We start from the raw sequence: 477,050 nt of genomic DNA, 5'->3' as shown, positions 1-477,050 counted from the left end.
TTCAAGGCTGCAGGTGGCTTGGCTGTTTATATAACTCTGCTACCTCTTCTGTGAGAGAGAAGTCTCTCATGGACTTAGAAAATAGCAAGAAAATCCTTGCTAGCAGCATTTTTGTATCCACAATTCCCCCTTTTTGTTTGATAACAACTCTACTATTAATCCTAAATAGAAATTTACACCCATTATTAATTCTAAATATGTCCTTAAGGCTTTAACTGACTCCATAACAAGAAATTTAAAGTTCAGTCTCTGCTTGTAGAAGGACCATCCCAGTCTCTGCTTGTAGAAAGACCGTGTTCCTGATGGTCGATATCTTGGTCATCATCAGAAGAGTCATTAGGCTGATGATCTACATTCTGGTCGCCATTTGGATGGTTGGCATTCTGGCCATCATTTGGAGGTTGCCTGTTCTGCCTCTGGTGCCGTAGGTCAGGGCAAACACATTTTGAAGGTAGCCATCGTACCCCAGTATCTGTGGAAATGCAAGCATACCCACGACCCCAAACGATAAGGTCATGCGGGCCTTCCCATTGGTTAGTGAGTAAATTCCGTACTCAGAATTTTGTCCGGGGCAGTTGTGTCTCGCCTGCAGACTGCAATGAGAGAAAATGATTCAGAATAACAGGATTATTTGATTTTTGTGGCATTGTAAGGTGATTAATTGTATACAAAGCTTTCTCTAGTCGGCTCTGTGAGGTTTCTCTATGCATTCCCCTTTTCTGTTTGTCCAAAACACGCTTCAGAGTACAATGAGCGCGTTCGACAATGGCTTGGCCAGTAGGAGAATGTGGGATACCAAAGGTATGGTCTACACCCCATAGGTGCAAGAGCTGCCGCATCTTCTCCGAGGCGTAGGCAGGACCATTATCGGTTTTCACAGAAGCTGGCACGCCCAGGACTGAGAAAGCCAATTTCCAATGGGCAATGGCATCACGGCCCTTCTCTCCAGTGTGAGCAGTAGCACACATAGCTGAGGAGAAAGTGTCAATAGACATGTGCACATATTTCAGCCGACCAAATTCTGGGATGTGAGTTACATTCGTTTGCCAAATCTGCAAGGCTTTTAGCCCTCTGGAGTTTAACCCCGCTGGCAAAGGCACCGCGAGTCCGTGACAATCAGCACAAGCGCTGACAATGTTGCGCGCTTCGATTGGCGTTAAATGAAACTGCTTCTGCAGGGTATGTGCACTTTGATGGAAGAAACCGTGCGATGCCTTTGCTTGTGCAATTCTGTCAGGCTGAGGCCCTACCCACGCAGGGTTGGCCAGCGTGTCAGCCCTGGCATTGCCTTCTGTTAGAAAACCTGGTAAATTGGTGTGGCTTCGAATGTGCAGAATGTAATATGGATGCACTCGAGCCTGAATTGCAGACCACAAGGTTTGCAACAGTGAAAACAGAGCTGCATTGTTCATCTCCTTCAGAAGTGAACAATCTAAGCGTTGGGTGATATCTGCTACATAAGCAGAGTCAGTAACCAAATTCAGAGGTTCCTGTGAGAATCGTTGAAAAGCCATGGTAACAGCCTTTAATTCAACTAACTGAGCAGAGCCTGATTTGGATTGGTGTGTTAGTCAACCACTGCAAAGGCAGTGTAGGATACTGTGCGCCCTTATGCACAGTGACCCCTGCTAAAACTTCATCCCAATCCGTACGCCCCAAGGTGCCAACACGTCCCGTCCCCAAAGGTTAAGGGAAGTGGTAGTAACATAAGGCCTAATTGTAGCTGTGTGCCCCTCTGAGTCCTTCACCACCACAGGCCGTTCGCTTAAATAGCTCTGTGTGGTTCCTCCTAATCCTGCAATGGCTGATCCCACAGGGGCTAAAGGCCATGAGGGAGGCCATGCAGAGAAGGAGATGACAGTTACATCAGCACCCGTATCAATCAAACCTCGAAGCTGAGTCTGGGGCAGACGGGCGTTCAGCAGGATCGGGGTACATGTCATCTGTGGCCTTTGGTCAGAGATGTCTGCAGTCCAGAAGGCCTGCGGAAGTCCCGTAGATCCACTGCCACTATCTTTGTGAGTTTGTTGTTCTATCCTGGGGACACAAGACTTAAAAGGCAGTAATTTAGCAAGGCAGGTCTTTTCAGGAATAGTTACAGGGGGTTTTTGCGTGGAGACCATAGCGCAAATCTGGCCTTTAAAGTCAGCGTCAATAACTCCTGAGTGCACTACGATTCCTTGATGGGTAACGTCAGGTTTTCCCACCAGCATTGCACTGGATCCCTGGGCTAAGGGTCCATATGCATCCAAGGGAGCCTTATAAATACCACTAGAGTCTAAGACGACTGCAGCTGTGGTGTGGACGTCAAAACCGTCTGATCCCTGGGTGCTGTCTCTAGGGTGGCTGGGTAGGCCTGTGCCTGTACCTGTGCCACTCTCTGGGGGAGAGACTGCATCGGAGAGCAATTCCCCCTCCTTGCATCCTGGCGGAAGTTTCCCGAGAAAGGCCGACCATCGTCATGAGTCAGAGATCTACAATAGTCCGAGCAATGCCCTGGCCTGCCACACCTCTTGCACTGGGGGATCAGTGTGTTCTCTTTTTGGCTCGGCTTAGGCTGCTTCCGTTTTTTCATCTGTTTCGGTTGCTTTGGTTCACTATCAGAAGATGTGTGAACAGGCTGCAGGATCACAGCCAAAGCAGACCTTTTCTGGTTTCCAGATCCCACCTTAGCGCAGGCTTCAACCATGTCTGTTACCTCAGCGTCCCCTGGTAAGGCATCTATGATTTTTCTGTACTCTTCATTTGCGTTGTCTCTCACTAACTGCCTTAACAACATCTGCCTTAACCCATCATCCTCAACCTGCTTCTCGAGAGAAGCAGCGACTTTCTGTACAAAAGAGATGAACGACTGATTTCCCTTGAACTATTTCAGTATATCACTTTCTAGGTGCAGACAACTCTATGGCTTTCAACAGGGCAGCCGTGCCGACCTGTTGAGCTTGCTGCAGGATGCTAGAGGACAAAGTAACCTGTAGGCTGGGATCAGAGAAGGGACCAGTCCCCATAAGAGCATCTGTTCCCACTGCACATCTAGGATCAGCAGCAGGGAGCTGCATATTCCCTAATGCAGCCTTGTCGGCTAGCCTTCTCCAGGTTTTCTCAAAAAGTGTAAATTGTATAGGTTGAAAGAGGATTTGACCTAAGTATCTGATATCAAATGGAGCAAGCAAATCTGTATTTATCACCCTTATTATCTGCATAACCTCAGCAGAACCTAGCCCATGTTGTGCCATCTTGGATTGCAAGTCCTGTGCAACCTTCCAAGCAGTTACCTCATGCTTGTCGTGCTTGCCTGAATTTGGGAGAGCCTTATACACTGGGAAAGCTTGGATCTCCCCTTTTGGGGAGTCACTACCATCCTGAACTTCTGGCACAGCCTGTGGATGGAGTGTAACAGCTTCCCGATTACCCCCAGAATCCTGAAATCTGTTTGGCATTCCAAGTGTTTCCAGTAACCTCCGGTCACCCTCCTCCAATGCTCGCATTTTAACTGACTCTAAGAAGCGATTGTAGTCAGTTGGATGCACTGTTACTGTGCAGTCCTGAAAGGTCCAGGGGCGAGACTGGAGCAGCCTTTTCCTTCACCGCGTGGCTACGGCAGCTTTACGCCCCGGGGCTGGAACCTCATCTGCCTCACTGCCTGACGATGAATCATCAGGCAAAGGCAACTCTGAGATGCTGGGAGCGAACAGAGGTGGGCGGGGAGGGGCACATTGGCTAGGTTGGCTAGAGGCAGAACAGACAGCACAGACTACAGCCGGCTGCGCTGCAGTTTGAAGCAGCCTCTTTACGGGATGCCATCTTGGCCATTTCCGACCGAACCGGTACTGGAGCTGCTGCAGCCTTCTCTGGGGCTGCGGCCACACCCGGCGCTGCGCTCGTCCCTTCCACAGCGCCGGCGCCTGGTGACGCCGCTGGCCCTTGTTCTGCGGCCGCGTTCGGCGCTGTTGCTGGCCAGGGCGCGGCTGCTGCCGCCACCGCTTCCGGGTTTTTCCGCAGCAGCGCTACTTCCGGGTTCGCCGCTGGCCGCACCACTTCCTGGTTCGGAGCCGTGTCTCCTGCAGGCGGCATGGGCCCGAGGCATCCCGCATGGCAGGGTGCCTCTGGCGTCTGCTGTAGCTGCTTTTGCAAGCTGAGCAGTTCCTCCAGCTGCCATGATATGTTTGGTAGCTCTGTCAGCAAAGGCAGATGCTGTATTAAAAGGTCAGTGGCTCAGTTCTGCAGTGGTACAGAACAGTCCAGCACCACAGAGGGCAATGGACCACACCCAGGCAGTCTCGGTGCAGTCATGCCTGGCACTACGCCGGCCAAGAAGGTAGATCCGGACGTTCCTGGTGCAGCCAATGCATGCGCAGATGGTCCAATTCGCTAAGCTGCTAATTCGTGGCCCTGGATAAGCCGTGGCTGCCGTCCAGCCAAACGGCAAGGCAGGCTGTGTGCCCTGCCTCTGCTCTGACCCCCCGGCCTCTGGCGGCGCGGGGTTCCTGGGGGCTGCGGAGTCCTGCGACTGTGCAGGGTGAGGCGGCGCAGGCTCTGCCCGTGGAGCGGGGGTTTTTTTTCGGATCCAGCACCACACGTCCCTGAAGCGCAGTCAGTGGAGTCCTGTTCGGACATTCCTCCGTCACTCATCATCGAAATAGGTGAGCCAGCTCTGCTGCCACAGTCAAGGTCGGTCAGCAGAATAAATAATGAACGCCAGGTTTGGTATAATTCTAACGCTGCTGGGTCCCCAGACAGGAGCTCATGCTGGACAGCACAGCCAAGTTCCTGCCATAAGGCAAAGTCCAGGGCAGTGTCTCTGTCCATAGGAATCCCTTGCAAGGCAGCCCAAGTTAATAATTCCCGAACTGAGTTCTCAGAAATGGAGGTATGCATTATACTAAACACACCTTTCCAGAACGTTACCGCAGTGTCGGTTTGTGAGCCGCTGTTCGCCATTTTCTCAGTTCCGTTTGACCTCCCAGTCCCGGGGGGGGGGAAGGGGAACAGCGTACCTCTAGAGAAATTTGGCTTGGCTCGCAGTAGCAGGACACTTCGCAGCGTGCAGATCACATCGGGTGCACCAAATATTGAAAAAAAAATAATGCCCTAAGGTGTATTACCATGTCCCGTAGCTGTAGGGAGGAGGAGAGAAGATCCAGCAGGCAGGAACTGTGCAGCAAGATTGATTCATTTAATTATTTTACAAACTCTTTTATAGACTTTTTTCTTCATAGTCTAATTGGACAAAGGATCAGCCACCCCTTGAGGGTGATTGGCTAAAATCCTAAAACATCCATTGTCAAAATATTTTTCTACTGTACTATAAACAAGGCTTTTCAAGGCTGCAGGTGGCTTGGCTGTTTATATAACTCTGCTACCTCTTCTGTGAGAGAGAAAAGTCTCTCATGGACTTAGAAAATAGCAAGAAAATCCTTGCTAGCAGCATTTTTGTATCCACAGGACATGACATTTTAATGACAGTTTCACTCACACTATACACAGTGTTGCCTTCTGTTCCTGGTTCCTAGATAGCCTGACCATTTTTTCAAGTAACAAATCTGTTTCTCTGTCACTGAAGCTCATGAGCAGCTGTTTGTCCATTTTGGTCCTAAAGCCTTTTTCACAGTAACTGATTTTGTATCTGCACTTTCCTTCTAGATGTTCCAGCTGAATATTTATGTGGCTGTACCAGAACACACTCTGCATGTTTGTGTGATGTTTACCAAGTCTCCTGTGCTTTGTCATTCACAAGAATTCAGATGACCTATGAAAAAGCCAAGATAAAGCCATATTGACCAATAGATACAGTCCTGTTTTCCTCTGGTTTTAGGCTATAACCTCTTTGACTGAACCAGTTTTCTGTTTGATGAGGGCCAGCATAACCTACTGGGAGATGCTTATCAGCAGTCCCTCTGCATGTTCCTGTCAGAACCTGTTACAGCCTCCTGGCTGCCAGCTCCAGCTCAGCAGAAGCACTTGCTTTTGATTACAGAGATCTTCAGTGTCAGCCAAGGAGGTGGATACCAAACCTGAGTACGCTGGGTGCTGCCAGCAACGCTTCATAAGTAATAGTAATGGAGTGTAATTGCTCATTAAGCCAAATCGTAGCCTGGAGCCCTCCATCTGGCCAAACTCCCTCCAACATCAGCAGGAGCTTTGCCAGGAGGTGTGCAATAGGGCTGGGGTCCCAAGCAGTGGTATCGCCTATGACGTACTGTAGCGCCACTATTGGGGGCTGATTCAGATCCCCTTGAAACAGTTGTGTGTCTTTGGATTGATTTAGAAGACTTTAGCCAACCCCCCTTGCTTTACACTGCTCAGCCAGTATGGCTACATCTGCGCAGCAGTTATCCCAGATGGAATATGGAGGAGGAGAATTCCTGACACTGAGCTGTGGGATTTTAATTTTAGAGAGGCGATGGAAACTCTTTCCTGTTGGGTCTCAAGCGGTGGTTTGTATGGGCGTGATTTGAGGCTTGAAAATGTCTCAGAAGCCTGCAACTAAAAAACCCCAACATGTAATTGATATTGAAAAGTGTTTTGTCCATGGTGTAAGTGTTATAAAAACCAAACAAGCTGGTGTGCCTGCCTATCAATCACCTATTGCTATCTGACACTGGTGCAACCCTTTGCAAGTGAAAATAATTTACTGTCTCCCCCCATGAAAATTGTTTACCATCCCCATTTCAGTTTGAACATTTACTGTTGTGGTTCAAAGCTGTGATTAATTGGTTAGCTATAAATTGTCTTTCCTCTCCCCTTCTCCTCCCACCTCTTCTTAATGTAATACTGGGATGAAGGTTAAGGCACAGGGTGTTATCTGAAGCAACTGCTCCATTCTCAGTACCCCATACATCCTCGTTAATGCTTATAGCTCCCCTGTGGCATTGGGAAGTGTAATCGCTATTGTACTGAGGTAGAACAGGAGCTGGAGAGAGATAAATGGCCTAGTTATCAAAACTTCCTAGCCTCCCACAGCCCTCCTTGGGAATACAGCTATAAATGACATTCAAATGATGCTGATAGATGTTAGCTGAGCAGGCAGCAGAACGCGTGCGGTCCCGGTGCTGCGCCTGGGCTAGCCCCTTCTTGCTGATAATGTCAGGAGACCTCAGGATCCTGACACTGGCTGCTGACACTGGAGGCATGTACATGAGATACCACTCTGTCTGCTCTCATCTGCTTGTAGACAAATCCCTGGGGGTTGGAAAGGTTCAAAATTGGATGATGACTGAGACACATTAATGCTGGAGCTTGCAGAGCTGAAGGAAGAAGTGTTTTTTCTCCTCTGGCACAGATTGTGCTCAGTTTAGACCCTCAGAGGGTGAAATATGGGAAGGAAAACAGCCTTTCTTCCACCCAGCTCTGCAATGACAGAAATGTCATTTTTGAGTGACCTGGGATAGTCTGGTCCAAAGTAGTATGGCCTGTGGTGGGTCCAGAAATCACCTCCAGCAGCTCCCTTTGCATCTGTTGTCCTTCCTGGTGTGCGAAACAGGGAAAGGACTGCTCAGATCATAAATCCCTCAGGAATGGAACAGGAGCAGATAGAGTAGGTGGTAAATCTGCTTCTCTTATGAGTCTGGAAGGGCTCTTGGGTGTTTTGGCGTCTCTTCAGGAGATACCAGGAAAACTCCCCCATCTGGAGGAGGAGAACCTCCCATGAAAACAACCAGCAATCTGTAAGGCTTTGTATTTTGTTTTATTTTATTTTATTTTGCATTTTATTTTATCATTTATTCAATTTTACTGCGTTTTATTTTATTTTTAGACCCTTCCATCCTCCCAAGGTGTAGCTATGCAAACGCTCAGCCCTGAAGGCAGGTTTTTACTCAAGAGCAGCGCTCAGAGGTGATGTTTCTAGTGCGTTGTGGCAGAAATCCGAGGACACCAAAAGTGTAGGGCACACAAAATCTTCTCTCTTCCCTTCTTCCTTACAGCCTAGAAACTGAAAGGAAAAGGGTCCAGGGCTGCTGACCACATCCCGTCAGGTTTTAGGTCCGAAGACTGGACCGGGGTGCGGGTTCAAATGGCAAAGCGGAGCGGGGAGTTCGTGGGTCCCACGGGTCGGGGCGGGGCTCGGGACCGGCGCCGCTCCCTGCAGGAGCCCCCCGGGAGGGGACAGAAGCCTCGTCTCCTGCGAGAGACCCGCGCAAAAAGGCGCTCCCCGGCGGGGCTGGGGCTGCCCGGCCGTGCTGCTCCCAGCCGCGGTCCGCGGGCGGAGGCTCCGGCTCGGCTCGGAGCGATCCGCAGCGGCAGCCAGCGCCTCCAGCCGCCCACCCGCCGCCTCTCCCGGCATCCTTCATCCCCATCCTCCGCTCCTTCCTGCTTCGGCGGTGGAAGCAGCCCCCCGCCGGGGGCCGGGGATGCCCTCCCCTCCTCTCCCTCCCTCCAGCCGCAACGGGGGAGGGGGGCTGTGATGCTGCAGGGGGATCCCCGGGAGTCGAGCGGGGTCTCCCCTTCCGCCGGCTGCCGGGATCTCCCCGCTCGGCGCCGGCGGCCCCAGCGGCGGCTGCTGGGGGCTGGCAGCCGGGGGGTGGAGGGCCAAGGGGGGACAGTGCCGTGGCGGGGGGGGCCGGTGCCGGTGTCCCCCACACCGTGGATGACTCGACAGCCGGGGCTGGGGGAGCGGGGGGCGGGCGCCCGGCTATTTGCTGGCTGCATACAATGGGCCACTCCCTAACGTGAGGGCTGGGGGGAGGCAGGAGCCGGGAGGAGGAGGAGGAAGAGGAGGCGGGGGGGGGGGGGGGTTGGGGGGAGGAAGGGGCTCGGGCATCCGGCTGGTAAATAAACTCCGCGATGATTCCCCTCCCTCGCGCCGGCCCAGGTGCGCGCCGCTCTCCTACCCGCCCGCTGCCCGCCGGCGGGGGTGACCTGACGGGGATGTGACCGCCTCCCCCTGCCCACGGCTTCTTACCCCCTCCCTCCATATATATATATATATATATATATACATACATACACACACCGATGAATATATATATATAAATATATAGAGAAGTCATTTTGGGGGGAGGGGCGGGGAGCTCGGATCATGGCCCTGGGGCTCCCGGGGCTGCCGCCGCCGATCTGCAGCTCGCCTCCGGGGCCCGCCGGCGACCATGGGGCTGAAGGCGCGGCGCGGCGCGGCGGGCGGTAGCGCGGCCGGCGGGGCGGCGGCGGCAGCGGGGCGGCGAGCGGCGGCCGGCGGCGACCCCGAGCAGGGCTCGCTGGCCCTCGGCACCGGCGGCGACCGCGACGGGACGCTGCTGCTGGAGGGCGGCGGGAAGGAGGAGGGCGGCAAGCGGAGCCCGCCGGGACTGGGGCTGCTGGCGAAGACCCCCCTGAGCCGCCCGGTGAAGCGGAACCACGCCAGGTACCGCCGCATCCAAACTTTGATCTACGACGCCCTGGAACGACCCCGCGGCTGGGCGCTGCTCTATCACGCCTTCGTGTGAGTACGCGGAGCGCGGAGCGGGGCTCCCGAGGGCGCGTCCGGGGCTGCCCCGGGGGGCTGCGCCCGGGGCCACCGTTTTGCTTTATCATTCTCGGTGTAAGGTTCTCGGGGGCTCGCTCCGGCGCCGGCTGTGTGTGGAGCGAGGGTCTGATACGGGGTGTGCTGCTGAGCGGCTTTATTTCTCTTATGTCGTCGGGTTTTCCAAGAGGAGCAGCTGCTTTAAACTCTGTGTTTCTGTCTTGCCCGTACCTGCACGTTGCCTTGGAGTGGCATTCCCGAGCCTGTGTGTCTGAGGCATTGGAAAAAGGATGCCAGAAAGACCAGTCTCTGAGGGTTTTAAGGCTCGAAGTGCTTCAGGGGAACGCGGCCAGTTCAGCTCAGCCTGGAGCGTGAGGTTTAACTCGCTGTTATAGACCGCGAGTGAACCGATTCCTTCCGTAGTTGAAAGTGTCAAATGCAAACCATCGGATTTCGATCCGATAAGCATCACCCCGCAGTGCATGAAACCCGAGCATTGCAGCGCTGTCAACCAGAAAGTTACACTGACCACAAGTGAACTGAGAGGAGATAAACTCGTTTTATGGCCCAAAGGTGACAAGTCAAGAGAATGACAACTGGTTTGCATTCCTAAAAATTCTGTTGCCTTAAGTTTACATAAGGAGTATCGAAAAGATCATTCTGCAAACAGTATAGAATGGAGCTGACAGAGTCCTATTAAAATAAATGTGTGTTTTAGTGTTGTGAATGTGTTTGAAAACCCGGGGGTTTATCAGTGATCACGGTGGTACTGTTTTTCTTTGGCACTACAAGGTGTGCAGAGCTCTATGTGACAGAGGATTTAAGCAGTGATTTCTGAAATTGGTCTATTCGCCAAAGACAAACAAAGCTCTCTAGGCTGCATGGGTTGTGAGCCTGAAGCTGGATCTCAGGAAATCCTGGTCATTGGCATAGTCCTTGCACCTGCAAATAAGTAACTTGAATGTAGGGCTGTGATTTTACATTCAGGCACATTTTTATTGATGTTTGCAGTGATTTAGCCCTGAGCAAGAATTAAAAGGCAATGTTCACTACTGGAGTGCTGCTTGTGTACCACTCATTCATTGCTGCTCCCCTCTTTTCAGTGTTTATTCATAGAATAAAGTACATCTTGGGACAAAGGTCTTGCTTTCCAGCTTAATTTCTGTGAAAATGTGGAAACTCAATGCCATGCCACTTTTTCAGTTCTTTCACCTCTTTTTGCCACAGGAAAACTCGTGCTAGCAGGCAGGGAGTGACAGCACTTGAAGTGTGTTGTGCTGGGAAGACTCTTTGGTCTGGAGCTTGCTGTTCAGTTGTGTTCAGTATTGCATAATGCTGCTTCTGGCTGGGGAGAGTCACATCTGGACAGAGGGGCACCCCTTTCATCCTGCCTTGGCCAACCCACACCCATTAGTGAGGCTTTAGCACACAGCAGAGCATCGCGAGCAGTTTGCACCCCTCTGTGGCAGCTGGGTCAAATCTGTGCTCAAGCTTGTGTCTGGATATAAGCAATAGAACAGTGGATGTGTCTGGAGAGGCTCAGGTGAGCTGATTGATTCACAATTATTTGCAGTGGTATAAGAATTTCCAAGTTAGAGCATTCATTTTAGCTCTCTAGATGTGTGGTTGACCTTAAGATACTTATGCAATATTGATCACAGAATGGAAAAAAATAATGATGTTTGTAAGGTTTGATCCTTCTTAGGAGTGGACCTGACATTGTGTGGTCAGAGTCTCTTTGATGACTACTCAGTCCCTCAAAACTGAAATGTCAGTCTGACTCACAAAAGTCAGTAGCAGTCTTGTGAAAACCATCAATGCCAAATTCAATATTAATGAAAATGAAACAAAACACTTCTAGAAGTCCTTATCCTTAAAGGAAGTAAAATGCCCAAGTCTGTCAGCCCAGCACAGGCACTCCATCCCCTCCCAGGACATCCAGGGGATCTTTCTGTCCAAGCTGGCCCCACTGTCTTTCTGTTTAGTCTCAGCTCCCTCTGAATTCAGATGAAGCTATAGGGGTCTTACCTCACTGTGGGATCCAACCCTACAAAAGGAATTTGCTGAGCGATGGAAGAGTGTGCTGAGATCTTGCTGACAGGCTTCAGAGCTTGTTCCTGCCGCTGGAGAAGGAAGACCTGCTCAAGAGCAGAAGCTGTGGGGAAGCAGCATCTAAGTTGATACCCAAAGTCTTTATTCTTGCTTTCAAATGAATTATCTTTTAACCTTTTTTCCTTCTTTAAAGGAGTCTCTGTCATTTCGAGGTGCTGCTGTGACATGGTGTAGTTCCATCCCAGCTTCTCCCAGTGCTTCTTTTCACACTAGAATGGGTTACACTTTTCCTTGGGAAAGTGAGAGATTGCCAGTCTTCCCATAAAATCTACAAATTTGATCCTGTTTTAATTTTCAAGGAAAGTCCCATTTATCTTATCTTAATGGCATGTTACACTTTGTCTCATCTTCTGAGTAACTTTGCTGTAAGTGCCATGTACCCAAAATTAACCAGTAAAATTTTTTCTCTCATATACAGATAACCAGAGGATAAACAGCTGAGGGCCAAAAGGGATTGCAGCATGGCTGGATGTGATGAATCCAGGCATTCAGATTGTTTAATGAAGAGATGATGCAAAGCACTCCGATATTGTGTATATCCCAGGGTTTGGGAGGCAGGAAGCTGCTGATGGAAGAGGGTTGCAACTTTTCAAGACATGCTGAGGGTGTTGTATGAGGGGCAGGAAGGGACTTTGACAAGGTCTTTGCAAAAGCTTTGGATGCCACAACTTTTGAAAGGGCGGTGCAGATGGGATCTTGTTAAATCCTACAGCGATGCACATATGGCTGCAAAGGGGTCGTGATCCTGTGCGTGTCTCACTGCTGTAATGTGCACATAAATACGGCTCGAGCACTGCCTCTCGTAAACGCTCGCTTCAGTTGGCGTTGGGTGTTCTGAAATGATTCAGTCTATTGAAGTAATTCAAGGAGAACTCATAAACAGGATCAGGCCCTGCCAAGCCCTAGGCTCAGAGATGCAGAGGAGAAAGGGTAGTTCCTTTAATTCTTGATGGCAATTTTAGCGTTCAGCTTTCACTGGCAGTGATTAGCAGAAAGTGGCGTGAGATACATTCCTTGTGATTCTTCCTTCTTCTTTGTTCTGCACAAGTGAGTTTGTCCAAGCCTATCCTTGGGGATTTGGTCCCTAAAGAAGCTGACTCTCTTTCCTTCACCATCTGAAAGCATTTATTCTCTGGTATCTCTACTAGACAAAAGATTTATCTATCACCCATGATATTCCCCTCTGATGGGTCACCAGGGTTTGTGGACTTCTTGGCAATATGTCAGTGTCTTAGTGACATAGTCGGTGAAAGAAATTTGTTTTTCCCATGAAAAATTTCACCTCTGTAAAGCTAAACTCTAGCTGAACACTTTCAGAATAAAATAAAATAAAATAAAATAAAATAAAATAAAATAAAATAAAATAAATCTGATTTAACCTTTGAGATATTTCATTGGGAAATATCTCTTGGGGGTTGCAGGTCAGGCTACAGTCTATCCCTTTTCTTTTCTGAGCTCATGTTGCTGTAGGTACAACTGATGTTCCCATGATGTTCTATATTTCCCTTTATGTTAGCCAGTGCAATATATTGTAGGAAATCCCTGCAGCTGTGCCTCGTAGGATGTGTGTTGTGGCCAGGGAGACAGACTCGAGACCTGTCCACCTCCACAAACCATCCAAATGCTTTAGTTATGCACAGAAGCAATAATGAGGAGAATGAAAAATTGAAATAAGTAAGATCTTTATTTTTCCAGTGTATTTTTAGTTGCAAGCACAAAATATTTGGTGGATAAAGGACAGAGTCCAGAAAGGTAACATAGTACAGATCGTTTGGAATTTCAATTTGTGGAAAATTTTCAACCTGACTTAAAGAAAAGGGAGGATAAAGGAGAGGTAACTAGGAGATATTCTCATTGTCATACCATCTTCTGAGACAACTGCAGCATTTACTCTCATGGAAAAATAAGACTAGGAAAAGGTTTTGGATTAGATATCTCTTTTTGGAGAAGTGTGCAATATCACCTGCACTCTGCTGGTGTAGTCACCTCGATGTACCTGCTGGTGAGAGGGGGAAGCCATGGGGAACCCTTCTCCATTTGCCATACAATCTTTCAGTACTGCTTAATACCTGGAATAAAAAGAGGAGGCAGAGTCATGCGATCCATCAAATCAGCAGCGTTTCTGGTAAGCACCGGCAAGCACCTCTTGCATGACTGATTGTAGGTGGGTTGTTTGCAGAAAAGAGTGTCATGGGATTTGGAGAACAGGTTGAAGGTTTGGAGACTTTCCATTATTTTCCTCTTTGCCCTTCAGGAGATGCTCCATAGGATGTGCTCACGCCCCAGCCTCTGTGAGCCATCTGGAGGGAGATGGGAGGTTTGGGGCAAAAAGAAGGGCTAAAATGAATCCTTTCTTGGCTTGTTTGGCATGGACTTGTATCTAAGTGAGTCCCTAGAGCAGCAGAGTGAGCCTGGTCCATTAGCAAGTGCCCTTTGCTTATGTGCGTGCCAATATGAGTTCTGCTTTAATTATTTATGCTAATTCATCATAATGCATGGATAAATATTCTGCAGTATACTTTGTAAAAAATAATGAAGTCTTAGTCATTGGAGACCTTACCACACACCTCTGCTCTTGCAGCTCCATCGAGGCTTGCGGAGCCGCCCTGGGATTGCATGTGGTTCAGGGGGGATGTGACTGTAGCTCAGCTGCTGGGATCAGCAGATGTGACAGAAGAAAGCTGGGATTTGCTGGGGGGAATGAGAAGGGGCAGCACATCCTGGGAAAGCCACTGGCTGGGTAATGAGTGGCTTGTGATCCCCAGCTCTGTCGGTCTGGAGTCCCTTCAGCAGCTCACAGGTGCCCAGTGCTTGCTTAAGCATCCAAACAGCCTCTGAAATTATGGACCAGGTCCTTTGGTGGGAGCAGGTATTCACCTATAGCCTCAAATCTCTGTGCTTGGGCTTGGGTGCTGAGAGCAAGACCCACTCCACAGTGGGTACCCCAGGTTGGGTTGGTTTGCCCCGCATCCCACGTTGCCATGACTACGCTGCCTACTTACCAAGTTTTGGTGCTGCTCATGCCTGCTCAATGGCTCATGGGAGCTGCAGGCACACCACATGGCTGCATGGTACACAAGGTGTGCCTCAGTGTCCCCCAGCCTCCTGGGACTGCAGGTCCCTGAGCATCCTTCCGCAAGTTCAGTCCCCAGCTCAGGCCAGCCTCATCTGGATGGGCATCGGGATCCACAGTGCCCAGCGATGCCCCAGGGAGAGCACGGCATGAGGGCGGGCAGCAGCACTGCCAGTGCCAGCAAACACTCAGCAGTTGGTCTTTTAGTGCTGTCAGCCCAGCCGAGGAACAGCCCCTCAAATAGAAGTCATAGTCCCTGGTGTAAGGTCTATAAAACTGAACAGTCCCCAAATTTAATCAGTTTGACGAGCAGTGATATAGCAGAGCCACCACGGCAGCCAGAAAATCAGGTTTTTCTTCTATTTGAGAGACTTGGTGAGAGGAGCAGCAGCATCTCAGTGCCACCCCAGCAGTTCTGGAGACACTGTCAGTGGTAAAGCCCAGGACTAGACTTATCTCGGTATTCCAGCCTGGAGTCTGGGCAGAGGTGTCACTCTTCATAAAAGCATTCTCAGCCTCTTCACATGCCTCTGTTTGCTCCTCGCAGCAAACAGTGGATCATGATGGGGCACAGCAGGGTCTGGGCACTTCTGGGACAGCTGCTGGGTGAAGAGGATACCTGAGTTTTACTTCTTGTTTTAATCTGAGAGGGAGATTAGGGAAATGGTACAAAAATGAGCAGGGAGAGACTTTCTATGCCCGTTTTGCTCATTTTGCTGTAAAATGTAGGAACACACAAATTTAATGGAAAAAATAGTAACTAAAGACTGTGTCTTAAAAGCTGGATTAAAACAAAAATACATACATATAACACCAATCATAAATCACTATGTGCTTGAGTGTGTGCAGGTGAACATGAAGGTACCCCAGCTGTTCCTACTTCTCCCAAAGACCACCCCAGAATCTACTCACCCAGCATATTTCTGTATTTTTTTGGTGCTCCCTGTCTTCAAATATCACTCAATTCAATCATTTTTATTTCTAGGTTACCCAACATACAAACCTGTGCATGTATGTAGAACATAATTCCGTATCCCTTGACTGTCAAAAAGTCCTTTGTGGCTTTGAGATGCATGTGGAAGGTCAGACAATGGCATGCATTTTCAAGGACAAGGTCTGAACTTGAGGAATTTGATTTAATAGCTGGAAGAAGCTTTCTGATCAAAATGGATCAAGTGAGAATTAAGATAATTTATATGTTATTTTCAAACATAAAAGGCTGGTGACCTTAGACATAGCCAGGTGGCTGGGTACTACCATGATCAGCCTTGCATAGTATAAATAAATGATAATGTTTATTCTTGTATTTAATAACATTATATTCCCTTTTTGTATTTAAGAATGCCATACTCTCTTGTGCATGGAACTTTACAGAAGGAATGGAGCCCTGCATCTGCTATTGCTTTTGGCAGATACTGTATTAAATGGGATAACTTAAATATTAATAGCTTTGCAGGGAATATGGTCCACTAGAGCTGTTAAGTGTATGCTGCCTTCTGTCTTAGGATGGTGGCTGGGAAACTTAGCATTTTCTGTGGAGAGAGTGACACACCCCGGGATATTTAGGTTTTGGTAACCTACTTGGAAAAAGGCAATTTGGGAGAACTTCCAGGCTCCATAAATTGCCTTCCCCAGTCTTAAGTGAGCAAATTGCATAAAAGTGTATTTCACTTGGAGCAAATGAAAGGTCCCACTGAAGTCAGGAGGAACCTATCCAAGGTGACACTGAGGTAATCCAAAGCAGAAGAGTGACTGGGATTTGGTGGAAAGCAGCACGAGGTATCATCACCTTCCTCTGCACAACCAACTCCTTGTTCTACTCATGCCTGGTGAGATCCTTCTAAGCTCAAGTTCTCCACAGCATCTACCACACATCTTCAGGCTCTCCATAGCTTAACAACCACCTCTGGCTGTAGTCACCAGGATACCACCTTAGTGGTGCAAACCATGCTGAAATGAAGATTTAATATCTCTAACTCTGTTAAATCTCAGTCTGGAGAGATGCTGAGACCCTGACATGAGAAGCATCTGGTGTCTCTTGAGATGGCATTTGCTCTCACTCCCCTCTCCCACATGATTAATCTTGCCAAAGTGTTCCCCACTTTAATTTTTCTGAGTTGCTGGTACATGGTGGTGGAACTGTACAGGTCCATTGTATGGCAGCTGCAGAGGAGGAATCCTCGTGCTCTCTCAGTTGCTGTTGTCTTTTACTTCCTTTGACTTTACATGCTTTATTTCATTTTATGGATACTTGGATCTTGCTTGTCCCCCTGTTTTCAGAGCTGTGGCTGAGAGCTGTATGAACGTGCTTTGCATTCCTTTGGCAACACATGTTAGTTTGTGATTGTCATGTTGACTCTCCAGTGATATTTTTTTTAATCTCAAGTGCTTTTTATATTTACTTTCTTCTGTCCTCACTAGTGTTCTGATGACCTTCTAGATTAGTACCTCATAATTTTGCTAATATTCAATTTAGTTCTTTTTCTAGATCATTAAGGAAACACTTAGGCCAGAACTAACGAACACCATTCAGCATTTCACTAAATAACAATTTCCCAGCTTCCTGGTTAATACAATATCATTTTTTAGGGCTTTATTTATAGCTCTGAATCCAGTTTTTAATGTCATACCATTTCTCCCAGTCATCTGAATTAATACTAAACAAAAGATTTTATGAAATATTGCACCTCTGTCAAAACTGCAAATATTTCCTCATTTCTTTTTGTTCAAACCTGAGCTTCAGGCTGTTTATCTATTTAGTTCTGTGATGTGCATTTAATTGTTACCTTCCCATCTCAGATTTTTTCATGCTTTTGACATGGTGCATATCTCATACAACAAAAAAATTAATTGTTCCTGGTGCCATCCACCACTAGAGTAGAGATAAAGCAATGCTGAAAGATTAAATGTCCCAATCCATCCAGGTCCCAGTTCTTCTATGTTTTAGAGGAGCCATTAGATTTGGACTATACCTAACTTTAGGTCAAGGACAGAGACATTAATCCTAAACCAGAAGACTCTTTACAGGACATTCCCCACTGACTGTAAATTCAGAGTGTAAAATTTTCTGCTTTCAGTGGGGATGGAGGAGAAGCAAGTGCAGCTGTTGAGGGACTGATAGTGAAATCACCAAAGCACCCGGTGGGGAGCTGCCCACCAGTTCTCAGCAGTGCAGCATCAGCTTTGCTTATCTTTGCTCCCCTCACGCCTCTCCATGCAGGCTCAGAGTGTTTATGAGGAGGGATTACACCCTGAGGAGGGAATGTCAAGAGCAGCTGATTGAAATTGCAGGGGAATTAGTTTAGGAAGGTAATTACACGAACTGGAATTTGCTCTTCTACCTTTGCTAACACTGCTGCTCCTGTGAGATGTGCTGGGAGAATTTCAGTGCACACAGCTGAGGCTCCCTGATCACACCTCAGACACTGTCTGTGCCCTGGCACCTGATGCACAGGGCCATGGCCCAGGACCAGCCTTGCTCTGCAGCTATGACAGCAACTTTGCTTGTGCCCAGAGCAGTCATTAACCATGTCTTTGCTAATTGTCAAAGGTGTGCCAGGGATGTTCCCAAGCAGTGACACACGCTGCCTGACAGCACAACACTGCTGAATGGTGGTTTTGTTCTGAGGTGACAGAGTGACTGAGCACAGATCAAGTGCTGCCACAGACCTGGGATCACTCCCAGTAGGAGTCTGAGTGGGGCTCCCTGCTCAGGAGGCAAGTGAGGTCAGTGATGTGGACACTGGTCATGTCAGCTGGCCTCAGGCACAGAAAGACAGGATGAGCATCTTTGGGCTTCTAGAACGGACATAATTCTTGTATGTGAGATCTTACCACTTTGAGGATATCCTCCTGGGTCTATGCAAAAAGCCACTTTTTGGGATGGAATCTTAGAATAATTTGAGTTGGAGGTGAGCTTTAAAGGTCTGGTCCAACCCTGCTGCTGTGGGCAGGTACACCGTCAGTTTCAGCAGGTTGCTCAGAGCCCCATCCAACATGGCCTTGAACATTTCTGGGGATGGGACATCCACTACCTCTCTGGGCAGTCTGTGCCAGTGTTTTGTCACCCTTATTGTAAAAATATTCTTCCTTATATTTAATCTAAATTGACTCTCTTAGTTTAAAAACATTAGCCCTGGGATAAGACATTTTACTTAGACAAAAGCCCATGAAATCCTACCCCACTGAAATAATACAGGTTTCACCCTAGGTGTGTGTTCAATAACACATTTTACATTCTACCTCTTTTCTCCTTCCTGTTTATGGGACTTTGCCATGGCTTTTGCCTTTTATGTTTCAACACTGCTTGTGCTGATCAAACTCCCATGGAGGTTTCAACGCTTCACCCCCACATCTTGGCATATTAACAAAAAAATACATTTTTGTGATACTAATCCAGGAGGAAGAGCCCACTGATCATTCATTACTGAACTTCTGGTGTAAAATGTGAAGATATTCCTAGTTGTGTTGCTGCTGATATTTGGCTATTTCTTCTGATTGTGTCTCACTCATTGTTGTAGATGTTGCTCCATTACCTTGTAATGTCCTGGGTGCAGAGGTGGGATTTGGCAGAGGAAGGCTCATGACAGTTCCTGCTCTCAGAATATGGTGCTATCACATAGTACAGTGTCAAATACACTACTCTCTTCAGTCTTAAATTACTTCCACAAACTGCATTTCCTTGCTCTTCCTCAGGGCTTGAGTGTCAGTCTTTCCACAATGGGTTCCATCCATCTAGCACATTAGGTAGCTGTCTGGAATTCTTTTACAGCTGCTGAAGAAACACAGGAAATGGAACTTTCTGGAGGGCAATTAATCTCATTCTAAAGACAATTTTAAGAAAGACCTCTTGCAGCGCCTGAAACATTTCACTGACTACAAAGGAGACTTCATGGAACTAATTTAAATGTAGGTATTTGCACTGAAAACACCTGAGGAATGGGAAACTTTCTACCTGACCTGAGGGGCAAAGATCAAAGCCACATTAGGACAGCTAAATGTAAATATGTTCATGTACGGTTTGTTGTGTGCAGTAGGTATTTAGCTTTTCTTTATAGTCAGTGGAGATTTAGTCAATGCAATCAATAGACTGTAGGGTGGAATTCATCCAACCAGATGTGAGGATCTGCTTTACATGGAGATAAATCACAGCTGCAGCTCCACTGAGCAACTCTCCCTTCACGATAGCAGGAGCTGATCTCTGGTAAATGTCTGCAGTAAAAGCCACATTCAGACAGATGAGTTATACCTCTAAAGGCAACAGGAAAATTATTCTTATTATCACATAGGCTTTTATTAATATGAGGCTCAATTCTAATTCTCTTTCCTCAAGAGCTTTATATATGTGACTGCTTAGTATCCCAGGCCATGACAAGCCTACAGTCATCCCTGATACTATGCCAAAGAAAATAACATTTCACTAGCTTTAAGATCTTTCTCTAGGTGGGATTATTGAGTTTAGCTTTCCATCGTCCTTTTGTTCTCTGTTTTGCCTTGGGCTTTATCTCCCTGAGCCCTCCCATAAATTTGCTTTTGATTTGTGATTATAATTGCAATTGATTTTGAGGTCACATTCAAACCAGACATAACTACCTGTTGTACTGAGCTTCAAATCTAAGGCTGTGATTGACTCTGTTTTCCCTTTGTCTTTTGTATTTACACTGGCACAGGAGCTACTGTGCTGGGAGTTTGCCAGCATCAGTCCTGCTTCTTCCTGTTCCTGAATTTCTGTCCATTTGCATTGCTCCTCTTGACTCCATCACTCCAAATTACCTCCCAAAATCAATAAACATCAAGACTGTTTTCTAGGCGCCTTTTAGGGATCAGAAAACACTTTGAGGGTGGCTTGAACATTGTCCTTTTAAAGCCTGTAACAAGTGTAGAAGGTCAATTTGAATGACCTGGTGTGAATGAGGGTGATCATGAGGGTCATTCATGGGCCCAGTTAGTTTTTTGAGTGTTACAGTTTTCTGTATAAAACCGGGGACTTTGCAGAGATGTAAGCATCACTCAGTATTTTCAAGGGTGTGCTCACTTTCATACACCAGCTGGAGCATGAAACCAGCATAATTGTACCTAATGCTGAAAATCATCGGAAAACTGTACGAAATCTGGATGCATGCAAATGCCCTGACATAAAGAAGTGTATTTGGGTGGTGGTGTATTCCTTTAACAGCTGCTAGTTTGTGTTTTGCTTGTTTTTGCAGAAATACTGAGCCAGAAACCTCTTTTAGTCATGTCAGTGCAAATGTAGAGTAAATCTATTACAGTCAGAAGAACAATTGGATTTGGCTGACGCACCACAAACTTGTTCTGGACCCAATACAATTTTTTTTTTTACTTTTATGGATATTCTGCTAGTACCAGAAGCCAGGATCAAGGCCCTGCACCTCTGGTGAGGTACTTGCTGTGACAACACACTTGTCCTCTCAGGAGGGTAAGACAGCTTGAGGAGTGGGGTAAATAGGAGAGATGGAGATCCCCAGGCAAAATAACAAGTGAGCACCAACTTATCCCAGAACTGCGAGTGTTCAAACCAGTGGTCATGGCCTGTTTCCTTCATGTTAGGAGCTGATTTATACAATTGTGGAGGCTTTCCTTCCCTCCCTGCTCCTCAAAGACCAGAGAGGATTTTTTTTCCTCCCTCACGAATCCAGTTAATTGGGTAACAAACCCAGTGCAGATAAGCTGGGGAAGTTATGAAAGTGAAGGGCTGTATTTCTGCACATTTCTTGGTGTAGGTCATGTCTGATATTGGGGCTGTAGAAGGGAGTTGACAATTGCAAACATAAACACATTTAATTTGGAAGGTTTTAGAGGTCTTCAGTCCAGTTGACAGAGCAAGGTTAACTTCAAGCTCAAATCAGGTTGCTTGGGACTGTTGAGTTGAGCCAGTTGAGTTTTGTGCATCTCCAAGATTTGAACCCCATTATATTGTGGGGAGCAATACGTTTGGTTGCTCTTCACAGAATGTGTTATTTACTGTGTTACACATAATGTAGAGACTTCTAGGCCCAGAGTCATGGAGAGTTTTCTTCTTCTCCACTCCAATCAATCCTAAGTGTGCATGGACAGAAGTGAGGTGTAGCATCTAGCGAGAGCTGCTGGGCAGGTCAGCCCAGTGTAGAGGAAACAATGTTCATATTTAGCTACAAAGGAAGTTGTGTGTCTCTAGGCTAACTCAAACCAGTGTTGTCTGTGTTTGGAGTACTGACTCTAGGAAATGCTAGGTATAGTTTTCATTAGAGTTCACTGAAGATAGGAAACCTTTCCCAATGACTTTTTTTTTTTTAACAGGTGTTGTAATTTGCTATTTCCACCAATTCTTCATCATTCAGAAGAATCATTCAGTCTCAACTCCACAACTACTTCTAACTTTCCCATCTCTTTCTCCCTGTCCCTCACTCAATCCCATCTTCCCTCTTTCCCTTGATGGCATCCATCACCTCACTACTGAAGAAAAGTACTAATCATTGGATCGTCCAGCTCTGCTTCATGTGTGATCCCTCAGCCTTTCCTACTTGATGTGACTAGGACAGCAGAGATCAGTCTGAGTTAAAATCCCTTGACCTAAGTTCTGATAGCAGGTTGATGGAGATGGCATGACAAGTTGTCTCTTACTCATACACAGCTGTATTTACTTTTTGGTCTTTTTTTACCCTTTTTTTTTAACTTACTGGATTTTGACACTGAGTTCACCTATGTCAGGATTAAAACTGTGCCTCTAATTCCCTCAGAGCAAGGACTCATCAAGAATTACTTTATCCATATGGAACAAGGTAGTTTAGGTGCAAGAATTATGTCTGAATCACCTACTGCTCCAACAACATTAGTATTTCCTTTTTGGTTGCACAGCTTCCTGGTGCCAGGCAATATGGCATCCAGGGCTAAGGTCCTCCACTGGGCCACCTGTGACTTTTGGGCAAGGCTTTTTGAGTCCCTACACAAACAAATCCTTGTAGGAGAAGCTTGTAGATCTGTTGAGATTCAGGCCCACACACTTGTGAGTCACAGTTCCTGATCACTCTTTACCCAGGGGTGGTGATGGTATTGGGAAAGAGTGATTTATTGATGACCTGGGGAGGTAGCAGCTTCCTTGTGGTGACTCAGCTGTTCTCTCAAGAAAGAGGGAATAAGAAGTGGAGGTGGACACCCATTTCTCTTTTCAGAAAGGATACAAATGGAACTAATACCTGTCCCTGGTCTCAGTGGAAGGAAGAAGTTGTTTAGGAGTACAGCATAGCCCATGACCTGCATGTTACTTCATGCACAGCCTGAATCACATCTGCAGCTGTTGGTCCCAGAGTCAAGATGATAATACCGTATCCTGGTTTGCAGCTCCATTTGCTGCCAGTATTGATAACCAAGAAATTAGAAATGGGAGCTCTTGGTGTGACAATAACTGGACAGCAGCTTTCTGTAGCAGTTGAGCACATAGCCAGGGCGGAATTCCTGAGTCGCCACATTCTCCAGCAAATGGGAAGAGAAAGAACATTGCTCCCAGAGATCAAAGAAGGACACAATCACCTCCAAAGCAACATTTTGTTGGACACTGTAGGGAAAATCTGCTGTTATAGAGTAATACCTTATAGTTTTCTGGAAACAGTAACTCTAAAGAAAACACCATTAGGATGAGTGAAGAAAAGAGATTTCAAGCAGATGGAAATCTGTCTTTGTTGGCAATGCTTGTTTTCACTTACTCTACTGCAAGTTAATTTCCCAGCAACTTAAAGTAGATAATGTGTTTATTAGCATTAATCTGAGATCTCCATCACTGTTTGTTCCAGGCTATGAAGATGGAGTTTCTGTTTTACTAGAGGGCTTCTCAATTGCAAAAATGATGATATAGCACGATTGGAAGATGATGCAAGATAACTTCAGGCTATACATAAGGTCTAATAGCAGATCAGGTATCTGCTGGAAGAATTAGCGCAAGAAATTATCAATTTTCCACTTGTCATTTTTAAACCAAACTTGGAGAATTTTCTAGAAGACAGCTGTGGGCTGTAACTTAGCTGCATAATATGGGCTAAATCAATAATTTTGTATATTCTTGGCTGTTGATTAAGCAGGACTTCAAGTTATAGCCAGGAATATGTTGGGTTTGGGAGTTGTGGTTTTCTTGGTTTTTTGGTTTTTGTCTTTAAATTTAGCAACAGATAAGCAAATGAGCAATGAAATAACTCAGGAAAAAGAGATTTACTTGTATCTTAACTGTATTGTTAACATCATAATGTAACATAACAGAAGTAGTCGCAGTTACAGTAATTGTTCTGGGATGCTTAAAACTAAATGTAGATGTCTGCTCTATGTCTAAATGTGTAATTTCAATCTCCTCAGATGCTGGTATAAACCACTGCTACAGGACTATTGTTGATCTTGAGCTCATCCTGAAGTAAATGAGGCAGTGATTTCTCATACCTGGATTACCAGCGATTGTGCCAAATGAAGAGATATTCCTTGACTGTAACAGGAGCTAAGCAATACATGACTTAGATGTAGAAATATACATTACAAACACTGGGGGGAATTTTATCCTAATCACATTGTTGAAGGCCTTGTGGGGATAATAACTTTGTGAAGTACTCTGGGCATGAGGATAGAGCAGAGCCATCCTTTTTTGGCCTTGAGATGACTATGCCAAATGCTAAAATCTCGTACAGTCTAAAGCCTGAAATACCCTTCTCAAAGCGTGTAAATTCATGAACCAAGATCACCAAATTTCTGCAGTGCTGAGTTCTGATTCAGTCTTGTACCTAAATCTTCTTGTGATGCCTTTTAGGCTCATCTTGTGGTGACCTCTGCTGATGTACCCTGGGCTCCACATGCATTCAGAACGTTAATCTCATTTAACAGGTTTGCAGGACTGGGCTCAGAAATTGTTGCTGGTCTTTCTGGTCAATGTAGTCCCTACACTGATGGCCGAATAATGATTGCCAGAATGTGGTGTTTTGGTTTTGTTTTTTTTCTTCTTGGAAATGCCTCCAAGTCAATGTTATCCTATTCGGAACACAAACACCTAGCTGTATCTCTTCAGTTATTTAGAAAAGCAATTGCAATATGGTCATTTCTTCAGCTGTCAGCTCCGTTGAAGAGTGGGATGTAATTTTTAGGTGTCCATGCAGTCTCTTTGCCACTGATCCTGTAAGGAGAACAGATGGACCTGTCTGATGTCTGCCGTGTCCAGAGGGAAAAAAGAATGATTTTCAGCCCACTTGGTTATAAAAAAAAAGAGAAGGGAGAGGAAAAATAAGCAATAAAGCCCATGTTTTTTAGAGTGAGGTAAGACAGCAATAGCTCATGGAAGAAGCCAGCAGCTTTGAAAGCAGTTCCAGTGATGGTGACAAAACAGCAGCTGAGCTGGAGAAGGAAGAAAGGGAGATGTTGGAAACAGAGTTGCAAAAAGGAGAGGAAAGAGGAATAATCTCATTGTGAGACATAGAAGAGAAGGAGGAGGGGAATTAAGATTACTCTTGTAGGTGAATGTTTTAGAAGCGCTTAGTGGCGGTGCTGCTTGTATGGAGAAAACAACTTAATTGCCCTCCTGGTGCTTTGGTGGCTGTTTCAGGCAAGTTGCCTATCTTCCTCTGATTGCAAAGTGTCTACAGTGTGAAACCTGATGTTGTTGGTGGTCTACAGGGAGACCCAGTGTGCTCTGGGTGGGCTGAGAACAGCCCAAGACCTGGTCAGTAGTGAGGAGTCTTGCCTAGGGAGTGGTGGAAAGCAGCTGTTTGTTGCTTGAACTATTCCTGCACTGCAGAGAGCCAGGGGACTGTGATTTCTGAGGTATATCCATTGTCTTTGTAGATGTCATGGTTGTCACCTCTTGGCAGCACAGAACTGTGAGTTACATCCTGACACCTAAAGAGCAGGAGATTGAAGCTTCTTTTGTTATTCCAGTACAGAGCAGAGCCCTCAGAGCTGAAATCCTAGAATAGTGTGCTTTGTGGCAATCTGGGGCTTTCCTGGCACAGTGAACCTCTTTCTCTCCCCTACATGCTCATAGATCAGCTGCAAAACCTGAAGAAAATCTAAAGAGTAAAGAGAGAGACCAAAGAAGCAGCATTTTCCAGGCATGTTAAATGTAAGAGAATAGAGGAATAGCTTAGAATCAGAGCCATTAAGGTTGGAAAAGACCATCAAGATCATCAAGTCCAGCCTTTGACTGAATACCAGCAGGCCCAATAAACCATATCATGAAGTGCCACGTCTGTGTGTTTTTTGAACATTTTCAGGGATGGTGACTCCACTACTTCATTCTCAAACCTAAACTGTATTCTCAAACCTCACAGTTCATAGGACTGGGAGAAGCACAAAATCAGGCGATGATTTTAGCTGTTCTCTCTGTTCTCCTGACCTGACAGCACTTCTCTTCAATAAGTTTCAATTTCTTATCTCATAAAATGCTGTACCCTGTGACATGGTATCAAAGTGCAAGACCTTTTGTAATTCTCTGTTATTGGTTTTGTATAATTTACAGGATGTTCCCTGCAAGTTGGTGTTTTTTTGTTTTTTTGGGTTTTTTTTTAAGATGAGGCAGAGGAAAGTCACTGGCCTTTCTCTGAGTCAGCAAATCTAGCATAAAATCAGGGTTTTAGTTGGAGATAAATCTTCATGTCACGGCACCCTTTTTAAGCCCCCAAATAATTTTTAGTGGCGATAATGTCATTATTACCAGTGCGCAGTCATGTGATAAAATGAATAGGAGGTGAGTATGATGGCAAAGGTTACATCTGACATACCTATGAATGTGTGCATGAAATAGTGTAGTACCACACAGTCACTGCAGCCCCTATCCCTGTTTGGATGTAGCAAATGCTTTTTTTACTAACCCAGAAATTATTTGTAGTGTATTTATATGTACTACAGAAGCACCTTCCGGGACAGGCAGAGATGAAAGCCCTTTGGGCTGTGCATCCTTGTACTCCCAGAGTATCCCAGACTTCCTCCAGTGCTTCTAGGTCCCACCACAGTGCTTCCATAAAACCTCCAGCCTTCTTTTGAGAAGCTGATGAGGCATGGACACACTCCCCTCCTCAGAGAGATGCATCCTGCCCAGCCATCCCTTGGGCTCTGCACAGCCCAGACAGAACAAAGAGGATCCTTGCCCCAAGCTGGGGCCAAATTCGTACATAACGAGACACAGAAAAATCCATGATTTCCAGCTGGGGAAAGTATAATTTAACAAGGAAGCAGTTGTGCTTACTGTAATAATCAGTAGTCTCAGTGCTCCAGTATTATTATTATTTGTGTTTTGCATGTATGGCACAGAGACAAACCTCCCGCAAGAGAAGATGGGAAGGAGCATAGTGCTGGATTTTCCAGTTCCCACAGACTGCTCCTTCCTTGCTCAAGGGGCAGAGAGTGAAAAGGAGAGTGTGAAAAAAGTGGGTCAGTAAATAGGAGAAGATGGTATCACTGGTGGAAAAGACAATAGTGCCACTCCAGAACCACCAATGGTTCAATATTGATTAATGTTCTTTGATGACTGGGGATTAAGCCCTTCATGGTTGTTTAGGGAAGACATTGGGAATTAAAGGTCAGGTTCAACTTGAGAGACCGTCCCCTCTAACTGGCCTTAATGATGTTCAAAAGCCATCTTCAAGGCTGACATCTTAACTGAAAGTGTCTTCACTTATGCCACAGATTAAATGACATCCTTCATTAAATGACAAATCCTCTGCTTTGTCACTGTTCCTGAGAGGGTGAACTCCAAGCCCAGGTAGGGCTCAGGGGGAGTGCAAGTTGTGGACACACAAACTGTTGTCAATTGTGCTATTTTCACTCCCAGGGAGAGAAGACAAACCAACTAAAGGCTGTTGTGTTTCAGGGCTAATTCAGCTTCTTTTATATCAACTCAGCTCACCAGGTATGAAGGAGTTACTGATTTTGGGGCCTGGGGACTGTTCTGCTCATAGTGCTGGAGAGTGGAGTAAAAATTTGATGGCATTAATTCAAGAACATATATTGGTCTATGGCTGGTGTGTCACACATGGTCAGTCCACCAGCTATACTTGTATACAACTGGCTGCTCGTACACAGCCTGTGATGGGGTGGGATATCTGTGTCCAGTACTCCTCTTTGCTGGGGCTGGTTTGGTTTGTGTTTCTGGAGGTCCCATCCATTTTATTCTCAAACCATGTTTTTCAGCCACATCTCACTCAGATCCTTATGCAAGCTCCTGGTAGATTAGACGGATTTGTTTGATTCACTTCAGCTGAACTCTGTGGTTCCTTCTCATCTTCCCTGGCCTGCTGACACTGGAGGACTAGAGAGCTTAAAGATGCAGCCTATGTGCATCCTCTGCCCCCACCTGTGGTCTGTCTCGTTTCTGCCTTCCTGCAGTGGCCCATCTCTGATGGAAATGCAGAGGATTTAGGGAGGCAATCAAAAATAGAGAATCATGTAACACTGAGGTTTTCTTCCTTTTCTGGGCCACCATGAGCTGTTGAGCAGTAGCATTTCATGGCAGCTGCTGCTGGATTTTGGAGATATATGGGCTAAATCTGACGCACAAACCTCGAGGTAGGTTGTGATCCTTTAGCTGGCAAGTGCTCATATATGTTGTTTTTGTTGTTGATTTATGCAGATGGGCTGAGGTTGGCTTTGTTTCTGGCAACTCTGGAAAGCAAAGCCTGTTCTCATGTCTCTGGATCCTGTATGTGGTGCTGCTGCAAGCAGGGAATGAGGGCAGAATTGGCACAGGCACTGCATGCTACTGGCCTGTCCAGCTCTCCCAGTCTGCATCGTCTCAACAAGTGGTTTTTGTTGTAAGGTGCCTGGTTTAACTGGGGAGAAAAGCAGCTGTGAGGAGAGATGGGATGGAAAGGCTGGAAAGGGAAATGAGGTTTTGTCATTCAATGTTCAAAACTTGTTACAGTGAGATGAAACTCATAACTGCAGCTGGGAGAGTCAATGGCTGAACTTTGCTAATTTTTCATTTATTAGGGAAGGAGGAGAAAGCAAGGAAAATGGAAGGCCTGTTCATGGGAAGTAGGACTTTAAATAAAATGTTTGTGTGGCAGCAGCAGCAAGAACCTAGTTAGAGTCTGTGATCTCATGAAAATGCAAATAACAAACTGGTCTTTGTTCAAAGACCTTACAATTTTAGTGTAATAGGGGCATTTACAAGTGGACCCAGAAGAAGAGAGGCGAAACAAGAAGCATTGACAATACTCACAGTTTGCCCTCAGTATTAACTCTTAATAATGTTATATATACTACAGGAACAGCTTATATGAAGAAAAGCTACTAGAAAAGTCAGTGAGGCAGCTTCATGCATCTTTGCCTCTTCCAGCTTATGCCAGAACAACCAATAGATTTGGGGTGAGTGCAATGAAGACCTGGCACACAATCAATAAGGGCTGGCACAGATCTGTGAGAAACTGCTATCCCCAGCAGGAGGCAAGGGAAAGCACAGGAGGAACCATGACTCATGGCTACGTTGCTCTGTCAAGGTGGTCTTGTAGTGCTCAGGCTGTGCTCTGGCACCAGGTCCAAAGCCCAGCCCTCAGCGATAAAGCTTTCCTAAGGACAATGTGCTGTGATATGAAAAACATGGTGGGTGCTCCTAGTGGAGCTCCTCTGCTCCATGTCAGCTCTTCAGATTCTGGATGAAACTTGCAGAGTCCAAAGAGCTTCCTTCAGTAGCGAACAAATGGGCACTTTCTGCAGGAAGGTGTTTGTTGTGTCTCAGGAAAACAGCTATAAGCCCCAGTAGCTCTCTCAATTCAGCTGCTGAAGAATTTTCCAGAAGGATCCTTGTCTCATCTGAAAATACATTGGAGGTTATCCCTGACAACAGGAACGGAAAGAAAAATGGGTGAGCAGCTCTGAATAGTGTGCTGGAGGCTCTCAGAGAAACAGTGTGATTTCCATGTAGCATAAACTGAGCTGGAACTTGGCTGAATATCCTGGTGAAGATGAAGTGAACTAAAAGATAAACTGGCTGCAGAGAGGCCTGTAGTACATAAATGCCAAAAATATGTTTCTGGCAAAGCTGTAAGACATTCTGCCTATCTTTATCATTCAGTTTTGTGTCCTTTGGCTCTGTAGCCTGAATTCTCCAGGGAAGAGCAGAGGTGGGAAATCAGAATTATAAGTGTGCAACTAATTTTAGAAATGCCTCTATGGCACACCACTGCTCACTGATTTATTTAAATCTCTGGCTAGAAAATTGCTGGTTGTGGAGGAATGAGCTTATTCTGGAGACAATTGAAAAACATTAAAAATGAGATGGATAAAATATCTTTCAGATTTCCATCATTTCTCATAGTAATCAGCAATTAAAAACCCAAACAGCTTCCTTCAAGAAACCCCAAAAGATTTCCAAGGTACAGACAGCTTTTATGCTACAATTCTGAGTTGGAGAACTGAAGAGGTACCAGAAGAAGCTGCTCACTGTGTCTACATAGGGCTTTAACTTGGAAGTGTAACCATTTTAAATGTCACCATTGATTTTACAAATGACTTTATTGATGTTGAACAATGTGGCTGGATAACACACATATTATAAACAAGAAAAGTCTGGGGTTTTTTTCTCCATTTTTGTGTTTTAAGTCAATGTCATTAAAGCAGCCATTATCTTCCACTACTCTAAATATGCTGCAGGTAGAAGTTTCTGGGATTATAGAACAATGCTGGTATCTCTCAAAGAACAGTAACTATCAAACTTACCTCCAGGTGTGTAATGCACTTGTACAGGCACTGTCACTGAAAAAGGAACACTCCTGTAAACTCACAGACCTGAAAGGCACAGACTCAGCCCTTCACAGATCAAATGGAGAAGTGTTTCCAGGTTGTAGCAGTTCATATTTTTTCATTACAGTCACCTCCCAGATGCCTCTCTGGCTGTGCAGGGGAGGGAGATGCGATGGCTGAGCCAAAGCAGGGAGCTGGTCCCCCTCAGATGTGCCACATCCTTGGAGTCTGTCACTGTGGCTCCTGTGCCTGCAGCCCCAGGCCTCCAATGGACCCAGGGAAGAGCTTCCTTTTGAGCCTCTGCTGTGTGTCAGGACAGTGAATTTAATGGAGTTGTTGCCATGGCAGGAGGAGCTGAGTGGGTGGTTATGGGAGTGGTTAGGGCTTGTTACCTCTTTCCACCTTAGGTAATCCAAGTCTCTAGTGCAAAGAATGTTCTACCCCGAATTTTTATTTTCTGTTTTAAGTTGTCAGTGCTTTTCCAAAGAGAACATTTTCTATAAATTGATTTTTTTTTTCTGTATACAATGTGGTTTTGGACATGAAGGTTTTGTTTGGGAGGGAGCTTTCCTTGTTGTTTTAGACAGCACTAATCCTTTGATATATGAGCACCTAAATTCATTGTAAGGTAGTATACTGTTAGTAAAAGAGATTGATATTCCAGCTTTTCTGGACTACCTGGGGAACGGTAGTGAGTAAAAATGTGCTTCCAGAGAAGGAGAGGAGAGCCTGTAATGGAGGACACATCTTTCTCTGTTGTGAGCTGAGTGATAACCAAGGCAGGTAGATGCTGGAAACAATCAAGTGTAATTGGTCTGTTGGCATTTGAATAAAACCTTTAAAGCAATAAAAATATTTTCATGAAAACAGGTTTGGGCATCTTTTCTAAGGAGGTCTAAACTCTAGCTGCTGGTTTAAATGTTAATTATGGTTTTGTGAAGCATCTCTTCACAGCAGGTGATAAGCAGCAGAGAGGAGGCCTGCTGTAGTCAGCCCTGTCCCCGTGAGATCACAGCCCTTTGGAGCACATGGTTCCACTCTGGGTTCTCCTAGTTCGTGTCCATGTCCTTCATGAAATTTGGCCAGCTCAGGGAAGATTTCTAGACCCCTCCTGCAGACTTCTTGGGGTACCTGCAATGTGTAGAGGTGCAAGGAATCTGTGGGTTTGCTGTGTCATGCGAGTGAGGGCTATTTATAGCCAGGGAAGCTGGAAAGGTAGGTATTGAAAATAAGCAGATTATGTAAAGATCAGTCAAATATTCATTTTCTGTCAGGTTATAAAACAGCCTTTGTTAAAATAGAAAAGCACAATCTTTAAGATATATCTATATTTTTTTCTGGTATTTCCTGTATCTTAGTGTTTGAAGAAAGCACAGGGATCCTTCTACAAAAATAAGTCTCATAGCTGTTGTTGCTAGCACCTGTTTAGGAGTTAAGAGTTGTAAAGCCATTTACAATTAAAGCTTTCTTTTTGTATCTGCTCCTAATTAAGAAGAAAAAACAAAAACAAAACCAACCAACAAAAACCCCTTTAGACCTATATTGTCTCTATTTTATCACCATTAAGCAAAAAACACTATAAAAGAAACTCAGACATATTTGTTTATTGAATTTTGAATTTCAGGTGACCTGGCTATCTCTTAAAAAAGGTCTCTTAGTGGTGCTGACTCCCAGTTTGAGTACAGATACCAAGATACTTGCAGAGTTTCTTGCAATCTTAACCACAAGAGGCCTTTTGTGATAATTATAGCAGCTTTTTACATATATGTTAATCTTCTTTATTTAGTCCTTTTGCCTTTGGAAGATTTATGTTACCAGGCAGTCACAGAGATGTATGTGTTTGTATAAGCTTTCAAAAAACCTGGGAAATGAATACTTCCAGCTCTCTCAAATTTGTTTTTTTAAGAAGAAAACTTTGATAATATAGAAATCATAATCTTCTCATTTCTCCTGGGGGCTCAGTTCTGATTCTACCTGTGCAGTCTGCTGCTATTGTATCTTTCCAGAAGAGCAGAAATGCAGTTTTTTGAAACATAACAGATTCGTAGCCTAAAAAAAATATAATGGTGTGGGTGAGATTAAGAGGGCAAAAGAAGAAATAGCTGATACAGTGAAGTGGAAAAAGTGACAAGTCTGTTCAGTAGGTATTGTGTGAGACAATATCCTAATTACTTGTGTGGTAATACAAGTGCACTTGGTCAATGGGGACTGCAGTGGGTTGCTCATTTCACAGCCATGAGGTAAAATAGGTCCTTCCCTCCTGTGCGCAGGGATCTCTGCCTGGACATCAGGAGACACTTCGTAGCTCTCAGACTCCCTTGGCAAGCTAATAACAGAAGTATTTGGAGGAAGGAGGTTTTAATCTGTTTCTCTGAAAAGAAGCAAGCACCTACAGAAGAATCCAGGACAGGAAGGAAATCTTTGCAGAGACTGAATTCTGTTCTCTTCTATCTGAGGCAGGATCATAATGTGGTCTTTTCCTTAAGTGAATAAAGTCTTTGTGAAGGCTAATTAGAGTCTGTCCACACTGGGCGCAGAACAGGACTGCAGTGCACTACTGGACTGGCACTAGTTTTGAATGATGAGCTCAGGTGTCAGTAGCAGCTGAGAATGGAGCTCCACAGGGGCCACCAAGGATGCTGAGAAGGAAGCAAAAAAGGCTGGAATACTCAGCGAATTAACCCAAACTGAGGCCCATGTTTCTGTAGCCAGGCAGTTCCCAAGAGTGAACAGTGCTCAGAGAGCCTGGGCACATCTGCACATCACTGCCGGGTACATAGATCCTGCTGCTTTGCTCCCACGGCTGCTATTTGAAGACTGTTCAAGGCTTTTGCTATTTTAGTGGCTCAAAACCTTTCAAATCCATATCTATATTTATGCACAGCCTGTGTATATTCATTTCTTTTGCCAATGCTGGTTTTCAGTTCAAACAGCTCTTCTGCTTCCCCCATTCCTCACTTTCCCAGCATAATTGAAGGGCATAGTCATCTTCTATCTTAACAGCTTACTGAAAAGATAACATTTGCGGATCTAAGAGGAAAAATATCCTAAAAACAACCTTGTGATCTTTTTTGGGATTTCTTCACAAATTTTGCCACCTTGTTTTATAACATTTTGTAATATTTATAGACAGGAGAGACCTTGATATTGGATGTACCTCTTTTAAAGATTTCTTAAAAATATTTAAATTTAAACTTGGGTTCTTTTTGTACCATTATTATTTATTATAGGAAAAATAATATAGAAAAGAAGAGTGCCTAAAAATATACATATTGCTTTTTTTCTTACTTTGTATTTTAGAATATTGGAAATGTCAAAGCCAATCTTTGTTATTATGGAGGAGGCTCTGGCATGTGTTGGAGCCCAGCTGCTGGAAGCTCCTGAAATCTCAGTCTAGCTCTGTTCCCTGAGTACTGGGAAGCAGAGCCAGCGGCACTCACTGACACCTCACCTGCATCTGCAGCAAAGCCCACAGGTCTTGGCTCAGCAGCTCTACAGAGGCTGCAACACTGATCCCCTGAGGCGGTGTCAGCGACTTTGCCTTTCTGATTAGCAGTTCCCTTTGAGCTCCTTATGAATTCCCATAATTTGCCTTATGAATTTCTCCAAACTGTTCAAAGATGCTCCAGGTATAATTCTGGTGATGTTTTGCTCTTCGCTTAATCAATTTCTTTTAACATCTCCTCTTAGGTATGTCTATCCTTGATTTCCACTTTTCCATGTTCCTTAGAACAGATCAGTATTTCGTCTAAGTGATAACCTTAATGGGACAAATTAACTTTTTTATTTTGATTTAACTTCACATCTGAAGGATTCGATGCATGAGATTGTTCAGTGAAGCTAAGCCTCAGCATTAGGAAGGGATCAGTCAAACAGATTATCTTTGCACAGATGCCACATTTGTAGTCTTCCTTTACCATAAACTGCTAAATTAACTTCAGACACGGGCTCAGGTGTGACTGAGCTTCACTTGTGATTCATGGTCAGAGCAATCCAGGTTGCAGCTGAGCTGCTCTGTCAGGAGAGACAAAGTCACTGGATGTTTGTGACAAGGCTGGGCACTGGTTTTACAGCATTGGTTTCAGACGGTGGAAATACATTAATTGAAGCCTCCTCTGTGATTTCTGGTTCTTGTCACAAGGTAGTTGCAGAGGTGGGGAAAATGCATAAATTATTTTGCAGGGATGCTGAAGGCTTCCATCAAAGATTTAACAAGAGCAGTGCGACAGGTGATGGGAGCGGTGCACAAAGGGGAAGCATCTGACACTGTCTCGTACAGCTTTTGTTTTTAAAGCTGTGCAGATAAATGGTGACAGAGAGAGCAGATAAAAATGGTTGTGATTGACTGGCCCCTTTGTGTTAAGTTTGGGGCCAATGATTTAATGGAGAAGGAGGAGCAAAAAACCCCAAGCAACTAATAGGCATCGAGGATATTTTAATTTTTTTTTTTAATAGCTCCTAAAATTTCATTAGAATCCAATGGATGATTATCCTGTGTTATTAATGAGCTTCACTAGATGTCATGTAGAGTTTGGGAACATTAAAAAGCCACTGTAGTGACATAGGGCTGAGAGAAACATATAAAAAGTAACATTTTCTCTCCTCTGGAGTCCAGTTTTATTAAACTAGCTTGGAGGGTGATTTTTCTACTTTGTAAGGGAGGAGAGAGGACTTTGTGAGGAAGAATTTTTGAAACCTCTTAGTGTTTTACATTTTTAAAGTGCTTTCTTTAACTCCTCCCATTCCTTTCATGTTCTTCTGAATACCAGGAGTAGATATATGCATATATACTGCCAAATTCAGTATAACCTCAAAATGTAAGATGGGGTGGGACCTTAGCTGGTCATCTTGTCTATTACTAAAATAGAAACCAAAGCACATCAGCACATCTGAGTCTTTCGTGAAAGGTATTTGTCCAATCTCTTCCTAAAAGTCAGAAATCATGTTGAATGAACAATGCTTTAGACCATCTACCACCATTCCATTACCTGTTCTGCTGGACAATGTTCCTCCAAGTCTATTTGGAACCCATTTCTTCTCACATTTGTCTCTCTACTCACTTTTATTTGATATGCCTCTTGTAAATCACACATCCCCATTTTACTGCTGCAGCTAGAATTCATGTCGTGACCATAATGCATGAAAAATTTCCACCTGAATCACCTTTTTTTGGGTTCATGGTTGATTTTTTAGCTATGAGAGATGATGCATTTTGTAGTAGTGACTCATTCTCCTTACTTTCTACCTCCTGCCCTATCACTTCAGGCTTCCCTGGTAAAAGCAATCTGTCAGTGACCAAAGTGCTAAACCAAGGAGCAGTTCTTGGGAACACCTTCTAAAAGATATCTCTCATTGACATCTGCCTGTTGAGTTCTGTCAGTAAGGCCCTGGTAACCCGTCCACTGTATGTTACAGAAAGATTTTAAAGGCAAAATGCTGTGGGGTACCAATTCACATATTTTAAAATACAAACAAAATAATTAATAGATCAATTGTTCTTTAATCCAAAAAAGGGATGGTTTTAAAAACCCACTTTTTCAAGTGAGATCATGCTGGAGGTTTTAATTACATTTTCCCTCAAATTTTTGGTAATATAGTCTAGAATTCAGTTTTATATTATTTACCCAGGATCAGCAACAGCTTGTTTGGTTTGTAATCCTCTGGTTCATCCCTTGTATACTTTTGAGTACTCAAATGATGTTGATAATCCTGCAGTCATATGAAATTTTGTTTCCCAAGTTTTGTTGAAATTAACTTTACCAGGGTTCCTCATCCCTTAAAGGCTCTTGGTGCACAATATGTGTCTGTTGTTTTTAAAAAATGTTTAATTTTAGCAAATGCTACCTCACATCCCCTTTTCATCACAGATGGCAATCTTTCTGTTCCACCCTCGGTATAAAATTCCTGCTCAGTTTGATATACAGACAAAAATATCTATCCTCTGAAAATTTTTACTTTTTCCACTTGCCTAAGAACAGTTTTTCTGTGTGCCTGTAGCAATAGCTCATGCTGAAAAAAATTGCTGTAATTATTTCTATCTGTATTGGTCATTTATTTCTATCTGTATTGGTCATTTCATTGTTCCCTTCATTTCCTTATTGTCAGTCAAATGTTTTGTAAATTATAATTCCCATTTCCTTTCCATTTTCTTCCTGACTCTACAAATATATAAAAATTAGTGCCTTACTGTCATTTCCATATCCTTTTTCAATATTTAAGAAGATTTTATTTTTTCCCCAACAGAGCACTGCCGTGACTGGGGATTTCTGGCTTTTGGAGCCTCCGATAGGAAATTTGAGAACAGTTCCCACTACAGTCTTCTTTTTCTGTCCCTGTCAGTGATGCTGACAATCTCACTAGTTTGGTCAAAATTAGCCCTTTCAAAAATTCTCATGCTGTTGGTCACTGATGTTTTCTGTTTGCACACAATAAATGTAAACAGATCATCACCATAATCTTCAGTACCTAAGCAACCACTCATTTTTAGGCCATAATTGATTTTTCTTTGTCCATCAAAATGAGGTCTCGTATTAAGTTACACTATGCTAGGTAGAAAATTTGCTTTTCCAAGAAATTACCTGTTATTTTTAGAATGTCTGGGGAAGTTTAATTGTTGCTTGCACTTGTTCAAAAAGGGGATCTCGAGTGAGGTCACCTATAATGAATATGAAGCCCATGGTTCAAGTTCCTAAATTCTCCAGTGAGATATAGAAACTGAAAACAGGTAAACTGAAAACAGTTCTCCTGAGTCAGTGAAATTATGATCCAAAGTGTCTTGTTTGTTGTCACTTAGAAAGCTGATAGCATATTTAGGAGAGTTTACTCCTACCCTATTACCATGTTACACCTGGGAAATATCAGAGCAGTGAAGTCAGAGGCTGCGGCTGCTTCTGGATTCAGTGGGGTAACAACCTTGGCCCATGCTACCAGGTGAGGCTCAGCAGGCTGAAAGACTTTACTCCAGGTTTCAAAAGACTTGAGGTGCCTCTTTTTCATGGCAGCACATGGCTCTTTAGCTCTTTTCAGTGCCTGGGAAATCCTGAGAAGAGGAACTCCATAAACTTCCAATCTGAAAGCCTTTTTTTCAGCTTTCTGAACATCAAACACCTCTTTCAGGCATCACAGCAGCATTGTGGTGGTGCCTGTTTTCTTTGCTGAGTGTTCCTGCAACAAATTGGAGCTACTGCAGGCACTGGAGGGCCTGCTGAGCCATTTCACTCTTGGTAGCCTGTTACTCTTCACATTTGATGTAATTTCGCACATGTTAGGTGAATATTCATTCATTTGAAGATGACTGCACTTCCTTGTGAGGCGACAGCAAACCACTAAAGGATTGAATACCATGAGCTTTTGAGACCTGAGGTCCAAAGATAAAAGCTGGCACATATCATAAGATTAAGCTTCAGACCCATTTTCTGAAACATCTTGAGACTTTGGGGAAAACAGGAGAGATGGAGCTCCAGACTTGCTTTCTAGTTGACAGCTTCAGGAGCACGTGTCAGGAGAGAGACTGACACCTTAGAGCAGCAACTCATCACATGCAGAGGATGCTGGACTGGGTGACGCTGTTGAAGCATCAGCTCTCTGCTGACAGCGCAGGCACCCCAGCTGCTGTTCCCCTCTGCTTTTGGGGCTGCAACTTAAGGAGTTTTCTGATGAAACCCAGCCTGCAGGTCCTGAGACTTTTCCAGGGTCACACAGAAATTCACCCCAGGGTTTCCAGTCATCTTCGGTTCTCCTGTTCCACATTGGCACAGTTTAACCCTGGAGTCTCTGCTCTTGTGCAATGCTTGCTTTGCCCTGTCTGTGCCCTGTCAGCTCATACAACTGCATTTGAGTGTGTACCTGGACATGCCACTCTGTCTTATCCTTGGCACACCAAGGGGGTGGAAAAGCAGTTCTGCTCCTGAAACTCCAAATGAATATTTAAACACACATATTTATTTGTAAATGCTAATTAATATTATGGATAAGGGATTCTAGGGGATTTGGGGAGGAAAATAATCTCAAATAAGTAAATTATTTAATTTAGAAGTACATTTACTATACATAATAATGGACAGCTTTCTTATAGTGCTTTGCAACTTCAAAGTACTTTGCAACTATTAAGTAATTAACATGTGTACTCTTTTGGAGGTAGGAAACTAATTATTAACACCCCAGTCTTTCACACAGGGAACTAAATGATAAACATTCATGTTATTTAAACAATTTAGCCATTGTATTGCATGCTCAATTTGTCTCTGCAAGTACCACTTCTCCATACATAATGTGGATTAATGCATATGCAAAATGAGTAACTTAAACAGTTGCATTCATACAACACATGATAATCATAATGAATAATGTGCCCAGTGCTTTATATCTTAGGACTCCCTTAAAATGACAATTAGTCACCCTTGTTTGTGTTCCCTGAAGGTCATTTGAGATTGATATTTGTCCCTAAATGGGAGCTGAAAGATGACATGGGCCAAAAGTTGTCTGGGAAGATGGTCCCTGATGTAGCAGGTTCTGCAGCGAATCCTGTTACATGGTGGGAAAACAAGCTTGGAGTGAAGCTGGTGCTGCATGTAGCTACACACACTCATGTGCCAAAAACAACCCAACTCAGTCCCAGTTAAGACAAAGGGGAAAAGATCAGGAAAAAATCCAGGCTCATTTTGATGTTGGCAGAGCAGGGACACAGTGGCTCGGTCAATGTGCTGTACCCAAGCTCTCATTGCCTGTGCCTTGTGCTGCTGTTTCTATAGGCAGCCTAAGCTAACACTCATTTTAGCCTGTGCCCAAATCCTAGCAACCCTATGGCAGAGAAATCTCTCACTAATTTAGGGAGCCTTTGTCTCTGCCAAAAATCAGTCAAGGGACGCTTCTGTAAAGATGGATGGGACAGATGCTTCTGCTGGAATAGGAGCTGAGCTCCAGGCTTGTGCCTCAGTGAGGAAACTGTGCTCCTGTGGATCATTTGAGAAGGGTTGTCTTGGTTTGAAAGACAGGTGTCTGCTAAGGAAGGCAGAAGCCTCCCTTGGAACGGCAGATGCGACCCCCTTCCCTCCGAGTTATTATAATTTTGAAATCAAGGGGCTTTTAGGCAAAGATGTGGGAAATAGGAATAACAGTTCTTTACTATTATATATCTATATGTGTATAACCAGTCAAACAAACAACAATAACTATGGCAGTAACAGCAAACAATCACAAACCCAGTGCCAGCCTTCTCGGCTGTCGGGCCCTTTCCCCTCGGGTGCAGTTCCGCTCGCAGCCGGCAGGGGCGCTGGCGGCTCCCGGTGAGCAGGGCAGGTGCGATGGTTCCCCCGCGGCTGCAGGGGGCGCTCCGGAGCGAGCTCGGGGAGCACGCGGCACCGGTGCCCTGGGATCCCGGGAAGGGATGGGACAAAGGCTTCACAAACCCCTGGGCAGCCGATCCCGGTGTCCGGCCGGACCCTCGGGAACAGCAGGCTGGAACGGTAGGGACGAGCACAAATGCCAGGTGGCAGACGAGATATATCTAAACTGCGGAGCTGCGGTGGGAACCCCCCGGAGGTCTGGGCAGGCAGGGCGAGCAGGGCTACAACATAGTGAAGGCTCGAAGCAACGGCGGGGGCAGGGCAGCCACAGCCCAGCTCCCATCGGGGCAGGGAAGACGGGCTTGAGATCCTGGGGTTTCTCTGGCAGAAAGAAAAAGCAGCCAAAGAAGCAGCCTCCCTCTCTGTCTGAACACCGGGGACCGACTGTCCACACACCCAGATGAAACAAAAGAGTAGCCAGATGCACCCCATGGCAGTGGGTAGCTCTTTTGTTTTTCTTAAGCACCCAGCAATTTGTCCCCCTAGCAACACGTATGGGGAAAATTCCTTTAACAGAAAAAAAACCTAGGAAAACTCCTAAAACCCCAACAAGGGTGAACTTACATTTCATCCTCCAGGAGCACCAGGTGATCACCCAGCAGTATGTGGACAGGCAGCAAATCTAGATTGGGGTTGCTGCTGCAGAGCAGCACTGGCAAAGCTGAAGAAACAAAGCGACCTCCTCAGGGTCCAGCACTTACATGCTTTATCAAATTATTTAAGGCAGGTTGATAATTTTTCTTCCCCAGTGTCCATTTGGGGTTTGAGATGATGGTGATGAGAGGCGATTTGCACCACACGCACAAGCAGACACACAGCTTATTCTTCAGTTCTGCCAGGAGCAGAAGGCAACATGTAACTTGTGATGAACTTCCCACCTCTCCGTGATGAGAAGCTGCACCAGAGAAATTTAAGACTCCCTGAAGAAAACAGAAAGGACATAAGGAAAGCTGAGGAAAGCACCCTTGGGAAGTCACAAAAGGAGTGTGACAGCTGAGGGAGGAAAAGCAACTGCTAAGTAAGCACAAGTGTTACCAGGCTCAGACACTTGGAGAGCTTAGAAAAGGCAACAGGAATGAAGCACCTGGGAGTGTGTGAGAGCCTGGGGGATCTGAGCAGAAGTGAATCTGTGCAGACCCTCCGCAGGCTCCCAGGACACCCAGTCTGTGGGCTGGTGGGAAATTGCCAACATGGTCTTCTGATCTCTGCATGGCTGTGTGTGTTCCACAAAGCTCTCAGTGCTGGATCGTGGACTGTCCTTATCGCAGCTCCTGATTCTTCCACTAACAGTTTGATTCAATTTTTCTATTTGCCAGTAATCCTATTTCCTTTCTCCTCATCTTTTCTAACTCGGGATTGCCTGTCTATGCTTTGGGCTCCCCTTTGCCTTCCCAGGAACTTCCACACCCTGTTTAATCCATCCCATAGAGAAACCCAGACACAGACAATTCATGACCCTTGGATGACGCTTGGATCTCTCCTTGCAGCTCTCCTGCTACCTGCTGTTCCTTCCTGTATTTTTATGCCTCTTCTGATATTCTCAGCTTGTGCTGTACACTGCCCTGTCCTCTTTATACAGCTCCTGCCATACTTGTTTCTGTTCCTAGCTGATGTCTCTAGGCACTTCCCTCATGCTATTAACAATAATGACTACGTGGCTTTTTAATTTCTTGATGCATTTTTAAGAAAACCAATGTAAGCTCTTAATCCTGGCATAGACAACATGTTCTTACCAATAATTGGCCTATTAGGTTATGAGTACAGCTGAGTAAATTCCATGCTTATAAAACTGCTTGAGCAGGCAATGCATTTAGCTGACTGCAGACTGGTATTTATGTAGTTCCAGGAGAGTAAATAAAGCCTATTGGGTGGCCATCATTATAGCATTATTTTACCTCCCTCCTTCCTTTGCTCTCAATTTCATGCAAAAACCCAATCTCATGCACAGTCTTGTGCCTCCAAGAGGGTATTAAATTTCTTGAGCTGCTGCTGAAGTGAATGGCACTGGGAACGTTCCCTGCCCTCCAAGACCAGGCTCCAATTCGCAAAGTATAAACAGTAAGGAGACTGTTTCTAAAGTCCATTCCCACCACGACTGATGATGTGCAGTGCAAGGCTGGTACTACCTTTGCCTGTCAATCTCCTGTTGTGGACTGTACTGATCACAGCCATTATGTGATAACTAAATTAACATATACGCTAGTTGGGGAGTGTTTTTTTGAATGCTGGGCAAAGTGGAGATTCCACATTTTTTTGTTCTGATATTTATGCTTGGAATAACTTTTCTGATTCGACTTTCATTATATGGTAGGTCATTTGCAAAACAAACTTCTACAGGAAATTTGTATTTTGAATTAGTTAAAAAGACAGCTACAGCCCTGTGTATCCCCAGAAGTCTATGTGCTTGTTGCTATTAGTGTTTAAATGCCAGCTCTGTAAACACTCCACATGTGCATTGCTGTCTTTCACTTTTAACAGTTTAAGAGCATCAAATCATGAAATCACAGAATGGTTTGTGTTGGAAGGGACCTTAAAGATCCCCTGGTTCCAGGCTTCCTACTATGGGCAGGGACACCTTCCACTAGACCAGGTTTCTTCAAGCCCCATCCAACCTGGCCTTGCACACTTCCAAGGAGGGGACAGCCACAGCCTCTCTGGGAAAGCTGTGCCAGTGCCTCACCACCCTCACAGTAAAGAATTCCTTCCTGATATCGATAATCTAAACCTACTTTCTTTCAGTTTGAAGCTGTTCCCCCTTGTCCTGCCACTACCTGCCCTTTTAAACAGTTCCTCTCCAGATAATGTTCCTTTCCAGATGATCTCTCTTAAGATGCAGGAATGGACCTCTTCAAACTTATATGTAGGTTTAGAATTAAGCAGAGCCTTGTAATCAGTATGTTCTAGGTCTGGGTCTCCAAAATGTTGTCTTAGGCAAAAATTGATCAAGACATGGTTCCCAAAATAATTAAATCTTTCCATCCGTTTAATAGAAACCCATCTCTTTCATTATTTAGGACTTATTACAGTGGGGATTCTTGCAACACGTGTATCAGACAACAAGGCCCGTGGAAAAGAATAGAAGGATTGATTCTTGGTAGATATTTTCAGAGATGTTTATTTTCCAGTCGCATGGCCGGAGCTCTGCCCAGGAACTGCTCAATCACGGGACCCGAGGGTCCTTCCCGGGCAGGGGAACACAAAACAACCAATGGGGAAGGAGGTTGACCAGGGAGTAGGGAAACCCCATAGGCCCTGCCTCTACCCCAGGGCCCCTCTCCTAGGACCACATGGCAGGGGGGAGGAACCCCAACAAGGACTTACCTGTCTTGATGCTCAAAATAAGCTGATATAGGCAGAAATTAAAGCCCATATAGGTACTAAAATTCTTTAAAAGCAGATTAGTAATGGCAGTCAATAGCTCAATTATAAGAGACTGACTTGGAGATGTGGAGTGTTTCTGAAGGTAACGAGACCCTGGCAGCTGCCAGCACTTTGGAACAAGCCTTTGCATGTTCCTAGTGGACACCAATAACTTACTAGCTGATACCGAAACAATTGCCCAGTTTAGAGCTGCCAAGTACCAAACTGCAGACATACCATTTGCTTGGACAAATAAACTGAAATTAGGTTGTGTTGTCACATAAGACGCTTGTAAATGAGTGTGTGAAGCCTGAGGAAAAATGAGAGTCAATCAGTCCCTCTGGAAAGAGAAGCACAGCTGGAAAGAGTGTGAGCCTACAGAAATAACCAAGAAACCAGATAAATACATAACAGCATGAACAGCATCTTTGCTGTAGATTACAGACACTTGATTTTATGGCCCCAGTGTTTCCCAGCCCAGCACATCCTTTTATGAGGATTTCCTCTGTCTTTTACCATGTTGCACTAAAAGTGGAGGGTTTTTGGTTTTTTGTTTGTTTTTTGTTTTGTTTGGTTTTTTGTTTTGCTTGATTTGGTTTGTCTTTGGTTTTTGGCTTGATTTTTTTGTTTGTTTGTTTGTTTGTTTGTTGGGTTGGTTTGGTTTTTTTTTTTGATTGAAGATTTTTCTTCTGCCTTTCAACAGCAGGTGCCATCTCCCCCAGTCAGGGGAGAAGAGCTGTGCTTCAGTAAAACTGGGATGGATGTGAGGAATGAGGCCTTTGAACACAGGGACAGGCAAAGTAATTTCAACAGAGTTTGGACTGAAGGAAAAGTCTGTGTATGCAAAGTGTGAGTGATTAGCTATTAGGACAGATGAACCAAGGAGGTGTGCCCAAGTGCTGCCTGCCAGCAAGTCCTTTCACTGAAAATATCTCTTTCACTTAACCAAAAATAACTGACTGGATTCCAGAAAATTTGTGTGTTAATTTCTGTATTACACCACAAAATCAGGGCAGATAATCCTAATAGTCCCCCACAGATTTTCTTGTATTCCTCCCACTGTGATCAGTCAGCCTGGCCTCTCATATCATGTGGATCGGGGATTTCACTGTGGAGATTTTCCAGCACCAACCCTGTCCCTTCTGATCTCCAAATTGATGCTTCTCACTCTCCCAGGCTGACACATGGAGGCAGTTGGTGCTTGGAACAGAGTAATCCAGATCTCCTCACTCCCACACCCCTGCTGTGGTGCCGCCTTTGCCGTCCCTCAGATAGAGCAGAGCCACAGGCAGCAGAGCAAACACACGGATCAGCTCTGCTGGCTCCAGAGAGCTGGTAGTTCCTCTTGGCTGCACAGGCTTAGAAAAGACAGGGAGAATTTTTCACAATGAATTATTTAAAATGAGCCTTTTTGACCTCATTTTCTATATGCATCTCCTAGCAGAAAGTTGAAGCTGAAGTAATTTGTCACGGCTGAGTGTAAATCCAAGGGGAGCAGATGGGGGTTTCCCTGCCACGTAGCCATGCAGACAATGTGTGCATGAAAATGGACTGCCTGGGATGAGGCAGGAAAAACCTCCACAAAGGAAAATGGAGCTGCAACTAGATGTTTCAAAATCAACCCCCTGAGTTTACTGGTGGGATTTTTGTTCTCCTGTGAAACTCGTCCAGGTTTCAGTCAGCTTGGAGGCAATGTCTTCATCAATTAATTCAACATCTTCACTTATTTTTTTAGCTTTGAAAAAACTTGCTGTCCAATAAACTATTTCTCTTTCCGTGATCTGCTGGTAATGGCTTTGTGGCATACCATGGAAAGGGCTGAGGAATTTTCTGGGGCTTATTAAGAGTGTGGAAGTTTCTCTGTCATTTGAAATCTTCACACGCAGTTTAGTGCCTTCTAGTGTTTTCATGCATTTACGGACTTGGTGAAGAAATTATTATCGTATAATCCGTGGGTTCCTAATGGTGATAGAATAGCTTTCCATCTTCCAGGGAAGCCCCTTTTAGTTTTCATTACTGTGCATAACTGCAGAGCCTGCCAAAGAGCAGTATCGATTCCTGCGCATTGAGCAGATCAGGGCTGGGTTTGTTGTGCAAATAACAACCCAGCAGCAGCACTGCAGGCAGCAGGAGCAAAATGAGACAATGGTCTGTGTCAGGCATTTGAATTTATTCATTCTGCCTGGTGTTTGTGGTGTAGCATGACGAGCTGCCTTAGTTTCCATGCACGTTTTCCATACGAGCTTGATGCACTGTGGGGACTTCTGGCTGTCAGCTCTCAGTGGAGCATGCCCTTGGAAAGGTTGGCATGAGCTCTTAAAGATGAATTATTTAGACAGCTTCACAAACATCTTTGAGCCAAAGCTAAAGATACATCTGCTTGTCATGGGCAGCCATGAACCTGTGAGGAGAGCAGAGGGGTTTCCCCGTGACACAGCCCAGCCTGTTGCTCACTGCTGCAATGCTGCGCAGCAGAGAGGGCAGCAACAGTAGGAAAGGGAATTCTCTCCCCATAGGAGGGTTTGCTTTTATCACAGGCTGTATCACAACACGAGCTTCAGCTGAATCAAAATGTTGCACACTCACACCTGGGTTTTGCTGAGCTTCTGGCTGATCCAAGTGCAGGACTGGTCTGGTGCGGTTGGTACTGGGAGCTGTCACTTGTGCCATCCCTGAGGCAGTTTGCATATACAGATGATGTCTTTTAATCTGAAAATAGACTCTAGAGGGGTTTGCAGCAGTTTAAGCCCTGCCTCGAGCCAATGCAGATGACTGCATTATGGATTTTTCACTGATGTGGTCACATTGTAGGGAGTTTCCTCAATGCAAACATGGCCCTAATGCCTTAGGCAAATAATTTAGCATCCCATTCTCCTTTGGCTGCCAGAATGACAAGGTGCTGCCTGTCTGCCTTGGGTGATGAATGTTGCCTTATCATTCTAGTTTTAGCTTCCAAATAACATGAGGTTAGAACAAGAATTTCCTTTAGGTTGGATTCCTGTTCTGGGTAGCTGTGAGATTTCTGATACCTTCCTCTGAACTCTCCTGTGGGAGATGAGATGCTGTAACTGCGGAGACCTAAGGCTGAGCTGAACTGGCAGTTCCTCCCCTCCTGCTGGTGTGGGAATTAATTAATATTTTTATGCTACGTGCAATCATGCAATGGTAAAGCAAAATGTGACGGTTAAGTGATCCATCACTAAGCTTGTTTTAAAGGTATTTATTGGTGCAAAATCTCTTTTTGACTGCTCAGTGCTGTATTGTGCACTGCTATGAAGCTTGTCTGGAGGAATTGTAGTAGTACTAGTAATAATAATGATGATAATAATTTCTAGCTCTTGTGTAACCCCCCCTTTGCAAGGTTTCTGGAAGTGCTTTTCCAAGGAGAATAATGTGTTAACAGAAAGAGAAAATTATTTTACTTGGGTCCTTTGAAACTCACGTGATGCAGGTAGGAGTGGAGGTGGATTTGTTAGGCTTTGTATCCTGGCAGGCACCACCTCTGAGGACACCAGCTGTTGTAGGTTACTCCTAGAAACTGAAATGAGGAGTCTGAATTGCCGGTACAGTGGGTTTGGGCTGTTTGTGCAGGCTGCAGTTGGAAACTGAGGAAAAGGATTATAGATGCCTCACCTGAAGGTTTTGGGAAAAGAGTAACAGCCTCATTTGCACACCTCAGTCTCTCTGCCCCAGTTTTCTTCTCTTTTGCATGGGTTCTTCCATAGCTTGAGTAATTAACATCCTGGGTGGGAGGCATTAAGTAGAGCAATGATGACTCTGATGCCTGACTCAGTTTGACATTGAGTGTCAGGAAATGGTGTATTTTCATTGGGAAACAATGAAATCTAAGTCAAAATTAGTCTTAGGTAGGAAAATTAGGAGCACGTCTCCACCAGTGCAAGGACTCAGGGTTTAGCTCTGCCAGTGCTCCTGGACTGAAAAAGGCAGTAGATTTCAGGAATATTTCCAGACTAGCAAAACATCAGAGGAAGAATAAGGCCTAATCCTCATTCCAGGGATAAAAGCTTTATCCCAGAGACAAGTACCTTCAAAGCAGAAAATAGCTCGGGGCTGAAAAAGGGGCTTTCCCCAAAGCCGTTGGGAGCCTTGAAACTACAATTTTGAGTGAGGTGGAAAAATTCTCTATATCATGTCTAGAAATGCTCAACTGTGACCTTCCAAAAACCAGCCCATTTTATTTTACTTTTAAAAGAGAAATCATCTGACTTACTTGGGGACATGATAGTTCTTCATTCATCATGGCCCAACAGAGATATATTACTGGTGTGGGTTACAGGAAAAGAGGGTTCCTTGTAGGTGGGAAGATGAGCATCAGGCAAGGGAAAAGGGGACAAGCACAAGACGAGTTGTGGACAACCACAAGACGAGTGCTTGGACCCAGACTAGTGGCCCACACCTCACTGGGACTGTTGCAATGGCTCAGTGTCTGGCCCAAAGGAGGGTTGCCTGAGCTGATGGCTCCCTGAAGGAGAATCAGGACCTTCTGGACATGAATCAAAGTTAATTCAGACGTTAATCTCCTGGAGAAATGTAATTATGGAAAGAAAGAAGACTGAATTCCCTGAGCTGGGACTAAGACAGAGAAATTCTTCTGGGGGATATTATTCTGGGTACAATTTGAGAAGAATGTCTGAATTCAACTTTCAGCCAGATTTTGCATTTTTCACTTTTATTCAGTGCTCACTTTGGTACTTTGAATGTTGCATATTAAGTGCTATGTACAGGCTGGGAAATGCATCATGAGTCAGCATTACCAACAGGTATGTTGCAGAATTCATGTGGAGTTCTCATGGTTTTTTTCAAGAGCTGTTGCTCCTTGCATGAGTAGCACATTCTGGCTAGATACATTTCCTGGATGTTCACAGAGGAAAAGAGGAGTAGATTTGAGGATTCTAATTTCTTGGGAAGATAAACAGTTTGTGGCTAGTATCTTAGAGCTGCTTTCCTATTCAATAGCAAAACACATAAGCCAACTCTTGCTCTTAAGAAAAAAAAGATTAAATAGTTGCTGGGAAGATTGAATATGTTATTTTCAAAACCATTTGGTTTTGATATTTTGAGGAACAAGAAGTGTACATTTGAGAACAGTTTAATTTTGTTAGAGAATATTTTTGTTTGTTTGATCTTGCTTTTTATATTAGGTTATTACCAATCTTTTGTTATGCATTATTAAAACAGATAAGGAGATAGAATTCTTGCTCTAGGGTATTTTCTGTCCTCGCGACTAAAGGCTTTACAGCCAAAGAAACTACAACTAACAACACAGACAAATGGTGGAAGGAAAACATTATTGTCTCCAGTCCTGAGGTGGGTAGAAAATTACAAGGAGATTAAAGCTTTAGGTTAGCAAAACTCTTAAATGCATAAAACATGCCTAGATAAACCCCGTGAAGGAAATGAGGATGTCTTTAAAAGAGCCATGGAATCCAAATAACACAAACAGTCAGGCATGAATTTGTTAGATAAAGATATGCTTTTGGACATTTGAACTTCAATGTGCAGCCTGGGATTAAAAACATACTTCAGATGGGACTGGATTGGGTTGAAGACATTTGGCCAGGGATTAGATGAAAGCTGATGGAAGATTTTAAGTTCTGATGCTGTTTTAGAAAATGACAGTGTGAGTACTTCTTCTAGGACCTCTTATTTTCCTGGCTCATCTGCCAATAAAGCTGACAATTGTCCATCTCAGTAATGTTTTTATCCTGATCTAACACTTCCTGTTCTCTGTTGTAGATGGAAGGATGTAGTTTCATACTTTTGAGATTTGATTCAATGTGACTTTAAAATCACTATTGATACAGATAGTTCCCTTTTTCAGAATAAAATAATCTTGTCCAAGCAGCCAAAAGTGTAGGTCAGGCTTACAGATCTTTTTAGTTTGTCAATCCTAGATATGAGTTCTATCTACTCTCCTCTTCCAAAGCCTTTAAATCTCTCTGAACATGGTTTAAAAAAGGGTGCATTGTTATTCTTTTGCATCCATCAAATGACAAAATTTCCTCTGGATGCTATCTGCTCTTGCAGTCAGAGTCTGCATTGAATTTTGCCTTTGTCATTAGGTCTGTTGACTTATTTTCTAAGCTTTTATCTTCTGTGCAAAAGATATATCAGCTGCACAGTCTCTGTTGTGGCACTGGCTGAGTCATTCCTGCATTCACAAATAGTCTCAGTCCTGCTGTGCATTGATAATATCGGTCAGTGCTCATTGATGACCGCTGCTGGGGCCCCTGGATCTATCTCCTACTGGTGTTCTCCCACTTCCCTTTCAGGCCCTGCACAATATGTTGGAATTTGCCTCTCCCTGTGCACTTTGGGGGTCTGACCTCTGATCGATTTTCTTCTTCAGGGGATGGTACTGCTGTGGTCCCTGGGTGACACCTGTGTCTAGACAGATGATGGGGGCAGGTGTCAACAGCACTCAGATGTCATGAGGTGGTGATGCTGAATGGGGGAAATGGTGCACCTAGGAGGCATCTCCTGGACGTCTTGTCATGTGCCATGCTTCTTTCCTGCCTCCAGTACTGCTTCTTGTGGGGCCCTTTCCCTTGGGTACTGGGGACAGCTGGCAGATTGGCAAAGCACTTCTGCTTATTCTGTGGTACCTGGGGACACAGGAGAGGTCATACCCAGGCACTGCAAGGGTGTGAGGCGCAGGCATCCTTTGGAGAGGAGGAAGCAGTTGTGTGAGCCCTGTGCTCTGTGTTTGACCTGTAAAGGTCTAAGAGGGCTGTGCGATGGAAGTGTTTCATTTTCTGCTCGACCCCTCAGACCTGAGGCCAAATGAGACCTGTCTCAGCATGGCAATGCCCTGCTGGTGCACATACCCCTCACAGGCCCTTCTGGGCTCAGGTTGAGTGATGCAGCTCCTGCTTGAGTTCCACACTGTTGCACGCCTTGCTGTTGCTACCTCTGCTACTCTTGGTTAAGCTCCTGCTGCCAGTGACACTTCCCAAATTGTCCTGTTATCACAGAGAAATATGGTCCTGGGCATATCCCCTACAATATTGCCTCAGGAGACACAGTCCAGCAATCTTCTTAGCTTTGCCTTTTGAATATCTACCCATCATCTTGTTTTTTTACCCTATCATGTGACTTGAGAGCTCCCGTCATAATATGTGGCTTGGGCTTGTGGCAACTCTTTTAAGATCATTTATAAGTTTTCACAGCTTTTATCTCCTTTCCAGAACTATAATCAATTCCTGAAGATGGAGTAAGTAAGTGAAGAGAGTTAATTTCAGTGTGTCCTTCCCAATAACCTCATTTGCAAGAAAATAGCTCAAATATTGCCATTAATCATTCTTTTATGCAATCACTTAGCCAGCTGACTTTATTCTGTTTTCCTGGTCAACAATTTTATTACAGGACTGCTCAGCTGAGCAAAGGGTTGTTTTATGGCAGGCTGCAGTCTAGGGCAGGATGAGGAGGGGAAAGGTGGGGAGGGGGGTTAACTTATTGCTGAATCACAGCTAATTTGTCTTGCTGTTTGAAGGGCAGGATGGTGAAGGGGGTGGTTAAAACTTCTCCATCCTTTAGAGCTCCAGTGAATGATCTTTGCTTGATAATGAGCATTTCCTACCTGCAGATCAGACACCTGAGCAAATATTTAACAACTTTGAAGGGTTTAATAGAATCACAGAATAGTTTGGGTTGGAAGTGGCCTTAAAGATCAACTGGTTCCAACCCCTTTGCCACAGACAGGGACACCTTCCACTGTGGAAACTGTGGGTGGGAAGAGACTCAGAAAGGTCATCAAAACCAACTCCTAACTCCACACAGGTGAACATAAAAGTTAAACCAAATATCTAAGAGTGTTTTCCAAACACTTTTTGAACACTGACAGGCTTGGGGTCATGACCACCTTCAAAGGGAGCTTGTTCAGTGTTTGACTATCTTCTCAGTCCAGCTCATGCTTCAGAAGAACTGTATGAGAATCTAAGCAGATGTTGTTTTGAGTTGTAGATTGCTAGCCACAGTGGTTGAAAGATTTCGTAGGTCTGGGTTGGGAGAAAACACACAGAGAAACACACAAGCAGGGCTGCTTTGTTCTTCATGTGATCTTTAAATGCCATCCAAGAACTAACTAAGATTGCTAGATGCTGTCTGCTTTTTCATAGTGAAACTTTTTGGTAGTAGGATGTTTCTTCCAGAAATAAAGACCTTTGGTTTGTTAAGGTATCCCAGTTTAGGTAAGTACAGTTGCTGATGTCGTCCACAATTAATACAATTAAATTGTATTTCAACATCTTACAGTTGCTTTGCAAAGAAGGACAAGACTTTCTATCTAAATTTGTCCTATTCCTTGTCCTACATCAAGATTTCACTACTTTGCTATTTGAGGTGCCTTTACCTGATCGGCCACTTCCTTCCCTGGCCGTGTTTCAACAATGGCCAGCCCAAATTCAGATCAGGTTGCTCAAAACCCTGTCCATCCTGGCCTTGAACGCTTCCAGGGATGGGATTTGCCTCTCCAGCTGGAGGGACATCGTTGCAGTTAGGGATAAAGCTTGGGTAAACTGGGTGTAAAGTGTGAAGAGAGCTGTGCCAGCAGCAGCCCTTGCACAGAGCATCTGAGGCTAGGGGAGCTGGCTGTAAATAGGTAGCTTTTTGTTTTTTCCCTGGGTGCAAACACAGAGGTTTATTTTCTCTCATCTATTTGCATAATTCCAGCACATATTTTGACAAATGTCTTTCCCTCTTCTCATTTTAATTAGATTATTTGTGGGAAATGCACAAGATTTCCCAGGCTGTTGCCATATGACGTATGAACGGGATAACCTCTGCATCTCAGTTCTCCTGCTGGCATTTGAAGCTCCTTCCTGGTTTCCATTCAGCCACAGATGCAATTAATTTTTAGCATCTGGCTGTAAATAGCATTTTGTCTGGCTGTGACAGGGAGACAGGGAGCCCAATTAACACAGCCTTGAATATCTGTTAGTTTACTTTTTTGGACCCATATTTATTTTGTGTTAGAAGGCTTAAAGCTTTGAGCAAAAAGAGAAAAATAAATTCTAGATGCAGTATTGTCTTATTTAATATTAATGTGGTGAATACAATATGATAAATACTGTTGAATGCATTAAACAACTCTTTCCCTCCCAGTCATATGATGGTGGTAATTACATGTGCAGAATGCAGTGAAATACTTCCTCCAGTGAATTGCTTTCAGAGTCATTTGGTCGGAATTCTTAGTCAATCAACAGATAACAAGGAGAATAGGATCCTGACTGTAGGAGTAGGAGAATATTCAGGAGGTAGCTTAATTTGGTAGACATTGTACTGTATCTAAATTTAAAAGAGGTTTTTGAAAAAATTAGAAAGGTTTTGGTAAAGTATTGCAAGACATATCTGAGGTTTTCAGAATGTCTTTTTGAGAAACACACCTCAGAAAATGGAAATATTTAATTTATCCGGGCAAAGATTTTTGTTAGGCTCCTAACTTTATTAAGAGTACTTTGTGGAAAGCTACATGGGAAAGACATTGCTGAGAGTTGGTTGCTGTGGCAGAAAAAGCAAAAATGAGACAGTGGTTAGAAACTGAGGGAACTGCTACAAAAAAAAAGACACAGAGAAGATATCTTGTACTGAAAAAACTTAGTGGATGTGATACTGGTGGCTTGTCCACTAGTTTTAAAGTCGGTTTGAAAGTTTGTTTCTTCCACAACAGCATGCACAATGTCAGATAGAAGTTGATGTTTTAAGCAAGCTCTGTGGGGAGGAGCCTGCACAACCTTGAGGTTCCCTCAAGGCTTAAAAACTCCATGTGTCTAAAATATTGTTTCTCCCAGAATCTGTTTTAGCAGACCAATACAAAATTTTGGTTGTGATGCTCTGAAAAGAACGTCTGTGGAAAGAGAAACTTCCCTTTTCCTTCTTTGTATGTTTTCCTGAATGAATCAAATGAGTTTTGGACTATAGTGTGTCCACTTCAACACTTAAAGCTGTGGGTCATCATCAAAAAGCCTGGCGTTGGAAAAGGCGTTTCAGTACTCTGACTTTTCTTCTTCAGCCCCAAAATTTTTCAGGATCCATGGCAGGAGAACACAGGTTATCTACTTTTCAGCCTTTCTCAAATATTATGCAAAAATTCCAATAGGTTCAATTATTATAAACAAGATTGTTATTTCTATAGGCCCACTGACTCTTCTGAGGATGCTTTTCAGGATCTGAATCCAAAGAGCTCCAAGAAAATTTCTGCCACTTGAAATGGAATCCCAGTAAATTGTGTCAAGACCATCATAAGGGCTCAGAAGGAACCTCTCAGGCTTTGAGGAGTCAGGTTCCAAGTGCAAAAGCATCGCAAGATTTCCAAAAGTCAGGAGATAACAAAATGTGTGGCTGTTCCTCACCAGTGTTTGAGCCATCAGGCTGCTTGGGCTTTTCAAGAAGCTGTGACAAAAGCAGCACAGTGCAGTTTAATCTCAGAACAAGGTTCATGCCCATATGTTTGCATTGCCATCAGAAATTTTAAAGCGTAATGGAAGGTGCTGAAGTCACCTCTTTGGCATGGGTAAGAAACTGCCTGTGCTTCAGGATCTGACTCTTTAATTGCATTTTCAAGTCACAGAGACATTTTTCCATTTTGGACATATATTTGGACACTTGCAGCATGACCCTGGATACTCTTAAATTTTGTGACACTGATAGACCTAGTGCGATATTTCTGAAATGAGCAACTTTCATGCAGCAGAAGGAATGTTTTATGGAGTATTTAAAATTGAAGATCATTCTAGGAATAAAATCTTGTTTGAACCTTTCTCAGCTGTGGGTGAAAACAGCAGCTTGCTGAAAGTTGGTTGCAGAGAGGTGGTTTGTGCAGGAATGTAATAGAGTTACTGCAACATCTGCCCCACTTCCCACTCACTGCTTGAAAGCTTCTAATCAGAGACTGAAAGCTGAGTCTTTTCTAGGTGACATTTGCTGGGAGAGGAGATAGATGGATGCATTCTTAAACACAACTGAGTGTCAACAGTAGTGTTATGAGAAAAATAAAAGAATTCAAAAATAACAAATTGTATGTTCTGAGATTGTTAAATTCTCTATCACCTACTTGTCTGCCAATTGCTAATTCTTTTTCTGGGCTCGTTAACTATTCCTTGGTCAATTAATGTAGTTAATTTACCTGACACAAAAGAACCTGTATTATGCTCGTTGGTTTTATACCAACGGTTATCAGTAGCTGAGCTGAGACAAAAAACAACCCAAAACTTGTTGACTATGACAAGTTTCAGTGTATTGATCTATAACTGAAACTCAGAGTTAAAATTATGTTCTCGGGGGTTTTTTGGTTGTGGTTTTGGGGGTTTTTTTTTGTTTGGTTTTTTTTGGTTTTATTTTAATTATTGAAACTGCTCAGGAATATTTTGAATGGGAATCATCAAAACAAGAATTTTCAAGTTCTTGGACCAAACAAAAAAATATTATTGATTCTTCACCGAGCATTTCAGATACTGATTTGCTAATGACTTTTAGTTGAAACTGATGTTTTTGAATTTAAATTTCTTTGGATAACTTGAGGAAAGCACATTTGAGGGAAACATAAAATGCTACCATATCACTTTTATTTTGCTTGTGTCAATGTTCCCAAAGCAAAGGGTTGTGTCTTAAATTTCCTCTTAAGACCTTAAAAGCAAATCATGCAGAATCCCACCAGTCCCGAGCTGAGGTGTCCCAAAGATAGCCAGACCACAGCTGAAGGTAAAGTTGCCAGCTGATACATCACCATTGTTATTGGGTTTCAAGCTGTGGTCAAAAACTCTAAAATCTGATCTTTGGCTGAAAAAGCAATTCACAGAAAATAACTGAAACACCTTGTCGCGAGTTGGGTTTGTAAGCGGGCAGAAACACCAATTTAGTGTAGTGGTTTGGTCTAAAATACTCATTACTGTTTATCTTCTGTGAGATAAGAATTAGGAGAAATGCAAAGCAGGCACCAAACTTGAAAGAATATAAAGAAGTTTATTAACAGACCTAAAAGAAGGGAAAAAAAAATTATACCACCTTCAGAACTCTCCTCCTCCCCCCCACCTTCCTCCCTTCTCCCACTGACAATGTAAAAAGACAACCCTTAAGATGTTCAGTCTGTTTACCACTTCCATAATAACCTTGTTCAGTCCGTTTAGAAAGAGAAGTCTCTTCTTGCTCATGCTGTGAAAACATTATCACAACGAGACAGCCACCCACTTCCAAATATTGTTCAGTCCATTTAGGAAGAGGTCTCTCTGCTCGCATGTGAGTCCCTTCCCCCGACTTGCAGTTTGTTCAAGGTCACACACAGATAGCAATTGGTTTTCCCGCGTTCGAGGGTCCACTCTTGAAGTTTTTTGGGGTACAATTTTAAGGTTGAGCCGTTCAGAAACAAAAACAGAGGCCCTTCTCCCTCCCTGGGAGCAAAGGGTCTTCATCATCTTCATCATTAGGACTGTCTCTGGGAGCATCTCTAGGGACTGAGGTTTTCTCCTTTCCCATTTGGAGCAAAAGTCCTCATCTGGTCCATCTCTCCCTGTCCAAACTTCTCATGAAATTACAGCTGCGTCAGCATCTGCCTATCTCAGCGCCGGTGCTTTTGCTTACGAGAACGCTCCACCTCCCATATCTTCATGGAATTACAACGGGATACTCTGATATATCATAGCTTCACAACAGAATTTCAGCTTTAAGCATCTCCTCTCTCTCTTCTCTCAGGTTTTCAGCTCTTCATAGCAATAAAAAGGGTTAATCTCACCTCGGCCTTGCAGCTTTGCAGCTGGAATGTTGAATTTTTCTTATCGCAGTGGAGAGGGGGGAGAGCCGAGCCGCTCCGGCTGCCCACGGCAAGGCAGTGGGGGGGGTTCCACGGCTGGAACAGGTCCATGGCTTCAGGATGGCCGTGGCCCGGCCCGGCCTGGCCCAAGCAGGGCCTGGCCGGGCCCGCTGGCCCCCACTCGGGGCCCGCAGCCACCTGTGCCAGCGCCGGAAACGAGAGAGAGCTTGGAGGGGGAGTTTGCCTATTCTTAAGTGTGGATCACAGAGGCGGTCACAACTTTAAGTGGCTTAAAGAATTGTCCATATTCAAACTGGCCAGCTGATAGGTTCTATCAGTTCCCAGAGGAAACTGTAAGCACCCCTCAGCAAGGACATCCCTTCCGGGACTATGCTTGCTAACCTATGACACACCTTGACTCTACTTTTTTTTGCTGGTAGGAGGGAAACTTTCCCAGTGTGAGCCACTTCTGATGCTTTATTAAGTCCATGTGGCTTGAGAGAACCTGGCAGAGATGTGTAGGGTAGAATGATTGCTTTTATGTCTGAGTTTTTGCTCATATACACTGTCATATTGATTACCTATGTCAATCTATAAAATACAGCATCTAATATTTTATTTTGGCATCCCCAACTTACTGCAGCTGAGACAACTGTATTAAATACTGTTTTTTGTGAGAAGAAGGAGCCCACAGACAGGATGTGGAAGATCTGCCCTGGAGAGGCAAATTCCTAACAGCTCCTCAGAAATCAAATTTGAGCCAAACTTAAGGGCTACATCTACACTGGAGTTCCAGGTAGTGGTCACCAGGTCACAAAGTGTGATACTAAGCTGTCTGACAATATAAATGTACTGAAAGTGGTCAGCTGAACAAGAACATTGAATTTTTTGGCAGTATAAGCTTTTTGTATGTCAGTTGGGTGAAAGTAATACCCACCCTCCCCTTCCAGTGCCTACCTTCCTGCTCCATTCAGTCACAAATAAAGCATTGAGCAGATGCAAACAACTACCTACATACACATCCTGTTCAAGATTTACACTGTAAAGCATTAACATATTTTAATAAATCAGCAGATTAGATTTTCTTCCCTCCTCTTCCCAATAACTGACTCTGAGATGTAACTATTAGCTCTGAGATGGTGGAGATAAAAACCTCACTTTAAAAAATGCAGGACTAAGTCTGGGATGTGTTTCTGTTTGGGTACCCTACCCTCTTTACTGCCTGTGAAATCGTCCAAATCTAAGTACAAATAGGGATGATAAGAGTAAACAGAAGGTTCTTGCTGATATCAACTAGAATACAGTGGAGGCACATTGATATCAAATAAACCTCAACACACTATTTTAAAGGAGTCTCTTTCCACTGTATTATTTCTCCCTTAATATCTAGGGAATGTTGTTTCCCTGAATATTCTCCCATCCTTTGCTAGAGCATGCCATCTGCCTCCCCATGTGAAAAATGGATGCACAAGTGGAGAAGCATTGAAACAGTAACATTCAGAAAGTTATAGTGCAAAGGAATGCACATGAGAATGACTTTTAATTCATGAAAGGCGAGAAGGATGTTCTTTGAAGAGTAGGCACTGCGCAAATTTGACACAGGTTCATTCTTACTGAGATAATCTGTGCAATTGAATGTTGATGTTTAAGCACTCATATAGAGTAGCCCTTAATGCAAACCCAGAGGTCCTCAGGCTCATTAATGAAAAAAACATAGTAAAAAATATTGCCAGCCAAGCGCTGCAGCTTTACATCACAGTGCTCTTGACTGCAGCCTGGAAGAGCAGCTTCCAGTGTTCAGCTCTGCCAGTTCCCTGCCAGCTTGCCCAGAGTGTGTCTTGGTTCCCCCAGTGTTGGTGGGAGACTGAGCTTTTGTTTCATGAATGCTTCAGATGTGCTGATGGAAAGAGCTCTGTGAGAGCCCACAGAGGAAGCCTTGGCCTGCTGCAGGAAGGTGGAAGTTGTTTGCTCAGCCTTAGTTGGCTGTGCAGCAGCCCTTGCTCATGCTCCTATCTCAGCAGCTGCTCAGCTCACGTTTGGTGCAGTGCTGCTGTTACTCAGCTCCTGTTTGGCTCAGGATGGGCAGAACAATGTCATACTTAGCTGGGAAAGTACTGACAAACCCACACTGCTTTGGGCCATAGTCCTCTGCATGTTGGCTTTGCCTAGTGTGTTATGAATGTACAGCAACCTGCAAACAACCACACACGTTTATCTAAAGTTTTCACTGAAAAGGTGGTCAAGCATGGGAAGAGGATGCCCAGGAAAAGAGTGGAATCACCATGCCTGGAAGGGTTCCAAAGACATGTAGAGGTGGCACTCTAGGAACTTGGTTTGATTGTGGATTTGGCAGTGCTGGGTTAATGGTTGGACTTGATCTTACATGTCTTTTTCAATGCTAATGATTCTATGATTCTCAGAACAGGTAACTTCCCTGGGTTACCCGACACTTCTAAACCCACAAACAGATAACATTTTTTTCATGTATGTTACTGCTAAGTCTTTTTCAGTTCCCTTTTCTGGTGGTTTTAAGGTGGTTGAGAATTTGTCCTTCCTCATCCCTCTTCCCTTTCCCTACTAGACTTAGGAGAGACTCGCCTTTGACTGAAGTGGCAGCTGGAAGGGATGCTACTGCTGTTAATTACTGAGTCCTGACTGCCTGAAGAGGAAGTCACAAGCTGTGTTTTAGGGTGATTGCATCATCAGGAGCAGCATCAGCCAGCAGTGTCTGTGCACAGGAGCCAGGATGCTGTGAGGCAGGAGCCGGCAGTGGGAACACAGAGCTCACACAGCCCTCTCAGTCCTGGCGCAAAATCCTCCTTAGATTTTCTATTCATTGAGTCTCTTGTTTCTCCTACTACCTGCCAAGATGCAGGAAAACAGCTGAGATCTGAAGTTTCAAGGCACCAGAAACTTGTTTTTTTGAAAAGAAAAGAAGAAATTGCTGCACTCCTGTATTCCATAATGACAGTAAGTAGGCAGGTCCTTCTGCATCAGATATAGGCAGCGCTGGTACCGATGTCTGTCATTAACAATAATTAGGCAGTACTGGCAAAATTTTGACCATTGTCCCCATCTGAAAATCTGATACTAGAACTTTTAAATTTTCAACAAAAAAACCAAGCTGTTTCAGAAAATGAAATCAGGAAATATTTTTTGTGTGTGCTAAAAAGGGATGCTACAGTGAAACTTATCACATCTTTATGACTGTGGGTTTAGCACTGGTAAGAAGTATTGCCTTTATGTTTGGGATATTTTATTTGATGTTCCTCTAGAAGTTTCCATATGTGAAGAAACTGTGAACTTTGGTAAATTCTGGTCTCTTACAAGAAACTCATTGAAATTTGGCAGCTGACTTCTTCCCAGATTCTCCCAGCTCTGATTCTGCTTGAGGTGAAGGGTCTTAGCTGGACTTCCATAGAGAAAATTTCTTCCCAAGGAATGTCAGGAGGCTGGAAGAGGAGAGTTGCCTTACTTTCCTCCTTGATGCCCCAAGGAGGAGGAGGAGGAGTGGGTGTGTATGTGGGAGGAAATAGGACAGCACTTCTGCAAGTCAGATGTGCTCATCACGTCTAGCTGTAGACAAAGCCGGTGAGAGCTGTGCTGTGGACTGAAAAAAACCTCGAGAATAGAAAAATGGAATATGGTGTCCTTATTCTGAGATGTCAAAAATTAAATTGTTCTTTTGATCCAGTCCTCCCGGCCTCCTCCCTCAATAAAATAAATCCAGGACCGCTCTGATGTCACAGCAGATTTATGAAAAGGAATTTGTGTGTGTCTGTGAAGTGTGCAGGGGTTTGTCATGTTGGGAGTGAGGAAACCAATGGCCTTATTTTCCCAGCAGGGTTTTGAAGTGTGCAGCAAGGTTATACACAGTGCAGATACAGGGTGCAGCTAGGAGGAAATATATTCAGAGGTTTGCCCAGTGTGCCTCATTCTCTCTGTGCATTGAGTTGTGAAACCTGTAAAAATAATAATATATGTTCACCTATAATTAAAGACTTCATCATAATGCATGAGCACAGGGGAGGCAAATGAAGGTTTGTGCATGTGCAGTTATTGAATAACTTTCTAAATTACAGCATCTTGCTAAAGCAGCAGAGGTTCAGGCTAATTTAGGGAGTCATGGAAGAGAGCTGTAATACTCTTCTGTGCAGAAGTTACCCCCTGTAACAAGATTTTATTTTCTTTACCAAGACTTGGTGTATTTACTTCAATTTTTATTTTCTGGGTTCAGGAAAGGGAAGGGGGAAAATAATTCTTAGGGGTTTTTGCAGGGCAGAGACCACCTGCTGCTTTGCAATTGTACATTACATGGCACCTGGGCCACCATTCTTGGCGTCTGTTTGGTCCTACCCTATGAAACATAAGGAATAATGTTTTGAGCTCCAGATTGCAGTGGGATTTTATGTTTATGCATATATATAAAATCATGTGCTTTAAAGAGCATTGTTATGTTTTCATTTAAGGGCCACATTAATAGAGAATTCTAATTTTTTTCTATGGAATTTTCTAACAAACTTTTTCTCAGGATATGTGTATAAAATTTGATAGTGAGGCCATTCCAGAATCTCAAAAGCTGAGATGCCTTTACCTCAAATAAGGAGTATTTGGATTTGATTTCTATTTTTGTGTGAAGTCATTGGAGCAAAGAAATAGGGTTGAAATCTTGACTACACATAAAATTAATTTCTCCACAGCTTTCTATGACGCTGGAATTCTGCCTTATGTGTAGGAAAGAGCATTTAGCTGTAAACATTAGGCCTTCATTTGCTGCATTTCATTCTCTTGAGAAGGTTCATAGAGATATTTCTTAGTCTCATCTGCACATTTTTATCTATGGCTTCTGAAGTTGATGCTCTTATGCAGAAGCAGTACCTGCCTCCTATTTTTCATGCACAGAAACCTCTACAAGGCTGAGATATGCCTGAAAGGATAAACTAAGAAAGTGCATTCACAGTGGAGGGAGCTGGCCACTTGACTCCCTCTAACTCTTTATAATCCCCATCTATACAGAGCACACCATAAAATCAGTTACTACATTCCTGGACTTGGAGTGGACATTGGAGAAGTCAGACTCTGCTTCCAGTAAGAGTATGGAACACTACTTGTTTTCTGGACCATTTAAGAGCCCCAGGTAAGGTTGTGGCAGCATAAAAGAGCTTTGTTTACCTGCAGTGACCTTTCTTGAACTCTAAGAGGAAATCACTGTGCTGAAATCTCCATTTTAGTGCAGGTGAATTGGGTGCAAATTCTGTAACAACACAAAAACGTTTATTTGCTGCTGCAGCAACCCAAGTGCCCCATCCCTGGAAGTGTTAAGGCCAGGCTGGATGGGCATTTGAGCAACATGGTTTAGTGGAAGGCAGGGACTTGGAACTAGATGGTCTTAAAAGTCCTTTCCAACACAAACCATTCTGTGATTCTATGAAATCTATCGTGGGTAACTTTCCACAATGCTTTCAATCTCTGGCATCCGCCTGTAGAGTTCTTTTCCAAATCAGTTGAGAGAGAAACCTCAGAAAATCCTTCTGGGAAAAGGCAGTCATGTGGGCAAACTCTGGTGTACCACAAAGATAGTTTTCCATCTCCAATATGGGAACAAGGCCAACATGAAAAAATAATGAAATATGGAATCCACTTACTTCAGTCCTTGTAAGGCACGTTAGATGTTTCATACAGGCAGTTTAGTTACATTACCCTCTGTTCCTATTTTCAAATTACGGACAGGATGAGCAGCCTATGGCCGAGAGGAAAATGACATTAGGATGCTTGGGAGTGCTGCTTGGATTCATTGCAGTAGTGCCCAGTGACCTTTCTCAAGGATAAAGGCCTTATCCACTGGTCAGTGTGAGAACAGTGTAAAATACATAACACAGCCTCTGTCCCAAGGAATCTCACAAGCCAAAGATGACCAAGTCAAAGCAGGGAGGTGAAGAGAAAATGAGAATTTAAGTTAAGCAGAACCTTTCCCTGACAGCTGTCCTAGATTATGTAGGTAGGCAGTTCCATTGAGGTAATTTTAAGAGTCTTTATATTATATTGCTGGATGCTTTGTTTTCCTTTGTTGCAGGACATGTCTAAACATCAAGAGACATTTGTTCCAAAGTATTCCTTTGCTTTGCTTAATAAACCATTAGAAAGATAAGAAATGTAATAATAACATAATTTTATTTTTTGAGTTCCAGAGGCCCAAAATCTAATAAGAGAGGAACACTGAATTTCATGTTATTTATGCTGGACCTTTGCTCCAAAGTAACTTCAACAAATGAAACCAGACCAGCATAAAAGCAGAAGAAACATCCTACAGAAAAATAAATTGATGATCTGGGCACAAATCATATTTATTAGAATGATTAGGGTTATGGACTTTGAGAAAATACAATATCAAAAGCAAGTTTTCAGCCTGTGCAACTGTGGATGGTGGTCTCATTAGAGAGACCCTGACCTTAAATGGTGCAGATGGGCTTGCTACAGATAAGAGTTACTTTTTAGAAGCTAATTAAGAGTATTAGAGTTTCAATCATGGGATTATATTGTAATGTCAGTTTAGACAGCAGGATCTTCAAATGCCCACACATTCATAGCACTGCTATGCTTATTAGGGAATCATCTGGAAGATTGGGACATAAATGATCTGGAAAGGAACTGGAATCAAAAAACCTGGCTCCATCATTAAGTCTTTCATTGATTTGTTGGGTAAACTTTATTTTTTACCTCTTTGGGCTCCCGTCAGGATGTGGGGACTCGTGAGTGTAGTTGTGGTACAAAGAAGATGACGCTGTCCCCAGAATCTCCTGAGTGGCTCAGAGCTCTCTCTATTGCATGGACACCAGCAGGATAATGACTTCTACCAACCAAATGAAACTCTTTTTCTCCAAACCTGAAAATTTTTCAGTCCAAAATGACAGAAACTGGGAACAAATGGGAACAAATGGTTCTTTGGTAGATTGAAATCCAGTTAGACATCAAAATGAGATGTTGGCAGAAAACTTCCTACCAGCTGCACCTCAGTCTCTTTGGAAGAAGCAGGTCGTTCTCGTGAGCAGATGTAGGTGGCAGAAAACAGTAAGTAGGAGACAATCATCTGTTGACTTCTTCTGCTGTGCTGTCTCAAGGAATTCCTGCCAACTCTGTGCTCTTCTCCTCCTGGCTAGCACAAATATCCTGAGGCATGTATATGTACACTGAGACCAGAGAGAAATATTACTTCTGAGGTAGCAGACTTTCGCAGGTTCTGTTGAGCTCAATCTCTGTAGTTTAAAAAAAAAGATCTGATGAAATTGAAGCATTATTTGTATTATGATATTATACTTTTTTCATTAGTAAACTCAATGAGTTCTTAAGTTGTATGCATGGCTGAGAATGTTCTATTGCTTGTTTTATTTCCATGAATAAGATCCACTTTAACAGCTGCACAATATTTATTTTCTCACAGAGGGATTAATATGGCACAAAATAGTGAAGGTTTTGTCACATTGCTGTATTCACTGCCAACTATAACCTGATTTGGGATAACATACAGAAGTACATCAGGGAACATCTGATTTTATAGCTTTTAAATTCAGTATAATACAAACTCAGCTCTCTTACCGAGAATTAAAGTCATTGCTGGACAGAGGATTTTTGAACAAAGAACAAATCCATTATTCATTATACAAAGTTCCAGACCCAGTGTTTTTCCTTTAGATTCATTGCCTTTGTGTAATAGTGCCTTTATTTGAGAAAGTTTGGGGTTTTCTCATCATATGAAAGTAACTTCTCTGAGTAGTGGTTTTTATCTTGGGTTTTTTTGGTTTTTGGTGGGTTTTTTTTAACCAAAATGTTTCAAAGAGGTTTATTGACCATGTAATGTGATACTGAGAAATCAGAAGGAGGAACATGAGATCTGAGTCCCAAACTCTTTGCATGTTTGAGACAAATCAGAAATTATGGATGTGATTTCCAGTGTCAAAGTCAGTGCCACCATTTTCTATAGAAGCCCTGTATGTTTTAACCAGGGACTGTCCATTAAGTAGATTGCTCCCAAATAATGAGCAGTAAATACTAATAACCTGTGAATTAACTAAATCCTGAAAGAAGTGGATGCCAAACACAATTTAAGCATGACTAAATACCAGTTTTTCAGAACACATAGAAGAACGAAGCATTTAGGAGTCAATGCTAAGTGCAGTCAGACCAACAAGGCCACTCCTGTTTGTGGGATCAGGACTATGGAGCTTGGGGAAAGAAATAGACACAGGTTCTGGAAACTTCAGCATGCATTATATAAGAAATGCTGCTGCAAATGAATTGCTTCATTTCCTGTCTAGGTCTGAATTAAATAATTTTGAAAATTATGCTCCCAGTTTTGTTTTTCTCTCTGGACCAAGGCCATGCACCCCAAGGAAAAGCTATGGGCCTTGTTCTTCACTCCTCAGCTTAGCAGTAGTCCTCCTGTCAGCCAAGAGATGTTCATTTCTCCCTTTCACCTAGCCTAATCATAAATCCTAATCACTTGTTCTTGAATGGAACACAGTGTTTTTCAGTCTGCCTCATCATTCATTTTGTTGCAAAGGGAAAACTAATGTCTCTGAGGAGAAACCTTTGTGAGGGGATGTGGTGTAAAATTTTTCTGCGCTAACAAATAGTCAACAACTTCATTTATATTTCTTTCTCGGCTTGTGCTTCTTGCTAATGGGATGTAGCATCAGAGTTTGTTCTGCCTTCTGCTGGCACTCCCACTTTCATTTTACTCATTATTTACTACCTGTACATATTGCACCTTGTATGTTTCAGGATATATTGAGGTATCCCCTTTCAAGCGACTAATTAAGTGCATAGGGACCTCTGATCAGATACCTTTGCAGAGAGGCTGGAAACAGAGATCAAGTTTCCAGACTCCAGGTTCTCTTATCAGAGATCACTGAGGAACCACAGGTTGTGGCAGCAGGTCCTTAACCTCCTTCACATCCATGTTCCCTCAGATCAGAGAGCAGACAAGCAATCTGCAATGCAATGCGAATTTGCAGCACAAAAGCATGGGAGTACAGGAGCTTACATGTGACAAAGTAGTAGAAAATGAAGTGTGCAACAATAATGTGAACATCCTGCCTTGATACTGTTTTGGTGCTTGCTAGTTGGTGGAAAGCTTCAACAATGGTTTAAAAATAATTTTCTTTGCTATTATTATTAATATTATTATTATTATTAATTACTTTTAAATGAGCTTCACTTAGTGATGTATTTGTGATATATTCAAGGAGATGTTTTTTCCTTGAAGATATCAAAGGGGGGGAGAGAAATCTTGTTACTTAACTGAAAAAATTAGCCTGATACAGCTCATTGACTATAAAGTCATGAGCGCTTTTTGGACCAGTAGCTGACAACTTACAAATGGCATCTGTGCTGCCATGACCGTGAAACTCATTATTTGGGAACTACCTATTTAATGGACAGTCCCTGTCTGGTTTGTTGCAATATCCATAAATAATAGTTGTAACCAAAAGGACTTCTGTAGCAAAAGGTGGAGCTGCCTTTGACACTGGGAATCAAATTTAGGTGGTTAGTAGAGATCAGTTTGTCTGAATGTTGTTTTAGCTGAGCCTTAAAGTAGATGAAAGTTTATTAAAAAATATTTTCACAAAGCAAGCAGACAGTTGAAATCACTGCTGTGAATTCAGTGGGCTCTGGAAGGAAACTTTTGTTGTTGTGATTGATCTGAAGGGTTTAGAAAAGCATTTTCTTTCCAGAGTTTTCCCCCCTCATTTTTTCAGGAGCTCTGTGCTTTCTCCTGTGATCCCAGCATCTGTTTCCTGTTCTTTTTGGTTCCTTTTCATCACTGAAAAAGAAAGGGTGAGGCAAAGAGAAGAGACATGAAGAGGGAAAAGGGATATTATTAGTTTAACATTTTTTTGGAAACCTTTTTGATTTCCAATGAAGGTATTTTTTTTTGACACCCAAAGGAAATAGTTCATTTTTACCAACCTGTAGTGCACAGACTAGTGCTTTCAACTTCTCCTGTGGAGAATAAATTAAGTGAGGCTCATCTACCTTATTTATATGCAAATACATGTAACTAAATTCACAGTGCCTAATATAAAAACATGAAAGGACTCAAATCCCTCAAACAGAAAATTTAGGAATTGCTCTGCAACTGGCCTTAGTGTTGACTCCATTGGCCAAACATTCTGAGGGCACCAGTCATGTCTCTGAGCCTTCAGAGCTACTTTGGGGTATAAGGCCCGGCCTCCAGCTGCCTGTCCAGAAGGATGGGGCTTGCTGAAAGGTCCTCAGACACCTCAGAGCATCTAGATGGCACTAGCAGCCTGTATTTAAGTACAAGAACTGAGCCTCAGGGGTATGATTCAGCTTCAAAAGTAGACACTCGGATCTCTACAGTGTGCTCTAGATGTCTACACTCTCATACTGAACAGAGACCCAGGTCTGAATTTGTCTGCACACAAACTTCTAAAGGTCTGTGAAATGCCCAGGAGCATCTCTATGGGGCTGGCAGATCCCAGAGTGGGTGAGCTGAATGCTTTCCAGCCTCCCTCAGCTGTGCTGGGTTTCTGCACGTTGCTCACAGCCAGACATCTCTGCCGGAGATGTTTCCATCGAGGAATCTCAGTCTGGAGCTGGCAGCCCTGGGTGGCACCTGAGCTCTCACACCCCGCAGGCTCAGCCAGGAACAGACGGGGGAAGTACTGCAAAGCAGGCCCTGACTGTCCGGGTGGCAGCTCGATAAAATGACAGCCTTGTGCCCTTGCTTGACAGGCGTTCTTGAGAAATCAAGGAGAGCCAGGATGGCTCAGTGAGGGTGGAAGGAAGGAGCATCACTATTCCCTTTAACCGGAGAGCTGGTAACAGCCATGACCAAGTGACTCCCTCTAGCTCTGAACACCTTCTACTCTGCTGCTGATCTGAGTTTGGCAGGCAAACTGTTCATAAAATTGATTTATAAGGGAAGAGGTCACAGGAAATCCTTTTACAACACAGTTCATCTTGTATATAACTAGGAGGCCAGGGTGCATTTTTGACACATACACTCAACCTACTTTTTAGAGAGGTGAGTGGGCAAATCTGCATCATTCTCTGAATTGCACTGAATTAACACTGCACTGAGAAATGATCTACTTGTAGAGATTCTTACCTGACCCCCTGAACTGTATCAAGGCTAATAGTTTCAGGACCACTCTTCTGAGATATAGGAATCCCTTTAGTTTAAAAATAGAGAAAGTTTGGATTTTAAATATCTCAGAAAGTTATTATTATATTTACAAGGAGAAAAAAATTACCTAGATATTCAGGTGACAGAAAACCTTGAGGAGTTATGCAATGAACCCTAGACCACAATTTTTTGTCTGTATTTTCTCATACAACAGGTAGGGAAACTGAGGCATAGTACAATTGCAAGTTTTCCATGGAATCCCTCAACAAGAAAGGCTGATGTGAGCCTCACATGTGTATCTTTAAATTTATCTCTTCTACACAGGAGTCAGATTGAAGTAGGAGTGTGTTATGACTCTCTTCTCTAGTAAACCCCGAAATGCACCAGGAGAATGTGTGCAGTTAATTACCAAGTTTCAGTTTTAACTTCTCCAACTAAATCTCCATAGCGAAAATGCAGGAACACTCCAGACTAGGAGTCCTAATGAAAGGAAATGCATTCCTTGTCTCAGTGAGTGAAATGAAGTGGACACTTCCTCATCTCTTCAATAAATTCTTGATGAAGAAGACTCAAGACTAATTTTCTAAGCTCCCCACTGTGAAATGTTGCACACTTAATATTTTAATAACATTGTAACCCTCCCTCACAGGGAAAGAATAGATTATGACCATCCTTTTCACAGTATTCCTGATTTATACCCATCTGAGATGAGAGACTCTGGAGGTTTATCATAAAAGTGATGACCCAGCAACTTGTGGGGCGGTGATAAATATTGCAGGAGATATCCATACATAAAAAAATCTTTTATAGAACATTAATCACTGCTAAGTTAATGCTGTGGGATGTTTTACTATTTTGTAAGTACTAAATGATTCATTAAAAAAGCTGATTTACTCTGAACTTTGACCTGAACCTTTGGAAGAATGAGAACACTGTTTCAGGAGCAGCCAAACTTCACTTTGCATGTGAGTTCCCTTTTTTTCTTGTCCTCTTTTCCTTCCCATAATATTTCTCTGGATTTCCCACCTTAAGGAGTGTGGGTGAGCTCATGCACCACTCAGAACTACAGAGTGTGAATACTCACCCCTTTAATTTATAATGCTGGACCTCAGACACTCCAGCAGCACTTCTCGTTTTACCGCACAAATCTTTATTCCTCTTGATACTTTTTTCCTGCCCTGGGCTTAGCCCGAGCCTTAGGCAGTGTTCATCTGAGTGGATGCAAAGGCATGATTCATCTCTGCAAAGGCAAGCATCTACTCTGACAAGTGTGACACCCTGAACTTGTGGTTCCACAAGCCTTTCTTCAGCTAGAAGGGGAATGTACAAAGGAGCCTTCACCTTTATAGCCATCCCTGGCAAATACTGCTCGGATGACATTACATTCTTGCAGTTGAGAAATTCCAATTTTAGCTAGGCTACCCCACATCGGAACTACCCGTCTAATCAATGAAGAGAAACAGGTCTTTTGGGGAATATTTCTCTCACCCTAAAATAGGGCAGAGAAGCTGTGAAAGCTGTGATCTACACGCACCTGCTTCTCTTCACAGTCTTTAAAAAAAAAGCCAAGGCAATTTGCTCAGATACAGACATTTATAGATAGATGAGGTGATCTCATCCCTCAGCATCAGTTTCAGCTATGTGAGATGCTTTGGGGCATCGTGACTACCCCCAGTTGTCCCCTTTGGAAGACCCTGATCCTGTCTTCAATCAGTCAGTCCTGCAGATCTCTGGATCATGTGATCTCCCTTGAACATCTCCAGTGGCACCTGACACCCATATGTGGATAAATGAGTTGAGTCCTTGGTATCACTTCTTTGTACTCCTCCACACACCTTGCACAGTATCTATTTGAAATCGGAAAACAATCCCGCTTGTCCACATTTTAAGAAGGACCCTATTTTTTACAAGAGCCTGCTGCAAATGCAGCAAATTAGAGTCAAAGCTGAACTTCTGAATTGCAATCTCTAAAAATAAGACTCCTTTTTACCACTGACAGGCAAGTAGATCATCAGCTCATGCAATCCAGTTGCAGGCCAGTGGTGTCCAGGTTAGAAGGGTTTGGCTGTGGCTGACTCTACAGATAACAGACATTTTCAGCATCCTGTGTAATTCTGTCCCTGCCCGGCTCTGTGGGGTCCCGTGTGCCCCCACAGACGCACAGGTGGGTTCAGTGTTGCAGTCGGTAGCAAAGAGTCGAGAAGGGCATTTGTGTGTGCTCCACCAGGAGCATTTATTGCTGCTACACTGTCAAAGGGTGAAGAGGCAAATATGAACATGATCCCAAAGCTCACAGTTTTATTTGGGGGTGGGAAAAGGTGGGAGTAGGGAACGGGGACCAGTGGGGAAGTTCTGGGGGAGTGAAAAGGGGTAGAGGCTGACAGCCAACCAGGGAATCCAAACTGGGGTGGATTAACATAACAGAACAAGCATCCCGGGAGAAGCCTTTTTGGTCACCCTAACATAAAGTGGTTCTTGTGGTACTGGGGACTTGTCTTACTGAAAACTCTGTGTCCCTTGTAATGTATGTTCACCGGCCACCACACTGTGGACCATGGCTGACCTTCATGTGCTTGTTTCTTTCCTTGACTGACCCAGTTTATTTGCTTCACTCAGATTGATTTCCTTGGCAAATGTGGAAACTTTCTACTTGCTTTTACTACTGCCCCAGCAAGCAACATCTGATGAGCTGTGGGCATCTGCCAGCTGTAGCTGCTGGCACAGGTCTCCTCTGTGCAGGTGTCTCATTGCACTCTCATGTTACAGCTGAACACCTGTGCGGCATAAGACATTCAAGGATTTATGGAAAGCAGGACGGTATCTGAATGGAAAAAAGTTCTGGTTTCAGAATTCTTTTTAATTTTTGATGGGAGAGCTTGAAACAGAGAATTTGGGTGTCTCCTGTAGATTATTCAGTGGGGCTTTTGTTCCAGAACATCCTTGCTAGCAAACTGCGTAACTAAAAGAACAGGAATTTATGACTGCACCAGATTAGGAAACACACAGACAAGTAGGATGAACAGAACAGATAGAATATCTTGAATATTTTTATAAAATGATCAGTATATATCACAATTTAGACTTGATTCTTCCTACCAAGTATAACTTGACCACAGCAAACCTAGAACACAGACCAGAATGCACTGATGCCCTCTTATTTGAAACTAAGTTTTAAGATAACAATCCCTCCAGTTTATTGAGAGATAGAAGTACAGAAAAACTTCGCTGCATTTTAGCAATGCTGGAAACTCTTTCTATTCCTTTTATTTTAGTCATCCATTTTCCTGTCAATGTCTGTATTTTTGAATTATTGCAATATCCAACCACACAGAAAAACTCATACGTTAGGTTGGCTTAAAAGAAAAGCAACCTTGTAAACATTTTGCTGGAGGTTTTAAATGTTAATGAGCCAGAGTGACGTTCTTGCTGTGGGCAACCCACGCATCCCTACGAAGTGTAAACAGCAAGAAGGAATTACAGAGGATGGTATAAGGAGGTATAATTGTCTGTAATGGGCTGGAATTACTGAAGGGAAGATTTAGGCACATTTTAGGGAAATGTCTGTGAGCACTGGTAAGATGGGGCTGTTCTTGGTTTTCTTGGACCAGTGTTGTTGCAGTGGACAACAGAGAACCTTGTTAAAGGGCAGGGAAGTGTCCCACAAGAAAAAGTTGTGCAGCAGCAAAGTATTGTATTTATAGAGAGGTTCTCTACATCCAGACTGCTTTTTTGGTCCCATCCCTGCCATGTGATAATTTTATATCTGGCAACAAGAGAAAAGGGAAGTGAGGATCTGGTTACCACCACTGAAACTGTTAATTTCTCTGTCTGCTTTCTGCCTCACTACAGAATGCTCTGAAGGACAAGCTTAACCAACCATTTCTTGCTCCTGAGGTCAAAACAGAACTACTGTTGCATGTATAATACAATGTGCATTGAATGTCCAGTAAATTCAGCTTTTCTAGGAAATCTTAGATTTACTGAAGAGATCCCCTATGTTGCCCATACACCAGAGACCTAAGCTACTGAGAGGAGGAGCCATAGCTCAGAGCCCTTTCATGCCAATGCATCTTGATGAGCAGCCCTTCCCAGACAAAAAACTGTAGCATCATTGGTCAGCAGTAGATGTTTTTTAAAGAAAATTCTTGTTCTTTGAGATGTTTTGCTGTAATGAGGAGAAAAGAAATCAAGAAACTCTCTATAATTAATGCAATTTGTTAAATAAAGAGAAATTGTGGCTATTACTAGAGGGAAACAGGTGGTTATGTTCATGCAAATTTATAAAATGTTGGAAAGGACATCTTGATTCTGAAGTCAGACTGCACTGAAATCTAATTGCTAATGTAATTCTAGAAGAAACTAAAGCTATTGCAAAAGTGATTTCCCACTTGGAAAAGTCTGTGGGGAGCCAGACTTCCTTGCCTCTTATCACAACTAAAGGAGCCTTTTAGAGAGGGAGGCTTCTCAGGTGATGGGTGCAATGATATGAGATGGGACCTGAAATTCTCCTTCCTGCTCTGTCTGGTTCAAATCATGGACATGACCTTGAAGCTTTACTTTCTTACATGAGAAAGAACCACAAAGGGAGGGTGAAAATTACCCTAATCTACATGTGGGAACTGTGGAACCATGTCACAGGCAGTGTGACAGCACCTGGGGTTAATGGGGAACAAAAGAGGCCCTGGTAGCAGATGCATAGCATGTCTCTCCCTCACTTCTCTAGGTTAGCAATGATTAGGTATGCAAAGTGGAGCAATTCCCACAGGAAGCTGGAGAGGCCAGGGAGAGCCTGGCTGCTGGAGGGGGCTTATAATCCGATCTCTTTGTGCTGTCTCTCCCTGCCTTTTTTATTTTAATCAAATGTTTTGTTTCTGTTGAAATTGGTACAGGCATCTCAAAAATGGCTCCATTGTGAAAGATTCTCATTTTCCTGCCAAAAGTCATTTTAGTGGGACATGCTGGAAAATCCTTTTGTTTGCTGGCAATCCCTCCTCGTGGAAGACCAGCTGCTCATTTCTGGTAGCAAAGCAGGTATTAATTCCTCAAGGGCAATTCACTGTCAGGGCCAAGCCTGCCCAAAGGCAAGTGCAAAACCTAGGGAAGCTACTGGGAAGGATGGCATGGATTTAAAGACAAAGACTTTGGCTGCAGCAGAATCTGTCTTTGCCTGGGAAATGACTCATGACCTTGTGGCAGCCTGCAGGGCAACACCTCCTCCTGTTAAGAACATTCTTGGCCATTCTGGGCCCCATCACTTCAGCCTGTGGTTCTTCTTTGGGCTTTTGCCATTTCTCCTCCACATCAGGATCTTCTGACTGACACCCAGTTCAGCCAGTTCTCTAGAAGGGGCTGTGAGAAACACGCCTGGGCAGATTGGCCTCATGAGGACAGAGATGGTTGATGTCATCTGTCAGGAAATCAGTCAGAAATGTACAAAACTCTGAGTACTGCAGGCTTATTGGCAGGAGTTTCAGATACAAATATCGTACAGGCACCAGTAAGCCTATGACACCTAAGGAGGCAGTTTTCTCACCAGGGGCTGCTTCATTCCTTTCATCTAGTGTCTCTGTTCCTGGCTGCTCTTCACTTCCTTTTTCCTTCCCCTCTCTTTCGTGAAAATAAGCAGAATTAATTTCTTTCCTTTAATATAGATGTTGGTTGTCTTGGGAAAAACCTACTTCATGTGTCTAGGTAATGAACCCTCTGTTAAGAGCTATGGTATTTTTAGGAGTTGCTTGCATATATAATCATGCCTTGCATTGCCAGGTATTTTATAGCACACCAGATTTTCCAACGTTGTCAGACTCTCTTTATTTCTTTACTGATAAATAGGCATATATCTCACTGGCAGTGATGATAAGCTTAGCTGCAGGAGCTACAAGAGTAGAAATCAGAGACCAAACATGACACTTTTTTTGTACCAGCAGTCCTATTCTCCATCATCCTGCTAATGCTGGTAGAGAGGCTCCAGACTTACACAGGGGAATTTGAAGAGTATAGATTTCTGGGAAACTAAATGTGTCACAGATGGTGGTAGCAGCTACCCTAACTTAACTCAGTGAATGCTGGACTGCTTTGTGTCTGAGAGGAAAGAGCTGAATTAATAAATAGCTGTCTGCCCCTCCGAAAATAAGCTCTAATATGCAATTAAAGTGAAAGATTTCCCTTCTGAGGGTGTGGGGAGATGTTAGATAAAATTATAGGAGGACCAGATGTGAAAAGTACTGTTATTTAACATATTTAAAAATGAGGATAATTAAAAGAAATGAAAAAAATAGAGTCTGTCTTTTAAGAGGAATGCATTTGTAAACTCCCCTGCTAACATCTGTATCACTAGGGAGAGTGTAAGGACTAGCTATGCTACATGGCAGAGAGATGACTAATTACAGAACACACACACACTTGGATTTCCTTAATATAATAATGAGAATTTATTCAGCAGTGGCAGGGAACAGCAAGCTCAGTGCTGCAATATTATTATTATTTATTTCTATTCCAGTGTTGCACATAGGAATGAATGGAAATGGGACTCCCTGTCATGCTGGGTGCAGCATAAGCACAAATTGGGTGATTGACTCCTGCAGCTTAAACACTGCTCTCTGTAGCCATTTCCTGTGGGGATTAGAGTCCAGCTCTGAGGATGTTGGAGCAGGTAGTTTTTTCCCTTTGACTTGTAGGAATTAATTTTCCATTAGGTGTACTAAAGGTTTGACCAGCTGAGCACTAGCAGAGGGATCATGTAGAGCTGAGGATGTACATGAAAGGGTACAAATGGAAGTTGCATTGGACAAGCAGGCTGGTAGCACAGGCATATAAATTAAACTATTCATAATCCCTGGATGAGGAGGTTTGATTATTGCAAGAACTGCTTATTTCAGGGAAACTTAGAAATTCAAAATTCCTGTGGCTTCCTATGTGTCCCAGAGACTATGAAACACCTAGCAACATGTCTCCATGATGTAACCAGTTCCTAAGCCTCTCCCTTTTGTAGGGACAGGATTTGTTTATGCTCCTGGAAAAGAAAGGGATTTGAATAAATTTGAACCACGGACCAGCCTAATTCCAGGTGATAGGCAGGAGACTCAAATGCTTTTCCCCATCTCTGTCCTCTGCTTTGGGAGCACAGTGCCATGCTCTCCCTGTTCTGTGGACAGCCCTGCAGCAGGCTGACAGAGAAGACATTTCAGAGGAGCCTCACTGGTTAAGACTCATTCCCAGCTGCAGTCCTGTTGCATAATCCTCCTACTGTCACCTGTGAAATGAGGTAATGTGTAGAATCTCACCTGTGAGGTCACAAAAACGTCAAGAAGTTTACCTACAACATCTGTTGAGGGGAAAAATTTTGGTTTGGATGGTATTTCCTTACACTAGGAAGTCTCAGGTCTTTTGCAATCCTACTGATTTGCAGCCTATGATGTAGATTGTGTGGCATACTAATTGAGAAAGGAAATCAGGACACATTTAGGTCATTATTGTCACCAGTATTTCTTTGTTTCCAGTGAATTCTTGCAGCATTTATTACAATTGCACTTTGCCAATATAAGAGTCTTCATTATAAGAAAATATTTATAAGCTCAGGATCCTCTTCCCAATCCTTACCTGAACTGGATGCAAAGAAAGAGATTAAGACTAGGATAACTATATCCTGATCTTTTCCCAGGATATTGTCCCAGTTTGCTAAGACTTTTGGCTCAGTAATTTCTGGATTCTTTTTTTTTTGTAAAGCCCATCTGTTTTCTCTCCCATTATATAATTGATTCTATCTACAGTCACTTATAAACATAGAATGTAATGAATGATCTCATTTTTTTCTTTTTTAACTTGCTGGTTTTATGTTATTTCTTCTATTTTGCTGGAAAAGGCAGCTGGAAGTTGTTCAACCTTTCCCTGTCTCAATGCAACTTATGATATTACAGAGCTTTTTCATATCAGTTATTTCATTTCCAGGCAAGTAAATGAAGGAGTTCCTCAAATGAAGACTGTAAGTGTACTTTGGGAGCTATAACACTATCCTGGAACGAACCATGTTTGTTGGGAATGTTACAGATTTTCTTTGTCACTAATCGGAATGTATGTGTAATTGGGTTTACTCTGGAAAGTCTGCAGTAATCAATATCTTTGGTCAGGATCCAATATTGACTCCCTAAAATTCTGGAGTTGTCAGCATTGCCTGAGCATGCAGTGCTGTTGATGCAAATGATTTAGTTGCCTAAACACAGGTGTGTAGTATGAGAAGTCCTGAGTTATCCAAGAAAATTGTGCAGGAAAAATGAGATGGGGTCTGAAGGGGACCTAAGATTCTGAAATCTGCTCTGGGCTTTCTGAAGGCCAGATGAGATAACCCAGGAAATTTCAGGAGACATATTCTGTCTCCTTTTAGCCAAGTGACTCTCCTCTACACTATGGAAAGCAAACCCTTCTTTATGAGGGTACACATGTAAGAAATTAGGCTCTTGCTTTCAGATAGTTCAGTTTAAGAAAGTTGTTGCCATCATTTTCACTTACAGGCAATGATAATTTTTATCCTAATCTATGTGACTAGAGAGGGAGCTTCAGCTGTGCTGTAAGCAACTGTTTACTGAATCCACATTTGGTTTGCATTGCTGTCATTTCTCTGGATGTTCTTGTGTGGCTTTATTTATATGTTATAATTAAAAGAACTTAGAAGCTCTTGGATGTCTTCTTCATTTATGCATCTTTTAATCAGAAAATTCAATAGTTAAGAATTGGGGCATGTGAAGATACAGCCATTTAATGTCCTGCTGTGATCTTGTTATATGTCCCGAATTAATTGATACCAAGCGAAGTTAGAACTCGGATAAAAATGCCATTTGGGATTAATCCTGGGTGTATTTGCAGGTCAGGCTGATGATTTAATACGTGTCAGCTGTACAAGACTGCTGAGTCTTGCATTTGGTCTTGTCTTGGGGTGCCAGACATCCTTGTCCTAGAGATAGACACTCACTAAATACCCTGTGGTGCATTTCCCAGAAGAGGAGGTTTTGGTGTGGATGGTCCAGTCCACTTCCAAAGGCCTTGTGACATCTGGAGTTGATGTCACACCTGTGTCAGTGGGGCATGCTCTCTTTTGTCACTGCCAAGGCCAAATCCTCTAGGGTCACGGGAACTCTCCCAGCTGAAATGCACACACAACCATCTGGTCCAGTTGGGTTCCACAGATCGCTTCACAGGGGCAATACTCAGCTCCCTACAGATAAGTAATCACGTAAATCAGCTGGATCCTTGAGAAAAGTTCTCTTTAAAAGCACATATATGATGATGTCATTTCCTTAAAGAAGATCACTGTGCCCCAATTTGTGGCTGTAGGAAGGAGAAGCTGCTTACAGTGGTGTTTTGGACACTTTTATCTTTCTGTTGCCATGGATGAGTGAAAAGAACAGATCTCTCCCTGCTACTGTTTGCCTGGAAAGAACAAAGATGTGGACAAAAGACTCAGCTGGTTGAATACCCATTTTCTCCTGGAAGTAAGCGGGTATTCAGCCAGCTGTTTGAATGGCTGGAAGAGTAAAAAGGGTGAAAGGGCTGGGGACTCCCACAGGTTTCTAGCCTGTTCAGTTTTTCAACCTTTTCCTTCACTTGCAGCCTGTGAGAAGGAAATACACTGACAAATATCATGAAAGACAGCATAACTTCACAGCAGTTTTCCTGCAGAGAGCTGAAATGAAGTTTTTCAACTTTTCTCTTGTGCTACCTCTGAAAACAAGGACAAAAGAGCCATTGTTTCTGGGAAAGCTGAGTTTCACCTGCATTCTCCTGACAGTGATTCTGTGTAGCACAAATCAGAAATTATGCAAGAAGAATGCTTTGATACTCTGCTATTGATATGTATGCAATACTAAATGAATTAGAAGCTATACATAGATGATTATAATGTGTCAGCATCTTGGAAATGATAGAAGTAAATGACACCCTTTCTCACAGACACGATACTGAGGAAAAGACTTGAACATTGAAAAAAAAAAGTGGGATCCCCATTTTCCCTGAAGGAGAGAAGGCTCAAAGTAAAGCCCATTGAGGCAAATCTTGCATCAGGTTTACTACTGCTGTATCTCTCTGTTGTAGAGCCATGGAGTTACGGGGAGAAGAACTTGATTGCAAATACTGTTTACTGTCAGGTCCATTTCCCTGGTATTCTTCTGCTTAGTGTATTTTTCTGTGTTTTGCCTTTGGTCAGCTCCTCATGCCATTAAATAAACAGTAGATCAATGTTATCTGTCCCTCTCTCACTCAAATACCTGTAAAAATGACAGCTGAAATTGATCAGAAATTCATGGTTGGAGTCTCACCACCAGTTTGCACCAGCTGAGAATCTGATCCTAGTGCTGGTTTTTTGGGTTTTTTGTTACCTACATTTGATTAGATATCCCTTCCTTGAAGCCTCTGTAAACATGTGTTCTTTAATTCTATTTTAAATTCTCCCTGGACTAAGAATGTGTCTAATTTGTCCCTGCATAACGTGTCTAGAAGAATACTTTTCAGTGTTAAAATGCTTTAGAGAGCATTTTAAAAACCTTTTATGGAGACACTAATGGAATTTTCCTCCTTTCTACCCAGCATTCCCCTTTCTGAAACTTAAAAAATATACCAAACAGTATAATGTAGAAAATGAATTGTTTAAAATCAGGCATCTTTCCTCTCCTTCCTTCCCCCATGTAAAGCAATTTTCTTTTTAAATGTTTCAAAATTTGCAGCTGTGCAACTCTAACAGGATGTCCTTATCTATCGGAAACATATGAGCATCTGTATGCTTTCTGACTCAAATTGTTTTAATTCAATTTTAGTGTACACTTGATGTGATGAATTCAAGTCATGTAACTATTGAATAAGCATTGGGGAAGATGGATGAAGATGGGAAAGAGTAATGTGTCATCAAATGACACATTTTCTTCCACCCTATCTCAATGTCAAGGACACAAAAGGGAATGAATTAGTTTGAACAAATATACTTAGAGACTTGTATTCTGTTATCTGTTGCATTGGTCCCGGTTTGAATTCATACTGTCAAGAATGCCTGTGGGTACTGAACTGAAGATTTACAGGGAAGAGGTAGCAGCTAGGGGAGAAGTATGAATAATGGGGATCTTGGTGACCCCTCTGTAATGTTTTACATTCACTGGAGTTGCTGGTGTTGCCTCTGTCCAGGTTTCCTTTGAGACAATGAAGGATGATCCCAAGACAAGAATGCTGTCACCAGCCAGGGAAGCCCTGCTGCCTGTTCTTTTTGCTGTCACAAACTTTCCTTGGGATCTTGGGCTAACCACACAACCAGGCTTGAGGCACGGCCTTGGCAGATGTGGAGAGTGAATTAGTGCAGCTTAATGTGTGCTGCGTTGGCTGGTCACGTTTGTGCTTTTGGCTGCCCCCAGCATGAATGTGTCAGCTCCTGCCCCAGGAGGGGGCTGGTGGAAACAGAGCCCATGTTTTGTGCACTGTCATCACTGAAGAGTCATATGTAATGCCATGGTAAACAATAGCTGTGAGTAATAATCTGACAATACAGTTTATAAAATATTGTCAAAATTATTATCCATTGGTTTTAAACAAAACTGACAGAAATATAGTTAAATTCATCCTGATTTATTGGTGATTCAACAGCACACTTCAGTTGCAGTAAGGGAGGGGGAAAACCACATATTTCATCTTTTGAGGGACTGGGGTCTAAATTCCGATTCAAGGAAGAGTCTGGTTGTTTAATATTCATCTTTAGAACCAAGGGCTGCTGTAAATCCTTCCTATGTTGGTAAGTTAACTGGTGTTTTGTATTCTTGGTATATTGATTAAGAGACTAAATTAAACAGCTTCTGTTAGATTAGCAGCTGGTTAGAGCATGGTGTAAATAATGCCATGGTTGCGGGACTGATCTCTGTAAGGGCTGGACTCGATGATCCTTGTGGGTCCCTTCCAATGCAGAATATTCTGTGACTCTTGGAGCAGTGCAGCAGTGAAGGCTGTGTGACCTCTTCTGGAGATGCTGAGGAGCCCCCATCACTCTGCAAAGGCAGACCTGGTGTTTTGATGGATGTGCAGTGAATGCAAGAGCCTGCCATGTGTGTCTCACAAAATTTTTATGGAAATCTTCATAGGAGGGGAAACATGGTAAGGTAAGAGCATGAATCTTCGCAGTGTCTGCTTTCAAAGGGTTCAGGAAACCAGTCATGATATAGCAGAAAACTACTAACTGATGGTAATGTGTGACCACTGCCAAGAAACTCCATATCTCAGCAGCTTTTTCCTCTATGAATTGCACTGATTGCCTTTCTGAATATGATGGGGCTTCATCTGTGCTTTGCAAAGTGCTTTGCAGGTCTTCTCTGAGATGCACAAAATGCCTGATATTTGCATGACACACTGTTGTTAAGTAAGGATATGACCTTCTGCTACCAAGAGCTTTCACTCAAGGCCTCTGTTCACTGACAGCAGAAGTGACCTGGTTCCAAGCCATGCTTGGCTCAGACCAGGCTTTCTCAGGGATATTTTTCCATACCACATCCAGTGATTGTTTTGAATGAGACACCTGGTGCCTCTCTGAACTGGTTGGGCTTTTTGTTTTGTTCTGTTTTGTTTCATCAGCAGTGATGGAGGGGAGTTTTGAACAAAGCTGCTCACAGCAAACATGTCAAGTTTGCCTTTTCCTCAACACACAGCCAGGAGACATTGTTGGGAAAGTACCTCTGCCAAGATGCACTTGACATGCAAACAATATCCAAAGAAAGGGATGGCCCCAAACAGAGCTTTCATTGGAGCCTTCAGAAATTTTTTTTAATGCATGTGAATAAAGGAGGCTGGCGGGGACCTTATTGCTCTGTACAACTCCCTGAGAGGAGGCTGTAGCCAGCTGGGGGTCGCTCTCTTCTCCAAGGTAACAAGTGACAGGACCTGAGGAAATGGCCTCAAATTGTCCCAGTGGAGATTTAGATTTGATATTAGGAAAAATTTCTTCACTGAAAGAGTGGTCACACATTGGAACAGGCTGCCCAGAGAAGTGGTGGAATTATAACCCCTGGAAGTGTTCACAAACATGTGGATGTGGTGCTTGGAGACAGAGTGGGTTGGGCAGGGTGGGAGTGTAGGGTTAGTGGTTGGACTCAATGGTCTTAGAGGTCTTTTCCATCCTTAATGATTCTACAATTCTATGAATTGGGATATTACCTGGACTCAACATGGCACAAATTTCCTCTGCCTTTTCTCTATACCTCATCCCACAAGCCAAATTTGTCACTCCACATAATTCTTTTAGGTATTCCATAGGTAAACCCAAAACAAATTGCTCCCTGTCCAAAACCAATTGTTTTTCTTTTAAAAAATATAAACATCTATTATCTCAGTATATCTTGTGTACTAAGGAGATAACCACAGTTATAAGAAAATCTGATTTTTGTCCAGAAGAAAATTGCAGACTTGTAACTGTGAAATACCACACTTCTGACCAAAACCAGTAATAATAATAATAATAATAATAATAATAATAAAAATGCTGAGATCTCCAAAGTGAAATCAGATTTTAGACATATGCTGTATTAAATGGACAAGTATCTGATTCTTTGAGATTTCTTTGAAAGATAAAAAAAGACAAAGAGCTCTTCAGAAGTTCACCATTAAGATGCAAATCTGTAGGCAAGAGGGCTTGGTCTGTAATTATCTGCTAAGTCAAATAATAGGGACAAAGCATACCTGAGGAGAATTTGGGTTAGTTGAAAGACATGTTTTGTCAAGTCAAAATGATTAAGAATTTTTTATATATTTGTATTTTTTCCAGTGTCTGGAAGGTAAAGACTGAAAAATGACATGTATTCACCCAGGAAAACCCTATCCTCTGTAAGGGCTGCGTTGAACAGCTTACAAAGTGATTACTTCATTCTTTCTCTTTCTCTCTCTGGGCTCATTGTGCTATCAGATACTTTTTTGTACCTCCCATGATGGTGTCAGCGTCTCTTACACAGGGGAGCAGTTTTGTCAGGATAAAATACATGGTATTTTAACAGCACTATTGTGTTCTAAAGAAGTTCACAGCACTGTCTGAGTTCTCCCCACCATACACTGCTTCAGCAGCAGCTGTGGAGTAAAACGGATGAATTTGCTGCAGTGGGGAAAACTACTCAAGCAGGCAGCAGGGATTGCCTCTTCCCTGAGGTCCCATTCCCCTACTTCAGGCTCCCTCCTGCCTTTGCCATCCAGAAACCTGCTTTTGCTGCTTCCCATAACACCCCTCCCACCTCTATGTCCCCTTCAATTCACTGCACCTGCAAAAATTTATTTCATTGTTTTTGCTGAGGTTCACTCTTCAGGCAGACAGTTCAGCATTTGCAAACTTTCATAGATGACTTCACTGGGGTGAGGTGCACTGAGGCATTCCCTTGTTTGCCCCATTATAATTTTCTGAGTTGGGAGAGGCAATAATTCAAAGTCTATATTTCAGCATTTTTTTCTCTCTTGAGTTCTGTGTTATTCTGAGGACTGTCCCGAGACATTTGAGAAAGCAATTTACCTGTGTGCAGTTTTTATTGTGATGAATTGTCCCATGTGTTTTGTGTCAGCTATTATGCCAGATCAACTCTCTGAGGACTTTGCTGTTCCTGTTAGTGGCAACTGTAGTAAAGTTACCTCAGTGACATAACTTGATTTGCTGAGGAAGCTGGTAAGAATTGGAGTCCTGTCTATTACTGAGACCATCCATCCTCTTTAATTTTGTGGGCAGTAGTGTTTTCTTGCTGTATAAAAGCTTGCATGCCAAGGAGGTCAGCTTGGTATAAACTACAAAAGGGGATTTGAAGACCTCTTGAATTTTGTGGAAATAGAAGTCAGACTTTGGGGATGGCATAGAGATTCAAGTGAAAGCTGGGGACTTTAGAGGTTTTAGCCTTTCACAGCTCTTTCCTTGTAAGGTCGTTTTGTTGTTTTTCTGCTGATTAGCAGTGGAAATTAATCATAAAGAACAGCAGGAAATTATGGGAAAGCCTGCTTTCATGGCATAGCATTAATAGGTGAGAAGATTCATCCCACAATGAGTGAAAAATTCCTAGAGGGTAAGTTTCATTTCTAACCATAACTAAACTCAAAAGACATTGAAGAGTACCCTCTGAGGCTGAGCTGGTCAGTGGAGAGGACCCAAAGAGTCACAACAAAGTGCCTACTAGGTAAAAGCCTTGGGGTTGTTCTCACACTGTCTGTAAGGAGTCTGATTTTCAGAGTTAGTGATCTGAACTTCTGCCTGTAGCTTTTGGCACCTGCAGCCTGTCTGATGGCTGGGCACTGACAGGTTTGAGGATTTTGGCGTTGTGCAACATGATTTCAGCAGGTGAATTCCCACCACAGGTTTTCCTCACTGGAGAAACTCATTCAGTTCTCCTTCCTCTTTCTGGACGCCAGCAATCAGGGAGTTTGTAGGGATTTCTGTCTTTAAGGTTTTCTCTCCCATCTCTAGAGTGTTGGAAGAAGGTTGAAATGCAATAGGAGAAAAGGACAGAGGGAATCAGACTAAGATGGGGGAATGTGATAATGACAGCAAAGAGGCTGATTTCATTGTAAAAATATAAATATTAAAAAGAGGAATAGATTAAAAAATATAATTGTCTAAGCAATAGTATAGTTTTTAGTCTTGTATATGCTTGTAGACATCACAGCATTTTTATGCTTAGTTTTCTTTCTTTTTGCTTTGTTCCTTTCCTCTAGCCCATTTACATTTTAAGCCTAGCAGATTCCTGGTGTCTCAGCTTTGTAGCAGTTGCATTATTCCTTTATTTTATTAGAAAAAATACACACAACTCTGCACACAACTGCAGAGATGGGAACAAACTTTTTAGCAGGGCCCGTTTCAATAGGCCAAGGGGTAATGGGTTTAAACTGAAGGAGGGTGGACTTAGCTTAGATAAAAGCAAGATGTTTTTTGCAATGAGGATTGTGAAACCCTGGAACAAGTTGCCCAGAGAGGTGATGGATGCCCCATTCCTGAAAACATTCAAGGTCAGGTTGGATGGGGCTCTGAGCAATCTGTCTAGTGGAAGGTGTCCCTGCACTTTGCAGGGGGTTTGGACTTTTTAAACTGGGGGTTTAAATGTCTCTTCCACCAATATTCCAAATAATTCTGTGATTCTAAGATGCTTCAGATGGACAGCAGATTGCCATAGACACGAGCACTGCTGCCTCCCTCAGCAGAATCTACAAGTCTGACTGCAGATACTGCAAAAGGAGGATGCAATGTGAGTGCATGATCTGGTGAAAAAAAACCCTATTCTGCAATCATAAAAAGCATCAATGCAAAACTCTCCTCTAAGGCCTTCAAACCAAAGTTAATAACATTAACATGCTCTAGATGATGGCTTCTCTTCAACACTTACCCAGGGCAACACAAGGGAACTTTCTCCCTGGTGTCCTGGTGAAAGTAAAGCTGAATGTCACCTTCTGCTTTCTCTCGCCTCTCCCTCTTCATAGCTCTCCTTTCAGTGCAGGTCTAACACAATTCTGCTTAGTTTGTAAAGCTTGACAAGATCACCGCTCAAGGTGCTAAGTTTGTAAGGTGCATTCATTTTTCATTTCAAATTCTGCCTCTCAAGCTATCTATAGTTCAGCATTTAGGCAGCAAATAAAGCTGTAGCTGGTGAGCTGAGCAGAAAACAGAGATGATAAATGAGTTAATATTGAGTTTGTCACAAGGCAATTTGCTGTATGAATTAAAACACAAATTGGCCCATGGGTTTAGGGTTTACCAGCCCTGTTACAAAATATGTTAGTGCAGAAATCTGGTGATAGTGTGTTTGAAGGTCTATTTTTCTTAAAGTTGGGCAACTTGGCTGTCCTCTCCCTCTGGCACAAAGTCAAAAGAATAGAGAAGAGCACTGTGCTCATATGAGTGATGCTTTAAAAGGGGAGTGTCATATACATGCATTAAATTAATCTCCTCAGGTCAGGGGAGCTGTCTGCTTAGCAGCATCTGTCCATAAAGTATTATGTACTTGTGGTCCCATTTCCTGAGGTCTAATGAATTTTTATGTTAAATGGTACTCTGAGCTAATCTTCTTTTCTTTTGGCAGTCACAGCAACCATTGCTGTTAATTAAAGTAGTACCCGACTCCATGCTAGAGGACAGGACCCTGTGCCATGAGCACAGTACATTCCTACAACTCACAACAGCTCCTATCATGAAAAACTGAGACCTGTAGGAGAAAGGATTTAACATGAAAAAACGCTAAGTGTTGCATTAACCTCCATTTTTATTTTCATTTGGAGCAGTGCAATCATATTGCCCGTGTCTAAGAGGGCAGCTCACCTTGCACTCCCTCTCTTGCAGCCTGAAGACATCAGGTCTGGGTTCATGAGGTTTGTGCTCCATCACAGCATCCCTCAATCTCAGAAACTAAGTCTCTGAAGGGCTGCACTTTTCAGCCATGGTCTGTCTTCACTTGGTGACTCCAAGTCCTTTTTATCCGGTGACAGCCTCTTCACAACAAATAATTTCCTTTTCACCCATAACAAACTGAATAACAAGGAAAGGAACACAGAGCTGTGTGTATTTTTGGCTAGTGCCAATCATAAGTGTCCTAGTGAATTCTCATAAATCCCAGTCAGTCAAGCAAACTCCATCTCAATGCATGAGGGGATGTAGTGACATATTCTTCCCTCTTTCACATGTCCCGTGGGCTCCATGTGTCTGCAGAGCATCCACCAACACTATTTTCACCACAGGATAAAACATTCCCTAGATCCCTGCTGTAAGCCTGAGAAGAGCAGACTGTGGAGGACAGCAAGTACCTTTCCATGAACTACACCACCCCCTTATTTTTCCGGGAATTCATGATTGTTCATTTAATTTTTTTCTTTTATTTTTGTTTAAATTTACCCAGCCATCTTGGGCAGTAATGCATATATGTAAATTAAAATGCTTGTTAAAAAAAATATGCAGATCTCCCTCAGTCTCCTGGCTGCCTGTTGGGTTACCAAGCATGTTATCAATCATGGTTTATTTATTTTCCCTAACCTGCCTTAAGATCAGGGAATACTGCCTTTATCTTAGAGAGGGGAAGCTGAAGCAGAGTGGATAAAGCTTTGATGTCAAAGGTGTGTAGGTGAAATGGGATCCAGAGGAAAGCAGTCTTTTAAACTATGAGATTCTTAACTAACTTGAAAGTTTTGGGCCTATGGGACTTCTCAGTGTCGTGCAAAGAAGGCTGTGGAAAAGCAGGGAGCTGAGCCCAAGGTTCTGTGTGCTTAAACAATCACTTTGTAGTGATCCAGATTTCACTGGATGCAGTTATGCATAGGCCAAGGTAAGTAGCTATTCAAGTGCTAAATATTCTTTTCTCCTGAGTGAGTTTGAGAGGAGCTTTGCCCTTGTCAGTTGCAAATGTGAACAAGATTAAACCCACAGAATGAGGTGGTACTTTATGCCATCCTGAGAAGTTTCCTAAGAACCAGATCACAGAAAGAGGCTTTCCTGCCTTGAAAGGCAGGTGTCAGCTGTGGTTTTTACCTCCTGTTGGGGTGTTTCATCTCTGAAAAATTGCCTGAATCTGTCAAAGATCTGAGATCTTAATTTCTGTGGCCCTCCTGGAGACTGAGGAGATGAATTCTCCCCCAGGTTCTAATTATGTTAAACTTTGTCCTTCCTCTGCTTCTTCTGCTGCATTGTAGTGATTTGCATCCAGCCTGCTCCCCATGCTACTGAACAGGTGCCAAAGCAGAGGCCCCTTGGATTCTGATCCTTGACACTGCTATTTGTTTGCAACCACTCAAAAGCAGAAAAACACTTACTGGTGTTCCCAGAGCCTCTCATTTTTTTACCAACACAGTGTAGAGGAAGAGGGGAAGCAGCTCTGTCTCACCCCTGGGAGGGCTGGCTGTTAGGGAAACTTGTAAAACAATTAAGTTGTATAACAAGATTATCTCGTTAACCAGAGAGCCACCTGCACAAACCTGATTCTGACTGAGCCTTGAATCATAGTTTCGTTTAAGAGTGGGTAAATTGTAATTTGACCAAAGTGGTCTTCTTTTATGAGCTATATAATACTTGGGGCTTGGGGATCAGAAGAAGAAAGGTCAAGCTCTGTGATCTTCAGCTGAAATCTATGGGAACTGGTGAAAAGGTTTATGGATCTGAAGTTACTGGTGAGTTAAATGTATGAAAATCAAGTTTTTTAGTTATAATTGGCTATGATTCAATGATCCTGGGTGGAATGACAAGGCAGGAGATTCCTGGAAGTGATCAAATTGTGCTTAGATAAGGCACTCGTAAACAGTAAACACAAATTATTCTTGCAACTGCTGAACTGATTATATGGACCAGTTCTTTCAGTGTATTTATTTTGGAGATGTCTTATATAAGGTTATGATATGTAAGTAGTCATAAATTATGTTTGCTGGGGTGTTCACATGGAACCACAGGCCAGCTGGGATATAGGAACTGAGCCGAAGAGCCTTACCCAGTCCAGATGAAGATGTCATTACAAGGATATTCACCACAGATTCCCACCACCAATGGCAACAAGAAATGTCTGTTTGAGAGATTTGACTCCTCACGTGCTGTCCTGGGCCAAGATCCCAATAAACTGTTCTCCTCTTCAAGGAACACTCTGTCCATCAGTGTCTGTGTAACAAACTGTGCTGCAAAAATGTTAAGTATCCAGAAAGATCAATCCATGGGCATAACACACTGGGCTCTCAAAGTTGACAGTGTGTTTAACAATATCTCCCTCAACTCCAGTTCCTTATATTTAAAATGGGGATATTAATATTCTTGAAGTCTAATGAAAACAAGTTCCTCTTGGAGCACATAAAGACAATCATGATGCACTCAGAAAAAAGTGAATAATGAATTCAAACGTGCAGAGTTTGAATAAGTCATGACAAAAAGGATGCGGAGTTGCCATTGAACAGTGGCATTGAGTTGGAGTTTTGAATAACTACCTGGTCAGTACCCATCGTGACTTAAGTGCAATCCATGGCATAGGGGCCCAGTGGGGAAACTCTGTGTTTAAGTCATTAAAGTCTTTCACAGTACCCAGGAAGAATGAATAAAAAGAAATGGAAAATTAAATGGCTGTTCCATTTCCGGTATTTTCTTGACTGTTGAATGCTTTGACCATAAATCTTGCAATTGTGTCACATACATTTCTGGACATGAGTGGTAATAAATATCAGTTCATTAGGGCCAAAAAGCTCATTTACCATATCCCCTTACAACTTCTTGATGAAATAGTTTGTGTCCTGTGAGACTGGCTTTATAAGAAGTGGAACATTTCTTTTTCTTTTCATAAAGCTTTACCATGACACATGCAATGACAAACACTGTGCTACACCAGGATGTCTTTGTGTTTACTCTGCTTGAGACTCCCCATCAGCCCTCACCACTGTTAATAATTCTGTCATCGACGCTGAGATTTCCATGGGAAGCATATCGGCAAGGTTAAACAAACAAAGTGAAGGACTAAGGAAAAATAAGCAAATTGCATCATGGAAATCTGTGTCCCTGCTGTGGGCTAACAGCATACCAGCATATGGAAGAGTTGCCAAGAAAGGGATTAGGGGACTTCAGAGTTTCTTAGAGAGGAACCAGGGCAGACAGAGCTCACTAAAATGGAGATTGGTTTTTCTTGTGGATCCCGATAATTCTTTCCTCTGAGCTCATTTCTATCTTCCTTCATTCAATGTGACTCCAAGTGTCTTGATGTATTTCTGTATTTCTGTCTGCATAAATCCATGCTTTAAGATTTACTTTGGCAGCATTTTATCTGAGCTGGTATCTCTGCTATATCTAGATGAAAAAAAAATCAACAAACCAACAAAAATCCCCAACAAAAACCCAACACAGAAAGTGGTGCTAATGTCAAGTTTGATTTAAGAATCAAGTGGACATACCAACCTCAAGCAGGCATAAAGCAGTCCATAGCCTGTGAGTTACTGTTACTGTGAGAAAAAGTAGAAACATCCCAGATATTAATGAGCATCTTGAAATTGCAGAGTTCAGGATTAGCAATGAGATATTTGTAAGTAATGTTGTATTAGGAGTGAGTTGCAGCTTGCCTGTGTTTTACAATTAATCCTGAAAGACAGGAAGGGATGTATTGTCCTTGTTGTGTAATTATGTTACAGAGGTTCTTTCATTAAACTCTACAATGGCAGCTGAGCACTTCTTGTGCAGTGGATGCTGTGTGAAACACAGCAGTGACCCTGCTTTTCAACTGCACGTCAGGGGACCAGCAGGAATGTGCATTCCTGCACATGCAACACAGCTATAGTGGAAGTGAAAAACATCTCAGAGAGAGACTCTTCTGTGCTTCTGGCTGTTTCTGATTCTGTTTACCCCAGAGAAGATTACAGAGAAATTAAAAAAGATCAGACATGTTATAAGTGATACGTCCCTGTACAAGATATCTCTGAGACTGGTGATGCTCTTATAATGGTAGTGAGACCTTGCTGGGCCGCACTTTTTACTCAGCTGCTGTGTTTAGACCCAGCAGCTGGGTGCATTGTATGTGTGGTCATACTGGCTTCCAGAGATGCCTGGCTAGAAGTAGGTTCACTTTTTAAAGCTTCATGTCTTTGGCTTGATAGAGGGAGCTTGCTCCTTGTCCATTCATGCTGAAATGCCAGCCAACACTGATAAGTACCTGGCCCTCAGTCAGGTCACCCCTTGTTCTTTCCCCTGCAAGCATCAATCATATAATCACAGAATGGTTTGGGTTGGAAGGGACTTTAAAGGTAATCCAGTTCCAAAATCCTTGCCATGGCAGGGACACCTTCCACCAGGTTGATCAAAGCCCCATCCTGCCTGGCTTTGGGCCCTGCCAGGGATGGGACATCCACAGCTTCTCTAGGCAACCTGTTCCAGTGCCTCACCATCCTCACAGTAAAGAATTTCTTCCTAACATCTAATCTAAACCCATTCTCTTTCAGTTTGAAGCCATTCCTCCTTGCCCTGTCACTACATGCCCTTGTAAATAATCCCTTTCTGGCTTTCTTGCATCACCTGATAAACTGATTCTCCCTGATCTGAACTAGGTTGGCTTGTTAGGACAGGTGTCAAGGATCAGGAGGCCTATGTCCTGTGTGAAAAAGGATAGACTGGGTAGCTACAGACTTTCAGCCCTTCTTTGCAGGTTGGCTCCCGATGAGTACAAGAAAAGGAACAAAGCTGAGGAGAGCGAGCTGTCTGACACTGCATGTTCCCATCACCCTTTATCTACGCAGGCGGAAGCCTGCCAGTTACAGCCAGGAGTCAGAATAAGCTTCCTAGCTGGAGCTGTGCATTTTAATTAACTGCTGTGCACTTGGTGGCTGAACAGTGACATAAAGAAGATTTTTTAGCTGGATTTTAGAAAGCTTTGAAAAGATACTTTATGGGGAGGAATCTCCTATTTTTGGAGGGCAGGTGCAGACTCTCTGTAGGTAAATATTTCTTACAAGAGGAATGTTAAATTTTATACGTACCAGATCCTGAGATACTGCACACCAATACTGCACTGTTGAAGCCAGGAATTGTTCTGATTTATTTCAGCAGCAGATACGACCTGCTCAGGAAAACAGGGGAAAACAAATTTTAAAAAAAGAGAGAACAGGGAAAGTGAAAAGAAAACAAGAAACTCTGGCAGTTTGTTGCTTTAATTAACTTCCCTTTTTTTCCCCCAGAACATTATTTTGGCCCCATTTGCACTGCTGTAGCTGGACTGTGATAGCTTACAGGCAGTCATTGGAGAATCTTTGGCTAAGCTGGGTGAAGCTGATGGAAAGATTGCCTTATTTTATTGAGTCTGAGAGCAGACACGCATCAGTGGGTGTTTTCTAAGAAATACAGACCCTTATCAATTTTTTCTCCTGCTGTGCAGGGGAGATGTCTTAGGGCTGTTCTTGCCTTTGTTCCATCACAATGCTCCTCTGCCAGCCTCAGTGCTGTCAGAGGCTTCTTGCAGGGGAGGATTCCAGCTCCAGAAAGTGATTCCCATTTCTTTTATTTTTAGCATCAAGATGTCTTTTATTCTGGCTGAAGGACAAAATCCGTTTTCACAGAGTCTGCTTGAACAGCAGAAATGAGTGGCTATTAAAAGAAGGCTTACTGTAAAATAGGATAATAACCTAGTTATTTTGCATTTCTAAGTCATTCTTGAATTGATATTTCCTTTCCTACAATGTACACCAATTAAAAGCCACTGAGCAGTAAAAAAAGCAGTCTGTGCAATAATCTGACAAAGAATCATGAGCTGTGAAATGAAAGAATTATTTTGTTGCATTAATGCGAGAAACCATAGCAAATTCTTACAAAGCAGACTTTGTCCCAGACTATTGCTACAAATGTCTTTTAAGTCTTGTAAATATCTTGTATATTTTAATGCCTTTTATGTACAAATAAACATAGGTGACACATTAGGTTTCAAGGACAGCTTCTCTTCTTGCCTGTCTCCCCAATGCTCCTTGAATGTCCTTCATATTTCTACTTGTGCACAGGTACAGGGACTGTGCAAGGGTCTCTTATCCCTGACGCATTAGATCTGATTATCGACAATACATAAATATTCCTCTAGAAAAGTGGGGGATTTTCTTTGGAGGACAAAACATTGACTAGGAATGAGGGTAGCAGGATATTCTCTATTAATTCCTAATAGTTAGGAATTATGCATTTCAGTGCCCCTGAAGTTAATGGGAAGTTCGGGACAACCCTCGGTCAAGCTGTTTAGCAAATATCATCAAAACCCAGCCGCAAGTGCACTGCAGATTTGGATGCAAGAATGGAAGAGGACAGATGAAGCTTGTAAACAGACAAGGCACTCATTATGCTAACTTGATTGTAGCTAATTAAAAAGGGATATTAGCTGATTGGATTACAGGGGATGGAGCAGAATGACCCTTTGTTCATGCCTATGCTTGCATCAGTAGGATTCTCTGCTCTGTCCAAGAGTGTGTCTGCATTATCCTCATTCTCGTTTCTTCTCGCCTGCTTTCAGGGACAGATGCTCCCACGCAGTCTGCTCTCCCGAGCAGCATGCCAAGCTCCCCAATAGCTGCTGTGCCAGGCTAGCTGCTGCTCTTGTTGCTGTGCTGTCAGGCCGTGGCAGGGAGAAGCTGCCACAGCGCTGTTGTGCTCTCTGGCTGTCTCCGTGGGTGTGCAGAGCTGCCTGCTCTGATCTGAGCTTGGAAGAGAGAATCAGGAAACCACATCCAGCACCTTTCAACACCATGCTAAGCAGGGCCCTTATTTCTTCCATGTTGTTTGACATCCTCATTTTCCATAAACAGAATCTTTTGCCACATCCCTGGCAGTGTTGAAGACCAGGCTGGATGGGGATTTGATAAAGCTGGTCTGGTGGAAGGTGTCCCTGCCCATGGCAGGGGTTTGGAACTGGGTGGTCTTTAGGGTGCCTTCCAACCCAAACCATTCTGTCATTCTGTGAAGTTTCTTGTGCAAACTTTATAGAATAATTAGATGGAAGTATTGTACAACTACCAGATGTGAGACAATACAGACACTTACTGTCATTCAAGTTAGAAAAGAGGCAATAGCAGAATATGGATTTTGGAACTAAATATGACAAAGGTTAAAACAAAGCCTGACATTCCTGTCTTAGTTCTTCCTACAAAATAACAGGATACCATTGCATAATCTTTTTAGTTCTCAATCTGAGAAAAAGCAGCTCTTAGAAATGCAGTCTTGGCTGTGTACAAATTCTTTTGCTTTTGGTAGGACTGAGGTTGGTATGATTTGCCATGGTTGTCTCCTGTTTTAAATTCAGAGCAGAATGGCAGACAGACAGACCTGCCAGAGCAGGCAGCAATGTTAAGAAGCCTGAAGAGAGACTTGTATATGCACTGGGCAAGGAGAGAGGAGTGTGAAGTCTTTCTCTGCAAAGAGATGAGCCAAGCGAGACTACTTCCAGATTTTCTAGCTGTCCGTGCCCCTCCCCTTCTGTTAAGAAGGCAGACATCGAATCACAGTGTTGACACTAGAGGCTGTTCAGTTCAATGATCATTTGGAAACAGGGTGACCACCAGAATTACAGAGAAAGAAAGAGGAACGATAATGAAAAAACTTAGCACAGCTTATTTATTGAGGAACCGCATTTCTTGGAGTTGGAACCACGCTATGGCTGATTCACTGTGCATAATTGATTGTTAAAAGCATTATTTTTACCCCATTTGCTGTCTCTGTCCATTAAAGTCACAGAACATTAGTTCAGATCTCATCTGCCCTGTCTTTGGCCCTTTTGATAAGTCAGTCCCCAATCTGCACAGGTCATTTAGGCTCATGGAATAACCATGGAAAAAGGCCAGTGCTTTTAGAGGGCTGTGATCTCAGGACAGGTGTCTACACCTGACATGTTGAACATATCCTCTTCTGGAGAGGCCTTTCTCCATAAGCTGCAATTAATGGCATACAAGGACACATTTAGATATCCAGGGTAAATCTTCCTGACAAAATCTTTAGGTATTTATGATCTGTTTCAAAGATTTAATTGAGGCTTTTGTTATAGTCAAGGCAAGTAAAGTGTGCCAGTGATCTGAGCTCTTCTTGAGATCATCTCAGCCTCTATGAAGATTATTCACATAACTCATAGGAATAATAAGGATCATTTGTTGAATCTCATCCTAAATTCCATTGAAGACCCTGCTTAGGTCTCTGTTGACTACAAGGAAGCCTTTGGGGACTTGCCCAGATACAGACATTCCCAGTTATAGATCTTCTTGTGAAATAAGAGAAATGCTATCTCACAATTGATCTGAAGTTTCTTATCAAGAAAACTGTTAATCATCCATTAGGGAAAAAGTTTGGATTGCCATTTTCCCTTTGAGAGGTAGAATAGTTGTAAGTGCATGCAAGCATCAAGATGTGAAAATGCAAACACATGGGTTTTTTTATTTTTAGATCACAAATACAGTATTCATTACCACTTGATTTTAAGGCCACTGGTTATCTAATTCTGCCTAGGAAGTTTAATTTCATTCAGGGGTCTGGAAATGCAGGCAGAAGAAAGGATCCCTTTCAATAACAAAGGATCAGGACCTGGTACTGAAAGAAAACCTTGGATATAGTAAGGATTCAAGTATGATCTAAGAGCTGTTAAGGGAATCTCAGTCAAATTCCAGAGATGCTACTGGCATTGTGGTTAAAACGAAAAGTGCTGACAACATTATTCCTTTGAATCATGGTAGATGAGATTGGTAACAGCATACTCTGATAACCACAAAGTAGGACAGACACAGCAGGAAGCAGGACTACTGAGCAGTAGATTTTTGGCTGCCCTAGGACAGGTGAATAGCAGCAGATTTTGTAGTCAGAAAATAGGTCACTGACTGTGGGGGGCTGTGTGACCTATCAACAGCCACCTTGTTTGAAAGGAAATACGGTCACTGGTGTCAATCCAAACAGCAATGCAGGCAAGGGAGACTATGGAAATCTGCACTGAAAAGACGGAGATTTATTTTAAAGTGTTTTTTTTTTTTTTTCTTTTCCTCTATTACCTCTTTTTTATTTGCTGGGCTTTGAAAAAATCTTTAAGCTTTCTGTTTTGTGTGTATTGGTGCCTATTTCAGGTTGAAAATACCATTTAGTTGTAAACCCTATGAAGGCAAACTCACTGCTTTGCTGTCTGGATAGTTTTTTTGTCTCATCTGCAAGGTCTAAATGAGAATTCTTCCAGAAATATCTGTCTCTCTTCAGTGGGAAAGTAAAGACAGTGATGAAAAGATTAATATACAAAGCCTTGCTGCACTGTTCCCTGTTCTGCTTAAGCTCTGAGTAGTGCCAATAATGCTGCTTTGGTTTCTCCCAGGTCCTCTTGGAGTTTGCTGTTGTTTAGAGTTTTTACAGTCTGTCTAAAAGTACATGAAGTTCATGTCCTCTCTTCTGAAATGGGGAGAATTCAACATGTAAAAACATTTCAGTAAGACATTTTAAATTCGGTAAATGTGTTGATTTTATATTTAAAGTTCAACTGAAGGTGAGGACCTTGGGAGGATTGCTTTGGAAAAATAAAATAGTCTAGCATGAGCAGCTGACACATCTAAATTATATATTTTACTCTTGAATGCTGTAATTGGAAGAAGTTTGGATAAGAGTGGATTTCAGTGCATGAGTGTACACTAGATGACCCCTCAAAGACCTTTCCAGTCCTATTTTCTGTGATTCTCCCTGTAGAATGAATTGGAAAGTATGTAAGGAATTTGACTGAAGATTTTCATAAACCCCCAAACTTTCTGAAGGTCATTTTCTTGACCCTGTCCCTAACATATAAATTTGGACCACATTGAAAAACAGATTCCCCTGAATCTGGGAGTGAGATAGAATGAATATAGACCATTTTAGCTACCTGAATTCCAATGTCTGTTTTCCCCAACTATAAAAGTCATCAAGTGTCTACCCTACATTACCCCTCTCAAACTTGAAAAAAAAATTCCTACAATTCCCTGAGAAGTACAAAGCAATAATGGATGCCATTATTTCATAATATTCAGCATGAGAATAAACCTTTGGTTTACATTATTTTTTGTTGTTGGGTTTATTTGACTGGGGTTTTTTTTGTGATTATTTTTTTCTTTAATTGAAATAGGTGAGATTAATTGGTACAATTTATATTATCCTCCTGTCTATGATAACCAATCTGTCCATCTCTACCTATGTCTCATCCAAACCCTGAGGTTTATTGGTTTTGAGAAATGCCCCATGTTTTTTTCTGGAAGTGAAGTTATTGTCAAACCATACTGAGAGGCCAGATATTAGATGGCTCTCAGAATTCTGTTTTTAGGAAGTGCCAGAAACACCTTTTTTTTGGTTGGTTTTTTTTCAGGAAGAACTACAGCTTTCCACCTTCCTTGCAGACATTGTCTCATGGAGGGGTCAGTTGCTGTATTTTCCTTTAACTTTCTGTGAGTTATGTGCCATGCTTCCAATGACAGCAGAATCATGCCCCCAGATGTCTGTAGCTATGAATCAAACATAGCTTCTCCGCATTAATGGATTATTGACTAAAAGAGCCTGGAGTTGCTGTATGATTCATTTTGCCATTCTTGTGAATGCTGAGCTTCAGTGTGTCATTTAGCCTACATATTAACCTGGGAAATTGCTCTACGAAAGACATTCAAAGTCAGATTTTTCCTAGTTTACGTTAACAGAATTCCCTAGAGATTTTTATCATGCAGTTGATTAATTTATAACTAGAACACATTATAGGCAGCACTGAGATCATTCTTTTAATTTACTTCTTGTGACCCATTCTGCCCTCCTTCTATTTCAGTAATTTTTTTTCTCTGCCTCTGATTAGTAGTTTCAGCTTAGAATCATGGAGTCTGCATTTGAAAAATACATATTAGGTCATCTAGGACAACTTTTTTCATTACTAATGCTGCTGTGTAGGTAACACATGGAGGCATCGCCGTAGGCATTTCTGTAGCAAGGATGTGTTGGAGCATTTGGCAGTGAATTCACATCACAGGACAGGCTTAATCAGTCTGTTTTCCATCCCCTGCTCTTTGCCAGGTGCCTCTGCCTTGAATCAGTCACAGAGTGAAAATTCATCTGAGCCTCTGATTTGACCCATACTGCCTTTCAGAGCTACCTTGTAGTGGATTTGAACACAAATCACAAAATAAGTGGCTGTAGAAATGAAAGAAGAACCCAGGGATCTGGGTGAAAATAGTATTTTGTGCCTCATTAGAGCTGGCTTTTCTGTGTGATTCAGGCACATTTCTTGTCTGCCACATTTTGAGTCTGAGTTTCACAGAGTGAACGTGTCTCTCGATAAAGGAAGCAATGATATTCAGCCTCATGCATTGCTACCAAAAATACCCTTCAAAACAGCTAAATTCTGATCACAAATATCTTTATTCCTGGTGAAGGGGAGCTAGGCAGAAAGGTCACAATCTGACTTTCAGATCTCCAATTCCATCTGCAAGGCTGGCATTTGATGCATGTGTGTGGGGATCATTTCACTTGCAAATTGAGCATATTTATTGACGGATTCTCCTTATGTCTGCCTCTTTCATGCATCTTCTTGTCCATCTCATTCAGACTTTCTCAGAATAAGGACTACGTTTATGGATTGAAGGGGGCTAAGAGAGTTACCCAAGGCCAATTCCAGTGCTATCATTTCACACAACCACTTACTTGAAGATATCAAGCTCAATCTGAAAAGATTTTAAATATGTCACTCTTGAAAATCCAAAATTAATATTAGTTATGGAATTACTTGATATTTAATAATGTTTGTCTATATACTCTTATTTCCCCTAGTTTTTATCAGTGTTGATATATGTCTTGAATGCTTCATCTTGCTCTCTACTATTTACTTTCCTGATGAATTAAAAAACCCTAATTTAGCTAAACTGATCAGATTTTTACCTAGTACTCTCTCCTTAGATGGGCTTCCATTCTCTTCTCCGTGCCTTTGGTCAGTGACTCACTTTAGCATGGACTGCTTTCTCTTAAACACCAGTGACCCCATGTAGACATAATGTTTCGTAGGCAGCTATACCAGTTACATACCAGTTTGCAACCACAACAAAAAATGAAAACTAGTACCTAATATAATATATTGAAACAGCTCCTAGAGAAAGACTATATCCTTATAAGGAAAGAAAACAAACAGATAGAAACAATTTTTTTGAGACTCAGGGAAATTTTAGTAATCTGAGGTGTATAGTCTGTTACCAGTGCATGAATAGAATTAAACAGTAATACTGATGTGCCTTGGCACTTCCATCTTCAATAACTTTTGCAATCATTATCTACTTGTTCCTCACTGCATGCCTGAAAAGTAAAGAAAGTTGATTTCTTAACAGAGACACCCTAATTATAACATCAATGAAATAATTTGGCTATTTAAAATAGAAATATTTCAGAAAAATGTGTAGTGACAGAACATAAAAGAAAATTATATGCTAAAAATTATATCCCAAAATAAGAATGGTGAACCCCTTCCCTGAATTTTTAATTCATTTCTTATAACATTACTAAAATGGATAAATTACTAAAATGAATAAAAAAGGCCCAAAACTATTGTGAGACCTTTTTTTCATAAGAAACATAGTATTTCTCCTTAACATTGGTGAAATGCTTTAATATTGAAGCAATATTCATGATGACATTATGACCACAATGTCAGAAACCCGCACTTGATCCCAGTGCACGTTTTGACTCACGAGGTCTATGCCTTAAGACAGGCAGGAGTTTCAGCCATCCTGTGCCTGACTATGGGTCCCTCCATCCTTTTCATAGTGGTCATGGATTTATTGATCAACTGGCAGCAGAGACCAGGCATGTTGGGGATGGAGATCTTAACTCCTCATGACTGTGGTCACTTGGTGGCTAACTTCTTGTGGGAGCTTAGGAGCAGCTTCCAGACCAAAACCATGCTTTTTTCTTTTCTCAGATGGTTCAGCTCACCTCACCAACCTTGGATCTGAGGATTCTTGGGAAGGGCAAGTTCCTGTGAGATTACTTAAGCATAAAGATATTTAAAAGGCAATCCCTGGCCATAGCTTGGGTTTGAGGTATGATCTGGATCTAAGAGTCCTCACTCATTATTACGGTGTGCAAACTGTTCTCTATGATGATCATCTCAGAACAGGAAGAAACAAGGAGGAACCCAGAGCTCACTGGGTCAAACAGGTTTTTCCAGTGGATTTTTTCAGGGATGGCACCATGGTGTCTTAAATCAGATACCAAACGGGCTAACTCAAGTTGATCCTCAAGACTACAGCCAGATTGTAAACCGTCTGCTCCCTGATGGGAACAGATACTTCTGAAGAGATTTTAATGTGCTCTTGCAATCCCTTTTCTGCTCCCTAACATAATTTCCTAGAGCAGGTGGGACTTCTGTATATATTCCAGATTTTCAGATAGAAAATGATACCAAAGGGTTCAGATGGTTTCGTAGACCGTGGAGGAAGATAGAGCAAAGAACAGAATGCTTCTGTAGAGATCTAGACTTTACGTCACCCAAAGTAATTAAAGACTGACTCAGATTGATACTAGAGATTGTTCAAATGTCAGCAAGAGCTAAAGACAGATCATCTTTATCTAAACAGAGGTTCTATGGATGCCAATCAAGGACAGTGCTGAGACCATGTTTTGTAAAGAAGAGGAGTGTAGAGCTGGAAATCAGCAGATTAAATTGGTGTATTGGGAAGTAGGACTAACGGACAAAGAAGAAAATTAATCAACGGGACTTACCACGTTTTTCACAGAATCATGGTATCATAGAATGCTTTGGGTTGAAAGGAGCCTTTAAAATCATTTAGTTCCAATACCCCTGCTGTAGGCAGGGATGCCACCCATGAGACCAGGTTGCCCAGGGCCCCACCCAACCTGGCCTTGAACACTTCTTGGGATTGGACATTCGTAGCTTTCCTGGGCAACCTGTTCCAGTGCCTCACCCAATACAGTTTTTTTGGCTAATTTGTTTGAAATTATAGGAGTCATAACTGAAGAAGAAGTGGAAAAGATCAGAGTCATGCCTTCCACCTGCTGAACTCCAAAAATCATTGATGTTGCTGAACTTTCATATATTCACTTTGAGAGATGACTGGGAAAATTGGATGTGAAGGAATGTGTTTAGTTTTTTTTCTCCTTTGTCAACCGGCTTTTGCTAAAGCTTGAATGGCTCAAGGTTATACTATCTTTATCTTATTTTTCTTTCCCTTTCTACATTTACTTTTTCTCTTTTCCATCTTTTCTTGCCATGTGCTTAAAAATGGATCATGCTCAGAGAACATTTGGCTGTGAACTCATCACCAAAAAGGCAGCTAAATAGCAGTGTTCTAGAGAGCACCACAATGACATGTTTGCCAGGTCTCCAGGTGGCCTGAAAGTATGTTGTGTCTGTCTGTCTCCTACAGTGAGCATGTTTACAAGAGTTAGCACCAAAATCAGAAATGGCAGGTTTTATCTTTGCTGTTCTTTTCTCTCCCCTATGTTCATCCTGTTGTTACTCTGTCCAAGGAAACTGCTTACAACTCACATAAGAGCAACAGAGATAATGATCTTACTTTTTCTTCCCTAAAGGCAGTTGTATTTGAGGTCAAAGGTTCTCTGTAGCTATTACAAAGGAGAAGAAAATGAGGGATGTTTTTTTCCAAAGAAGAAATTTCAAAATCTGGCAATACCTTACTATGAAATATTTGCACTACTTTCCCCCTCCCCTTCATTCTCTCCTTCCTCATTCTCCTGAGGACAGCATACCTCTGACCCAAACTATCAGTCCTGTAAATTTTAGTTATCTGGTGAGTATAGTCTGTTACATATACCTGATTAGAATTAAAGAGTAATACTGATGTGCCTTGGCACTTCCATCTTCAATCTTCCCAAATCTGAGATTTTCCATCTTCAGTCACCAGATTTCACAAGGAAACAAGCTGCAAGCAGAATACAACCTCATGAATAAACAAGAATGATTCACAACATGAAAGGCTGCTGCTGACTTAGACATAACAAAATTTCAGACTTCCTGAGCCATCCTCTGCTTTTTGCACTGATGGAGATGTTAATGTTTGTGATTAACCCATCACTGCCCAAGGCTTCCATGTCCTAGTCAGACTGTATACAAGGGTGTCTCTGTCTCCCAGTTTCTGAGGTGAAAGCATCATTTAGTTTGAAAAAACTTGTTCTACTACCCTAAAATCAAAAAGGTAAAAGCAATGTGTTTGCCATTCTAGGGTAGCCTCCTGCACAGGCTCTTCTCCACCATGGCAAGTTTGAATTTCAAAAACTTGATCCAGTGCCACAGGAAGGAAAGAAAAGTCTGTCACTGTCTTCACTGTGCTTTGCATCAGGGTCTGAGTGGGTCAGATGTAAGCTGTTTGTGACACTACAAACATCCACAGCCCCATCCAGCTGATGTCTTCTGGGGAAGATCAAAATGAACAGCCATAAAACACAGACCCAGGAAGGGGCACAAATATGTCTAGATTTGAAGTGATTTCAAGGTGTTTCTTTTTTACCTTGTAGCCTTACCTAGTGCATAAATCTGAGGCACAGCGTGCTGGGCTGTTCCCGAGCGGTGAATTACAGTGGTTCTTGAGGAGCAGCATGGGCCAGATGCACCTGTCTGCCCCGCTCTCCTCTGACTCAACATGGGAATAAAAGCCTGATCTGACATCCGAGCTGAGGATGGAACATTTCCCAAGATTAAGCTAGAAAGAACCTCTTTTCTATTGCTTACTCTCATCTTTTTATGACATATTGTACATGATGGCTGTCTTCAGCATTTTTTGCAAGTGTGTGCTGGGAAACCTGATCCTCTGACATGAATAAGCCTTTAGTAAATTGACTTAAACCCATCATACTGACTCTGTCATTCTCACTGTTGAAGTCTTGAATGTAGTCCCTCATCTCATTAGTTGCCTATGGCCATGAGATGTTCCCTCTGCCTTTATCAAATCCAAGTACAATATAAAACTTCTGTTCACTATTTGCACACATGTTCTGAGCCAGTATGGCTGGTCTCCTATTACCTATTATATGAAGGATTTGCTTGGCAACATCAAGCCTGAGAGAAGTTGTCTGTATTTGTGTGCCTGACAGTTGATGTCCAATGAAATTGCTGTTATTTTGGATGCACTCAGCGAATTTACAGCACCATTTACAGCAGGGGGAATTTTCAGGAAGAAGTTGTAGATCTGATAAATATCCCCTCAGGAACTGGGAGATCTCTCTCTCTTGCACAAAAATTTCTTGTCTCACCTCAAGTACTTAGTGGTGATTCTCATATTTTCAGCAACGGTAATGCAAGTGTGCAAAGACCAGTGAATCTTGAATATACAGAAAAATATTCTACTGTTCTGGCAAGTTTTATCACAGACCAATGGAGAAATAACTTTCTCAACTTTACTATCACACAGAATGAAGATTTCAAATACTGATGTGTCAGCATTTGAAATATTTAAAAAATTTTTAAAAAGAGCACTGCTGGACACTTCTTTTGAAATGGAAATATAAGGGAGCATTTCACGGTTTTCTGCTGTATTCACTTGCACATCCCATAGTTATTTTTGTGATCATATCCACATGCAGACTTATCTATTATGCAGGAAATACAAAAATATGTAGACATATTGAAAGCTTATGGTAAGTAGAAATGTGTTAAAATCTTATCCTAGACATAAAGTCTGGAGAAACTTGCCCTCAATAGTTTAAGCTGGAATAATTAATAATGTCTGAACTAATAAACTAAACAGGGGTAAGACATGGGTGCAAGGACTGTCCAGAATGTGCAATGTTACCATGCTCCTCAGCACAGTGGTGACCAGGGCATGTTCCTTGAAGACCACACCTTCAGGAACAGTACAGGCAAGCATGATTCCCTGTAAGGAGCAGGGATGAGGGTAACCTGTGGTGGTGGGGGGAGAAAAGTGACCATATGGGGCACAGAATCCTAGAATGGGTCAGGTTGGAAGGGATCACTGTGGGTCACCCAGTCTTACCTCCCTGCTTGAGCAGGGTCATCCCAGAGCACATGGCGCAGGATTGTGTCCAGATGGTTCTTGAATATCTCCAGTAAGGGAGAGACTCCACACCCTCTCTGGGCAGCCTATAATGCAGAGGTGTAACCATGCAATGCTACGCCAAGGTCCCATTAGCGAAAGATGCCTCTGCCCCAATTAAAGTGCAAATGAGACCATATCCTAAAGTCAATAACATGGAGTTTATTTAACTGTGAATGTGAGGAAAATAGATAGAGATAGAGAAAAGAAGAGAAAGACAGAGAGCAGAATGTAGTCATCATCCATGGATCCAGTGGTATCCCATTCCATCTTCTTCACCCTGGACTTCTTGGTGGTGGGGGTTCTGGATTCGTTCTTCTGGGGCTATCACCTTTATACAGTTTTAGTTCTAGGCACCCCCAGGGTGGTCATAGAAGCTGTTCCCATAACTTGGGGTGATATGTGTAGGAGCAGTTGCTTCCTTTCCCACACTTTGCCACAGTGGGAGTTTTTGTCCAGATGCATTAACCAGGATGCACTCACCAGATCTTGGCTTCCCCAGGCCTGGAATTCACACCTCACTGTCAGAAATTCCTCCCTTCTGTGCTTATCTCAAGTTCCTACTGTGGTGGCTTATCTTATGGCAAGTTCTTTCGGTGGCCTTGATGGTGCTTGAGACAGTCAACTGTGCTCTTTATGTCCTTACACGAGGGGCAGCTAATGAGTCCTGGTCCTTTTGTTGACTAGTATAGATGTAGTTAGTGAATCATCAGGAGCTGTCTGGAGAAAATAGACTTCTAATGGCAGCAGCATCTCTGAACTTCTACTAATGAAAACCCTGAGAGAGCATCAAAAGGGCAAACTAGAGGGAGCAACCAAAGCACAGAGCACAGAGAGGAACTGCTAAGTGGCTCCTGCAGAGCTAGAGACATCAATTAATGCCTCTTTGGTCACTGAGGGACTTTGCTCTGTGACTGGCAAATGGAAGAAGACTTCCAAACCCCACAGCATTGCTGGTTTTATTCCCTTGAACAGAAAGGAATTACTGTCTTTTCATCCATTCTTATGGGTCACATCTTATTTCAGAGCAGCTTTATAACCTCCTGATAGAGTTAAAAGAAGACAAGGTGACTTTGAGCTGAGTGCCCAAGACTGAGGAACCAAGAGGCTCAGCCAGTGCCACAGAAAGGGCTGGCTGAGGGTGAGAGCTAGAAGTCGTGGTACTCTGCACTGGAAACTTGTCACTCTACGAGTGAGGCAGGGTAGACGTGAGAGGTGTTAAAAATGTTGCAGTGATTGAGGGTTGACTAGCCAGTCAATGCTGGCTATGCTTGAATCCCTTGAAGAGGTGCTGAATGGGGTCTGGGACCTGAAAGCATCAGAAAAACAAGACAGGGTGTGAAGGAACACCCTTAGCCAAAAAGAATAATGATCAGCATTTCCTAATTAATTTTGCTCTGTTCTTCCCTCTCAGGGACCTCAAAGAGCATAAGAGGAGGAAAGAAGCTTAAAACTTTGGGTTTCCACCTACTGTCAGGGTAAACAAATGCCTCTGTGGAGCCCAGCTGGGGGTTACTGTTTGTGGGGGGCTGCTCTGAAGCAGGATTTGGTGCACTGCCCACAGGGATAATTTCACTTTGGTGTGCTGCTCTCAGAGATAAACAACCCTATTCTCCTCTCAGCTAGACATTATAAGTCTACTTATTATTTCTGTATATTGCCTCTTTGTTTTCCAACTTGATATTAACAACCATGGTATGCTCAAGGAAAGCAAATGTTCATGCTTTAGGGTGGTTATTTTAGGGAAAGGTGCTATGTGTCCATCGACCATGTACTCTGAGCCAGTTTTCTCGTTGGATCCCACCATGGTTGTCTGTCTGACCCAAGGGCAAGGCTCCTCTCTGGGGAGGTGAGATGTCACATACCATTTGGGCAGAGAGACTGAGCCAGTCTAGAGAGAAACAATGCCCAGCCAGTAGTGAATAGCACACAAGAAAGATAAGGAAACCAAGCAAAATGAAGAACACACTTCAAACATCTTCTCTCTTAGCTTGCCTTTCTTCCTCAATTCCGGCTATTCTGGGCACATGTGGGCATTACAGATCTCAGAAGTAACCACATTTCAAAACGTGGACAGTTTTAGGATGTTTTTCTGTCCAAGCTTTATTGTATTTGGCAGAAGACAGTAGCACACTGGTCCATGTTCTTCGCTTAGGATTTGATTTGCATTTCTAGTACACAGGAATTATATTTTAGCCCTCACTGGATCCCTCAGGAACTTCTTCTTTTCCTATTTATTCAAAAACCACAAATCACAAGCACTTTCCCAGCACACAAGTAACTCATTCTAAATCCCTGCTAATTCAACAAGACACCAGTTTTACTAATTGCTACCTTGATTAATCAAAGTGGAAACAATTTAAGATGCCATCTGCTTCCAAATAGGCAGGTCATTTAAATTTGTTTGTTAACAAAGTTTGAAATACAAAATTTAGCCAACATCTTTCTATTAATCAAGATCATATTGTATATTATCAATCTTCCTTCCTGATTACCTCTTCAATAGGATCGTATGGTTGTGTTTGTGATCTCAACGATGGGGACTGTTATCTAAGGCCCATCCTCCTTTCTAGAGGACCCAGAAAACTGAAATTATTATTCTGCTACCTATTAGTGTAGCTTTTAAAAGACTCCAATTTCTTCAGTCCCCAGTTCAGCTCCAATGTATTTAGATTAAAAAAAAAAAAAACCAAAAAACTTAAATAACGATTTACTTAGGGATATAAGGAGGTTTGTCACCATCACATTGTTTGTGCATATATCCGCAGATACATTCAATGATGGGAACAGCAATTTAGGAGTCTTTTGAAGTTCATCTATCCTGCAACTCAGGTCTTAAAGATGCAGTTAATCCGTGGGAGTGATGGTACATCTTGACACCATTGATTGGTGACACGATCTGACTGCCCTAGAAGTGAGTGCAGGCACATCACTATGCCAGGACAGATCTGTTCTTATTGATGAGACTAGTGACACATTCCTTCCTAACAAAAATTTCAAATGAAGGGTCAAATTAGACCATAAGCAATCTGATCCACAGGCCCTTGTTACCAGCTGGTCAGACTTCTGCTGGTGTTTATGGGGGGTTGGGGTGTGTTTCATCACAAGAGGCTGCTGTTTGAAAGAGAGAAGTGCTTCAGTAGTTTCTCCAGTGGTGCACTATGAGAGCTTTAGGGTGGAAGCTGCATTTTGACAGCAAAATACTTCTGCTGAAGTATCTTTTATGTACTTTGATCACAGTGCTCAAAGGATATGTTGGCTTTGGTCTTATCTCTTACTCTCTTCCACACAGGCATTAAGTGAAGGATTTAAAGCAGCCACCAGTGTCTTTTCAACAGGAATATTTTCCGAACTGACTTCTAGAGGATTTTAAAAATTATTATTAAACACTAGGAATATCATATTTGACAGGTCAACAGATTATTGAGTTTTGGCTTAAATATCAAAAGCCACAATCCTTGGCACATTTCAGTACGCTGAGGAAATGCTTGAAATTCACAGCAAATAAAATATTTAAAAGCTGATTACCTAATCTTCTTCACGGAGACTGAAGCGGAGGCATGCTACAACCTGGCACCATGTTTAGCTGAATTTTTAGCTTCTTACTTACTGATCTACTTTTACAAAGTGTCTGTGGGGATATTCTAATGTTTTGGAGGCTTCAGCAAATGTGAGGGTATCTCAGACCTCTCTATCTCTCTGTCCTCCTGCTTCTGTTGGAAGGGACCTTAAAGATCATCTAGTGGCAGTTCCATTTTCATGGAATGTGTTGTGACGAGGAAAATGCACAAAGATTACTCCACCTGTCTCACTCTTCCCAGGAATAGCCCAACAGGCCACTGCTGTGGTCCCTGCCAGCACTCCTGGTTAAAAAAACATGAGAGGCAGCTCACAAAACAGTGACAGAAATGGAATGAGTCCCTGCTAGTTTCAGATGTACAAGATCCACTGACTTCTGCAATCCTGGAAGTCAGGATTTCAGCTGAGGAGGTACCTTAACACTAGATTTTAACAATAACAGTCTCTTGAAGCCTGTTCCACTGATCTTTGTGGGAAGTTTGCCATTGCCTCGAGTCCTTGGCTGCTGGACTGGAGTTCAGGCACATTGGCCAAGATTCACAAAACACCATTGCTCTGGTCTCCCATCAATTTCAATGGGATTCAGGCAGTGAAATGCCTTTACGAATCTGGGCCTTCATTCAAGAAATCTGAAAATTTGAGGAAGCTTATTTAGCACACACTGTCCTCAGAGACTGTGGCTTATTCTATTTCTTTCTAAAAGCCAATCATTCTTTCCTACAGCTGATGCACAAATTAATGGGATTAATGGGCACATACCTTCCTGCTGGTATCAGGGGTCTTTAGATACCATTGTTGACTCTCCTGTTGAAAGCAGGAAGAACTTGGCTTTTGGCATAAAGCATAGGTCAAATCTCATAAAAAGAAGGGCAAAACAAGGCAAGGTGACAGGTGAAGAGCCATCCTAGCAGGAGACCTAGTCATAAACTCCAACAACACATGTACTTCTAGAAGCTGTCTTTTAAAGGTTTCCCTTTCTTTTTGAGCCTTTGGTAAGTCATTTGAGTGAACTGATCAGCAAAGTGAGGCTGAAACCTAGGACTCCTCAAATTCCTACTCAGCATTGTTAGTTACCCTTACGCTCCCAAGGCTGGTGGCTTTCAATGAGTGCAGTTTGCCTTACAGTGAGAGAGAAGGGTCTCTACAGTTGACATAGTTCTCAGACACTCCTTCCTATTAAATCTGATAATTTTTGCTGATGCATGACACGTACAGAAGGTTTCTCTGTGCAGTTGTCCCCACTGTGTAGTGAAGCAAGACCAGTACACAGCAGGGTGATACCCTAAGGCATGCATCAAAGAAGGAAGCAACTGGGTGAACTTCTGAGCAAAGAGTCTGGGACATGGCTGTAACCCAGGGCTTTTCTCCAGCTTTGTTACAGCCGTTTTAACAGGGACAGGTGCTAACAGGGTAGAAATCCCACGTTCATCTCTTCATCAGCTCTGCCTGGCTTTCTATCCCTGAGTCAGTGTAGAAATGGGACATATATCCTAGAGAAGGACTACCACAAAGAGGGTTTACTCTTTGTGGTTCAGCTGGCCTACTTTAGGTCCTTCAGATTAAAGGAAGACTGGAGAGCTTTTACCTTCATATGGCAGCACGTAGAGAAATGATGCAGTAGCTTACTGCTCTGTGAGACACCCCAAGGAGAAGCAAAGGAAAGATAGCCTGGATCATCCCAAATGACACTGGGTAAAGGCCCACATGGACAACTGAAATGAGCCCATTGAGCCTTAGGATCCCACTGTTGTCCCTGGATGTGCAGTCAGTGAACCCGATGCAGCCCAGAGAGTAATTCAGCTCACCCTGGACTGGGCAGCTGGTGTCTGCATGGCTGGGTCACTCCTCAGGCCCCATTGGCTGGATTGACTGAAGGTCTTTGCTGCATAAAGAGTTTAAGATACTCAGCATTCAGACAGGCACCTACAAAGACAGATGTGTTTCTTTACTCTTGAGCTGATTTTCACCCAAGACAGCATTGGCTTTTTTCCAGGGTAAATGGTTGAGTTCAAACCATGGGCAAAATTTCAACTACGGGCTCAAAGTAAAAAAAAAATCCATGCCAAAACCTTAGTTTTCTTTATAGGATAGGTCTCTGTACTGCTTTATCCCCCTATAATATAAAAAATGAACAAAAGTTCCCTCAATCAACACTTTTTTTTGTGCTGGATTCTCATTTGATTTTAGTGCAAGTGCCTTATTTGGGAGCATAATTCCTCTTTTGGAAGTGTTAAGTCAAGGAATAAGAACCTCTCATAGACTAGGTGAGACCATCACCAACCCAAAGATGCACTTAAAAGACTTAACAGCCCACATCAAAAACAAACAACAGAGGGAAAGGAAAGATGGTGTTGGGGAGTCTGTCTGGCAAAACGGGAAACTAAAGGCAGTGTTTCAAGTAGGGTCTAGGCAGGATATGGGTTACCAAGAGAGTAACCAAGAGATGAACCTGGGGGAAAGAAAAGTTTTGATTTTCAAGACATGGCAAGGCACTTATCTCAGACTACTGATACAACAAAATAATGCAAGATCTAGACGTAATTGATTTGAGGAAAACTGCTTGAACACCTGTGCATAATAGCCTGGAGAAACCTACAAAAATGGTTTATTGTGAATGAAAGTCTGCACTGGCCATTCTGGCCTATTATTATTTTCACTGAAACCCTAGATGATGGAATAGGAAACTGCTTAGGCAGTTTGCAGGTACCACCAAATGCAGACTGACCAAACACGCTCATGGGTGGGAGTCATCCAAAAGAAGTTATCTGGGAACTTTTTAAGAAAATGGAGGAATTACAGTGCAGCAAATGTTTCAGACATAGCCCTTCATCAGAGTCTCAACTACACAAATAAAAGTGGGAGAAAACAGATCTGTAGGAGAAGTTCTGGAAATTGCAGTGGATGAGAAGCTGACCTTGACTAAGTAACCAAACTTATGCTCCTACAACAAAGGCGGACACAGGAGGACAATAATCACTCTAGGCATTTCATCATGAGTAAGACCTCAGCCCGAAGTTTTGTGGAAACCACGTGGAAACAGAATTTTGGCTGGCTGGGGAAAGGCCAGGGAAGAGCTATTTGTCAGTTAGAGACACTGTGCTAAAGACATGCACTGGAAGGTGGACAGGACTGGGGTTGCTCAATCTGGGGAAGACTGACAGATGTCAAGAAACAGGGGTCAATATACAACAGATTACTGCAAAAATAGTCTGTTCTCCATGTTCATTCTATGTGGGACATGATGCAATGATGAAATATCTCAAAGAGAAGACTTAATTTAGAAATTAGAAAGATGTTTTTAGCAGTGAATCTAGCTAAATAAGCAAAAAGAATGTGGGAGGCAAGGAAATGTCTCTTCCAGGAGGTGTAGCATTTGACAGCTACAATAGATTCCAGCCTGGGACTGGCAGCTGTGTGCCCCCTCCAGCCCCCTTTCACTCTGATTCCGCAGTGCTGTGACACAGGGATGGCAGAACAGCTTGATGCATGTTCATCAGTAGAACCTAACAGCCCACTAATGTGGGACAATATCACAGGCAGCCCAAGGATCTCCTGTATAAGGGAAATTCAGCAGATAATTCTGAAAAGAGCTTAAAGCTTTGGGGAATGTGCATTTGTTTTCCTTTAAATTTCATTTTCTGTTTCCTTTTGGTTTATTTGTAAGCAGGATTCTCCATGAAGTGCAGTTCTGTTGTGTCCCACGCGCTGGTTCCCACTGGTTATTCACTCTTGGGCTTCCTGATTGTCAAGTCAGTCCTTCCCAAGGGAGTTGAGGGCATAAAACTATAGGTATTGCCTGCACTTTGCCTTGACTGAGGAAAACCTTGTTATCTGTGGGGGCAGCACAGTGGCTGAAAGGAGGCTGTGTAGGCAACCAGTCTATGCTGAGGTTTTTGGGATCTCACCCAAGGCTGGTTCTGCTGAGCACTGCCATGGAATGGCTGATGGCAGGAGCCAGACACCCACTCCCAGCCAGGCTTTTGCCTACATTTAATTTAGTTTACCTAAACTAACACAAGTTTGAGTATTGGCCAAATTAACAACCTGAGGAACAGGTTCTAGTTTAAGCATGCCGTGGAATTTAATTATCTTGCTGTCTCTTGTCACTCCAGCAGTTTCATTAGAAGCTGTGCCTCTTACTCACTTACTAAGGAGAAAAGTCAGAAAGGCTGAAAAACCTAATCAGTATCTGAAAAAACATTAATAATTTCCCCAGACCTCCTCTATCTTCAATTTTGTCTGTGTTGAACAGACAGTCCCTGACTGGCAAGGATAATAAACCCATAATCTTGAGCTCAGGTCAGTAATAGAGCTTTTTAATAATAAAGCTTAGGTGAATTGATTTCCAGCTGGTGTTTGCATTACCTTTCAGGGATCCTTGCCTGGGCCACATTCAGCTCTCATTTCAAAAACACAGGGTGGGTAAGGTTCTCATGGGTCAGGAACTGAACTTGGACAGGTTTTTATGAGCTCCTGCCATGTGTCTTAAGCCTAAATCACCCCAACTGTAGCCCCATAGAGTTATCTGTGAGTCTATATCTATGTTTTCTTTCTGGCCATCACCAGAGCATGAAGGGTGCCCTTGGAGTTAAACCAAGCCAAATGGATGGTACAGGCTGATAAGAGAGCCTAAAGTGGCAATGTGCTTATTTCACATTGTGTAGACGGGTGCTTAAAGCTACCCAGGCTGAGTCCTGGCCCAGATCTGTTCCCTTCCTCCCATGCCAGAATGAGCCTTTCCCTCTCCAGGGTGACTGTGTCCTGCAGTGGCCACCTACACCCAGGATGACTAACACCACTGGGAATGACACTCAGGCTTCCTGGATCTGAAGACAGATTGAGTGGAATCCCAAGTCATCCCAAGTGGGATCCCCAGGGAAATCAAGTCCTTGAGGAGGAACTGAGAACTTCAGACTGCCCTGGGAACAGAGATTTCCTCCATGACAGGGAGATGGAGTCAGAAGCAGCCCAGACCTCCTCAACAATATCCCAGGAGAAGGGAAACACTTCAGCTCAAAGGGAGACTTCCACAGGTAGAAAGCTGCCTCCAACATCCATGCAGAGGAGAGTTATTGAAGCCTGGATTGCTGTAGGACTGATCCCTGTCCCCTGCCCATGAGCATGACAGGCAGTGGAGGTATGACTGTATGCATGTTTTCCTCTCAAGCTCAGCTTTCATTTTTTGGCTTTCCTATACGCAGCAGATACACATACACAGGCAATACATTTCTTGAGCACCACATAAGGGGAGTCATGCACTAGAACATGAAATTATTATATTTCCTGACTTATGGTCAGTCATTTGTGCAATTTTCATTCCAACAAAATAGCACAGAGTCTTTAACAAAGAAAGATAGGTACCTTGCCTCAGTTTGTCAGAAAACAGTTTGGAAACTCGGTCGGGTCCTGTCTGTGACCTGACAAAGAAAAGAAAGTCAAAAAACCAGATGATTTGTTTTAAAATTATCGTAATTGGTCATTCAGACAGGAGCTAAACAAATTTTACTTCTGTCCCCATCTCGCAGGACTGTCCCTGTATTTACTGGGTAAATTTGAGTCACCTCAGGAAGCAGCTACATCAGTGACTAGAGGGGAGAGAATGCACACCTATCTTGTTAGGCAACTAAGGAAAAGGGTTAGCAACTGCATGATTTTTTGACTGACTTTTGTCAATCAGTGTGTTCCCTGTTCTGCTAAAAATCGAATCTTTCTAACAATATCTTCTCTCAATTAGTTTTTGTTACAACAAGCAGGCCAGTTGCAGGAAAAAAACTCCAAACTGATAAAAATCTTTGCTTCAGTGTTTACAGGGCTCTGCATTCATAAAACACTTATGAAACCATTGGCCAGTGTAGAGCTCATGAAATGGCAGCATATTATACAACAGTGGGAGATTAAACCTCAGAAGTCAACATAGCCTTTCTAAGAAGGCTGAAATTGCAGTGGGAAGTCTCATTTCTCTTCCATTGATAGTTTATTAATAAACAAGAGTGAAATTCACTTGAGTAATATGGTTATTTACAACATGAACACCCATACTTGAGCAAATATCCCTGCCTCTTCATTATATCCAGGGAAAGAGCTGGTCAGTGACATCAGTAGAGTTTAGGATGCAATTTGCCTTGTTCTAAGCCTCCTAAGTTTGGTGCCTGTTGACTCCATTGGCTTGGGTTCTGATTCCGTGCTGGACACCTGGGCAAAGTTCAGGTGTACAAAGCTGGGACATCTCAGTGGGGTCAGCTGTGTTTGTATTTCCCAGCAGCAGGGCAGTAGGAAGTTTGAACATATTATGTGGAGAGATGGCACCTGCATCTACCTGACCTCAGGAATAAACCTGATATTGTCAGCCTGTTCCAGAACAGTCTAGCTCTCACAGATGTGGGGAGGAGCTATTGTGGGTGTCAGCTCCATTGCACAGTGACCCCTCCAAATCTGCTGTAAGAGCAAAGACATTTCAGAAATAATTAGAAAGTCCTGCAATGGGCTAAGGCAGGTTTATTTCCCTTTGCACCAAGAGTTTATTGGCTTCAGGGTGAGCTGTGGGTGTAATTCTGAAAAGGTCAGCAGCATAGCAGGGAGAGTGAATCACTTTTATAGCTAAATAAAGGCTGACAATGACCATGGAATGGTACTTTCCAGCCATGAAGGAATGTGGTAGCTCTAGATGTATTGCTTTGGTGGGGATTGATTGAGAATCCATCCTTGCAATAGTGGAGGGTGGCTGTGATTTTGCTTGCAAGCAAGGAAGGTGGAATGTGCAGAGAGGAGAAAGTGGGTTGTAGAGAGGACCATAATGCTGCAGAAGTAGGTAGAAATCTGTCTTGGACTAACTTGGAGGGACCACAATTGTAAACAGGCCAATGCAAACTGAAAAAGTCATCAGAGAATTAATAACCAGTGTTTGCTTCAGCTGCCCTTCTTCCTGACACACCAGACCAGTACATCACTGGTGTGACTCTAGCCTCTGGCCTTTGTCTGTGGCTAGAAGTGAATGGCAGGGGTTCAAAAACATTGTACCCTTGCAGTAGATCCAACAGGATCCATTAATCTTTCCTTTCTTTTTTTCAATTAATTTTCTGTCCATCTTTATAAATAGTTGCAAAAGGTTAAAAAAAAAATGAAGAGGTGTTAAAAGCATGTTGGTAGCAGAAGTAACAGTACTTTATAAATGGTACAATCCCATCACATTGGCAAACCTGTGGATGTTTTAGATTAACTGTCATAACCACTGACCAACCATTTATTGACAGTCACTAAGCATTTATTTTCTCTGCTTGAATTGTTTCTAAATGTTCCAGTAGTATAAATTGTTCTTTCAAAATTCAGTAACACAGCTGAACCTTACCTGCAGTGCTCTCTTTGCCCAGCATTTAATATGTTTGAAATCCCCTCTGAGTAAAACTTTCTGTAGAAAGTCATTAGAAGGAGAGTGTTCTTTACCACAATAATCCCCCGTGCATGTATCTCTGTTAATTGATCTACTTTTCTAGACAATGTGGTAATTATAGCTCACTGTAGAGCATCAGAGAGCTTCGCTGTTATTGTACCCTGACATTTTCCCCATCAGTGTGAGGTCTCACCAGCATAATAGGGGGTTTCTCCCTTGATTCACAAGGCACAGGTAGGAACTGTGTTGTTTTGTCAGTAATGGGAAATGGTGTCATAGGCACAGACATTTTTTGCATAAGATCTTTTTGCACAATCCCTTCTGTCCATGCAGGCACAGCCCAGACAGATCACACTGAGCTGTGTGGTTGTGAGGCACCTGCCTTGGACAGCACTTCTGTGCATCAAAATAACCAAATCGATTAAAAAAAAAATTCTTACAGTTTTTATCTTCTGATATTTTAAGATCTGAGCTGTGTAACTGTATTTACAGGCTGGGATTTTTCATATTGCGAGGCTGACTATATAGTTTGGGTTTGCTTTTCGTGTAAGACAAATCCAACCAGGATGGCTTTGTTCCTGCTGAAGGCAGTGGTTGGACCCCCCATTGTTTTGTCCAGTGACTGTACAGGGAATCAGATTTAGCAAGTGCAGCATGTATGGCTTCCTGAGCTTGGAGGTGTTCTGCTTCACAGCTCAGAGGTATCACAGATGAACATTAGCAAAACATGAAAATCAGCTTAGTCAGAGTACAGAAACAGGATATGGGAACACGACTTCGTGTTGAGTTTTCTGAAATATTTAACAAGTGAGTGGGCTTTTGTGGTGATTAGTTTTCCAGGTCTAATAATTTACTTGATCATTAAATCTGCTTCTCCTCCAAAGTTATGTAATTCTAGATCTAACTTCTGGAGAAAAGCCATCTATTTACTTATTAATCAATAGTTACCTCTTAACTCATCAATATTGAGTACTTGTTAGAACTTATTTGAGTAATGTACATGCATAGAGGAAGTGTATATGCACTTTACTGAGTGTATATTGGATGAGAGTTTTGAGGGAGAGAACAGATAACGTCAAGTAATAACAAAATAATTTTCAGAGTTAATTAGGTAGGGGCCACAAAAGTAATCACTGTTTATCAGCATCACTTCAAAGCACATCTCCAGTAACTCATGCTTGTCCCATTACCACAAAGAAAAGAATCCAGAGAATAACTCCAACAGAAAACTGAAACCTGATTGAGGACGTGATGGCTAAAGGTTGTTGTTTTCTAATGGACTATGTGGCACATGCTGAGCTGGATCCAAAATGCTGGTATTAAACACATGGCATAGTTGGCAGTATTGGTGAAACATAAATCAAGGTGCACATAAAGAAGGATTTTTGGATCTGGATATTAGCCTGAACCATTGTGAATGCCTGGCAAAGCTCTCTGGAACCTGACAATCCCCTCAACAAAGTGAGGGACTGAGCCAGCTCCCCATTAGAGCTGATCATTCTATCACCAGGTTTTGCTTAGTGTGAGGAGGCTGTGCTATGCCTTCTACTGCTCCCCACACACCCTGCTAGTGCCCATTCTGTGCCTTTCACTGTTTGCTTTGGTGGCACTGACTGCCAACTCCTTGTCCTTGGAGAAATGCTGCAGTTCTTCAGACACAGCTGAGCCCCAGATCCTATAGAGCCCAAATGAATTGTTTTGTGATGCAGTGGGTAAGCTTGCAAAAGAGGCTAGAGAAGCTTGCAGAGCTATCATCCTGTTAGATGAGCCAGAACTCATACAGCTGCTATTGCTTTGTAAACTGGGAGCTTTCAGCCCCACAGTAATTATATAGTGCTTTAAATTACTTTGGAGTGGCTCTCAAGATGTTGTCATCAAGGCTGTCATCTTAAGGGACAAGCTCAGACACAAGAGAAATAAGCTAAAGTGAATCAGACAATGGTGGTGGCTGAGTTCATTTCATTGAGCTTGTGCAGTCATCCTGACCTCCATAAAAGTTCTCCATTCCAATTTCTGTCTGCTGAGGAAAAAGCTACAGCCTTCCCCTTTTGAACTTTTTTTTAAGTGGAGGAAAAGTCGGGAATAATCTTTTTTCTTTTAGCCAGAAACCAGACAAGCCCATCAATGCTTAGACAATAAAACCCCACTTAGAACTTGTTGTTGTTACATGCCAGGTCATAAATCAAATATCAACTTGCCTCTCATTTCATCACAGAGCTGACAACTTTACCCACTTCTCTATTGCACATGTGAAGAGCAGTGCAGAGATGTGAAATTTACTGCTGAAATTTTTAATGTGGAAGTAAGCATGATTAAATTTATGTTCTGGCTACTGCTCTTTTAAGCTGCATCCTGGACAGGATGCTGTTCAGATGCCCTTCTGGATTCTATTTAGTAACTCTTCATCTCTAGACAATAATGTGCTTAGAAGTGAGATCTGTTAGAGAAGTTGTAATAGTGCATAGCAATGGTAAGCAGCCTTTAAAAACTGTATTTTCTAATGAGATGCTAAAGAAAGGAACAAAAAAAGTGCTCTGAATCTCTGATGCTCTTGTAATTGTAACATTTTAGCTCAGAAATGAGATAAAAATGAAATCGTTTTGCCTTATTATACTTGGTAATTTGGCCTTTGCAATTAGAAAAATCTGGAGTAGTGTATTTTGTACCTTTGTGTTATGAAAGATCATAAAGGCTCCATGAGCACGCATAAAAGTAGCACTGCAGTGAGTGAGTTTCTGCTGATGAGCATCTCCCAGTGTTCAATCTGACAACTAAAAATATAAGGGGCTCTGAGGCTGCCAATATGCTCCATCATGTCAATGATCCATGGATTAGGAACTGGCACAAGCACACTGAAGAGCTCTAAGGGAGCTGTAATATTCTGTCTTGTCAGCAGCCAGGGGCTGTGGATTAAAGTAAGAGAGCAGTGAACCACGGAGGTTCCCTTCCTGTCCTGTGCTCTTCACCTCTTCTTAAGATGGGAGGCTTGTCCACTTTTGGAAATATGATAATCAACAACTGTGGGTGAAAAATGGATGTCTTTTTGTGATAAAAACAACTTCTGTGGGCCAGCTGGGGAGAAAACTGTTGCTGGGTGTGGTGATGGTCGTGGTGGTTTGTCCATTGCAAATGAGTTTGTTATCACTAAATTATTCTGTTGCTGTCATATGGCCAAGCACCCCTTCCATGGTCACATCCCTGGGCTGTTCTCTAATGGTGCTGCCAATGACAGTCCCTTGCCAGGTCCCTTAGCTTACCCTAAGACAGCCATGCTCCTTGCAGGGTCTGTTGCAGGCACCTGCACATGTGAGGGAGCACAAGAAAATCTCCAGGGCTTGATCCAGGGTGGGTTTGTATGGAGGCAGGTCAAATGCTGAGCAGCAGTGGTCCTTATGCACTGCCTTCCCAGGGTTTCCTCTGGAAAGCAGCAAAGAACAGGCTCTGTACATTTGTACAGTGGTACATACCCCCCTTCACCATTCTTTGGGACTGCAGGGGACTGGAGTGACCAGAGGCTTTACGAGGATTAATACAAATCTTGCAGGGCTGCAGCAGAGAGCTAATGAGTCCTGCAGGACTCAGACTGGCTCTGTACAGAGCCAGAAGGATGCCTTTGCTACTTGTACCCACATCACCAGTTCCTTCTGTTAACCCAATTATCCAAACCCACCATTAGCCTGGATTAATGAGAGTTGGTCTTTAAGATAATGACCTCTGTGTCATGACATTTTCAAGACATTTTATACTTAACATAAGAAATTAGGTGAAATAGTAATTGCTCATTTAAAGTTTTATTGGGATCCACTTTAGATTTTTGTAATGAAACAACATTTACCTTTGGCCACTACTGACCTGGAGCAGATCCAGCTCAATGACCTACGTGGGAAAACATCTATATCTATTGCTGAGCATCTGGGCCAAACATTCCCTAGCGCAGTGGATTTACAGTCCTTAATCCTGGAAGTAAATTCAGAGAAGCAGAGTTTTATGACCAAGGCTAATACTTGCTGAAGGTTGTGAGGTTTCTCTGGGAAGGAGAAGGGACCACAGTCAGGGCTTTCAGGAAGAGTAGCATATCCATGTCAGGTAAATTCAGAATGCTACAGAACAATGTATGATCCAAATCTCAGGGTTTTCAGGCACTCAAAGTCACAACTATGCACTGCTGTATCAAAGTTTGATCTTTGCCATTTATATCTTAGTGAAGGCTTGAATCTGCCCTAGTTCACAAGCTAATTTATGTTTCTCGTCACATCTACTTGCTCCATCTGCCCTTATGGATCAGGTAACTGAGCCACAATTTCCCATTCCCTTTCCTCTGCCCAGCTTTAGAACCCCTTTTGCATTTTTCTGATTATTAACATTTCCTGTTTCTTTTTTCTTTCTTTCTTATGGCCCTCAGTTAGTTCCACTATGTCTTGGAAACCAATGCACATTTACTCCCCTTCACTTCTCTCAATCACAATCACGTGTGATAAAAGAGGTAACTATGGTTATAAAAAGTTCTCCACTCTGAAAGAAGGAATCTTAAAGTTTTCAGTACAACAGGACTGAAAGAGAACTTGTTTTTTTATATCAAATCATTTGATGCCACACTTTTTGCACTCCAAATCATAGGCATGCCTCAAGTTTTTGTCTCGATCACCCCTTTGGTAAGACAGTGAGAGCTGCCGCCATATAATTGTTACCAATTCTGTAGCCTAAAATTTTCATGGCCAAAATCTACTTTTTTTTTATTATTGTTTTTTGGGAGAGGATGATCTCTTACCCCAAACAGCTTCTTTTTCTTATCAACCTGAACCACTGCTTTCACCTCTGTTGTTCAAGGAGATTGATGGTTTCTTCTATCAAACAATGCAGGTTCCATCATATTGGTATTTTTGAAATGCCAGGACTGCAATGTCAATGCAAGGAAATAGTTCTTAAATACGGTGGTTTCCTGTGTTAAGTACACACCCCTGCCTCTGTGCAGTCCAAAAATTCCCTGTCTGTAGTGTCTTCATCCCCACACAGCCCTTCTGTCCCCACGATTGGTGACCAAGTGCATTGTCTACTTTGCAGTGGAAAAGGCAGGTGAAGTCTGGAGTCACAGAGGGAGTTCCCCATGGACCAGGCAGCCTCAGCACACAAGGCCCTGGCTGCTGGAATATCATCCCTCCCTTCTGAAGTTTTTGTAGTCGCTTAAGGGATTTGATTCTCAGTCCTCATTAAATTAAATGCGATGAGGGCATTCAGACATCTGAAGTTTGCTCTGAAAATCTCAGCTATAAAAGACAGCTTATTAGGCCATTTCCCCCATATCTTACAAGCAGAAAAAGAAGATCCATTGTGAGTGAAAGAAGAGACCAGTACATCATAATAAATAAGAGAAATAGCTACTATTTTGTAATTCAATTGTAACTTCCTATTAAATTTAATAATGCATACACTTTAACTTCATTTTATTCTTATTAAGAGAAAAGAAATTGGTCCAGGCAAGCAAGCAAATAATTAAATAGAAACATTAAAAAATGCATGAACAATATAGAGCTTAAACATGTATCACTTTTACACAGCAGACATGATTTAGAATCTGAGTCCCTAAAAATGAAACATTCTTCAAGCTTCTGAAAGCTCTCTAGGAATTCTAGCATCAGAAATGAATTTTCACAATACTAGTATCTCTAGAGACACAAGGTTGCTTATTTTTCCATTGTGCCCAGCAGGGGCTTTATTAAACACAGGAACGCTGAGGGAAAGTCCACACCAAGTGATAGAAAAGGCTGCAGCATAGTACTGGAAATACCTGAGCTGCCTTTGAACTACCTGGGATATTAGCACCCTGCTTCTTAGTAGGCTGGTGGAAGACATGCTGTTTTCTGACTGAAGGAGCAACTTTTAAGCACAACAAAAATCACTGCAGTGCCCTGTGGTGATTGCCTGATGGACCAGCCCTACCGAAGCAGATCACAACATTTAGATTCTGAAAAGAGAGACATCAAAAAAGTCACTAAGCAAAATTCCAGGGCTCTCTAAGGGGCTTCATGCTGCGAGAAATTTGCCTGGAGAGCTTGAAGTGAAGCCAATGGAGCTGATTTCAGCCAATTTTATCTTTATAAATACATCTAAACCTGACCTTTTTGAGGCCTACTCACATTCACTGCCAAAGGATTTTCCAAAAGTCACAGATCTCTTTTTTCACATATATTTCTTTTTCAGGCAGATAGCTTTCCGTCCCCACACCTGATAGAGAGAACAGACAAGAAAAGGACAGGCACATTTAAATACACACACAGAAATACCTACTTAATCTGACTGGCCTCTCACTTATATGCCTGTTGAAAACTTTCTTATTCTTCCTAAAAAATCCATTTGTGGTAGATAAACATTATCTGGATGTTCCAGATCAAACCACTGCCAAAAAAATTAAGTCTTGACATTGAAATGACCACAATTATCCTGTTAAGGAGAACTGAACATTAATTCTTTAATAAGCCTAAATCATCTTTTATATGCAGAGTACAAGAAATGCTGTTGCAAGGCCAGGTAGAAAGGCAAGCTGAGGGAGAGGGAATCTTTGCTTCTTCAGTGCTACCTCTGCAGTAACTGTTCACCTTGATGGCTGAAATAAACTTTACAGTATCAGTATTCCTCTTTATTTCCTTTCTTCTGCTGGGGAACATTATGTTACATACCCATTCTACCCGCTGATTTCAAGTCCCTGTGAGAAAGGACAAAAAACTATGATTCTTTCTGCTTTAAAATAATTTCTGCTCTGCTGCCAGTGGCCCTGTATGGTACACAAGCACTTGGGCTGAGCTGTGTAAGCTTTGCCTTTGAGTCTTGTTTTCCTAAGGAGGTTGTGGCAAGGTGGGGGTCAGCCTCTTCCCTCAGGCAATTAGTGATAGGATAAAAGGAAATGGTCTCAAATTGCGCCAGGGGAGGTTTAGGCTGGATATTAGGAAGGATTTCTTCACTGCAAGAGTGGTTAAGCATTGGAACAGGCTGCCCAGGGCAGTGATAGAGTCACCATCCCCGGAAGTGTTCTAAGAATGAGTAGACATGGCACTTTGCAGTGTGGTTTAATTGGCATGGTGGTGTTGGTCAAAGGTTGGAGTCAATGATCTTGGAGTCAATGATCTTTTCTAATCTTAATGGTTCTATGACTGTGTGTAGACATGTCTGTGCTAATTTGGGTCTGGAGGCATCCCTTTGCAGTATAGAAAGTCTATGAGGTTTTATTTTAAATGCCAGGGAATGGGAGCACCAGAAATTAGTGACTCCTACTGGCTTTTAGTGTTGCTACAAATTTGGGTAAGATGAAGCAGTTAATACAAGTACCATAAATAGGTCAGGCAAAACATCCATGCAAAAAACTAACCTGGTGATTTTAGGGAAACTCCACAGCAGACAGGGAAGAGTGAAAGTATTGATCAAACTAAATGCTGCACTAAAGAGAAGAAAAATGGTGTGAGGTCAGAGCATTGAAAGTGAGATCTGTGGCTGTGTGAAAGATTTGCTCAGCAGTGGAGTGAGAGGGCTGGCAGTGGTGTGGGTGTCTTTTAACAAGGAAGGAGCGGAGGAGCTGCATAGGCTGGTGCCAGAGCCAGGTGTACTGTACATTGCACTGTACAGCTGGAAGATGGATTGGGTTTCAAAAGAAAATATGTGTCATATTTGCTAAAGACAGAAAGAGCAGCAGGCTGACCACTGATGAAGGGCAGAGTCTGGTTTTGAGGGGTCAAGGCAGAAGTGACAGGACAAGACCGAAAAATGATCTGTGAGATTGTTGTAACTAGGGGTGAAGTTAAAAGCCTTCTCACCCCTTTGTTCTGCTGTGTTATTTCCCTCTGTGACACTGTGCTTTAATCCTGTAGGATGCCTAGTTTTTACTGGCTATTTCCTAGTGAGCACAGAGGTTCTGGGATAAAAAATAATCCTTGATTTGGTGCCAAAATCTACAAATCACTTTTGTTGCAGCGGGGATTACTGCAACAAGCATATTTCAAACCAGGGGTCCCGTGGAAACAAAGTATATATGGACAGATTCGTGGTAGATGTTTCAGAGATGTTTATTTCTCCAGCCGCATGGCCGAGGCCCAGCTCAGGAACCCCACAGTCACGGGACCCGAGGGTCCTTGGCCACACCGGGGAACACAAACCAACCAATGGGAAATGAGACTGAGCAGGGGCAGGGAAACCCCGTGTCTCCCCCCCAGGGCCCCTCTCCCAGGGCTCCATGGCAGGTGGGGAGACCTCAACATCTCACCCGTTTTATTTTAATAAAAGGAGAATGAAAACAACTGGATAACAAGAACAGTTTCAAGACAAAACAAGCCACCCTCCTGAGTCTTTAAATGTCCAAACAGATTCTCCAGAACATCTTAGGGCTGACAGAAGGGAGACAGAAGTCTCTGGGCATGCTTTGTGGGGAAACTGAGGCAGGAGAGGGTTTAATTTCTTCTCTCCCCCTTTTCATCCCCCCCTCGGCATCGGAGAGGAATTGTAGGGGAATGGAATTGTATAGGGAAGCCATGGGGTGAAAAACGGATTAGGAATAAACTGGGGATAGGGTAAACTTAGGAAAGGGTTCATATTGGGTATAGGGTAAAAGGGGGAAGTAGGCTGTGGGTAGGGAAGTTGCTGGGATGGATATTGTTTATAATTTTGTGCATAACGGCTGCCTTTGACGGGAATACCTCCAGGCCCAGTAACATTTGCTGCTTGTAAACCCTTCTTTCCTTGCACTATATCAAACTGTACAACTTCCCCATCTCCTACACTTTGCAGGCAATTTTTAGGGTTATTCCTTTTAATGGCAGTTCTATGGATGAATAGATCTTCCCCTGTATCATCTCGTGTTATAAATCCATAGTTGTTTTTTACATTGTACCATTTCACAGTTCCTGTGACTTTCGTGGCTACAACTCCTCCTATCACGTGCTTGCATGTTTGTTGTGGATGCTGGTCCCGCGTGGCCGCCGCCTCGCCAGCTCCGTGGCCTGGGAGCGGTTCCACTCGGCCAACTCCACGCTGCTTTGAGAGTGGCCCCGTTTCGGCGCTGCGCTGCGCTGCGCAGCTTCTCATGTCGCTGTGGAAACCGCCGCTTCTCCCTCCGCAGGGCTCTCCGAGCCGTGTGCTCAGAGCGGGCTGCCACGCCGATGCCCGGTTCCTGGCTGCACGTGGCCCACGGCACCTGCGACGCCTGCAGCATCGCTGCCTCACTCGCGGCCGCGTGGCCGGGGACCCCGAGACAGGGATGGGGTCCGTGATAAGGCGCGCGCTCCCGAGGGGGCCGGGTGCATCCAGCGCAGGCACCTCCACTGGCACGGCTGCAGTCACACACCACAGGGATGGCGGCCACGCGGCCTCGGCCACGGACTATGGCCATCCTTTGCTTTAGGGGTAATAGGACCATATAAATGCTCCTGAATAGCTTCACTGACCATGAGGGATCCATGCAAGGGTTCAATCACTAATGCATGTTCTGTTTGATTCTTCTTTTCCAACAAGATCTCGTCCCAAAAACACCCATGATTAGTTCCAGGAGGTTCAATATCAAAAAGTAACTCTCGAGAAATATAGAAGAAATTTTTGAAAAGCCAGTTAAAAAAAAGTTCTAGATCTCCTGGTTCCAATACTTTCTTGTTTTGTTGTTCAAGGATTCCTTTAAGTTCTAGATACATTTTTTTTTGTGGCTCAGAGAGCCTCATTTCCCACGATTCTTCCATAGTCCAGAGAGAATATCCAAACCAAGATGAGAAGAGAGAGGTCTAGAGTGGTTATTTTACTCACGAATCTTCCTCAGGGATCGGTGTCTTGCCCGCATTCCTCCACCAGTTTGTTGCAGCGGGGATTACTGCAACAAGCATATTTCAAACCAGGAGTCCCGTGGAAGCGAAGTATATATGGACAGATTCGTGGTAGATGTTTCAGAGATGTTTATTTCTCCAGCTGCATGGCCGGGGCTCAGCTCAGGAACCCCGCAGTCACGGGACCCGAGGGTCCTTGGCCACACTGGAGAACCCAAACCAACCAATGGGAAATGAGACTGAGCAGGGGCAGGGAAACCCCGTGTCTCCCCCCCAGGGCCCCTCTCCCAGGGCTCCATGGCAGGGGAGGAGACCCCAACACACTTTGAATTTCCAAACAGGTGAACATTATTCATGGCAATACATGGCCTGAGCCTGAATTAAAACATGACACAGCTTTGTTCTTGTCTCAGTCTTGCAGTGGGGACAAATCACATGAGAATGACACAATCAAAGGTAAAAGAAGAAAAACATAAAGCCACGGCTCCAGCATTTCACAGCCTGGAAAGCAGATCACAGGGAAATCCTTTTTAGCCATCACAGCAGGAACAATATTTCCCTATACTTTATCAGCCCAGTGAGAAAATCAGGACAACCTCTTTGCATTGGCAACGTGCCTTGCCACCACCTAGGGCTGTGGTTGGTTCAGAGCATCAGGATGTTTGAAGAACTTGCAGAAAAGACAATTTTTAAATGGACAGGCTCAAACCACCCTAGAATAAATGGAACTCTTACGATTTATTTAAGTGAGTTTTAGATTATGACAAAGGGAGTTAATTAATTTATCCCAGAGCCTTTGGAAATCTCCAGTAAGAGAAGTTTTGTCAATGAAGGTTCATTGATAAAAGGACCCAGAGAAATGGACTGTTGGTGGAACATACTTCCTTATATACTGTGAGGCTGCTGGTAGAACAATGTCTGGTCTTTTGAGCCCACATTTGGAATTTATTTACTAAAGAAACTGGCAGTTTTATTAGTAAGAGTTGTTTTTTATTCTGTAGTTTGTGTCATGAATCCAATATTCTCCCTTAATGTTGCAAGATACATTTTAAAATAGGGCAATATTTGAAAATATTAGTTTATTAACATTGAAGGATGTATTAGTAAGAGATACAAACATATATCTCTGTGGGAGAATCAAAATTATAATCATATATCATTTTTGCTGTGTATTGTAGACTTAGAATGAAGGACAGGAAGATTCCAGTTTCAGGTGCAAAACTAATACATCAGCATGTTAAGTTACTGTGCTCTGAAAAATGCATTTATATTAAAAAATAGACTGGAAATAAATTTCTGGGGTATTTTAGAAGGCATTTGTTTTATTTTTAATAAGAACAACTTAAAATGGAAGCTTTTTAAGATAAAAAGTATCAATAATCACCTATGACTTGAAAAAAGGTATTTCCTTTCCATTAAGCAGAGAAGCCTGTGATGATGTTTGTTGCCTCTGCAGTTCTGGAAGCAGCAAGATCTGGAGTCAGTATGTCTGGTAGCTATGCCAGTTCATAGGGACATAAGTCAACAGCTTGCTGACCTCAAAATTTCTGTCCTTTAGCCATTTCTATGCTCTTCACAGATTTATTCCTTACCATATTTTTTCTGGTCCAGACTAACTTTACCTGTTCTGAGTGCACTGGTTAAATATGAGTCTGATTCACAGTCCAGCAGATCTTGTTTTCCTGATTTTAATTCCATTTTTTTTTTCTCATAGATATTGTTTTCTTTGGCTTTTCCTTCACTCACCATGCTGTTTGTTTTCACTGATAACAACAAGGCAGATGCCCTTTTATAAGGTGCAGCTTTGTAGTTAAATCCTGTCTAGATTTACACTTGATTTTGTCAGCACAAGCCAGGAGCAGGACTGAGAGTCTGACTTACTCAAGGATTTAATACTTTTTCCCACTGAGTCCCTGCCCTGCTGGAGCAAGACAGTAAACAAATGTTTTTTAACAGTGAGTTCTGATCCTCCTCTTCTCTCAGTTTGTGCTTATCCAACAACTACAGACTGATTTCCCAAGTGAGATGATGGGGGCAGCCTCTTTCATCCCTACAAACTCATGAGACTGCCACAGTCCTGTTTTTGCTTCTCTGAAATGAGTGCTGAAGGTATTCATGTTAGTTTTTTTCAACTATTTTAGTAACTTCCTTGATTTAAGACTTAGTTCATGCTGGGGCTAACAGAGGAGACAGATCTGGAGGTCTCAGGTTGTGCTATAACTTGCCTCCTTTCTATAAAAAGGGGTGAAAAAAGACAGCAGTGCAGAGTCCTTAAATAGTGTAAAGAAGTATTATAATTTCTGATTTAGATGTTAAAGGGAAATACAATTAAGGAACTACCTGTGCTTCTGAAAGAACAACTTGGTATAGCAGTTTTTATAAGACTGAGATTGCAGCTTTTACAGTTCTGATTTTTAGATAAACACCCTATCTTCCTCCTCACACATTGCTAGATCCACAGCCCTTTTCACACCCATAATACGGGCTAAGCTTTGTTAATCCTTATCGTTGCTTCCAAATAAGACTCCAGTGAAAACTACCTGACGTTTTGACACTTAGGAAAAGCAATCCAAGAATTAAACTTATACAAAAGTCTGCAAGAATTGTATTTTAAATGAGGAATTTTATAAGGAAAGCTTGGTGATCACAGAAATTGCAAACTCTTCTGCCAGCAATTATTAAGTCTTTCATTGCTTTGCTCTATTCAAGGCAGACTCAGACAAGGAATTATTCTAGGTATGAGTAGCTGGATATTGCCTCATCCTTTCTCTCAGAATGGGGTTACCAAGACAAAGCAAAACAGAGAGGTCTTGGTGGGGGCCAGAAATACAGAGTATTAGCATCTGTACAGTTTTAAGAAAGTGAAAAGCATTTCAGATCCAAATGCGAAAAGAGTAAGGGATGATCTAAAAATTGCGAATATCAATGTTATATTCTTCATCTTCTATAAAGCAGGAAAAGCATTTTGCATTCAACTCTATTAAATAGGTTTCACCACTTTCAGCTTTTGACAGCTTATGTTCCAATGTAATGTAGTTTAGATTAAAACAGAAATGTTTGACAGATTCATTCCAGTACTCGGATGTACAGTGAAAAGTCACTTGTGCCTTTGCATATGGTGGGGTTTGGAAGAAATAAGTTATACAGAAAGCAATTGAAACTAGAAATATCTGCATTAAACTGGTAAATGAAATAAGGTCTGGATACTGCCATCCAAAAGCAAGTCCTGTACAGGCTGTGGGAGTTATATTTCAGGATGACACGAGGGGCAGGTTTCTTGTATTTCATTTACGTTACACAGTTGTATGTTGCTGTGGGAACTGGACTAAGTACCCTGATGGACATCATGCCTTCCATGCAGACCAGTGGGTGCTCAAATTCTACATGTGTTGAGAAAAAGTTTGGAAATCCATTACAGTGCATTGGATCAGGGATGTAGGATCTGCTCCAACTATTTTTCACAGCTTAACTGCACTGAGCAATTAAACCACAGTGTCAATTTAAATTTGCCATTTTATGGGGCTTTGAGGGAGATTTAGGCTGGAAATGAGCACACAAACAAACACCAAAAAAACCCCTAAAGTGATAGTTGCATAAATCTACCCATGCTCCAACATCCATCCAAGTGGAAATCCAGGCTCTTAGAGAAGCCAGCGGAGTCCTTTACCACGATATGATGTAAAACCCCAGCTGTTCTCGTGAAGAGCTTTCTAAGACAGACGTTATGATTTTGATTCTTAACAAGTATTTCTGGAGTTCACTATTTGAATGACAACAGATTTGTGCTTTAAAAACCCATTAGCATGAGCTAACTTGGAACTAAAAGCATGTTCTTTCAAAACATATTTATTATGGAAAAGACAAAGAAATAGGCAAAGAAGGGAAGGCACAGATAGTATGAAATTGCATAAATGTATTTCAATAGGTAGTAATCTAAAGGTGAAATATTGCAGTCTTGTATCTGTAATTTAAATGACCTTACTGTCTCATTGGCAGCCTGCCAATTTAGTTCTAAACCTAAAATTTCAACACCAATATTAAGTAAAAGGACATGAACTATTAGTGATTACCTCTTGGATTTATTTATAACTGCATTCAGTTTTCCAAAAATATGGTGGGCAAAAAAGCAAACCCCATCCTGGGCTGCATCAAACACAGCACAACGAGACAGGCAGCAGAGGTGATTCACCCACTGTGCTCAGCCTTGGAGCCCTGAGTGCAGGTGTGGGCCCCGCTAGGTAAGAAGGATGTGAAGGCCCTTGAATGTGTCCCAAGGACAGCAACAAAGCCAGTGAAAGGGCTGGAAGTCATGTCCCATGAGGAGCAGCTGCGGGCTCTGGCCTTGTCTAGTTTGGAGAAGAGGAAGCTGAGGGGCGACCTCATGGTTCTCTGCAGGGAATGGGAGGTGCTGAGCACTTCTCTCTGGTGTTCAGTGATCAGACTTGGAAATGATCCAAAGCTGCATCAACAGAGACTCAGTCTTGATATTGGAAAGCATTTCTTTATTGAGGGGTTGGTCAAACAGTGGAACGAGCTTCCTAGAGAGGTGGTCAACACCCCAAGCCTGTCACTGTTTAAGAGACATTTGGACCATGTGGTTAATAATATGCTTTAACTTTTGGTCAGCTCTGCCACGGTCAGGCAGTTGGACTAGATGGTTATTGTGAATCCCCTTTCAACTGAACCATTCTATTCCATTCCACTCCATTCTACTCTATTCCATTCCATTCCATTCTGTCACAAAGAATTTCTGTAACACAGAAAGACCTCACAACTGGACAGACAAAGTGAACACTTTTCTTAAATTTCTAAGTTTATTTCTGCTTTTGGCTGTTTTTCATATGAATGGCTTTCCACCTGGAAAGTGCTAACTTAAGGTTTGCAAGCTCCAAACCTGCAAGAAAGACTGTTTTTTAAGGTGGAGCAGCCTTTGAATTTAAATTGCTCACAGTCCCTGGAGTTAATAGCCTCATTCATCCTGTAGCCGTTTGGGCTGTGGTATCAGAGACATTACAGTATGACACATAACATTGAGTCTGCAATACTAATGGGCACCAGTATACTGCTCAAGTCATATTTCTCTTTTGCAGCAGTGTTAATAAAGACACTGTGAAAGCCATAAACTGCAAAGGGGGGGAAGTTACAACTGTGCAATGTTTCAGTGAGGAATTTGAGATGACCATAACAGTTCCACAACCCATCAGTCATTTCTGTAAAAGAAAAAAAATCAAAATCATCATGATATGTTCTGAAGATTAAAAAAGACCTCTCAGTCTTGTGAGTGAGCAGTAATCTTTGAGTTACTGGTAGTTTGTCTACCTGGCAAGTTTATCAACCTAGTGAGGCTGAAGACTGAGAAAAGTAGATTTTTAAGGAAAGGTTCTAACATATTTAGAATGTTCATTGCTTTATCAATAGAAAGTTCCTACCTTTCTAGGGCAGAGAGAAAGGCTGAGGCTCAGTTTGTGCACTGAGCTCTAGCTGGGGCTAGCTCTTCTTTGTGAGTTACTGCATCCAGATAACCTGCAGCTCCTGCCTTGCTCTGCAGTAGTGTTGCTAGGCAGTTGCTAAGGCTGTTTTTGCTCCAGGCTACATGATCTACCTGTTTACTGCACTAAACTGTGGGATTTAGGGATGGATTATTATCCCAAGCCTGGGTAGTGAGCCCTGGCTACTCCTTGTGGATATGCAGAAGGATACCTGGCTGCTGTGCCCTGGTAAAGGTCTGCATTGCTCCAACATCTCAGGTGGCAGCTTGGGTGAGAGCCAGACTGCAGCAGGAGACTCCCAGGGCCACTAGGAGGGATTTTCCTTGTGGATTTAATTCCCCAGGATGAAGACTGGGATTTCTTCCTCTGAGAGTAGCTATCACAGGTCATCATCCGAGTGCAAACACTGGTGTCACTTAACAAGGACCAATTGTTCTGCCTGAGTCTTCGTGGGAGTTATGGCTGATTTTGTTGCTCTAATGTTTTATCTAGTTGTTCTAGTCATACCCAAAGTAGTTTTCCCTTAAATAAGCAGAGGTCTTTTATGCAATAGAGAGTAGCTCATATTCCTTTAGTGATTAACAGCATTTTCTGAAAAGAATTTAGAGCAGGGCCAGGTTGGTCAGATCTATATTCAACCACTGAAGACGTTACTAACTTTCCTATTGCTGAGGCATTGCCCTGGACTTGCATCTTCCATATAGATAGATAAATGGAATGTGCCTATCCGTCCGTCCTCAAGTCCTGGTAGAAGTTTTGATAAATTTTAATTGGCAAATTGAATTCAAGACATCTGTGATTAATTCTCAGTTCAGATTTTGCTGGATATCTATCAAACGAGCCCATCAGGCAAAGTTCTGTGCACTCTCAGGTAGTCACTTAATCCACTTTACAGTTTGTTTCCTCCTCAGCAAAATAAGGCTTGTACCTTATTACTACCTTAGCAGAGGAGTCAAAAAGCATTACTGAATATGAGCTGTTCAGATGTTTGGAGAGCTGTGAGCCAGAGAGGAGAGTATTGGCGTTTTTTTTCTTATTTAGTACAGTGATATTTTCTAAGGGAGTGTTCAGTTATCAAATTTCATTCTGGAAGAAATATTTCACATGGCCAAATCATTGTTTATCAAACCAGTTCTTAAAAGTCCCTTTCTAGGAAGGCTTATTTTACAGAGCTTTCTCTGTTGCATCTCAATGTAGTTGACTTCCTGCTAGGTGCTTCATCACTTCTCCCCACTCCAAGTTTTCAGGATAATTTTAATTTCCCTAGTGAATTATCATGATCTCTGGTGATAGCTGAGAAGATGCAACAAAGCAGAGATGCTTCCTCTTTACCTCCAGCAGCGAATTTGCATTTTTTCCTTTCTCTGTGATTGCTACAAAAGTTGATTCAATTAGAAATACAAAGATCAAACAACTATGTGAAAGGAAGTGAAATGAGGTTTCACAAAATTAGAACTTTAGAGGCTTTTGACAGTTTTATGTAGGCTCTTTGCATCTGGGCATTGTCTACTTCAATTTCAAAGTGTTTCTTTTACAGAACCCATTGCAGTTTCTTTGCTGAGCTTTTTTTTAGGTTTGTGAAAAGAGCTGTCAGAGCTCCATCTTGCATTCTCCTATCCCAAAATCAGGTGTAAGATCAGGCCAGAAGGGATGTGGAGATGTTGCCCTGGCAGTGTTTTGCCTGAAGGAAAGCTTAGCATCACAGAAAATATTTTCGACTGGTCCTTAGCAGGCATCAAATAATGGAGATGGTCACTGGCTGTGAAGCAGACTGGTACCAGTATATTTGTGGTATTGGACATCTCTGATGATGGGCAGATGTTTTTTACTGTCATTCTCGCTGTCTTAACACCATCCATATATCTCTACCAAAATAATGCAGGCAAGAAATTACTCTTTTGGGAATCAAGCCAATGGCCTTTGTGCTCTGATCACTAAGAATAACACTGATTAGTTTCAGTGAGGACAGCAGTAGCCTTAATTTATGGGATTATTATCCAGTAACAGTTCTTTAGCATTTGCTGTTCTTGATGGTGCCAAGGAATGCGACAAGAGGGAATGGGCAGAGACTGATGCACAGAAAATTCCACCTGAATATGAGTAAGTGTTACAGTGCAGATACTGTATCAGACAACGAGGCCCGTGGAAAGAAATATATATATGGACTGATTCTTGATAGATGTTTCAGAGATGTTTTTTTCATCAGCTGCATGGCCAGGTTCTGCTGAGGAATGCTGCAATCATGGGACTGCTGCAATCACAAAACAACCAATGGGGAACGAGGCTGACCAGGAGCAGGGAAACCCCGTGTCTCCCCCCCAGGACCCCTCTCCCAGGACCCCACGGCAGGGGGAGGGCCCCAACCTTTCACCTGTTTATTTTTAACAAAAAGAGATTTAAAACTTAACATTGAAAACAACAAGGACAGTTTCAAAAAAAACAAGCCAACCTCCTGAGTCTTTAAATGTCCAAACAGATTCTCCAGAACATCTTAAGGCTGACAGAAGGGAGACAGGACTGTCTGGGCATGTTTTTTGGGGCAACTGAGGCAGGAGAGGGTTTAATTTCTTCTCTCCCCCTTTTCATCCCCCCCCTTGGTATCGGAGAGGAGTTGTAGGGGAAGGGAATTGTATAGGGAAGCCATGGGGTGAAAAACAGATTAGGAATAAACTGGGGATAGGGTAAATTTAGGAAAGGGTTCATATTGGGTATAGGGTAAAAGGGGAAAGTAGGCTGTGGGTAGGGAAGTTGCTGGGATGGATATTGTTTGTAATTTTGTGCATAACGGCTGCCTTTGACTGGAATACCTTCAGGCCCAGTAACATTTGCTGCTTGTAACCCTTTTCTACCTTGCACAATTTTGAACTCCACCACCTCTCTATCTCCCAAGATTGGGATGCATTTTTCAGGGTTATTCTTTTTAATAGAAGTTCTATGAACGAATATGTCTTCTTGGTTGTCACATCTTGTTATAAAACCATAATTTTGTTTAGCATTATACCATTTTACTATTTTTAAAACCTTAGCTACGATGATTTTTTCCTTTTTCTGAGTGACTGCTGTTTTCTGTTGCTGTGTTCCTGGTTTCGCTTTCGTTTTCGGTCGCTTCCGCGTTGGAACCGTCGGGGCTGCTCGTGCCTGCGCGCTCTTCCCGGGGTTGCATTTGGGGCCGTGCGGGCCGGCCGGGCCTCACCGCTCAGCTCCCTGCATTCCGTCTCGTCTGCTCTCAGCTGCGCTGCCGCTGCCTGGTGCTGCACCCATGTTTTGGCCAGGCCCCCAAGCGGTGGCCCCCCCGTGCCCTGCTCCAGCGTGTGTTTTGGCTAGGCACGGCCCCGCTCCACCTCCATCACCGCCAGCCGCCGCCCCTCTCGGTCGGGCATTCACAGGGCTCGCTCCACCGCGCGCTGCACAGGGCGGGGCAGGCACCGCCAGGTTGCGCCGCTTCCACCACGCCTGGCTCTGCTGCCAGCACTGCGGCTCGCTTGGCTCCGCCCGCGCGCGGGAACTGCCTCGCTGCTGCTTGGAGAGGGCTCGGTCCACATGGCCTGGGTCACACAGACTCTGAGGCACGCTTCCCTTCACCAAGACACCACTGACATTGCTCAACAGTCTCAGTAATTAAATAATATTCACAAAAATATTCTTCCATCGGCATATATTTTGACTCAGAAATTAACTGTGTCCAAACCGTATTCCAAAAGTCTTTGGCAAGAATTAAATCCCAAGAAACATAGAAAAAGTTCTTAAACAACCATGCAAGGAAATGTTTCAGTTCCTTTTGAGCTTGAATTAAGCTAAAATTTACAAATCGTTGTTCAAGAATCTTTTCAAGTTTAAGATAAATGTCCATATGCGGCTCTGAGAGCCAAGAGTCTTTCCACGGTTCCTCCATAATTTAGAGAGACTATCCAAACCAAGGCGACAAGAGAGAGATCTAGAGTGATTTGTACTCACAGATTTTCTGTCCTTAGGGATCAGTGTCTTGCCAGCATTATCCACCATTTGTTACTGTGAGGGTACTGCAACACGATATATCAGACAAAGAGGCCCGTGGAAAGAAATATATATGGACCGATTCTTGATAGATGTTTCAGAGATGTTTATTTCTCCAGCCACATGGCGGGAGCTCTGCTGAGGAACTGTTGCAATCACGGGACCTGAGGGTCCTTGCCCACGCACGGGAACACAAAACAACCAATGGGGAACGAGGCTGACCAGGGGCAGGGAAACCCTGTGCCTCCCCCCCAGGGCCCCTCTCCCAGGACCCCACAGCAGGGGGAGGGCCCCAACAAGTAAGAACTTGTTTACTGTGTGGGTGACCATGCACTGCAACAGATTGTCCAGAGAGGGACATCCTCACTGGAGATATTCCAGAATTTTCTGGACACGATCCTGTGCTGTGTGCTTTGGGATGACACTGAACAGGGAGGTTGGACCAAATAACCCACTGTGGTCCCTTCCAACCTGACCCTTTCTGTGATTCTGTAAAACATCAAAGAGATATATCTTTGGGACATATTGTGCTTCTGGATACATACTAGGTAAGCCTAATGTAGAACTGTTCCTGTTGTTGGACCCAGGATCACCAGATGTGACAGAAGTTTCTTTGCTCATGGCTTACAGGTGAGAGTTATTCCTTCTGCCAACTCCCTTTCTCCTCAAATGTTCCCCACAAACCTTACAAAGCTTCTTCTCAAGTAAAAGTTTTCACTTCTTGGTTTTGTCCCCCCATCCCAGTCATATCTCTCTCAAAAGGTACACTGCTTGTTCCTGTACCAGATTGCATGTTCATCCTACAGATGCATTCTTTCCTAAGTTATTTTAGCGGAGTTTTGTCTTTGGAGTAAACTACTTGCACTGAAATTGCTTTTGCTTATTACAGAAGTTGGTCTGAAAAAGAGTTCCTGTTTTACTCAGTTGTGAAATTATGGATAAATGAGGAGAAAGCTATAAAAATACACATACGTATGGAAAGTCTGAAGAAAGGGAGTGATTTGGTGGGCGGGAGAGGGGGGAAATTAGGGAGTAATCAAGCGCCACTGAGAAATAAGGAATTTAAACTGACTGTTGATTATATCAGAGTAGTTCAGCAAAAGAAGCAGTAGAAAGTCTGCTAATCACAAGCAGATAATATGTGACAAAATGAGAGATAGTGATTAATTTTGTTTTTCTCCTTAGCTGTTCAGCCAGCATTTATTCTCTCTAAATTAAAGCAAAGAAGGTGGGTATGGCAAGAACTATTTTGCTTTGAGCTCCTTATATTAGTCAGAGGAGAGATAAAGACACCTCTAGAGTCTGCAAGAATGAACAAAAATTGGGCAAGTTTCCCAGTAAATGGGCAGAATATACCCCACAAGGCCCTTCTTGTCTCTTCATTCACTGTTAGGAGAGCCTAGGAAAATTAATCATTTTGAGGCAATTTACCAGATTAGGGTCAGTTTACTAATATGATCCAGCACCATTCTACCTCAAATCCTTACCCATCATCAGATGTGCCTTCTCCTCACGAGAGTGAAAAGTTTTGTTAGAGCTCTTTTCTGGTGAGGTAATTTGAACATGTTAAGGATGATTCAGCAAAGCACTTAATTGCATGTCTCAGCCTAGCCCTAATTAGGAGAGATCTTATATTCTTGTACAATCCTAAGCATATTCTTGAAGTTAACTTGGGCACATGCCCAAACTGCTGAGTATGCCTGGGGAAAAGCAGGTGAGTTGAGCCAGTGTTTCAGCAGCAGGTCATATAAATGACCAAAGACACACAATACCTCTGATAAAAACAACAGCTGAACCTACAGCAGCAGAATTTCTTCTTTATTTTATAATCACAAAATTACCATTCCTAAATACTTCCTAAAACTTCACCCTCTTTCCCTCTTCTATTGTATGGACATGAGTTTTCTCCATCTTCCTGATACTGGAGCATTGTTCTCTGCATATTCCTGGGTGTTTTGTGCTAAAGAATGTCTTGAAATACAGAAGTTTGAAATATCTTCAAGAATCCGTTTCTTTTCACTGCATTTTATTGAACTTGACTGCCTTGTTTTCTACTCTGAGAACGACTGACTCTCTTTTTCCCAGGCTTCTGCAGTTCACTTTTGAAGGGTTGGGAGGTCACTAGCATTGGCTTTTTTCCACCTCAGAGTTCCTGAATTTCTGCAGGAGAGAACACTAAGTGTTAATAGTGAAAACTGCTCAGTATTGTCTGGTGTTCTGATAGATGACAGTATCCTTGCTCTGTGTCTCTTGGTACAGCAAAACACTTCAGCTGAAGAGGTTTTAAAAATCTGTTTTGGCTACTTGAATACACGAGTTCTGTGGTAATGAACAGCCTTCTTACCAAGGTCAAATCAGACTAATTGACACTAAGCAGATTTGTTTGTGAAAACAAGGCTGTATTATTTGATAAGAGAGTAAGCATTGTGGTTATCCTGCATCTTGCTTGTTTTGGTATGTATTGAGAATGTGCCGGAAACTGGGAGATTTATTCCTTTTTCTTTTGCCCTTCTTATTGCCTAGTGTGGGCACAGTCTGCATCTTGTAATGGCAAAGTTCCTGCCACCACCAGTATCCATTTAAATAAATCATGGTCAGGATCCAGCCCAGGGCTATGAATAGTCCTCAGACAACAGTGTCTTGACCAGTTTTTATTTTATTTATGACATTTATTTGTTCTATACGCATTCTCTGGCTGGTTGCCTATGACAAGTACTATGGATATCCTCCCCCCTTGGTCTCCCAAACCTGGTATGTCATTTGCCTTCATAGGCAAAAAATAATTGTCAGCTTTCTGTGGAACAGCAGAGATTGGCTATCACAAGAAATGTGATGGTGGGCCAGAACCACACTGGTGCTCCTACACATGCTAGATGTCTTGTTTCAGAGTTTTATTCATTTAACATGGGTTAAAATTTACTATCAGATATATAGTTTAGGGGATATTTTTTTTTCATTTTGGATAATTAAAACCTGGGGTGTTGTTTGTTTTTTTTTCTTCTGTTGTTTCTGTAGCTTAGAGTAAAATCCACATTGTGAAAGAAGAGGGTATTTTCACTCGAGTGTTTTTGCAGTTGAAGGAATGAAGTCCTCAACCTCTCCTGTTCTTTTCCCCTCTCATGTGTAGTTCTTGTCATTTTTGATCCTTTTTACATTTACATTGCTGTGGTCTGCAAAGATGACTTGAGCTGAGGTTTTGTGGCTACCTTTAGATGAAATGTTTCCATGATTACCTGCAATTGCAAAGACTGAGTTCAGGCCCAGCTGGTCTCATCCATCCCGTGTTCCCAATGTACCTACATACCCACCCTACAAGCAAAGAATCAGAGTTATTTTCAGAAGTCCCTTTGAGCATCCTTGCATAACTCTGCCAGTGCAGCCTCAACCTTCATTTCTGACTGGGGGTGTCCTCCTGGCATCCTGCTCTGTATAAATAACTGTGTAGCATTGCTGTCATTGCCCTCCATGATGGGCTGTACAAGGGAATTCCTAACACATTTCCAAACAGTACAGCCCTTTGAAGTGGAGAGGAAAATGAGTGCAGCCTAATTCTTGGAGTATTTGCGGCAAATCATTACATAATTGTCAAAGCTTTAGTTGCCAGCCAAGCCATCCAAGGTGAGCTGTTTTAATGACAGGGTTTTAAGCCTGGGATATTTCCCAAATAATTTCATTTAACAAAATGAGACAATCTGCTCAGAAAACAAAAGGCACCACTCGATTGCTCGTGAGATCCATGTGACATGAGTGAGTTTGCTTTTGAAATAAGTAATCAGCTGGCATGACCAGAAAATGTTTGTAACTCTGGTTTTCATGAACGATACGGTGAAGCTCCATGTATTGGCACCTTTGTGCAGATCTACCACAGCGTAGCACTGGTGGTAATCTCTGTTGGTTTCTCTCCTTCAATTGTAGTGAGATTCATGACAGGGAAAACTCTCTCAATATATTCCTCTCTTTCCTGACTCTCCTCCCAGTTGGGAAAGTGATTTTTATATAAGAAAGGATGTCTATCTTGCAGAAACCTGTGCTGTTGGCCTATTCTTCTCCCTTTTTGATTTTCTTATTTTTAATTTTTGGGTTTTTTTTTTGAGTAAAGACAATTCTGAATTGATTCAAAGCAGAACCAAACTCACAAGGGTTGGGTAGGGGGTTAGAAAGGCAGAGTAAGAATTTACCCAGAGCAAATTAATTTGAGGATCCACCTCCAAATGAGGTGAATGAACCCCAGCAGTACTACAGAATTAAATTACTGCAAAATTTCTTCAGGCTTAATCATTAAAGGTCTGGTTAAAAGAACATTATTTGGCAGTATAGTGTCCCACTACCTTGTAAAATATATTACGCTGGGACTTCCTTCCTTCCTTCCTTCCTTCCTTCCTTCCTTCCTTCCTTCCTTCCTTCCTTCCTTCCGAATTCCTTCCTTCCTTCCGAATTCCTTCCTTCCTTCCTTCCTTCCGAATTCCTTCCGAATTCCTTCCGAATTCCTTCCTTCCGAATTCCTTCCGAATTCCTTCCGAATTCCTTCTTCTCTTTCCCTTCTCCTTTTCTTCCCCTTTCTCCTGCCCTATATCCTTCCCTCCCTTGGTGTCCCTCAGCAGCCTGTGCAAAAAACAAATGATTTTATTTTGAACACAGAACTGTGGTTTCCAGCCTGGGGTTTGCAGACCTTTAGGGTTACTTGTAAGAAGGGAAAAAAATGAAAAGGAACTAGGAAAAGCAACTTGAGGTACTAAACCCCTGCATGATAACTATGCCCCTGAAAATAAAATTGGACTTTCACAAAGTAAAATATTTGGGAGCTACCAGGAAAGAAGGAATTATTACCAGGAAAAAACAACAGGAGTTTTGGAAGGTCATTATGGTCAAAAATATAGTGTAGGTAAACTTCAGAGGAAATCTCTTCAGTGTTAATGCAATTTTAGATCAAAGGAATAACATAGTACCTGAGCTGTAGACAGTTAGTGTAATTAAACTTTGAACCTCTGTAAGATTTTCCTTTCACTTTATATAGACAGTAAAAAAAAAAAAATCCTAGTTCCTTCCCTGCAGTAAATTGACAGAAGTTCTTGAATGAATTTGATCTCAAGTATTAAAGCTCTGAAACACCATGCTTTTGCTTATGTAGGGACTTTCATTCCAGTGGAACTCAAAATTATTTTTGCACATGCATTTCATAGGGCACAGGTGGCATCAGAAGCAACATTTCATTCTGCTGTATCTGCTGCAGCCATAAATAACTTAGCAAAAATATTGAGGTTGAATTTTTAAAGAGTTTTGCAAACAAGTTATTTGTTTACAAAACACAGCAAAACTGCATGAATATGCCAGGACTGGAAGTGATGAATTCTTCATCAGGTAAAGGCACAAGGATGAAGAATAAAAATTATTTGCAATTCAAACACAGCAGCATTATATAATTAAAGCACACAGTCAGGGGAATCTTTGTATGCCTGTGCATGCAAAACTGTCCAGCACTTCTTGGATCAGGCCACCAGTGTCCCAACTCTTTGTCTAAGGCACTGCAATTTTATAGAATTTGCTTTTGAGAAAAGGTTTCAGGCTCCTTGCATAGACAAGTTGAAAGGAACGCCACCTCCCCAAGAAAAAAATTACTCCAGAACAAAACCCCACATCATTTCCCTGCAAATGTTTGCCACATCAGGGGATGGCAGAATCATTGCTTACTTCCTTCCCACCCTTACCCCTAGGAGTGGGTAAAATGTTGGCTAGGTTTAGGGGTACCAATTCTGAATCCTTTTTCATTTAAAATCTAAACCCAAGCAAAGTTACCAGCTTTCTTATGTTGGAGCCTTCATGTCTGATTCTCTCAGACTTTTCTGTATAGCTGTCATATCAACAGATCTTTTTTTTTCTTTATTTTGCCCAAAGCAGAGATTCTTGTGTAATCATATAACTCAAAGAGCTGGGGCTTTAGAAAAATGCTGAATATTATGCTATACTGTTGCAATTTGTCAGAAGAATTGCTTCTCCAAGCTATTGAGATTTACGAGGTTCAGCTTAGATTATCCAGAATAAATTGTCCCTTGACTGACAATCCAAAAGAATAGCTCCATGATTATTGTTTTGAGACTACCTTAAAGTAGGATTTCCATTCCTTTGCCCTTGCCCCTGCATGCAGCCTCACTCAGCTCTATGCAGCAATCAGTTAATTTCTCTACAGACATTCTCCCCAGCCATGAGCCAGGTTTCACAGGGGCTGTGGGTGCACAGTTGTCTGCAGCAGATGAAATGTGTGCAATAAAATAAATACTGTGTTTGCTGAAGCACATTCTCAGTAGTTGTACATACTCATCAACATCTTTGGCTCTTTTCTATACCCTTAATGCCCGTGTTAGGCAGAGCCTAAATTTGGAATTGGGGAGCAGTTGCAGGGGGGGTGTATTGAGGCCAAACCTCTGACACTGTAGTGCCAGGGAACATTACACAGGACCATTTCCACTCTTTGTTAACCATCTTGTATTCTGTCAGAGCAGCGGAAAAATCCTTCATGTGATGGAAAATCTGCCTCTTTCTATGCAACCCCAGCACTGTTTCCAGCTGCACAGCTGAAGACTTTGTCCACCCTCCCCACACATATTCCCAGTGACCAGAGAGAGGGGGCCCAGTGGGTCCCTACTACTGATATGGGGAGCCTCAACAATCTGCAGATGCTCGTTTAATTGCCTGCCAGGACCTTTGTGTTTCCAAAGGGGAGGATTTATATCAAAAGAGTGCTCATATCACTGCTTTGGGGAGCCAAGACTTGTCAAATCCGCTGCTGGCTGCTGGTGACTTACAAGATGTCCAAGACAAGCAGCTTAACTTTCTTTTTCCTCTGTTTCTGTTTTCAAAGAAACCACTTCTCAGCTGCACACCAGGGGGCTGTTGTGAGTTTGAATTAATTTGAGGCTTCCAAATTAAAATTGCTGCAATACAGCAATTCATTTCACCCTGTGAGGAATGTCTCAGATCCGCTGACTCTTCCTGTGGAGGCACCTGTTTCTCTCCAAAGCCAGCTCAGCTAACAAGCTTAGGCATTTCGCTGATTCTGATGAGCTCTCTTGGAGTGTTAACTCTTCTCTTTGCAGGTCTTAGGACCCCACGGGCAGGAAACAGAATCCTATCTTGCATCACATGGGAAGTTAACTGAATATTGTGAGCAAACCCTATTTCCAGCCAGTACAGGCCTGCTGCTGTTATATTTATGCTCTGGCTTAAAAACATTCAATTGAGGATGTCATTAGGGGGTTAATGGAAGCATTGTACTTAGAAAGTCTCTCTGCAAGCTAGGCTACCCTCCTTACCTTACTGTGTGATCAAAGTCATTATTTTCCAGCTCCTGCTGTAATTGTAAACAGTCAGATTTGAGCAAATAAGCTGCAGATGTATTTATATCAGGACAATAACATGAGGGGGGTTTGGAATGGCATGCTCTGGCCTGATCAAGGAATTACGTAATTAAATTATTGTTTACAGAAAGAAAACCGGCACTTCTGGGTAGATTATATTTTTAAGCTTTCTTGAAAAGAAACTTGAGTCTGAAGCATCCTTTAAAAACATAAATTAGAGGTCAAACACTGGATGAGATAGCAAGAATAGAAGAATTTAATCTCCAGAACTTAATTAACAGCACATACACATCACATACATATGATTACACCTTGTATTTGTGCAGATCTTAGGCAGAATGAGACCATCCGTAATATCAAGGCATCCATCACTTAAAGGTTGTGTGAGCAACTACTAAACCCACAATTTCCCAACCTTCAGGAGACTGAGTTTGCCTGAACTTGACATAAAAAATGGGTGCAACATGTCAAAATATTGTCTTCATTTTATGAGTGAGGGAAAGCATTGCTCAAGGACTTTTTTGGTTTTGTTTCTCTTTCATTTGAGGAGGACTGGAGTGGAGTGGGGGGATGCAGGACTTTGGGGGAGGGGGGAGAAGAGTTATCACTTTGAACTCAATTTATTGTCTGTATGTAAACAACTGGTGGCATTTGAGATGTCTCAAAGTATCAGAATGAGATGGTAAGTAGGACACAGAGAAAATCTCCCATTACAGCACCATGTCTGTACAAATAAACCAAGCCCTAGATCCCCAGTAATTATAAGGGGAGATTTAGGCACCTTGACTACATGTAGATGTACACACATGAGCACAGCCTGTGTTAAGTCTCAGAATTAACCCTGCCTAGATGCTTGTATTTTGTTTGGGATTATAATTTCAAAGAAAGATTGATCATTTAATGCTTGTGTCTCTCATAACAGCTGGGTTACTACTGTGACCAGGTAAATAGCGCTGCGTGATTTTCATGGGTTCCTCCTCACTATTCTCCTATTTTGGTGCTGTCACGACACAGGAGACGTGTGCTGTGACCACGCTTGAACATTGTGCAACTGTTCAATTTTCCTATTTTAGCTTCTGTACAACATCCTAGACAATCTCTCCAATCATGGCTGCCAACCCCCAAACACTTGACAGCTTCATCCGATGGCATTTAGACAGAATTGAAACATGTGCAAAGCTTGACCTATCTCCAGAGCCAAAGTAGAGAGCCACCTCCACCACTATAGGCTGTTTGCATCTTGTTCCTGTTTCAGGAGAAACTTGGACGCCACAAAACACATGCAGTCTGCTATGCAATCGCTGTACCACAGCTTATGCATCCAAGCTACTTAGCCCTGTTGTGCCTGTAGCAGCTGGGATTGTAAATCCTTGTTTATTCATCAGACTTCATCAGGACCATGGGCTAAACCATGAGTCTCTGCTGTAGGTCACCTCCTGTCTCCCGTGACATTACAACATTTCCTCTACAATCTATTGACCTTTTCATCTTTTCAGGAAACTTTTGGATGTGACTCTTTTCTTTTGGGAAGGAAAGCTGAAATTGTCTTGTCCTTTATAACCAAATCTCAATTTGATCACTCCTCCAGTTTTCATGCTCATTTACTCCTCGGATTGGAGAGATCCAACATTGCTAATACCGCACTTGTTTGTGTATGTTAGAAGAGTGCAGAGAGCAGACTGGAAAATGTGTCACACTTTTAGAATTGCTTCTACACAGCTCCTACTATGTTTCTGGAAGAACACCTGGATGGACCACTGGTCTGAGCTAGCAGGACACTTCTTTGATATCTCTTTTCCAGACTACTGTGTATTCAGATAGGTCATGAAATTCACCTGAAAAATGTTAGGGGAAAAATTTTTTGGCTTCTCAAATTGCAGACAACGTGCCTTGTAAGGAGATAGATCAGATAAAGAGGTTGCTGCCTTTTCCCCCACCTCAACTGAATTCCTGTCTCCCACTGTGACCTGGAAATTGCCATGCTCGCAGGGCTGGTGGAAAAGAAGTGGGATAAACTCCTGTCCTGTTTCTGCCAAAATGATCCACAGTAGAAAAGACGTTCCAGTTATCCTGAGCAATCTAACATATTTCAGCTTTCCTTCCCAAAACAAAAGCAGATATCAATTGGATAAAGACTGCTGTGATTGAGAATATTGTGGGCAGGTTCAGAGGTGTGGTTTGATCCTCGAGTCTGAACAGAAGTCTGTTCCCATTAAGGAAAGAGGTGGGAAGAAAACTGTGAAGTTGTTGTGGTTTAACCCCAGCCAGCAGCCCAGCCCCACACAGCCACTCGCTCACTCCCCCACCAGCAGGGCTGGGGAGAGAGTCAGAATGGCAAAAGCTGGAAAACTCGTGGGTTTGACAAAGACAGTTTAAAAGGGAAAGCAAAAGCCAAGCACACAAACAAAAAACCAAGGAATGAATTTTCCCTGCTTCCCACAGGCAGGCAGGTGTTCAGCCATCTCCAGGAGAGCAGGATCTCATCACACATAATGGTTACTTGGGAAGGCAAAAGTCATCACTCCAAGTGTGCTCCCTTCCTCCTTCTTCCTCCCACTTTATATACTGAGCATGTTGTCACATGGTCTGGAATATCCCTCTGGTCAGTTTGGGTCACCTGTACTGGCAGTGTCTCCTCCAATCCTCCCCTGCACCCCCAACTTCCTCACCAGTGTGGCCGTACAAAAAGCAGAAAAGGACTTGGCTCTGTGTAGGTTCTTCTCAGCAATAACAAAAGCATCTCTGTGTTATCAACCCTGTGCTCAGCACAAATCCAGAACACAGCCCCACACCGGCCACTGTGAAGAAAATTAACTCCAACCCAGACGAAATCAGCACAGAAAGCAACATGGGAGAACCCCACAATGACGCTCCTACCTGTAAAAGGTGTGAACACTTCATTTCAAAGTTACAACAACAACTATAAAATATTTTGGTTAAACAGAGCCATTTCATTCTTAAACTAGAACAGAGCTGCTGTCCTTTATATGCTAGGGAAGATGTGAAAAAATCAGCACTCAGATTTTGCTCTTTTTGAACTCCACTAAGGAGGCTTCACAGAATGGTAGTGAATGTGCCAAAATGGGGTATTATATTCCATTTCCACTTACCCTTCAAATGGAAACTCACATATTCTCATATTTTAATTCCTTCATTTTTAAGTGAGGAAGGGATCCTTCTGACCAGTGGTATAATCCACTCCTATAGTGACAAGAAAGCTCACAATGTCATTCTGCATCCATGGAAGAACTCTGTGAATTTCGTTTTTTTCAGAGTATCTTTTTTAGAAATAATCATATTTTATTTTTCACTAATTTCTGTGAAGGAATATCCAGCATAGTATTCCCAGTGTAGAAGAAGTAAGCAGGAAAAAAATTGTCTTGTCCTTTATAACCAAAGTGCTGTTAATAATTGGAACACTGTAGATAATTAATTTTGTTTCTAAATTGATACCTTTGATGCCTGGGGTGGCTACCTAAAAACAGAGGCTAGACAAAGATAAAAGAATAAAAGTAGGTATTTATTTGAAGGGCCTTCAAAGGTACACCCTGTGCAGTCAAAAGGCTACACCCAGGATGGACCCTGGGTCATCGGTTCTTCACACTTTTATAAGTTTGGTCCATTTGCATATCAGGGTTAATTCTCCAATTATAACTTCAATTAATGATGTAATTACCCCAAGTTTGCCGCTCCTCTTCAGAGGCTTTTAGTTTACATATTTTGAGGCCTAGGACAATCAGGGTGTCCTTGAAAAGCAAACCTAGAGAGGTTTGTTATGTCAAACCAGCATGAGAGAGCAGTAGTTAACAGGCCACAGGAAACTTCAGTTACACACCAGACAGTACAGGATTTGAAAAATATAAAAGTTAAAACCTAAGGCACCACTCTGGGCTCAGTAAGTTTTCAGAGAATGCTTGATTCACTATCAGAAACGGAAACAGAGACCACAAGTTCTGACTCTCAACCCCATTTTAGATCCAAGGGAACCGGAACTGTCCCTGAGGAAAAGTTAAATTAAAATTAATTTCTAATGCACTCCAAAGGCCACAGTTTTGTGGCTCTCTTCATCACTGGATTATTACTGACAATCTGTTCCAATTTGGAACAGAGACAAGATGACAATTATGCTTCCTAACAAGACTTGAAATAACCCATCATCTTTGAGGTACTACAAGAAAATTCTCTTTTCACATATTATTATTGGCTGAGAACATCAGGTTCTAATCCCATTTTTCTGCAAGTATTCTTTCACACCAAATTCCAATTTCTTACTTATTTAGTGAGCATGGAGCCACAAAAAGCAAAAAAGATACAAGGTAAATACATAATAGGGGAAGTTATCAGATCCAATATGGAAGTAAAATTCAAAGAACACTAGGAGAGACATCTAGGAGAACACTAGAACATCCTACTCTTTGTCCCAGAATCCTGAAAAACTGGCATATTGATTGTCATATGAGTGTTTTCAGTAAATCTGTCAAACTGATAGAGGAATGGCCAGCATGTTACCTGCAGTCAAACGGTGAGAAGCTGGTCTGTGCAGATTCCAGCAGGCTCTGGCCTCAGGAGCAGAGAGGGCTGTAAGAGTTTCTTTACTTTAAAAGACAGAAATAATCAGAAAATTTAAGGTGGCTATGAAAGCGCAAATGCACTTGTAGGATGCATCAGAAGTTTTTGTCCTGGGGAAGGGGAAGTACTGCTAGGATACTAACGTCTAAAATACTGCAAACCTGTGGGTTTTTGTTTGAGGTCCATGGAGTACTTGTAGAAATTGAACAAAAGGCAGGTCAGAAAATCAGCTTTGCTTCCCAGGCATTTGGAAAGGATCCCCAGCTTAATTTGAAAATTTCCAGAAAGAGAGAGAGACTGAGAAAGCTGCAGCCCATATCTATATACAAATTTGGCCACCTATAGTCAGAGCAGAGAAGTTCAAACTAGATCAGGTGCAGAGGTGGACCATGGGATAATGACAAAACAGAGAGATTATTTTCTTATGAGGAGAGACACACTGAGTCAGCTTGTTTAACTTCAGCAAAGTGGAGGCTGCAGAAATATATGTTGTCTGTCAATACATCAGTGTGTGATCACTGGGGAGGCAAACAATTGTTAGCAGACAGGACAGTGCTGGCAGAACCAAATGTGAATATATCGCTCGTGATTATTTTAGGCTGAAAACAAGAAGGGTTATGACTAGTTGAGGAGTAAGATTATGTGACACTCTTGCATCAGAAGCACCAGAGGAGAGATGATTAGAGCAATGGAGATGCAGTCTGACCTGCTTTTGCACAGGATTATTTGACATCCAATGGTAGGAGGAATATAATGACCCAAAAGACTGGTTTCCCTCAGATGTTTTATTTTTCTGTAATTTGCCTCATTGCCCACTGGTCTTTTAATCCCATAACCTGTCAGATTGAAAAATCCCAGTACCATCAAGGTTAAGAAATTTCATAATCAGTTAAGAAGCAGGAAGACAGGGCTAAACCATGTCACTCTAGAATGCCTTGGACATTGGTAGATGTCACAGACTGTGTAGGGGAGGCCTCCCAAGACTGTTTGACCTGTTATGCATTCAAGCCACAAGAAATCCTAAAAAGGTGTAATTATTCAACCAGAACCGCCAGACTTGCCTCCCATTCTAGAAAAGGAGTCTTGTTTGGTGCAGGGCCAGAATAAACAGCAGACTAGGTGATGGGCAGTTCACCAGTCTCCTTCCCTGCATTTTTTTAATATTGTTGACAACATAAAAGATCATGGGTGTATCAGAATCATAATATAAAAGCACATGTTTATTAATGCAGTGGGACAATTTAAGATTAGAAAGATAACAATAACAGAAATATGACTTAGTGGAATATGTGCTTTTAAAATCTCTTCAGCATCTCTTCACTTGAAAAATCAATTCATGAGAACTGTCAATTTTTGAAACATTAGTGAAAATCAGCAAGAACTTTACAAGCTTTCAGGGACAAACAACAAGCTTTTATTTGCCATGTTGTGACCTAATCTGTTGATGAATCAAAACGTCACTGTGTGGTTCCTTGCAAAAAATGAAGGAACATTCTGCAATCCGTCACACTCCTCCTTTGTCTGGGGTGTTTGCTTTTAGGGCTCTGATTTGCAAAACAGTTATATGGTGGTGTATCACTTTATTCACAAGATAAATTCCCTACTTATTACCATAAATTCTGGAAATTTTTCTAGGATAAAAACAGAGATTGGTTTTGCTTTATAAGATCCTCTAGAATCATACAGAGTCAGGTAACTCTGGGTGAATACTCTGCAGGTTTTCTCTTTCTAGGGGTCAGCAGTAGAATTTATAACTGGGTTTTAATTTGAAGCCGTTCATTATTCCAGCTCTCTTTCAATTGCCTCTTTTCATATTTTGTTGCCTTGTCTTTTCCTAATGCAGCCTAACACCATCCTTGTGGTTTCCCAACACAGAGCACTGAACAGATGTTTTCTTTGAGCTGTGCTCAGCCATATCTAGGCCCTTTCCCTCAGTAATTACAGTTAATTCTAGGAATCCTTAGTGAATATTAATAGTGGAAATGGTTCCATCAAATATCCATAGCATTACACCGAATGCTCTTTCACAATGCAGTGCTCAGTTACGCAGATGCACTACATCATCCTGAAGTTGCATGTACTTTTCTTTATGCTTAATTAGATTGAAAAAGAGTGCCTGGAGGAATGGGTGAATGGGCTCTGGCTTCCCATAAATCCCTAAAGCACATTATACCCCACACTCAGAAGTGTCTTTCTCCCTAATGTTCCCCTCTAATTTTTTGATATTTTCAACATTTATCATCCAACATGATGGAAAGGAGCTGGTTGCCTTAAAATATATTAGGGTTTTCCCTCCTGTACCCTGCTCAGTTTCTCCTGTTTGATCCTGCAGTAAAAATACAGATCTGCCATCATTACAGTCAGACCAAAATACTGCCTATAACTATGTCATTGACTGTCATCATCACAGGCTTAGCCTGTGACTTCATCCCCGGGCCAGAGAGGGGAGTGGAATGGGAAGCAAAGGAGAATGGCTGTGATTAAGTACAAATCACCAGAGCAATTGGAGAACGTGAACAGACTGTAAAAAGCACAATGAGACATCTCTCAGTCTCATGAATCCACAGGATTTTTCCTACTTACAAAAGCCTATTTTTGATGTTTACCACCTTCTTTGCTCCTACTCTAAGGAAGGTTGGCTGGGCATAAAGGAAAGCTGCAAAGGCAAATAGCCTGGTCTTTGTATCTAGCAGCTGTAGTACTGCACCCGTGGTGGAGGGCAGAGAGACAATTCTCTGAAGCACATGATGCTCCCTGAAGCCAACAGGAGCATAGCTCTCTGCCCTCTGACTCAGGCAAGCAACTCTTACAGATCTCTCTTTCTTGACTGATTTATTGAAAGAAATCCCTGATGCACTTCTGTTGGCTTCTGTTATCAAAACAGGCACACAGTCATGCAGAAATTTGCCCTATAAAGCTGGAATCATAATGTACATAATTAGCCCTCTAGGTAATTGTCCATACCTTGCAGTCAGTCATTAAGCAGGACTGAACTCTGCACAAAGTCTTGTGAAAACAGGACTTTGCTTAACACAATAAAAATTTGACTAACGGTGCAGATCAAAGAAGGAAAGACTTACTGTAAAGGATGGGAAAGAAACTAAGGAATTATCTATTGCAGGGATGACAAGCTGTCCAGGTGCCTCTTCAAAATGTTGATGCAACAATTTGGGCAACATTTGGGGTACCATGAATATCAAGGTAATAGTTTCTATGAAATGTGCAACCAGTGCCAAGTATAGTCCTTGTTAAATGACATAACCACTCAAGGATGCTGTTGCAACATGCTCCTGTAAAAAGAGAAGAGAAATAAGCCCAGTGGCCCAATGCTGTCCAGCAAAGTGCATGCTGCATTTAACTTGCAGGCATTATGTTATAGGTTTGGCTTTCTCATAAATTTTAATATTGATCCTTTAGCACCTTTTGTCTAAGGATCCCAAAGCAGGAATTAGCAAAGCTTAGCAACACCCAGAAGAGGAGGGTAAGTGCTGCATTCTTTTAACACTCAGGCATAAAATGGCAAAGTGAGGTTAACTGACTTCAGTGAGGTCAGGCAGTGAGCCAGAATGGGAGTTGGAAACTGGTACCCAGGAGTTACTGTTCCGCTGCTGCTGAACAAGCACAAGAAGAGGAAATTGGGGAGTTGCCTGAACACTGTTTGCTGCAGCTGGTGCTGAGTCTCACAGCCTCTTGGCCTCATGCATGGTGCCCTCAGGAGATGAAGCACAAACATACTCTCAGCCCATATGCTCAGCTGCTGGGAATACCTCAGAGAGCTCCTACAGGTGCTGTGAAGAGGATTCCTCTGGGCTGATGAATGTAGAGAATGATTTTAAGCAGTGTGTGAGGTCAGCATGGAAGGGGAATAGGCAGGACTCCTTTTTCCAGCAACTTCTTCAGTTTCTGTTACCACAGACCTTCCGGTTAGGAAAACGTGTAGGGATTTTTTGTTTGTTTCATTGGTTTGGTTTTGGTTTTGATTTTGGTTTTTGTATCCTGCATTGGTAACAACAACAATAATATTGACATATTTCCTGATTTCAAGTTGCTGAAATTGCAATAATTTTATTGGTCTGAAATGTGGTTAAATCACAGGGTTTCCATTTCACAGATGAGTAAATACAGGCTAAGGACATGCATCTGTAGTAGAACTAAGGACCAGAAATCCTTTACTGACACTGGATAGATTTCCTTTCGTGGCTACAGGGAAGTTTTGTATATGAACATGATAAAAGACTTAGATCAATCTGCTGAGATATTGCCCTGTAGACTGACATTAAAGACACTGTCTAAACCAGAGAACAAAAAAGATCGTTACCATAATTTCCAGCCTAGGAAAAGCTATTACCAAAGCCAAAGCTATGGCTGAAATCACTAATGGTACCATGGTTCAGAAGTTCCTGCTCTAAGATAGAATGTTTTATTTCACAGCTGTAGAGGGCTGTGGATGCATGGCCACTTACCATGCCCAGCTGATACCTGTTACACAATGATGCACTGATTGCTTTGGCTTAAGAAATTGCTTAGACCTCTAGTCTGAATTTTGGCTACATCAAAATAACCTTCATCTACCAGGTTTTTTCTCAGTGTAAGTGGAGTTTTTCCTGTCCCACGTATGCACTAGGCAGTGGCTACTTTCCTGCTCCTGTCCAATGGCTGCTGGCAATGTATTTTCCACTCTGTGTGTCATCCCAAAATAAATTCTGCCTGAGTGATCTATAAATCAGTAGATGATCTCTGAGGCACAGTGGCTCTGTGTTACTCAGCCTACACTGATACAATGTAGGGCACAGTGCCACAATCCAGCTGTTGAGATATGAATAAATGACAAGGAATTATGTACAGACAAATTTAAATACTGCTGACTTAGGGGAAATAAAATCACTGAGGCACTGAACGATGCTGGCAGGCTTGAAGCCAAAATCACATTTGCTTTTGTTCTGCTCTGACACAGGGTATAATTGGGTTACAGTGGCAACATTGAAATAATCTTTCTTTTAAGGTGAAGAATGTAGAAACACTTCTGACAGTGGTCAGTAGCATGTGAACAGCACTAATTGTTCATCAAGAATCAGATAGAATCACAGAATCACAGAATATGCTGAGTTGGAAGGGACCCATCAGCATCATCGAATCCAGCTCCTGGCCCAGCACAGGACATTCCAGGATCACCCCCTGTGCCTGAGAGCATTGTCGAAGTGCTTCTTGAGCTCTGTCAGGTGTGGTGCTGTGACCATTTCCCTGAGGAGCCTGTTCCAGTGCCCAACCACCCTCTGGGTGAAGAACCTTTTCCTGATATCCAACCTAAACCTTCCCTGACACAGCTTCAGGCCATTCCTTTGGCTCCTGTCACTGGTCACCAGAGATAAGAGGTCAGGATCCGCCCCTCCTCTTCCCCTCACAAGGAAGTTGTGTCATTTAATAAGGCGTCCCCTCAGTCTCCTCCAGGCTGAACAATTCCAGTGACCTCAGCTGCTCCTCATATGGCTTCCCCTCCAGGTCTTTGATGTGGTCTCTCCTTCACCATCTTCATAGCACCCCCCCCCCCCCCAGCCTTGGGTGCTCACTAATAACTGAATATCTTCATACTGTGGTGCCCAGTACTCGAGGTGAGGCCACCCCAGTGCAGAGCAGAGCAAGACAATCCCCTCCCTTGCCTGGCTGGCAATGCTGTCCCTGATGCCCCCCAGAACAGGGATGTCCCTCCTGGCTCATGTTCAACTTGCCACCAGGACTCCCAGGTCCCTTTCAACAGCACTGCTGTCCAGCCTCTCATTCCCCAGTCTATACAAACGTCCAGGGTTGTCCCTGGCTATGACTGGGACTCTGCCTGGACTTCCAGACAGACACTCGGATAGCCACTGGTCATTACAGTCAGGGTCATTACAGTAGGGGTCATTACTCCAGTGAGGTACTAACAACAACAACAACAACAAACCCTCTAGAATGAATGTCCAAATAATATCTTTTTTTTCCTTTTTGTTTTTAACTTTGGGTTAAGTAACAATGAGAACAGTAAAACATCTGGAATGTATAGTTTGGTTTACCAGTGACAGTTGTCCCAAACTTTCTGAGGGAAATATGGACTGAAAGCACTTTCCCCACACTGAGGAGTGCACGGGTGAGGATGGAGCTGTGGTTGGTCCCACAGCCCGTCTAGGGTGCTTCTCCTGCTTCTCCCTTCTCCCTGCCCCAGCACAGGCCATTCCCCAGGCTGCAGGCCTTCAGTGAGGAACTGTTCAGTGCGGGCAGATGGCACAGCTCCCTGGGATAAGCAGGAGAGCAACAGATGGCTGGGACAGAAAATTGTGCTGAGACTGGAAAGGAATTTCAGCATTTCAAAGCCTTTGGCCTTTACAGTGTTAGTGGAGGATAGTTGCAATTCTATTTTTGTTGTCTGGTTTGGGGACTCTCAGTTTTGCCAATCTCATGTATCACCAGGCACTGTCTGCAGGAGCCAAAGCAGGTCCAGCTGTATCATGTCTTGGAGCCAATCCACCACTGCAAGTGACAACTTCCAAGGATTTCACTTTGACATTTACTTGGCTCATGCTATCTTTCCATTAACGCGCTTCTGGAGCCCCCTTGAGAGAAACATGGGACACCAAAAATGCCTTTAAAACACCTGTTTCAGCCATAAAATTTCAGTAACTAAAGATGAGTTTCTGTCATTGGGCAGCACTGGTCATTTTTTCATGCCCTTGGCTCTCCAGCCTGTCAGACTGAGCGGCTCGTCCTGGGCTGCCTGGTGGCACTGCTTTTACCCTTGCGAGTACTTGCAGAAGGTGTTGAATTCCCACCTTCCTCTGCACAGCTATTATTTATTAATGTATTAGACTTTCACTCACTATATGTTCTTGGATTTAGCTTGCAGTGAGATACACAGACATTTAGCCTGTTCTGCTACCCACCAAAAGTCAATAAAATGCTGTAACCTGAGGAGGAAGAAAAGTTGCACATTCAAGGGTCTGAATCTGGCCACCTGAAACCACAGCGGTGTATCTTTCTCAGTAGGACTGGAATGGTGATCATCCCAAGAGAACTGGTAGGTGAGGGCAGACTTCATCCTTTTAAGTGTTTAGTCTCTCAGAGCCAGAAAGCTGTATATCAAAATGAAAGGTAAATGGATAAATATTTAAAGCAGACTAGGAAGGATTCATTTGGATACTTTGAAAGTGGTTGCAATGTTTTGCTAAGATGAGAAGGGAGTTGCTGGAGAGATATCTTGGCGCTTTTTTTTTTTTCCCCAGCAAAATGTTTTGGTTTGGTTTGGTTTTTTTTTTGTCTAGGACAAACTTTGTATCTCTTTGTAGTGCAAAGTACAGTGTGTCCTCAGGGTGGGAAGGCACAAGCCAGAGATTAAAAAAAAAAGAGCAGTGGGCAGTTACAAGATAAATTTCAAGGTCTTTTGGCATTGAAAGCCTTAGAGGCAAAAAAACCCATTAAATTGTCTTTTGCGTACATCCCAGGAGAATGTTTTCTCCCTTGGTGTGTTGAATCTGTGTGTTTACTCATGTATTAAAATTGCTGCTTGGTCTGCAGTGTAAGATAACATAAAATGAATCCTAAATACCAGATATAGGTTTACAGCCTGAGATGCTTTCCAGAGCTGTCATCACTTCTGGGTTGTGGTTGTGATGGGATGTAATGTTTTATGCTCTGCAGCTTCTGGACAAAGCCAAGGCTAAAGGGATTTAGAGAAACCAACCAACAGATGTAGGCTAGGGGACTGCTAGAGAAACACACAACAAGTAATGAGGAATTGTCAAGGAAGAGAAAAAGTCCAGAGGAACAAGATTAAAAATGTAGGTTATCACCTTGCAAATTTTATCCTGCCTTGCTGTGTTAAAACCTTGGCTATGGACTGGAGCTCATGGGGACTTGGGGACTGACATGAGTGGGTCCCAGACTGTCAGGGAGAAGAGGAGGGGGAGCAAGTCACAGCTCTCAGGCAGGCAGAAACTGATCTCATTCCTTCAGCAAGGTCACATCAGCCACTGTGCACTAGATGAAGTTGTTTTACCTCTGTATTCTTAGTGCCAAAATCACTTACTTTGGTGGGGTGGAGAGAGGTTAATCTCACAATTCAATGGCACCCATGGGTGGTTGTCTTTGATGTGGTCCTACATAACCAAAAGTAACTCAACTTTCCTTCTGATGGTATTACCTGTGAGGTTGTTACCAGTGCCCCCCTTTACATAGTCACAGCCTGGGAGCCTGCAGCACTGGAGAAATGAACTTCTGCCCAAGGAGATCTCTGATTTGTCTGATGTGCAATGCTGCACGATTTTCACCCAGTTTCTCAGGAGTATAAGTGCTCCTGGAAGTGGAACAGGAGCTGTGGTCATCAAAATGGGCTGTGCTGGCAGACACCATTTGGGACATCTGGCATTTGGGGAGGGAGCAGCAAGGGAGAGGGGTCATTACTCTTATGCTGCATACACCTCCTACCTTGTGCTGTGAGCCAGTGGCTGCTTTGTGGCAGGGTTTCATTTGTGATTAATGAGCTATTATCAGCATTGTTAGAAAATCCACCATGGTTGTCATCAAATAACATTCATCTCCTACTCAGTTCCTGCTTTTGGCTATCAGACTTTGGCGGAAATCAGACACTAAGGTGAAAACAAGGGAAAGCAATGGATGGCTTCAGTTTAGGCTGTATAAAGAGACCAGTTGCTCTGTGAAAGCCCACCTATGTGTGTTGGTATTGATAGCATTAGTGCAAGGTAATTAATATTCCAAGATTGTAAACCTGCTCCAGATTAAATAATATGCCCTGCAAAGGAAATTACCAAGCCATTGTTTCTTAATAACACTGAACAGGCATTTATTTTCTTAATGAATTTTGAGTACTAGCCTCACACTTCAGCACTATCTCAACAAGCCTCCCTTAATTAAAGTTTTGTTAGCACAATGGGTCCTTGAAATTTCCAGAAACTATTGGATCTGTAACCTTTGTATATTTGTACTTCCTGAAGTGTCCTTCAGCCAGACTCTGGATTTGTGCTGCAAGCTGTGGTTACCCGTGTAACTCAGGGGAAATCTGGATTAGATGTGGTCTGACATCACCCACGAGGATTGTGAAGATAGCAGAGTTAATTTACTGGGTTATTGTTAACATGGTTCAAATAAAAACCTCCTGATGGAGATGTTACCTCTGTTGTTTTGGATCCTGCCTCTGTGGGATGTTTCAGAATTATGGGAATCACAAGACCACTGCCAGACTGTGCTGAGAGGCTGTACACAAAGTTATCCCTCAGCTCTCTGTCTGCAAGAATAAATTACTGAGGCACAGTGCTTTAAGTGTGCTTGCAGTCAAACATCAGACTGATACCAGAAAGCAAAAAAAAAATCATAATTTTAAGAGTTGTGATTAGAGTCAAGCAGCTTCTTTGAATTATCTTATGTTGAATTGTGCGGACAATATCTCACACTCATAAGTGTGCAATGACAATTTCAGTTCCTGCTTGAGGTCTCTTTCTTGCCATCAGCAAGCAAACATCAGGACAGTGAAGTAACCTTCTGTCTCATATTTGTCAGTCTGTGGAAAGCAGCAGAGCATGCAGCACACAGAGGTTAGGTAGGTCTTCAGCAGCAGTAGGGTTTAGATGTTTTGAACGTGGACATGTTGAATAAATGCAATTGTTTCATCTTGGCACCAGGCTCTATAGAAGTCAGGGGCTCTCTCTGAATGTAGACCTATCTGCTGGCTATGCACCACTCTTCTGTCCTATTCTTCCTTCCTGCCACCATTACGTTCAAGACAGTAGAGATCTTACTCAGTTTGAAACTTCTCACCACAAATATTTGCATTAAAGAGGATTGCAGAGACACCATAACACTGAGCTTGCACAAGGATGCCTGCCACTTTCTGGCTTTAAGCAGTTTTCAACTGGGTTTTACATGTGCAATAAAGTGTTTTTCATGATTGCTAATCATCAGACATTGGTGCCCATGCTGGAGAGTTAACATTGATGCCCTCTTCATGCTGCAGCTGTTATTCAGAGATTTGCTCATATTATATGATTAGAACAAATGATCCTCTCTAACATTTCCTTGAGGGTGAATGGAAGGGTTTACTTAAGAAATAATTTTGTTATGTATTTTTCCCTTGGTTTGCTCTAGCTTTGAAAACAGACGCAGTTTCAAATCAGCACTGATACTGATGGAAAACTTTACTCCATTGGTTTGCAGTGGGATGCCATCCCACAGACCCATCAAATGATCCCCACTTTTATTGTTTATTGAATCACCACATTTTAAATTAACATAAAGCTTCATCCACTTATAAGTAGCTCTCTTCAGCAGCTAGTGTCCTCCTTCATTGTTACATCATGGTAAAACCTCCACTGTGTTGCCAGACAGTTTGATCCAGAGCTTCATTTTGCCAAAAGTAGCCTGAAACCTCTCATTTTTCTAGCATTTTTCTCTCTCCAGTTTAAGGTAAAATATTCTTTCTAGACTTTAACTGTCAATTGCCTCCTAGAACAACAACTGTGGATTTTTTTAAAGAGAATTAGTTAATGGAGGCAGGGAGGAAAGAGTACACTGCTATTTCATATTCTCCTACAAAGAGACAATGAAGCATCTCAGGTTTTTAACCTTGACTTTGAAATTACTTTGTAATTATGCCGTCTTGAGACAGTAGGTTTTAAAGTCTGCTCATCACTGGCTGAGTGGGAGAAGGAATCTTGTCATTCATGATGGCTGATAACTCGCTTGCCAGATCAAAATTAAGAATAACCTTTCACCAGCATCTCCAGCACAGCCATCATCCTTTCTGCCTTCTCAGTGGGTACCAATGAGATTACAGCCAGATTGCACATGACAAACCAAAAATATCCCCAGCAGTCTGTTAAAATTTAACTCCCCCAAAAGATTGCATCCTCACAAGCTCTGCAGCCTGGTGTAGTTCAGCTGATCAATGGGAGCTGAATCATACGCTTTATTTTTTTCAAAGTTTTCAGAAATCTCAATTGGAAAAGAGTCTGTGCTGCAAACAGGGAATGATGGATCATGGTGTTATATCCAGTACAGATTGCAGGGTAAAGTCTTTGCAGGATTAAAGCCCCAGGCCTTTAGAACTGACACTGTAAAATTCAATACTAATTCTTCTAATAAAACCTTAGCTAAATCCTGTCTGCTTCCCTTCCCTGAGCCTTTCATTGCTCTAGTAAGTTTCTCCTGTTCTGTTGGAAAACACATAAAACTACAGCATTAGCTAAAGGCACCTCAATTTCTATTCCAAGCTATTACAAGGAAAAGGCGTTTTTTACAGTTGTAAGATCTCTCTTTAAGACTTCTCCCATTCACCAGAGACACAGGTACTCAGAACTGGTGGGGTAAAAATTCCTGAACTGACAGCAGATAGGCTGAAAAAAAAAAAAAATCAAACAAAAATAATCAGCAACTTTGAACATCTTGAGTTCAGGGCACAATGACAGTATGTTTGGGGCCGTCTTCCTTAAAGAGGGAAATTACCAGACATCAGAAGTGCTTAGGTTATTGAAGCATGGAGATTTTCACATGAAAGGGTATGGCTTTGGGCTTTGCTCTCTGACTGTCACCATTTCTCTGTGCCTACTGTCTTTCATCTTTACCCAGTTCTTTTCTTCCCCTCTTGGGCTCATGCTTTGAGCTCTGGTCTTTTCCCTATTAAAGTCACTGAGAGTTTTGCCAGTAATTACTGTAACCTTAAGATCAAGCTCTTACTTTCCTTTCATACTCTTTCCTAAGTTTCCCAAATGTTTCTTTCTAGGCTTTGTTCCCTAAAGCACCGGTGTTCATTCTGTCCCTCTTCTTTCTTTGTTTTTTTTTTTTTGGCTAAAGAGTAGAAACACTTCAAAAAAATCAATTAATAATTTGGCCAAGCATTCTGGGAAATCCTCTTTAGGATAGGGGTGATGATCAAGGTAGTTTAGATCTAATCTCTTCTTGAAATAGCAAACCAATGTCTGTAGAATATTTAGTTTCCAGAAAATAAATTCAGAGTACACATGACCATGCTCACTCCCACATACAAACTTTCCTGAAAGTAATTTGGTATTCATCTTTAAAAATAATTAAATAACTTCTGGTTGCTCCCATCCAAGCCCTGGGAACAATGCATGCAGTTAAAGCTGCTAAATTAAACCTTCCTGACTCCATAATGCTGGTACGTCAAGCAGATGTGTTCCGGAGTACTACCCACTGCCTCAATATCTCCTGAATAGCTGCACATAAAGAGAGAACACTCATATAACACTGTCTATAAATATAGCAACCAGAATACACTCCGGAGATGTTGTGAGGGCTCCAAAGTTAAGTTTAGTTTGAGGTTTTGAGCTCAAATCAGAACTAAAACTGATGTTATAATGATTGAATACACTTTCCAGATTTAACATCTTCACAACCCTATTTAATTTCCTGCAATATTTTTAGTTCATATGAAAAGATGTTCTCCCTATTCATCAAAAAATTATTTTAAACCTGACAGGAGGAAAATGACGTTAATGATGTCTGCTTCCTTTATTTAGCACTTTTCACTTACATCCTGTGCTCTCACATCAGCTTCTTACATCTGTTTCGGGAACCGGGGAGAAGAGCTGGTCAGTAAAATTGTCGGATGCGTAGGAGATATAACAAGGAGACAGATGTGCATCTTGGACCTGAAGTTATACTGAGTAAGTTTGTTGATGATACTAAATTGGGAGGAGCTGTCGACTGGCTTGAGGGCAGAGAGACCTCAACAAATGAGAGAAATTGGCAATCACCAACCAAATGAAGTTTAACCTTGGTAGGTGCTGGATTCTGCAGCTGGGACAAGGCACGTCTGGTTGTGCGGACAGACTGGGGAATGAGAGGCTGGAGAGCAGTACTGTGGAAAGGGACCTGGGTGAGAGAGTTGAACGTGAGGTAGCAGTGCCCTGGCAGACCAGAGGGACATCTCTGTTCTCAGGGACATCAGGCCAGCTGGGCAAGGGAGGGGATTGTCCCGCTCTGCTCTGCACTGGGGAGGCCTCACCTCAAGTCCTTTGTGCGGTTTTGGTCACCACAATAAAATAAACACATTAAGCTATTAGAGAGCATCCAGAGGAGGCCACAAGGTAGTGAAGGGCCTTGAGGTGAAACCATAAGAGATGTAGCTGAGGTCATTTGGTTTGTTCGGCCTGGAGAAGAGAGACTGAGGGGAGACCTCCTTGCAGTTACAAATTCCTTATGAGGGGAAAAGGAGGGGCAGACACCGACCACTTCTCTTTGGTGATCAGTGGCAAGACTTGAGGGAAAGGCCTGGAGCTGTGTCAGGGGAGGTTTAGGCTGGATATTAGTAAAAGGCTTTTCACCCAGAGGGTGGTTGGGCACTGGAACAGGCTCCCCGGGGAAGTGATCACAGCACCAAGCCTGACAGAGTTTGAGAAGCATTTGGACAATTCTCATGTTGGGCACGTGGGGTGATTCTCATGGTGCCCTGTGCTGGGCCAGAAGCTGAATTCCATGATGATGATGGGTTCCTTCCAACTCAGCACATTCTATGATTCTTTGATCTTTCTGGATTTATTTTAATGGTCTTCCACTGCACATGTAGGAGTTACAACCCCTCCTGCACCTCTGGCCCTTCATAGTCAGGCTCCAGGATATGAAGATTGCAAAGTCTATTTTATTGCAAAGTCTACAAGGACCAACATCTTCAGTCATATGCAGTTACAGAAAATTAAGTATTTTCTGCAGATGATATCAGAGACAATCTACTTATTCACTGCATTCACCAGAACAATGAAAGTCACCTCTACAATGAGCCTGAAGCATTGAAAAAAGAAAAAGGCCTATACTGAAGACCAAGTGTCTCAAAAGTGGGGCACTAATCATTTCCTGCTATAACAAAATAATTCCGAGATTAGCCTAAGAAACAGACAATGTCTTATGTTCTAGGAAAAAGAAAAGAAAATATCCAGGCCTAAACCAATGCTTGATGCCAGAGGGAAGTGAAGAGATATCCTTTCCTGATGCCAAATCTAGTGCTTGGCTTAAATCAGACTGTGGCAGTAAGATGTGTGTCATCCTGTGCATCAAAGACTTCCTGGGTTTTATTGCACTTCTGCTCAAGCTGTAATTACTTTCCTTAAATGGTGGTCTTTGTATATGTACTGCTTCTAAGAAATAAAAAATACGAATATGGAACAGGTTTCAGTGGGATGTAGAAATACCTGAGCCTGCTTTAACCAGGCTAACAGTCATAATGGAAGCAGATTAAATGTGAAAGCACAGGAGTTTGTGCCCTCATATCAATTAATTTCTTAGTATGAAAAATTAACCCATTCCACTTCAGCTACATTCATCTTAATGCCCTTGATAGACTCATTTGTTCTGACTGTCTCATACTAAAACATCCTACAATTAAGTTAGAGGTACTAACAAGTAGCAGCAATAGTTTTTGCTGTCTGACCAGATCTGGTTCTCCAGCTTCAAGGTAAGGTTTTAAGGGTGTGTGTACACAAACTTGTTCTCAGGGATCACAGTTAGTTTTTTTTTTAACTCACTGGGATGGAAATCTCATTGCAGAGTAACTAGAGGATGTCAATATAAATTTGTGAAGCTTAGTGCAGACTGGGCCACAGATTCACGTGGCCCGAACTCCCCCTAAACCCAGTATAGTCAAGGCAATGAGATCCAGCTACAAGGCTGAGGGTGGGTTAGAGTTAAGGTTATCTGAACCTTTCCAGTTTAGTATTTCAGGTTCTCTCAGTTCCCACTGGGCACCAAAGAGTGACAGAGAAGGACTTGTCATCTTGCAGGTGGAGTGGATGAAGGGGAGAGGAGGACCTGATGGGGCAGGCAGAAGCATACAAACCATACCAATGTGTGCTGAGACTAAAACAGGAACTGGTAGCTCCCAAAAGCAAAGTTATATGTTTCATATATACCTATGAAATAAATCTGGATTTTTTTATATGTGAATCCTAGGAAATTAATCTATATTTAATTCGTTCCTAGCTGAATGGAGGTAATTAACGAAATTCATGCATGCAAAAAATGTCTGTTCTGATGCACTGCTACCTTATCAATTAGGGACATTGTGTGAGTGCAATCTAGCTAACTTGCTGTACCATAAAAGCAAGTGGAGAGGAGCCAATAACCCCTGAATTCAATCTGGTTTTAGCTGTTATTTCTTCTTACTTCTTTTATCATCTAACTCATGAAGTTTGGATCTGTGGACCATCAGCTGACTGATTGGGATTGCTGCTAAATTAGCTGATGAAGTCATTGCTGGATCTAATGGTTGCAATATAAACCCTGCTTTTGAGGGGATAATGGAAAGGTTAATGCTGTAATAAAGGATGAATAGACAGACATGTACAATTTATTCCCTGTTCTGTAAACTAGGGCACTAATAAAAACTGTGCTGGAAATAAATAAACAGAGTAAAATAAATAAATAAATAAATAAATAAATAAAACAGAAAAACCGAAACTATTTTCAGGAGGTGAGAAAACATTTATATATGACAGTATCCTCCAACATAAAGAACTTCCACATGTTAAATAATTACAGAATGAATAAAAATGACATGATTATAAGCAGTGGAGCAAGGTTGAAAGATGCAACAGAATGTACAAAATGACGACTGCATTATTAATTTCTACTGTGAGGCCCAAGGGAAAAGCTGCTTCTGCTTTTGTGCACAGTGTGACATTTCTTACATAAATACAATGACTCAAAATTCCTGGCAAAACAATATTTGTGTTTGAAACATTTCACACACTTTTGTATTCTTTTGTCCTGTGAAGGAAAGAACATAATGATACATGCTGGAAGAAGGAGCACAAGTTTCGCCAAGAGTCTAAAGAGTGAAATGTTTCTTAGCTTGCCCCATAACTCCAGTAATGGTATGTGCAGAACTTAATTACATGCTTTCTGTCGTGGGCATGTTGAATCACTTGTGTTAGATAAACAGCATCCACAGCCACATTACATCTCTTTAGTGTACACCTAAAGCAGGCACCTTGAGACATATCTAATAACCTTAGAAGCAAGCTGAGTATAACCATGTGCTTATTTTTAAAATGTCACAGTGATCAAAATAGTGCCAATAATTTAATGTGAAGCATTCACCATGAAATCCTTTAAAATTTTGTTCTTGTGAGTAATTAGCTTTATCCTTAGACTTACCACAGCATCCCCAGTATTCAAATAACTTGAAAACAAGTAGTTACTGGGTCTTATAATTTTACTGCGATTTCAATACTTGGTTTCTTTGATTTTTTTCTAGCTATAACTCTCCTTACAGGAGAAACTAAGTTTTTTTTCTTTGGAAACTCTTACTTTCATAGTTGTCTTGTCTGTGGAAAAACAGTAGAAGTCATCACACTGGAGGATAAAAATGGCATGGGGGAGGTATTTCTAAGAACAACTCATTATTAATTTTGGCTCCCCAGATGAGCTGCCTGGGACCAGCTCCTTAATTTCCTGTTTAAAAAAAATATGGACTACTTTGAGTATAGACCAGAATTCGGAACCTTTTTTGGACTAGTGCTGCTGGTAAGCAATGGAAAAATCCATGTGCAATTAGTCATGAGGATCTTGATTGAGACTGCTCAGAAAACACCCCTGAAACAGTTAGAGCCTATGAGCTAAATAATTAGTCAGTGTTGAGAAAAACTTCAAGCCACATTATACCAAATACAAACGGATAGCCAATGCTGTAGATAGCCAGGGCTAAGATCCCTATTTAATCACAGCACTGAGATACTGGAAGGATCATCTGAGTCAGCAGGTCTTTCACCCAGGAAAGAGTTACAGCCTAGTACTCACTTGCTAATGTTTTCTGTAGTCACATGGCAAGTGTGCCACCTTATCGCTGGACATGTCCTGATGGGATGTAGAGGGACATCTTTCACACATTTTCCACACACTTCAGATGCCTGTGTCAAACCTCATGGTTGTCTGGGAAGTCAATAAAAACCTAGACCTGAAATTTGTCCCTATGCAACAGTCTTAATTTTACAGTAAAAGGGAAAATCTCTACGTGTCTGATGCAAACCTTCCCCATCCTCAGTATTCAGAACTGGCAGAGGCACTGCAAGCTGTGAGCAGAACATCAGTGTTGTTACTTTCTGCCACAGACTTTCTGTTTCTGTTCACCAACATGAGATAAAATTCAAGGCATGGTTTGGATATTCAGTTCAGGCACCCATGTATCTGTGTGTGTACAGATGATTTACATGTCTACTGTCCCGCTAATCTAGCTGGTACTGTCTGTGATGCTCAGAGGTCTGTTCAGCTCACTGAGTGAGCTTTATTGGCTCTCTGGCTGGTCAGATCTGTCATGCTACACCTGAAAATGGATTTAACTCTCCACCCTTGTTGATTCATTATTATGCTGAAATTCCAGCCACTTTCTGCACTGATACCACAACAAAAAAAGGTGGCAAAACTTGAATTAGGAATAGGAAGTCCTGTTCCCATGGATGTCAAGTAAGAATAAGAAAGTTATGTCAAGGCTAGGTCCCACTGTGCCCAGTATTCCTCTGTTACAGAGGACCTTCTTTCTGTAAAACCAGCTGTTCCATCTAGGAAACACACAGAGGTTCATGGTTTTTGAGGATAAAAACATGCTAATCCTAACGGAGCTTCTTAGCACAGATTTAACTGCTTTGCTAGATTGTGTTCTGCATGCAGAACTTCTCATTACTGCAATTTTTTCTATTTTTCTAAATGTACTTTACGTATGCTGAAATCTCTGCGATTACAATTTACTTATTCAACTCAATAGATTTCTTTCTTCAAATAAAACCAAAAATATCTCCTTCCATATTGCCATTTTTTCCTGAGGGTTTGATAGAACTGTCATTGTTTGAATCTGTCAGGTTAAACAGGGATAATGCAATCTGAGACACTAATGAGTCAGTTGAGCAAAAGGGCCATCATACATTGTGTTGAGAAGCATTGTTGCAGATGCTGGTGAAACACTTCAGGAATAAAATTGGACAGGTCTGGAAAAGACTGATAACCTCCTCCAAAGACTTCAACTTCAGGCATCAAATGAAATGTTACATGCTTACAGATGATCATTCTGAATTTTGAATGCTGATTAATCATTTATGGTAATGCAAACCAGTAGAAATTCTTTAAAACAGCATCAGATTTACATAGGTACAAATACTGTGTGCTAATGATACCGTTCTGTTGTGTAAATCAGAGTCCTGAGGATACAATGACCTCCAAAGAGCTTATCCAAAGTTCACCTTCACTGAGGTTGTGATTCATTTGCCATGTTAACACAACTCATCATTTGCTAATGAATGTGAACTGGAGATGGGAAAGGAGCACAAATAACTTATCTGCACCCCACGCTTCAGCTGTTGCTGTGTTGGCCTCAGAGCTCCATCAGCACTATGGGTCTGCAGCTGCAGACCCTTCAATGCTCTTTCCTATGGAGATGCAGATCTTACAGAAATTCCACGTAACACAGCCTCTGTAAGCACCTTTGCTGAAACATTTTAAAGCTACTGACGTACTCTTGTTAGTTTAAAGACAAGATGTTATGAAAACTACTCTTATAAAGGGATTTGCCTTTAAACAATTTGATCATACCCCTCACGTTTCTATCCAGGTCACATATCTTGCTATGTGTTAAGCCATTTTATCTTCCCAACATATAGATATTAAAAAAAATCCCAATGTTCATATAGAACTATCAGAGATGAGAAGCCCTCAAATATATTTTGAAAGGCAGAAAGAAAAAAAGAAGAAGAAGAAGATCTGTGGTAGTGGTTTGATTGGTGTGAGGCTGAGTTACAGGGAAGGAGTGTTTTAATGTCTACACTGAGAGAAAGGGCCTGACATTGAGCATTTGGCCACCTGGGGAAGGTGTGATTAGGAGACCATGGTCAGGTTCACATCCCAAAGGGATTTTCATCCATGTGGCATTGTGCTCAGAGCCAGGACTCTGGGAATACTCTTGGTTGGTATAATGGAGCCATCTCCTTCAAAACCACAAGAATTTGGGGCTTGGGTCACATGCACCAAGTGCACTGTGAGACTCCATGGGGGATCTTCAGTTTCCTTACAGAGCTGGAAGAATGCAACAGAACCTAGGAGAGGAGTATCTGTTTCCCTGTGGAGAAGCAACATGAGAGTGGATTTGCATCACGGTGTCCATCATTATTGGATAAAAGCCCATCCCTTGGGATCAGACTGAGATAGACTCCTACACTGATATACTTAAAAATGGCTATTTTATCTGAGATAATCTAGAGCCTCTGAGACATTCCCAGTTCTGTTCTAGAGAGATATATAAGAATATTCTGCATTCGGTCCCCTTCCCCTGGCCCCTAGCTAATGCCATTTTCTGGGGTACTGGAAATGAGCCAGAGCTGTGAATCCTTGTTGTCTGACTGATCACAAATGCCAAACAATAACCTGCTATGGAGCAAAAAGCAAAAGTGAAGAGTCTGGTGTGAGAAAAGGTTTATAAGAACAGCATCAAGTCAAACTCGATTAAAAATCTGGTTTAATTCCCAGTGAAATTTGGTCTATTAACACGGTATTTTGTCTGTGTAAATTTGTGTATTCCAAGAAAAAGCATTCCTCTACACCACCACTGTTCATTTTATCCACAGCTCCTGTAATGTGAAGTTTAACCCTTGTGTCTTTTAGCACTGATTCTTTTTCCTCTTCTTCTCTCCTTGTGGATAAAGTGAGGGCAGCTCATCCTCTCTTCATTCTGCACAGTAAGAAATACTTCCCTGAGTGATTGATGTGAGTTTGTTTTACAGCACCACTGGATCTCTGGGTGGGTCATAGTCTACAGACCAGATTGTTAAGAAATCTGATGTGCAGTGTTGTCAAATAATCTAAGTTGCAGTAATGACTCTGCACTCTTCACTTAAAGAAAGATTTCAGAAAGTCCTCCTGGATTTAAAAAACCCCAGCAACTGGATAGTTCAAAGCAAAGATCTGAGACCTTTGTCTGATTTTCTCTAGGTCAGGCAGTGATTAAACCCTATGTGGAAAACATCTATCTTCCATTCTAGCTGTAATACTTCATGCTTTTAGCCGGAAAAGTCCTGAGTCAAGTGCCCCATGTCACAAGCACAACTGTGACCACCTTGGGTGCAAAATTATAGAGCTCACTGTGGAATTTATGCCAAAAAATCCAGAGATCCTACTTAATGTGAGAGAACTGAGCCATATGCCTGGCTCCACAGGAGCTGCATTATCAGGACACCCTTCATTGCCCATAATGGAAAACCCACTGAACTGTTACCTGGACCTGGAGTGTACTGGCAGTGTGGTTGTGGGGTGCAGGTCATGTGCAGCCATGCGCCTCTTCCTTACACAACTGCAAATCTTTGAGCAGGCTAAAAAGTCCATTGGGAATGGCACCATGCAGATTTTTTCTGAATGTCCCACTCCAGGTGAGAACTGAGACCCTTGCAGAAAGTGCTCATGTTCTCACCTGAGTGTGTGATGAGTTTGAGAAGGCACAGGCAAAGAAGATACAGTCCCAGATGGAAACTGTTTTTTCAATTGGCAATTCCACATGGCTGAAGTGCTACATTGGGCTGGAAGTATTGCCATTTTTGAAAGTAAGGGGTTTGCAATGTAGAGTCAAAAATAGAAAAACATCCAACTCTCAAAACTCCCAAATGGGTTGAAGTCTTGCATAAATAGTAAACATTCTCTTTTCAGTTCATTGTAAGAATCTGTCTGACCACCAAATTATTATTATTATCAATTTCCTACCTAGTAACTCTGTATTAGAGACTACAGAGGCTTTTTCTAGACAGTGCTGCCTTCATATTAGAAATTGACTTTCAGCTATGCCACCTTTGGAGGGCCTAATGTATTTGATGTGAGTGCCTGTGAGAAAAGGGACTTTGGTCAAGTGAAAGAAAGGGTGGGTGGGCTCTTTGACTGGGTTTTTCTGCTTGTTTGTTTTTACTGTCTCTTACAGTCTTTTGATCTTAATTGATTTCAAATGGGAAGGTAGAAAATATCACAATAGTGTTCAATCAAGGCAGAAGTCACAAGTGTCAGTTCAGAAGTTATGCTCATTTACCTTCTTTGGAGATTTCTAAATATTTATTCAGAGGGTATAACTCATTCCTCTCCTTTCTAAAGAAACAGGAAGGGTTTGTGGGGGAGATCAGTGCATGTGCCTGTGAGACACCCTAAATCTTGTGTACCCCTGAGATTTTGTCATGTTTGGAAGTACACTCCTAGATCTTTTGTCCCTCTGGACACAGCATTCTTGATGACATTTAAAGAGGTGTCTTCCTAGAAATTTTTCTCCAGATGTTTAAGCATTGATACATATGATTGCTACTCTTACCTTAGGCTCTTTCTATAATCTATATTCACTTCTTTACAGAGTTTGCTGAAGGCTGGGCACTTGAATACTCAATTACAGACTGGCTTTCAAAATTCCTTCACTTTTATTTTGCAAAATTTTGCAGAAACCAATGTAGGAATCATAAGGTTTACCTTTAAATGGTTTCATGCAAGTTTTTTAATGTCCTTTGGAGAATGACCTGTCAGAAACATTTCTGCAACTCATTTGATTTGTGGTTTTTGCAGCTGGGGCTGCTGGGTGATGTGGTTTGGCTCTGTGCTCTCCCTGCTCTGCTGCACTGCATGGCTCACTGTGTTCCGTAGTCTGTGTGTCTCAACTCAATTAGCAGCTTGCTGGCAGCCAGAGATAAGCCCATGGATAGGCGTTCTGGTCATGGCAGATAAAAGCCCCAAACAATAGTTCAGTCTGATGTCCTTCACTTAGTATAAAAATAGAATTTAAAACCACTAATGAAGAAACTCAGAATATTTAGTTGCAATGGTCAGGAGCTTTTCCATCCTTATTCAGTCTGCAGGGCAATAGGAGACATCTAACCCCTTGGTAGCTAATGCTATCATTGCCTCTCCTTCACTTCAGCTGTCCCCCAGTCAGTCACCCATGTGAGAGGATACCTTGGTCTCTCCCAGTAACTTACCTGTGCCAGGAATTTTGGAGCACTTTTAATACCTGTCCTGGGAAGGAAATAGGATATTGGTACGTGACTCTTGTCTTCTAAACTGAGAAAAAACAGGCAGGGAAATGTAGTACTCTGGGCTGTTCTGCAGTCTCATACCAGCAAACCTGGGAAATGTGTTAGGCCATTCTTCTGAAAAGTCCCCTTGAGCAGAAAATCCAGGTTGATGGTGTCTGTGCTGTGTGACATTGCTGACCCAAAACATACCAGCATGCCAGACTCCCTGAGAAAGATGGCAATGGTGGTCAACAGGGCTCAGAAGAAAAAGGACTGGACCTGAAAAAAAGTGGGACAAGGCGTCTTTAACCTGGCTCTTAGCTTGTACATGGAGAAGAGGAAAGAGGAACCATCTGATATAAAAACTTCTCTTTTTCACCCTAAATGCCCTGCTGTGAAACACAGTTTCCCTCCCCCAGATCTTGATTTTAAAAGCTTTCCAGACTTAAGGAAACAGCAGTGAAGCCCATTCAGAGGCCAATGAGAGCCGAAGGTCATCAAAAATATGACATGAGTAAAGGTTTGGGCTTTTCTACCTCAGCTTCCTACTGTGAGAGGGACAATGTCTGTCACTTCTGTCACTTCTGTCACCAAAGGACAAACATCATTCTGGGCTACCACCTCATCACCTGCCAGGTCATCTTGTATGCCAGTGAGACTATGGATCTTTTGGGGATCTTTCCTTACTTCCTAGGGTTTCCTTCAGCATCGTGCGGAGGACTTTTTTCTGCCTCTGCCTTTGCAGGTGAGAAAGAGTACAATACAGTTTACTGAGCATGGTATTTCTACCCAGTCCTTGCTGTATAATGGCACTCAGACAGGGATTTCTGCATGGAGCTGTGTGTGTGCACTCAGTAGAATCTGTGGATGCAAAGAAAGAGGAACCTTAGGACATCCCTTCTGCAGGACTTGCTGCTTTTTCTCTTTTCTTCCAGGAGCTCCACTAAGTTTCTCAGTGCTTTTCCCTGCATCCCCTGCCCTTTTGTAGCCTCATAAAATGTTTGGATTTTTCCTGTCACCGTTAACTGATCTCTGGCCTATTGCTTGGGAGTGCAAAGATTCAAGTATCTAAATATTAAACACCGAGTATTCCCGAGTCTGCGGAAATCAGGCATGCATTCCCTTGCCTCTGAAGAGCTGCTCTCAAATATTTGGTAATGTCATTTTTTTTAGTGTTAAAAACCCTGACTCAAGCTTCTCATTAGCAACCATAAAGTGATCAGTGCAAGATACTGCAGATGTTCTGTGAAAAATGAAGTTTGGAAGTAGAGAAAAAGATGGTGGGTAGGAATATGGAGCAACTGAAAGAACTGTGAGAAAAGATGCATTTTTAATCCTTATGGGTAAATGCCAATAGCTGAAGAAAATAAGGTTGTTCCAGTATGAAATTTGGGAAACTGTGTGGGAATCATGGTTTAGAACCATATTGCTTTGGATACCCGAAACCAAAAATTTAGCAGAACACTGCCAGATTTTCCTTATATATCACAGTCTTAGAGAATTCCATTAGCATTTACCAGGTGGCAGAGCATAATGAAACCAGAGCACAAGTTTTAAGGGAAGAAAATAAAGTACCAAATTAAGCAAAGCAGAAAAATCTAAGATTCATAAGAAAATTTGGAGACAGAAAAGTCACAATGTCTTGCAAGAAGTGATATTGAAGATGAGAGAGCAAACAGCAACCTGTGCACTATTGTAATAGAGGATTTCTTATTAAAAACTGTTCGAGAAGCTTTCCTGCCCAAAGCCTGGATTATAATTTTGTAACAAGGATCCTTGAACACATGTAGATGGGATTCCTAAATTTACAGTAAGGAATTTCAGAAAAACCTGGTCATGTAGGACTGCTGTGGGTGGCTGGCTGGCTAATCCTTTCAATAGTAAAAAATACATAAACATTATTAAGAGGTGGTGTTTGTAATTATATCTAAACCAAGGGTGAACATAAGGGGTGGCATTCAGCTCATTTACACAGTAAAACTCTCCACAAGAAGTCATCACCAGTCTGTTCTTTAAGAGAATATATATCCTCTGTAGGCGCTCCTGTCCAACTTGAGCTCTTTGCTTTAAATCAACCTGAGCTGTACACTAGAAGCACACTTTCCTCCCTATTAACTAAACCTCACTGAGACTTAACATTTTGTGCTACAGCACAAAAATGTGTCAAAATGATACCAGATGCAAATGTTTGGCCTGCCTGTGATATATCTAGTGCTCAAGACAGCTCCATAGGGAAGCTGCTTTGGAATAGATTACAGGCAAATTACTGCGGGATCTGCTCCTACAATTCTGAAGGATGGAATGGTGAACAGGAAGCAGGTTGAGAAGATGTGTATATAAAACATATAAATGTTCTCAGCTAGATCTGCATTCTATTGGCTTCAAATGAAAACAGATATAAAATAAAAACTCAAAGAATGGGAAATATTAAAATAAGTAAAAATTTACAAAGCAAAACAATCTGTGCTGTTCATACAAGAAACATTAGATTCATGATCATGCATAGTCATAAACTATTTCTTTTCTGGGAAAGAATTTTTTTTAATATTCTTTTTAATACACCAAAATAGTGCAATCAGAAAATATGAGTATTAAACATTCAATTTCTAAGACTAAGAAAATATATTGACCTGAATAATATATTATTTGTGACAGTGACAAAAGAGCACTCCCATTTTGTGGTCAGGAACCTATGCATACAACAAACTAATCACATTTTTAAGTCATAATGCTGCAAATAGGAACCATGTAACATGCTGTGAAAAATTATGTAAAATACTGGCAAGGATGATTCTAAAAAGCTGAAGAACACATTCAGATCCTCATTTAGCATATGTGAAACACATTCTTGAAGTCTGGACTGCCACCTGCTGCAAGCCTGTTTAATAGGAAGCTTTGACTTAATAGGACTCAATTCTCATTTTTAACCTTGAGTTTCATCCTATTTCTTTCTTCTAACTCTTAGTGCTCTATGTCCCGTGACTCATTATAACTGTGAGTAAATTTCAGATTTCCTCCCCTTCTGTCCCTTGATTCCCCAGGTCAGTGGCAGCCTTCCTCCTGCTCATCCTCTGTGATTTCAGCAGTTTCTTACCCTGTGATTTGCCTGTTACGATTTTACAGCCAGACTCAACCACTCAGCCCACACTGCTGCCTCTACAAGATTAAATTAGGCAGTGTAGACTCAGGTATTGTCCTGTTGCCAACTGTCTTTATGTTTGCATGGCCACCACGTGGGCATAGGTGTGCCCACAATATGGACAGAAGCAGCAAGGGGAAGGTGAAGCTTGTTATCATCTTTGCTGAGCAAGGGGGACTGATGTAAGAAGCATGCCATCTGTATAGCATAGCATCTTCCATAGAAAGAGGACACAAGAAGACTTGCAAGCTTCAAAACCACCAAGATCCAGACCAGAAGAGGCTGGGCTGTGTATCATCAATGCAGATTAAAATTGATGGCGTGCTCTGAGCCGCAGTCATAATTATTGCAGATGCTGAGGAGGACTGCTGTGAGCTGATTAACTTGTGGGTGTTTGCAGTTGGTGTTTATCCCTTGGAAATGGTGCTGCAGGAGGAAAGCTGACCCTTCCAAGATGCGTTGTGGTTATGAGTACAAACACAGGCTTTTCATCCCTTCACACCCCAGTGTCCTGCAGGAAAGAGCAGGAGTGTGGCTCTGTGGGCTCTGTGGTTTTGGGGACTGCAGTTCCCACTCAGCAATGGCACCTCTGAGGTGCTTTCATGCACTTCCTTCAATGGGGGGTTCAGGCCACAACCTCTTCTCAGATTTTCCCTCAAGATTTATTTATGAAAACTTGTAATCTTCAGTATGACCCTCTCACCCTACTTCTAGTGGGGTTTTTGTTCTGCATGATCTGTTGTTCTCGTGGGTGGGCTCTCACTTGGAGCTGGGACTTGCAGTGTGGGCTGTGCCACATGGAGAGATTGGACAAGCAGCACCCCCAACAACACTAAGCAGTTTTCCTTCGGTGCCAGCATCTTGGATTTTTATTGACAAAACGTTTTCACCACTGAGAGATCCCTTTCCTTATATCACATAAGTGGGTGAGCTCACCTGAACATCACCTGCCTTGAGTCCGTTTCATGGGGAAGGAAAACGAGGGAGCTGTATCCCCTCGCTCTGTGGAGCACAGGTACCCTCTAGTGGTAAAACCTCAGGCATTTTTAGGCAAAAAAGATGACGATTTCACTACTAACTTATCTTCTGTCTTCCTTTTGTACACAAATCTGTGCATCATCTTTAATTGACAGTGGTGTTTTGTTAAATTATATCATAAATTCATGCCTGCAGTTTAAGTAGCCTATGATGTAATGTAATGATGTAATTTCCTTGGACTGCTTTCAGTGTGTTTCGCCTTTCATTAAATCATTGAAATGATGCTTGTGAGCTGATGGGTGACTGAATTTTCACATGGTATAAAGTAGTGGCTGTAATGGAAAGTACCAAGAAGCAGCTGCTCAAGGCTCTAAATGGAGTGTTAGTGGTGGTACCACTGTAAAGGCTGTACTGTGGCAGAGCACAGGTGGCTTATAGTTACTCAAAGGAATCATGTTGTCTTTGTTTAGTTTTTACCAGTTCACTCTTGGGGGTTCAGGACTGCTGGATCATGGGTCTTGGGAAGCCAGGGAGCCACTGGCTTTATAACTGCAAAGTGGGGACAAGGTATGGTGTGACAGAGTAAGCTCAAGGGCATGGCAGGAGCACCACAAAATTGCTACATGAACTGCCAAGTGTCTTGAGCAGCAAGAGTGTGGTTGTAGGTAGATGGCAAGAGACACATTTTGGTCTGTTTCCTGCCAACTACATAACCCATGCTCTAGAGCAAGGCTGGGGAATGGGAAAAGTGAAACTTGACAAAGAAATCCAAAATTATTTAGCATGAGCAAACACATTTATATACTTCTGTTCTAACCTTTCTCGAAATGGCTGATCAGAAGTTTTCCTGGCATAAGAACAGTGAATTTCAGAAAAGCCACAGCAAAGTAATCCTTCAGGGTTTGCTATGATGTATTTCACTGTTGTCTTTTCCTTACATGGAGGGTCCTAGTGGATGCTGCTCAGAGGAAATTCCCTCCAAGAGGCAGAAGGAGCTATCTGGAGTTCACCTCTGTCCTTTCACTCCAGCTGCAAATGAGTCGCACATTCTCAGAATACCTTCTTTAGCCCTAGGTTTTCTCAGACATGAAGGAAAGGAAAACCCAAGTGTGCCGGTTTGGCCAAATGTAGAAATACATCCTCTGAGAGAAGGCAGGTCACCACCCCTCCCCCACCAGGTTCGGGAAAAAATAAATTTTCCTCAAAGGAAATTGAAAGAGATAAAACCTATTTATTTAACAAACACATGGGAAAAGGAAAATAATGCTAAATAATAAAATGTCTCTCTGTGGAGAAAAAAACCTGGGAAAGTGTCAGAGTCCTCCTTGTGGTCTCCTCGGAGCTGGGGCTTGGCCCAGGGCCAGGCCCTCTGTGCCCGGTGGAAAGTCCTCCTGATGTGTTCTGATATTGAAGCAGTCCAGTAGAAAAGGGAGAAAATCCAAAATTCCAGGGAAGGAAAAAAAGTTCAACTCTCAGTCTCTCTCCGGAGAAAAAGAAACTGAACAACTGGTCAGAAACTGACCTGGGAGCAGCAAGCCGGGTGCTTCCTCGCTCCCCTGCCTCAGATGGGGAAAAAAAAAGTCCCTATCTCTGTGTGACCTTGAACAAGCTGCAAACTGCTTTGAAAAAGTTTTGCTCAGTTTTTCCTTTCCCCTCTCAGGCTCAGTTTAGAGGCATAGAAAGGCACAAGAATTAATTTCTGGGCATAGGGCAGCGGTATGGGATACACATCATAAAGTCACCCCAAGACACCAAGGCAGGTTAGAGGACACGAGTTGCTGAGCTGAGCTGAGTCCCTGGTTACTGCCTCCACTCTGCAGGTTCTGGCTCTGTTCATTTCATCCAGTGAAACAAAGTGGAGTTTTACTCAGCAAGAAATGAAATCACACTACAGGAACCAGATTGAAATTCAAAACAGGTATTACACATAAACACAGCTTGATTCTTCACAAGCTTTTTTCCCTGGATGATTTCAGTACCTAATGCCTATCATTTCTTTGATGTACTCTAGCTATGAAAGCAGTGGATCCAGAGCTTTTACAAAGACATCCTTCTAATTTATTCATTAAACTCAAAATATTTCCATGGCCACCTGCCCCTCTGTTCCTGTGGATCAGGTTTTGGAAGCACATTAAAATGCCCATGATCTGGGTACATGAAGTACCAGCATATGAGCTTGCCCCACTTTGCTTCACAGTAATCACTTGTATAAAAGAATTTGAATAGCTTGAACCTGGGAACAGTTTTGCAAACCAGATCAATTAGAATGAATTGGATTTACCAGCAGTGGGAGTTAAATTTTTAGTCAAATCTCTGTGTTCTGGAGCCTCACAAACAGAAAATAACACAGGGGCAGTGATTTATCACACACTTTGTTTACTGGAGAGCAGAAATTTACTCTCTCTTGTTACTCTTTCAAACCTTTTCATCTTTTCATCTGCATAGAAATGATTGCAAAAAGGAAGAAAAACAAAAAGAAATGCAATGCAGTTTTCAAGGGCGGGTTTGTCCTGGTGCTTCATTATAATGAAGTGTTTACTGTTTCCCAGGCCTCAGGGTGTGCCAAGCAGAGCCATTGCACTGTAACTGCAGTGCCATTCTGGGCAGCACACAGCTTGGAATAGACCTCCTGAGCAATAAAATCCTCTGCCATATCAAACAATCCCTTCTGAAAATGCACTATCACCCATTTCATTCTTGAAGAATGTGAGTTAATTAAAGCACGTCTGGCCAGGAACATCCCGACTCAGGTTCTTGCCATGACTGCCAGTTCCCCCAGCTCCATCCTGGTTGAGAACCCTTGATCTTCATAAAAGCCCACCTCACTGCTCGCCAACGGGAAGCAGCCGTCCCTTGGAGGTTTCTACTCAGGATTTTATAGGCAATATCTCCAGTGCAAATACAGAGAGTGTCGCAGCGGGGATTACTGCAACAAGCATATTTCAAACCAGGAGTCCCGTGGAAAGCGAAGTATATATGGACAGATTCGTGGTAGATGTTTCAGAGATGTTTATTTCTCCAGCCGCATGGCCGAGGCCCAGCTCAGGAGCCCTGCAGTCACGGGACCTGAGGGTCCTTGGCCACACCGGGGAACACAAAACAACCAATGGGGAATGAAGCTGAGCAGGGGCAGGGAAACCCCGTGTCTCCCCCCCAGGGCCCCTCTCCCAGGGCTCCATGGCAGGGGGGAAGGGACCCCAACATCTCACCCGTTTTATTTTAATAAAAGGAGAATGAAAACAACTGGATAACAAGAACAGTTTCAAGACAAAACAAGCCACCCTCCTGAGTTTTTAAATGTCTAAACAGATTCTGTGGAACATCTTAAGGCTGACACAAGGGAGACAGAAGTCTCTGGGCATGCTTTGTGGGGAAACTGAGGCAGGAGAGGGTTTAATTTCTTCCCTCCCCCTTTTCATTCCCTCCTCGGCATCGGAGAGGAATTGTAGGGAAATAGAATTGTATAGGGAAGCCATGGGGTGAAAAACGGATTAGGAATAAACTGGGGATAGGGTAAACTTAGGAAAGGGTTCATATTGGGTATAGGGTAAAAGGGGGAAGTAGGTTGTGGGTAGGGAAATTGCTGGGATGGATATTGTTTATAATTTTGTGCATAACGGCTGCCTTTGACGGGAATACCTCCAGGCCCAGTAACATTTGCTGCTTGTAAACCCTTCTTTCCTTGCACTATATCAAACTGTACAACTTCCCCATCTCCTACACTTTGCAGGCAATTTTTAGGGTTATTCCTTTTAATGGCAGTTCTATGGATGAATAGATCTTCCCCTGTATCATCTCGTGTTATAAATCCATAGTTGTTTTTTACATTGTACTATTTCACAGTTCCTGTGACTTTCGTGGCTACAACTCCTCCTATCACGTGCTTGCATGTTTGTCGTGGATGCTGGTCCTGCGTGGCCGCCGCCTCGCCAGCTCCATGGCCTGGGAGCGGTTCCACTCGGCCAACTCCACGCTGCTTTGAGAGTGGCCCCGTTTCGGCGCTGCGCTGCGCTGCGCAGCTTCTCGTGTCGCTGTGGAAACCGCCGCTTCTCCCTCCGCAGGGCTCTCCGAGCCGTGTGCTCAGAGCGGGCTGCCACGCCGATGCCCGGTTCCTGGCTGCTCATGGCCCATGGCACCTGCGACACCTGCAGTGTCGCTCCCTCACTCGCGGTCGCGTGGCCGGGGACCCCGAGACAGGGATGGGGTCCACGATAAGGCGCGCGCTCCCGAGGGGGCCGGGCGTATCCAACACAGGCACCTCTGCCGGCGTGTGCCACAGGGATGGCGGCCACGCGGCCTCGGCCACGGACTATGGCCATCCTTTGCTTTAGGGGTAATAGGACCATATAAATGCTCTTGAATAGCTCCACTGACTACCATGGATCCACGCAAGGCTTCAATCACTAATACATGTTCTGTTTGATCTTTCACTTCCCACAAGATCTCGTCCCAAAAACACCCCTGACAAGATCCAGGAGGTTCAATATCAAAAAGTAACTCTCGAGAAATATCTGAGAAATTTTTGAAAAGCCAGTTAAAAAAAAGTTCTAGATCTCCCGGTTCCAATACTTTCTTATTTTGTTGTTCAAGGATTCCTTTAACTTCTAGGTACATTTCTTTCTGTGGCTCAGAGAGCCCCATTTCCCACGATTCTTCCATAGTCCAGAGAGAATATCCAAACCAAGATGAGAAGAGAGAGGTCTAGAGTGGTTATTTTACTCACGAATCTTCCTCAGGGATCGGTATCTTGCTCGCATTCCTCCACCAGTTTGTCGCAGCGGGGATTACTGCAACAAGCATATTTCAAACCAGGAGTCCCGTGGAAACGAAATATATATAGACAGAGTCATGGTAGATGTTTCAGAGATGTTTATTTCTCCAGCTGCATGGCCGGGGCTCTGCTCAGGAGCCCTGCAGTCACGGGACCCGAGGGTCCTTGGCCACACCAGGGAACACAAAACAACCAATGGGAAATGAGGCTGAGCAGGGGCAGGGAAACCCCGTGTCTCCCCCCCAGGGCCCCTCTCCCAGGGCTCCATGGCAGGGGGAAGGGACCCCAACAAGAGAGGAGTAACAATGCTGTGGGCTTTTTTCTTTTATTTCATTCCAGGTTTCTGATTGTCTTGGGGTGTTTGATCTTAGCTGTCCTGACAACTTTCAAGGAGTATGAGACGGTTTCTGGAGACTGGCTGCTCTTGCTGGTAAGTAAATTGTGGCATCACCCTGGTAAGGCCCTGGAATTGAAATCAGCCCCATCAGCAGGGATGGAAACTTACTACTAACTCTGCATGCAGCGCTGTTGGTCCTGGAGCAGTGACTGTACACTTATATACTGGAGAGTTCACAGTCTATTGTCAACACCAACTGAGTAAAAAGAAAGTGAGGTTCCTGAGCATAAAGAAAATGAGAGGAAAAATCCTAGCCTGAGGCTTTTAAATAATGGCTTTTAGCATTTGTTCCATCAGATTAGCAGTATATTTCCTATTGGCCATGCCAGACCTAAGCACACTTGAAAACTTTTTTGGGGGAATTTTTCAACAGTTTTGATTCATTTTATAGAATCCTACTAATTCTAGTATTTCTTTCAAGGGAGGTCATCAGAGTTGGACTCATGCTTGTGTTCAATAGCAATATAACTGAAATTGCTGCAGGAAGTGTCTCTGAGAGAAAATGTACTCACGGCAAAGGCTGCAGTGGGGATTTCTGCAACAGTCCCCTGCCCCCGGACCCCATGGCAGGGGGAAGGAACCCCAACAGGCAAACACATTCCAGATTACTTGTTCTATAAATTCTGAAGTTCATGCTCAAGACTTTATTTCAGTAAGACCTCTCATTTAGCAAAAGAATTAAAAAATAGGGGAAAACCCTCATTAAATATAAAATGGCAAATTCAACATTTTATGAAAATGACCCTAAAAACGAACTTCCTTTGCTCTCATAGCTATCATAAAATACAGGGCACAATGTCTATCTTAACCTGGCCTTGTTTAAAGCATCCCTTGAGAAACTGCACAGCAAAATTAGTTCCAGGATCTCAATTTCCATTTCCCCTTGTACCCCCAGAGACATATAGATCCAAGCAAGAGCTAAATGCCAAAAGGAATGAAAGGTGAATTCCCTTTGCATGTTCCTTCTAAAAAAGTGCCTGTATGAAAACACCCTCATCCTTCAGGGAATGTGAAACTCGCTTTTGGTCTCTGTTACCCTGCTTAGACGCATCTTTCACATTTGAAAAAGCCTGAGGTTATTTTTCCTTCTCCTGTGCCTGTTTTCATGTGACTCTCTGCAGTTTTCAGAAACACCTGTGGGTAATGAGCATGAGGAAATGTCCCCTTTTCCCTCTTGCCAGCAATTCACAGAGAGGAAAAGTAACCACGTGTCCCAGGCTGCCCTTGGCCCATCTCTGCTGAGCACCTCAGAGAAGCTCTCTGCTCCCCATTCCCTCCCCATGCTTAGAAAGGTTCTGGAGCAAGGTGGAAAATCCCATTCCTTCGTTCACCAGAAATTTAAGGGAACAATATATGCCTTAAATTTGTCTTATATATGTCTTTATCATTGCTTTAAACTTATGACCATGTGAATATCCTGTATCCTGCCCCTGTCTCAACAGATACGGCTGCACGAACAAGCTGCTGGTGGGTGATCCTGGGGGGAGGGTACAGAGTGCACTGGGGACTTTGCAGTCACCACTCACATTTGTCTGCTCATTTTGGAGCAGGAGGTTTTTCTGTGAAGTAATTGCCCTTCCATTAAGGCAGGGTAAGCACTTCACATTTACCCAATGGCAGGGACAAATCCTTCCTGCTGAGTACTTAGCAGGCTGGAAAACTCTGCCCCCCTTTGCCTTGCCTCTGTCATCAACCTCGATTCTCCTCCACTTTTTTCCTCTCTCTCACACATATCCTAACACTTGCACCTCATCTGTTTCCTTCAGCTGTATCCTTGTGTCCAGAATTACTGCAAAAATTTTGTGAGACTAACAATGTAGTTTGTGTCTTGATACAGGAAACTTTTGCCATTTTCATCTTTGGAGCAGAGTTTGCCTTAAGAATCTGGGCTGCTGGCTGTTGCTGTCGCTACAAAGGATGGAGGGGGAGACTCAAATTTGCCAGGAAACCTTTGTGCATGCTGGGTAGGCACATGCTCTCTATTACAGTTTTCCCTATTATGTTCTTTTCCTTCTAAGCCAGTTTGGAGGATATCAAAGAACTGGTGACTGGCAGTGCACAGAACGCTGAAATCAGATCTGGCCTTTATGCCAGTACCTGTGTCCTTCTTGGAGCACTTATTTGAAGTAGCCAGCAATAACAACTAATTTGAGAGACACTTGGCTATTTAGTCAGTGAGAAAAAAATGAATCCTTCTACTCTCCAAATACATTTTCCTTGTCCTGAGTCCCACTGCACTTTTCTTAAGCTCATTCCCAGGAAGACTCTCTCTGCCTTCAGTTTCAAACTACTTGAGATCCCAATTCTATCGCATCTTCCCCAACCTTCTTTCATATTTATGTTGTGTTTTACAATTGTATTGTTGGTCTGCATTTGCAAACAAGTATCATTGTGATATCACCCATATTGTCTTTCAGGCTTGGAAGGCACTGCCTGTAATTATCAACATAATTACTCATTATTCATGTTTGAATACCCTCCTGCAACTCCTCATTTTATCCACAAACAAACCAGCCAACATTTAGGAGATCACTCTGCCCAGAGCACCTGTCATCCCCATTCGTTCACTGATTTTAGGATACCCTCACTTGTTTTGATGCTTTTCAGGCCAAGTACTGGGTTTTTGTTCTCTATTTGTACAGCACATAGCACTCTGGAGAGCCATGGTGCTGCATGAATACAAACCTCTCTTTCCTCTCCCGCGTTTGTTCATCTCATGGGTCTAATGATAGACAAAATTGCAACAAATTTTCTTTGTGCATCTGTGCTATCCTCAATTTAGTAATGCTCCTTTGGGTGCTACTGTTGTACAGATAATTCTTATACTTCTAGTAGGTTTGTGAAGGCAGCAGAGTGTGAGCAAGTGGGATTGATATTGTCTCATGCCTTCTCAGTAGAAGTGTCATCTCACTTCTAAGAATGAATCCTCCTTGATATCTGGGTAAAGAACTGAAGATATCCTGGATTTATTAATATCATCTCTCATTTGTCACTGGTACGAGTTTGTTTCGATAATGATTGGAAGTGAATAAATCTGAAATCCATTCCTTTTGGCTGGAAAGAATATATAAAGACAATTCAAAGACTGAGTACCCAGAGAATGTTTGAAGCCGTTTGGTACCACTTTCTTCTTGTGTGTGTATATAGGTCAAAAAGAAGGGGGAAATAAGGAAAAGAAAGAAAAAAAAAGAAGTTATATAATCAGTTATCAGGAAGTTGTTCCTGTGAGCATTTAAAAAAAATAATAGTAGTACTTGCTTTGAGATTTTAGTGGGAAAACTCAGCCAAAAGAATAAAATGGTAAGTGTACCATCAAACCTGAATTTCTCGTTTGCTGACCTGTTCACTGTGGTGTTCCAGTGGTACAGATGAAGTCAAGGCTGGTTTTCTGTCAGCATTAGGATGCTGTTTCCATGCATCCCTAAGTGAGCTCAGTGTCTCAGGTCTAGTGCATTGATCTGTAAACAGATCCCAAGGCTTTCTGGGAGGTTCTGGTCCTGATACTGACTGTGGCAGGTGCAGATATCTGTTTAGCCGGCAAGAGAAGGCATTTTCAGGCAGCTTCAAAGTTTGCCTAGGGAAATTTGCAGCACAACAAGATGGGATTAAGAAGCAGATGATGGGGCCACTTTTGTTGGCAGGCTTTGTTCTTTTCGCCTTGCAGATATCTTTGTGCTGATTGCCTCAGTGCCAGTGGTTGCTGTTGGGAACCAGGGCAATGTTCTGGCAACATCTCTCAGAAGCCTCCGCTTCCTTCAGATCCTACGGATGCTCCGAATGGACAGGCGGGGCGGCACGTGGAAGCTTTTAGGATCAGCTATTTGTGCACATAGCAAAGTAAGTGAGCAGCTTGCAGGGCTCAGCTGGGGCTTGGGGAGAAAGAGTAAAAGGAAAGAGAGGGGATGCACAGGCACAGCAGTGCCTTGGGGTTGTGTTTAGCAGTTCAAAACACAGTTCTGTTCTTCCAGCTTTATTCCATTTTCCATTCTCTGAACGATTTCTGCCCCTTGTTTTACCTTTCTGTGCTCAATAGTCATGCTGGGAAGTGAGAGCATGTTCATTCCCACACATTACAACAGGAATTTTGCCCTTACTCTGAATGGGAGCAGAGACATCCCTTTTATAGTGTAGGATGCTGAAATCATTGACAAAAATGCCTGTGAACTTGAAACGCCTGTATAGTGGCTTCTCAGACTTGTCTGATCAACAGATGGAAGAGGACTCTGAAGGGGTGGAAAGAGGCTGATTAGCCTGAGAAATGTGCACAGAAATGTGGTTTCAGAGGGATCTACTGGTAAAATTTCTCTTTGGAAGCATAGGTCAGACAATACAGAGATGGACACAGTGGGTACCCAGACACGCAAAAATTTCTAAAGTCATTTTTTCTTGGTCTAACTTGATGCTGTAGTGAGACACACCAGACACACCTATCTTACACCAGACAGATACTTGTGTTCTTGCATTTTCACAAAACATTATTACAAGTTAAATACTATTTGCTTTAAAATCCTCTAGATGAGATTTCTCATCTGCACAGGATGTAGAAAAATTACATATACTCCACTACATACATACTGCTTTTTCTTACCCATGAATGACATTCCTGACATTTTAGGGGGTTTTGAAAGCTAAAATGCCAGCTGGCACAGCATATTTAGACTTTGCTTCTGTGTAGGGGCTGATGGGGATACCCAACGTGCTACATTTCTTACCAACTTCTGCTTCTTCATCATATAAACTTGCTACAAGACAGGTGGCAGATAAACACTTATGTCAAAAATGTTTCTCAGGAAACAGATCATGGAAGAAGTCTATGTACCAAGACATTGTTTAGAAATTGTTAAAGATTCATTGTGTCAGATTTCATTCAAATGTTACTTGTTTGGTTCCCCATCAGGCACTTTTAGACCTCAGCTGGCTGAGGGAGATTAGAAAGGGTTGTGAGAACTTTTCTTTACTGGAGACAATGATGAAACAATTTTGCTAACAATTTCCTGTTGTGCTTGCACACCAGAAATTAGCTAAGAAAGTTTTTCACTTTTCTCAGGATTCAATCACAAAGTTCTCAGCTGCAACATTTTTTCTTTTTTTGTCCTAATACAGTTCTCATAAAATGAATTGGAATATTGATTTTTTTACCTACTTTTGAAGATCTTAAAAAAACCTGTTTCTGCCTTGTTTCAGATATTGCTGGGATTTTAACTTGGGTGGCTGCATGTCCCACCTCAGTGGGATTAGACACACACTCCACTTTAGTCATTGTCTCTAAAACACTGAAGTTCGGGGTTTGTTTGCACACGGATTATTTTCAAGGTCTGTTATTGCATGAATTCATGTTGAAAACATCATTCATAATGGAATCTGTTTTGATATGGATGAAGAGATGGAAGTGCATCCTGCAGCCTTGTCTCTCTGGAGGTTGGGAGAGGGCAGAGATGTTGATTTGCTTGCTAAGACTGACCAAGCCCAGGGGCAGAAGGAACAGGAAGAGTCAAGGTCGGGGACAGAGCCCTGCAGCCCTCTGTGCCATGAGTGCAGCTAAGCCCTTAACCCAGCTTTATGCAGAACTGTAACTGCAGGTTCCTGCAGGCTGCTCCTAAGGAAGACTCCATGTAAGGGCAAATTCCTGTAAATCTCTGCATTATTTCCCACTAAGTGCTGAGATGGGCTGGACATGGATGTGACCAAAGCCAGCAGTGACACCTCTGCTGTTATCCTCTGTGCTTCTCTCTCTTCCTGATGTTTACTCTGCCACTGTGGATATTGAGGCTCTTTTCAGCCCTTCCATGTTTATCTGTTTCTTTTGCAGGAACTCATCACTGCTTGGTACATCGGGTTCCTGACACTCATCTTATCCTCATTTCTTGTTTATCTGGTTGAAAAAGATGTTCCAGAAAAAGATGCTAATGGGGTGGAGATGAAAGAGGAGTTTGAAACCTATGCAGATGCACTGTGGTGGGGGCTGGTAAGTGACTCCAAAAATACCTTATACCCTTCTGCAAAACTTCATATGCAAGAAGAGATGAAGTTTTAGAGATCACAGTGCAAGTGCTGCTATATTTGGGTTAAAGGCACATTACCCATGTAACATTACCAAAGTAGGGGTGCCCCTACAACCAATTAACAGAATCTACAAACCTGTTGATTTTCAGGTTGATTTTCAGACAAAGGTCCTTAGGTGCTTAAACCTCCTTCAGAAATCAAACTATGTTCCTGGTGTCTGGGAAGCCTCTCTTTTAGAGGAGCATCTCTTCAGGCATAAGAAAGTATGGGAGACTGAGCTCTCATGCCAGCAGTTTCCTGCCTGTGAGAGCTGTGCCCCTCAGAAAATGGCAGAACCAGAGCTGGCCAATGGATGGGTCTGTTGGGCTATCAAAGAGCACCAAACATTTGGGCAGTTGAGGCAGACACTCATGGAAGTTTGGTTCCTAAGGACCCAGTGACTGAAGATGTCTCTGCGTTCAGATGCAGAAAGTAGAAAAATATTCCTGGAAAGGTTAACTCAATAATTCTTGTGTCTTCCATGTATTCCCCAAAGATCAGGAAATGCCACTTGTGGTAGGATGCTGAACAAGAGGGACCTTTGATATCTCTGTTCTTGTCTTTTCTGATGAAGAGAGGACCATTAGTTTGCACCACTACTCATTCAATCACAGAATGTTCCTGCCATTCCAGAACTCATGTGGCTTTGCTACTGATAGTCAAGGAAGTCTATGTCATGCTGTGACTAAAATTCAGCAGCTTATTTTTTATTTAATGTAGTTCACTCATAAATGTAAGATACCCCCCTTCCCCCATTATTAGTCAAAAGATACCAAGTGTTGCATAGAACACCTGGATGTTTTCATATCTTTTTACATCCAGCACATTGTGCTATTGTGGTCAGAAAAAGTACACAGTTGGAGATTAACAATTGTGCTGGAAAGGAGCAAGTTTTCACAAAATCATCTTTGTTTTAAAAAGACCAGGACTTCAGGTAGAGTTAGTCCTGGCTTACTGTTAGGGGTTTGCAAGCTGCTAACTGGCAAATCCCATTCCTAACTATGCACTGATGGTGGGCAGGAGGCTCATGTGGAGTTCTCTTGCTTCAAATGCATCCAAAAGAGGCAGCAGCTTTGAGACTAAATCCATTCTCTGTGCAATGCCTTGGGACTATGATGCCACCAATAAAACTGGTTGGCCCATAATCAAGATCTTATTTCACAAAGCTGGGCAAAAGCACCCATAGGGCTAAGTGAGTTATGCAGCTATCATGGTGACATTGACACAGAGCTGTTGGCTTTGTTTTTCTTACGTCAAGTCCTGGTCCTTCTGCCCCCAGATCACCCTCGCTACGATTGGATACGGCGACAAGACCCCCAAAACATGGGAGGGACGGCTGATTGCAGCCACATTCTCTCTCATTGGAGTATCTTTCTTTGCTCTTCCTGCAGTAAGTACCTTCCCCTCCTCTGTTAGACCCAGCCCAGCGCTGTACACTTGCAAAAAGAAGGTAAAGTTAACAAAGTCACCAGTGGAACCAAATCCCTTTTTAAGAAGCACTCCAGAGACTTGAGCGGGTCTGTATCAGTAAATGGAACTTCTTTCTTCCCAACCTTGCACAGAGCCTATTGTGAATAATACATTACCCCAATACTCCTCCAGTCACTATGTGGGCATTGTCTGACTGTGCTAGTTGGCACAGGAGAAAATTAATCCAGCAAGTGAACAATCTGGCAAACCACAAGGCAGTTCATGAGACTGTACACTGGCAAGTGGTAGTTTACTGGTGTTGACAAGACATATTTTAAAAGTCTTTAGGGCCCACTATTTTAATAATTAGTATTGGGGGCACATTTCATTATTTGCAAAGTCCTCAGATAAGAATGGGACAAGATCTGACTGAGATGGGCTGAACAGCAACAGAAATTGTCCCAATCCCAGATTTTAGGATATTTTTCCTTTAGATCCAGACTTGGAAAGAATTTCACAGAGGATGACAAGTCCTGTATACCCAAATCCAAAGTATGTTTTAGCACAGCTCTTGTATCACACAAGCAGAGTTTCACTCTACCCTGAGTGGAAAGTAACACAGCACCCGGCCACCTCCAGCTTAGAAAGGCAGTTGACATTCAAGAAGTCTGTAGAGGACCTCAAAATGATTTAATGATTTGGTGTGGCTGTGGTCCTTGAGAGGATCATGACAACCTCCTGTCTCATGAGTGGGGCAGCAGGAAAGGCATGGGAACTGCACAACGATTCCATGTAGCCATCTCCACCCACAGACCTGCTTCCTCTCATCATTAATCCCTTTTTTTCTGAGTAAGAAATATCTAAAATCTTGCATCACTCTATCCTTTCAGGGCATTTTGGGATCAGGGCTGGCATTGAAGGTCCAGGAGCAACATCGTCAAAAACATTTTGAGAAAAGAAGAAAGCCGGCAGCTGAGCTCATTCAGGTTTGCAGCCACTTTCCTCTTCCTTGAAAAAGTTTTGTGCATGAAGGCTGCTGCATCATGTTAACCAGGGCCACCACTCCTCCCCTGCCCAAATTCTCAATTCCCATTGGAGGGGGTGAGAAGGCGTTTTTGTCAGTTTTTAACACTGAGCTAGATAATCCAGAGGCCCTTGCAGTTTTGAGAAGTCTTTCAACTCCCAGAATATCTTTCAGAAGAACTGTGTCTTTTGAAGAAAGGGTCTCATCTGCTAGCTTCTGGAAACCACCTGGCTTCTGCATCAGTGCCACAAAATCAAAGAAAACAAGTTGTTGAAAATGCATTCTTTCCAAACTCCAGATTTTTTCAATTCCCCTCAGAAAATATTTTTCTGTGCAAACAGAGTTATGCTGTTATTGATGTGAAAACAGCAATAGAAGTAACACAATAGACAGTGACAGTTTCTATCAAGGCAAATAACATAAATAATGTGTGGGTTTTAAAAACTAAAACACACCCTGTATCTTCTGTTTTGTCACTGGATGATCCAAAAATTCAATGGGAAGATAGTCCTTAACTCACTTGGTCTTCCATTATGGGCTCTGTTATGAATTTGGGACATTAAGCTTAAAATCATTAGTCTGTGTGCTGACAAATTTGAGACGATTTACTCTCACTAGGTATGGAGCACATCCTGATGGCAGTGAAGTAAATGGCAGCATTTTCACAGAGGGACAGAGAAAGTTTCTGTGATATCAAATTGAAGCATTGGTGCTCAGGATCAAACCAGTCCTCAGGAGAAACAGACTGAGTGGCATTAAAATTAATTACTGTTCTCATTAAAAACATGCTTTAGCAAACAGAGGGGGCTGCAGGCATGAATTGTGAATGGAATTCACCTTTTAAATTACAGCATCTCCCCTCACCAGGTAGCTTATTTAGCTAAAGTGGATTTTAGGTATGTGCTTAGAGAAATTTTTTTGGAGAATTTTAATTTGAACTAAATGCTGGAGTAGAAAATTGCTCAGCAAAATTTCCTCTGATGATACGTTAGGAGGCAAGTCCAGCAGTGCTTGAAGCTCTTTTAGATGTACCAGAGAGGACAATAAAACCAGTTAAGTCTAATGTAATGTCATGTTCTGTTGGTGGTTCTCTCCATGTCCTATCTCCTTTAACAGCCCTCCCAAATCATAATCAAGTGTCAATAGTTTTTCCATACAGTGACACTCATTTGGTATGGCTGATTAGTAATTAATTTCCAGATAATCACTCAGGTGCATTGTTATGTTCTTTGAGACAGTCTGGCTGCAGTCAGCTGGGAAATAACCTAACACTAATTATTTCCTCTCCCTTGTAATTCAGGCTGCCTGGAGATACTATGCTACTAACCCCAACAGGATTGATTTAGTCGCTACCTGGAGGTTTTATGAATCAATTGTATCATTTCCATTTTTCAGGTAAGTGCATTGTCCCCCTCTCCATCATCATTTTCTGTGAAGTATCAGTCAGGACAGGGTACACATAGACTTTATATATGTGTCAACAAGGCTTTCGTAGGTAACACATAGTTTCCAGAAAACTCTTCTGAGGAAGAGGAGTCTTTTTTGAGGTGGTGGTTTAATTTCAGTCACCACTTCTGAGTTCAATGAAAGCGTTCCATACATAAGGACATTCAGATATAACAGATGTTTATGTGTTTATAGCAATTAGGCTGATCCTCACTCTCCTTGCTGGTCAAACAGGCACCTTTCTCACATTTAGGTCTTAACATTTTAAAATGTTTTAAAAAACCTATACAGCCCTATGAAAAGCCAAGACTTTTAGCTACAGACTATGAGCTACTAATAATGGGCATTAGGTGTCTAAGTTAGTGCTTTAAACTTTTTTCTGGACTTGCTGTTGTGCCTCATTCTGAAAAAGTGCCCTTAAACTTCTTTTTGACTCAGAGGTCTCCACGTGTAGTTGTGCTCACTGCACTGCTACTGAAGCTCCAGCTGTTGTTCAAAACTGATTTGAAATGTTTCAGACTCCTGCTTTCTCAAAGGGAAAATTACAAACACTCACCCTTTCTTTGTTTTATCTTTAGAATTGATTTCATGTACTTCAAAAAGGAAACCTCTACAAAAAAAACCCAAAAAAACCCAACACCATAAGTGTTTAATTAAGGTTCAGTACATTTCTTTCCTTTTCTTTATCTCTTCTCACTTCTATTTCCACATTTTCCATTACAGAGTAATGTCTTCAGGGTTTCTTGACTGCAGGGTTTTTTTGGATAATAATTCTCAGACTCACAAGGAGTCTGGACTCATTATTGTGACTTCAAGCTTCCTCATTGTATGTAGGTTCTTCTGTGATTCAAATGCAACATGTAATTAATTGGTGTTTTGTAAATAAGGTCCTGGGAGAGAGGGCAGGGGAGATCACTTCTCACCAAGGACTGGATTGCCAATCTAAGCAGCACAGATTGGTTTCAGGAATCTATATCACTTTTTTTTTGCTTTATGGTTAGTTGAAAATGTAGCTTTTATTCCACTTTCTCTGTCAGTTACGGTCACAGAACAAAACATGTATAAGGTATTCACAGTAGATTAGCAATTTATGTTTTAAAAATATGCTGAATTTATTATGTGATTCTTCTCTCCTTGCTTTCTTGTAATGCATCCTCTCTTCTATAAAAGGAAAGAGCAATTGGATGGTACTGCCAGGTATGTAGCTGCCATTATTATATATATATATATGTTTTAATTCAGCTGTTGGAGGATGCAAGCTATATAGTTCCTTGTGGATTCATGAGCTGTTAACTAAAACGTGCTACTAACACCACAGGTAATCAGTAAAAATTATTAACAAATCCATTTCCTGACTGCTTCCTGACAATACAGCTAACATGCTAACTGTACAAAGGCAGTGTTGCTTGCTGATTGTCTGTAAACAGCTTTATTGTTTGTTATGACTAATCATGGTCTAGATTTCTCCTGATCCATGCTGTAGAGCCAGGGTTTATCATCCAGGCTGTTCTGGGACGAATTCAAGATTCTGGTTGCTGTTGTTGCTCCACAGTCATGCACAGAGCAATGTTGTGTGAGTCGGTGTCAGTTCGACATGTTCAAAGATTTCTTGACAATGAAGATGGGTGTCTAAAATGGAACAGCAGGATAGTCAGTCTCTCTGGTGGTACTGTAAAAGCTATATTAGGTTTGAAGCCCTGGTCCCTCCCCTGCTGAAAAAAATGGGAATACTCCCTATCACACAAGGGAATTTCCAAGTAAAGAGAAAGAAGGAATCATCAATCCTAGTACTGGTCAGTCACTGAAGACTACAACAGAGCAGCCACTGTCAGTCAACCTGCAAGGTCTCAAATGGAAAGTATATATTTATAGCTCTCTTTAGCTAAGTGGAAGAGTCAAATGCACATACAATAATTGTAAGTCAAAACTTAATGTTAAACTGCTATAAGGGGGTGACCCGCAATGAATTCAATAGCAATTAAAGGATAAATAGATTGACAAACTCATGCTGAAGCTACTTTCATTTGCATCCCCATTTACAGCGCAGAGAAAAGGAACAAGAATTGTAGCAATATTTGAAAACAGTAAGCCAGAAGTCAGGTCTCAGTTCCAGTCCCTGGCCTGAAGAAAAATTATGTTCCTCGTTTTGTTTTTTAAATATTTCATGCAACACATGACAACTTCAATAAAGGAAGGGGAACAAAAAAAATAAAGATTAACACTTGCTCTTCTATGAATTTTTTGGGTTCAAGCTTCATTTAGCAGAAAATAAGAACCTATCCCACGTTTTCTAACAATACAGGCAAGTGCTCTAGTGGCAAAATATTGGGAAAGGATATCTTCCTCCTCTTGCCAACAAAATCATGAACTCACCTGCCCCTCCTCAAAGACTGACTGGGTGGGTGGTACCCAGTTTCTGAACCCCCACGGAGCGTAAGTACATTACAACCATGGAACTGCCCAGGCTAAGCAGTCATGAGCAAGCTCAGTTGCATTAATGCAGATGCCTAGAGATTTTAGCCCTCTCCAGCATTGGTAACAGCTGAATTTTCGTCTTTAATATGTAGGGGAAGAGCTTAGGAGCTGAAATCCTTTTGAGTATGTAATTCCATACCTTGAGTCAAAATGTTCTGGCTGAGATGCAGCAGCAGATTAAAATTAGGTAAGAGAATGACTGCTGCAGTTTACCGCTGGTCACAGCCCCGCTAGTTCCTGCACCTGTAGCAGTTTGTGGAGTAGCTTCTGAGTTACTGTAGCTTTCAGGACTATAGAAATTATTTTATATTGACACACTGAATTAAAAATGGAAAAGTATGACTCACAGCTCAAAATCTTTTAAACTATAATCCCAAGGCCCCTCATTCTAGCTGGATATATCTTAGTTTTATTTTGTTATATATGTAATAACCCTCAGCAAAATCATTAGTACACCTGCATGGGAGCCTTCTTGCTAGCAGGAATGTGTTTATGGCATGAAGCATTCAATTAAAGGGATTGGAAACCCTCCAGGTAAACAGACATATAATGGTACTTGTGGGAACATCCATTGACTTCAGTAGAAATGGGATTGAGTCATAAAATCTGGTTGTTTTGACAGTACCACCTCCCATCTCTCATAAAACTCTTATTTACAAACCAGAATATTAAAAAAAAAAAGGAAAAAAATCTTCTTCCTCCTACAGTGATTTAGCATAGAAATTATTTCTTGTACTCCACTGAAGTTTGTGCTTTGACTGTATTGAAATAAATGAGCAATAAGGGAGCGTGGTTCTAATGGGAGAGCAGGCCATAAGTGGCCCCAGTCTCCAGGTTCTTCCATCAGTTAAGTACTTAAAGAGAAAGCTGCTGTAGTAATCAATGGCACTCTCTGATCTGTGGTTGACAAAGGAGAGAGAAGAATTGGTCCAAAGCTTTCACAGAAGCTTTTAATAAACTAAAAAAGAGGCCTGGCTGTGTCAAAATTTGAGGATGGGAAGTGGCAGGGTTTCTATGGAGTAGTGTAAAAGCTCTTTAGGAACTCCACAATTCTAGAGTTGACCTCTGTGACAGATCCTTCTAGGATCTCTCTTAGATCAGGAGAGAAGCAGGAGCTGTCATCATGATGAAGTCACAGACAGATATAGGTCCTTGTTCTTAGACCATTTGGGAAGAACACAGGGGTCAAAAATGAGTGGAAAAGTCCATTCCAGAAGCTGGATCCAAAGGCAAGGCTGCAAGGCAGGACTTCTCGTAGTGGAAAATCAAGTAAAGTTTGGCAGCAGCCCAAGGCTTTATTGAAGCTCCCTTTAAACTAAAACTGTGAAGATATGAGATATGGTGAAGAGGACATTGCACTGCCCTGGAACTCAAGTCTGTCCTGTAAACAGTGAAGGGAAGTGGTAGTTATGATGCTGCTCTTTAAGAGCAGCATCTTCCCTATGGGCCCTGTATAGTCCCCCCAAACCAGGAGGAACTGGGGCTGTGCTCTCTGTGCCTCGCTGATGGTGAGTTTACTGACTTCATGCCAGAGGTGCCACTGGCTTTTTCTTCCTTAATCTATGCCTAAACTTCACAGCCCTATGAAATCTCAGGTAGCAATTGCTTTTCTCCCTGTATTGCAAAGCCTTTTCATCAATTAATCTCTCAAGAAGGGAGATTTATGAGAAAGAGTTACTAATGCTCAATTCTGCTGGAGTGCAGTGAGTCTTTTAGCCAGCATTTGGGAGCCTGACCCACATTTAGGATGGGCATTTGCTTGCTGGACATTTTGTTTATTCTGGACCAAATTTTTATGTCTGTGTTTGGGGAATGAATATTGAGGCCTGATTTTTCAGTGCTGCTGTTAGCAGCTGTTCCACTGATTTTGACTAATGTTGAAACTTGTATGTACAGGCACTTAAGTGAAGAATTTTGAACTTTCTCCTAGAGTCTTGTTCCTAATCCTCATTGTCCAGCTGCAGAACTAGACATCAGGAGAGCATGTATATTCCTAGACCTATTATTATGTGATTGCAGAAAAGTAATTTATCCCTGTTTCCTTAACTCTACAAGATAAATAATATTTCTGTGCCATTTGAAAGTTGGTTTGATTTTTTTAAGTGGCATAATCAGTACCTGTCCTTCCTATTATGCGAGTATGAAAGAATTCATGAAATGTGGTTCATTTTTGTATTGCCAGTGCTAACAACAAAATGAAAATAAAACCTTACTTTGCAAGGCATAAAACTTCACTGCCAGCATTTCATCCTAATGCATCTGCCCAAACCAGAAAGGAGAAAAAAGCCACTCTGATCTGCACACTACATTAACTACAAATGAAAGGCTGTTCCCATTCTTTTTCATAGAGCTTTTCATGGATAATCATTAATGTCTCATCTTAATAACTGTTCTTCACTTTACAGTAATGTCATGTTTAGTAGGGAGTCATTCTTTGGATCAAGCCTCACAAGAAAACTTAGGTATATCCATTCAAGTAACAGTTGAGCCTTATTCTTTTCATATTTCTTGCATGCCATTCTCTGCCTGCACTCTCTGTTTTTACTACAGTAGTTCACCTAACCACCATCAAAAGTAAGGGACAATAAGACTTAAAAGTTATTAAGCATAAAAAGAAAGTTGCATGACCTTGCAAATAGTTAATTGTTCTGCTGTTCAAAAAACATGGGATGTTATTCTGACTCTCCCAATTATCTGCTTAGAAACAGGTGCTTTTCTCTGTTTCCATAGAATGGAAATGAAACTAGCCTAGTCTGCAAATCATTTTGAAATTTACTGTGAGAAAGATACATTACAAGAGCTAAACTCTGTTCCTTATGCAGTCCCGACCCTGCCAACACAACTCATGCAAGTTACTTTGGATTTGAGTTCAGTGGAACAACATCTTTGCATGTGTATTTACAGGTTCTAGTTCAGCAAATGTAAAACAAGTGGATGCTTTTGACCATCTGAATAAAGTTAGTGACATGCTTAAATATCTTGCTGAACTGTGACCTAAGATGTGGGGCAAGAACTTTACCTTCCTGCAAAGAGACATAATTTGTGGCATTTCAGGAATATGAAAGACACATCATTAGAAACAATATTTTGACTGAATTGCAAAGTATTTTACTCCATCCCACACCTTGCTGTCATTCAACTTTAGCTGGTTGTTCTCATTCCGACTTCATTCCACAAATATCAACATGAAAACATCAACATGTAACTCAGCTTTTCTAGCTGGAACTCTTCAGCTTTTGAAAGCAGCAAGCAAAGCATTCCATTTTTTCATTTGATGATTGGCCCATGCAAAATAGTTAAGAGACTGATTTTGCAGTTCGATATGCTTTCTAGTGCTTGATACACGATATGTTCACTTCAAAGCAAAAAGTACCCACTTTCTACCTACAATGGCTGCATCCATTGGTGAAAAATATCCATCCTGTTTTCACAACGAATTGGATTTGGATTATTCTTCCCATAGATTTATGTGACATCGTTTATTTTCATCCATCTCCAACCCCTTTAGAAAGTGTGGATGAGAGAAGGGGCTAAGCAAAGGCCCTTAGTGTGTGTAAAGGCTCTTTCTTTTTCTGAAGGGCAGCAAAGTTGAGCTGAAGTTTTGACTTGTACTCATGTTTATGGGCAGATAATCTGGGTGGTTGGTGAGTCTGGATTTTGAGTCATACCCACCCTTAAATACCAATGAGGACATACACCACCAATTGACTTAGAAGGGATGTTTCCTCCTCAGACATTAGAAACCTGCAAATTTAGACCTCAAGATTCAGGATGCAAAGTGAAGTCTTTAGTTTTCAGAACGCTGTAGTCAACTATTTTGAGAAAGAACATTTTTGTGAGATCCTCCCTGAAGAAAAGAATGCTACTCAATAAAAGGGAAAGCTGATTGGCTAAAGTTTAGAACTACCTTAGAAGTGGAGAATGTTCTTTGTTTTATCTTAAGAAAACTCATGGACTCTCTGAGATCAGTTGAACATGTTCACTGCAGAATTCATGTCTGTCACAGCATTAGTTTCGTGCTAATTTCTATTAGGGTGTTCAAAGGAGAGTACAGAATACTTCTGGAAACCTCATTCAGAATGTTTGATTTTCCAAAGCTAAGTTCACCCATATAAGTTCAGCTGATAAGGTACAAAAATACTGGAGTAAACATGACTTCCTTCTACTTCCAGTTACTTAAGGCTAATTACATCTAGTGATTCTAAACTGTGAAAAATATGGAAAAACTTCCTGATTATCATTTGTCCGTGTTAGCTGAAAGTGGCAAATCCATGGCAGAGGGCTGTTTGATTCACTCTTAGAATTAATTCACTATTTTTCTCCTCATACATTTACCATTTGTTTATGAAATTCCAATACTAGGAAAAGGATAGAGAGGAGAGTATCTGGCTTGCATGATGGGTTGTAAATGCATTATTTCTTTGCATGACTGTTTCTGGAAAATATTTCTAGTTCAGTGGTTCCCACTCTTTATTCTGAGCAAGGGTAAAACATGTGCTGTAGAAGCCAGCCTTCTCTTGTATATCCAGCCACCAAATTAATCTCCCAGTTGGTGCAAAATAACTCCCACTGCTCTCAGGGACCAAAAATTTAAGACCTGAATTTTCCTTTAGGTAGGAAGAAACTGTCTGCACTGCTTTCACTTTCCTCCCTTTCTAGTGATCTGTATCTACCACAGAGTTAAGGAATTCTCATCCTGGGTCCCATTCCAAAGACACAGGGTTTGGAACCCACGAGGGAGAGGATGCACTAGCATGCAAGACAAGCAATGGCAGTGTATCCGAGCTAGTCAGAGAAACTACCCTGCATTTTTGTCAGCATGTTTGGGATGGATTTGGATCTCCCCAGTTTCTGGAACCATGCTGGAAGTTGAGAATCATATTTTATTGAATGTAAGGAAGCTAAATGAAGTAGCAACACTGTACCAAGGGGAGGAAGAGTAGCTAACATCAGGAGGAGTCTGAAAGACTAGCAGCAGCACATGAACCTGTGGGTGGGAACCACTGTCCTAGCCCCTCTCATGAAAGATCGTGTGATCTGCGCATGCTTCATGCCCTGGGACTGAGCCATGCGCATGCTGCTTTAATGAAGGAGATTGCGTCATGAGAACAAATGTTTCCTCAGTGCTTTTTAAAAGATCAATGAAAACTAAAACCCCAGCAGATCCAGATTTCATCCCTTGGAAATGAGAATAAAGTCCTTTTTTTTTCCTGATGACAGATAGTCGTTATCTGGAAAGAAGCTTGGGTTTTGTTTTGGGTTCTTTTGTATACAACACACGGTTGTATATTTTGATGTGAAGCTGATTAATTATTTTCTGATGATTTTACTGCTCTGGCTGCCGAATATGAACACAATTGTCTATATTTGTTGCATAAACATACTGTTATGAATCTGAATGTTACTTTAAGGGTTAATCTTCAGGGTTCAATTAATGAGGAGGGCTTCAGCTCAGGTAACTTAGACTAGAGACCTTCTTTTTAGATTACTTCTCATCTAGATCATTCTGTAGTCAATAACCAGAGCCAAGTTGCCCAAGTGTAAAGTCATCCCAAGCTGAACCACACTCTCCTCACTCACTGGTTAGGGTTGCTGATTCCCACTGATTATAGAAATGGGTCTAAAGAGTAATCATAGACAGGATGTTTAACTTTTTTAACAGCTTTAGACAGATCAGATGGGTTCTAGCTCCTAAGCCTAAAATGCTAAAGCAACAGTCTTGGGAGACCAGTTTCTTCCTAAACTGACACTTGTCAGCAGGGATAGCTGAGAAACTCTCTGAAAAGAGAATTTGGGAATACTTTCAGTTTGTATTATCTACCTTTAGTCCCATCCCACTGAAAAAAACACCCACCCCACAAATGAGTGTGCCAACATATGCAGTGGAAAGTGCCACTGCAAATAGGTACGGTTTTGTGCTGAATGCAGAGGAATATTTTGTTCTGATTTTATCTGTGAGGAAGATATCCAATCTTGTTCAGTCCTAGTCTTGCATAGCTCTATGACAGATTTCTGCATATCTTGCTTATATTTCTGTCTTCTACTTAAAAAAAAAAAATTGCTAGATTAATATTCTGGGCACTTTGCATCATCCACTGACCCTTTTCCTTCTGGTTTGCTCCCTATAGATCCTTGCCTCACTTTAAGCCTCCTTTTTTTCTGGTATGCCAGGCAGGCACTTATCACAGGAGTTTTAAGGGGCAAACGCTGGGACAACTGGATATGTATTTTGAAGAATTAAGCAAGTTTCTGGAGAGAGAGTCAGAGGCCACATGTAATGACAACTATATTATTTTAATGTAGTACTAAATGGCTTTTTAGAAACAACAGAAGTCTTTTGCCTCACCTGTTTTTCTGCTTCTTTGCCTTTCAGGTTCTGTTCCTTAAAGATACTTTTCTCTTGAGAGCTTCTCTGTAGTGTTACTAACTCAACTCTTGTGACATTTAGAATGTTGCTCAAAGCCAGTGCGTAGTATGTGACCACTTGACTCTTCCTTTCATTTGAGATTCATCTATCAATCATCTATTGTCAGTGACCTGTAAACCCCCCACCTGGAGAAAGCTGATCTCCACAACAAGCTGTTGCACAATTTTTCCAGACCCAGAAACAAGCTTTGTCATGGATCTCCTCATCCTAAACCTTTGGTTTCTTCTTTCTTTGATCTTATTTCACAGTCTCCTTCAGTTTGCAAAGATTCAGGTTGTGCATGCCTCATTGCTCCTTTTTCTTTATATTAAGGAAGTGCTGACTCTCACAAGCTCACTCTAACACCTTCAGGCCATCAATTTATATTGCCTGGCTGACTCTGTTATCACTTAGCTAGATTTTTGGTGCATTTCTTTGCATTTAAATTCTTTTCAGTGTTGTGCTATGATTCTAGACTCTTTTTGACCATCCTTCTCAAAATTAATTCCTCCTTCAAACTTTTATTTTCCCTACTTTATCCAACCAAAAAACCCACATGTAAATCATTCTGTTGACTTTTACTTCCTCACCTTTATATTCCATGCTCTTTCAAATTTGCTCATTAGCTATCTTCTCCTGTATATACTTGTCCTATGTATGGCAGCTGAGTGCTTGAAGAATCCAAATTTCACAGAGAACTGAGACATTTGTCTTGTAAAGCAATACTGCTCTCAAATGTGGCTTCTGAAACAGAGAAGTGAAAGTGATGCAGAAAAGATAGTGCAGGATTCTCCCAGACTTAGTAGAACACAAATCACCTGCTGGGACTCTTCTCCCACCATCAGTTCAGCACCAACAGAACCTTGGTGGGCAAAGCAGATCAAGATTTCACCCCAAAAGCAAGATCGATGGAAATAATTTTTAAAATTAGTTCTTAAGCCCAAACATGAGACTGCCCAAAACATATTTTGTCATAGACCAAGCAGCATCTCATATTTTTCTACAAACAAGGAAATAACCCCTGATTTTTGCTCAATATATTTTTCTTCACTTTGTGCATCTTTCCCCCATTCATCCATGAATTCTTCAGGAAATTACATTAGGGCAAAGTCCAAGTAATATAGATATCATTCATTTAGACTGTTCTTATTCTTCACTCAAATCCGCACTTTTATCTCCTGGAAATGCTGATATATCAGGACTAATTCTGTGTCTCCATACCCAACTCCTTCTTAGTTGCCACTTCAGTACTCACACACACATGTGCACTTCATGCATGCAATGACAGGGCAAGTGTCTGGATTTCCTAGGCTGCAGAAATTACATTCACAAGTATTTTCATATCAAAAAGAAAAATCAGAGGGGTTGAAAAATCTTCCTACCCAAAGGTTTAGTGCTTGCATCTTTTCTGACAGGGAAGCCTGTATTTCATTACTCCCTGGGTCAAAGATACATTGATCAGAAGCAGATAGTGAAGATGAGGACCCCAGTAATTTATGGGGAAAAAAACCAACACAAAAACTTGCAACAGCTGTGATGTTCAGTGCTCAGACAACATCTGTTGCGGTGGAATACTGCAACAGACAGAGCTCTGAGATAGAAATAGGTTCTCTTTCACACTTGCAAGGTCTGCACACATCTCCATCTTTGTGCACTATGTCCCTGCACAGTGGACCCTACCCCCGTTTGCCTTGCCTGCCAGCAGGTTTAGTGGCTGCAGGTGAGCCTTCTGCACAGATACCTCACTGAAGACCTGTAACTCTTTCTCCTGGTAACCATGGCTGTTCATCCTTCAGCTCTGCTCCCACCTGTGGCTCTTAGACACCTGCTAGCTATAACAGCTTCTTCCCTCCCCACACTCAACTTGCTTGACCTGGTGCCCCACACAGAACTGCCTCTTGTTCATGTGGGCACAATTTACCTCTCCCTAGACCTGTATCAGCATCCAGGAATGTGTTAAAAAGCAGGCTTTCATCCCATGGCTTAGACCTGCTTGCTTTTTTTTTTTTTTCCCCCAAATGTGCAATTAACAAATATTTGAGCAGCAAAGTGAACAAGCAAATCAAATATTTATACCATCTATCGCCTACAAAATGTTAAGAGTATATATAAGCTGATATACTCACTAGAAAATTTCTTTTCTGTTGCTCTTTTCAGTGGTATTAGTGATTACCTTTAAGACCGTTACAGTCATCAGGTTGACAGAGGGATTAGTGATGCTGGTAAAATTGCAGGTAGATGAAACTCTATCTCTGTGGTGTCACTGAAGGACAAATGTATTCAGGCAGTAAATCTCTAAGAGGACAGATAGTGCAAGGAATCATCAGAGGAATAAAATTTGTCACTTCACTACAACTCATCATGGTGGAGAGAAAACAGGGTAGCCTGTCCTACCATGTCCCTAGTCAGTGCTTGGCAATGCCTTGCCGGAGTTTTGCTGGTGATTTATTTGGTTCACAGCACATCTGACTTTATTTTATTCTTGGCTGAGAGAGTTGGGATTGTAATGTCTGGATAAGAGAAGGTTCTGGGGAAACTTGAAAGCACCTTCCATATCTAAAGGGAGACTGCAAGAAAACAGGAGAGGGATTTATAACAAGGGTGTGTAGTGGCGGGATGAGGAGGAATAGCCTCAAACTGAAAGAGGGCAGGTTTAGTTTAGACTAAATTCTTCAGGATTAGACTAAATTCTTAGGATTAAATTCTTCATTGTGAGGGAGGTCAGGCACTGGAACAGGTTGCCCAGAGAAGTTCTGGATGCTCCATCCCTGGAAATGTTTTAAGGCCAGATTGGATGGGGCTCTGAGCAACTTGGTCTAGTGAATGACATCCCTGCCCATGGCAGTAGTGTTATTTCATGTCTTAGTAATAAAACTACTGCTTCAGTTGTGCTACGTGAGCTGAAGCACTGTGATACCTTGCACGGAGAGGATAGCACGACCCTCTGGTAACATTTTCAACATTGATACTAAAAAATGCTCATAAAAGCAGTTATCTGTGGAGCTTAACTGTTGTTTACAAAGACGTTGATTTATTATGGTAGCCCCAGCAGTGTCCTTGTATACAAAACAATTTTTTAGCCCATTATATACTTAAAGCATCATGAAAACAAGTTAATAGTGTACCAAGGAGGAAAATGATTACTTTTGCTTATTTTGTAGCCAAAAGCTGGGTCTCTTGGATCGGGTTCGTGGTACCAATACTAAAGGAAAGCTATTTACCCCTCTGAATGTAGATGCCATTGAAGAAAGTCCTTCAAAAGAGCCTAAGAATGTTGTCTTGAATAATAAGGAGCGTTTTCGCACTGCATTCCGAATGAAAGCATACGCTTTTTGGCAAAGCTCGGAAGGTAGCCCATCTGTGTTGATTTCTTTCTGTGCATCTCCTGTTCTCCCCATTTTATTTTGTTCCTTTGCATATTCTGTTGAAGGTTTGTGACTTTTTGGGACAAGCATATTTGGTACCTGGTCTTACATGGTATGTTTGGGGAACCCCAAGAAAAAGTGTCGTGGAGTGCAGGCAACACGGTGCTAAAAACAGCAATTGATATGGGATAAAGCCAGTGCTGGATTCAGCCTATTTGACCCGGAAAAAGAGGGCACACAGGGTAGTCAATCTATATCCCCCAAAAAGCACATACCATCGTGGTTTGGTTTATTGGCAAGGATGCTATATTAAGGCAGCTCCCTCCTGGACTCCATCCAGCCCTGCAGCAGCCTGTGTCCAGGCATCTCAAATATGCCTTCACTGCCATCTCATTAAACGTTGTTTATAGAGTCAATGTCTTCTTTCCTCCCCCTCCCTCCCCAAGCTTGCTTCCCCTCAGGGATTTCCATTGGATCTCCACGCAACATTACGGGGCATTGTTCCTCTCAGCTTCCCTGAGCATACATTTTCCTCTTCTTGCCTATAACATCTAAGTTAACATCTTTAAATAACAGTTTCCCCTTTCTTGTGCCAGCTGGCACCAGTGCTTGGTGGACATGTTACCATGGATGTAGCCTGGGTGTCCACACAGGGAATGTGATTTTCTCCTTCATGAAGGTACATGAGCTCCAGGCAGTGCCAGTGACAGGAGAACTTGGCCTGTGGCTTCTACAACCTGTTTTAGCCTTTATGTAAAATAATTTGGGCAGAGTTCCACTGGAAAGGAAGAAAAGTTCCCAGTGTTTCAGAAATGCTGGAATCTGAGAGGAGACCCTTGAAGGAGACCCTATGTCCTACAGCTGTCCCAAAATAATTAAATCCTTTTCAAGACCTGACCAGAGAAAGAAGAATCTCTAAGAGATATTCCTTTATTAAATTGCACTTACTTTATGTAGTGCTTTATTCAGCCAGACATCCCTCTAAACATTGTGTGGTGAGATGTTCACACAGCTGTTTTTTTCACCTGCTTTGCAGATGCAGGAACAGGGGAACCCATGGCAGAAGACAGAGGCGACAGTAGTGATTTCCCTATGGAAGATATGATCCCCACATTCAAGACAGCCATCCGAGCTGTCAGGTAAATGTCTTTTTGAATGCTTGTGCTTCAGGATATAACATTACCATGTTGCTACATGTTGATTCACTGTTTCTGTTATTGCTTTTTTTAGATGCAATAGATGAGATAATTCTAATGTTTTCAAAAATGTGAGATAGGCCCTATTCAGTCTGTTGAAAGTATGCAGAAGGGAGAAAGTTTTTCAGCAACGTTGACCACATCATTTTGTGAGATACTCCATAGTGTATTTATTATAAAATAATATTGTGTACTGTTCTTTGTTAAAATATTATGTGAATATGGTATCTTGCTCAATATAGTGACTAATATTTATATGAAACTGGAATTTTTGCTTAACAAAAACTCTGGGCTGACTCAATTCTTTATTCACAATTGTATGAGTGTGCAATCTACTTTTCAGTTGTCATATTTTAATAGATGCTGAGGTTTCCACTTCAGCAGGTTTGTGACATGTGTCACCTCTATTTTCATGTCACAAGAGATTTTCCCTAGGTTAGAAAACTCCTAGTAAGCCTTGGTCATATGTTTAGCACATCATTCAAATAAAATTAATTCATTGACGTTCTGTTATCCCTTGATTTTTTACTCTCCTCCCTTGAAAAATGTCCCCATGGGAAAATACTCTGCTTTCATTACATTAATTTCATTAATTGCTCTTTGTTCCAGAAGTTATTAATTTTTGCGCCAGGGACTTACCACCTTCCAGGTGAAATAGTACAAGTCTGGAGTGTCTCACATTTATCTTAGTAAAACTTCAGGGAAGATGGTTATAAAGATATAACCATATATTTATTTGCATATAGCCATGATATGTACCCTCCCAGTTCTTTTCTAATTGGGTGCAGGAGAATCACTTACTGAAACTTCCAACCTTTCTTAAGGCTGCTGAAAGCCAAGTCAGACAGGCTTTGCTCATGTTACCCATGACTGCTTCCCTCCCATTGGAAGTTTCTTCATCCCTATGTCCTCCATAGCTTGCTTTCCCTTTCTTTCCCTGATACTGGCTTGCTTTCAAACAGAGACACATTATTATTACTTTCAAAAAACTTCTTTCCCTCATCCTGTCCAAATCTAATTGATTCATGCAATTTCCCTTTAAACTCAATCAGGAGCCAAGATTTTTTTTTCTTGTGTATTGTACCCAGATCCTGAACATTAATTGGGAGTAATTCTTTCAGACAAAACCACTTACTGGATTTCAGGGTCATGATCAAGGAGTTTTTAAATTAGAATTGCTAACATCGTGATCCTTATTTTTTATTTAAGTCTTTTAATATATAGTTTTGCTGTTATCATATGTATTTTGGGTAAAATAGGCATAGATATAATTTTGAAACCTAGAAAAATTTATAGGCAACAGAGGTAAAGAATCAGCTGCCCTTAAAAAATTGTAATAGAATTATCTTTGCTAAATCAAAGTTTATACAGATTTTAAAAACATTAGAAAACCCACAAACCTTAAATAAAAAGCAAGTCAGAATCTTAAGATGACAGCAATTTCCCAGTTCAGACCAACAAGTACCTGGAGATTCTAGTGAGAATTAAACACCCAGAAACCAAGTCTAAACCAGATGAAGATTTCATTATTTAAATATGTTTCCTCTATTTGTTTACTCTACAAAGATATATACATTTTAAGTAATGTATAAACAGAAAAAGATGAAAAGAAAGAATGCCAAACATTTTTCAGGTGCTCTGGGCAGCAGTGTTTCTTGTTTTAAGAATTCTGTTACTAATTTCTTGGTAATTTTATAATAATAGTAATAATAAGAGCAATTATATTATTATCATTACAACAACAATAATGTGATACAGCTGTTTTCTTCAAGGACACTTCAGGCTGTTCTAAAAATTTTTCACCTCTTCACAACCTGAACTGCTGCTAATTTCTTAACTTCCACAATTGTATCTGTTTAGCATTTCCTATCCAAAACTTTCCCCGGTGCAAAATTAAAACCAAGATGAGAATGATTCAGCATTGCATGTATCGTAAATTAGCTTTATAATAGACTGAAGCATAAAAAAGCAGCTTCAACTTCACAGCTTCAAAATCTCCTGCAACTTGTGTTGTTCAAACTCCAACTGTGATTCTGAAGCTTTAAACTACTTGTTTTAGACTATTAATTAGGAAAAGCCAACTATTATGAATTTTCAAATGTGGAATGATGTTATAGATTCTCTGTTTGTATTTTATTGCCTTGCTTGGAAAAAACACACTCAATTTCCAAACGCAGAGAATTCATCCATATTTTGATAAAACTGGAAATTTTCATCATGGAATTTATATAAGAAACTAGTATTTTTTTCTGTTTATTATGCAGAATACTACAGTTTCGTCTCTATAAAAAAAAATTCAAGGAGACTTTGAGGCCTTATGATGTAAAGGATGTGATAGAGCAATACTCAGCAGGGCATCTTGATATGCTTTCCAGAATAAAATACCTTCAGGCAAGGTAAGAATCTTAAAGTAAAGGGGGAAAATGTATAGCTTTCCTGGCAAAACACACCTGGCCTGTTTGTGTACAAGGCCACCCAGAAACTATGTCTTTGCATAATGTAGCTGGTTCCTGGGAAAACCTTTTCCCAAGTGAGTAGCTAGCAGGGATAACTGCAGCAAGAGACCACTGGCTCAGATGTAGAAGAAGGACATCAGAGTAAAAAAGCCCTGTGAGTTTTCTTGACCTTGTTTGATCAGGATCAAGTTTCTCTCCTCCCCATTTTACAGATGGTCAATTAAAATCAATAGTTGCTCTCCATGAGCTTTTCCTTGGGCTGGATTCTCTGCTGACCTGTACCTAGTGAAGCACACCATAAAAGTACAAAAATACATCAGCACAGAAGGTTTCACATCCCCTTCACTTAGGTGTAATTGACATATCTGAAAAAAAATTGGAATTTCAGGCCTCATTATTCTTGTGTAATCTGCCTCCACATCTGTTTCCACACCGAAGTGGTTCATTGTTATGTGCCTTTGAGGCACATCTACAAAACTTTGTGCTGCTTGTACCATGAGCCATGAGCCCAGGCCAGAGCTTGGGGGTGTAAACTTGTGTGGGGCTGAGCCCACGTGTGTGCAGATGTGTGTGCAGATGTGTGGAGCTGTCTGTGCTCAGTCTCTGCTCAGCACATTCCCTGAGGCCCTCAGTGACTCTGAACAGCAAAATGCCACATAAACACCTTCATTTCTCTCAAGAATGGGCTGACGGAGTGCAACTCCTGCTGCACATTTGGGCCTTGTCTGGACTTATTTTGGCTTTGTAAGGCTGAAATCTTACTGAAATCTCTGATCTTTCTGCTGAACTTTGTAATTTCTTATTTCAAAGTGATTTTCCATGCAGTGGGCTATCTCTTTTTCAAGTATGCAACATGTCTGTCAGCAATGCCTGGGGACCAAGCCAAGATCTAGCTAGCCTCTTGAGGCTTGCCTGGAGCTTTTTCAAGTTACATTTTCAAAACTCCATGGGGCATTGTGAAACAATGCAAGGTATCTGCATGGGCTGTCCAATAACACAGATAACTGGTCTGTGGATTAGTGCTGATTGATATGTGGTCATTTTGGGGTGTGGGCTGAATAAACAGAGACTTACTTGCACCTGAGCAGTTGGATGTGACAAATGAAAGAATATTCCATGCAGTAAAAGAGTGTAATTACATGTGCTGGTCCATTCCAAAAAATCTTTCTGCTTTTGTGCCAAATAAAAAAATCAAGCAAGCTTCCTTGTGCAACTTCATTTAAAGTTATGTTTTTCAAGACAAAAGAATAATTAGTAAAGACAAAAATATTGCTGACAGTTAGAAACAACAACTGACAGAATGTTATTGGTTTATTAAGAATGACAGAAATTCTACCTTTTGCCAAGTTCTGTTTTTCAGTACCCTGCACAAAATTTGATGGGTCTCCTGCCATTTTTAAAAGCAGCTGTTATTGGATATTTTTTGACAATCACGCTGTTTGGTTCCTTCGAAGGAAAAGAAGTCATGTGTTTCAAATGCTAAAGTTTGGAAACAGTGAGCTAGAGAATTATTTAATTACCATTAAATTACCAGGTAATTGCAATTCAGTGCATTGCTTGTGTACCCAGAAGAGAACAGATACATCATGACCTTCAATATATTACCAAATCAACAAGTGCTTCCTTTTTGAATCTTTGCTTCAGAGATGCACAGCATATTCTGTCATGTGATAGCATTTGGAGAAGGACTTACACAGTTGAACTCTTCTTTTTTCCAGAGTAGATATGATTTTTACACCTGGACCTCCATCTACTCCCAAGCATAAGAAATCCCAAAAGGGAGGAGCTTTTTCTTACCCTTCACAACAGTCTCCCAGGTGAATTCTTTTATACCTAGTACTTAGCACAGCCCAGTACAGAAATGAAAAGTTAATTCATTCCAATAAGCATGATTTTTGTTCATCCACTGTTATAGTAATGATACTGAGAGAATATGTTGCTATGAGATACATATGGGTAAACACTGAGCCAGAAAGTCACTAGCTTCCCTAAGAAAAATGTGTGATGGAAATCTGAACAATGACTTCTTAATTGTCCAGCTCACCTTCTCCACAGTTTGAAAATATGGTTTTAAATTAAATACATGCATTTGATTGCTGATGTGTTAAATTTCTAACATTCAACTTGTAAAGCTGCTTAAAAGCTCAATAAAAATCACCAACAGTTTGAAAGTAAACTAGTTATCTTCCTGAAGAGAAAAAAGCCCCACCAAATGGCAAGCACAGGTTTTTAATGCTGCTGCTTTTAAACCAATGATTGGTGAGAGATACTTAAAATGAATTGTAATACCAGGTTTCTGGGTGTGAAAATTGCACCATATTATTGTATTGCTGCATTCCACATGGAAAAAATTCAATAATAAATGACATTTCTGTTGTTTTCAACTATCAATCTGTCAATAAATATCCATCAAGAGCCACACAAGACCATCAACAATCTGTCCCCAAAGCTGTTGTGATTGCTCAGAACAAAAGCAGTCTTACAGAAAATAAATTATCCCACACAGGGAAAAATCTGAAACCAAGTAAATGTGAAGACAGAGACCTAAGTAAATGGAAGAGACAATGATCACTTGGGGAGGAAAGCAGATTGCAAAAACTGCCTGAGTCCATATCACCAGTAACCCAATGTGGAAAATCTGACATATTTTAGTTATAGATTTTGTTCTAGTAAGATTTATTCATGGCTATATTTTGGATTTTGTCAGAAAGAGAAGAATTGGACATGATAAAAGTTTTAGGGTATATTTGTTCCAAATCATGTTAAAGAGCAAGTGCTCAGAAATTGTTTTTCTAGACTTTGACATAGGTTGTGGGAAGACACTGATTCCTTTGAGGTTGGTTTGGAAACCATTTGATAAAGGTTTAACTTGATCATGAGCATCCTAGATCCCGCAAAGTTATAAATCAAAGCTCTTTAGTTAGACATCGTCTTCTTACCTAATGAATTTGGTCCATCTTATGGACAGGCAGGAAGAAATTGCATAGATGAAAAACCTTTTCTGGAATCAGCTTAAAATGTCCAGACCAGACTGTCTCTTTTCAGCATTTCCAATCTCTGACACTTACTATTTGATATAATGAAATTGAGAAAAAACCACACTCATCCTAGAAACTCAGATTCAGTCTCCAGAGACACTAATTATAAAGAATTAGATTTAAAAACACATGGCCATCTGTAGACCCACTAACTGCACTATCTATAAGTTTCACAAACCTGAAATTATTCCAACAAGCTGGAGAATAATTTAAATTTTATTTTGAACTTCTGGGGCTTTTTAATCTTTATCTTAAACTTGAACAACAAAAAAATTAAATTAAAAATCAAAATTATATATTTTAGGAATGCATTAGCATCACAGAGTAGACTTTCACTCCTATTTGAATAAACAATTAAAAGGGCTCCAAGGATCTATATGAATAAATCAACAAGATGATGATTCTTATTTCTGATATAAATTGCTTATTGTGATGTAAAGAAATATTGAACACTAATAGAGTTATTTATTTTTTGTAGAAATGAACCATATGTAGCCAAAGCCTCTACAGCTGATACTGAAGACCAAAGTATGATGGGCAAATTTGTTAAAGTTGAGAGACAGGTAGGTAATTTCATGACAAGGATGGAGGCTGAGATGCTTGTTCAGAAATGAAAGAACTGGCATAAATTCTGTATGACTCTGGCTGACCCAGGCAGAATGTTGCTGCTGGTGGTGAAGACTCACAGAGATCTTGTTCTAATGATCACAAAACTGTGTTGCTAGTTTTTCATGAAAGAATTTACTTATCTGGGAAGTGTGCATTTTGAAACTTGTTGAATCAATGTCACTATGTATGGCAGAAAATCCTAACCACGATGTTGAAGTGGGACATTTCCATTCCTTTAACTTCTATACTCCTCACATCTGGTGTTTGTTGTGAGAAAGCCCTTTTTCTGCAGGGTCTGGCTCTCAAAATGATTGTCCACTCTTGTGCCCCATCCAAAAGAGAAAGGAAATTAGTCATGATATGTTAATCCCGATGTTGTGGGACTATTAGGTGGTGTTAGGCCATAGGTTGGACTCAATGATCTCAAAGGTCTTTTCCAAACTAGATGATCCTGTGATTCTGTGATTAGGAGTTAGAGAAAAGGTCTGTATGCAAAGCTAATTCCATATATTGAATTTTGGTAATAGCTATTTACCATTGGTATCAACACTTTGCTCTAAAGTTATCAAGTCCTGTTGGATACTGGACTGTTAAATATCCAGCAACACCAAGAATTTTTTTGGCACAGTTCGTAGGGATGGGTCTTCATAATCTGGGGCAGTTAGAGGATGTCATCCATTTCAGCCCAGCTTCTGAGGGAAGGTCATGGTTACCCTGTACATACCTCCATGACCAATAAAGATGGCAGCACACCATTGCTGGGAGCAGTGCACGTACAGAATCATGGACTCTTTTTGAACAACTGACTTGAGGCAATATCATGACATTGGTATTTTTCAGGTAAATGACATGGGGAAGAAACTGGATTTCCTTGTTGATATGCATATGCATCATATGGAACAGCTGCAGATCCAAGTTGCTGAGATAAGTCCATTGAAAGAAACCGCTTCTCCTGCAAGGGAGAAGAGAGAAGAAAACAAATATTCTGAATTAAAAACAATAATATATAAATACACTGAGCAGTGTTCTCGTGAAACTCCTTACAACTTCCAGCAGGTTCCAGTCAACAAAGTCAGCCCCTATGGTTTCTCAGCACGGGGTCATATGACTCACTCACAACCTTTATCAATAGGTGGGCAAAGCTCTGGCAAACTGCAAGCCACACCTTCCTCAACTTCATATGCAGAAAGGCCAACAGTTTTGCCTATATTTACATTAATGGACTCCCAGGTTAGCTACCATTCCCAAGGGGACCTTCAAAGCCCTTACTCAGATAAGGTGTCTCCGAGGCAGAGAAGGAGCCTAACGAGAGACAGCGATACTCCATTGTCCCTTCTCTCTGTCAACCATGAGGAACTCGAGCGCTCCCCAAGCGGCTTCAGCATCTCCCAAGAGAGAGACGATTTCCCCTTTGGCCCCAACGGGGGATCAGCATGGATGAGAGAGAAACGCTACCTAGCAGAGGGGGAGACAGACACAGACACAGACCCTTTCACACCAAGTGGCTCCATGCCCTTGTCCTCTACAGGAGATGGGATTTCAGATTCAATATGGACCCCTTCAAACAAGCCAGTTTAAAAGTGTGTGTGGGGGCAGTCACTGGTTGACTTCTCCTTGTAATGTAAGCATACTTTGTATATCTCACTTACTCTACACCCAAAGCTTACTAGTTCAAAACACCAATGGCTGCATAAGATGCATGTGATATTAGTGGTAGTCATTCTGCACCATTTCATACAATTTACTAATGCAGTTTTTTTCATGCTACCAAAACTAAGGAGCTTAGTTTTGAGCATGGTTTGCATGACTTTGCCCTATATAAATGGTACAGCTGATTTCTTCTATGATACATATCTATCTGATACTCTTCAATACAACAATGGTGAATTGATAACAGACAAGATACAGTGGTCCTTGCTACATTTTGTAAACAGAGCAGCAAAATAAAAATATATTCAGAAGCAATATCCCTTTGTGGAAAGATAATGTCTGAATCATTTTCCAATATAAGCAAATCTATCTCTAATCAACCAAGCCAAGAATTTCTAATATCGAAAGCAGGGAAAAAGCTGAGTCAAAGTATGACCTTATTGAAATGTTTTTGTGAAATAAATATTTCTCATGTGATCTCTTATATGATTACCCCTGAAATACAATGTTGTAATGAAATTAAGGGTAGGCCTTTAAATCATCAAAGCCACCTCCTGGGATTGATCATAGGTATTTATTTATTGTAAATTGCAAATAGAAATCCCTCAAACTACTTTGAAATCTTCACTAGTGTTTATAAAATTGCTCAAAGTAAGATTATAATGATGTTTCTTAGAAAATCTTTTGCTAAGTCTGTTTGCTACTTATGGGGCCAAATTTTCTTTCTGTTCCAAAAATAAGGTTGTTCAGTGTAGGGAAGCCCAGGTTTACACACTCTACTCTTCTATTGACTTAGGTGCTGCTAAGTAAGATGCATAATGTAACTCAGCCTCGGTTTCCCGGTCTGTTAATTGTGAGTTACACTTCCACACATGCTCACAGGTTGAAAGGCTCAATTCTCTAATATTTTCCAAGTGCTTTGAGCTCCTCAGATGTGCAGAAAATTGCTATTCTGTTCCCTGCAAGTCCCACAGTGTGAGATTTTGCCAGGATTTCTTTCTCTTTGTTTACCTTTTCTCTTGGAAATGGAGTGCTCCAAATCCATGAATGTGTGCTATATTTAAGATTAATGTATGAATAAATAATCATCATTTTTTTCACGTGTCCCTGAGCAACAGAGAGATAAGTATGCTCCCTGGGCCTCAGCCAAATATTTTTTCATAGAAGATGGAAATTATTGAGGAGACCAGGAAAATCACTGGACCACTGGAAAGAAATGAATCAAAGGTCTCACCACTACAGTGGGAATGTAGTAACTGTAAAGCCAGTAAAACTAGCATATCCGAATATCTTATGCAGGTCTTACGTGGTGTGAGTAAAGGTGTCCATGCAATAGCATCCATGATGCTGTACATCCTTTACAGCAGGTGGGAAATGAAGCAGTACCGTCCGTGAGCACAGGGTACAGGAACCAAGGCACACATCAACTTTGGGATGAGATTAATCTCACCTTTAACTCAGTTATCTACAATGACCAAATGTCTACCAACTTCAAAGAGAGCAGAGGGTGACTGGCTCAGATGTCAGATGATCAGAGATCACACAGTCAATGGGAAGGCTCTCACCTCTCTCCCACTGATCCAAGGAGCATCCTCTCTGCCATGGCTCATCCCCATCTCATGTCCAGAATGACCTCGTCACTCCACATGATTTCCCCATTGTGGCCAGGACACTGACTAACAAAGACACAGGGATTTAGCCCAAGTAAGATGTTAGAAAAGGGGCTTTCTGTAGAGACTGCTTGTATTACGCTGCAGCTGCGCAACTGAGCATCCCTGGCACATCCAATCTGAGCACAAGAACACATTACTGGGCTTCCCAGTGTTTACTGGGTATTGCAAAGCCCTGGACAGAGAGTGCTCCAGTCCATATTTTGTTGGGTTTTTCCCACCATAGTAAACTTCTTGTTTATTTCCTCAGTATTGTTGAGATCTCATAACAGTCCTTCCATCCAGGGAGCTTCTGCTCTTTCCCAGATGTAAGCATTGCCTTCATCTTCATTGTTTGTTCTCTATTGGAAGAGACATCTAACAGATTAGGATCTTCTTACTTCATCTGCTTCTTCAGCTAAATAATGATTCATCTTTCTGGAAACAGATCTTCAGGAAAAACAAACTGCTGTTGTTACTGGATTAAATAATGCAGACCAGTTACAGCCTTTGAAGACTGGGCGGAGTCCATGGAGCTGTTCTGAAGCCAGGAAATATGATGGTATGAGGCACAATTTTGGTAATTACTTAATTGACAAAATAGCATTGATCTGAAAGATAATCTGTGTTTTGCACAGTTTTGTGGCAAAATTAGCGAAGAATAAAACTAAATTACCATAGTGTAATTCATTATGATTTAGCATAATGAGAAGAATTCTTTGGCCATCAGTGATTCTTAGAAACACCTGTATTGTATCTGCTGCAGGCTTTCTGAAATAGTAATAGATGTCTGTGGCAACTTGTGAGATTGAGCCCTCACGTGATAAGAGAATGAAAAAGAATGAAAAATTATTTTAATATTGCAACACTTCTGAAGTTGGTGTAAGTATGTGCTAGACAAACCTGCTTCAGGTTTCTTACATGTCAAGGGCCTGTCATTCCTACTGATTTCGTCTGAGTTTGGTCCTTCTTAAAGTGCTTTCTAAATGTGAGCAATCAAAAATCAAGGCAGCCAAAAAGCAGGTGCAGTCTGAGAAACTTGTTTGTGGCTGCCTTTGACAGTTGCTATGCCATGCAGTTCCCTGTCCAATTCCCACTGAAATTCTTCAGTTCAGGTTTCTGTTCTCTTCCACGACAGCTCGTATAAAAGGAATCTTTTCTCAATATTAAACCTGGCTGAAAATCCATAAATAGCCTCATTATAAAGGTATGTTCTTTCCAAAACAAAATCCAAGAGACTTGGATGAATATTCACATGCACACAGAGTGCAGCCTCAGAGAAAGTGGAATTTGGGCTGCTCTGCACTGTGCACACTTAGCAGCTGAACTGTCTTGAAGTTAGTGTTTTCTATGGCATGTAATATGTATTTGAAATATGCAGCTTAAAGGCGTCAGGTCAGGTATTTGTAGCCACATCATGAAATTTTAATGATGCCAGAAAAAATCTGCCTCTTCTTAAAAAGTACTGGTGATAAACTCAGCAAGATCCTCTGCAGTGGACATCTGTGGTTCCTGTGAAGGAGATCCAAGAATTGAGACAAGGCAGATCTGATTAGCTTATTTTAATATTTATTTATTCTTTTTAGCACTGAAACCAGTCACTGCTCTGTTCATATGGGTGGTGCTCTTAGCAGCTCTCTTCCCTTTACATCATCAGGATTAAAAATAGGGCATCCATCAGTTCTGCTGCTTGTGCTGACAACAGATACATGTCAAGGTGAGATCTGGAGACCATTCCTGATCTGGGATATGCACACAAACATCATCAGACTCCAATCAGGATGAGTCCAGGGAGCACATCCACCTTAGAACTGCGGTTTATGTGCCTGCCATAGATACTGGAGAAAGCAAAACAAACTATGTGGGATCCCAGTAACATTAAGAAGGTCAGGACCTGCTTCCACACACAAGGAAACTCTATTCACAATTTCATTTGAGAGAGGCATCTGGGTCAATAGTAACTTTTTTAATAGGAATTAATTAGATTTATACCTCCTTCTTCTGCATGATGTTTCAGTTTAAGAGTTATCTCTTTGGGTCAGATCTTTCTAGCATCTCAACTGACTCTAACACTTTGTTTACATGTAGCTAACATTAACAAGTATCAATGACTTTGATGACTCTCAACTCATTTCAGGCCTTGAGATATCTTTCATAATTAGAAAGTGTGAAGCTTTTCTCTGCTCTCCTTGAAGTTAGAAACCTTCTCAGAGTGATGCACTGGGAGCACGGTTGGGTTCTAATCTGCCTTTATTTATGAATTGACTTGTGAAGGACAGCACTAATCTGGAGACATTTTTCTTGGCTACATTTTTAGACTGATTTTCTATCCCTAACAAATGCCACATGTCTGGAAGTTTTCAAAAATGTGAATCTGTGTTTACATTGTGTGCCTCTCTTTGCAGCATTATTATCAATTAAGCTTCCTCACTTTAGATGCAAACCAGGAATATTTGATTAAGGCAGAAGTGAATGCTTAGTTGAAGCATGAAGGTATGGTAAATGTGGTTTGTGTTCTATTTAAGGAGCTGGCACTTTACAAAAAAAATCTAGTCAGGTAATGGCTGTTGTACTTGCCTTGGCTTTTCCCTGCACTGAATTTATCAGTCTGGCTCCTATCAAAATAAAAGGGAATATAACCCATGGAGAGATTGATTAAAAAGTCCCTAAACTGACTTTGGCTATATTTGCTCTGTTTTTATCTGTAATGTTGCTGCATTGTTATGGTCCATAGTGGAAATAGTTTAAAATTTTTCTGCTTCAAATGGTGTCCCAGGAGCGCTGCAAACTAAACCCCACCTGAGCCCAGGTGTAGCGGGGCCGCTGCCTTGTGGCCTTCAGGAGAGCACCCAGGTCCAACCAGTTTGCAAGATCACAGCCTAAAGCAATCAGAAAATGCAGAGTAAGGAGCAAACTCGTCCCTGCTGGGAGCCCAGCTGCTGCAGAGGTGTCACATCTGCTTAGATGAGAACTAAATCTGTCTTGCTTACTGCAGAGCACAGGAGGAAAGAGATGGATCTTGGTTCCTTGCCCCCCACAGCCCCCACCACTAAGCTCTAGGTGCCTAAGAGCTGCAAACCTAAATTTCCTATGGCAACTCATGAATTTGGTGGAATGTCACTTTTTCAGGAGCCCAGATAAGCATGAGTGTTCACTTTGAAGACTATTTTCAGAGGTGCAGAGAAAAAAGGGACCATTTTCAAGTGTTTTTAGCTGGGCACTCTAGGAATGAAGGTCCTGGGTATCACTTTTGCTTCTGATTATTTGGGCTGTAAGATTTGATCCTTCCCAATTCAGCTTTGAGTAGCTTCCCTCTGAAGTTAAGTGAAGCAAAATACTGAAAATGGGATTCTATTTCTGTCATGAAGAACACGCTGAGACTGAAGGTTACATAGCCAACTGCATTTTGTTTTCTAGTTATGGCATCTTATTATTACTAGTATTTGTGCCTTGCTCACTGAAATCTTCTCCATGCTACAAAGATGCTTTTCAGATTCTGGCTGACAAGGGAACACGACTTTTATACAAGTGGCCTTTAGTGCTCTTTATAATATTATTTATTGTAATTTTTAAACTGTATGTGTAATTTCTATTCTGGCACTGTCCAATATTTGAACAAATTTAATATGTTTATTTCACTATATTATGCAAACAATACTTCTTAACTGATTTTTTTATGTTCTGTCTTTAAAAACTCCACCACTTATTAATAAATAGAAATTTCAATTATGATGTGGATGAATTTATTTTCATTTAAGTTGTGATACCTTCACATATATTCAAAGAACACATCGTCAAATGTACCCCCAGCAGAGACATTGGCAAACACCCTTTTGACTTCATCTAGGCAGGACTAAACTCAGCTACAAGTAGGTTTTCTCTGGCTTCCACAGCCAGCTCTGTCAATACACAATGATCCCATTATTTGTGACATCTTTTGATTTAGTGGCCATGTAAATTATATGGCTTTGAGCATACATGTGGGGAAAAACAAAAAGTGGGGAAAAATACATTCATATTGGAGACATTAATGTGCTAAAATATTATGAAATTGCAAACAAAATATACAGAGAACACAGTAATGGCACAAGCATGATCAGAATATCCCCTGCAGGGAATTTGCTTGAATTCTACCCCTGGTTCTGCTGGTGCACTTCTGTGAGGTCCTGTGTCTGAATGAGACAGGAAGAGAAGTGAAACATCACCTCTTCCCAAAAATTTATCTGGGCAAAGAGAGGTATTTTTAAGGCATTCTCTGTGGCTTCAGTTTCATGGTTGTCACCAAGGAATCAGCTCTGCTGAGCACTTGAAATAGAAACTAACAAAAGGTTTTTTAATTTTTTGTGGTAGGTAAAATATTCAACATTTATGCCATGTCTTATCCCACTTCTAAATCACTGTAAAGTGAGAATAATTAAAAGATCCTTTAGAACTGCAATATTAAATTGTAGTGCTTTTGAGTCTGTTTTAAATTATTCTATTTAAATAAAAATAATAACTAAATAAGAAATAAGGTGGTTGCCAGGCTCTTACAGCCCAGTTCTATCTATTTTTTCCAAAGATTGACAGTTTGTGTTTTTTAAAGCTAATGCACCAGAGTGTAGAATTCTGAACCTTTTGGGGTTCAGGGTTTTTTCAAGTGTCTTCACTTTTATAGATGATGTTATGCCACGTTATCATTGCTGCTTTAGCAGTGAACGTCCCAGCTTGAACTGAAGGGCTTGAACCGAACCGTGCAGCTGCCAGGCACAGCAATGACATTTACCTGAGTATGTCACAGGCAGAATGAGTGAACCACTCAGTTTTTGTTGACCTGCACTGAAAGCCGTTGCATTAAAATTTCCCCTTGGTGTCACCCAAACACCAGAGCCTGACAAATTGCTGGATTTCAGTAAGGCACTGGGTCTGATCTTTTAAGGAATGGACTCTAAAATGGGAACAAGATGTGGTACCTATTCTCAGACAAAGCCCTGCTTATATCCAGGGAGGTTTTCCCTCCTGCAGCCTGTGCTTATGTCTATATGGGATGCCTGGGATCCTATACAATGTCCCCCACCTAAGCAGAATAAGATTGGCTCAGCAGTTTAGAAAGGGTAAAAATTGAATCCAGTATGGCTCAAGCAACAGTGTCAGGAGTGGAACTTTCTCAGTGTATCCTTCTGTTTCTTTCTTTGCAGGATACTTTGATTTTTAAGACTTGACAGGGTAAAATGGTTGCTTGATAAACATAGAGCATCCTCTTGGATCACAGAGAAGGGATGGAATCAGGAAAGCCAAGCCCCGTGGCAGAGAGCAGCAGGAGAGCTAGCCATTATTCAAAGAAATTGCCCTCCAAGATAATGACTGGTAGCCCAATGGGTTTGGGATAGCACCACAGTTTTTCTCCTGTTTCTTTGTGTCAGATGCAGATGGACAGCAGAATACAAACCAGGGATCACGAAAAAAGGTGTAATATGTGCCATGAATGTTTTGGCAGACTTGATGGGATCAGTTATGTGTCTGACAGGTATCCTATCAGAAATAAAATCACTTGATAATTTCTTTAATAGTTTTCTAAGTTCTGGGCTGTTGCAACTTCTCTGTATCTAATCAAAACTTTATGAAGATTTATATCTATGAATGCCAAGTGCTTGATCACAAACTAACATCTTTGGAAGCCCCCAAGGAGAGGTGCATAGTATTGTGTGAAAATCTCATGTATTGTAACTCACACACTAGGTTTTCTATTGGCCTCTCGCCACTACCCATTTTCACAATCTCCATGGCTCCTTTTTTCCCAGTTTCTCTCCTTTTTCTCCCTCAAGAGCATGCTTGAATCCAAAAAAAATTTCACAATATCAGACACTTCAAAAGAAAGTGTTCCCTACTTTAGACTAATAAATATACAAAACATTCTTACTGAAAACAGTGTGTAGATTTTAATGCTCATTCTGTTCAGGATGCTCTGTGGTGTTAGTACCAATCTTAACAAAATGTTAATAAGAAAAATTAAAGAAAAATTTATTTAAATTGCAGGAACTATTTTCAGTTCTAAATACATTTTCTGAAATGGGAAAGAAGTTCTATGAATGGGAATAAATACATGTTTATATATAACTGTATATTTGGGGTACAACAAAGCAAAGTGCTTGGTCCTACACTTGGGTCAAAACAACCCCCTGCAGTGCTCCAGGTTGGGAGCAGAGTGGTTGGAAATCTGCCCAGAGGAAAAGGCCCTGGGGGTGCTGGTTGACAGCAGCTGAACCTGAGCCAGTGTGTGCCCAGGTAGGCAAGAAGGTCAATGGCACCGGGTCTATATCAGCAGTAGTGTGGCCAGCAGGGCCAGGACACTGACTCTGCCCCTGTACTCAGCACTGGTGAGGCCCCACCTCGAATCCTGTGTTCAGTTTTGGGCCCCTCACTGCAAGAAAAGCATTGAGGGGCTGGAGAGTGTCCAGAGAAGGGCAATGGACCTGGGGAAGGGTTTGATGAGGGCAGCTGAGGGAGTTGGGGATGTTTAGCCTGGAGAAAAGGAGGCTCAGGAATGACCTTATTGCTCTCTACAACTCCCTGAAAGGAAGCTGTAGCCAGGTGGGGGTCAGTCTCTTCTCCCAGGTAACAAGAAACAGGAAGAGAGGAAATAGCCTCAAGTTGTGCCAGGGGAGGTTTAGATTGGATATTTGGAATAACTTCTTCAATGGAAGGGTTGTCAAGCACTGGAACAGGCTGTCCAGGGAAGTGGTGGAATCACCCTACCTAGAGGTATGTAAAAAATGTCCAGGTGTGGCACTTGGGGATGTGGTTTAGTGGTGAACTTGGCAGTGCTGGGTTAATGGTTGAACTCCATGATCTTAAAGTTCTTTTCCAGAATTAATAATTCTGTGGTTCTGTATATAGTTTTTCTTTTAGGAGAGGAAATGTTACTCTTCTGAAAAAGAATTGACAAAGAAACAGTATTACATTTAGAGAGTTGTCCTTAATAGAACTTGTGCAAAAATAAATAAAATAGAGGGATAGTGGTAAAATCTGAAATTAAATCCAGGTGAAAGTAAACTTGATAGAGCTAGTACATTTCTTAATAAAATAAGCTAAATATCTTGTAAAACTGTAATGGTAGGGGACTAACAGAAAACTGTTGAAGTGCAATCAGGCTTTTTCAGAACAAATGGAATTTACACAATTGATACATTTCTAAACAAAGTTTATTATCAATCACTCAAAGATGCTTTCATGGAAACATTTGCCACAGTAAAATGAAGTGTAACTGAAAATAAAGCTTCAATGCTCTGGAGTAAACTTAAGTTTGCTTCTTTGTTCTCTATTTAAAAGTGGCATTTCCTTCTCTCTTGCACGGCAGTATCTGATGAGACAGAGGCACAGCTGGAGATGTGTTTTCCAGGTAGGCAAATCAGACAGGTTTTCAAGGTGCTTTAGGTACTACAGTGCTCCAGGTGCCACAGGTCATCTTTTAGGGCAGAGATGATTCATAGCCCAGGCAGGGCAGAGGGTGTCCCTGAGGGCACTGTCACACCAGGACAGAGCAGATGGGAGGGGAAGCGGGTTGGTGCCACTGGCTGAGGACACAGGGATGTATGGCTGGAGCTCTTGCAGTCACTCACACACACTGCAATTGCTATAGAGAAATGTGTGCTTTTGATCACATCTAAAGGTCTAAGAAAAAGCCAGAAGGAAGAAGTAGTGCATTGCTCTCACTCTGTGCTCTCAGCGCACAGAGACATAGAGCTCCAACAGCCAGACTTCATTTTCTCCCTCCTTACCAGAATGTCACATCACACTGTCCTCTCTCTTACAGATAAATTACAGGCATTTCCTTCAATTGGTGTTTCTTCAAATTGCATTAGTGGGGCCTTACCCTATGCAACCTTCAGCAAATGAATGCATTTACTGGGTAATTTATATTAATTATGTGCCTATACTGTGTTACTAAGAGACATTAAAAATGTCTTCTTTTCCTGTTCTGGATTTTGGGATGGTAGTTATGGACACAGTGCTGCCACACAAAGGGATGCTGGAAAAAGGAGGCATGTAAAGACTATACTCCTGAGAAAGCTACTTGCTCAGAGGGGTGTTCTGAGTGAGAACACAGCATTGTCCCCAAGAGTCAAAGTTGGGGCTGAACAAAAGCCCCCTCCCGGGTCACCTGAGCGTTGCTCGGCAGCTGACGAAAGTTAAAATTACAGAGTCCCAGGGTAAAACACAGCATGAGGCAAAACCTGCTGAAAGTCTAATTATCCTCATAGGCAAACATCAAACGGCTGGAAGTGATCCCAGCGCACACATTTTCCTGGCTATACCTGGTTTTGTCAGCTGTTACAGAGAGGACTTTCATCCCAGCCTTCTTGATGTGATATTGAGCAACTGATAATTAAGTCAGTAAAAGTAAGTCTTGTCAAAGAAAAGATGTTTCCATATTCCTCAAGCTGCAGCATTCAGTCACGAGTCATGAAAATTTTCTTTTTTTCACACAAGTAAATTCCATACAGAATTAAATAATATTAAATGCAGAGACACCCCACTGCATGTTTTTTTGTGAAAGGCAGAATAAAAGAAAACAAAGGTAAGATTGTGCATGCATGTGCACAGATGTGTGGGCATCTTATTTACCAGCTACGGCTCTGTTAAACGGGGCTTCAGTTTCCTCACAGATCCTGAAGTTCTTGGTGAAGGCAGGAGTGTTGGACAGACAGACATAGCCCATCCACACACTTAACATGGTCACTGAAGCACTTTTTATTTCATAAACCAACTATGAATCCATTTAACTTTCCTTTATTAATTGCTATAAGGTTTTGAGTGATTTCATGAGTTGAAATGTTCAGTGGATTGTGGTAAAATTACTGAATGGATGATCATTGGCTTTTAAATGTGCTGCACCTAAACTCACTGATTTCAGAGGAATCATTTCCAGTCCACCGGAGTAAATGGGAGCAGAATTTGGCCCACTGTTTCCAACAGTGATCATTTCTTGGATACTACTATACATCACTCAGCATCACTGAAACTGCCTTATGTCATTGCTCTTACCAGATCTCTCTCCCTTCCTCACCACCTCACCGTGATTTCAGGCAATTTTTCCTGGTTTAACTGCCATTTTATTCCTTTTGAGGTTCCACACTTAAGATATAGTTCAGGCTTCATCTCTGCCCTCTTGACAATGTCCCTTGTTTGAACTTAAGGATGGCTGAAGCTTTACCAAAGGGGCTCACTCTTGTCTACTTCTCACCATCAAAGGTGGCATTGGTCTAATTGCAGTAAGCTGAGCTGTTCCTTTAAAAGGAAAAAAAAATCCTCCACAATTCAATTCTACTGCCAAAAGGAGCTTCCAATCCCCACCTGACCTGCCACAGAGCCTTTCCATGAGGGATTCAACAGGCACTGTGTGCTTACGATTGTGTTACCTCTAGTTAGTCCTTCAGGGATTAGGATAACAATTTGCACAGGATTTTAAGGAAAGATTATCAAGCCTATCTACTCAAAGTTTTTCACAAAGTGTTTATTAAGACCTGGCTATAACCTCCAGTTTAATATAGGCTCTGAAGATAATAATCTTTATCAAGAGAAATCAGGTAAGTTGATATTAACTATTCCAGATCTTGGTGGTTTCGCTTGTACTTGGAGGAAACCATTTCAGCTGTACTATTAATGCTCAGTGGAAATGTAGCAAATTAAATGTATTTTTATTAAATGTATACTTATTTAATTTTACTGCATTTTCACACAAAAAAATCTGAACTTAAGAAGTAATTGTTTCATTGTAATGAAGCATGCTGTTGTAACGCAGTCAGGTTTTCACATTAACTTGAAATATTTCTTCAGACTTGGTGGATGATGGTGTGCTTAAAATGAGAGATGACCTTTAGATGTTGCAACTGAATGAAGGTAAGGAAATTCATACTCAAGGACTTTCCTCTTTTATTTCTTTGTTCTCTTAATTTCTGTTCCACTCTGTTAAGCGTGAAGACACGAGGAAACTGCTGGAGTGCACTACATTTGTACAGGAAAAATGAAAACAATTCAAACTTCATGGTTACCTGCCACATTAAAATGAGTTCTCCTGAAGCATAGCTAATAAACACATTGGTTTCAGATTGCTGTTAACCCAGAGTAACAGAGAGGGATTTAATAAGAAGTCTTCATGCATGTATAAAGATAATCTGAACTGGATTAAAATCTCCAATTTAGCAATTTCAGGGAACTCTGGATCAACAGTTCTAAATAAAACGGATTCTACTAATATCATTCAGCTTAAAATAGCAGAGGAGGATTATAACATCCAGTAAAGTTGAAGGAGAATTTATTACCAAAGGCTTGAGCTTCAGCCTTTATCAGAAGGCAAACCTTCTCTGAGTCAGTTTATGGGATTTTTCTGCCTGCTCAGGGCTGTGAGGCACTGGCGCCTTCAGTGCCTGTGAATCTCAGCTCAGTCTGAAATGGAAACGATGATTTTGATCTGGAGGACAAAGCGGGTTTCATATTTGCAATCTGGACATGTATTTCAGTCATCACAGTGGTGTCACTTCAAGAGAGATACAGTTACAAAGTAATAAAGACTTGTCCCTGATAAATAAAAATTGGATTTCGGATAACCAGAGTAACGCAAATGTGACGTGTATTGCAAGAGTTAATATTACCAATATTCACATTGCTGAGAGATAAGGTATTTCAGGCAGCAGTTCTAGCAATATTTGTCACACATGGTTTTGAAATTTATTTGGATAGCATAAATTTCAGAGAGTTAATGCCAGAAAAAGATTTTGGGAAGCAGCTAAAAGCTAATGCTTCAAATTTAAATCAATGTCTCTGCCAAATGAGGAGCAAAGGTAGTCCATTGTGGAGTGATATCCCTAGTATTAAGATTTATCTGTAATTTCTTTTCAAGTATCTTGTGCTGGTCAGGGAACACACCAGTGCTAAATCCGGCATTCAGGAAAAACACGAACTCCACCAATGGAGGATTCTCCATCTTTTTATACCAACAATATTCATTTTTTTTTGCTAGAAGTAGAACAGGATTTGTCTTACTGTGATCCATCCTTCCAGGTTATGTTTACCTGTTGTCCCTATCATTAGATTTTGCTTAGTTGAGTCTGTAGTGTGATGAGGCCAGGTTAATGCCTTCTCTGAATTCTTGCTGGAAATCAGTGCTGTGTGTGGAGAAAATTGTGTTGATTAGCACAGAGGAGCAGCTCAGTGGGGAGGACAGCAGGGAAGTGACAATTCAGGTGAGAGAGAAAGCATCACGCAGTGTGCAGGGAATGCTTCCAAGCACAACTTTGTATCTTACTCTATTTTGTTTGTACTTTTACAGCTTTTCTCTCTCTGCTAGAATACACAGTCCCTTCATGTGTCAGTCCTCTTGCTTCTTCTCTGTCTTTTAGGTATATGCTCTCTCTAGACCCTGCTCTTACTTGCTACCCCAAGTTCTCTGTCAAACGATTTTTCCCTGTCCTGCTGCCACGAACAGCTCTAGGCCAGTTTAAATAAATCAGTACTAAATTAAATCTCTGATAGGAAATCGCCTGCTATGTACCCTTTTACTTATGAACCTTTGTAAAACAGTTGTGCTTTCATATCAGCCTCTGAAATGCTCTTACCAAGTATTTCAGTGTTAGTGTGATTCACTGGTGACCCAGGAGAGCCCACCTTCCTCAAAGCAGGTCCTGGAAAATGAAGTCCTGGAAACTGGCCATCCATCTGTACGGACAGACTGAAAATAGGGCAGGGGATGCCTTCTTCTCCCACCTCCTAGGTCTGGGTCTTTCACCTGCCGTGCAGCCAAAATTCCTGTGAAGTGCAGCGGTGCAGGGTCTTTCACCAGTCAGGGCTGCAGAGACCTTCCAGCTGACCAGCCTTGCACCTCAGGGACAGCTCAGTGGCAGCACTTGTTTTCCATGTTCCCTGATGATGTCCCTTGTATTGGTGTGCACAGGGACAGCACTGGCTGTGCAGCCTGGTCACTCCTGTGGGCATGGAACAGGTCATGGGGAACGTGCTCAGGGGTTCTGTGGCCCATAAACACTGAACCATCATCACAAGGCATGACTCATCCTAATGCAGATTTTGCAGAGCTAACACAACACTCACTTCTCATAGTACAATCAAAATTCATAATGTTCTGTTAAAAAAGCATCAAATCACCCCACTTCTCACCTCAAACGAAAACACAACCCAATAGTTCCCCTTTAATAGCACACTTAATTGTCTAGATGCACCAGCCACCACAGACCACCTGCTCCAAAACACATGTAGTTACAAACCTTACTTTAAACGATCACCTAACTCTACACCTCCCAAAGCCTGCTCTCCCCAACAGCCACCTCCCTGCACCTTTGCAAAGCACCAGTTCCTCATACTCAGCTCCACTGAGGAACACCTCTCACCAACTCCTCTCTATTTCATTGAACCAAAGCAGAGGACGACAGAAAAATGAGCAGAATCCAGAGATGTGGATCGGTTTTATACCTATCTCCATGCAGACTACACCTCCACTGCTTCCATCACATCAGCCTGTGAGCAGGCTTGAACTAACACACTGGTCTTCCCTAATTACAGAGTCCACAGATTCATGAAAAAAAGCTGTTACAAATCCCAGCAAGCTTCGTAACACCAGAGAGTGGAAGTGGGGATAGCCTTGCCGGGGAGTCACGCCCTGTGGTTTTCATGACAGCAATACTTTCACGGTCTGTAGCCTAGAAGTTTGCCAGATCCAAATATTGTTGCAAGAAAAGCCAGGTTTAGGATTTTTGGTGCTAGACTTGTCCATGGGATACTGGAGTATGTCCATGCATAATTACTCCATAGAAAGGTGATGGAATATGAAGTCTGGGGATGAGATTTGTCCAACACTTTCTGCCTCAGTTCTGTTCTTCTGCACATGCTGTGCAGAAACAGTGGATGAGTCCAGGCTTAGGGCTCAGTAAAAAGAATTGGGCAGATGGACTGGATAGGTAGGATGAACTTCTTGGAAGATCCCAGACCTTTGTTTGAATTAGCAGAGCTGGCACTTACATATTTTTGACTCATCTGACCAGCTAACACAGACATTTCAAACACAGAAATACTTAGTGTTTCATCCCAAAGAAGAATCTCTTTAGAGCCACTAAATACAAATAAACTGTCTTCTGAATGTGTTATTTCTCTAGAGACTTTAATATGAAAAATAGTTTAATTATGATCATACTAATTTTCTAATCAAATAGTATTATCTTCAAGATAATGATTTGCTGCATATTGAAAGATTAGCTACTCCAAGAGGATAGTAAAAATTTTTTGAATTCTTTTTTTTTTCTGATTTTTGTATCATTCCTAATTTTCTGACAACTGCTGAGTTATTTGGCATGCTCTGATATTACAAAAACAGGGGAAACATGAAAAGAAACTTTTTTTCCTCCCTAACTACCTCTAATTAAATCTTTGAAACCTGGAAAGCAGCTCATGGTCTGAAAGGCAGACCACTGCTAATCCTTCCCAAGCAGGTAGGCAAGGCAGCACAGGACACAACCTGGTGATAGTAACTACAGAAATCCAAGACCAGGAATGATCAGACAAGCAGCATTCCTGTGGAAAAGAACCTCAGTTGACATTTCTGGTTAGAAATTAAACATAAGCAAATTTTATCTTGTTTTAACAGAAAGGCTTTAGGCACTTGATGCGTCAGGTGCCTTTTAGGCATCGGTCATCCTGCCAGAGAAGAGGGTTGTGCTGACAACCTTACCAAGTCCCCAGCAAAGCCACTTAGGTAGGACTCAGGAATCAAGAGTTACGTGCTAAACTCATGGCACCCACAGGCAAAAGAAAGTACTGATTGTGGGATTTCTGTTTCTTCTGTTTCCATCATCAATCTTTCTCTGCATCACAGAGATCTGATATTTCTCCTGTGGTCAAATCATTCTGGGACAAGGGCTGGAAAAAATCGCTCAATGCTACAAACTTGACCACCACGAAAAGAGAATTTCTCTCTCCTGGACCAGCCAAACCTGTTGGAAGTCAGCATCCATAATGCAGGGGTTCTGCTGGCATGTGGCAGCAAAGATGAGCCTGGGATTTCTATGTCTCTTTCTGGTTTTCAGCACAGGTAAGGACAATGATTTGGTGCTCCCCAGGGAATAACCCAGGTGCCTCTTTCCCAATTGCTCCCATAGCCCCATTCCCACATCTGTGGCAGGCTTGGTTCTTTCACCCTGTGTAGGCAAGATTGATGGGCTGGAGCTACAGGTCTGATGCCATTCAGCAGGGCAGACCAGGTGATGTCTATTCCTGGATCCCATGCCAAAAATCTGAAATCAGAAAGGTTTACAAGGAAAGAGAGAGAAGGGTTAGAAGAGCTCCTACCACCTAGATTATCAGTCCAAATTTAGCTCTGACTAATTGAGGGTTGTTCATACAGCTGATTAACACTGCATCACAATTTATAAGCCCTGTTATACATTTTCTATTGGGTATTTCTCCTTTATAAACATATACAAAGGGGAGCTTGGATGGGCTGAGAAGTTGAAGCTTCATAGGAACATGGGAGATTAACATTTTCTAGCACTGACTCATTTGGAGAGCCTTTAGGATTACTCTTTGGAGGCACTCAGCTCTCCTCTGGTGGAATAGGAAACCTAAATCCCAAACACATATCTTCAACTTATTCTGCAATCTCTAAATCACTGCTCTGCACTCAGCTGGTCACTGAGTGAATCCCAGAAAACCAGACCAATCTCCTGAGCCCAGCTCCAGCCCATTCCTCCTGCAACACAGCTCTTGAGGACAGTTCTCAACTGCATCACTGTTCTGAATAACAAACATGCACAGAGAAGGGAAGATTTGTTTGGATTTGGCCTTATTTTACTCTGTATCTTGCAGCAAATGCTGTGTGCAAACCTAGTGAAGATCTCTACAAATATTTACTATTATATTTTTCTTTTGATTATTGAGGGGCAAGCTCAACAGGGAAAACTGTTTCTCTGTCTCTTTCTTCACTTTTCAGCTTCGTGCATAAAAAAAGAAAATAAGAAAGAGAAGCAGGTGGCAGTGCTGGCTACTGCAGGTAACAGGCAGCACACCAGGAGCCCCAGTGTTGGGTGTTAATGGGAGTGGGAGGTGCTGTGTTGGGCATGGAGGTGGCAGCAGATGGGCCCTGCTCCTGCAGAGTCTGTGAGCCCCATCCCACCCCTGCTGTAAGGCCACCCCACCCAACCTGGTCCCTGGCCAGGTTAACAGCTGTCCTTCCCAAAATCTAATCTTCTCTTTTCCCGTTCTCTCCATTCCCTTTTGTTTTTCCTTTCCTCTCCTCTATGTTGTGGATAAGTGCTGCTTTTACCTGGGGTGCAGCTTGGTTCAAATTGGTTATAAATAATAGTGATGTAATTGGAAAATTGCATTTCTCCCCAAATTCGATTTTGTTCTTGTCTCAGCTTTCTGTGCTTCTTTTTCTATCCTGCTCTGTTCTTCCTCTCTCTGTCATGCTCACACACACCTTCCTCCCTCACACAGACACTGTACTGATCTGCTTTGGCATGACTTTGTGGGAGGGAAGCCAAAAAAAATCTTTGAAAATTCTGACTTGGGGAAAACAAATAAGCAACATCAACAGAAATAAAACATGTTAAGATAAAAAGTGTGACTTGGCTACAGCAAAATTATTCTGTTGTAACAAGTAGTATATCCATCAATGCAGCCGAAAAACAAGAGTCTGCATTTTCATGTAGATTTGGGGAAGAGGGAACATTTCCTAGGCACTTTCTCTGCCTTTTGTGACCTGTATGAGAGATCTTCTGCTCTGTTGGCAGCAAACACCCACTGCCCAGCAGGAGAGGGCACCAGCATGCCAGGGCTGGCTGGGTCCTGCAGCTGCTCAAGGGCAGGGTCAAGGGCATAGCAGGCAGACCTGAATTTAGGCCCACCATTCCACTGTTGCTATATCTTGCTATTTTCTAGATTCATCTCCACGGTCCTGGAATTTTATTTTCTCATCAGCGTTTTTTTGGTGTGTCCCAGTACATAATCTTCTCATTTTGGTTTTCCCATTCTGGCAGATTTCTAGCACTTTTAAGCAGGGGATGAACAGCTATTTCCTTGTGCCCTCACACATGCCTTTTCTTTCAGAGCTGCCTGCAAAGTCCCTGGACCTGTCTGCTATTAACCTGACAGAGCTGGTGAACGGGATGCTGAGCACTGCTCTCAGAGGTAATGGGACATGGCTGGGCAGGTCACAGCTGCCAGGCCAGCAGTGCAGGAGAAAAGACACTAACAGTGTTAGCAGGAGAAGCTGCAAACTTGGGCTGTCTGGCTCCAGAATGGCTTCTAGGAGCATGTTACCTTCACTCATTTATAATGCAGATGGCTGTCTGCCCCAAAGAACTTAGAAATTAGTGAGGGTTTATACAGAGACAATATAATTACTTGTGGGCCGCCTTTAGAAAGCACTTTATAATCCAGTGTATGTTTCAATTAAAAAAAAAACAAAATAAAAAGGAAGAAGCAGTACAAATGATCCTTCCTCCAGTGACAATGGGAACGGACTGGGTGTCAGGCAGCTGTATCATACTGGCACCTCAGGAATCCTTTAGACACTAAATGAGCAGAGTAAAACACACTGTTCTCACAATTTGTTCCAAGCACTAATAACATGGACATGTGTTTCTGTAGGTACCAAAAAACTCTTCTCTTTGCTGAGTGTCACCTCTTCCAGCTCGTTCGCCTTCCACAAAGTGTCAGTCACCATTTATAACAGTGAGTGTTGGCTCAGGAGCAGTTTCTCTCCCACAGCCTCTGCAACAAGACACTGATTTTTTTCTCTGTCTCTCCCTCCAGTCTCTAATGCAAAAAATATTGACCCTGGCAAGTTCCCTATGCACTACTGCTACTGTTTGAACAATGTGACAAATGGCTTGACAGGTGGGTACACAAAAGAGGTTGGCAATTGCATGTGCTTAGGCTGAATTATTTCCTTTGGAGATTAAGGCTGTAGCCTGAATTCTGCAGAATTCATCCCTATGATTACTACCACCACCACAATGAGGTCAACAGCCATAACTCACAATGAGTGGCTGTTCTGACTCCATGACCTCAGTCTCAGGTGGCTGCACCCAGCCAGCCAGTCTGGGATGGAGCCATCAGTCAAGTGACTGGCATGGTTTGACTGACAAAAGGCCTCTCTTTCCTCCTTGGAATACAAATTGCAGCACAGGAGAGATGACCAGCAATGTATGATACATCACCCTGGCCACTTTTGCTGTCCTAAAATAACCCACAGGAGGGGAGCAGGGGCTTCTCTGCAACAATAGACTCCAGCAACTTCAGTGAGCCCAAGAGAAAGGGAAAGCAAGGACTAACATGGATCTGTTTAATGGAGCACAAAATACTGTCAGGCAAACCCTTCGCCTGAAATCCTCATCCTCACCCCTGATCTCACAGTAGCTAATATTTCAGGATGCATCTGAGTGCCTGGATTCTATGACTGGTTAATGTAAGGCATCAAGAGTAGCTCAGCAGCTGCAGACCAGACTCCAAACCCTCTATGCCACACGTGGTGACCCCATAGGAGCCACAGTGGCTTTCATGGCTTTCTCTGGACCCACACATCTCACAGGCCTTTATGGATAATGACCCAGTCTGTCTTGGAGAATAGCAGAGAAACTTTAATCTTTCTGCTGCAATTCCAGAATATCTTGGTGATTGGAGCATTCTCCAAAGCAGTAAAAATTCAGGGCTCAGGTCCATCACTCCCTAAGTGAGAATACTAACCTGTCACTGCTAGGAAGCACCACCACAACACCACCAGCCACTTTTTGGGCTGACAACATCATCAATACACCTGAAGCAGACCCCAAAGGAAAAAATCTGATGCCTCCTGGAAGGCCCTACATGACAAACAGGCAATTACAGCAGGCAAAGCCTGCAGGCTTTAGATCTCCTTCTACATTTAAGCAGAATAAGGAGAGCATTACTTTAAAATGTTCTCTTGAACAGATAAATTCCATTTAAGTTTACTTTTAGAGAAACTGATGTAGTTTTAGATATCATCTTTGAAATATACTTCTGCAGACTATTCTTGTGGTTTCTTCAGTCCACTCCATCAAAATCTCTTTAAACTTTAAATTATTTTTAACTTTATCATGTATGAGTACATATGCAAAATATCATCACATATGAAAGTGAATTTTTGATGGTAGGATATGTGTTTTCAATAACAAACTTTCTCTATTTGTTGTCTAGATTTTACAGCTTTACTTGTTGATATCATTGGAAACACCACCAGTTATCTCACAGAAATTTTCAAATCCACTTCTATTCTCTCAGGTTTGCATATCCTTTAAACATTTATCATTTTCTTATTTGTCTCATTTACTCCTGGCATGAAAAGAAGCATAAAAATGTGGATAAAAGCCTATTTCTCTTGCTCAACAGCATTTTTCTTGCAACCCATGCAACAAGATATGTATAAATGTCTATGTGTGTAATAAAGAGATGTACATGTTTCTATGAGCAGTTATGTTGTTTGAATGTTTTATTAATGATTAATAAAAAATGGTGGATTTGAGAATTATTATTAAATACTGATATTTTGGACAATTGTGGTTCCCAAAGAATAATTATGGACTATGCTATCTGAAGATTTTTTTTCCATATAAAAATAATTGTAATTTAGAATTTTAATTAGATAGAAACTTTTCCACTGACAGTATTAACATTTGGGTTTGATGGTGGTTTGAAGTTTTTGTTGAAAATTAGAAGGCAAATATTTGCTCAGCTGCCGTAGACACATACCATTTTTTGTTTGCATTTTTAACTGTTTAGGATAATGCCATAGAAGGAAAACTGGTAACAATGATGTCTTTCATGTTTGTTTGCCTTTCAGTGCATCAGAGCAATGACTCTGATTGTATCTACATCTGTGTGATGGCAGGGCAGACAGGTAAAAGTTAAAATCATTCCACCCAAAAATATTGCCCTGGTTTTCCTCAGTGATAATTTATATTAGGAACAAGCCTTTCTTGATATTTGTAAGCATTTCTATTTGCAGGGAAAAATCTGTCTGATTTTTTGGAAATACTAGAAAAGTCTCCTGTTATTAATTACACATTTTCCAGTAACACATCATCTGACCTGGGTAAGTACATCCTGGGGAATAAAAGGAAACAACAACAGCAGTGAAAATCACATCCAGGTAACTCTTGCAATGAGTATTTCATCCTCATTACTATTACTTAAAATATAATTTTGTGTTTTATTATTGCTTATATATTTGCATAGTATTACGTATTTCATAATATTTAAAATAGAATAGTATTTTATATCATGTAAAGGTTTAATACAATAATTATATCATAAATGTAAGTAAATTTACAAACTTTCAAATTATTTGTTACAAAGTGTTCTAGTGGATGAACAAACAAAACCTGCTGGGATGAAAGTTTTCCAGAATTCAGCACTGGGCTGGGGAGGGCCTCTAGCGCTCTAAATCTAACTGGGTGCCTGCCATAGCTCTCAGCACAAATGACCTCCTACCTTTACATTAATTTTCTTCAGAGAGGAGGTGAATACATTCAGTCATTGTCCTGAATGGCTCCTCCTCCCAAAACTGCTTTGCCAGGTTGAGCTGCACTTCAGATGTTCATCTTTCACTGCTGCCCATCACTATTTCTCATTTTCAATGATAGATTAAAGTAGGCAGACTGAAATCAGTGACAAGTTGTGTGTGCTGAAAGCTGTGGCATGTTTCCTTTAAAAAAAAAAAAAAGACCCTTGGCCAAAACCCCCTTTAATTAAAAAAGACAACAGCTGTTTCTATGGTAGCAGTACATGATTTCTTCCCTTTTTCTCACACAATATATGGTGGATAGTGAGCGCTCTAACCTTGTCTTCTCATACCTCAAAGACTTAGATTCTGTATTCTCAAGTTTCGAGAAATTGCAGGAAGACCCAAACAAGACACTGGATTCATCAGCAGAACACGTGTGGACATTTCAATGTGAGCACATATTGTCAGACCTAAATTTGTGTTCCCTTGATTAATGTCTTGACAAGTGATCATGTATGTTGGCTTCACAGTTAACTGTGATGTTAACTACAAATAAAGGGTAGCATAAAAGTTTCTTTGAAACAGTAGAAGATGATGTCACTAATGCATTGAAGAGCTGGAGGATGGAAAAACTATTGCAAAAAGCCATTTTACCAGAAAAATAATATTTCTAAAGAAGCAGAGAAGGAGAGGAAAACTGGTTGTTGGTTTCAAACCAAAAATAAGACTATTTAAACTATTTTCTCTTATTTTCTATGGTCATTTTATTTTCTGTATTCTTCTCTGTTTCTTTACATGACATTCAGTTGTACTTGAGCATTTCATAAACTTGAGGACATTTAACTTTGCCATGGGCTACAAGATAGAAAAGTGCTTCTCTGCCCCATTTTGGAAGCCAAAAAGCAAAGCTTTGTATCTGTTCACTTGTAATAGAAATCAAATGAAATTCCGACCTTGATTTCATACCTCCTTGTCATTGCAGCTGCATCTTTCTCCTACAAAATGTCTGCATTTCCTGTAGTCACTCTGCTGTCTTTTATAAACTTTTTAATTCCCTTAACCACATGCCAACCTTTGTTATCTCTCCTAACCACGAGTGTCAGTTCTCACACTGCAGTATCTGCCCTCCAGTACCTGCCTGCTCACCTTCAAAGAGACGAGAGCTTCCTCTCTTTCCTTTGTAGTGAAGCAGTTTAGGAAATTAAACATAAATTATGTGAAGAAAAAAACAAAACCCTGCAGGAACATTTCAGTTTCTTCTTTTTGTTTATGAAAATTCACATATTAAAATGTTCTCAGTTAAAATTTCTGACATTATTAGCCCTCCCTGTGTTTTTGTATTTAAAATGAAATGGAGAAGTGGCCACTCAAATGCCAGAGAAGCACTCGAGGAGTAGATGGGATTTTCTGGGTGTATTTTAGATGTTATTTTCCCCCAGTGCGCTGGTGCCCTCTCTCTGTCTCTCTTTCTTCTCCAGCTACCAGGATCCCTCTCACCCAGAAAGATGAGGAAATCCCCACCACGAAGTTGCCACTGTGGCCAAAGACAGTTGGAGCCAAAGGATCGTGGTTTCCATCACCCCACATGGATGCTCTCAGGCCCCAGGGCACGGCCGGACCCCCTCTGAGCCCTGGGGGGAGCTCGGCCCCGCTGCCGGCCCCGCAGCCCAGCCCCAGTGAGTACAGCCAGGAGCACTGGAACCTGCCCTAGCCTGCTACTGTGGGGTTTGGCCAAGTGTCTCTGAGGCGGAGGTTGGAGGGCCCTTCAGGGAGACCCAGTCTGGTTGATTACCTTATTGCAGAAATGTTAAAATCAGCTATAGACTCCATCCTGTAGTTTCTTATCTTTAGGGAAAAACTCGGTCTTGCATCCCACAAACACTTCTGCCGCTTGGGCCTTCCCTCTCATTTTGCATCGAGTTTGGTGAGCAGACCTGTGAGAAAGCATATAGAGATGCTTCTCCTGGTGTCCCCTAAACATGCCTTCTTGAAATCCTGCCCTTCCCTAGTCCACAGGCTTTTCAAGATCTAGTCAAGTACAGCTTTTGTTCTTCATATTTCATGCTGGCATTTTTATATGCCACTGGCAGTACTGTGTGAAGGACTCTGTCTCATAGATAGCAATTCTTCTCAGTAGACAGATAAATAATACATATGAATGACAGGAAGCATCTCTCTGTTCTCATAGGTGACATGTCCATGCTTTGGATGCAGACAATGTCTCCACAAGAAGCCAGCAAAGTGATGCAAACAGAGCCAGGTAAGACTGATCTGGGATAACAACAAAGTGTGTCAGTTGGCACATTTATGAAATAGAAATAATATATAGAATATATAGACTGATAGAACATATTTATACATCAATGTCTATGTAAGTGTTTATTAATGAACTGTGAGTTCAGGATTAATTTTTTATTCTTTTCTGTTGCTCCTTCAATCAACCTTCCTTTTTGTTTTAAGGTGTCAAAGCAAGTTCTGTTCTTCTCCCTCCCCTTAGATTTGCCTTCCTCAGTACTGTCTATTCCACCTTCCTACAGACCAGCTGTGACACTGAAACTTTACTCAGCTACCAGTAAGTAAATGCACCTCATGCGGGAAAAATAGCAGTATGTTTGAAAGTAATGCAAGATAGGAACGTTCACATGCAGACAAAACATACATGGTTAATTTGCTTATGATAGTTTCTGTATCTAAACCACCCAAAATGTCCAAGGGACTGCTTCCTATTTGTTTGTGAATTGTACACAATTGCACATTCAAAACATAGATCATACTGTGGTGTTAGAATTAACATAGGTACTCTGTGTGTCAATTTTTGCACTGATTGGTTATTGGAGAATTCATTCTTAAAAATAATTCCAAAAGAAAATATCATGCTTTAAATCTCCTCATTGGTATAAATAAAATTATGAAACCAACTCATGCCACATGAAACCTCCAGAATTTTTCTGAATTTACAGTACTGCAAACTACTTTCTCAGGTAAAAAAGGATCATCATCAACTAGATTTTCATGAAAGTTCAGTTCTCAACTGCTCTTGTGTCTGTGTGGCGACTGCCTAAGAGAAGCTTAGATGCTGTGTTAGAGCAAAGATAAAATATCAGACTAAACTGCAGGGGTCTTCAATATCCTTTGGGCTTGATATTATAGATAAAACCAGAGGCAAATAATATTTTTAAAGGTCTGTTTTAACATCTAGGAAATAAAACTAGGAAATTTGATAGTATGAATGAGCAAATAAATCCTGCAAATTCTGAAGGATCATAGGTGAGGAGAGCAAATAGAGAAGCTGATTACATGGTTTGTGATGAGTTAGTAGGAAATGTGGAAAAATAAACTTTACCAGTGGTATTGTCAAAAGAAACTGTGGGTCTTTGATGTGAATTCCTAGTAAATCTGATGAAGAGAAGACCACTGCTGATAGTTAGCCTGCTGAAACAGGAGACATAAGGTGAAAACAGCATCACCAGCAGGTTTGTGCACAACAGGAAACTGCAGCCTTGTGGTCCTTCTCTGCTGGTGGAGCTGACCCAGAGCATTGGTGATGCTGCCAGGTCCCTGGCTCCACAAGTAATCCCTGGGTTTTTGTTTTGGGATTACTTGGAGCCTCAAAATCCAAGTTTTTGTCTGGATTCCCTGCTAATTTCATAATTTCTGATGATATTTTGATTACTGACTTCTCTTTTACTTATCTGTAAAGGTGTTTTTTGGGGGTAAACACATGTGATTCAGAGAGAAAGGTTCTTTCACAAATCTTCAATTTTTCTGTCACTGGGAATAAATGCACAGTAGGGGAGCAGCAGCATCTCACAGTTTTGGTGTCATTTGTTTTTTCCATTGGTTTTCATTTTGTTGCCTATTGCAGCAATCCAAGACCAGGACCCTGTGTTGTTACTTGTAGCTTTTGCTGATTTAGATCAGGTTTTCATAGTTTCCAGTTCCATTCTGGTTGATCTGACTATCAGCATATGTTGGGCTTCTTGTCTTTTTTTTTATTTTTTATTTTTTACTCATGCTATTAGAAAAGAAAGCATTTGAGAGTGTATTACTCAGTGGGGCATCTATTTTCAGAATCAAATAGCACTATCAGAGCTAAAGAGACGACCATGAAAACCAAAGTTTGACAACATCAAATGATCATACAAATACAACTCCTGCAGAAAACCTGTGTCAGGGAAGAGGGGGAGGAAGCTATTGCTTGGGAGGCTTGAGAACACTGCAGTAAAAAAAATTGTCAACTGAGACACATTTCCAAGGAAAAGGCTCACTGGTGTTGAGCCAAGGAGCAGTTCTTGTTGCAAAAGTCTTTTCAAACCACAGAGAGAGGAAGTTAAATAACTTTGGTTTTCATGGTAATCTTTTTAACTCTTATAATGCTATTCAATTCTGAAATCAGATTTGTTTTTCTCTCATCTCACTTCTGTTTAAAGAGCTCTAAATACCAGAGTCCTCTGGTGTGCAACACTATAGACCCTGGAGAACCTAGGACTGGGGACAGCCCGTTTTGAAAAGGCTAGGAAACATGGATTTCAATGAGATGGGTGCGTTCGAGTCACCAAATGCCTCTCTGTGAGAAACCATGGTGGCACAGGCTGCCTGCCTGATTCTAAGAACCAGGCATTTGGGGAAATAAATCCAACAGTGGGATCACAAAGTGAGGAAGGGCATCCACATTGTTCTGAGGGCTGGCTCATTATTCCAATAATTCATTCCTTAAATCACAGAAGTGGGTGATAACTAATAAAACATGTAAATATGCATGTTAGAGCATGCAGGGAGGGATATTTTAAGTCTGAATCATTCACAGTAACCGTAACATTGCTTTTCACTGGCAAAAAAATTTAATCTCAGTGCCACAGGGATGTGATATTGAGTTAATAAAAGAACTGTCTGTTTACTGCAAGAGTTAGTCACTTCACTGCCCCTGACAATAATATGGCAATTTAAAACAGAGAGCAGAAAAGCTCTACACAGGAGCTGTGGTTGCTGCCTTTTCTTGTCTCTTGACTAACTCAATTTCTTAGGAAAGAGCATTCTTAGAAAAGAAAGTACTGAAATAAATTCCTATTTTTAATTAGCTGTATGAACTTATGCACTGAATGCAAAAAATACATTTCACAGTAGAAATTTATCACAGAAGAGGTATAAAACATTACTATGAATGGGTGAAAATTTAAATTTCAATGATAAGATGTGAATATACTATGCAATCAAAAAAATTAAATAGAAAATTAATTGAAAAATAATTTCATCATTAAACAAATATAGTATTATGCAAATAAAATGTTAATTTAAATTTAAGTGATTGTCAGAAATGAAAACCAAATCAATTTCTTTAGCTTTCAGCTTTTTTTGTTTGACTTCTCTTTCCCACATTGATGACTCCAAATTGAAATTGCCATCATTCAATTTGAAGCTAGATAAAACTGAATTTCTGCTGGCAAAACACATAGCTTGAGTAAAGCATTTAACACCTGGCTGGCAGGATAGCAGTACCCACTTCGGCAGAGACTGAAATTTGTAGGAGGGTGGCCTTCAGCAAGTTTTAATTATTTGTCAACTTTATTATTTCTCATCAACTTTAATGTTACTTTTCAGAGACAACTTATATTAAAACCTCATTGCCCCATGCTTTGATGTTTCATTATTAACATGAAGTGTGTTTACTCAAGCAAGGAATCATTAATTTTTAAATGACACCATGTCGGAAAATATCAAGGTGTGTCAAATGCTATTAAGTGGACAAAGCATAATGACATTTATGTGAAATTGCTGAGGTGAAGAGAAATGGGGCTCCCTCTTGCCCATCTCTGGCTAATTACACCTGATATTTGTGTAGTGGCTTTGATACACAACTGGTTTTCAGAGCAGCCTGTGAGTTTTGGAGCTGCCAGTGTCTGTCCCTTACTCCTCACATACACCTTGGGCAAGTGCTGCTGGGAGAGAAATAATTTCATGCAATCTCCTTCAGGCTGGCAGAGCCTTGATTTTCCTCCTGCCCAAGAATGCCATTTTATATTAAACTTCTTGTCAGCACTAGATGACTCAAGCTTATTTCAACAGAACTTAATTAGTCCAAATTTAACCTTCATAACCTCTGCTATCACATAACATAGCATTGCCCAGAGCCATAAAGTATATGAGACATTTGAACCTGGAAATGCAATTACTCTGTCTAAGGGGATTGTAAACTGCCTTACTGCAGGTAAGGCACTTAATCCACACATGGCCGAAGCCTGCTGCTAGTTACACAAATGGAAAAAATAGTTGGCAATCACACTGCTGCCCTTTCTTTTTCTTTTTCTTTTTCTTTTTCTTTTTCTTTTTCTTTTTCTTTTTCTTTTTCTTTTTCTTTTTCTTTTTCTCTTTCTCTTTCTCTTTCTTTTTCTTTTTTTCTTCTTTTTCTTTTTCTTCTTTTTCTTTTTCTTTTTCTTTTTCTTTTTCTTTTTCTTTTTCTTTTTCTTTTTCTTTTTCTTTTTCTTTTTTTCTTTTTCTTTTTTTCTTTTTCTTTTTCTTCTTTTTCTTTTTCTTTCTCTTTATTTCTCTTTCTTTCTTTCTTTCTCTCTCTCTTTCTCTCTTTCTCTCTTTCTCTCTTTTTCTTTTTTTCGTTTTCTTTTCCCCTTCCCTTCCCTTCTTCTTTTTCGAAGCCCCAGGAAGGCATTTGCAGAGATATCCCTTATACGTTGGTGGAGGGAAGACATTGCTTTGGAGCTCATAGCCCAGATAACGTATAGAAAGGATTTTAGTGGGACAAGTCAGAATTGTGTTTTTTCCCCAGGGTGCCCACAGGCGGTGCTCAGAGAGCCCCGTGTGACCTCGCCTCCTGTCACTCTCATAGTGCAGAAAATCAACCCCTGTGTGATGGAGCTCTGTAGGTTCTTTCAGCTGTGCCTCTGTGTTGGTCAGAGAAGATACTCCAGAAAGGAAGCCATGAGGTAAAACCTGGCACTAGTTTTTCTTTCTCTGTCTACTTAAAATACTCCTTCAGGCTATTTTTTCCCAAATAACAATTTTCAATCGCCAACGATTATTTTTGAGGGTCTGTGGCCACCAGCTGAGACCCAAATGTGTCCCAGTGCACAGATCAGTACCTGATCTGGCTTCAGTATTCCAGCTAAGTGAAAAAAGCCCACCTGCATTTTTCCAAATATCTAATGACATCTTTGAGGTTGGAATCTAGCTTTTTATTTCCATATTCAGTAACAGCAGCATGATATGCTGTGCTTATCATAGAATCATAGACTGGTTTGAGTTGGAAGGGATCTAAAGACCATTTAGCCCCAACTCTGCTGCCATGGGCAGGGACATCTCCCACTATCCCGGGTTGCTCCAAGCCCCATCCAACCTGGTCTTGAACACTTCCAGGGTTGGGGCATCCACAGTTTTTCTGGGCAACCTGTGCCAGGGCCTCACCACCCTTGCAGTAAAGAATTTCTGCCTAATATTCAATCTAAACCTGCCCTCTTCCAGCCTAAAGCCATTCCTCCTTATCACTACATGCCCTTGTCCAAAGTCCCTCTCCTCATGAAAGATAACAAGCCTCTTATCTTTAACTACATCTCCTATCTGTAAATACATCTTCAGGTACTGTGTTGAATACTATTCCTGGTTTGTGAAAAATGCAAGTTATGTCTGTGAAAGAGTCAAAAGGGTTACTTACTCCCACAGTAAGTACATTTTCATTTTATATCTCCGTATCTCTACATACCTTATTACGAAGATATAACAAAGATTTTTATATATTCACAGAGCATTTGCTGTCTTTCATCAGATAGCTATTTTATCTGATAATGATTTTTAAGACATTAAAAAAAAATTATTTCACCTTCACGTGTTTTAATATTTCCTCATAAAACCTCTTCTAACTAATATTTTCTTGTGTTCTTCCAGCATTAAAGCAAAAATGCCTTAAAAACATCTGTACATCAGTTTAGAGCACTGAGAAATTTTACTGCAAGTTGGAAGACTGGTGGCAGTTTTAGTTGTCTTTTTGATTTCTCAGTGTAAAAATCAGAAAGCAACATGTTATTTGCAAGTATTTGAAATAAGACAAGCTATTAACCAGATGTTAACCTAGAAATGTCTCCTCCTCCAAGGCATTGTAAAAATAATATGTAAAAACAGATATATTTTACACAAGTGATGTAACTGCAATAAAAGCATTGAAAGGCTTTTAAAAATCTTATTTTATAATGGATATTTACATGGTTGGCTTGTGAATCCAAATAGTTTCTATTAGTTTTATTGACATTACATAATCAAATTAACAAATGCAAAATAATTTAAAAGCAACCTCATATACTGAAGACAAGAAGGATTCTCTGGTGTTAAACACATGCAGATTATCTTCTAAATTAGGAGCTTCCATTACTTCAGCAATGCATGTAGTGCAGAGGGTCAAGCCAGGAAGTGACCAGACCTCTTGTACTTTGAGATGTATTTGTGTGAGCTCACCAGGATTCGTAGAAACATGGAATTATAGAATGGTCTGGGTTGGAAGGAACCTTAAAAGTAATCTACTTCCAACCCACTAGATCAGGTTGCTCAGGGCCCCTTCCAGCCTGTCTTTCAAGTCCTTTATATGCAACTCTGGTGAACTGAGAAACAGTTCTAAAAAAATGAAAGAATAACCAAATCAATTGCATGATTCCATATTTTGCTGTGCTGCAGCAACATCATGCTACTATCTATCCAGAGTACATCATCAAGCCATTAATATTGTTTTTAAATAAGAAGCTTATTTGCACTGTAGCTGCTTCACATTGATTTTTCACTGAAGAAAGATGTGTTCATAGGTAAAGCCAAGGAGAAAAGTGGCACTCTAAACAATGCAGACCGCAGGGAGAGGTGGGATGCAGGAGTTCTATTCCAAAATACATTTCACTGTTATGCTCAATAGCGCGAGAGAAGCACTTCTGTCATGCCAAAGAGCAGGAGAGATTGGAGCAGTACCAATTACAGCTGGTACTGAAAGTTAGGCCAATGGGATAAACAGGAACGTCGACACAAGGGAGCACGGGTTGGGAAAGTTAACACGGCCATAGTTCTGCGATGCTGTGGGAGATCTCGCCCTGTTGCAGCAGCTCTCAGTCTGTGCCCATTGCCTCTTGTCATGTCACTGGGCACCACTGGACAGAGACTGGCTCTGTCCCGTTTTCACTCTCCTCAGGTGTTTACAGGATTGGTGAGATCCCCCTGAGACTCCTCTAGCGAAGCGTCCCAGCTCTCTTGTCCCCTCCTCGTGGGAGATGTTCTAGTCCCTTCATCATCTCTGTGCTCCTTCTCTGAACCGTCTCACGTTTTTCTATGTCTGTCCTATACTGAGGAGCCCAGAACTGGACACAGCCCTGCAGGCATGGCCTCACCAGTGCAGAGCAGAGGGGCAGGACCCCCTCCCTCGATCTGCAGGCAGCACTTTGCCCAATGCAGCTGAGGACATCCTGAGCCTTCTCTGCTGCAAGGGCACACCCCTTACTCCAGTTCAACCCTGTGTCCAGCAGGACCCGCGGTCCTCTCCTACCAAGCTGCTTCCCAGCTGGGTGGCCCCCAGCACATATCTGTGTATGAGGCTGCACCTTTACAGGTGCAGGACTTTGCACTCCATGTTGAACTTCATGAAGCTCCTGTTGATGTTCTTCTGGATGGCAGCATGACCCTTTGAAATGTCAGTCACTCATCCCAGGTCAGTGACACCAGCCAGGCTGCTGAGGGTCCATTCTGCTCCATCATCCAGATCATTAATGGAGATGCTAAGCAGGACTGGACCCAGCACAAACTGCTGGAATGCACCTCCAGTCACTGGCTTCCAAACAGACTTTGTGCCACTGGCCACCACCCCCTGGGCCCCAGCAGTCCGTTTTCTACCCACCTCACCAGGCACATCCAGCACAGATATCAACAACTTCTCTATGAGAATCTTACAGGTGACTGTGTCAAAGGCCTTCCTGAAAACCATATAGGTTGCAGAGTCAAAGAGCCTTTTGCTCATGTAAGTATTTTTTCAATTCCCAATTGTCAGACTTCTCGCTTCTCCATGCTACAGTTCAGTGGACAGTTTGCCTTTGTTGATGGACTCTTTGAAGGGTAGCTGTGTCTGGCCCTGGCAGAAAGCACACCTTCCTGATGAAGAGAAGCCTTCCCAAAGCTCACTGAACCAACCTTCTCCTGGATTTCATTCAGCCTTGGATCAGAGCCACTGTGGATAGATGAGAGAAGACTTCTCAACCCTGAGGAGTGCCAGTGTTTAAAGCTGTGTAAATCCTCACTCATCTTTCATCACTGAACACTACCTCTTGCTGAGCTATTAAAGCCATATTCACATGCCCAAGAGATTCTGTGAGTGATTAATAACAATGGGACGACTGTTATTTAATTACAGTCAAGAGTATTAGGGAAAGTTATGATATGGTGAATGCACCTGCAGGACAGACTTCTCAGTATAGATCCTTTACATGGCTGGAGCCATATTACCAGAAACACTGTGGGCATAATGACTCTAAGGAATCTCATGGAAGAATTAATTAATAAATGTTGAAGTGGGTTTGATAAAGGAACTGATCACATGGGTGAGGTCTATATCCAAGTGGGTATAAATAACTTAGCACTGGCTTTGCTGAAATCCATTTGTCCTCCATCCAACTGCTTTGGGATAATATCCCTCAAGGTAAGCCTTTCTGGGTGTTCTTTATAATAAGGGAAGCAGGAAGAAAACAATGTAGAATAAGCTATTTGTGACTTAGGAGCAATAGAATAAATATAGGTAAGAGATTTGGGAAAATAGACTATAAATATTTAGAGCTGTTAGATTTAGAACCTCACTTTCTGATGAAATATTACAAGATTTTCTAACAGAAATAAATTCAATATTTGAGCTCAGAAAAGCAGATAATGATCAGTAGGCACATATTTGAAAAAATTATATATATATGTTCATTTATTTGGCTGTAAAAAGGTCTAAGCCTGACTTACTTGGAAAATCATTCTAAATTTAAAGTAATTTGTGACTGTAGTTAAAAAACAATCTATCGTCTTCCATTTAATGAAAACTAGTGCAACACATTTAGAAGAACTTTTTACACACATCTCTTGAAGCTCTCCAAACAACATCACTTTTCTCGTTAGGAAAATTTATGATCTATTACATCAGCCTCAACACAGATTAGGATAAATGTTTGACTACAAATTTTTGTGATATGAAACAAATATAATGGATTGCAGATAAACTGAATTCCATAGGCATAATCTCAGGAAAACGCTTCATTTACATAGTGTTTCACAATATCTTCATTTAAACATAAGAATTATTTGAACATCCTGTTAAATCAATGAAGATGTAAAAACTGTTTGCAAAACAAATGAAACTGCAAGTGCACCATTTTATTGCTAAATGCCAATTTCACAGAGTCTGTTGAATCACTTAAAGCAACACCAAAATAAATATTGTTAGTCAGATTTATAGAGGACATTGATAAAATAAGGATATATAAGGCTCATCATTCCTGTAATATGTGTGTTTACTCTGATAAGGGTAAAAACTGAATTTCATCAGGCAGCAATACATCCAGGCTACAAAAGAATGATGTCCTAAAATTAGGTCTTCCCATTCCCAGATTGAAGAGATAACATTCTGTCTAATATTTTACTTAACTCACCAGGCACGCCAGTCTGCTGCGTGACTTTTTTCTTGTCTTTGGATAAAACAAAAAATGATTTTAATTCTGCTGGTATCTATGTCCATGGTGGTGTACAGTGGTAAGTGGCAATGTATTTTTATATTTATTTGACATTATGTCAAAATACTGGTTTAAGTATGTGCATTTGGAAACAGTCCCTTAGAAACACACCTTCTCTCTCCTCAAATTTTGGTGTGCAATACCCAAATGCACTTGAAGAAATTTCTTTATGAAGTACTTATATTTTTCTCAGGACTTGTAGTGAAGCAAAAAAAACCATGTAGTGGGGTTAAAAATACAACCAAAAACTTGCAACTTCTGTTTGCTAGCATTTTGTCATTCTTTAAGTCATTGAGACTCCAAAAGTTATGTTTCATATAAAGAAATTCTACTCATTAAATACATTTGTATTCTCTTAATTCTCCAAACCATTCAGGGCATCCTGAAATACAACCCATGTTCAGCCAAAACTCCTCTTTTAATTTTACTGTGAACAGGGCTTTTTCTTCATATATATAAACTCTTTAGATTTTATTGTCCTGGGTGAATGAACTTCCCAGAGTCAGGGATGAGCAAACATCTCGAATTTCTGCAGTCTCTGAACTGTGTAGGAATGTCAGTAAGAGTTGTGAGGTGCAAGTGAAGAGAAGGACCCCTGCAAGGTCTATCACAATTTCTGGTTTATCCATGGGGATATTTCTGAAGGAAAGAGAAAACCCAGGACCCCAGCATAGACAAATTCTGCACTGACCCACATCAACTTCACCAGTTGCCTCTCTTCTGAGGGGTTGCTTGCATTGCAATTCAGAAAAGAAATAGGTCTTACACAAAACATAGGTTAAAATGATGAAGCTGAACTTTAAGATTCCTACTATATAAAGAGAAATCAGGGAGAATATTCACATTTCCCACTGCAGTGATAGTGAATGCCAAAATACCTGCACTGTTTATTCATTTAAAAAATAAATATATATACTTTTATATTGATAATGGACTCAAAATATCTGGACACTCATGAATTTTTCTGACATAATATTTGAAGAACAATTCCCCAAAACCTTAAAAAGCTGTTCAACAGTGTTTAGATTTCCGCCCCCCCCCAGCTAAGTACAATCTGAGCAAGAAGATTTAAAGTGTTACCACGTTTAGATTTGGGGAGGATTATTGGTTTATATTTGTATAGGATTTATTCTGCTGATCTCTGCTTTGAGACTGAACCAAGTCTCTGTGCATGAAATAGCATCTTTGAGAGGAATTAATGTGATTTACTTCGAATAAATCAAATAGTTTGGCTTTGCTGCACCCTGCCTTTTCCTGGCATAGTTAAGATTTTTGCTTCCCAAGGATTATAATGAGTGCATCCATGCTCTGTATTAGGACATTTTTAGCGAGCCATGACTGAAAAAAATGACTGGAGGTGCAATGATGTTTTTGATGGGGTTTTTTTTTTGGCAACACTTCAGAAAACTGTTGTCAGGTAGGAAAATCACAGTTGCAGTCCAGAAACAATTTTAAAGAAATTCCATGGATGAGGTGTACAATGGGAAAGCCCAAGAGCTGACGTATCATACAAGTCTCCTCAAAACGTGCTGAGTTTTTTAGCAGGTTTTAGACAGAGGTGAGAGAAGTTGGCATCCCCAGGGTCTTCTGAGATTTAAAGGATTGATTTTTGTAGTGAAACCTTTCGCTGGTTCTACAGGGAATGTAGAGCCAGTGAAAGGGTTAGGGCTAGGGTTAGGACATTGGACCAGTAGCTCCAAATACATGATACCAAAAAGAGGAAAATAGAATAATTACTCCAGAAAGTCTTTCCTCTTTGTTCCAATTTAAACAAAAGTAAGCAATCTTGTTAGCAAACATTGGCTCATTGATCTTGACTTGGTGACAATTAGAAATATTTTTCTTCATAATGAGAGGATTAGAAGAGCCAATGGTTTGCCAAACTGCTGACCCTGCAGCAGAGATTCCTCTCCAGGGGAACTTCAAAAATGTATGTGTTAATTGGGTGTACACAGTTCAGTTTGCTGAAAAGAATTAAGTACAAGTGAAGGATACTGGAGCAATCACAGTTTCCAGTACCCCTGGAAATTTATCAATTTTCTCCTCTGATTCATTTCACCTCAATGGGATTTTCATGCTTTCAAATATTTTGCTGAAAGGACCAAATTATTAATGGCTATTCATCAAGAGACAGTTAGTTTGAGCTCTGGTGTTATGCAGTGTGTCAAACCTGGCTCTAGTTGCACTTGGCAGAACCTTGCTCAGGGAATGTTTGTCATTGCTGGGGAAATACGGGCTTTAAGCCAGAAAATAAGGGTTAGTTTTTCTTTAGCAAGCATGTGCACAAATATAGCATTCAATGCTGGTTTTTTGCAAGGCAAGCCATTACTTTGCCTGAAGCTGAATTCCTCATGGCCATGAAGCTTTCAACAGACTTGTTCCACTTCTGTAAAAAGGCCAGCTTTTATTGAGAGACCTTTTCTGGTTTGTGGAAAGCAATTTTTTCCCCTTGGTCCTGCTGCAGTGAAGGACACTTCTGATGGGTTGCTATTTACCTAAAAGCTTCTCATTGTGACCAAGAATTTCAGGAAAAAGAAGAACACAAGGGAAAGCACCTCTCCCTGCCTCACTCAATCCTGTATACATATTCAGCAACTGAACTTGAGAAACTAATTGCTGGGAGCATATGATTGTTATCATGAAAATCTTGTTCACACCACAAAAGTTTTGGACATCCTGAAAAAACACTTCTATATGATCTAAAAAAAAATTTTTAAAAAATCCTATTTTTCCTAATCCCTTGCTAAACATAGAGTTAAGCCTTATATCTAAAAACCCCTTCTCTGCTTTACTCTTTACACCTATATTTATTGCAGGAAAATGTAACAGATGAGCAAGACAACTGTCAGCTCTTTCCCAGAATCTCTTATAGAGAAAAAGGACAGCTTTCCTAATGCCAGTTATTCTGAGATATAAGTTATGCCATGAATTTAACATTATGGGCTTTTTCAGTTTTAAATATTTAGATTCTTGAGACAGTAAATACTCTTTACTTACTATGTTTTTTAAAAAACCCAAGGTTAAATAAATCCAAAGTAACACACTGTCTTCTGAAATCATGCAGAGGAAAGGAACAGGTTAAAAAATGGGAAGGGAGAGAACAAATATTAGATTTCCCTCTAATTCAGGACTTGGCAAACAGAAAAAAATGCAAGTGTTGAAAATTTACCAAATCTACCACATCACCTTCAAAAGGAAAAAGAGATAATTAACTTAAAATATAAAGAGTTATAGGAAGAGAGACAATGACCAATAAGACTTTGTGTTAAATAACTCTGCTTCAAATTATAGCACAGGGTTACAGAGTATTTGGGACATAGTTGGACAATAAAACAATTTCATATAATTCTACTGATTTGTCCCAGTAAGGGCTATTGTTGAGATGAGCACACAGAGACAAGGGTTAGCACATCCTCAGTACATGTTTAACAGAGACTGGGTTTTGAGCTGAAGTGGGTGTCACTTACCAGTACACACCAGTACACACCAGTACACGCCAGTACAATTCTGGGCTTCCCAGGGTGCGGAGCTGAGTAAGTGCTTCATGGCTTTGCTAAATCAGCTTGCTGGTGTAGGAAGATATTCAGAATGCCTGCAGTGTATGTGTCATAATGAAATATATATTGCTGGTTTACTGTGATTTTTTGGTTTTGGGTTTTATTTTTAAATCTTTTTCTTCTCAAATTTATTTGCTGAGGTAGGTGGCCAAGAACTGGAGCCGCCAGCATTCCTGCCAGAGCTGCTTAACACACCTGAAAGAATCTTGAGTAAGAAAGGTTTAAGCTTTACTTTCTGCAATATTGCATGGCAGTGGGGAATCTCTTGAACTCCAGAAGCATCACAGGGAAGTGTGAGCAAATAGCTAGGAACTCATCTCAAAATGGTTTAACAACTGAAGCAAGACCAGGGGAAGTCTGGGGACAGTTATTGTCATTTATCTTTTTTAAAATAAGCATGGTTTGTTTATTTATTTTTTCATTTAGACAATGCCACGCTCTTCAGCGGAGTCTTTCAAAATGTGGAAAGTGTTGCATTGTTTTTTGGTAAGCACCTGTTCTAGTTGTACTTGAGCACTGAATAGAAATCCTGTGGGGTTTGCTTTTATGTATTTACTAAGATGGAGGGGGTTTTTTTGCATGCAGATGTCCCCAAAGACCACTGTAACACTAGATACTGCTGAGTGACAAGCACTGCTCAGTGTCCCTGTGTCACTGCCTTGTTTGGGCTCCGTGTGCATGCAAACATCATCCATGTGCGACCCACACCTGCCTCACCTCCCCTTACCAGGTGTTTTATGGCTGCTCTCTTTCCAGACTGCCTGGGTTCTCACTTCACCTGGTTACAATCCATCTTCACTAACTTCCCTGCCCTTCTCAACTTTGTGACCAAAATGAAGTGTGTTACTGGGTTTTGTCCCAGGGATTTTGAAGACTATGGTTGCTCTTGCCGGTTTGAGATGGAAGGGCTCCCTGTGGATGAAGCTGATGAGTAAGTCATATCCATGAGAGGTCCTTTTCTGCTCTGACTGGCAGTAAATGCCCTCATACTCTGATTATCCAAAGCATGACACTTGTATAAGTGAATTAAAGACAGTAATAAAAATGTAGATTTATTTAGGGGTAAGTAACACCATCTGGCCCTAGTGAAAGTGTAATCTCAGGCCAGGGCAATCAAATGGTTGTTCACTTGTATCAGCAGGAGGTGTGAAAGGAAATTCAAAGAGAATCAAGATGTATCCATGTCTGTGAAGAAAAAGGGTTTTCCAACAACATAGTGTATTAATTCCCTGAGTGAAGACAGCAATGGCTCAGAAAGTGTTAATGCTTATAGATGGAAATTAATCCATCCACTCTGCAGCATGGGATGGCTGGGAAAATGGAGACCTAACCCATGGAAAAAAGCCATGGAACTTCTCTGTGAAAGGTTTTCTGAACAATTGTGATGACATCCTGAAATGGGAGCTCGAGTCAGTTCAATGGATTGATACTCAAGAGCTGAGCACCTGAGTTTTTGCTTCACTCACCTTCATTTTAATGCAGAGCAGCACAAACCCAGAAACTGCAGAACCATCCATCAGCAGGTTTGTCCTGAGAATCATCCACAGAGCCAGCTTGTATTTACAAATTGGTTTGCAGCCCTGGGGTGAGGTTTCCTTAGCAGCACAGAACTCCTGCTCCCGTGTGCAGCAAACAGAGACTGATTATTGCTTTGCCACTGACAGAGATGTGCTCTTGGTTCAAGGGAGCCTCTAAACCAGTGGCTGTTGTGTGTCTTTCCCAGAGACAGTTCCCACAGTGCTGCAATTTTTTTCACTGATGTTATTTCTTAGAAACTAGTTTTGTAAACCTTGGGGCTTGTCTGTGCCATTTCTGTTCCACGGAAAAGGGCTCAATGCCTCACTGCAGATTTTTAAGGCATTGGAAAGTACTAGTGCCTATAAGACCAACCTTTTCCCATTTCCCAGAGTAGCTCATTTTCATATCTAAATTAGGAGACAAGTTTACCTCCATGGTCCATATGAAGGAGAAGCAGGCCCAGAGGTCAATGCATGTTTTACAATCTCCTGCTTGCAAAGGAAAACTGAGTAAACTTTTGGATTAACTGTTGCAGTAAATGCTGATGTAATTGTGATTCTCCAAACGAACAAGCAGTGCAGAGAGTTTGTGTTAGACTTCTTATGCAGTTAGAGGAGCTTTTAGATGCTAACACCTCCCTAGACCTCAGGCAGAGTCAGAAGAGTGTTGAGACATCACCAGTTAGATGGTTAAAACCCTGTTCCTGATGGAGCTCACAGATTTCAGCCTCATGTCTGCAAGAATGCACAGTAGAATTTGTGGTGCAGAGGAGCCATCAGGCCCCTCTGCTGAATGCTACTTCCCTTCACTTTTTAGATACATTCCTCAGAGTCCTTCTTTGGTTGTGAAGGCAAATTAAATATTGTGATCATTATTAACTAATATAGTCAGTGATTAAATATGAAATGCTTTCTAAATATAGGGGATGAGAAAGTGCACGTGTGGCCTAGAAGGGAGCCTGGCCAGGGGCAGGTGTTTGCTCCGTGCTCCGGACAGTGCAGGAGTGCTCCAGACCACGGGCAGGCTCAGTGCACGTGCAGGGCTGTGGGGGCTGTGTAAGGACACATTCACTGTGTCTTTAGCAAGAACCCCACGAAAGATAACTCCTTACATTGTGATCACAAGTTCACCCTTCCTGGCAGCAGATGCTGGGTTTGGGTCTTCATGTTGTCTTTGCATTCAGCATTGTCCTGGCCAAATGCAGTTCAATAACAGAGCTGTGTCCTGAGTCCATTGCTCCGAAATGAGGGTATTTGAACCTAAATCTAACAGCAAGCCCTGTTAATCTATGTAACAATTTTACCTGGGGTAAACGATGGCTGTTTTACTGGTATGTCATTTACAGCTGATGTCAGTGCACACAGATGCTGTGTAGATGATTTTACCTGTACAAAGAGCTGAAGAGAGGAGAGGATTGAAGAAGAACTTGTTGGTTTAGTTGACTTTTTATTCCTATTCATAACTAAAGTGGCCCTGCAGGCAATTTGAGGTTGGCAGGACAACAGGGGTGCAGGAAAACACAAGGTTTCTGACTGTTCATGTTGTGTAGTGGCAGAAGAAAGCTGCTTTACTCCAGTGCAAGAAAAATATTTTATGGCCCTTCTGCGTGGGTAAATGGTGCATTTCAACTGTGATTATTGCATAGAAGTACAAGAAATACAGGATAAAATTGCATGTATTTATATAGTCCCAATGAGACACAGGGATTGACAAGGCATTGCAGAACCATTAACCCTCCATGGTTAACCTCCAGGCTCAGTGCAGTTCTCCCAGTTTGCAGTGAGAAAGGTTAGGACAGGACTGGATCCAGGATCTCTAGAGCTGACTCATGGGGCATTGCTTGTCAGTAAGCTAGCAGTGCTGGGAAGTACATGGGCACTGGTAGTGGATTTATTATTTAAAGTGCCTGTAGAGTCCTTGCAAGCACCTGGGTACCACAGCAGGACAGAAATGCTTGGTAACCCACAGCACGCAGACCTGCTCCACCCCTCAGTTTTGCACCCATCTATAGTTATCCCACCACTCTGACTCAGGGAAAGGCAGCACTTGGCCTTTCTTGTGTCTGGGGATCAAACCCTTTTCTCATTTGGCAACTTTTGCAGTTTTGTGTAAGAGCAAAATGACATCACTAGAGTCTGACCTTGAACTGAAACTAAATTGTGTGACCTCGCTGTAATTTCATTTTTAAGATGCTGTTTTCAGCACCGCAAATGCTACGAGGAAGCCCTGGAGATGGAGTGCACGTGGGATGCATCAAAGATATCTGCAGATGTCAGCTGCTCTACTAAAAACCTGACCTGTGGTGAGATTAACCTGTCAAAAGAGCTTAACACTGGAGCCTCACTAGGGCCAGAAGCTTCTTCTGGTTTACCTACCAAAAGTCATGGACAAATTAATCAGAAACCACCTCCACTTCCCAGGGTTCCTCCTCCTGGGATTTCCCTGACTTTGCAGGACCACTAAGCATTGTTTGAGATGTCTCCACACATCAGAAATGCAGCAGATGCTGAGGAGAAACCTGACAAACAATCTTCTTCTGAGACATAAAGGCCTGATTTTTCTGCAGTTTGAGGGATCAAATTCTTTATTCAGAGGTCATGCACACTCCTCAGGTACAGCAGCCTCACCAGTGAGGGCAGAGACCATGTGTTACATCAGGAGCTATTCCATGTTAGGCTGGTACAGGCCTCACAAGAGTGCAGTGGGGTTCTTTAACGCCTAGTAACTTTTAATATAATTTTTCATCAAGTATTGGCTCTCAGAAAAGACTATATGCTAGAACATGGTTTGAGGATACCAGCAAAGAGGGGCAGAACCCCTAAACTAATACCCTTACATCTTATATAAGCAACAATCCCATCCAATTTCCATTTTTTCTTTCAAATTAAAACCATTTTTGCTATTTAGGCCAATGTCTAAGGGTCCAAGTGCATTTAAACATTAATAATGCTTTTTAAGCCTTTCTATATAGTCCCCATCAAAAATATGAAACATAAGTTTCAGCTATGAAAAGTCAATGTTTTTTTAAACTCTGAAAGGTAGAAGGTTTTGAAGAGGGAAAATAGTATTTCCTGGGAAACTGCTTCATATCCTTTATATTAGGAAGAAATTCTTTCCTGTGAGGGTGGTGAGGCACTGGCACAGGCTGCCCAGAGAATTTGTAGATGCCCCATCCCTGGAAGTGTTCAAGGCCAGGATGGATGGGGCTTTGAGCAACCTGTTTTAGTGGAAGGTGTCCCTGCCCATGGCAGGAGGTGGAACGAGATGAGGTTTAAGGCCCCTTCCAATCCAAGCCATTCTATGGTTCTCTGATTTTTTATAAGGAGCAAATCACAAAGGTTTGGCTTGTGGACTGTGACTTCTTGGAGTTAGGAGGAATATTTTAAAGAAGACTGTGAAATGTCGAATGCAGTATCAGCTGTATTAAGTTTTCCATGGAAAAACAAGAGCATTGCTCTGTTGTCCTCCATACTCTGCAGACCCAGCCAGAGAGGCAATAATCTGCTGCCAGCCATGCCAGGCTGCATCGATTGGTGTTTAAAACCAGGGTTAGACTACAAAACTTCACTGTGTTTAGCATGGAGAAGCACAGTATAAATAGGTTTACATCTAACAAAATATGGACACAAACCTTACAGGGAAGAAAAAGCAGGAGGTGGAAAAGATTTTTCAATAGAGCCTTGTTTGTACTTTTGTTTTATTTCCAGAGTCTGGGGATCCCTGTGAACAGTTCCTCTGCAGCTGTGACAAAGATGCCATTGAATGCTTTGTGAATGCACAGATTAACTCCTCCTTGAATGGGCTGGATGTCTCCTCCTGTCCATCTCCAGTTACAGGTAACAATAGGGATCTGATCGACTGCCCCCTCCTGCCAGATTTTCCACTGGCATCAAATGTGACCCAATGAGAATGAAGCAGGAGCTGGGTGCTTTCCTGTCATAAATCTGGTCTCTATTTCATGTGTCCTGTCCATTTACTCCTACCTGGGTGAATAACAGGAGAGAAGGTGGTGGCAGACTAATTGCTGTCCAGGAGCAGAGCCAGGAGAGGCTTCTGAGGTGGGGAGGGGGCTGGAGCCCATGAGGAAAGAGGAGGAGGCCTGGAGGAGATCTTTTTGCTCTCAGTAGCTAGTGGGGTGTGTAGAAAAGATGGAGCCAGACTCTTCTTGGAGGTGCACAGGGACAGGACAAGAGGCAGAAGATACAACTGCAACAGGGAAATTCCAGTTAGATGTGAAGAAATTTTTTCTTTGGGAAGTTCCTGTCAACTGGAATGAATGATACTTGTGATCAGGTCACTAGCAGGAATGCTAAAAATATTGCTACTCCAAATCTTCCCTTAAACCATTCAAAAACTGACTGGAAAAGCAAAAACAGGCTTACTCTGTTCAGGTACCTGATTTCCATTTTGGAAGGAAAAATCCCTGCTAAAGAAGAAGGGGATGTTTGTCTCCATTGTCACACACTGATCCATGCTCTGCAGCTGAAATTACAGCCTTGCAAGACCAAATGCCTGGATTAAAAACTTCATTCATATGGATTGCAATGAGAGCATGGCAGGGGCAGGACCTCTGGGCTCCCAAGCTGAGGGAGATGTGAAAAAGCAGAGTTAGCTTTTCTAATCCTTTGGCCCACAGTCACAGCCCCCAGTGCTAAGGACAGACACACACACCTGTATCACCTCCTGGATGTGTGCATACCCTCCTGAATGGGTCAATGGAGAAGAAAAATGCCCCAGGAAAGTTTGCATCAAAGCCAGGTTGTTGTCTTTTTTTAAGACAGTAATATTTCACTGGGATCAGATGACCCTAATATATAGTATGGGAGGTCCAACACACTAAAAGTAAAGGGGAAATTGTTCGGTGCTAACAGGAAAGTCATGCTGATTTTACCACTGCTGACAAAATAGATTCAATTTTAGTTCGCTGGATGCCTCCGCTAATTTTTGGCCCCTGATTATATTTCTTGATGGAAAAAAAAACACCTTTGAATGAAACATTTTCATTTAATGTTCACTCATGTTATGATCCTTCTGTGTAACTGTTCTGTTCAATTCTGACTTTGAAAAGAAAAAAAAACCCTATCTGATGAATCCATAGGCAAAGGGTTTTGGTAGGTTCTTTATTACAGAGAAAAATTAGAGTGAAATGGACATGTATTTGACTAAATCTTTGATTTAATAGGAATACATTCAACAGACTCCTGATTTGTACTATTCAGATAAAACAGTGAAAAAGTCCCCTTCTCACACCTTATGAGAGACTTTTCTCTTTCAGAAACAACCAGCAAGAGAGAGCTGACAACACGTCACATGGAGGGTAGGTCATCTCTGTAATTCTGTGTCTGGAATGTATTAAATTGAGAACAATTTATGCTCAGGAAAATAAGCTACAGAAATGGGAATTTAAAGAATGCTGATTGCCAGCCAATTCCCCTTGTTTAGGCTGAAATTCTCTAGGATTATTTTTTATTATTATACTGTATGTTGCTCAGTAGAATTTAGGAACAGCTGGGTATAAATACTAAAGCAATATTTTAATATTGATACTGTAATTATAATAATATCTAGAAATAAGTTCCCTTCTGACAACTCTGATCATGTTATGCCATGATACAGTCTAAGGAGGACCCTAAGCCACGAGTTTCTGAAGTAAAACATTTTTTTTTTGCAGAGTTTGTTCATCAAGGGACTGATGAAACACAGGCTGTGACTGCATCTGTGGAAGGAGGTTTGCAAAAAGCTCTGCTTTCAGCTCCCAAAAGCTGAGAGAATACAAGATGTTTGCTTTCTTTCTGCCCTTCTAAAAAGACTGATGTAAAAGTAGATGTAATGTTTTGGCAATGGAATTCAAGATTGAATGGGAAGGTGCAATTTTTCAATTTGTGCATGTAATGTGTTTACAGTAAGTTTCCCAAGGGCTGAGAATGAACGCTCTACAACAAAACCTGTTTTCATCAAAACAGCCTTTTTTCCCTGGGAACACAGGTTGAAGCAGGTGAGCTGTTCGGCAGAGATGCCCTCTGTGGGTGCCAACCACCGGACCCACTGCCAGTTGCATATTTCTTGTCTTCAAAAGATGTTGAATTAATTAGGATCAAGTAGCACGAGGAAATACTGAGCATGGTTTGTGGCAATGAGCCACCAGTTTGGTGGCTTGTTTACTTGTAACACAGAGATCCAGGCTGAAACCTCCTCAATCTGGTGCCTCCCGGTGAGTCGAAACCACGAGACCTGGTGGTTCTTGTGACAGTCTTAAATTTTTTTATACTTTTTTTTTTTTTTGCTACACTCAGTGGTTGAAACTGTTCTCTTGTCTGCATAGTGAGCACTGCAACACGAGAGGCCAGGGACAGAAGGAACCCAAAACACTTCGTATCTCTGGGAGGGGCTTGTAAGATATGAAACAGAGATGGAGACCGACCTTGGACCATTATGCACTTTAGCTGCTGCACTTCTGTTTTGTGGCTCCATCATAAGCAAAGCCACACTCTTGTTAAGAGAGGAGTGGCTTCAGAGGTGTTTGGCAAAGTGGACTGCAGGTGCTGGTCCACAGCTGGCTCAATAGAAGGCCATTGGCACCTTGGCCTGTGTCAGCAGTAGTGTGACCAGCAGGACCAGGGCAGTGATCATCCCTCGGCATCATGAGGCTGCACCTCAAGTGCTGTGCTCAGCTGTGGGCCCCTCACTTCAGAAAGGACATTGAGGTGCTGGAGCATGTCCAGAGAAGGGCAACAAGGCTCATGGAAGGACTAGAGAACATGAACATGTCTTCTGAGGAGTGGCTGAGGCAGATGGGTTTGTTTAGTCTCGAGAAGAGGAGGCTCAGGGGGCCCTCACTGCTCTCTACAACCACCTGACAGAAGGGTGAAGTGAGGTGGGGGTTGGTCTCTTGTGCTGTGCCTGCAGTGAAACAATCAGAGGAAATGGCCTTCAGGTGAGACAGGGGAGATTCAGATTAGATATTAGAAAGAATTTTTTCACTGTTTGGGTGCTCAGGTATTGGAATGGGCTGACCAGGGAGGTGGTGGAGTCACCATCCCTGGAGGTGGCTAAGAGGTGTCTGAACCTGGTGCTGGGTAATGTGGTTTAGGGGTTACAGGGGCGGTGCTGGGCTGACAGTTGGACTGGGTGATCTGAAGGTCTCTTCCAGCCTTGACAATTCCATGATTCTCTGTTCAGAGACTCCATATCTGCCAAGCACACAAAGCAACAAGCACTGGATATGTGCAACCAGGCCACTGCTTAACTCAGAAATTCACAGTGTGGTTTGGGTTGGAAGGGGCCTTAAAGCTCATCTCATTCCAATTCCCCTGCTGTGGGCAGGGACACCTTCCACTAGACCAGGTTGTCCAGGGAGAGGTGGAAAACTGGATTTTTTGAGAATTTAAGAACCTGGTTAAAAGCTGTAGTGTGCTCCTCTGGGTGAGCCATTACCCTAAGCATGAATCTGGAATAATGAAAACCACTCTTTTTTTTTTTTTTAAGAAACAATGTTTCTGACATTTAAAGGTTTGTGGGTTTATTTGTTTTTTATTTTTTTAAATAGCAGTGCATGCACAAGTCTATAGGTACCAGAAGAGGCTATATGCTAAATGTAAGTGCTGGCTGCTCCTTCATATCCTTCCTGTATTATCAAAGTAGTTTTCTACCAGATATTTTTCATCCTAGCAACATCTCCAGTGTTGATTCATATTTTTCTATCTGCTTCTGGAAGACTTTGCGATAGAAAACAGAACTCCTGAAGAAGTGAGAGAACCTGTATTTGCACTTGTGTTGCAATATTTTACTCCCTAAAAAAACAACTACACGTGCTCTCTAATGAGGCATATTCCATCAAAAGGCTCCGCATATTGCCAAGGAATAAAAACCTGTATCAGGAATTTTAGAAAGCTGGAAAAAACATAGATAATATATCTAATCAGTCTTTGAAGGAAACATTTTGAGAACTACTTACTCTTTAACCAGTTGTCTCCCCATTTAAGCCCAAAGAAACTTCAACATTGCCAGCTGTGGGAGCTGCATTAAACCATAGTTAAGTATCACTGACAAACTCATTCAAAGGCAAAGGAGTTCTTCTTCACGTCACAACATTCTAACAACACAGAAAAGGACGTGGAGATGATTTTTTGGATCACTTCATAGCTATGTTTATAATTTATCAAAAGGCAGCTGACAAATGAAAATCATTTTATCAGGTAAAGAAACAAATTAGAGGTTAGGGAGGTATTTGGACTTAGAGCTGTCCATCCATACCTGACTTTCAGTGCAGGTAAACACAAGATGTTCACAGGGAACTTGGCATCCTTCTGTGCACAACACTGGGATTCCAGACCTAATCCTGTTTAATCTATTTGTCTGACAAACTGACTTAATATTGAATTTCCCAATTCAGCCATATTTATGCTGCTTCATTCATAGAATCATAGAATCCTATGTTAGTGCAATGTACATTATTTGCATGCAATGAGATTATTTTATCAGTATCCCTTTGTCTATAACAATCAGTACACCACTGAGAAAAATAGGCAAATGTCTATCCATAATATGTCTGGAATGCCTTCTCTTCAGAAAAAGCTTTTCTCAGCAATCTGACGACTCATAGCTGTGCTGGCAGTGTGTTTCCCGAGTTTATATTTTCTATTTTCAACAGTGGTTGCTTTTGAGCCCCATGACATAGTCTTGGAGACTGCCAAAGCCAGAGGTAAGAGTCTGATTAAACTTTTATTGACAACTTTGGCACTCTTGACTTCAGGTGAAGATGTGTTTTCATTTATGAAGCTCTGTGGTGCAGTCAAAAATCTGCAGCACAGGATTTCTGAAAAACACCTCTACTACTTCTGCTGACTTGCACATCCTTCAGTAAAACACTTTGCTTCTCCTAATTACCATCTCTATAAATCCAGGCTGTTTGGTTATGCTTTATAATGCTTTAAGTAAAAGTAATTTCAGAAATGCATAACAGAAATTCAGCAGGCAGGTCACTATCACGATGCCTCTGTTTTTTGTACAGTTACCACAAGGGCCCACAGAGGCACAGTTCCTGCTCCCCCCATACCCTCAAAAAAAGGTCAGTGACCCCCAGTTTTCCTCTTTCTTTGACTGACACAGCAATTCTTCATCTAAAAGCATCACAGTTATGTTACCATACCCTGTGCATGGTAACAACAGGGCTGCTGGAGAATCAAATTTAGATCAGGGTCAGATAGCAGATACACAAACAATAAAACCTGGCTGAGAAGCATTAGCTGTTCCTTGCCTCCAGCCACTCATTTGCACTCCTCATCCAAGTATTTCTGAAAGCCTCTTCACATAAGATTTTATGATATAATGGTTGTTTCTGCAAATTACATTCACAGCGTCTGCTGCTAGAGGGTTCATTTTGATTTTGCCTCCTCCTTTATTATAGATAATTTCATGGAACTCTTTCCCAGCCTAAAACCAGTTTCAGCTTTTGCAGGTGTCCATGCTTCAAGCACAGCCTCACCAGTAGGTACAGCTGGAAATGGAGCACTTTGGTAGATCTGGAAGTTTCCTGTGGCCCCTTACGTGTAGAAAGGGTTATCCAGGAAGGCTGAAATCCACCAGAGAAATTTCAGGGAAAACTGCATATGGAGAGTAGAAAGCAGTCATTTTTTGTCTCTGATTACACTGTCTGAACAATATCCCTGTCTCCATCTCAATGAATTTGGCATTGCTGTACTAAGCACTGGTCAAAATCACTAAATGCTCTCCTACATTAACTTGAACGTATCAGAAAATCTGTGTACTGGGTTGCAGGTCTGCATGGCTCCCAGAAGATTATTTGTGATATCTATTCTTAGCTAAGCACAGAATTTCCCAAACTCTGGTTTTATTTTTTACATCCAGCAGGAATCACTTTCCTTTCAACATTCCACTGCCAAACAAAGTGGCATAAAATGTGCACCATGCTGTGCTATCAAACCCAGGGTGTGACTACTGATCTCTTTCTACCACCTTTCATGGGCTTTGCTGTGTTCTTAGCAGTACTTTAATTTCTTTTAATCTATTCTCTTATCCTGTGACAGGTTATTTTCAACACATACTAAAACCAGAACATCAGAGGAACAAGTTTAATGAATTTGAGTTTAGTCCAATTAATAAATTCAGCCAAAGAATTCAAAAAGGAAAGCTTTAAAAATATGAAAATACATGTCTATTAGTATTTTCAAAGTATTTATTTTGTGAAATGCCACATTGTTCACATTGACATTTAGAAAAAATGAAGCCATTTGATAAGTGTTTTCATTTAGAAATTACTTTATATGAAAGAAGGTTTTAAAAGAAAGAAAAAATATTTTAAGTACCTCCAAATTCAACAAAACATTCCTGATCAACAATAAAGTGTCAGATAATCTAAAAACAAATACCAATTTAATTTTTAGGATAAAGAATCTCCTGCAAACAATTATTTGTTGACTTACTTTCCCCTCAATATTTCCTTGTGGTTACAACCCAGTAAATCCTTCAGTCACCCAGCTCTGCATCATTCAAATAATTTTCTCCTTTCATTGATGTTACTCTAAGTTTTAGAAACTTCAAGTGAACAGACACTTTTTAAAAGAAATTTACTCAGAAAATGACATCTCAAGACATCTCACGTGTACTTTATCTCTCAAAACAGCTGACTCAGCAGCAACCAACACGATTTTCAGCACCTGGCACAGCTGTCTGTCTCAGTACATAAAAAATTTAAAGAAAACCAATCAGCAGTTAAACTGACCATAGTTAACCACAGTCCTTTCTTCTGAAAGGCAAGAGATGTGAATAAATGACCAGTGTGGATAGTCTGCTCTTCCAATTTTCCTTTTGGATGTTCTTTCTCTATGGCCATCAATTCACACTAGTTCTGCTTGAGGATTTTACTCTCACCAGCTATCTAAAATTAAAATCTTGCTGTTTATTTTCTATGTCTTCTTCTTTTCTGCTTATTCAGAGGAAGACAGATTTATGGAAGGTGTGGTCCCAATGGAAGAGATAACCACCTCCCCAGCCTTATTCCCAGGAGACAGTAACTCAATGCAAGTCAAAATTATCCCTACTGAGAAGATTCCTGCAGGCACACCTGCAAGGACAAAAGGAAAAGGCAAGTGAAAAATGAGTGACACCTTTTCTAATTTATAACATTCCTCTATTCCTGTTCACAGCTGTCTGAGGAGTCGGCTTTTCTCGTGGATATGTAGAATGACACTATTTTGTCCCTAAATCTAGAGGTTACATACAATACAGGATGCATAACACTGATTGCCCTGGAAAGGGCAACAACTGCCAGCTGACCAGGAAAACTCAACTAACTATTAATGAACAGCCTCCCACTATGAATTAACAAATTTTAGAAGACTGTTGGTTGATAATAGTTCAGAATATGCACTTTTGGACAGACCCCTGAAAGAAGAGTTTATTCTACCTTCACAAGTCTAATCTTTGCATTTGTCTTCTCCAGAGACAAGCCCTGCAAGGGATGGCCTGAGCATAGCTTCCTCTGGAATAGCTCTGGACCTGGGACTGTCTGACAGAAGACCTGCAGGAAAAGGTAAATAAAGGGTTTTTTCCCCATTACATCTGATGAAATATTCAGTTACCTCTGTATTAAAAGCAGGTATGTATTACATATAAAGGTTATAGTTATTTTAAACCATATATATTGGTATTTAGAACAAGAGGTGCAGACATCTGCAAGAGCTTCCATCACTTTAGCCTCTTCTGCCAATTAGCTATCAGTAACACAAAAATTGCTTATTAGTAGCTTATAAGTACATTTTTCCATATAGTGCAGTACCTAAAATGAGCTCAGGGAATGTTTCCCCCTGCTCTTGTTTGCAGAAAGTAATTTAATCACGTCTTTAAGTTACTTTGTTTTACTGGCAGCAGCAGCAACAGCAATAATAGGAAATTCCCTGCTCTTCATTCCAACCTTTTGCCAAAGTCTTGCCTGTCAGACTTTTTCTCACCATTTCTGATTCTGTTCCAATTTCTGCTCAGAGATCCCAAGACATTTCAGACCTGTCATGGCTATAAATCCACTCTCAAGGACTGTCCCATCCATCTTGTTAGGCTTCCCAATGGAGAGAAGCAGCCCTGGAACTGGAAAAGAACAGACATGAAGAATCAACCCCACCTCTCACCAAACTGGAAAATTTGATTTTAAACTACCAGCTTTCAGAGAGCACAGATAAATGCATGAGCCTGTGGTTCATTCTGTGAATTAACATGAATGAGTCAAGACCCAAGCAGGCACATGTGCGAATTTCCTGTTGGAGACAGTAATCCAGGACTGACCCTGGCAGAAGCAGGGAATCAGTCTAGAGCTGCAGAGGGGAAGATGGGATTACTCGAAGGACAAAGGAGGATGCAGACTGAACAGAAGCCCTCCTTCCTTCTCCTGCAATCCAACCATCAGCCCCTTCCATCTGTTCCCTGGCAAAGTTCCAGAAGAGGCCCTCCTTTTCCTCATCTGGAACACTGTGTTCTTTCAAATCTTATGAATAATTCCCACAATACCAGTTCTTCCTGAGTGGGGGAGCCACAGGGACATTAGTGATGCCAAAACCTCAGCAGCACAACAGCTATTACTATTAACAGATCACTCCTGCATTTGGTCTAAGGGCACCAAGCTCAAAATGGACTGTATTTCAAATGAAAACACAAAAAATACTGTTTCCTCCAGCAAAACATGGTCACTGCCCAGCTACCACTGTGGAAGCACAAGAGGTTAGGACTGTATTTTCTGAATTACCAAGACAGAAACCACTGAATACTCAGCTGGGTTTAAATATTAAAAAAAAAAAGAAAAATTAGCTATGAAAGATTACAAAGGACTGCAAAGTATTCTCATTGCAATCCAATTTGACTTGTATGTTCTATCTTCATAGGGATTTCTCTCCCTTTTAAGTATTGCCTTGCCCTTCTGTTGTCTTGCTCAGTCAGCAGTATTCTAAGAGCCATAATTCATGGACTGAAGTTGTAATTTAGAGATGGTAAAATGTTGTCTTTCAAAGTTTCTGATAGCTCTGGAAACATTTCTATCTTCACAAGAGAACCCTCAACCAATGAAAACATGATGTATCAAATAACAGCTTTGCTTTGTAGTGTGCGAGCGACTGACCTTTCTGCAAGAGAGAGGACGTGGAAGAGTGAAGAGGGAGCTGCCCCAGCTTGGAGAAATGCTGTTCTGTTTAACTGAGAGATGCCCAGAGGAATTTGAGTCTTACGGTTGCTATTGTGGCCAAGAGGGAAGAGGTCATCCCACCGATGCACTGGACAGGTGTGGGCTCCTCTGTATGTGCCATTAACTGTGGGTGTTATTGGGGTGCCCATGGACCAAGAAAGATCAGTATATCATTTTTGGGCATTGTATAACTATGTATCAGTAGTCAGGTCACATTTTGGGGAAAAAAATCCACTTAAATAAAACATGAAATAATCTAATGTGACTAAATCACATTCTATTGTTGCATCAATGTTTTGGAGAGGACTTACTAACTCAGTTAAAATAAGAAAGGAGAATGATGGGAGGTAAGCAGAGCAGGAGGAGGAGTACATCAAATGGATAAGGGTCACTGTGAAACTTGGCTACGAGGTGGTTTGAAAAGTGATTTATGAAGAGAAGAATTAACATCCACTCAGGGCAAACTGTCCTTCAGAAGGGAGCAGAGCTGGAGCAAAGTCCTGTCAGAGTTGCAGCCAAGAGCCAGCATGGCTGACAATGAGGGGCAATGTAGAGAATTCCACAAAACAAAAGCTCTGAGAGCCTTGTATTTATAGCTAAAAATCTCTTCCTCTGTGGAAGGTTATAACAGCTGGGGCACATCAGGTCTAAGTATAGCAAACACCTTTTTCCTGCACTCACACACAAATAAAACTGCCTACCCATGAAAAATTGCACTAGATGACAAATAATTGTGAGCACTCTGGTATTCAGGAAGAGCGACTATTTTCCATTTGCTTCTACTGCGTATTTCAGATGCTGCTTCTCTCATCGCTGCTGTATGGAGCAAGTTAAGAAACTTGGATGTCATGCAGAAAGAAATTTGAGGTCTGAAGTTGTATGTTTTGATCACATGCCAAAATGTAAGTTTGTGTTAGAGGAAACTCTCATGTCCTGATGACAGTGTATCAGCATGATAAACTCAATGACACTATGACAGAGCTGCTAGAGCTGAGTATGGAGACAGAAATATTTAGCTTACAAAAAATTAGCAATGTTTACTATAAACTTGAGCTTTTTCCCTAGTTGAGACAAAGGTTACTACACCGCTGTGTATGATGTGACCAGGTCAGGCTGAGAAAATTACAGACATTTTATAATTGCAGACAGAAGTCAGCTACTTGTGTCTTTACATTCACAAATTCAACTAAAGCCAGAAGAACCTTCCACTGCCCACCACCTTGGTGTAAGGCTTTTGTTTAGGTAATTAATGGTGACTTTGGAAACTAAAATTGATGGCAGACTTGAAAATTTTATTTTCAAAAGCTCATCTACTTGTGGCAAATTACACATTAACTGATTTTAACAAACATTAATTTTGAAATTAATCAAACATTAATTGTGAAACTTTTCTTTCAGGCATTGGCTGGAGCACATGTGAGAAGCTCCTCTGTGCCTGCAGCGAGGCTGCTGCCAAGTGCATGGCTTCTGCCTTCTTCAACGAGAGCCTGAAGCTTCCCCACGGGCAGGAGTGCCGAGAGGAGGTCTCCTGCCAAGGTGACCCTGCTGAAAGGCCTCCAACAGGCACAGAAATAGGCACAGGGGGTTCCAGCTCCGAGGAGAGCAGTGAGGAAGAAGGTGCCCTGCGGAGCGGATTCCGAAGAGCCAAGAGAGAGACACAGCATCCCATCGGGAACTCCGGAACTGGGGGACAGGAGGGCAGATAACTACCCACCCCCAGGCTTGGGGAAGGGGCATGTCAGCAGTCAGCCACTGAGTACCTGCCTCCTTATCCTCCACAGGCTGCCTCACACTCTCCAGTACACAAATGACATAATCATAGACTAGGATTAGGTGTTAGGCTGTACTAACTCCTTACTGTAGGGAAGTCAGCACTATGGACCATCTATCTAGGTCAGATATTACCGTAAATCATTATTTGGCAGTATTCTGTATAATTTCACTTGATTTCTATGTAAAACCTGTTATGATCAGACTGATTTTTGTTAACTGTGCACTTGGTTCAGACTGGATCTTACCGATGGTGGCCAAATATTTCAGGTTTTTAATTAAATCAGCATGCAACTACTCCAACTCCTTTTGCAGACATTCTTACTTTACTGAGCTTAGCAGGCAACACACAGAAGAAAAGCTAAAGTAATTACATGAAAATGAGTTCCTTCATTCCTGTCTATAGCAGCATGTGACTCCCTTCTGAAGGCAACAGAAGATCCAAAGTGCTGGACAGACCCTCCTCTTAGAGAAGCCTATTGCCTCCCTGGGGCACAAGTTAAGGACGTGACCAGGAAACTTCCCAGCCTGGTACAGCCCTCAGACTGCTACTCGTTATTGCTCTTCCATGTAGGGACAATGAAATCACAACGTGCAGTCCAAGGGTGATCAAAAGAGACTTCAGCATCTTGGAATAGCTGATCAGGAAATGTGAAGCACAGGTCTTTTTTTCCCCTATCCTTTCAGGAACACATCAGTAGCTGTCTCCATGCCTGGTGTCACAGCCAGAATTTGGGGTTTTTTTCATAATGGGATGATCAGCACAACACCAGACCTGTCTGCATCAGATGGGATCCATATCTCTCACAGGGGCAAGAGGGTCTTTGCTCATGAGGTATCAGGGCTGACTGACAGGCTTTAAAACAGACTTGAAGGGAGAGAGGAGTAATATCAGGCCATGACAAACCTTTAAAGATCCCTTCCAACCAAACCCATTCTATGATTGTATGACTCACCAACATTTCCTAGAACAAAAAATGTTGCTACAAACTTCCCAGTGATTCAGCTGCACTGAAAGGTCTGGATTTCTCCTCCATCATCTTGTTCTACAGGGCTGAACTTTGTCACCAAAGTATTCCTTACAGACCAATGACTGTATCCTCACGCTGGATGCAGAGATGCCACCTGTATTCTTCCAGATCCTGCAGCACTCACTAAACCCCAGCATCTGACCCTGTGCAAACTGAACGGTGTGAGAACAGGAGGTGAAAATGCCTGTGAATGTTCTTGGAAGAGCAGTTTATATTCTATAAACTTCTGGCTGGTGATATTCCCCCCTTCAGCATTTTTTCTACATTAAAAGTGCAAAGGATTAGTACAGTGCAAAAAAAAACCCCACAAAACCCTAAACAAACAAAAAACCAAACATCACCATCCCCCAAGTGCAAACAAACAAAAAAATCCCCCCACACAAACTCCCAAAATAAACCCCAAAGGTGTTTAGTCACGTGAATCCCTCTGGATCCCAGTGGCTAAACCATCAGCACTACTGAAAAAAACCAACAGAACAAAAAGACATTTGTTAAGGGAAAGCAGAGAGGTCAGCTAAGTGATGCAAGAAGTTCTATTTGCAGACAAGATTTTAATTAACTCCCCCCTTATGCTGTACAGAAAAAGGACATCTCAGTACTGAAGCAAAATGCTAAAACTGCAAAATGCCCATTTTTGTCTTATGCTGAGGATGAGATTTGCATTACACTGCAACTTTTATCAGCCTTTTATTATAGGGATGAAAAGTTATTTTACATTTCACAGCATTTATAAATAAATATTGCAATGAGAAAGTGAGATAGATAATGAGCTGAAATGGGGAAAACTGGCCTGTAAACAGGTGAGTGCACTGCAGAGTAACAGTAACACCAGCTCATCTCTCAAAGAGCAGTGCTGCTGCTCTGAACACTGCACCTTAAAATAAACCCCCCTTCCTTTCTGCTAATTATTACTACCTTCACGATTATGCAAACATTCACTCAATAATGCTGAATTTTCTGACTGCAGAGATGTGGACGGATCATTTGATCAATCAGGTAAAAGAGAAATAACAAAATAAATATGCTGTTATTCAGGCAATGTTGTCATTAATTCCTTTGGGCTTTTTTTCCAAGTATCTCTTATTTCAGGAAGAATTTAATGCCCAAGTTGTGCCCTAATTACCACCAAATGAATTGTGTTGATAAAGAGAAGTATTAAATAATCTAGTTATGATTAGCTATTTATTTGTAATCAGAGAGCAGAGCTAAAATATTAAAAAAATGACAAGACGATCAAAAAGAAACATTTAGCATAGCTTTTTTCTTTCTTCTCTCATTCTCATAGTCACTTTACACTGTATTTTTCATAGATTTGGGGCACAGATAGCCAACACCTAGCTGTTACCCAAAAGCAAACAACTAATTTAATAACTACTAATCTAAAAATATTTCCTACTTCAGTATTTTAACTTTTTAAGCACTGAATTCTTTGCCTGTCCCATGGGCAGGGACACTTTTCATTAGACCAGGCTGCTCAAAGCCCCTTCCAACCTGGCCATAAACACTTCCAGGGATGGGGCATCCACAGCTTCTCTGGACAGCCTGTTTCAGTGCCTCACCACCTTCACAGGAAATTTCTTCCTAATATCTAACCTAAACCTACTATTTCAGTTTGAAGCCATTTGTCCTTGTCTGATCACATGCCCTTGTCCAAAGTCCCTCTTCAGCTCTCCTGAATCCCCTTTAGGTATTACAAAGTGCTATAAGGTCTCCCCAGAGACAGGGGAAAATCATGTTTCTCCAGGATGAACAGCCCCAACTCAGCCTGTCTCCATAGCAGAGATGCTCCAGCTCCTTGATAAACTTTGTGACCTCCTCTGGACAAGTCAACTTCTTTCTTGTTTTGGGGGCTCCAGAGCTGGATCCAGTACCCCAGGTGGCGGCAGAGGGGGACAACCCCCTCCCTCACAATGGCAGAGTAGAGGAGGACAACCCCCTCCCTCATCTGCTGCCCACGCAGCTTTGGGTGCAGTGAAGGACACGTTTAGTTTCTGGGCTGCCAGAGAACACTGCTGGGTCAGGCTGAGCTTCTCACCCACCAACACCACCAAGTCCTTCCCAGGGCTGCTGTCAATCTCATTCTCAATCTCATTCTTCTTTCTCCCAGCCTGTGTTTGTGCTTGGGATTGCCCTGACCCCAGTGCAGGACCTCACAACTGGCCTTGTTGAACCTCATGAGATTCCCACAGCCCCACTTTCCAAGTCTGTCCAGGTTTAATAGTAAATAAATGCAGTAGTTTAATAATGATGCAATGCTGTAATATCTGCAGAACAAAATGGGTGTGTAAACTGAGGGCTATTTTAAATGCTAAAAAATTAGTAATTGACATCTAAATTGTGAGCAGTAAAAATTAACTGACACCTTAGAAAACATTGATTTTAAATTTTGGTTAATTTTATTGCTTAAATATAGATTGCACAGTGTGTTCTTACATTTACTGAAACTGGTTCATTACGTACAGTACAGAATATATGACCATTGGAACAACAGACAAATTAGCCCTACTCTGATTTTGGACAACAGGCTATTTCTACCTTTTAAAATTACCATGGATTTAATTTATCTTAAAGTGAACCACTACCAAAAGCTATATTATTTTTCAAAATGACATAATAGGAAAGAGAACCCCAAGCAACAGCTGGAATACATTTAAACTTGGTACCAATTATAACCATTATGACAGTGCTCAATGTGCTGCAGATAATGCAGGGCCACTTTGCATAAGGAGCTTTTAAGTTCTGCAGCTTGTCTAAAGGATGTAAAGAGAAGTGAAACAAAGCAGCTTTGTACTGTACAGCAAACAGCATTCTTAATTCTTTTGGTTTCATTCATTAGCTCATGTAATGATAGCTACCAAAACAATACATTTTACAGTCACTCCCATCTCCCACATGTCTAGAAAGGCCAGAGTGAACCAATTATCAACTTACAGACTCCCTGAATTTCCATAAAGGAAGAAATTAAACAACACGTGAACACAGTGTTACAAACTCTTCACTCCCTGCACTACACCTGCACAACACCTGCATTTCCCAAACTGAGCACTGGAAACATGGAAACCTACCATCACCATAAAGGAAAAATACTTCATTAACAGAACAGAAGATGAAATGCTGAATCTAGTTTTTTCACATGCAGCATTCATGCAACAGATTTCAATCACAGAAACAATCCTGTATTTACAGCACAGTCTCCATACTGCACAAGTGCAAACAGAAGTACATTCTTTATTACTTAGACTCCTTATTTTCTTCTTGTACAAAAGTGCTGAGTGATATTCTTAAAAAAATGACAGAGTGGGTAGGTGTTTTACATTGTATCCCTATGTTGGATTTACTTTTTAAAAAATTACACTCTTTATATAGGCCAAAAAACTATTAGTCTTACCTTAAAAAAAAAGAAAAAAAAAGTGAAAACTAAAAGCTAGAGTCCTATTTATGTGTAGACTGTGGTCTGATCAGGCTGATACGCTGCAGCAGTAAAAATCACAACGGAATGCTGTAGATAAGGGGCTGTTTCGTCATCCACTAACAGCTGTGATTGCACTGTTAAACTGAAAAGAAGGTCTCAATTACCTTTTGAGCTTTGTGAATGCCTTCTGAAAGTCTCAGCATGTCATCTCATAGGTTTAAGTAGCTGATACTTCTCTGATGTCATGCCACATCAGGCTTCTAAATGTAGTCCAGTAGAATACTGAACTACAGTTCAAAAAACTTAAAATCCTTTATACAGTGGGTTTGCAAATGCTCCAGTCAGCAAATTAGCAGGGCTAATTACCCTTCAGATCTTGAGTTATGCAATCAAAGATTAATTTAGGTTGGGACTTCTGAAAGTCATCTAAACCAAGCTCCCGCTCAAAGCAGGGCTAACTGAAGTTAGGTTACTTCGTTCATGTTCATTGTTCATCCAAACCACTAAATTAAATGTCTACATTTACTACAGATATTTGAGAGCATTCATTCATGTCTATGCTGCCCCAGACAGATTCAGATAGACTAAGGGACTTCAAAGTTATTATTCATGGCATCAATGAATGCTGGTTTTCTTTTTTTGCCTGCAGAATTCAGTGAGTCATAAAGAGAGCCTTGACAATTATCATCAAATGTCTGTGATTTACTCTGTCAGTTTTACTTTATTTACATTTGATTAGTATATGCTCAGATACATAAACCTATGAAAGTTACCTTAAAGGTTTGAGAAATGAAACAAAAACAAACACAGAGATGCATCCCTCAAAATGCTTTTGCTTGAAAATATAGGTAATAAATTCTTGATCTTTAAATGGTTTCATTGAGTTTTCTTTCAATTTCTAAAATATCACTAAAAAGCTGTTATAAACTACAAAGAAATGTCTCATAGAATATAGTTTCAGTATTTATGATTAAAATGCCCTCAGTATATTTTCTGCTATACTAAATATATCTCTCCTGTATTTATACTAAAGCAGACAGTAAAATACTACAGTGTTTTCAAAAGTACAGTCTGTAAACCATACATCTTAAGACATGAAATATATTGCACAATTCCGTGCTTCAAGAGGAGATTTCTCCTCTCTTATGCAAAGATTAAATTTAACTTTTCGCAAGAGACACAGGACATATACTGGATGTATCTATCTAAAAAGCATGTTATGTGATGCATCAAAATATACTTAACAAGTGTCCATTAATTCATTCACTGTATTTGAACACATGTAAGGTACTGGGTTCTTTCCATATGTTCCAAACCAAACAAGCTGAGTAGCTATGACTGCATGAACAAGAGGGAGCTCAGGTAGTGCTCCACTGGTTACATGGAATGAGATGAAGCAAGTCAAAAGCATTCTAGTTCAACATAGAATTGAGGTGGTAGAATTGAGGTGGAGAGGAGTAAAAAAAAACAAACAAAAAACCAAAAACCAACCAACCAAAAAAAAAATCCAAACCAAAACACAAAAAAGTTTTAATAGGTTTTTCAGTTACAATATCTCAAATTAAAGGAATTTGAAGCAATACAAATTCCTAGAGTAACTGAAATATTTACCTATATGGCAAGACAAGATTTAAATCTGAGTTTTACAGGTACTCAAATACGAAAATGAAGAAACATGATCTGTGAAAAACCTAACTTAAAATCTAGTACAGAATAAAGCAATTCAAGACAGTTTCATGAATTTGGCTAAAGTAATCTGTATTTGGCTCATCTCCATCATTGTATTAAAGTTAGATACAACAAACAATAAAATTTGAAAACTCATCTTGTTCTTTCTATTGTACTCTACTCTAAATAATGTCCAGCAGACTTCAGAAGACACTTAATACACACAAAGATCTGGAAACTTCATCTCATAGACTGGAACAGAATGGTAATGAGCATGTCCAGCAGTAATGGTCATCGTTCCTGAGGGGCTAGGCGGAGGACTGTGTGAGAAGCACAACCAATATACAGAATTTATAGTTACACGGATTGCTTTTTTATAACTTTACATACTAATAGTTGAGAAACAAGAGTAAACTACCCCCCCATATATATATAGTATACCATAAATAATAAAATACCAACAGCATTTTATCCTAGTCCTGAAATCCTAATGAAATTATTATGCCCTGAGGATTTTTATATTCTTGTCTATATCATCAATTTCATTGATGTTACAGAACTAGCCAAATGCATCTTACTGCTAATAAATACTATTTATCCTGCATAATGATGTGCACAACTCTCTACAATAACATCATGTACTACTTGGGGTACTCAGTATCTGATTACTTTCTCAACCAGATGCAGCAATGGGAAAACAAGAACATCCTGCAATACTACTGATAGACACAGAGATACTGTAAGACACAAGGACATGGTTTCTGGATATTCTCCACTATCAGGAAGATTCAAAGTAGTAAGAAAATCAAAGTGATGAAAAGTACTCTTTTTCAGTGTGATGGTTTTGGCCTGGATAATTTTTTTTTTTTTTACGGTAGCTAGTATAGGGCTGTATTTTGGATTCGTGCTGGAAACAGTGCTGATAACACAGGGATGTCTCTGTTACTGCTGAGCAGAGCTTACAGCATGTCAAGGTCTTTTCTGCTCCTCACACTGCCGTGCCAGTGTGTAGGCTGGAGGTGGACAAGAAGTTGGGAGGGGACACAGATGGGACAGCTGACCCCAGCGGACCCATGGGATACCCCCTATCATATGGTGTCATGCTCAGCAGTAACAGCTTCAAGGAAAGAAGTAGGAAAAAAAGGGCATTCAGAGTGATGGTATTTGCCTTCGAGAAGAGCCCTGCTTTCCTGGAAATGGCAGAACACCTGCCTGCCCATGGGAAGTGAGTGAATCTCCTATTTTGCTTTGAGAGCATATGTGACTTGTGCTTTACCTATTGAACTGTTCTTATCTCAACCTATGGTTTTTCTCACTTTTACCCTTCCAATTCTCTTCCTCATCCCTCTGAGGAGGCTTAAGCCAGTGGCTACATAGGGCTGAAACACCTATCAGGGTTAAAACCCAGCATTCAGTTAAGGTAATTATTTTCTCCCTATTACATGTGTTTGAGATCACTATGACATAACCATCTGAAAATAGCCACAACTGCTTTATAAATCATTCTTCAGTCACAATATTTTTCTTGCATAAAGCCTTACCGGATGGTGAGTTCCAGTATCTGTGCCAGTCTATCATGAAGCAAGTTTGCCTAGGCAAAAAAAAAAATTAAAATTGAATTATCAACTCCTAGATATTGAACTGAGCTACAATGGGTGTGCCAGGCCATACTCTGGTGAGTGTGTTCCACACTGCCACATGTAAATCTAGGCCACATTTCTTCTCAATTTGTTTTCTCACTGCTGCAAGGATACGGAGCATTAAAGATGCATTTGAGATTGTGTGAGCCTGTCCTGGAGTGCCAGGAATTATATAGCAAATTCTGCTGTTGCAGACAGGAGTTCAACAAACATGAAATACATTTAGTTGTTTAAAACATACAGTGGGTTAAATACTGCTCCAGTTATCCCAGAATAAAATAGGAATGGACTGTGAACCTGGATTTCATAGATAGCAAGGAAAATACTAAGGTGAAGAATGTACAAGTTACCCATTACCTTCCAAATGGTCTAGGAACAAACAAAAACACACTTCTAATTACTGGGATCTCCCAACACTGACAGCAGTGGAGACAAAACAAAGAACTGAACTTCTAAAGAAGTAACAGCAGCAGTGACATAACAAATCACCTTCAGTCAGCACATGCCCACTAATACCTACACAGATAACCTCAGTGCTAACATTTTGCAGAAACTCACTTTGGTTTCACACTGAGCTGCGATTTCTTCAAATGGTGCTTTTTGGAATTTTTCAATCACAAGACGCCTTTTTTCCTTTTCCTGTTCTTCAAGTCCATTGTTATCTTAAAAGAATAATGAAAAACAAATAAAGACAAATGTAATCTTTGCCTATGAAGTATAAGGCAGATGTGCACTGCAGAAGCGAACAAGGACTGTGCTTGAAGTGATGCAACCATTCTCAAGTGAAATCTCATCTGGCATAGGTCCTAAAGCAAAATGCAGATAAAATTTCAGGGAAATGGTTTGAGGACCCAATATCCCCCCTTTCTTACTAAGTCTTTAAATATGAGTAACATCCAGGCTCCCTTTTGCTTTATTGCCTGCACTTCTCACTTACTGCATACAGGTTCAGCTTCCCTCCCAGTATTATACTCACAGGTGGCCAGAGTTTTCTATCAGAATTTGGGAAAAGCCAGTTCAACCTCCACAGGCAGACTGAATGTACAAGCAGTTGGAACTTTCCAGCATCTAATGAATTTAAGTACCTCAGGGATTAGGCACACTTGGAAGACTGTCAGATCAAATTGCTGTTTAGAATGTGCCTACTGTTTAAAACATCAATGTTATTCCATATTTTAAACAGGATTTTGGTGGACTGCACAGCATTAATTAGCAATTACTTAAAGTAATATGAAATAAGGAATCTGGATAATTCTGTGTTCTTGCAGCCAGGTCACTTGTCAGAAAAATATTCTTTTAAAAAATCTTAGCACTTTAAAGTCCACGATGTGTAATTTACAACCTATTTTTTGAATGCCCTGAAGACCTGAAAATCTTCATGCATAAAAAATACTCAAGTTACTTCATAAATAATCACTCAATGTAACTTGAATATCTCACATTTATAGCTTTGTCTATAAGGCAAATGTAATAGATGACAGGCATTTCCAGATGCTTTTCATTCAGTCCCATTAACTTCAGAAAATGAATTCACTAACATTACATCAAGATATAATTTCAGAGATTCAGAAATAAATAACTGGAGTTTTTAATAAATTTACTAGCTGAAAAGAAACAAAAGTAAAATTTTATGTTATTCTGGCCTCTCTCCTTTTTATTCAGCAATTCCATAGTAATCGAGAACTATGCTGCACAAACACAACTGTAATAAATCTTACCAATGGCTTTCTTCAAAGCTTCAAAGGTGATTTCTTCAGTATTATCAACCTAAACACAACGAAAAAAAACTCCTTAATCATCACATTTAACATATAAGCTTCTAAAAAATAAGGAATGTTATAAACACAGAAGGCCAAAGCAGCCAGAACTTTTCTGCCTTACAAGTCTCTAATAACTTTATTTGGATTTTCTGTGATAATCAACAGATCACTAATTAACATTTTTAAGTCACTGAAATTAGTGAGGAAATTTTTAACTAATGAGATCAAGGAAAACTTTCTAAATTCTAGTCAAGATGATCTACGGCAACAATACTTTATAAATGGATTTGGATTTTGGCAGAACACTCCTTTAGGTCAGGAATAAGCTGTAGTGTTCCTATACTGGAAAATCTCCGTGCTGGTTCTTAGACAGCTGCTGCCAATAACAGCACCTGCTTCCTTAGAGTAGCTGAGTTTCCAGCTATGTGATACTAAAATAAGAGATGATAGTGGAGTGCAGAGTGGAAAATGGTTACTGCTTTAGGCTAACTTTGTACTATTATGGCTCCAAATAATTTGGTGCTTACATCATAAACACTGGAGTTAAAAGGGCTCTTCATAACAAGCTATGTCTAATGCACTGACAAAATTTGTGCATCTAATGATATGAATATCCATTTGCTGCTGCAGATGTACTTCACCAGGAATTGCTTGGGGATGCAAAATGACCAAAGTGTTTCAATTCATTACAGACCTAGTTTCTATACTAGTAAATATATTTACAGTGAAGCCACTTTCATGGCATTAGGGGAGAATGCTTGGATGGCAGAACAGTGTTCACCTGAACATAACACGGTTTCTTGGCTTGAACTTCCTCACTTCAATCCTTCCAACATGTAAACAGGCAGCACTTTTATTTTTCCTAATAAACACTGTTTACAATGGTCCAATGTGATTTAAGATAAGAGATAAGGTAGCAAAAAGTTCCTTCATCCAGTTCAGAAGATTCTGAATTCTTTCCATTTTTTAATTCATTGGCTTGAACTACTGTTAAGGGATAAGAAAGTAGCTGTTTCCTTTTTACATGAGTGTTATTTCATGAGCTGCAAATGCATGCTTTTCTAACAGGCTTTACTTCATAAGCACGTATTCTCTACCTCTGAATAAATACAAATTAATAAATAAACAGTGAAACACTTTTTTTGTCAAATATTCGTAGATATGGGTACAGATCAAGAGTATTCAAGAGTATCAAGGTGAAATCACCATTTGTACAATTCACATTTGATAAATGTAGTTGTTTATGGCTGCCTTTCATAGTTCTAGTTAACATCCACATTAGTTGCTGATATTACCCAGCATTATACTTGGTTATTAATATCACAGAAGCACTACCTGCATTTACAAGTGCTTTCACCTTATAAATGGAGATAATTATAGAAAAACCCACCTTCCTGAACAGGATTCACCAACAGACTTGGCACCACAAAAAACTCTGAGTCCACTGACAGAAGAATTGCATTTATATTGTATACAATAACAGCTATTTTATGGATGAACAGTCTTCTACCTCAGTGCAGAAATTATACCACACATCATTAATCCTGGAACTTCCATTAAGTAGGTAATCCTCCCAATCATAAAGCTTTATGCTCCTTTTTTTGCAGTTTAGCTCTGCTGACTATTATATATTGTTATATTTACTAATCTACACAGCAAGAAAACCAGATTTCATTCATAGGTATGAAGGTACAGTCAGCTAACTGGAAAATACTGTTTTCTGCTTTGCCTTGTAAACAAACCTCATAAAGCAAGTAAAGGAGGAATATTTAGCTCCTGTGTTTCTGTTTAATAAAATTCTTGTTTTTAAGAGACAAAAAGTAATTCATTATCCAAGACACTGGACCACATTAAGCTGAGAACCCATAAAAAGACTTTATCTACAACCACTACATCCACTTCAAAGAGGTCTGTGTATCAATGCTTGACATAACATCAGCATAACCTGAAATCTGAAATGGAAACTTCTCTCATTTAATTCTAGTTTCAAGAGAGTTGTTCAATTCCATGATTTTAAAATGCATGGTTTTAAAAAAGAATACTAATGTTAAACAGCCCCAATCCTGTGGGGACCATTTAATTGCTTCAGAAAGGTAGAGGTCCGATTGTCTCACTTATGTTTCAAACACCTTTTTATTCCTTCTCCTGAACTTTTATCTGTATCCTTGCTAAAGCAAAAAGCAAAAACTGAACACGAAAGATCATCTGAGGTATCATCAGCACAAAGCAGAAAGGAATAATAATAGTAATAGTAATAATAACGCAAAACACATCACTCCTGTCTACACTGAAGCATGCTCCTTTGCTAAAGCTTAATACTGAATTTTTAACTAACACTCAGCTTGACTAAGTCCGCACATTTTGCTTCATGTCTCCAGGCAGTTTGTGCATGAAGATGCCAAAAGAATCATCTGTACCTCATCTGAGGTACAAACACCTCAATTTCAACAGCTAATCTCCATTGCAGCCAGCAGAAATCTAGTTAATAAAAATCAGCAGAACCTTGAAAAAGATTCAGTAGAAGTAGAAATTTATTTTAAGAAATACTTCAAATGAAGTGTCAAATGATGTGGGATAATTTTAATTATAATGCAGTCTTCCTAAGGGATAATTAACATCAGCGCCTGTACCCTACATATGAACTTTTTGTTGCTGCTTTATCCTTCCTGTGACTTTTAAGTGCTGCATGCTAAATTCTTCTGGAAGGGAACAGTGACACTGGTGCACACAGCCTGCCTAGTGTTTACCTGTCCCACTCAGAGACTGCAGGTCTCCCACTACGATTTTATCTCTCTAGGCTTGTATCTTACAGTCCCAGGTTGTTGAACAAGTCTCTCAAATACTTCAAATAATACAGGGATACAGACGCTGAAATTTATTGTATCTCTCAAAAGGCAAAGAAAACATTTTAGAATATTTACTCATAAAATGCCAGTTGTTCAGCATGTAAATATATGTATTTCAACCCCATATTCTGCAGTACTATCTGTAAAAACTGTAGTGACAAAATACTTGACTCTTTTATACAATAAGATCAGCAGCGTGTCTTTGACAACACATTTTTGCGAACACGCAACTTAAAAAAATCCAACCCCCGAAGTACTTAACATTGCTAGAATAATCAGATATTCCACCTCCTGGGAAAACTTCACTTGCATTTCCCCTCCTTCCACTGCTTTAAAATAATCTGTGATTTTCATACCTTATCCTCTGTGTTGTTGCCAGGCAGAATATCCACCTGAAGAGATACTGTGTCCACAATACTCTTCCTCCTGGAGAGTCTGTCCTCATCTAGCACAAAAACAAATTATCTCACTTTTTGCACAACACTTGAAACATGATCAGTCAAATTTCTACCCATCAGATGCAGATTTTTTTCCATGTGCCCGTTTAACCCAAGATCATTTATTTTATCATTTGAATTGTGAAAAATGATCAGTTACTTCTCTAAATTACTAAATATGAAGAAAGATAACATTTTTATAGTCCCTTCCTCCTCTCATTCCAGATCTTTTCAACTTTCCCTTGAAAGTCCAGAATTTTAAAAACGGAGGTCTTATTCAAATGCATAATAAGTAACATAGCACAGGATGATACATAGCTGTAACATCCTTTACAAAAATCTGAACTTATTTTTTTTGCTTGTGAAATTAAAATATTAAGGTCTTAATTTTAAGAAAGTCTGAAACAGAAAAGGGTTTCTTGGAAGATGATTTATTGACAGAAGAAAGATTTCTGAATGGAAATGAACAACAATCCTTCCTTATTCTTGTTGCTACAAGTACCATATTCAGCAAGTCTAAGAATCTACTGGGTGAAAAAAATTCTCAATTTCTCACTTCCTCCAAATATTTTAGCAGGTCCAGCTGGCCTAAAAAGTTGTCAGAATAAGACCAACTGTGCTGATACTAAAAGAAGTACAATTTAATTAATGCCTAAGGAGATTATGATCAAATGATCCATCAGTTGTTGGAATTTTCTTCTATGACTGCAGTCCTAAGACAATGCACCAGTAATATTTTCTCATTTTTGACATTTAATACATTAACGTAAGATTTTAATGAACAGTAAAAATACATTTTAAGATGTCATGAGGATCTGACAAACAGAGACTTGAGTGGCCTGATTTGTGTATCTCATTTACAAAACCATAAATTGCAACGTCACAATTTAGGTCTTAGCCAAGATCAAGCCATTTGGACCTGGCTATTATTATTTGATGACTTGCACTGCACATTTAGAACCACCTACAGGCACTTGATACTAAAAAAAGGAGAAGGACTGCAAAACTCTCCCTTGACAAGATAATTTATGCTGGTTCTTCTGCAACCTTTGTTTAAACCACTTCCAGCAAAGCAAAGTTCTTTTGCAGTGCAAATATTGAGCATGAACAAACAGAATTCATTCCAGCAGAGCTGAACACGCTCAGCTTTTAAAAACCAAGAAATAACTTTCAGAAGTCGCATAAATGAAATGTCATTTTAAGATCAAGAGGCAGTGAAAGAACAAGATTAGTGAAAAACACCTGAATCCTACTAATATTTGCCAGGTTCTCAGAGACCCTGAGCATTTGAAGCACCGTTCTGAAGGATTTACTGAATTTTTAATCCCTGACGGCTCACTGGTACATGACTCAACACATTCCAAATCTGAGGAAACCACCTCAGCCCCCAAGAGAAAACACGGGAGAAAAACCACATCTCTGCTGCCATCTTGCTGCTCTCTCTGTAACTAACACTCAAACACCAGAAGATACATTTTAGGGACTACTTTGGATAGAATTCATCTTTTTAATGGATGCCTCACTATACTTGCATGTGAAATATGCGCATATATCTCTAATTTCAACATATTAAGTGGGTAAAAAATGGTGAGAATTTCCATTTTTTTCTCTTACAAGATACAATGTTCATCCACATGCATAAAGGAGCCCAAGGGCTTGAGGACAGTGATGTAGCCCCAACATCCATTGCCCCAGCCCCTGCCAAGGCTGTCCCAGAAGCCTTGGCCCCATTGCCCAGGGACAGTGGGAGCAGCTCTCTGTGTCACCTCATTGACTGAGGCAGGATCCATCACTTTTGACAAGGGGCAGTGGCTTCAAACTAAAAGGGGTAGATGTGCATTAGATATTAGGAAGAAATTCTTTCCTGTCAGGGTGGTGTTGCACTGGCACAGGCCGCCCAGAGAAGCTGTGGACGCCCCATCCCTGGCAGTGCTCAAGGCCAGGTCGGATGGGGCTTGGAACAACCTGCTCTAGTGGAAAGTGTCCTTGCCCATGGCAGGGGGTTGGAACTAGATGACCTTTAAGGTCCCTCTTTTCCTGGGTGAGGGACTCTATTCTTTGTGCAGTCATTATCCTGAATGGCCAGTGACTAAGATGAATTCTTTGAACATCTGAGAGCTTCTTCCAACTTTCTACAGGGTTTTGCAATGTCACTCAAAGAGGTAATTAGCACCATCACAAAAATGACACCTACAGCTCTACTACCTGCTCAGGAAAACAAAACAGGAAACTACCATTTTGTAGAGCATCAAATCATGAGTAAACACAACAGCAAACCTCACAGCAGCTAACATTGCTACACGCATGTCAAGGAGAGAAACAAAAAAAAAGCATAACAAACCACTAAGTCCACTAAGTACAACACAATTTCTGGCCTAAAAGTCTTTAGGCCTTCTAAAAGCATTTTTTGACTGCACATCCTATAGGGACACACCACAGGCAGGAGAGCAGGCTGACCTACAGCTCATTTTTACCTTTTGACTTGTGTTTGCGTTTATGAGGTTTTTTGCCTGATGGAAATAGAGTTGAATTAAAAAAAAAAATATATATATATATGTATAGACAAAAAATGATTGAAAGTCATTTAAATTATTAGTTTTCTCCCTCCCCCAAGTAAGAAAGAGACAAGTAAAAATTTGCAGATATGAATGTCTTTCAAACTGTTAAGAAGTATAAAGACATGAAACAAAGATAGGACAACAAAGTTATGTCCGTAAGTCGTTGTTAAGCATTATGTCACTGATATTTGGAAATAACAGAAATAATTAAGATGAAATATTTACTGACTTTTTAGGTTCAACCCTAGATTTCACAGAAATACATAAAAAATTGATCATTTTTTACTAATATTATTGATCTCTTTTGAAACACTACATTCCAACACTATAACATTAATAGCAGAAATGCAACATTTCATTGCAGTAAAAAATGAAAAGCTTAGGAATTCCACAATATTCACTCGGTCCTGATTTAGTTAAATGAAAACCTTGGAAGCTCAGTACTCCACAGGATCAGAGATAAATGAACTTAACTAGCTATGGCAACAGTCAAGGAACAAGTTTTGGTCGCTGCTCTTTACAAAAAGATTACAAAATCCCCGAGCCCATCTGACTCACATATGTTAAGATTTAGGATTAAATATGGCAATTTCTCATCACCTGCAGAGGCAGTTAATCACACACTTGCAGCTAAACTCAATTAATCTTGATGTCAGAACTTGCATCTCTTCCTGTGTGGGAATGCATTTTTAGCAAAGTATACACAAAAACCTTAGCGAGGTCATTTGGGTACAAATATATCTGAGTTTCTAGGAGAAGCTCAACATAAATTTCAAAGCAGGCTGTCTTCCTCACTCCATTCTCATTCATTCAAAGTCTGTAACATTTCCTTACTTGCTGCCCACCTCTTCTGCCAATACTAAAATATAACATTAACCGGTTTTTTAGATGCTAGAAGAAGTAAGTATAGAAACATTATCCTTTTTAGAAGAAGACAACCAGCAACAGAAAACAGACACTGTGGCTGTGCTGGAACGTATCACTTAATGCGCCTGCTTGTGTTTGGGACAAAACCACACCTGCTGTCTGGAGAACTCAATTCCTCCCACAACTATCCAAAAGAGATATTCAAGAGCAGGCAGCAATGTCTCTGAATCAGACTGCAAGAACAACACATCTGGCATTCACTGTTCAAATGTACTTTGGTTCTTCCTATGTGTGAGCTAAAGAACATAGAAATCACACTTTTCTGCTAGGTACTTTAAAAAGGCCATGCTTTGGGCTGGGGTGTCCCCTAGTCTCTTACAATAGCAACCTGTTATATACAGCCACAAAACACACATGGTTAAGAAAACAAATTCTTCAATCAATTTTGTTCAGTAAGTTGCTCAATTGGCTGTTGAAAATATATTAAAAGCCAAAAGCACATGAATGTCACACACTAGCTAGTCCTTCTCACATTATTCATTCAGCCTGTGTAGCACAAACTCCCACAAACCTTCCTCAGGCAACACTTTATTTCCACTGTTACTTGACACTAAGCTTGCATAGGTATCTGATGGAGGAAAACATCCCATTCTTGCTTAAATTAACATCTGCTCATTAAGAATTTAACTAAGGCAAATAAATCAGCACATGACCATGGCAAAAGGACAGAGTATCTTTCATCCAACATTTACATAAAAAGGATAATATAAGCTGACTTCCATATTCTTCATTTTCTAGACCAAGTTAGCACAGGTATTCTTTTGAAAGCCAAGACTTAATTAAAAAGAGTCAAAGTGGGTTCTAGGACTTTCTGCCTCACTTCCATTGTTTAAGGAAAAAAAAAAAATCTTAAAAGGACAAATAGTTGAAACTTCTTAGCAATATTTCAGTAGCTAATGAGGAGAAAAAAAAAACACCTTGAGAAGACAAAATTATCTGATTAGGTTTTGTTGCCAAGCAGTCACATTACATTTCACTGGCACACAACACATCAGGAAAACATCCTTAATAACTGGTATTAGGTGGTGTAGCTACTAATCACCACTTACCTGTTACCTGGGGCACATATGGGACTGACAATCTTTCCACACTGTATCCACTGCCTCCTAATGATTCTGCAATCTTGTTCGTCAGGAAAAATAAATCTGTTTCATCCTTCTCTAAGGATTTTGGAAGACTGTCAAAACATATATTGAAGTTACTGTCTACCAATAGATACTTGTTGGTTAGGTAAAATACTTTTCCTATGTCTGTGAGCAATCAAGAAGGGTCAATGGTAATGATTTGATTGAAATAAAGCCTGGTTAGTTTTTTAGGAATTAATATACACCTAAAATTAGTCCATTGAAAACCTCTGCAGTGTTTTAGATTACTTTAACACTTCTTGTTTACTTGAAATATGTTCTTCACCTGTTCTGCTACATCTTGAGAGAATATGATCTCTGTTAAATAAAAAAAAAAAACCCTGCACAGAAACAGTAATACTAATACTAATTAATTAATTAGTACTAATATTTGTCATTTGCCAGCAGTGTGTCCTTGTGGAAAAAATAGACTGAGGGTATCCTGGGCTGCATCAGGAGGAGCACTGCCAGCAGGTCGAGGGAGGAGATCCTTGCCCTTTATTCAGCTCTGCTAAGACCACAAACGGAGTGCTGAGTCAGGAGATGGCTCACCAGGACATGGACTTACTTTAAAGAGCCCACCACAGGGTCACTAAGGTGGATTACGGGGCTGGAGCATCTCTCCAGTGAAGACTGAAAGAGCTGGGCCAGTTCAGCACGGAGAGAGAAGCTGGACCATATCAGTGTGTACATATCCCTTAAGGGAGGGAGGGTGGAAAGGCCTCAGAGCCAGGCACCTTTCAGTGCTGCTCTGTGACAGAACCAGAGGCAACGGGCACAAATCGAAACACAGAAGGTTCTGTTTCAGTATCAGTGAACACTTTTTTGTGTGAAGGTGAAGGTGACCAAGCACTGGCACAGGTTACCCAGAGAGGTTGTGGAGTCTCCATCCTTGGTGATATTCCAAAGCATCTGGATGTGGTCCTGCACAGTCTGCTCTACGTGACCCTGCTTAAGCAGGGGGCTTGGACCAGATGACCTCCAGAGAACCCTACCAGGCTCACCCATTCTGTGATTCATTGAACATATATTTTGCTGTGTTAGCACACTGAGGGCCCTGCTGTGCATAAATGCCTCTGACTACAATAAAAAAGCCTGAAACCCTCTTTTTTCCCCTATAAGTGCACATGCTTTTAATGCTTGGGTTTCTTCTGCCTATCCAGAACACCATAAAACCTCTGGGTTTTTTTCACATATGTAACATTTTTCAATGATGTATGATTTTTAATAGGAAAATAGGGACTTCACTGTCCACTAATTCCCATTTTGTATCTACTTACTCGCATTTGTCTTTGAAAATTGTTTCTGGTAGAAAATAAGATGCTTCCACACTTCTGGTTTCAATGACCTGAAAAAAACCCCCAAGTCAAATAGTACAAATGGAGTAGTTCCATAGTTGTCTTCTTTAATACCTAACCTTCACTAACATCTACCTCAGGAGAAATGAGACATTTAGGATTTCTTTTAACCAGGGAAAGAGACTGTGGCTCTCACCCTTTAGACTAAAAATCTGGTTCTCATGGTCTTGTGCATGTCAATACTGTTTTTCAAAAGACAGTTGGGCCGCAAAGTCTTATACCAGATGGGGTTTTGGCCCATTATATATGGTACCATAAGCAAAATAAAAATGCTGTACCTTGAGAGAAGACTATTTTGCTTATAATTTTAGGAGTCAGCAGTAATGCCATGAGAGACTGAAGATCAAGAACAATGTCAGGGGACACAAATACAGGAGACCAGCACCACAAGCAATTACTTGAAACAAGTTATTTACTGATTTTACAGTAGAATGTGTACTGTTCTAAATGACCTGAATTATTTAACCATGTTACCTTGCTGACATGCTGACAAAAGGCAGGAACTGCAATCATCTGACTCAGGAAGTTTAGATAGGCTGCAACCAATGCCATGACACCACAACGATTAAACATTGGCAGATTATCCTCATTGATGATGGCAATGTCCTGAAATATAAGGGGTAGCATTATGTTTTCCAAAGTTACCAGACTGTCTTGAATATATGGAAGTCACATTTATCATCTGGTAACACTAGCTGGCATGTGATGTTTATCTGCTATTACTTAACATTTGATATCTCTCATCTTAAAACTCTCGTCTTTTAGCTCACTCCTGAATTAGGAATATACTGATCTGAAGTTAGAGAGCTTAAAAGATTCAACCATTATGAAGAGAAATAAATTTACTCAACCCAAAATCCTGTTTCTCAGAAAGGAAGTACAGGTTAATGACCGGTAGTTTCTTGTCCTTACCACATGTTGATCATAACATTTTCTCAGGAAATTTAGAAAGACCAGTTTGATAATAAAGATCACCAGTGTGAATCACAGATATAGCACAATAAAGGGAATTATTTACTGCATATTAGCACTTCTATATTTATTCAGATTGCATTATTTTTGCTCTAGTAGAACTCCTAATGTCATTTCCATCAAGTAAAGATTTGGTTCAGTGACGTATTTTAAAATTAAGGATGCACACTGCATTTCAGATGTTTCATAGTGCAGCTGCACATTTGGGAATAAAGTTAATGACAGAGTGAACTGGGAATACAGGGGCTGATTTCATCAAATTTCCAGGGCACATGTTAGCACTACTTTATTTCTGACTTCAACACAGATAAACTTAGTAAGTTATCCAGTTTCCCTGAGGACTGTATGCACAGATGAGTTAATATCTGAACCTATTAAGGAAATGTTAAGGAATAAAGCTTGCTAAGACACTGACAGAATTTTACTCCAAGGTAAGATTAAATAGCCTGGTTTGGTAACTATTCCCAACCAATCCCAATTATACATTCCCAATTATACAAAAGTTTTCATCCTGGGCGCACACAGTCCATACACTTTACACAGAACACTCATAAGATCATAGGTTGAGAGAACACCTTGACAATCTGCTAATGAGTATCAGTGATTCTAAGAAATGTTTCAACAGATTTCCACATCTGCTGTTTTTCCTGAACAGCACATGCTGTGGAAGTTTGTCAGAAAAGTGATCAGATGAAGCTTCCCCATTAGTAAGTGGTAGGTACAAAGTGCACTTCCTTAGTGGATCAATCAAGTTTGGGCCAAATGATGAGATTTCCAATTTGAAGATCAATATACAAAACCCCCAAGTTCTTCACATCTCCAATTACAAATATGAATTGTAAGTCAATGAACCCGACACAGCCTCATACCTGCAAGGCAATAGCTAATCGAATGAGGTCAATAACCACTTCTTCATTGGCCAGTTCAATTGTGGTAAGAGCTAGAGATGTAAACAACAGTTCGAAGTTTTTTTGGACATTGTCCTCTTCTTTGCAGCCTAAGTAGATGTGTCTGTACAACTGCTGACCATGCTATAAAAGACACAAAAGGGAAAATGCATATTAAATAATAGAATAATTTAGGTTAGAAAGGATATTTGAAGGCATTCTAGTCCAACTCTCTACTCCAAATGGGGCCAACTTTTATGTTAGATCAATTTACATAGAGAATTAAAAAAATAAAAAAGGATAAAATACATGTGTATAGATACATACACAAACAAGTACACGCTTAACAAGGAAGACCTCAAGTTTCTAACAACAGCTTCTTTATAAACACAGTACTGTTCTATTTTATGCAGAAAGGTACAGATAGGGAAGATGATACAGAGAACTGCACGATTACTGCACAGTGTCAGATGCTGGAATTAATTTCCTGTTGAAACATTAAAAAAAATAAAATTTGCCCATTTATGAAAAGGAGAAACCAAAAAGTAATCTTGAAACATTCTCAAGAACATTCAAGTAAGCTCCAAGTGTTATCCTTGTGAAGACATCGAATTTGTTCATTAAGCAACTGCCCTCGAACAGCAAACCAAGAAATAATTCTCCTAGAAGGTGTTTCAGAAGGTGAGCAGGGCTCATTTACCAATGTGTGCAGGGAGGCTGCAGAAAAATGCAAACACAAGAAACGCAGGATAAGAAGCAGGTGTTGTATGCAACACACAGCTCACTACCACCCCAGCATTCTTAATCTGTGGAGGGGTGGGTGCAAGCCTGTATCAGCTGACCCAATTTTCAAGATTTCAAGACTAACTCTAGAAGTACTAATTCAGCTCTAGAAGGAGGAAGAAAAGTGATTTTTAACCTCTCTTTTTCAAACAGGACATATTTACTTAAGAAATAATGATGATGTTGTTGGTCTTTTCAATACCTCCAAAATCAAACAGTTGTTCTAACACACGTATTTAGAAAATAGGGAAACAGAGATACTAGCAAAGCACAGAAGCTACTATGAAATCAGCAGAGTAAAGGTCAGCTGTTTAAAGATCCAGTATATTTGGAAAATAAAAGTAACGAAATTTTTTATCCCACTGATTTAGAATTGCACTTAAATAGGAAAACAAATTATTATGTGCATTTTCTCAATATGTATCTTTCTAGAAGACTGGAAAAGGCAAGAAGTTAAATATTTCCCTTCAAAGAATGGATAGAAATAAATTGAGAAAGTGGTCTGAGATGAAGAGTTTTGTGCCTATGTCTGGTTCCATTCCAGCTGGGTATGGTATACAACTGCTTCAGGGTCCTCATGTAGTATCAAACAAGCTTAAGTGGTCACCCAGATCTTAATGGACTTCTGGAGATGCCTCATCCCTCTCCTTTGATTATGCAAAGAATCTGGGAAGAGCAGGCTGCTAACATGCACATCTACACCAGGTGAGTAACATTTCACTTATGATATGCACCTGAAACAGTACCACACAGATAATCCTTGAATGACTCCATTTCCCAGAGTTACACATTTTTTAGAAGCCTGTATGATTTTTTCTTGACCTGTGGAGAATCTCTTTTCCTCTTCTGCCTTTTTTTCAGATCAGTATTAACAATTCAAATATTTAGCTTGACATTGACAACTTTCATCTAGCAAAATCAGTAAATACATCCTATCCAAACTGCGTAAAATCATAGATATTAATGAATTAAAATTCAATTCACTTTTTTAAAGACATATTATTAATAATTGCCAATGTTGGAGTATTTTTTATATTTGTATTATTCCAGTTGTACTGGAAATATTAACTGGACTAACTTAGCAAGAACATTTATCTTGCAACGTTATTTGAATGCTGTACAACTCTAGTTTGCGTATTATTACATACGTAGTATTTTTGCCTATTTCAGTAATTTACCTTTTTTTGTTTACAAACATACCTACACAGATAAACCACAGCCAGGAATGACGGAGCAGAGTAATAGCTTTATGTATTTTTCCCACATAAAACCAAGGTGTTTACTGTAAGTAATTTCACTCCATGTAAGTATCATCCAAAAAAACCCTGTTTTCTTTAGAACCAAATATACTCAGAAGTCATCTGGCACAAAGTTCTGTGAAAACAATCTTTTAAGAAGATGGATTTTTTGTGCAAAGTTAACTTTCTTTGACATCTTTACCTAAAACATAAAACTTAAGTCCCTGTAGCACAGCTATGAAAAGATTTCTAAGTACAAAATTGTCTAAAAATACAGCAAAATAAAAGCCATACAAGTGAAAAACTACTACTGAAAAAAAATTAAATGCTGCACAGGGATCTAACAACAGGGAGGTCTTTTCACAATCATGGTTTAGACGTACACTGTTCTAATTTCGTGTACATAAAGGTTTTAACTGAAGACATAAATTAAAATTTTATTGCATGGAATCATCTTTCAAGTATCTAGAGCAGCTCAACATTGAAATCACTGTCATTTGATTACAATAATTTGAAACTGATCTTTGTGACTTGTTGCAAAACCACAGATGTAGAAGAAAAGCAAAACCACTGCTTCAATTACTTTTATCTTATTTCTAAATACAAAAGTGATGTTTTAGTCTATTACCTTTTTCATGAAGCTCACGTCTTGCCTTGAAATCTTGTCCCGTTTTATCTTTAGATCAGAAACATCTGGTATTATTCTACAAATGAAAGAAATGTGTTGTTTTAGCAACAACAAACAACAAAAAAGTTGGAAAGGAAGAAAATGTGGAACACAGCAGCTATTCAAACAGATCTTGACCCAATTCCCATTTCAATTATTCCATGCTTTACAAGGATATTCAAATTTCAGTTGAAGAGGGAAAACCAGAAAGAGAATTATGACAATCACATTTTTTTTATCTACATAATAGAAGATTTTTTTTCTTCCACAGCTAAATGAGCAGATATTTGTAATGGTCATTTAAAGTACTGTGCTCTAAGGCTTACCTGTAAAACACTTGCCATCAATAAATGACACTGAGAACTGTACATTTACCAAAACAGTGCATCAATAATTCATATTAGCAAAGACATTTAAAAATCAACAGTACTTGTCTTTCAGGTAATGAACTGGAATTTCCAGTAGGCCAATAAATAAAATGCAGTACCTTATCCCTCTGAGCTTGGCTCTGTTGTCGTGCCGATCGATGAGGTTGTGCAGGATTTCCAGGACCAGCTGCCTCAGCTCGGAGTCTTCCATGAGAGAAGGAGACAGCAACGGGTCCAGAAAGGGGGCAGGAAGCGCATTACTTATTGTTGTGGCTTTGTATCCTGAAGTCACCTGTTCATTGTTGCAAGTAAAATTAATGTGTCATTACTGCACTATAAGAATTAATTGCAGCTGTCACTCACCTTTTAGTGGGTTTGCTTTGGCATTGGCAAGGTGGATTCAAACTGAAGTATTGTATTAATTTTGAAAATTCCTGATCTCAGTATGAATTTGGAAGAACTTTAGCACACGTTTTCAAATTAACTCCCTCATGATAAAAGTATTTTTCAGGATCCTTTCTTTAGAAACACACCCAGAATCAAAAAATGAAGACATGATTTCTGTTTTTTTTATATGGCCTATGAAACGTTGCAGGGCATAAAATGAAGATGATAGTAATTCCAGTAGATAATTACAAAAGAGATTTTTCTATTTCAGGTTATTAGCTGTTCATATATGGTAGAGTAAGCTCATGTGAAATAAAAAAATGAGATATGAGGGCCTATATGTACACCTTAAATGTTTACAGATACTATTTTATTGCAAAACATGATGCAAGCAAATATGACTTTCTTAGAAATCTGGTACCATAGTGTTATTTTTGCTTTTCTTAAAAAATTAATACTACCTCTGACTTGTCTCATTCAATTACTTTTAATTAAAGCAAACTTCTACCTAACTACTAGTTCAAACATTAATGAGCTGAACATTTACAGCAGTCAGAAATATTTAAAATTTACCCCTTAAAATGGAGGTTACCAGAATATTACAGTCTCAAAACCAAAATGGATTCAGAAACTGCAAAGTATATGTAACCTGTTGAGGATAAGGGGAGCAAAATTATTCAAAATTTAATTATAATAAATGCAACAACATTTTTATCTAAGACTTACATAATAATTGTATCTTCCTTATATATATTTCATACTCTTACAGCTTTTACGTGTGAACTGTGTTGTACTTGCTTTGGCTGGGATAGGTAATTTTTTTGATAGTAGCACAGATGCTGCTGTGTTCTGAATTTGTGACCAAACCAGTGCTGCTAACACAGGGATGATTTAGCTACTGCTGAGCAGGGCTTACACACTTCTAGAGGGATATCCCATACTAAAATGTGTCGTGCTCAGCAGCAGAACAGGAGGCACTTTGTGAGGGCTGCCACTGCTCAGGGACTGGGCTGGGTATCGGTTCGCTTGTAGTGAACAATTGGGTTTTATGTGGGGGTTTTGTTTTATTTTATTATTACTTCTTTTCCTCGTTTCTTGGTTTTGTTTTTCTTGGTTTCCTTTCTTTACTTACTAAACTGTCTTCATCTCAACCTACTTTTCTCTCTGGCCCCATTCTGATTCTCTCTCCCATGCCCCTGGGGCAGAGTGAGTGAGTGACTGGGTGGTCCCTGGTGCCTCTGGGATGTGGCTGGCACAGGAGCACCAGGGGACAGGAAGGTATCTGATCAATCATTCCAAAAATGGAAAATGACTGATATTACAAGCAGCAAAGCTGCAAATCTAAATGCACACTTTTAATGCAGTGCCAGATTTCACCTGCCTATACAGCATTAGCTTGTCTGCCTGTGTGTGTGCATGACAACAGACTAATTGTGTTATGAACTATTATTCTTTTGTAAAGAATACATGATGTACAATGATAAATTTTTTCCAAATATTTATCTATTCATTAGTAATTCATTAAGCACCAGAACAGTGACTTTCACACCTTTGTGCCATGATGGGATTTTACTTCCATAATCTGAAAGAGGATACAATCCAAAATTCAGTGTCCAAAATGTTGAATCCCTTCCACATGTACAGTTCGACTCCCTTAAAGCATACTTACAGGCTATGTGGCACCCAAAATCATTAGAACAATTCTTACCTATTTTAATGGAATTTTAAGACTGGTGAGATGAATATTGTCAAGAACAGTTTAGACATACCTGAGTCTATGTTTAATGAAGACAATGTGCAAAATGACCACCTGAGATCCTTCCTAACAAGTTTTCTATCTTTAAATTGCAACTGTGAATGCCCAGCTCTTTTGCAAACCAAAGTCTAAGATTTCAGATTTGGACAAGCCAAGAATGGTTCAATCTATTTGCCTAACACCATACACGAGTTTCACGTCAAAGCAGGGATAGAAACTCATTTTCCAGGAGGACATTCTTCTGCTTTAGTCATTCTTTATGCCATTTCCCCTATTTGAGTCACTGAACAGTCTTCAGCTTCTGCAGCAAAACAGGCCAGGATTCTACTAGCAAGAGCCTCCTTTACTACCCACTTTCTGATTCTTACCATCTGGGTCTATTTCCAGAAATATTCTTTGAAAGTTTACAGCTGAAAAATGTATTTGTGATAAAAAATTCAATCACACCTTAAAAGAAACTTGGGAAACATTAGGAAGGAAAGAACAACAGTGTCTGAGGTTCTGATGGCCTGGAGATAGGCATCCATTCCTACGGTTTTAAAAATAATGGCCATTCTACTAATTGCCACTTTTCCACGCTCAGAGATAAAAGTGATTTCACTTTGATGTTGCCAAGTATTGCTGGCAGAACTCAACCTACTCTATGATGTTCTTTTGGATCTGAAGATCCAGTTATAACTGACATTCACTGAAGTGCTCTAAGGGATGGAGGCGTATTTCCTGCGCTGTTTGTAATGTAAATTGGGAAAATGCTTTCACAATATTACACAATAGAATTACAGGTCCATGCAATACGAATGCATGTTTATTTTCATAATCCAGAGTTGTTATACTGTACTTTTATATGTAAACGTATACATATAGTGAAACACTGTGTGTTTATAACATAGTATACTAATCTCAGAAGGCTTACCATAAGTAAAGATCTCAATAACATGATTTGAATTCTCCTGGTTCCCAAATCTCTAAAATTGGAAAAAAAAAGTTGCAAATTAGGATTAGGTTTTCTTGCTTATCTTTGAAATATTATTCTACTCTAGACATCATTCTCATTTTTGACAAGTGAATACAGCAGTCTTAGAAGGGATGCTGGATGATCACAGATAAAGGGAAAATATCTCTTAACTGAGCTGCAGTAACTAAATGTTTTTGAAAGACATGTTTACAGGAAGGCTTAAAAACAGAGCACGTGATATTGAAGAAAACAGTAAATTGTGTATGTGAAGCAGATCTAAATTTTCACGTTTTACTCAAAAATCTCTAAAATGTTCAACTACTACAAGCTTGACTATTTCCAAAAGCATCTGCACTAAAAATTTCTTCTGGATTAAAATGCAATTGAGTTTTCTAAGAAATGAGGATACTTCTTCTTTAAGTCAGACCCCAAAACTTTGAGAAAAAAAGTTATCTGCAAAATCAGTAGGAAAAACTGAAAGACTCCTCAGTTTTCATATCAGAGGAAGGCACATGAAACACTACTTGACCTGTTCTTCATCTGTTTTCATTTCCCTTCTGCAGGTACTAAAAGTAGCCAAATAGCTAATGGTATATAGTCACTCTTCTTGCAAGACCTTAGGAGATAAAAGTGGACTTGGAATAAATTGCTCCATTCAAAGAGATTCTTTCAGGAAAGTAAAAAAGGTACAAGTCATTTTGTCCATTAAATAGTGAAAGGAAGATCAACCCTCTTCACAAAAGCTGGCCTCCACTTAACAGTGGAAACTTGTATCTTAATGGGCTATAATCCTGGCTGTTGTACCATTCAAATGCAGAAACCAAAATTTCAAGTAATGCAAGACTTTATCAGCACTCAGAAAGCCTTCTTTGTTCAGAGTGACATATGCAGATCATACTAACACACTGCTCAGGCATATATTTATGCAGAATTTCATAAATGGAAAACTGTACAGTTAAAAAACAACCAACCACCACCCCCAGCTGTTAATCCAAGTAGAGAATTTCATATGGATTCTTTCTTCAAATACCTCCATAATGAGTGACAACTGCCTGGCACAGACAGATTTGTATCTTCCATGGAATAGCATTCCATACTGCAAAGATACTGTATGAAAAGCTACCAAGAAGCTGGAGAATGACAATGATTTCCTACTTAACCTAGTAGTGGATCACTTATGTGGTGCAGTGTCCATGTGCACCTGGAAAGAACAGCTGCAGCCTTTTCAGTGACTTCCCCATACTGAGGAAATGCAGTCTTTTAAACAAAGTTATTCATGTCACAGGGAAAAGTATTCAGTGTAGGGCAACTTTTAAACTGTGGGCTTATTAAGTCTGCCCAGTCACAGCTCTTTCCTATTTCTAAAGACATAAGGAAAATCCAAAACTCACTGGAATTCCTGCAGTTACTTCATAATCTGAAGTCAACTAGTACAGAATTAAGAAAAACCCTTAAAAATAGTTTTTAAATTATGCAGCTATTTGAATGTATTTATAATTAAATTTCTCTCATTAGCAAAACACACAAAAAGTTATGGAATTAAAAACTATATAGTACATAATTGCAGAAAAATTTGTACAGCTGCAGAGAGAAAGAGTGTTTTAGTGCAAAGTAAACTGCATTCCAATCAGGTATTTTCTATCAATAACATGCCTGTACGTTGAATTCATGTTGCTGACGCTGTGCGTAACTTGGTTCTACATAGTATTCAATACAGCCCCTAAAGAGCAAAAATTTGCATTTCACTTTTCTTAATGTTTTTTACTTCTTAATTTATCAGGATTCTAAAATCTAGATTTTTAATTAGAAATTTATAAATGTAGGATATACAAACCCAAGGTGACTGGGATCCAGTATTTGTGAAGTTGTCCCCAAAACAGGAACTTTGCTCATAATGAACATCATAATCTCTGATCTCTGGTAATCTGGAAGATTGCTTCCAAAAAATCCTAAATAAAAAGAGAATGAAATCACAGAAGAAAAGATATATAGGGCTTTCCTCTTTATATGAAAAGCCTTATAAATACAAGGAGTATTTTAACAAGGTGAAAATAGATGAAGAATAAAACTATGATTTGTTTTAGGGCATATTCTCATGTTCATTTCTGCTGAATGATTTTAGAGAGTCTTTCCATGACACTCATTTTCATCTTTAAATCCTAAAACCTTCTAATTTTATCCTCCTCTAAATACACCATTTCAAAATTAAGTATTTGGAGTCTTCTAAATACACCATTTCAAAATTAAGCATTTGGAGTCTATCAATTTGTACATAGCGAGCAAGTGGAAGTGTTTCTCATGGCACACCGTACTGTTACTTTTGTCTGTTAAGTCTCCATTAAGTATTACAAGTGAGGGGACAGAAATCCCAGAGACATACAAGTATTTTATGACTGTTGCTGCTCTTGGGGAGTGATGAGGTGAGCAGCTTCTGTGCCAGCACCATGGGAAGAGGAGCACTCCAGCATGGGGCACAGGGAGGGTTCCTGGGCCAGGGGAACCTCAGGGCAGCAGAAAGAGCCACAATGGCTGAGGGAACCTGGGCAGGGCCAGGAGAAATGTCAGGCACACACACCTCCCTGCCTTAAAAGAATCCCTTAGGAAGTGCCAGCATCAGCTGGCAGGCAGGAAGGGCACTGTAGCTCCACCAGCTGCACCAAGAAGAAATGGTTTCCACTCACAGAAGACGCCATCCTCTCCCAGCTCTGCACCCACCACAACTGAAGCAGCTTCCCTGACACAGCTCCAGTGGAAACAGCTGCCATCCCAGAGCCAGCTCCAGGCTGGGCCCTGCTCTTATGGCAGCACAGCCACAGCAGTGACACAGCTGTGGCACTGTGCCCAGGGAATTGAGACAGCACTGTTATTCCCAACATTCCTCATGGAAAGAAATTGGGGGGTTTGGGTTAATGGCAACTTGAGTGTGACTCAAGTGTGCCCTGGCAACCAAAAGGGCCAACTCTGCCCTGTGGTATACCAAGCACAGCATCATCAGCTGGTTGAGGAGGTGACTGTCCCATCTACACTGCACTGCTACAGCCCATCCTCGAGTCCGTGTTTTGAGTGCTGCTATCTAAGAACATCAAACACCTTCAACGGAAGCAGCAGAAGGGGAGGTGCAGATCTCTCTCTGGTGACCAATGACAGGACACAAAGAAATGCAAAAGCATTCCCCATCAGGGGAAGTTCAGATGGAACATTAGGAAAAAGGCTCTTCACTGAAAGGATGGTTGGCCACTAGACCAGGCTCCCCAGGGAAGTGGTCACAGCACCAAGCCTGACAGAGTTTAAGCAGCATCTGGACAATGCTCCCAGGCACATGGTTTACTTGAAGCAGTCCTGGGAGGAGCAGAGAGTTGGACTTAATGATCCTTATGGGACCTGTCCAACTCCAGATATTCTATTTTATTACTGTGCAATAGTATAATGCTAACTTCAATAGGAAGAAGCTTCACTTTAAAAGATTAGGTTGTGGGGGTCTCTGGGATTTTTTTTGGTGGGGGTTTAATATTTTAACTGGGCAGTTTTACTGCAATGGGGAGAAATAATCTACTACATACTTGTTACTGCTCTAAAAAGCTTCAAGGCAAGCAAAGGTACAGATTAGTGAACAACATTTAAGTTACGTTCCCCCTTGTTCTTTTAGAAAAGGACAAATAAATGCACCCCAATATATAATATCAATACCATAAAGGGAAAATCTGAGAAAGGGGAAGATGCTATTTTAAGAAAATAATTTTCAGTGCTGTGCATTAAAGTACTTCAGTTAAGTCATGGTAGCACAACTGGCCATTAGGTGTCATTGTTGCTACTATGTTTAACATTCATTACTATCAATTTTAAAGTAGTACCTACTAAAATATGTATTACTGTATATGACTGTTTGCAGTGATTTTCATAAAAGGACTAATATCAGTTCTGTACCAAAGGCAGAGATTTTTACATTTCAAGGGCCACAAAATAATATAATTAAAATTAATTTTAAGTCCACCAGCATTTTTAATTTTCGTAAGCTTCTTGGGCTATGTGCTCAGTTAGCATTTAAAAGAACAACCTTTCAGAAATCAGACACATAAAGCAAGCCTGAGAATAAGAGGCAAATGCAATCAGAGATACCACACTCAGTAGCATTCGTTGATGATTCAAGCTGGTGAAATATCATCTCACTGGGGAAGGGAGAAAAGGGGAGGAATTTTAAGTGAGCCTGTGTCATTGTGTTACTCACCAATTGTCTGAATAATTGCATTCTGGACAATCCTCTCATCGCTCTCCTTGGAGCTCGTGCTCAAAGTGGCACTTCCTGCTGAACTGCGCCTGTCACCCAGCTCCAAGTCAACACTGATGCGCAGGTGCTTCAACAAGGTATTAAAAACCTCCAGAACTGTTGGGCCTGGAAACAACGAATAACAGTGATTGCACCTGTCAAGGGGAAGATGTCTAAAGAAAATGAAAACTGGGCTTTTCAATCCCTTTTCACAAGAAATGAGAGTAGGATGAAAAGAACCAAGTGAAATTCAGTGTCTGAGGCATCAGGACTAGGGATAAACTTTTGAGGTGTGCCTACACCTTGATATTTTAGAAATTAACTTGGAATCAGGAAATACAATCAGGTATGTATGCATAATCCATTACGATCCATTACTGAGTCTGGCCAGGATGGAGGTAACCCGATTTTCCTTGTGCATGTGGTTTTTGCTGCACCCATGAAACTGCCTTTATCTTGATCCATGAAACTTCTCACCTTCTTTCTACAGTGTCCCTGTCCTGTGAGAAAGGGGAGTGCAAACAGCCCAAAGTCAACTCACCATGCAAGCTTCAGATACAAAATAGGAGTGGTTGCTGAAATTAAGCATCAATAATGGATTAAACTGTAGGTACTTGCCCCTGAACTTCAGTTATTTCAAAACCTGCTACTAAAATCCAGATCTATAGATTGGATCAAAAAATAAGCGCTTTTCGTCATATGGTCAAAGATTTCACAAGTCTGTGCATGCAAGTGGGTCTCATATAAAGAGGAAGGACAGACTCAGGCTCAAGCTAATGAAGCAAAACAATAATATTTCAGCAGGACACCAAAGAACATCAGGAACAGAACACATGAGTGTACATCTCTTCATAAGTACTCTTGTTTCAAGGAACTATCCTAATCTTAAATGACATATTTTACCTTATTTCAGCTGCTTTACAGTTAATAAAGTAAAATTTCTCAAAGATCATTCTACTCCCACATTACCACTCAGGTCACAGCTGTATTGCAAAGCAACAGTGCTCTTGACATTTTGTAGTGACACACAATTCTCTCAGACTTTATAATTTCTCTTCAAATAGGAATACCTGCCTTTCACAATTTTTTCACTCATTTTGTCAATGCAAAGGATTATATAACTGTCAAACAACCAAGTACATATGTTCAGAATAATTGCAAACCAAGTAAGATTTCAAGCATTTTATGAGCACAAAGGAGAAAAAAATTAATAAATACAAAACCTTCTCAAAATAATGTGTCCAATCAGTCTGAAATCAAAGTGAAAATGAGCACAACCCTCCAAATTTATCCTTTGACCTGATGCCTTTAATTTAATACAACTTACCTATTGATCCTTTAGCTGCTATTGCAACTGCTTCCAGAAGAACCTGAATAATGCCAGCACGAACTCGCGGTGAATCCCTTTTGCGGACATCAAGGTGTCCAAGGATTTCTTGTATTACATGATGGGAATATTGTGCCTATTAAAAAAACAGACAGAAAATCTACATCTGTGACTTTAACAAGAATAAACTCATACACCACTCAGCTATGGTCATGACCATATTCCCATTCTGCAACATTTTCATTCAGAAATTTATAAAAATTACAATAAATTAATGACTAAATACAGATTCAAAAAACTGCCATGAGAGATGAAGCCATACTGGTTCATTCAGCCAGCCCAGTGTACAAAAGCTGAGAGTCTTAAAATATCCAGGAACATCTACAAGCACAGAGGAAGCGTGAAGTGGTCCTTCACTCAGCTAACTGCAGTTCAAGGACTTCAGCACCATTGATATAAATGCTGAGAAAACTCAGCTTTATTCCACAAATTTGGAATTTTACACTTCTCTTTTGGGCATCTGCGTTTGATGCAATCCAAGAATAATACCTTGATGTTTACAACAGACAATCATAGACTCATTGAATGTCTTGAGTTGTGAGAGACATTAAAGACCATCCCATTCCAAGCCACCTGCCATGGGCAGGGACACCTTCCACTGGACCAGGTTGCTCAAAGCCCCATCCAACCTGGCCTTGAACACTTCCAGGGATGAGGCGGCCACAGCTTCCCTGAGCAACCTGTGGCAGTGCCTCACTACTCTGCTGATAAAGAACTTCTTTCTAATACCCAATGTCTACCTTCTCTCCTTCAGCTTAAGGCCACAACACAGGTGACTCACTATTCAAAATCCTCAGCACAACACAGTTGCACGTGAAGCTGTTTTCTTGGGTTGGAAAAGCAGCAAAGCTGTATTGGCACAAAGAAATAACCAACTTGAGAGTTTTCTTTGTCAAGCACAATGTCACACCAGCATGGTTACCCTGCTGCTTGTTCTGGAGCTTAGAAGCACCACCCCACTACCTTCCATTGGATCTTTCGGATTCTTTGACTTCATCTACTGTCTACCACTAGCATGGTGAGATGAACATTTAAACCTCTCTCATGTGCTTGAAGCATCTATGCAAAGAAAAAAAAACAAACAACCAGGAGAAAATCCTACCTGTATAGAATACATGATGATTTTAAAGCAGGAAACAGCAAATTCATTAGGATCCCATAGTTTATGATGGTCTAAATGCCTGTAAGCAAAAATTAAATAGACCTGAAATAATGACATTCCACAGATATAATAAATGGTATCTTAGAGTTTTCTCAAAATTCAACTCAAAAGGATCACTTACTTACATAAAACCTGTATACAATGACTTATGAACTAGGTGAGACATTTAGAACTTCAGAAAACCACTTGTTTCCTAGGTTTAGGATGTGATCACAAAACATTTGGCTGAACAGAAATTCCTGATCTTCCAGTTCCAGAAATTTAAAGAACCTAGTTACACCAAAGATATATAGTTAAGAATATACTGCTTCCACAGTTCACGCATAAAAATTGCTGTAATATTAGACGCTTATTTACATGAAAGGGATCTGCTGAAGTGGATGGTTGCAACACATTGACAAACTTCTACTCTACAGAAGATAAATAAATTGTTTTGAATTACACACTGCAAAATAATTAGGGCTGAATGCTCCATCCAGAACAAAACTCTAAGAAATATTTTTGTTATCATGGTGGTTTCATAAATAAAATATACAGGAAAAAAAGAGCTACTCTTTGTGCATATATGCCTTTACACTCTGAAGCATTTCAGCACTTTCTGCAAGAAATATCAAAACAAAATCCAAATAATAAATGCATCAGTTTCTCTTTAAATGGGACAGGAACCACAAATGAAAAAAAACTGTCAGCGTTTCTAGCAAATACAAAAATTCTGCTTAAATAGAAATGTTGAAAGCTATGAATAGGGCACACAAATTTTTGCACAAAAGAGATCTGAGTCCCCAGAAAAGCATGACAAAAATAAATGTGTTTTTCATTCTAGAAGATTGAAGAAAAGGTAATTTTGGACACATTTTAATTGGAATGATTTAGGTTTTAAAAAAATCAAAACAAATCCACAAATTCACCAATGAACAGCAAACATGCCTAATCAACAAAAAAAGTTTGTAACAGAAACTGAAATTAGGTTGTGTTCCTGAACAGGTATCTGAATCTCAGCTACTGAATCATTACTGCTCTCCCCTTCCTCAAAGAACTTAGGAAACATATAAAGATGCTTGAAACAACAACCTCAAAAGCCCTACAGGTGAAAGAAGTCAGCGCTGTGAACACAGGAGGACTGGCTGGATGCTTTAAGTTACTCTGCCTAGAATCTGGAGATTTCAATTCACTCACTGGGCTGCTCGCAGCCCAGTGACCCATCTGAGTACACAGGTCTCCTTCAAGGTTGATTAAACCAGATGACACAAAGCATCTCCTGTGCCCTAAATTACCTCGCATTACAATGCGGAGATTAAAAAAAAAGTTCTGCCATTTGACACATCACATACCTTTAAAAGAAATCCCTACAGGAAAGAATGTCAGGAATTTTAAAGGTATTTGGCTGCCCAGATAACAGCAGATTTGCATTACTAAATATCCAACTTGAATACTTGTTGGGGATAGCTGCCTTTCTTGTGCACACTGAAAATGCACAGGCATATTTAATTCTGCCTTGGGACAGAAAACCAAACAAAACTACCTCTTTAAATTCTTCAAGGCTTAGTGGCTCATAATGCATTTATTCATGTCTTCTTCCTCTATTAATATCATTCCAGTACAGTCCACCATATCTTGTACATGATGGCTTATTTTAGGTAACCTATTTTATTTTTGCCTCATCAAATAGAAAATCATACTCTCCACTATCTTCTCCTGATTGGAACTGATCCTTTAATCTTTCAGGGCAGTATGTGTTCTCTGTTACCCTTGACAGTTCCTATTCATCTGCCCCAAAGATCCATTCAGGCAGATTACGGTCAACTACATCCCATATCATGTAAAAAAAAGAAAAAAAAAAAAAAAATCCCTCTCTGAACAAGACATACAGTTTTATTTTTCCAGAAAGGCCAAGTATTAGCTGCTTCAGGTAGATGAACTGCTGGGAGGACAGCAGGGGGAAGATGCCAGCCTTGGTTAAAGCTTTGTGTAACAGCTCAATGGGCAGGATACTTTGTGTACTGGAATCTTCCTCCTAAGGACAGCAGGATTAGATTCCTGTAGGTGATGTATTTTACTGATCATTACAAGTGTATTCAATGTAGTTTTGTTTTTGCAAAAGACAGTAAAGGGTATTTTCACTATGGTGCATTTACTTCAGTTAAAATCAAGTCACACCTTAACTCCTCTTTTTTTTTTTTTCCAAATTACATGTCTTTAAATAAAGGGTATCTAAGACTGAAAAACACTCTATTCCTGGATTAACAAATTCCAAACTCTGCCTTCCATTGAGATCTGCTGCATATATGTAGCAAATGTGCACAATTAGGTTTCTCAATTTCAAAAGGACAGCAGAACTGATGATGCAAATTTCTGGAAAGAGAGCCAATGATCCCTGAATTCTCTCCCAGTACCACACACACAAGCAATCCCTATAGTAATAGATGATAAATTCATCCTGAGGATTAGAAGGCATAACTGAGGCACACATGTATGGGAAAATATAAAATATTCTGCTTTTGCATCATGTTTGCTGACAGAATATTAAACACCAGTCTGTTAATATTCCAAACCCCTGCACACATGATGTGATAACTGACAAGAATGGAAATACAGTTGTGAAGTTTCACTAGATTTCTGGATCTCTCTGAATCTGCCTAATTCTATTCACCATTGCAAATCCACGCTAAGTACGTCTCAATAGCTTCTGACTGTTGACACAACATACACAATTTTTTCAGGTAATGTTAATGTAAATTTTTTTGACTTTCATTAGGCAATTTGTGAGACTGATCTGTAAGATTTTATTACAAATTATTATTTGAGAGTTTCTAGCTACTGCATGTAGACACTTATAACCATGGAGATTTTTTGCCAAAGGCAAGGAGAATTAACGTCAATCCAAACCTATACCAGGAGACTGACTTTAGACTTCTACTATCTTCATTACATTTAAATCCTTCAATCAATGAATACACCCTGCCTCATGATGCAAGCAGCAGTGATCTCTGAGTTTCGCAAGGAAATGATAGCATGTTGCCTGGTACTGGAGTGCCACATGAAGCAAGCCTTCAGGTGGGGAACTGAACCTGCACCTTCATGTTAGCATTGTAATAAGAGGCCTTATCTGTATTTCCTGAGTTTCCTTAAAAGCTGTGAAATAGCTGAAAATTGTTAGAAGAAACTGTTTCCTAATCATAAGCTAAGTCAAGTTTTTCAATCCAATACAGTGCAATAGACTATTTCAAACTTTCATTCTAACAGTTCTGTCATTCACAAAATGAAGTTGATTAGGTAGAGCACACTCTTGCTGTTTAGAAAAAACTGCTTGAAATGGCATTTTCTGCATCTCTTCCTCTTCAAAAATACTAAACCTTTACAGCAGTCATTTTTAGAAAGACACATTTGGTGATTTGTCCTCAAAGTAGAACACAAAAATGGTGACTACAAAGACTCGCTATTCATAGAAGAGGTAATATATTCTGAGTAACTGGTCATTATCTACTCATTTCGGTGCATATGCAGTATGTGGCACACAGAGGTGCACTCAGTCAATTGTTCCTTACAGTCATAGCATGTAAGAAAACAAAATAGGCTGGAAATAGTATTATAGACACAGGCTTTAGATTAGCCACAGGAAAAGCAGCTACGGCACCTTCTCAAATCCCAAACCAAGCACTACCTCTAGTCTAGGGAATCAGCAATTATTCGTAGGAAACTTCCCTGATACTAAAATGATTGAAAAGACTGAAGTCACTGCAAATGATGATAAAGTTTTGAGATAAACCCATAAAAAGAATTGAAAAGTGGTAAGAAAGCAGCTGCAGTATGGTACCAAGTAGTCCACCCAGACTGTTTAGTACCTAGGTGTTCCCTGTGATCACAGTTATTTTGGAGGAATGCAAATTTTACAACTAGGAAAGAATGAGTATTTTTTAATAAAACACTCAACTTTGCAACAGAAACTCCTATCAGGTTGGTATAACAGGTACATACAGAAAGTAAGAGAATGGTACAGCTCTTCGTAGTCAATGCTTTTTCAGGATGAACAAGGGGTTACAAAAGTTTTCTGCCTTCAACACCAACCCTATCTTCATTTGTAATTTCTGTTCTTACCGCTAGTAATTTGAAAATGGCTTTTAGTATCTTGAAGGTCATTCAGTATATAAATAAAATACTTAATTTTGGTGGGAAGAACTAGGCCATCTAAGAGAACATATTCCTGTACCCGAGATATACCTTGAAAAATCTACAAGAAGCAAGCAGGTCTCCTCACCACCAGGAAAAGCCAGCGTTTGAAAGTGGTATCACCGAGTGTTAATGTATCAGGTATAATTTGTACTGTGTCTGTTTGTGCATAATGTGCATACTGTGTGCATATTTGCCACTCACTACTAAATGAGCTGTTAAAGATATTCCTCACAGAATATCGAAACAGGTCCTGGAAGAAAATGGCAGGAAAATATAAATTGTAACTTTATGGGGCACAGTATTCCTTTGTGCTACTTGTACTTTACTTGTTTTGCCACTGATTGTAACACTCATCTCTGGGACATTAACAGCTTGGATAAAGTTTCCCATTGAAAAAAAGTAAGGCCAGCTGAAGCAACAAGTCACGTAAATTATTGTATTTTGCTTCTAAAAATCAGTAAAGCAGGACATGCATTCCTCCATAACTACCTTCAAGTTTACAGACAGGCAGCAAAGAGGAGAGATTAAAAGAGGGGCAATTATTTTTAAGAAATGTGAATGGAAACCTTTGAGTTGAAAAGTAGGAGAAAATTTAATGCAACAGAATTGAGGATGAAATAAAGAAAACCTCTTAAGATCTGCCATGAATTTTCAACTTACGCAAAAACTGGTCTGACAGCATTATTCATATTTCCATAGGTTGCTCGTCCCAGTAGTTCCCTGAAACAATTCTCAGCCAGCACAGAAGGATTTTCTTCTTTCACTCCTCCTGTAGGAGAGGACTGGGGGCCTGTTCTGCTGAAATAAGACAAAATACATTGATTATATTACTGACTATATTCACCTTTTCTTTACTGTATCCACCCTTGGTATTAAAACCTTCATGAGTCACACTCTTGAACTAGGCAAGAACAGTATTTAAAATATGCATTGAACCAGAATTCTGAATAAAATATTTTATTCTCTTATAGCAGGACCATAGATCATCATCTGTTCACTCAGTACTGACCACTGTATTAGTAAGTATTTACATGGCAAACACAAAAGCTGCTAATATTCAGTTAACTTGTTACCCATCACATTTTGACAAACCACTATGCGTTGCTAACAATGAATGAAGGCTGTGAAACCATGAAAAAGTTAGACAGAATCTTAGTAATTTTGTTCAAATTAACTACTGAGTCCATACTGTGCGGGTGAGCATTAAATGAAACTCCAATACTTCTGCACAAACAGATGGCTTGTGAGTTGAAAAAAAATGTCTGAGTGAACTAATTAGAACATTACTACCCACACAGTTACCTCTAAATAGGCAGTGTAGAAGTTGGTCACATTTCAACTGAGTGTCTTCCATCATTACTGTGGACAGGGCACTACTGAGCCCCTTGCTGTGGGCACCATGGCGAAAACAGGCTTCGGAAAGAAAGCAAACAGCTTCCCCGAGGTACCTCTATCACTTATCAAGAGTCATTGTACAGGTGGCAACCTTTTTATTTTCTCTCACAAAACACATTATAGAAATTTAACTGAGGATTCATTTGCCTACATTAACATTATGGATCTTTAATTTTAGATTGCAGAAATCAATATGCTAAATCCTTAAACAAAATTTCAGTTCTGCAGTGTAAACTTGTCTGGTAAATACGTTTTAAAGTGCCCACTAAGAGCATCCAGTTTAGTTAAGTACCATAAAACCTTAGCTTTAAAGCATTATAAAAAGTTGCAAATCGAAGTATCAAATGAACATGTTAACATCATAGTTGTAATGTATCATCTGATGGCAAAGGATTTTCTAGTGTTTCAATACTACTGAAATTTGCCTTATGAAAATCCTGTTGCCTCTGGAAACATCACTGTTTCACGAGTTACCGCAACAGTGCTAGTTTGTCAGATTTTAATAACAGAAAAGCCTCAGGAACCCTGTTAGATAATTAAGGAAAAACAGTTTTACAAGTGCAGCACGATTAGAATTTTAAAAGGCATGACAATTTGTATATAATCCACCACAAGTACCACTAAACTCCAGCTTTATCCAACTGTTGTGCCACTCAATCTCTCTGTTTCTTCCTTCCCCTGTATGGCCTGGACTCTGATCTAGGGAGATGGGCACTCACAGCACAGAGAACGTACAAGAGACAGTGCAGGACTGTCATTTCCATTGTTGTTTTGACACAGATTCCCTAACATACGACAGCATTGTAAAGGTGGTGTGTGGGGAGGAAAAAGAAAGCAGGCTGCATAAGACACAGAGCTAGGTCTGTCTGAAAGAATTCCAGTTAAAATGAAGTAAAAATAAGTTATGTTTTAAATGTTTGTATATGCAAACCTACAGAAGGTGACTTCTCAGCACTGCTTGGAGTCTTTTTTTAGATGAATCTTCCTAGTGTAAAATGTTACTCTTGGATTGCCTCAGAATGTCTAAAATTATCTTGCGTTGTCTGTAGTCCTAACATTTTATTTTGAACTTTAACAGCACCTACGTCAAAGTATTTCTCAAAGTAAGTGTCCCTTGGCATTGTCAGATAATAAGACAATGAATATTGAATAATCTTTTTAGTTTTAGAGGAAAGCTTTGTACAGCCTCTTAAGTTTCTAGATTCAAATGAGCAACTCATACTCATTTTGTTTCACTGATTTGGTTTTTACAGAAATATCAGAAAACCTCTGAGAAATCCAACTGCAACAGTTAAGAAAAAAATAGTAGTATTCCTCTGCACCTAGAGCTTTTGTACTACAGCAAGAGAGCTGAAAATACACTTTGCAATGAAATGGGCAAGGACAACTCCCTCTGGCTGCTCTACCGACTTTTTTGTGGGCAATCTCTATCAGAAGTGGCAACAAGGAACTGGAAGGAGGATGTGTTGAAATACAGCAGTTTCCATAGCAAATACCTAATCACAGACTTAAACTAGCTCAGAGCAACTCAGCAACTTAATGAGACTTCTTTAATGCCACAAAACCAGGACTGGCCAAAAAATATGACAGGACATGTGAAGTAAGACTTAACCACTACTTTTGAGCAGAGTAGGTACAGGAATGTACATTTGACTATGATTCACTCACCCTGAGAAATAAATAAATTCTAACCTACCTCTATAGCAGAATCTGTATGAACGTTACAGATGTATCAGAAGGATCTGAAGTCAAGTTTACGACAAGTACTAGAGTGTCCCTCTGCGTGAAATAAGGCTGGCAGGTTTAGCTCCACAGTTATCATGAGGAGTGTATTACAAAGTAAGTGGATTACCAATTTCATACATCCCTTCCCTATTTTAGAGATGCACATAAACAGACAGACATCACATGAAGTCTGATAGACATGTAACTAGATTGTGCATTCAGATATATTAACAAATAATGACATCCACAAATACAATTATCTGTTTAAAATGTTGTTTGAATAGTAAATTCTTAACTCTAAGACATGTCTCATCTGCTATATAATCAAAAGAATATTGAATTAAGCTATTAAGGTTCCAAAAGCTAGAATTACACTGACTTTCAAGGTAAGCTTTACCTACATGTACTTCAGCTTTAAACAAAAATGCTTTTTTTCTATGGACTTAAGTTGGGGGTATTTTCTGGAATTTCTGCTCTTTCTCAAATAATGCTTTGATTCCATCTGCCAGAACAATGTGCTTCTTACTCCTACTCTTCAAGATGTCTTTGTGCTCCACAAATATGAAGTCACACACAAAATAAAATGAGAAATTGTCTGGAACATCATTTAAGACCAGCAGGTAACAATTTACGAATACTGCTTTCAGCTTCTCTATCATGCACATCATATAAGGCCCCTACTCACCACTTGGAAAATCGTTAGTCTTTTTTTTCATGTTCAGTGTGCATTATAGGCCAAGTTTCAAGTACAACAGTTCAGAAATTTAAGTTGCTTTTTGACAGATTTCTTTTTCTACCACTACTATTGCATTCCTCAGACGATAAAAATCACTCCTGCAGTACATATAAACTGATCCACTTTAAGTGGTTAATCCAAATCCTACTTCAGTCAGTTTTTCCATCAGTAGTTAATCTACTTCTGCTATAAAAAAGAAAATGTACGCCTGAGGACACTGTAAAGAGTAACAAAGGAAAGGGCCCACCTGCAGTTAGAAGCCCTGTAAGAGTAAGCAAAGGCAAACCAGGCTCTCCTTGTTCAAACAGCAGCTTCAGAAACCCTTGTCTCTTACTCAGATCACTCTTCAGATGTAAAATTCAAGTGAGTATTTCTGTACATATTGTGTGAGCCCTCAGTTATATGCAGTAAATAGATAAAAGCATGGACAGACAGGCAACTATTAATTTTAGTTATTTAGTCTGAAAATTTGCTTTAGCAATGAGACAGGTACTGGCAGTTAGAAATAACGGAACAAAAATAAAGCTGACGAATAGCAAAATAAATGCCAAAACTCAAACCAAAAAAGAGAAACTGACAGATCTAGAAAGCTGAGTGAAAGCATGAAAAGCTTGCTGTTATAGGAAGGCTCCTGAGCCTCTTAGCAGGCAAGTTTTGAAGCAGCCAGAATTGGACATGGAATGAATATTCAATTTGCTTGCACAGCTGAAATTGGTTTATGAAAATTTCCCAGTGCTACCAATAAACAGTTTTTATACCTACATAGTGTTTAACCATGGACCAAAAAAAAAGTGACTTCTCAGTTGTAAGGTGACTGGCATCTCCTCAACCTTAATTGTCACAGAGATCTTTCTGAAGATCCTTTTGCAAATGTAGCAAGTAATATGACTAGGAGTCACTGAAAGCAAAAAAGAGAAGGGGGTCTGCATATAAATAAAACTTTAATTCCTTACTCTGAGTACTGTTTCAGCCAGGACAAGCAGTTCTTACAAATGGCTAAAGGAAATAAACCCTCAATTCTTAACAAATCTAAGTAGCAAAATCATTTGAGTCACCTAAAAGCCTTTGCTTACTCATCCCTGCATCTTATCCAATAAAAACCAGAGTTTATAATTTTTATCAAGTTAAAATATGGATATATAATTTCTGGAACAACTTTTAGGCTAACAGAATCTCGAACAAGTGAAAAAAAAGTGCTTAAAAGGATTTTAGGACAAGAAACAGTAAGAACCATTATGCAGACCTATACTATCAATTTCAAGGAGCCTCAGGCTAGAAAAGCAGAGTTGTTGCTTCCACTAAAAACAAAAGAAAAAAATACCCATCATAAAAACTTAGCATAGAGATTGCTTAAAAAACCACACCAGTGACAAGGAATAAAATTACCTGTCAATATCTTCTATTTTCTGCATGTTGAACAGCAATGATGGCACTATCTTGTCCATGTGCTGAGGTTCCCATATAGTTGCTCTAAGCTCATCATTAACTGTTTTTCGAACCACTCCCTGAATGCCCCTGATTCCAGCAATTCGGATCCTGAGGAAGGAAAAGAGGAATTACTGAGGCCGAGAAACAGAGCACCTCCCAGAATGGCTCTGTACCTACTGGGCAGCAGTAATTAAGTAGTGTGGAATTCCAGTAGGCTCTTACAAGCAGCAGTTGGGAAGTTGGCCAATCACCAGGGTTGCCCACAGTTTCTTTGAACACCTTTAAAGCAGTAAGGAAGCTGACAAAACAAACAACTGAACAGAAGATTGCCTGTAAGGATAAAGCTGACACTAAGCAATGAAGACTTAAACTTTATGCATCGACTCTGACAAAAGTCATGTGGATGAAACCCACCAACTCTATGCAATTTATAATTCATCAGTTGAAACTTTGCACAGTCTCAGCCTATTCCAGAGCTGAAGAAAAATGTGAAGTTACCACAACACAGCTGAAGTAAAATCTAGCATAACCACGTGATCGTGTCCTTAGAAGTTGTAATTAAGGCTATGGATTAGTCAGGGAACATCTTTAAAGATTTCCGAAAAATTCACAAGATGGAAAGCAAAGGATAATTCTCTCAACTTAAGCCTAATGCACAAAAGGAACCACCACTTTTATTCTAAAACCCTTTGAATGAAATCAACTGAGAAGTAATCAAAAACAATGAAATAATAGAAAGAAAAAAATAATATAAGTTCAAAAAAAGACTTGGTCTAGCTGCTACCTATTGTCATTATTTTATTAAACAAAAATAGCTTGCGGGAAAATCTGTGCAATGAAATGAATAGCAGAATATTATTAAGTGATAATAGCAAATTATCCGCTATAATAAATGGTAGGAAGAGAATTTACTTCCTGAAAACAAGTAGAAGAAAGCTGGTACAGCTATCAAATAAGCACAAGCTTCACTAAAATTTTTAATTATTTCTATTAAAATCCATCCCTCATTTTTTAAATCTTGATTCAAGTATGGACAAAACTTAACTGGCCCTTGCTCAGCCAAATTCGCTGAATTAAAAAATATCTAAGATGAGCTACAGAGGTAACTAAGTTCTATAGATAATATTCTTGTTTAGATTTAAATTTGTAAATACTTAAACCTGTAGCTGCTTGTATTTTACCTATTTCTGAACAAAGTCTTGTGCATTCAATATGAATCCAACATCATTCTAGACCTTTTGAGATAGTTTATATAGGATTACACACAAAGCAGGAAACAAGAGGGATGTACAAACAACTAGAAAAGCTGCTCCTGGGAAGGACACATCCTCGAGGGGGAGCCACAGGAAAACAAACTGCAGCAATTACTTAAGAGTGGGAAAAATTGGAACTGCCGTTCATGGAGGCTCTTGAGCTTCACACACATGAGCATACTTCAGACATCTAAGAAAAACCAGATTTAATGAGTAATTCTCAAAGAGCAGACTTAATATATGCATTTGTTTTTCATGTAAGTAGCCTTGTTAATATCTCAAGTAAGTTATGAACTCGCATATTTACATTAGTAAGTTGTGCCTTTCTGCAGAGAATCCACACAATCCAGTACGCATTTTTCAGGTAAAATTACACCTAATCATCCTAGGAGTTCTAGCTATCTAAAACTTGCAATATTTGGTGCTACTCAAAAAGTCAGACTGTTATTTTCTTCATATGGAATGAACTACTCCAATAAAAACCTTAATAAAAAGCTGTATTACAGACAATATTATTGTGTCAACAGTTTTCAGTAATTCCTACAGAATGACTCTTACTCAGTTTGTACTTCTGGATCCTGGTCACAGGAATGACACATGGCACTGAACCGGGACACGAAGAAGTCGTAGCGTCTGTGATACGAAGGTGTGTCTTCCTCAATGTTGGCAAATTTGACAAACTGAAAATAAAATACATTAAAAAAAGCTTTTAATACCAATTTCCCAAAAGAGAATAATGACTACTAAGCTTCATTTAACAAGTAACATAAAATAATTGTATTAAAGTAAGAACCCAATTTTGACAACACTTTAGAACTTCAGAGAAGAAAGATTTGAATAGAAGGGTTTTCTTTTTAAGGTCTTTCCACAAGAACTTAATTTAGATAGTTATGGAAGGGTGAAACTAGATGAAATACAACATACTATACAATATGGAAACATCTAACACTTGAATAGTGAGTGTCATCAACTGTCAGAATCATTTATGTTGGGAAAGACCCTTAGGATCATCGGGTCCAACCATTTGCCCAACACTGCCAAGTCCACCACTAAAACGTTTTATGTAACTCCAGGGATGGTGACTCAGCCACCTCCCCAGGCAGCCTGTTCCAAGTAACTCCTTCAGAGAAGAAATTTTCCCTAACGTCCAGTTTAAACCTCCCCTGACACAACTTGAGGCTGTTTCCTCTCGTCCTATCTCTGGCAACTTGAGAGGACAGCCTGACACTGACCTCACTACACCCTCTCTCAGGCAGTTGTAGAGAGCAGCCCCATCAATCAAATGCAATACTGTCACTACCAGGTTACTTAGCAACATTCTGACCCACCAAAATTAACGGGAAATAAATTTGGAGGCATTCTGTCAATTCTATCTTGACAAAACGGAAAAAGGAGGAGTCTGGGAATTACAATCCAGTCAACTCTAGTCCATTCACAGAAAAACACTGGGAAAAAAAATGCCAATTTGCCAACATCTACAAAGTATCGAAGGGATAAGTAACAGTCAACATGGATTTGTCAAGAACAAATCACATCAATCCATCTTATTCCTATGACAAGTAAATAAACTTTGTGAATCCAGATGAAGCAGCATCTGCCAAAACTTCAGTGATGCTGTTGACAAAAAACCACACAAATTCTCAAAGGAAAGCTAGAAAAACACTGTCAAAAGAACACTCCCCATAAGAGAGATGTGTAAGAGTTTGCAAAAAATATGGAAACGCTTGTAAATCATCACAGTACAAACGTATGATTTGAGCTTCACTAGAGACACAGATGGCAGGCTGGGATCACTGAATTTGCAAAGAACACTAAAGATGGCCAGAGCTGTAGGCACACTTGATGCCTGGTTTTTGAGCAATTGGAAATAGGACCTGAAAAATTAAGGAAGCAATTTGGGAGTGGTTATTGCAAACCAGCATTTTAAGACAGTTGTACAAATACAAGCAAAAATCACCTGAATGAAGAAAAGGAACTTAGTCAATGCCAATACAATGGCATGAAAAACAGAACAATATACTGTGATACATCTGCATTAATCATGATACCTACAAAGAAACTTCTGCCATCTAATTGGGCCAAATAAGCCCTTAAGTGAAGTGGTGCATCCAGCTGAAAAATCACAGCTGAATATGATGAATAACTGATACAGCCCTCAAATTATTCAAGAGATGAACAAAGCTTTAGGTAACTATCTGTAAAAGAAGAATGAAATACATTAAATTACCTAGACTACAGCTGCCTAAAAGGTATCAATCTTAAAATGTACAGAAGACAGCTATAAAAAGAGAAGAAATAAATTGGGTTTTTTGTCCAATAGTAATAGGAAAAGCAATAATAGGCTTACAACAAAGCAAAGGGTAAGCTAGACACTAAAACCCCTCCTTTCTAAAGTAAGCAGACTGCCTTAAGATCTTCTGGATTCTCGATCACTGACAGTTCTAAGAATAGACTACAGAGGGAAATAAGAAGTGAAACGAAACATTGTCAGGAAAGGTTGAACACAGTGCTGGTCCTACCCTGAAGCGGAGTGATGTCCCATTAAGACCCCTCTGCTTTTAGTCACACCATTTTATCAATTCCTAAGCACAGGCTGAGGCATTTCCTTTGTATTTTTCATGATGCAAAACCTGCTTTCATCAGCACGTTACCAACAGACATCCAGACAAGCCCAAAGCACTTTAGCATAATCTACAGCACACTGATTCATGGAGGGTCTGAGGTTTTCAAGCTGAAAGTGAAAGCTGTGTATTTCAGAAAAAAAACTCCCACCATTTTTTTTCTACTCTTTTGTTTAGTCTTTTTTTCTGTTTTACGTAGAACACTTATCCCTCTCAGCTGCAGTACCAGTTCATGCTCTTGAACTGGTACAGCTGAAAACGATACAGTTCATAAAACTACATTCTCAGCTATTACGGAAAATGGAGCAAAATTGTATAGTACGAGCCCATTTTACAAGTCCTTCTGTTAGGACTATCGTGGTAGATTTCAGGTGGTAAGAAAGTGATAAAAGTCAAAAAACAGGACCTATGTGTTTTCTCCAATAGAGTGAGTTATAAAAATGATCATTTCCTTCCCAAGAGACCCTGGGAAATGCTTCATATGTAATATGTCTCCCTAGTTGGCTTCATGGAATTGTTACTAGCAGAACAGAAATAGACTTTAATTTTTTTTTTTTTGCAGACAAGAATTTAATTAGTCCTTACATCTCAATAAGGCACGAAGACCAAGTATTTTAAAAAAAAGCCCAAACAATATGATCTTAGTATTTTCCAGACATTCAAATGCTCAAGTCTACAAATTATTCACCCAGAAAACTTCCATAAAAGCATGGAAAAGAATAGAAAAAAAAAAAAGTTTGAAGAATACAGAGCACTGTGGGAATGGCTGTGACAATGAGAATATTAGTTCATGTAGCATTTAATACCAGCATTTAATATTGATTAATATTATCTGAAGTACTAAATTATTTGATTGACAGGCTCTTCCAACAGGAAAGCCTAATAAACTCTAATAACTGTTTTGTTAGCAGAAAGATTTATTGCACCAAGAAACTGCTTTGTAAGAATAAATGATGAATTTAGGCCAAGCACATGTCAGGGACTCCCTTGCTCTGAGTACTTCTCCTGTATCAAGCTGCAGCTTTGCAGCAGGGACACAAACACATGAAAGTCACACCTTTCAAAACGGCATGCACAGTCAGAGATCCAGGGAGAACAAAGGTTTTTTATGTCCTCATGTGTATAACAAAACAATTTCACCCACTGAACATACAGAATTTCTGAAGCACAGTCCAGGATTAGCATTCAGATGACTGAGCATTTAGGCCACAGGAAAGCTGATTGTGTAACAGTTTTGAGCAGTGCATGGTCTTCCAGTAAAGTGCAAAATTCCATTTCATCACAGACATTTTAAGTTTCTACAGTACACATCAGTCTCTACTTTGCTTTGCAGTGGTGCTCTTGTAATCGTCCTAAGCATATATTTTCAAACAAACTTCAAATATAAAAATTATTCAACCTAAAAAAAGGATAAACTCTTATTAAAGTCCCAAGCACTTGCCTAGGAATTACTTACAAAGCTTTTATAGATGTAAACATGTCATTCAGTGACAGTAAATGCTTGCAAGCATCCAATGGTAATCTATGGAAGTTTTACCAGGACAAGGATCTTCTATATTTTATAATACAGAAGGTACAAAAAGGAACTTATATTGGTAGTATCTTATTTCCATTAACTTTGAAACCAATAAAATTCAATCAGTATAAATACACAAAAATCTATCACAAAGTGAAAAAGAAACATATTATTTATTCAGAAGATGTTTTTTCCAGGCTGAGTTGAGAAATTTGGATCATATTACCAGTGAGAGACAGATTGTGCAAGTCCTGTAAGTAAATCATACACGTTCTCAAGGACAAAATTTCTTCTATGCATTTATGCTGTTTTATTGCTGTCATGTAGCAAGTACATTAGGAGAAAAATCGTAACTTTTAATGGTCCCTGGTCAGTTTTTTTCAAGAACAATCACCATGCATCATATTTGAGTTATGTTACTTAAAGTATCTCCCTGTAAGAACAGTAGGCTAGTAGGCTCGACCTGAGCAGTATTTTTTTCATATCTGAGCTCCCCAATCTGTCTTCTACAGCCTGTAATATTTTCTCTTGTTTCAAACTGGGAAAGAGGGTGCTGACACTGGCAGTTACCACCTTTTAGAGGACAAGGTACTGTATTTCATTATTATGAAACTGTCACATGGGAAGTCATGATCTCTTATAAACATAAGACTCTTACAAACCACACACTACAGCCTTAATGAGAAGTGTGAATGCTATGTATGCACTTCAACAAACAAATGCCAGAAGGACAAGCATTTCAACCTTCCTAAAGAGAAAAGCTTCAAACACTGAATACATTAACTTTACAAATATAGTATTAAAATGATCACAACAAATAACCTCAATATAAGGTTTTCAGCAATGAAAATTGGTGATTTAGTTTCTTTATTAATACCTAGGGTCACCTGACACTTTCAGTTTTATCGGAAGAGGATGGATAATTTCACATTCTATTTTACTTTGTGCCCCTTGGATGAAAATTCTCCTGATCACCACATGTACAGTTATGTAACAAAATCCACAATGGAATGTTGGCTTACAGGGCCATGATAGTGTGGCCATGGATCTCCAAAACCAGAGAGCAGAAGTACGAGTGGGGGAAGCAACACTTAACTTGGAGTGACCCTAAAGGACTCACTCAAATTCTAGCAGATGCAGACACACAATTTCTAAGATAATTTAATAACCCACATGATGAGAAAGAGCACTGTGTGTTAATCTGTCTCCCTGAGCTTTAACTCCTATTAAAAAGACAGAGCAGGCATCCTAGAGATGGAATTGTTCCATTCTGTATTAAATCACTACCAGCATATAATTCTGTATTGGTACATGGAATGAAAGAAGCATCTTGCATTAAGGGTAAATTTCCACTGCATACTTCCAGATTAGCATGCTGCAGAAAAGGCAAACAGTACCCTACTGGGAATATTAATTGTGACATTGCTTAATTTTAAAGTGTTGAAATTTCATACTATTTTTACATACCTATGCACTTCAATTCTGCCCAAACCAACTGCTTTTATAAGCCAACACTAACAAATATGAAAGTCTCGTCTCAGGCACTGGATGACAATTTTTCCACTTGGGATATAGCTTATCTTCATTTAAATAACAAATTATGACAACCAGCAATAACAGCCACCTCCTCGTGCACAGGAAGCTCAACACTGTCACTGATGGAATCATTATTTCCCTGCTCCTACAAAGAAACTGCCTTTATAAAAGGAAGCACCCTATCAACTGAAGAAGCATTTGTGCTAGAATGTGGTGACACTGGGTTCCACATATTAGCTATTTTTCACATGAAACCCCAATATCTCACTGGCAAAATACAAAAAACTCACCCCATCAGCATTCCAAATTAGGTTAAAATGTTTTGTATTTAACTGAGTCTTTTAAATATGGATTAAGATGAAAGTTTTACTAAACTATGTATCCAATTGTTCTTGATCAGCTGCTGACTAAAGAAATTTTCTTTAGAAATATACATAAATTTGATATAGATAATGGATATAAATTGGATCTCTTATTCCAAAAAATTTTGACCACATGGTCAAAGATTTTAAAGCTTGTCACTTCTATCCTAGTAATAAACACTAGACCTAAGCAATACATTTAATTATTTGTACATGAGCAATGGAGATGTTTTACATGATACTCAGTTACTGAAATTCTGCAAGAAAATTTGAGAGAGAAATAAAGTATTGTCATAAATTTCTAAGGAAAAGCTTTTTTTAATCAGCCTTCAGATCCTATAACACATAAGCCGAGGAGATATCACTTTTTCCCACCACATTTTTTCAGTTTCCTCACTAGCATATGCTATCTTAGCACATGGTCCATAAAAATTTCTTTCATGCTAGAAAAAGCCATTTTGAACCTGACAGACTTACCAACCTGAAATTTGGTCTACATAAAAAAAAACCCCAACACCTATTCAATATATTCACTATTGAATTTTACCTGTTTTTAAGAATCTGCCTTACATAAATAGATTTACAATTATGCTATTAAAAAAAAAAAATCACTGCTGCTGTAGGAAATAAGCTAACATAACTTATAAATGCAACATATAAAGATCACAGGAATAACTTATATGTAACCTCAAGATCAGGCTTAAAAGTACATAAATAAAACCCAAACAATTATTTATCTAAAATAGTCATCTTCAAGTTTGCTTTTCAAAAATAAATCAACTACTATTATAAATTAAATGGAGTTTGAAGTCCAAAATGAATTTAAGATGACAAACAGCTAAGTGAAAGTTTAATTTTTTTCTTAAAATATAGAGCACCAAGTAGAGCAAGTACTGCACCCAAAACCAAATATTTGGAAGTCAGCAAAACACGCTCAGAAAACAGTGGGAGTTTCCGAATCTTTTCAAGCCTTTGAATTACTTAAAGATGTTCAGTACAGAGATTTGCTTCATTTGAAACCCCGACTTTTAAGCAATCACAAGAGTCCCAAAGCCGAAGCAAAATCTGTGAGGTTGAAATAACCCTACAGTTCAAGTAAAGAGGCTTGAATTTTACTTCAAAGACATCACTGTCTTTCTAGCTCACTGAAGCTTTGGGTAGAAAATAATCAAAATCTATTTAGAACCACAATCATACCCCATATATTTTAAATGTAAGCAGACTATAAATTTGTAGGGCCTTAAACTGAGTTTCCTAAAAATACTATGCGAAAATTTTCCAAAGGCTGCCTTTTCACCAGTTTAAAGACATTTACTTCGTATACAGTCCAGTCTTCTCTTCTAGACAATACCAGTTTGCACTCCAAAGTGGTACATCAGAATAGCTAAAGCACATGAAGCATTATTCAGTCACCATACCATCTCCTCTTGGTTTTTTGTTTGCTTGTTTATTTCCTTTTGGAGGAGAGAAAAAAGGCTGAATATGGCAGTAAACTTTCTTCGTTAATCTAACTAACAAAATTTATTTAAGAACACAGTAGGGCAGTGCCCTTGGTAACAGACAAGCTGTTACCCTTTGTTCCTCTGAAGTCAGTACAAATAGACTTGTATCCTTTGTCCTCATTAACTCTAGAAGGCACCTAGGGAAATTAGCAGTTAGGTTAAAATAAGGTTTTGGAATACTGTTGAAGAGCCATAAAAATTCTCCTCACAGAATTTCACCTCTTATTTAGGGAAACTTCTTTTTTTTTTTCCCTGAGTTTTATAGAAGACAAACACAAACTATCTCCTAATTCAGGAAGTCCAATAATCTCCTTTACTCACAAAAAACTTAGGAACTGACAGGAATATCAAACAGATTACCCCAAGGTGGAGTTCTGTTCAGTAACATGCATTTTGAAGTGACACATGCCTTGTACATCAGAGTGGAGATTGGCAGTAACTGTTTGCCACCAAGGATTTTAAACCACTGGAAAGTGATGTACACCTTGCCAGTTGGCAGCCCAGGAAACAAATTCCAACACCACTTCCCTAAGGGGACTTGCCCAGGCATTATTATACAAACAAATCAAAGAAGCAGGGTAGCCTGGCTCGAAAGTATTTAAATAAATAAGTAAAATTTTATATGTATAATGAGATATAGATCTCATTATCCTCAGTAAAGCTGCCCTGCTAGTGGGGGAATGAGGGGACACTTCTACCCTACATTACAGCAAAACTCTCTTTATTCCATCACAACAAGAAATTCTGCTCTGGGGTAGCATCACTTTACTACACCCTCCTGTACACCTCTGCAACTCCAACTCCACCTAACTTCATCAGCTGGGAACCCAGCCCAAAAGCCCAACAGTTTTACTGATTCCCCCACTGTTAAGAATGGCAATAATTTACATGAAATGCAAGCACTACTCTATACTCATGTAAAAGCAGTCACTCTAAGTGAAAACAGTCTACATCACAGTCCTGGGATTTATGAGATTCCAATGTTACCAGCTGGAAAATACAATGGTTAGAAGGGAAATATGACAGAGCTATAACCTTGATTGTACCCATCACTCTAACTGGAAAACTAGATCACTAGATCTTTATTTTGACACTTTTAGTTACACCCTTCAAGCCTGGATCTGAATCCTGAAATATTTAAGCTGATAAAATGGTGAGATTGCAACAGTCAAAGCTACTTTTCAGCTAACAAGACTCTTTCCACATAGCTTAAGTTGCCAGAAAACAAAACTCTGTCTTACCTATACACTGGCTCCAAGAAGGCTGCTTAAAGACTTAAAATATGAACTCACACATCTTTTCTGTTCCTTTCAGGAGTTATTTTTGGAGGGAATGAGCCCAGACATCAAAAGAATTTGGGACACTGAAGGAAAACAGTTTATCTGCCTCCAGCTGGTATCTGTTCTGTTTTTAGGCCCAAAGGATATACCCTGCTACAGACAGCATCTTTCAATTCATGTCAACTGGCAGATCCTTTAAGACTTCTTAAACTACTTTCCCAAGCAAAGATTTACTCTGATTTGATTCAGCATCTGAGCTTACTCACAGAATTAGTCCCAAGGACTTGCAGCTTTGGTTCGCCTGATTCCAGAAGCTTGGCCACCATATGAAGGAAACTTTCCACAAATGGTTTTATGCTTTGAGAATGGCAAGCCATTAGAAGTTGGTCCAGTGCCTCCATGGCAATTAAAACATAACTGAAAATTAATTAGAGAGACTCACATAAAGATGTATTACATTTATCATTAACTCAATTAGTTCAATTTAGGATCTTACCACAAAAAAAAGAAAAGAAAGAATAGAAGGCACATATTTACCATTGTTTAAAAATGACACTTAGGGCTATTTCCTGTATCCATATTTCCTCTCTTTTTTTCTTTCTTTCTTTTTTTTTTTTTCGGGGGGTTGGTGATGTAGGAGGGAGGGAAGTACGGAACTGAGTGTTGGCCATTTACCCTTTCTATGAAGTTGTAAAAACAGCTTCTGATGTCATGAAGGCCAAAAATTGATGGTCTGTGATGGATGTTGCTTGTCTTTGCCAATTCCCCACTTCTTAGACTCCGAATTTCTCACTTAAATATTTGAATCAGCCAAAAGGGCTCAAAAGAAAGATATCCCTGTTTCCCTATATCCTGACTGACATTCAAGGGTGTATTAGGCTTACACAGCCAGGTTTTAGCAGCAAGGGGCTGCAGGGGTGGTTGCCATGAGAAACCAGGAGCTGCCCCCACGACAGACGCAGCCAGCTCCAGTCAGCTCCAAGACCAACCCACCAGTTCCCAAACCTGAGCCCCTCAGGGACACTGGAAGTGCCCACAGGTAAGCAGATATCCATAGTGCAGACCATGGAGGACCCCCTGCTGGAGCAGATGGATGTACCCTGAAGGAAGCTGCTACCTATGGAAAAGTCCTGCTGGATACAGGCTCCTGGCAGGACCCATGGAGAGGAGCCCATGCAGGAGCTTTTCTGGCAGGATCTGCAATCCCATGGGGGACCTATGCTGGAGCAGCCTGTTCCTAAAGGACTGCACCCTGAGGAAAAAAGCCATGCTAGAGCAGTTCTTGAAGGACTGTCTACAAGGACAGACCCAAGGCCAGAGCAGGGTAAGAGTGTGAGGAAGAAGAAGCAGGAGACACAAGATGGTACGAGCTGACCACAGTCCCCATTCCTAATCTGCACTGCTTGGTGGAGGTGGAGGTAAAGGACTTGGAAGGGAAGCTGAGCCTGGGAAGAAAGAGGGCTGGAGGAAAGATGTTTTTAAGCTTTCCTTTCATTTCTCACTATCCTCCTCTGTCTTTAACTGGCAATAATTAAATCAATCCTCCCCAAGTTAAGTCTCTTTTTCCCCATGATGGAACTGAGTGATCTCCCTGTCCTTATCTCAACCCACGAGCTTTCCATTTCTCCATCTGGCTGAGCAGGAGGAGTGAGAGCATCTGGACGGGCACCTGGCAGCCAGACAAGGGTAACTGACCACAAAGGGGCTGTCTTGCCTTCCAGACTCGATCAGAACAAACATGATGAAATTCCATGACTTGTTAGCATCTATTTTTAATGCTGTGACTTCTCTCCTTACCCATAGCGATGTCTGACCACATCCCTGCTCAGTCTCTCTGCCAGGTAAGCCCCAATTCGATCTAGCTTCTCTGGTGCAGAAACTGCATAGAAAGTCAGCTTTTCCATGTCAGCTTTAACAAGGCCATCCTAAAAACAGAAATACAAAATAGAAAATTAAAGAGTTCATAGGAAATATAAAGCTTTCCAAGTGTTCTTTCTTTTTTTCTAGTTAACATTCAAAGATCAGAGCCTTACCAATGGAAATAAGCTGCTGGAAAAAACCCCCAAACTTCTGAGCAAAACTGCCATTAGCTTAGCTGTAAAAACCAGCAACATTAAACAACTGAAATATTTTTAAAGGAAGTGAAGCAACTAGCTTGCTCCACCATTTTTTTGTGAGGGAAGGAGAAGGTATGTAATGAGATATGTGACCAGTTCTAAGACACACTTCTTTCCTACAAGCACAGTGTAGTTTTTTTCTGTTCTCAGACCCGCCTCAAAGTATATTTGATGAATAATTTGGATAAACTATACAAACAAGATTGTAGTTTAAATATTTTATATTGTAGTTTAAATATTTTATTCCTTCAGTGTGAGATCTTGAACAAGGCTGACCCCCGGCACCTGAAGGCTAATTGGCAGAACAAGATCAAAGATTAACATATTAGTTCCAACATTAACTGTAACATGGATCTGCTCAGATGAGGTTATAATCATAACTATTAGGTAAGCAGGATAAGGCTTTTTGTATTTTTATCTTTTTTTTTTTTTTCTGGAAGTTCATAAGAACATTTATTTTTCAAATAAATTACTTAGAAGCTTTTAAAACACTCATTATTTATTAATGGATTTTACCAGGCAAATCTTCTCATACTTTAGAGAAGGTCTGCAACTCAAGGGAAACATCGTGGACTGGCCTGTGTCCTGCACTGAGCCAATGAATAATAACCAAAGCAGAGACTCAAAAGTGCCACCTCAGAGCTACTGAGTTTAGCTTAAACTAGAACACTACAATTGTAGCAATTCCAGGTGTTTCTACACCTGTATCAAAAACTACATTAGAACAAATAAATCTACAAAACCATACTATTACATGCATCCAATACACGGTATACACAGAAAAACATTTCCTTTAAAGCCAGTAACATGCACTTACGTAATCACTGGCAGTCAGTAACAACACAATTTAAAAGAAAAGCCCACATACTTTAACATATAAGCCAAATATTATGCAAACACTGACTGTTCTACTTAATTCTAATGTAACAAAAGATACAAAAATTTGGTATCACACTTAAAAAAACAGAGCAGCAGAAACATAAGCTCTTGATCAGTCTGAACTGTCAAATGATTATCTGTAGACATAGGCATTACTAAACGGTACAGAGAAGTTATTTACAGAGAGTAACAGTTAGGCATTAATATAGCTCCAAGACTGTTACAGTGAAATGAAGAAATAAAATTGTAGGTAGGTACCTGGAGAAAGTTTAAAAAAACATCAGAAAAACCTTTTTGGGACACAAGAGTCTATCAGAACTATAGGAATGTTCAGAGTCAGTAAGTCAAGAGTTAAAAAATTAAAATCCTGAAGAAAATCAGAGAATGTTCACACCTGCAACCACAAGAAAGCAGGGGTTTGTGGTTTTAAAAAGTGATGAAGTTAAGTGCTACCTCTGCAGCAGAATACCTTTGTTGGGGTTTTAGTTCAGTCTTAGGTTTTCCTGTTAAAGGAATTTTCTCCCATATGCATGTTGCTAGGGGACAAATAGCTGTACTTAAGAAAGACAAAAAGGGGAGTGGGGCGGGCCTGGCTACTCCTTTGTCTACACCTGGGTGTGGGGTCAGTTCGCTCTGAGCATCCGGAGAGAGAAGCTGCAGAGAAAGGAGCTGCTGCTTCTTTCTTTTTGGCCGTTCTTTCTTCCTGCTGGAAACAACGCCGGGACCCCAAAAGCCGCTTTTCCTGCCCTGCTGGAGACCGGGCTGTGGCTGCCCTGCCCCGCTGCTGCTTCGAGCTTTCGCTACGCTGTAGCCCTGCTCGCCCTGCCTGCCTGGGCCTCCGTGGGGTTCTCCCATCTGGATACATCTCGCCTGCCACCCGGGATTTGCGTTCGTCCCTGCCGTTCCAGCCTGCCGTTCTAGCCTGCTGTTTCAGCCTGCTGTTCCTGAGAGCCCGGGATCGGCTGCCCAGGGGTTTGTGAAGCCTTTGTCCCATCCCTTCCCGGGATCCCAGGGCACCGGTGCCGCGTGCTCCCCGAGCTCGCTCCGGAGCGCCCCCTGCAGCCGCGGGGGAACCATCGCACCTGCCCTGCTCACCGGGAGCCGCCAGCGCCCCTGCCGGCTGCGAGCGGAACTGCACCCGAGGGGAAAGGGCCCAACAGCCGAGAAGGCTGGCACTGGGTTTGTGATTGTTTGCTGTTACTGCCATAGTTGTTGTTGTTTTGTTTGACTGGTTATATACATATATATATATATATATATATATATAGTAAAGAACTGTTATTCCTATTTCCCACATCTTTGCCTAAAGGCCCTTGATTTCAAAATATAATAACTTGGAGGGAAAAGGGGTTATATCTGCCACTTCAAGGGGGGCCTCTGCCTTCCTTAGCAGACACCTGTCTTTCAAAACCGAGACAACCTTGTTTAATTAAATCTGTTTCTCTGAGCAAAACATACTAATTTTATTCTTCAGTGTGCAGCCCTGTTTTGGAAATGGAATAAGACCAGATGATCTATATAGGTCCCTCTCTAGATAAATTAATCTACTAACCTCTCTTGAAACTATTATGTGCTAAAGCAGAATTTATGGTAAGATGTTAAAAGAGAAAAGAAAAAAGAAAATTTTTAGAAGTTGCTAAAGCACTAGCTATAAGCACAAATTTTCAAACACCAATCCCTTAAAATTTTGAAGTCATGACTCACTTTTGGATCTTCAGGAAATATGTTGTCTACCAGACGCTTGTAGCGAGGTCGCAGCGCAGCACAGCAGCAGCAAACTCCTGCAGAGAGATGTACCCAACAGCATTTAGGATGCAGTTCTAGGGACTCATTTGAAGTGACAAGCTGACAACCATGGAGGAAGAAGATAACACTGAATTCAGCTTGCTATCAGCAATAAAGCAAAATCAAGGGAATTGAAAGTAAGTACAAGTAAGTCAAAGAAGCAAAACGACTATCACACTACAATACATGAGAAAATATGCAAGCATCTCGGGTACTAGAAACGCACCTGTCATTCATACTTAAAAAAATGCAGAAAAGTCAAGGCATTTTAAAATTTAGTCATATTAAAACCAAAGCTACTTCATTTGTGGGTTTATCTTCATTCTAAATGACTGTTTCAAAACATCTCAATGTGCATTATGTTCATTAGTCTAAAAAAAGAAAACAAAAATGAAATCTGTTTTAAAGGCACCCATATAAACCAATATAAACCATAATATACAAAACAAGCTCTGCCTTCCTTATCCCTTATCCTTCCTTTTACTGGGCATCAGTGAAATGACAGTCACTTGAAGCAAAGAAATGAATTTTTTTGATCTCATTCCCGCTCTACTACTAATCCATGTAATCAGAACAAATGAAAGTAAGTTCAATTTTATTAATTTTAGAAGTCACACTGCCTGCTCTAAAAAGGTAACCAACCTGCAAAGCATTGTTTGGTCTTTTTTCTAGCACTTAGAACTACTAGAACTTTGGAGTTAGGTTAAAACTCAGAAAAACAACAACAAAAAAAAAACAAAACAAAAAAACCAATACCAAACAAACAAACAATCAAACAAAAGCTTCTAAGTATCTGTCCAACTGTTTACCGGGGTAGACTTAACTCCCTTTTTAAAAAATTTTCTTTACAAATCAAGTTTTAAATATTTCAGTGGGCATCAGACTAACTCACTGGTCAGGCCTCAGATCAACACCAAAGCAGCTCTAATGCACAAGAGCCACTGAGTAAACAATAATACACTCAATAATAATGTATCAAGCATACATGCAGATCATGTCTTTCAAGTCTCAACACCTGAAAGATTCAGAGTAGCTGAATACCTTACAAAAGCTAAACACCTTACCTTATTAAAGGTATCCATTTACATACTCAAAAAAATTGTACAACACTGCTGAAAACAGTAAAAAATGCAAAACAATAAAGGGTATCTTGGCATAAACTTTTGATGATTACAATTTATCTGCAAAAGCATTATGACTTCTATTTCTTTACTTAAGATGTATAAGTAATCTTAGTGGTTTTAACCATATTTATCAGAACATCTGGAAGACTCATGACAAAGATTTCACCTACTGTACTTAGTTTTTATCACAAGACTACAGGAGTAGACATTTTCCCTCTAATACACCTGTTTTCTGATACTATTTGTCTTTTTGACGCAAACTGTATTCTGCTCATACTTTGACAACTTAATTCTTGCAATTTATTTAATCAAAAACAATTATCGAAGACAAACCTATGATTTTAAAACTGTGCATTGACTCCAAGTTCTCCCAAATGGTCTTGAATTCTCCCCAACTCATGAATTAGAGAGTTCTGTATCACCAGTAACATCAACACTGACTTATGATTTCAATACATAATTATGAAAACAAAAAACGCTCAAGGAATAAACAATTGGAATGATAAGAATTTTTTTGTTAAACAGTACTTTGTTACTGCTGTCAAGTTCTTCATACCACTCCTGATGTCTTACTCACAGAGGTCTAACAAAAGTAAAAATCTACATTTACATAAAAGCTGCAGGTATGAAGTAGATAAAATCAGAGTTCTTTAATATGTCACTGGAAAATGCAAGTATGAAAAGAGGTTAAAATCTTACTTGACTTAAAACAGAAGTAATTTAAACAGTTCTACAAAAATATTCTATTGAGAGCAGTGCTGTGCAACATTTTAAAAGTCAAATCATAATAAGAAAGGAATGCTGTATTAGTGTCTAGTATATCATTCTGCATTGCGAAATTCAAGTAAGATCATCAAAATCCCCCAAGAAAGACATAATATTGCTAAATATTTCTTGAGTTGGGTATCCAACTCTGCACTTGGCTCAGCACTCTTTTTACTAGGTCTTCCTACTTGTTTTCTACCTTATGGTTGACCATTAACTTTGGTCCACAGTATACAGTATGTTTGATTACTACTAAATATAGAAAAATATTCTAACAATAACTGTAGCAAAATATTTTGATGCAACTATCTAAAATATAATGAGCAGGAAATATTCTAAAATATTGCAAAATAGGCAATTAAAAATACTTTAGAATTACTTTCTCCTTTAAGTGACAGAAGAAGAAAGTCTTCGCAAAGAACTGCAATTTAAATCTTAAAATGGTGTTTTAAACCCGTGTTAATTACATAAATTCAACATAAAATCTGGATACAGTTACTCCTTTGAGATGGATAAAAAAGATCAGATAACAGTACCAACTCATTCTGGCAGCCTTACCAGACTGTAATGGAAACATAATATTGTTGAAATACTGCTTTTCAAATTTATGGCACATAGTGAATTTTGACACCAAAGAAAGGCCCAACAGTAAGTATCCATAAGATTTGAAATTTTCTCCTCATCTTGGATTTTCAGTAGTATCTTTACATTGCTATGTATTTAATTATAGAACTGTTTACATGGAAAAAAACCACAAACTTGTCAAAAATTCTCTATAATTGAAGTACAAACCTAAAATTAATATGACTTTAATACCATCAAAAGAACTTTCTACATTAAACAGAACATTCAAGTATCAGAAAGTGAGATTTAATCTGTCAAAGCTTTCAGCCTCCAAGCAGAACACTATCAGAAATAAAACTGACAGGCACTCCAAACAACACAGAAAAAAATGACAACCAAAAGCAAAAATCAAAACAATTAACAGTCATGACACAGATTTTGTGGAAAAACTACTAATCATTGCTCAGCTATACCATTTTGATATAACAATAAAAGATTAATAAAATCATAGGAACAGGTTTAAAGAATGTATGAATATAAAAAAAAAGAGAACAAAACAAAATCCCACAAAAATCAAGTCAACAACTTACAACAAAAATAACCCATAAAAATTTCGGAACATTTTAGTACACAGACCAAAATGATAAATCTTGTAAAAGATGGATTGAAGGTGAGTAACTGAAAACGGATTCCCTACTTCTTGGATACCAATTTAACATAGATAAAAATTTATACAAATAAACATATTCGTTCCACATAAATAAACTCTTTTGTAGGTCTGTAGAACAGAGTCAGGTAAAAAGAACCTGTTCCATTTTATGCAGGTTTATCAACGAAAAATCCTATGACAATTCCTTTTTAGTGTCAGGCAAAATTCGCATTTTAACGGCCTCCCCCTTGCAAACATCTTTACATCACTTTATACAAGTAAATATAAAGGTTAAAGCAATCTCTACAGAGAATTCCACACTGTAACATGATAGTTAATGTAAAAGGTTTAAAAAATACTTGTTTGCTTCTCCAATAGTAGGATTTTTATCAAGTTCAAACATGCATATTCTCTTCTGCTAAAGGAGTCCTATAATCTGCATTTTACACGTTAAAACTGTACACATTTACCAGCTGCACGGGTACTTCTTTTTACTGTATTTATTCTACACAACAACAGCAGTAAGATACAGCCCCCGCTATCAGAAAATGGCAAGTTCACCTACCCAAGCACATACATGGTCTCGGCTCAAAAGCAGAATTATAATCATAGGCTTTTTCTTTCTCAACAGTTGGAACTTGCACATACTGCCTCATGCTGGATATGAATTCACTCTCGGAGAACTGTCTCCTTTCCCAGAAATTTGCTCTCTCACACTCGCATAGCTGCGGTTACTTCCCATGAGGGCTCAGCAACACTGTAAGCTTATCTGATCAGCTCAGTGACATCTGCATAAAGCCACCAAACACGTGAAAAACTTCAGTATCAAATTCTGTTAACAAGGCCAGGCACAAGAAAAGAGAACAGGATAAAAGATACATTGTCAATGTGTGATTCACAGCTCCTCGAATGAAACTCCACAGTTAGTTTCATTGCTTCAACTTGCCCAGAACACACAGTTCATTATTTCTCTGACTAGAAGCAAAAAACCCAAATAGTTTCAGGAAAAACTACCTTCAGTCAGCTGCCACATATCACTGCAGAGTGATAAATATTTTAGCAAAACCTACTCACTTGGTCTTCCTGGAGAATGGACAGAAAGAAATGTATTTAAGGCAGACTACTGACCAAAAAGACTTTTAAACAGGAAGGTTTACACCTAAGAACAAAGAAAGAGTCTAAAAATAAAGAAATTAACATTATATCTAATAATACTTCTGAGTTTAGGAAGCAAGGATTACAGAATTTAAATCATTATCATGATTATGACACATCAGGTAGAAAATAAATTTTGAGTTAAGCAATTCTGAAGTCACTTTCTGGCTTCCCATTGATTCTCAGCATTTTATTGTTTCACTTCCTATATTACATCCACTTGGGCAACTCAAATACAGGATTTTCATACAGACATTTTTATAAACCCTGGAAATTATAACTACTGTTTTTAATAAAAACACAGCTAATAATTTCCACTACATAAAAATTCCATACCAATTCTAGACTTAGGAGATTAGTGCTAATAAACTCAGAGAAAACAATGAGCTGCACAGAAACTGTAACCACATAGTTTACTACAGAAAACCCTATGGTGTAAATTAGAAAAATGCATATTACAATAAAGCTGTATTTCAAATTAGTGTGTCTGAATATTCATGCTATATCTTATACAAAATTGCAGAAAAACAAAACCTTCAAGGTGGGTTTAAACATAAAACACTAAGTTCTGCCCATCGAGTTTAAAACTCCCACATTATTTTCTTCTTTATCAAAACCTAGGAAAAGGGAAAATAAATAATCTGTTTTATCTAATACTGGAATTTCTTCCAAAGTTTTGAACTGTTGTCTAATATTGTTGTCAACTGTTTAGAGAGCATTAATAACCTGAAGCAAGATTTCATGTTCACTCACTGAATATTTTTGTTATGTCCCAAGCCTGGATCTGGTCATCCCTAACTTTATTTTCTATCTTCCAAGCTTTTTTTTAAAAAAAATCTTATTCTATCAAAAAATGGTATAATTAACATAGAATTTTCAATCTACAGAAAAATATATGTTTTGCTAGTATCAAGAAACTGAGCAATATTAAAATTACATTTGGTTGCTCAATGTACTTAAATATAACTATGTAAAAATTTACTTGACTTTAATACATTAAACTTTCATTTTATTTACTTTTCTGTATCTGAGATGAGAAATATAAATAAAATAAATTTCTTTCAAATATCCTGATGAAAGTGCATAAAATAACACTTCAACTATAACCACTTACTATACCTGGTTATTTCTGAACCGTTATTATCAGTTGATGCATTTAATTCAGAAATAAAATTACTTTCAAGGGCATTCCCATTCCACTATGAAAAGGAGATCAGACATTTTGTAACAAGGAAATTATTCCAGCCATGTAAGGGAGATAATTAAAAATATTCTTCAACCTGCTATAAAAAGAGCAACTGCTGTAAGGCCGCGCTGATCAGCCATTGCAATGTCCCTGGAATGCACTCCCAGAGGGCACAGTGGACTCATCACTTAGTCAGGATGAAGTCTCATCCCCTAGATAAGCCTCTCCTCCCCTCACTCAAGTGCCAGCTGACTTCTAAGTGGCTGGTTTCCAGTCTCTCTCCACCGAAATGCACCGAAGAAAATGTCCACCACGGGGATGAAATTTTTATCTTGAGAACACAATATTCATCTTGATGTGAACTACTGACCCCCATGACAGCAAACCCTCAGAAACACCTAACAGGGAAAATTCCATCCGTACCTAAGTTTGGCAATTTTACATTTATTTAAAAAAATATTTTGGTGCTCAGTTTATTTGAAACAAATGAAAACAACACCCAAAAAACCAGCTTTCTCCTTAGAATTTCTTACAGTAAGCTAAAACGTTAAAGTTAATTCTGGTGCGATATGACTTCAAGAAGAGTTCTTCTAAACTGGAATCATAGAATCGTTAACATTGGAAAAGACCTCTGAAATTATCAAATCCAACCATCAAGCCAGAACCAACACGATGTTGGACATTAAACAGTGACCTGAAGTGCCATATCCACACATATTGAACACTTCCAGGGATGGTGACTCCACCCTGGGCAGCCTATTCCAGTGCCTGACTGTCTTTTCTGCGATATTCTTAATTAATTCTTAATATCCAGTCTAAACCTCCCCTGGTGCAACTTGAGGCCGTTTCCTCTTATCCTCTTGTTACCTGGGGGAAGAGACCAACCCCCACCTGGCTCCAGCCTCGTTTCAAGGAGTTGTAGAGAGTGATAAGGTCCCCCCCATGCCTCCTTTTCTCCAGGCTGAACACCCCCAGCTGCTCCTCACAGGACTTGTGCTCCAGACCCTTCCCCAGCTTTGTTGACCTCCTCTGGATATGCTCCAGCCACTCAATCTCTTTCTTGCAGTGAGGGGCACAGAAGTGGACACAGGATTCAAGGTGAGGCCTCACAGTGCCAAGTACAGGGGTAGTCACTGTCCTGGTCCTGCTGGCCACACTACTGCTGACATAGGCCAGGATGCCATTGACCTTCTTGGCCACCTGGGCACACACCAGCTCATGTTCAGCCACTGTTGACCAACACTCACAGGTCCTTTTCTGCCAGCTTTCCAGCCACTCTTCCCCAAACCCACAGCACTGCATGCTGGAATCAGCATGGAGAGATGCACACCTTGCTATGGTGAAAAGCATGTGAAAAAAGTTTGAATATAAATTTTTTGTGAAAGCAAGAAATGACAATGCCTGTGAAGATACTAACAAGAAGTAGGAAAAAAATCCAAGCTAGTCAAATAATGCTCACCACCAAGCTTCTTCAATGAAGTATTCTTTTCAGAGCCTGTAGCAATTAAAACAAAACACCCAGAAGATATTATCTTTGAGACAGTGCATTTTAAAGACTTCTAATCCATTAAAAGAAAGTTTTCCATTACATCAGGTTCTGCAGTTGGAATCCTTAAGTTCCGCCACCTGTAGTGTTTCCATACTGTCTCTCCTTTCTCCCACCTTTGTTGGTTTCACATAGTAACTTTGTTTTACTTGCCCATTTCTGTTCTCAACACCGCCTCCTCCTTTCCTGCTCTGAGATAGTACCGTCACTCTCTATTTTTAATACAGCATTAAAATGACCTAAAACTAATCTGGTTCCAGAGGAAGAAGCTCTATGACATTATGAGTTTTGCTTGTTAACTCCTGTCCTTACTTATATTCCTATTAAGGTGGCCAATGTCACTTACTTCTCTGTCCACTATCACTAAAGCAATACAAAAAAGAGGCTTTAGAAGACTAGAAAGACACATTTACAAAAATCTCCTTGACCCCTCTTCATCACAGCTGGCACTGATAATCTGTTCAGCAGAAAAAAAACGAACGGGCAAAGCCCAACTTTCATTCCTGCCTTCTGTATTTGGGTTGCAGTTGGGAAATGAGTTCTACATGATAAATCCAGCAGCAAAAAAAAAAAAACCAAAACCACAGAGGTTTTGTTTCATCGTACTCCTATTTCTAAACAAATACTGATTTTATACCAAGGTGTTTCATAAATCAGTGAAAAATGTGATGTAAGTAAACTACTGGACTAAAGGAGACAGGGAGCAAAACAGAGGCTCATAGTGCTTTGTGTATTCTCTGAAGCACATGAACTGCTATTATTCTTCCTTCCAGGCAAACAGCAGAGCATGAAGCAGACTCCTAATACTGACAAAACACCCACTGTGCACATCCAGTAACACACCGAGCCAGGAGGACATTCTTTACCTACTATTTAATTCAGAATAAAAGAAATAAAGAAGGAGAGGCATTATCACAGCAACCTCTTTCTACTCCTGCTACTTAACACAAATATTTTGACCTATCTCTGTCCAAATGCCTGGCTCCTCCCAACATCCATGGGTAATGGTGAATGGAGTCCCTCCAGGACAGTGATGATCCTTGCACAGAAGTAGCCTCCCAGTTCCACACAATCCTGTTCAAAGCCCAGCTTCACCTTGACCCTACGCTATTCTCTAACCCAGATGACCCATTTTCAGAATGCTGCATCCCTGAACACTTTCCAGGTGCAGAAGACAGTTGCAGGTGACAGTACTGTAAATGTCGTGTGTGCTCAAAGGCCAAGCCAACTAACTTACTTAACACTCCACTGAGAAGAGAGACTGCAACACCTGCACCTCTCCTACCACCTTGTTCCCACTTTGTGTCAGGCTAAGGAGCAACACCTAACACAGAATAAAAGAGGCTGGAGCACCTCTGGATTGAGACGGACACTGAAGGAGAAGAAAGATGCTACAAAAGGCATGGTTGAAAGGTAACACGCTAAGCAGAAACACTTATCCTATCTCCAGGGTGGCCAGAGATGGGTCAGAAACAGTTCTTGAGGGGTGCCATAGGCCTCTGGAGCTTTCAAACTATACTTTTGGTCAGCAGGTTGGCCAGCTACTGGTAAAAATATATATACTTGGCTAAAAGTCTCAGCACTTTGGCGACTAGGTCCAGGCTACAGAATGCCTCCCAGATGCTCAAGCTGGTCACACCTTTTCTTCCCAGTCCCAACTCCAGGCAGCACAGCAGACTGACAGGAAATTTCTTTGTGCCACTCTCCCCACGCCCAGTTTCAGTTTTAAATTTTCTAATTTAGATATTCCACATTTCCCATTCCATTGAACTTCTTCATACTACTGGACATGTGGCCCTCTTTCCCGGCAAGGAAGAGAGTTATTTTTTTGCTTTAACACTGGCTACTCACTTCTGTTTTGCTACAGGATTTCATGTGGATAAAGCTACTGCCTTGCATACATGAGGATGAGAGGGGTAACAATGAGAAGTTGGGGTAAGAGCATAGGCCTGGATACAACTCTAGGAGTTACAATTAACGGAACCTTCACGTTCTCAAGCTTAGGGATTAAGATAGACACATAGGGATTACTTGGCATTTCAGAACACAGTCACTCAAACACCATGAACAGTTCTGCCTTTCAGGAGATGTTTTAATTCCAGGGTCAGCATCACAAAACAAACTGGAATGGCTCCTGAAACACAGGAAAGTTGCCAAGATGTCTAAAGTTCTACCTCCTCAGTCAACTGAAATCTGCATTATACCGTAGTCTCTTCTGCTTTGGAAGCTGTTGCTTCCCTACACCAAGAAACTGATGGAAGAGTGTCAAACACTCTCTACTTTTGGAATTTGATGAAGATTTTGTTAGTACTACACATTTTCATTATTTGAAGAGAGCTGTAAGGGTGGCAGTGATAAACTGATTACCTGCCCTACATATGACAAGCCCACTTCAAACCAATGAGTAACTGGTCAACAAACGCTCAGGGTTTCAAGTCCTCTTAGGGGAGTGATAAACACCTGAAACTTTGTGCATTGAAAAAACATGACTGTAAAGATGCATGAAGAATTTTCCTGATGACTGCTACTTTTTCCATTTTCTTAAGACAATGCCATTTGCTTTCTTAATCCAATCCACAGGGATGGAATACAGCTGTAATGGTAAGAACTTCCAGAATCTTATGCTGCTATCCATCTTTTTCCTCAGAAAAAAAGGATGCTCAGAGCAATTGTGTGACCTCCTCATCACAGATACCCTATGACTGCAGTATGTAGGCTGGGAGGATTTGATTCTCCACTCCTGCCCAGTGGTGCCTTGCAGCTCACACTGCCCAAAGACATGGGGCTGAAACAGACCAGGGAGTAGGTACCACACTGTCATTTGAAGAAAAACAAGGCATGAGAAGCTTTTTGTGAACGAAAAATGCAAGTATGTCATGATTAAAAGTCGTGATGATGAGGAAGCAAAGGTTCACAGGCCTCCTCTCTGGAACCCTCAAAGTTAATGGAGAAGGTAAGCTTAGCTCAGGAGACTAGATTTTAACTAGTTCAGCATAAACCTGATCAGTTTATAGGACATGTAAGAGAGTGTTGTTCTATAGATCCTTCCTTCTATTAAAACATCCCAAATACCCACATAAGCATGGCCAGAGCTTCAAAGACGTTTTACCTTCATTTGAACAAACCCAGCTTCAGACTTCAGTACGTATGCACAGATTTTGAAAAATATTTCCTAATTAAAAGAAAAATGTTCTGTTCACTAGTAGTTCAACACCACATTACATAAATTTTATTTCCTGCACACATACACAGTGTACACAGAAAGTAATGTAAAAAAGAGTGGATGAAAGTTTCTGTGAATCTAGAACCATACTGTGCTATCTACACTGAGAAAACAGTGCAACAGTTCTTCTGAGGCACATACACAGAGGTCAAAACATGACACAGCATCTGCTCCTGTTCAATAACAAAAATATTTAAACTGTACTGGCATTAATGAAAAATAAAATGCTAAACAAAAATGTTGTAATGTTACTTTGAAAAAGAGTCACAGAGGATACTTAGGCTTCAGAATTCAAATTCTTGCTTAAATGACACCAATCTTCAATTAAGTACGCTGCTTGTGTCTATTCCTACCTGTCTGATTTTCCTAGAAAGCATTTACAAAATAAGATATTGCCATTTGGACATGGAAATATACATGTTTCTATTAAAAGAAAAAGAACATTAAAAGTATATGGAATCAAAAAGTTGAAAAAATATCTCTTTACATGTTGTCAAGAACAGGTCCTTGGAGCTGCCAATACATTCAATTTTACATGTTTTCCTTTCTCTGCAAACAGCTTTACCTAGTTCATCCTGCCCTCACAAAAGAGCAGCTTTTGAAACCAGCAAACAGAATGCAACAACTTTTCAGTTATTCACAATTTTAAACATAGACATGAAAGACACAAGTTTCACTGAAAAAAAACCACCTCCTTCCAGGTTAATCCAAATTATAAAACATCCTCATGGTTGTTATCTTTCCCCTTAGTTCTAAAGAGCACTTTGTCTCGAATTCAGGTTTCCCTCAAGAACTGAAAAGCAGCTCAGCAGCTCTTCTCCCGAACAGCGGGATATAAGGTTAGAACATGTGCCTATCTAGAGCCACATATCCCAGCTGATTAAAAAGCAATTTCTCCCCTCCTGTAATGTCTAATGAGTCAGAGAATAACACAGACACAGTGGATTTGCTCTTCTGGGCACCTTCAGTACCTAAAGACTGTGTACGTCCCTTTACTACCACAACTTCTGTTTCTCACCACACTGAACTGGCCAGCCTAGAAGATGGTCAGTGTAGAAGACAGACAGCTTTGTATTTATACATATACATCTTGTTAGCCAGTAAATCTTGGGGTGTCTCAGTTTTCTGTAGAAAGCAGACAGGACATCTGTAAGAACACAAGCTCATTTGCTTCTGCAGCAACCCAGCAGTTCTTGCCCACAACCAGCACTTCTAACCACACCGCAATTCCAACATCAGACTCAATTTGCAAAAATTATGTTTTGTCAGTTCTGAGGAACTTCAAGCTCATGTCTAAACCAACGTCAGTAACAAATCACAAACTCATTTAATAAAAAAACCCACAAGCACATAGAAAGTCTTGAAAACAGCTTGTACTGCATTTATTACAAGAGAACTCTGCTAGCTCAATCATGCCAGACACAGATCAATTACAATAACTATTCATGCTTTATTACATATAAAGTTCATAAGTAGGGTACCAGCATCCTAGAGTCCTTTGCTAATCAGTAGACAGTTACATTCTAGTTTAATAAACACAAGAAAATTTGTTTTAAATGCATAAATTATTGGGTATTTGTTGGTGCACTTCTAACAAAATACCCATGAACCTTTATCTTCACTGATTTCTTTACCTATTAACAGCTTTACAAAAGTATCAGGAAGGAGCACGGATTAGCACAATTATATAGCTAAGTGTTAGATTGGAATTCCTTACTCATTCTTGTACTAACAAATGAGTAAGCTTTCTCAAACCACAATTAAAGACTCGGGGTGCCCATTTTCAACCAAAGTACAGACTGTTATCAACAAAATACCATAACAGGTCCAAGTACAATTCAGAATCACAACTGTGCTCCTCTTGAAAAACGAAAGGACTGAGACCTCTAACAGATCTCAAGCTGGACATGAAAACAAAGGCTGAGTTATACAGGGGCCAACTATTTTTTTAAGTCTTGGGGTCTACAAGTCATTAGACAAGGAATCACAGAATTGTAGAATATTCTGAGTACAAAGAGACGCAAAAAGGATCGCTCCCAGCCCTGCACAGGACAGCCCCAAGAATCACAGTGTGTGCCTGAGAGCATTGTCCAAATGCTTCTTGAACTTCTGGCAGACCCGGAAGCGTCTCATTTATCTACCTACCCCACCTTTTATTCATTCCTGTCTAATTCCTGCCTGATCATGAATAATGTAACTTTCTAGAAATGAAATAGCATTATTCAAAAACCACGGGTGGTGTACACAGCTAACTTTCATCTTCAGCAATTCACAAGGAACGTGATTCCCTGGAGAGCCACTGAGGTTCACAGTGGCCAAGTGTGGGAAGGAAAGTCCATATATCAAGGAAAGCCAAAATACTTCTAAAAGCAGTTCATTCTGGCTTTTCCAGAGACATGCATTTAATCACATAATGGAAATCTTACCCCCGCTCCCCAAAATCAATTTTGCTTTGTTGTCATGCACAAAAAATAGGACACTCACATGCATAATCAGCATGAGCCTTCTTACCCTTTCGTCCCATGATTCAGAAATCAATAGCAAACAAGGCTGCACATGAAGATTAATCGATTGATAGTTGCAAAGCGATTTCTGTAAATAACAATGACAGCCATATTTTAATAAAGCCCGAAAAAATGACTAAGCTACATTTTAACATTTGGTGAAAGGTCCACGTACAGTTCAAAAGCACACAAAGGCTTGGATGGGCACCGAATGAAGTGCATCTCTACAGCATTCGATTTTTTATGTTAGATGCCTAGGTTGTGTGCACATAAGTAACAACAGCTGAAAAAATAAATTCTTCAGATTTCAACAAGGAATGGATGAAACACAATTATTCATTTCTTGGTCATGTTGAAGTGTGTTCCAAAACAAATGGAAGAAATGGAAGGATGAATGATGAGGGTGATGTCACTCATCATGTCTTGTCATAATACAAGTGGTTTTGACTCTCTGTGGAACTGCTCCTAAACATTAACTTTCCCAAGTGGGGTAAGGATGATGGGTACACAGAAATGACAGCTAACAGAAAAGAGAAAAGGAACCCTTGCTCCAAATTAACAAGTCTTAAAGAAAGCCATGTATATTCATTAAATATGGAAGCACCAATTTGACAGCACACAAAGTTGCATAAGGTACCATGCTTCTAGATGTACTAAAAGCTACAGTTTTCCATCTGCAAGTTCCTGTTTTGTTTCTTTTCTCAGCTTAATCGAAGATATATTTGGAGAAGTTACTACTTTTTCTTTTCAGTGTAGAAAAGACAGTTACCTAAATATCTGAAAAAACCCCGTATCCAAGTGTTTACATACTGAAAGTATTTCTTGCATATTATAATGCACAGAATCGATAGTATTATAATAGTTACAGACATTCTGAAATACAGTTATTTTCCTTTTCTGGCCTAGGTCTAGCAATTGTCAAACTGCTGAAGGAAGCCGAAACTAAGACTTTCCCCTGGCAGCTGTTTTCCAAGTTCCCATGTCCCCAAAGTTAGGTTAGTAATTCAAAAGGACATTATACAGGGCTTCTGATGTTTCTCATCCTAAGATACCAGAATCAGGCAGCAAACAATAATTTCAGATACCTCCTGATGTAACTCTTCTGTAATAGCTGAAATATGAAAATGTTACAGAATTATAACCTATTTAACACTGGTTTAAGTAGTTGACAATGCTGTCATAAAATTAAGAGGGTTTCTCCTGCCTTTAAAATAAATTAGGCAATTACAAAAAATATTTGAAGTAGCAGGTCCCATTTTAAAGTGTGAAGGCTACATGAGAAACATATTCCAGACGAGGAAAAAAGTATGCTGGATGGAAAGAGTGGAGTAATTAATAAGAGACAGTAATTAATAAGAACTATGGCTTGATTTTCACTAAAAACATTAGAAAGCTTAGTCCTTTAAATATTTATTTAGACACATTTAGGAACACATCTCCAGCCACTGGTATTTCAGAATTTTATTTGACAGGGAAATAAATCTTCCAGTCTTTTTAATATTTACTTATTATATACACACAATTAAAAACTAGAATCACAAAACACAAATAAATGAATTTCGCAAAACTGTTGGCAGGGGAGAAAACCAAAACGAGGAAGTTATCTGCCACTTAAAATGTGTTAAAAATGTTAAATGCCAGTTAAGAATTCGCTCATTTCAAATTCCATTTCAAGTGCTGTTTTCCCTCCTACACTTGGCAAGAAAGTTCTGTTCACGCAGAAAATTATAATTTTATAAGTTTGATGGGTATTTTTGGGTTTGAGGGAGCAGTGGGTCATTTATTTGTTTAAAGACTATGAAGTAACACAACGAAAGCAGTAACATGCATGAATACAAAAGTTAACAAGCACTACTCAATTGTTCCATCTTCTGTCTGCTTTCACCTTGCACAAAGCAAGGAAGCCAACAGCACACTCCACCTGCTGTCAGAGAAGCAGCCTCTGCACAGACAAGGGGCAAAAAGCCACATGGAGTTTGGGAGCTGAGGAAACAAAATGCTATGTAGTTTAATGAGAAATAATCTGCACTGGGCATGCTTGGAGCCATTCTGAAGACACCAAAACGGCCTCTTCACTGTAACCAAGAACAGGCCAAATCACAGAATATTTTCCACATAGCTAATACATGTACCTCTTAAATCAGAATGGTCCCTTTCCAACTGGCAAATATTTGACAGAAGAGTGTGGGAGGTGTTCACATTACTAAATTTCACAGCAGTAATTCAAAGGAAGAATGTGGGAAAATTACATTTGGCAAAATCCTTGTTTTTATTTATTTGTTCTCTTAATTTATGTTACAGTCAGTCATAAGGACCTGCTAATCAGCTGTTAAAAACTATTTAACTAACAATTATTATTAACAAAACTTTGAAAACCAAAGGTTTTCATATATATATTTCAAATATAGATAATTATGTTAATGGCATAAGCCAAAAGAGAAAAGAATAAACTAAGAAAAAGTTAAAAAAAGTCACACATAGAGCCACCACAAGTAAAATACATTCTTATAGTCAACAGGTGCTCTCATCTGTGCTACACATAATTCTTCTAATTCAGTCAATTTAATTTTATTATAAAATCTGCCTTTAAGTAAAACATTTAATTGAAGTCAGGGAATACATCCAGTAAGTAGGTTAGCTGTTTCTAGAAAAGAAAAACCTCATTATCTACCAAGCTGTTTTTCTAACATCTGATTAAGTGTGAATATCCAGAACATAACGTTAAAAAAGAAGAGAGCCTTCAACAGATATTTTGATATGACTTAGCTGTTGCTTTTTCTCCTTAGCAGAAGCATTTGTAACATTTCAATCCAAATGCAGCCAACAAAAAAAACCCTACTAAAACTGCCCATATTCCAAACCAGAAGTATGCTAAATGAAATTATCTGCACAAATTATTCAACAGGGAAATTGAGAGCACAAAAGCCAAGTGAGAAACACACACTGCCTGTACTGCAAAGGCTATCCAGTAATGAGTTCTTTGGTTTTCCTTTTAAATAAAAGCACTATTTAATCTTTTACTCCAGAGTTCTTTGGGATAAAGCACAGCTTTAACAGTTACTTGAACAGCTGTGGTTCAAACCTACTCCTACTGTACTATAACAGAAATGAGGAAACACATTTGCTTTCCCAACATTTCAGAATTTGCATTTCAACTTCAGCTTAAGACACCATCCATGTCTGTAACCATTCACATGAACGCCCATGTTATTTGCACAAGAGAAACTCATAAACATAAAAAGTACAGGGAAAAGCTACACGTTGGCAAAGTTGTTACAAATGCTGCAGCAATGATAGAGCATCACACCTCCATTACAGATGTCAACACAAATGCCATGTCATGGCTAGTCAAAGCCAAGCGCTTTTACATCTCAAGGTTAAGAGAGCAGACTGAACATTTTCTATTTGGGCTATTACAACTGCACTGAGATTAAGATCTTAACATTTTTTAGGACTCAATGCAGCACTAATGCCCACATTCCTAAGCGGGATCACTAAGCAGAAACATCAATAGGAAATGTGAAAATTCAAGTATGCAATGAACAAGTCGTGCAGAGCCCAGCATCCACGGCTGAGCTGAGGTTCAATGAGAAGAGCATCCATCACCTCTGGCTAATGACCTTTGTTCATCTCTCCCCCTCTCAGTACCACAGCCCAGTTCTGACTAGTGCCTGTTTTTTCACAATTAATGTTGAAGGAGTTAAAAAGCATATTGTCCTGTGAATGTTTCATACACAATGATTTCAATACTGACTTCTAAAGTGTCACCAGGAACAGCTGAAGTCCCCAGAAAGACTAATTAAGTTCTTACTCAGTCTTTATGTAATACCAGTATCTGGACTTATTGTGATATTCCAGAAACCACCTTTAGACCTATAAATTCATTCAATTAATGTATTAAAAGAAAAAAAAAAAAAAAAGAAGGGGGGGAGGGCAAAATTACCACCAGGAACACAGACCCAGAAAACAAAGAACAAAGCAGGAGAATAGTGGATGAGGGAGTTGGTCAGTATGACCCAAGAACTCCATCAAAATTTCCTGTTAACTAGATATTATTTTTCTACTTCATTTGTAAAGAACTCATTGTAACATGACAGAAAACATTTTTGGAAAGTATCTCACTGTAACAGCCTTTTCTAGTTTTTATTCCTAAAGACAGTCAATGCACTTCTTGATGTGTGGGATGAGAGAACTCCATGAGAAAAGAAAATAAAATAAACACACAAAATACTCCCAGCCTTTAGAAACAAGTTTTTAAGATTTCATGGACAAGTAAGATTTCAAAGTAACACTGTAGCAGCAGCCTGTTTCATCAATATGCTCTGAAAAGAATCCTATGGAATCTTGAGAGAAGCCTAAATTAGCAGCCAGAAGATTTCCTTTTCACATGCAACAGAGTTGGACTCCTGAAGGCTCTATTTCTATTGATTAAAAGTACAACCAGACACAAAAGGATGCTTGAATCCAATCCAATCATACTTCTTCACAGCCATAACTTTTGGAAGCAAAATATTATGAAATTACTGTTATTTCACAAGAATTGCAATACACACGTCTGCCTTTCCCTTCACCCATGCACTTAAACTCATTAATATAGGCAAAGATAAATAAATGGCTGTGTAGTTCTCAGTGTCGCGCTAAAGATAAATACTGTAATCGGTTCTTTTGGTTCCCTTTAATTCCCATCTGACTGTAGTAATGCAAACTCTACATGCATTGATATTAATGACCCCAAACATAAGCACAGAAAAAAATCTTATTTTTCCATCCTATTTGGTTAAAAAAAGCCCACACACTCCTTTACATGACAAGTGTGACATATCTTACTTACAGTAAGGTATTTTACATGACTGGTTCAAACAACACAACACAGAACTACTGTAAGGCACTTCCAGTACCCACAGTCACAGCTGATTACAAATCACAGCCAAGAACAAATGCTCAAAGACTTCCTCATGAAATTAAACATCCATGAAATTCATTACAAACCTATATAATTAAAATGCATTCAGTATGACTGGTACTGTAATTTTATGAAACAGTCTGCTTTATCCAAAGACTGATGTTAGCAATCTTACTAGAGATCATGTAGAATGTTTCTCTAAATAGAAAATAGAAAAAATAATTAAAGAATTCATTAAATGTATACTTTTGTAACACATTTTATAATGTGATCCTTTGTGTTAGAGAAATTTGCTACTCTTGAAGGTAAATAATTTGATTTGTAGAAACATTTGCCTCAAAAATCTCACTTAACTTTGAATGTCAAAAAATTTAAGTCTTATTGCTTTTTATCCTAAATTCTATTTTCTATAAACACTAGTTGTAATTTTCCAAATATAGGATTATAGCTGTATCAAAATACAGCTTTTATTCAAAAGTATCTCCTTTATTTTTTGAATACAACTATTTCAGAACATAGTCTAAATCACAAAATTCAATTTTATAATGTGAAGTTCTGACCAAAAGGGCAATTGCAGAGCCCATATTGTTATCTGAATAATATATGGATATTTACAAAAGCAGAGACCAGATAATGTTAAGATCTTAAAACTCTTAAAAATTACAAGTATAATGTTTCTTTTTACATTTGAATTTTTTTTAGCATTTTTAAACCCCAAAGAAAATACCTTAACAGTAAACATCCCTAAATATTGTCTTAATGTACTTAGGATAAGAATACTTACTGCTAGGCATTGTTAATCGGGGATCTGTCTTCAGTTTTGCAAAAACATAGTAAACTATAAAGAAAACAAACAAACAAACAAAGTCAAGACTAGGTTTAGACAATTTACATCCAAATATGCTCAGTAATTTATGCAGAATGAACCCAAGTCACATTCTTCAGCTCCTATACCAAAGAGGCTGTCACCACAGAAACCCAGATATTCTTTTATCTGACCAGACTAGATGTAGGTTTTTCCAGTTCTTGAAATGCAGTCATTCTGTGCTTGCCTTTGATGCCGGAGTAAACGTTTTTCTGTTGTGTATTGTGACCTTTCCAAGTGCCACTGTTTGGGATGCTAAATCCTGCACAGTCTCACAGGATGCTTCCACTTCAGATGTAAACCACAGCACTACCCTGTTAAAATGCCTGTGAGAGGTTTCTGTTCAACCCTAAGAAAAACAACTGAAAAACCTGTGTGGCACTTTCTACGGCTTTCTTCTCCCAGTATTAAAAAAGGCAGATTTTAGATCAGAGTGCAACCTTCTATACTTGTTGCAATTAAATATATTCATTAAATTAACTCATCTGAAGTTACAACAATCTCTTTCAGAAATAAAAGTATCCCAATCTACTGTTCAATTAATTAGCACTAAAATGCAAATCATTTGAAGATTTTTCTGTATTAAAGCAGTGCATTTGGGTTTTACTAGTTGCCAAATGCAAATTCCCCACAAATGTACCTTTCCACAAATAAGAACAAAATCTCAGATACTGTGTTGCTGTCATCAAAAAGAAAATAAAAATTTAAATAAAAAATATTCAGCTAATAATTGTATGTATATGCACACGGAAAAATTGTAATTCCGAGACTGATAATGTGAGAATAAACACTGAATTTGGTCAACATATGTTTTAATGACCACATATTAAAGCAGCGCTCATAGTTGCTAAAAATAAATTTTATTCTCGTTGTGTATGGATTTCAATCAAAGGTTCCAATTTGCTGACAGCAACTGGGATTAAAAATAGTACTTCAAAGTAAGTTATTTAAAATATCGCATCTATTAGAAAGCTGTATGTCCCTCTCCAAGGACAGAGTGAGAAGCAGCATAATTTTATAAAAGGAAACGTGCTATGGATTGTCATGTCCAACAGACACATGGAAAAGCAAAATCTCTAATTCAGAATGTACTTATGTACTTAGCTGAAACATTACAGGAAACAGATTTACTGACATGTAGGAAAATAAAAATGCAGAGAACCTGGTGAGAGTTTCAGGGAGTCAAGTGCCAGAGACTCAGAGTGTTTTACAGACAATCACCAGCAATCAGGAATGCAATACATTTTTCTAGAACATTACCACTGCTGCTGCCAGCAAAGTCAACTCACTTTCAGAAGATTTTTAGGGGACTTTTTTGCAGAAATTACTAGAAAATTTGCATTACCAACTATGACAAATAGAAAATATCTGGTTCTGTTTTTAAATAACTCGCTGGATTTTTATTTATTTTATGATCTGTAACAGGACCAAAAATTCCATATGGAGGTGGCCTGACTCTACATGCAGAACAGACCACACAATTTTCTCTCCATAAAATCTTCAATTGCTGTCTCATTTGGCCTAGGACAAAGTTTAATCCACAGATGCTGTCACCTGTTAGCAGAACAGAACTAAACTAAACCAAGAAGCTTTCCACCACGAGTGTACTCAGCTTTTTGTCACTGAACTAAAATTTTACATAACAAGAGAGGGAAAAAAAATCCCCACAGAATCTGATGAAATAGAACTTAGCTAATTAAAAGAAAGCTACAGAAAATAATGTGATACTACTTAGTTTCCTAGTCTAACATGTACTATTTAACATATCCCATGTCAATTTGTGACATGTGACACATCATGAGATGCAATTTATGGATGTTAAGTACTATATAATGCTTCCTTTACCAAAGCAACCAACTCCTGGATATTAAAAAGGTAAATAAAATCGTATCTACTTTTCTGTGGAGGACTAAAAGTCATTGTGTTTTTCCTAAGGATATAACGATAGTTCTAAATGCAATTATAATCAAAGTGCAAAGATAGTAAATGTACCTTAAAAGGCAGATGAACACTTGCAAGACACATAAAAGTCGTTCTTCTGAAGAACTTACAGTTTCGTTCTGAGAAGATTTTACACCATTTGGCTAGGAGAGGCTAGGAAACCCAACGTGAATTCATTGTTCATCAGAAAAAGGATAAAAATGCACTTTGTTTGACTTTTTTTCCCCCCATTAACTAACCTGGGATATGAAATTAAAGGATAGTTTATAAGAAAAATATTTGTTATTATCACAAGATTCCAGAAGTGTCATTGAAAGCCAAACAGAAAAGCAAAGATTGTTTTCCTGTCTGCCCTAAAACAATGGGGCTCTTTAAAAGACCTAAAATAGAAAAATTTATATAACCTTGTGCTACAGGTAAACAAATGGAGTCAGCATGCCTGGGTTTTTGTATTTTCTTTCAGTAAGCCCTTGTTGTGTTATTTTATTATGTAACACCATAAATGTTTAACTTGATTTTGGGTCTCCAAAATGAAATTGCCAGCTGGGCTCCTATTCATTCCTCCAACTTAAGCCAAATAAGGGCATAGGCTTAAGCACCTCTGACGGCCACACAACTCAAGCTACGCAGACATTAACTGAAAAATTAAAAATCCACTGCACAGTTTTTACATCACTTAGTTCTCCACTCCTATATCCTCTTTGAAAAATTAATCAATGCCTTTAGCTTTGAAAGTAGGCAAATGGCCAGTGCAATGCAAGATTAATAAATCACATGTTCATTCCTAAATATAGATAGTTAAGCTCCAACTATTATTCCCAGAACACAAAAAATGCATTATAAAATGGATTTGCACACCCCAGTGTAATACTGGGTACCTGACTTTAGTCTGAATTAGTTTTCTCAGGTGGAGAAGCATGAGGCTGGGTGAATTAATTGAGACTACCCTGCTCTCTTACCTATGAGAGAATGCAACTACAGAAAACATTGTTTGTTTTTACTTTAAAAAACTAAATATCTTCAAAGTTGTTTAAAAATTGTGTGGTAACGTTACAAGGATTACTTCCTTACAGAGTTAGGCTGGGCAGTTAAAAGTCACTGATATCAAAGAAAGCTGTTCCTAAGCCACGCTCTTTGTAATTTAGATTTTATAATTAGAAGTGCAATCCCTTTTCATTATACTTGAAGTTCAATTGCCAGCTCTGGTGAGTATTCTCACACCTCCTGCAACTTGCATGCAATATAAAATTTGTTCATTCCTTCCTACTGCACAAGTCTGGAGCAGAAGTAGAGAGAAGCTACTGTCACTGTCCATCGTGAACCGCAAACATTTGCAATATGTAAAACAGTTGTTTAATCACAGACTGTATTCTAATTTCATTCTTGTGAGATTTTTCCTGAATCAGTAATTAATCGCATTCTAACAGCCTCTTTCAGACAAGTATTAAAAGTGCTATTAAAAGGCTTAAATAAAACGTATGGATAAGCCTTTAGGCCTATCGGGGCACTACAATCAAGATTTCAACTCCAAACCACCAATTTCTCACAGAAATTTAACCATATGTTTAAGAGCATCAACACCAAATCTTCCAGCAAGATGCCCTGAAGTTACTTGAGAAACATTTCAAATTACTTAGAATGAATTACAAATGCTTTAGGAAGTAACTACCTGTAAAATCCCAAAGCCTTTGTTGTTAACTCTGGTTTTAGTTTACCTACTCAATTTGCACAGCAAACATTGATGTAGCTTTGCAAAGTATAACATCTGGGCTAGCAAACTGGATTTTGATATAACAACTGAAACTCTGGTTTAAAGTTACAGGCTTTTCCGTAAGTTCTGCAACAGCATAGAGACAACCCACACCGGCATCTTTTCTCCCTTGTATCTCAGCTCAAAGGACCAGGGGATACATTTCTAGATGTATTCCAAAAGAGACGTTGCACTAGTTTTCAGTAACAGGATTTGGGAACCCACACCTAAATTATCTAAAGCATGGCTCCGTGATGCACAATTAACTTCAAAGACGAAGCCACGAAAGTTCACACTGTCGTCTCCTGTCAACCTGCATTGTGTTCGATTAGTATCTCGCTGTGTTAAGGTCCATTTGAGGAAAACCTGCTGAGGGAAATCCCAAAGGCACAACCCTGCCCAGTAAAAGCGGGGGGTCCGCTCGCTGTCCCCAGCCCCGCTGTCCCCAGCCCCGCTGTCCCCACAACTCCCGTGCCGAGCAGCCCTTCCGCCGGGACCGTGTACCGCAGAGCCCACAGGGACACCCCGAGCCGCTGCCACGGCGGGTCCGGGCTGAGGCGATGCCCTGAGGCTTCTTCTCCCGCACCAGCCGGGCGGCCCGAGCCTGCCACCACCCCCTCAGCGCCCACCTCTCAGGCGCGTCCTCCCCGCTCCCAAGCGTGGAGAAGGGGAACGAAGCGGGAGATCGCGACGAGGACGCGACTGTGAAGGTGAACACGAATAGCGGGAGCGCTGCCCGGCTGCCCCAAACTCACCTCAACCTCCGCCCCGGCTCGGTTTAGCAGCCGCCATCTTTCCCCCCCTCCCCCCCGTCCCGTTGGTTCTCCGTAGCGCGGTGCACGCCGGGAGCTGTAGTTCTATCAGGAGTTGCTCCGTGCCCTTTTCCGCCCATCCCTCTCACACAGAGGGTTCCCCAAGAGGTCGCGGCGGATGCAGAAGCGCCCAGACACGGCACGAGGGGATATCCCAGAGGCACGAGGCCGGCTGAGCACCGCCAGGCACCGGCCGGACGAGCGGAGGCCGCCGAGGCGGACCACAACTCCCAGAGGCCCTTGCGGCGTGGGCTCGCCGGCTCCTGGGGGTGGTGCTCCCCGTGTCACGTGCCCGGCTCCCCGGCGTGAGGGCTGTTCGGTGCCGCGGGCGGGACTTGGGGCCGCTGCCCGGCGGGCCCGGCTCGGGGTCGGGGTGGGCTGGGCTGGGCTCTTCTCAACCATTCACTGAAGGAAGAGGCAGGGGAGGGCGAGCGGTGCCGGACGCTCCTCTGAGAGCGGAGTTCAAACGCACCTACACAGACCGTGATGCCAAACGCCAGTGAAAATCAGTGAAACCCAAGGCGGCACAATCTCTTAGTTTTCCTTGAAATAATACTGCCAGCTTCCAAATCCGATGCCTTTGATGCCTGATTTTCCAGACAGGCAAGGGGAAATCTGAAGTGTTTCATAGAATTGCTGAGGTTGGAAAAGACCTCCAAGATCATCGAACCCAACACCACCTTGTCAACCAGACCATGGCACTGAATGCCATGTCCAGTGCTCGAACACCACCACCTCCCTGGGCAGCCTTTTCCAATGCTTAACCACCCTTTCAGTGGAGAAAGTCTTGCTGATATCCAACCTGAACCTTCCCTGGTGCAACTTGAGGCCATTTCCTCTTGCCCTGTTGCTTTTTGCCTGGAAAAAGTGACCAACCCCCACCTGGATACAACCTACTTTCAGACAGTTGTCGAGAACGAGAAGGTCGCCCTGAGCCTCCTTTTCTCGAGGCTAAAAACTCCGAGCTCCCTCAGCTACTCCTTATCAGACTTGTGCTCCAGCCCATTCCCCAGCTCTGTTGTCCTTCTCTGGACATGCTCCAGCATCTCAATGTCTTTTGTGTCATGAAGGGCCCAAAACTGAGCATAGGATTCAAGGTGTGGCCTCGCCAGTGCTGAGTACAAGGAGACGGTCAGTGCTCTCACACTATTTCTGATACAAGCCAGAGGCCATTGGCCTTCTTGCCCACCTGGGCACACACTGGCTCATGTTCAGCCACTGTTGACCAGCACTCCCAGGGCCTCTTCCACCAGCATCTTTCTTCCCCATCTTCTTTCCACCATCACTCTTCCCCAAAGCTGCAGTACTGCATGGAGCTGTTGTGACCCAAGCACAGGAGCTGGCACTTTGCCTTGTTGACCCTCATACAATTGGTCTTGGCCCATCGATCCAGCCTACAGCCCTAAAAACCCATTTCCACTTGTAGTTCCTTTTAAAGGAGGACATTTTAATCCATTTGAGTTTATTTCTTTCACTGGTTTCAGGTCTGCTTATGTTGCATCTGTTAAAAACTAGCATTTCATTTTCTTACACTTTTGAAACTACTTGAAACTTTCCTTTCACCAATAGTAGAAACAGGATCAGTGTTTCACTTGTGTTCCTGAAAATAAACCCTGAAAATGTGAAACAGGAAGTGAGATGTCTACATGTCTTACAGTTTTCAGCAGTATCCAAAACATGTTAATTCGCAAAAATTGGACAGACTATCACATGTGGGTGCAACTGAGCAAGTAAAAGGAGTAAACTGAAGTCGTGCTTATTTGTTTATATGATTTCTGAAATACAGCTTATGGCTTTGAACTCTTGGGGCCAAACATGAAAGTGATAAGACACAGTGAAGAGTCAGCCTTCCATAGATACGTGTATTGAGTCGCTACCTCCAAAGCAGAACATGTTGGCATTAGCAGGCAATTTATTAAGGTTTCTGCCAACAACAGTCAGAACTGGGATATTCCGTAGATCTACATTTGCCCTCTCTCCGTTAAGTACAGCTGGTGATAATAATCCTTCTCATTTTCTGAAACCTAGAGGAAAGTTTTAATTTTTTTTTCATCAGCCAAAAATGCAAATGCATTATTATGGTCTTAACTCACGTCAGATGCAGCTTTAGTTCAAAGATCGTCCTTCCAACCATCAGCTACGGGCAGTCTGCTCTCTGTACTGAAGTGTTTCATTCCAGCTATTTGTCTCATTTTTCTATTATCTATGCATAAAGGCATACAGGCTCCAACATTCTCGTCATGCCATATGGTTTTGGCAGAATGCTGGCAAGTATTGCAGTTGCTAGATCTTACTAGCTGTGTAAACAAAACAAGCAGCAAGCAAGGCTGGAGCCACTGCTCACAGATTAAATGTAACATGGTGAGTAACATCCTGATTTCTCTAAAACAATTTAAAACCAGTTTCAGTTGCCTGACATTACAGTTCCTGTTTCTGTGATGAATACCCTTTATTCTCTGAGGGTTTTCAAAATGTTTTCCCCCATTTTTATTGTTTTACAAGCATCTGTGTATATGAAGTAGCCTTACAAAGCTCAGATAACAGAATAAATACAGTGTTGGAATTGAGGTTTGTTTGAATACAGCTGTTATGTTTTAAAGCAGGCCTCTTTTATGACATTATTACATAAACCATGTGGTGTCTAATACTCAATAAAAGTCAATAAAGTCCTTAGCATAATTGTAGTGCTGTTGTTTAAAACAACTGTTTTCCTAATTCAGTTTCAAAACAGAGGAAACAGCTGTAGTCTATGAATATGTATTTGTTGATCTCTTTGAGCTTCCTTAGGTGTTACGTAATGGGTAGCAAATTTAGTTGTGAATTACAAGAATTTCTCATTTTAGTGAGGACATCAGAGAGTATCCAGACACCTTTTTGTCCAATGCCAATTTTTCATTTACTGTCTATGAAAGATGGACCTGATCCTTTGACCACATCTAGGCTGACAATCAAACTACCCAGTAAAATTAAGGGAAAGTTGAATTGCATACATAAAACATTTCTGTGTGGCTACTATGATGCCCAGCTATCTGGTTTTACTCCCCCTCATCCCAAGCCCATCTAAGTGGACTGGCCAGTTTTGCTGAAATATCTCCTAAATCTCCTGAAGTAACAGTTTGTACACATGTTGATCCACACATGCACAGAACTCCATGGCCCAAGTGACCTGCTTTTACATTTCTTTAAATAGTGATGGTCATCATTTTGGAGCAGGTCCAGCAGATGGCAACAGAGGTAATTGGAGAGAGGTGGGCCTGTTCAGCCTTGAGAAGAGATGACTGAGAGGGGGACCTCATCAATGTCTATCAGTATCTGCAGGGAGGTGTCAGAGGATGGACCAGGCTTGGTGGTGCCCAGCAATAGGACAAGAGGCAACAGGTAGAAACTGATGCCCAGGAAGTTCCACCTGAAAATGAGGAAGAACTTCCTGACTGTGTGGGTGACCAAGCACTGGAACAGATTGTCCAGAGAGGGTGTGAAGTCTCCCTTACTGGAGATATTCAAGAACCATCTGAGTGCAATCCACTGCCATGTGCTCAGGGATGACACTGCCTAAGCAGGGAGGTTGGACCAGATGACCCACTGTGGTGCCTTCCAGCCTTATCCATTCTGTGATTCTATGGTTATTATATTAGCAGAGCTTTTAGAGCTTTCACATGAGTACTTGTGTTGGGTTGACCCTGAGTTGATGGACAGTCTTTAAGACCAATTACGCTTCTCACAATTTACATATTTAAACCGCACAGAAAGGCGGGACTCCCCCTTTTTGGTCGGAGCTCGCCTGCTGGAAGGTGGGGGGGCTCCGAGCCTCACGGCCCCGCTGGGCCGGGCCGGGCCGGGGCCACTGCCCCTTTCCCCCTTTCTCAGCGCCACGGCACGGACCCTGGGTCGCTGCGGGGGACTGTCCCAGAGCCGCAGGCAGCTAAAACCAGCCATGGACTGCCACAGCTAAACCCATCCAGCGCGGCTTCTGGGGACAGGTGGGTCCCTCTTCTCTCCATGCGGAGCCGGCGGAGCCAGCGGGAGCCGGCAGAGCCTCCTGTCTGCAGCCAGCACACTCCGTGCCGAACTGAAGAGGACACCGTGCAGCCAGCAGCACAAAGGGAGCGAGGCTTTCCCCACCGTAAAGCCTGAACAAGAACACCCTTCAACATGGCGGTTTCAGAGTCAGAGAGAAAGAGAAGTGAGTCCCGTGGGACGGAGCTGAGCATGGCGACAGGAGAAAAGAGGGCGGTGCCGCAATTCTGGCGCGCAGCTTAAAAGAAACCTTCTTGCATGCCGTGGTAAGAAACCGTAATACCACAAACTGTTTGTCTCTTTAATCCAATGAAAGAACATGGGGGGATGGAGTATCCTCGTGTGCCTGTGAAGATTGTGAAGAATGCCTATGCCAGGCTATATAGAAGTAGTAAGAGGCTGTTAGAGACTTGTGGCGAAGAAAAGCCTCTGTGTGCAGGCCAAAAGAACTTATCCTTAAAAAGATAAATAACCCCATGTGATGGCCCATGTTTTGTAGTATGAATGAACTGTGAAATTCTTCATGGGAGAGATGTTCTACACACAGCAGACTGTTTGTTTCCGGGCGGGCCTGCTATTGGTGGCAGTTTGGGAACCACGTGCAACTGAAGGAAAACCTTTTCTTCCTTAAGCATAAGAGAAAAGATTTTTCAAGAACTGCAACACTGACTAACATCCCATGTTCTGTCATCCCTTGTGTGAGCTGGATAAAAAGAGAGGAGTGCTGGAAAGAGGGGGGGGGGGGGGGGGGAATTTACTTTAATTTTGTTTTGTTGTTTTCTCTTTACTTTTAATTCTGTTAGTAATAAAGCTCTTTCATTGTACTGCAACTGTTTAAGGTTTGTGCCTGCTTTGCTTTTCTCCTAATTCTTATCTCACAGAAGAAAAATAAGTAAATAATGGATATTTTGAATCAAAACCACTACATTTAATTGGTGTTTCCGCCCGGTTTCGAACTCAACCCGCTACAGTACTATATAAAGTGTGAGACAGAAACATCTTGTTCAGCAGCCAGTAATAAAATGTGAATTGCATGAGTAATTTGGTGGCAACAGTTCTATGTTTTCTAATTGGATTACTAATTCACCTAAGACTGCAATCAAATGTTCAGTGTTTGCAGCAAGCAACAAAAAGTACTTCAATTTGAAATGTTCATGGAGGTTCAAAAGGGTATCAGGAATGATTAGTTAACCTTAGATGGTCTGCGAGAATGAGCTCTTCAAGGAGTTTTAGAGAAAAAAAAATAGAAGTAAAAATCTTAAAGAAATTAGTGTACCTCAACAACAATGTATGCAGGAATGACAGAAAGTTGATACTGCTTTTATACCCATGTAAGAAGTATACTGTTAAGTTTAAAATGTTTCAGATAAAGAAAAAGAGATAAGGAAACGTACAGTATTCATTAACAGAAATGAGTAGTGGCTGGATTAGTGAACATTAACAATCCAATTGCTGAACAGTTAGAATACATTATAACATTAATTTCAGCTTTCAATAGTGTAAAAACAGGAGTTTTCATAGCACTGACTCCATTGCTTGCTCACCCACCACTAAAGAAAGCCAGTCACAGTCATATCATGAAACGAAAATGAAATGTTTTAACTATATAATAAGACACCAAATAATCATTTTGCTAATAAGTGTTTGTTGCTGTATTTTTTCAACCTTGCATTTTTTTGGTTGATTCTATAAATGGGTGGCGACTACAACATTTTATTACCATCTGAATATAGTAGATTGTAGAAGATGTTTCTACCAGTCCCATGTAGCCAGTGCAAAAGTCTAGTGGGGAATGGAGGCTGACAGTGGACTATCATGGCCTGAATGAAGTCACGCCACCTCTGAGTGCTGCATGCTGGATGTGTTGCAACTCCAATATGAGCTGGAGTCAAAGGCAGCCAAATCATGGCACAATTGATATCACTAATGCATTTTTCTCAGTCCCTCTGTCAGCAGAGTGCAGACCACAGTTTGCTTTCACTTGTAGGGATGTCCAGTGTACCTGGAATCAACTGCCCCATGGGTGGAAACACAGCCCAACCATCTGCCATGGCCTGATCCAGACTGTGCTGGAACAGAGTGGATCTCTGGAACACCTGCAATGCATTGATGGGGCAATTGTGTGGGGCAATACAGCAGAAGTTTTTGAGATAGAAAAGAAAATAATCCGAAATCTTGTGAAAGCTGGTCTTGCCATAAAACAAGGTGAGGTAAAGGGACCTGCACAGGTGTGGCAGGACTCTCTCCTCTACCACAGAAGAGCTTATCTGTTCTATCAGCTGGTGTGACAGCTCCTGGCATTCTCCCCCTCACATGAATTGGTGAGAGAGCCCAGGCCAGACATGTGTCCTGTAGGGAGTTATCTCTGGTGCCAGAGGTGGAATTCTCAGCTGACAATAAACATCTGGCCTTGAGAACAAGATGCAGGGAGATAAGCTGGAACTTCTGACTGACAGACACTATAAGCTATGAAAGCTGCACAAAACTTTCACAAAATCAGAAGTCTCTTATACACACTCTGGAAGTATGTAGGGCTTTTTTCCAAAGTTTGGACTCAGCCTTTGTAGTTACTTTCCTGGGAATTGAGTGGAAGGATTCTCTGTGTACTCCATCATCAATTCAGTGGTAAGCTACACTGACTCCTAATCTATACTATTCCTTTGCTAGCTGCAATATAGGTACCTTTTATCAGGCACTGTATTTTTTATCTACTAGTAATTATTTTTTTTATCCTGTGTAGTAAGTAGTCTGTTTAAAGTCTCACCTCTGTTCATCTTGTGTCTATTCAATAAATAATTCATTTTGTAATAGACCTAATCAGCCATTCTTAAGAACTTGCGAGCAAGAGCAGTTAATGAAAATCTGTGTTTGGTATGGAGATGGTTAGGGACATACTTTAATTTGTATGTGTGGTTAATAATGGATTCCAGTAATGAGAAATAAATACAATGAAACAGTTGGAAGATATATAAATTATGTGGGATTTGAGTGTGACTCAAATGATATGGAATAAGGGATGGAGATTGTATTGGGTCTGACTGAGGTAGAGTTCATTTTTCCTTAGCTGCCCTCACAGTATTGTGCTTTGCATTGGTAGCTGGAGGGGTGTTGATAACACACAAGTGTTTTGGCTACTGCTGAGCAGAGCTGGCACAGCATCAGTGCTGTCTCTATAACATTCCTCCCCTGATCCCCCCATCAAGGGGCGGGCAGTGAGCAAGATCCTGGGAGGGGACACAAGCAGGCCAGCTGACCCAAATTAACCAAAGGGATATTCCACACCATATGACATCACCTCAGATATAAAAGCCAAAGGAGGGAGGAGGAATGGGGGGCATTTGTTATTTAACAATGTTTGCTTCCCAGGAAGTGGCTGAACATTGATCACCGACGGGAAGTAGAGATCAATTTTTGTTTCTCTTTGCTTATGCATTCAGAGACTGTAAACTGCCTTATCTCAACCTAGTAGTTGTTTTCCATCTTATTTTTCTCTCCCCTGCCCTACTGGGGAATGATGGAGTGGCTTGGTGAGCACCTGGTGTCCAGCCAAAGTCAACCCATTACAGCATTGTTAAACTGCAGAGATAAAATCCCCAGGGCCTGTGTTAGGACTTTTACTCTGTCATTGTTAATTTTGTCAGGAGCCATGGTGGATGCAAACTGACGATATTAACCAGCCGTGAAAAGCAGAGCAGAGAGTTCATGCCAATTCCACTCCCCAGACCATCCAGTAGTTCCTGGTTGATATCACTTTTTTTTTTTCCCCAGTCTCGTCTCAAGTGAGAGTTCTCAGTGACAGCTCTGCTCAGTGGGACGACAGCTGTCAGAGGGACAGCAAAAATAGATTGGAATGACTACATTTCTTTAGAAATTCCCAGGAAGTGGTGAGCAGCCACTGACACAAAAGTCTTGCAGATGTCTCAGAGCAAAAATCTTAAAAATGCAGCCCAAATCCCCACATACCTTTCAAAACCATGGCCATATATACTTGGAGAGTTAATTCCACATCAAAATTAAAGATGTTGGTATTACAGAATCCTCAGGGGAGTAAGAAAGGTTCTCATATGATGTATATCTACACACGTATGTATTTGATAACAAATAATAGTTTATGATTCACAGATGTTTTATTCTTAAGTCATTAATTGTCTTAAAGATGCTTTGCAACAAAATTGTTCAGAGATGTTCTTATTCCATTGTATTACATATTTTCCATCCTTTCTGTCATCAAGAGTGTCTATAATTATGATTTTTCTGGCAAATTGAAGCAATCTTGATTTTATTTTTAAAATGGGAAGTGTTTCTATGAAGTAAAGGGGGTTGCAATACCATATTCAAGTGCAATCTGTGTTATTAAAATTTAACTTGTCCAACTGAGGGCAGAAGGAGAATGAAGTAATGAGGTACAGAGCTTTCACCAAAGGAGTGGATGGCAATGGCATGCCTCAAACACTCCAAGTGAAACTCAGATTTCCTGAAATGTTGTCTGTAAGGATAGCTAGCCACGTGCACAGGTGGTCAAACTGCAGTATTTTATGCTCCAAAATCAGTGAGTTTATGTATTAGTCAAGTTCCCACTCCATTCTGCTGAGCTGCTGATGTACTTTGGTGCATTCTGTGGTTCTTCGCTTGAAGGGTTCTCTTCCCTTTGCTGTAAAATAAGAAAATGGTGTCAAGATTTTTGATTACTATAACATTCAAAAATAGAATCTAATTATTCTCTTCCATTTTCAGACTTGGCTAGATTATTTTTTTTGGGAACCAATTAAAACCCGCTAGAAAAGAATGAATGTGCTCCAAGAATCTTCGCTTTTGCTGCAAAAACTATTTATTCTGTGTCATTTAAAGTGCTGACAACAAATAATGCACATTATGTCCCATAACATATTTTTTTTTCTTTTTCCTTAGTTTTAAGGCTTTTGCAATCTCACTGGCCAGTCTCTAATAAGTTGGGAACGAACAGGTCAATTTTAGCCACATTAGACAATAGTAGAAGTCTCACAGGTAAAATGGTTCTGGAGGTTTTGTGGAAATCTGTAAAATGGTAGGCAAAAGTGAACTGAATTAATGACCTCACTGAGAGAAAAAAGCCTCACATGAACTCAACATTTTTTTGTGTTGCTTGGCTTTGCCACTCTGTGCATAAGAGCTACAGACTCACCCAACAGCAGACAGCACAGATACAACACCAAGGCAGGCCTGACTGTGCTTCTTTCTTCCCAGATGGCAGTGAGGGAATGTGGGGAGGCTACTAAAAGTGTCACAGAATGATATCATGATGAAAATAAGAGAAGAATTTGAATTATCACAGTGCAGGTACAGGTACAGGGATGCAAACCCATGCGAAATCACGTTTTACTGGTTCCACTGGTCACAGAAAAAAAAAAAAAATTATGTTTTTCCCGTTCATATCTTTTGGACAAAGATATGTCACATTCATTGAAATAACCAAATAAGTTTCTAAACGACCTGTGGATGACAGTCTCCACTGAGTAAAAAAAGACTTAATTTCCTATCACAGTGGGCCAGATTCTCAGCCTGTGTGAACTGGCAGATTAATATGAAATTAATTGAGTTGTGCTGACCTAATGCCAAATGGCCTACTGGTGTTAAAAATACTTCCTTGGAAATTCATAAAATAACAAAAATTAGGCAGGAATATGTTTTGGGAAAATAGGCATTAAATTATGTTAAGGAGGTAAAATACTGACCATTTTAAGAGTATCAAAACTAAGATACTCACCCCTTTCTATCCCAAAACGTTTTTTAGGTTTCTTTACCCTGTGTCAGGAAATAGTGTCTGTTTGGAAAGAAGACCTGGCCTGGGGCAAAAGCCTGAAGCATGGACACAAGGAGGAGACTGGGACTGTGAGGAGGTGTCAGTGACACCATGAAACACAGAGTGGCACTGGGAGAGCAGAACCTGGGAACGCCTCTTGGTTGAAATGCACAATCTGTGCCCTCTGCAGCATCCTCCCTCCTGTGCTAGGAACAGACACCAAGGCACAGGAATCCCCCTGCCCCTCTGCTGATACCTGATCTTTTTAAGAAGTGCTGGCTAACTTGAAATACTGGGGTTAGGGGTAGCTAATGAATGTCTTGGATCAACTCACGTAATTTCACATATTTTAAAAAATAAATTCCCCCCTGTTCCAACTGCAGGTGAGTCCAGAAGATTTTGTTCACCTGTATTATAATGTTTAACCCACTCTCTTTTTAGATAAATTTTGAAATAATGTTACATGGAACAAAACCTGCAAGAGATTTCATTTTGAAAATAACAGTGTAGATGTAATTTTTTTTTTTTCTATTTTTTTTCAGTCATTATTATTTGGCACATACGTCAGATTTGCATTTTCCTGCAAAGTTACAATGTGGGCAATAGATAAATAAGTCACAAGCTCTATTTAAGAAATGCCGGGAGGTGGCGTGTGCCGACCTAATTTCCTCCCTCAGACTCAAGCACAGAGTTTTGCACTGCGAGTACCTGATCACATATATGCATTTGCTTCCACTTAGACTTCTGCCGTGTTTTAGGTACATAGCAATTAGTGTTTACCAAATGAGAAACTCTTCTCTAAATTGTTTGCTCATTGCTGTTCAGTGTGTGCCCCAGTGGAGCATTTGTTACCTCTTCAGATTTTCCTTTTGTAACTTAATTTCCTGGTGGGCTTTTGCCTTAGTGCTCATCAATACTTATCTTAGTTCCTCACTAAATGTACATGCTAATTTGCTTTTTTCAGCACCTTTCTGAGATGAGTAGTTAAAACACTTTTATCTCATTTGAATTGAGGCACAGACATTAAGTTATGGGACATAGACTTTGCAATGCAGAAACTTGGGTTTTTCTTTCTGGAATTTTGTCTAGAAGGGCAATTGTGACTGCTCTACCAAGTGGCCCCTTGCAGAAGCAGTCACTGTCAATACCTATCCACTAATTTCCAGTGCCTCCAGAGGTTCCCCTCTAGTCCTGGCTCCTAGGTCTAAGGTTCATCTTGTTTTTTAATCTCTCTGCACCACCATGAGTGGAGGGGAGTGGATGTTGTTTCTTTCCTTGAAAAATTTGAAAAAATGTAAATAGTTGCCAAGGGCAAGATAGGGTTTTTGTGTTATGGGAGAGGGTGGGGAGACCCATAGTTCAGGAGAACTAAGGAAGAGGAGAGTAAGTGGAGGCAGAGCCCTTGTGGCCTACTGTGTATCAAAGCCTTCCAGAGTCACACTGGCATCATCAGCATTCCTTGCCAACACCCACCAAAAACACCCAAAAAAGCCCCCCAGAAAAGCAGGGGAATTCCCCTGCATGCCTCACAGCCCTTTGGTCTTCTCAGCCTCTTCATGAATTTCTCATGGTTTTCTTCAGTCATCCCCTACTTTCCTTTTCCCCACTTCCTGCCCACATTGCCACTGCCATCAAGCTGAATTTTGCCTACAGAGCTGAAATACTGATAAAAACTGCTGCCACCAAAGACATAGAAAGTATTTCCCAAACATCATTTAGCATCCTCTCCTCTCCTCTTTTTCATGTATTTAGTTATATCAATATGCCAAGTTCATAAATAGAAAACTGAGGTAAAAGTGTTGCTTTATCTAGTTTGTGTTTGATGCAGCAGTCTGGGAGGAGGTCATGCCCTTACATGACATCTGTGACTGCCAAAATCTGGAACTGGTTTCAGCTTTGCTCTCAGGTATGCCAGCTGGTCCTGCATGCTTAAAATCTGATTCTGTGGCCATGTGTCCTTCATTAAGGATTCACATCAGGTGCCATCCTGAAGACAAAATTGCTTAGGGCCTAAACCGATCAAAACGTTGGCAATCAGGAAGGCCAGCATTTCCACAGCTAGGTTACTGCTCTCTGCAAAGTAGCCTGATGCTATCATTCACATTCTTTTTCTTTAAGCACTGGGATGTATTAATTTTGCCCAGAGTGATCTAGAACTTGCACAGCTGAGTGCCATGTTGTGTCATATACATCTTAGTCCTCTGAAGCTTATTGCTGCTCTGGGAAATTCATCTGACTTTCCCCAGCTAATTGGGATGCCCAATGAAAGAGTGAAGGACTGAGCATGTATTTAAATACTATGGAATCTGACTGAAAAACCCAAACCACACAGAAAATATAAAGAGGACATAGTTTTAAAATACAGCTTCTTGATGTTGCTGAACCACTTCCAGAAGTGCTGTTCAGAAAATCACGGAGGGGGTTGATTTCTGACATCACTTTGCCTCACAGAAGGAAATTCAGTGAAGTAAGCAAGATTTTTATACATGTGAACAGACAAAATTTAGCTCTGAGTTGTTCATCTGCTGTGACTGCAGCAGAAAATATTATCTGTTGCTTGACCATATTCTCTTCTTTATCTTGGTATGATTTTGACAGAAGAGATATGACATTTATCCTATATTTAACATGTCTCAGGAAACTCTTTAAAGTTTTAAATAGAAAAATATCTATAGCCCTTTCTAACCAGTCCTGCCTCTGTGAATAGGTAATTACTGAGATTAAACAAGTGTCTCTAAATTGCTTATATATTCCAATTGCTTCTATTTTCTGCTGGTTTTATGATTTGCCTTCTAAAGAAAGCATGAAAGAGATATTTGCTTTGCTTTTAAAATAGCCTGCAGAAGATATGACTTTCATTTCAGGAATAGCAACAATTTGTTGTTTCTGAGGAATAAAAACTTTATTTTGTGATCTTGAACTGGTTTCCACTTCAAAGTTTCTGAAGCAAGAGCTTGTATGTATTTTTAGTCTTCTAAATTCAAATTCTCATAGCATTGAAGAAAATAAAAGCAGCAAACAAAAAATTCTAGTTGAGTTAAAGTAATAACGTGACTCCTTTCTCCAAGAAAAGTGTCACTGATGAAAGGAATTGCTGTGCCTGATCCTCAATCCTAGTTCTCAACTTTTGCAACAATAATAGCAGTTAATTTTTTCTAGTCCTTTATATTGTACTATTGGAGATGTTCTGTCCCTAATCTAAGATTGCAAATATGAATAAACCATGATCCTGCTGACAGATACTCCTTTGACTCCAGCAGAACAGTGATTACATTCACAAGTCTCTGCAGTGCAAATGTGAACAGGACTAAGCACAAACCTTAGTTTTGCTTAGTTCTGTTTCTGAATTTTACTGAATTCTAATTACTGAATTTCTGTTTCTGAATTTTACTGAATTCTAATTACTGAATTTTCCAAGAAGAAATTGTTCATTTTCTTTGTGGATTTTGTGAAAATTTTCTTTCTTTGTTTCATTCATGAACCATAAAAAAAATGAAAAACGCTGCACAGTATTTGTAGTACTCGTGCCTAAATTGTGAGTAGTATATTTAATATACCTGAATATATAAATTTAATGTACCTGAAGGGAACTTTAATGAAGGATGGGGTAAGCAGCTCAAAAAGGCCACCCATTACACAGCTTTTCCCCTAATGTGTGACGTCTCCTTAAGTTTCAAGTTAATTCAGTATACTATGGGATGTCCTAAAAAATCCTGTGTTATAGACTTCTATGTTTATAAAATAACTTCTTATAGATGCACTGTTACGCCTGCAGAAGTGAATGTAGCGTATTGATGATAAAAGGTACACAGTTCCTCATTTGTAACAAACACACTGACTCACCCTTCAGTGTTACACTGAGTGTTAGAGTACTTCAGATTATTCTGAAGTCAACTCTTTCCTTCCCACTAACATGGTTTTGTTGTTCAGATAAGTGCACCTGACAAAAATGGGGTGTAACTTTTACCGTGTGTTGTATTTTTACTCTAGTCTGCAGTGGTTTGTATGCATCACTAAAATGTGTGGTTCCAAGACAAAATATACTTTAACACCAGGAGTATTACATGGCAAAAAATTGTGAAGTGTTGGTCATCTGGAGCTAAAGGGTTCCTTTTCAGGATATTGTTAAAATTTTTCATAATGTTACAGAAAGGCCTGTTTAAAATGCTTCTGTGTCCAAGACACAGGAGTGGGATTCTAATTTACCACCTAATCACTCCCTTGGTGATTGTGCACAATATAGCCCAAATGAGATGCATCTGGTTTTTCATTTGTTTGCCTTTTACTAACATTAATCAAAACAGTTCTGTAGAGAGATCTGTCAGATTCGCCTCTTTCCCTCCCTCATTCCTCCCCTCCTTCCCTTTTCTGTGATGACATTCACTCTGCAGTTGGAAAGTAATTCCATCATGTGTTGCACTAGTATGACTAATCATGGATGACAGTACTATCTCCTTATGGTTTTTGAAAACAGAAAAGCTAATTTCACAGGGAATAAGGCTTGACAAAATCAAATTCTGTCTTACACTCATCTGGTCTTTCACGTTATGGTTAATGGATCTTGTTATCTGTATTCTAGTGTAAAAGGAGAGCATTGCTCATAGGAAATGTTTTTCACTTAGACCTAATCTAAAATTTGCTTTATTTGTAACATGCAAAATAATTTTAAAAAATCAGTTATTTAAAACAAACTACAACTATCAACGTGTATTGGAGAGTTATCAAAAGCTACAACCAAAAAATGCTGTGTCCTGCTGTAATTCTCAGCTGCTTCAGTCATTTCCTGACCATCTTCAGATGTCTTGCAACTACAAATACACTTGCAAATAAATCTAACCAGGTTTAGCCTCTATGGGCATAGGATAAAGTGTTTGCTTGTCACTGCTCATAGTTGATGCGTGTCACCCACCAGATGTATTAACAGCATTTGCAGTTTAATCCATCTTCAGTATAATTTACATTGGCAAATCTATTATCTCCAAATGCAGGAGCTCATTTTGGATAGTGTCCAAAGAATTCATTTGAATGTTTGATCTGACTTCTGTCAGGGAGTCTAAACAAATTCTGGTCCCACACAAGTGGGCTGTGGTCTCAGGCATCATCCTACTGCCTCAGTGTTGGTCTTTTTATATTTTAAAAAGCTACAGAGAACAGGCCTTGGTTTACAACTAGTGCTTGTGCACTTGATTCTTAAGTGAAAGTTGAGTGAAACACATTTTTATTGTATTAACAATAAAATTTTTATTAGCAATATTAAAAGCAAACTATGTACATTTTTTTTCCTGGTATTGTGTAAAACATGAAAGATTAACATCTTCTCCTACTACTTTTAGACAGATAATGGTAATTAACTGCAAACTTCTGGTACAATTACTCAGTCACTTTCATGTTGCCTCTACTTATTACTGGCTCAGAAGGTACTTCAGTATTCCATGTACCCTTGTACTCTTTCAAAGGGCAGGTGGAAAGCATTGCTGTCACATAATCAAAGCTTTTTTCAAAGGAAGGCTTTATCTCCCTATTTGACCTTTTTTAGAGGAACAGTCTTGCATAAACCCCTCTTCCTTCCCAGCTGCAGGGCTATAGAAGCCATGTGCTATGAGAAACTTAGTATTTCCTACCTCATCACTCCCATTCCACAGAGAAGTGGTCCATAAAATTACACCTTTCTGCTTGGCTAGAAACACACTATCATTTTGTTCCCTCGCATAGAGCAAAACTTCATAAAGTGAAAGGAGGAATAAAAATAAATGAAGGAACAGGGTTTTTTTCCAGGAACTCTGTGTAGCGACAAGAAGCGACTTTGCTTACATGTCAGAAGAATCATAGAATCACAGAATGGTTCGGGTTAGATTGGACCTTAAAGAGCATCTCGTTGCAATGCTCTGCAGTAGCCTGTGTTTGAAGTGAGCTGAAATTGAAAGAAACCCCAACAGTCGTTTGACATTTATCCTTGACTTCAACCTTCATTTTACTTCTCAAAAAGACTAAGAAATTGAAGGACTCCAGCAACCTCTCACCTTCAGCCTCTTGGGCTTGTGTTAGGGAATTTTATAATGGCTGTTCAAAGTAGATGGAAATGGTTGGGGGTTGTGGTTTCCCCATCTGAGGTTGCCTTTATTCTCCCATAGCATTCATTAGGAATGTATTTATGTGATCACCTGTCCAACCTGAAGAGTATTTTCCCACAACTCTCTGTGTATTTCAAATGCTTGACAGATAGCAATTCTGATCAGCAGAGCTCGAAAATGTCCTGTCTTTAATTCTGAGATTAGATTTCCATGACATCATTAACTAAACCGTAGCTGGGTGAAATTATGGCAGGGACAGGGTAGGGGACAGGAGGTGAGGTAAAGATCGGTGGAGAACTTGAGAACTAGGAGTAATTTCTCTGTGCTGCTCACTGAATGTTATCTCAGGCACAGCATTTCCTCCCAGCTATGTCTCCAGCTGTGATGGCTGTCTGGAAAGGTGACCTACTTACATTCCCATCCCATGCCTTGCTGAAGAGTAACACCCAACAGATCAGGAAACTGCTACAAGAAATGAAAATCTTAGCTGAACACTCACGCTGCTTAGGTGATGTTGTGGTAGATTTCCTGTGGTGATGAGTCTGGTGAGAAAAGAATTGAGGGCAGTAACTGATGTCACCCAGGCTGCTTTACTGTGACTTTGAATTCAAAATGACAAGCAGCTCAAAAAGGCCACCCATTACACAGCTTTTCCCCTAATGTGTGAAGTCTCCTTAAGTTTCAAGCTAATTCAGCATACTATGGGATGTGCCAACAAATCCTGTGTTATAGACTTCTATGTTTATAAAATAACTTCTTATAGATATACTGTTACGCCTGCAGAAGTGAATGTAGCATATCGATGATAAAAGGTACACAGTTCCTCATTTGTAACACACTGACTCACCCTTCAGTGTTACACTGAGTGTTAGAGTACTTCAGATTATTCTGATAACTTCTGTCTCTGGAGAGAATCCAAGAAAGATTAAGCTGGGGTGAGAGGAACATGAAGGATGAAGGGAACGTCAGTACCATTCTTTTACCACCCACTCCTACAGATCCTGCAAAAGCTTGAGTTTGGCCCCATCAGCAGGTCTCAGGCACCAGAGAGGCTTAAGACCATTCTCCACAGTACTTCTTCCACTCTTCAGGGGCTGCTGTTTGATGGGAGTAAGGGAAGGGGACTGACAGGCGACAGGACACTGTGCCCACAAGCTGTGAGGTACATTTAGAACTGGGAGATGAAAAGCAGGAAAGAGTTGCCAGACTTTGAATATTTGCATTTCACAGAATAAATCCCCAGTGTTTTGCTCACAAGGAAGAACAGAAATTTCAGAAATGTTTAAGGGACAGCCAGCCCTCTTCCAGGCATAGACTCTGCCTTTGCTAGGGCTGTTCTGTTCCTCCTTTAGTGAGACAGTATCTCACTAGAATAACAACATGTCTCAGTTCATACATAATGTCCCTTGCCATTGCTAAGATTTAGAACGTAATTTAGTTATAAATATAGCTATTAATTTCAGGGTCTCCAGGGTCATGCTGAGACACTGATGCCTAGTTCCTGCATTACTCTATAATGTATTTTACACTGTCAGATTGCAGAAACATTTTTTATAAATTCTCTAGTTTAGATTAATAAGTGTATTTGCAGGAAATAAACTTTTTATCAGAACATTTTGGCACAAATTTAACTTTCCTGTTAAACTTGTTGGCTGACTGAAAAATATAGTTTGAATAAAGTACTCTTGTCATAAATAAACATATTCTCCATGAGCAGGCACTCAGGACTCTGCCCCTCCCCTTCTTAGCGGCATCAGTTCTTGTGTTCCCCATATTTGGGACAGGATCAGTAATTGCAACATCATGTATAACCAACACTCTCTTCCACTGATGCAAAGAAGTTGTACTGGAGCAAGAGATTCTGATAATATTGCAAATTGGCCATCCTCCTATCTGCTATCTTGGCTGTTATGACACACAGTGTCAGTGATCCAAGCACTGAAAATGTATTAATCTGCTGTGCTTATTTTCCTGCTTCTACCAAAACATGAGGCTGGCTTAACTATCATTTGATTTAGGCAATAATAGCAAGAATTAGAGATTTCTTACTTCCTTCAGATATTTGAGACTTATTGTAACACTTATGTCTTATTTCAAGCTTTTATTCATGGCAGAGACAGCTTCTTATGCAGAACGTTATTTCTAAAATCCGGTAGCCAGGACTTTGCCACACAAAAAAAAAGTATAGAATCATGGAATGGTGTGGGTTGGAAGGGAGCTGTAAGCGCAGATGGCTGGGTCATGTCCAGTCTCTCATCCACCAGCACCCTCAAGTGCTTCTCAGCAGGGCTGCTCAATCTGTCCGCTCATCAAATCTATCTCCAATTTAGATAGAAGGAGGTTGTGGGTCTGTTGTGTCAAAGGCTTGACAGAAGTACAGGTAAATAATATCTATAGCCCTTCCCTTGTCCACTGATGTAGTCACTACATCATAGAAGGCCACTGGGTTGGTCAGGCAGGACTTACCCTTGGTGATGCTCTGCTGGCTGTCCCAAATCACCTCCCTGTTTTCCATATACCTTAGCATGGCTTCCAGGAGCATCTGTTCATGATCTGCCCAGGCACAGATGTGAGGCTGACAGGTTGGTAGTTCCCAGGGTCCTCCTTTCTACCCTTTTTAAAGATGGAGATGATGTTTCCCTTTCTCTAGTCTCCTGGGACTTCACCTGACTGCTTTGACTTTTGAAACATCGTGAAGAGGGACTTGGCAACCACATCAGCCATTTCCCTCTGGACTTATTTCTGGTTTCACTTTCTCAATGATGTCCACCAGCTGCTGGTTGCTCTTCACCATCCCACTGGGCATCACAAACACTTTGGTACCCTAAAAGGTGTCTTCACAGTCTTCCAGTTTTAACCATTCATATTTTGTTCCTATCTAGGCCATCATGGCTGTTAGCGAGAAGCATTGGGTCAGTCACTGGGAGGTTCATGTCCAAATGGATCTGAGTGAGATCATGACTATTCAAGATAGGCTCCTTAAGGAATCCATTGAGTTCTAGCAGCTTTTTTGGTTTGCTACAAGGTCTTCAGCCTCACTCATGATCCACTCCCTGAAGAAGCCCACCTTGAGCTTCACCTTGGGATCCACCTTGAGCAGCAGGTTAGCTCTCCTGAAGCCCATGGTTGCAATCTTACTTGCTGCTCTGCTTTTTCCTTACCTGATATGGAACTCCACAATCTCATGGTCACTGCAGCCATGGCTGCCCCCATTCTTCCCATCTCCAGCAAGGCTTCCCTGCTTGTTAATATGAGGGAGCAGCACACCATTCCTTATGGGATCCTCTATCTTTTAAGTATAAATTCTATTTTTCTTGTGTAATAAAGAGACTTAAATGCCTAAAATACAACCCGCTGTCTTGAATTTTGTAGTAGAACTGCCTGTAGTGATTAACTAAGCCAAGATGCATGTTGAGTATCATTTCATTAGCAAAGGTTCAAATTTACATCACTGACAGCAAAATCATGTGCTGCTGCAGCTGTGGAACACTGCAATTCAAAAGAAGGATTCAGAGGTCATTTTGAATTTATAACCACAGCTGATGTGAAGTACAAGTGAAAATCAGCTGATGCACACTTCATGCTGCCTAGATCTCTCAGAGAGAGTGGGTATAAATTCTGTTGGCCGCAATAGGGGAAAAAAATACTGTACTGCTCTTGTAAAGAAGTTGTTTGATTGTAACAACCATGTTGTAGGGAGATGGCACTTGCCTCCCACCCTCTCTCCTAACCAACACTCAGCAGAAGATAGAAGTTCACTCTAAAATGGACATGCAGCACCACCTCTCGTTGGGATTGCTTTCTGCAATGCGATCCTTGCAGTTTCGCTCCTTCCTGCTTACCATGCCCTTGATAAATGTAACAACAAACTGGGACAAGTAGCACAGTATTTTGCTGTTAGGAATCTGTAAAAGTACAATTATTCTGCCTTCCTTGAAGGCTACAGGATCAATGTGCTCCCACAACTCCTGTAAATTGTTTCCATTTACGTCCCTCAGATTAGAACTGTCCACTCTGGGCAAACTGCCTGTTGGAAATCTTTGCATGTCGGCATCCCATGAGTATTCCAGATATGCCAAGGCCTTTGCCATGGTTTAACGCTGACCAGCAACTAAGCCCCACACAGCCACCTGCTCTCTCCCCCAGCTGGATGGGGGAGAGAACTGGAAGAGTGGAAGTGAGAAGACTCGTGAGTTGCTATAAAGACAGTTTAATAGGTAAAGCAAAAGCTGAGTACACAAGCAAAGTGAACCAAGGAATTCATTCACCACTTCCCATGGGCAGGCAAGGGTTAGCTATCCCTAGGAAAGTAGGGCTCCCTTGTGTACAACAGTGACTTGAGCAGGCAAACACCTCACTCTGAACATCTCTCCTTCCTTTTTCTTCCCCAGCTTTATATGCAGCACCATATGGCCTGGAATATACCTGTGGTCAGTTGGGGTCACCTGTCCTGGCTGTGTCCCCTCCCAACTCCTTCCACACTTGTTTCTGTGAGGAGCAGAAAAGGCCTTGGCTCTGTGTAAGCCCTGCTCAGCAATAACTAAAACATCCCTGTGTTATCAATGCTGTTTCCAGCACAAATCCAAAACACAGCCCTATACCAGCTGTAACCTTTATCCCAGCCGAACCAGTACCACATCTTAAATGAAACTAGGGCTGGAAAACTGAGGCATTTCCTCTATTGAGAGGTAGGAATGCACGTTTAGGTGCTTTGTCAAGGAGGTAGATGTAGCAGGGAAAGGAACCTCTTAAATTTGATCTGCTACCGTCAAAAAAGTGGTATGGGTAGCAGGCTTGTATGGAACTGTATTTTTCATATAATTCAGCCATCCTGATGATGTTAACTCACTGTAATTGTAAATTATTTTTTTCCTTGAATTTCACTATTTTGGTATAAAGATAGATCCTTGTTTTGGGCTGGATTTTTTCTTAACAAACATTAAAGGAATAAAAACTCTCTCAATAAAGAGAAGCTTTTCTTAGAAAACACTTAAAGCCTGTTTGCATATAAACAGTAAAAAACCCCAACATAGATCCATGGTAATTCGGGCACCTACAAATATAAACAATAAAAAAAGCCTAGAAAAATTCAGAAGTTTCTAGAGACTGTGTGAGAATCTCTTGTAACTTTTGTCTATTTTTGTGTAATTCTGTCAAGAACTAGCTCTGTTTTAGCAGCAAAGGTTAGCAGATATCATCGCAGACTGACTGGCGTAAATCAGTATTTTTAGGCAATTTCTTCTCTCACTTTCAAATTAGCTAGTGATCTTTAACAAAATAAAAAAAAAACCAACAACAACAACAAAGAAACCCTCAGTGATGAGGCAGTATCTAAAAATAATCCAAAATGTGCAGATTCAGAAGAAAATTGATTGTCTGTATGGCTCATTTCCTTCACAAAGAAACATGAGCTCCAAACTTTGATGACTGGATGCTTAACTACTCAACCTCCTGGCTGACTAGATCCTTATAAAAGCATTATTTTTCTGAGAAAGTCCTAGTGGAAAAGATTTTTTAGAGCACTGAACTCTATTCTGACTTTCACTTATGGAACAGAATAAAAGAGTATTTTCTCTTAGTACAGAGCCTGCTGTGGGAGGAGGTAAGAAGGTGCTTTTAGGTAGCATGAATAGTATGATATAATGGTATAATCATAATTTTATTCTGCTACCAAAACATATGACACTGCAGGAATTCAAAATTCCTTGCATGTTATCCATCACAATCCAGTCTTGTGCAGGTAACATACTAAAGTGCCACAGACTGATTTACACCTTAGAGGAAAAGAGTGTTTTAGAGTATATGCACCAAACTTTTGGTCATGGTCTCAGAAAAATAAATCACTGTGTCATTTTTATTTTGTAGGCTATTAAAAATGTGATGACTAATTAGAATGAAAAAAATGAAACTTCATTATTGATTGAACTGAGCTGCATAATAAAGCACTATCAAAAGGATTTGAGAAGAAAAGATGCATTGAATTAGTAACACCAAACTTGAAAGTTTCTAAAAGTGCATATAAATAATTAATCTCAAAGATTATAAAAAATTTAAAATAACTCAAAGCTTGTGAACATGTGCGGTCCTTATGCAATCAAAAATCCCACAGAAACAAGAAGTTTGCCTATGAAAGGGAAGATTTCAGAGCTTTGGAAATGAAATCAGATGGAGGAAGGATGAGCATTTTATTAAAAATCATCCAATCTGAAAAGCCATTTCCCAAGTTGAAGCTGTAGTCTGATTCTTCCTAATAGACATTATTATTTTCTAATCCTGTTTTTTGCACCTTACTCTTTGAAACAATAACAGTGCTTTACAAAAGAAGGTGATGCCATAAAAGCTTGCCATTCTAACTCCTCTAAATTTGTTTGCCTCCTGTTAAATTAATCCATTCCCATGACTTTATAATCTGTGTTTTGTTTGCATGAAATAAAGAGATAGGAGGAAGGAAGGTAAGAATGGTTTAGTGACTTTTTGTCCACTGCCCAGCTCCAGTGAAGAGAGAAATTCACATCTGTCCGAAGGTGATGGGCTGAAGCACTGCTCACTTGGGTGTTCTGCAGGGCAGGTAACTGCAGATGATTAATGTGTTTGAGACACCACAGACCCCTACTACTGACTTATTTCTAGCTATGCTTTGTGCTGTGGTTCATGCCTTCAACACTTAAGTTACAACAGTTGTCTATTTTCCCGGAAGAGCTCTAGCAAGTCCACCAGAAGAAAAAGTTCACTTGAAGGAAGAAAGCTTAAAGTGCTGAAGATAAACCTTGTTAGCAGAGAAAAAGGACTGCAAGACCTGTGATTCTCCCCATCAATAGCAGCTTGCAGCTGGGCTTGAAACAGAGAAATCTGTCAACAGCTGCTATGTGAGCTTCAAACAAGTGTTGAAGTGTTCAGCTCTTGAATCCCCTGCCACTGCTGTAATCTTCCTCAGTCGTTCTCCTGCTTATTTATGGACTTGAAAATTTCCTGGTGGCCCTTTTGATGAAAGGCCCTTGTAATGAGATTCTGCCAGCTCTGCTCTGTTCCTTGTCCCTCCGATGAGGAAAATGCCATCCTCTGGAGGAAGCAGGTCAGATCAGTCACTAGAAAACACTGAAATTAATGAAATAATTTTGAAAAAAAACCCCAACACCCCTGCATACGTAGGTCTGCATTAGGAGAAAGTATAGCTTTTATTTGTATTATACATGCTCACTGACTTTGCAAAAAAAAAAATAAAGGTCCTCATCATGTCTGGTTGTTGCAGACCTATGCACTAACTTTTAATTCCAGTTTGCTGGCAGGAGCAGGAGGATGGAGTGTAACTGTTATGCAACAAGCTTATGCTCAGATGTACACAGAGGAGAAGCAATGCCTCCTTAGTCCTGTAGCTGTATCTTTCTCTTGGATCTTTTCCAGGTTGCTTTTCATTTGTTTGCCATAGGGGTAGAGGAGCACATTCTCACTGGCCCTTCTGAAATCCTCCAGATCTAAGGCAGAAGCAATAGGATTCACAAAAGAACATGAGTAAGGTTCAATTCAAGCAAAAATCACAAGCATTTTTAAAGAGGAATTATAAAATTATTTATTTTTGCTCTTTTAGGTAATGATTTAGAAATCTATGGGGGTACGGCCTTAAAAATCAGTAGAAGAGCCGTCTAGTTATCATCTCATGAAACATGCTGTTCTTCATTACTGCTTGAGTTTTTAGAAATACCTGTGCAGACTTTTCTGCTTCAAAGTGCAAAATAAATTGGACTGTATAGAGCATCAGCAGTCTTAAGCAAAATTAAGCTTTCAGGGAGGCTTCATGGCAAAAAACATAATGGCATTTAGATTACAGGGCCATAAAGGACAGAACTATCAACAAGTGAACAAAAAACATAACCCATGAAGAAAACTCCCAGAGCAAAGTAGAGTTATTTCATCCCATTAAGGGATTCAGCTTCCTCTCTAATTTTTGAAACAGATGGTATGACAAGACTGGCAATGCTCTGCAGCATGAGCATCATCTAACTCATTCAGAGCCGAGCTGAAAATAACAAAATGAAACTCAGCATGGAAAAAGACTCAAGCTAACCCATGTGTGGGGAAAGAAATTAAAAACAAAGAGATGGAAACAAGAGGAAACCTGGAAAGCAAGTGTGCTAAAAAGGCCGAGGAATGGGTGGCACATAGGTATGTCCACTCAACCAGGTGAGGGGTTTCAGCTGTGCAGACTGGAATTATTCAAACTGGAACATGACTGGGATGTTGTGACTTGAACTTTTACATTTAGCTAATAAATTAGTGATTGCACAGCTTTTAATGATGAGAACTCACTGGAGCTTGAGTTTCTATGCCTTTGCTAAAGTTTTCCATACCCTCCTGACCTTCTCTGTGGCAGACATGAAGCACCATATTTTATGGTTCAGAAAGTTTGTAAATTCTGTCAGAGTTGCAGATTGCTCTTTTTTGTCAGTCCCCCAGGAAGGTCTGATCCAGTTCCACAGTGTTGCCTTTGGAAACACCAGCACTGAGTGCTGTGTGTTTGTGTATTTGTCATGAACAAATAAATATTCATCTGGTCCATCTGTGTGATCAGACGAAGTGACAGAACCCTCCTTTTCTGGCCAAAGTGTTTGGAGGAATTTGTGTCTTTCCTGATTAATTTGTTTTTTAAATTTTTAGCAATACTTCAGCACTTACTGTATGTTACATCCCCTCAATACATTTGGATATAACTGGTTATGTATAGTAGTTGCACATATCCTTTATTAATTTTCATGTGGGTGAAAAATGGAGCTAATTATAACTCATGCAGAGATTTGATGGCTGTGAGTAATTCCAGTTCTTAAGTTTCAGGACTTGTGGGTTTTGTCCTTTCACTGTATGCTTCCTTAACATGTGAGCTTCATATTGACACCAGCCAAAGTAAAACCAACAACGAAATGAAGACTAGGTGTTTAAGCAAAGAAGCATCAGCACACGGGAACAGTCAACCTCTAGGAAATTTGTTCTGAATATTTAGTAGATTTAATTTTGTTTTGAAAGAAAGATTATAAACATACACGATAAAGAATCTGGGTGAAAATTACTTCCCTTTGCCATTCAAAATATAAGAATAACAATGATTATCTTGGGCAAGGGCTTAGATTTTCGATTAACACAGCAATTACCAAGGAAAAGTTTGCACTAGGTTTGTAAAGAATCATTACATGAGTAACAGATATTTGATGCTTCCTGAATAATACCTCATGTTCCAAATTAAAAGTAACCTTTTACAGAAAGTTTCTCTTTCTGACTTTATTTCAAGTCATTACAGTGACTCATTAAAATACGTTGTTTCTGAAAACTCCCTAAAGCAGCAAAGGAAGTGTCATTCAGACAGATCATCACCCATAAGGTACTGCTTTGCAATTTATATGACTTCTATAACAAATCTGGTTTTTGTTTTTAAACTGACAATGTGTCCTGGACTTCAATTTTTTTGCAGCATTACAGGCAACTTTGAAGTGCTGGGAGTTGCTTTGGGTATGTGGAGAGTGATGATCATGGGGATGCATCCGTCATTGCCTCTCAGGATGTAAATGCTGCATGTCTGCCCTTGTCAGCACAAAGGTTCATCAAGGGAACTTGTGTATACAAATGTAAGAAACTGCTAGGAAACCCTCATGGTGAATTTAACAGAATGTAGCACATGTAGCATGCTGGTTGGTTGCACAGGTCCTTGGTGGATAAATGCCTGTGCTGAGGCAGATGGCCTGGGCAGAGATACAGGAAGGTTGCAATGGTATAACTGCAACAGCAATGCAGGGTGGAGAGGAACATCAGGTTAAATTTTACCTGGTGCTTGAGGAGACCTTGTTCCAGCTGTATCCCACTCAGGAATATGCCGTCCTACCTTCCTAGAAAGGCTAGAGCCTTTCATCTCTCCTGCTCCTGCTTTTAAATACTCATTATATCCCAGGACGTAGATCTAGAGTAGTGTCCTGACCACAGTCACAGGGGAATATTTCACGTAGTGCAAAGTACAAAAAGGTCAAACTTAAATCCTGCTAAATGAGAATATTAGGAGTTTTTACTACAGTCAAATATAGCATTTGCCTAACAAATCCAAAACCGTTCAAATACTTCTGTCATGAAGATCATTTTATTAAAAAGAAAAAGGCATTGGTTTGCTTTTCCAAAATTGGCATGTTTTCTTGATCTGTTTGTTCAGCTGATAAACTGCAATGTCAGATGGGGCTTTCATCAAGGGTGAACCAACCAGTCCATGCTGAGGATGGGACCCTCAGATGCCCTGAACTTCCCCCTGGGAATGCCACTGTCCCTGCTGCCTCTCTCCCTGGCCAGGGGAACCCAGCCTGCTTGAACAGGGCTCAAAGCAGGCAGGGTAGCAGGCTGCACACAGCCTTCCATTGTTTCCATGTCCTAGTGGGGCTGGGATCTGCAGGGAATGAAACTATGTCTCTAACTAGTGAAGCAGTGTCTCAAAGCTCAGGCATGTATGATCTCCTTTCCCACTGATAGTTGGACCATCTGCAGCACTGCTGGCCCTGTTAGACCTCTGCTTGCAAAGGAAGCTTGTTTCTGGCAGGTTTGCTTGACTGAATAAAAAGTTAGTTGCTTGAATTTTTTGTTCCTGCTGCTTTGAAAGTCTGTTTGTTGTGACACCATTAGCAAGCAAGGGATGCAATACCCTCAGTAAACACAATGGTTTCAGGACAGAGGGGGAATTTCACATCATGGTGTCTGGACTGTAGTCTTTCCCCTTCTTGCTGACTACCTGGCTGCTGTCTTCCTCCTCCCTCCTTCCCTCTCAGTCCCCAGTTGTCTTTCCTTCCCTCCTTTCCCTTATGAAAGGATAAGTACTCCCTCTCCAATTCTTTCTAAACTAAGGGGAGATATTGCATACTAAGTTACATTTAGTATTTTGGCTCTAATCTAACCAAAACACAACAAAGGAGGGTTTTATCCTCCTCTGGAGATCTTTATTTGACTCCAGGGACTAATAATGAATATTCAGTAGCTCAGTTATGTACTATGGAAACAGAGGTGGATAACCCAGGGGAAAGAGAAATAAAAGGCCTAATCAAAGGAAAGAGAAAACTTGAAGATAAATGTGATAGAGCCATGAAACAGAGAATTACAAAAGGCTCTTCCAGATTGCAGAGGTGTGGAGGAGAAAGATTTTCCCTACAAAAGATAAAAAAATGTGAAGAAGGGTCACAGAGGTCAGGAAAAAATATTCCTGCTGTCACAGGTATGGCCCTCCAATTAAATGATACTTTGATGTTTGTCCCATTGGGATGGAGACATCCAGCTGCTGCTCTGCTCCCTGGATCTGGTTTATCCATCCCACCTAGGACAGTTATTTAGGAAGCAAGAGGTGCCCTAATCCTTGAGCATTTCCTTTCAAGCCCAGGCTGTCCCTGTACAGAGCATGCCCTGAGCTGGTCCTGCCTCTGCTTCCCTGAGAGTGTGAAACAAGGAGCAGACGTCTGCTGGCACAAGCATCTGCGCCTCTCCTAGCTGGAATGGCTGTTACTCTCACATCCGTGTTATCTGCAAGGAAAAGGAATATGCCCTGCCCCACAAATCTGACCCCACAAATAACGTGCTTGACCCACTTTTTAAAGCTGTTGAGCTAGATTAAATGGATTGTCCATAACAAAACCAGCAGCAATGAGTAAAATGCTCTCCAATCTGAAAAACAGTTCTGTTAATCCCCTTTCAGTTCTCTGTGCTGTTCTGTAAGTTGTCTGATTTGAATTCTATTTCCTTAACACATTAATAACAGGACACAGCCCCAGATAATTACTCTTTCTTTTCTGTTGGAAATTAAACTGGAATTATTTGAGTCTTCTGTGCCTGTGAAAGGTTTCCTTGCTGGGTCTTGGGGGACTACACTGAAATTACTTTGCAGATTTTTCTTCCTTGGTTTGGAGTTTGTGAATGATCAGCAGGTGGTTTTCGGCCATCAATCAGGAGCTGTACTTTAACTGAATTATTTAGATGAGAGGCCCAAATTGTGGTCTCAATTTCTCTTAACCAAAAATTGTAAAAGCTGCTTTCAGATTGAAATATGATGTTTCAGGTTTTGGGATTGAACATGAGTGGCCTTGCAACATACATTCACCAATCAGCTACACATCTGGGGAGCATGCCCCCCAGGACCTCTCTGAATTTAGAAATTAAAAATCAAAATCCATTTACTCAAGTCCCCAAGCAAAGCAATTTGGACTTTGATTTCTTGTAGCATCTTTTGGTTGATTTATGCTATGATTAAAATTTTTGTTGTTGATGATGCATTATGCATGCAATAGCTGATGAAATAACATCACGGTAAAATCTAAAAATAGAGTCATTCAAGTATCCTTTAAAGAAAACCTGACATGAATACTAGCTCGCACATCAATGAAACTGAGCAGCAAAGGCACATTCCTCTTACCCACACTTCATGCAGAATTGAAAGCCCAGACAGATCCCTGTTGTGCACATTTCTACCATCTAAACCTCAGAGGTGATTTGATTTGATTTAGTATAATTTAATGAGACAGGAAGAGTGGCGAGGTGTACACTGAGTTCTTCTGTACAGCACAGGCTGACAGTTTTACCCATTTCGTCCTTTCCAGTTAATGTGTTGCTGTTGGCTGGTCATGACTGCTCCTTAACAGACCTGTGAGTACCACCTCAAGCCAGGGGTAGCATTTCAAAACATCTTTTATTTTCCCTCAAATAAGAGAATGAAGCAACTCAGCCTTTTTGATATGAACAGAGGAAAATGTCTTTCTCTCTTTCAAGCTTTCATTCAGCTATGACCTAAACATCTGCTCTCTTCCTCAATCATTTATTCTCTCCTTGATTTTTAAATGTGTTTAGGAGGGTTCAGGACTTGAGGTTGATTCCCATAACCTGCCTATTGGTGTCCTAGCAGAAGGACTGGCTGCCTTCTTGAGTCATCGGGGACCCTAAAATCCACTGTTGTGTCCCCTTCCCTTGGAATGGACACCTCTGAGGAGGGGGGAACTTCATTCAGCCTCTTTCAGGGTGATTGGGAAGGCAATGAGCATCGGTGTGGTCAGCTGAAAGGAGTTGCACAGATTTTAATCTGTGTATTCACGGAGTGAACATGCTCTGTGGGTGTGACAGTTGTGCAGAAGATGACAGAGGGTCCACTGATCCTCAGCAGCACATCACTTCAATTGTGCCCCTTTCATGTAGCTTGAAAGGAGAATAGAAATGTTAAAAAATTATGGTAAAGAAATTCTTCAAGTTTAGGCACAGAATAATAGAGGTGAAACATACAGGAAATATGGATTACAACTGGACAAATGAATATTGTTTGGAAAGAGAAGAGCTTGGAAAAATCAGTGTGACTTCTGGACTCTTCCCCTCCCAGAGCCCAAGTGATCTTCAAAGCTTTTCCAGAGTATGTTTTAAAGTTTGACTTCATTCTGACATTTCTTTCCTCTTCTGCGCAGTTAACCCTGAAGGATGCAGGTCTGCTTTTGAAGAATGCTTGGTGAGATTTATTATTTTGGCTTCAGTGTGAGAGTAACTGCTGTCAGCACATGGGGGTCGACAGTGGGCTTTGGTTTTGAGCACAGCAGATATAAACAGACCTGCCTATAGAGAGCAGGGAGTTGACCTTGCAAACATTGTGCACTGTATTGAGTTCAACTCACTCCTTAGTGATGGGATTTATTTGTTTTACTTCTCTATCTTCAGCAGTGAAAGACTCTGACAGAATATCAATGCAATGGGTTATTTCTCAGGCATTTCAAGACAGCCTTCCCCTGCAATCGAGATTTCATCACTTCAAGACGTGCGAAAAAAGGACTTTTTTTCTTTTCCCTCTGCAGCGCATAGTTTCTCTAGCTGGATCATTTGAGGCACATTTGCAGCATTTAAGTAAGCTTTCACTACTTCACACACAGAAAAGGTACAGGCTCTCGTTAAGTGTCTATAGGACAATTAGCGTATTAACATTCAGCAAAGCAGAGCTGACTTTAATGATTTCATTTGCAGTAGTTGCTTCCAGTGTGGTTTGTTTGGAATAACGCAGCCGTGGTAGTTAATGACTGTAGCACAGCCAGGGACAGCAACAATGAGGCAGACGTGCTTGCAAGCAAAGCTACCAGCAACCTCTCTTCATGCCATGCCTGATTCGTACCCTTTAACACTGATCAAATGAGGGCTCCACAGTGTCTGCTGGCACCTCCACATTTAATATTATAAACAGTGTTTAATGCATGCAGATTCACCCTCCCGATGGTGAGTAACAGCGGCTGCAGCAGCCTGTTATTTAATAGTATGTGACAGAACTGCTTCTTTTGCTCAGATTGTGTGGGTCTGTACTTTCAGAGCTGAAAGCTCCAGGTTTATTCCCAGTTAATGACAGCAGCACTAGTGCCTGTGCATATGCATTATTTACATAGAAACAAAATTAAAACTTTGACAGAGGAGAATATTTTAGGTAGATTGTTTCTGCTTTCAGGAAGCGGTGGGAAGCAGTGATGCCGTAACTGAGAGAATAACACAGTTAAATACATCTTTGATACACCCAGAAGTGACAATGAAATTTTGCCAAGGGTCAAAGTACTCTAGACTGTTCCTAACTAACGAGCTAAAGATCCATCTCCCATCAAATAAGGTACTTCCACACCATGAAATTTTGAAAATTACATGAAATTCATAAAACGTAACTGCATCCTGATAATTCTTTTCAAATTATTCACATCTATAGAGAAGATAAATCTGTCAGCCAAAATGTCATTTATTTTTCTGTGAATCTGACAATTTAAACAGTATGCAGTTGAGATTGCAGTAGGTTGGATTGCTTGCTGGTTTTGTCCTAAATTTATAGAAGCTCCTCTTTAGCCTCAAAAAATCCCAGTTCTTCCCCTGATGTATACTCTTAACATTGGAGGAAAATATTTTCTTCAAGGCAGCCAAGACGAGAATATCAAATATCTATTGGGAAAATAATTTGGGCTCCTGAAAGGTTAATAGAAATCCAAATCCCTCTAGTATTAAACTCATATAAAATTTTCAATAGTTTTAGAAGTAAAACTTATGGGCATATTTATTGGAAAGTCTAGTCTATTATTGGGAAGGTAAAAACAATATTCATCCATGCTCATACTATCTACAATTGTGTTTTTATATTTGGACTCAGTTATAAAAGTACAGCTGTTTGTGAAGATTAACGTTGAAAATCTTTTTCTGCTCTACTTCCTTCCCAGAAAATGCATTTTTCAGAACAAATATTTTTGTAAGACTATTTCAGGTAAGCTGGCATTTCCACTCAATTTCGTGAGACCGGTTCCCCAGCAGTCCTCGGGGACATTACAACCTGAAGATTGTTCTTAAGCATATCCGATTCTCACTGCTGCCCCATGTTCTGAATGTTTCTCTTGTTTCTCCCTTTCTTCATTCCTTGTACAAATCTTGGCTTTATTATGATCTGAATTGGTACAGTACTTCAGTTTCCAAAATAAAACATTTTGAATCCATTTTGATTTTACAAGTTAAATCCCAAACTACTGAGATCAGCCAGAATTTTGCTATGGTTTTAAAATACATACTACAGCTGAGAAACCTAATGGTATAATCTAGGGTTCATTTCCATTTAAGGTGTTACATTTGTGCTCCAACCTCATTCCGCTTAATTGAGCCTTGTCATGACTACTCCACCAATTTTGACTATCTGAAAAAAAGAGAGCATAATTTGCTGTTTAAAGGCAAGATATTTTGACTATTGGAGACACACCTGGAGAGAGGATTCTGATACCAACCAGTCCCTAAGGGAGAGCAGTGTCCTCTGACTCCTTCTGTAGGAGCCCAGTATCTGCACCCCTGAGGGTCTCACCTCAGGCAGGAGGACATACAGGGGAAGATAGTCCTCTTGGATAGTTGCTTCCATAGTTTGGGGAAATAAATATCAAATCCAACATTTTATTCCACAAACTGCAAATCCCTGACAGTCAGGTCACAGAACCATGGCTTGGTATGGTCCTGGTTAGACTCTTTACTGAGCTTTTAGTTTTTGGTGTAGCTCTAATAATATGTGAGATGCACAGAGGAAGAGAGTGGAACCCCCTGTCCTCCATTAGGGCACAAAGTGTTTAACTAAAACCACTCTGAAATTAGCCTGAGCCTGTGAGGTGTTTTAGTACTGCAGAAACACAGTTCTGCTAGAATAGAATAAAAGGGAACATTTTCAAAGCTGATCAGGCCAAAAAGGTGAATATCACTTGTGTATGGGCATAATTAGCTCTTGCCAGCTCAGGAAAGCACCTGTGTGTGTGATTTTACACAGTACCAGGTGCTTCAGAGTGGCCCTAAATAGGGACAAAGCTGCAGACCTAAGGTCTCTATGGGCAACGGGGCTCTGACACAGCACTTAGGTCAGTGGTTATGAAAAAAGGCAATCAGGTATGACTAAAAGTATCAAATTATGTTTATCGTGGAAAAGGAGATAAATTCCCTTTTTTCTTCTGAATGGTGCTTCAGTTCCTCTGGATGCTCAGCACAAGTGAGAATTACACTGGAGGGCAGAATGCTGCTGCTGCTGTATCAACAAAGCCTCTCTGAGTCTGATAGCTGAATAATTAAGAAAGACAGTGCTTCCGTCAAGCCTCTTTTAACTATGAATTGCTTCAGTGCTATATTTACAGCTGTTACATAATCTTAAGGGTTGCTTATGATATAATGAAGAAACCCAGCAGGTTCCCAGCTTAAATAATATTTCATGTGTGTGCTAAAATGAGTTATCCATCCCTATTCATTTATGTTGTTACAGTCCTGGGACTTGGGCAATCTTTATTTTGGTTTATTTATGGTTTTATAAAAAATTTTGCCACAGTATGGAGCTAAATTATTTTTTAAATACTGATGCAGATTGGATTATTGCTCAATAGTAGAACCAAAAATCAACAGATGTAAGAGATATATTTAAACTAATTCCCATCACATCACAGCAGAAACAGGCACATGGCGCGTGGATTCTTTTTTCTGTACCAACCATCTGATCTCTGCCTGTGATCATTAATTTAGCACATGCTGAATTGTATTTTCAAATACATCTCAAAACAAATGAACACATGCTTCAGTTTTCAGACTCCAATCATTCTGCTGTGGGTAACCTTAATTTCAAGGCTATCTGGACCCTGGCAGCCAGCAGCATTATTTATCAGTGGAATGTCTAATGGCCCAATTCTGCAGCTGTTGAAATTATTGCATGATGGTTGCATTTTGTCAGCAAACACTGAATGTCCAGGGTGAAATTTAAGAGCTGCTACAAATTGATCTCTATAATAAGAGGTAGGTTTTGGGACAAAGAGGGGTCAGAGCATGCCTCTGCCAGTGGGTTTGGTGAGCAGCAACTTATGAGTTGTTTTTGAATCTCCCACCAGCTGGACTTCTAGCAAATATCCAGTAAAATTATAAAAAATGCAGATTAAACTGGGACTTGCACAGCTAAAAACTATTCTATAGCTTTGGTTTAAAATGTGTAATTCTAAAGAACTAGGCAGTAAAAACTCCTGAACACTGTGAAACAGAGCAAATAAAATATGAAAAAATGTACTTCAATGAGCTGTTCCCTTCACATTAACAAGATGGCTCTCAGGAGTCTGGTTACTTGCAGTAAAAAGATATGCAGTTTGCAACTTTTGTTGGAAAGGAAAATTGTCTTTCACGTGCAGAAATTGCATATTTTTACACTTATTTCAGGTCCTTGCAGAGGAGGTTTCTGAGTCATGCAGCTTTTTATTTCATTAGCAACAATATTACCACAGTGAGTGATATTAAAACTACATGAACAGCACAAATATTTGAGACATTATTGGCAGGAAAGACAGCAAATTTGCTGCTGCCTGGTGCCTGTTCTAGGGCCTGAAAAACCAGACTGAGCAGCTGCTGCTGAGGGAGATTCTGACATTTGTATAGGGGCGTGTTAGTAGTTACTGTTGGGCCGGTAAGGTGAGCCTTTCTAGCAATATTAAATGCTATCCTGTCTTTATAACTTCTATGAGGTTCTAAACTTGGATCTCTAATGAAACACAGCACTTTATCTTCTTTCTTTATCTACCACTCAGCTTCTGAGATGGTGGCAAAAGAATGGACAAAACATGGAATCATAGAGACCAGTGAGATTTTCTAAGGGCTCTTAAGGCGCCCATAGTCAATGGCATCATTGACAGCTGAAAGGCAAAATAAAATCCCTATTAACCCAATTACATATAATGGACCTCTGTCTATCTGTTTTCTAATATCTATATGAATGTAGTAGTGTAGACTCCAGCAACTTAGACTTCAACAAGTTGATCTTCATAATGAAGGAAGGAAAGAAAAAAAATTATTCATGCCTTATATAGAGAAAATTGAGAAAATTGAGATATATAAAGATGACATTGAAAACCTCCCAAAAAGCAAGGAATAAGAAGCAGATTACAAGAGGTTCAGGCTGTTTTAGAGAGCTGGTGAGATCTTCGCAGTGGACTGTCCTGTTGCCTGGTAGAAAGGCAGCTTCTCCACAACCCAGCTGATTACTGTGCAAAGAGACATCTGCCCAACAGACAGAGCCGTGCCCTCCAGCTTGGGTGGGCACTCTGGAGGGTGTGGGGAATGAGAAAGATCCATGTATTTGGCAACAAAGTTGGGAATTATTCCTCCAAGCAGCACCACAGTACAAACCATTTTAAGATCACCTATCACCTACTGCGGCTCATTCTTGGTGGCCTTTGTGAGGCCATCCCACAACCTTAGCCTTATGAAAGCACAAACCTCACAGTTTGTCCAAACTCTCAGCTTTCCTTATTCCAGGGGAGCTGCCATTTCCACAGCTCTCCCTCATCTCAGGTTTCCTGGTTCCTCATCAGAGGAGGAAGGGCAATGTGTGAGGGTCACCATGTCAGGCACCTCTGCCTATACACAATGTGAACATTTTAATAGACCCTGGTTATAGCCAGAGCAGAGAGCCAGTGGTGAGGAGAAACTCTCAGTGCAGCCATCCATGCCTTTGATGGATTGCCCTTGTGGCTGCTCTTCAGGAACATCCCTGTCCCCAGTTCCTTTGCCTCAGACTGGCAGGGAGAGCTTTGGTCTGTGTCCTGCAGCTCCACAGCCCATGTGCATCAGGTACAGAGGGGAAAGGGCTGCAGGAGAGGGATATCGCAGACCATCCACAGAGCTACTCCTTCCCCTCAGCCCAAGACTGACCCAGCACCAAAGTGTGATAGGAGTGATCTATTCATCCCCAGGCTCTGCTCAGCCCCTGCCCCTGGTGATACAGACCGGTCTGAGAACAGCAGGCAGGGAGGTGGGCAGTAGCTGGGGGGCAGATTAAGAAATAGCAAGATGAGCTTTAAGAACTGTTAAGAGAAAATGTAAGGTCTTTGCTATTTTAAATTGCAGTTCACAAGGAACCCACAAAATCATACTTTCCCAGGCAGATGCAGCACACCATAATCTTGTACAAATACTGTAGCCCTTCTGCAACCCAGAGATAATATAGAAAGAAGGTATATTAAGTGTCCTGGCATTGCTTTTTTTAGAGCTGTGAAAACCTCTTTGCATCTCTTCAAAGAAGTGCTGCTTATACGGGAAAACTGACTAAGCTGCCTTTTGTTTTCAGATGAGCTCTGCAGTGGAGAGGCTGTGGAGGATCAGTCTGTGAAGCAAACAACAAACACCACATGGCTAGGCTACAAACATGCTAATATGTTAGTATATCCATATTCAAAATTCTGTGATACCTTGTAGGATAAAGGCTGTAGGCTGCAGATGTGACAGCTAAGATCTGTTAAGTTTTTCAGTGCCAGTCCACAACTTTCTACTAACAGCCCTAAACATAAAAATCCCTTCCCTTCTGTGCATGCCATGCAGACTGACTGCTGGCTGGGTTGCATCCTACTGCACAGTGAGCTTTAGCTCAAGGCACCAAGAACTTGCCTCAGTGTTCACAGAAATTATAACAGGAAAAGGAAATGAATAACAAGCAGTAGTGGAAAGGTCTGAAGTAAGGAGAGTAATGGCAAGCTTTAACACAAATTACTGTGCTCTTAATTCCTGGTCAACAGGTTTTGTGGCAGTGCATGCACCAGCTGCTGCTTTAAAGTGGGTTTTGGGGTAAGGCTGAACTGCAGACAGGTTGATAGGCTTAAAACATTTAAAATTATATTTCTGTCACACACAAAATAAATTATTTTAGAAAGGAATTTGGGTCAGGGAGAAGGATTTAAATCAGCAATGCAGCCACCTAAAGAGTAAAGGAAGGAGCCAACCTAGCTGCTAACTGATAAGAAGGACAGATAGGGCAGAAGTAACTGGAGGTCTTTGAAGATTAGGAAGATAAACTGAGAAATGCTCTAGGGAAGGAGGATGTGAGAGGAACTGGCAGACCCAGAGTAGCAAAATAGGATAGTAGTTGCAGCATTAGTTATATTTTGGGCAACTGGAGATATCACCAGGTCCGGACAAAAAGGAGCAGGTCCACAGCAATTTGTCAGCCATGCACAGCTCCCCGCTCACAAAGTTCTTCATACTGGTGCCACCAGACCCAACAATGCCTGACTGAGACCCAGTGCAGTGTTTGCAGTAACTGATGAAAGCCCATTATGAGCAAAGAAAACCACCTCAAAATGCCCAGACAAAACTGAGTCTCTGGATCTACTTGTCTCTTCTTCCAGCACTCCTGCTTTGGCACAAGGCAGTGCTTTTAACAGCAGGCTGCAGACAGCTTCCAGCCAGATTGTCCTAAGGTAAGTGCTGTGTCTAAAGTAAGAGTAAATCATTTAATAAAGCTTCTTTCCAGAACTTGCATAAAAAAGCTCTATGGAATTGTTAGGTTGGCACTTAAGGGACTTTTCCTCCATACACACTCCCAAGTCTCTAACAGACTCTTACAGCCCTCATTTATTAATAGAGAATTAAATTCTGACTTCACTGGGGCTTTCAGTTTCGGGGTTTTATTTTTGCTTTATTGGTTGGATTTGTTTGTTTGTTTGTTTGATTGTTTTCCTCCTGGTGAGGACAAAGAACAGTATGTTCAGTATAAAAAAAAGGAAAACAAATGCACTTCTTAACTCTACATGAGAAAGGAGAACCTGCCCCCTGCAGCACATCATTGCCAAGGGATTTAATACTGCTGATTCATTTTCAGGGCTGTTTTACTGGTGTGGGAGTTACACAAGAAGAAATAAACTAAAAAAAACAACCAAAAAACCCCTACCAAGCAAACAAAAAAATAAAATTGTGTTTTGCTCTTTAGTCTTTGAAACTTTGTACGTTGTGCGGGGGATTTTTTTTTTGCTTATGTGGATGATGATTCTACCATCTTCTCCCCATTTTAAAAAGCAAACTCTTTAAAGATGCTCTGCATAATATGTTAAATAACGCTTTGTTTCAGGCAGGTGTCTTTGAGTCTATCTACTTACTACTGGGCTTACTGAGAAAAGACTAATAGCCCCTTTCAGGCCTTGAAACTGCATAATTTCAGCAGTGTAACTTAATGTCTTATTAGGAGGAGATTGTATAGTCGCTCTGGGAATGAGTAAAGGTCCCTCTGCCTATCAGGGTTTGTCCAGTCCTTGTACTTGACTCCCCCAAGGGCAGCCTCTAATCTGTTTTCAACAATCCCAATATTTTTTTTGCCTTATCCACCTTGCTTTGGAAGCAATGTGCACATTTATGGATATGTTTGCCAGCCTCAGACTGAAGATTGTTTTCTTTGTTTTATTTGACTTTCTCTTAGGAAGAAAATCCCAGGGCAAAACTCTTACTACAAAGCACAGCCTGGGCTATGAAGGTGACCTTTCTCTTTCATTTTTCTGTACTTTTTTTAAACTCATGCAGAGTCATCAGATATTTGTCTTGACTCCTTTTTTTTTTTTTCAGTTTAAAAAAGAAAAGGAAACAAGTTATTTATTTCTTTAGTTTCCTTTGTCTTCTTTCACTATATGGTATCCTTATTTATTGTAAATCTCATGGGAATGAGACCCTGACCAGTACCCAAGGTCAGAACTGGGTCTTGAAAATGTGCTACTACAGGGTAAATTTTTAAAAAACCAAACCAGTAGTATTAAGTTCTGAAAGAGTGAAATGTATTTTTTTCTTCTGGGTTTTACTATTGCATCAAATAAGTCATTTGACACTGACCATTTATGGTTAGATAGTATTTTCTTTTTTTACTGGCATTTTTTTAGGTAGCAGATTTTCCTAAAAAACACTTTAATTAAGAAACATATAGAAACCAAAGTCTCATTTTATTGAATATGACAGACCCACAGCATGTAGTCTAACAAAATCCAGACCTCTTGTAGAACATGTGAGCTCTGCCAATCTCTGTCCCTCAGAGAATTTAATGAGGTCTCCAACTGTTTTTTGCACCAAAACACATCCCAACCCATCTCCTTCAAGCCAAACACTTTCACTGGTTTCCAGATTTTTTAGATTAAAAATACTCACCTAAAAAAATTCCTTCAGTTTAAAACTGACAAAAGCTGCTTTTGCTGTGACAGACCATAATCCACAGCTGAGATGCAGCCAGACTCTGTGGGGCAAACAAACAAAAACCCTGGTCATACTAGCTTCAGAAATCTTCAGTTATAGCAGACATATGGATTGATCCTCCAATTATTTGTTTGGGGTTTTTTTTAATATTCTTAAAAAACAGAATGGGAGAAACAGGGAAAAGAAAGATTTTTGAGATACTACATAACTGTTACTGAAAAAATTATTATTTAATGGAACAATTCAGTGTTTTACCTTGTCTTGATCTATGCTTAAGTTCTTTTAGTATGATTGCTAAAGACAAAAACATAGTTTCACATTCCTTGAATGTTATACTGCAATGTCCGAGGAAAGCCCAGATGCAATTTCTCAGGCTGGAAGCTTCCAAAGCATTTTAACCAGGAGCTGGGAAGAAGGGAGGCTTTACCCCCTCCACAGTGTGTTGCAGAGTAGTGCCCCAGGTGATGCCAATGGGGAAGGTTGCAACTTCCTTGCACACTTCTGTCAACCCATTGTCTTTGTGGTTTCATGGGTTGGAACAAATGAAACTCCACGTAGAAACCGGATGCCGCTTGTGTGAGTCACAGGATGTCACAGACAGATTCTTGCATTCAGGTACAACATACCTGGCTCCCACGTTTAGCATAAACTCAAAACTTTCCCTGTTCTTAAGTTCTCTCTCTGCAATGCAGAGCAGTTGTGCACAGACCTGCTGACCAAACTGTCCAAATACTGCAAACTTCTCACTGTTTTTTCCTGTACCATTTGAAGGTTGGTCTATAGGCATGCACTTCTGCTGATGTCCATTCACGAACCCACCTGGGAGCACTGCTTGGTCCTGTGTCCATGACACCTTGAATGACACCTCAAGCCCTTGAGCCATGGTAATTAGGAATGGCATTTTGCTGCTTTCACCTTGGGCTTTGAGAGCACTTGGAGGAAAGTTAATGGATTAAATCCAGCTGTATAAAACTAGAAATATTTGTAAAAACAGCTGTTTATACAAAAATGAGAACAGCAGAAATATTTTCATTAGGAAAAAAAAGAGGTGGCAAATAATATTTTCCAGTTATGGACCTCATTTGCACTGGATGTATCTCCATGAAAAAGCATTAGAATTGCATCAAGCAGGTTTAATTGTGCCTTTGCCATGGCCCAGTGTGTTTCTTTTTCATCCTTTCTTGATTACTCCCTTGTTCGACATGACTGCTAGTTTGCAATATGCAGCACCCCAGTTGAGCTATTTGCATTCATTAACCTTTCAACCTGAATTTTGGATTTTGGTTTGACTTTACAGCTTTGGTTTTATGTGGCAGCTGGTGTGGGGTCTGTAGCTCAGACCCAGGAAACCGTAACCGGTCTGGAGAGATGGTCCCGCGAGGAACCGCCTGCCAGGGCCCGTGCAGCTTTCCCTCAGCTGCTGGAGTGCCTTTGCAGAGAGGCTAACAGCTCTTTAGTGATTTTCAGCTCGTGATTTCAGCTCCTGCTCTGCGAGGCAGTCTCCAGGCCAGACCAGGAGGAGAGAGACGGGAGGCCCGTGTAGCAGTTCTGCATGAGGCAGCTTTATTAGCCCACACCCAGCGAAGGGAGGCCAGGGACGAGCTCTCCAGTCTCACAGGGACAGAGGGCTGGATCTTAAAGGGGTACAGGGGTGCGTGTGAGAGGGTAAAAGCCAATGGGTTACAAAGCATCTACATAGGGTCTCCCAGAGGATCGTGGGTCTGTGTCCTCTCTCGCTGTAACTGCAGTGCTGCTTTTTCTAAGGGGATTCTGCTGGGAGGTTGTGCAATCTCCTTATCAGCAGGCCTCCCTCCAGGGCAGGGGCTGGGCATATCCCACAGTTTTATTCTTTCTTTTCTCTTTCTCTGCTAGATTCTTTTCCTTCCTTCTCTGCCCCCTCCCTTCCATCTTGAACTAAAGAGAGTCAGATTTGGCTAAAAGGAGCACAAGTTTTAAAAAGTAACTCTGTGCAAACGAACCCTTCAGACAAATCTACTACTGGTTTTTAGTACATTTATTTCTTGGATTCTGTCAAGCAATTCTTTGCACTGCTACACCTTCCCTAAGGGTTTCCCCTTACAATGCTCCCATACTTTTCTTTTCCTGCTAATCCCCTATTTGTCTACTAACTGCAGAAGAACAGGCAGAATTTTATACCACTGCATGGTTCTTCAGACCAATACAAAGTGACGCTTCTAATTGTTTCTCAGTCCTAATGTTTCAATCATGTTTCCTCATCCAATAGCTGCTATCAGCTCTGTCCTTGCAGTTGAATGTCTCGCTTCAGTGAGAGCTGCAGGGACATAATTGTTCTTGTCATCCTGACTTTGAATGCTTCACTGGCAATGGGGAACTAAAATTGCATTTGGACTTCATGCAGATACCTAATGATCCTGGTCCTCCCAATCATACCCCTCTTCCCATTCACACATTCAGCTGTTCCTCTTTGTGAATTGTTTCTCACTTTTGTTCAGATGAAATCTCAATCATCTTTTCTGTAGCTGCTGTACTGAAAAAGGACTCAATGCAAATCTTAGTTCAGCAGAGGGGTCCTGACTCATGCATTTAGGATAGATCTATCTCACAACTGATAACAGGTAACAATTACACACTTCAGGCAACCGGACTTGTTCAGGGCACATCTTGCCTAAAAGCACCTCTTCCCCAAAAGCACCTCTTCCCACGAGGAACTGCCATGGGCTAACCCCAGGTGGGCACCTCTATTGACCAAATCACATCAACCCTCTAAAATATTCCCCAGGTGTCTGAGATTTCTCCTTCTGTTTTGTATTGTTTTCCTGTCCCCTGATGTACAAGGTCAAGATTCTGAAACTGGGTATTGACAGCTGTGATGACTTCTCAGGGCTGTTCCTTACAGATGGGGAAGAGGAGGGTTTGCATGGGCAAGAAAGGAGAAGATTGGTTATGAGAGGATAACTGTTCAAATCTAGTTCTCAGTTTGAAAAAAACCTCCACAAACAACAAAACCCCTCAAAGAACCTTTGGAAACCTGAAGGAGGAGACGATAAGATCAGGCAAGTTTTCAATCTGTAGAAATGCATTTATACTCCTTATGTTTGTCAGTTCTGCACTGGAATTTCCCTCTGGCTGGTGCTGTCTGGCCTGGAGTGATTTCAGTGCATTGCAAAAAGCCTTTCTTAATTTTCCTGAGCTCACATCTCACTTTCTCTTCACTTCTGATGAATCATTCCTCTTCCAATGGAAGAGGAATGATTCCTCATCTCAAGGAAAAAAAAAAAATCTTTCTCCTGCTGTCCTGTGTCCTGTAACAATCTTCCTGTCATCACCTCCTGTGTGTCCTTTGCTGTTGGAGTCTGCATTTTTTATGTCATTCACAAGTCAATGGGAGATACTTGCACATGGCAACTTGGCACCTACTCCTCAGAGTAAGATGCTATCCTTGGAGTAAAATTCCAGGCCAGAACAAGTGTTAAGAGATATATGTTGAACAGAGATAGAAAAAAAAATGGTTACTCTGTGTTTTTGTAATTTGTAAAAAAGACCTTTTCAAATTGTCTTCTCTGTTGGTAAAATGAGAGAAGATGACCCCAGCTCCAGTACATCTGGATTGTTGGATTAAATCCTGCTGAATGCAAGATCACAGTAAAACTGAAGACTTTTTGGTGTACAGTTACAGAAAGTTCCCTTATCTGGAAAATCGCCTCCAACAGAAAGTGGCATGACATGGCAAATCTTTATCAGAACTGAACAGTGTCCCTGTTGTTTCCTTTCAGCAGTGAAGAACATGGAAATGAGGATGCTGAAGGTTCAAACAAGCCTCAGAAATGCAAAATTTCTCACCCAAGGAGAAGGAAACCAATTTAAGATGAGGAGACTGGAATAAATAGCTTTTTCCTTTTTCTCCCATCTTTTTTCCTTTTAAATTTTGCAGGTGAAGAAACTTATTTTTTAAATGTGTACATAAAGTCCTAGCTAATCACACAGAACTGTCACTTCAGAAAGAACAAAATAAGTAGCAGGAGGCTGAGGATGGGACTCTGGGTGACATCAGCATAAAATGGTCAGACTGTTGTGGTGCCCAGGGCCAGGACCAGGATGACAGGCACCGAGCAGCCCTATTGCTACTGTTCGAACATGGAGCCATCCTGCCTCTTGGCTTCTTGGTTTTCTCTTACTCCTGGAGAAGACAGCACCTACTGCTTGGCTTTCAGCAGTTCCCAAATCCTGCTCTGGGCCTCCTGAGCTCTCACCTTGAGAATATTTACTGTCTAGTGAAAGAAGAAGTTTTATAGCTATAAAACTCTAGAGAACCAAGTACAAAGAAGAAAATAAAGCATATTTCAGATTTTTGTTATGGGTTTCTCAGTACAGGAACTGTGGCCTGTTATCTACAGCTCTGAGTACCAGATATTGCAGATGAGTTACTTTTGGATATTTTTTGCAGCTGAATTGAGTAATATTAGCAAACAGCCCCTCCTGAATTGCTTTGGATGAAAGGTTTTTTGGTTTGTTTTTTTGTTTTGTTTTTTTTTTTGAGAGAGAGAGAGAAGCATATGCTTTTTAAACTGAAAGAAAATCTGCCTTTCTGCCTGAGGGTGTCAGCAGATATTTGAAATTCTCCAAGAAAAAAAAGACCCTGTGAATCTTTCTTAAAAACAATCTGCACTTTTTTCTGTCTTCTGAAGGAAAGAACTTTTCTGCACCAGCAGGTATTTATCAACTGCTATAAAATATTTGGGCATGAGATCTGAAGGAACAGAAGGTTTCCTGGAGTCTTGTATCACCTTGATCTGCATTTTCTGACCACCAGTGGGCCCCACTTGACTTAAATTCCTTGCACTCTCACTTCACTGATAGCTTGCACATGGTTTCTGCTATCAGTGGTAGTCTCCAGCAGCACGGGCTGTATGCGAAATTTGAATGTTATGGATTATCTCTTCGGATGCCTTTGGTCTTGAAAAGCTTCTGCTCTGAAAGTTGATGTGATGGCAGCGGCCAGATGTATCAGGGGCCAAGCTTTCCAGGCTCACTGAGCTTGCACCAAGAATTTGGAATATATCCTGTTCTTGCCATCTTTTCCTGATGAGAACTGCTCCTGGTCACAGCTGGTGTGTGGCTGTTCCTTCATGACCAGTGTGTAACATTTATGAACTCTGTGACTACAGTGGGATTTCTGGCTCAGCTGTTGAAGTAAAAAGGCCAGCACGCACCCTTGTTTCCTATGTGGTGTGAATGACTGGGATTTCAAGAGAGATACTCACACATCAAAGCACAACTGAGAGCAAAGGCTGTGGTTTCCAAAGGAAGTAGCAATGTTTGAATAGTCAGGTATCTCCTCTTGTGCTTGGGCAGGAAACTACACAACCTGCTCAATAGAATATTTTAATGTATGGATTACCCATCCTGAGGCTCTGTTAAGGCTTTGCCATGAATCTTGCTCAAAGGCAGCCATATCTCAGTGGGGAGCTGCTGGATGCACTCCATTACTCAGGAAGAAATACCTCACACTGGAGACGGTGCTGCTCAAACACCACTTGGGCCTCCCCATCCCACCAGCAGGTACTGAAACAGAGCCACCATCACTCATGCAGCTATAAACAGGGAGTTTGGCCTTTCTCCCAAGCCTGTTTTGCAGCACTTGGGGTTGATCCTCACCCCTCGGTTTCACATGAGAGTGAGTGAGTTGCCACTTGCCCCTGGTGAATGGATTTTGAACACAATCATTCTCTTTGGTTCACTCATTCCTACCTGTGCACACTGACAGAAAGAAAAACAGTGACATTAACTGATATATAGAATCATAGAATCACAGGATGATTTGGGTTGGAAGGGACCTCAAAGAATCTTAAAACCTGCACTTTCAATGTTCTGACCCTGCTCCCGGGGGCAGGGATGCATCCTACACGACCAAGTTGCTCAAAGCCCCATCCAACTTGGTCTTGAACACTTCCAGGCATGGGGCATCCACAGCTTCTCTGGGCAACCTGTTCCAGTGCCTGACCACCCTCACAGCAAAGAATTTAATCCGTATATCTAATTTAAATTTCCCCCCATTCATTTTGAACCCACAGTTTGTCCTATCACTGCAGTTCCTGAAGAGGAGTCCCTCTCCAGCTTCCCTGCAGACCCCTTTGAGATACTGAAAAGCTGCTGTGAGTTCTTCATGGAACTGTGTTGCTGTGAGTTCTCCTCTACTCCAGGCTGAACAGCCCCAACTTTCTCAGTCTGTCTTCACAGGGGAGGTGCTCCAGTCCTCAACTTTGTGAACTCCTCTGGACTTGTGCCATGGTTCCATGTCCTTTTTATATTGGGGACACCAGAACTGGATGCAGTTGGGATCTCACAAGAGCAGAGTAGAGGAGGAGCATCACCTCCCTCAGCCTGCTGCCCTTGGTGCTTTTGCTGCAGCCCAGGACTTATTTGGCTTTCTGGGCTGCAAGTGCTCACTGCCAGCTCATGGTGAATTTTCCATCACCCATCACCCCCAAGCCCTTCTCATCAGGGCTTCTCTCAATCACTTCTCTGGCCAACCTGTAGGTGTGAATATAAGTCCACATTGTTTTCTCCACATTTATTTCATATCATGAGTAGGATAATGTTAATTTAGATTTTAGTTGAGGAAATTTGCTGGCTTACAGTATTCAGTAACAAAGAGTTACATACAGGGCAACATCTCCCTTGTATTTATTTTTCACTCAGTGATCCATTTTTAGCTTTCAAATCCATTGATTCTTTCAAGATATCACCAAAGCTACTGGAAACTTTATCTGCACCCAAAAGCCATTTTAGTTAGATGTGCCTTGAGAACTTAGAAAGAAGCATGGACAAAATGGACTGCAATTCCTGTAGAAAATGTGAAATACCTTGTGTGCATATACTTTGATTCACAGCACTTAACACAGTGAGAAATTGAGCTTCCTTAGACTCATTATATTTTTTTTGCCACTCTTGTGCTTTCATGGGTTTTGTAATGGCAGTAGCTGTCACATTTTTTTCTGTGAACAAATTTTGTATATGAGTATGAGTAATTTATATGATTTTAATCTGAATATTTCTATATTCCCAACTGCACTTAATATCCTTCTTTTAAAGTAATATGCTTATTTCTTCTCCCACAAAGTATGTCATTCTACCCAGAAATGGGGTATGATTTCATACAGAAATAATTTCTACTTACATCAAGGTTCAAATTGATTTGTTGTGTTAAAGTCATGGTATCCAATTTTGTATATTTATTCTACAGATGGCTTGCTTAAATTCATGTAAAATTTTTTGTAAGATGTTCTTTCTCATCTTCTTCCAGTCAAATGCATAATGAAAATGGAAATAGTGCATCAGGTATATGGTCATAGTTTATTTTTCATGCTCGATTCCTGGGATTGGTTCCCAGAATGTAGCTCAGCTGCGTCCAGAAATAGTTCTGAAAATCACATTGAAGCTGCAAATCCCAAAGTAAAATCTGAGAGAATCTAAACCAAATGAGACAAAAAGAGGTTTTCATACACCTCTGTGGATCTAACTCATCTCATTTCAGACAACAATCATTGATATTTTCCCCTATGTTTTTGTATCTTTTTTTATATTCAATACATATTGCTTTTATTCTTTGCTAGACATTTTAATTCACTGTGAAGAAGTTCAGCTAGATATTTAAGAGCATTACCTGTCTCCCTTCTTCCCAAAACCCATTTATTTGGAGGTAGTGGAGTAAATTTCTATTCTGCATCTACATTGAGGTGTTCAGCTCATCTCTAGACAACTGTAAACAGAGTCACATATCTAGAACATGAGCCCCCTCAGAGAGAAAATCCTACACATTATTAGTCTTACGCACCTGCTGTACTGTAGCAGAGCACATTCTGGTGCCTGTCTGGGCTTTCTGATGCAGAAAAGATGGAAGAGCAAAAATATGAATAAAAAAACCTAGGTGTCGGGCAAGTTGGTGGTTTTGGTCACTTTTAGCTTCTTGTGCCTCTTTCTTATCAGTCATTTTCACTTTTCCAGCTGGCCTCCTTGAAAGAAGTGCATGTGTGGATGTACAGCTGTAGCAGTGAAAATAGAGTGACACCAAAGGGAGGAGATCTTTTGGTGTGGGCCAAGAGGGCAATGAAGGCAGGACTTTGTACAGAATGGGATGCTTCACTGTGTTAAAAACCACTGCAGGTGAATCAATATCAGCTTTAAATGTTGGGAGCATCCTTACTGTAGTTCCTGTATTTGTGAATATGGCATTTATTTAACAATGAGGATATATTTGATGTTAATCAGGTGCTGAAGCTTTCAATAACAACAAGAAGGAAAAGCTGGCTCTCACAGCAGGTGAAATCATTTTCCTACTTAGTTTGCAGGAGCAGAACGGGGACTTGTGTTTGGCCATCACTAATGGGCATCTAACATGAGGCATCATGGCCATCAGAAGAACTTGGAGACAGGAGAGAAAGTCAACAAGTGAAGCATGAAACATAAATAGCAGGATGTGCAATAAATGTTCTGTGGTGTTGCTAAGTGATATGCCAGGCGTGGGCAAGAGCGATGCCATCCTGGGAGTGCTCCAACTTGCCAGCCCTTAATGGAATAATCTTCTGTCCAAGATGCCCAAAAAGTAAAATTCATTGGAGAATGAGGGGAGAGCAGTGGAGAGTGCATTAGGAAACTACTGAAGAGAAATAATAGCTTTCGAAGTGTACGTCCATTAATAAAACGTGGCATAAGCTTGAAAGGCCCAGGTGGAGCCATTTCCAAAAGCACAGGTGAAGTTTATCTCATTTCTTACCTTAGAAATATCTCCATGGCTTCTTCCCTTCAAAAGATTTCCTATTTAACCCAAAAAAATGGCACAGGAGCCCCTGCATCTGGTGTCTTGAGCCTTGAAAACATGGAGCAAGATTCCCCAGTGCTCTGACACCCCAGAGGAAGCTGAGGACAGGAGGAACTCCATGAGGTTCTTGACGCAGCTACTACAAAATTGAATTGGTATCTTCTGGATGAAAATCTGCTATAAAAAATTAAATACTTTGCTAGGCCTGGGAATGGAGGTAATTAGGAGGACTCTGCTCTTGAAAAACACCTGTATGGAGGATATTCATAAGAAAATTTCTCAAAGTGAATGTGAAAAAGGCTGTTCATTATTTTCCATGGACAGTTCAAACTGTATCTCTCCTATTGATGGATTTTAAAAGGGTGGAGGTGTATTTTTGGTCTCTTTAGTCCCAATTAGTTTCCTGGCCACATCCCAGCTGCCTGTGAGGACAGAGGACTGTCTCTTCCCTCACTTTCCTCAGAGTTGTGGTGCATTAGCCCTGGTAACAACCCCTCAGTTGCTTGTTTCTCAATTCAAATTGATGAGAGAAATTAATACAAAAACACTCATGGATCAAGATGATGACAGGGAGATCACTTGCCAATTACCATTGCAGGCAAACCAGACTTGAGGAAAAGCAATTTATTGCCCCTGCTGCTGACATGGTCAGGGACAAACCCCACACAGGACATGCCTGCAGTAGCTACCCTGCACTCCAAAATCTGAGTAATCTTCACTTATTCTCATGGGCTTGGTCTGACTTTTAAAGCTTCTTTTGGAATTGCACTGGGAATCAGGTGCCTGACCCCCCCCAAAGCCCACAGTTCTTGCTGAAGAGAAGCAGCAAGCTCATCTTTTCTGTGAAATAGCTCAAGGTCCAAGGTAGAATCACATACCTGCTTTTCTGCATCATCAGGAATTTCCCAATTGCTTCCTTCCTCCTTTAGTAAGAAACTGCTACACTTGGAAGATTGAATATGCAAAGGGAACTGACGCCCAGGAGATTCAACAGGCATTGGCTTCTGGCCATCAGCAAAAGTTTATGTACAAACAACTCATTCCTGTTGGATTTTATCATCGAGTAACTTTACAGGAACAGACTAACTAATCCCAGACTAATATTTTTGCATGTTTCCTCTGTTCAAAGGGCTTTTCTTCCACAAAAGAAGGATATTTTCAGGAGGCACGGATAGGCAGTTCTCTAGGTACTATACAAAACAGAAAAACCCAGTCCCAAAGGCTCCCCTATTTACCAATCTCTTATTTCTGTTATAATTTGACTTCAGCGTGAGAATACTGATGAGCATCTGATCAGTAAGACCGTGAACATTCACATTTTTGTTTCCATTGTCAGTCTGAAAGGTTAAAAAAAAAAAAAAAAAAGAAAAAGTGTTGGGTACTTTCACTCGTGAACTACAGAGAAAATAATAATTAAAAAGCAGAGTCTGCAGTGAAAGGAAGGCTGGAATTCAGTCATAGCTACAAGGAAATGTAAAATGCATTTTACATTTATAGGACCTGTGCTGTTTAACATCTTTGTTGGCAACGTGGACAGTGGGATTGAGTGTTTGAGTGCACCCTCAGCCTGTTTGCCAAACTACACCAAGTCGTGTGATCTGCTTGACATGATGGAGGGAAGAGGTGCCATCCACAGGGATCTTGACAGGCTTGAGAAGTGGCCTTATCTTTCCAGAAAAATGATGTGGACCTGTTGGAGCGAGTCCAGCGCAGGCCACAAAGATGATCAGAAGGCCAAAGCACCTCTCCTATGAAGACAGGATGACAGAGTTGGGGGCTGTTCAGCCTAGAGAAGAGAAGGCTCTGGGGAGACCTTCTAGCAGCTTTCCAGCTTTCCTTTGCAGTACAAAGGGCTGTGATGTGGGTACTAAGCACGGGTAAAGGACACAAATACAAATACAGGACAGTTTTGTTCCCAGATCAGATACAGCTCTTTGTAGTTATTTTTATTGCAGATTAACACAAGGTGTAGACTGCTGGCTTTTAAAGTGCCAAAGTCATTTGGGTGAGAGTTTTTAAGTGTGGAATGGTTCATTGATCTCATATTTATTCTGGTTCTGTGGTTACCTTTGCTTGTCTTTCTATTTATACTTTCTTATTATATAATCTAAGAATATGGCAAAGCAGACTAGCTCTCCTGTGCTGGCACTAGCTGCCTTTTTCCAGGCAGTCCAGGCTGTCAAATGCTATTCCATTCATGTGGCTTTTTTATTCATGTGACTTGTTGCCACAGTTGCCTCAATTTAGCTTTTTAATGTTGACTCATGTTCTTTGATCCATAGATGTTTGTGTTAACAGGAGGTTAATTGGTTGTGTTTTGTTCTCCTCAAAAGAAAAAAAAAAGAAAGGGGGAGGGGGTGAAGTTTCACAATGGTGACCAAATTTAGCTTAATTTTTAGATGGCTAAATTCTGATGGTGTGGAACAAAATTTGACTGCTGAGGTGTAATGTCTCAAAGCTCCTGGTGTTAGTAAGAATACAGAAGTTCTGCTCTGAATTCTAAGCAGGCAGACCCAATCCTGCTTCTCTGCACGAGCTCTATAGCAATTTTTTCCTTCTTCCCTACCTCCTGCAGCTGATTTGTCACAGATATTAAACTATCCACAACCCCAACAAAATACTTCAATTTTCTGCTAAGAAGAAGATGCTTTCCAGCTCACATTTGTTATATAGTAATGGCATTCTGGAGTGAACTGAAAATGGCATTCCACAAAATTGAAGTTTTTTGCTTTCCATCCCCATTTTCTCTTTCAGTAATAGTGATCATGGAGAAACTCCACTGTGTTTTGCCATCATATTGTCACATGAATGACACCTGTGTTGGATTTGTTCCTCAAGACATGAAGAATGTAGTAATAAAAGTGCCAGTCAGCCTGTTTTCTCACTTAACAGAGCATATGGTAGAAGGTGGATTTTTAGATCTTGATCATTGGTGTAAATCTGGGCTTCTGTTGATGTGGAACTACTGAAACCCAGATCAGAATTATACCTCTGGAAAGAGAGAAGAGTTCCTGCAAAGCTGAGTGTTGTGGCAGTTCATTGATATCCCTGAGATCCTACAGCCATTCCTAGTTAGTGGAATAGTCCCATCTGCTCCAGGCCAGGTGGTCACGGAGATGTGTGGGATCAGTGGGATCATCCTCCCACCCTTTACCTCGGTGCAGTGCAGAGCACTGAGTGATCATCCAGCTCTCTGGGTTTGTATTCTCTCTGGGTTCCTGAGCTGTGGGAACACAACTGACAGGGTTTGTACTCCCATCTGGAGGCCTGTTTATTGTTACTGTGCATGTATACACAGCAAAAAACACAATTCATTGTGGAATCATACAGACTTTATGTCCTTCAAATCAAAAATCAGCAGTAAGGATCTGGAATGCACTTAGGGCCACAATTAAATCTACCCTTGCAATTAATATTTCCAAGAACTGAGAAGGACATTCAGAACTAGAGGAGAGGGAAGGGTGCAATTGTTATTCTGTATTGTGTACAGGGCTTTCAGAAGAGCGCGGTCACAGAGATTAGCTTTCTCCATACTCAGATGAATTTCAGCCATGGTGTTTGTTTGCAGCTTTCCCTGGCAGAAGGCAGCAGTGTTTTCCCTGTGAAGCCATTTGGTTCAGATCCAAATGACAGCATTTTTCAGAACAAAGCATGAAGCCATTTACTTTCTTGAGGCCACACAGACCATGCTCATTTCTACGGCATCTTGCTGACAATTGAGCGCTATCTTAAAAAACCCTTTAGTGAGGGCTGAGAAGACAATTAAAGTAAGCCAACTTGTTATTTTCCCACAGCCATAATTTGAACAAAAATGTAGTTCTTGGTTGTTTTGTTTTATTCTTTCCTGCTGTGAAACATATCACAAAACCCCTTAAAACCTAAAAAAAAAAAAAAAAACTTGTGGGAAGTTCAATGTCTCCGTACTTATCTGGAGTTAATGAAACATTTTACATCAACCAAGATCCCCAGGACAACAGTTACTGCCAAGATTAAGAGGACTATTTCTATTATCTATAATAATATAAATACGTATAAATGTTCATATTCTTAACTAGTGCACATCAAAGAAAGGGAGAGAAAAGATCAAGGTAACTCCTCTGTGCTCTCTATCACCCTCTCTATTGATGACTGGATTGCAGGTAGTCAGTAAATTATACCGTTTCAGTGGTTTTTTCAGTTCATCTGGACATCCTCAAAACCACCAGGGCCTCACTGAGTCAGGTGTTGCACAGCACATCTCAAAGCACATTTCCTTACCTTTGTTGTATTTTCAGAATCTCAGTATCAGAATGGGTAAGGCTAGAAGGACGGCAGTGGGGTCATCTGGTCTAATCTCCTTGCTCAAGCAGGGTCATCCTGGAGCACATGGTGCAGGATCATGTCCAGATGGTTCTGGAATATCTCCAGTGAGGGAGACTCCACATCCTCTCTGGGCAACCTTGTTCCAGTTCACAATTACCCACATAGTAAAGAAATTCCATTCCCCTCTTGTTAAAATTGCCTCTACCTTCCACTGGAGTTAACCACAGCACACCAGACTAAAGACCAAAGTATTTAATTAACTTAGTTCATAGTAATTAGTATTCATTCCTGGAAATATATAATGAATGATGGTGACTGCTGCAGGGGAACCCTACTCAGTTTAAGAGGTTTATTTCAAATCAGGGATCAAGGCTGATTAAAGATATATTAATGACACGTAATTAAGAGACAATCAGTCAACTGTACATTCTAGATCAGTATTAGCAATGAGACAGATAAAGCACAGTTCGAGACAACTGCAAAATATCTGAAGATCTGAACACCCTACTATAAATAGTCAAAGAGTTACTTTTGGCAGTGCTGAACCAGGGTCTTCCCACAGGTGTTTCAATCTCATTTCTCTCCCCACTTCTACACATTTTTCATACTATCTCACTGTATCACACAGGCATTGTGCAAAGATTCTCTGGAACAGGCTGACCAGAGAAGCTATGGCTGTCACATCCTTGGAAATGTTCAAGGCTGAGTTGGATGGAGCTCTGTGCAACCTGGTCTAGTGGAAGGTGTCCCTGCTCATGGTAGGGGAGTTGGAACTAAATGATCTTTAAGGTCCCTCCCAACTCAAAGTATTCTGTGATTCCATGATTCACTGCTGTGAGGTTTGTACTTGTGATAATGGGACAAAATAGTCCCATTTGCTGTACATAATACAGCAAAACCAAAATCAGTTCTCTCCAAGTTTGAAACCCTTCCTCAATTTTAGTATTGTACACAATATTATTATATAATATATAATTATATAAAACAATACTAAATTAGTATATTATGTACCAGACAACCCCTTCCTAGTCCAGGGATATGTATTTCCAACTCACCTCAAGCTAATATTTACTTATCAATGTGAAAATATTAGGTGCTTCCCCTTTGTGAATTCTGCAGGTGAATTGATAGTTGCTGTAGAGAATGCAGTAAATAAAGTACACAATATAATGTTATACACTGTGGAGCCTGGTGAGCACTCAGGGGAGAGAAAGGATTATGGATTGTGAAGAAAAACCTTTTTTTTCAGTCCCGACTTTCTCTTTCTTTTTGAACTTAGCATGAATATGAATAAACAGTAAGAAATGGATTATTCATATGGATTTGAGAAATCAGAAGCTAAGAATAGCATAAGATTTGTAGATAAATTATCTTGTTCTTCTTATTTCTTCTCCTGTTTCCACGTCCTTTGACAACAGAGGAGAAGAAAAAACCCAAATCCTGGAATAAAAGCAGATTCCTGTCCCCAGCAGACAGCAGGATCTCAGAAGCAGCAGAAAATTCCACAGGTTCTCCAAAAGAATTTCCAGTGCACAGAAAACATAAAAATATTTTTGCTTAACAGTGTAATAATCTGGACTGCAGAAGAAAAAGTAATGGAAATCAGGTACCTCTGCTATTTGTCATATTGCCAAGGAACAACTGATTTGGTAAAAACAAAGATGACAGATATCGGTATTTTCCTGAGGAGACTTAAGTGTACCAGGACACAAAAATACTGGCAAAGCTAGTGAGTAATTCACATAAAAATGCAAAATGCAAGAGGAAAAGACTCAAAGATGCTCATTCTGTCAAGTAGAACAATGAAAATGCTTACAAAAATACAATATTTATTAATTTAGCCAAGGGTCCTTAGGAACTAAAGTTCTGTAGGAAATGAAGTCATCCATCTGCATCTCATTCTACAAATTTGCATATTTGCTTGTGTGGAGGAGTGGCTTTGCAGAGAACACTTCGCTTTTTATATGCAGACACATTTTCATCTTTGATGACAACATTAAGTTACTACAGACTTTTGCAGAACATATCTCTGAAAGATATGCTGAAAAGAGTGTCCCTGGATTATTCAATTTTTCCCACAGTGGTTTTTATTGTGGTTGAATTTTGTACCATTGTGTCTTGGGGTGACCTTATGATGTGTATCCCATATCGCTGCCTATGCCCAGAAATTAATTATTGGCCTTTCTATGCCTCTGAACTGAGCCTGAGAGGGGGAAGAAAAAACTGAGCAAAACTTTCTCAAAGCAGTTTGAAACTTGTTCAAGGTCACATAAAGATAGCAGGTTTTTTTTTCCAGCTGGGGCAGGGGGGAGCGAGGAAGCACCCGGCTGGCAGTTTTTTTTCCAGTCAGCTTTTGGCCAGTTTTTGTTCCAGTTCCTTGTTCTCTGGAGAGAGGCTGAGAGCTGAACTTTTCCTTCTCTGGAATTTCGGATTTTCTCCCTTTTCTACTGGACTGCCTGATTGCTGTAACATCAGAGCACATCGGGAGGACTTTCCACCGGGCACAGAGGGCCTGGCCCTGGGCCAAGCCCCAGCTCCGAGGAGACCAAAGGGAGGACTCGAACACTTTCCCAGGTTTTACTTCTACAGCGAAAGATTTTACCATTTAACATTATTTTCCTTTCCCGTGTGCTTGTTAAATAAATAGTTTTATCTTCTTCACTTTCCTTCGAGGAAAATTTATTTTTTTTCCCGAACCTGGTGGGGGGAGGGGTGGTTGTGCCTTCTCTCAGAGTATATATACATTTCTAAATTTGGCCAAACCGGAACAAATTTAGTGGCGCCCAACTGTGTGGCTCGAAGGAAAGTGAAAAACTTGTGCTAATTACATTTTGGGTTGAATTTACTTATTCTGTGTTGGAGTAAAGTAGTCACCATGCTGGTTGAGTTCATAATGTCTCTCTGGCTCGATGTACTCATGTCATTCTGGTCCTTAGGCTTCATTGAGGTACTGGTGCTTTTTTGGTCCCTAGGGTTGTTTGCCTATCCACAACTTGCTCCAATCTTGTCCTTGATATATAAATTTTACAGAGAAGGGAGACGAATCAGGATTTCTATTTTGCTGTGCTCAGTGATAATGATTTATAAGAAGTTGATAGAGGTACAGGCAGCTGTTCGACGTGTGTATGATAAGTGGTTTCTCCGTCCTAACCCCAGTCCTAGCTTCAGTAGCCTGTTTTGGGAATTTATTAGTAATTGCACCCAGATTGTTAGAGGAGGAGGAGATGGGGTTTCCCTTCCCTTTAAATTTGATAGGTTATCTTTTGAGAATGTTCAGTATCCCCTGGATGTTAAAGAGACCACCCTCCTGGTATTTAATCTGGTAATCTTCCTCTATATGATTCACAGCTTCTCTAGAATAAGAGCTCAGATTTCCAGGGTGACTGCTGAGACACCTGACCCAGAGGTGGAAAATCCTGAGTGGTGTGGGGAATGGGAGGACATCGGCCAAACCCTAAAGAAATTCTCTGACCCGATAGTTTGGGATTTCCCATCTAAACAAATTCAGAAACCAGCTGAGGTGGGAAAATATCTGAAAGAGAGATACAATGACAATTCTAATGAGAACAAGCTCCTTGCAATATGTTGGGCTTTGGCATATGCCTATCGCACACTGCAGCAGCAAGTAAAGGTAGAGAGGCAGGAAGATCAATCAGCAAAGCCTGCAGACACCCCAGTCACTCAGGCTGCAGATAAACCAGAGAGCCAGCCCAAAACAGATGGAGAGTCTAAGCCACTGACAGTGGCTCCTGTCACGAGGAAAAAGCACACAACCAAAACTGATCGCCCAGTGAAAGATGATGATGATGCAGGGGAAGGAACCTCAAAAGATGCAGGGGAAGGAGCCTCAAAACCACCAGCGGACTCAGGCACAGAAACCATTACTGAGTCCATGTCCATAAAGGACCTTCACAGCCTAAGAAAGGATTACACCCGACGGTCCGATGAATCCATAATAAGTTGGATGGTCCGTATTTGGGATGCGGCAGGTGATGATGTGATGCTGGACGGTGCTGAAGCGAGGCATTTGGGATCCCTGTCACAAGATCCAGTGATCGACCAAGAGATGAAAAGGGAGGCTAACTCTACCAGTCTCTGGAGACGAGTTTTGACAGGCGTGATGGAAAGATATATGTGTGGAGATGATCTCTACATGCAGCAAACCCCGTGGAAGACCATAGAACAAGGGATCCAACGCCTGAGAGAACTAGGGGTGGTAGAGGTTGTCTTCACACATGACCCAGGATTGAGGAGTCCAGACCGGGCCAGAGTTATTCCATACATGTGGCGAAAACTCATACAGCTTGGGCCACCAGAATACGCTTCTGCTTTAGCAATAATGAAACCAGACTACGGTGCAAATGAGACTGTGAAAGATATGGCAGTGAAGCTCCGAGCATATGCAGACTCTGTGCATGGCCCAACACATGCAAGAATTGCAGCTGTGGAAACACGTATGCAGAAAATGGAAGATAAGATAGAAAAGAATCTCCAGGAGATTAAAGAGTGCCTTCTCCGCGGACGTTCCCCAGAGAGAAGGTACATCCCACGAAGTGAGCTGTGGAATTTCCTGTGTGACAGTGGGGAAAACATGAGGAAGTGGGGTGGACAACCCACTTCTGCTCTGGCAGCACGAGTGAGTGAATTGAAGGAGCGCAAGTCTCAGAAAGGAGGATCTACCAAAAAGGAAGTAGCTCCAGTTGCCTGTAGCCAAATTGCCGGAAATGATGGAAAAGACGACGGCATGTCCAATTCCCATGAAGGAACCTCTAAGATACAGGCCCAGGGAAAGAAGGATAACCAGGCATAGAGGGGCCCTGCCTCTAGCCAGGTAGAGGTCAGGGAAAACCGTGTTTTTTGGACTGTGTGGATTCGTTGGCCTGGTACATCAGAACCACAAAAATATGATGCCTTGGTTGACGCTGGTGCGCAGTGTACAATAATTCCATCGCAGCATGTGGGGGTAGAATCTGTTTCTATTTCTGGTGTAACAGGTGGATCACAAAATTTGACCTTGGTGGAAGCTGAGGTGAGCCTGACTGGAAATGAGTGGAAGAGACATCTCATTGTGACTGGCCCAGAGGCCCCGTGCATTTTGGGCATAGACTTTCTCCGGAACGGGTATTTTAGAGACCCAAAGGGACTCAGGTGGGCTTTTGGAATAGCTGCTGTGGAGGCAGAGGGCATTAAGCAATTGAACGCTTTGCCTGGGCTATCAGAGAACCCGTCTGCAGTCGGCCTTCTGAAGGTGGAAGAACAAAGAGTACCAATTGCTACCTCGACAGTGCATCGCCGACAGTACCGGACAACTCGAGATGCTGTGATTCCCATCCACAAGATGATCCGTGAGCTGGAGACCCAAGGGGTGGTCAGCAAGACCCACTCACCCTTCAACAGCCCCATCTGGCCTGTGCGCAAATCGGAAGGAGAATGGAGATTGACTGTGGACTATCGTGCCCTGAATGAAGTGACTCCACCGCTGAGCGCTGCTGTGCCGGACATGTTGGAGCTCCAGTATGAGCTGGAGTCCAAAGCAGCGAAGTGGTACGCCACTATTGACATTGCCAATGCATTTTTCTCCATTCCTCTGGCAGCAGAGTGCAGGCCTCAGTTTGCCTTCACCTGGAGGGGCGTGCAGTACACCTGGAACCGACTGCCCCAGGGGTGGAAGCACAGCCCTACCATCTGCCATGGACTGATCCAGACTGCACTAGAAAAGGGTGAGGCTCCAGAACATTTGCAGTACATTGATGTCATCATTGTGTGGGGGAACACTGCAACAGAAGTGTTTGAGAAAGGAGAGAAAGTTATCCGGATTCTCCTGGAAGCTGGTTTCGCCATTAAGAAGAGCAAAGTCAAGGGACCTGCCCGAGAGATCCAGTTCCTGGGAGTGAAATGGCAAGATGGACGGCGTCAGATTCCCACTGAGGTCATCAATAAGATCACAGTAATGTCTCCACCAACCAACAAGAAGGAAACACAAGCTTTCCTAGGCGCTATAGGTTTCTGGAGGATGCACATTCCCGAGTACAGCCAGATTGTGAGTCCTCTTTACCTGGTTACCCGCAAGAAGAACGATTTCCATTGGGGCCCTGAACAGCAACAAGCTTTTGCCCAAATCAAGCAGGAAATCGCTCATGCGGTAGCCCTTGGCCCAGTTAGGACAGGACCCGAAGTGAAGAACGTGCTCTATTCTGCAGCCGGAAGCCATGGCCTGTCCTGGAGCCTCTGGCAGAAGGTGCCTGGTGAGACTCGAGGTCGACCACTGGGATTCTGGAGCCGAAGCTACAGAGGGTCTGAGGCCAACTACACCCCAACAGAAAAGGAGATCTTGGCAGCCTATGAAGGAATCCAAGCCGTCTCAGAGGTAATTGGCACTGAGGCACAACTCCTCCTGGCACCACGACTACCGGTGCTGGGGTGGATGTTCAAAGCAGAGGTTCCCTCTACCCACCATGCCACCAATGCCACATGGAGCAAATGGATTGCTCTCATCACACAGCGCGCCCGAATCGGAAAACTGAATCGCCCTGGGATTTTGGAAATAATTACCAACTGGCCTGAAGGTGAAAACTTTGGTCTTGCTGATGAAGAACAAGTGACACGCGCTGAAGAAGCTCCACCGTACAACCAACTGCCATCAGAAGACACACGCTACGCTCTTTTCACCGATGGTTCTTGTCGCATCGTAGGGATGAAACGAAAGTGGAAAGCAGCCGTATGGAGCCCCACACGACGGGTTGCAGAAGCTACTGAAGGAGAAGGTGGATCAAGCCAACTCGCTGAACTCAAAGCTGTTCAACTAGCCCTGGACATTGCTGAAAGGGAGAAGTGGCCAAAGCTCTACCTCTACACTGATTCATGGATGGTAGCCAATGCTCTGTGGGGATGGTTAGAAAAGTGGGAAAAAGCTAATTGGCAGCGTAGGGGAAAACCAATCTGGGCTGCTGCAGAGTGGAAAAACATCGCTGCCCGAGTAAGAAAGCTGGTTGTGAGAGTCCGCCATGTAGATGCTCACGTCCCCAAGAGTAGGGCTAATGAGGAGCACCAAAACAACAAGCAGGTAGATCAGGCTGCAAAGATAGAAGTGTCACAGGTAGACTTGGACGGGAAACACAAGGGAGAGTTGTTCCTAGCTCAATGGGCCCATGATGCCTCAGGCCATCAGGGCAGAGATGCCACCTATAAGTGGGCACGAGACCGAGGGGTGGATCTAACCACGGACAGTATCTCCCAGGTTATCCATGATTGTGAGACATGCGCTGCGATCAAGCAGGCCAAGCGGGTGAAGCCCCTGTGGTACGGTGGGCGATGGTCCAAATACAAGTATGGGGAGGCCTGGCAGATTGATTACATCACACTGCCTCAAACCCGCCAAGGCAAGCGCTATGTGCTCACAATGGTAGAAGCCACCACTGGATGGCTGGAGACCTACCCTGTGCCTCACGCTACTGCCCGGAACACCATCCTGGGCCTTGAAAAGCAAGTCCTTTGGAGGCATGGCACCCCTGAGAGAATCGAGTCTGACAATGGGACTCATTTTAAGAATAGCCTTATTAACACCTGGGCTAGAGAACATGGCATAGAGTGGGTGTACCACATCCCTTACCATGCACCAGCTGCAGGCAAAGTGGAACGGTGCAATGGATTGTTGAAAACCACTTTGAAGGCACTGGGTGGGGGAACTTTCAAAAATTGGGAACAGAATCTAGCAAAGGCCACCTGGTTAGTTAACACCCGAGGTTCCACCAATAGAGCTGGTCCAGCCCAATCTGAATCCCTGCATACAACAGATGGAGATAAGGTCCCAGTAGTGCATGTCAGAGGTCTGTTAGGAAAGACTGCGTGGATAAATTCTGCCCCGAGTACAGACAAACCCATCCGTGGGGTTGTCTTTGCTCAGGGACCTGGTTGCACGTGGTGGGTAATGCAGAAAGATGGCACAACACGTTGTGTACCACAGGGAGATCTGATTGTTATGTGAAAACCACCTGTAGTGTGAAATGCCAGTATACCCCTGCTTGCTGATTGTCACTGTCACTGTTTGTACATAGCTATATATATATATTTACATATGTATTAATGTGTGTGGAGAATTAGAATATCTTAGTTTGGGCATTGAGCCAACAATATGGGATAAGGGGTGGAATGTCTTGGGGTGACCTTATGATGTGTATCCCATATCGCTGCCTATGCCCAGAAATTAATTATTGGCCTTTCTATGCCTCTGAACTGAGCCTGAGAGGGGGAAGAAAAAACTGAGCAAAACTTTCTCAAAGCAGTTTGAAACTTGTTCAAGGTCACATAAAGATAGCAGGTTTTTTTTTCCAGCTGGGGCAGGGGGGAGCGAGGAAGCACCCGGCTGGCAGTTTTTTTTCCAGTCAGCTTTTGGCCAGTTTTTGTTCCAGTTCCTTGTTCTCTGGAGAGAGGCTGAGAGCTGAACTTTTCCTTCTCTGGAATTTCGGATTTTCTCCCTTTTCTACTGGACTGCCTGATTGCTGTAACATCAGAGCACATCGGGAGGACTTTTCACCGGGCACAGAGGGCCTGGCCCCGGCCCAAGCCCCAGCTCCGAGGAGACCAAAGGGAGGACTCGAACACTTTCCCAGGTTTTACTTCTACAGCGAAAGATTTTACCATTTAACATTATTTTCCTTTCCCGTGTGCTTGTTAAATAAATAGTTTTATCTTCTTCACTTTCCTTCGAGGAAAATTTATTTTTTTTCCCGAACCTGGTGGGGGGAGGGGTGGTTGTGCCTTCTCTCAGAGTATATATACATTTCTAAATTTGGCCAAACCGGAACACATTGTCCCTGAAGAAATGTTCTGGAAAGGAAAACGTAGTGAGTATGAAACAGAGCTGCTATAAAGAGCAACTACTGTTATAAGCTCCATAACTCTTGGGCAATTTATGATCTTTCCTGGTGGTCAAAAGGTAGGAACAACCACAGGTTGAAAATGGAACTAGAGAATTTTACCTTTAATCTTTTTGACTTAGTAAAGGGAAAAGTGAGAGTTTAAAAATGTCTTTTCTTCTTCATTTAGTTCTGTCATTGGTAAAAAATAGGTTTTATCAGCGAAAACATGGCACCATTTAGGACAGCAGCAGAGAAGCAAAGAAATACAAAGGGTAAAAAAAAGATAAAAGTATTAGAGAAAAAAATTATAAGTAGGGAGACATGGAGGAAGCTGATTTTATATCGTCTATAACAATGAAGATTCAGGAAGGATAGTTTATATATAGCTTCAGAGTAACAATAAATATAAAGAAGATAATTCTCAAGGGATGATGTGATAAGAAGTAGTGGCCTGAAACTACGAATGGAAAGCTTTAAGATACATGTTAAGAGATATTTTTTAATGACAAGAATAATCAAGGGAAGTGGCTGAAACAGCATCTTTATGGAGAATCTCACCTGAGTAAGGTGAGGTCTTGCCCTTAGCAATATTCTCATAGATTTGAAATGCAGGACTGATAGTAAATTGATTGATATTAAATCAAATCTAAGAGACCAGCATTTAAACTTTTCTTGAGAGAAGTAATGAATATCTTTCTTTCTATCATAGAATCACAGAATCACAGAATCACCACATTGGAAGAGACCTTCAAGATCATCGAGTCCATGCCCTAACACCACCTCAACTAAACCATAGCACTGAGTGCCACATCCAATCTTTTTTTAAACACATCCAGGGATGGTGACTCCACCACCTCCCCGGGCAGACGATTCCAGAGCTTTATCACTCTTTTAGTAAAAAACTTTTTCCTAACATCCAACCTAAATTTCCCTTGGTGCAGCTTGAGGCTTTGTCCTCTCTTTCTGTCAGTTGTTGCCTGGAAAAAGAGACCAACCCTCACCTGACTACAACCACCCTTCAGGTAATTGTAGAGAGTGATAAGGTCACCTCTGAGTCTCCTTTTCTCCAGGCTAAACAACCCCAGCTCCCTCAATTGTTCCTCATAGGGCTTGTGTTCCAAGCCCTTCACCAGCCTTGTTGCCCTCCTTTGGACACATTCAAGCATCTCAGCATCCCTCCTGAACTGACAGACCCAGAACTGGACATGGTACTCGAGGTGCCAAGTACAGGAGAAGAATGACCTCCCTGGTCCTGCTGGCCACTCTATTTATGATACAGGCCAGGATGCTGTCGGCCTTGGCCACCAGGACACATTGCTGACTCTTCTAGAAGAGTCTTCAGATCACTGAGACTTATTACAAATTCCCTGATTTTTTTAATGAGAGGCAACACTACATAAATGTTGTAGATCAAGTTCCTGTATTATATATGTTATGTTTTGGGGGTTTAAAGAATATTTTCATTTCCTTTTGCCCCTGAATGGAACTTTTTTCAAGGCTCACAGACAATGTGCCAGTTCCCAACTCCCAGGACACACTGGTGTCTCAGGAACTGTCATAAAGCACATGAAAGTAGTGAAGAAATTCCCCTGCTGTGTGTCAAAATACATCAAAATAGTTCATATCACACAATGCACTGTTTCTTAAAAGGCTTAATCCTGCACTAAGAAAACAAATTGCTACTGGAACAGCATCTGAAAGCAGCTGAATCAGAAGAGTGAGAGATACAAAAGTGCTGAGGCAGAGATAAAGACAATGAGAAACATCAGGTGGGAGACAGCACTTTCCAATGGATACCCTGACGTTACAGCATTCAGAGGCCCTTGTCACTGAAGTTTGCAAGAGACAGTAATTATAGACTCTTAGGTGGGATAAAAGGAAATCTTTGACAGAATATTTTAGGTCTTGAAAACCATATTCACTCCCTAGGAGCCTTACAGGAGACTCTAGGTGGAGACGCTGGGATGGACTCAGAAGAATGAATGAGAAATTCTTCAAAGCAGATAAAAAGGGACAATGCTCTGTCATTTCCAGGCATACCCTGTGCCTCGTGTATCCTAACATCATGGCCACGTGTCATATTTAGCATTGCTTAGAACTTTAAGTCTTCCTCTAAATCTTCCCTGGAAATGTGTCTTTCTTCACTGAAACTCTTAAGAAATACAAAGAAGCGAGAAAGAACTCCAGCACCAATTTACTCATCGTGGTTTCACCAAGGGAAGACCAAATTCCATGGCTGTGTTATGTGTAGGCTTTATTCCAGTGTTGGTCCTATATGTAAACACCAGCAGTTCTTTCTGGGATTCTTGCTGTTTGATAGAAATAAAAGATGCAAGGGACCTTTTAGTGTTTTCCAGTGAATTGAGATTATTCTGTGTTATCTTCATAAACTTTAGCCTGTAAAAACATTAAATTACATGTTCAATGATATCAGAAGAGGAAAATTATGAGGAATCCATTTTGAAAGCAGCATTCAGATTGCTGAATGATGAACACCTTGACTCTTCACACTTCTTTCCCTCCCCACAGACCTCAGTCACAGAGCTTCTCAGAAGGTGGGGTCAAAGTTCTCCTTAGGAGGGAACCTGAATTTCAAAACTGATAAAACCTTCACAAAAGCTGAATTTTGCCCTCTGCTGAAGGTTAGTTATAGTCTTCCCTTTCCTTCTTTGTGCACCCCAGGTCTTGGTGAGTTCTAGTGATCTCCGTGTGGCGCTGGCAGGACGCTGCCTGAAGTCATGTCACACACAGGCCTTGCAGGGCACCAGATGTTCCAAAACAGACCCTAGTTTTTTGCAGGCACACAGAGAACAGGTTGATAACTTCCAGTATGAACCATGGGTACCAATAATACAATACCTGTGACTCACAGCCTAACCTGCAGGCACAGGAATCAGAACTAAATCTGTTGATATCCACCCCAAGCCAGAGATGAATCTGCATTAACAGATTATTGTGTTTTAGACCCATTCAGGCCCTTGGTGGCCCATGCTCTGAAGGCTTTAATTTTATCTGTACAAGCTAAGTCATAGAGACATTCTGTGAAGTGAAGATGACCAAGAAACAGGCCCAGATGAGTATTGCTGCCAGCCAGGAAGAGGGAAGTTGCTCATACTACAACTTCAGACATATTAAAAAAACCCCAAAGTTCATAAATTACTTTCTAGGAAAGACTTGGGAATTAGTTAAAGGCACATTTGAGGTATTTTTTCTGAATTTGGGTTATTTTTTGGCAACTTTTCTCACTTAAGCTATCAGCAGAATTTTATTTGGGGCTTTTAAAACCACAAGGTCTTGCATTTGAGCTAAAGAACAAGTTTTCTCCACTGAAGTTTTTATTGAAATAATTCATCTTTCATGTGTACCAGCCTCCAGAGGGGAAATAAAATGTATAAACTTTTTCTCTGATAAAAATGACAATGCTCAGAACTGATTTGGTTGATGATTTCTCTCTCCTAGCAGACTGCAGGCTGTATCTTTTTCTAAGACTTGATATATGTCAGTTAGAAGAAAGTTTTTCTGTTTTATACAGAATGAAATGCTGTGGACTGAAAAGCAAAGAAGCACAGTCCCACACTGTGGAATGTGGATCTTTGAAGCTGCACCAACAAAAATCTCTGTTCATAAATTTGAGCTAGGAGTCTCCAAATGGGTAGGGAAATTGCTTGTCTTAAATGGTGGAAAATTACTACACAGTGTTAGTTTGAAAATTTAGGAACACACCACTGGGAGGCAGGTTTTTGTTTTTTTTTTTTTTTTAATTTTAAATTGGAAACAGGCACACATAATATTAATACTGTCTGTTTGCAATTTGTAGTGCTTTAATGGATTGGGAATGATCCAGAGCAGTGGCAAAAGGAGGGCTGTCTAATAACCTGAAAGCTGAGTCTTTCCAAAAATGTGGAATAAAGACTTTGTAACAAAACTGCGTGGATGTTGTGCTGAGTGTTGCACAGGCATCCACGGTTGTGCAGTTTGCCTGTAAAAGGGAGCATATGGTGAATTGCATTAGCCATGCACTAGCTCGGGCACTTGTTCTAGTGTTGCTAATGCTAAATTTATAGAAAGTTACATAATTTTATCAAGATAAACAATTCCTACTGAGGATTGCCAACATTTTGCATGTGACAGGAGAGATAAGCCAAGCAGCAAGGGTAGAAATTAGTCCTTCATATGACATATGGTGTCTGCCTGGGTAGAATTTCCTGAATAATCTATCAATTACCTATATTTGTCAAGCAGTCAGTGAAGAAGTTCATTCCATGAAGGTGAATAGCTAAAAGGCTTTTAACCAGTGTAAAAATCATATCTGTTTTCACTTCATACAGTGGTTTTTATCTGAAGAGGAAATAACTTGCTAAATCATAACAAAATATTGGCTGTGGTCTGACCTGTAACATCTTTGTTATAAGCAAATTATGAAACTTTCCCTTGTTTATTTTGTAATCTTTGGATATTGTTATAATTTTTCACCAAATTTGGAATTTTTTTCCCCAAATATTTCTAAAGCTTACAAAAAACTGGTACAACTATGAGCCAAAATGTGTCAAATCTCCTGTAGTTTATTCCAATAGTTGCATGTATAGATTTCAGTCACTACGATGTTTTCTCCCATGTGGAGCTATTCTGGGATTCCTGTTGTATTTAGTTTACATACTTCTGCCAGATGACTCATCTCACAATCTAACTTGTGTTTCCATTTTTACTCTGGCGATACTCATCCTAATTTTTTTCTGTACTCCTAATCAAAGAATGTTTTCATTTAATCATGAAGACTAGCCTGCAGGAGAATTTCTTGCAGCTAAATTTAACTATCTACAAACTTCTGCAGGGGATGAGGAGAGTGAGTAGGCTTGGGAAATTGATTTTGTTGGTGTAGAGTGCCAGTCTTTTTCCCCATACCAGCCAATTTCGACCTTCTGGTTCAGCCATGCTTTTATAGGTGCTTTGCTTTTTACCTTCTTTCCCTTTCTTCAGAAGGCAGATATTTAAACTCAAGTGCTGTAACACATTTCACTGATTGAAAAGTGCAGCACATCAGTAAATCGGATGCAGCGTTCCTTGACAGCCTGAGATAGACCTGAGGGTCTTGCCAGCTATGTCTCAGGAAATCTGTTATGCAGAGACTGGGATTGGCTGAAGTAATGGACAGGAGTTGTTCATGTTTGATCATTTCCCTGTGGTCTGTATCAGCTGCCTCTCAGAGCACTGCCTGGCCGTGGTTCTGGCATAACCCCACCATGGACCCAAGTCAAATGGCACCTTACCCAATGCCACCCTCTTTTTCTTCTGGTGATGATGGAGAATTTATCCACATGGATGACAGTGGTGCTGTGCTGCTTGGCCTTAGGGTCAGTGAATGAGCATTGGTCTGTTTTATTTATTCCTACCTATCTAGAAACTGGGATCTACTTTGTGCACATCTAAATTACAGAGGGAGAAAGTCCTCAAGTTGGTGACACCACTTCTTCTGAATAATGGTGCCATAAAAGCAGGATTTCGTTGCCCACTTCTCTCTGCTGAATGAATCCATGAAGAACATTGAAACCAGTTTTGAGGCTGTTCTGCACCATTAAAGATGTAAAAAAATGAATTTTAGCATCACTTGTAGATGATCACAGAACTGTGCAAGGGACTTCAAGATACTACTCGACATTTCTCACAATTTATATATGAAGACATCTACACCATCATCTGTGTTCTTACAGCATAAAAATTTTCTGATAGCAGCATCACATCCTTGGTTCATTGCTGCAGCCTGGGAAAAAGACCCACAGATCTCCCAAAACTCAACTATGTACACAGTTCCCACACCTCATGTGAGTCTGTTGATATGATTTATCCTAATGAGCAAATACGTCTAAGAGTAAGCAGGTCAGGGAGAAATAACCAAGAGAGTAAAGACATACAATTAACTGCGCAAATTAACTGTTCAGATGTACAGGGAGTAGCACACATCAAGATAAGATGTCCTCGAGAGATGCTGGAGGAGAGCAGGAAAGAGCAGATACACTCTGTACACTCATTCTGTTTCAGAGAAGACTATTCTTCAGAGAAGAGAGAGGGAAATTCTGGAAGTGTCTGTGAAACACATATCTGGGTGTTCCAGATTCAGTGAGAAATGGAATGTATTGCCTGGGAAGAGAAAAGAAAGATTATTTTAAATTATAGTAAGGGACATTTAGATTAGCCCTGAGAAGAAATATTGCGTAGGATGGTTAAACTCACCGAAAGGTTTTAGGATGAGATAACGAATCTCATCCATCTGTCACAAATTATGTCAGCCTCATGAAACTGCCAGCTGCATGGCAGGGGACTGCATAGTTTCTTGATTTCTTCTTGACTTCTCTGACTCTGTGGTTCTATGATTCTTCAAGTTGCTTTTAGACCATTTGTTCAGTGATTTTCCTGTGGATGAAGGTGGGAGTGGCAAATTTGCTTCAACCCTCATCCTGGAGTTGTTGTTCTGAACACTGCTTTATAAAGGCAGAATCGAGAACGGGGGGCTTACACAAAAAGCAGTTCCAGCATTGAAAGGTCAAAACAGGATTTCAGACTACTGTAGCTGCATGGAAAGCAAAGTGGTTTGGAAAGGTAGAAGAATGTTAAAGTAAACTTCTTAAACTTTTACTTATAACTACCTCTAATAATAGGACATTTCTCTGGCTTCCTGTAATCATTTATTTTAAGTCCTTCTGCTCACAGAAATCAAAGAAACATGACTGCCACTGACATATAAATCTGTAGCAGAGAGCAGAGCCATGTCAGAGAGCAGCTGGTAATATGTTTGAAACAAGCTTTGGATCAAGCTGCTCACAGGATGCAAAGGCCAACAAGTAGAGCAGATGCAAGTTGCAAAAAGCAGCTTAGAAACATTGCTCTTTTCACAGCCTTGAAACAGAAGCTCCTTGGCAAAATGTCCCTTCAATCACATCTGATTCTGGTCTGAGGTCAGTGGGAAATGACAGGGATGATTATCAGAAGCCTGCAAGATGCAAGTTACAAAAGGGAAAGAGCTGCAGTGACAAAAGGGGAAGAATTAATTGTGGATCCATCTCAAGTAGACTCAGAAAGAAGATCTTATTGAAGGAGCCTGTTTCTTACCATACCAGAGGTAAAGGCCCAGGAGGGCAGAGAGAAGATACACGTTTTAGCAATAGTTTACAGGAAGGCTTAGACCTGAAATCTTAATGTTTCTGGACACATGTGTATGGGATTGGACAAAATGAGAGTGGTCAGTATATTATATGGCTCTGTCTGAATGTTTCTCCTTGATGGGTCTATGCAGAAGTATGAAAAGTTGTGTAATCTTTGTGGGGAGGGCTGGTTCTTTTGATTGGCATGGCTACACAATTGGGATTGGCAATGGGCCAATTCAGTCAAAAAACAGAGACTACTCACAGCAGTATGATTATGCCATATTTTAGAAAGAAAGGAGATCCCATAAAAGAAGATTTTGAGATAACAATGTTAAATATACTGTAACTAAAAGAAATTGTTACCAAGCTTGCAAAGAGAGAGACCAGCTTCCAGCTAGTTCATTGCCATAATGTCATGACTTTCTCAGAATATGCAACAGACACATCTAGTGAGCTGTTTTCTTTTCCTGTGAGTCTTTATCCCGTTCCAATCACTGACATGCAAAGCTCCTCTATTCATATTGTCTGAGCAGGTGAGGGGAGACACAGCAAGGGGAGGGCAGTCTCTTCCATGGCAAAAAAATGATGTGTTCATAGAGTTAGCTCTGAACATAGCTGGTCCCTAGGCCAGACAGATGGAACATTGGAAGGACAGGTATGTTTCATGATTACAGCTTGTCTTTAGAGAGCTGATAGGATCTAGTGCTCTATCATGGCAAAGCCCATAGGACATGCTGGGCTCTGTGGTTCATTATTGGGGTCTTTCCAGCTTGGAAGAGAAGGCACAAATGGGATGAAAACGAGTGTGCCTTTCTTTGGTCTACATTGTGTGTTGCCCATGTCCAGGCAGACAGGGCAGGTAACTGCAGCTAGATGGGAACCATCTGCAATGTGCTTTGCTTACGGTGAAGGACAGGGGTGGAGGAAAAGTTAATCCTCTCTTATCAGAAATCTTTCAGTTTCCTTTTTATTGCCTGAACCACACAAATCTGTCAGAGAAAACAACACATCATACAGGGCATCTCGTCAGGATCAAGTGGAGATGTCCAGAATTCCAGCAATGTTCATAGGATTTGTGGCTGCTGCAAGTAACCCAGCTGATATGGGATTCAGGCAACTGCAACTCTCAGGAATCTTTCTTAGATGCCATACAAAGAGCCACATCCAATGTATATTCTGCATAGCATCCATAGCATCTTCCAGCAGTTTGCCCCTGTCAGATGTGGAAATGTTGCACTGTGCTGTGCCTCCTGCGCAGCACTGGCAGGACCAGCCACGGCCCTGCTGCCCAAAGATCCCAGCCCCTGCCAAGGGGGGACAGCATGATGATATGCTCTTCCTGAGAGCCCTTCTGACAAAGCACCTGGTGGTACTCAGTACAGCTGTTTCCATCCTGGCATGACTCACTCTTAGTTAAAACGTTATGATTCATGGAAGAGTTTTAACTCTGTGATTCATTCAGGTCCACTTTTTTTATTACTGCCCACAAACGTATAATCAGTAGGTGACTTGCCTTATCCAAGAAAAACCAAAAATGAGCAAAAGTTAACAGTTCTTCCAAGTGAAAATTAAGATCCTTCTTTTTCAGAGGTATGCAACCAACACCGGCTTCAGAAAGATTAGAAACACCAAAGCTTGGGATATTCAAAAAACAAATTCATTCCAGCCTGAGCAATATAGGAGATTCATTAATATATATTTTTATTATCAATGTATTTAAACTGAAAAGAGTTGTCAATTCTCCCTGTTCTTTCTGTTCCTTTTATACAAGATGTTTTGCTCTGCAATTTCCATAGCTGTCCTTCTTAGAAATGTATAGCATAAAAGTTTATTATGTCTGCCATATTAAACAAATCAGAAGTAGGAGCACTGAAGGGAATAGGTTTCTGGTCTTTCAGTCTCTTTCTGAAGGTTTTCACACTCTCAGCTGTGCTGAATGCTGGATCAATTCTTTGCACCCTTCTACTGAAAAGGAAAAAAACTTCACCATGAAAGAGAGAATGGGATAAGGCAGAGGGAGGCAGAACTAATTTTAAATGGTGGAAACAGAAAAAAATATTCATCTGCACAGACATTAGCTATAGCTTGGATTGTAAGCTGTAATAGTTCCTTGGCAAAAATATAGAGATAACCAAAGTCATTACATCATAGATATGCCATTTATTGTCAGATCTGCTGGCAATTCCACAGAGCTGGTTTCTGTCCTTAATGCTAAAGAAGTGTTAGATGCTAAATGCTAAAGAAGGCCTGGTCCCATATGAATAAGCATTTTGTCTACTTCAAATAGCGGACATTTGAATTGCACACATGTAAACCCATTCTTTGATTCTTGGAAATGCAACTAACATCACTGCCTTTGCTGTAAAGCATTAGCCACTAGCAAAGGACTAGGGCCAAAATCATTCTTGGGTTGCATGTTCTTGACCACAAGGATTACACCAAGAACCAATCTGACCTTTTGTTTTGGCAATAAAGGAATCATAACCATGTGGGATTTGAGGGATCATGAAGGCAATGAATTTGTGTCCAGCTTCTAATCAACTCATTTGTGCATGTGACCAAATAACCTCTGTAATGCCTCCCTAATGCTCTGCAGCCACAGGCTTCATATGCAGAAATCCCTCAGCTCCAGCTCTCTGGGTTCTTGTGGAGGAAAGGGTCACTGTGATGGATGAGATTTACAGAGGTTCATTTGTGGTTTGGCATGCCATGGGTTAGTTCCAAGCCAGGGGCCTTGGCTCCCAGCACTGAGGAATCTGTCTCTATTTCAGCTCCCATTACAGATACTCTGCTGCAGCCTCAACGGGGACCTCCTGCCTGTGTGTGTGCCTGGAGCGAACCCTAAATCAAATTCAGATATCCACTTGATTGCTTCAGTGGGTTGGAGCTCCAGGGAAAGAAACAAGGTGCCTGAAACCATTGAATGTAGCATGCACTCCCAATTTTCATTTGGGGCAAGAGCACTCATGGTCAATCAGCTAAAGAGAAATTAAAAGTCAATTTGATGTCCTTTTGCAGAAATAACGAGGATAAACTTGCTTTTATACAAAATTTGTAAAAGTGAACCACAAACCAAGAGGACTCACTGAGTCATCTTTCTGCAAAGAACAGGGTACAACAGCAGTAACATCTCTCCTTATGTAGGTTGAGCTTGGCTTGCAGCCAAACAGAGAAGTGTAGAGATGTATTTAAAGCTAAGTCAGCTCTATCCAGAGCTGAGCTTGGGCTCAGCTCAGGCTGAGAAAGTTAGGAAAGAAGAGACTGGAAAATGGCAGCAGTTACATTTTGCCAAACACTGTACATGGTATTAATGTGAATGTCCTGCCTCTTACAAAACCTGCACACAGAAGAGTCTGTTATAAACCAGAATCGGTTTCCTCCCAGACCCTTGAAAAACAAGGCAAAAAATATGATAACATTTCAGTTTCTGATACAGACAATTGTGAACTTCCAAGACATCAATTAGATGCACAGATTATGCAATCAGGTCTCTGTCCATAAGGATCTCTGTCAGTCCAGCATACCACAGCCATATAGTGCACACTAATGGCTTGAGCTTTCTATTTTCATATTCCATGAAAATACAGTATGGTGGATGATGCAAGCACCACATAATGAATATCTCTGTTAAATTCTTCTCTTTCTTAGAATTCAGTTAAAGTCACTGCTGAACATGTAAATTTGTGAAAATTAATGAATTAAAAAATGAATGATACAAAATTCACTTTCATGTAAAAAACTTGATGTAATAGATTTAAAATAACCCTCAAACATCACAGGTCCTGATTCCACATCAGGAATAGGACCAAATTTCCCTCTCTGTGATATCTCTACTGTATTCAGATCTGAAAGTCAATGAACAAGGCTCTCAGCTTTCTACAGGCAGGTGTATTCAGAGCTGAGTACATGCCTGACACCTGCATCCCAGTAAGAAAAAACTATTTCTGACAAGATGGAAGTGTCTCATATTGTCCTCTTTTCTCTGCTACAAGAAGGATGGAGCAGAGACAAGAAAAAAGTTTTGGGGTGGCCTGCTGAAAAATTAGTACAAATAACAGGTGTCAAACTGTGGTATGGAGATAGCAATCTGAATCCAGGGAATAGGAACAAGTGTCCTGTTTGTGGGTGTCCACTTCCATCTCAGACAGGAGGTGAGACTGAGCCCTACTCCAGCTCCCACTGGTGCCAGTGTAAAAACAAACGTACACTTTCTTTTTTTTTTTCCATCCATAGATGGAACTAGTTATTGTATTGAGTTTACCACAGATTTGGAGTAGTAAACTGTCTTGCTTACCTGATACCTCACATTTGGCTCAATCCACATTTTCTAAGCTGGGAAAACTGAGCATTGAAAGTTGAGCAAACTTCAGGACAGAGTCTGAGAAAGAAAATACTGAGCATGGGGCTCTTAAAAACTCCCCCATCAGTATAATCTGTTAGCAGGTTGTTGATTTAGTTCTGATTGGTTGTTCTGATCATCAGGAAGACTGCTGAGCGCAGAGGTGTCCTTATGGAGAGAAAGGCAGACTCAGGACCCAGAGATGGTCTGCCTGAGGGTGGGTGGAAGGAGTTGAGCTCTCTGAAGGGCTATTTGGTATTTTCAGCACTTTATTTTTGTCATAATCTTAGGCTGTCCTGGACTCTTTTAAATGCACTGGCTATCATCTCTCAGGTTTTTTTTTTTTTTTCACTTTCCCTCAAATTGCATTGAAAACACTAAAGAAAACAGTCCACTGTCAGAGATAGTTCCTCTCCTTGAGACAATTTCTGTTATCACTGTAATGAGACAGTTTTCCCAGGACTAGGCTAGAATGGCTTTCCTCCACTCAAGTGACAGCACAGGTCTGGGTTTGCTAATATGTGAAAAATGTGATGGCAGCTGGCTCAAAGACTGTCTGATAGCAGTAATCTCACCAGGGTAGGGCTGTGCAGTGTGACCCACTGGCTGTCACAAACAGAGCAGGGGAGCCCAAACAACGCTGCTTCATTCCCATGTTTGATGCTACAGGTAAAGGTTCTTGATGGAGTCATTCTTTATTTCATTTATAACCAAGCTGGCAGGTACTGTGACAGTAGAAACAATGGAATAGATGTACACAAAGGCAGGTCTGTGCTCAGAAGTACATGTAACTGCTGCACTGCTTTGCCTCTGGTTCTTTGTTTTCATTAGGTGTTCTGTGGCTTTAGGAATGCTTCTTATGTACATTAGGGCAAAGGTATGCAGCTGTGAATTCAATGAGAGGGGAGTATTCAGGACCAATAAATGAATATGCAGGTGACATTTACAGGCTCTGACACTCAATTTAGCAAATACATGCACAAGTTATATTTGCAATCCTATACTTAAACAATATTATAATTGTGCCTTTTAAAGGCATGCAAGTTTTTTATAGGTTCGTCTGATTTTTTTTTCGTTTGTTTAAACAAAACTGTGTTTTCCATCTCCTCTAACCCAGTTGGAAAATGGATTGAGCAAATCTTGTTTAAATTTAAAAAAAAAGGAAATGGTTGGTTATAAACAATCATAAAACCTTCATCCTCTAGGTAAGCTTTGCTTTATTTTCAAGCACTGTGCAAATGGAATAGAGCTGCAGATTCAGATTAATATCTTAACAATGAGTTGTACATGCCTGATTTAGTGGGAGTAGTTGTAGGGAAAAGGTATGAGAATCCAAAGGTATGGAATGAAATTTGTAACCTTAACTACACCTGTAACTATTACAGTACTCTGTAGCATCACCATGGCAACCCATGGATGCTACAGAGCTACAAACCCCACAATTGCAGTTACACTTGCAAGAGCTATTGTTTCTCTTTTATTCCATTTGTGTATGTTTCAGTCAATCTCTGGAGCTAAGTAGGTCAAACCATGCTCCACATGCTCAAGGTTACCCAATCGCTGATCTCTCTTTGGGTGAAGAGAGTCTGAGAGTGAGGCACATGCCAGATTTTTCTGCTTATTTCACTCTGGGCAAGTGTTTTACACATAACTGGGCATCAAATATGCATTGCAGGATGTTCAAAAGTCCAAATTTTCCTCTAGAGTATCTTTGTGTTTCTAAAACTTCATCAGAATGATCATTCTTAAATACCCAGTTCCCATACAAATCTGCCAGGCCAGGCACTTGAATTACATAACAATCGTGCCCATTCCTGGACATTAATCTTACAACTAGATAAATTTTGGCATTTGTCTTCTAAACTTATATTCATAGAGGCTGTCCTTTGAAGAGAAGGATGAATTAGAGATTTGGCTGGGAAGGGGTCGCAGTTGCTGCTCCAAGATGCACTGAGGTGAATTCAGATATGGGATAGCCATCCTAAACCAGAAAGAATTAATTGTTCCAACAGAGACCTCTCCATCACTGTGAGAAGCCTAAACCAGTAAGTAACACTGGTGTCTTGATTTGTAGAGCATTGAAGGTGAGATACACCTCAGTTATAGGCCTGATAGCACAGACTAGTTTAGACTCACACGATCCAGACTGAAACACAACCCCATGGTTTATATCACCAGGAATCCCTGATGGAAAGGTGCTGTGATCATAAAATGCAGCTTTCTGACGTAATTTTCTACCTGCTCCTGCTGCTGGAGAAGGAGCTATGGATCTTTGATTCATATGCTGTCTAGTAGTTACCAAATATCTGTCTGTGGGGATGCCTTCATTCTATTCCATCTTTGACAAGCACTTGTACAATTGACAAAAAATGTCAGGGATGGAGCTGAATGCTTTCAGGCTTTTAATAATCTTTACAGTATGGCTTTCTAACAACCAGTTATATAATCTCTTATAATGAGAAGTATTAGTCCAAATATCTATTTAAGGACTACTTAAACACTTTCATTTATATTCATGAGTGATAAAACAGACACACTGGGTACTTCACATATATTTTTCCTTGGTATGGCTGTTAATCTCAGTTTCAGCACAGATCCAAAAGGAAGCTGTCTGGTTGTCCCTTCCCTCCTCAGCAAGCCCCAAGTCTCAGAGAGGCAACAATTATCCAGTGCATGACAGTGGATGGGTAATTGGGGCAGCTCCTTTCACACTTCCTACTGGCATTTTTGTTATCTTGCTGAAGCAGACTATGTAATGGATTCAGTAACCAGAGGACCTGAATCTGTCTTGTCAGCAGGGGATAAATATGTGGCAGTGACAGATTTTTGTGACGGTGATTAAGGCTGTCTGGTTGTCATAGTGCATTAGCATTAGTTGGTGTGACTGCACAGGTCCAGAAAAGAGTGTGGCATCTCATTTTGTCCTCAGAGGCAGTTCAACTCAAGTGCTGCTGGGTCTGTTTGGTAAAACATACATTTCAGCTTATTCCTGTATTATATAGATCACTAGGAAGCTTTTCTTTGTAATGGCTTTGTCAGGGAGGAAATGCAATTTAGAAGGTCTGTAAGACTATTCCTGCCCTTTGTCAGATCGCAAAGCTTGCTTGTTGTTAACATCATGTCTTGTACATTCTGAGTGTTTTCCTGCCTTCAAATGAATGTGTAATCAGAAGTATTGAGAGAACTTTCTGTTTCTCTGCAATGTGCTGAACTAGCTCAGCAATGTCATCTGTGGGAAAGAAATTCGTTCCAGGCTCTGACCCTATCAAGCCTTCACCCTTTAACGTTTTTGCTGCTTCCCTGGAGGTAGTACCAGGCTATCCTCTGTTTCTGTTTCCATCACTGGAGACTGCAAATGAGGAACATTTTATGTGGCCCTAAGACTGGCTGAAGAGAACTGTGCACACTGCTGTTTTCTCCAGAGCTCAGTTAGAAACTTGGGAAGGGCTTCAGCTCATAACTAATGAATTTAGATGTCTAAATTCACATGTCCATGTGAGTCGGACATTTCAGGTCCCACTACAGTCACTGGAGACTGAAGGCTTTATCCAGCTGTCTAAAATACTGTGTGTCAGGTAACCACATGGGGTTGGTAGATCAATGGCTGATCTGTGCCCTTCTGGACCAACACCTGCAGTCCAGGTAGGATCTGCTGGGCATTTCAAATGACCCCAGCCCCTGCTGTAGCCACTGAATCACATCTCTAGAAGTGAACAGCTGAATTAGATGTCTAAGTGTTGGAGCTGAATCCCTTTACCTGGAACATTAATGACCACCATTCACACTGGATGCTGGAAGCAAACTGGAAACTTCTCAGGTTTGCACCAAAATTTGCAGAAGTTGATGCAGATTCATTAATGGCTTTTGGAATATGTCCTTAAAGAAAAGTCAGGTCTTAAGGTGTGATTCATGAAAACAGCTTCAGCTTTTTTTTTTTTTTCTATTCACATTATTAAATGCACCTAGCTTACAGAGGAGAGAAACTATTGATGTTTCTTTTAATTAGCAGTGATATCAACTGGCTCTGGGAATCTTACCTTATTCTTTCCTTCCCACCTTATCATGTTTTTCCACTAGATTCAGCACATGCAAATGAGTACACATTGTGCTGGGGTTTTTTCTTTACTAAAAGTAGATGGATGTGGCGGAAGTGACTGAAAACAAAATACACAGAACCATCCAGTCTGACCCGAACACATAGCAAAGTTCTGAGAATTTTACTAATGATCCTTTTAGGAAAGGAAACTGGTCTATTTCTAGGACCCAGCTGATCAGTAAAGGTGAGCAGGTAACTCACTCATTGCCCTGTCTGCTTGCAGCAGGTGGATGGGTAAACATTTATGACGACTCAAAATTTATGATAAGATGCCAATTTTTACTAACAATAATAAATTTTCTTTAATAGCAAATGATTACTTAATTAGATGAGCACTGCAAATGAAAAAGAAATTAATAGCTACAGCTATGGGGAAAAAATATACATCCATTGTAGTTGTTTATCATTGTACTAGTTTGAAAACAAACCAGTGGGAGGCACTAAGTCAGAATAACAATTTAATGGCAATTAAAGAAAAGGGGAAAAAAAAAAAAAAAAGGTAAAAGAAAACACTGTCAAAGTGACAGAGTCAAGGTACAACCTGACACCCTGTTAGGCAGGGTGGTGGTAGCAGTCTGGTAGAATGGTGGCTGCAGTCCTCTGAAGCAGTGATCCTGTAGTAAAACAGTCTGCTCTTCCTCAGGAAGTCCAATGGTGGCTGTGTAGCTCCTGTCCTCTGGAAATCCAGTGGGAAGCCGGTGTCTCTGGTGCTCAGCCTCAGCTTATATCCACGCTGGGATGCTTGGTTCCTCCCTCTGGGTGGAGCATCTCACAATGGGGTAACAAGTCATGAGGCAGAGTGTTGATTAGGCTCATTAACAGAAGATAATCCGGAGGGAGTTATCTCTGAGTCAGGCGGCAGGACAATGATGGGCAATTAACAGAAAGATAGTCTGGGGGGAGGAGGCAAGGAAACACTGCCCCACCTGATTTTAACAGCTGATGGGGATGGTAATAGAATACACTGCAACCCAGGACATTATCCACCCCTTATTCTATTACCATCTACATTATCCCAAATCAATACCTTCTTAAACTCTAAAACACACATACATATATATATATATATATATATATATATATACACACAGTGAAACCTACACACCGTTCTCACCTAAGATTAGGTCTCCTTGTGGTACACAACGGGTTTCCCCATCTTTCTGCATTACCCACCAAGTGCAACCAGGTCCTTGAGCAAAGACAATCCCACGGATGGGTTTGTCTTTGCCTGAGGTGGGATTAATCCAAACAGTCTTTCCTAAAATACCTCTCAGGTGTACCGCAGGGACTCTATCTCCATCCACTGTGTACAAGGGTTCAGACTCGGCAGGACCAGCTCGATTGATGGACCCTCGGGTATTGACTATCCAGGTGGCCTTTGCTAAGTTCACTTCCCAATTTTTGAAGGTCCCCCCACCAAGTGCCTTTAGGGTAGTTTTAAGTAGTCCATTACAGCGTTCAACTTTTCCAGCAGCTGGTGCATGATAAGGAATATGATATATCCATTCGATACCGTGTTCTCTGGCCCAGGTGTTGATGAGGCTGTTCTTAAAATGAGTCCCGTTGTCTGACTCGATCCTGTCAGGGGTGCCATGTCTCCACAGGACTTGCTTTTCCAGGCCCAGGATGGTGTTCCGGGCTGTAGCATGAGGCACAGGGTAGGTCTCCAGCCATCCAGTGGTTGCTTCAACCATGGTCAACACGTAGTGCTTGCCTTGGCGGGTTTGGGGAAGGGTGATGTAGTCAACTTGCCAGGCTTCACCATATCTGTACTTTGACCATCGTCCACCATACCACAGAGGCTTCACCCGCTTGGCCTGTTTGATTGCAGCACAGGTCTCACAACTGTGGATGACCTGTGAGATGCTGTCCATGGAAAGGTCCACCCCTCGGTCACGGGCCCATTGGTATGTTGCATCTCTCCCCTGATGACCAGAGGCATCATGGGCCCAACGAGCTAGGAATAATTCTCCCTTGTGCTGCCAGTCCAGATCCACCTGTGATACTTTCACCTTGGCAGCTCGGTCCACCTGCTCGTTGTTGCGATGCTCTTCATTAGCCCGACTCTTGGGTACGTGCGCATCCACGTGTCGAACTTTCACGGTCAGCTTCTCTACTCGGGCGGCGATGTCCTGCCAAATCTCAGCGGCCCAGATGGGTTTCCCTCTGCGCTGCCAGTTGGCCTTTCTCCAGCGATCCAGCCATCCCCACAGAGCATTAGCTACCATCCATGAGTCGGTGTAGAGATAGAGCCTCGGCCACTTCTCTCGTTCAGCGATATCCAAAGCCAGCTGGACGGCTTTAAGCTCTGCAACCTGACTCGATCCACCTTGTCCCTCGGTAGCCTGTGCAACTCGTCGTGTGGGGCTCCATACTGCAGCTTTCCACTTTCGATTAGCGCCTACAATTCGGCAGGAACCATCAGTGAAGAGGGCATAACATCTTTCAGTCTCTGGTAGCTCATTATATGGTGGGGCTTCCTCAGCACGAGTCACTTGCTCTTCCTCTTCGTCAGAGGATAATCCAAAAGTCTCACCTTCAGGCCAATTTGTTATAATTTCTAGAATCCCAGGGCGATTCGGGTTTCCAATACGGGCACGCTGTGTGATGAGGGCGATCCACTTGCTCCATGTGGTGTCGGTGGCATGATGCGTGGAAGGAACCTTTCCCTTGAACATCCAACCCAGCACCGGTAGTCGGGGTGCCAGAAGCAACTGTGCTTCAGTGCCAATTACCTCTGAGGCAGCTTGGACTCCTTCATAGGCTGCCAAGATTTCCTTCTCTGTGGGAGTGTAGTTGGCTTCAGACCCTCTGTAGCTTCGGCTCCAGAATCCCAGTGGTCGGCCCCGAGTCTCACCAGGCACCTTCTGCCAGAGGCTCCAGGACAGACCATTGTTCCCGGCTGCAGAGTAGAGCACATTCTTCACCTCTGGTCCTGTCCTGACTGGGCCAAGGGCTACCGCATGAGCGATTTCCTGCTTGATCTGGGCAAAGGCTTGCTGCTGTTCGGGGCCCCAGTGGAAATCATTCTTCTTGCGGGTAACCAGGTAGAGAGGGCTCACGATCTGGCTGTACTCGGGAATGTGCATCCTCCAGAAACCTATGGCGCCTAGGAAAGCTTGTGTTTCCTTCTTGCTGGTCGGTGGAGACATCGCAGTGATCTTATTGATGACCTCAGTGGGAATCTGACGTCGTCCATCTTGCCACTTTACTCCCAGGAACTGGATCTCTCGGGCAGGTCCCTTGACTTTGCTCCTTTTGATGGCAAAGCCAGCTTCCAGGAGAATCTGGATGATTTTCTCTCCTTTCTCAAACACTTCCTTTGCTGTGTTTCCCCACACGATGATGTCATCAATGTATTGCAGATGTTCTGGAGCCTCATCCTTTTCCAATGCAGTCTGGATCAGTCCGTGGCAAATGGTGGGACTGTGCTTCCACCCCTGGGGCAGTCGGTTCCAGGTGTATTGCACACCCTTCCAGGTAAAAGCAAACTGGGGCCTGCATTCTGCTGCCAAAGGAATGGAGAAGAAGGCATTGGCAATGTCAATAGTGGCGTACCACTTCGCTGCTTTGGACTCCAGCTCGTACTGAAGTTCCAACATGTCTGGCACAGCGGCGCTCAATGGTGGCGTGACCTCATTCAGGCCACGGTAGTCCACCGTCAGCCTCCATTCTCCACTGGACTTACGCACTGGCCATATAGGGCTGTTGAAAGGTGAATGGGCCTTGCTGACCACCCCTTGGCTCTCCAGTTTGCGAATCATCTCATGGATGGGAACCACAGAGTCTCTGTCGGTGCGGTATTGCCGACGGTGCACTGTTGCTGTGGCGATTGGCACCTGTTGTTCTGCAACTCTTAGCAGTCCCACGGCAGAGGGGTCATCTGAGAGGCCAGGCAATGTACTCAGTTGTCTGATATCTTCTGTCTCCACAGCAGCTATCCCAAAAGCCCAACGATGTCCTTTTGGGTCCTTGAAATATCCATTTCTGAGATAGTCTATGCCGAGAATGCACGGGGCCTCCGGGCCAGTCACGATGGAGTGTTTCTGCCACTCGTTCCCAGTTAAACTCACTTCAGCTTCCAGTACAGTCAGCTGCTGGGATCCTCCTGTCACCCCAGAAATAGAAATGGGTTCTGCTCCCACATACCTTGATGGCATCAGAGTACATTGAGCACCGGTGTCAACCAAAGCCGTGTATCTTTGTGGGTCAGATGTGCCAGGCCATCGGACCCACACAGTCCAAAAGACCCGATTCTCCCTTTCCTCTACCTGGCTAGAGGCAGGGCCCCTCTATTCCTGGTCATGTTGCATGTTGCTCCCTTCCGATGAATACGTTCCTGAGGTCCCTTCAAGAGGATCGGTCATATTATCATTCCGGTACCATCTGGAGTTCTGTGTGCGGGAGACCGGAGCAATGTTGACTCTAGATGCGCTTCTTGTGGTAGTTGTCCCTCTTTTTAGTTCACGTACCCGAGCTGCTAAGGAGGAGGTGGGTTTTCCATCCCACTTACTCATGTCTTCTCCATGTTCCTGAAGGAAAAACCAGAGGTTACCTCGTGGGGTGTATCCTCTCTCCTTGGTTGGGGGTCGCCGGCTCCTAATGGCAGAGACTCTTGTTGGTTCTGGTGAGATCTGGTAAATCTCTTCCTTAAGTTCCTTTTTCAATTTCTGATGGCCTTCTTCAATCAAGCTCCGGACTTGCTCAGCCAAAAGACTTGTTTCCACGGATGAGACATGGGTGCGAAACGGGGCTGTGACGGTGTCCTCGTAAATCCTCAGTTTGTTCACCAAGACGCCCACCCTGTCCTCACCTTCCCTCCATTGCAGCGTTGCCAGGTAACGGGAGTATATCTCTGGTCCAAGGCGTGCGAACCTCAACCACATCTGTGACGTGCACTGGACACCATCTGGGCTCTTAGGAAATCTCTCATCTTCTGAGAAAATGATCTCCAGCACAGCCAATTCCCTCAGGCACCGGATACCTTGTTCCATTGTGCTCCATTTTCCTTGGTGCACCTGGAGGTCTTCTTTACAAAGGTACCTGTCCCTTACACTTGTAAGCAGTCGCCGCCAGAGGCTGAGGGTTTCTTGGGTTCTCCCGATCCCCTGGTCAATGACCACATCCCGGGACAGAGATCCCAGTTGCCTGGCCTCACTTCCGTCCAGAATGGTGTCATTGGCTGCAGCGTCCCAGATGCGAAGCAGCCAGGTCAGGATAGACTCGTTTGTCTGGCGGGTGAATTCCCTCCGCAGGTCACGCAGCTCACCCAGGGATAGTGATCGAGTGATGATCTCCGGTTCTGCTTCTTCTGCTGGGTGCGAAGGTCCTGCTGCATCCTCGTCAGTCACTATGCGGACTGATTTGCTTTTTGATTTCTTCTTCTGCACGGGGGCAACTGCAATCGGTTTAGGCTGTTCTGGTTCAGTGATGGTTTGCATGGGGACGCTGACAGTGCTTTTGGTTCCCTTCTCCTCTGTGTCAGTCTGCGTGGACACGGACGCTGTTGTCTTGCGTCTGGGTTCTTTCTCCTCTGTGTCAGTCTGCGTGGACACGGACGCTGTTGTCTTGCATCTGGGTTCTTTCTCCTCTGTGTCAGTCTGCGTGGACATGGACGCTGTTGTCTTGCATCTGGGTTCTTTCTCCTCTGTGTCAGTCTGCGTGGACATGGACGCTGTTGTCTTGCATCTGGGTTCTTTCTCCTCTGTGTCAGTCTGCGTGGACATGGACGCTGTTGTCTTGCATCTGGGTTCTTTCTCCTCGGTGACAGTCTGCGTAGACATGGACGCTGTTGCTTTGCATTTGGTTCCTTTCTCCTCTGTGTCAGTCTGCGTAGGCATGGTGTTTGTTGCTCTGCTCTTTTTCCCTCCCTCATCCTGAGGATGCTGTGTCATAGCTCTAATTCTAAGCATGGTGTACATGGTGCAGGCTGTACAGAGAAGACAAAGCAGAACTGACAGCAAGTTTATGCCGTCTTTGACATCCAGAGGGAATTCAATATTTTCAAAAACTGCTGTGCCTAGCCTGAAAGGCTGGAAGAAACCACTCTCTACTCCTCCCACCAGGGGCTGGGTGCGATTGTTGAGGAGATCCCAGACATAGGAGCCCAGACTAGGACAGCCAAACAAAACTGAGTATATATTCCGAATGGTATTCATCGCCTCACAGGTTATTATGCTGTAGACATAATAAACCAATAAAGCAATTCTCATACCATTTCCTGGTTTTAACAGGAGTAATACAACAGGCAGGTAGTTCCCCATGTGAGGAAAAATATAGAGAGCAAGATACAGTACCCATGCAGACCAGCTGAGCACCATGGTGAATAGATTTCTGTTTATACAAAATTGTAATTCTGACTTTTTCTCAGAGCAAGCCCCACATTGGGCGCCAAATTATGTACTAGTTTGAAAACAAACCAGTGGGAGGCACTAAGTCAGAATAACAATTTAATGGCAATTAAAGAAAAGGGGAAAAAAAAAAAAAAAGGTAAAAGAAAATACTGTCAAAGTGACAGAGTCAAGGTACAACCTGACACCCTGTTAGGCAGGGTGGTGGTAGCGGTCTGGTAGAATGGTGGCTGCAGTCCTCTGAAGCAGTGATCCTGTAGTAAAACAGTCTGCTCTTCCTCAGGAAGTCCAATGGTGGCTGTGTAGCTCCTGTCCTCTGGAAATCCAGTGGGAAGCCGGTGTCTCTGGTGCTCAGCCTCAGCTTATATCCACGCTGGGATGCTTGGTTCCTCCCTCTGGGTGGAGCATCTCACAATGGGGTAACAAGTCATGAGGCAGAGTGTTGATTAGGCTCATTAACAGAAGATAATCCGGAGGGAGTTATCTCTGAGTCAGGCGGCAGGACAATGATGGGCAATTAACAGGAAGATAGTCTGGGGGGAGGAGGCAAGGAAACACTGCCCCACCTGATTTTAACAGCTGATGGGGATGGTAATAGAATACACTGCAACCCAGGACAATCATCCACACTTTGTTCTTGCAAACCACTGAACAGGTCCTTATGATTTTTTTCTGCACCTTTTTTTACTGATCCCATGCACAGATATTAGCATCTGGGCCATTCTGCAGATGAGGCTAAGATTTTCATGGCTGGAATAAGGATGCCAGTTTAAAATGTATTTTTGGCTGGATTTTTTTAAGTACCTTAGTGAGAATTTTTTGAAATGTCATTGAATTGCTCACTGAAAATTCACCTTGACGTTTCAGAGCAGACTACACCCAAACTGTCACTGAACTTTAAAATGTCACAATACCAGAATTGTATGTTCTAAAAATAAAGAAATGGTTAAAGAGGAATTAAACTGACTTAGACAAGTTTAATTAATCACTATGCTTTGGGAAAGAAAGTAACATGCTTTTCTGTTGAAGTGCAGAGACAATTCACACAGAGGTTGGGTTGTACAGAGGCATTATCAGAAGACGTCAGTGTGCTAAGCAAGAGCAAGCCCTGTTCTTTTCAGCTCCTGCTTTTGGAAGGCATGACAAGCCATTTCAATACAGCCCATGTGACCTCAGCCTTCTGAGGTCCACTACCAGCAAACACCTCCTTGGCTTGGTGGATTGAATCCATAGTCTGGCATGTCCTCATCATGTTCATACACACACTTACCTTCAACAGTCTGACCAAAGACAAGAGCAGAACAGGTGACCTGGGATAGGAGAGAAAGGAGAAGGTCCTTGGCTGTGTTGCTGTGTGTTAATTGGTCAGAAGGAAAGACTGGTGGCATTCATGAGGCAGAAATGAACAAGGGACAAAGTAGTTTATCACCAGCCCCGCATCCTGCTACTCCTGACTGCACTCTGATGGATCCTGGACCTGAATCTTGCCTGGGGCTGTTAGTTAGGGATAGTGTCACTCTGAAGCTGGGGATCTATGCCCTGCTACTGAAGGCACAGTGTCTGCCTGTGCATGGTCTCCTGGCCTGTGGCCCTCCTGGAGCAGCCCTACTCTCACTGCTCCCTGGCATTGGGTAATGTCAACGCATCTCTCATTTAGCACTGTGGATACCTGAGGAGTCAAGAGCTTGTCCACCACTGCCCTCAGTGTTGCCAAGAAATTGGGTGTTTTGGAGGGGGGCCAGAGCTGCCTTCTGGCAAGGAGGGAGCCACGAGTCTCATGAGCCCCTTCCCTGGGCAGGTCTCCAGATCCCCCAGGCATGCAGAGCCCTGCTTAGCTATGCCCCAGTTTAGGCCAGTTTGGAGTATACAGACCCATTTTGGCATCATGTAATGAACCCCAAAGCACTGAGAACTATTTTTTTCTTCCTAAACTGATTACATTTCCCCTGTCAATGCCAGTACAGTGGTGAAGTGTGCGCAGGTGACTCCATTCCACTGGGAATACCAACTAAAATCCTGCTAACTCACCCTCTGCAAAAGGACTGTTAATACCAGCATATCTTTTTCCCAACGAAGAAGTAAAGAGCCTGATCCACCCCCACCTTCCCCACATAAATAAAGTCAGTCAGGCACAGTGAAGCTGCTTCTGCAGCAGGGGTGCCTCAGCCAGACCCCTTCCCCATTAGAAGCACCAGGAGCAGTTTTAGACCCCTCTGCCCTCCAATCTAGCAGGTGATACAGCCACACCCTTGAGCACTTCAGCTGCCCAAATGACTTGAGCAAGGCTGTGTGTGCAGCCTGTGAGAGCAAGGAATTACACAAACTCTTTGCCAGGCCAAGGCTATCATCCAAATCACAATCCCATCCTCCCCTTCCTAAAGTCAGGCAGAGATGCTCAGCTTAGAGTTTATTCTCCTAGCTCACCTGTAATCCTTTGAAAACCAGAATTCCTAATAGGAAAACCAGAATTCCTAATAGGAAAACCAATAGCCCCTCAAGTCTATCAGGGCAGTTGAGTGCTACTGTAAGAAGGTAGAGTATATTCAATGTAAGGATAATGGGTAATGTGGGATTTATAAAAAAGCCATAACTCAATAGAAGGGGGTTCAGATTCTATCATGAATCACAGCCGTGAGATGTGGCTGATCGATGAGATCATTAGAAAGCTGAGATTGAATCACAGGTCTGGTAATTTATCACTTGCCAGCCTCAGCATTTTCTATGATATTTGAGGAACACTTACACATTTTCCTGCATTGTTTTTTTCAGGTCCCTAATTATAAATAAGGTTCTGGAGATGCTTTTAATCAGTGGACAGTCTGGTGCTACTGTCTTTCACTGTAATCAGAGTAGCAGGCATACAGTGAACTTCCCTTTTGAATTATTCAGGACATAGATCATTGCAGAATTACAACACAGCTTTTTCTTTCTCAGTGTTCAACATAGCAGTGGAAAATTCCAGTGTAGTAAGAATGGAACATAAATTTCTTTCATAGTTAACATTTTATTGTACTAATTAAGAAGCAAAACAGAAAAAGATCCTACATTCTATGTTACTGCTAATCATATTTCATATTAATTAATAAACATAGACCAGTTGGTCTGAGGCATGAAATTTTTCAACACCTGTTTTTTCAGCTGGTTTAGTAATTATACTTCCCTCTTTGTGCATGTTATCTGGCTCATTTCTTGGATATATGTTGTATATACATTGAAGCTGTCTGGGGCCATAACAGTTTGATAAAGTAACAAGGCATTTGCTTTCTAGAAGATGAAAATTAACAGCCATAGGCAGACCAGCAAAATTAATGGACTCCAGTTAATTTTCCACCTCTGACAGCTACTAACCCAGAGCATTGTACAGGAAAATGTCCAGGATGGCTGACATCTTTGAAAGGAGTATCTGCAGTCTGTGGAACGGGTAAACAAATTGTGAATCCACCTGAGTGATATTTCTGGACCTGGATCTAAGTAAATGTATAACAGAGATGCCACTTATCCTTCATGTCTAATCAGTTTGACACTCTCCTCCCTGTAATGGCTGGAGGACAGGGTTCTGTCTTGCCTCTTCCTTGCTTCTTCCCACATGTCTCACTGCCAAAATCTCTGCAAAGCGCATTCTCTGTACAATCACCTCCCCTGATTCTGGCACCCCAGCTTTCACAGTCCTTTCAGGAGGGTCAAGACTGTTGGAGTTGTTGCAGATCTCTGTCTTCCACTGATGTTTTTCTCCCTTGTAATGATCCTTTTCATGCAGTAGAATGAGAGTGATGTGATTCCCTTAGCCTTCTCTTCAAAAGAAGAAAATTACCAATTTTAATTTTTTTGTTGGTTTGCTTGCTTGTTTTTGGGGTTTTTATTTGGGTTTTTTGTTTGGTTTTATTTGTTTTTAAATTTGCCTGGTACTGTCAGGCAGAACTGATGGACAAGCAGCATTCCCAGTTCTTTGGAAATTTCACCTAAGAAGTGTATTTCATCTGCATTAGGCTGGAGTGGGCAGCAATGTTCAGAATTTTCTGTGAACTGGAAATTCTGAGGAAAATCTCACACCGGACACACCTGATTATTGTGTTTACAAAACAAAAGCTTTTCCTTGCAACTGCCCTGAAAAACTGACATTCCTGACAGTTCTCCCTGAGCAGCTGCAAAGATGCTGACAGGAATGGTAATGTCACCTTGGGGTGGGCAGGAGGCTCAAGAGCTGGGATCCACTCACACCCTGCCCTCTGCTACTCATCTGGGCACAGCCAGGGTACAAATGCTCCCCTCCACATCAGGGACTCAGCCATCTTCAAATACTGGGAGATCTTTCAGAATGAATACGTCTCCCTTGTCCTGCTGAAGAGCCAGGTGACAATTCTTTACTTGGAGCTCTGAAACTTCTTTTAGTCATCTCCCACTGCATGGCAAAAGGATGAGAAGCAGCAGAGGCAGTATCTGCCCGCAAGCCAACATATCCTTGCAAATTTACTTCCAGAGATACCAGCTTGTACCTTATGTGGTCAGAAGTTTTGTACATATTCATTTCGCCCTGATGTCAAACTTGTCCCGCAGCCAGAATCCGTGTCCAAAACCTGTGCCAGTTTGGACAAATTTGGAGGAAAATATCCTCTGATAGAAGGCAGGTTACAACCATCCTCCCCCACCAGGTTCAGGAAAAAGAAATTTTCCTTGGAGGAAAGTGAAAGAGATAAAAAACCTATTTGTTTAACAAACACACAGGAAAAGGATAATAATGTTAAATAACAAAACCTCCCACTGTGGAGAGAAGCCTGGGAAGATTTCAGAGTCCTTCCATAGGTGTGGTCTCTCTCCTCCTCCTCAGAGCTGAGTCGGTGTGGGCCCACCTCCAGGGCCTCAGTGGAAAATTCTCCCAATGTGTTCTGATGTTGAAACAGTCCAGAAGAGAAGAAGGGAAAAAACTGAAGTCCCAGGAAAACAAAGTTCAGCTCTCCATCTCCCTCCGGAGAAAAGGAGCCAAAAGCTGGCTGAAAAGCAAGAAGGTGCTTCCTCCGTGCTTGCTGCTGCAGAAGCAGAGGAGTGTGTGTCTGTGACCTTGAACAATTGCTTTGAAAAGTTCGCTCAGTTTTTTTTCCTCTTCCCCCTCCCAGGCTCAGTTTAAAGGCACAGAAAGGCACAAAATTAATTTCTGGGCATAGAGCAGCGATAGGGGATACAACATCATAAAGTCACCCCAAGATATGAGATTATTCTGTTCTGTCACTGATGTGAATTGGCAGTATCAATGCACCTGTTTCAAGGTGGGCTGGTCTCTGTGAGGGTCCATCTTGTCTCTGTTGCTGCAGTGCCTTATATGTTTTCATTATTATAGCAGTTATTTTAATATTCACCATCAGTCATATTCCTGAACACCTGGTATCAGCCTTGTGGAAGGAATATCAGTCAAAACCTGCCCCACTTAATGTTTCTTCAGGACATTTCTGTTATTCTTTGTTCAGTTTACATGAGTATTTCACAAATATTAATGATTTAGTCTGCGTAAACCTTTCTGAAATATTGAGACACAATTCCCTTTGACAGTGAAAAAGCACAGAGAACTGCAGGTAAAGGAACACAGGGCAATTTTGGGACAGCCAGAGTGACATGGCTAATCCTTGTTTTTTCAGAGCTTTTGCCTTTTCCCCTCTGTCTGTCTCTGAGCAGCACAGTTCCCACGGACACAAAACCTGCTCTGCATTTTCAGTTAAGCTGCAATTAATCCACTGCCTCCCAAAACATAGCCTAGGCAAAATACCTCTTCCTATGCCACTGAAAGGACATGGAAGTCAAATCCAGCTCACTGGGGCAGTTTCCAGCTTCCTCACTAGTGGTCCCTTGTCTACAAACCTGAAATTGCTTCCCCCCATCCTGCCATTTCACCAAAGGAGGGGATGCTGACAGCAGATCAGTGCTGTCTGTGGGATCAGGGTCCTGCAGAGAGGCAATCCCTGCATCAAAGCCCATCCCCTGCAGGTGTCAGCAGGGAAGGGAGTGATTTACAACCACGTAGGGCGGCGTTCCTTCTATTTTATCCCCAACTTTCACACACTGGTTTCATTAATGTTCTGTTTTTGCATGACTTAGGGAGAGACCTGGCACTGCTGAGCAGATGGCACTGCTGTCCCGGGTGAGATAAGGGCCGTACCTGCCCCAGGAGAGCCAGGCATCCTTGCTTGCTCAGGAACCATATTTTTCTATTGATGTGCTGGTGAAATGAACCATATAATATCTAACCACAGCTGAAACAGAAAAATCTGAAATAAGAAGCCTCTCTAAACCACTCCTCATATGGTGATATGGTGAGAAGGGGAGTTTTCCAGCTTTGGGGTTAAATTATTTTTTGTACTCTATTCCCATCTCCAAAGCTGAAGGGATTCAGTGCTAATGTTACAGGCAGGGTGTTACAAGGCAGCTGCTGGGAGAGTCTCAGTTTTGGTGAACACAGCTCCTATAATCTGTGATGTTGTCAGCTGGGTTAACACAGGGCTGTGTTACAGACATGACTCCACGTTAGGACAGTGATGTCCCAGCAAGACCAAAGCCTTAATTTCCTCATCCCTACTCAGAGAGTGACAGAAAACCTTCCTTCCCTACATTAATTGCTTACTTTGAAAGGCATGTAAAGGTGGGAGTGGGATTCCAGGCTGAGCCAAAAATTGAAGAATTTTTTCATTCTGTTAGCTCAGACTGCTTTTTCGTTTTAGGTGAGGTATTTGTAAAGTAAGTTGATCACTGGATTCTGATCATGGTTCCTCAGAATAGCTCCCACAAATAGTGGGACCTCTCCAGTGTCCTCTCCATGGCAGTAAAAAACACCAGAAATATGATTGCAGTGACCTCAGCATGGCTATAACCTGCTGCTGCTCAGAGGATTGTCACAATTATTATTAGGGTTTTTTTGGTTTGTTTTTTTTTTTAGTTAAGTCATATTTTTAATGAGAAATAAACATGAACGTTGTTTTGTGGTGAAGAAACCTCTGTGGTGCTCGCCAGGTTGTTCCAGTGGTAAATCACCTGAGTTATTGAAACATGATGAAGGTCTGATTTCCTAAGCACAAATGGATGTTGACATCTGTGCCATCTGCCCCACCATATTTTAAGACTCCCCAGGTTACTGGTGTTCAAGACTCCCTCATGCAGGAAAGAATCCTCTTCATAGTTTGTCTAGAGCTTATCTCAAAATGTTTGGAGAAAATGCCATTGTCACCATTATTTGCTTCACAACAAAACTTTCTCAACATTCAGATCTCTACAAATGCTTCTCCCTAAATAGATGTTAAGGACTTTAACAAATTGTTCAGAAATATTATCTCTTTTTTATTTTAGAGTGAGGTTTCTAATAGCAACCTAATGGATCTTGAAAATTTATTTCCTTTTTCTTCACACAAAAAAGTCCATTCTTTATTAAAAGTGTTTGGTATAATTACTTCTTGTCTGTGCTTCCAATGCCATCTTTGTTTCCAGATACATTTGAAGCTTTGGGCATGTTCTAAGGTTTTAGTGCAATTTCTTTCTCAGTGTAATTTGGTTTTCTCCCAAAGTGGAAAAACTGCAAATACAAATGCACTTGGAGGAACAAAACCAAGAATTTTATAGGAAGAAAGATTTGATTTTAGATGTTAAATCAGATCATGTGATACCATTTTGAAACACACATCTTTTTCAGAACAATGTACAAACTTCAGAGTAATTCAGAGAATTTGGGGATAGGGAAAAAGTACCTTCACTAATTTGATGACATTAATAAGATCCAACTGTATTATGCTGCTAAAAAAGACCCACAAAAACCAAAACAAACCCAACATCCTCACCCACAAAAAACTCCGCAAAATGAAAAATCCCTCCAAATCACTCACCAAACAAAAAAACCACAAAAACCCCAAAAATAAAACTGCCAAAAGACCCACACCAAAACCAAGAAAAAACCAAGTACTGATACTGTGTCAGACACTTGAAAGAAACTACCTGGGACACGTATTCTGAAGCTCAAAGCCCAGGTTTCAGCATCAAGAAAGCAGTAGACTAACATGGACTAGATAGTGACAACCTAGACATGATAATTAGAGATCTGGAAAACATGACTTACAAGGAATAATTGAATAAATAACAGCTACTTGGCCTTGAAAGGGGAAGACTGGATGGACAACCTATAACAGTTTTCAAGTGTATAACAGGCCAGCCTGAAGAATGGGCAACAACTGGCTTGCTGTCATGACGGACCTACAGAAGGAAGACCTATTGGATTTAAACTCCAAACAAGGGAAATTTCCAGTGTTTATGATTAGACATTCTTTAAAACTTCAAACCAGCACAATAAGTGAATCACAAAGTAGAAAACAGGTTGTCTAAAGAGTTTTGGTGTCTCAATCACTGGATGTTTTTAGGGAAAAAAATGACAAATGTTTCTTGATTTATATATAATTACATATAATTAACCCTAAGCTGAAGCAAGACGATGGGTAAATTACATATTTCCTCTTTTCATCTTTTAGGATTCAGAACAGAAGTGAGAGATTAATACTACTTGGATTTTAATGGGTATTTTTATGCTGGGCTTTTAAGTATAAGGTGGGAAGGAGACATTTTCTGAATCATTCTGACAAGCTGTATATTGCAAAGAGGAATGGGAGTACAAAGGAGATAAGAAAACTGAGCAAGCTGTTCATCACACACAGGAGCTGCATCAGCAGAAGGAATCTACCACTAGAAAATGGCTGTGCTGTAGTATTTTGCAGAAATACATTTTTGTGGAGAAATTTCCTGACTCCCAAATGAATGCATTTTCCTAACCTTTAATGCTTTGTCCTGATTATTTCAGAATAGAATAGTTTTAATATTTTTTCACCTAAAAGTAACTGATTTAAAACATGTATATATAATTAATTAATTAAAATGGAAGAAATTGTGTTTGAACAAAGCATTTCAGTTTTTTTTGAAGAAAACATTTTTATTATTTCTAAATACAAAATTTAGAAGAAGAATCTTTGGATTCTGCCTCAGAAGAAAAATGAATGCCAGAATCATTTAAAATCCTCTGGAATGGGTCTTCTACCTTCCTTCAAACTTCAATACAAATGATCCTAGATTTTTAGTAAAATTAGACCTTGTTTAAATATACATTTGGGAAATCCCTCTTTGTTTTGGATAGTATATATACATAAGAGGAACTGACCAGTGGCTGTTTGTCCATGTTGAGTTTATAGCTGTAATATTTTTGTTTCCTTTTTTGTTATGATTCAGGTTACCTTCACTTTTTCTGAAAGTAAATTATGGGCTTTATAGTAATATCTCTCAAATACAACTTATGACAAAACTTACAGTAAGACAGAGATATGATGGATGTTCTCGCTCCCCTGAAAAATGCAAAATGTTTGAGCAAAGGCAGTTTTATTTGAAGTATTAGAGTACTCAGAATATTTAATTTCTTTTTAGGGAGCTAGCTCATAAAATATTTATATTTTCTCCTTCCCATTCAAGTAAGGATGAATTTTTTTAATAATAATGAGATATAATTTCAAAGTCATTACTTCTTCCCTTTTCAGAAATGCCTTTCTTAATGTTTTTTTGCTAGGCATGCATTTGTTACTCTTCCTTAAAGTTTATCTAAAGTTTACAAAGGTAGCACCACAGTGATATTATTTGACTGTTCATTTTGACCTGGAAGAGCTAGGTAGAAGTGACCACTTACCTTCTTTTTATTTAAAACTCTCTGTTGTAAATTCATTGTTTGTTTCTTGTTGGTACTGAAATAAGCTTTGAAAGAAAAAAGCTTAGGATGAAATTCAAAAAAGTAATTTATCAAAGGCATTGCCATCTACAGCAACCTAAAGAAATAAACTGGCAACAAAAGCTTACTCTAGTCAGTTTTATGAAAACCTGAAAATTTAAAGGCTTGAAATTCAAGTATATATATGAAAAATAAAGGAAATCTGTCTGCTATGCTTTGTCCTGTTTGTTGGATTTGGACATGGGTAGTGCATTACTGTGAATTCACCAACTTTATCTGCAGTCCACTGATGTAAGTGAAGATTGAGGGCTCATACTCTCCTCCCCCTTCCAAACCTCATCCTGTAATTACTCTCATTTCCACTGATGGTCTGAAACCACTGTGGACACTGAGAAATAACCAAAGTAATGCAGTGGTTTGATTGTACCTCAGTGCAACAGCTAGAGTGATGCCCACAGTAAATACCATGGGATTGAAATATGAGAAACTTATGACATCTCCTCCACACCTAAATCCAAACTTCTTATTCAGAGAGCCCAAAAGCTAACTCAAAATGCAGTATCTTTACTTTCCCCCAAATAGGCTAAATTGAGACCATGAATCATCCCTACGTGTTTGCTGCCACGGGATCTCCATCCCCTGTCCCCGTGGTGATGGCTGAGGGGCTGCGCACATGCCCACAGGGACATTTCAGATGGGCTCCAGTGTGTCCAGCACAGCCTGGAGCAGCCTGAGGGACCTCACCCTCACATCATCCCTCAAACATTTGTGTGCCACCTCACTACAGAGGTTTGTCTCTAATCAACCTGATTTTATCCCTTTCCCCCTTCAAATACAGGTTAAAGTCCTTTTGATCATCCCTGCTCACTTTTGCTCTAAGTTCGTTTTCCCCCCTTGGTGTACCACATCTGTTCCAGTGGGCCTGGTGTCGTGTAGATAGATCCATGATGAAACAAACCCAAATTCTGCTGGTGACACCGGGCTCAGAGCCAGGAATTGACCGGCTGGCGCTTCCTGCTGGCACTGGGATGGCAGTGCCTTCCCTCTAAGCTCTCTCTGGGCAGCTGCATCAGTTGTTGTGGGTGCAGAGCTGAGAGAGGACAGGGACTTCTGCCTGCTGGAGACCATCCCTCCCTGGCAGAGCTATAGTGCCCTTCTTTCCTGCCAATTGCCACAGCGCTCCTGGTTCCAGCACTTCCTAAGGGCTTCTTTTATGGGGAGAGGGGTTTGACCACTGTCACTCCTGGCCCCACACAGGTCTCCTGGTGCTGTGCTGTGAGCTGTGGGCTCCTGGTGAGTCTCACCACTCCCTTGAGGTTCCCTTGGTTCAAGGACTCCCCCAGTGCATCACTCTGGGGTGCTCCACTGCCCATGGTGCCAGCACTGGAGCTGCTGCCTGGGCAGCTGCTATTGGGGTCGTTGAAGCCCCCAAGAATACTAAGGCCTGTGACCTTTTTGTTTCCTCCCATTGTCTGAAGGTCTCCTTTGCTTCTCCCTGATCCAGCACTCTGTAGTGGAAACACATTAAAACACTGCTTCCTTCTGCTCAGCACAACACAGTTTTGCAAAATATGCAGGAACATGCCGTCAGTTCCTAAAGTAATTAATGTGTTATCTGCATTACAAACACGCTCTTTTACCAAGCCATCAAGAAGAAATGCAGTTCTCGGTGGCTTTATGAACTTCATAAGTACTGAAAAAGAGGTAAAAAATATATATTTTTTTTCTTAATCAGGTTGCTTACAAAAATAAATCCAAGCTTAACCTTTCTTACTGTAATTGGTGAAATGAAGCTGGAGTTGGGAGGATCACAAGTTTCCAGATAAGCATGCAAAAGAAGTATTGATTAGCTAAGTAGCTCAGATCAATGTTCCTCAGCCTTGCTTAGCAAATGCCTCCAGTCTGAAATAGAATTTTTATTACAATATTTATTACAAAACAAAGCTGAGACACTTTAATGGTAGACTGTGTGTGCTTATCTGTCCTTGGGAGAGCAGCAGAAATCCTTGATCTAAAGACGTCAGTGGAACAAGATTTTTCTGCCTCAGGCCATAAAGAAACCTTGCCTGCACATTTTAAGTTCCAGGGAGGTTTTAACCACTACCTTAAATCTTTTTCAATGTTTATTTGTAGAATAAGTAGTCAGTCTCCAGCTCTATCTTACAGAGGGAGCACTCCAATTTCATTGCAAAGCAACTGCCATCCTCTAACTTGGCCCTGATCTCTAGGTTTAAGCCCTTAGAAGAGTGGATGTACTGTGCTGTTTTTAACCCGTGACAGATGTGTGTAACCTGCTGCTGGACTGTGTGCATGGCAGAGACCTGAAGCAATGTCATCCTACCCTGAGCAAACACCAGCTGTTGGATGCCAGAGAACCCAAGAAACATGAATGTTACATGACTAAGAGGGATATCTCCTGTGTTGAAGACAATCTGCCTAACACTTGTTTTTCCTTGGAAAGCTCTGTATTTCTCTTGCCCAGCCACCATTAAAATGGCCCTTGTGGGACTCTGACAAAAATTATTTCAGACTCATGTGCTGGTAATTAAAATAAAACCGATAATGTGGTGATTTCCAAATCCTAATTCATGAGATAATTTTCATGGTACAGAGCCCAATTCAACAAAAAAATTAACTGTGTGCAAGCCTTTGTCTAAAAAGATGGATTCATGTGTGTGCGCTTAAAGAAGTTATGTGCTCATACATTTGTTTTCTGTGTGGGCCCTACTTCCTGAGGTTGTGGTGAAAGCAAAGAAAGCAGTTTCTTGGTTTGGTCATGTTGGGATTTGAAAGATGAACAAGGCTATTCAAGGAAAGGAGAAAGGGATGTAGCAGGCACTTGGAAAAAAAAGCTTTTTTTCTAACAGCAGTTGGTGGGAAAAAAAAAAAAATTATGAGACGTTCCCCATGTGCTGATCCAGAGCATTGTTAGCAGGAGTAGGCTGGTGCAGGTCTCTCAATCTGGATTTAATTATTCAGCTGATTAAGATTTTCAAGTCCTTTATGAGAAGAAGATGTTGTGGAACCTGGAAAAACTGTTCAGAGATTGGCTTCAACAATTGAAGGTAGTGTCTTACCATTCATCCCAGAGCCCTTTATCAATTATATATGGAAATAACTTCATCCACCACCAAAAGAAAACACCTTGCTGGCAGGAGCACAGTGGCTGTTGACAGGCAGCAGGTCACAAAACAGCAGGCTCCTGCGGGAGGCAAGGAGGAGTTTGAATTCCAGGTGACACGTGAGGCAGGAGCAGCAATTGCTTAGGCTGAAAGGGAAACCAATACTAACATAATTAGCACAGCAGAGCTGTGTAAGTGGTTTGCAGTGCAAGGTTTGTACTCTGTGAGTTCATCTTCTTTGACTGTGTCCAAGATAATGAGATTGGCCTGATGCCCAGAGCCAACAACTATCCTGACTATAAATCTCCCAGCCTCATCTCCTGGGGCCCATCTAGCTCGATCCTGCAAGTTCTGCTGAAGTCCCAACTCCAGCCTTTCACCTTCCAGGTATAATTTCTTTTGTGACATCTGGGAGCTTCAGAGGTACTACAGGCACCAAGAAAGGGCAGTTTGCCAACAATTTTACAATTTGCTCCTGTAGAGCTGAGTTACAAGAGTTTCAACAGAGGACTGTAAGGGAGCAACAGTGAATAAGTAAAAGCTGGAAAAACTTTCACTTGGCACAATAATTCCCCCTTCACTGTTTTGGTATTTTTTTTTTTCCCTTTGTGTGAATGAGTACTTAACTTTGACTTCTCTAATTGTTTGCATTTTGGAGAGCCCTTTTTTCTCAAGGGGTGTCACTAAGAGTGCTTTTTCCATTTTTCTTCTGTTTTTTAATTTAAAAAAATTTTGCAAATGCAAAACATAGCTGGGTGATTTATTATGAAAATGACTTAATTTGAAAAGGGTTTGGTAATGAGGGCTTGGAAGATGCATTTGGTAGTTAAACTTCAATGTATTTTTTTCCATCTATCCCGACCAATTTTATTTGCTGATGCAAAAACCAATGTAGACTTATGAGTCATCTGTTAAAATTATTTCCAATCACTACATTGTTTTTCATTCACAGGAAGTTCACAGTTTACTTTCTATCAAAGGAGCAAAAAATAATTTTCACTTAAATATTTATCGTACTACACATTTAGAAGCAGAAAATGGTGGAAAAATGTCTCTAAAATCAGTCATTCTGCTGGCATTTAGCCTGTGATGGAGGTCCTAGCTCTTCTGAGAAAAAAATAACCAGCAAACTTGTCTGGCTGCAGGCATCAGAAGAAGGCAGCTGTCTGTATGGAGCAGCTAACCAGTACCACTGGTAACTGTGGCCCCAGCTTGGGCTGAACCAGTCCTGCTTGGCACCTTGACCCTTTTCCTCTGGTCAGTGTGGTTCTGGTTAGTGTGGGAGTGAAGGAAAGTTGGAGTTTCTCCTTTCTGGAAGAGCAAGAAGGAGCCTACTGCTGGTGAGGTTTGACAGAAGGACAAATGAGTTGACAGATTTTGGCAGCCTGCTTTAGGAAACGGGTCCATCATCCTTGGGGAAATTAAAATTCAAATGTCTCACAGCCAGAACAGATGTGTGGGTGAACTGGGGATGAATATGGATTGCGTGTAGACAGAGACAGAAGAAAATTCTGGGCACTCCGGTTTTCAAAAGATGGCTTATTGGTCATCTGGAATTTGTTTTCCTTTCTTTTGAGTTGCAGCTTATTTGAAGTTTGAGCTGCTAGATGGCAATGTGAAGGAAAAGAACTGCTTGGGCTGTGAGAAGAAGCTCTTTGGTGGGGACCCTGTCTCAGGATGTCACAGGTGCCAGAAGTTTAGATTCACTGTCTGGGAAACTTCATGGAGTTCAGATCTAATGGAGGCTGTCAACAGCAAAGGCAACTTTCCAAGAAGTCTGTGAGTTATAAGTGATTTGAAGACTGGCAGAGTACCCTGGAGAGGAAACACTGCATGCCTGCCTTTTTCTTCTGCTCCTTCCTTTGTACCCACTTGCTGATCCATGCTGGAGACAGGATACTCTGTCAGATAATCTGCCCCCAAATAACCTGGTCTAATACAAGCAGCCTGTCTCATACTTTGATGATCTCAATTGTGCAATGAAATAATGTCCTTAGCACACACTAAGCCACCAAAAGTCAGACTTATTAGTCTCAGCATGCTGTCACATGCAGGGGTGGCTCTGACCTCAGTGATAGCAAAACTCACCCCACTGGAACTTTATAAGACTTACAAAATCTTTTCTTGCTTTCTGCCTTAGCAGTGGCAAGTAGCAGTGCCAAAACACACCAAAGGTTTAGAAGAACATTTTGTATAAAACAGCAATAGCAGATGTCATTCTCGGTGAAAATAATACTAACAGGTTGAGAATATTTAGTGGTTATGTGTGGGGAGGTAAAAAAAAGATCCACATTCTTGTAAAGGACTTTGCAAGTTCATCCTACACATCCTTCTTCGAGCTCATTTGTTGCCACATTTCCATCTTCTGTGAACTTGGATAGAGTCAGCAAAATTCCCAAGTAAAGATTTACAACAACTTGATACAACATGTGGCAAATGTCCATTACCCCTACATACTGATATATCTTTAGTGAGGGCGCTAACACATTGCAGAGATCTTTTATGTCTGTGTGCCAGCACAACAACCCTCAGAGAGGATTTTTCCAGCTGGGCTGAGCATAAAAAGGGTTTGCAGGAGGAAGGTATAAGGTCAGTTAGGTAATGGCAATATTCTAAGCTTTCCAGTCTATAACAAATAAATAGTCTTGTCTTGTTAATTGTATCTTTCCAAAGGATAACCTTTTCTGTTCTTTCTTTAAATGTTATCATTCTCTTAATTCTACACTGTGTTATACACATGCACACAGACTCATGCCCATTACATTATTTTCTTGAGACCCCCACCAGCTAAAAAACATTGGATCTGTCAGTAGGCACATGATGTTGTAAACGGGTTTCAGGCCTGAGCCAGAACCTTGCCCTACAGTCCTGCACAGTGTGGACATGTCATCCGGGGCAGCACAAAGGGAGCTATCGCTTCATTGTTCCATGGCATGAATGTGACTGTGAAAAAATTGTGTATTTTGCCCTATTTCTGTCGCCATATAATTATTAACAGAAGTGTATTGCCATTACTACATTGCTCATAAGGACAGCATAACCTTTGTGCATCTCCTGCTTTTGTTTACCTAATAATCCCTTCATAACTTGCCTCTTCTTTTTCACAGACAGGTTACAGTGTACATTTTCAGTGCAGCACAGCAGAGACTGGTGAAAATTTAATATGATGGAGAAATCATTGTTCTGTCTGAAATGCTTTCTTACTGGGATATAAAAGGCATTTTACACTTTGTGTCAAACTGTAAGAAATTTCTATTGGAGTCATGCCTAAGACAGAGGAAAGAATTTTTTTGTTGCTCATCTGAACATTAAAAAAAAGGGGGAGAAGCAAGTAATTTTGGATTTTTTTTTCTCAAGAAATAAAAAATATTAATAATATGGTTTTGGATTTGACAGGACTTTTTTTTGAGCAAACTCACTTTTTGTTTCCTTTTTGTGTCACAAAGAGAAGATTGATAACAAGGAAAAGGTATCATTTTGATTTGGGCTTAGTTAGCCTTTTCAAGTTGCTGATTCACTTTTGAAACAAAAATCCATTTTAAGAAGTAAAAGCACCAATGAGCAATATTGTGTCATCTCCACCAAAGGATCATCTCTTCCTTTGATCAATCTGTCCCCTCAGTTAGTGAGTAGAGTCAGTCCTTGCAGCTGTATTGCTCGGTCATGACATAAACTCTTTGCCAGGAAATGTTTCCAGGTTCTGTTTGCAGTGCAATTATCAACAGCTTTAACATTGCTTTGATGTATTACTTGTAAACTTCATTGTTTTTCTACAACCTCATTAAAAAATTATTTGTGAAAGCAGGAAATATGTCTTATTACTTCCTAATCATTTTACATATAAACTGTCTGGATGTTTTCCAGCTAATATATCAAATTATCTCACTCTTTGAAAGGGTCCTACCAAAATTTAGGCCCAGATAATGGTAGATAATTAATTATATTAATCACAGCTAGTAATTTCAGATGGCTGTCTGAACGTGACACATACTAATGCATCAGCTTAAAAAGATGCCAAGCTCCATTGCTGGGATATAATGGGAGTTAGGTCATCTACAATATCCCTTACACTTCTGAGTATAAATTATGTAGGTCAGTAATTTCATAAAGACAAAATTGTAATGACATTCCCTGAGCAGTAATATCCTTCTAGAATTACTTTGTCTAGTCTCAGGTTTTTTCATTTGTTTTTTTATATACATGTGTAAACCACTGTCCAGGGAATTCAGCAAGGCAAACAAACTTCCAGGGACCTGTCAGGCCATGTGACTGGGTGAAAACAGGTGAGAGGAGCAGAAGAGGTGACACATTGCTCACTCGTGAAAGGGCACAGCTCCTCGCCCTTGTCAAACCATAGTGCCTCTCTCACCTTGGATCAAGGAAGTGTGACATTGGATGGGATCTGACTTGCCCCTCTCAGAAATGCCACTGCACTTTACATGAATTCTTACCTCAAAGCAATTTTCTCTCCCAAACACTCTGTGCCTTTGTTATCAGTGCCTGGGAAAATGTCATTAAAGTGTTGTCCCACACAGAGTGGAGGAACAGCAGCCCATAAAGTTTAATCTGCCATCTCTTTCTGTACTCAAGGAAGTCAAGTCTGAAACCATGTAATCATTCCTGCAAGAGTGTGTTATTTATTCATAGTCATTAGACTCTCTTGCATATAAAAGACATGTAAAGAGGGCAGCAATTAGATCTGGAGAGAAGTGCACATTAATAATATGTTATTTTACTGACTTATTTTCCAGGTTTGGAACACAGAAAGACAGATTCTCACTTTCTCCAATGAATTTGCTACGATAGCTTAATTAATGACTATTTTAACCAATATTTAACTCTACAGATTGATTTGGCATATTCAAAGGCTGAGCTGTGCTGCTGTCTCAGGTAACTCGTTGCTTTCTCAAGCTGCTCCGAAATTTACACAATCATTGCCAGCACAAATACTGTAATGCAAAAACTGATTCTCTAAATTCACTTTCCATGGACAGTAAAAAGGGATTACTTGCATATTTGCAGAAAGGAGAATGAAACTTGCATAAGCACAGATGACACAAGTTAATTTCAAATTCTTATGGGAAATTTACTGATAATTTGCTCTGTTATTCACCGAGGCCTTCATGAAAAGCAGAGAGAAACAATGTGAATCATCTAGCAGTGTTTTGTTATTGCTTTTCATATATGCATTTTAAATGAAGAGACCTGATTGTAAATAAACATCCTCAGAGTATTAACGGATATCTGCAAGTGGTCTAACTACTTAACAAGTCAAATAGTGATTTCAGAGAATGCATTTGACACAGTAGGTGGGATAGTATATGAAAATAAATATCAAATTTACTGTGATTTAGCAGGTGACTGGGAGCTCATTAAAATGCTGTAACATAATTACTTGTGATCCCCTGGCCTTTCCTGTATTCTCAGCCTCCTCAGTAGAATGTTACTCCCGGAGCAATCATTTTTTGAGCTCTGAGCCATGAAAAGTTGTGGATAGATTAGTTTTCTTTTTCTTTTTTGTTTTTGTTTTTGTGTGGTTTTTTGTTTGTTTTTTTTGTTTTGTTGTGTGCTTTTTGTTTGTTTGGGGTTTTTTTTGTTTACCGTAAACCTGCAAATTTTAGACTCACTTGAGAATTCACAGGCATAACAAGATTAATAATGTGTGCTGAACGAATGCTCAGTCTAAGAGAAATCTGGGGTGTGGGGTATTCAGTGCCCTATGGATAACTGAAGAAGATAATCTGAGAAGAACTCGGATGAGAATGTTTCCAAGGCAGATGAAGACAAGAAGGTGATGGTGACGAAAACAGAAGAAAGAGTGGAGATGACAGGTACTCAGAGGTAAATTTAGTGAAAAAATTACATTCTTGGGTTGTTCTTTTCCCAAAATCAAAGTAGAAACAATTGCATTGTTTCGTTTGGATGTCCAAGCTGTGCGAAATGCCAAATCAGTCTGCCTTCCTAGTGAAACATTTTCTTTTTTTCAGCAGCTTTTCCTCTGTGTTTTTGGCTGCATACTGCCTGGCCATTGACACATTCTCCAGTTGGCCTGCGCAAGAAAACTCACCTGTCTGACAAGTTCTGAACTTGGGCTGAGAAGGTATGTGCCCTGTGTGCCCTGTGTGCCCTGTCCCCAGTGCCACCACATTTACCATACATTTACACTGCATTTACACTGCATTTACACTACATTTACACCACATTTACCATATATTGCTGACTTCATGCAGACAACAGAGCCCTCGGACAGCTGCCACATCACACAAGAAGATGAGAGTGGGCTTTGGCAATGGCTCACTGGCAATGGGAGATGAGGAGCTGGAGCTGAGCAGAGGAAATACACCTGGGGTATTAATTGCCATGAGATTGTAGAGGCCTCTGACAGGGCTTGGTGCAGAGCTCTCACCACCCTAATCTTCCTTTGGACCATATCAGGCTGGTAAGAGGTGTTTTTCAACAAACACATCTTTATCCAGGTCATGGAAACAGTAGGCAAAAAGAGCAAATGACATGTATAGAGAGAGCAGGCCGTTTTCTAAAGATGTAATCTTCCAGTAAGTACTCAGCTGCTTTGTCTGCGGTCAATTTTAACCAGGAAGAAATTTTCCTTTCTCTTCCCTGCAGAAATCAGCTCCCTTTTTTTTCCTGCCTCAGAACACATTAACTCCTGCCTTGTCTCTTCCATAAAATTTCTTGGAAAAGCTTTGGACAGTTATGCTGAGCACTCCACAGTGTGGGTAGCTGCTCTGTGCTAAAACACCTGGCTGTAACTGGTAGCTGTCTTCCTTTTCAGCACTTACATCTTTTATGTAACCTAATATGGCTTGTTTTCTCGATTTAATCACACCTTAATGAATTCCATGGAAAGTCTCCTGTTGCTTCAAGAGGCTGCAGGTTATGGTGTAAATTTTATCCTTGATTTTGTTTAGGCCAAGAATTCACCCTTAGGGTCTGAACTAGTTTGGAGTCACTGTGATTTTGTCATAAAGAGTTTCAGTCTTGAGATAAGTGGTTTGCTCAGAAAAAGTTTTTTTTTTCCCTTTATAGTTTGGTACCTCCAACTGGGAGAGGAGATCCTGTTAGTGAGAGCTATTGCAGAATGTGCAATCAAGGGATGGGGAGCTGCTCCTTAGGGATGTTCTTCTCCTCTGACCTTCACATAACAGCACCTGGTGGGAGGAAAGAGTGTTCCAGGAAAGTGTGTCCTGATCTGGCAGCTGATGATGATTATATTAGGAGAAATGCCTACAGCCTCTCTTGATTAAGGAAATCATTCTTTTCATCTGAATTAAAGCACCTTTTAAAAGTTTTCCTCTGAGATCTGCAACTGTCTTACCGCTGAGTTCATGTGATAAGGTGTCACTTGGTGATTAAACCTTACCCAGCCCTTGGAAGTTGTAACCAGAAGTCACAAAACCATGGTGGAACTTGGCGCATATCTCTTATCCAGTCTATTTTATTATATTCATTGCTTTGGGCAAAAGGGAAGCTAAATTACTTAGTATGAAACACTGAATTCCTGAATTCCTTAATTCAGCCAGGACTGAAAACTAAAGTTGTGAAGCTGCTGCACTAGTCTTCAACAGAAAAGCAATAAATACTTTATAAAAAGGGTAGCTGGGTCTGATAGGGATCTACTTGATGATCCATAGGTTGCCATACAGGAGGATCTGGGTTCCTACAGGATCTCACCCCACAATAAGTAGATTTGAAGTAGTTTTTCAAATTGACTGTTTGAGACCTGTCAGTGTGATTGTCCATTCCTGAGCTATTTGAGAGCCACAAACTTATTGAACTTTAGAAGGAATGTGTCAAAAGTGGATTTTGATGCCTCTTTTTATTCATGAAACCTGTGTTCCACTGCCTTTTACATTGTCTATTTTCACACAACCTTCCAAAATATATCACCAGCTTCCTCAAGGAGCTGTCACTGATCTCAATACTGTTTTTTTTTCTATCCTCTCCTAAGGAAATGAGGCAGGATTTTATTGCATCCAGCCTGTTTCTCACTTCTTCAAATTCATGTATATGTCCATTTGTAATTTTTTTTTTTTTCAGTTTGAAGGGTGTTTTTCCCAATATAGGTGTGCTCTGTTTCAGATGAATGCATGCTAGAAAGTAGACCCAGCTTGCATTTCTTTACATTCTTTAAGGTGTTCAAAATAATTTATTTAAATCTTCATATACAGTCTACCAGGAAATACATGGGAAGATATTTTATTCATGGTCTTAGGTAGAAGATATCATGGGTGGAAAATTGGGAGCAGCCTTCTGTAGGGATGTGAGAGGCAGAGACATTTGGCTTGATCCCATGTGTTCTCCCGTACAAACAGCCAGATCCACAGTTGGTTTGTCCTGACACATCTACCTCATATAAATAAAGCACAGAAAAAATACTGTGTCACAAAAGAAGCAGCCCCTAAAGAGGCAACACTGTTAGAGCTCAGCATAAATATTTCAAGATTAACGAATTCCTTTAACAGGGAAGCAAATGTAGAGTGACCTTATTCTGGTCAAAGGCTTGAAACCAAAATAACTTCTGGGCACCAGTGCATTTAATGAATGTGTTGCTAAACCTCAAGGGCCTCACTTTTTAAAGAAGAGTCATTTCATACTTGTGTGCTGTCCAGTTGGAGTTTTGTAACTGCTGACATGCCCATGTAGCCTTTAGCTGAATCATACTTGCTTTTTCTCAATGCCATTCAAGTCCAGCAAGATGCCATACACAATTAGCCACTTCTGCATCCCTGGTTTCTGAAGGCTGGGAGACAAGACAAAGATCGCTGTGTTTTATGTTTGTTTGTGCTTAAAGGCATGGAAATGACCTGAAAGAGAGGTAGACTGGGGCAGGGGTGAGCAGGAATGGGCTCTGGTGAGGAGGGTGCTGCACTAGGCAGGGCAATCTACTAACAGATGGCAACTGGCAGAAGCTTCCGAGGAGATGCAAGGAGTCGGATACTGGCTCTTAGGTGGAGCAGAATGCTTGGAGGGAAAACAGGGGCTGAAATACTAGCTGAAGATACACCTTCTCCAGTGGCCATTAATTGAAACAAGACAAATATATTCCCATAGAAAATTTTCAGTTCTGTCGAAAATGAATGTCAACTGGTTGCCAAATTTACACTGATGTCTGTGAAAACCTGTCTTTAAAAAAGTCTGAATGAGAAAACTTCTTCAATCAATTACTCCTACTTGCAGAAAGAATGTACTCCTGGTATTTTCTTGTTCCCTGTGCTATAGAAAAAGCCTCTGGATCACAACTGAAGGGATGCTCCAAACGTTGGCTAACCCAACCTCCTTTGTTAGTGCCTTTCACATAATGAGGCTGTCTCAAACAAACTCCACATTAACTCCCCTATGAACAGGGCAATAGGAGCATTTTTAAAATGATCCATTTGTACAACTCAGATAATCTGTATGGGATCCAGTTATAGCTTCTCATGAACAGAGCCCATCTGTTAGCTCTTGCCCTCTCTGCTCTCTCCACACAAAACAGTGAGAATATATTTGGGCAACAGAACTGTAACTGCTTGGTCCTTGAGTGACTGTTCAGACAATCTTCTTGTTTAGATATTCTGACCTTGTCTGATGCATTTTTAGAGACATCCAGTGATCGAGACAGCAGCAGGCTTTGTCATTCCATATCACCATCCTTATACATGCCATTCTGTAGCTAAAGTCATTCTTGCTACAAATTATTACTGATTTCCTCCTGTTTTTTCACAGAGAATATGAAATACAAGTCTTTTGCATATTTGAGGACTGTTGTTGTGTTGGTTTAACACAGCCTGGTTTTTAGTGGGGGTGGAAGAAAAGCTGCTCGAAACTTCTATGTCTGGCACCGAGTCAATTGCTGAAGGCTCTGACAATGGGCAGGTTACTAGCCCAATTAGACAAGACAGTAAATCCTCTGTGATGACATATTTAAGAAAGGAAAAACTGCAGGAAGTTCTCCTTTTTCTTTTCCCAAGGGGTGGTGAGGTGGCTGCTGGGGCCCATCCCACCAGGGGCTGCCAGGGGCTGTGCAGCCAGGGCCTTCCTGAGGCCGGGACCGCACGGCTGAGGCTGTCCCGAGGCCAGAGCCGCCTGTGCGGTGCCAGCAAGGACCACGCGGTCGGGGCCGGCCTTGCGGGGCCGGCAGGGACCACGTGGCAGCAGCGAGAGACATGGCGAGCAATTCCCCAATGCGGAGCCCGGACGAGATCAACCTCTCAATTACAACTTACAGACACCGACTTTCTTCCAAGTCAGAGAAAAAGGAAAAGTGAGGACACGTGAGGAGAACCATCATGCTGTCACCAAGGTCAGTGAAAAAAAGGAGAGGGAGGAGGTGCTCCAAGCGTCAGAGCTGAGGTTCTCGTGCAAGCCGTGGTGAGGACTGTAATACAACAAACTGTTTCCCTATAATTCATGAGGTGCATGGGGGGGTGCAGAGATACACACGCAGCCGTGAAGGAGAATACTTACGCTGGAGTACCTGGATACTGAAAAGCTGTTGTCTAGCGAGGAACTCGAACAGAGGGATGACCCTTGCTTTTAGAGATAGAGGAAGAGAGCCTTAGCTTCCAAACTAGAACAGCTCAGCCTTAAAAGACTGAACCCCATGAACTAAAGTGGCTCACGCTGGGCAGTTGTGGGAAGACTGCTTGGCCTGTGGGAGGGATTTCACATTGCAGCAGGTTCAGGCGGGACTGTTGCTTGTGGAAGTTAAAACCACACTAGAAAAGTTCACAAAGAACTATCTCCCCTGGGAAGGATCCCACAGCACAGCAGAAGAAACTCTTTTCCTTAAATATACTGAAGAAAGATTTTTAAGAAATGAAATACTGACCAAAACCCCATGTTTTGTTTCCTTGCGCAGTTGGTGGAAAGAGGGAGGGACTGGAAAAAAAAGTTGTTCTGAAAGTTTGCTTTAGTTCTCATTACCCTTTTTACGTTTAATTCTGTTAATAATAAACTGTCTTTACAGTGTTTAAGTTTTGAACCTGTTTTGCCTTAAAAGGTTTTTCCCCTAATCCTTATCTCAACTCATGAAGTTTTGGTTTTAATTTCCCCTCCTCTGCTCAGCTATAGCAGGGGAAAATAAGTGAATGTTTTTTCGTAGGTGCCTGGCACTTAGCTAGCGTCAAACCCCGATAGTTGTATACTTTCCCATAATCTCACTTCTTTCTGATTCTCTCACAGGTCATGCTTACCACATTGCTTACTATCCTGTTTTTGGGGATTTTTTTGTATCTCTTGCACTCAAATTTTTCAGAAATATTTGTTACATGTGGTGTCCAGAGCCAGTCACTGATTTCTAGCTCAGACTCCTCTACTACTAATTATAGTGGAATATTGATGACTGATGTTTTCAATATGTTATACATGGAAGACAATTTCAAAATAGAAATTGCTTTTCGTAGCAGGAATCAACATTAGTATCACAGAATGATCTGGATTGGAAGAGACCTTCAAAGATCCCCTAGTTCCAATTCCCCCTGTCAGGGATATCTTTCACTAAATCAAGTTGCTCAAAGCCCCATTCAACATGACCTTGAACCGTTCTGATGGTGGGACATCCACAATTTTCCTGGACAACATGCTCCAGGGTCCCACCATCCTCATTATAAAAAATGTCATCCTTATGTCCAATCTAATCCTGCCCTCTTTCAGTTTAAAACTGCTGCCTGTTGTCCTGTAACTACAGGCCTTGGTAAAAATCTCTCTTGATCCTTCTTACAAGCCCCTTTTGTATACTGAAAGGCCAAAATAAGGCCACCCTGGAGCCTTCTCTCCTCCAGCTGGGCAAACCCAACTCTCTCAGCCTGTCTTCACCAGAGAGGTGCTCCACCCCTCTGAGCATCTTCATGGTCTCCTCTGAACATCCTCCAACGGGATGTTAGGGATCCTATAGCCAGACACAGTACTCCAGGTGGGCTCCCACAGAAGTGGAATAGAGAGGCAGAATCACCTCTCTTGACCTGCTGGCCATGCTTTGTTTTATGCAGCCCAGGACATGGTTGGTTTTCTGGGCTGTGAGTGAACCTTGTAAATGCATCTCTAATTTTGCATCCACCAGCATCCTCAAGTCCTTCTCTGCAGGGTTGGTCTCAATCCCTTCATCCTCCAGTATGGATTTGGATTGCTCCAACCCAGGTGCAGGACCTGGCACCTGGCCTTGTTGAACTTCATGAGGCTCACAAGGTCCCACTCCTCAGGCCTGTCAAGGTCCCTCTGGATGCCATCCCTTCCCTCAGTGGATGATCCCTCCCTAAGTGAATCCACTGCACCACTCAGCTTGGTGGTTTGTAAACTTGCTGCAGGTGCACTTGACCCCACTCACTATGTCACTGATGAATATATTAAATAGTACTGGTCCCAATTTATACTTTTGAGGGACACCACTCATTACTGGGTGTTGAATATACTGTTGTGTTGAACACTCCTAATTTCCTGAAAATTTCCTTAGTTTATTATTTCTTATTCTATATTGGACTCTTATCTTCTTCTTCAAAAATAATAGATTTAATAAACCAACTTCACTTAACTAATATTTGAATATGGAATATTAAACTTTCTTGTTCTTCTTTTATTAGGTCTTTTCAGATAAGAAATAGACTTACATTTCCCTTTGGGTTTGGTCTTTTTTGGTTGTTTTTTTCATTCTTGATGCATTTTTACAATCCATCCTGATTGCCTTTCTTTATTCCATGAGAGTAGTATGTGGTTGTGCTGTTTAGCCTTTCTGACTGTAATTTTCATGATTACTTCAGGGAGGAGAAGGGCAAATTAGGCTGCTACTGAAGAGATTAGATGTATGTTGGTAGTTACTGTTCTAAAAGGATTATGCCATCCAGTCATCTTTTATATACATGGCTATAATGTGAAGTTTTATCATTTGGCTTTATCACCTCAGAGATTATCCCATGTCTACAGTATCTTACCTCACATCTAAGTACATGGCAATTTATCTGCTGCTGAAAATTTTGTCAGGAGAATAAGCAAACAGTTTTTGTGTCTTGATACCACAGATTTCAGCTGTTACTGATTTATCATACTCGGCTGCCTTGATGAAATACTGTAGCCAAGATTTGGTTTGAGATATTTGTATAACATATATACGGTAGCAATAATTCTTCACTGATCCATGCTTTTAACAACCACAATCAGGTATTCCTTCTGACATAGGAAAGCTATAAAATATCAGCTGAAGTCTGATGAGCTATGAAACACCCTGACTCATTAGATACATGAACACTGCAGAAATTTTGGAACAAATTACCTTACTTGCAATGAAAATTAAGACTATTTATCTCTCTTTTCATCCTGGAATATCTGAAGGCATTTCTTAGACATTTGGTAACCAAAATAGATATGTGACATAAAAATCATCTGTATTCCTTTGGGAGTAAATGAGGGAATCACAGGAAGACAGAACTACATTATAGCTGACAATTAGCAATTGTCACAAGAGCTATACACAAAAAATCACTATCCCAACTCAGCTGCTAACGTTCTGCTTCACTCTAGGCAATTCTTCCAACATATCTGCCCTAACATTCCTATTTACAAAATACCTAATGTTGAAAGCCATGCAGAGACCCTGAAGGGCTGCCAGCTAACCAGAGCTTATGGCTCTCTTGCTGTCTGTATGTAAACAGTATGTCTTCATCAGTATGGGTTAAGACTATATTGTTAAGGCACAGCTTGTTGGATTTAATATTTCCTCAGCACTGTACAAACATGAACTCATTATCTTCATCTCTCGCAAATTGGGTGGCTGATTGTACGATCTCACTTTCACAAGTCAAGAAACTAAGGTGGGAGGCAAAGCACACTAATTAAGCTACCATATGATACAATGCAAGGTGGCATCAGCATCTTTAAAAGTTGCCTTTGGGTTTCTAGATGATCAATTAAGAGTAGGGTGTGATTTATGTCATCCTAAAGTCAATACCTATGTTTGGTTAAATGACTCACCCTGTGCTTCACTGACTCTGTGGACTTGTTTTTACTAACTATAATAGGAACACAAGAAACTTGCTCAGTTGTCAATGCTTACATTGCTGGATAGCTAATTTAGTTAGGTAAGTTTTGGGAAGCTAAGAAATATAAACCCTGCCCTAAAAGCCACAGTGATGCAGGTAACACACGCAGGAACAGGGGAAGTGGTGACAGCAACAAGCCTGACAGAGTGCAAGGAGCATTTGGACAATGCTCTCAGGCACTTGATGTGATTCTTGCGTCTGTCCTGTGCAGGGCCAGGATTTGGACTTGATGATCCTTGTGGGTCCCTTCCAGCTCAGGGTATTCGATGATCTAGGATACTTTTTGAATGCCCATTAAGCTGGTGAAAACCAGACTGCTCTAACCCTTTTGTTAGAACCAATCTACCAGTTAAGCCTGCATAAAATTGCCTTTCTCCCTGCCATGATCAGCTGTCCCTTCCCTCTAAGAATGACCTGTAGTCACAAACCCCAGAAACAATTCCTCTGCTGCGAGTGTCACCTCTCTGCTTTGAGTACATTTGAGAGAATACAGTGAGTGAGACCGTGGGGCAAATCCAGCAACCTGCTCCCTAAGTCTGCCATATGGAAACTGACTGCATGAATGATAGAAAAGCATAGCTAGGATGGCATATTTAGTCGTTTGCTATGGATTCCAGATTTCAGGGATGTGACTGCTTCTTTCATTGACTGCACAGAGAATCAGTGTGTGACAGTCTGCATCCTGCACTGCTTTCATAAACATCTAAAGGGTGTCAAGAGTCTTAGGAGATTGAAAAATCAAAATGACTCTAACTATTGTCTGGTCATATTGATAATTATTCTAGTTGTTTGTATTAAAAAAAAGTATACTAAAACCACATCTTTAGAGACTGTACAGCTTAGAGACCAATAAACATGTGAATGGATGGCTCTTCATTAGAAAGCAGTAGGGGGAGAAACCAGAATAGAAACTCAGGAGAGAAAGTAGTTCCATTTCTTTTCATACAATTTATTTCCTTTTTACAGAGGAAAAGGGGTTATGTTTTAAAACGCTGTCCATTTTTAAGGTGCAATGCAGATGTATTTTGGGGAACCTGTTGGGGTCCCTCCCCTGCCATGGAGTCCTGGGAGAGGGGCCCTGAGGGCACAGACACGGGGCTTCCCTGTCCCTGCTCAGCCTCGTTCCCATGGGTTGGTTTGTGTTCCCTGCGCGGGCAGAAGGACCCTTGGTCCCGTGACTGGAACAGTTCCTCCACTGAGCCCCGGCCTTGCGGCTGGAGAAATAAACATCTCTGAAACATCTAGCAAGAATCTGTCTGTCCATATATATTTCCTTTCCACGGGACTCCTGGTTTGATATATGCGTGTTGCAGGATCCCCACTGCAACAGGAACCATGTGAAATGCTTTCAAGGTTTTCTAGGGAGCATATGGTTAATTAAAAAAACAACCTCAGCAAACAATGACACAAACAGAATACCAGTGACTAGCACTTATCCCATCCATCAGACACGTGCTGGAGCATAAACATGGAAGTATATTAGCAGTTATTGATGCCATCTGGTCTTTTTTCTATTGTGATTGTATAACAGTTTCTGCATTTTAACAGAGCCACATTGGAGGGAATTGCTAGAGAGAAGTAACAGCCGTCCAAGCACAGGAAATTGAAACAGTTAATGATGAAGGGAATGCATGAGAAATGAGGTTGGAAGTTTGGCATCCCAGCTCATGACCAAAAGGTAACAGCAACCACAAGAGCAACAAACAACACATCTGTAGATTTAAGCACTGAAGTTTTTTCACCTAGGGAAAGAAATTACCATCTAGAGATTAGAAACAGTGTAAACCACCATGACCCAGAAGCACATTTAAGAGGAACAGCAATTTATCCAAGTTTTCAGCTCTTCCGAGGTTTCCACAGGAGCAGGCAAGATGCAGAGACTGTATTTGCTGAGGGCTGAGGGGTCAAAAGATGTACACAGTAAGTACATCTGCAAAATGGGCTGCCTGAAGTGACCTGGTAGGACAACGGGCAACGGCTTCAAAGTGCAGGAGGGTAGGTTTAAATTGGATATTGGGAAGAAATTCTTTACTGCGAGGGTGGTGAGTTACCGGCACAGGTTGCCCAGAGAAGCTGTGGATTCCCCATCCCTGGAGGTGTTCAAGGCCAGGTTGGATGGGCCTTTAAACAACCTGGATAGTAGAAGGTCTCCCTGCCCATGGCAGTGGGGTTGGATTAGATGATATTTAAGGTCCCTTCCAACCCAAAACATTCCATGATTCTGTGATTCCATGACATTTTTACTGTGTTTTACAGGGCTTGATTGTAAGATGGAGGAAGCTGAACTTGTAAATCCATGCACAATTTTTGTGCCTAATGAATGTATTTTCTGGTAGGATTTTAAGCATATTGTTAACACTAAACATGAGAAGAAATGTAGGATACAGCTATCTGCATAGCTGGAGAAATCTGCTATCTGTATACCTGGAAAAATACTGGTTTAGAGTTGAAAATATTAATATTTTGTTATTTCCAGATGACAGTATTTTTTTCTCATTTAAAGAACAATGTTAAGCCAAAGCCATAAAAAAAATCCAACTAACTGATCAGCTACATCAACCAACAATGAGAACCCTTCAGATGGGTCCCTAGCTGGTGGTTAAATGCATGAATCTATGATAAGAAAATCTACACTCACACCAAATACCTTACCAGGCTGTCCTAAGCTCTCCTGTTACAGCTGTCACATCCTAAATAGTAGTGGAATATTAATTGAATTAGCCATTTGGTCTGATTTTCCCATATCTGAAGACATTGAGAAACCCTGACTGGAATTTCTATCTTGATTCTAAAGAATCTCTTCTGGCCAAAAGTCAGGAAAACACTTGTAGTCACATGAAAAGTTGCAGCAAATGATAATTTTACAATAATGAAAAATACCATGTTACCAGAACATTTACAAACAGGACTGTGTAGTACCCTACTTGGATGTCTGACATTTCTGCACTGATATGAACAGGATAGAACTCGGCAACCCCGCAGCATATCTGCCAGATTTCCTGAGCAGTCTTGCATTAGTCACTTAATCCTTTGTGCTTTGCTTTTATCCCCTCTCTTATCTGGGATTCCTGCCATTCTTTCTCAGTTGTATGGCAAATGGCAGAATAATTTTGGGAGGGTGTTGGATGGTGATATTTACTGTAGTTAAAGATTGTGAAAGAAAGTCTTTGTTTTTAACTGCTCTGTAAACTTTGGTTGCTCTGAAAGTTTTGATGCTTCCATTGCTCTGCACCAGCTTATCACAAGATAGCCTTGTCATGTCCAAAGAATTTATCTTTTCATTATTTTCTCATTATTTCTACACATACTCTTTCCTAAATGATACATCAGAAGGAGGAAAAAAATAAACACCTGCTGTTCCTGTCTATGTTCTGCAGTTAGAGAAAATGAGTCATTAGTTCAGTGGCAGCTCCCAGCCCACTTACAGAATCTGTGAACGCTCACCTTACCCTATTGTGTTTTAGGAAAATGTCCAACCACAGAGGGCAAGATAAATAACACAGGTTTCATTAAAGGGAAAAAAAACTTAGGCTCATCTCTGCTGTTAATAAAGGTGGGACTGTTTACAGATCATGTAAGAGTGTTTATACATCATTAGAGATCACTTGTTTTTCGCTCATAAAACCATAACAGTGTTTCAGTGCAGAGCTCTTCATAAGGAAGTTGATCCAAATTACAATAAATTTGCTTATATTGGTTATTTTATATGGACCCTGTGAAAACATGTCATGGGCTGTTGTGTCCACAGTCCATGGGGACAACACAATTTTGGTCACTGGTACCAAAGAGGTTTGGTAGGAGCCTTTACCTTGTGAACACAAAAGGCTGTAGACAGAGGGGCTCCTGCACCTTTATCATCTCCCTGCTGGTCAAGCCAGAACAGCTGTGAGTGCAGCCATGTAACCCTGGGATTCCCCAGTGCCCAGTAGAGTCACATCTGCACAGGGGTTATCAGGCACATCAGGGTAATCAAATCCTTAATACCAACCTCTTTATGAGCAAAAGCACTCTGGGATGAGTACCCTGAAAACTTTCAAATCCCCAATGGCTAAAGTGTTCTTGTTTGTACGTGAGCTATTGATGTCTTGGTCTTGCTCACACTTTACCAATGTCAGTATCAGACTTTGCTCTTTCTGCATCTCTTCTTGTTTGTTTAGTTGGTTCGCATTTTTTGTTTGGTTGTTTGGGTCTGGATTTGTTGTTTTGGTTTTTGGGTTTTTTTTGTGAAGAAAGACCAAGCATTACATGGGACAAATCCTACCCTGGCTCTGGAAGCAGACACTGAGCACTGCAGTCAATTCTGTACCTGACCTTGTGCTAAAAAGCTGGACCAAAGCCCACTAAATCCAAGAAAACCTTGCAACCGTTTGCTTCAAGCCTTGAGGAAAAAGTGACCCACAGAAACAGGCAAAACTGTGAAACTGCATTTATTCAAAGCACGAAAATGGAGGAAGAGAAGCAAACATGCTAATTTCCACTTAATCATTTCACAGTATGTCTTTACACTGTGAAATCCAGCACAGCAAATTGTCAGCACCAGATAAATAAACTCTTGCCATGCCACCCTCTTTTCTGAACTTTAAGGTCTCACCACACCTGTTTGCCAATGAGAAAAGCTGCAATTAGTGCTGAGTGACTGTTTCTATAGCTGAGTGGATGAGGTAGACACCAGCACTTGCTCACCACAGTCAGTAAATGTCTGCATCTTTCACAAACTGCGGATTTGTTCACACTTAACATTCTTTTCATATCACTCCACTGAGAGTTTGACTGTAACAGCAAAAATACTTAGTAATTTTAAGAGATGTTTCCCCACAGTGCTTCACAGTCCTCCACAGAAACAAATTAATTCAACTTCAGAGAGCTCCTGGTTTAAGACCTTATTTCATGAGTTAAATGGAGAGGAAAATGTTTTCTGTTATATATTAAAAAAAAGAAAAGAACAGGTCTGGGACCCTGGAGACTCAGTGACACAGGACAATATGGTACTTCAAACAGTAAAAATTGCAGAAGCCATCTGTAACACAAAATGCAGATTGCTGCCCATGTTTGTATCTGCTGGGAGTCATTCAGCTCTGTACATAGATAAGATTCTTGCTTACATTAAAATTGTGCAGAAAAATGGCTATAAGTATGCTTTTTCAACTCCTTCATCTGTTTCTCAGTTATATCTGCTTGTTTTCTGTTGGTATGAGCACTACAGAGCCTGTTCAGATGTGGTATGGTTAGGCAGGTTTGATCCTTCTTCTTTTATTCCAAAATGTTTTTATTGATCTTCAGAATTTTCATTTCAGTTCTTATTCTTACTGAGTAAAACGATTCAAGTAAGCAGCCACTGGCTTCTTTTAGAAAAATGGTCTGGCAAAATTCATTAAGGATACCTAGATCTGTCCTACAACTGCAAGATTTTCTTTTAAGGTCCGGGTGTGGTATCTTACTGTTTATCATCAGCTCAGATGTGCATGCTGGATATGCTTATATTCTACAACAGTAGGTCAGAATCCCATTTTAAATTGCCTCTGTGAGGTATTGAGGCAAAGCCATATGAAAGAATAATAAAACTGCCCAGGTAGGAGAGACCTTTAAAGATCACCTGGTCCAATCTTTCATGGAAAAGGGAGCCTAGGAGGGATCATCTAGCACACCATACAGTCACATCTTGAGAACCTCCAGAGATGTGAACTCAACCACATCCCTGGGGAGGTTGTTCCAGTGATTGATTGTTCTCACTGTAAAATGTTCTCGTCTTATGCTGAGAGTAAACCTCTCTTTGTGCAACTCGTCCTCATTGCTCCTTGTCCTCTCCTTGTGACTCACTGTGAAGACAGAGCCTTCATCCTTTTTCTAGGTGCCCTTTAATTACTGGAATACTGTGATGATGTCATCCCTGAGCCAACTCTTCTCCAGGGTGAAAAGACCTAACTCCTTCATTCTTTCCTCACAGAGGAAGCTCTCCAGCCCTCTGATCATTTTCATGGCCTGCCTTTGGATGCTCTCCAGTCTGTCCGTGCCTTTTGTGAATTGTGGGGACAAGAACAGGACATTGTACTCCAGGGCTGACAAGTATATCTTTATCCCTCTGGATGCAGTCCAGGATCCCGTTTACTTTCATTTACCTTCATTCTTGCAGCAGCTTCACTGCTGACACTTGTTCAGCCACTCATCCACCAGGACCCAGGGCCCCTTTCAGCAAGGCTGCTCCCCATCCACACAGAGCCCAGCCTGTGAAGGGCTCTTTGGTTATGTCATCCCAGAGGCAGGAATCTGCACTTGTCTTTGTCAAACTTCATACAGTTTTCACTAACTCACTCTTCCGGCCTGTCCAGGTCTCTCTGTGAGATCTCTTCCTTTTAATGTGTCCTCCTCATCATCCAGCTTGGTGTCATCAGAAAACTTGATGAGAGCACTTTCAATCCCTCCATCCAGATCATTTGGGAAGGTGGTGTAAACTGTGGAGCACAGTATCAGTCCCTGGGGGACCCCACTTGTTACAGGCTGCCAACATGAGTGAAAAACGTTGATCCCCACCTCTGTTTTTCCTGCCCACCTAACAGACCATCTCCACTCTGTGTCTGGCCAGTTTGTTTAGAAGAAGTCTGTGGGAGTCAGTGTGAAATGCTTTGCTGTCCATGATAAAATAGCCACTGCTTTCCCCGTGTCAACACAAGATAAAATTTTGTTGTGGAAGGTGACCAGGTTACTATGGCATAACTTCCCTTCAGTAAATCTGAGGTGGATGATCATGCTGTACTGCAGTGGACTAATGAAAGCAGCCATGGCAGGATCCATCTCACATTACTTGAAGTGGTGTTGAAGCGAGGCAAAAATTGTTCCTTTTACTCAAGATTTTTCCTCCATGTAGTTCTATGTGAACAATTATTTTCATCTTTCCCTGTGTGGATGTCCAAAAAAGGTATATTCTCCCCTTTCCAGGGATGACAGAACTAGAAGGTTTATAAATGGAAGATGGCATAGGAATGATATTTTTCTATTAGATGAAAATTGTAAGAATACAGTTTCTTTAATAATTTCTTGGATAAAGTTTTAAAGCAAAAAATTCCAAGTGTTGTTTAGAAAAAAATAAAATAACATCCTTTGGTTTACAGTGCTAAAAGTTGTAAAATTCAGTGGGCAGAAAATCTTTCATTCAAAGAATGTAAGGGAAATACCTTGTTTTTTAAAGCTACTCATATATATGTTGTTTTTTAATAAGAATGAAATTAACATAGCCTAAATAAACACAGAAAGATGGACAAATCCAGGCAGAAAATGATGTGTGATTATCTCAATGTGACCAGTCCAAAAATAAGAACTTTACATTTCTCTTGGGTACTCTTAAGAAGCATGGAAATCTTTGTGCTTCCACCAAACTTTTTAATCTTCTTTTGCCTACATATAAAAGTTGATTTTTTTTTTTGAACTCCCAAAGCAAGTCAATACAACAGCTGAATTAGAGCACAGCTTCCAGAACCCTGGTCTAATTGCTCAACTAGGAATGCAAAGTGTGTCTGAATAAGTTATTATTTTAATAGCAAAATCTTGTTAATGGGACCAGGATATTTTTTAGTTCTTTAATAATATAAACAACATTTCCCTTTTCTATTTTCCAGAACATCCTAAGCTATTGGGCTCTTTCTGATCAAAAAAAGTCAATTCATATTATTTTTAAAAATTGCTGGTGACTTCTGTCACAGAGATTTATAAATAAGTGACCTAAAAAATTTACTCAAACGTAATTTATTTTACAAAACCATTTAAAGACCTGGCAGTGTTATGGATTACAGATTCAGGATGTCAAACAGAATTGCTACTACACAACTGACTCCAGGATTCCTAAGCTTTAGAAGGGTAAGCCAGCATGTGCAATCACTCACTCTGCAAGATGAGGGCTCTCCACCTCCAGGAGTTCATCTTGGGCAGTGTCCTTACCCAAGGGGAGAGACAGGAGAGATGGAAAGTTATTCAGTCAGTAAAAAATTGGCATTATGCTTATTTCACTACAAAACAAGGACAGAGTAAATCAGCGAAAGCTGTAAAGGCAAGATGGTAAGAAGTCAAGAAATACAAGGAGTACATAATGGGGACAATTAAATCATTACTTGAACAGTGCTGTCAGTGGCTCAGTCAGGAAGTGGAGGTATTGTGCTTTACAGGAGATGTTTGCTGATGTTTTCTTATGCTATATTGTGCATGATATAAAATCAATGTTGTTTTTCTGTTTGCACAATTGAAACAATAACCATTAAAAGAAATGTACTCTTGAGAGACTTTAAAGTGACTGTGCCCTCATCAATTAGACAAATGCCTCTTACCAAGCCTTTCACTCCGAGGATTCAGAATTTGTCTCCATGTGAAGGCTAATGCTGCACTCCTTCCAAGGAAACCCAGGAAACTTGAACAGCTGAAATGTAATAATATGTAGCTAAAGCTGCTGTTCCTCAAACAGTGCTTTCATCAAAACCAATATCCCTTATTCTGCTCATCTCAGCAGACAGGCCTCTCTCACTGACTGAGGAATTCTGATTGGGTCTTGGGCAAAACAGACTCCTATTCAATGAATTTAAAAAGCACAGAACCACATTTTAAGTGGTATGGGGTTAGCTCATCCCAAAGGGACCTTCAGAAGATACTGTGTATTAGAAGACACAAATCAACACCCAAGTATCTGGTGCAGAGAAGGTACATCCTTCTCTGGGGTTTCCAGGGTCACTGATTTGCTTTGCATGAAGGACCAAAGAAACAGATGAAATATTTACAGAATCACAAAGTCACAGAATCACCACATTGGAAGAGACCTTCAAGATCACCGAGTCCAACCCATGCCCTAACACCACCTCAACTAAACCATGGCACTGAGTGCCACATCCAATCTTTTTTTAAACACATCCAGGGATGGTGACTCCACCACCTCCCCGGGCAGACGATTCCAGAGCTTTATCACTCTTTTAGTAAAAAACTTTTTCCTAACATCCAACCTAAATTTCCCTTGGTGCAGCTTGAGACTTTGTCCTCTCTTTCTGTCAGTTGTTGCCTGGAAAAAGAGACCAACCCTCACCTGACCACAACCAGGTAATTGTAGAGAGTGATAAGGTCACCTCTGAGTCTCCTTTTCTCCAGGCTAAACAACCCCAGCTCCCTCAATTGTTCCTCATAGGGCTTGTGTTCCAAGCCCTTCACCAGCCTTGTTGCCCTCCTTTGGACACATTCAAGCATCTCAGCATCCCTCCTGAACTGACAGACCCAGAACTGGACATGGTACTTGAGGTGTGGCCTCATCAGTGCCAAATACAGGAGAAGAATGACCTCCCTGGTCCTGCTGGCCACTCTATTTCTGATACAGGCCAGGATGTCGTTGGCCTTCTTGGCCACCAGAGCACATTGCTGCCTCATGTTCAGTCAGCTTCCACCAGTACCCCCAGGTCCCTTTCTGCCTGGGCACTGTCCAGCCACACTGTCCCCAGCCTATAGGCATGCAGGGGGTTATTGTGGCCAAAATGCAGGACTCAGCACTTGGACTTGTTAAACTTCATCTTGTTGGACTCTGCCCATCCATCCAACCATTCCAGGTCTCTTTGCAGAGCCCTCCTACCTTCCAAGAGATCGACACATGCTCCTACCTTAGTGTCATTTGCAAATTTACTAACAGTAGACTCAGTACCCTCATCCATGTCATCAAAAAAAATATTAAACAAAACTGGCCCCAGCACAGACCCCTGAGGGACATCACCAGTGACTGGCCGCCAACTGGATGCAGCACTGTTCACCAGCACTCTCTGGGCCCGGCCATCCAGCCAGTTCTTAACCCAGAAAAGAGTGCTCCTGTCCAAGCTGTGGGCTGCCAGCTTTTCCAGGAGTTTACTGTGGGACACAATGTCAAAGGCCTTGCTGGAGTCCAAATAGACAACACCCACAGCCTTTCCCACATCCACCAGGCAGGTCACCTGGTAATAAAAGGACATCAGGTTGGTCAAACACGACCTACCCCTCCTAAACCCATGCTGGCTGGGTCTGATTCCCCAGCCATCCTGTAGGTGCTGTGTGATGGCACTCAGAATAAACTGTTCCATTACCTTACCAGGTACAGAGGTTAGACTGAGTGGCCTATAATTTCCAGGATCCTCCTTCCTACCCTTCTTGTGAATGGGAATCACATTGGCCAGCTTCCAGTCATCTGGAACCTCACCAGTGAGCCAGGACTGTTGGCAAACGATGAAGAGAGGCTTCGCAAGCTCATCTGCCAGCTCCCTCATCACCCTGGGATGGATCCCATCTGGTCCCATAGATTTATGAACATCCAAGTGGCTCAGCAGTTCTCTGACTGCTTCCTCCTGGGTAACAGGGGGACCATCCTGTTCCCTGACACCATCTACCAGCCCAGGAGGAGAGTTGTTCTGAGGATAAACTGTCTTTCCAATAAGGACCAAGGCAAAGAAGGCGTTAAACACCTCCACCTTCTCCCCATCTGCAGTCACTAAATCCCCTCCTGCATCCAGTAGAGAACCAAGGTTGTTCTTACCCTTCCTTTTGTCATTAATATATTTGTAAAAACATTTTTTTATTATCCTTCACAAAAGTTGCCAAATAAAGTTCTAACTGAGCTTTGACCTCTCTAATTTTTTTCCTACATGCCCTAACAACCCCCTTAAATATTTCCTGAGATACCTGACCCTCCTTCCAAAGATGATACAACATGTTTTTATTCCTTAGTTCCTCCAAAACCTCCTTGCCCATCCAGGCTGGACATTTGCCTCATTGACTCATCTTTTGGCACACAGGGACAGTCTGTTTCTGTGCCCTCAAGTTCTCTGTTTTGAAGCACGCCCACCCTTCCTGGACTCCTTTAAGGGCTGCTTCCCAAGGAACTCTCCAAATAAGTCTCCTGAATAGCCCGAAGTCTGCCCTCCAGAAGTCTAGTGTGAAAGTTTTATTGATGCCCGTCCTTATTTCACCAAATACTGAAAACCCTATAATTTCATGATCACTATGCCCCAGATGGCCTGTAACCACCACATCTCCCACCAACCCATCTCTGTTTGCAAACAGCAGGTCTAGCATAGTCCCTCCCCTGGTGGGCTCACTCACCAGCTGTGACAAGAAGTTATCCTCCACATACTGTAAGAACGTCCTAGACTTCCTCTTCTCTGCTGTGTTAAGTTCCCAGCAGATGTCTGGTAGGTTAAAATCATCTACAAGAACAAGGGCTGGTGATCCTGAAACATCCTCCAGCTGCTTGTAGAATAAGTTATCCACCTCTTCTTCCTGGTTGGGTGGTTGATAACAGACTCCCAGCAGGACATCAGCCTTGTTGGCCTTCCTCCTGATTCTTACCCATAGGCATTCAACTTCATTGTCATTAGTTTCAACACCCATAGCATCAAAAGCCTCCCTAATATAAAGGGCCACCCCTCCACCTCTTCTCATTTTTCTGTCTCTTCTGAAGAGCTTGTAACTATCCAATGAAGTGCTCCAGCTATGAGTCATCCCACACGTTTCAGTGATGGCGACTACATCATAGCTTCGCTGCTGCACCATGACCTCCAGCTCTTCTTGTTTGTTACCCATGCTGCGTGCATTAGTATACATGCACTTCAGCTGGACTGCTGATTTCACCCCTGACTCTGGCTTACCACCCTTGGGCTTGCTTCTGGAGAGCCCAGTTTCATCCTCTTCCCCCTTCAAACCTAGTTTAAAGTCCTCTCAATGAGTTCTGCCAGTTCATGGGCTAAAATCCTTTTGCCCTTAACAGATAGATAGAGCCTGTCTGGCTACAGCAGGCCAGGTGCTGCGAAAATTGCCCCATGATCAAAGAACCCAAAATTCTGCCAATGACACCAACCCTTGAGCCACTTGTTGATAATGTGGGCTCTCCTGTTCCTTTCATCGTTTTTCTCTGCCACCGAAGGGACTGAGCAAAACACTATCTGTGCTCCTGCCCTATCAACCACTCGACCCAATGCCCTGAAGTGCCTTTCAATTGCCCTAGTGCTCTTTTCAGTCTCATCACTGCCAGCCTGGAGTATCAACAATGGGTAATAATCAGAGGGCTGAATCAGCCCAGAGAGTCTCTTGGTAATATCCTGTACCTGGGCCCCAGGAAGGCAATAGACCTCCTTGTGGGATGGGTCCAGTCGACACACAGGACCCTTTATTCCCCTCAGAAGAGAGTCACCTACCATGACTACCCTTCTTTTCTTTATAATGCTAGAGGTAGTGATCCGTCCAACAGATGAAGTAGAATTGGGAGGCTCACTGGGCAGATTACTTTCTCCTATGTCATCTGGCCAACCCTCCTCCCCCAGGGCCTCATACTGATTCTGAAGTGGTACCTGGGTAGGTGATGAGAGTTGGGAGGAATTTTTATTACCTCCCCAAGTAGGAACCCATTTCCATTCCCCTTCATCCACCAGGTGTCCTCCTATTACCTGATGGTAGGAGGCATGGGAGTCCTCTGACTCCTGGGGAGCTTCTCTCAAGGATGGAAGAGTGAAACTCCACCAGTCTATTTCCCTTTCTCTAATGCCCCTTAGTCTTTCTACTTCCTCCTTAAGCTCGGCCACCAGAGAAAGGAGATCATTCACCTGTTCACACCTCAGGCAAGCGTCTTTTACAATGTCCCCTGGTACTACTGACAAGCTCAAACACTCCTCACAGGAAGGGTCTGGACAGACATGTCCTTCTTGGAGGGTTCTGTTTGGCTAGGTACAATTTTACTAGCTGTAGCTTTTGATAGTGTAAAGACCATTGCTGAAAAAGACCCAACCAACCAAATCTCAACACAAAAACAAACTAAAAACCCCACTAGCAGGAGGATACCTGCAACCCTGCCTGCGCGAACTGCCGCACAAACTGCCGTGCCACACCCTCAGAGACGTGCCACACTCCTGTTCGCCTGCTCCGGGCCGCTGCGCTCCCCAGACCCCTCTTTTAATCAGACTGCCACTGGCCAGAGGAAACCCCACCCTACACCTGCACGAGATTTCTTTAATTTCTTTTCTCTCCATCTTACAGGGTATCCTGTGTCCTTGCGTATCATTGCATTGAATTGTCCTTTCATTCTTATGTTTACAGGGTGACCACATATTTTACTTGGTTTGTCCTGAAAATGTGTGTAGGTTTTTTACTCCCCTCTTGCTCAGGAGCTGTCTAAGGGCACCTGCCACAAACTTAAGGAGATCATATGGACAATTAAAAAATAGTTAAAGGAAAATTACTCAATACTGCCATAAATACATTTGAAAATATAGTTGCTTTGTAGTTTATCAAATATCAAGTTGTTAATTTTCCCCCCAAAGACATACATACTGCTGCATATACTTACAAATCCCTTCCCTTATCTACTGTAGGTTTCCTGACCAGTTTGTCTGGGGTTCAATTTTACTCTTGGAGAACATTTACTGTAGAAAGACAAAGCTACCTTATGCTGGCACAAGCAGTCCCTCCTGGAGTCTTCCATCTGCTCAGGTTTCAGGGAACAGATGCTGGGATGAATTTCAGTCCTGGGATGTGCAGCTGAACAAAAGAATGGCTTGTGGCAGCAGCCACTTCCAAATTAAGAAGAAAATGCTTTAAAAATGGGAAGAAAAATAACCCTTAAACCCAGATACTGTAAATTGAACTGGAAACAGAATGATAGGCAGATAATTAATCTGAAAAAAGTCTCTTGCAAAGGCAAAATAAGAGGACATTACCACACAGGGGAATGACATCTCTCCTGATAGTGACTTGTGGTTATGTTGAAAAAATTAATATATTGAAAGAAAACATTCTAAAAAGGAAAAAATACTCAAAGCAGAATTGAATTTTTTATTTAGAAAATCAGTGCAAGGTTAAAATGTTGGGATCCAGTTAAGTGCTGGAAAAATTTTGATAACAGTCCTCACAGGCTTGAAATAGGTTGTTTCTTCACCTAATAACCAGCTCTGTGTATCACATATGAAATCTTCAGGCAACGAACCTTCCAGACTGGAATAACTTTAAAAGTAACTTTTAAAAATAACATTCTAGTCTTCCACCAAAACTTAAAGCAGATTCCTAAAAGGTAGTAAATCATTCACTTATTAGTCTTTAGTATGAGTCCTAGAGGATCCCAACCTGGAGCAGCAAGATGTGTCTGAAAACTTCCAGAAGTCAATGGATTATTTCCTCACACTTCAAATCAAGTTCCATGATTGCTTGGTTTTTTGTTTTGTTTTTGGATTTTTTTCACAAGTCTTGAAATACTAATGAAATTATCGAGTAATATTACAATAGAAACTTCTCTTAATTTAAATTTATAATTAGCAAGTTTAATTAGCCACTTTTCAAAGTCAGTTGTTATTTACTTAACATGGCATAATTACTCAATTACATTAAAATTAGGTCTTTTTGACTTACCTGATTCAAATATTTTTTAATGCTTTTTATTTTTATGAAGGTGTTCCTGAGTGATTTTTGTCCTTTCATTGATGAGTTCGTGGCTGGTTTTTTTCTGTAAGCATTTCTACTACTCAGCATTAGTAGTATATTAAATGTATTACATTGGAAGTTTGGGAAATGTAGATTAAAACATAGAAAATATAAACAATTTTGGAGAAAGCATTTAAGACTGAAGCATTAAATTCATGAGTCCTTGATTCTCTAAATATAAAAAATATTTGACTGTCATCAAGGAATAGATTAATTTTATAATATTAAGAGGATTTCCACATGTGGCGTCATGGACCATTGACTATCTAATGTGAATGTCAGAGTGTTTTATTGCTTAAATATTGTGGACTTGATCCATATCTCAGTGAAACTCACTGAAAGACTTTTACTGATGTCTGTGAGATTTGAGTTGAACTCAATATTTCCACAGTTTGGTTTTTGCCATTGTTGAAGCTCCAGGTCAGTCAAAGCCAGTGAAAAGTTCATCTGTCAGGAAGAACAGCTTTCCCAAGGGACAGAAGAATTATTGTTGTCATTGGATCAAAGGGGATAAAACACAATAAGAAAGAGGACAGAGCAGTTGTTGTGTCAGGGGAAGACCAAGAAGATGCTCAGAGGGCTGGAACATTTCTCCTATGAAGACAGGCTGAGAGAGATGGGGTTGTTCAACCTGGAGGAGACTCCAGGGAGACCTTATTGCAGCCTTTTGGTACTTAAAGGGGGCTTATAAAGAAGAGGAAGAGTGACTTTGTTACATGCGCAGATAGTGACAAGACAAAGAGTACTGGTTTCCAACTAAAAGAGAAGAGATTTAGATTTGATGCTAGGAAGCAACTCTTTACTCAGAGGGTGGTGAGGCCCTGGCACAGGTTGCCCAGAGAAGCTGTGGATACCCTATCCCTGGAAGTCAAGGACAGGTTGGATGGGGCTCTGAGCAACCTAGTCTAGAGGGTAGACCATGGTAGAAGGCTGGAACTAGATGATCTTTAAGGTCCCTTCCAACTCAAACCATTCTGGTTCTATGATTCTATGGCATCTATAGGCTCCCAGAGACTGAATTCAGATGTCTGCTACGCCTCAGTCTTACTATGTAACCTTAAGAAAATCATTGCCATATTAGCAGATCAGTTGTTTCTTCTTTTAAACTTCCAAAGTCATGAAAACAAGGCAGGAAAACCTTACCAAATCTGCTTAGCTTCCAGGTTGCCAAAAATGTTTAAGGTTACCCCCATCTGGAGCTGTTAGCAACATTCTTTGTTTTCAAGAACAGAAAAAAGAGCATTCTCTATATCCCTGTCTCTACCTAGAATGACATCTGTTTATCTTTGGAATTGGTACAGTGAAAAGAATTACACTGTAACTCTGTGAGGGGAGTGTTTGGGACCCTCTAATTACACTTGGTAGAGATACAGTGAGTATAGATGGTAAAATCAGGGATGTGATTTCTTTAACCAACTGCATGCACCTGCTTTAAGATGAAAGATCCACCCTGTAAAGACTTTGAATGAGAGTTTAAAGTGATTTGGTGTTAATGCCTGTATCCACATTTAATCAGAGAACTCAATTTTTAAGATATTCTAATGTTATGTGACAACAGGAACTTGGGAATGGGTCTTTTGCTGTGCTTATTTATGTGAGACCATTGTTTACCAAGCAGAAAATAGGAGTCTTAATGCCTCAGATGCTCAGGAGTACCCATAACTCTCCTAAACTGCATTTCATTCATTTCAGAGCAGGTGGTGATTACACTGTGCCTGTTTTGCTTGCCTTTGTAAAGCTCAGTAGAAACAAGGATTTAACTTGCTAAGTACTACAGCTCAGGTAAGATGAACAGAAAGCATTTCCATGTAGGGCCCCCGCCAGTGAGGTGTGAGAAGCAACCAGAAGGCAACCTGGAGCTCAGATCTCCACTCTGTAATGAGTTGTGAAACACAAAACAACATTACCTGGTTTGATCCAAACAAAATTCATGAACTTCATGCACATCCATCCATCCATTGATGTTCAAGCCAAGGGGATCAACCTGTCTCAGCTTCCTGTTTGCATAAATCCAAAGTGCAGAAGCATATGACTGATGATGGCTGAGTGAGGAATGTTCACCTCAGTATTTTCGCAGTGCACAGTGATATCCTCTTAATGATTTATCAGTGTTACCTTTTCAAGGAGTTGTTGTGAAGAGAACCAGGAAGATTTCAGGTTAAGTGTCAGGGCAGTTGCTATCTAGGATTGAGAAGTCTGTACAAAAGTGCTTTAATTTACCATTCAGTGCAACAAAAACATTCAAATAAACTTGAGTTCAAAGACCCAAAAATCAGATCTTTTCTGAGTGAATGAACCTTGGGAATGAAGCATTGCCAGTTCTTTTATTGATCACTCAGGAGAGTTTTGCTCATGACATTCAGCACATCAGGAAACAATGCAGTGGCTCATGTGCACTAGTGGCTGAATCACAAGGCTGAAGCAAGAAAATGTGAGCTCTGCTGCTGGACCATGGTGGTGGCCACGAAGTCTGAAGTCAGTGACGCACTGGTCTGCAGGGTATTTAGACAACATCTCCTCAGCCAGGAGCCTTGTCCCTTGGTTATGTGGGAGCATGAACATGAACAGATAAAATCCAGTGCTGTAAGACAATAACTGGAAAAAGTTGATTTTTCAAACTGACTTCTCTACCCAGATTCTGCTTCAGATATAGTTCACATGCTTAAGATAGTATAAGTACTGGCAAAATTATGCAGACTATGCTTTAGAGGAAACACCACAGCAAACACATCAGGGCTGCAGGAAATTTAAAGAGAGGAGTGGCACAATTATTTGATCTGATATGGAAATCTTCTTCTGTGTATTAAATAATAAAGAGAGTTTTGTTACATCACATGTGTTCAGGTAAACTTCTGTTTCATTTGACTATTTCAACATCAACCCTTTCAGAGCTGGCCAGTATAGCCTTACTTTAGAAATGCCACCCACCATTTGCTCTGGACCAGCAAGAAGCTGTGTCCTCAGCAGACAAATTGAACTGCAGAAGGCCAGCAGCATTCTTTTAACTCATTGATAACACAATCACACTAAGCCCTGCCAAGGCTTATTTATTGCTGATTATTATTCCGTCTTTTCCTCTGCTTTCACCTCACATGCCGTTCACTCCTGGTTGCCATGGGGATGCTACACAGTATTAGTCTAACTTTAGATTAGCCTTGTAACCTTGCATACTTTAAAATTCTTTAGGTTTCTTAGCAACTCGACTGAGTATCTGGATCTCTCAGCTATTCTCCTAGACAGGGAGAGAATGAGTTTGCCATCCCTGAACATACTCATTGCCTGTTAACCTGTGACAAGGGAGAGGATGATGCCTTGCCCACCTGTAGTAATCTATACCCTTTTCCATAGATCTGTTGATGTTCACTGAAGTTACTTGAGCATAAAGGGAGTTCTCGCACAAATAAGTGTTTCCAGGCTGAAGTCCTGCAAGGATTGGCACTGCAATATAATATTTTTAATTTTTTTAAACTGGAACAAAAGCAGAATCTGGAGAAAATATGAATAAATGATATGTTAAGAATTTCGAAAAAAAGACACCTTTAAAAAAAATGAAGGTTGGACAAAAAGATGACATGGATATCTGTTCCTATATCAGAACAATACTGTGGGACTGAACCTCAAAGAATCTTTCAACTATTCATTATTTAACCAGGAAACATGCAAAAGTTGTTAGAGAGGATGCTGACTGTAAATTATCCTTGGAACAACTCCATAGCAGAAAACAGTAGAATCAACTGTAAGGATTCAGTGTCACAAAAATTCCCCATGAAAGAGGAGGAAAAGAGGGGAAATCTCTGGTCATCAGCACTCATCCATTCATCTCTTGCTGTACAAACCCCAGCACTCCTGAGTTTTAGAAAAGAGGCCTTTGGGATGGACAGAACTGCAGTGGGAAAACTTTATTAAGTTCCCCAAACAAGATGTGCCTACATCAATGATTCTGGAGACAATCTCTCACTACTTTCTAACTACCCATTTACAGAAGATGGATATGAGGCTATGTCCATTTAGGTGAGGCTATTTAGGGATGTATGAAACCTCGGATATACAGAAATAGTTGGCAGTCACAGAATAATGGACATATAAAATGGAAACCACAAGGGATTGTTACTTATTTTAACTTTTTTACGGTACCACACTGGAGGATGCCTCAGGGAACAGAGGCAAGTATCAGTTCTGCTCCTCTCCTCCTCCTTGCTTGAGGAATAATTGGGATAATTTCTTTAGAATCACTTCTGCAGTCAACACACTGTGATCTTATCTGGGTATCACATACATGTCAAGGGTGGAATCAGGCCAGTTTTAGCTTCTCCTTCTAGGCTGTCATATAGCATTAGATGGTAAGAAATTCTAATTTAAACAGAGAATGAAAAAAACACAATGCTAAACTTTATATCATGCTTTGCTCCCTTTTTTTTAGGTAGTTAATTTCATATAGCTCCAACCTCTGTCTTGCCTCTTTGGATTATAACAAGATGCTCATATCTATGTAGCCCTTCTACCCCACCAAAAAGTCAACCCTGAGTATTCTGACAATCAACTCATTGGTAAATGTCATTGGGAATGGTAAAACTCGGAGTGTAATTCTCTCTTACTAAAGCAAAATTAAAAAAAAAAAACAAGTTGTGCTCTCAAGAACTCAGAGGAGTTGCACCAGATATGGGATTGCCCTGTATTTTTTGTCCTTTTATCAGAATGTGAGTTTGCTAAAGAAAAATGTTACAGTGTTTAATATTTCAATTATTAGTCTGCATATCTTGGGAAAGCAAATGAGAATCAAGGGGGTTCTCAGAAATGGGCTGAATTTATTAACAGTTTGAGATGACATTAAGTTTCAGTTCACTGTGCGCAATGTGAAGAGAATTATCTCATTTCTAAAATTATCCCTACTCTTTACATGGGCACTGAAATGCTCCTAGTGAAACCAGTGGGAATTTTAGTTGAAAGTCTAGATTAAAAAAGAGGATGAAATAAAGCTGGGTGGGATCATAATTGTTAATAACAAATCTGAATATAGAACAATATATGACAGAATCATAGAATGGTTGGGGTAGGAAGGGACTTTAAAGATCATCTTGGTCCAAACCCTGCCAAGGTCAGGAACACCTTCCATAGACTAGGTTGCTCAGAGCCCAACCCAACCTGGACTTCAACACTTTTAAGGGATGGGGCATTCACAGCTTCTCTGGGCAACCTGCTCCAGAGTCTCACCACCCTCACAGCAAAGAATTTCTTCCTAACATCTTTTCTAAACCTGCTCTCTTTCCGTTAAAAGCCATTTGTCCTTGTTTCACCCTTGTGAAAAGTCCCTCTCCAGCTCTCCTGTAGCCCTTTTAGGTACTGGAAAGTGCTCTAAGTTCTCCCAGGAGCCTTCTCTTCTCCAGGCTGAACATCCCAAACTCTCTCAGTCTGTCATTACAGGAAAGATGCCCCAACAGGTTCAGGTCCTTCTTATATTGAAGGTCCCAGAGATGGACACAGCACTCCACAAAAACAAAGGGGGAGAATCACCTCCTTGACCAGCTGCCTGTGTTGCTCTTGCTGCAGCCCAGAACACGTTTGGCTTTCTGGGCTGCAAAAGCACATTGCCAGGTGTTATGAATGGATGATATAGGTTTAAATAAGTCCCTGCCTTTTGCCCAGGCTTCTGGCAGCAGGCAGTAGCTTTACTGAGGTGGCCAGCACCACAAGACCCACTCTCATTCATAAGTTCTTTAATAATGGCTGATTCAGTCTACTAGAGAATGAATTATTTATTTAATAGACACAAAACTAACAGATATAAGACTTAAAACAGACTACTACTACACAGGAATAAGACAAAAAAAGGACTAGTATTACATGTGGGGTTAAAGGTACCATCAATTTTACAGCTAGTGAAGAAATAATATAACTTAGGATCCAATGTTTCGTACCATCCAGTTGTGATGGAGCACACATCAGAATCCTTTCCCTCAATTTCCAGGAAAGTAACCACAGAACCTGTGTCCAGGCTCTAGGGAGAAGTCTCGCATGCTTTCAGGGCGTGTGGGTAGAAGGCTTCTGCCTCTATTCTGTGATAATTGTGTGGGGTTTTTATAGACATAAGAACCGTGTCTTTGGTCAAGAATATTTATTTTTCTTTCATCTCTTCCCACATTTGCTTTCCAGACAAAGATGTTGATTCTTACCTGGGGACCTGAGCCCTTTTGGTGGCAGAGATGACTCCATGCTGGGCCTGTGACCCACCTGGGTCATCTCTTGCACATGCACCAACCACCTGTGATAGAGAGGGAGTAGACACGTCCTGCCACACCTGGTCATTTTGAGCTCTTCATCCACCAACATCCTCACATCCTTCTCCTCAGGGCTGCTCTCAATCCATTCTCCTCACAGTCTGTGTTTGTGCTTGGAATTGCCCTGACCCAAGTGCAGGACCTTGCACTTGGCCTTGTTGAACTTCCTGATTTTCACACGATCCCACTTCTTAAGCTGGTTTGATCCCATCTTCTGGGTGAGATCCCTTTCCTCCAGAGTGTCAACTGCACCACACAGCTTGTATATGTGTATCCATACAGAAAGATAGATAATTATTCTTCTTCTCATTTCACTTATTTCCACAGATTGAAGCTCAGGGATAATCTACCTTCAAGTTTTGCTACCAGAACACAGACAAAAGGAAAAGAAAGGACAAAGCAAAGTCTGTATTAGCCAAAAGGAACTGTGCTTGCATAATTATCTGGTAATCCATCTGAGACATGTGTGAGAAATTATAACCATACCTCAGAACAGCAAAATTTCATTTGTTTTTCTTATAAATCAAAGCACAGGGGAATGATTATCAACAGGTTGATTCAAATGCAATATTATTTACTTCTGTTTGAAATTGAATATTACCAGAGAAGACTTGGAGCTTATCTAAACCCTATTGCAACTGAGAGTGCTGTTAGCATGACCCCAGCTGGCTTAAACTCAATTTTGTTTGACGATTGTCTCTGCATCTCAGAGACTGAAAACATCCATGTGTTCAGACAGTTCGTGTTGATCTGTAAAACCTTAGACAAAACAGAGAAAGTAGAGCAAAGCCAAGGCAGAATTGTTTAGTGTTTGGGCTGTTTAATATTCAGTACTGAGCCTCTGTCAGCTCTAGTGCTGCAGGATGATGACTATTAGAACTGGTGAAAATTCAGAGCAAGCCCATGGAAATCATTACAAATAGGTGCACAGCACAACGGGAAGTTGAGCAGGTCCTGCTTGTCCTGCAACTGTGTGGGGCCCTATCACTGCGTCCCACAGTGGTAGGGAGGAGGAGAGAGATCCAGCAGGCAGGAATTGTGCAGCAAGATTGATTTATTTAATTATTTTACAAACTCTTTTATAGACTTTTTTCTTCATAGTCTAATTGGACGAAGGATCAGCTACCCCCTAGGGTGATTGGCTAAAATCCTAAAACATCCATTGTCAAAATATTTTTCTACTGTACCATAAACATAGTTCTACAAGGTCACAGGTGTTCACAGTTTACAGAACTCTGCAAATATCTTCGTGAGAGAGAAAAGTATCTCACGGGCCTAGAAAGAAGCAGGAAAATTTCTTGCTAACAGCATTTTTGTATCCACAGGGCCCCATTTTACAATGCCAGAGAACATCTGGGCCACTGTCCATTCTAGAATCTTTTTTCCAAATGGATTAGGCCAAGGCAGATAGACATCACTTCAGAAACAGCTTTCCTTAGTAATAGTTCCCCTTTGTTATAAGTGAAATAAATGAAAGTACTGTTCCCTGAACTTTATGCCTACTGTCAGGAACACAACCTGCTATTTATCTTCCCAGGAGACCACCTCCTTTTTACTGACTGCCATTCTATTTATATAGATTCTGCTTGGTAAATGAAAGATTTATTCATTTCGCAGGAAAGGGTCGGCACTTCTCCGAGGCACAAATTCCATCTGCTGTCAGATCCATTATATGAGCTAATAGTCAAAGACAAATGGGGGATGATTTTCTTCAGGAAAGCAAGTCTGCCTCAGTGGAGAAGAAGAGAATAGTTTATTCATGTCCATGAGAATTAGCAACTTGTTTCAGATCTCTTTTGAAGGATTCTAGTTCCTAGATGGCCTGTGTTTTGTAATAGTTTTAGTTTGGAGTGTATTTCAGGTTTTGATCCAAATCCTGCAAGTCATGATTCTTGGGAGCATGTATAGACAAAAATCCTTGTCCAGTTATATCAGGTTCTAGTAGAGGCGTACAGCAGCTTGGATTTCCTTACAAACTGAAAATACACCCAACAGGATGGGTAAACACTGTAGCCCCTCACTGCCTGGGGCTCCATAGAGCCTGAAGTTCTCAGTTCTTAAGCCTGAGGTCAGCACATGAAGCTGTTGTGCCACAGTCACATCTGGCACAGCATAGATGTGCTGGGGTGCTGCTGCCTGACTCCCCAAGCTGCTGTGGGGGAAATGGAGCTCAAGCCATCCTGGCTGATGTGCTGGAGCAGCAACGTGGTGCAGCACCACAGATACAGACAAACACTGGTTTGATCCATTCATTGCACTGTCTGTAAATTTTAATGGGAGTTCCTGTTGTATTCTAATGTGAACAATCTTGCTTGAGCTTGTTTGCCTTGAGTGGAGTCTTTAGAGTCAATGTCCTCATGCAGAGGAAAATGATGTGGAGATGCCAGCACCACCTTTAGGCCAGGAAACTGTACAAACTAAGCAGCTTGCCTCTGTGTCTGAAGTAATTTGTTCTGCTAAAGGACAAGAACTGATGCTTTGTCTGTACCATTGTGCTGCAGTGACTTGCTCTTAGACATGAGTCAGTGTTTCCATACTGCTTTTATATGCCTTAATCTGCTGGGATAATATCTGTTATTCGCAGCCACCTTGATGACAACCCCAATACCTGCCTTTGTCTTGAGCTGTAACAAATCTCTGTCCAACTGCACCTGCATCTCTGCAGATGCAATAATTTATAGGATTCACATTGCACTTGGTCCTGAGAGGCACTGGCTTTAAACTTCCTCCCCCTTGCGTGAGGGGGCAGAGGATTTAGCATTTCATCAGGCACAGCCTTAGTCAGAGGTGTGTGTGCTCACACACAACACACACACACACACACAAACTGTGCCATACTCACGCAAATGCAGAGGAGACTCCTTTCTGACAGACTGGCTGCACTCCACTGCTGTCACATTCTGAAATTCTTATTAAAATTCTGCACGAATCTCAATCAAATTTACAGTACATTTCTTATTAGGATGCCATTAAATCCTTCTCATTTTGTTTTGGATGTCACATCCATTGCACTCTTCACTCTCCTCTGTAAACACTTTGTTCTTGCAGACAGGTCAGGACCCCTTAATTCGATACATTTTTAAACCATTCATTCAGACTTCCTTGAAATCATTCCACTTAGCTTGGTATCAAATTCCATGTATGTCTTTACCATATATTAATGCTTAACAAGTAATGTCAAGCTTCTCAGAATTTATAAATATATTTTGTTTTATCTGCTTTAGTCCACCACATCATTGCTATTTATCTTAACATCTTAATGCTTGACTTCTATTTTATTCTTAATGCTGGTAGATCCAAGCTGTGTTTTTCCTTTGTTGTGGTGTTGCCAGTTTAGAACATGCCACTTCACATTTAATTTGTTTTTTCTACAGGTGATCATGATGATGCCAGGAGAAAATGCCTGATCTGTAATGCCAACCTGTGTTCCAGGGATGGTGTTTTGAGGGCAGAATTTTCGCCAGCTGATGGGTCTAAAAGAATTTGTATTTTTTACCCAGGGCAGATTGTTTCTGAACTGTAGCTGATTGCTGGACTCAGATTCAGTGTGGCCTTGAAACTGAATTTCTAATCTTTATCGTACATACATATTAATTATTTCAGTGAGACACTGATGTTGCCAATGGCAAGACTATATATTTTTCTTGTGCTGGGTACCTCAGAAATAGGCAAAAACTTCATAATCATAAGAACATAGAAAGATTTGGGGTGGAAGGGATCTGAAGAATCATCTTGCTCCAACCCCTCTGCCATGGGCAGGGACCTGCCACTAGACCAGGTTGCTCAAAGCTCCATCCAACCTGGCCTTGAACACTGCCAGGGATGGGGCATCCACAGCTCCTCTGGGTGACCTGTGTCAGTGTCTCACCACTCTCACAATAAAGAATTTTTTTCCTATAATGATCCTGTGAATACATGATCTGTCCGTTGAACACACTTCGCTTTTTAAGGTACTAACAGTACCTAACGCACAGAGAGCAGACGAAGTTCTTGGTAATCCTTTTTGCCTTAGTCACTGGGTCAGGTATATATAATGCATATTTTCCAAAAAATGTCAGTATTAAATCTCCAATGTCCATAGCCTATCCAAAGTCAAAGAATCAGCCATTTTGAAAGTTAGTAAAAATGCATTTTGCATCTTCCTTTACTTCTTTTTTGACCTCCAAATCACAGATGCACTAACAAGAAACATGCAGATTTTTTGGAAGTCTTTATACAACACTAAACCACTTAACAGAATGGGTCAATATGGATCAATACTGGAAAACAGTGTAAGTAACACTGTAAATAAAAGACAAAAAAAAAAAAAAACCAAACTTGTCGAGAAGATAAATGAGAGGTTGTCACCATTAATTTATTTTTAAATTTTTCCTTTGTATTTCTGTTTTCCAGAGTAGATCTACAACATTTTATTGCTATACATCAGGACAATAGTGGAGGGCAATTGTGAGAACTGTTACTAGTCTCCAAACAGGACATAAAAGAGCTAAACATGTTTAAGGCTTCAAGACTAGCAGTTACCTCCTTGTGGATGTAATATACAGAAATGTCATAAATCTTTAATTTCATTCACATTAATGATTTAACATCTGTCTCATCTTCTTCAGCTAGGTTTGAGAAGTTCTTAGTACTCCCTATAAACTGCAAAATGACAAATGAGAAATTAAAACTGCTTGTCTGAAGTCTTACAGACCTGTAATGCCGCTGGGAACACATTGGTCTTCTCTTGCTCCAACTGAAACATCTCATTTTAGGTGATCATATAAGGACGTTCAACTGAGTTGCCTAAAGATGAGCTTCTTGTGTCCTTTGGGATTCTGTGGGCTGTCCTAGCTCCAAGAAAGCATGAATCACTTACAGGTCTTGGGGAAGATCTAATTACCATGTGGATATCTTGGTTTACCTGGGAGTGGTTTAGATGTCACTCAGTGTTTATTGCTTGAAAGGCAAAAAAAGAGCAGTATGTGCCTGTCTGTGGTCTAGGGTTCTTTCCACAGAGATCCAGACCCTAAATCTGGTGGAGCCCAGGAAGCTGTTGAGGCCACCTTCAAGTAGACTTTTGGTGCAGAGTGGCAAGTGTCTGTTGGCAGCTGGAATGCCTGAGGGTGCCAGGCACATCCACAGGGTAATGGCAGATCTGTTAGTGAATGTACAGAAGATTTCCTCAGCATGTGTTTGAGTCTCGGATGACAGTGCTCCATGGTGCTGTGTTTGGTTTGAAGTGTGGGCTTGTTGATAACATGGGTAATGACTTGTTCTGAGGCAGATCTACAGAGCCTGAGTCTTTTCCAGCTTCTGTTTTTATGAGCTAATGCCTCAGGTTTAGTATTTGTGCACTGAATTATATGGCACAGCTTCAAATCTCATGGCCTGCAGCAGAAAAACAACTCGAATCGGAGATTTCACTTCAGTGCACTTGTGTACTTTCTATTCTTGAACAGCTCTTGATGCATCAAGGAGTGTGTGTGTACTCTGCAACTAAAGTCTTATTTAACAGAAAGGAAAATGTATAATTTAGGTTTTCTTTTGCCTTTTTTTTTTTGGCCTAGGTGGACAATTTACTTTTCTTTGCCTACCTCTTTGTTCCCACTGGAAATCAAAACTGTTTTAAAAGACACAGTCTGCTAAGCCAGTTTTGTCCCCAGAAGTGTTAATTAAATGGCGCCACAGTTTATTTTGGCCCACTGCACTGAGTTCTGACCAGAATTTCTGAGTAACTTTGCGGCAGTCCTTGGACCCAGCACAATGTTCAGACATTGAATGTTGGGATATTTGGTCCACGCTCCATCTTCTCCATGGTGTCCCTCAGTCTGTGCTAAGGAAAGCACCCCAGGTGCCCCTGGCTGAGGAAACATGGCAGACACACATGGTATGGGCAGATCAGAGTTCTATTTCCCTTCCTCACTGCAGGGATCAGATGCCACACTGCTCAACAGGGGCTTCTCAAGCAACCATGACCTGATCACTTTCTCCACCTTTTATTCCACATTTCACCCCTTTTCCCCTCCCAGGTAAACAGCCCACTGCTGTGTTACTCTCTCCTATGGGGCCTGGCTTTCCTCATTTAACACTCCTATGACAATCTTGGCCTTCACAAGTCACTGCTGGTAAGCCAGTACACTCATTTTAATGGCTTTTGGTGTTTTTCACTCACTAAAGCTCCCGATACTCATTTCATACCTTTTACCTCCTAGGTTCTCCGTTACTGTTTTATTGGCTTGACTCCACTTTGGCTTAGGCCACCTGCTTTTCCTCTTCCATTGCTTGCAGTGATTAATAATTTTTGACACTTTTACCTTGCAGGATTAACCTCAGGCCAGGTCTGGATATCTACATGCCTGCTTTAACTTCATTTTTATGTGTGTAGCAGTTTCTTTCTTTAGAAATAACTAGGGAGAAAATAAGACAGAAATGATGCTATGTTTAACTGAGAAATCTACTGGTGTGTAAAAATAATTGATAATAGCACAGATTCACAAATTAGATTTAATTGCCAGTATGAATCAGAAGTTTCTGCTTCTGGTTTCCTTAAAGTTGTTTCTCTTGTGTGAGCCACTGCAATTAGTTGAACTTTGCAGCCCCTGCGACAACACAGATGTTTACTTTTCCAGTTCTGTCATCAGATATTTACCTTACAGTGGCCAAGTCACATTGAGACCATTGGTCACCATGGAGGCTTCTGGCTTTGGTTTCAGTTTGGTTTGCTGCCACTGAGACTTTACCCACCTTAGTGCTTAGGTGCTGGCAGAGGAAGTTGTAAATCCAGCCCACCTTATTTATATGTGCCATGTCTCCTGCTGAATATCAATAGTTCAGGACACTTACTGGTCCTGTTATCATTGATATCTGTGACTGATCCTTTTGGGAGGATTTTCACAACTGTAAGGAGGCTCTGCAAAGACTGACAAGGATGTTGATGTTGGGCAGGATGCTCCCCACAAGACAGTGAAGACAGAAAGCCTGGTTCCTCTGAGCCCTGGGTGAGGTGGCCAGTTTGAATCAGGGACAGAAGATCCAGAGCTGCTCTTTGTGGTTAATCTGTGAGTGCTGAGGAGACCCTATGGCAATGTTTGCACTTTGAGATGAATGTGCCTAGGAGCATTCCTAGGCACTGAAGCCAACTGGAATGTTTTTAATAAACCCTCTCAGGCTCCAAAGCACGGTGGCTCCATACATATCATGTCCTGGGCATAGCCCCTGGACTGCTTTAATGTGCAGGCAGTGCTCTGGAGCTTTTGGGAGACTGTTAACTACAGGCTGAAATTGCACCAGGGACTTTTCAAACAGTCTCACAGTACATTCTGTCACATTTCCATGACCAAGAACACTACCCAGCTCTATCTAATTTACTGGTATAATCAGGCTGCCTATGCAGCCTGTGCAGCAAAGTCATCCTCCTGCAGCACAAAGGACTCTGAGTGCATATATATGCCTGTGTC

General features: G+C 41.2%; 3 protein-coding genes and 2 long non-coding RNA genes across 19 annotated transcripts; 3 read left to right on the top strand and 2 right to left on the bottom strand.

The window, feature by feature from the left end:
* Window positions 1-7,632: 7,632 nt before the first annotated feature.
* Window positions 7,633-211,360, top strand: KCNQ3 (potassium voltage-gated channel subfamily Q member 3). 4 transcript variants are annotated; one of them, XM_032133668.1, is made up of 16 exons: window positions 7,633-7,667; window positions 174,807-174,897; window positions 176,702-176,828; window positions 178,529-178,701; window positions 180,674-180,829; window positions 182,186-182,296; window positions 183,207-183,302; window positions 184,641-184,735; window positions 185,957-185,983; window positions 189,667-189,723; window positions 196,829-197,016; window positions 198,069-198,171; window positions 200,493-200,624; window positions 202,403-202,501; window positions 204,201-204,285; window positions 205,172-211,360. In XM_032133668.1, exons 1-16 carry the CDS (start codon window positions 7,648-7,650, stop codon window positions 205,907-205,909), a joined length of 2,298 nt encoding a protein of 765 aa, XP_031989559.1. In that variant the 5' UTR covers window positions 7,633-7,647; the 3' UTR covers window positions 205,910-211,360. The 4 variants fall into 4 exon arrangements, with proteins under 4 accessions (XP_031989559.1, XP_031989534.1, XP_031989544.1 ...); XM_032133643.1 differs by lacking the exon at window positions 7,633-7,667 and adding an exon at window positions 8,746-9,418; XM_032133661.1 differs by lacking the exon at window positions 7,633-7,667 and adding an exon at window positions 79,039-79,061.
* LOC116455672 lies at window positions 61,960-89,841 on the bottom strand. Of its 2 annotated transcripts, none has more exons than XR_004244447.1 (3): window positions 89,746-89,841; window positions 89,380-89,459; window positions 61,960-63,043 (listed from the first exon to the last, which is right to left on the bottom strand). It is a non-coding gene; the product is annotated as an uncharacterized LOC116455672 (long non-coding RNA). The 2 variants fall into 2 exon arrangements; XR_004244446.1 differs by lacking the exon at window positions 89,746-89,841 and adding an exon at window positions 89,630-89,733.
* Window positions 211,361-216,892: 5,532 nt separating the features above from the next.
* LOC116455668 lies at window positions 216,893-221,703 on the top strand. The gene is made up of 4 exons (XR_004244445.1): window positions 216,893-217,196; window positions 217,447-217,509; window positions 221,261-221,368; window positions 221,489-221,703. It is a non-coding gene; the product is annotated as an uncharacterized LOC116455668 (long non-coding RNA).
* Window positions 221,704-223,028: 1,325 nt separating this feature from the next.
* On the top strand, window positions 223,029-235,308 carry HHLA1 (HERV-H LTR-associating 1). 2 transcript variants are annotated; one of them, XM_032133782.1, is made up of 13 exons: window positions 223,029-223,800; window positions 224,263-224,346; window positions 224,428-224,511; window positions 225,832-225,915; window positions 226,475-226,531; window positions 226,640-226,726; window positions 227,495-227,587; window positions 228,616-228,813; window positions 229,326-229,397; window positions 229,635-229,709; window positions 233,916-234,072; window positions 234,722-234,804; window positions 235,028-235,308. In XM_032133782.1, the coding sequence occupies exons 1-13, from the start codon at window positions 223,674-223,676 to the stop codon at window positions 235,069-235,071; spliced, it is 1,245 nt and encodes a 414-aa protein (XP_031989673.1). In that variant the 5' UTR covers window positions 223,029-223,673; the 3' UTR covers window positions 235,072-235,308. The 2 variants fall into 2 exon arrangements, with proteins under 2 accessions (XP_031989673.1, XP_031989664.1); XM_032133773.1 differs by having other exon boundaries at window positions 234,722-235,308.
* A 26,996-nt stretch (window positions 235,309-262,304) lies between these two features.
* On the bottom strand, window positions 262,305-339,789 carry EFR3A (EFR3 homolog A). 10 transcript variants are annotated; one of them, XM_032133557.1, is made up of 26 exons: window positions 339,723-339,779; window positions 335,196-335,249; window positions 329,516-329,596; window positions 316,712-316,788; window positions 313,809-313,936; window positions 312,278-312,428; window positions 303,753-303,874; window positions 301,900-302,049; window positions 297,318-297,455; window positions 292,428-292,506; window positions 291,266-291,401; window positions 289,900-290,064; window positions 287,509-287,623; window positions 285,633-285,684; window positions 282,696-282,868; window positions 282,170-282,245; window positions 279,503-279,664; window positions 278,136-278,267; window positions 277,584-277,651; window positions 276,229-276,356; window positions 274,169-274,204; window positions 271,614-271,702; window positions 268,370-268,418; window positions 267,210-267,313; window positions 266,553-266,602; window positions 262,305-263,485 (listed from the first exon to the last, which is right to left on the bottom strand). In XM_032133557.1, exons 3-26 carry the CDS (start codon window positions 329,526-329,528, stop codon window positions 263,368-263,370), a joined length of 2,511 nt encoding a protein of 836 aa, XP_031989448.1. In that variant the 5' UTR covers window positions 329,529-329,596; window positions 335,196-335,249; window positions 339,723-339,779; the 3' UTR covers window positions 262,305-263,367. The 10 variants fall into 10 exon arrangements, with proteins under 10 accessions (XP_031989448.1, XP_031989458.1, XP_031989476.1 ...); XM_032133567.1 differs by lacking the exon at window positions 329,516-329,596 and having other exon boundaries at window positions 339,723-339,789; XM_032133585.1 differs by lacking the exons at window positions 329,516-329,596; window positions 339,723-339,779 and adding an exon at window positions 335,464-335,481.
* Between the last annotated feature and the right edge of the window lie 137,261 nt (window positions 339,790-477,050).

This window comes from Corvus moneduloides, chromosome 1, assembly GCF_009650955.1.
Source record: "Corvus moneduloides isolate bCorMon1 chromosome 1, bCorMon1.pri, whole genome shotgun sequence".
Taxonomy (NCBI): domain Eukaryota; kingdom Metazoa; phylum Chordata; class Aves; order Passeriformes; family Corvidae; genus Corvus; species Corvus moneduloides.
The sequence above is the reverse complement of the archived record's forward strand: the minus strand, read 5'-3'. Positions and strand labels throughout refer to the sequence as shown.

What these genes read in the sequence shown, in the direction of transcription:
- KCNQ3 (XM_032133643.1), top strand. Translation starts at nt 9,087, where the DNA reads ATGGGGCTGAAGGCGCGGCGCGGCGCGGCGGGCGGTAGCGCGGCCGGC. An exon ending in CTATTTGTGCACATAGCAAA is followed by an intron (nt 178,702 to 180,673) that starts GTAAGTGAGCAG and finishes TTTCTTTTGCAG; the next exon opens with GAACTCATCACTGCTTGGTA. An exon ending in CCTTCACAACAGTCTCCCAG is followed by an intron (nt 202,502 to 204,200) that starts GTGAATTCTTTT and finishes TATTTTTTGTAG; the next exon opens with AAATGAACCATATGTAGCCA.
- HHLA1 (XM_032133773.1), top strand. Translation starts at nt 223,674, where the DNA reads ATGAACAGCTATTTCCTTGTGCCCTCACACATGCCTTTTCTTTCAGAG. An exon ending in AGTGATGCAAACAGAGCCAG is followed by an intron (nt 229,398 to 229,634) that starts GTAAGACTGATC and finishes CCCTCCCCTTAG; the next exon opens with ATTTGCCTTCCTCAGTACTG. An exon ending in GAAACTTTACTCAGCTACCA is followed by an intron (nt 229,710 to 233,915) that starts GTAAGTAAATGC and finishes TTTTTTCCCCAG; the next exon opens with GGTGCCCACAGGCGGTGCTC.
- EFR3A (XM_032133510.1), bottom strand. Translation starts at nt 320,550, where the DNA reads ATGAGGCAGTATGTGCAAGTTCCAACTGTTGAGAAAGAAAAAGCCTAT. An exon ending in AAGTCCTTGGGACTAATTCT is followed by an intron (nt 303,875 to 312,277) that starts GTGAGTAAGCTC and finishes TTTTATTTTCAG; the next exon opens with TTTGTCAAATTTGCCAACAT. An exon ending in TTTGTCAGCATGTCAGCAAG is followed by an intron (nt 277,652 to 278,135) that starts GTAACATGGTTA and finishes GGTTTTTTTCAG; the next exon opens with GTCATTGAAACCAGAAGTGT.